This window comes from Mustelus asterias, chromosome 11 (genome assembly GCF_964213995.1).
Source record: "Mustelus asterias chromosome 11, sMusAst1.hap1.1, whole genome shotgun sequence".
Classification (NCBI taxonomy): Eukaryota; Metazoa; Chordata; class Chondrichthyes; order Carcharhiniformes; family Triakidae; genus Mustelus; species Mustelus asterias.
The window spans coordinates 100,357,224-100,905,343 of NC_135811.1; the positions used below are offsets into that span (position 1 = coordinate 100,357,224).

General features: G+C 46.0%; 6 protein-coding genes and 1 non-coding gene across 19 annotated transcripts in view; 5 read left to right on the top strand and 2 right to left on the bottom strand.

The window, feature by feature from the left end:
- lrrc3ca (leucine rich repeat containing 3Ca) overlaps window positions 1–1,198 on the top strand; it is a 53,540-nt gene extending 52,342 nt beyond the window's left edge. Inside the window, exon 2 of the mRNA XM_078224133.1 lies at window positions 284–1,198. Within this exon, the coding sequence (XP_078080259.1) occupies window positions 372–1,148 (777 nt within the window). The 5' untranslated portion in view covers window positions 284–371 and the 3' untranslated portion in view covers window positions 1,149–1,198. The remainder of the gene's footprint in view (window positions 1–283) is intronic.
- A 60,342-nt stretch (window positions 1,199–61,540) lies between these two features.
- LOC144500736 (gasdermin-A-like) lies at window positions 61,541–118,217 on the top strand. Of its 4 annotated transcripts, none has more exons than XM_078224127.1 (10): window positions 61,541–61,632; window positions 80,837–81,048; window positions 88,730–88,922; window positions 93,290–93,443; window positions 95,456–95,564; window positions 101,315–101,377; window positions 105,517–105,647; window positions 112,103–112,277; window positions 113,555–113,628; window positions 116,447–118,217. In XM_078224127.1, the coding sequence occupies exons 2-10, from the start codon at window positions 80,838–80,840 to the stop codon at window positions 116,663–116,665; spliced, it is 1,329 nt and encodes a 442-aa protein (XP_078080253.1). In that variant the 5' UTR covers window positions 61,541–61,632; window position 80,837; the 3' UTR covers window positions 116,666–118,217. The 4 variants fall into 4 exon arrangements, with proteins under 4 accessions (XP_078080253.1, XP_078080254.1, XP_078080252.1 ...); XM_078224128.1 differs by lacking the exon at window positions 61,541–61,632 and adding an exon at window positions 77,829–77,959 and having other exon boundaries at window positions 116,447–118,211; XM_078224126.1 differs by lacking the exon at window positions 61,541–61,632 and having other exon boundaries at window positions 80,774–81,048; window positions 116,447–118,211.
- A 6,942-nt stretch (window positions 118,218–125,159) lies between these two features.
- On the bottom strand, window positions 125,160–239,708 carry rapgefl1 (Rap guanine nucleotide exchange factor (GEF)-like 1). Its single transcript, XM_078224134.1, has 17 exons — window positions 239,688–239,708; window positions 198,613–199,195; window positions 175,347–175,425; window positions 171,341–171,491; window positions 167,687–167,784; window positions 165,079–165,115; window positions 160,518–160,596; window positions 157,341–157,514; window positions 154,049–154,146; window positions 145,589–145,711; window positions 144,376–144,554; window positions 140,765–140,855; window positions 138,504–138,554; window positions 136,368–136,455; window positions 133,035–133,099; window positions 129,950–130,004; window positions 125,160–127,321 (listed from the first exon to the last, which is right to left on the bottom strand). The coding sequence occupies exons 2-17, from the start codon at window positions 198,998–199,000 to the stop codon at window positions 127,197–127,199; spliced, it is 1,881 nt and encodes a 626-aa protein (XP_078080260.1). The 5' UTR covers window positions 199,001–199,195; window positions 239,688–239,708; the 3' UTR covers window positions 125,160–127,196.
- Window positions 239,709–239,884: 176 nt separating this feature from the next.
- On the top strand, window positions 239,885–302,080 carry med24 (mediator complex subunit 24). The gene is made up of 26 exons (XM_078224116.1): window positions 239,885–239,985; window positions 244,355–244,493; window positions 245,531–245,613; window positions 247,439–247,477; window positions 249,728–249,801; window positions 252,038–252,261; window positions 253,843–253,954; window positions 255,695–255,842; window positions 257,521–257,634; window positions 258,931–258,978; window positions 263,035–263,117; window positions 265,967–266,053; window positions 270,632–270,743; window positions 271,368–271,510; window positions 272,603–272,640; window positions 274,042–274,124; window positions 276,342–276,517; window positions 278,576–278,675; window positions 282,455–282,630; window positions 283,368–283,632; window positions 285,030–285,211; window positions 286,246–286,339; window positions 292,950–293,049; window positions 296,423–296,503; window positions 298,625–298,773; window positions 301,099–302,080. The coding sequence occupies exons 2-26, from the start codon at window positions 244,364–244,366 to the stop codon at window positions 301,213–301,215; spliced, it is 2,958 nt and encodes a 985-aa protein (XP_078080242.1). The 5' UTR covers window positions 239,885–239,985; window positions 244,355–244,363; the 3' UTR covers window positions 301,216–302,080.
- Window positions 302,081–388,574: 86,494 nt separating this feature from the next.
- LOC144501066 (U2 spliceosomal RNA) lies at window positions 388,575–388,773 on the bottom strand. Its single transcript, XR_013499045.1, has one exon. It is a non-coding gene; the product is annotated as a U2 spliceosomal RNA (small nuclear RNA).
- Window positions 388,774–439,466: 50,693 nt separating this feature from the next.
- Window positions 439,467–454,272, top strand: mrpl10 (mitochondrial ribosomal protein L10). 6 transcript variants are annotated; one of them, XR_013499000.1, is made up of 6 exons: window positions 439,467–439,584; window positions 442,540–442,709; window positions 446,936–447,100; window positions 448,841–448,985; window positions 450,679–452,302; window positions 453,638–454,272. XR_013499000.1 is itself a non-coding variant. In XM_078224095.1 (5 exons), the coding sequence occupies exons 1-5, from the start codon at window positions 439,548–439,550 to the stop codon at window positions 450,939–450,941; spliced, it is 780 nt and encodes a 259-aa protein (XP_078080221.1). In that variant the 5' UTR covers window positions 439,467–439,547; the 3' UTR covers window positions 450,942–454,267. The 6 variants fall into 6 exon arrangements, 1 of the variants encoding a protein (XP_078080221.1); XR_013499001.1 differs by having other exon boundaries at window positions 450,679–451,315; window positions 453,597–454,267; XR_013499002.1 differs by having other exon boundaries at window positions 450,679–451,308; window positions 453,597–454,267.
- An 11,624-nt stretch (window positions 454,273–465,896) lies between these two features.
- Window positions 465,897–548,120, top strand: part of osbpl7 (oxysterol binding protein-like 7) — a 99,964-nt gene continuing 17,740 nt past the window's right edge. Inside the window, exons 1-17 of one of the 5 annotated variants that reach the window (XM_078224117.1) lie at window positions 465,897–466,375; window positions 498,072–498,302; window positions 500,163–500,285; window positions 502,575–502,628; window positions 502,741–502,854; window positions 506,862–507,032; window positions 509,262–509,394; window positions 511,067–511,170; window positions 514,907–514,990; window positions 521,270–521,420; window positions 523,657–523,793; window positions 525,324–525,431; window positions 530,821–530,946; window positions 535,289–535,385; window positions 540,451–540,701; window positions 541,462–541,599; window positions 547,453–547,516. In XM_078224117.1, coding sequence (XP_078080243.1) covers window positions 498,204–498,302; window positions 500,163–500,285; window positions 502,575–502,628; window positions 502,741–502,854; window positions 506,862–507,032; window positions 509,262–509,394; window positions 511,067–511,170; window positions 514,907–514,990; window positions 521,270–521,420; window positions 523,657–523,793; window positions 525,324–525,431; window positions 530,821–530,946; window positions 535,289–535,385; window positions 540,451–540,701; window positions 541,462–541,599; window positions 547,453–547,516 — 1,954 coding nt within the window. In that variant the 5' untranslated portion in view covers window positions 465,897–466,375; window positions 498,072–498,203. Of the gene's footprint in view, window positions 466,376–466,446; window positions 466,475–478,714; window positions 478,753–498,071; window positions 498,303–500,162; window positions 500,286–502,574; window positions 502,629–502,740; window positions 502,855–506,861; window positions 507,033–509,261; window positions 509,395–511,066; window positions 511,171–514,906; window positions 514,991–521,269; window positions 521,421–523,656; window positions 523,794–525,323; window positions 525,432–530,820; window positions 530,947–535,288; window positions 535,386–540,450; window positions 540,702–541,461; window positions 541,600–547,452; window positions 547,517–548,120 lie in introns of those variants that run through there. The other 4 variants (XM_078224119.1, XM_078224120.1, XM_078224118.1 and 1 more) reach the window with 4 other exon arrangements.

Consider the following 548,120-nt stretch of genomic DNA (forward strand, 5'->3'; position numbering starts at 1 on the left):
TAGTAAATGTGTCGGGGTACAAGGATAGGGTGGGGGAAGAGGGCCTGGGTAAGGTACTCTGTCAGAGAGTCGGTGCACACTCGATGGGCTGAAAGGCCTCTTCTGCACTGTAGAGATTCTGTGATTCTAAGAACACTCACAAGTGTCTTTTTTAATCTATTGATATCAGCAACTGCATTGGAATAGCTCCTTTAACATAAGGAAATGCCCAAGATGGTTCATAGGGATATAGTTGGGCTAGTATCGAGCATGTTACTGAACTTGTTTGTTTTCCTCCTTTCAGATTCAAGTGAGCGTTCCTGGAAGGTCCCACAAAGACTGGGCTTTGCTTGTGAATTGGAGGATTTCCAGGAATATGCCGATGCCCCAGAATGGAGCTGAGGAACCTGCTCCTGCGGCACTCAGTCGCTATGTGGCTGCTTTTGCAAAGCTTTGTTCTGATGACCTTTTGCTTTAACTTGGTGACAACATGCCCGAAAGACTGTTACTGTGCGGAGGTACACAAGAAATTAATTGTCCGCTGCAGCGACATGCATCTAAAGGAGATCCCCAGGAACATTCCAAATAACACTTGGAAGCTGTACCTCGATTCCAATCAAATAACTTCCATTCCACGTGACGCTTTCAAGGATCTGCACAAGTTGGAAGAGCTGGATTTGTCCAATAATAGCATTCAGCACTTGGAAGCCGGAGCGTTTCGGGGCCTGAACGAAAGCTTGAAGTTTCTCAACCTCTCTCACAACAAGCTGAAGACTGTGAACAAGGAAGTGTTCAGTAGATTGAAAGCGGGTATAAAACTTTCGGGCAATCCCTGGTACTGCGATTGCAGGCTGCAGGAAATGATGAAGTTGGTGAACATCGGGCTGTCCAATGACATCATCTGCGCGACCGCTTACCCCGAGGAGCACGCAAAGAAATCCTTCCTGGAGGTCGCGCACCACGTCAACCTGTGTAACGTTCACAAAAAGACAACCGACGTGGCCATGCTGATCACCATGTTCGGCTGGTTCACCATGGTCATATCCTACCTGGTGTACTACGTGAGGCAGAATCAAGAGGATGCCAGACGTCACCTTGAGTACTTGAAGTCGCTGCCCAGCAAGCAGAGGAAGTCCGAGGCTTCCTCCACCATTAGCACGGTGGTGTAACGCACATGTCGAAAGGGGAACTCTTGGGACCGGGTGGAAAAAAAAAGAAAGGTGCATAAATCTATCGATTCGAGATCTGCCATGCTGTGATGATCCAACTGGGACTGTCGGCATTTGTAAACCAGTGGACCCCGACTCTGCTGCACCCGCTCCCTCCATCTTCACCCACCGAACGTACACGCTCCAAAACGGATTGCCAAAAGTGAGGAACAATGAGCACACTAATCTCCTGCTCAGATTCAGAGGTCACAGTCTAGTGTACCCACTGTACGAAAAATACTGTTGCCTTATGCTCTTGAAAACTGAGGAATGGATAAGGAAATGAACTAGCAACAGGACAAGAATAAGCCTGTTATTCAGTGTGTTCTGAAGGACCATTCTTCCGTTGAAATCGACCAAGGTTTAGCCTCTTTCTTAGTCTTTCTTTTTCTCTCTCTCTTTCTTTCTCTCAGTTATGCAGCATCTGAAGTTTTGAACGTCTTTGTCCAGCTCACACAAAATCCACAGTATTTTTGACAGTTGCAAACTCAATGAATGAGATGGTGAGACAGGAAGGGAGAATGTGTTTTTCTGGCAGATTCAGAGGTTGGGGGTATCAGTGACTTATTCTCTGGGAGTCTTTGTCGCATCAATCTACAAAGGGTTTGAGGTGCTCACCCTGGTGTCATATCAAATGGAATTATAAAGATGTTCTCTATTACAGCACACGCACCCACACACACCGTTGGTTGAATACTGCAGCCCTCTCGCCAAAGTGAATATCAAAAGTGACAGTGGTGATCAGGTGTGGCTCACATACTCGGAATCTGTTCAAAACTGAAATTCTGTAACGTAGGGAGGGGATTCAGGACAGAGAAGTTGTGGAACCAGCCACCCATCTTAGACATGCTCAGGGAAAGTGTAGCCATGGCACCAGTCTTTGTTTGCAATTGGTGTAATTTGCTCTGCTAATTGGTTGCGGTTCCTTCTGCAATGGATGGTGCAGCTTGTTCGGTTAATGAGTTCCAACAACGGAGCACTGGGTTAGAATTGAGCTCCTTGTTCGGCCCGAATATCTGCCTCTCTTCCACGGTTATGTCCACACCCTGGCGTCCACTGGTAATGCTTGAGGCCTCCGTAACTATGGGCACCCCCGACAGGACTGGAACGTATCACCACACCAGGGAACGTTCATAGAATCATACAATCCCAGTGCAGAAGGAAGCCATTTTGCCCATCGAGCTTGCACCAACAACAATCCCACCCAGGCCCTTTCCCTGTAACCCCATGTATTTACCCTCCTAATCCCCCTGACACTAAGGGGCAATTTAGCATGGCCAATCAACCTAACCCTCACATCTTTGGACTGTGGGAGGAAACCGGAGCACCCGGAGGAAACCCACGCAGACACGGGAGAATGTGCAAACTCCACACAGACAGTGACCCAAGGCTGGAATTGAACCCGGCTCCCTGGCGCTGTGAGGCAGCAGTGCTAACCACTGTTATTTTACGTTTTTATCTATGATGACCGTTGCAGAAGGGACCACTTATAAATGACAAAAACATTTGATTGGTCACTGTAAAAGAGGTAGAATCGAGCTCCTTGCACGCTAATTAATGAGGTCGGAATGTTTTTCCTGCTCTGGTTGGATGGAAAGCTCGGGTGTCAGGGATGGTCTAATTGGAAAGCAACTGAATTTTGCTGATCTGTTTAGATGAGAATAAGCTTATTCAGCGTCCCTTCAGAGTAAACACCAAAGACATCAGTCCCTGCCATTAAGTGATTGAATTGATGCTTTACAAAAGCAAAATGAAAAATAAATAAAGCCAAGGCAGCTACATGCAGTTTGTCCTCTCAACTCATCCAGCTTAGTGAGACTCAACTGGTTAAATGTATAATAATTATTTATTTTATTCGTTCATGGGATGCGGGCATCACTGATTGGACCTTGCTCAGCCATTTCAGAGGGCATTTTTTGAGAGCTGTCGCTCTGGAGTCACATGTAGGCCAGACCGGGTAAAGACGGCAGATTTCCTCCCCTAAAGGACATTAGTGAACCAGATGGGGTTTCACGGCAATGGCTTCATGTTCATCAGTAGACTTTTAATTCCAGACCATAAGAGCAGAATTATGCCACTCAGCCCATCGAGTCTGCTCCGCCATTCAATCATGGCTGATATTTTTCTCATCCCCATTCTCCTGCCTTTTCCTCCAGACTTTTTTATTGCATTTAAATTCCACCATCTGCCATCGTGGGATTCGAACTCAAGTCCCCAGAGTATCATCCTGGGTCTCTGGATTACTAGCCCAGTGACTATACCATAGGCCACTACCTCCCCTTATAATGAAGCATAATTTGAACTCTTTGATCTGGTCGCAAATTCAATATTAAATGGTAGTAGGCTAATGTGGAGGACTTTTTACATTATAATAGTGGCTAGACTTCAAAACAGTACTTCAAAGAACCGTAAAATCCCTACAGTGCAGAAGGAGGCTCATCATGTCTGCACTGTCTCATCAACAGAGCATCTTACACAGGCCCACACCAGCCCTATCTCTGTAACCCCACGCATTTAACCCACTAATCTCCCCTAACGTCCATATCTTGGGACACTAAGGGGTAATTTAGCATGGCCAATCCACCTAATTTGCACATCTTTGGGCTGTGGGAGGAAACCGGAGCATCCGGAGGAAACTCATGCAGACACAGGGAGAATGTGCAAACTCCACACAGACAGTGACCTAAGCCGGGAATTGAACTGGCGCTGTGAGGCAGCAATGCTAACCACTGTGCCACCGTGTTGCCCTGAAAGAGCTTTTCCCAGTTTCCATATTTTGGCTAAACACTTGGTCCGGAATTCTCCGACTTTGCCCTTCTCCACCGCCGCTGCAGAGTCTGGCGTTTCAACTGATTGCTAACTTCTCCATTCTCACTGGTCGCGGTGGGGGAGGGGTGGGGGGTCGGAGGAGGGTTATGGGGATGTGAGGGGCTGGGGGGTAAACAAAATCGGTGAATCCCGGCCTTGACCTCAGTAACCCAAATTCTGCCTCAGAAAATGAATCTTAGTGAAGACAGTGAACCTTTCCATCTCCAACACTTTTTAAGAGCCTCGCATTAAATTGAATTTAAATTCAAATTAAATTTTAAATGACAACTTGGGTGATGAAATATTTTTAACCTTTCATAATTGGAAAATCAGTCTTATGCAAGTTGAAAAATAAGTTGGTCTCATCTGACCTGACACCAGTGTGTTACTTTGCAAGGTGCTCAGAGGATACTTTCTTCACTGAAATCAGGGTCAATGTCTGAACTGTATGAATAATTTATACACTGCAGCATTGAGAAATTGGAGTGGCTGTGTTCTCTTGGATGTTCTTATGGGCGATGCAGTAAAGATGGAACTTTACTCTTTCTATTAGTACTAATTAGAACCAAATGCTGACACTTTGTGGACAATCTAATCCAGTTCTCAAACATGAAAGCAAGAAAAATATAAGAGCTTGCAATCGTCAACTAGAAAGGCCTCAAAGTGTTTGAACAAAGGAACATAGGAATTAGGAACAAATGTAGGTAATTCAGCCCTTCGAGCCTGCTCTGCCATTCAATCAGATCATGGCTGATCTCTTCCTGGTCTCAAATCCACCTCCCCACCTGTTCCCCATGTCCCTTTAACCCGTTTCAAAAATATCAGACACATATCTATCTCCTTCTTGAAACCATTCAATGATTCAGTCTTCACCGCGCTATGGGGCAGCAAGTTCCACAAATTCACCACCCTCTGCGAGAAGTAGTTCCTCCTCATCTCAGTTTTGGGGCAGCACGGTGGCACAGTGGTTAGCACTTCTGTCTCATAGCGCCAGGGACCCGGGTTCAATTCCGGCCTTGGACCACTGTCTGTGTGGAGTTTGGACATTCACCCGGGTTTCCTCCGGATGCTCCGGGTTCCTCCCACAGTCCAAAGATGTGCGGGTTAGGTGCATTGGCCATGCTAAATTGCCCCTTAGTGTCAGGGGGACTAGTTAGGGTAAATGGCTGGGATAATGGGGATAGGCCTGGGTGGGATTGTGCCCAGTGCAGACTCGATGGGCTGAATGGCCTCCTCCTGCACTTAGGATTCTATTATTCTACGATAAATATCTCAATCTACACCTGTGACCTCTTGTTCTAGATTGCCCCACAAGGGGAAACATTTGGTCTACCTTTACTTTATCAATCCCTTTTAGTATTTTATATATCTCGATGAGATTCCCTCTCATCTTCCTAAACTCCAGCGAGTACAAGCTCAAACTGTTTAGTCTCTCCTCATATGTCAACTCTTTCATCCCTGGAATCAATCTGGTGAATCTCCTCTGAACTGCCTCCAATCCTTCCTCAAATGAGGAGATGAAAACTGCACGCAATACTCCAATGCAGTCTCACCAACACGCGATACAATTGCAACATAATAATAAAGTGGGGAGGTGGTGGTGTCACTGGACTCGTAATCCAGAAACACAGGTTCAAATCCCACCATGAGAGCTAGTGTGATTTAACTTCAATCAATAAATCTGGAATTAATGACCAAGAAGCTATTATCGATTGTCATGGAAACCCATCTGGTTCACTAATATCCTTTAGGGAAGGAAATCTGCCGTCCTTACCTGGTCTGGCCTACAAGTGACTCCAGAGCCACAGCAATGAGGTTGACTCTCAACTATCCTCTGAAATGGCCGAGCGAGACACTTAATTCAAGGGCAAATAGGGATGGGCAACAACTGCTGCCTTGCCAGTGATGGCCATGAAAGAATGAAGGAAAAAAAATGCTTCTTCCCAGCAGAAGATTCCGCATGGTCGCAAGGAGAGAGACAGGGTGGAATCTTTCCCTCAGTGCGCACCCACACAAGAATCACCCCCTGCAACCCCCCCCACCTCCCCCCACCCACAAACATCAGGACATGCCTTCCCCACCATAAGCATTGGGGTGCGATGATCCACCACCCCCTACCACATATAAAGGAAACCCCTCTGTGGGTCTCCACCGAGGGCCTTTGGAAGTGTCAGGTTGGCACTGCCCAGACATGTCCCTCTTACCACCTCACACCCCCCCCCCCCCCCCCCCCGCGACCCTCCTCCCCCTGGTGGGGCTATGCTTACCTCTGTGCCCCCAGTGTTTTGCCCTTGGCTGCTTCAGGTTTTTCAAAACCTGTTGTGAACTGTCGGCGAGGTATGAATATTCAGTGAGGGGTGGAAGGGGGAACATATAGGAACTTGGGAATTAGGAGCAAGAGTCGGCAATTCAACGCTTCGAGCCCGCTCCGCCATTCTTTATCATCATGGCTGATATTCTGGGGAAGCCCTATAATGAGTTGTAAATTTATTAAAATGTATTGAAATGAGGTTCCTGCCCTTTCTGGTTGGGTACCTCCTTACGTCATGGGTGAAGGGCGTGGAAAATAAAGGAACGAGATCTCTTCCCAACTTTTACGAGGTCTTGGACCCACCTTGGCGTTTCCACTGCAGCTAACGCAGACTGTAAAAAACCACCCCCATGGTTTGAATTTCATTGGATCCACTCAATTGTCCCTCGGTAATGATCTCAGGATTGAGTAGTTAATGGTCAGTGGAATCAGGCACATTCTAAGCTCAGTTGACCTGAGAAAAACACCTAAACAATTTTATTGAAACATTTTTCCTGATTTCAACCCCTCTTCTCTTAATATACAAAGAACAGTACAACACGGAAACAGGTCCTTCAGCCCACCAAGTCTGTGCCAACACAAATACCTCTCTAATCTAATATCTTTTGCCTCTACATGGTCCATATCCCTCTATTCCCTGCCTGTTCATCTATCTCTCCAGATATTTCTTGAACGTTGTTATAGAATCTGCTTCCACCACCTCCTCCAGCAGCGCGTTCCAGGCATTCACCTGTGTGGAAAACTTGCCCCTTACATCTCTTTTAAACTTTCCCCTCTCTCTCTCAACCCGAGTAATTGACCCTTCGACTCTGGGATAAAGACTCTGACACTCTATCCAAGCGTGTCATGATCTTGTAAACCTCTATCAGGTTCCCCCCTCATCCTCCAATGCTCCAATGAAAACAATCCAAGTTTGTTCAACCTTTCTTCATAGTCCATATCCTCCAAACCAGTCATCTTTTCCAATGCATCAACATCCTTCCAGTAGTGTGGCAACCAGAATTCTACACAATACTCCAAATGCGGCCTAACCAAAGTCTTCTACAGCTGCAACGTGATTTTCCAATTCCAACACCCCAACTGATCAAGGCCACCATGCCATATGACTTCTATGATCACTTTCTTCATTTTGTTTGAAGGAAGAGTGATCTTACCCACCCCCTAAGCTAAAGAACTCTTCCTTTTTTTTTCTTCATTCGTGGGACATGGGCATCACTGGCTGGCCAGCATTTATTGCCCTTCCATTGTTGCCCTTGGGGGGCAGTTGAGAGTCAACCACATTGCTGTAGCTCTGGAGTCACATGTAAGCCAGACCAGGTAAGAATGGCAGATTTCCTTTCCTAAACAACATTAGCGAACCAGATGGGTTTTTCCGACAATCGACAATGGTTTCATGGTCATCAGTAGATTTTTAATTCCAAAATTTTTGTCATTGGATTCAAATTTCACCATCAGCCGTAGTGGCATTCGAACCAGGGTCCCCAAAGCAATAGCTGGGTTTCTGGATTAATAGCCCAGCGATATTACCACTAGGCCATCGCCTCCCCTCTTCATGACTGCTATTCAGCTGAACTCAATGGATGCTCATGGAGATTTATTTATCTATTTATTCTCTCCTGGGAGTTGAAAGACCCTGAGTTCCCCTGGTGTTCAGTACCTGTCTAACTCCTTCTAGATTAAGCTGGCCAATTATATTTCAAGTAGGTGCGATTGGAATACCCTGGGCGGAATTCTGCACTCTTGTCTGTTCCCGTCCCGCTGCGAATGAGAATGGAGAATTTGGCGTTCTGGCCATGTTCAGCAGCACCGGAGAATCCCAGCCACGAACGAGGGTGAAGATTTTCGGCCTTCAATCCTGGGAAAATTGCTTACACAGATAAAAAGAACAACGGTGAATGTGGTAAATTTGAATCAAAGCAGTTCTGGAAATAAACATCAGACCAATCAGTGGGAAAATGCAAGTAGGATGCGATAGTGTAATGGTCATATCACTGGAGAAGCAATGCAGAGACTGAATTAATAAGGGAGAGAAAATTATTCCAAATCTCAACATGGTAGTTTGATCATTTGAGTTTAATGCAAAGAAGATAAAATCAGGAAATTAGCGCCAGTAAAAGTGACTGTGAAGCCATCAGATTGTCACAGAAACCCAACGGTTTCACTTCTCCAGGGGAGGAAACCTGTCCTTTCTTCTCTGGTCTGGCCTACAGGTGACTCCAATCCAAAAATGAATCTTAATTGCCCCTTGATGTAGCCCAGCAAGCTACTCAATGCATTGACTGCTTTGGTCGAAGGAGCCCTGCCACCACTTTCTCAGGGCAATGAAAGGATGGGCAATAAATGTTGATCTTCTCAGCTTAATGAGGATGAATAAAATGAACTTATGATGAGGAGGTTAACCCTTAGATTTAACCTTATTTGCTTTCCTGCACTAACGCAAGGAGTGGCAACTTTTCACAAGGCCAAGACTTTGAGTTCCACATTCTTATTCCACATTCCGAATTCATAGAACCCCTACAGTGCAGAAGGAGGCCATTCAGCCCATCGAATCTGCACCAACTCTCTGACAGAGCATCCTATCCATGCCCTTGCCCCATAACCCAACACATTTACCCTGCTAATCCCCTAACCTACACATCTTTGGACACTAAGGGGCAATTTAGCATGTCCAATCCACCTAACCTATACATCTTTGCACACCAAGGGGCAATTTAGCATGGCCAATCCACCTAACCTATACATCTTTGCACACCAAGGGGCAATTTAGCATGGTCAATCCACCTAACCTATACATCTTTGGACACCAAGGGCCAATTTACCATGGCCAATCCACCTAACCTACACATCTTTGGAGTGTGGGTGGAAACCGGAGCACCCAGAGGAAACCCACACAGACACGGGGAGAACGTGGTGACTCCACACAGACAGTCACCCAAGGCCAGAATTGAACGCGGGTCCCTGGCGCTATGAGACAGCAACGCTAACCACTGTGCCACTGTTATTGACAAGATGTTTGATGTAAATCTGGATGCTTTATCTTTATCTGATGGACATTCAGTGTTGTGCATCTGTCCTGCCCAGGCTATTCTTTTATTCTTGCATCTCAAGGAAGCATGCCGATTTAAAACAAAAAAATTACTGCTGCAACCAAGGATTGGAAAAGATAATTATTTCATTCATCAATTTCAAATAACCCACACAATTTAAAATGAAACTATACACGCAGATGCAACTTAATTGCAATGTTGAAGATATAGATTTGCACAGGTTAAAAAATACCAAATTCAATGGCAGCTCCAACCAAAAATGGGCATTGATGAAGCTAATCTGTTGGTGAACCCACACCTTCTCATTTATTAGTGTTGACCCATGTTTGCAACTGTCTCAATAATGAGGAATATAAAAATATTTCTCATCTGTTATGATAAATACTAAATAAGTAGAAGGTGACAACTTTCCTATAAGAAGTTGCTGGATTTTTGGAGTTGAGTGAACCAAACGCAAGGATAAAAAAGAACTTAGAATTCCGTGATGGACGTGTCAACTTTGGAGCCCAAACTCTACAAAACCGCATTGAACGGGGGTACTCGGTGACATGGTGTAATCGTTGGTAAAAGCTAATGGTTTGGGTATGAGCTGCAAATCTAAAGATCTGATTGTACGTTGGGAAGCCAACGTTGCTGGAAGGAGCCTGAGTAATCGACCAAGTCATCCTGCTCTCAACAGCGTTAGCAGGTTATTATTAGCCAGTCCCTCAATGCTATTTGCGAGCAGATTACACTAGAAGAGCAGTAGCAAAGGAGCGCTGGGTGATGAGTGTTTGTGCAACATTAGAAGTCACTCTCTGTTCAGCTAAAGAGAAAAGCACAATGTAATACAGGAATTGCTAGCATCTTTTCAAGTGCCTGAGAAAAAAAAAATCAATCTGTTTCTTAAATTGATTTCTAAGCTCTTACTCCTACATTCGTCTTTTCAAAGCAGTATGGTCTGTGTCGGCTGCATGTTTCACCCATGATTTATGTTTTTTTTGTTTCGTCTGATCTACATGTACATGTCGTGGACTATCCGGAGTTAATTCGAACCAACGTGCTAAGTAGGGATAAGGGTAACTAGTTTAGAAGAGGTTTCACATCATGGGCTCTTTGTATTACGCATTTCTATCTGAAGAACCCATGGTTTATGAATGTCACGAACTAAAGAACAAGCGGAGGCAGACCATGGGCGCGATCCTTCCCGGCAGTTCACGCCCCGCTGCCGCTGCTGCAAGCCAGGAGGGAGAAGTCGGCGTTCAACCTGAATCTCTGTTCGCTGCAGCGGGACCAGAGAAACCCGCCGTTTGCCTTCATCCATCATTGGCATTCCAAAACTGCCCGTTTTCTCAGTAGCAACAATGGATTTTTGTAAAGTTCAATTTCTGACTTGCAGGCTTGGAGTTCTGTCCTTCACTGAAAACAATATGGAGTTTCATTTGCAGTGTTTGTATTTTTTGTGAGGTTCTCCACCTAGAAAATAATAAAACAATGATCGTCTCCTCCCACTTTGAAGTTCTGGAGTTATTTCATTCTGCAATCCTGTACTGGCGTGCCATCACAATAATTCTTATTGTCGGTTTTACAGATCTCTTCACATCCTCTTTGACCACAGGCGAGGTTCCAGAGGACAGGAGAATAGCCAATGTTGTTCCCTTGTTTCAGAAAGGAAGCAGGGATAATCCAAGAAATTATAGGCCAGTGAGCCTGACATCAGTGGTGGGGAAACCTTTGGAGAAGATACTGAGGGACAGGATAAAGTTAAAAAATTTTAAAGTTGGAAGTTTATTTATTAGTGTCACAAGTAGGCTTACATTGACACTGCAATGAAGTTACTGTGAAAATCCCCTAGTTGCCACACTTGGGAACCTGTTTGGGTACACTGAGGGAGAATTTAGCATGGCCAATGCACCTAACCAGCACGTCTTTGGACACTAAGGGGCAATTTAGCATGGCCAATCCACCTAACCTGCACATCTTTGGACACTAAGGGACAATTTAGCATACCAATCTACCTAGCCAACACATCTTTGGGCACTGAGGGGCAATGTGGCATGGCCAATCCACCTAACCTGCACATCTTTGGACACTAAGGGGCAATTTAGCATACCAATCCACCTAACCCACACATCTTTGGACATGAAGGGACAATTTAGCATACCAATCCACCTAACCAGCATTCATGTGAAAAGGGGCACAGAGTCTCCATTTTGCCACAGAGGGGGCTCTGAATTGTGGAAATGGTTTAATTTAATATTCTTTGCAAAGAAATTCAATAAGCAAAGAAGCTGGAATGGAGCAGCACTGTCTAAATAATTAATGAAGCAGATATTTCAGAGGTTAATTGCTCAGCTCACTATCAATTTAACCAAGAAATGGTGTTAGTTAAATGTAAGGTGGGTTGGATTTTTGAAAGGCATTGACAAGCTGGAAAAAAATGAATCAATAACATCTTGCATCAGGCTAGAAGCTTCTAGAAACAATTTTCAAACAATGTAAAATCTCCAATCTCGATACATTGGCATGGAGGACAAAGGAAATCTCACAGCTCATACCATAAATTCTCAATTCAATATTCTATTATCGCTGCCCTTGAAGATAATCAGAGTTTCTAAAGGTTTGTTTTGTGATGATTCTCTGTTATATCAAGGTTCATAAGAAATCTGCCGTACTTTGGAGATTACGGTATAATAAGTCTCATATGATGAGGTTGGTAATACCAGTTACCAACTGAGTATGTACTTTGAACCTATACTCTGAGAATGTCAATGCATACTCTCTCTACTTGTCCTGAAAGATGCAGTGTTGCATGAACTGAACATTGTTAAAAACGGAGTCACTTAGCCCAATGGTTTGAACTCAGTCTGATTATAAAAGATGAGACATGACCTTTAGCCTAAGCTCACCGGCAAAGCCGGTTGCTGAGCTCTTGGGGCGCCATTGCGCAGGTGACCCAATCTCCCAGTGCAATGGGAGCTCTCCTGTCACACCACCCCGCCCCCCCCCCCCCCCCCCACTGCCCTCACGGACATGGGGATCCTCTGCCGATTGCACCCTTTGCCAGTCTCCCACCCTCCCAACACCCTGCCCTTCCCCAGACATCGCCATCCCCACCCTTCCACACATCGCCTCCCCCACTACCATCCCCCCCTCGATATGGCCCCCCTCCCACTGGTCACCACCTCCACTGATCAACCTGCCCGTCTGCAAAGCTCCCCCTCTGCGCCCCCCCCCCCCCCAGTCAAAGCATCACTCCCTATCAGGCCCCACACCCTCAGGCCCCACCTTGGCTCTAACCCTGGCACCCCCGCCAGGGTGCCCAGAGGGTAGTGCTATGCTGCCAGGTGGGCACTGCCAGACAGACAATGTCCAAGGGCCACTGCTCGGCCCAGCCCCCAACTACCCGGTGGGCTTCAGTGGCCTCCAATCCCCCCTGGCGAGGCCATCACATCTGATCCTTGTTGGTGGGGACCAAACGTGATCCGCACAGTGTGTAGCGAATGACAAATGGAAATGGGTCACCTGGCAAAAAGAAAGAAGTGCAAAGCTGGTTTCAAGCTAAAAGTCGTGACATTAGCTAACTCGTACCGGTTGTGCTATGTTGTGGAGCTGCCCTTTCTACTGCCCTCTCTGTAGGGGAGGTGTAAATTTAATTTCATAATGGCTGCCTGCGGTCGAACATGTTTTAGTCTTAGTGCAATACACTGCAGCTTTCCCAGGATTCAGCTGTCACTTAACGGATCCTTGAGCACCCCCTTAAAGATGCTATAACTCCACTGTGACCTGTGAGTCAACAAACACCAATGGTCAACAGCTCCTCTTTGCATGCTATTCTCCACAGCGTCCCCAAGGAGACTTGATGGTTCTTTTGGGAATCATGGGCAGGAGTTTCTTACCCTGTTCCCAAGCTTGGCTTTGGAACCACCAACACTGAGATAAATTCAGAGCAAAATGGTGAATAGTATGTTTATGTGTAATTAAAGCATGAAATACAATATGGGGCGTGATGTTAACAGCTCACCAATAAGATCAGGTGCGAGGCTAGAGATTGGGTTCATCATAGAAAACTATAGAATCCCTATAGTGCAGAAGGAGGCCATTTGGCCCCTCGAGTCTGCACCGACCACAATCCCACCCAGCCCCTATCCCTATAACCCCATGCATTTACCCTAGCTAGTCCCCCTGACACTAAAGGGCATTTATCATGGCCAATTCACCTAACCAACACGTCTTTCGGACTGTGGGAGGAAACCAGAGCACCTGGAGGAAACCCACGCAGACACGAGGAGAACGTGCAGACTCCACACAGACAATGACCCAAGCTGGGAATTGAACCATGGTCCCCGGTGCTGTGAGGCAGCTGTGTTAACCACTGTACCACTGTGCCGCCCAGGCTACTTGTCTTCATGCCTTCATAGAATGTTAAGTAAGAAGTCTCACAACACCAGGTTAAAGTCCAACAGGTTTATTTGGTAGCAAATACCATAAGCTTTCGGAGCGTGCTGCTCCTTCGTCAGATGGAGTGGTCTCTGTTCTCCAACAGTGCACAGACACAGAAATCAAGTTACAGAATACTAATTAGAATGCAAATCTCTACAGCCAGCCAGGTCTTAAAAGGTACAGATAATGTGGTTGGAGGGAACATTAAACACAGGTTAAAGAGATGTGTATTGTCTCCAGACAGAACAGCTGGTGAGATTATGCAAGACCAGGGGCAAGCTGTGGGGGTTACTGATAATGTGACATAAATCTAACATGAGCCACACCCAAATCTAACATAGAATGTTCTCAGGCCTGTTTTATCAGCAGGATTGGCTTTATGCACAGGAGGGTCGCATGACATTAACTCACGGCATCTTCTGGCCTCACGGGTGTTTCACCCCTCACTGGTCGGGCTTCATGCTGGTGAGATTCACTATTGGTTTCCACCAGTGGAGGCCAGACATGATGGCCATGCCGGGGGTACCAGAGGACATTGACACCCCCGGATGGTCAGGGACATGGCTGGACAGTGCCCATCAGGCAGTGGCCACCTTGGCACTGCCCCCACCCCAACCGATGTGAATCTCCCCGCTGTCAGAAAAACTGACAGAGTATGGGAAGGTTGCAGTGCTGAACGCGCCCCCCCCAACCCCCCCATTCCCCACCCCCACTGCACAAATAGTGGTGTGAAACACACCCGTTTTCAGAAATTTTTGACACATCTTTTGGTAAGATTGCGCCAGGAACCCGGGTTCTATTCCCAACTTTGGATCACTGTCTGTGCGGAGTCTGCATGTTCTCCCCGTGTCTGCGTGGGTTTCCTCCAGGTGCTCCAGTTTCCTCCCACAGGCCAAAAGATGTGCTGGTTAAATGCATTGGCCATGCTAAATTCTCCCTCAGTGTTACCCGAACAGGTGCCATAGTGTGGCGACCAGGGGATTTTCACAGTAACTTCATTGCAGTGTTAATGTAAGCCTACTTGTGACACTAATAAATAAACTTTAAAAGCTCATTACTTTACAACAATGCTTAAATGTAGAACCAAGGACAGCCAGTCACAATCACGCCCAGGTTACTCAACTTGGATTCCAGATTTCTTTTACTTAAAAAACTTAACCACCCAATACTCAAAAATGCACTTGCCATTAATTTATGGCTTATCACGCAAAACGGAAACAGGCAGTTGTAACTATTCAGGGCAGCTTGCAGAGTAACATATTGCAGATCTCAGCAGCTGTACAAACCCCAGCCAGTCACATTGTAAATTATTACTGGGACTTCCTGTAACAAGGTTTGATCAGATAGAGAAGCTGCTCCCACTTGTGGGAGAGACTAAAATCAGGGGCTAAAAATATACTTAAGCAAGAAGTCAGATGGAGAATGCACCAGATACCCAGAGTGGATGGAACTCACTAACCACAATAAGTGATTCATAGAATCCCTTCAGTGCAGAAGGAGGTCATTCAGCCCATCGAGTCTGCGACAGATAAAAGCAAATTACTGCGGAAGCTGGAATCTGAAACCAAAAGAGAAAACGCTGGAAAATCTCAGCAGGTCTGGCAGCATCTCCTTACAGAGTCTCCGACAGAGCATCTTACACAGGCCCCCACCCTCCCGATCCCTGTAACCCCATACATTAATCTCGCTAATCCCCCTAACTGACAGATCTTTGGGACACCAAGGGGCAATTTAGCATGGCCAATCTACCTAACCTGCACACCTTCTGGACTGTGGGAGGAAACCGGAGCACCCGGAGGAAACCCACGCAGACACGGGGAGAATGTGCAAACTCCACACAGACAGTGACCCGAGTCCGGAATCGAACCTGGGTCCCTGGCGATGTGAGGCAGCAGTGCTAACCACTGTGCCACCGTGCCGCTGATGGGGCTTGATGGCCTGTCTATCTGCTGCACATTCTCTGTTAGTTCCATTCCACATAAGGCCATTAGCATTTAAAGCTGAGATTGAGGGAGCTGTGTGCTGCTGCGGCTTGCCACACTGCCCCTTTGGTTTTGGCTTGGGATCAGCTCCAAGCAGACCAATAGAGTGCAGGTCCGCTGACTAGAAAAGAAAGAAGCATCCGAAAACTATTGAAAATTGTTCCTCATGGGCACTGGTACACAACTGCCCACAAACTGGCATTCAAGAAATCAAAATCGCGCCCAGAGAGCCCCCCTCTCACCCTCATCTAACTCCATCAGCAGAACCACTTATTCTTTTCCCCCTCAAGAAATTATCTGGCTTTCCCCTTAAATGTATCTATACTATCCACCAGGGACTCGGTTCGATTCCAGCCTGTATGGACGTTGGATGTTCTCCCTGTGTCTGCGTGGGTTTTCTCCGGGTGCTCCGGTTTCCTCCCCATAGTCCAAATATGTGTAGGTAAGGAGATACAAACTGGTAAATAGGGTTAGAGGGTAAGGGGGAGGAGGGGGGGTGGCCTGGGTAAGGTGCTCAGTCAGAGAGTTGGTGAGACTTGATGGGCCAAATGGCCTCCTTAAACACTGTAGGGATTCTATGATATTATTGGTGTGGTTGGAGCTGATCCCAAGCTAAAACCAAAGCTGCAGCACCACAGCTCCCTGAATCTCAGCTTTATGCATACTCTCTTCCACCTTCTTCCATCGAGAAAAAGATACAAAAGTCTGAGGTCGCGTACCAGCCAACTCAAGAACAATTTCTTCCCTGCTGCTGTCAGACTTTAGAATGGATCTACCTCACACTGAGTAGGTCTTTCTCTACATCCTAGCTATGACTGCACTCTCTCCTTTCCTTCTTTATGAACAGTATGTTTTGTCTGTATAGCGCGCAAGAAACAACACTTTTCACTGTATACTAATACATGTGACAATAATAAATCAAATCAAATTAGAAATGCCAATAGTCTTTTATGGGAGTGAAATGCCAGAGAATGCACAGCATATAGACGGGTCATCAGCTCCCTCCTCTCTTCCTCATCTAACTCCATCAGCATAACCTTCTATTCCCTCCTTAGTGAGTACTTTCACAGCCTTGGCTGCGATTGCTTCCACTTCTATCCATGTCGGGAAAGGCAACTATGAAGGCAGCAGAAAATGAGCCCCAGCTTCGAATGCTGAACCTTGCAATGCCTCCTCTCCCCTCACTTCAGCTCGCAGAGGCCTCGCTGATAGGATTCCTTGGGGCAGTTTCTGCCACATTCTGGGCTCTTCAACCCGGCTCCACCTCTGAAATGGGGGCACTGGCCCTGCTTCGGCAGACACCCTTGGAGCCGCCCATGGACTCCTGATTGTTGGTGGGACAATGTCAGGAAGACAACAGGTGGAAATTCAACCCATGGGAAGGCAGTGGGTAAGTGACCGCGGCAGTTCTCGCGCTTTTCATGCCTGGTTTCTGGGGAAGGGTGGGTTAAAATCAGCCCAACGCTCCATATGGTAACCCAGGATAAAGTAGGACAGTTTGACTATGTTAGTTGCTAACTGATCTGTGCTCACAGTTTTCTTACTGTGGGTGGCACGGTGGTGGCACAGTGGTTAGCACTGCTGCCTCACAGCGCCAGGTACCTGGGTTCGATTCTGGGCTTGGGTCACGGTCTTTGTGGAGTTTGCACGTTCTCCCCGTGTCTGTGTGGGTTTCCTCCGGTTTCCTCCGGTTTCCTCCCACAGTCCGAAAGACGCGCTGGTCAGGTGAATTGGCCGTGCTAAATTTTCCCAAACAGTTGCCAGAGTGTGGCGACTGGGGCATTTTCACAAGCCCACTTGTGACACTAATAAATAAACTTTAAGTGATTTATTGATTAAACCTGGGTGTGAACTCAGCGCAAAGTAAAAAGACGCCACGGAGAGACCCAGGCCAGAATGTTCCGGCCTTCTGTGGCATGTTTACCGCCAGCGAGTTCACCCGCTCCGCCAATGGACATTTGCATCACTTGCCTTGCTGGCCGCACCGCCGGGGAACCCGCCTTCGGCGGGACCGGAAGACCCCACCTGCAGGAAGGGCTGGAAAATCCCAACGATAGAAGCTGAGCTATAAAGTGCAGACATTTATGATTACAGGGATGGGTAATTAGCTACCTAAAATTAATTATTCATTTCAATCTAAAGCTGTTAGCAATTTAAATCAGCATTCCAAACACCACTCACTGAAACGCAAGCATCAAAAAAATAAAGAAAAGTTGGTTGCCACAGTTATACAAAGAATAAGCATTAAAGTTAAAAATCAATACTAAATTAGTGAGCCCACACATTGTCTTCTGTAATGCATTTAGGTCAACTGAGTTTGTCTTAAAAGGACACACTCCATGACACTGACTAATGCCACACGCTGTGTTTCAAAGAATTGTTTTCCAAGTTCTTGAACAACAATTGCTTCAGGGCCTTGTCCTTCTCATTAACTCGCCTTTGTGCTGGCCAGATTGATAAGCCTTTCCTTGTAAACCAGACCATGAAGGGACTTCGCTGAACCCAGAAGCTGAGTGCTACGGTCTGAGTAAGATGGTCAGATCTGCAACTCTGGGGGGGGGGCAAGGAAGGAGTTCTCATATCGCGACTCCTGCCAGGTTTTGTGTAGCCTGTAAATTCTCCTATGAGGCCGGGTCTGGCTTCCTCCCACTTGGATTTCCAGAGCCTGCACGGAATAGCGGTGAGGGAAGGTGTAGCCACACAAGGGAAACAGATACGTGAGGACACTACCACCTGCAAGTTCCCCTCCAAGCCACTCACCATTCTGACTTGGAAATATATCGCCGTTCCTTCGCAGGCGCTGGGCCAAAAGCATGGAATTCCCTCCCCAACGGCATTGTGGGTCAACCCACAGCACGGGGACTGCAGCGTTTCAAAAAGGCAGCTCACCACCACCTTCTCAAGGGCAACTAGGGATGGGCAATAAATGCTGGCCCAGCCAGCGATGCCCATGTCCCACGATTGAATAAAAATGGTCTTCCCCACACAACCAACACAATTCAACTCAACTTCTTTCCTTAAATATTCTTTTTTTTCCCTTTAATCTTCAAATCCATATACATCAGACCTCATTGGACTCAAAATTTCCAAAATGTGTTTTCCTATTGCCTCCCCTTTTGGGTCAAATAAAGTTAATAACTTTCCCTTGTTTACCTATGAAACCTTTGTAAGTTGTAGCAATTCCTTATTCCGCTTTGAAATTTAACAGCTGTAAAGCCAAGTCCATATCTATCTCCTAATGCAAATTTTGAAAGCTGACCTATTTACTTATAAATCCACTTCAAAGTGGCTTCTTATTACAAATGTATGCATTTAGCTCCTTTACTTCTTTTATCTCTCATTTCTCCCAGACAGGTTGTCTCTATTAATCTTTCTCCAGCTTAATTAAATGATTTATTCACGGGGCCCAATTTTACCATTTTGATTCTAAGTGCTGGGCGGACTTGAAACTGGGAGTGTTTCAGATCCGACTTTTAGACCCGTTCTCAGGCGCCCCCATATACACTCTGCTGAAAAAATATCAGCGATTCTGCCTGTGGGTGGGGCTTAACGCGCCCAAAATCCTGCAGCTCCGATTGGCGCCTCCAACTGCGCATGTGCAGAAAACAAATGACAGAATGCGGCTCCCCTGCCACATCCCTCACGGGCATGGTAATGCCTCCCCCTTGCCCTCACAGACATTGCCCCACCCCCACAACATTACTGACCACCTTATCCCCCGCCACCCAGACTGATCGTGAGCCCTTCCCCCCCCATCGATCTCAGGCTGAGTGATCCACCCTCGCCCTTCTGCCCCACCAATCTCAGGCAGAGTGGCAGCGGACCCTCGCTTCCCCTCCACTGATCTCAGGCAGAGTGGCAGCAGACCTACCTTTCCCCCTCCCGGCTGATCTCAAGCAGAGAGCCGTTGGATGCTTGGCACCCACCTCCTCAGTAACTGGAGTGCCCGAGTTGGACTTCTATGGAGCATGTCTGTTTCACACCGATTCTGGATGGGCGAATGCGGTGGTAAAGGGGGAAGCGCTGGTTAAGCTGGGCGTGCAGCCAATTAAGTCAATTTAAATGCATGCAAATGCACTTAAATGGCCGTCGCGCCCGTTTCGGGCACGGTTGCGATCGCAGCCATTTTCGGGCCTTGGTAAGGGGTGAACCGGTGCGGAGGTGGGTACGGCTCACACTATATGCCTCACGCCCGACTTTACCAAGTTTTTGCACCCGAAAACGGCGCAACGTGATGGTAAAATCGGGCCCACACAGGCGCAGAGCCTTCTTTGCAGAATAGCACAACATTCCAAAAATTATTTAAACAATAACATCCATCCTCACCTCACAGAAAGTGTTTTCCAGTATTTTAAAAGATCTTCTTACCAAAAGAAAAGGAGTTTACTGGCCTACTAAAAATCTTACTCTTAAAACTTACGCAATTTCAAACCACTTCCAAAATGTTCTTGGCACACCATTAATTGCAAAGATAAAGCGACATTCTCCCAAGATCTGTTCACACCTTGGTCTTGTTCACATTTTGGAAACTTCCAGGAACTTACTGATGAAACAGACCATCTGTTCAAACCCAGATGTGTGGCATTACTAAACAGCCAAGGGAACAGTATCCCCAAGGCTTCATACTCCGTTTCATCTGGAGCTGTCACGTATCAATTCCCAGATTGCTGTCAGTGGTCCCTCGATTTGAGGATGATGGCTACAAAAGGTCACATCTTTCTGCCACGGGTCTTCATGCTACTTGAACAGGCCGATATCCGATCCACATGACTTTTCGGCACATGGGACAGGAGGTATTGGGATTCCGAGTGCAGGTTTTGCTTATTTTTCTTTCCTGCTCTGCTGCTGCCCTGCCTCATCATTTAAACCTGAGAGAAAATGTGATGCAGTTTGATGGGCAAGCTGTCGCCATTTTGAATGTTTGGCAGCAAACTCCTTCTGGTCATTCATGTCATTTCTGCCAAGCTTCAGGGCGAAATAATCAGATATTGGAAATCAAGGGCAGAATTTTAAGGCCTTTCTTGGGCGATATTGTAAAATCCCGCATGAGACCAATGGAGATTGCCGTTCTGGGAAACCCGCCCGCCCCGGAATGGTGGTAGAGTTCCGGCCCTAGTATTAACATCCATCAGACTATTGGTTACCATGGCAATGGAAATATTGTTCATAATAAGTTACTTATCTTTTCCTATTTTCCATTCTTTCCTGGAATGTGGGCATTGTTGGCTAGCCCAGCATTTTTATTGCCCCTGCCTAATTGCCCCTGAGAAGGTGGTGGGGAGCTGCCTTCTTGAACTGCTGCAGTCCGTGTGGTAAAGTACACCCACAGTGCTGTTAGGGAGGGAGTTCCGGGGTTTTGACCCAGTGAAGGAATGGTGATAAAGTACTATCGGAACATCGCAATTAGTTAGGACGGTGAGGGACTTGGAGGGGACCTTACACATGCTGGTGTTCCCGTGCATCTGCTGCCCTCACCCTCCCAGCTGGTAGATGTTGTGGGTTTGGAAGGTACTGTAAAAGGAAGCTTGGTGAGGTGAGGTAGTACACCCAGCTGCCATTGTGTGTCGGTGGTGGAGGAAGTGAATCGGGAAGCTGGTGGATGTGGTACCAATCAAGCTTTGTTGTGGAATGGTGTTGAGCTTCCTGAGTGTTGGTGGAGCTGCACACATCTAGGCAAGTGGAAAGCACTGCATCACACTCCTGACCTGTGTCGCGTAGATGATGGACAGGTTTTAGGGAGTCAGGAGGTGAGTTACTTGTTGCAGAATTTCAATTCTTTGTGCTGCTCTTGTAGTCACCATATTTATATGGTTAGTGCAGTTCACTTTCTGCTCAATGGTAACTCCCAGGATGTTCATATTGGGGGATTCATCGATGGTAATGACATTGAATATCAAGGGGGAATGAATAGATTCATTCTTGTGGGAAATGGTCATTGTGTGGCACTTGTGTGGCATGAATGTTACTTGCTACTTACCAGCTCAAGCCTGAATATTGTCCACACTTTGCTGCATAACGGCAGGGACCACATCAGTATTTGTGGAGTTGCGAATAATGCATTGTGCAATCATTAGCGAACAGGAGGGGTGCAACTATATCGACACAAATAAGGATGAAAAAATAGGAAGGGTTACAACTTTGGTACAGATAAGAAGTTAATTAATGAGTAGATAGCAATGTATATTGGTTAGAGAAATAACGCCACGGTGCAGGGGAGAATCATAGAATCCCTACAGTACAGAAGGAGGCTATTCGGCCCATCGAGCCTGCACCAACATCAATCCCACCCTATCCCAATGCAATGACTTCAGTCAGGCTAATGAGGTTGGCTTCCATGTTATGAACTCCCTGATGAGTCCTAATTGATGGTCCAGTCAGGGAGCCTCATGCTCCCTATTTAAAGCAGGTATGTCAGTCTCTCTGCCTGTTGTATCAGGAAGCAACAAGGAGTGAGAGCTCTGATATGCAATATTGTTGTAAATAAAGAAGCGCTGGGTGACGGGACCTTCGCCTCCATGTAGTTATTTCACCCCCTAACCCCACATATTTACCCTGCTAATCTCCCCGAAACTAGGGTCAACTTAGCATGGCCAATCAACCATCAATCAACCATGCATCTTCGGACTGTGGGAGGAAACCGGAGCAAAGCCACGCAGACATAGGGAGTAAGTGCAGACTCCGCACAGACAGTGACCCAAGCCGGGAATCGAACCTGGCTCCCCGGCGCTGTGAGGCAGCAGTGCTAACCACTGAGCCACCAGGCCACCCTGGAGGGTGGGTGGCAGGGTGTTGCCTGGGAGATACCAAGCGGTAGATGGCTCAGCATTGGGGCCAATCTTTTTCTAACCCAGCTCAGGCAGCAGAGAGTAGAAGAAAGGAGCAATGATGAATTAAATAAATGCTATGAGTGGGCTGAACAATGACAGATAATATTTAGTGCGGGCGAGTGTAAAGTATTACCGACAGGAAGGAAAAATGTCGACACATGCACTTCACGAATGGTGCTGAAATAGCTAAAGATGAGATTCCTCATCCGTAACTTTCTCAGTTTGAGGTCTCAACTATTTGCCATTAGATAAAGCACCGTGTACGATATTGGGCTCCCCACTTTAACAGACCATTAACGCCACAGAAATCATACAGTTTAGTTTCATCAAAATGATTCCAGGGCTTGGAGTCATTTGATTGTGCAGAACGACTTGAGATAATGAAACTATTTCCACTGGAGCGGAGAAGGCAGAGAAAGGATTTAAGAGAGGTTGTTAAGGTTAGTAAGTGTTGCACCCCCAAATATGACTACAAATTTAGCGGAATGATGGCATCTAATTATCTCACAGGAATGAAAAGCAGAAAAACATATCGGGTGGTGGCGGAGAATGAGGCATTCATTTCTTTGCTGTAATTCCACTTTTGTACAGGTCCTTCATTATTAGTGAACTGCAGCAGCCCGATGTAACCATCAAGCGTAGAAAACCCTCAGAATTCATCATCCAAAATGAGCCCCGGCGTCTTCAGAGATGATAGTCAATTTTCTGGAAGTGATATGTTCCGCCGACCTTCAGAACAAATTGTCGCTCATAAAGATTTGCCGAAACGCTTGGATGAGAATGCAAGATGTGCTTCAGTTATCATCCTCACTCCTCTTCAACCTTCTGAAATTTCCTGGAGTAAAATGCTTGCACGGAATTGAATGGCCTTTAGTGAAAAGAGATAGGTGTGCTGATATCAATAGGTTAACTTAAATAATTCTATTTGCAGGTGCGTGTCTCATTAATCCAGCTGTAAGCCTACAAAACACTCAAAAGCAGACCACTGAAGAAAAACCTTCTTCAATCAAATGACCAGTTTGGAATACACCAACAGAGGAACAGAATTAAGTCGTTCAACCCCTCAAACCCACTCTGCCATTCGATTCCATCTGATATAAACCTTAATTCTATTTACCTGCCAGTTAGGTCTATTTCCATTAATTCCCTCGCTATCTACTCTTCCTTCTTGTGCTGGCAACTTGATGCTTTTCTTAATAAACTCATTACATCCATGATTGATTTCTTCCTGATTCATTTCTTTGGGCAAAAAGGGTGATTTTATTTCGTACTCGTTCACGGATATGGGGGTTAGCAATAAGTCCAGCATTTATTGCCCAGCCCCAGTTGTCCTTGACGTGTTGAGTTCTTGAATAAAAATAGGCCACTTCAGAGGGCAGTTAAGAGTCTGTGTGTCTGGAGTCAAACTAATACTTAATCGTGTCTGCGTGGGTTTCCTCCGGGTGCTCCGGTTTCCTCCCACAGTCCAAAGATGTGCGGGTTAGGTTGATTGGCCATGCTAAAATTGCCCCTTAGTGTCCTGGGATGCGTAGATTAGAGGGATTCGCGGGTAAAATATGTAGGGAAATGGGGGTAGGGCCTGGGTGGGATTGTGGTCGGTGCAGACTCGATGGGCCGAATGGCCTCTTTCTGTACTGTAGGGTTTCTATGATTTCTATGATTTCTATGATTAATTACATCAGGGTGATGGACCATATTAGTCAACATATGATAACACCTTTACACTGGAACTACAGCGAACTAAGAACAAAAGTAAAGAGTTGTATTTATTCCATGCAACTTGCATCCTGAGGATGTATGAAGTCACTGCACAGGCAATTAATGTTGGTCAGGCCGGTTACGGGTGGCAGATTTCCCACCCTAGAGTATGTTGGCAAATCAGCTCGGCTTCTAGAACAATCTGACATATCATGGCCACCAGTACTGATTTCAGATTCTTATTTACTTAATTGAAATTAAATTCCTCAGTAGCTGATGGGACTTAAACTTATATAGAATCATAGAATAAAATCATACAATCCCTACAGTGCAGAAGGAAACCGTTTGGATCATCAAGCCTGCGCCAACAACAACCCCACCCAGGTCTTAACCCCATAACCCCACATATTTACCCTGTTAATCTCCCTGATATTAAGGGGCAATTTAGCATGGCCAATCCACCTAACCTGTGCATCTTTGATCTGTGGAAGGAAACCGGAGCACCTGGAGGAAACCCATGCAGACACGGGGAGAACATGCAAACTCCGCACTGACAGTCACCCAAGGCCGGAATTGAATCTGGATCCTTGGCACTGTGAGGCAGCAGTGCTAACCGCTGTGCCACCGTGCGACCCCACTGGATATCTGGATCATTAGTTCAGGCCTTTGGATTACTGGCTGACTCACATAACCATTATCTGCAGTGTGTACCTTGTGATTTTTGTGGTGAATACATCAAAAAGAACTTGTTACGGGTACCCTGTATTTACTATTCAGCAATACACCTTACTGTTCTAGCTATTTATTTAGTTTAGGCCATAGCTAGCCAAGGCTGAGGCTATTGTGATTAAATGAAGTTTCCGAAAATCTGAAATGCAAGTGGCCCCAAGAGTTTCCGATAAAGGATCCTTGACCTGTAGCGTGCATAGATAAAGCTGTTTTGGATGAATTGCTAAACCAAGATCTTGTCTACTTGTTCAAGTAAGCATGGAAAATCCTTTGGCACATTTTCCACTGAAGAGCAGAGAGCGGCACGGTAGCACAGTGGTTAGCACTGCTGCTTCACAGCTCGAGGGACCTGGGTTCGATTCCCGGCTTGGGTCACTGTCTGTGTGGAGTTTGCACATTCTCCCCGTGTCTGCGTGGGTTTCCTCGGGGCGCTCCGGTTTCCTCCCACAGTCCAAAGATGTGCGGGTTAGGTTGATTGGCCATGCTAAAATTGCCCCTTAGTGTCCTGAGATGCGTAGTTTAGAGGGATTAGCAGGTAAAATATGTGGGGGTATGGGGGTGGGGCCTGGGTGGGATTGTGGTCGGTGCAGACTCGATGGGCCAGGTGGCCTCTTTCTGCACTGTAGGGTTTCTATGATTCTAGTTGCCTGATGCGCGATTAAATCACTCGGGAGGCTGGATTGTACCCGGGAAATAAAGGCTTTTATTAGTAACAAGAATGGAGCATACTGCATAACAATACAATCCCAGACTAAAGGGTCACCCAGCAGTGCAGTGACCTTTATACTCCTACAGGTAGGCGGAGCCAACCGGAGTGTACCACAGAACAATACCAACAGGTAGAACACCCCAACCCTAACCCCAACAGTGACAACAGTAACATATGTACAAGTACCCATAGTGCTAACCATTATGGTTCAGTACCCATAGTGGTAACCATCTATGGTTCACTACATTCACCCCTCCTTTAAAAACAAAGGCCAGTGGGGCAAAAAAACCAGTACGAACTGTCCATATATTCACAAGTTCAGTCGTATCGGAGGGCCGCACCGTCTCTGCGACCTCCGCAGCACTGGCGGGAGCGCCGGTTCTGGTGACCGTGATGACCCTCTCTCCAAGGCGGTGTCCAGTGACTCCTCCAGTTCCTCACGGACGGGTGGACCACGAGGTGGCAACAATCTCCTGGACTCAAGCAAGCTGTACACGGGAGTAAGAGGATTAAGTGGTGGTCCCGATACTGCCCGCGCCGTGTCAGGAGGGGAGATAAAGGTCAAGGGGTCCCTAACCAGGAGTGCGGGAGCGACGGGGGTTTCCAAGTCCCCTGCAGGCGCCAGATCTCGAATAGAGACCGTGTCCTCTCGCCCGTCAGGATATGCTACATAGGCATATTGAGGGTTGGCGTGGAGGAGATGGACCTGTTCAACCAAAGGGTTGGACTTGCGGGTCCTAACATGCCGCCGCAGGAGGACAGGTCCTGAGTACGTCAACCAAGACGGCAGTGAGGTCCCAGAGGAAGACTTCCTAGGGAAGGTAAACATCCGCTCATGTGGGGTAGCGTTGGTTGCCGTACACAGGAGGGACCGGAATGAATGGAGCGCATCAGAAAGTACCTCTTGCCAACGGGAGACTGGAAGACCCTTAGACCTCAACGCCAGTAAGACAGCCTTCCAGACTGTAGCATTTTCTCTTTCGACCTGCCCGTTACCCCTGGGGTTGTAACTCGTAGTTCTACTTGAGGCAATCCCTTTTGAGAGCAGGTATTGCCTCAAGTCGTCACTCATAAACGACGAGCCCCTATCACTGTGGATATAGCTGGGGTAACCAAACAGGGTGAAAAGATCCCGCAATGCTTTGATAACCGTGGCAGCGGTCATGTCTGAACAGGGAATGGCAAAAGGGAATCGGGAGTACTCGTCAATCACGTTGAGGAAGTACACATTCCGATCTGTCGAAGGAAGGGGGCCCTTGAAATCCACACTCAGTCTTTCAAAAGGATGAGTGGCTTTAATGAGGTGTGCCCTGTCAGGTCGGTAGAAGTGCGGCTTGCATTCAGCACATACCTGGCAGCTTTGGGTTATTGACCTGACATCCTCTACTGAGTAGGGTAGATTCCGGGCCTTTACAAAATGGAAGAGCCGAGTGATCCCCGGATGGCAGAGATCATTGTGGAGGGCTTGTAGCCGATCCTCCTGCACACTGGCACATGTTCCACGTGACAGGGCATCTGAGGGCTCATTGAGCTTCCCTGGACGGTACATGATATCATAGTTGTAGGTGGAGAGTTCGATTCTCCACCTCAAGATTTTATCATTTTTGATCTTACCCCTTAACGTGTTGTTGAACATGAACGCCATGGACCGCTGGTCCGTGAGCAGGGTGAATCGTTTTCCAGCCGGGTAATGGCGCCAATGCCGGACGGCCTCCACAATGGCCTGAGCCTCTTTTTCCACAGTGGAGTGCCGAATTTCAGGGCCTTGGAGGGTGCGAGAGAAAAAGGCGACGGGCCTGCCCGCCTGGTTAAGTGTGGCGCCCAGGGCAAAATCAGATGCATCACTCTCCACCTGAAAGGGGATGGACTCATCGACAGCGTGCATCGTGGCTTTCGCGATGTCAGCTTCTATCCCTTCAAAGGCTAAGCGAGCCTCTGCTGCTAATGGAAAAGAGGTAGACTTTATGAGCGGACGGGCTTTGTCCGCATAATTGGGAACCCACTGTGCGTAATACGAAAAGAAGCCTAAGCATCTTCTCAGTGCTTTGATGCTAGTGGGTAGGGGAAGTTCAAGGAGGGGACGCATATGGTCTGGATCAGGGTCAAGGACCCCGTTTTCCACCACGTATCCGAGAATTGCTAGGCGGGCGCTTGCTAAATATACACTTCTCCCTGTTATAGGTCAGATTCAGGCGAGACGCAGTGCGTAAAAACTTTAGGAGATTGGCATCGTGGTCCTGCTGGTCATGGCCGCAGATAGTGACGTTGTCCAGGTACGGGAAGGTAGCCCGTAGCCCGTTTTGGTCCACCATTCGGTCCATTGCACGCTGGAAGACCGAGACCCCATTTGTGACGCCAAAGGGGACGCTTAAGAAGTGATAGAGACGACCATCCGCCTCAAAGGCCGTATATTTTCGGTCCTCTGTGCGAATGGGGAGCTGGTGATAAGCTGACTTCAAGTCAATGGTGGAGAACACCCGGTACTGCGCAATCTGGTTGACCATGTCAGATATGCGCGGGAGAGGGTACGCGTCCAGCTGCGTGTCTCTATTAATGGTCTGACTATAGTCTATGACCATCCGGGGCTTGTCTCCAGTCTTAACCACCACAACTTGTGCTCTCCATGGGCTAGTGCTAGTTGAATGATCCCTTCCCTGAGGAGCCGCTGAACCTCAGATCGAATAAAGATCCGATCCTCAGCGCTGTAACGCCTGCTCTTAGTTGCGATGGGCTTGCAGCTTGGAACGAGATTCTCGAATAAAGATGGCGGGGTGATTCTGAGTGTCGAGAGACTGCACGTGGAGCGCGCTGGGCAATTTGGAGGCTGCTGTTCTCCCACTGAAAGTGGAGGGAGTGGCCCATCGTACTGCAGGGTCACACTCCTCAGGTGGACCATAAAGTCTAGTCCCAGGAGTATCGGAGCGCAAAGGTGCGGTAACACGAGGAGCCTGAAGTTCTCATAAACTGTGCCCCGCACCGTTAGGTTTACCATGCAGCTCCCAAGAACGGTAACAGATCGGGACCTCGACGCCATAGAAATTGTCTGTCTGACAGTCTGTACTCAGAGACCGCACCGTTTCACGGTGTCAGGATGAATGAAACTCTCCGTGCTCCCGCTGTCAAACAGACAATGTATTAGGCGTCCATTTACATCTATGCCCATCATGGACTTGTCGAGTCTGTGAGGCTTGGCCTGGTCCAGGATGATTGACGCCACCATTGAGTCTTGAGTGCAACTGCAGGCAGCTGAGATGGTTGATGATGATGACCCCTGCTGGTCGTCTGCGGTTGGTGCTGACCAAAATGGCTGCGCCCATGGATCGCACGTGGTTGATGGCGTTGAAAGTGGCGGCATTCGTAGGTCGCACGTGTCTTGCGTCGTCGTCGTCAGGAATGGCGGCGCTCGTGAATCGCACGTGGTGGAAGACCTCGATGAAGCCGGAGACAAGGAGACAGATTCTGGAGAATCACACGCTGCACTGCTTGGCTTCGAGGGTGGTTTAGCTCTGCACACTTTGGCATAATGCCCTTTCTTCCCACACGTGGAGCAAAATACCGTTCTGGCCGGACATCGCTGCCGAGGGTGTTTTGCCAATCCACAGAAATAGCACCGCGGGCCTCCTGGAGCTGCCGCCGTCGTCAGGTCCGAGGTTTCTTGGAGCTGCTGGGTAGAGTTGAGTCGGTGGCTGTACTTGCCACGATGTTCCCACGTGGTTGGTGGGGTAAGTTTCTAGACTTCTGGAGGCCGTTTCCATCGCATCAGCCAATTCCACCGTCCTAGCTAGGTCTAAGTTACCTTGCTCTAGCAGCTGCAGGCGAATATAGGATGAGCCGATTCCCGCCACGAACGCATCTCGGATCAAATCGTTAGTATACTGGGTCGCCGACACTGGCTTGCAATTGCAGGCTCTGGCTAGCTGCTGAAGTTCGCACAGGTACTGTCCCGTCGTTTCGCCGGGCTGCCGCCATCGAGTGGCTAGTAGGTGTCGAGCATGAATCTCGTTTGGCGGTTTGTTGTACAGTTTCTTAAGTAGTTCGATGGCCCCTTTGTAGTCTTGGGCATCGCGGATTGTTGAATATACAGTGTCGCTTACCCTTGCGTGGAGGACCCGCAATCTATCGGCGTCGTTTTGAATGGTTGTTGAGGCATCGATATAGTCTTGAAAACACTTCAACCAATGGTCGAAAGTGTTCGACGCTCCAGCTGCACGCGGATCTAAGGTAAGCCGATCGGGTTTTAACATTTGCTCCATGGTTTTTTTTTTCAACCAAATTTGTTACTAATAAAATTGATGAGCGATTAAATCACTCGGGAGGCTGGATCGTACCCGGGAAATAAAGGCTTTTGTTAGTAACAAGAATGGAGCATACTATATACCAATACAATCCCAGACTAAAGGGTCACCCGGCAGTGCAGTGACCTTTATACTCCTACAAGTAGGCGGAGCCAACCGGAGTATACCACAGAACATACCAACAGGTAGAACACCCCAACCCTAACCCCAACAGTAACAACAGTAACATATGTACAAGTACCCATAGTGCTAACCATCTATGGTTCAGTACCCATAGTGGTAACCATCTATGGTTCACCACATTGACTTCAGTCAATATTCATTGAACAAATGCTAAAGGAGCAGATTAACTGATAATACATCTCATTGCTACCCACAACACAACAGCACTTCAACAATAATTAATAGCCTGTGCAGTGAGTTGGCAAATCCTAGAGATGCAAATTGCACTGAATAAATACAATGACCCTCCTCTCTTAGTTCAGCTGACTTCCTGTGTACGGATTCCCAGTAGATGTTCTGATACATTAACCTGTGCAGATGTGATGAGGTTTCAGTTTGGGGAGTCTAACTACTGCCTATGCAACTTCAGTTTTCATAGAATATCATTTCATTAAAATATCTATAAAAGACAGGTATTGGGGCTATGTCTCTTTTCAGTAAATAAGATGATTTAATCTTTTAGAAAAATACACTCCAAACGCTACTTTAAGTCAAATTGAAAATAGGGATTAATACCTTTTCCTGATTGAATTAATCCCTTAGACCATTGCAGCGCTATTTGTGAATAAATAAGAATTTGTTTTGCAATGTATAACTGCAGGGCTGAAATAACTCCTCAGAGACCGGTGTTCCTTCACCAGATTCCCTTTATTTACAATAAAAACAGAAAATGCTGGACGATCTCAGCAGATTTGAAAGCATCAATGGAGAGAGAATAGAGCTGTCGTTTAGCAAAGGGTCACCCAGACTCGAACCGTGGGTCTATTCTCTCTCCATAGATGCTGTCAGACTTGCTGAGTTTTTCCAGCATTTTCTGTTATTGTTTCAGATTCCAACATTATATTGCCTTTATCCCTTTATTTAGAAACACAACTCCTAAGAGTGCTGCGCGTTCTCCCTGTGTCTGCGTGGATTTCCTCCGGGTGCTCCGGTTTCCTCCCACAGTCTGAAAGACGTGCTGGTTAGGGTGTATTGGCCGTGCTAAATTCTCCCTCAGTGTACCCGAACAGGGGCCAGACTGTGGCGATTAGGGGATTTTCACAGTAACTTCATTGCAGTGTTAATGTAAGCCTACTTGTGACATTAATAAATAAACATTGATACAAATCGATACAAGTGGCACTAATGCCACCAGCCAGCAGGAAGAGCTACCTGCCATTAATCCACTGTTGGGAGAATTGCGATGTGATATTACGTTGGCGGGTTTCCGACATTTTGGTTCTCACACCATTCCCGCCTGCCACCAACTCTGCCGCGGGCAAGATAGGAGAATCCCACCCTTCCAATTAAACTCCATACGAGTATGGCGACTTCTCCAGACCTAGTGAACTGTAGCCAGCACCATACAACAGGGTGAGCCAGCCAGATGGAAGCAGGTGCGGGGGGGGGGGGGGGGGGGGGGGGGGGGGGGGGGGCGGTGGTGCGTGGACGCGGTGGGGAGGCTTGGATGAGATGCGCTGTCGGCGAGTCGGTGCTGACTCGAATGGCCGAAAGACCTCCTTCGGCACTGTAGGGATTCTATTCTATGATCGCTCAATCAACATCACCAAAAAAACAGATTTACTGGTCATTATCACATTGCTGTTTGTGGGAGTTTGCCTCAGTGAAATTGGTTGCGATACTTTCTTCACGATAACAATGACTACATTTCAAAAGGACTTCATTGTCTGCATTTGAGACATCTGGTGGTTATGGAAAGTGCTGCATAAATACAAGTCTTTTTAAAATTTCCCATTCAAACTTAAAGGAATTCCATTACGTGGAGAGACTAGAGAGATTAGGGCTTCTCTCAGAGCAGAGAAGCTTAAGAGGACATTTTGTTAGAGGTGCTCAGAAAGACGCTGGAGATTTTTTAAGAATGGCAGAAGTAACAAAAGGATTTAGTGTGATTGGTAAAGGAACCTGAGGCGTGTTGAAAAGATTCTATTTTAAGCGAAGAAGAATTATGGGCAAGATTTTCCTTGAGGGATTCAGAATCTGATTCAGATTCACAAACTTCCAACATTTTTGCCTCTCAATCCCAAAACTAAATTGTACAATTTCAGGCCATGGGGGAGACTTTTTTTCTTATTTATTCGTTCAGGGGATGTGGGCGTCACTGGCTGGCCAGCATTTATTGCCCATCCCTAGTTGCCTTGAACCTCAGTGGCTTGTTCGGCTATTTCAGAGGGCAGTCAAGACTCAACCACATTGCTGTGGGTCTGGAGTCACATGTAGGCCAGACCAGGTAAGGGCAGCAGATTTCCTTCCCTAAAGGACATTAGTGAACCAGATGGGTTTTTCCGACAATGGTTTCATGGCCATCAGTAGATTCCAGATTTTTATCAAATTCAAATTTCACCACCTGCCCTGGTGGGATTCGAACCCGGGTCCCCAGAGCATTACCCTGGGTCTCTGGGTTACTCAGCGGCATAGATCAGCTAGATAGTCAACATCTTTTCCCAAAGATAGGGGAGTCTAAAACTAGAGGGCATAGGTTTAAGGTGAGAGGAGAGATACAAAAGGGGCAATCCAGAGGAGCAATTTTTTCACACAGAGGGCGGTGAGTGTCTGGAACAAGCTGCCAGAGGTAGTAGTAGAGGCGGGTACAATTTTGTCTTTTAAAAAGCATTTAGACAGTTACATGGGTAAGATGGGTATAGAGGGATACGAGTCAAACGCGGGCAATTGGGACTAGCTTAGTGGTAAAAAAAGGCGGCATGGACAAGTTGGGCCAAAGGCCCGGTTTCCATGCTGTAAACCTCTATGACTCTATGACTTTAGTCCAATGACAATACCGCTTCTTCATTGCCACCCCTTGAAAGTAAGTAGAATATTGCCAGCTTTAACAACACAAACCTCCAGCAATGGATACTCCCCACCACCCCCACGCCTCACTTTGACCTGTAACCTTTTGATTTCCGAGAGTTATTGATGATGACATGTTGGTGCTCAGCCCCATCCTGTGGGGTGAATTGGGTGACCTTTAACTGATTCCGCTTTTCAATGAACCTCTTCTAAACGTCACGAGAATTACGGTTGATAAGCAAGAGCTTAACTGCTGATTCACAAGTGACCTCTCGAACTGAATAATTACGGAAACCATAATAATAGGCATTATGGCGTCAAGCAAAGCTTGATTCACAATGCACCATCCACTCATATCCCCAAGCCACCTTAATGTTTCCTGGTGAAGGAACTTGCATGACCTTGAAGATATGCGGAGGAAAAAAATAATTATTCAAAATGTAAATGAAAGATATCGGCTGGAATTTTACCGTCCTGCCCGGCACGGGAATCGGAGCGGGTGAGGGATGGACTATGGAAAGGTCTGTTGACATTGGGCGGGATTTTACGGTGTGACTGACAGCTGTGAATTTCCAAAATATGGACAAGATAGATGTTGAAAGGATGTTATTTCTGGTTGGAAAGTCTAGAGCTCGTCTCAGGATAATGGGTCATTCAGGACTGAATTTAGAAGAAATGTCTTCATTGTGAATCTTTAGAATTATTTACCCCACAGTGCGGCACGGTAGCACAGTGGTTAGCACTGCTGCTTCACAGCTCCAGGGTCCCGGGTTCGATTCCCGGCTCGGGTCACTGTCTGTGTGGAGTTTGCACATTCTCCTCGTGTCTGCGTGGGTTTCCTCCGGGTGCTCCGGTTTCCTCCCACAATCCAAAGATGTGCGAGTTAGGTTGATTGGCCAGGTTAAAAAAATTGCCCCTTAGAGTCCTGGGATGCGTAGGTTCGAGGGATTAGCGGATAAAATATGTGGGGGTAGGGCCTGGGTGGGATTGTGGTCGGTGCAGACTCGATGGGCCGAATGGCCTCCTTCTGCACTGTAGGGTTTCTATGATTTCTATGATTTGATTTATTATCGTCACATGTATTGTTTAAGAGTCCATAGGACTCTGAAATCGGCCCCGCAGGTGGAGGAGGTGGTTAAGAAGGCGCATGGTGTGCTGGCCTTTATCAATCGAGGGATTGAGTTGAGGAGTCCGGGGATAATGATGCAGCTATATAAGACCCTCGTCAGACCCCACTTGGAGTACTGTGCTCAGTTCTGGTCGCCTCACTATAGGAAGGATGTGGAAAAGATTGAGAGGGTGCAGAGGAGATTTACAAGGATGTTGCCTGGATTGAGTGGCATGCCTTATGAGGATAGGCTGAGGGAGCTCGGTCTTTTCTCCTTGGAGAGACGAAGGATGAGAGGAGACCTAATAGAGGTGTATAAGATGTTGAGAGGCATAGATCGGGTGGACTCTCAGAGGCTTTTTCCCAGGGTGGAAATGTCTGCTACGAGAGGACACAGGTTTAGGGTGCTGGGGGGTAGGTACAGGGGAGATGTTCGGGGTAAGTTTTTCACACAGAGGGTGGTGGGCGAGTGGAATCGGCTGCCGTCAGTGGTGGTGGAGGCGAACTCAATAGGGTCTTTTAAGAGACTCCTGGATGAGTACATAGAGCGTAACAGGATGGAGGGTTATAGGTAGGTCTAGAAGGTAGGGATGTGTTCGGAACAACTTGTGGGCCGAAGGGCCTGTTTGTACTGTAGTTTTTCTATGTTTCTAAAATTTATTTATTAGTGTCACAAGTAGGCTTACATTAACACTGCAATGAAGTTACTATCAAAATCCCCTAGTCGCCACACTCTGGCGCCTGATCGGGTACACTGAGGGAGAATTTATGAGGGCCAATGCACCTGCATATCTTTCGGAGTGTAGGAGGAAACTGGAGCCCCCGGAGGAAACCATGCAGACATGGGGAGAATTGACAACCTGGCCACAATATGTGACAGCCTTGATTTTTCTCCTCAAACCCTGGTGCGCAAAAAACAGAACTTTTCACTGTATCCCAATACCAGTGGCAGAGTGGTTAGCACTGCTGCCTCACAGCACCAGGGACCTGGGTCCGATTCCCAGTTTGGGTCACTGTCTGTGCGGAGTCTGCACTTTCTCGCCGTGTCTGCGTGGGTTTCCTCCGGGTGCTCTGGTTTCCTCCCACACTCCGAAAGACGTGCTGGTTAAGTGCATTGGACATGTTAAATTCTCCCTCAGTGTACCCGAACAGGCGCCGGAGTGTGGTGACTAGGGGATTTTCACAGTAACTTCATTGCAGTGTTAATGTATGCCTACTTGTGACACTAATAAATAAACTTTAAACAATACGTGTGACAATAATAAATCAAATCAAATCAAATCTGTAGGGTAAATAATTCTAAAGATTCACAATGAAGATGTTTATTCTAAGTTCAGTCCTGAATGATTGACTCATTGCCCTGAGATGTGCTCTAGACTTTCCAACCAGAAATAACATCCTTTCAACATCTACCTTGTCCATATTTTGGGAATTCACGGTTGTTAGCTGCTTTAAATGACTTACTTAAGCTTTTTTTTCCCCTGTTGTGATGTGACAATCTGTCTTTCTTTTAGCTGCCAAGTATTCAGTAGCTCCATTGCAAGGCTGAGTGAGTTAGCTTGCGGGATTCACTCATGAATTGAAAATGAAAGTGCTTACAATTAAGCAATAAAATCTAATTGGTTTCTTTACAGAGTTTATTGGTGCAAAAGGCGAGGATCTTTTTTATGAGGGGCAGTGGGGTTTAAGATTAACAGAGGCAACCCTTTAGCACCATTATCCCAACAAAACACATCTCCAAACTCTGTGGCCTAGGGCTTGGCTCGTCCCTGTGCAACTGGATCCTCGACTTCCTAACCCACAGACCTCAATCAGTAAGGGTAGGCTCCATAATTATCCTCACCATCGGTGCCCTGCAAGGCTGTGTCCTCAGCCCCTTACTTATACTCCACGTACACATATGACCACATGGTCAAATTCCCCTCCAACTCCATTTTCCAGTTTGTTGAAGACACCACTGTAGTGGGTCGGATCTCAAGCAATGATGAGACTGTGTGCAGGAAAGAGATAGAGAATCTGGTGAAATGGTGTGATGACAATAATCTCTCCCTCAATGTCAGTAGAAAGAAGGAGATAGTCATCGACTTCAGGAAGCATAGTGGAGGACATGCCCTATCTAGAGCAATGGGATGAAGTAAAATGGTTGAGATCTTCAAGTTCCTAGATGTTCAGATCACCAACAATCTGATCTGATCCCTCCACGTTGACCTATAATTAAGAAAGCCCACCAACGCCTCTACTTTCTCAGGAGGCTAAGGAAATTCGGCATTTCCGCTACGACTCTCACCGACTTTTGCAGATGCACCATAGAAAGCATCCTTTCTGGATGTATCACAGCTTGGTATGGGCTCCTGCTCTGTCCAAGACGGCAAGAAACTACAAAGGGTTGTGAATGTAGCCCAGTCCATCACGCAAACCAGCCTCCCATCCATTGACTCTGTCTACACTTCCCGCTCCCTCGGAAAAACAGCCAGCGTAATCAAGGACCACATGCACCCCGGGCATTCCCACTTCCACCTTCTTACATTCGGAAAAAAATACAAAAGTCTGTGTGTGAGAAGCTCAGTGAATTTGTCATTGCGTTCTGTTATGCTGAACACAACAATGAATTAATGCATTCCGTGGGATCGCAGGTCAATATTTCCACGTGTGTTCTGTATAATCCGGTGTTCAAAATGTGCAAACAGAAACATCTGTCCAATCTGCCAAAATAATATATTAATTCAGATTTTGCAGATGTTTCAGGAAGATGCATTGAGGCACATAGCCAATCTTAAAAATGATATTCACTGATTAAGATTCAGCTTCAATCTAGTTCCTCTCGATGTAGGTTTTATACTAATTCAGCTCTCATAAAGTGGTTATGGCCTTACTCCTAACTTCACATGTTATGTAAAATACACCAACGAGAGACTCCACTTCGACTGATTTTTCTTCCCTGCCTGAAGGACGTTTATCAATCATCGCTTATAGAATCCCTACAGTGCAGAAGGAGGCCATTCAGCCCATCAAGTCTACACCGACTCTCTGACAAAGTGTCTTACCCAGTCTCTCTTCCCCCACCCTATCGTTGTAACACCACACATTTCCCATGGCCAATCCACCTCACCTACACATCTTTGGACACTAAGGAGCAATTTAACATGGCCAATCCACCTAATGTGAACATCTTTGGAGTGTGGGAGGAAACCAGAGCACCCGGAGGAAACCCACGCAGACACGGGGAGAATGTGGAACTCGATACAGACAGTTACCCGAGGCCGGAATTGAACCTGGTCCTTGGCGCTGTGAGGCAGCAGCACTAACCACTGTGCCACCGTGCCACCCATACTCACTTGCTTACTTGCTACTCCTCATCCTCTAGCCCTAGGACCACCCATGAACGCAGTAGAGCTCCTGCGAAGACAGCCAAAATCCGGATCGCGCCTGCAAAGCCTTCCAGACAGCAGCAAGAATGAACCTCTATGGCCGGAATTCTCCCATCCCACCTGCCACCGGAATTCTAGCGGGTGGGTGGGTGGACCATGTAAAGGTCCATCGAAGCCGGGCAGGAATCTCTGGTTTTCAGGTGAGCGCGGCTGGAGAATCCCACTATATGTGTCCGGAAATAGACCAAGAAAATAGTTCAGCCTGAAATTAGCCAGGGGTCTCCAGTAGAAATCAGCAACTAACCTATAAGGATAGAACAGTGGCAGTGGTTAGCACTGCTTCCTCACAGCTCCAGGGACCCGAGTTCGATTCCGGCTTGGGTCACTGCCTGTGTGGAGTTTGCACATTCTCCCCGTGTCTGCGTGGGTTTCCTCCGGGTGCTCCGGTTTCCTCCCACAGTCCAAAGATGTGCGGGTTAGGTGGATTGGACATGATAAATTGCCCCTTAGTGTCCAAATATGTGTAGGTTAGAGGGGTTAATGAGGTAAGTACATAGGGCTATGGGGATAGGGGCTGGGTAGGAGGCTCTGTTGGAGGGTCGCTGCGGACTCGATGGACTAAATGGCCTCCTTCTGCACTGTAGGAATTCTATGATTCCAGTGGGTGTGCCCTTTAACTAGCCCTTTGGATCATTTGCGCTTTAGTGCCACAAGTTGCAGGCCATCTTATCCCATAATGAACCAGTCACTCAGGCAGCCTAATGTCCGAAGAGGTCCAGTAACAACTACTTCATTTAGCTCGTTAAATAATTCTGGCTTTATCCTGGAGCAGCCCAATCCAATATGACGGGAGCTCACAGTGAGCGCACAGTAGCACTGCTGCCTCACAGCGCCAGGGACCCAGTTCAATTCCGGCCTCCGGTGACTGTGTGGAGTCTACACGTTCTCCCCGTGTCTGCGTGGGTTTCCTCTGGGTTTCCTCCCACACTCTGAAGATGTGCGGCTTAGGTCGATTGGCCATGCTAAATCGACTCTAGTATCAGGGGGATTAACAGGATAAATATGTGGGGTTACAGGAATAGGGCCCGGGTGGGATTGTGGTCGGCGCAGGCTCGATGGGCTGAATGGCCTCCTTCTGCACTTTAGGGATTTTATGATTCTATGATCTGGATTTTTCACCAGGGAAACAATCATGGCACCGTTGAATTTTGAGTCTTTTCTCCTTTCCGAAGTTGATAGAACTTCTGCCTTTCAGCAATAGCCGCTTACTTTCTGTTCAGTTTCTTCATGGCCCATTTGTAATTATTCAACTTCCAGTCCTGTCTGAGTCTCTCTCATCACACAAACCAGCGGCATTGATACAATAAAGCATTTTCACATAGTTCACACTCACATCTGGAGTATAAAGGGTTAATAGTTGGACTGTGCTAATATATGACAGTGATGATGATGTACCTCATATCAGGCAGTCATATTCTCTCTTTCTCACTCACTCTCGCTCTCTTTCTTTCTCTTGCTCTTGCTCTCTTTCTCTCTCTCACTCACTTTCTCACTCTCCCTCTCTCTCTCTCTCCCTCTCTCTCTCGCTCTCTCTGACTCTCACTTTCACTCTTGCTCTCTCACTCACTTTTTCACTCTCCCTCTCTCGCGCTCACACTCACTCTCTTTCTCACTCTCCCTCTCTCCCTCTCTCTCTCGCTCTCTCTGACTCTCACTTTCACTCTTGCTCTCTCACTCACTTTTTCACTCTCCCTCTCTCTCTCACGCTCACACTCACTCTCTTTCTAACTCTCCCTCTCTCGCTCTCACACTCACTCTTGCTCTCTCACTCACTTTTGCACCTCCCTTTCTCGCTCACTCTCTTTCTCGCTCTCACTCTTTCTCCCTTTCTCGCTCACTCTCTTTTTCTCCCTCTTTCTCTCTTACTCTCCACTCTCTCACTCTTCTTTCCTCTTCCTCCCTTGCTCTCTTTCTCTCTCTCACTCTCTTCCTCTCTCTCCCTCCTTCTCTCCTTGTCTCTCTCGCTCTCTTTCTCTCTCTTGCTCTCACTCGCCCTCTTTCTCACTCTCCTCCCTCTTGCTCTCACTCTCCTTCTCACTCTTGCTCGCATAAGAACATAAGTACACAGTAGGCCATCTAGCCCCTCAAGCCTGCCCCGCCATTCAACAAAATCATGGCTGATCTGAAGCGAATCAGTCCCACTTACCCGCCTGCTCCCCATATCCCTTAATTCCCTTATCGATCAGAAATCTATCTACCCGTGATTTAAACATATTCAACGAGGTAGCTTCCACCACTTCAATGGGCAGAGAATTCCAGAGATTCACTACCCTCTGAAAGAAGAAGTTCCCCCTCAACTCTGTTCTGAACCGGCCCCCCCTTATTTTGAGGCTGTGCCCAATCTTTCTCTCTTCCTCTCTCTCTCACTCTCTCTCTCTATCGCTCAAGAAGTGTGGTTATTGGTTCAAGAAAGAGACAGAGAGAGCATGAGTTTGGAACACCAGACCTAGGTGCATGCCTACTCTGTAACCTGTTTCAAAGTAGTACTAATAATTAAATGTTAAGCAGATACCAGAGTATGCCTACTGTCTGTCTAAGAACCAAATACTAAATAACTAAAAACCAAATACCACGCCTCGGGTCCATAGACCATCTCAGAACATCATCAAACACTGGTATATGGAGGTATTTGCTGGGGTATAGTTTCATCTAAAAGGCACCTAGTGAGGACATCCCATGCGACAAATCGATTAGAAGATGGAGGCAGGCAGATTGAGTGATTGAGATTGCTGAGAGTTATATGTACAATGCAGCAATAAGGCAGGGAGAAAATATATCACAGCATTCCATTATTCATTAGGCTGGCTGAGTCAGTAAATAGATAGTTTATCAAGAAAGTCAAGTTTAAGCAATGACACTGAAGGAAATGAGAACTGATATATCATCATGTCAGTTTATAGCATGCATTCATTCAGTATTTACTCATTTCCTTCACCTGAAGGGTGATTACTTCTACCAAGCCTCTGCAGTAACCTAGCAAAACAGGTTCTGAAAATTTATTTTGCTGAGCTTTATTTTTCCCTTTGCGGACTTTGGTTCTCTGCTTTTTAAAATAATTCTCCTTGCTGGGGTCATTGCTGCTCTGGCTGCTGTAACCCTTCCTCCCCTTCCCCGGCACCCCAACAACCCCCACACCCCCGCTTTATCACCACAGCCGATTATTCACCAAGGGACAGAGTCTGCAGATGCTCCGTGAAATCTCAACACTCCCTCAAATTGATATTAAAATGTCACGCTGATCCCTGACTCTGCACAAGAAGGGAATACTATCAATGGAAAGAGTACACCCTTAGTCTTCATCCTGAACAAGCTGGGGGGAGTATTCATGACGCATTTGGAAAGTTACTTGTGAGCTTGATTAATGCAGTTGTTTACTTAAATGGGTGGCACGGTGGCACAGTGGTTAGCACTGCTGCCTCACGGCACCAGGGACCTGGGTTCAATTCCCGGCTTGGGTCTGTGTGGAGTTTGCACGTTCTCCCCGTGTCTGCGTGGGTTTCCTCCGGGTGCTCCAGTTCCCTCCCACATTCTGAAAGACATGCTGGTTAGGTGCATTGACCTGAACAGGCGCCGGAGTGTGGCGACTAGGGGGATTTCACAGTAACTTCATTGTGGTATTAATGTAAGCTTTACTTGTGACTGATGAATAAACTTTACTTAAACTTGTGATTCAAGAGAAGCGTTCACATTTGTCTTCTCTCCACTTCATTCAGTAATGAACTGAGGAACAATGAAACTTATTCAGCTTTGGGCAAGTGGCTTTGTAGAGTCCAGGAGGACTGAGCTTTCTCTTGGGAATCAAACTGTTTTAGTTGCTGAAGCAACCTATCCTTAAAGGGATGCCTCACAGCATCAGGGACCTGGGTTCGCTTCCAGCCTCGTGTGACTCTCCGTGTGGAGTTTGCACGTTCTCCCCGTGTCTGCGTGGGTTTCCTCTGGGTGCCCCCGCTTCCTCCCACACTCCAAAGATATGCAGGTTAGGTGGATTGGCCACGGTAAATTTCCCCTTAGTGCCCAAGATGTGTAAGTTAGGGGGATTAACGGGGTAAGTGCATAAGGTTACGGGGATAGGGCAGAGAGTGGGTGTGAGTAAGATTCTCTGCCAGAGAGTCGGTGCAGGCTCAATGGGTCAAATGCCCTCCTTTGGCACTGCGGGGATTCTATGAGAACAACCTGGAATAGCACATTGGCAAGACATTTCACAAGGAGCTGAAAACAGAATTCACTCCTGATAGTTTGTAACATCATGATCCTTATCTTGCTTATAGAATCCCTACAGTGCATAAGGAGGCCATTCAGCCCATCGAGTCTGCACCGACTCTCCGAAAGATCATCTTACACAGGCCCAACACAATCCCTATCCCCATAAACCCATATATTACACATCCTGGGATACTATGGGGCAATTTAGCATCGTCAATCGACCTAACCTGCACATCTTTGGAGTGGGGGAGGAAACTGGAGCACCCGGAGGAAACCCATGCAGACACGGGGAAAATGTGCAAACTCTAAACAGACAATCACCCAAGGCCGGAATTGAACCTGGGTCCCTGGCGCTGTGAGGCAGCAGTGCTAACCACCGTGCCACTGTGCCACTCATGCCATAGGCCAACTGCCCAGTTTGCCCCATCAGTCTTCTGAAATAAAAGATTGACACAACCTTTTGCTTACCGTGTGGCCTGGCAGATCGCAATGTATTTTCAGCTTTCTTCCTCTAATTTGTACGCGATTGTTTTAACATTGTGTCACAGTGGTTAGCACTGCTGCCTCACAGCGCCAGGGACATGGGTTTGATTCCCGGCTTGGGTCACTGCCTGTGGGGAGTCTGCACGTTCCACTCGTGTCTGCGTGGGTTTCCTCCGAGTGCTCCAGTTTTCTCCCACAGCCTGAAAGACGTGCTGATTAGGTGCATTGGTCATGCAAAATTCTCCCTCAGTGTACCCGAACAGGTGCCGGAGTGTGGCGACTAGGGGATTTTCACAATAACTTCATTGCAGTGTTAATTTAAGCCTACTTGTGACAACAATAAATAAACACAAACATAGATACAAATTGATATATGTGGTTCATCCACTAATACTGTCTACACTTCCCGCTGCCTCAGCAAAGCAGCCAGCATAATGAAGGACTCCACGCACCACGGACATTCTCTCTTCCACCTTCTTCCGTTGGGAAAAAGATAGAAAAGTCTGAGGTCACGTACCAACCGACTCAAGAACAGCTTCTTCCCTGCTGCTGTCAGACTTTTGAATGGACTGACCTTGCATTAAGTTGATCTTTCTCTACACCCTAGCTATGAATGTAACACGACATTCTGCACCCTCTCCCAGTGTGACATTTCCTATTCTATGAACGGTATGCTTTGTCTGTATAGCACGCAAGAAACAATACTTTTCACTGTATACTAATACTAGGAGGGGACGTGAGAAGTCCTTGGCGGGTCGGATCAAGGAAAACCTCAAGGCTTTTTACTCTTATGTGAGGAATAAAAGAATGACCAGGGTGAGGTTAGGGCCAGTCAAGGACAGTAGTGGAAACTTGTGCATGGAGTCAGTAGAGATAGGCGAGGTGATGAATGAATACTTTTCTTCAGTGTTCACCAAGGAGAGGGGCCATGTTTTTGAGGAAGAGAAGGTGTTACAGGCTAATAGGCTGGAGGAAATAGATGTTCGGAGGGAGGATGTACTGGCAGTTTTGAATAAACTGAAGGTCGATAAGTCCCCTGGGCCTGATGAAATATATCCTAGGATTCTTTGGGAGGCAAGGGATGAGATTGCAGAGCCTTTGGCTTTGATCTTTGGGTCCTCACTGTCCACGGGGATGGTGCCAGAGGACTGGAGAGTGGCGAATGTTGTTCCTCTGTTTAAGAAAGGGAATAGAAATGACCCTGGTAATTATAGACCGGTTAGTCTTACTTCGGTGGTTGGTAAATTGATGGAAAAGGTCCTTAGGGATGGGATTTACGACCATTTAGAAAGATGCGGATTAATCCGGGATAGTCAGCACGGATTTGTGAAGGGCAAGTCGTGCCTCACAAATTTGATTGAATTTTTTGAGGAGGTAACTAAGTGTGTTGATGAAGGCAGGGCATATATGTCATATACATGGATTTTAGAAGGCGTTTGATAAGGTCCCCCATGGTCGGCTTATGATGAAAGTAAGGAGGTGTGGGATAGAGGGAAAGTTGGCTGATTGGATAGGTAACTGGCTATCTGATCGAAGACAGAGGGTGGTGGTGGATGGAAAATTTTCGGACTGGAGGCAGGTTGCTAGCGGAGTGCCACAGGAATCAGTGCTTGGTCCTCTGCTCTTTGTGATTTTTATTAATGACTTAGAGGAGGGGGCTGAAGGGTGGATCAGTAAATTTGCTGATGACACCAAGATTGGTGGAGTAGTGGATGAGGTGGAGGGCTGTTGTAGGCTGCAAAGAGACATAGATAGGATGCAAAGCTGGGCTGAAAAATGGCAAATGGAGTTTAACCCTGATAAATGTGAGGTGATTCATTTTGGTAGGACTAATTTAAATGTGGATTACAGGGTCAAAGGTAGGGTTCTGAAGACTGTGGAGGAACAGAGAGATCTTGGGGTCCATATCCACAGATCTCTAAAGGTTGCCACTCAAGTGGATAGAGCTGTGAAGAAGGCCTTTAGTGTGTTAGCTTTTATTAACAGGGGGTTGGAGTTTAAGAGCCGTGGGGTTATGCTGCAACTGTACAGGACCTTGGTAAGACCACATTTGGAATATTGTGTGCAGTTCTGGTCACCTCACTATAAGAAGGATGTGGAAGCGCTGGAAAGAGTGCAGAGGAGTTTTACCAGGATGCTGCCTGGTTTGGAGGGTAGGTCTTATGAGGAAAGGTTGAGGGAGCGAGGGCTGTTCTCTCTGGAGCGGAGGAGGCTGAGGGGAGACTTAATAGAGGTTTATAAAATGATGAAGGGGCTAGATAGAGTGAACGTTCAAAGACTATTTCCTCGGGTGGATGGAGCTATTACAAGGGGGCATAACTATAGGGTTCATGGTGGGAGATATAGGAAGGATATCAGAGGTAGGTTCTTTACGCAGAGAGTGGTTGGGGTGTGGAATGGACTGCCTGCAGTGATAGTGGAGTCAGACACTTTAGGAACATTTAAGCGGTTATTGGATAGGCACATGGAGCACACCAGGATGATAGGGAGTGGGATAGCTTGATCTTGGTTTCAGATAAAGCTCGGCACAACATCGTGGGCCGAAGGGCCTGTTCTGTGCTGTACTGTTCTATGTTCTATGTGACAATAATAAATCAAATCAAATCAAATCAAAATCCAGAACTTTGGGCGTAGGCAGCTGACAACACCTTAATAGGATTCTTCTGTTCGAAGGTGGCCATTCCCATAATCCTGTGGCCATTACAGGTCCCCATGTCTCTGCAGTGCGGCTGATGCACTGTCAGAAAAATTAGCTTTGTCTTTCAAACTTTCAAATGGACAATGCCATGAGAGATCCACTGGCGCTGTTTAAATTTTCACGAGTCATCCTCGTTTACTTTAATAATGTTTGCATTAGCAGATTAAAGAGATGAATCTGCCTTTGCAAGCTCTGAAGAATTGGATCTGTTATAAGCCCCTGGAACTGACTTTATGTGAAATTTCACTCTTTGCTGTTCAGAATCACCATTTTAGCCCGAGGATTCTGTTTCATCTGGCAATCATATCGTGATAACATTCAAAACTAGTTAGGAGGATCCCAAAGGGCAAAATGTTAAATTGCATTGTCTAATGTAAGGCCAGTCAAAATTAGACTCCCTGGGGCTCTGTTCCAATATCATCGCCACAACACTAACAACCTCCCTAAGGAACATTCAGATGCCAAAGCTGTTTTACATACTGGAGACGTGGTTTAATTATAGCTCCTCAAATAAACAAAAACTGTCTAAAATTAATTCCGAATGTGACAGATATGGATCCGGAACAAATCCATCCATAAAGACGGCTGTTTGGCTAATATCTCTTCAGTGATCATCCTTGAGAATACTGACCCTCCACACAAGGAAGGATACAGTGCCCTTTAGAGATGACATTCAAACAAAATATATCAGCAAAAAATTATCAAATGCTTCTTACTTCGCCTGACAGTTAATATTGAGGATACGGACAGACCCACCTGCGTCAAATAGTTTTATGCTCAGATCATTCGATAAGGTGCGCTAAAAATTACTGCAGTAACTTTAAGATAACTAAAGCAATCCTTGGGATATTCTTTCATGCTAGTCAGGATCTGGCTGCCAAATTATCATTGGTTGTCCACAGTAGAAAGCTCCTGAATATTTAATTAAAGCCATTGCTTTGTAATGAGAGTAATTCAACTTTACTTTAATCCCACTGAAACCATTGGAATTGGCAACTGTTGCAGAACACACTACTGCTAATTTGATTGTTGATTGACAAGAGTGTGCAAGGCTATAGGGGGAGGAGGGAAAGTGAACTAGTGGCTGCAATCAGATCAGCTATGACCTTATCAAATGGCATAGCAGGGTCAAGGGGCCGAATGGCCAACTCCTGCCCCAAATTCATCTGTTCATATACATGTTCCTATGTATCTAGGATCAATTGCCATCCTATTCGTCTAAAGGAGCACAGTGGCGCAGTGGATAGCACTGCTGCCTCACAGCTCCAGGGACCCAGGTTCAATTCCTGGCTTGAGTTATTGTCTGTGCAGAGTCTGCATTTTCTCTGTGCGGGTTTCCTCCGTGTGCTCTGGTTTCCTCTCACAGTCCGAAAGACGTCATGGGTTAGGTGCATTGGTTGTGCTAAATTCTCCCTCGGTGTACCCGAACAGGCACCGGAGTGTGGCGACGAGGGGATTTTCACAATGACTTCATTGCAATGTTAACTGTAAGCCTACTTGTGACTAATAATTTAACTTTACTAAGATGCATTATGTTCCTTGACTTTATTCTAGGGCAGCACAGTGGCACTATGGTTAACACTGCTGCCTCACAGCACCAGGGACCCAGGTTCGATTCCAATCATGGTAACTGTCTTTGTGGAATCTGCACATTCTCCCCATGTCTGTGTGAATTTCCTCTGGGTGCTCTAGTTTCCTCCCACAGTCAAAAAATGTGCAGGTTCGTTGCATTGGCCACGCTAAATTGCCCCTCGGTGTCCCATGATGTGTAGGTTAGGTTGATTATGTGAGGTTACAGGGATAGGGTGGGATGCTCTCAGAGAGTCAGTGTGGATTTGATGGGTCGAATGGCCTCCTTCTGCACTGTAGGGATTCTATGATTCTAGATCTTTTTAATTCAGAGAATATGAGTTCAAGGGTGGTATTTTCCTGCCCCTCCCGCCATTGGAATTGTAGTGGGCAGAACATGGACTATGCAAAGGTCCATTGACCTCGGGTGGGATTTTCCGGCATTCGGATGAGCGCAGTTGGAATATCCCGCCCCAAATCTCACAATTGCAGCCTGATAGTTTCACAAACAGCAATGTGATAATGACCAGATAATTTGTTTTTAACGATATTGATTGAGGAATGAATATTGGCCAGGACACTGTGGATAATTCCACTGCTCTTCTTTGAACTAGTGCCCATGGGATCTTGTGTGTCAGTCTGAGATGATGGATGGCATTCATGTTTAGCATTTCACCTGAAAGTCAGAGCCCGTGACAGTGCCGCACTCCCTCAGTACCACCTTGGAGTGTCAGTTTTAGGTTTAATGCTGAGTCCTGTGGAAAATAACAGATCAAATCTGCCTTTCGCCCACGAGCTCCACTGTAATCATATATTCTGCATAACAGCCAATGGCCTAGCGGTATTCTCGCAAGACTATTAATCCAGAAACTTGGCTAATGCTCTGGTGACCCGGGCTCGAATCCCGCCACAGCAGGAGGTGGAATTTGAATTCAATTTTTAAAAAATCTGGAATTAAGAATCTACTGGTGACTATGAAACCATTGTCAATTGTCATAAAACCCATTTGGTTCACCAATGTCCTTTAGGGAAGGAAATCTGCTGTCCTTACCTGGTCTGGCCTACATGTGACTCCAGAGCCACAGCAATATGGTTGACTCTCAACTGCCCTCCAAGGGCGACTAGGGATGGGCAATAAATGCTGGCCAGCCAGCGACGCCCGTGTCCCACAAATGAATTTTAAAAAGTTGTTTGGTACATTTGGCATTCAAAAAAGAATCATTTTTGTTCCAAGACCCATGATCCTTATTTCTGGAACTGATAAACTTAGAAAATATCTCAGAAAATGCAAGTTCTGTGTGGAAAAATGGGTTGGTCGCAAAAAGGAGTTGTTTTTTTTATTATTTTATTAAATGTTGGCATCACTGACAAGGCCGGTGTTTGTTACCCCCCCACCCCGCCCCCCCATCCCCGCCCCCACCCCCCTTGTCCTTGAGGAGATGGTGAATATAACGGAATGGTTTGTTGGGTCATTTTAGTGGAAATTAAGAATGAGCTGCATTGCTGTGGTGAAGTTGGTAGATTTCCTTCCCTAAAGGGCATAAGTGAATCAGATGGATTTTTAAAGCAACAGCCTACATTTTTAGGAGACTTGATGGGGAGAACATCCTCACTGATTTCAACAAGCCCACTCCCATTTCACACTCTAAATGTAAGTCTACTTGTGACACTAATAAACTAAACTAACCTAAACTAAACTAAATTAAACTAAACTAAACTAATGAGCATTGATTGGCAGCAGGCATGGCTTCTGTCCTCACTTGGGAAGAAGTCCCGCCTTGGAGGGCTGTTGGCCAATCAGATTGGTCGATAGTTCTCCCGCCTGTAAATGTAGTGGGTTCCTGAATCACTGGCGGCAGTAACTTCCAACAAAGAGTAATTTATTCACAAGCTTAGCAATTACTTCAACTCTTGTACTCTGCCCACTCTCCTGAGGATAGCTTGTACACTCCCGCAACATGACCTCTTCCGTTGCCACATTCTCATGTGACCATTCGGTCTACATATCCCATCCAGACACAGTGCTACAGTGGCTAGAAGAGGTACTGCAGCGCCGTGCCTGACACCAAGTGCAGGGAGCCAGTGTCAAGGTATACGGATGGGGCCTTGGGGATGGTTGGAAAAGAGGGGGTTGCAAGGTGCGGGGGGGTGGGGGTGGGAAACAGTGTCAGGGGATAGGCCAGGTCGGAGGGAGGCCTGGCGAAAGCCAGTTCGTGAGGGGAGGACACCCCAAGTCAGAAGGGGCCTTCCCGCACATGGTTGAGCATGAGAACTTTTTCTTTGCCTCACCTACAGTCATCGGATGCCTGCCAGGATGAACATTGAGGTTGGGTGGGATAAAGCCATTAAGCGACCACTTCAGGGCCCTAACAGGGGCAAAACTGTAAACTCCGGTCTGGTCTGGCGTGGGGGGGGGGGACTCCTGACATACTCTCTTCCACCTTCTTCCGTCGGGAAAAAGATACAAATTCTGAGGACATGTACCTACTGACTCAAGAACAGCTTCTTCCCTGCTGCCATCAGACTTTTGAATGGACCTAGCTCGCACTAAGTTGGCCTTTCTCTATACCCTAGCTATGACTGTAACACTAGAATCATAGAAACCCTACAGTGCAGAAGGAGGCCATTCGGCCCATCGAGTCTGCACCGACCACAATCCCACCCAGGCCCTACGCCCACATATTTACCCACTAACCTATACATCCCAGGACTCTAAGGGGCAATTTTTAACCTGACCAATCAACCTAACCCGCACATCTTTGGACTGTGGGAGGAAACCGGAGCACCCGGAGGAAACCCACGCAGACACGAGGAGAATGTGCAAACTCCACACAGACAGTGACCCGAGCCGGGAATCGAACCCGGGACCCCGGGACCCTGGAGCTGTGAAGCAGCAGAGCTAACCACTGTGCTACCGTGCCGCCCATTCTGCACTCTCTCCTTTCCTTCTGTATGAAGAGTATGCTTTGTCTGTATAGCGCACAAGAAACAATACTTTTCACTGTATACTAATACATGTGACAATAATAAATCAAATCAAAATAAATCAAAAAAAGGATCTGAGAAGGAATCCTGCCCACGTGATTTCAAACTTCCTCCAGACCCCACCTCAAAAACTGTGGGGGGGATGGGTGCATAAAATTCGGGCCAATGTGATAGTTTCCGACTCACCATTACTGACATTAGTTCTTATTCAATGTTTTCCTTTAGTTTTCGGTAGCCAATTCTAATATCCACCATTATTGTGGTGAGATTCAACTGAATCATTCGTCAAGGCCCTGGATTACTAGCCCAGTAACATAACCCCCTATGTTACTGTATCCAGTAAAGGTACTCAGTGCCATTATCTCATATGCAGGCATCTAGATAATGAACTGGGACAATGGCTTTCAAAAGGAGGATGTTGGGTTAATGGCAAAGAAAAAATCTGTATTTTGGTTTGGGTCCACCCAAAGGCTGTTTTGTTTGGAATCAATGCCTTTAAGAGCATAGCTCTCTATACAGTCCACTAGTCCAGTGAAGCAGGGAGTTGGGGAATCAATCATAGAATGCCTACAGTGCAGAAGGAGGCCATTCGGCCCAACGAGTCTGCACAGACTCTCCGAAAGACCATCTCACACAGGCCCACCCTAAACCATATCCCTGCATATCTTTGGACACTAAGGGGCAATTTAACATGGCCGATCCACCTAACCTGCACATCTTTGGAGTGTGGGAGAAAACCGGAGCACCCGGAGGAAACCCACGCAGACACGGGGAGAATGTGTAAAGTGTGAGGCCAGAATTGATCCTGGGTCCTTGGCGCTGTGAGGCAGCTGTACTAATCACTGTGCCACCGTGCCACCCTGAAGAAAACCACAAACACACAGCTAAACTTATCTCTCTTACATCTCATGGATCGGTTACAACTGAAGTGCTGAATATTTGGAGGGATGGATTGAAATAAAACAACAAATGATTTCAGTTAGTAACCGTGCCCTTGTTTCAAATATTAAAACAATTCCCATCACAGAAGGAATAAAAAGAGTTTTCCACTTGTGGTGAGACTCTGACCCCTGGTGTAATCTAATGATGGGAAATGTGACTTAGAATCATAGAATCCCTACAGTGCAGAAGAAGACCATTTGGCCCATCGAGTCTGCACCGACCACAATCCCGCCCAGACCCTAATCGCGTAACCCACATATTTACCCTGCTAATCCCCTGACTCTAGGGTCAATTTGTCATAGCCAATAAACCTAACCCGCATATCTTTGGACTGTGGGAGGAAACCGGAGCACCCGGAGGAAACCCATGCAGACATGGGAAGAAACTCCAAACAGACAATGGCCCAAGCTGGAATTGAACGCGGCTCCCTGGCGCTGTGAGACAGCAGTGTTAATCACTGTGCCACCGTGCTGCCCTGACTTCTGGTTCAACACCCCACAAAACGGTAGTAAAATAATATTTAAACTTGATCGGGAGTGACGGAAACAAACCCTAAGATGACGGAGCAAACCCCATCGGTTGGCAGATATGCTGAAGGTTTGAGATTAATCGTGCACTTCTGCTGCAGAATATCATTAGTGATTCTCAGCCTCTGGGATAAATGTTGGCTCTTGATTAAAAAATCCTCATTTATTAAAGATCTTAACGCTGGAGCCCAAGACGTCAGCATCTGTTGCATTTCAGACAACAGCGACAGGCTGCGTGAGACACCAGAGGAAAACCAAAGTGTTGGCAGCCTTGGTCTGGTCACAGCAGGTACTGAGAAAACTACAAATTAAGAAGTACTTGACATGCCAGTTTGCAACCCCGAACCATTTTGCACCTTTTAATAAGCCCTCGGGGTGTTTGCGCTCTCAGATTCTGTAGGGATTTTCAGAATCACAGGATTGTTACAGCGCAGGAGGAGGCCATTTGGCCAACATGTCTGCACCGGCTCTCCAAATGAGCATTGTAATTTCGTGCCATTTCCCTGCCTTTTCCCTGTAAACACAGTAAGAGTCTTAACAACACCAGGTTAAAGTCCAACAGGTTTATTTGGTAGCAAATACCATTCGCTTTCGGAGCACTGCTCCTTCATCAGATGGAGTGGAAATGTGCTCTCAAACAGGGCACAGAGACACAAAATCAAGTCACAGAATACTGATTAGAATGCAAATCTCTACAGCCAGCCAGATCTTAAAGATACAGACAATGTGAGTGGAGGGAGCATTAAGCACAGGTTAAAGAGATGTGTATTGTCTCCAGACAGGACAGCCTGCAAGTCCAGGAGGCAAGCTGTGGGGGTTACTGATAGTGTGACATAAACCCAACATCCCGGACTTTAACCTGGTGTTGTTAAAACTCTTACTGTGTTTACCCCAGTCCAAAGCCGGCATCTGCACATCATCTTTTCCCTGTAACCCAGCACATTGTTTCTATTCAAGTAATCATCTAATGCCCCTCTCGAATGCCTCAATTGAATGTTTGAACCTCTTGAAGAGGATTAATTTGCAGGGTTAATGGTGGAGAAGATGGGCCGAGGGAGTGAATTAGATAGGCTCTTTCAAAGATTTGGCACAGGTTTGGTGTCCAAAATGGCGTCCTACTGCTCTGTAAGATTCTCTATGATTCTTGGAAGGTATCACTGTGCCTCTGCATGGCAAACACTGCAACAACTGCACTCTAAAACATGATTTTGTTACCTGCTGATCCTGACTGCCAGGGAAATATCCCAAAACTTGTTGTGAAGAAGACACCAAGAATAGGATGCATTGGTAGAGGCTGTTTATTGCAGAGCTTACTTCGCCACTCTAACTGTGTGGCACAGCAGCACAGTTGCTAGCACTGCTGCCTCACAGCACCAGAGACCCGGGTTCGATTCTGGCCTTGGGTCACTGTCTGTGTGGAGTTTTCATGTTCTCCCCGTGACTGCGTGGGTTTCCTCCGGGTGCTCCGGTTTCCTTCCACACTCCAAAGATGTGAAGTGATTTTGACTTCAGCATATGAAGAGGCAATTTTGAAATGACCTAACTTTAGGAACTGAGGGGTAACTGATTATTGAGCGAGTGGATTTTACTTTTGTCTAACTTTTCCTTTAAGCTGTATTGTGTTTTCTTTCCCATTCATTCGATTTGATTCGATTTATTATTCACATGTATTGGGATACAGTGAAAAATATTGTTTCTTGTGCGTTATACAGACAAAGCATACCGTTCATAGAGTATATAGGGTGCAGAATATAGCATTGCAGTCACAAATAGGGTGTAGAGAAAGATCAGTTTAATATATGGTAGGTCCATTCAAAAGTCTGCTGACAGCAGGGAAGAAGCTGTTCTTGAGTCGGTTAGTACATGACCTCAGACTTTGGTATCTTTTTCCCGATGGAAGAAGGTAGAAGGGAGTATGTCCGGGGTGCATAGGGTCCTTGGTTATGCTGGCTGCTCTTCTGAGGCAGTGGGAAGTGTAGACAGAATCAATGGATGGGAGGCTGGTTTGCGTGATGGACTGGGCTATGTTCACAACCTTTTGTAGCTTCTCGCGGTCTTGGTCAGATTTCCCTCTCTGTAACTAATCTCACTCTAATTCACCCTGTTTTCTTCATTGTTGTTATTCACTTCCTTCCTCTGTCTTCACCGGTTGAGCAGAATCCTACCAGTCGCCAAGGTACCAGGCACTCAATGGATGCAACACGGCGGCACGGTAGCACAGTGGTTAGCACTGCTGCTTCACAGCTCCAGGGACCTGGGTTTGATTCCCGGCTCGGGTCACTGTCTGTGTGGAGTTTGCACATTCTCCTTGTGTCTGCGTGGGTTTCCTCCGGGTGCTCCGGTTTCCTCCCACAGTCCAAAGATGTGCGGGTTAGGTTGATTGGCCATGCTAAAATTGCCCCTTAGTGTCCTGAGATGCGTAGGTTAGAGGGATTAGCGGGTAAATTGTGTAGGGATGTGGGGATAGGGCCTGGGTGGGATTGTGGTCGGTGCAGACTCGATGGGCCGAATGGCCTCTTCCTCCACTGTAGGGGTTCTATGGATCTATGGATTGTGCCCTCAACTCGCACTTCCAGCAACTTTCAACACCGCAAACTTGGGATGAAGGTTGGGGGAGAGTTTCTAACTTATGGGGGGCGGGGGTTGCACCACGAGTTGCCTTTCCCAGAAGATTCTCAGTTGACAAGTTGAAGATTTTTGTTTATTCATGTCCGTGGCCCCTTCTGTCCATTGAAAATGAGCTGCCAGACAACAGCGGTGTCGAGAGACCTCGCAGTGTTCTTGCTCAGGTGTTGTAGTTGACGGATGGGAGCGGGAGGTCAGGGAGGAGGTGAGGTGGTTGGGGGGGGGGAGCTGCTGAGGAAGAGGGTTAGGTTTAGCTGGAAGAGTAAAGACTGATTGGAGAAATGGCCTGTTTCACTGGCTGCAGGCCGTTGACACGCTTTACTGAACATGTCCCCAATGCGCAGTGAGTTATACAAGATATTATGCTTTCATATATATAACTGTGCTGCACCTGGGGTCCCTGGGCACATTTCATTTCAAATGCTGAATCCAGAGATGGAACAGGTTTTAAACGCAGCAATAAATTGTTAATGGGCGGGGAAGGCACAGAGACCAGATTAGTTCCAATCAATCTACAGACAGCTGTTTTCCTCAGAGTGCGGAGCACAGCCTTCCATCTGTCATTGCCCAAATCATTTCTGCCTCAATTAAAGTTCAATTTTTACTTTTAGCGGCAATTTCTGAATCGCACCCACTCCAGACTTTAGCAAATTAAAGTTACACGAGGTGTACAAAATTCTGAGGGTCATCGATAGGGTAGAAAAGAAGGAACTTTTCCCTTCAGTGGAGGAGTCAATAACCAAGGGCAGAGATTCAAGATAAGAGGCGGGAGATTTTGAGGAAAGGTTTTTTCGCCCAGAGGGTGGTGGGAATCTGGAACTTGCTGCCTGAAGGGGTGGTAGAGGTGGGAACTCACATCACATTCAAAAAGCATTTAAATGAAGACTTGGAGCACCACAGCACACAAGGCTACGGGCCAAGTGCTGGAAAATGAGATCGGAATAGATGTGCTTGAGGGCTGGTGCAGACACGATGGGCTGAAGGGCCTCATTTTAAGCTGTCAAACTCCATCACTGGAATCCCACCGCGCTGCCCGCCACAGAATTGGAGTGGGCGAGCGACAGGGAAAGGAAATGTCTGTTGACCTCGGGCAGGAATAACTCTAAAACCCCCAGGATATCAGATATTGCCTCAGGGTGCTGGGAAGCTGGGTATGGTTTCAGGAGGTTGTACAAGGGAAGTGTATGAAGACCACAGATTGCTGACTTTTAGTACCAAGACTGGGAGATTAGCGGCACGGTGGCACAGTGGTTAGCACTGCTGCCTCACAGCGCCAGGAACCCGGGTTTAATTTCCTGGCTTGGGTCACTGTCGGTGCGGAGTCTGCACATTCTCCCCGTGTCTGCGTTGGTTTCCTCCGGGTGCTCCGGTTTCCTCCCACAGTCTGAAAGACGCACTGATTAGGTACCTTGGCCATGCTAAATTCTCCCTCAGTGTACCCGATCAGGCACTGGAGTGTGGCGACTAAGGGGATTTTCACAGTAACTTCTTTGCAGTGTTAATGTAAGCTACTTGTGACACTAATAAATAAACTAAAAAAAATTAACGCAAAATTCCAGTTCCGTGTGGCATTGGTAAAAGCGGGTGGCACGGTGGCACAGTGGTTAGCACTTCTGCTTCACAGTGCCAGGCCCCGGGTTCAATTCCCGGCTTGGGTCACTGTCTGTGTGGAATTTGCACGTTCTCCCCGTGTCTGTATAGGTTTCCTCCGGGTGCTCCGGTTTCCTCCCACATTCTGAATGACATACTGGTTAGGTGCATTGACCCGAACAGGCGCTGGAGATATTAAAACCAATCATGTTAGCTGACCTAATTCATCATTGATACAATTTATCAGTGATGTCCCGGTTTGTGTCGGTCTCTGTGGATATCACTCCCTTTTTATTTATCAAAATTCGCTGGACTCTGGGGTAATGCCGGCTGATTGGAAAACAGCTACTGTTACGCCGCTATTTAAAAAAGGAAGCAGACAAAAGGCGGGTAACTACAGGCCGGTTAGCTGAACGTCCGTAGTTGGGAAGATGCTGGAGTTCATCATTAAAGAGGAAATAGCAGAGCACCTGGATAAGAATGGTTCGATCAAGCAGACGCAGCATGGATTCATGAAGGGAAAGTCGTGTTTGACGAATTTACTGGATTTTTATGAAGATGTGACTAGTGCGGTTGACAGAGGGGAACCGGTGGATGTGGTGTTTTTAGATTTCCAGAAGGCATTCGATAAGGTGCCTCACAAAAGGTTGCTGCAGAAGATTGGGGTACACGGAGTTGGGGGTAAGATGTTGGCGTGGATTGGGGATTGGCTATCTAACAGGAAGCAGAGAGTTGGAATAAATGGATGCTTTTCGCGTTGGCAGTTGGTGACCAGTGGCGTGCCGCAGGGATCGGGGCTGGGGCCTCAACTGTTTACCATTTACATAGATGATCTGGAGGAGGGGACTGAGTGTAGGGTAACAAAGTTTGCTGATCACACGAAGATGAGTGGGAAAGCGAATTGCGTGGAGGATGCGGAAAGTCTGCAGAGAGATTTGGATAGGCTGAGCGAGTGGGCGAGGATCTGGCAGATGGAATATAACGTTGGCAAATGTGAGGTTATCCACTTCAGAAGAAATAATAGTAAATTGGAATATTATTTAAATGGAGAAAAATTACATCATGCTACTGTGCAGAGGGACCTGGGTGTCCTTGTGCACGAATTGCAAAAACTCAGTCTGCAGGTGCAGCAGGTGATCAAGAAGGCGAATGGAATGTTGGCCTTTATCGCGAGGGGGATAGAATATAAAAGCAGGGAGGTCTTGCTGCAACTATACAAGGCACTGGTGAGGCCGCAACTGGAGTACTGTGTGCAGTTTTGGTCCCCTTATTTGCGAAAGGATATATTGGCCTTGGAGGGAGTGCAGAGAAGGTTCACCAGGTTGATACCGGAGATGAGGGGTGTAGCTTATGAGGAGAGATTGAATAGATTGGGTCTGTACTCGTTGGAGTTTAGAAGGCTGAGGGGTGATCTTATAGAGACATATAAGATAATGAAGGGGCTGGATAGGGTAGAGGTGGAGAGATTCTTTCCACTTAGAAGGGAAACCAGAACTAGAGGGCACAGCCTCAAAATAAGTGGGGACCGGTTCAGAACAGAGTTGAGGGGGAACTTCTTCTCTCAGAGGGTAGTGAATCTCTGGAATTCTCTGCCCATTGAAGTGGTGGAGGCTACCTCATTGAATATGTTTAAATCACGGGTAGATAGATTTCTGATCGATAAGGGAATTAAGGGATATGGGGAGCAGGCGGGTAAGTGGAACTGATTCGCGAGGCAGGTCCAAGGGGCTAGATGGCTTACTCCTGCTCCTATTTCTTATGTTTCTTATGTTCTTATGCTCTTTTTCCAGTTCCAGATGTCTGATTTAATGAATTCTCTCAGACTTGGGGATTTTCACATTGCAGTGTTAATGTAAGCCTTACTTGTGACAAACAATAAATAGACTTAAGCGAGGGGTTACGGCTGGGACCTGGGTAAGATGTCCTTTCGGAGAGTCGGTGCAAACCCAATGGGCCGAATGGCCACCTTCTGCACAGTAGGGATTCTATGGATTAAGGTGTATTCTAAAGGAGGAGAACGAGAGGCAGAGAAGTTTGTGGAGGGATTCCCGCAGCTTAAGATATTGCTGCCAATGCGGGTGCAGTTAAAATTTGGGCTGCTGTAAGAGGTCAGATTTGGAGAAGTGTAGAGATTTCAGAGCTGGAGGAGGTCGCAGAGGTCAGGAGGATTCTGAAAGGATGAGAATTTTAAAATTGAAGCAGGCTGAAACGGTTAATAATCACACAACTTTAAACATCACATAAGCTGCTGTGGGCAAATAAAAGGTCTTTATAAAAGTCTTCACAGATAAACACCAAGGCCCTTCGCCTGAGAGAATTCATTAAATCAGACATCTGGAACTGGAAAAAGGGAGTGATATCCACAGAGACCGACACAAACTGGGACATCACTGATAAATTGCATCAATGATGAATTAGGTCAGCTAACATGATTAAGTCTTCACGCTGATTGGATATTATAATTAATCAAGCATGAGGTGATTGTGATTTGTTTTAATATCTGTACATTACGAATGCTGTAACCTTAATCAATAGCTGTGAGTGGATAGAGATAACTCCTATACCTTGATTGGTACATGCTAATTACTTGTAATCGAATTTGAAACTATAACTGCTTGTGTATTCCTAAATTCTGGGCTCTGGTTAGTTACCGACATCGACTTGTGACTGTCCAGGGTCCTAGTTGTTTTTAAAGTTTTTATTTATTAGTGTCACAAGTAGGCTTACACTAACACTGCAATGAAGTTACTGTGAAAATCCCCGAGTCGCCACACTCCAGCGCCTGTTCGGGTTACACTGAGGGAGAATTTAGCATGGCCAATGCACCTAACCAGCACGTCTTTCAGACTGTGGGAGGAAACCGGAGCACGCGGAGGAAACCCACGCAGACACGGGGAGAACGTGCAAACTCTGCACAGACAGTGGCTCAAGCTAGGAATCGAATCTGGGAATCAATTCCGCACAGAGAGTAACCCAAGCTGGGAATCATAGCTTGCATTAAAACAACTGTTTAAGAGAACTCCGTGACTTGGTCTGGTTACTTATGGGGTAAAGTTGTGATCGATTCAAAGGCTGACACCAAAGCCCCACAAGACCATCCTGAAAGTGCCGGGCCTGACAGAAGGGTTGGCAAGAACGTCGGGTGCAGGGTGGACAGGGACTGAAGTGGCCAGCAATCGCGGCCCTTCCTGTGCTGGACGCAGCAAGACTACTTGAAGCAGACGGCTTCAAAAAATGAACATATCTCAGTAACAGACGCAGGGAGATCAGACAGAGACAGCACTCATCATCTCCAGTTGGTTCAGCTGCCTTACTTCACGGGACAGTAAGTAATCAATGGCAGCCCTGGTTTGCTTCATAAATATCCCATTTGGAGAGAAGTCATTTGAAAAGCAGCAGGAGAAGCATCTTAATGTTGCATTGTACTCAGTGGGAGGTTGGAAAGGCTGCAAGAATATTACAGGAACAGTGGGAAATCTGCAAAGGGCCATTTTCTGAAGCAGGTTTTATTTCATTTGCCGATGTTCTGTTTAAACGGTCTCTGTCCCCAGTCTCAATGACGTGGGTCATATTTCCCTGAGGATGAATCTCTTGTTGGAGGTGGGTCAGTGTGGGGCTTCTGCTCACTGCCACCTAACCCCAGTACTGACCCTTGCAGCACCAGAAGAGGAAAAGGCACGTTACAGGAATGTATCTTAAAGGGGGAAAATTAAAGGGTGTGTAATAGTGGGGCACTCCCTGGCGACATCAAGACACTTCAAGCTTCGTTGAATGTATTTATTGAAAAGGAGAAATCAGAATCGTAGAATCCCTACAGTGCAGAAGGAGGCCATTCGGCCCATCTAGTCTGCACCGACCACAATCCCACCCAGGGCCTCTCCTCATAACCCCACTTATTTACCCTGCTAATCCCCCTGAGATTAAGGGGCAATTTTACTCTGGCCTATCAACCTAAACCACACATCTTTGGACTGTGGAAGGAAACCGGAGCACCTGGAGGAAACCCAAGCAGACACGGGGAGAATGTGCAAACTCCACACAGACAGTCACCCGAGGCTGGAATTGAACACAGCCCCCTGGTGCTGTGAGGCAGCAGCGCTAACCACTGTGCCACCGTGCCACCCCATGTATCAGGTCCATGGGTTTGCAGCCCTAGGCTGCCTTCGAGCAGCTTCCCTGACGTATTCTGCCTGAAAGAGGACTCCACCCCCTGGGGTGATCACTCACTCTTGCTTCCCGTTGGTTCCTCAAGCCAGGTGACCCTCTTCTGCTGTGCTGTCTTAAAGACAGTAAGAAGTCTCACAACACCAGGTTAAAGTCCAACAGGTTTATTTGGCAGCACTAGCTTTCGGAGTGCTGCTCCTTCATCAGGTGAGTGAGGAGCTGTGTTCACAAATGCGGCATATATAGACACAAACTCAATTTACAAGATAATGATTGGAATGCGAGTCTTTACAGGTAATCAAGTCTTAAAGGTACAGACAATGTGAGTGGAGAGAGCGTTAAGCACAGGTTAAAGAGATGTGTATTGTCTCCAGCTGGGACAGTTAGTGAGATTTTGCAACCCCAGGCAAGTCGTGGGGGTTACAGATAGTGTGACATTAACCCAAGATCCTGGTTTAGGCCGTCCTCATGCGTGCGGAACTTGACTATCAGTTTCTGCTCAGCGATTCTGCATTGTCAAGTGTCGTGAAGGCCGCCTTGGAGAATACTGACCCGAAGTTGTCTTAAAGAGACAGGCACCACAGTCAGTGCAGGGTGCGTGGTCAATTGGTTATTTTAAAGGGGGTAACCTAAAGAGGCAGAAAAGATTTTATTTTATTTTCATATATATATTCATACCCGCACTGTCACTAAGATGGCCTCACAGTGATTAACATAATTTGCTCCTGTTCAGTTCATCTACTACTGAAACCCTTATTCATGCCTTTGTTCCCTCAAGAGTTGAGTGTTCCAGTGCACTTCTGCCTCCCTTGTGTGTGAGGTCATTCAAACATTGCTACCTAAGTATTAACTTGCACCAGGTCCTGTTCCCCGATCATCCCCCAGTGCTCACTGACCGACATTGGCTCCCAGCCGAGCAATGCCCTGATTTTAAAGTTCATGTCCTTACTTTCAAATCTCTCCATGCCAAGCTCCCTCCCCATCTCTGTAATTGTCCTGTAATTGCCTATTATCACGTTAACTACGCAATCTCAGAGGGGGGTGAATTTCACATCTGCTTCCAACCACGCACCCCCACGCACCCCACCAGGTAAAGTTCCGGCCCGAGTCTTGGGTTGTAGAACCGATTGCAAACTACTGCTCATGAAGTCCGTTTAGGAGGGATGGACGAAGACATTTGGCTTTTGATTTAATTTATTATTATTTATTAGTATACAGTGAAAAGTATTGTTTCTTACACGCTATACAGACAAAGCATATTGTTCATATAGAAGGAAAGGAGAGAGTGCAGAATATAGTGTTACAGTCATAGCCAGGGTGTAGAGAAAGATCAACTTAATGCGAGGAAGGTCCATTCAAAAGTCTGATGGCAGCAGGGAAGAAGCTGTTCTTGAGTCAGTTGGTACGTGATCTCAGGCTTTTTATCTTTTTCCCAACGGAAGAAGGTGGAAGAGAGAATGTCCAGGGTGTGTAGGTGCTGGCTGCTTTGCCGAGGCAGCGGGAAGTGTAGACAGAGTCAATGGATGGGGGGCTGGTGTGCGTGATGGATTGGGCTACATTCACGACCTTTTTGTAGTTTCTTGTGGTCTTTTGTGCCACGGTCGCTTGTCCTAAAGACATTTAATTCGGTTTTCTTCCAGTGTTGATATTACCTGATGACAGGAGCTTGTCCGTGGCTGTTTCTTTCCTCCACATATCAAGATCCAGCCTGCAAGCTCCGAGGCTCTGACTCAGACTGCCTTGATATCTAAGTGTGGGATGTTCTGCGATGCGAGTTCCTGTATTCTGCTGGCTGTGGAGCATAGCCTTTGGTAAGGGGGAATCCCCCATGCGAACCACATGACCAGCTCAGCCAAGCTGATCTCTGGTGAGCCTGCTCTTGATTAGGAAAAGGAGAAACTGCAGGGCTAAGGGGAAAGTATTCGGTGGGGGGGCGGGGATTGGTTGAATAGTCCTTTTAAAGAGCTGGCACTGTCACATTAGGTGAAATTACCTCCTTTGTTGCTTCATCATTCAATTATTCTTAATCCCCAATCATCATGAGTACAACAGACTCCAGCTGGCTGTTTTAAAAAAACCTAAAAGTCGAAAACTATCCCCAAAGTGTTGGATGCTCCTCACAAAAGTGCATTACATCCGCCATTGCAGAAATTATAGTCAACCACATCCTGTGGAATTGTTGCTGGTTACTGCGCCCACGTCAAACATTAAACCAGACGACCATTTAGGAAGGGAATGCAGCTCATCTCTCGCCTCCAGGTTACCCTTATACTCGTTTTATTTAAGGTCAGTTTGCCCCCTTACATTGTCCGCTGCCTTCCCTCAAACAGGCTTTGCCTTTCTCATTCCATTCCTTTTTCTTAAATTAGCTCCGCAACCAACCGTTTCCCTCACTGGTGGAGTGAGATCTCCGCAGACGATGCAGTGCCCACGCAATGTGCTGCCCCCCTCCCCAGGGGAAGCTGGCACAGAGGAGCCCGTGTGCCTTGCCACGCTGCGTGCTCACTGATTTAAATTAGAGCTGGTGTTAAAACTGAAGCCAGGCCCCAGGAAGGGAAGCAAAAACTTCTGCTGAGAGCAGCTAGTTTATCAGTCGCTTTCCTGTTTTGATAGAGGAAGGAGTGGGGAACAGCACCACATCCCTGTAAATGTGAAATGTAAATCCAGCTAGTTAAAGCAGAATCTTTGAAGTTACTGCTTCAATGTCTACAGTGTAACATCACAACACCAATGAAGTTGCCTTGAATATTTGATAAGCGGATGGGCACAGAGGGTGGAATTCTCCCGCCCCGCCCACCACGGGAATCACGGAGGGTGGCACAGAACATTTGGTGGAACATGCGAAGGTCCGTTGATCTCGGGCAGGAATTTCCAGTCTTGGGGAGTGCGCCAAGTTATGAACAGAATTCCCCCATTTTGAGACTCAGTGCAGTGGCACAGGGCTCTGGCAGTGCTGTTGTTCCAACTGGATGGAAGGATCCCACACCAGATTCAACGCTTGGAACCTCATTAATTACTCACTGGCGAGTTCTCCCACCCACTCGGCAGGCCGGGAGCTGATTTGTCCGCCCGCCCTCAGCTGATGGGTTTAAAGGTCCCAGCGCCATATTTAACCACCAGTCCAGCACACTCATATCTCTCTCTCCAGCCTTCCTGTTTTCACCAGGTGGTGCAGGATGTCAACTACCCAGAGGGAAAAGCCTAGCAGCCTCAAGGAGAATTTGTTCCTCGAATCAACCACCCTCCCCCCGAGCCCATCACCCACTCTGCACCCATACCCCATTTGGAGCTCCACCCACCCACTCTGGAGTCTTCATCCATCCCCTTCCGGTGAACAATGTGGTATCCCATTGACCCCCTTGTCTGTGAGCTTTTCATGCAGCCTTGCCGGGGTCCGGCTTCCCTCCCCTCGGTCTTCCCTCTGCCTTCCATTCTTCATTCTTCTTCATTCACCTACTTGCCCCTCTGCCTGTCACTGTGAGCCCTCCCCCTTTCTCCCCTCTTTGTACAGCCCGCTTTCCAAATTGCGCCCCATGATTTCACCAGGCCACTAGAACCCCATCTCCCCCCTCCTCGCTCTCCACCCCCAGTCAAACTTCAGACCTTGCGGTGGCTCCACGGGTCCCACAGCACGGTGCTGCCTGGACAGACACTGGTGTGTGGCACTGGGAAGGGTGGTGAAAGACCCCTATAATTCCCAACCCCAGGCACAGTACTGATCTGACTTGGTGACACAGGAGGGTCCATGGGCTCAGCAGAACATGCTATCCATGAAGATCAGCTTGGGATGAGGATGAAGGTCAGGAATCTATCTTTCCCGTGTGATGATTGCAGTGCAATCGATAAATATTTTTCTTTAATATATGGTTAAGGTGTGACGCTAGTATGTCTTTGAGAAACATTTTTTTAAATCATGTTCTCCGCAGATTGTAAGCAATCTTTTTCATTGTGGCACTGGTTACCTGCTTAGAAGTCCTTTTATTGCTGCTTCAATGGTTTAAATGGGGTTTTGTTTGTTTTTACTCAGGGCCTCATGCAGTGTCTGGGATTTTATGACCTTTTGACTTGTTGGGGGAAGATTGATTGACAAGTCAAAGTCAGGTGGTTCCTACACAGAAGAATCCAAGGATTCACTTTCAGTTTTGGTTCAGGGTCAGAAGCTGACCTGGTTTTCAAGTTGCAGGCAGGTTTTCTGGCTCTCTCTCCCTAGTATTATAGATCCTGCTGGCTAGCTGGACGCAGGTCTTCTTGCCTGCCTGGAGTGAGAATTCTGTCTCTTGCAGTGGTTGGCTGGTTAAAAGCTAGAGTGATGTGGAGATAACCTGTGTTTAATCCTCCCTCCACCCACATTGTCTGTACCTTTAAGACCTGGCTGGCTTTAGGGATTCGCATTCTAATCAGTATTCTGTAACTTGATGTTGTGTCTCTGTGCACTGTTTGAGAGCACATTTCCACTCCATCTGACGAAGGAGCAGCGCTCAGAAAGCTTATGGTATTTGCTACCAAATAAACCTGTTGGACTTTAACCTGGTGTTGAGAGACTTCTTACTGTAAAAGCTAGAGGCCAGCAGTGGCACTATCTCTACCTTGAGGGCTGCTAGAAGCTACAAGGCTGGGAAGTCAGAGTTTCAATTCTCCAACCCATGGACTAAGTTCCAGCTTCACGTGAGACTCGTATTTTCTATGCTAAACCTGTGACAATGGTATGTTTTAAGGAGGTTTGTTTGGTTGAAACATTTCATATAATTGTTAAGGATTATACAATATCGTGTTTTTTTTTCTTGTTTGTACTGGGTAAAAGTTTTTGCGATGTGTTAACTGTATTCTTAAATAAATTTTGATAAAAGCTCCCTAGAGATTCATTTGAATCATACCTGAAGTGAAACATCTCACGCTTGTCTGCAACGAACCTATTGGACAGGTTGCTCTGTGCAGCACTCTCCCATCCTAAACCATTTTGATTTGATTTGATTTATTTTTGTCACATGTAATAGTATACAGTGAAAAATATTGCTTCTTGTGCACTGTACAGACAAAGCATACTGTTCATAGGGTACATAGAGGAGAAGGAAAGGAGAAGGTGCAGAATGTAGTGTTACAGTCATAGCTAGAGTGGAGAGGAAGATCAACTTAGTGCGAGGTAGGTCCATTCAAAAGTCTGATGGCAGCAGGGAAGAAGCTGTTCTTGAGTCGGTTGGTACGTGACCTCAGACTTTTGTGTCTTTTTTCCGAGGAAAGAAGATGGAAGAAAGTATGTCCGGGGTGCGTGGGGTCTTTGATTATGCTGGCTGCTTTCCCAAGGCAGTGGGAAGTGTAGACAAAGTTAATGGATGGGAGGCTGGTTTGCGGAATGACCTGGGGTATGTGCAATATGGTGTTAAAACTTGATGAAGTCATTGAATTTTTGATTTGATTTATTATTGTCACGTGTATTAGTACACAGTGAAAAGTATTGTTTCTTGCGCGCTATACAGACAGAGCATACTGTACATAGAGAAGGAAAGGAGAGGGTGCAGAATGTAGTGTTACAGACATAGCTAGGGTATAGAGAAAGATCAACTCAATATAAGATAGGTCCATTCAAAAGGCTGAAGGCAGTAGGGAAGAATCTGTTCTTGAGTCGGTTGGTACATGATCTCAGACTTTTGTATCTTTTTCCCAACGGAAGAAGGTGGAAGAGAGAATGTCCGGTGTGTGTGGGGTCCTTGATTAAGCTGGCTGCTTTCCTGAGGCAGTGGGAAGTGTAGACAGAGTCAATGGATGGGAGGCTGGTTTGCGTGATGGATTGGACTACATTTGTGATCTTTTGTAGTTCCATGCGGTCTTGGGCAGAGCAGGAGCCATACCAAGCTGTGATACAACCAGGAAGAATGCTTTCTATGGTGCATCTGTAAAAGTTGGTGAGAGTTGTAGCTGACATGCCAAATTTCCTTAGTCTTTTGTTCAATATTTGAATTCAAAGGACTCTGTGGAAGCTTTAAAAAGAACCTCATTCACTCAGCAAACACCTGCACAATCCTGATAGCAATCAGGATTGGAAATCGAGGCTAATAGTTTTATTTCTCCTCCCAGAGGCACCAGGAGGTTTTGTATGCTTTGGTACAGCACTCATTAATGTCAGTTCAAACACTGTGCTACCAAAGAAAACGAAACTCCAACAGGTTTAGTTTAGAATTTGCACAGCATGCCATTATACACAAACATGCGAAAGGATGGAGCAAGGCGAGATAATTTGATCCGTAGAGTCGGCTGCTTGGATAACACCAATGCAATTTGCAATATCATGCATTTTATCCCCAGTCCCAGGAGGGAAACCTCTACGTTGTTTATCAAGGAGTAATTATTTAATGAGACGTAGTTCAGAAGACATAATACTCGTGATTGTGAGACTATCCTGATTGAGTGTTGATAACTGAGTGATGGGGTGCGATGAATTGGGCAAAATGAGAGTTTGGTAGTTCCTTGGGACTCTACGCGGCAGGCAGCTCAGGGTCAGGCCTCGTGTGCCAACTTCCTGGCTCCATCCCACTGCCAGGCCAACTTGACAGAGGTGGGATGTGGCAGAGGGGTGTGGGGATGGGGGGGGGGGGGGGGGGGAGGGGGGGTGCGGTGTGGGCGGTGCAAGGATGGCAGGGTTACCTGTCCACTCATTTTTTCAAAAATGTGTGAGGTTACGGGAATAGGGCCTGGGTGGGATTGTGGTCGGTGCAGACGCGATGGACCGAATGGCCTCCTTCTGTACTGTAGGGATTCTATGAATCCCACCCGGCCCCATCCCCATAACCCCACACATGCACCCAGCCAATCCCCCTGACACTAAGGGGCAATTTAGCACGGCCAATCCACCTAACCCACACATCTTTGGATTGTGGGAGGAAACCCACGCAGACACAGGGAGAACGTGCAGACTCCACACAGACAGTGACCCGAGGCAGGAATTGAACCCGCGTCCCTGGCGCTGTGAGGCAACAGTGCTAACCACTGTGCCACCGTACCAGTCTTCCTTTTAAAAATCCTAGGAGGGAAGGCTAGCTGCCAAGAAGAATCCAATTACTTTTAAATGTAAAACTATGATATAGGTTTTATTTTTCTGTCAGTAATACCCATAAATCTGCTTTTCAGTCATGTGGAGCTCATCGCCCTTAACTTTTCTACTTACGCCCTGTCAAACAGGCCTCCACTGAGTGTGCAGATGATGCATGGCTGATAGTCTCCTGAAGGAGCGTCCATCGTCCATCAGAATCAGCTCTCTTTAACCCTTTCTCTCCCATCAAACAAATCATAGAATCCTACAGTGCAGAAGGAGGTCATTTGGCCCATTTAGTCTACACCGACCACAATCCCACCCAGGCCCTACCCAATAACCATATGCATTTACCCTAGCTAGTCCGCCTGACCCTCGGGGTAATTTGGCATGGCCAATTCACATAACCCGCACATCTTTGGACCGTGGGAGAAAACCGGAGCACCCCGAAGGAACGCGCAAACTCTGCGCAGATAGTGACCCAAGCTGGGAATTGAACCCGGGTCCCTGGTGCTGTGAGGCAACAGTGCTAACCGCTGTGCCACCGTGCCGCCCAAATGCTAGGTTACACTGAACAATCCTGAAGTCTATGCAGGTAGAAGCTATGTACCTTTAAGGGGAAACTAGATAAGGGCTTGAGGGAGAAAGATAGGTTGATGGAGTGAGATGTGTGGAGGATAAGCAATAGCATCGACCAATTGGTCCGAATAGCCTATTTCTGTGCTGCAATTCAATGCAATAAGGACAAATACATCATCATTTCCAAATGTTAAAGTCATAGCACAATAATTTTACCATGACGTTCATGACAGGACAAAGATTAATTCCAGAGCAGTTTACACTCCTGTGAACATTCACTTTAACTAAAATAATTTGGAGACTGGGGGATATTTTTTGATCGTGGTATTAATGGGAAATACTTTGGTCTGCACTTGGTGTCTCTCTCTCTCTGATGGAGATGGGGTGTTTTAACCTCTCATTATTCCTTTTACTATTATTTCTATTAAGAAATATTAGCCACGCGTGATTCTAGAAGGGGAGTGCCAAGAGGTTTACCGGTTTGGCAGAGATGCTTTTACAAAACTGTCAGTCGAAATTACCTCAGGGGTTCCTCTGAAAAGGTGCCATAGTGTTGTCATACTGTAACTCTCCTAGTATAACATCCCCTCCAATACAAGAACGTTCCCAGTGACATCCCCTCCAGTTCTGTAAAATATCCACCACCCCTCAATGGCTTCTTAAAGGTCCTCTTTGTATACAGATTCTTCTAAATTTTATCAAATTTATTTGAACAAATGTAAAACCTGTGTACATCTTCATTCATAGAGTTGCTACAGTGCAGAAGGAGGCCTTTTGCCCCATCGAGCCTGCACCAACAACTATCCCACCCAGGTCCTATTCCCGTAACCCCACGTATTTGCCCTGCTAATCCCCCTGACACTAAGGGGCAATTCAGCATGGCCAATCCACCAAACCTACACACCAAACCACACCGGGCGGCATGGCAGCACAGTGGTTAGCACTGCTGCCTCACAGCTCCAGGGACCTGCGTTCGATTCCCGGCTCGGGTCACTGTCTGTGTGGAGTTTGCACATTCTCCTCGTGTCTGCATGGGTTTCCTCCGGGTGCTCCGGTTTTCTCCCACAGTCCAAAGATGTGCGTGTTAGGTTGATTAGCCGTGCTAAAATTGCCCCTTAGTGTCCTGAGATGCATAGGTTAGAGGGATTAGCGGGTGAATATGGGGGTAGGGCCTGGGTGGGATTGTGGTCGGTACAGACTCAATGGGCCAAATGGCCTTTTTCTGCACTGTAGGGTTTCTACGATTTCTATGATCTTTGAACTGTGGGAGGAAACCAGAATACCCGGAGGAAATCCATGCAGACACAGGGAGAATGTGCAAACTCCACACAGTCAGCCGAGGTTGGAATTGAACCTGGGTCCCTGGCACCATGAGGGAGCCGTGCTAACCACTGCGCCACCGAGAATGCTCCTGTGAATCTCTTTGGTTAGATACTATACATAAATATATATATGTATAAATAAACAACATAAATATATATATGTATAAATAACATAAATATATATGTTATCATGTTGGTGGAGGACTGAGTACGAGGCGAGTTTTAGGCTCATGTCCAAAGAAACAAAATACTTGTCTTAATATAGGGAAAAAGTAAAACAACTCCAGACTTCAGAAATTTGAAATAAAAACCAAAACTGCTGGAAACAGACTGAAGGAACCGTTCTGATGAAGGACATGTTAACTCTATTTCCCTCTCTGAATAAAGACACTGCCAGGCCTACTGAGTGTTTGCAGCATGTCTGCCTTTTCCTCAGACTTGCAGTGTCTGCAGTATTTTACTAGCTTGTGTGCCAAGCGGGAGGTGATGTGATTAATCACATCTGTTTTTTCAGATCTAATCAAAAGGGAAGCTGTGCAGATTTCTGCAGCTCATTTTCTCAGGCAATCCAGTCCCAGCTCAAGGATCAGGCTTGAGGGGGAGGCAATGGCCCAGTGGTATTGTCGCTAGACTATTAATCCAGAAACTTAGCTAATGTCCCCCAGACCCAGGTTCGAATCCTGTCCACAGCAGATGGTGGAATTTGAATTTGATTTTTAAAAAAAATCTGGAATTAAGAATCTACTGATGACCATGAAACAATTGTCGGAAAAACCCATCTGGTTCACTAATGTCCTTCAGGGAAGGAAATCTGCCATCTTTACCCGCTCTGGCCTACATGTGACGCCAGAGCCACAGCAATGTGGTTGACTCCAAACTGTTCTCAGGCAACTAGGGATGGACAATAAATGCTGTAGTAAGAAGTCTCACAACACCAGGTTAAAGTCCAACATGTTTATTTGTTACCACAAGCTTTCGGAGCATTGCTCCTTCTTCAGGTGAGTGAAGAGTTGTGTTCACAAACAGGGCAGGCACAGACACGGACTCAATTTACAAGATAATGGTTGGAATGCGGATCTTTCCAGGTAATAAATGCTGGCCACCCATGTCCCACGAATTAAAGAAAAATGTTGGAAAAACATTTGCCCAGTTTCAAAAATTGCTGCGAATTATTCTATAATTGGCATTGCCCGTGGCTCTGCATTGATGTGTATGATAACACACACAAAGCAGTCACACATTTAAAGCAAGCTCACTTGGACTGGTGTCCGCATGGGATCTGATTACGCGATTCAGATTGCTGCTTTAAACATTGCTGCCTTCTGATTATCTTTACAGAAGCTTCAATCGGGCTTCAATGATGAAAGCTGCACTGCGGAGCCTGGCACAGTACCAGTCAAAATTACAATTATAGTTTTGACTCCGTCAAAGCAGGCTTCGTTTATCAGGACCTGCACTGCCACCTGTGGATGGGTTTTATTTGATTTTATCTCCTGATTGTGCATCTAATTTTGTGCCCTGGCTTTCAGTGAATGATGTTCAACCCACAATTTTATCTCTTGACTTTGAGCAAGTTGATCTAAGCAACAATCATACATTTTGTGTGAAAATGCAGTTTCTGATTCTGGTTAGGACTTTTGATTTGATTTTGATTTGATTTATTATTGTCACATATATTTGCATACAGTGAAAAGTATGGTTTCTCGTGCGCTATACAGGCAAAGCATACTGTTCATAGAGTACATAGGGGAGAAGGAAAGGAGAGGATGCAGAATGTAGTGTTGCAGACATAGCTAGGGTGTAGAGAAAGATCAGCTTAATATAAGGGAGAGTCATAGAGGTTTACAGCATGAAAACAGGCCCTTCGGCCCAATTTGCCCATGCAGCCCCTTTTTTTAACCTCTAAGCTAGTCCCAATTGCTCGCGTTTGGCCCAAATCACTCTAAACCCATCTTACCCATCTAACTGTCTAAACGCTTTTTAAAATACAAAATTGTACCCGCCTCTACTACTATCTCTGGCAGCTTGTTTCAAACACTCACCACCTTCTGTGTGAAAAAATTGCCCCTCTGGATCCTTTTGTATCTCTCCCCTCTCACTTTAAACTTATGCCCTCCAGTTTTAGATTCCCCTACCTTGGAGAAAAGATATTGACTATCGAGCTGATCTATGCCCCTCATTATTTTATAGACCTCTATAAGCCTCCTATGCTACAGAGAGAAAAGTCCCTGTCTATCCAGCCTCTCCTTATAACTCAAACCATTAATTCCCGGCAGCATCCTAGTAAATCTTTTCTGCACTCTTTCTAGTTTAATAATATCCTTTCTATAATAGGGTGACCAGAGCTGTACACAGTATTCCAAGTGTGGCCTTACCAATGTCTTGTACAACTTCAACAAGACGTCCCAACTCCTGTATTCAATGTTCTGACCAATGAAACCAAGCATGCCGAATGTCTTCTTCACCACTCTGTCCACCTGTGACTCCACTTTCAAAGAGTTATGAACCTGTACCCCTCGATCTCTTTGTTCTATAACTCTCCCCAATGACCTACCATTAACTTAGTAATCCTGCCCTGGTTCGATCGACCAAAATGCATCACCTTGCATTTACCTAAATTAAACTCCATCTGCCATTCATCAGCCCACTGGCTCAATTGATCAAGATCCCATTGCAATCCTAGATAACCTTCTTCACTGTCCACTATGCCACCAATCTTGGTGTCATCTGCAAACTTACTAACCTTGTCTACTAAATTCTCATCCAAATCATTAATCTAAATGACAAATAGCAGTGGACCCAGCACCGATCCCTGAGGCACACCACTGGTCACAGGCCTCCAGTTTGAAAAGCAACCCTCTACAATCCCCCTCTGTCTTCTGTCATCAAGCCAATTTTGTATCCATTTGGCTACCTCACCCTGCATCCCGTGAGATTTAGCCTTATGCAACAACCTAACATGTGGTACCTTGTCAAAAGCCTTGCTAAAGTCCATGTAGACAACATCAGCTGCACTGCCCTCATCTACCTTCCTGGTTACCCCTTCAAAAAAATCAATTTAAATTTGTGAGACATGATTTTCCACTCACAAAGCCATGCTGCGTGTCCCTAATCAGTCCCTGCGTCTCTAAATGTCTGTAGATCCTGTCTCTCAAAATACCTTCTAACAACTTCCCCACTACAAATGTGAGGCTCACCAGCCTGTAGTTCCCAGGCTTTTCCCTGCAGCCCTTCTTAAACAGGTCCATTCAAAAGCCTGATGACAGCAGGGAAGAAGCTGTTCTTGAGTTGATTGTACATGACTTCAGACTTTTGTATCTTTTTCCCAATGGAAGAAGGTGGAAGAGGGTATATCCAGAGTGCATGGGGTCCCTGATTATGCAGGCTGCTTTTCCGAGGCAGCGGGAAGTGTAGACGGAATCAATGTATGGGGGGGGGGGGGGTTGATTTTTGTGATGGATTGGGCTGCATTCACGACGCTTTGTAGTTTCTTGCGGTCCTGGTCGGAGCAGGAGCTATACCAAGCTGGGATACATTCGGAAAGGATGCTTTTTATGGTGCATCTGTAAAAATTGGTGAGAGTCGTAACAGACATGTCGAATTTCCTAAGCCTTCTGAGAAAGTAGAGGCGTTGGTGGGCCTTCTAAACTATAGTGTTGGCATGGGGGGACCAGGACAGATTGTTGGTGACCTGAACACCTAGAAACCTGAAACTGTCGACCATTTTCACTTCATCACCATTAATGTGGGCAGGGGCATGTCCTCCACTCCGCTTCCTGAAGTCGATGACCATCTCCTTCGCTTCACTGACACTGAGGGAGAGATTATTGTCGTCACATCAATTCACCAGATTCTCCATCTCTTTCCTTCACTCGGTCTCATCATTGTTTCAATCAGAGGAGGATTCAAATGAATCAGGAGATCTCTAACTGGGTTAGCTGCCTCAACATGGCTGAGATTAGTCTAGCAAGGATCTTTTTATAATTTGGCAAGCTGTTTAGCCAGTGACAGTTTCCCATTACTTTTATATATGACTCAAGTTAAAACTTCACTTTATTGTAATTATGGTTTTACTTTGATCAATGACTATTTACAAGAACAAGGTTTATATTCAAACGGTCTCAGTAAAGGGACAAGGTGCTTCACGGAGGCAGATTCAGACAAAAGTGAATGCTGAGGGGAAGAAGGATGTATTCAAGCCAGCAACCAATAGTTTGGTTTAAGAGGCAGATTATAAGGAGGGGCGAGAAAGAGCGGGAAATGCAGGAAAACTGTGGGAGGGAATTCCAAAGCTTCCAGACATCTTTTTCTCATAGAATCCCTACAGTGCAGAAGGAGGCCATTTGGCCCATTGTGTCTACACTGACTCTCTGATAGAGTATCTTACCCGGGCCCCCAGCTCCCCACCCTATTCATAGAATCATAGAACCATAGAATCCCTACAGTGCAGAAAGAGACCATTCGGCCCATCGATCCTGTACAGACACCAATCCCACCCAGGCCCCACCCACACAACCCCATGTATTTACCCTGCTCATCTCCCTGACGCTAAGGGGCAATTTAGCATGGCTAATCCACCTAACCTGCATATCTTTGGACTGTGGGAGGAAACCGGAGGGCCTGGGTGAAACCCACGCAGACACGGGGAGAACGTGCAAACTTTGCACAGACATTGACCCAAGCCGGGAATCCAGCCCGGGTCCCCGGCGTTGTGAGGCACCATTGTGCCACCATACCGCCCTATTCCTGTAACCCCACGCATTTACCATGGCTAACCCCCCTAACCTGCACATCTGCACACAGAGCCTGGGTGGAATGCTATTTTGGAGAGTGAGTGCAGATTTGATGGGCCGAATGGCCTCTTTCTGCACCGCAGGGATTCCATGGTCCCCCCTTTTCTGGCTCCCACTGTGTTAATGTACATTTATGTGGGCTCTGTGCGTAATAATGTGAGGGCATGCGCGTGTGTTAGAGGTAGGTGCATGAGATTGTTGGCAGGCTTCACATGTACATGGCTATAACATGTTGCTATGATAAGTTTATAATTCAATACACGAAACATCATAATTATTTCAGAATAAGTAAAGCACTTAATTCATGCTTGGTTCCTTCTAAATGCAATTCCAAGCCTGTCTGGCTGTGTTCCAGCCTGCACTGTAGAAATCTTCACGCTGAAGACTGTTTGGAAACTTTCGCTGTTTGTCTGAATATCATCGCAGCATGCCACTGGTTATACTAATATCTGCTGAGATTTGTTGAGGCAAGCAATGATTTGATGATAGAAGCAATGATTCTCTGCTACTTCCATATGCTGGGGGAAGCTTAGAATGGTTATATCTGGTTTTACTATCCATTTGATGAGCTAATACACTAAGGGATATCATATTGCAAAGGCCAGTGGCTGGCTGGGAGAGTGGGAAACTTTCAAACATAAAAAAAGGGATACTAGAAAAGTGACTGAGTAAATTTAGGGAGGAGTTAGGCAGATTTTTAATTCATCATGGATGAAAGGTTGTGGGGAGAAGGCAGGAAAATGGGGATGAGAAGCATATCAGCCGAGAGGCGGAGCAGGCTCAATGGGCTGAATGGCCTAATTCTGCTCCTATATCTTATGAACTTGGGATGCGGAGGGGTAAAATGAGGATCCCTCAGCAAAGGATCCGTTACAATCTCATTGGGGACCAGTAACCTTGGGGGGGGATTTCTCCCGTCCCGCTCGCCACGGGAGTTGTAGCGGGATGGGGAGGGGGGGGGGGGCGCGGAAACACATGAAAAGTTCCATTGACCACAGGCGGGATTCTCCGGTTTTGAGACGAGAGCGGCCGGAGAATCCCGCCCCTTTTGCTTGAAATAGACTAATTTGAAATCCTGGTTACCCAGTAAGTTAATAAAACCATAAGATTCCATGGCTGTTCACGCCGGTGGCATTGTCCCATCCCGCTCAGTTGGCTGGTTAATGATGCAGAGCATGAGTTCAATTCCCATCCTGTCCCGTCTCCAAGAAGACCCCGCCCCTCTCACTCTAGCCTGTCGCCTGAGGTGTGGTAGCCCTCAGGTTAAAATCACCAGCAATCAGCCCATGATCCTCTGGCAGAGCACAGATGATTCCAAAGCTAAAGGAGAAAATGCTGGAAAATCTCAGCAGGTCTGGCAGCATCTGTAAGGAGAGAAAAGAGCTGACGTTTCGATTCCAAATGACCCAAGGGTTCCAAGGGTCATCTGGACTCGAAACGTCAGCTCTGTTTTTTCTCCTTACAGACGCTGCCAGACCTGCTGAGAGTTTCCAGCATTTTTTCTTTTGGCTTCAGATTCCAGCATCCGCAGTAATTTGCTTTAATTCCAAAGCTATGCCAACAAGTACAATGCACCATGACTGAGGGGTATTTTTTTGTTATATCCAATCAAATCCAATTCAAGGTCTCAACCAGTGAGACATTACAGATCCAAACTGGTAAGACAGACAAGCCTCTTCCTGTCTTGGGCTTGATCTACGTGATCCAAGCTGATCAGAGCAGACATTGCACCCGTCCAGTGCTTGATCTCACTTGCATCTTAGCCAAGAGACCTAGGTGACATTTTTTAAAAATCGCTTCAAATGAAGCCTCAGTGTAACCTCATTGACTCATATCAAGTGCAGGTCTGCCAAACTACACTTGATCTTAGCCAAAGGGCTGAGAGTTAACAGAAAGTAAGGCTACTAGGCAGGAAGTGGAACTGCAGTGTGTTAACCAGCTCATCCCATGTCTGGCTGGCACTTTTCCCATCTCATGATTAATGTTGCTGCCTTGTTTTTAAGCTTATCTTTATTGTCCACTCCGTTCTACTGACAAATGCTTCTGATTGGCACATCACTAAAACAATTATGCAAAAGAGCCCTCGATCCAGCAGTAAAGGATTGCTGGAATCTCTCCAAGTTTTAAAAATACCGTATGACTTGAATTAAGAGGCTGTGCATTGACTAGTATGGTCTTGCAGAAAGGCACACCCTGTCTATCTGTCTCCCAGGAACAGAATAAACACACTTGTAATGATGCACTTGCAGAGACTTTATTAGTGGACAATAAAGAATTTATTTACAAAGATCTACAAGAGCAGTGACATGTCTGCAGCTGCTTCTGGAACGCCCCTGCCTAAGGGGAACTCTTCCCACCCGGGGTGATTCCTACTCTCAGTCCTGACTGGTCACTGGGCGGCACGGTGGTTAGCACTGCTGCCTCACAGCACCACAGTCCGAAAGACGTGCTGGTTAAGTGCATTGGCCGTGCTAAATTCTCCCTCAGTGTACCCGAACAGGCGCTGGAGTGTGGCAACTCGGGGATTTTCACAGTAACTTCATTGCAGTGTTAAGGTAAGCCTACTTGTGACTAATAAATAAAAACTTCAGGGACCTGGGTTTGATTCCCGGCTTGGGTCACTGTCTGTGTGGAATTTACACATTCTCCCCGTGTCTGCATGGGTTTCCTCTGGGTGCTCCGGTTTCCTCCCACAGTCCAAAGATGCGCGGGTTAGGTTGATTGGCCGTGCTAAATTGCCCCTCAGTGTCAGGGGATTAGCGAGGGTAAATACTTGAGGGTTATAGGGATAAGCCCTGGATGGGATTGTTGTCCGTGCAGGCTCGATGGGCCGAATAGCCTCTTTCTGCACAGTAGGGATTCTATGATTCTATGATCCCAAGATGTTCCACAGGCGTGTTATTGTCATGACCTCAATGAGGCCCATGAGGTTGGCCTCTTGGAGTATGAGCTCCCTCATTGATGTAATGATTGCTTGCCCAGTCAGGGAGTCTCACTGGTATATATATTGAGGAGTGTCAGGGCTACTGACTGTGTGCCTGAAGCACTCTTTGGAGTGGAATTGAGTTTGTAAATAAAAGGAATCTGGTGAAGAGACACAGGCCTCTGAGGTGTTATTTCAGTTATAAAGCAAAATATGACACCAAGCTGAGTAAGGAGACAGTTAGTTAAACGCCCAAAAGACTGGTCAAACAGGTAGATTTTAAGAAGTGTGTGAAAGGAAGACAGTGAGGTAGAGAAGTGGTGTAGCTAGAATATTCCAGAACTTGGAGCATAAGCGAGTGAACCACCAATGGTGGAGCAATTATAATTGATCTCATCCTGTTATGCAGAGGGAAGAGTTTCAAGTCAAAGGGGGCTTTGAATAAAGTTGCATTGTTGAGTGTTCAAGAGAGAAATCTAGAGGGCGATTCTCCCATTGTGACCCGCAAATTTTCTGGCTGGTCCGGTCGGGGGAATCGCGTGCCGGCCATTTTTGCAGGGTTCGCGTCTCCCAGAGTCGGAGAACAGTCGCAGTCGGGACCGCACTGGAAACCGACGGGGAGAAAGGTAAATCCTTTTTTCATGTACTTTAAATATATTTTGCCTGTGATTATCGGGCCCGGCCCGATAGCATCTCCCACCCCGCCAGGAGTGCTTCACTCCGGTGGGGTTCAAAGTAGCTCCCCACATTCGGGGAACTAGCGGGAGACCCCGTCGGAGTGAAGGGGAGTCAATCGGGGCCCCCCAGTGGGTCGGGCAGTGGGGGAGTGGTGCTCCCTGGGCATGGGTACCTTGGCAGTGCCAGCCTATGCCCCCTGGCACTGCCCAAGGGGCAAAATGGCAATGCCCAGGGGGCACCTTGGCACTGCCCACCAGGCATCGGGCAGTGCCCAGAGGGGTGGGGCCTATTGTGGGCGGGGTCTAGGGGCGATTGGAGGGGGTGGGGAGGGTCCCACTGCCACTCTGCATGGGGATTGGTTTGGGCTGGAGGGAGGCCAGCGATCGGGGTGGGCTAGGGCGGTGGATGCTCTGCTGGGGGGGGGGGGGGGGGGGGGGGTGGTCTGTCTCCCGGGGGGGGGGTCTGACCCCGGGGGTTCAGCAGGGGGAGGTTTGCCAGGGTGAGGGGGATGGGAGATCGCCACTGCTGCGGGGGTGGGCTGGACATCAGGGCACTCCAGGATAGAGGGAGGGGGGGGGGGGAGGGCCTGGCCCGGGAATTGTTGTGGGGGCTGCGATCGGGCTGTGGGGGGGAGCTGGAGGGGCAGCACTGTGGGGGTCCCGGGCTGGCCAGCGATCGAGCTGGCCAGCAAACGGGGAGCCTGACAGATCGGGACCACTGCGCATGCGCAGGGTTCCAAAACTGTCAAACTCCGGCGCGAATAGGCCCCGCCCTCCTGGGTTTTTAATGAGATTCACGATTGTGACGTCTGCAGTGCACAGAGTGCGGAGATTCAGGAGTGAAGCTGAACTGGAAAAACAGTTGCGACCTAGACCAGTTTTCTCGCCAATTCAGCACTTTTGGGCGAATCAGCTCCCAAGTCAGAGATAAAAATAATTGAACCAGCTCCTTCTGTTTGGGAAGTTATTCTTTTTCTCTTTTAAGATGATGTGGTTTACGAAAAAAACCTTATTGGAAAACGTGTTAAATGCTTTCTTCATGCACAATGGTTTGCATATTGCGTTTGTCTTTAGAAAATCATCGTATTGGAAATTTCACAATTACTTTCTTCCTCTACTTGCCCCCTCCACCCTGCAAAGCAAGATTGTGAAATAATTTTCACAAAGGGCGTGCCCTATGATATAACTGGAATTTTCTCAGCTTCTGTGAGGAGAGATTTAAAAGTCTGAGATCAATCAGCCAAACGTTAACGCAACCCTGGACTGAAGACCTAGAGGAGAAGGACAGAAACCAAGTAAGGAGTATGAGTCTGTTGGATAGCGTTCCGGGAGTACCAATGGCGTACTGGGGTGACTGTGACCACTTTCTGGAAAACTCTGCTTGCTTTGACCCTTCGAGTGCGCGCGATTCTGTAGCGCGCTTGTGTGTGAGAGAGTGGAAAGATTGGGGGAGAGAGGGGGAAGAAAGTGGAGAGTGGGAAAGGGGAGAGGAGAGCGAAGGGGAAGAGAATGGGAAAGAGTGGGGAAAAGGTGAGAGAGAGAGAGAAAAGGAATAGAGGGGAGGAAGGAAGGATGGGGGAGAGTAAGGGAGAGCCAGGGAAGGTGGGTGAGTGAGGGGGAGGTAAAAAGGGGGGAGAGAGGGCAGGATGGGGCTGGGGATGGGGGGAGAGAGGGCAGGATGGGGCTGGGGGAGAGAGAGGGAGGAAATGGCAAAGGGAGGGGGAATGTGGGAAAACAAGGGGAGAGAGGGACGAGCAGGAAGGGAGAAGAGCTGGGTAGAGAGGGTAGGGTAGTGGGAGAGAGGTGGGTAGAGAGGGTAGGGTAGGGAGAAGAGCTGGGTAGAGAGGGTAGGGTAGTGGGAGAGAGCTGGGTAGAGAGGGTAGGGTAGGGAGAAGAGCTGGGTAGAGAGGGTAGGGTAGTGGGAGAGAGCTGGGCAGAGAGGGTAGGGTAGTGGGAGAGAGCTGGGCAGAGAGGGTAGGGTAGTGGGAGAAGAGCTGGGTAGAGAGGGTAGGGTAGGGAGAGAGGTGGGTAGAGAGGGTAGGGTAGTGGGAGAGAGGTGGAAATTAAGGAGGGAGAGAGAGGAAGAGAGAAAGTGGTGAGGGGGAGAGGTGTTCCTTATTTATTTATGGGATGTGGGCATCACCAGCCAGGCCAGTATTTCCTATCCATTCCTAATTATTCTTGCAAAGGTAGTAGTAAACGGCATCCTGAATTACTGCAGTCGGTGGGCTGTACATACACCCACAGTGCTGCTCGGGAGTTCCAGGATTTTGACTTGGTGACAATATATTTCAAAGTCAGAACGATGTGTGACTTGGAGAGAAGCTTGCAGGTGGTTGTGCTCCCACACGCCTGCATCCTTGTTCTTCTGGATGGTAGAGGTTGTGAGATTGGAAGGTGATGTCAAAGGAGCCTTGGTTTGTTGCTGCAGTCAGTGTGCACTATTGGTGGAGGGTGTGAATGTTTAAGGTGGTGGGTGGAGCGCCAATTAAGCAGATTGACTTGTCTTGGATGATGTTGAGAATCCTGAGTGTTGTTGGAGCTGCACTCACCCAGGCAGGCAGAGAATATTCCTGACTTCGGCTTTTTAGATGGGGAGAAAGGCTCTGGGCAGTCAGGAGGTGCCACAAAGGTCTCAGTCTCTACCTGCTCTTGTAACCATAGGGCTGGTTCCCTTCAGTGGTCAATGGTAAGGACCAGAATTTTGAGGATGGGATTCAATGCTGTTGAATATCAAGGGGAGATAGTTAGATTCTCTCTTGTTAGAGATGGTCATTGTCTGGCCTGGATGTTATTTGCCACTCATCCAAGCTTGAATGGTGTCCAGGTCTTGCTGCATTTGGACACAGACTGCTTCAGTATCTGAGGAGTTGCGAATGGTGCTGAACATTGTGCAGTCATCAGCGAACATCCCCACTCTGACCTTATGATGGAAGGAAGGTCACTGATGAAGCAGCTCGAAATGATTGAACCTCAGGTGCTACACTGAGGACCTCCCGCAGTGAGGTCTTGGGCTGAGATGATTGGCCTCCAATAACCACAGGCATCTTCCTTTGTGCTGGGTATGATTTCAATCAATAGTGTCAGGGGGAATTAGCAGGGTAAATACATGGGGTTAAGGGGATAGTGCCTGGGTGAGTGATGCGCTATCAATTAGGCAAAAGACTACTTGTGTGCCAATACAACTGTAGGCTTTTATTCATTACAGAACCAGGAGCACGTCCCAACAGATAACCGACCCGAACTGAACAAGGGGGAGGGAACAGCCACCTTTATACTAGGTGACAAGGGGAGGAGCCGGCAGGGGATGTGTCCAGGCATGACAAACACACAACGGTGGTCCAGGCAGGACAAAGGCACAACTGAAGTCCACCACAATGAGATTGTGGTCAGCGCAGGCTTGATGGGCTGAATGGCCTCCTTCTGCACTGTAGGGATTCTATGATTCTCTGTCCCTCACATTTTGGCTGTTCTCTCCTGTTTTTAGTCCCAGTGCTCGGTGCAATGGAGAATGTACTCGCTGGCTTCTGTCAGCAATCAGTTCACAAATGTCTCGGTTTTAAAATTTTCACCCTCGTGTTCAAATCCATCCATGGTCTCATCCCTCCCTGTCTCTGTAAGCTCCTCCAGCCTACAACCCCCTGAGAACCCAGTGCCCCTCGAAACTGGGCCAATTGCCCAATTCCTACTTTGTGGATCTTGAAGCATGGGACAAGCTTTGAAATTTCCTCTTTAAAAATCTTCATACCTCCATCTCTCTCCTCCATTGAGAACCAGCCACAATCAACATGAATGGCGGAGCAGGCTCGAAGGGCCGAATGGCCTGCTTCTGCTTCTAGTTTCCATGTTTCTAAAGCTGCTGCTTGGTTATCTGTTCTATATGTCAGCCGATGGCTTGGTGTCAATTGCTCTCTGATTTTGCTCCTGTGAAAAGCCTACATTAAAGACGTTATATGGTTGCAAGTTGTTGAATGGACTTGCTCTTGCTTCACTCATTTTCCATTTAATTCCCCTTCTCCATTCCGCTGATTTGGGAACATGCCAAGCACGGTCAATATGGAGAGAGAAGCCATGCCAAGCCAATCACTGGTTCAGAGGTTCTGCCACATGATTGGGGTCAGGATGCATTGTCTGATGGTACCTAATTGGACACATATCTTGCCTCACTTTAGGATGTTTAAGAAAGCTGCACACCACCTTGTGGAACAAATCGATTCTGGAGGTGAACTGATCCCAGCCACCAGTGCTTACGACGCGGAGAAATTCAAGCCTCTACACCTGGTCTACAGGAGAACAAATGGCCCCTTCTGGAGAAAACCAACGTACCATCCCACTGAATTTGAACTAAAGCACGTGCTGGTTGACAAAGACACCTTGGTGCCAGGTGAGTTACCCGGCCCTGGAGCATGGCGGCTCCTTGCGAGCTGTGCCCAGCATACCCTCTAATTCTATGCTTTACTCTCGTTCTATGCTAATCTGTGGAATTCGTTATCCCAAAGTGCGGTGGATGCTGGGACAGAGTAAATTTAAGGAGGAGTTAGACAGATTTTTAATTGGTAATGGGTTGAAGGGTTATGGGGAGAAGGCAGGAAAATGGGGATGAGGAGCATATCAGCCAGGATTGAATGGCGGAGCAGACTCGATGGGCCGAATGGCCTAATTCTGTGTTAGAATGTAACCGGTGACAACTTTGATTGGATGTAATGTGACCAGTGGGAACAAGATATAAGGCTCAGCTGACCCAGTAAAACATGGAACCAATCACAGAGTGATGTAATAGTCAGCTGATTCACTATAAATAAGGAACTATGTAGAATTGTGGAGAGCTTGGAGTGGCCCAGGGCGAGGCCCCAAGTTTGGAGTAATGATGTTTCTTTATTAAACCCTTTCTTTGATTTATAAGTTGGAGTAAGTTTTGTTGTATTTCCATTAGCTGCATTTTGAAGAGTTCCTTCTGAAGAAACATTCTGCTCCTATATCTTATGAACTTATGAACTAAAACTGTACTCTAACTCTTTTAAACTCTCTAACACTGCACCTAGCTATGACTGTAACACTACTTTCTGCACCCTCTCCTTTCCTTCTCTATGAACGGTATGCTTTGTCTGTATAGCGTGCAAGAAACAATACTTTTCACTGTATACCAATACATGTGACAATAATAAATCAAATTAAAATCCCGTCGACACGAGAGTCCATTGTGCAATGTTCTGAGTGTCTGCAACATTACAGGAGGTAGAAGGTTGAATGGACTTTGTCTATTCTCCTGAGTCCTTCACCTCCTCTGAACACGGTGGCACAGTGGTTAGCTCTGCTGCTGCACAGCAAGAAGTTTAACAGCACCAGGTTAAAGTCCAACAGGTTTATTTCACAGCGCCAGGGACCCAGGTTTGATTCCCAGCTTGGGTCACTGTTTGTGCGGAGTCTGCACGTTCTCCCCATGTCCACGTGGGTTTCCTCCAGGTGCTCCGGTTTCCTCCCACTCTCCAAAAGATGTGCTAGTTAGGTGCATTGACCATGCTAAATACTCCCTCAGTGTACCCGAACAGGTGCCGGAGTGTGGCGACTAGGGGATTTTCATAGTAACTTCATTGCACTGTTAATGTAAGCCTACTTGTGACTAATAAATAAACTTTAAAAACATTGTTATCTCTTTTCCTGGACATGCTGACCTTTGTTGCTTTACTCTTTGACCAGCAGCCTCTGGTAGTGCCCTCAGATGAGGCCAGATAGTGAGTCAGACATTTGTGGATTCAGGTCCCCACTCCAGCACTCAATTCATGTTGACACTTTATTTGATTTGATTTATTATTGTCACATGTATTAGTATACACTGAAAAGTACTGTTCCTTGTGCGATATACAGACAAAGCATACCATTCATAGAGTACATGGGGAGAAGGAAAGGAGAGGGTGCAGAATGTAGTGTTATAGTCATAGCTAGGGTGTAGAGAAAGATCCCGTTAATGCGAGGTAGGTCCATTCAAAAGTCTGATGACAGCAGGGAAGAAGCTGTTCTTGAGTCGCTTGGTACGTGACCGCATCTTTTTCCCGATGGAAGAAGGTGGAAGAGAGAATGTCCAGGGTGTGTGGAGTCCTTGATTATGCTGGCTGCTTTGCCGAGGTAGCGGGAAGTGTAGACAAAGTGAATGGATGGGAGGCTGGTTTGCGTGATGTATTGGGCTACATTCATGACTTTAATGCAGCACTGAGGGAGTGCTGTAGAGTAGGAGCTGCCCACATGGTAAAATTAAGCCCCATCTGCTCTCTCAAATTCCTGTGGTACTATTTTGGAAGAAAGACAGGGGAGATTTCCCAAGTATGATGGCTAATATTTACCCCTTAACCAACATCAGTGAGAAACAGATGATCTGGTCATTATCGCGTTACTGTTGGTGAGAGTTTAGAACAATGACATGTCATAAGTACTTCATTGTATGTAGAACGCTATGGCACTTTCTGACGTTGTGGAATGTGCTGCATAAGTGCCCATTTTTTAATATTAAACATTACAGTTGCGCCTGATCTTCCCATATCTGACATCCATATCTGTGTCATTGGATAATATAAAGGGTTAACTCTAACAACAACAAGCTAATGACCTTGTGCTTAAGGCACTATATCAAAATGATGGCCAGAATTCTCCGGCCGTTCACGCCGCACGATCCTCCGGTCCCGCCGGCAGCGCACCCCCGCCCGTGGGTTCCCCGCCGGTTTGGAGGTGACGTCAATGGGAATTCCCATTGACAGCGGCGGAACTGGAGAATCCCGCCTCTAACAAATAACACGCCATCTCCCGCCGGCAGGAAACACACGGCTGGGAGGCTGGAGAATTCCAGCCGATCTCACTCACAGAGAGATGAGTAGAGCTTAAGAGAGGAGCAGGACAGTTTTGGTTTGAGAATGTACTGGCATTGGAGGGGATGTAGAAGCGATTCACCAGGTTGATTCCGGAGTTGAGAGGGTTGGGTTATGAGGAGAGACTGAGTAGACTGGGGCTATATTCATTGGAATTCAGAAGAATGAGGGGAGATCTTATAGAAACATATAAGATTATGAAGGGAATAGATAAGATAGAAGCAGGGGGGTTGTTTTCACTGGCAGGTGAAACTCGAACTAGGGGGCATAGCCTCAAAATAGGGGGGAGCAGATTTAGGACTGAGCTGAGGAGGAACTTCTTCACACAAAGGGTTGTGAATCTGTGGAATTCCCTGCCCAGTGAAGCAGTTGAGGCTACCTCATTGAATGTTTTTAAGGCAAGGATAGATAAATTTTTGAACAGTAAAGGAATTAAGGGTTATGGTGAGCGGGCGGGTAAGTGGAGCTGAGTTCATGAAAAGATCAGCCATAGAAACATAGAAGCATAGAAAAACTACAGCACAATACAGGCCCTTCAGCCCACAAAGTTGTGTCGAACATGTCCCTACCTTAGCGATTACTAGGCTTACCTCTAACCCTCTATCTTACTAAGTTCCATGTACTTACCTAAAAGTCTCTTAAAAGACCCTATCGAATCCGCCTCCACCACCGTTGCTGGCAGCCCATTCCATGCAGCCACCACCCTCTGAGTGAAAAACTTACCCCTGACATCACCGACGTGGAGTAATGCGTCCTGCATATAATATGGGATTTAGGGTGATTTTGACATTCCAGCTAATCCTTACAGATCCATCCTTCATGACGGCTGGTATTATTGGTGTGGCCTACTCACTAAAGCCGACAGGTTCAACACTCCCTTCTTCACAAGTCGTTCCAAGACAGCCTCCACTTTCTGTCAGGTAGCATAGGGTGCCGACCTTGCCTTCAAGCCTTTTGCTTGGCTTCCTTCTTTCATCTTTAATTGAACTGTGATGTCTTTCGTACTCCCCAGTTCTCCATCAAACACAACTGTGTGTTTCTTTCGAATTCCTGTGAGGCCTGACTCACCATTAGTCTTCAGGTTGACTTTGGCCCAGTTCAGTTGAATCTTCTCTAACCATGTTTGACACAGCAATGCTGGAAAGCTCCCCTTTATTACACGTCGAGACAAATCTGCGGTTTGACATGTTAAGTTGCACAGTTTCTTCAATGCGGCCCTTCAGCGAATCCTCTTCACCTGCATACGTCTGCTACACTATTCTTCAAGTTTTCAAAGGAATATATCTGAGTTTTGCCTTCTGTACGAGAAAAATGACAGAGTTGTTTCCGGCGTGAAAGCCAGCGCGTTTCTCTCCAGATCTTATGACACTCTGTCACGCCATCATACAGGGAATGGGGTCTAATCATGCCGGCAAAACCCGGCTACACGGAGATTAGGGTGTCATCTTTAAAAGCCACCCTGATCATAACCTGAGTAAACCTCCCCCCGGCCCGCCACAGAGGTCTTGGGGGTCCCCTCCCCACCCCGATCGGAGTCAGCCCCTTCTACCGCCGATCATTGGCCGCTTCTCCCGCCCGTCCACTCATCGGCTCCATTCCCCCCACCCACCACCCCAACAGATCATCACCCCCCTGCCCCATCTGAGCCGGCACCTACACCCTCACAGCAGCTATCATCAGCATCCCCAGCTCCACCGGTCACTCCTGGCCGCACCACCATGGCTAAATGAATCCCCACTGGGGGCCCGCCCCTTGGCACAGGTTGGCGCTGACATGGGCATGTCCCTCTTCCCCGGGGGCTATGCTTACATTTGCACCCCCGGGGAGACCCCCACAACAGGTTCATGTCTGTGTGAACATGTTGTAAACGGCGCCGATGTGATGACACATCGGCGTGATGTCAATATCTGACGGGGGGTTAATAATATTTAAATGCATCCAGATCAACAATGGCCGTGAACATGTTGATGTTGCCAGTGAGGGGCAGCGAAGATCCAAAATTGCGTTCTCGCCAGCGAGAACTGTAAATTCTGGATCTTGAATCCCTGCTGATATTCACATGGATGGCAAATGCAGGCCCAAGACTGCCCCCAAAATCTCTGGCACCAGCGAGACTGCTGCCTCAGTGCCAACTTTCATCCTTGCTGGCTGCCCATCCAGCAGCAGAGTGACCCAACGTCTATTCAGAGCACCAACAATGGCCAGCACATTCATAGGATCATAGAATCGCTACGTCATGGAGAACGCTTTCACGTCACCTTCACGGCGGCCTTCACGACACACGACAGCGCTGAGTCGCTGAGCAGGGACTGATAGCCAGGTTCCGCACACATGAGGACGGCCTCAACCGGGATATTGGGTTCATGTCACACTATCTGTAACCCCCACGACTTGCCTGGGCTTGCAAAATCTCACTGGCTGTCCTGTCTGGAGACAATACACATCTCTTTAACCTGTGCTTAATGCTCTCTCCACTCACATTGTCTGTACCTTTAAGACTTGATTAGATGTATAGACTCGCATTCCAATCATTATTCATTATTTTGTAAATTGAGTTTGTGTCTTTATATGCCCTGTTTGTGAACAGAACTCCCACTCACCTGACGAAGGGGCAGCGCTCCGAAAGCTAGTGGCGTTTGCTACCAAATAAACCTGTTGGACTTTAACCTGGTGTTGTTAGATTCCTTACTGTGTTTACCCCAGTCCAACGCCGGCATCTCCACATCATGACTACGGAGGAAACCTACGCAGACACGGGGAGAATGTGCAAACTCCACACAGACAGTGACCCGAGCCGGGAATCGAACCCGGGTCCCTGGCGCCGTGAGGCAGCAGTGCTAACCACTGTGCCACCATGCCACCCCTATTCAGTGACAATCCGTCCTCAGACTGAGAGTTGTTCTGTTTCTCTCGACCATTTCGCGCAGCATGAACACTTTGGGCAGAATTCTCAGGCTGCGCTGGTCTAAAAGCCGGAAATTCACGCCCGGCTGTCCATGGTGTTTCACATTCTCTGCAACCCGTCCGCTAAAATTCCAGTGGCGAGCGTGATGAGAGAATTCCAGCCGCCTTCTTTTATTCTGTTAACATGGTATTTTGGTTTGTTCTCCTTTTTTATCATTTTCACTCGGAGCTTGCTTTTCTTCCATCAGGCACGCTCTGTGTCATTTTCTTCCACAGCCTCTTCATGTCCTTACACCAGCTTTCCACAGATGAATGCCCTGGTTTCTCACATTGGTGACATGTATGAGTGTCAAAACTTTCAGATCTCGATTCAGCTGACGTCTTGTGTAATGGAGTACAGACTGAGTTCCTTTGCAGCCAGCTCCATCGAAACAGCAAGGATGATTAGAATTGCCGGAGAGAATTTTTAAAAGTCTGTCTAAAGTGCATTTGTGCTATAAATCATCCACCCCATTGAGCAATGAGGGTGGCACGGTGGCACAGTGGTTAGCACTGCTGTCTCACAGCCCCAAGGACCCCGGTTCAGTTCCGGCCGCGGGTCACTGTCTGTGCAGAGTTTGCACATTCCCTCCGTGGGTTTCCTCCGGGTGCTCCGGTTTCCTCCCACAGTCCAAAGATGTGCGGGTTCGGTTGATTGGCCATGCTGAATTGCTGCTGAGTGTCAAGGGGACTAGCTAGGATAAATACATGGGATTATGGGGATAGGGCCTGGGTGAGATTGTGGTCGGTGCAGACTCAATGGGCTGAATGGCCTCTTTCTGCACTGTAGGATTGTATGAATTTCTCAGAGCTGGAGGTGCCACTCCAGGTAGTAACTGAACAGAACCATAGAGAGGGAAGAAACTATGGAGTGGAGAAGTGGATAAAGGGAAGGATGTGATGGAAAGAGATTCAAATCAAAAGGAGACCCAGGCCAGGCCTCTCCCACTTACTCGGGATTAAGCTAGGACCAACAATAGCTTCTTTACTCAGGGGGGCAAAGTATATACAACAGCATCAATTGCAGAAAATCTGGGCCTGTTATAATATCCATGGGGGAAAAATACTGCTGGAGTTCAAATAATTGGCGCTTGCTCTGCACTATCCTGAGGCCGATGCTAAAATAGGCACCAGGCCTCATCTCAATGTAAGTGACAGGTGGTGGGGAACCAAACTGGCCACTAGGAGGCACTGACACCAGCTCTGCTTAGATTAGGCAGCCTCTTCTTTGTGAGCTATTTGGCCAATCATAAAAGATGAATCTTATACCACCTGTTGGAGGGGTGGGGGGTGCAGGGGGGTGATGGGGGTGGGGGAGTGGCGATGGTGGCAGGTTTTAACTCTGTGCAAAGGTGAACGAGCTTTGATCTGAGTTAAAGTCAGGCCAATGTCACAAGTCCACCTACTCAAGTTGGACAGTAACTAGTCCCTCTTACTGACTAAGGGGTGCAGCTATTGTTTCTATAAATTCAATAAAGATTACAATGATTTTTTTATTATTTATTCTTGTGACATGGGCATCGCTGGCTGGCCAGCATTTATTGCCCATCCCTAGTTGCCAGAGGGCAGCTGAGAGTCAACCACATTGCTGTGGCTCTGAAGTCACATGGAGGCCAGACCGGGTAAGGACGGCGGATTTCCTTCTCTAAAGGACATTAGTGAACGAGATGGGTTTTGTTGACAATCGACAATGGTTTTATGGTCATCGGTAGATTCTTAATTCCAGATTTTTTTAAACTGAATTTAAACTCCACCACCTGCTGCGGTGGGATTTGAACACGGATCCCCAGAACATTAGTTGCGTTTTAGGATTAATTGTCGAGTGATAATACCAATAGGCCACCTTATCCCCTATTGTCAGCATTAGGAAAGAAAATTGTGCAACTGTAAAGTAGGCCAAGCCCCATTTTGTGCCACACCTACTCCACCGCCCCCCCCCTCCCCTCCACCCCCCTCCCCCCCCCTCCCCCCCACCCCACCTTCATTTTGGCTTGGAATTTAAAAAGATTTGCAAAGCCAGATTGCTTGTTTTTTCTCATCCTCGCCCTTATGTCCCTTCCACTGCTCTGCACTGCTTTGCATTGTGGTGGCATCGCTGGTGGCAAGTGATCAATATCGCCCCCAATGGCAGTGGGACAGAGATTTAGCCTGGGCCGTCACTGCTGTTACAGAACGGAATAGGTTGAAAGACCCAACAATAACAGTGGAAAACAAATGTTCAACCCGTGCTACATTTTAATAAGCATTTCATTGAATTTCACGCAGTTCACCAGAGGGAGATGTCCTTCAAGTTCCTGGAGACAGTGGACGGGTTGATCTCAGGCAAAGCAAAGGTGAATCTTGATCCAATAAAAGGGAAAGCTGAATGTTCGAAAGCCAATTGCAACACCATTCAACTGCAAGGAACGAAACAACTTTACGTCAATGTATCGGAGCTCATCGCAAGTCTGGAAAAACGGTAAAGAACAATCCTGAGTGTGACGGCACTGTCGCAATGTTTTATTTGTTGTCATCGTTAAAACTACCATTCCCCTAAAGTAGCCAGACAAAGTATCGAAGTGGGTTCAAGTTGATTTATTGACTGCAGGACCCTGATCCAATCTTTAAAATCCATCAGAGTACCGAATTCAGAAATACACAAGCAGTTATAGTTTCAAATTTGATTACAAGCGGCTCAGTGGTTAGCACTGCTGCCTCACAGCTCCAGGGACCCGGGTTCGATTCCCGGCTTGGGTCACTGTGCGGAGTCTGCATGTCCTCCCCGTGTCTGCGTGGGTTTCCTCCGGGTGCTCCGGTTTCCTCCCACAGTCTGAAAGACATGCTGGTTAGGTGCATTGGTTATGCTCAATTCTTCTTTTGTGTACCCGAATAGGCGCCAGAGTGTGGCGACTAGGGGATTTTCACAGTAACTTCATTGCAGTGTTAATGTAAGCCTTCATGTGACACTAATAAATAAACTGAAATAATATTTTATTTGTTGGTGCAGTTAAAACTACCATTCCCCTCAAGTAGCCAGACAAAGTCACGGCACGGATTCAAGATGATTTATTGACTACAGGACCCTGACCCAATCTTTAAGAACAGTCAGAGTACTGAATTCAGAAATACACAAGCAGTTATAGTTTCAAGTTTGATTACAAGTAATTTACATATATCAATCAAGGTATGGGAGCTATCTCTCTCCACTCAAAGTTATTGATTAAGGTTACATCATTCAGATATTAAAACCAATCACAACAACCTCACACTTGCTTAATTATAATATCCAATCAGCGTGAGGTTTAAATACATCAATAGGTCTTTCCAACTGCTTGGTTTAAAGGCTTTTCCAAGTCTAAGACATGAACAATCCCACACTATACTTTCTTTCTCCTTTTCTTATCTGAAGTTCAGATGTCTGGAACTAGCTGCTTACTATCCTGATAGACATGTCTCTGCAGTTAAACATTGTGTGGGTTTTCATCTCTTTTAACCCTTTCCGTGGACACAGTTATTAATAAGACCATAAAATATAGGAGTAGAATTAGGCCATTCAGCCCATCAAGTCTGGTCTGCCGTTCAATCATGGCTGTTAAGTTTCTCAACCCCATTCTCCCGCCTTTTCCCCATAACCTTTGACCCCCTTACCAATAAAGAACTTATCTAGCTCTGCCTTAAATACACTCAATGACCTGAGTATGGGTGGCACGGTAGCACAGTGGTTAGCACTGCTGCTTCACAGCTCCAGGGACCTGGGTTCAATTCCTGGCTTGGGTCACTGTCTGTGTGGAGTTTGCACATTCTCCTCGTGTCTGCATGGGTTTCCTCCGGGTGCTCCGGTTTCCTCCCACAGTCCAAAGATGTGCAGGTTAGGTTGATTGGCCATGCTAAAATTGCTCTTAGTGTCCTGAGATGCGTAGGTTAGAGGGATTAGTGGGTAAATGTGTAGGGATATGGGGGTAGGGCCTGGGTGGGATTGTGATCGGTGCAGACTCGATGGGCCGAAGGGCCTCTTTCTGTACTGTAGGTTTTCTATGATTCTATGATGATTTCTATGACCTGGCCTCTACAGCCTTCTGTGGCAATGAATTCTGTAGATTCACCACCCTCTGGCTGGAGAGATTCCTCCTCATCTCAGTTCTAAAGAGTTGCCCCTTTACTCTGAGGCTGTGCCCTTGGATCCTAGTCTCTCCAACTAATGGAAACATCTTCCACACGTCCACTCGATCCAGGCCTTTCAGTATTCTGTAAGATCCATTGAGATCTTTCCTCATCCTTCTAAACCCATCGAGTACAGACCCACAAACGCTCCTTGTACACTAAGCTTTACATTCCTGGGATCATTCTTGTGAACCTCTATGATTCCATGAATACTCAAATTTTGAGAGCAGTGCAGCACAGGCCATTCAGGCCATCATACCTGCACCGGCCCTTTAAAGAAGCAATCAATTTACTTCCATTCCTCCCCTCTTTTCCCTGCAACTGTTTCTTCTTTGGGAGGCCAGCGATCGGGAGGGAAAGGCCAGCGATCGGGACAGGAAGGCCAGTGGTTGGGAGACCGGCGATGGGAGGGGAACGCAGTGTGCAAAGGCCGATGTCCCCACTATGCTGCCAGCCTCTTGGGCAGGCTGAGGCCCTGCCTCCTACTTTCCAGCGTGGCTCCCTCTGAGGCAGTCACAGAGTGTTGGAGATTCATTCTGGTAAAGTACACCCAAAATACAGGCAAGAATTTCTCCCATTTTCCCACCCATTCCCGCCCATTGGGCACTTAGTTTTGTTTGGGAGAATGCAGGCCATTATGTTGGTTTGATAAATCCTTCATTGTTGGAGCCACATCAAGTCACCTCTAAGTTACTACAAGCGGGCAGAGAACTAAGACCCGTTAATTAGCCTGTTGACTCCAGTGAGCAGAACTGAGTGGAATTTGTCAGTCAGCAGTTACGACTCTTCATTTGTGCAGTAACTCAGCCAATAAATGGAGGCGATTTCACAGTGGCAATCCAATGTCCCATCTAATTTTTAATCTTCCTTGGCCGTGATTGCAAGATGGCCACAGCTGTGCCTACCCATCATTCCCTGTGAACCAGAGTCAATCTGCAGCTGTGGCCATTTTTAAATTTAATTTGATTTGATTTATTATTGTCACATGTATTAGTATACAGTGAAAAGTATTGTTTCTTGTGCACTAAACAGACAAAGCATACCGTACATAGAGAAGGAAGGAGAGAGTGCAGAATGTAGTGTTACAGTCATAGCTAGGTTGTAGAGAAAGATCAACTTAATGCGAGGTAGACCCATTCAAAAGTCTGACAGCAGCAGGGAAGAAGCTGTTCTTGAGTCGGTTGGTACGTGACCTCAGACTTTTGTTTCTTTTTCCCGACGGAAGAAGGTGGAAGAGAGAATGTCCAGGGTGCGTGGCTCGTTAATTATGCTGGCTGCTTTTTCAAGGCAGCGGGAAGTGTAGACAAAGTCAATGGATGGGAGGCTGGTTTGCGTGATGGATTGGGCTTTGTTCACGACCCTTTGTAGTTTCTTGCAGTCTTGGACAGAGCAGGAGCCCATACCAAGCTGTGATACAACCAGAAAGAATGCTTTCTATGGTGCATCTGTAAAAATTGGTGACAGTCGTAGCAAACATGCCAAATTTCCTTAGCCTTCTGAGAAAGTAGAGGCATTGGTGGACTTTCTTAACTAAAGCGTTGGCATGGACGGACCAGGACAGATTGTTGGTGATCTGGACACCTAAAAACCTGAAGCTCTCGACCATTTCTACTTCATCGCCATTGATGTAGACAGGGGCATGTTCTCCACTACGCTTCCTGAAGTCGGTGACTATCTCCTGTTGACATTGAGGGAGAGATTATTGTTGTCGCACCAGTTCACCAGATTCTCCATCTCATTCCTGTACTCTGTGTCGTCATTGTTTGAGATCCGACCCACTACGGTGGTGTCGTCAGCAAACTTGGAAACGGAGTTGGAGGGGAATTTGGCCACACAGTCATAGGTGTATAAGGTGTATAGTAAGGGGCTGAGGACACAGCCTTGTGGGGCACCGGAGTTGAGGATGATCGTGGAGGAGGTGTTGTTGCCTATCCTGAATGATTGCGGTCTGTGGGTTAGGAAGTTCAGGATCCAGTCACAGAGGGAAGAGCCGAGCCCCAGGCCACGGAGTTTGGAGATGAGTTTCATAGGAATAATGGTGTTGAAGGCTGAGCTGTGGTTGATAAATAGGTGTCTTTGTTATCTAGGTGTCCTAGGGTTGAATGCAGGGCCAGGGAGATGGTGTCTGCTCTGCACCAATAGGCAAACTGTAGTGGATCCAGGCAATCTGGGCGGCCGGAATTGGTTCGTGCCATAACTAACCTTTCAAAGTACTTCATAATGATGGATGTCAGAGCCACCGGACGATTGTCTCTTTACAAAGTCTTCAGAGGGTGCCTCCAACCTTCACCTATTGACCTCGGTGGCACACACCTCTGACAGCGGGGCTGCCAATGTGTCAGTGCTGGAGGGCACTGTGGTGGCCCTCTAACCTCAGGAGATGCCCAACATCCTTGATTGGACAGGGGTTGTAGATGCAGCCATTTAATTGGCCTCCTCCTTAAAAATCTCTCTCTGGGTCCAGGCTCCGGAATGGGATGGTTCCTGACCTGTATTTCCTCTCACCCAGGGGCATAGGATCCACAAGTGAAAATTCCTGCTGCCCTGGTATCATCTGGTGATGTTAGTTAGTGGTGCCTCCCGATCCGGGAGCAGTCACCTCGGTTTGCGCGCTGGGATTTCTGGTGTAGTTACAGATTGGATGTTCTGAAATCCCACTCATTTACACTTCTCTTCCTCCTCCAGAACAATTGGGCGTTATTGGGAGCAGATTAAAAATAGTTACACAGGAGATCTCTGCATAGTCACCGAAACATTAGTGTCTGTAGAACCCATCACACTGACGAAAGTTAACAAAGGAGCATCAAAATTGTTCGTCTCGTTGCCCTACATCTCCAAGGTAGGAGGGGGTTGCAACTCTTGATGACCAATATCACTGAGCCAGTCATCCTTTCCGGGACTGCTGTGGTCTCTCTGCATCCCCGATTGTTATCTATAGTGGTCAATGGTTTGATCGTTCTGTGTTTGATTATGTGAGTCTGGCAACTGATCTATGCTCACTATGCTTGATTGGTTAAGCCTGGGGGATGACTCTGAGCTAGGGTCAGGAGGGAAGTTGCTCGAAGTTGAGTTTAAGCATGAGTGCAGACATTTTGTGATTGCAGAGCTGTGCTAATTTAAAAATAAAATCCGCTGCGCACTTAGAGATTGCTGCCATCTCGGCATTGCTCTGTGACATATAATGTATACAAATAACTGGCAAAACACAACGGGGGCAATACTCCCAAAAAAATTCTAAGTGTCGAATTTGGGTAAAAAGTGGTGTAAATCATGCTGGTTTTTTCAACAGGAGTTTCAAAATGAATGTCCCACACTCTGCGCACTGCAGAGTGCTGCAGCGTGAATCAGTCCAAAAATCAGTAAACGGGGCTTATTCCCACTGGAGAGGCCGGCAGCATAGTGCTGAGTGGGCCATTGTGCATGTGCCGATCTGTCAGCGCCGAGATCAGTGCATGTGCCGTGGCTCCGCACTGCCGGCCTCCCGATCGCTGACCAGCTCGATTGCTGGTCAGCCCCCCGACCCCCGCATCATTGGCCCTCAGACCACCTCACGGCCCAATTGCTGGCCCCCCGGAAACGTCTGGGACAGCTTCAAACCACCACCCCACCACCGTCTCCCATCCCTGGCCCACCTCGATCTTCCCCCTCCCCAACCCTCCGGTCCCGACCCGACCCCTGCAGCCCTGACACCCCCCTGGCAGGCTGACCCCACCCACCCCGATGCCCAATCCCGATCGCTGGCCTCCCTCCCTCTCCTTGCGATCCCTATGCAGAGTGGCAGCCGTTGATTGGCTATGCTAAATTGCCCCTTAGTGTCAGGGGGGTTAGAAGGGTAAATATATGGGGTTATGGGGATAGGGCCTAGGTGGGTTGTCGTCAGTGTAGGCTCGATGGGCCGAATGGTCTCCTTCTGCACTGTAGAGATTCTATGATTCTATGATAAGATAATCGCAGGAGATAGGGAATTTGATCAGAAGAAACTCTTTTTCTGGAAGAATAGTAAGAAATGTGAAGCTCTGTCACAGGGAGTGGTTGAAGCAATCCATATAGATGGATTAATGGGAAACTAGGCAAGTATTTGGGGCAGAAGGGATTAGACGGTTACGATGGTAGACTTAGTGGAAGAGTAATGGAAAGAGGCTCAAATGGAGGATAAGCAGGAGCATTGACTAGTTGGGACGAATGGCCTGTTTCTGTGGCCTAAATCCCATGATATCCTAGATAAAAATTGTCGCCAAGTAATATCAGGAGGTATGAGGGCAAGTGACCAAATGTTTAGTCAAAACTGGTTTCATGGAGTCTCTTAAAGGAGTCGAGAGAGTGGAGAGGTTTAGGGAGAGATTTCCCGACCTCGGGTTCCAGATAGACCTTGAAAACAGGTCTCTACTGGTGGAGCAGTTAAACTCACAGACATGAGAGAGGCCAGAATTGGAGAGGAGCAGAGACCTCGGAGCATTGTAGGGTTGGTGGAGATTACAGACACAGGGTGGGGTGAGGCCATGGAGGGATTTGAAAACAATATGGACGCCACCCATCTCCCCTGAAGCCATGATAATTATCCTGGGAGGGGCAGTAAACGAGAATAAAAGCAGGAAGAAGATCCAGAACATTCTGCTCTGGACCATTTAGACGATCAAAACAAATACAGGAGACTACTCAGGTTCTGATTAATATTATAACATTATTGAGAGGAATTTAGGGCAAGAAATCCTGGGGAAAAAACACGAGAGAGTTCACGGCAGTTAGAAAATTCAACTTAAGCCAATGCTTTTGCTCTCTTGTGAGGAATGTAAATATCTACAGCTCTATGTATCACACTAATTTCATTTCTAATCTGTATCTCTCTTTCAGGCAGGTACAGAGTGCAGTCTTTCGACAGAGAGGACATTGGATATCCCTAAAGGAACAGTCCTTGCCTACAAAGTGTGGGACCTGACTATCTCAGAAGATGACACACTCTGTAAGTGATTGTGCAGTTGAGGTGTTTGACCCTTCCCTGACATTCCCCAGGCCAAACACAGTGGCACAGTGGTTAGCACTGCTGCCTCACAGCGCCAGGGATCCGGGAGTTTGCACGTTCTCCCCGTGTCTGCGTGGGTTTCCTCCGGGTGCTCCGGTTTATCAGAACATAAGAACTAGGAGCAGGAGTGGGGCCATCTGGCCCCTCGAGCCTGCTCCGCCATTCAATAAGATCATGGCTGATCTTTTCGTGGACTCAGCTCCACTTACCCGCCCGCTCACCATAACCTTCTTTTTCTCTTTCGTTTCTTAGCAAGGGAAGTTAGCAGGGATGTCAGTGCAGGCAGTGCAATGTTCCTCCTGTGGGATGTTTGAGGTGAGGGACACCATTAGTGTCACAGCTGAGTACACCTGCAGGAAGTGCACCCAATTCCAGCTCCTTGAAGACCGTGTTGGGGATCTGGAGCTGGAACTGGATGAACTCAGGATCATTCGGGAGGCAGAGACAGCTATAGATAAAAGCTACAGGGAGGTAGTTACTCCTAGAAATGATGACATGTGGGTGATTGCTAGAAGGGGTAAGAAGCAGTCAGTGCAGCGATCCCCTGTGGCCGTTCCTCTGTATAACAAGTATTCCGTTTTGAATACTGTTGGGGGGGCCTTACAAGGGGTAAGCCATGGGGTACAGGTCTCTGGCACAGAGTCTGTCCTTGTTGCTCAGAAAGGAAGGGGGGCGAGGAGTAGAGCATTAGTCATTGGGGACTCCAAAGTTGGGGGACAGATATGAGATTCTGTGGGAATGAGAGAGACTCGTGGTTGGTGTGTTGCCTCCCAGGTGCCGGGGTCCATGATGTCTCGGATCGTGTTTTCGGGATCCTTAAGGGGGAGGGGGACCAGCCCCAAGTCGTGGTCCACGTAGGCACCCAAGACATACGTAGGAAAAGGGATGGAGATGTAAGGCAGAAATTCAGGGAGTTAGGGTGGAAGCTTAGGGCTAGAACAAACAGAGTTGTTATCTCTGGTTTGTTACCCATGCCACGTGCTAGCGAGGAGAGGAATAGGGAGAGAGAGCAGTTGAACACGTGGCTACAGGGATGGTGCAGGAGGGAGGGATTCAGATACCTGGACAATTGGGGCTCATTCTGGGGTGGGTGGGACCTCTACAAATGGGATGGTCTACACCTGAACCAGAGTGGTACCAATATCCTGGGGGGGAAATTTGCAAATACTCTTCAGGAGGGTTTAAACTAATTCAGCAGGGGGATGGGAACCTGAATTGTAGCTCCAGTGTACAGGAGGTTGAGAGTAGTGAGGTCATGAATAAGGTCGCAGGAGTGTACCGGCAGGCAGGAAGGTGGTTTGAAGTATGTCTACCAGGAGCATCCGGAATAAGGTGGGTGAACTTGCAGCATGGGTTGGTACCTGGGACTTCGATGTTGTGGCCATCTCGGAGACATGGATAGAGCAGGGACAGGAATGATTGTTGCAGGTTCTGGGGTTTAGATGTTTCAGTAAGTGCAGGGAAGGTGGTAAGAGGGAAGAGGGGGAGATGTGGCATTGTTAGTCAAGGACAGCATTACGGTGGCAGAAAGGACGTTTGATGAGGACTCATCTACTGAGGTAGTATGGGCTGAGGTTAGAAACAGGAAAGGAGTTTTCTATAGGCCTCTGAAAAGTTCCAGAGATGTAGAGGAAAGGATTGCAAAGATGATTCTGGATAGGAGTGAAAGTAACAGGATAGTTGTTATGGGGGACTTTAACTTTACAAATATTGACTGGAAAAGCTATAGTTCGAGTACTTTAGAGGGGTCAATGTGTGCAGGAGGGTTTCCTGACACAGTATGTAGATAGGCCAACAAGAGGCGAGGCCACATTGGATTTGGTACTGGGTAATGAATTAGGCCAGGTGTTAGATTTGGAGGTAGGTGAGCACTTTGGTGATAGTGACCACAATTCAGTTACGTTTACTTTAGCGATGGAAAGGGATAGGTATATACCGAAGGGCAAGAGTTATAGCTGGGGGAAAGGAAATTATGATGCGTTTAGGCGAGATTTAGGATGCATAGGATGGGGAAGGAAACTGCAGGGGATGGGCACAATTGAAGTGTGGAGCTTATTCAAGGAACAGCTACTGCGTGTCCTTATAAGTATGTACCTGTCAGGCAGGGAGGAAGTGGTCGAGCGAGGGAACTGAGGTTTACTAAAGAAGTTGAATCTCTTGTGAAGAGGAAGAAGGAGACTTATGTAAAGATGAAACGTGAAGGCTCAGTTAGGGCGCTTGAGAGTTACAAGTTAGCCAGGAAGGACCTAAAGAGAGAGCTAAGAAGAGTCAGGAGGGGACATGAGAAGTCTTTGGCAGGTAGGATCAAGGAAAACCCTAAAGCTTTCTATAGGTATGTCAGGAATAAAAGAATGACTAGGGGAAGGTTAGGGCCAGTCAAGGACAGTAGTGGGAAGTTGTGCGTGAAGTCCGAAGAGATAGGAGAGGCGCTAAATAAATATTTTTCGTCAGTATTCACGCAGGAAAAAGACAATGTTGTCGAGGAGAATACTGAGATACAGGCTATTAGACTAGACGGGATTGAGGTTCATAAGGAGGAGATGTTAGCAATTCTGGAAAATTTGATAATAGGTAAGTCCTCTGGGCCGGATGCGATTTATCCTAGGATTCTCTGGGAGGCTAGGGAGGAGATTGCAGAGCCTTTGGCTTTGATCTTTATGTCGTCATTGTCTACAGGAATAGTGCCAGAAGACTGGAGGATAGCAAATGTTGTCCCCTTGTTCAAGAAGGGGAGTAGAGACAACCCTGGTAATTAGAGACCAGTGAGCCTTCTGTTGTGGGCAAAGTTTTGGAAAGGATTATAAGAGATAGGATTTATAATCACCTGGAAAGGAATAATTTGATTAGGGATAGTCAACACGGTTTTCTGAAGGGTAGGTCGTGCCTCACAAACCTTATTGAGTTCTTTGAGAAGGTGACCAAAGAGGTGGATGAGGGTAAAGCAGTTGATGTGGTATATATGGATTTCAGTAAAGTGTTTGATAAGGTTCCCCACGGTAAGCTATTGCAGAAAATACGGACTCATGGGATTGAGGGTGATTTAGCGGTTTGGATCAGAAATTGGCTAGCTGTAAGAAGACAGAGGGTGGTGGTTGATGGGAAATGTTCATCCTGGAGTTCAGTTACTAGTGGTGTACCGCAAGGATCTGTTTTGGGGCCACTGCTGTTTGTCATTTTTATAGATGACCTGGATGAGGGCGTAGAAGGATGGGTTAGTAAATTTGCGGATGACACTAAAGTCAGTGGAGTTGTGGCCAGTGCGGAAGGTTGTTTCAGGTTACAGAGGGACATAGATAAGCTGCAGAGCTGGGCTGAGAGGTGAAAAATGGAGTTTAATGCGGAAAAGCGTGAGGTGATTCACTTTGGAAGGAGTAACAGGATTACAGAGTACTGGGCTAATGGTAAGATACTTGGTAGTGAGGATGGATCCCTGAAAGTTGGCACCCAGGTTGATAGGGTTGTTAAGAAGGCGTACGGTGTGTTAGCTTTTATTGATAGAGGGATTGAGTTTCGGAGCCATGAGGTCATGTTGCAGCTGTACAAAACCCTGGTGCGGCCGCACTTGGAGTATTGCGTACAGTTCTGGTTGCCGCATTATAGGAAGCATGTGGAAGCTTTGGAAAGGGTGCAGAGGAGATTTACCAGGATGTTGCCTGGTATGGTGGGAAAGTCTTATGAGGAAAGGCTGAGGGACTTGAGGTTGTTTTCGTTAGAGAGAAGAAGGTTAAGAGGTGACTTAATAGAGGCATACAAGATGATCAGAGGATTAGATAGGGTGGATAGTGAGAGCCTTTTTCCTCGGATGGTGATGGCTAGCATGAGGGGACATAGCTTTAAATTGAGGGGTGATAGATATAGGACAGATGTCAGAGGTACGTTCTTTACTCAGAGAGTAGTAAGGGCGTGGAATGCCCTGCCTGCAGCAGTAATGGACTTGCCAACATTAAGGGAATTTAAATGGTCATTGGATAAACATATGGATGATATTGGAATAGTGTAGGTTAGATGGGCTTTAAATTGGTTTCACAGGTCGGCGCAACATCGAGGGCCGAAGGGCCTGTACTGCGCTGTAATGTTCTATGTTCTATGTTATACAGCTGCAACATAATCTCGCTGTTTTTAAACTCCATCCCTCTAGCAATGAAGGACAAAATTCCAATTGCCTTCTTAATTACCTGCTGCACCTGCAAACCAACTCCTTGAGATTCCTACACAAGTACACCCAGGTCCCTCTGCACAGCAGCAGGTTGCAATTTTTACCATTTAAATAATCGTCCATTTTGCTGTTATTCCTACCAAAATGGATGACCTCACATTTACCAACATTGTACTCCATCTGCCAGACCCTCGCCCACTCACTTAGATTATCTATATCCCTTTGCAGACTTTCAGCGTCCTCTGCATACTTTGCTCTTCCACCCATCTTAGTGTGATCTGTGAATTTTGACACACTACACTTGATCCCCAACTCCAAATCATCTATGTAAATCGTAAACAATTGTGGTCCCAACACTGATCCCTGAGGCACACCACTAGTCACTGATCGCCAACCAGAAAAACACCCATTTACCCCCACTCTTTGCTTTCTGTTAGTTAACCAATCCTCTATTCATGCTAATACGTTACCCGTAACACCGTGCACCTTTATCTTATGTAGCAGTCTTTGGTGCAGCACCTTGTCAAATGCCTTCTGGAAATCCAGATACACCACATCCACAGGTTCCCCATTGTCCACTGCACATGTAATGTTCTCAAAGAATTCCACCAAATTAGTCAAACATGACCTGCCCTTTATGAACCCATGCTGCGATTTACCAATGGGACAATTTATATCCAGATGTCTCGCTATTTCTTCCTTGATGATAGATTCAAGCATTTTCCCTACTACAGAAGTTAAGCTAACCGGCCTATAGTTACCTGCCTTTTGTCTACCTCCTTTTTTAAACAGTGCTGAATCATTTGCTGTTTTCCAATCTGCGGGAACCACCCCAGGATGTTTCCACTTGTCAGAGAATCTAGAACTAGGAGTCACTGTTTAAAAATAAGGGGTCACTTATACAAGACAGAGATGAGAAATATTTTCTCTGAGAGTTGTGAGTCTCTAGAACTCTCTTCCTCAAAAGGCGATGGAAGCCGAATATTTTTAAGGCAGAGATGGATAGATTCTTGATTAACAAAGGGGTGAAAGATTATTGGGGGTAGGCAGGAGTATGGGTTGAAGTTATAATCAGATCAGCCATAATCTTGTGGAATGGCCGTGCAAGTTAGAGTCATCGAGTCATAGAGGTTTACAGCATGGAATCAAGCCCTTCGGCCCACTCTGTCCATGCTGCCCAGATTTTACCACTAAGCTAGTCCCAATTGCCCGCATTTGGCCCATATCCCTCTATATCTAAATGCTTTTTAAAAGACAAAATTGTACCCGCCTCTACTACTGCCTCTGGCAGCTCGTTCCAGACACTCACCACCCTCTGAGTGAAAGAATTGCCCCTCTGGACCCGAGGGGCCGAGTGGCCTAATTCTGCTCCTAATTCATATGTTTGCATGTAGTTCAGCCATTTAATTACACACAGACCATAAACATCTGACTCTTATACCAGATCGTAAAATATTCTAAGTTTGTGACTAGCAGCTCTCATAGACCTCCAATGTTCCTTTAACTGAATGACTCTTTATCTTTTCCTTTTCAGGCATCTCATTGCCAGTAAAGAAGAAATCAGCAAAGCCTCGGTTGCGTTTTGACGAAATGAATGGTAAATTTACTGATGCAGTCATTTGGAAATTATTAAGAGCATAGACCGTGTTTCTGGAAGAAGTAGGAGAATAATGGAAAGATGAAGCTTTGGGTGGAGTTGTCATTTATCAATGAGGAATAGAATGACAAAATAACAAAACTTAAAATCAGGGAATGGAAGAAGGTAGCTTCAATTCCTCCTTCCAGCAAAGGCAATCTTAGCTGTGGCTCAGCTGATAGCATTCTCGTCTGAGTCAGAAGGTTGTGGGTTCATTGTCCCTCTTCAGGACTGGAGCACAAAAATCTAGGTTGTCACTTTAGTACGGTATTGAGGGAATGCTAAAAAAGTAAAGTTTATTTATTAGTATCACAAATAGGCTTACATTAACACTGCAATGAAGTTACTGCGAAAATCCCCTAGCCGCCACACTCCGGCATCTGTTTGGGTACACTGTACACAGGCACAGGTAGTATTGAGGAAGCAGGGGGGCTGCAGAAGGACTTGGACAGGTTCGGAGAGTGGGCAAAGAAGTGGCAGATGGAATACAATGTGGAAAAGTGTGAGGTTATGCACTTTGGAAGGAGGAATGGAGGCATAGACTATTTTCTAAATGGGGAAATGCTTAGGAAATCAGAAACACAAAGGGACTTGGGAGTCCTTGTTCAAGATTCTCTTAAGGTTAATGTGCAGGTTCAGTTGGCAGCTAGGAAGGCAAATGCAATGTTAGCATTCATGTCGAGAGGTCTAGAATACAAGAGCAGGGATGTACTTCTGAGACTCTGGTCAGACCCCATTTGGAGTATTGTGAGCAGTTTTAGGCCCTGTATCTAAGGCAAGATGTGCTGGCTTTGGAAAGGGTCCAGAGGAGGTTCAAGAATAATCCCTGGAATGAAGAGCTTGTCGTATGAGGAACGGTTGAGAACTTTGGGTCTGTACTTGTTGGGGTTTAGAAGGATGAGGGGGGATCTAATTGAAACTTATAGGATACTGCGAGGCCTCGATAGAGTGGATGAGGAGAGAATATTTCCACTGGTAGGAAAAACTAGAACCAGAGGGCACAACTTCAGGCTAAAGGGACGATCCTTTAGAACAGAGATGAAGAGGAATTTCTTCAGCCAAAGAGTGGTGAATCTGTGGAACACTTTGCCGCAGAAGGCTGTGGAGGCCATATCATTGAGTATCCTTAAGACAGAGATAGAAAGGTTCTTGATTAATAAGGGGATCAGGGATTATAGGGAAAAGGCAGGAGAATGGGGATGAGAAAAATATCAGCCATAATTGAATGGCAGAGCAGACTCGATGGGCCAAGTGGCCTAATTCTGCTCCTATGTCTTATGGTTTTATTTAGCATGGCCAATGCATCTAACCAGCACGTCTTTCAGACTGTGGGAGATAACCAAGCACCCGGAGGAAACCCACGCAGACATGGGGAGAATGTGCAAACTCCACACAGACAGTGACCCAAACTGGGAATTGAACCCGGGTTCCTGGCATTGTGAGGCAGCAGTGCTGACCACTGTGCCACCAGGCTGCACTGTTGGAGGTACTCTCATGGATAAGATGTTAAACCAAGGCCCCATCAAGTGGACATATCTTCCCAATGCACCATCATTTCAAAGCCTACCAGGGGAGTTATCCCCAGTGTCATGGAATCATAGAATCCTTACAGTGCAGAAGAGGCCATTTGGCCCATCACGTCTGCACCGACTCTCTGACAAAGTATCTTACCCAGGCCCTGTCCCCCCTCTCTATCCCTGTCACCCCACAGTGTCCTGGCCAATACTTATCCTTCAATTAACATCACTTAAAAACAATCTGCTTTATTATCACGTAGCTTTTTGTGGCGACTTGTTGCTGCTGGGTTGTTGCTGCTGGGTTGTTGCTGCTGGGTTGTTGCTGCTGGGTTGTTGCTGCTGGATTTTCTGCATTACAACAGTGAGCACACTTTAAAATATTCCATTGGTTTTGAAGCATTTTGGGATGTTCTGAATCACGAAAGGCAGTCTTTAATAGCCTTTCCTTTTCCTTTCAAAATCTTATTGGACGGTTGGTTACACAGTGAGGCAGAGTGTCTTGGACGACAAGACGATATAGATGGAATGGTGAAATGGGCAGATAAGTGGCAGATGGAATTTAATCCTGAAAAGTGTGAGGTGATACACTATGGAAGGAGTAATTTGACAAGAAAGTACTCAATGAGTGGTAGGATGCTAGGAATATATGTGGAACAAAGGCACCTTGGCGTGTTTGTCCACTGATCTCTGAAAGCGGAAGGGCATGTTTGTAGGGTGGTGAAAAAGGCATATGGGACACTTGCCTTTATCAATCGAGACGTAGATTACAAAAGCAGGGAAGTCATGTTGGAGTTGTATCGAACTTTGGTGAGGCCACAGCTGGAGTACTGTGTGCAGTTCTGGTCTTCACATTATTGGAAGGATGTGATTGCACTGGAGGGGGTGCGGAGGAGATTCACCAGGATGCTGCCTGGGATGGGAGTTCAGGCGTTTCTAATGTGTCGGTGCAGAACTGATGGGCCGAAGGGCCTCTTCTGCACTGTATGGTTCTATGATTCTTCTACAAACACAAAGTTAGCTTCCATGCGCAATGGTGACTCTCAATTCTGTCTCACCAACACGAGTGACTCCAGAGCTTTAGTGACAACAAGACCTTCAGTTTAACATTGACAGTAATACAGCTACCCTATGTGGCTCTCCCAGTGCTTATGTGCCCGAATGCTAATTCCACGAGGCTCCTTGTTTTGCCTGACGGTGTACAAACTTGCTAGTCTCTGTCCGCAAGCTGAACTTCATTGCCTTCTATCTGGTCTCTCACCAAAGCCATCTTAACCTATCTCTAGAATATTGGACAATTAACTGCTAAATCTCTCTCCATACTGTCAATGACTCGACAATCAACTTCTCAAATGCTCTCTCTGCTGTTTTTCACCCTCACCCTTCAGTGAATCCAAACCTCTCCGGTTTGAATTCTCTCTAAAGTTAGGCCCCAATTCTCCAGCCACTAACACACCGCCACCGCCTCAGCCAAATCTCCCTTCGCTGCAGCAGAACCGGAGAGTCCCAGCCGCGGGTGAGGCCGGAGAATCCCAGCCCTTGGTCTCTTGCAGCAGTATCCCCCATCACTCTCTACGTCCCACAAAGCACCGCTGTAATTCTAATATGCAGTTTTACATTCGAACCATAGAAATGATGCGGCACAGAAGGGGGCCATTCAGCCCATCTAGTCCATGCCGACCTAAAGACACCCAAGTGCCCTTTGTAATCCAACCTTCCTGCACATGGGTCATAGCTCAGTATCTTACAGCACTTAAGGTGGGGATCTTTTACACAAGTTTAGGGTCTCTGCCTCCACCACCAACTCGGGCAGCGAATTCCAGACACCCACCACCCTCTGCTTACGAAGGTTTTCCTCATGTCCCCTCTAAACCTTCTGCCACTTATCTTGAATCTATGGCCACTGGTTTTTGAACTCTCTGACAAGGGAAACAGGTCCCTCTTGTCTACTCTCTCTCTACCCCTCACAATCTTGTCTACCTCAACCACGTCATCCATCAGCCTTTGCTGTTCCAAGGAAAACAACCCCAACTTCTCACATTCCTCTGTGGCATCTCTCAGTCTATTTGAGACATTACCGGTGATAACCATGGCCACTCCAGGGACTATATTACAGCAGCAGTATAGGCTCCAACGTAGTACTGGGAGAGTGCTGCACTATCTTTCAAATGAGACATTAAATTCGGTCACTGCCTGCCTTCTCGGGTGGATTTCAGATATCCTGTTAAGCATTGTTTCAGAGAATTGAAAAGCCACAGCATCTGACCCAATTCACGTAAACTGGTGTTTACCCTTCACACAAACCTCAGTCCATTCAATCTACCTCATCTCAGCCGTTCAACATATTTTTTTTCCCTTTTTTCTTCTGTACTTGGGTAAATTTCTCATGAAAGCATTTAACATTCACCTCAACCACTTTCTGTGGTCGTGAATTCTACATTCTAATCATTCCGAGTACAGACATTTCCCCTTTGCCATGTGCGTTGGGGCATAGCCCCTTTAAGGGAACAGGTCATTATGATAAAGTTTCTCCAGAATTTCGCAGCTTCTAACGCACAGCTTGTTGTTGAATTCTATTTCTATCAGTCAAACAGGAGGAAGGTTTGGAAATTTGCCGTGAATTTACGTGTCTGGAAGATGCTTTGAAAAGCCAACTCCTGGAGCAAGTATGTCAGATTATTGAAGACCTGGAACTTCAGTCAGTTCTCAGTGAGCTGGTAAGAGGAGACTTTGAATCATAGAATCCCTATAGTGCAGAAGGAGGCTATTCAGCCCATCGAGTGTGCACCGACAACAATCCCGCCCAGACCCCATCCCCATAACCCCACGTATTTACCCTGCTAGCCCTCCTGACACTAAGGGGCAATTTAGCATGGCCAATCCATCTAACCTGTACATCTTTGGAGGGGAAACCGGAGAACGCAGAGGGAACCCACGCAGAACAGGGAGAAGGTGCAGACTCCACACAGACAGGCTGGAATTGAATCCGCGTCCCTGGCGCTGTGAGGCAGCAGTGCTAACCACTGTGCCACCCACATTTGATTGAAATATTAAACAGAAAATATTCCAGATTTGCTCCCTGCTCCGTCTCAATTGTTGGTGTAATGATCCAAGTGTCCCTGGATTAGGAAAGAGATTAGGAGATGTTTCTGACCACTGTCTCAAAGTTCTGTGTGGAAAGAATGTGTGTGAGGATATTGGAGGAGGACAGGATTGAGCTAGGTTGCAATCTTCCTCCAATAAATTGCTAATATTGTTGTATCGGCTAATAAGTGCAGGACAGCCATGAAGAAGCCTAGTTGGTGAACATCACCAAGAGTTTTCAACCATAGCTGAACTTAATCCAACTCTGCCAACACCCATCCACATGTTTTAATTCAGGATTGCCAGCTAGTGATTAGACCTGTTTGATTTTGCCCCCAATTCCTACCCAGCTCATACACACCGAGGTTAGTTTCCACACCCCAATCAATGTCTCTTTGAAATCAGGTAGTTAATCTAACAGATGTAAAGATATGCAGGAAGCTTCTCTTTACAATCCATTAGTCATAGAGTCATAGAGGTTTACAGCATGGAAACAGGCCCTTTGGCCCAACTTGTCCATGTCGCCCAGTTTTTACCATTAAGCTAGTCCCAATTGCCCGCGTTTGGCCCATATCCCTCTATACCTATCTTACCCATGTAACTGTCTAAATGCTTTTTAAAAGACAAAATTGTACCCCCCTCTACTACTACCTCTGGCAGCTCATTCCAGACACTTACATTAGGGGATTTTCACAGTAACTTCATTGCAGTGTTAATGTAAGCCTCTTTGTGACTATAACAAATCAACTCACCACCCTATGTGTGAAACAATTGCCCCTCTGGACCCTTTTGTATCTCTCCCTTCTCACCTTAAAGCTATGCCCTCTAGTTTTAGACTCCCCTACCTTTGGGAAAAGATGTTGACTATCTGGCTGATCTATGCCCCTCATTATTTTATAGACCTCTATAAGATCACCCCTCAGCCTCCTATGCTCCTGAGAAAAAAGTCCCAGTCTATCCAGCCTCTCCTCAAAACTCAAACCTTCCTGAAGACAGCGCTCTCACATCGTCCTCTAGAATGCGGTTGATTTGTCAATTATGTGGAACAAATCTAAATTCTGCGAGCTTTACTGGAAGCAAGCAGTGACGAGTGAACACTTCCATCTTGGGCAACTTTAATTGACATCAAATACTCCTCAGGGAAGGGTCAGTTGCAGGTTGAGATCTGATCGACATTTGGGCAGCATGGTGGCGCAGTGGTTAGCACTGCTGCCTCACAGCACCAGGGACCCAGGTTCAATTCTAGCCTCGGGTAACTGTCTGAGTAGAGTTTGCACATTCTCCCCGTGTCTGCATGGGTTTCCTTCGGGTGCTCTGGTTTCCTCCCACAGTCCTAAAATATGTGCGTTAGGTTGATTGGCCATGCTTAATTGCTTCTTTGTGTCAGGGTGATTAGCAGGGTGGGGTTAAAGGGATGGGAACCTGGGTGGGATATTTTTTGGTGCAAGCTCGATGGGTCGAATGGCCCCTTTCTGCGCTGTAAGATTCTATGATTCTATTCTACAATCCTGTGGTTAAATACAGAATAAATGACCGTTAATAATGTTGCAACAATGGAACAGGATTTGTTGAAAAAACAATGGTGTCTGAATATCGTTAATATGCCAATCAGCAAAAAACTTGCGGTGAGGGAAAGATAGCTTGTGAATTCCCTGGAACGTTGACGGTGCTGTACCATTATTTTTACAAAAATTGAATCAAGCACTTAACCTTGTGAGTTTTGTGAAGTTGCTGCATTTTTACAATGAACACCCATTAATCTCACCATGGAATGTTAAATCCAGTGATTAATAATACCACAGCTATCCTTTCAATGCCAAGATAATTGCTAATCACTGCCAATCAATTCCTCAGGCCCAGAACATGAACAATAAAATTAGGATTTAATAGTCATTGATGTAGTAACTTCGTGAATTGTCATTGCTGGAGAATTTAAAGATGGGAAATTTAGATTTAACAATTTTTTCTTACATTATCTTTCTGCCTTTCTTTCTCTCTGTAAATCCAAACTGTCTTTATAAGTTCGGCACAACATCGTGGGCCGAAGGGCCTGTTCTGTGCTGTACTGTTCTATGTTCTATGTTCTACATCTGTACCTGAATTTACATTGGATTAGCTGGCTGTAATCCACCTTCCTTCCCGTTCTTTTTCTCTTCCTATCTCAATCCCTAAGGGCATGATCTTATTGGCCGTTCAAGCCACGCTCCTACTGCAATGAGGTCAGAGAGTTTGGCGCCCAGCCAAACCTCCTTTCACTGCAGTGGGATGGGGAAATCCAGTCGGCATGAACGACCATAACATTCCGGCCTAAGTCTCTTTGTCCAATGAGATAGGCTGTTTGTCCCAATGTCCTCCAAGGTCCCACATGTCCTGCTACCTTCCTTGCACTGGGCTGGATTTTCTGGCCATTTCTGGTCTTCCAGTCCCGCCGACAGTAACCTCCTCCCATGGGTTACCTAGCAGCGGACAACGGGAAGCCCCATTAATGGCGGTGGGACTGGAAGATCCCACCTCTGGCTCATGGCGGACTGTTTCCTTGGAGCAAAATACATTGCGGGGGGATCCCTGGGGGGTGGGGGGGGGGGGGGGGTGCAAAAATCCCACCCATTTTAAATTTGTATCTCCAGCAACTTAGAGGGTGAAAATTAATGAGCTGAAGAGTGCAGGAGAAAGTCCAACTAACCGGGCATATCACAGGATTCTCAGTTCCAGCAGATTCTGGATCAATCATATATCTTCGCTGTATAACTATGTGTTCTACAAGATCAACCATTACTCAGCCATCCTGGTGGTCTGGCTAACCAATGTGGTCAGTTGAATGTGCTGACTTTTGGGTTGCTTTCTGCAGTAGATTCATGACCTGAATGTGTTCAAAGAAAGAAAGGGGTTGCAATTATATGGTGCCTTTCAGAACCTCAGTATGTCCCAAGATATGTCACAGCCAGTGAAGTACAATCACTAATGGTAGTGTAGGAAAAGACAACAGCCACATCAAAGTCCCATGAACAGCAAAGAGATAAAGCACCAGGTTTCAGTGAAGTGGGTTTGTCATATGAGGAGTGGTTGAGGAGTCTGGGTCTTTACTCGATGGAGTTTAAAAGGATGAGGGGGGATCTAATTGAAACTTACAGAATACAGAGAGGCTTAGATAGATTGGACATGGAGAGGATGTTTCCACCAGGAGAGGCTAGAACTCGAGGACACAACCTCAGAGTGAAGGGAAGCTCCTTTAAAACTGAGATGAGCAGGAATTTCTTCAGCCAGAGGGTGGTGAATCTGTGGAACTCAATGCCATAGAGGGCTGTGTAGGCCAGACATTGAGTGTGTTTAAGACAGAGATAGATAGGTTCTTGATCAATAGGGGGATCAAGGGTTATGGGAGAAAGCAGGAGAATGGGGATGAGAATCAAATCAGCCATGATTGAATGGTTGTGCAGACTCGATGGGCCGAATGGCCTAATTCTGCTCCTATATCTTATGGTCTAAATGGTTGAGTGATAAATGTTGAATCATAAAGGGAGCAGTTCTCCATTCCCAGTGAGCTGGGATAATTCACACTTCCCTGGCCAGCAAGACAAAAGCTTGAGGTGGAATTCTCCCATCTTTGACACAGCCTGTTTATGACATCATTAAGTGCTGATTATTGAATTTCCTGTCAGTTGTTGAAAACTCATCGCTCCCTTTGACATTTGATTTGATTTGATTTATTATTGTCACATGTATTGGGATACAGTGAAAAATATTGTTTCTTGCGCGCTATGCATACCGTTCATAGAGTACATAGGGGACAGGTTGGGCCGAAGCGCCTGTTTCCATGCTGTAAACCTCTATGACTCCACCTTATATTAAGTTGATCTTTCTCTACACCCTAGCTATGTCTGTAACACTACATTCTGCACCCTCTCCTTTCCTTCTCCCCTACGTACTCTAGCGTTAGAGTCATAGCTAGGGTGTAGAGAAAGATCAGCTTAATATATGGTAGGTCCATTCAAAAGTCTGATGGCAGCAGGGAATAAACTGTTCTTGAGTTGGTTGTTACGTGATCTCAGACTTCTGTATTTTTTTCCTAATGGAAGAAGGTGGAAGAGAGTACGTCCGGGATGTGTGGGGTCCTTAATTATGCTCTTCCGAGGCAGCGGGAAGTGTCGATGGAGTCAGTGGATGGGAGGCTGGTTTGCATGATGGACTGGGCTTCCTTCATGACCATTTGTAGCTTCTTGTGGTCTTGGTCTCTGGGCTCAATTATTCAATGCTCTCCTGGAGGATCTCTCGCCTTCCACCATCTGTAAATCCCAGTTCCTCCAACCTCTGTTGCCTGTAACCTATCCTATCCCAAGTTCTCCTAACCTAGTACCACTGTGCTTACTGACTTACACCACCACCAGCACCTTTCACTGATTCTTGTGTTCAAATCCCTTCATAACCTCAACCTCTCTACCTCTGTAAACTTCTCCAGCCCTGCAACCCTTTGAGAAGTCAGCATTCCTCCAACTCTGGCCTCCTGTCAATCCAATCTTCTCATTGCCCCTCCATTAGGATCCCTACAGTGCAGAAGAAGACCCATTCGGCCCATTGAGCCTGTACCAACAATGATCCCACCCAGGTCCTATCCCTGTAACCCCATATATTTCATAGAATCATAGAATCCTACAGTGCAGAAGGAGGGCATTCGGCCCATCGAGTCTACACCAACCACAATCCCACCCAGGCCCTATCCCCATAACCCCGTGCATTTATTCTGTCAATCCCCCTGACACTAATGGACAACTTATCATGGCCAATCTACCCAACTCACACATCTTTGGAGTGTGGGAGGAAACTGGAGCACCCGGAGGAAACCCACACAGACACGGGGAGAACGTGCAAATTCCACACAGACAGTGACCCAAGCTGGGAATCGAACCAAGGTCACTGGGGTTGCGAGGCAGCAATGTTAACCACTGTTCCACTGTGCCACCCCTCCAGATGCACAACCAAGTTTTCAGACCAGATTGACTGGCAATCAGTACACAGAAAATCTGAGAGTTCTCTCTCCTTGCCCTCCCCACCACACAGATATTGGGCACTCCCCCCACCATCCCCTCACAGGGATCACCCATCCCCCACCCAACATGCTAAGGGAACCACCCACCTCCATGGGACTGCCCAGTGGACTCACCCAGGGCACTGACAACCTGGCACTATCCCAGTCAGGTTGGCATTGCCATGGTGGCACTGCCAGGGCGGCACTGCCCTTGGAGAGCCAGGGGGCAGTGCCACAGGGCTGTGCCAACCTGTGCCAGAGCAGTGCCAAGGCATCTCGCTCTCCCCCCTGAGGGCTATACTTACCTTGACGCCCCTGGAGGGTTCCCCTCGACTGAATCCTGTTTTATATATCGTGATGTCACATCGGCGAGGTATGAATATTCAGTGAGGGGTGGGGGGGGGGGGGGGGGGGGGATGTTGGGCAGGGGGTGGGGAGGAATTGTGTGGCTAGGAAGCCCTTTAATAAGATTTAAATTTATTGTAAGATATGGAAGTTTGTGGGTGGGAACTCTTTACATTTATGGTGAGGGGCAGGGCGAACCGGGAATTGAGATCTTGCCAGTGAGAATCCCGTTTCCCAACTCTTTGATTTTGTGCACATGTTGCGTGTTTGCGATCTCCCCCCCATATTTGGCTCAATTTTTGTTTCATTGCACTTCTGTGAATCTCCGTGGGATGTTTCCCCCTCTGCCGGGTACCACACTCCAAGAGGGTGTTAGCAGGGACTGCTTGGATTTGTCCATGACTATGCTTGGCAGTGGTTTGCCATTGTCTTCTCTGCGGCATGGCTGACCAGTAAATCCCCCTGCTCTTTACTGTCCGCCATTAGGCGTATTGGAAGGATTTCCAGGCTGATAATCATTCTGTTTGCCCATGTTATGAATACACCTGCAATGACCAGCAAATCTTGAAGTGGGTCTTCAACCCGGAACCTCTGCCCTCGAGGTAGGGACACTACGCACTGCGCCACAAGACCGTTGGAATCACACGAAAGGCATTATTTAACCAGCAAGGAGTTGTGCTATTGATCATACTTTTCACTTTACACTCTTTTATTTCCCAGCTCTGCGACGCTTGCGCTGGAATCAAATATAAGCTCTCAGATTTGAATAAGTTGGATGCGAAAGGAAGGGAATGTGCAGAGAAGCTGCTGAGTATCTGGAGCGAGGATCAGTTGCAGAACGCTGTTGAGAACAATCTTCTTAAAGCAGCGTGTCTCCTCATTGCAGCCTTGGAAGGTAAGGAGCCAAACCTGAACCTTCAGTGCGGACCAACAAATCAACACCATCCTTCTTATTTTGAACTGTCCTAGAATAGATGTCTGCTATATAGTCTTCAGCAGTCTCCTATAGTCCTCACACTCTTCCATAAAAAAGAGAGTTGTCGCACATAGTAGCGTATTGTTTATATAATGGAACTAAAGACCTGGACGCCAGGGACCCAGGTTCGATTCCTGCCCCGGGTCACTGTCTGTGCAGAGTCTGCATGTTCTCCCCGTGTCTGCGTGGGTTTCCTCTGGATGGTCCGATTTCCTCCCACACTCCAAAGATGTGCAGGTTAGGTGGATTGGCCATGCTAAATTGCCCCTTGCTGGTGGTGTTCCTATGTGTCTGCTGCCCTTGTCATTCAAGTTGGTTAGCCAAGTTGGCTGGGCAGCTGATTAGTGATGCAGAATGATGCCAACAGCGTGGGTTCAATTCCCATATCGGCTGAGGCTATTCTCTACTTGCCCCTCGCCTCGTGGTGATCCTCAGGTTAAATCACCACCCGTCAGCTCTCCCCCTCAAAGGAGTGAGCAGCTTCTGATCACCTGGGGCTACGGTGACCTTAACTTTACCTTTCCTTCTGGGCTGTAGAGTTCAAAATGAGTAGTCGAAGGAACCTTGGTGGGTTACTGCATTGCAACTTGTAGAATTTAAAATAAACTTTGAAAATATGTTCAAATATATACAATTTAGCAGAATGTAAATATTTGACAAGCCACAAATATAACATTTGTTTTTCCAGACCAGAGAGGTTGTTCAGAACTATGGGTCATAGTTTGAGGGTGAAGGGTATACTGTAATGTATGTTACATACGTTATAGTATATAGTAATGGCTATTGTAGTAACGTCAAAAGTGACTCATTGTGGCTTCACCAATTAATGATTTATTATCAATATAACACTTATACAAGATAAGGGTCTAACAGATCTACTCTACACGTCCACTCCCTTCTCATCCCTGGCTCCAACTGAGGTTCCTCCCCATCCCAGGATGCACGTCCTTGCTCCTGATTGGCTCAGCTTCCCACGCGGCCTCTCCACAGGGTCCGGCCCAATCACCTGGCCCTTAAAGGATCACCCCTTTAAAGGGGCCACGTTACCAGAGCGAACATTCAGACTTTTGGCAATACTCCCTCTAAAAACAGATGAGGAATTACTTAGAAGTCACCAGTGTACGTGTAGGAAGTCTGTGGGAAGAAAGCATTTTACTCTTGGATCTTTGCAAAAGTTCTCTTTTCCTCTCTTGCAGATCTGCCACCTGCAACGCTGCCATTGTTGGTTCAGAGTTTGAAGATGCAGATTTTACCTCAGCAACTTAATATGGTAAGAAATGTGAAAAGGGGCAAATAAATACTTTTGGATGAAAGAATACCTGGGAGTGAATTAAACTAGTGAATGTTGAACATTTGGGAATTAACAAAACAGAAGACAATGAATACCTGAAAGTGAATTTAAAGGTGAAATGTGGATTACTGGGGCTGAATACAGGACAATAGAAATAAAATAAAATGGGAGATATTGGGGACTGTGTGGGTTTTCTCCGGGTGCTCCAGTTTCTTTCCACACTCCAACGATGTGCAGGTTAGGTGGATTGGCCATGCTAAATTGTCCCTTAGTGTCAGGGGGCTAGCTAGCTAAATGCACGGGGTTATGGGGGGATAGGGGTGGGATTATGGTCGGTGCAGACATGATGGGCCGAATGGCCTCCTTCTGCACTGAAGGATTCTATGACACCCAAGAGGACAATGAATCAGAATAATGTCGAGTCAACAATTAATTATTTGAGATAAATAAAGATCATGAATTCCAATTGATATTGACAACACCAGAGAATGAATTCAAAGAGAAGTAAGAATGACAAAATGAATTATGTTGGGCTTAATGACCTGAATTTCTCACCCGTTGGGTGTACACACTTGCTGTGTCTGGCAGTGCATGGTGGCGCAGTGGTTAGCACTGATGCCTCACAGCGCTAGGGACCTGGGTTCGATTCCCGGCTTGGGTCACTGTCTGTGTGGAGTTTGCACATTCTCCCCGTATCTGTGTGGGTTTCCTCCAGGTTTCCTCTCAAAGACGTGCTGGTGAGGTGCATTGGCCATGCTAAATTCTCCCTCATCGTACCCGTACAGGCGACATGGGGTTTTCACAGTAACTCATTGCAGTGGATTACTGGGGCTGAATACAGGACAATGGAAATAAAACAAAATGGGAGACGTTGGGGACTGTGTGGGTTTTCTCCGGGTGCTCCAGTTTCTTCCTACATTGCAGTGTTTATGTAAGCCTACTTGTGACTAATAAATAAGCTTTAACTTTAAGTGGGTATGAAACACGTTCCTGGCCGTTGCCGGCCCTGGAGTGCCAATTAACGGATGTGGAATGTGCTCTGGGAAATGCTGAGTGCTGCCAGGGAAGGCGGGAAGAGAGTGGGAGTGGAGAAATGGGAGGGTCTGGCTGGCATTACCAATGTGCTGCCTCAGGGGCACAGCCGCTGTGGAGTTGTCTCAGAGAGCTGCAGACCCATGACAAATAAACAGCCACAGAAATGGTATGCAAAGAGTGTGTAGGCAGCACGGTCACACAGAGGCCTGCACATGCACACCGCCTCCCTCTGCAGGCTTTTGGGTGCGTTAAGCCCTGCCCACAGGCTTCTGCAGCGAGCAACAGGCTCGCTCAGAATTTTACAGGCAGACTGCGTACAGGGGAGCCTGAAAGCACGCCCAAAAGTCAGATCTGAAACTCTCCCAGTTTCAAGTCCACCCAGCACTTAGACAAAAAAATGGTAAAATCGCCCCCACAGACTCCAATCTCCTGACAACTTTTAAAATGTTATTTCAGCCTGGACATATCATCCCGACCCTGGATTGAGGTTGAAGGGTAAACTGTAAAGCCGCCTGGCACGTCAGCCTGTCTATCTAAACTACAAAAGCAGACGGGCCAGGTCAAATTGTATTCCATTGGCTCTTTAATGGGCTAAATTGATTGACGGTGAGCGCACTTCTGACTCCTGTGCTCGCCCGCCCACCAAAATATTGCTCGAGTGCGCGATAGCTTCGGGACGTGCACCCGACATCTTCACGCGTTCCCAGGTCGGGAAGCTGCCTGCCCGAGCAACATAAAATTCAGGATCTGGGTGTGAGCTAAATTGCAAGCAATGGACAAGTAGGAGTGATATCCAGGAAACTAAGATCAGCAGCTCAGAGAGTTTTATAAATGTGGGGAATGAGCTGTGCTGGGTTGTCTCTGCGCGGGCTGCTGTGAGTTTCTCTTGAGTCAGTGCTGAGTGAAAATGGCAGTCAGCAGCAGAGAATCACAGAATCCCTACAGTGCAGAAGGATGCCATTCGGCCCATCAAGCCCTCTCCGATAGTGTATCTCACCCAGGCCCACACCCTGCCCTATCCCTGTCACCCCGCATATTTACATAGAAGATAGGAGCAGGTGGAGGCCATTCGGCTCTTCAAGCCTGTTCCGTCATTCATCACAATCATGGCTGATCGTCCAACTCAATAGCCTAATCCTGCTTTCTCTCCATAACCTTTGATCCCATTTGTCCCAAGTGCTACATCTAGCTGCCTCTTGAATACATTCAATGTTTTGGCATCAACCACTTCCAGCTGTAACGAATTCCACAAGCTCACCACTCTTTGGGTGAAGAAATGTTTCCTCATCTCCGTCTTAGATGGTCTACCCTGTATCTTCAGACTGTTAGGGGGATTACCCCGCTAATCCTCCTAACCTACACATCTTTGGACACTAAGGGGCAATTTACCATGGCCAGTCCTCCTAATCTGCACACCTTTGGAATGTGGGAGGGAACCGGGGCACCTGGAGGAAATCCACGCAGACATGGGGAAGATGTGCAAACTCTACACAGTCATCCACAGCCGGAATCGAACCTGGGTCCCTGGCACTGTGAGGCAGCAGTGCTAACCACTGTGCCACCATGCCGTCCTTGCATTGCTGGCACTAAGATTGGATCTGCCATTTGGTGCCTGGCTGCGGGTAGGTTTGGTGCTCAGTTTAGCCAATAAACTAATACTTCATAACTGGAATGGCCCCTCAGTGCTGGACCAAGCTGTAAATCCTGCTTGTGGAGCTGAAAAGGTACAACCCTTCCATTTACCTGTTGCTTCTTTCTAAAGGTAACCGGCATAATCGATGTTCTAAAACATAGCCAAGTGGGCCAGTTCCTGAAAGTGGACACTCGGGTTCTGACAGACGCTGCGTTTGAAATAACTGCAGAGATTCTGAATGAAATCGGAATTCAGGTGAAGAGAGAAGGCGTTCAAAAGATGAGAGGAACAAGTCTCCATGAACTGACCATCGCTTTGTACTGTCTGGAAGCACTGAGTAACCATTGAAAGAGTGAATGCGGACAGACCTAACGCACTGATTTGTGTTTGTTTTGTTGCAGTGGAGCTCAGACAGGATCCACGTACATTTATTTCCATTGATTCTACGTCCATGGCATGCTTTGCAGGAATCATCTGTGTGTCTTTCATAGATACCATTTTATCCATGCTGGGAGATGATAGATAGCCAAATTCCCATTGCAGTGCTCAGAAAAGTACAAAACAGAAAAGCAATCTGCAAAAGACAAATAGGTTCATCAGCTAGGAAATATAAAGAATATACAGCACAGAAATAGGCCATTCGGCCCAAAGAGGCCATCCTGGAGCTTATGGACCACTGGAACCTCCCTCCTTGCCCCCACCCATACTTCCTCATCCAGCCTCCATTCCCTTTCATGTGCTTCCCCTTCAACATATCAATGTTATTCCCCCCGACACTCCTTGCATGTGACCGAGCGTTCCACATTCTAACCACTCTCTGGATTAAGAAATTTTAGGTTAATTTTCCAAGACATTCATTGGAATGTCAGAACAATTTTCCATTAGTATTTTTGAAAAAAAGAGACATGCTGTCGAATCTTTTCATCTTGCACTCATCAGGTCAGACACAAGAATGTCAAATTTCAAAAGAAAGCAACATTTATGCTGCACGAGAAAAGGGTACAGATTGGCTGGCAGAATTGACTTGCCAAGTCGAGTGAACTTGCATTTCATTAAGTTAACATAACCTTAAAGGTACTGTGCAATAACCTAGCTTGGTTTTCTCCCCCAAGTTGGTTTTAACATTTAGGGAATAAAGAAAAATCTCCACCCTAAAGGGCACATCCCCCTTCCAATCCATATGTATCTTTCTTGTGACATTATTATCAAAACAGGACACAAGTGTGATCCGATGAATGATTTGTAAAAGCTTTGGGATGACATCTGTGAATATTCTATAGTCGTGACTGTATATTCTGGCATTCCCTGCTGATCATTAGACACGACACGATGACCATTAATTCCAAGTTACTTCCTAAAATGTCTTGTGCTCATTCAGTGCATTCTCCAGTCTGCAAGTTTGTAACTTAGGCAGAATACTGCTCAAATGTTAAACTTTGTTTGCTAACTTTTGGCCTATTAATTCATGGGATGTGGGCATCTCTGGCTAGGTCACCATTTATTGCCGATCCCTAATTGCCCTTGAGAAAGTGGTAGTGAGCCGATCTCACGACAACTGAGCAGATTTTCACAGGGCAGTTAAAAATCAATCAGATTGCTGTGGGTCTGGAGTCACGCATAGACCAGACCAGGTTAGGACAATAGATTATCTTCCCCTAAAGGATGTTAGGGAACTAGATAGATCTGTAGTTACATGGCCACCATTACTGACGCTAGCTTTTTATTCCAGGTATATTTAATTAATTGAATTTCTATTTTATTCTATTCTATTGAGTGTTTTTTTTGAACATTTACATGAATGTATTATAAATGACAGTATTATTCATATGTTTATGAGTAAATTGAAAACTTTAATGTGTTGAATCTATTCGGCGAACTCAGTAAAGCACGATGAACCCCCCGAGAGAGGAAAAATGAAATCCTTGCATCGTGATCAAATGCTGCAAAGTGTTGGAGAATAAGGAAAGGAAACACTTAATATAAAGGACTGAGAACAAATGGATTTCAGGAGAGTAAAGGGCAGAATGAGTGGTGGGAGTGGAGGAGGGGAAGATGGGAAAAGTGCCATGTTGGGACAGATCCTGGATGCATTTGCACCACGCAGGATGTTTCCCCTGGGAAAGGGCAGGGACAGGGAGAGATTGCCAGCATCCAATCTCCATATTTTTTATTCATTCGTGGGGCATGGGCATCCCCTTGTTTCCCTTGTAATTGAGGGGCTTGCGAAGCAGTTGAGAGTCCGTCACATTGCTGTGGCTCTGGAATCACATGTAGGCCCGACCACACTTGGACTGCAGATTTCCCTTCCCTCAAGGATATTAGTGAACCAGATGGGTTTCTCCGACAATGTTTTCATGGACATCAGTAGATTCTTAATTCCAGATATTTTTCATTGAATTCAAATTCCACAAGCTGCCATTGGCAGGATTCGAACCCGGGTCCTCAAAACATCAGTTGAATTTCTGGATTAATAGTCTAGCGATGATACCACTAGGCCATCACCTCCCAATGCTTCTATAACAAAAGCAAAATACCACAGATGCTGAAATAATAAGTGCTGGAAATATTCTGCAGGTCTGGCATCGTAGCATGGAGGGAAAAACAGAATCAACAGTTTGATGGAAACTTCTTTTTCTCTCACCAGGTGTTCCCAGACATGCAGAGTATTACTGGCATCTTCTGTTTTGACTGCTGATTTAACGCTCTAATTAGGGACCAGTTGCAGTGCCCACTGGAATTCACCCCCAGGCCCCCTGCTCTGGGAAGAGGCCTCCAGCTCAATGGAGACAACCTCTATGTGGCAGTCAGGGCCCGGCAGAGCGAGACACTCCATCCCCCAATGAGAGTGGTCGCCGATGGTGTCAAAAGACAGCACCCATGATCCAGACACTCCGATTCCATTGGAGGGACCTGTCTGCATGGCCCCTCTGAACAATCCAATCGTTTTCACCCCTCCAGGCGCACACATTTTCTCTTACCTGCACCAGATTCACCCAACCTCCCTCGCTCGCTGGGGTTGCCAAGGCCCTTGAACTGCGAGGTTTGCGATTGGGCTGGCAGCGTTGGGAGCTTACTCACCATTCTTGATGGGATCGGTGAGCTCAGAGGTGGCCAATTAGGCGACCATGTCCACATAAATAGCAACCGCCCCCCCCCACACACCCCCCCCCCCCCCTGTCCAAATCCCGGCAAGCATGGTCATGCTCTGACATCAGAGTCCCACAATCCACAGGACCTTCTGCTTTAAATGTTTGTATTCTGCGATAGAGCATAAGAACACAAAAATAGAAGCAGGACTCGGCCTCCAAGCATTTCAAGCCTGCCCCGCCACTCAATACAATCATGACTGATCTATACCAGACTCAACTCCATTTCCACACAGCCCTCTATTCCTCGATCTATCAAATATTTATCCACCTCCACTTTGGGGTGGCACAGTGGTTAGCATAGCTGCCTCACAGCGCCAGGGACCCGGGTTCGATTCCCGGCTTGGGCCGCTGTCTGTGTGGAGTTTGCACGTTCTCCCCATGTCTGCGTGGGTTTCCTCTGGGTGCTCCCATTTTCCTCCCACAGTGTGAAAGACGTGATGGTTAGGTGCACTGGCCATGCTAAATTCTCCCTCAGTGTACCCGAACAGGCGCCGGAGTGTGGCGACTAGGGGATTTTCACAGTAACTTCATTGCAGCGTTAATGTAAGCCTTCTTGTGAGAATAAACTTAACTAAGTGTGGTCATGTTCTGACGTCAGAATCCTGCAGCCTGCTGCTCCTACCTTACATGTTTTCATTCTGTGATAGGACACAAGAAATAGAAGCAGGGGTAGGCCACCGGGCCCTTCAAGCCTGCCCCGCCATTCAATGCGATTATGGCTGATCTATGCCAGCTTCAACTCTGTTTCTGTGCCAGTTCTCCATAGCTTCCATTCCTCGATCTATCAAACATTTATCCACCTCCTTTGGGGCAGAGAATTCCAGAGATTTACCACACTCTGCGAGAAGAAATTTCTATGCACCTCAGTTTTAAATGACCGGCCATTTATTTTGTAGCTATGTCCCCTTGTTCGAGACTCTGCCACTAGTGAAAACATCCCACCAATACGCTGTCAAGTCTCCTCAGGCTCTTACATGTTTGAATAAGGTCACCCCTCACTCAGAGGATGCTCCCACTATTGCCAACGCTTGCTGGTATACTTTAACAAGTCACTAGTCCCTGCTGGGTGCGTCAACTCAGGGTCCAAAGCTCTGTCATGAGTCTGGTGTGTGCAATTTAATTTGTAAGTCAGGAGTTAAATGACTTAAGCATACTTCATGAGTGGATTTATAAACCTGGGAGCAGCGGCACACCATCCCCCCAACTGTGAGGAAAAACATGAAGGGCAGGATTTTCCAGCCCCTCTGCGGCATGTTTTGCAGCAGTGAAGGTTGCCCGCCAGCAGGAAGGAATGGAAAATTTTGGCCGAATTTCCTCACAGATACAAATATACATTTTCCAAAACAAAATGACGTTTATAAAGCATTTTTCAACACCCCAAGGCATTCCAAAGCACTTCACAGGCAATAAAGAACTTCCAAATTGTGGGCTACTGCTGTATTTTATTGAACAGTGACATCACACAGAGAGGTCCGAGATATGGCAATCAAATAACGGACAAGGTCATCCTTTTTCTTTTGATGGTTGAGGAATGAATTTTGACAAGGACATTGAGGAAAACGCTTCTGTTGTTCAAACAGTCACTTGCTTATACAGAGCTTGAATGTAGATGAGAAGAGATATGTGTTCATAGAATCCCTACAGTGCAGAAGGAGGCCATTCAGCCCATCCAGTCTGCAACGATCACAATCCCACCCAGCCCATATCTCCGTAACCCCACATATTTACCCTGCTAATCCCCCTGACACTAGGGTCAATTTAGCATGGCCAATCCACATAACCTGCACATCTTTGGACTGTGGGAAGAATCCGGAGCACCCGGAGGAAACACACGCAGACACGGGGAGAATGTGCAAACTCCAGACAGACAGTGACCCGAGGCCAGAATTGAACACAGGTCCCTGGCGCTGTGAGGCAGCAGTGCTAACCGCTCTGCCACCATGCTGCCCCGTGTTGAAGCTTTTCATTTCGCACTCATCAGGACAAATGCCAAATTTCAAAGGATCACAACCATTTAACTTACAAGGTGAAAGGATGCTGGTTTATTGGCAAGACCCCATGGCAATGCCTCAGCCATCCAGAGCTAACTTGCCAACCAATCAGCACTCTTCTTCCGCCTGAAAGCCAGAGATTCCTGCCCGACATCAATGGACCTTTACACGGTCTGCCCCCCTCCACCCGCTAGAATTCTAGTGGATGGCGAGATGGGAGAATTCCAGCCATTGTGTTTGTTTGAAATTTGACATTCTTGTATTTGTCCTGCTGAGTGCAAGATGAAAAACTTTGGCAACATGCCTCTTTTTTCACAAATATTCCCCTGTTCTTTGAATAGTGTCATGAACACTATTGAATTAATCTGAGAGGGCAGGCAGGACCTCATCTGAAAGGTGACACCTCTGGCAGTGCAGCACTCCCTCAGTATTTCACCATAGTATCGGTCTGGATTTCATGCTCAAATCTCTGGAACGGGGATTGAATACTTTCCCTTCTGACTCAGAGAAAGGAGTGCTGTCAGCTGACAGTTCTCAGCTGAGTCGCGACTGATAAAGAGTCACAGGAGTAGGGATCCTTGGTTAACTTTCCCCTCCATAGCCTGACTGCAGCTGCCCTACTAGTTCCGTGCAGCAATACAAAAGCCACGGTAGCACAGTGGTCAGTACTGCTGCCTTACGGTGCCAGGGACCCGGGTTCAACTCCCGGCTTGGGTCACTGTCTGTGCGGAGTCTGCACGCGTTCTCCCGTGTCTGCGTGGGTTTCCTCTGGTTCCTCCCATAGTCCGAAAGATGTGCCGATTAGGTGAAACCAAAGGAGAAAATGCTGGAAAATCTCAGCAAGTCTGGCAGCATCTGTAAGGAGAGAAAACAGAGCTGACGTTTCGAGTCCAGATGACCCTTTGTCAAAGGTTGTCAGACCTGCTGAGATGTGGTCGGTGCAGACTCGATGGGCCAAAGGGCCTCTTTCTGTACTGTAGGGTTTCTATGATTTTCCAGCATTTCCTCTCTCGGTTTCAGATTCCAGCATCCGCAGTAATTTGATTTAATCTAATGCATTGGCCATGCTAAATTCTCCCTCAGTGTACCCGAACGGGCGCCGGAGTGTGGCGACTAGCACATTTTCACAGTAACTTAATTGCAGTGTTGTGAGCTTACTTGTGACTAATAAATAAATAAACTTTAAAATGTCATCAAAAGTGAAATTTCATAGTCCACGTGAGCCAGTTCCACATTTTGCAGCCAACGAACACCAGGCTTTGTCTTATTTCTGATGGGCTAACAGGGTTTGTCTAATTTGCACAATGGGTTGTCATCAACCTTTCCCAGTTTGGGGGACGGATACAGAGTAACGCTTCCTATCTGTGCCATAACCCCAAGGCTCAGAAAAACAGCTAACAACTGCTAATTGCATTTAGATAGTGCCTTTAATACAGTTAATCGTCCCAAGGGGCTTCATGGCAGCATTGTCAATAAAAGTTGAGACAGAGCCACATAAGGAGATAATGGGACAAAAGCTTGATGGAAGAGATAGGTTTTAAGGAGTGTCTTAAAGGAGCAAGAGATAGAGAAGTGGAGAAGTTCAGGAGTGTTGTGAAGCTTTGGGCTCAGGCAGCTGAGAGCAAGCAGCCAATAATGGAGTGATTACAATTGAAGCCACAATTCGAGGATTCCAGGCATCGTGGAAGAGCTTGCAGATCGGAACGGGTGAAACCTTGGTTGGATTTGAAAACTAAATCAGCAGTGGACCAGGAGCCACTGCAGGTCAGCAAGCACACGGGTGATGGATGAACGGGATTTGGTGTGATAAGTGGATGGGATTCTTCGGTTGTGCACGCCCCAAGACTGGAAGTTCCTGCCCCGAGCTCAATAGACCTTTGAATGGTCTGCCGAGTTTTTCCTCGCCCGCTATGATTCTCGCGATGGGCGAGACGGGAGAATTTCAGCCAAAGGCACAAGCAGCAGAGTTTTGTATGATCTCAAATTTATGGAGGGTAAAACAAAGGTGATGTAAGCATGGGATTCATGGCGCAGTCAGTTGCATTCCCACCTCTGGGCCAAAAACTCCCGGTTCAAATCCCACTTCAGTACTTTTTGGCCACAGAACATGTGATCACTATCAAACTTTAAATCTTTCCAGTGAGAGGGGGAGAGGTTCCTGGTCATTGTTTATAATTTTCACTCCATTTTTAAAGTTACAAAGCCAATGCTCAGAGTGGACCGGACAAACCCAAATCCATTCCTTGCTTGCTCCAAAATTGAATTCAAATTCTAATTGAATCCAATTCAAGGTCCCCACAAGGGAGACAAACAAGATACAAGCTGACAAGATAAGGAATTGCACTCCATCTTGGGCTTGATCTGGCGCTTGATCTTAGCCAAAAGGCCGAGAAGATTCCTGGTCTTTCTCTTATTGGGACTTTTCGGTACTTTAATTCTAATCAAAAAAACCAATTCAAATCAAGTCCAATCATGGTTCCCACATGAGGCTAAACCAGATCCCAGCAGGCAAGACAAGACGTTGCACCCTATAGAATCATAGAATCCCTACAGTGCAGAAGGAGACCATTTGGCCCATCGAGTCTGCACTGAACACAATCCCACCCAGACCCTATTCCCGTAACCCCACATATTTACCCTGCCAATCCCCCTGACACTAAGGGTCAATTTAGCATGGCCAATCAACCTAACCCACACATCTTTGGACTCAATCTTGGCGGGAGTAACTATGACTCACTTTGGAAGAAATAATAGCAAATTGGATTATCTAAATGGAAAGAAATTACAACATGCTGCTGTGCAGAGGGACCTGGGGGTCCTTGTGCATGAGACGCAAAAACCCAGTCTGCAGGTGATCAAGAAGGCAAATGGGATGTTGGCCTATATCGCAAAGGGGATAGAATATAAAAGCAGAGATGTCTTGCTGCATCTGTACAGGGGATTGGTGAGGCTGCAGCTGGAATACTGTGTGCAGTATTGGTCCCCTTATTTGCGGAAGGATATATTGGCCTTGAGGGAGTGCAGAGAAGGTTCACCAGGTTGATACCAGAGATGAGGGGTGTTGATTATGAGGAGAGACTGAGCAGATTGGGTTTGTATTCGTTGGAATTTAGAAGGCTGAGGGGGGGATCTTATAGAGACCTATAAGATAATGAAGGGGCTGGATAGGGTAGAGATGGAGAGATTCTTTCCACTTAGAAAGGAAACTAGAACTAGAGGGCACAGCCCCAAAATAAAGGGGGTTCAGTTTAGGACAGAGTTGAGGAGGAACTTCTTCTCTCAGAGGGTGGTGAATCTCTGGAATTCTCTGCCCACTGAAGTGGTGGAGGCTCCCTCGTTGAATATGTTTAAATCACGGATAGATGGATTCCTGATCGGTAAGGGAATTAGGGGTTATAGGGATCAGGCGGGTAAGTGGAACTGATCCACTTCAGATCAGCCATGATCTTATTGAATGGCGGGGCAGGCTCGAGGGGCTAGAAGGCCTACTCCTGCTCCTATTTCTTATGTTCTTCTGTCTCACCTGCCACAGGACTCATAGTGGGTAAGACAGAAAATGTGGTGGATTATTAGAAGGTCCGTTGAGTTCGGGGGAGTTTCTGGTCTTAGGCCGTGTGCGGCCGGTGAATCCCACTCCACGGTGTTCAGTTCTTAGTCTCACATTCCTATATTTGGAAAATATAAAACATGAAGCAAATCTTTAAAAAAATTGTTTATTCTTTTATGGATAATTTTAGTCCGATCTGTAAGTGCTTTCTTTACACGGAGACGACACAGAGATAATTTGACAAACACTGCATATATACACCCATAAACTCAAAATAAATCCAAATGAGAAAAAGCATTCTTTGTACAAACTTTAAAAAAAAATGTAGAAATTATTTCCCTAAATGCAAATTAAAAACTGATAAAATAATTGATCCATTTTATATTACAATGTAAATTCTACAGCAAATAAAAGGGTACAACTCTACAAAGGCGTCATACTGATTCAGTGTCAGACTGGTGTGGAAACGTTGGAGCTTCAGAATGCCCCATCTGTTGGTAGTGTGTGAAATTACAGTCATGATTCCCCAGAGAGGAGGTGTACAGCATCGTAGGGTGTTTCCCCACACAGATGGAGACAAAGGGAACAGAGAGTGCCAGGGCGGAATTTGACCGGCACATCCGCCCGAGGATCTTACGATCCCGCCCAAGGCCAACGGAGAATGCCGTTCTCCGAGCCTCGCCCGCCTCCGGAATTGGGGCGGCCGTGCCGGTAGAATTCCAGCCCCAGTGTATCTCTCCCCGTTCATCTTCACGTCGCTCTTGTATCTGGCCTCCCGGTCCAGGGTGGCATCAGTAGTTGAGTGAGCCGATGATCTGTCTGTCACCTGAAGTAGGCAGTGAGGGGAAATTAATAAATATTTCAAAGTTGGAGGGTGGAGGTGAGTAGTGTAATTCCTGGTTGCTAGTGTCACATCAGTAATGATGTAATTGGCACATTTCAGGGTTCAAACCTAAGCCCTAGAATCCCTACAGTGCAGACGGAGGCCATTCGGCCCATCGAGTCTGCACCGACTCTCTGACAGAGTGTCCCACCCTATAACCGTAGCCCCACGTATTTGCCCTGCTAATCCCCTAAACTTACACATCTTGGGACACTAAGGGGCAATTTAGCATGGCCAATCCATCTAACCTGCACATCTTTGGAGTGTGGGAGGAAACCGGGGCACTCGGAGGAAACCCACGCAGACACGGGGAGAACGTGCAACCTCCACACAGACAGTCACCTAAGGCTGGAATTGAACCCGGGTTCCTGGCGCTGTGAGGCGGCAGTGTTGTTTGTTTGTTTACTTATTAATGTCACAAGAAGGCTTACGTTAACACTGCAATGAGGTTACTGTGAAAATCCCCTAGTCGCCATACTCCGGCGCCTGTTCGGGTTCATTAAGGGAGAATTCAGCGTGGACGATGCACCTCACCAGCACGTCTTTCGGACTGTGGGAGGAAACTCAAGCACCCGGAGGAAACCCACGCAGACATGGGGAGAATGTGCAGACTCCACACAGACAATGACCCAAGCCGAGAATCGAACCCAGGTTCCCTAACGCTGTGAGGCAGCAGTGCTAACCACTGCGCCACCATGCCGCTCCATCTGTTCCTTGCCAAAAGAGGGAGCCAATGTCCTGTGACATCATCCATTACAGTAGTGTAAATACTGAAGGCATGAGATTTAGATCTTCAGTGAATTAGGCTGGGTACAAGCAGAAATGAGAATATTCTCGAGGAAGACCTGTACACGTGTATCACTCCCACCCTCTCCGCTTCCCCCGTTCTATTTTCGTCCTGTGTGTTGTTTGACAGTATATCCTGGTTTCTGGACACATAAATCTGTAGTATCATTAAACAGAAGATATCAAAAAAATAATAGTCCTGGAGAGCTTGCAGGCATTCTCTGCTCAAGGTCCTAAAATCAGTGCACAAAAACTCTGGGAAGAATACTGGGCACACACCACAAGGGCTCCTGGGCTGCGGCAGTCCAGTGTAATATATCCAATTGAACGTGTCTGGGGTAGGTCTAAAGCCGGGTTCACTTTGAGGTCAGCTTTCCCATTGCACAGCCAGCTTGTGGCAGATCTCTTTTGGTCGGTCGGTGGTTCTACACAGTGAGTTCAGATCAGCGGTGGCACGGCCACATACACTTTCAACGCCATGGGCGAGCATTGCAGACGGCGAGCAGAGCGGAGTGCTCCACGGTTACGGATCCTTGGGCTCGAGTCTGTAAGAGAGGTCGTAGAGCAATTGCTGATTGTCGATCACGTGGAGCTGACGGATGTAGGCTTTAATCTCAATGTGGTTTGCGGCCAGTTCGGACTCTGGCTCTGTAGGGAAGGAAAGGGCAAAGCCATTAGTGAACGAGGCGGGAATCTCAGTGCCAGGTGGCACGGCGACACTTTAGAACCATAGAAACTATAGAATCCCTACAGTGCAGAAGGCGGCCATTCAGCCCATCAAGCCTGCACCGACAACAATCCCACCCAGGTCTTATCCCCATAATCCCACAAATCCCTTTAACCTACACATCCCGGGACACTAAGGGGTAATTTAGCATAGCCAATGTACCTAACCCACACATCTTTGGACTGTGGGAGGAAAACCGGAGCACCTGGAGGAAACCCACGCAGACACGGGGAGAACGTGCAAACTCCATACAGTGACCCAAGCCGGGAATCGAATCCAGGTCTCTGGAGCTGTGAGGTGGCAGTGCTAATCACCATGGCACCCACCTCGTGGCTCAGTTGGTCGCGCTCACACCGCACGAAGATTGAGTTCAAGTCCCACTTTGGGGACCTGAGCACAAAATCTCTCACTCCTGGTGCAGTACTAAGGGAGTGCTGCATCGTTGGAGATACCATCCCTTTAAACATTTAGCAGGAACAGAAAATGCTGGAAAATCTCAGCAGGTCTGACAGCATCCGTGAGGAGAGAATAGAGCCAACATTTCGAGTCTAGGTGACCCTTCTTTGGCTCTGACAAAGGGCCATCCAGACTCTAAACATTGGCTCTATTCTCTCCCCACTGATGCTGTCAGACCTGCTGAGATTTTCTAGCATTTTCTGTTCTTGTTTCAGATTCCAACATCTGCAGTATTTGGCTTTTAACATAGAATCACGAGTAGGCCTTTCGAGCCTACTCCGCCATTCATTTTGATCATGGCTGATCATCAAATTCCTGATCCCCTCTTCCCCCCATATCCCTGGATCCCTTTAACCCCAAAAGCTCTATCTAATTTCTTCTTAAAACCACACAAATGTTTTGGCCTCAACTACTTTCTGTGTTAGTGAATTCCACACATTCACCACTCTCTGGGTGAAGAAATTTCTCCTCACCTCCGTCCTAAAAGGTTTATCCCTTACCCTCAAACTATGACCCCTAGTTCTGGACACCCCATCATCGGGAACGTTCTTTCTGAATCTACTCTGTCTAGATGAGACATTAAACCGAGAGCCTGTCGACCCTCTTGGTTGGATTGAAAACTCCAATGTCATGACTTCAAAGGGGATCAGTGTCTAACCAATACTTGTCCCTCAATAAATGTTACCAAAAGCCCAGACAATCAGGTCATTATCACATAGCTGTCTATGGGAGCTTGCTGTGCACAAATTGGTTGCCACCTTTCCGAAATAACAACCGTGACTATGCTCAAAACAATCTCGTTGTCTCTAAAACGCATTGGGAAGTGCCGAGGTTGTAAAGGTGCTATAGAAATGCAAGTTTTCCCTTCTTCCTTGTTTTAGGTGCCCCGTGCATCACCTATTATCAAGCTGAGCAACACGGGCGGCACGGTGGCATAGTGATTAGCACTGCTGCCTCACAGCGCCAGGGACCCAGGTTCAATTCCCGGCTTAGGTCACTGTCTGTGCAGAGTTTGCACATTCTCCCCGTGTCTGCGTGGGTTTCCTCCCGGTGCTCCGGTTTCCACCCACAGTCCAAAGATGAGCGGGTTAGGTGGGTTGGCCATGCTAAATTGCCCCTTAGTGTCAGGGGGGCTCGCAGGGTAAATAGGTGGGGTTACGGTGGAAGGGCCTTAGTGGGATTGTTGGCTGTGCAGCCTCGATGGGCCGAATGGCCTCCTTCTGCACTGTAGGGATTCAATGGACTAGGAGCCTTCAGGTCAAATCCCACAGCGCAAAGTCAGAAATCTGCTGATTTGTGGGCTGGTGCCAGCAGGTGTAAGCTGTTAGGTTCTTGTAAACACTCAATAGGTTCACGTCAGGGAAGGGGACCTGCTACCCTGGACAGGCCTCCTTCTCTCTCCAGTCTCAGTGGAGAGTGGTTGACGCATCTGCTCTCATGGTTGAAGCATCTGGCTCTCTTTCGGACCCCAGCTAACCACCCAGCTGTAGAAACAATCATGAGAAGGCGGCTCATGACCACATTCTCGGGTAAGTGTGGTCCTGGCAGCATAATTCACATCCTGAGGACAAGTCTTCTTCTAAAAAGAGCAGCCCCTCATCTCAACATCAAGGACACTGGGTACAGGTCTGGATTAAAACCCCTTAGTTTCTCTTAGAGAGACTGGAAAGGAAGCAGAGTTATTTGCTTTGAACCAATGTCAGTTGGCTTTGTTTCCCCACATCACTAATCCTAAGGATGACATTTTCATTTATTTATTAGTGTCACAAGTAGCCTTACAATGAAGTTACTGCGAAAATTCCCTCGTCGCCTGTTCGGGTAACACTGAGGGAGAATTTAGCACGGTCAATGCACCTAACCAGCACGTCTTTCGGACTGTGGGTGGAAATCGGAGCACCCGGAGGAAACCCACGCAGACACGGGGAGAACGTGCAAACTCCACACAGACAGTGACCCAAGCGGGGAATTGAACCCGGTTCCCTAGTGCTGTGAGGCGTCAGCGCTAACCACTGTGCCACCGTGCTCCCACTTAGGGCAACAATCTAGTGTTCGTGTAAAAGCATTGGCTTTTTAGTTTCTTTCTGTTAACTTACTGAGCGGGATACTTCGATATCTCCTCATGGTCCGTACTGCGTTGGCCACCATGTGCTGTAAGAGAGAAGGAGATGGTTAACCAAATGCAGGAGGTTTGTTAATGTACCTTTTTTTGACAACAAACTACACTTGAATTTTCATAACCTTGCACAGGACCCTTGTCCTGCTCCTTGCCTATTTTTGTCTTTTAGCAATCCTATGAAGTGCTTTTGGACGTTCAACCGTATTAAAGGTGCTATATGAATGCTGTTTATTGTTGTAAGGTTGGCCTATGCTATGCATGATATGGAGATGCCGGTGTTGGACTGGGGTAAACACAGTAAGAAGTTTAACAACACCAGGTTAAAGTCCAACAGGTTTATTTGGTAGCAAAAGCCACACAAGCTTTCGGAGCTGCAAGCCCAAAGCTTGTGTGGCTTTTGCTACCAAATAAACCTGTTGGACTTTAACCTGGTGTTGTTAAACTTCTTACTATGCTATGCAGCCATCCCCCTCCTCAGCTTGCGCACTGCTGCTTGGTGTTCCAGCTACCAGGTCAGGGTGCTGCAGCAGCCAAGCCAACTCTTATTATAGACTCCTACAGTGCAAAAGGAGGCCATTCAGCCCATCGAGTCTGTTCACCGACCACATTTCCACCCAGGGCCCTATCCCCCTATAACCCCATGCATTGACCCTAGCTAGTCCCCCTGACACTCAGAGGCAATTTAACATGGCCAATCCACCTAACCCGCACATCTTTGGACGGTGGGAGGAAACCAGAACGCCCGGGAGGAAACCCACGCAGACACGGGGAGAGCGTTCAAACTCCACACAGACAGTCACCCGAAGCTGCAATTGAACCCAGGTCCCCGGCGCTGTGAGGCAGCAGTGCTAACCACTGTGCCGCCCTGTTCACCCCCCGCAACCCCCCCACTCCCCCCCCTCCCCCACCCCCACCCCCTGCAATGGTAGGAAACAGATTATTCATGAGTAATACCTGCCGTAGGTTTTGCGTTATTGCTGTGTCACATTCCCCGAAAACACTAACAGCCCACACAAATTGAACAATTAGCACTGCAGAGGGAGTCAGCGTTTGAGGAACTGCAGCTTGACAAGCATGTCATCGGACTTAAACAGAAAATGCTGCAAAACCTCAGCAGGTCTGACGAAGGGTCGTCCAGACTTAAAGAACAAAGGAATTTACAGCACAGGAAACAGGCCCTTTGGCCCTCCAAGCCTGCACCAGCCATGTTGCCCATGTGAACTAAAACCCCCTCCCTTCCGGGAACCGTATCCCTCTATTCCCATCCTATCCATGTATTGTTTGTCAAGCTGCCCCTTAAAAGTCACTATCGTATCTGCTTCCGCTACCTCCCCCGGCAGCGAGTTCCAGGCACCCACCACCCTCTGTGTACGCTCAAACTGTGTAAAAAGCTCGAAACATTGGCTCTATTCTCTCTCTGCGGATGCGGTCAGACCCGCTGAGATTTTCCAGCATTTTCTGTTTTCGTTTCAGATTCCAGCATCCGCAGTATTTTGCTTTTATCTTGGTGTCTTCGGACTCATCCATGTTATCTGTCAGATAGAATCATCTCCCTCAGGGCACGGTGCACCATGGCTGGGAACCTCACCAAGCAACTCCCGCCTGCACGGTACCCCCACAGCGCAGGGTTTCAGGAAAACGGTTTTGTGCAATGAGTAATGAGCGGTGCCACGTTTAAGCTCCATGACCGAGGCATGTTGAAAATGACTGGTGTTCAATATTAGTGATCACCAGTCACAGGCCTGCACTCTCGGCATGTTCTGGTGGATCTCACTGGTGAAACTAGCTGCCTTTTTCTGAAACCTCGCCAGAGTCTGGGACCATTGCAGGATTCTTGCTAAGGGGGTGGAACCATATTCCATCCTTCAAGATACTTCGTGGAAAGGTGCAGTCTGGTTATGATAGCACAATCGTAGCCACCAGTGCAAACAAGTGGTGTTAATTTTAAAAAACACTCAAGCTAACTTTCCCACCTCACTGCTTTCGGGGGACAAACCAATGCAGCTCTGAGCCTTTAACCCAGCAGATAATGCAGCAGAGAGCCAGAATTCAACCCGGCGCCTTCCTGTACCGAGTGCTAGAATACCGTTTCTTTGAAGGTTGGGAGATGCAGTGTGATAGAACACTGTCGATATGGAGACTGGGGGATGCAGCGTGCTAGAACACTGTCGATATGGAGACTGGGGGATGCAGTGTGCTAGAACACTGTCTCTATGGAGGCTGGGACATGCAGCATGCTAGAACACTGTCCTATTAGAGACTGGGGGATGCAGTGTGCTAGAACACTGTCTCCATGGAGACTGGGGGGGTGCAGTGTGCTAGAACACTGTCCTATTGGAGACTGGGGGATGCAGTGTGCTAGAACACAGTCTCTATCAGAGACTGGGGGATGCAGTGTGCTAGAACACTGTCCCTAAGGAGACTGGGGATGCAGTGTGCTAGAACACTGTCTCTATGGAGACTGGGGGATGCAGTGTGCAAGAACACTGTCCCTAAGGAGACTGGGGATGCAGTGTGCTAGAACACTGTCTCTATGGAGACTGGGGGATGCAGTGTGCTAGAACACTGTCCCTAAGAAGACTGGGGATGCAGTGTGCTAGAACACTGTCTCTATCAGAGACTGGGGGATGCACTGTGCTAGAACACTGTCCCTAAGGAGACTGGGGATGCAGTGCGCTAGAACACTGTCCCTATGAAGACTGGGGGATGCAGTGTGCTAGAACACTGTCCCTAAGGAGACAGAGAGATGCAGTGTGCTAGAACACTGTCCCTATGGAGACTGGGGAAGCAGTGCGCTAGAACACTGTCCCTATGAAGACTGGGGGATGCAGTGTGCTAGAACACTGTCCCTAAGGAGACAGAGAGATGCAGTGTGCTAGAACACTGTCCCTAAGGAGACTGGGAATGCAGTGTGCTAGAACACTGTCCCTAAGGAGACAGGGAGATGCAGTGTGCTGGAACACTGTCTCTATTAGGGGCAGTGTGTTACTCTATTAGAAACTGGAAAGTGCAGTGTTTTTCTGGATTTTCTGGGTGTGCTAGAACAGTGAAAAAATACTCACCATTTTCTCAAAGTTCACCAATTGATTCAGGAGTGTTTTGTTGCCCTCGTGTATAAATGTCATGTCTGTAAAAATCACCAAGAGAGAAAATCACTTGAAATCGTGCAGTAATTATAACTGCCTCAAACCACCATGAGTTTTGTATAAGGTACAGTGTCCACAATGGCCGGGCTTTTCTGGTCCCAGTGAGCGCCAAATTCTCAACCCTCATTGCAGCGGCCGCAGAGCGTGAGTGGCCGGAAAATTCCAGCCATTGTGTCTCGGAGGTGGGGGTCTTAAGACAACAATTAAATTGAATAATTGAAAGGTGGCATGGTGGCACAGTGGTTAGCACTTCTGCCTCACAGCGCATGGGATCCGGGTTTGATTCCCGGCTTGGATGACTGTGTAGAGTTTGCATGTTCCCCACCGTGTCTGCGTGGGTTTCCTCCGGGTGCTCCAGTTTCCTCCCACAATCTGAAAGATGTGCGGGTTAGGTGGATTGGCCGTGCTAAATTCTCCCTCATTGTACCCGAACAGGCGCCGGAGTGTGGCGACTAGGGGATTTTCACAGTAACTTCATTGCAGTGTTAGTGTGAGCCTACTTGTGACTAATAAATAAACCTTACTTTATTTTGACTTCCACAAACCTTCCCCTGGATAGAGAGACATTTAGTACATGGATTTTTATTAATCTATCACCTGATATTATTTCTCACCCCTTTTTCTCCAGGGTCTCTGCTTCCCCGTTTTTCTCTGGCCGTTTTCACACAGAAACTCACAATTTTATTTCTGTGCAGCAGATTTGGGCAAATTTGCAACTAATCGCGTTTCTAGAAAGTTCTGCTATTCAGCCTTTGTTCTGTGAATTGCAGGTGAAAGACGTTCGTTAGACTGGGTTGGCCTTGAATCTTGGGGTCTGTTTATATTAGTATTGATCATTGAGAGGGGGCCATCAACTTTCCTAGGTGCTGCTCAAGTGACTATTGAAGGAACTTCCAATTCCTTCATTGCTGAGGGGGTTCCATAGGTAACAGTCACCTCCTGGTTCCTCGCAATTCCTCACACATAATCTTGATGAGTGAATATAAATATCAAACAGTTATCTGTCTTTTAGCAGATGAGTTAAACTGAGGCCTGGTGTATTCCCTGAGGAGGATTTAAACTATCCCTTGACCCTATTTTGAAAAGCAGGAGACCCTGGTGTTCTGGTCAAAGTTTATCTCTCAGCCATCACCACTAAAACTGATTATTTGGTCATTGCCATTCGTCCGGGAGCTTCTATAGAATCCCTAAAGTGGAGAAAGAGGCCAACCAGCCCAGCGAGTCTGCACTGATTCTCCGAAAAGGTATCTCACGCAGGCCTTCACCTCCACCCTTATCCATGTAACCCCGCGCATTTACTATGGTCAATCCACCTAACCTGCACATCTTTGGACACTAAAAGGCAATTTAGTGTGGCCAATCCACTTAACCTGCACATCTTTCAGACTGTGGGAGGAAACGGGAGCACCCGGAGGAAACCCACGCAGACACAGGGTGGAATAAGTCTTTGGAGGCTGAAGTCCTTTCACCAAAATCCCTTTATTTACAACTCTAACAGCAGTGCACAGAGTGCTAGCAGTTAGCAGTCTACCTCTGCGGGTGTCAGAGGAACTGACACTCTCGGTTAAGTACAAGGCAAAGACTCCCTGATTGGCACAACAATTGGATTCTTGATCAGGGAGTTCATACTCCAATAGGCCAACCTCAATGGCCTGATTGAAGTCATTACACGGGGAGAATGTGCAAACCCCACACAGACAGTGACCCGAGGCTGGAATCGAACCCAGTCCCTGGCGCTGTGAGGCAGCAGTGCTAACCACTGTGCCACCATGCCACCCCAGTTTGCTGCATGCAAGTCATTCCAGATACTACACTTCAAAAATAACTTAATTCGGGTCGAAGTGCTGAAGTCGGGGCAGATTGAGGCAGATCTTTCTTTAACTTAAGTCACAGCACATGCACAACGTGGGAGAAACGGTGGCAATGTGCTAACGTCACTGGACTAGTAATCCAGAGGCCCAGGCTAATGCCCTGGGGACGTGGGTTCAAATCCCACCATGGCAGCTGGTGGAATTTAAATTCAATTCATAAAATCTGGAAATGAAAGCTCGTGGTAACTATAAAACTATTGTTGCTTGCCATTAAAAACCCATCTGGTTTATTAATAACCTTTGGGGATGGAAATCTGGATGTGACTCCTGATTCACAGCATTGTGGTTGACTCTTAACTGCCCTCTGAATGGATAGTGAAAGCTAGAAAGCCGGATGTTTTCTCTGCCCGCCCACCCCCCCCCCCGCGGCCCCCCACCTTGGCACAGGGCTGGTCGGCTAATTATAAAGCCCCCGTGTGCAATTAACTATAGAAATCAGGAAAGTCCAGCTGATCGTGAACCAGTTATCGGCCTAATTTTGTAGCAGGTGGATGCTGAACTCATGTCAGTCTCTCATTCCAGCGTTCCTATATCACTTCCGTCTTTATAGCGTTTGTAGCAGGTTCTGGCTGGGGTGAGGTCAACCACTTAGCTTCAAACTGACAGTAAGCACTCCAGCCCAGGAAATAACTTCAGCTGAGACATGACAAAGGCCCTTTTACACTGAAATGCAACATTGCCCAAGTTCAGAAAGCGTAGGATAGATTAAAGCAGGAGAAGTGGCTTCAGGTGACAGGGTGAGCGACCAGAGCTAGGATAATTAGCAAAGAAACCAGGTGGAGGTGTTTACATGCAGCGAGTTGGAATGCACTGAGAGGGCGGTGGGAGCAGATTCAGCGGCACTTTTCAAAAGGAAATTGGATACATAAAAGGGAAAGGGAAGATTCACAGCGAAATGGGGAAAGAGCAGGGGAGGGGGACTAATCGGATTCAAAGAGCTGGCAGAGGTGTAATGGGCCGAATGGCCTCCTTCTCTGCTGTATGATTATACTGAGATTAATCGGTTGGCTCTTTCAAAGAGCTGGCACGGGTGCAATGGGCCAAATGGCCTCTTTCTCTGCTGTGTGGTTATACTGAAATTAATTGGATAGCTTGTTCAAAGGGCTGGCATGGGTACAATGGGCCGAATGGCCTCCTTCTCTGCTGAACGGTTATACTGAGATTAATAGGATATCTCTTTCAAAGAGCTGGCACAGATGCAAGGGGCCGAACGGCCTCTTTCTCTGCTGCATGATATTACTGAGACTAATCGAATACCTCTTTCAAAGAGCTGGTACAGGTGCAATGGGCCGAATGGACATCTTCTGTCCTTTATGATTCTATGAGGCCAGTCTTTCTGAAGCTGGACCTGGTTGGAGAAGCAGTGCCACCGTCTTACCTTTCAGCAGCAAGGGAACAAATGGAATGAGGGGAGGGTTCATCCTGGCGATGGCGTCTCGATAGGATTTATGATTGCGAGAGGGATCCTGTAAAATTAAAGAATCTTGGGGTCAGCCATCAGCACAATGAAATCTCGAATATCCACATGAATGAACTGCCCTCCTGATTGTCGGACCGAATTTTCCCAAGAGACATTGGGCTCAATTTTCCGGCCGCACTCGCCCCAAAACCAGAAAATCCTGCCCGAGGTCAACGGACCTTTCCACGGTTTGCCCCTCGCCCGCTACGATTCCCGAGAGAGACTGGTTGGTGCTGTTTGGACCTGGAACAGGGTCCAGCCAGAGAAGGATAGAGAATGTTTCCCATTGCAAACAATAATGAAACCATTAGAAACATAGAAGAAATAAGCAGGAGGAGGCATTCGGCCCTTCGAGCCTGCTCCGCCATTCATCACAATCATGGCTGATCGTCCAACTCAATAGCCTAATCCTGCTTTCCCCCCATAACCTTTGATCCCATTCACCCAGGTGCTATATCCAGTCGCCTCTTGAATACATTCAATGTTTTGGCATCAACTACTTCCTGTGGTTGCGAATTCCACAGGCTCACCACTCTCTGGGTGAAGAAATGTCTCCTCATCTCCGTCCTAAATTGTCTACCCTTTAGCCGAGTGACGGAGGAAGGGATGGGGAGCAAGTACACGTGTGGGTTTAAAATATTACGCCAACATCGGTACAAGGGCAATTTCCTTTCCTGGATTATGGAGTGGGAGGATGTGACATGTTTCTAAAGCAGACAGGTGATCTGAGAAAGTGTGTTCTCTCCTGGGGCACAGTTTCAACACAAAGGGTCTCTCATTTTAAACTGGAGATGAGGAATTTCCTTCTCTCAGAGGGAGGCTGATGTTCGGAATTCTCTTCCCTGGCATGCCGTGGAGACTGGGTCATTGAATATATTCGAGGCTGAGTTAGACAGACTTTTGACTAACACAGGGGGTCAAAGATTTATAGGGGACAGGCAAGAAAGCGGTGATAAGGCCACAATCAGAGGCCATGACAATAATCTCTCCCTCAATGTCAGTAATACGAAGGAGATTGTCATCGACTTCAGGAAGCCTAGTGGGGGACATGCCCCTGTCTACATCAATGGGGATGAAGTGGAAATGGTCGAGAGCTTCAATTTTCTAGGTGTCCAGATCACCAACAACCTGTCCTGCTCCCTCCATGCGACGCTATAGTTAAGAAAGCCCACCAACGCCTCTACTTTCTCAGGAAGCAAAGGAAATTTGGCATGTCTGCAGCAACTCTCACCAATTTTTACAGATGCAGCATAGAAAGCAACCTTTCTGGTTGTATCACAGCTCCTGCTCTGTCCAAGACTGCACAAAACTACAAAGGGTTGTGAATGAAGCCCAAACCATCATTCAAACCACCCACCCACCCATTGACTCCATCTACACTTCCCTTTAGCAAAGCAGCCAGCATAATCAAGGACCCCACGCATCCCGGACATTCTCTCTTCCACCTTCTTCCATCGGGGAAAAGATACAAAAGTCTGAGGTCACAAACCAATCGATTCAAGAACAGCTTCTTCCCTGCTGCTGTCAGACTTTTGAATGGACCTACCTTATATTAAGTTGATCTTTCTCTACACCCGAGCTATGACTGTAACACTACATTCTGCACCCTCTCCTTTCCTTCTCTATGAACGGTATGCTTTGTCTGTATAGCGCGCAAGAAACAATACTTTTCACTGTATACTAATACATGGGACAATAATAAATCAAATCAAAAGACCAACCATCAGCATTCAATGCTGGAGCGGGCTGAATGGTCTACTCTTACTCCTATTTCTTATGATCTTAAGATGAATAGTCAATAGAAAGGAAGGAAGTTCATTCCTCTTTGATAAACCAAGGACACAAAGAGTTCAATCTTAGCAGAGTGATCCGACCACGATGATTTGGGGCCAGGTCTCCTGCGAACTGTCCAGCAAAGCTCAGTAACCACTCAGCATCTGGTGAATGCCTTGTCTGTGGGGATTACTCTTCAGTGGTGAAAGAGGTGGATAATCCAATCCCTCAACCACTATACCAGACCATCTAATCCAGAGCCAGGGACTTTCCTTCACTTACCGTTAAGCTCTCAAATTTCTGGAACAGCTTTTTGCATTTTGCAGGCAGTTTCTGGAAATCAAAAAAGACAAAGTGGGAATAAAAAAATGATACTTTTTGAAAAGCTCGACCCCTATATCTGAGAACTGTGTATATTGCAACCAGTATAACAACGGCCCACATCTACCTCGTCCCCTTAACAGGCAAAATGGGCCGCAGTGGTTCACAATCGGGGGTAAAGCGGAATTATGTGAAGCGTAGTCAAATTTTTGAAGTTAGGAAGATATGGGAGCAGAATGGACAGCTTGAGGGAGGGAACTCACAGGGCGGTATTTTCCGGCCGCACTCGCCCCAAGACTGGAAAATCTCACACGAGGTCAACGGGATCTTTGAATGGTCTGCGTCCCGCCCAGCTACGATTCCCATGGCGGACAGGATGGGAAAATTCCACCCGAAGAGTTCAAATGTGAAAAGACTGAAACTCAGAACTGATCACAGAGGGAAGGAGATTGCCACAAGTGGAGGTCACAAAGCAGGGGTGCAGCACGCTAGAAGGTAGGACAGACAAAAATGAGAGATTTGAAGACAAATATTTTGAAATGAAAGCATCGGGGGGCAATGAAGAATGGGCTGACAGGTGAGCTGGAGCAGAGGTAGGGAAGAGAGCTCGGGATGTGTTGAAGTTTGTGTGTCGGAGTTTCCGTTTCCGTTGGACTGTGCTGGGAATCTTGCCCTGCCCCAGAAAGCTGTGAGTTTATACCCCACTGCTGGAGAGGATCGTTGCCTACAAGAGAGGAGTTCAGGCCGGAACTTTTAAAAAAATCTATTTGTCATGATAAATATGGTGAGCTTTATACCTGAGACTGTCAGAAAAATTAATGTGTTAATTAGTAATACCACAGAATCATTGCAGCACAGAAGGAGGCCATTTGGCCTATCATGTTGGCACTAACTCCCTGAATGAATCATTCACCTAGTGCCATTCCCCCACCTTCTCCCTGCAACCCCGCACATTCTTCCTTTTCGGATAATAATCCGATTCCCTCTTGAGAGGCTTTATTGAACCTGCCTCCACTACACTCTCGGGCAGCACATTCCAGATCTTATGGCGGCACACAGTGGTTAGCACTGCTGCCTCACAGCCCCACGGATCCGGGTTCGATTCCTGGCTTGGGTCACTGTCTGTGTGGAGTTTGCATGTTCTCCCCGTGTCTGCTTGGGTTTCCTTCGGGTGCTCCGGTTTCCTCCCACACAGTCTAAATGATGTGCGGGTTAGGTGGATTGGCTATGCTAAATTGCCCCTTAGTGTCAGGGGAACTAACTAGGGTAAATGCATGGGGTTATGGGGATAGGGCCTGGATGGGATTGTGGGTGGTGCAGACTTGATGGTCTGAAAGGCCTCCTTCTGAACTGTAGGATTCTATGAACTTAACCATTCACTGTGTGAAAAACTTTCTTCTCATGTCTCCATTGCTTCTTTTGTCAATTACCTTAAATCCGTGTCCTCTTGTTGTTAAGTCTTTCATCAATTGGAACATAATTTCCCTATCTACACTGTCCAAGCCCCTCATGATTTTGAACACCTCTATCAAACCTCCTCTCCACCTTCTCTTCTCCAAGGAAAATGGTTTCAACCCTTCTAATCTGTCTACATAACTGAAGTTCCTCAGCCTTGGAACCATTCTCATGAATTTTTTCCACTCTCTCGAATGCTTTCGCACCTTTCCTAAAGTGTGTTGCTCAGAACTGGATGCAATACAGAACTGGGTGGCACGGTGACACAGCAGTTATCACTGCCATGCCAATAATCCCTCACAGCGCCAGGGACTCGGGTTCAATTCCGGCCTCGAGTCGCTGTCTGTGTGGAGTTTGCACATTCTCCCCGTGTCTGCGTGGGTTTCCTCCGGATGCTCCGGTTTCCTCCCACAGTCCAAAGATGTGCGAGTTAAGTGGATTGGCCTTGGTAAATTGCCCCTTAGTGTTCAAGGATGTGTAGATTAGGTGGATTAGTGGGGTAAATACACGGGGCTACAGGGATAGCTCGCTTCACAGCTCACTTCCATTTTCACAACATACTATGTCAGCTGTTATAATCCAGTTGGAGGATTGGTGCAGACCTGATGGACCAAATGGCCTCCTTCTGGACGGAGGTGGAATCAGTGATTTGTACAATTAGGATGAATGAATATGTTGACTAATGTTCACGGTAACTGTGACAATGAGCATAAACAGCACAGGACGTAGAATTGAGGCAAGCTCCGGTTGTTCGATGGTTCACTCACCTCCCAGGTCAGGCAGAGCCGACTGACTGCTGCATTGCACAAACCCATGATGATGGCGAAGAAGGAGAACAGATTCTGCTTCTCCTTACAGCTGGAAAGAGAAGGGGGACGTTAGTGATCGAGAAGGACAAACAAGTGAAATATTCCCACGTGCCAGGGAGGGGCAATTCAACCATAGCATTTCTTCACGGTCTTTGAGTCCAGTCACTTGCAGTTTCACACAGCACCCTCAATGTATTAAATTCCCTAATGCACCTTGGCGTCAAAAAAAGAGTCATCACGCCAAGAGAGCAGCAATGGGATGGGTGACCCAAAACTTTGTTAAGTGATGGGTTTTGTGGAATTCTCTCAAAGGCAAGTCAGAAAGCCAAAAGTCAAGTCTGAAGCCAAAGGTCAGGGATGAAGAAATATTTGTTTTAATAATTGGGAATCAAAGTGTGGCTGTGTTCAATGAAGCATGTCAAAGCATTAACTTACATGTATACAACACAGGGGGCATGGTGGCACAGTGGTTAGCACTGCTGCTTCACAGCGCCAGGGACCCAGGTTCGATTCCTGGTTTGGGTCACTGTGTGTGTGGAGTTTGCATGTTCTCCCCGTGTCTACATAGGTTTCCTCTGGGTGCTCCGATTTCCTCCCAGGTTAGATGCATTGGCTATGCTAAATTCTCCCTCAGTGTACCCAAACAGGCGTCGGAGTGTGGTGACTAGGGGATTTTCACAGTAACTTCATTGCAGTGTTAATGTAAGCCTACTTGTGACTCATAAATAAACTTTACTTTTACTTTACACTGGGGAGAGATGGCCATCAGGATGAGCAGTAGAATTGGGGAAGAACATTTAACAGCCTGGCTAAAAAGGTCGGATTTTTTAAAGGTGGAAGAGAAGGAATGACATGAGGGTTTAGGAAGGGAACTCCAGACTGGGCAGCTCGGTGGCACAATGGTTGCACAGCTGCCTCACAGCGCCAGGGACCCGGGTTCGATTCCAGCCTTGTGGAGTTTGCACGTTCTCCCCGTGTCTGTGTGGGTTTCCCCCGGGTGCTCCGGTTTCCTCCCATAGTCCAAAGATGTGCGGGTTAGGTGGATTGGCCATAGTAAATTGCCCCTTTGTGTCCAAAGAAATCTAGGTTAGATAGATTCGCCGTGGTATATGTGTGGGGTTACAGGGATAGGGTGGGGGAGAGGGCCTGGGTAAGAAACTCTGTCAGACAGTCAGTGCAGACTTGATGGGCCAAATGGCCTCCTTCTGCACTGTAGGGATGCTATGATTCTATTACTATTCCAGCTTGTTCAGAGGGTCCAGTATATTAGCTGGCAATGATATCCAGTTAAGTTTATCGACACCTATGGATTAATGGTATTTACATTCCAAACAGCACAGGATCACTCCTCCATGCTCACACTTGTTGCGGTGAGTGTGAGAGTTACAGCACGACGACCAATTACTGCGAGCTAGCCATTAAGCCAGAGAGGTTTTACAGATGGCAGGAGTTCAGCTCTGTAACACCAGGATTTGCAGTGCTGATGTTTAGGTTACTTGAACAGGTGCTGAGGGAGCTGTCAGCTTAAGGAATGTGAACTTTAGACAACAAGTCTCGTTGACTGCACGCCACCCGCTTTGTGATTCACAGCCGACACTCACACTGGGCGGAGTCAGTCAACAGACACCCCCTGTAAGCTCTGCGAATGGCAGATGTTGTGGTTGCCCTGAAACTGAAGCCACTGATTATCTTGTGCGGTCTGTGTGATATGTCTAGACTGCCTGCAGAAAGTACTATCTGATTCACGCTGGATGGAGTACTCCCCGGGCCTTATCGTAAACAGCGTTCTTTATCTCAACTGCTCCAGCTCGTTCACCTGGCAAGGGCGATTTTTATCATTTCCAGTAAACTTCCTTTATCTTCTTTCCTACTTCTCCTGAACTGGTGGAAAGGCAGCTTCCTGTATCTCACCTGCTGGTAATCTGTCAGCCTCGCCATCACTGGGCCTGGGGTCACAGCCGACCTTGATATTCCCATCTCACGGGCAGAGGTTTCTAAGCTAAAGATCAATGATTGGATCGCAATCTGGAGCAGGGAACTTGGGCTGATTTTGTTTACCTTTTCCCTAGCCCCGGGTGTGGGGGGGTCAGTTGTAGGGGGTCGCTGCACCTTGGCAGCACTGAGCTCAGTTATAAAGATTTGCATGACATTTACAGGCGGCACGGTGGCACAGCGGTTAGCACTGCTGCCTCACGGCACCAGGGACCCGGGTTCGAGTCCCGGCTCGGGTCACTGTCTGTGTGGAGTCGGCACATTCTCTCCGTGTCTGCGTGGGTTTCCTCCGGGTGCTCCGGTTTCCTCCCACAGTCTGAAAGACGTGCTGGTTAGATGCATTGGCCATGCTAAATTCTCCCTCGATGTACCCGAACAAGCGTCAGAGTGTGGCGACTAGGGGATTTTCACAGTAACTTCATTGCAATGTTAATGTAAGCCTTCAGACTTTTGAATGGACCTGCCTTGCATTCAGATGATCTTTCTCCACACCCTAGCTATGACTATAACCCTACATTCTGCACCCTCTCCTTTCCTTTTCAATGCATGGTATGTTTTGTCTGAATAGTGCACAAGAAACAATACTTTTCACGGTATACTAATACACGTGACAATAATAAATCAAAGCAATCAAATCAAATCAAAAAACACTAATAAATAAACTTTAAACTTATTCTTTGCTGGGATGCGGGTACCTCTGGCAAGACCAGCATTTGTCACCCATTCCTTAAATGTCCTTGAACTGGGTGACGAACTAGGCCATTTCAGAGGTCAGTTAAGAGGTCAGGGGTCAGATGTAGGCCAGACCAGGCAAGAGCAGCAGACTTTCCCTAAAGCGAACCAGCTTGATTGGCTTTACAATCAATAATAGTTTCGTGGCCACCATTGCTGTGCCTAGTCTTCAGTTCCATTTTTGTTTTAATTGAATTTAAATTCCACAAAGTGCCACAAGACATTTTACCTTCACCTGGAGGACCCCAGGAGAAAATCCGCACCTCCGACAATTATGAAAAAAAAAGCATCATCCTAAATTCTGTGCACCGGTTTATAGCAGGACTCCAACCCGCAATCTGTTGAGCTAGAAACAAGGGCACTCAGTAAGGCAAGCTGGCACTCACTCAGCACAGATACAGGGGTATCTTAGGGGTGGTGACGTAGCTCAGTGGAGAGCGTGTGCTTTGGCAGCATGAGGACCCGGGTGGGGAGGCACGGTGGCACAGTGGTTAGCACCGCTGCCTCATGGCGCCAAGGACCCAGGTTCAATCCTGGCCTCGGGTCACTGTCTGCGTGGAGTTTGCACGTTCTCCCTGTGTCTGCGAGGGTTTCCTCCGGGTGCTCCGGTTTCCTCCCACAGTCTTAAAGATGTGCAGGTCACGTGGATTGGCCATGCTAAATTGCCCCTTAGTGTTAGGGGGGATTAGCAGGGTAAATATGTGGGGTTACGGGGGTAGGACATGGGCGGGATTGCTGTCGGTGCAGGCTCGATGGGGTAAAACCATGCTGCTACAGTTCTCATTGCATTCCACCAGCTTTCTGCTCTCCTCTCACATAGACCTTAAATCTGGGGCAGCACTTACAGGGCAGCGATATTGATGAAGGTTTTGAGGAGCTGCACGCGTTTGCCCAGGCGTTCACACATCAGTATCTCAGTCGCCACCCAGTGCTGCACCTCACTGCACCGCTGAAGCACCAGCTCCAGGTTCGCCGTTCGCCTCCTGATGCTCTCGTTCCGGAAAACATAATGGATCAGCTCCAACTGTAAGGAAGCCAGCCACATGTCACCATGGAACAGACAGAACGGACAACGCAGAAACAGGACACTCAGCCCAACCACTCCCTGCCAGTGTTTATGCCCCATGCAAGCCTCCTTCACCCCTCTCTTCCTGACCCAATCTCCCTCTTCCCTTCTCCCTTGCGTCTTTATCCAGCTGCTCCTTGACCACGCTTTGCTATTCGCCTTTCCAATTTCCCTTAAAGCAGTATGCAATAACTTTTTAAAAAATGTATTCTTCTGGGACGTGGACGTCAATGCCAATCTTTGTTGCCCAATCATATTTGTCCTTTGATGGCTGTTAAGGGTTGACCACATTGCTGTGGTCCTGGAGTCACATGTAGGCCAGAGCAGGTAAAGACGGCAGATTTCCTTCCCTGAAGGGCATTAGTGAACCAGATGGGTTTTTCTGATAATCAAAGATGGTTTTGAGATGGTTACTCAGATCAGTTTTGATTCTTGGATTTTCTTTGGATTAATTAATTGAATTTTATTAATGAATTGAATTTAAGTTCCATCAGCTGCCATGGTGGGATTTTAACGCATGTTCTCAGAGTATTAGCCTGGATTTCTGGATTACTCGTCTAGTGACATTACCTTTATACCACTCATATTATTTATTTTTATTCATTCATGGGACATGGGCGTCGCTGGCTGGCCAGCATTTACTGCCCATCTCTAGTTGCCCTGGAACATTTCAGAGGGCAGTTGAGAGTCAACCACGTTGCTGTGGTTCTGGAATCACATGTAGGCCAGACCAGGTAAGGACAGCAGATTTCCTTCCTTAAAGGACATTAGTGAACCAGATGGGTTTGTCTTGACAATCGACATGGTAATTCCAGATATTTTTTATTAAATTCAGATTCCACCATCTGCTGTGGGGGGATTTGAACCCGGGTCCCCAGAACATTAGTTGAGTTTCTGGATTAATAGTCTAGCGATAATACCACTAGGCCATCGCCTCCTCTATAAACATATGCATTAAAAGGTGAGGTTGAAGACTTGCGGGAGATTAGTACCTCATGCACGCAATTAAAAAGCTCCCAGTCAAACATTGTGAGCTGATTGGCCATTTCCACCATGTTGGTTTCATTGATTTCTGGTCCTTCGTGAGGGAGGCGTTCGATAGCAGGCGGTGGAACCTGTGAATCACCACACAATGACAATCAATGGTCAGCATTCACATACCGTTAGTCAGTGTTACATCTGCAATCATTTTCAGCAAGGACACTGGTGCCCATTTAATAACGAAAACCACTTTTTGACCTTCTGAAATTCTAATGGACCCAACAGCTGATAAAGAACCAATGGGTTTGAGCCAACGCTAAAACCATAAGGCCATAAGATATCGGAGCAGAATTAGGCCATTCAGCCCATCGAGTCTGCTCTGCCATTCTGAGGAGTGGCAATTACAGTCAGGCTGCCACTCTGTTGCTACTTAGAACATAGAACATAGAAAAGCTACAGCACAAACAGGCCCTTCGGCCCACAAGTTGCGCCGAACATGTCCCTACCTACTAGGCTTACCTATAACCCTCTATCTTACTAACTTCCATGAACTTATCCAAAAGTCTCTTAAAAGACCCTATCGAATCCGCCTCCACCACCACTACCGGCAGCCGATTCCACGCACCCACCACCTTCTGAGTGAAAAACGTACCCCTAACATCTCCTCTATACCTACTCCCCACCACCCTAAACCTGTGACCTCTTGTGGCAACCATTTCAGCTCTGGGTAAAAGCCTCTGAGAATCCACTCTATCAATACCCCTCAACATCTTATACACCTCTATCAGGTCACCTCTCATCCTTCGCCTCTCCAAGGAGAAAAGACCTAGCTCTCTCAACCTATCCTCATAAGGCATGCCACCTAATCCAGGCAAAATCCATGTAAATCTCCTCTGCACCCTTTCTATGGCTTCCACATCCTTTCTGTAATGAGGCGACCAGAACTGGGCACAGTACTCCAGGTGGGGCCTGACCAGGGCCCTATACAGCTGCAGCATTATCTCCCGATTTCTAAACTCAATTCCTCAGATTCCTTCTCTGCACCACGCCAGAGACTCCACATTTCTGGCCATGGCTTCTGTTCACCACTTCTTCAGAAATGGAGCTGCTTGCAGCCGGAATTTTACCGCTTCGCTCGCCCCTGGAATCTGGGCAGGCGAGGCTCGCAGAACGGAATTCTCCGTTGGCCTCGGGCGGGATTTTAGGAGCCTCGCCCGAGCGAGGTTGTAAAATCCCGGCAGCTGTTTCATAGCCTTGGATCGTCGGGGGAAGACGAGCCACACATGCCCTTTTTACAGCTCGACTTACTGTATTCTGATAAATAACAAGTTTAAATATCCCAAAGTTTCTTTGTAAAACTGCGGAGAGAAGCTTAGTGGGGAAGGGGTAAGATGGGTAAAGTAAGTGGGTAAGGGCAAAGGCTGGGGAACACAAGTGGATAACGAGGTAGCCCGGGGAATGTAAGTGGCTAAGTGTTTCAGGGGGAGAACATAAGTGGGTAGGGTGGGTGAGGTAAGTGGTTTGATTTGATTTATTATTGTCACATGTATTCACATACAGTGAAAAGTATTGTTTCTTGCGCGCTATACAGACAAAACATACCGCTCATAGAGAAGGAAATGAGAGAGTACAGAATGTAGTGTTACAGTTATAGCTAGGGTGTAGAGAAAGATCAACTTAATGCAAGGTAGGTCCATTCAAAAGTCTGACAGCAGCAGAGAAGAAGCTGCTGTTGAGTCGGTTGGTACGTGACCTCAGACTTTTGTATCCTTTTCCTGGCGGAAGGTAAGGTAAGGGTGCAGGATGCCTGCTGGGTAAGGTGGTGAGGTCGGATCAGTGGAGAGTCAGGGCATCAGGGTTGGGGGTGGAGGTCAGGATATGTGGGGTTAGTGGAGGTGGGGGAGGGGTGCTGATGGTTCAAAGATGGAGGCATGTGGGCAGGTGGTGGGGTAGGGGTGTGGCGGTGAGGAGGGAGGGGGTGATGCTCAGTTGCATTGTTACCCTAAAGGTAGAGTAGGATTTTTCGGTCAAACATTTCGTAGGTTACCACTCTGCTGCTACTCGGAACAGCCCAAAGTCTCCGACTCCATCTATGAGTCGGAGACATTTTTGGAGGCTGCCAGGAAGTTGCTCATCAGAAGTCCAAACTTCCCAGGTAATTCCTACGGAAACATTGTGTTGGGGACCTCTGCGGGATCCTGTAGCACATTTTGGGGGTTTGGCCTCTGACTCTCCGAAGAAGGAAGATCTGGGCCATGATTTTCTTGACAATGATTGGAATTGCTCTATTATTCCAAGGTGGACGATTCACTCGGACAGAACTTGTCCCGAGAACAACTCAAAATCTTTCTCAACCCAAGTGTAATCACAGAGGTCACGGAGGTAATCAGGATGGGCGATCTGAGCAGAGCCAATCCTCGCAATCAGCAAACTGATCCATCACTAGATAATCTTTTTATAAAAGTATTGGCTAAGGGAGCAATATTTGACTGGGATAACTGGGAAATTTCCTTGTCCTTTCAACCACTTTTACATCCACCTGAACTGACAAACAGGACATTCATCTGAAAGGCAGCACCGTTGACCATGCTGCACCCCTTCAGTACCGCACGGAAATGCCAGCCTCGATTACATCCCCAAGTCCTGCAATGGCAAGTGTACCTACAAATGTTTAGCTCCAAGCCATTGGGCTAGTTCTGGGATGGCTCCAATTAGGTCAAGCCAAATTTCTGCCCGTTTCTTAACTGACAACAAGTCCTTGTTTCACTAACAACTGTGTGGTCGATGACTTACATTGGCACCTGTGCAAGCAGCAACTTGATTTTTAAAAAATCTTGAACAGCTTAAAATTCCCATTCTTGTTTTGAAACTACTCTTCAAGTCTTGCCCTTCCTTATCTCTGTTATGTCCTCCAGCCCCACAACCCTGCCAGATATCTGTGCTCCTCTAATTCTGGTCTTTTGAGCATTTAGAGTTTTAATCGTTCCACGCTACACCTCTCTTTCATCCTAAAAAAAACTTGCATTTATGTAATGCTTTTCATGACCACCATATGTCTCCAAGCACTTTACAGCCAATTACGTACTTGTTGAAGTGTAGTCACTGTTAGAAACGTGGCAGCTAATTTTCACTCAGCAAACACCCACAAACAGCAGTGCTTTTTAATGATGTTGATCGAGTACATAGAATCCTCGCAGTGGAGAAGGAGGCCATTCGGCCCATCAAGTCTGCACCGACCAACCCACCCAGGCCCTATCCCTATAACCCCACATATTTACCCTGCTAATCTCGTTTAAGGGTCAATTTAGCACGGCCAATCAACTAACCCACACATCTTTGGAGTGTGGGAGGAAACTGGAGCACCCAGAGGAAACCCACGCAGACACGGAGAGAATGTGCAAACTCCACACAGACAGTGACCCGAGGCCAGAACTGAACCCAGGACCCTGGTGCTGTGAGGCAGCACTGCTAACCACTGTGCCACTGACGTATGCTGATGTAAAAGTCGGAATTTTGAGACTAATTGTTTAGGCCAAATGTCAGGGAGTCCACCTTTACACAGGTAATCTTTCTGAGGGATTGACATATATGTGACTGACATATGGGTCGCACAGTGGCACAGTGATTAGCACTGCTGCCTCACAGCGCCAAGGACCCGGGTTCAATTCCTACCTGGGGTGGACTGTCTGTGTGGAGTCTGCATGTTTGTCTGCAAGGGTTTCCTCCGGGTTTCCTCCCACAGTCTGAAGATGTGCGGGTTAGATTGATTGGCCATATAAAAGCACCCCTGAATGTCAGGGGGACTAGTGTGGTTATGGGGATAGGGCCTGGGTAGGATTGTTGTCGCTGCAAGCTTGATGGGCCGAATTGCCCTGTAGGGATTCTATAATTCCGGAGCTCCTGCTACCATAGAACTGAAAGCAATGTTATAAACATGAGAATTACATTGGTTATTTAATAAATGAGCTGAAACAAGTTGAGTTTACCGATACTGATATACATGCTGTGTATTTTTGGCATATTTAGTATTATACTTCAAAGGGACAGCTCTAAGCAAAACCCTGATATTTGCCATCCATTTAACATTGAGGTTAGACAAGAATTAAGATCATTAGAAAAGCGAGGGTAGGTTGAGTAAATATATTTCACTACCTTAATTAGGTGTGGCCTGGGATAAACCCACTAACAGTTAAGATTTCTAGAAAGAGTTTACTGTGCAAATATTAATTGGCTCAATGGAAAACGCATAATTGGTTCACTTAATCTCAGCAGGAATGTGTTTACAGTTCATCCTTTGATTAAATCATGGAATAAAACTATTTGTTTAAATGCTGATAGTTTAGAATCATTGAATAGAATCCCTACAGTGCAGATGTTTGTGTTTAGCAGTAAGGAAGCAGCCACCTATTGCACTGGGAGGAATTATTTTTGAGGTGAAATTTAGTTTGAAGCACATTTTCTCCGGCTTCCTCCTCCTGGGGTGGAAATGTATAAGAGCCTGTCGCACACCAGTATCTCATTCATTCACTCATCAATTAAAGTTTAAAGTTTCTTTATTAGGGTCACAAACAGGCTTACATTAACACTGCAATGAAGTTACTGTGAAAATCCCCTAGTCGCCACACTCAGGCACCTGTTCGGGTACACTGAGGGAGAATTTAGCATGGCTAGTGAACCTAGCCAGCACGTCCTTCGGACTGTGGGAGGAAACCGGAGCACCCGGAGGAAACCCGCGCAGACACGGGGAGAACGTGCAGACTCCGCACAGACAGTGACCCAAGCCGGGAATCGAACCTGGGTCCCTGGCGCTGTGAGGCAGCAGTGCTAACCACTGTGCCACCACGCCACCCATTATGTGCAATGCTCAGCATTGAATGCCAGTGGGAGCGCCACCATCACCGAGGCAGGTCCTGCTTACACCACACCTTTACTCTCCCACCATAGAACAGAAGAGCCCTGAATTTATATAGCACCTCTCATGACCGCAGGACGCCCCAAAGCACTTTACAGCCAATGCATGGTCACTGTTGTAATTTAGGAAATGTGCTGTCAATGTGTACACAGCAAGATCCCACAAATATGGCAACACAGCGGTTAGCACCGCTGCCTCACAGCGCCAGGGATCCGGGTTTGATTCCAGCCTCGGGTGACTGTGCGGAGTCTGCACGTTCTTCCTGCGTCTGCGTGGGTTTCCTCCGGGTGCTCTGGATTCCTCCCATGGTCCAAAGATGTGCGGGTTAGGTGGATTGGCCATGCTAAATTGCCCCTTAGTGTTGGGGTGGGTTAGCAGGGTAAATACGTGAGGTTATGGGGATAGGGCCTGGGTGAGATTGCTGTCGGTAGAGGTTCGATGGGCCGAGCGGCCTCCTCCTGCACTGTAGCGATTCTACAATTCTATAAACGTGAGAACAATCAGATAAGCTGCTTTTTATTTTGATCGAAGGGTAAATATTGGCCAGGACACTGGGGATAACTCCCGTGACCTTTTGCGAGACAGTGAGTTGTTTTGCTTTTGTCTGACAGGGCAGAAAGGGACACGGGTTTCCATCCGAAAGCCACCACATCTGACGGTGCATCACTCTCTGAATACTGCCCTGACATGTCAGCTTCTTTGAGTTAAGTGCTGGAGTGAGCCTTGAACCCAAAATTACTTCTGACTCAGAGGCCAGAATGCTGCCAAATGAATCACAGCTGCCACCTGCAGGAACTCTATGACAATCAGAATGTAATAATTTGTGTTTATATATCGCATGCAATGGGGTCAGAAGGATCAAGGTATTCCAGAGGATCACGGATCGGAATTTATTTCCCTGTTCCGAACCTTGGTGTTTGGGCTGCTTGTAAAAACCTTTCCCAGGTTTCGATAAGCTGCCTCAACACAAATAAAGGACGATTGGCCGTGGGTTTAAAGGTCTCCGCTTTAAGTCAGCATATTGATTGAACACACTGTTAACAATGAGGAAGTGAAACAAGAAAATGCAATCGAGAGACATTCTCCAAACCAAGCCAGCCATTTGTTGCTATATTAATCTTGTGCCCTCTCTTTATGGAACTGAGTTACTTCTGAAACGCTCCTCAATCTAACAACCACAGTCCCCTTGCTTAGTAACGGGTAGTCACGTGGCACTTGCGTTCATCACAATTCATTCTGAACAGAGATAGTTTGGGACAGGCAGGAGAGTTTTGCATTGGCTGGTGAGGTTTGGCACAGTTTGAGGCTGCCTGGCGTATGCTAGCACGGACTGGTACAGTCCTTTGTTCCTTATCACTCAGGCTTTCACTAGCTCCAGACGCAACTATTCCAACCCACTCCTGGCTGCTCTCCCACCTTCTATCCTCTGCAAACTTGAGGTCGTCCAAAATTCTGCTGCCTGTATTTTAACTCGCAGCAACTCCCAGTCCCCTGTCACTCCTGCTCACCGACACACTGGGCACTATTTTACGCTCCCCCCAGGGTGGATTCTGTTGCCAAGGTGGTGGGGGCGGTGGGAGGGGGGGGGGGAATGCAAGTGCAACATTGCATGGACGTGAACCCCCCCTCCAGATTCTACCCTCCCCGACCCAGATGCAATTTCACGGTTGGGCAGGAAGGAAACCTGTCCTTTCACCTATTCAGACCACTTAATGGCCACCTACAGGCCTTTTAAGACGGCACGGGGTGGCACAGTGGTTAGCACTGCCGCTTCACTCACAGCGCCAGGGATTCCGGTTCAATTCCCGGCTTGGGTCACTGTCTGTGTGGAGGCTGCACATTCTCCCCGTGTCTGCGTGGGTTTCCTCCGGGTGCTCCGGTTTCCTCCCACAGTCCAAAGATGTGCGGGTTACGTGGATTGGCCATGCTAAATTGCCCCTTAGTGTCAGGACGACACTAGCCCCCTCCCTCCACCCACATTGTCTGTATCTTTAAGATCTGGCTGGCTGTAGGGATTCGCATTCTAATCAGTATTCTGTAACTTGATTTTTGTGTCTCTGTGCCCTGTTTGAGAGCACATTTCCACTCCATCTGACGAAGGAGCAGCGCTCCGAAAGCTAATGGTATTTGCTACCAAATAAACCTGTTGGACTTTAACCTGGTGTTGTTAAAACACTTACTGTGCTCTGCCACCTTCTCCAGCCCCACAACCTTCCGAAATATCGAAGCTCTTCTAATTCTGGCCTCCTGTGGATTATAATATTTCTCCAGTGGTGGCCATGCCTTCAGTCGCCTAGGCCTCTGGAATTCTCTCCCTGACCCTCTCTGCCTCACTTTCCTTCTTTAAGACCTGCCTCTTTGACCATGTCTTTAGTCACCTGACCTAATATTCCCTTGCGTAGTTCAGTGCAGTATTTTGTTCTATAAATGCTCCTGTAAAGCATCTGGTGTTGTTTCATTACAGCAAAGGCACTCTATAAATACAAGTTAAAGTTACCAATATAATTAAGTTACTAACAATTAAAACATTGCCACATTTTACATTAATTAAAGAAATAAACTGTCCCTTACACTCCAATTTCTGTCGTCAAAATAGCTTGCTTAACATCCCCCACCCCACCAAATCTCAGACTTAAACTATCTTCTCCTCAAACACCACCAATAACTATGCAACCATATACCATCTTTAATGTAGTAAAATACTTCAAAACATACCACAAGAGCAGTACCCAACAAAACTTGGCACCCAGCCCTGTAAGATGATATTAGGGTAGATGACTAAAAGCTTGGTTGAATGGTGGATTTGATGGAGTGCATTAAAGGATCAGAGGTAGGTAGGGAGGTGCAGAGCTTCAGGGAGAGAATTCCAGAATGTAGGATTACGACTCACATCAACTTTTACAGATGCACCATGGAAAGCATTCTTTCTGGTTGTATCACAGCTTGGTATGGCTCCTGCTCTGACCAAGACCGCAGGAAACTACAAAAGGTCGTGAATGTAGCCCAATCCATCACGCAAACCACCCTCCCATCCATTGACTCTGTCTACACTTCCCGCTGTCTCGGCAAAGCAGCCAGCATAATCATAAGACATTCTCTCTTCCACCTTCTTCTGTCGGGAAAAAGATGCAAAAGTCTGAGGTCACGTACCAACCGACTCAAGAACCGCTTCTCCCCTGCTGCCCTCAGACTTTTGAATGGACCTACCTCGCATTAAGTTGATCTTTCTCTACACCCTAGCTATGACTGTAACACTACATTCTGTACTCTCTCCTTTCCTTCTCTATGAATGGTATGCTTTGTCTGTATAGCGCTCAAAAAACAAAACTTTTCACTGTATACACGGGACAATAATAAATCAAATCAAAGACAGTTTCCATCGATGGTGGAGCAATGGAAACAGGGGATATGGAAGAGGCCAGGGATGAAGGAGTAGAGAGGTCTCAGAGGGTTGCTGGGTTTTGAAGAGGTTATTGAGGTGGGAATGTACAAAGACCATGGAGGGATCTGAAAAACACAGATGACACTTCTGAAATGCGACAGGAAGTTCCTATCTCACCAGTGACTCCACGGACTCCTTCGTGCAGGCGAAGAGATGAGTGTTGACGCCCAAGGTCGTAAAGACGGAATCCTCATCCAACCGGAACATCGTCTTCTCTGCAAAATGAAAGCAACACGTTTGCGGGTCATGTCGGAAGCACAGGGCTCACTGAGGCAGCGAAGAAGATGGAGAAGGGTCATCTTGGACTCAAAAACGTTAACTCTGTTTGTCTCCCCACAGACGCTGCCAGACCTGCTGAGTTTTTCCAGAACCTTCTGTTTTTATTGAGGAAGATGGGAGTCTTGGCTGAACGTTACAGCCGCAGTTTAGGAGTGAACACAGACACATTTGAAATTTATGCCCAGACAATTCTTATCTGCTTTTCACCTTCCCCATACTCCAGTCTCTGTTTTAGATAAACTATTAATTCCACCAAAAACATTGCGGCATTGCAGCCACAGTTACAGCATGCTGACTAAAATCTATCTACTTGTTCTCTGAGCTTAAAGTAATTTTTCAACAGGACTCTCTTGTGGCGTCCTCACTTTGTGACAGCTCCACTTGGTACTCCCTTGCTCCCTCCTAAGATTCAAATTCACTATCAACTTGCTCCTCTTCCCTGCTGTATTAAAACCAAAGATTCATTCCTGTAACAGACTCTACATGTTGTAACTCCTCCAGTCTGCAATCATCCAATTCCAAGCGTGGTGTCACTGCTTGCTAATTTACGTGGTTGTAAGGTATTAGCTTTGGGCTCACCTCTGAGTCAGAAGGTTACGGGCTCAGGACCCAGCCTGGAGACTTGCACACAGGATCTATAGTCGGCTGCTCCAGTGCCTGTACTGAGGGAGTGCTGCACTGTTGGAGGAGCCGTCTTTCAGATGAAATGTTAAACTGAGGCTCTATCTGCTCCCTCAGGTAGATGTAAAAGATCCCTTCATAGAATCCATAGAATGCCTACAGTGCAGGAGCCCATTCAGCCCATCGAATCTGCACTGATTCTCCAACAGAGCATCTTATTCAGGCCCAAACCCTGCCCTATTCCCCGTAACCCCATGCATTTACCACGCTAATCCCATCTAACCTACACATCTTGGGACACTAAGAGGCAAATTAGCATTGCCAATCTACCTAACCTGCACATCTTACGGGTGGCACGATGGCACAGTGGTTAGCACTGCTGCCTCACAGCTCCAGGGACCCGGATTCAATTCTGGCCTCATGTCACTGTCTGTGTGGAGTTTGCACGTTCTCCCCGTGTCTGCGTGGGTTTCCTCCAGGTGCTCCGGTTTCCTCCCACAGTCCAAAGATGTGCAGATTAGGTTGATAGGCCGTGTTAAATTGACCCTAGTGATAGGGGATTAGCAGGGTAAAATATGTGGAATTAAGGGAATAGGGCCTGGGTGGGATTGTGGTCGATGAAGGCTCGATGAGCCTCTTTCTGCACTGTAGGGATTCTATGATCTTTGGACTGTGGGAGGAAACCGGAGCACCCGGAGGAAACCCACGCAGGCACGGGGAGAATGTGCAAACTCCACACAGGCAGTCACCCAAGGCCGGAGTCGAACCTGGGTCCCTGGAGCTGTGCCGCAGCAGTGCCACCCTTTATATTATTCGAAGAAAAGCAAGCATGTTCTTCCTGCCCTGCAATCAAAATCACTGGAACACAATCCGATCGTTAATTCATTCCTGATTGTGGAGTCTTGCCGTGTGAGAATCAGTTGCTGCTTACAACAGTCACTAGTTGTAAAGAGCTTTGGGAACCCAGAAGTCATGAAAGGTGCTAAATAAATGCAAACCTTGCTTTCTCTTTTTAAACTTGGTGGTGCCCTGCACTATCAGCCTCGGCCTATAGACAGGTTACTCATTAAAGATACTTGGGCTTACTGCTGACAGGTTGACGACTGACTCACGTGTATCAGTTACTTCAAGAGTCAAGAATATCTTTTACTTCAAAGAGTTTTGTGTAAACTGAGTTCTCCGGCAGGTGTGAGGGGAGACAGTTTGACTCACTGACAGCGCGTTCCCGCTATTGTTTGGCAGAAAACACTCTACATATTGTTCAGAAGCCAGAGGCAATGGAAGGATGGGATGGAATAATACAGTGAAGATCACCACAGTCCCACTGGAAGCCAGGGTCCTTGGCATCCAACCAACAACAGACAGCGGCTCAAGAGGAAAGGAGTAGCGATATCAACCTTATTTAAGGATGGATGTCAATGTGTTGGAAGCAGCTCAGAGAAGGTTTACCACACAAATACCTGAGATGGGCGGGTTGTCTGATGAGGAAAGGTTGGACAAGGTTGAGCTTGTATCCGCTGGCATTTAGAAGAGTAAGAGGTGACTTGATTGAATCATGCAAGATCTTGAGAGGTTTTTTTTCATAGATCATAGAAATCATAGAAACCCTACAGTGCAGAAGGAGGCCATTCGGCCCAGCGAGTCTGCACCAACCACAATCCCACCCAGGTCCTACCCCCATATCCCTACACATTTACCCGCTAATCCCTCTAACCTACGCATTTCAGGACTCTAAGGGGCAATTTTTAGCATAGCCAATCAACCTAACCCGCACATCTTTGGACAGAGTTTTTAAAAAAATTTATTTATTGTCACAAGTAGGCTTACATTAACACTGCAATGAAGTTACTGTGAAAATCCCCTAGTCGCCACACTCCAGCACCTTTTCGGGTACACTGAGGGAGAATTTAGCATGGCCGATGAACCTAACTAGCACGTCTTTCGGAGTGTGGGTGGAAACCGGAGCACCCGGAGGAAACCCACGCAGACACGGGGAGAATGTGCAAACTCCGCACAGACAGTGACCCAAGCCGGGAATCGAACTCGGGTCCCTGGCGCTATGAGGCAGCAGTGCTAACCACTGTGCCACCGTGCCGACAGGAGAGAGGATATTTTCTCCTGTGGGAGAATCTAGAACTAGGGGGGTCACTGTTTAAAAATAAATGGTTGCCCAGATGAGATGAAATTATTTCTCTCAGAGGGTCGCAAGTCTTTGGAACTCTCTTCCTCACAAGGTGGTGGAAGCAGAGTCTTTGAATATTTTTGAGGCAGTAGTGGATAGATTATTGATAAGCAATGTGTGTGTGGGGGGTGGTGATAGGCTATCGGGAGGTAGGTGGGGTGCAGATTTGAGGTTAGTATCAGATCAGCCATGATTTGGCAGAATGGGCCCGAGGGGCTGAATAGCCTACTTCTGGTTGGTATGTTTTTTATATTTATTAAGTATCAATGCATAAGTCAGATCTGCGAAAAGGAAGGGTTTCAGGCACAATGTGCAACAAGGTCTTACCCCCCGATGATCTCATGGCAACCAGTAGCAGGTTCTTGTCCACTGGCTCCTTTGACTCCTCCTCCGAGTGCTGAAGTTTCTCAGCGACAGACAGTACAATCTCCTGCACCGACGCTGACAGCCTGCTCTTAATGGTCACGTAGGAATGATCGCTCGAGTAAACACGGCAGAAAACTGGCGGCAGAGGGAGAAATAGGAAGGAAGAGCAGTGTCAGGGTCATTCAAATAGAAGCAAGCAACAAAGCAAACATAAAGTGTGGTCCGAACAGCACCTTTTCCTTTAGAATTTAGGCTATTGCGTTGGATGATCAGCCATGATCGTGACGAATGGCGGAGCAAGCACGAAGGGCCAAATGGCCTCTTCCTGCTCCTATCTCCTATGTTTCACATACAGTTATGTATATGATATGTCCTATTCCAGACAGTTATCACACCATGCTAACATTTCAAACAATCTACATTATACCTGGCTAATCAGTACATTTGGTTGTTATGACTCAGATTGCCAGGCTGCGGAGGGTATAATTAGAACTCAGTCTTTAGGTAATTAAAAGCTTTTGCTTTTGGGGGCTGTCTTTGTTTGTACGTCTGTCGGGCTTGTTATGCCGTCTCAGAGGCCAATAAAGAAGCAACCATCCAACATTAAACTGGAGTCACGTTGGGTCGGAGAGACAAAGATGGCAGGCTCTCCTCCCCACAGGGTCTTTCATGAAACCAGCCGTGGCGGCACGGTGGCACAGTGCTTAGCACTGCTGTCTCACAGGGCCAGGGACCCGGGTTCAATTCCAGCCTCGGGTCACTGTCTGTGTGGAGTTTGCACGTTCTCCCCGTGTCTGCGTGGGTTCCTTCCGGGTGTTCCGGTTTCCTCCCACACTCCAGAGATTTGCGGGTTAGGTGGATTGCCCCTTAGTGTCAGGGATGAATTAGCAGGGTAAATACGTGGGGTTATGGGAATAGGGCCTGGGTGGGATTGTTGTCAGTGCAAGCTCAGTGGGCCAAATGGCCTCCTGCTGTAGTGTAGGGATTCTATGATTCAGTTGGACTCTTATTGACCATGTCCTATCTTTCCCGGATGCTGGTTCTGACACCAGGCTCCCAAAATTCCCAGATTTGTTCTTGGAATTGAATTCCGTGGTGGGATTTGAACTCCCCACCTCTCATCCCGTGAGAAAACCACTGCAATTGTAAATGGTCTTCAAAGATAAAATCCGAAGAGATCATTAATCAAGTTTCCATTTTATTCTGACAGTTAACTGGCATCGATTAATATGGTTTAAAAAAAATATATTTACAGAGACACTCATTATATATCAGTTTTAATTTCATAGAATCCCTACAATGCAGAAACAGGCCATTCAGCCCATCGTGCTTTCACCGAAGCTCTGACAGAGCATCTCACCCAGACCGCCCTATTCCTGTAACCCCATGCATTTACATCGCTAATTCCCTAATCTACTCATTTGGACACTAAAGTTTTAAGTTTAAGTTTATTTATTAGTGTCGCAAGTCGGCTGACATTAACACTGCAATGAAGTTACTGTGAAAATCTCCTAGTCGCCACACTCTGGCACCTGTTCGGGTACACTGAGGGAGAATTTAGCACGGCCAATGCACCTAACCAGCACGTCTTTCGGACTGTAGGAGGAATCCCGGAGGAAACCCACGCAGACATGAGGAGAACGTGCAGATTCCGTACAAACAGTGACCCAAGCCGGGAATCCAACCCGGGTCCCTGGCGCTGTGAGGCACAGTGCTAACCACCGTGCTGTCCCGAAGGGCAATTCAGCCTGGCCAATCCACCTAGCCTACACATCTTTGCACTGTGGAGGTAACCGGAGCACCCGGAGGAAACCCACGCAGACACGGGGAGAACATGCAAACTCCACACAGACGGCGACCCGAGGACAGAATTGAACCCGCTGTGAGGCAATCTGTTCCTGCTTACATGTGCAAGGGTGAATCCCTAACACCCGAGTACAATTAAATGTCCAATTAACATAGAAAACGTAGGTTGTTTGGAATATCTTTGCACACCCAGAGATGCATAAACACTTTGCTGGGTAAATTATTGATTACTGCCCTGTTGCTCTGAGCTGTATGAAGTCCATTGTTTAGAAGGCCAGTCTTGTCAGACTCGTTCCCCTTCTGATGTTGACTCATCACCAGTTTCGTGCTTGTACACACCGGAGTGACAGCGTCAACAACCCCTTCCACATTCCTGCTCAGCAAGTGAACCGTCCCGCTTCCGTCGCAGCTCAGTGCAAACCAGTTCAGCGTGAACATGCCCAAGCCTCAGTGCGAGGATGCACTCTCTCAACACAGTCTGATCAGAAAGATTTACCTTCCTAATGCGGGTTTGGCACAAAAACAGAAAATGCTAGAAAATCTCAGCAAATCTGACAGCCTCTGCGGGAGAGAATAGAGCCAATGTTTCGAGTCTGGATGACCCTTCGTCAGGGCATCTTACCCAGGCCCACCCGCCCGCCCTATCCCCATAACCCCACACATTTACCCCGCTAATCCCCGACCTACACATCTTTGGACGCCAAGGGAGAATTTAAAACCAAAAGAGAAAATGCTGGAAAATCTCAGCAGGTCTGGCAGCAGCTGTAAAAAGAGAAAAGAGCTGACGTTGAGTCCAGATGACCCTTTGTCAAAGGCCTTTCTCGAAACATCAGCTCTTTTCTCTCCTTGCAGATGCTGCCAGACCTGCTGAGATTTTCCAGCATTTTCTCTTTTGGTTTCAGATTTCAGCATCCGCAGTAATTTGCTTTTATCAAGGGACAATTTAAGATTGCCAATCCACCTAACCTACACATCTTTGGGAGGAAACCGGAGCACCTGGAGGAAACCCATGTAGACGCGAGGAGAACATGCAAACTCCATATAGTCACCCAAGTCCGGATTCGAACCCAGGTCCCTGGCGCTGAGGCAATTTGCTCCAACGTACACGTGCAAGTGGACAAAGGGTCATCCAGCCTCGAAACGTTGGTTCAATTCTCTCTCCACAGTTGCTGTCAGACCTGCTGAGATTTTCCAGCATTTTCTGGTTTTGTTTCAGGTTCCAGCATCCGCAGTAATTTTGCTTTCATCTATGGGTTTGGTTCATTTGAGTTCACCTGGTCCAGCTGACAAGAGCCCCTCACACAGTAACAACGGGGAACGATTGAAACTTACTCTCATCTGTGCCGCGTAGTGGCTCCCTCTGCTGCAGGCAGATATCGGTACGGCTAAAGTGACGGAACAGAGGTTTAACCTGTTCAGAGACAGAGACGGAGAGTATTAGAGCGTAAACATTTAGCTGTGTCCTAAATATCAAGGATTAGGATTTCAGTCCATTTGAATATTATTCAGCAGTTTATCAAGAAAAGCCTAAGAATGACTTGCAGAAACAGAGCTTCTAACCAGGGTTGTCTACCTTGCAGCTTTCTCCCTCTGTTGCTCCCTAACCATTCTGCAGCACTGGTTGGTTCTCATTATCACACAAAGAGCAAACTGCAATGCTGTTCGTTAGGGCTGCGTTTCCCAGAGCGGACTGCGCTTATCTTAAGGCAAAATCTAGATTCTTGCAGCAGGTATTTTTTTACTGGCCCTTTACCCGTCCAATGTTGGGTCAGTCTTCAGCTGTTGAGGCCCCACTGTCAGGAGAGGTCACTCTAAAGGCCGCCAAATTGCTACCGGTTTTCGGTCTTTCCCAAATCCCACCTGGTGACCGTGTTTTAGCTGCCACTCACACACCTCGCCTTGTGTCTCTCCTCTGTGAAGCAGATTGGTGTGGCTATAGCATTAAAAGGTACTGCTTAAACACAGTAAGTGCATAATCTATGACGGCGCAGTGGTTAGCACTGTTGTCTCAAAGCGCCAGGGACCTAGGTTTGATTCTGGCCTCGGGTGAGTGTTTGCATGGAGTTTGCACATTCTCCCTGTGTCTGCGTGGGCTTCCTCGGGTGCTCCGGTTTCCTCCCACACTCCAAAGATAAGCGCGTTAGGTTGATTGGCCATGGCCCCTTAGTATCAGGGGGATTAGCCGGGTAAATACATGGAGTTACAGGGATAGGGAATGGATCAAATTGTTGTTGGTTCAGGCTCGATGAGCCAAATTCTTCTGCACCGTAGGAATTCTATTCTATATAACACTTCAGTGCAGTATTAAAGGAAATGTTACATTGTCCAACTTGTCAGGACATTAAACGAAGACCATCGACTTGTTTCTGATGGTCAAATATCCCATAGCTTTATCTGGTCAAGAATGGGGAGTGCTCCTGATACACTGGATCAAAGTTACCACATAGTAATAAACTGCTCACCCCAACCAGTCTGTGCCTGTGTTTAACCACCACCTGAGCAGGTAATGCTGCCATCTCTCTATCCCCTTAGCTTTCAGCCACCATTTCAATCTAACCTTGAATGTTGACATAGTTGCTGCCTGAACCACGACACCTAGAATTGAATTCCACAGTCTCACATCTTCCTGTCTAAAATAAAACTCTTTCTTTCCCACTCTTCTAAATCTGTTACCTTTCACCTTGTGCCTATGCCCCCTAACCTATCCCTCAACAAGCTCTCCCAGCTTGACTAGTCGTTCCCTTTAGTGGAATCTTGCTGTGCACAAACTGGCTGCCGTTTCTGTCTACAAAACGATTAGTGACTCGACACATCTGAATAACTGATAGACCATGAAGGACAGTTTCGACATCCTGAAGGCATGCAGCGAACTAGATTAATGTGAGTTTTCTTGACTTATTGTGAGCCGCGCCAGATGGTTCTTCTGACCCACCAAATACATGAAGACAATTTGATTCCTCTGCTGTCACGGAATTGCAGAGTTTACAACACGGAAACAGACTGTTTAACCCAAACACCGTTAGTGTTGATGGTTATCCTCCACTCTGGCAGCTGTTTTAATCCCAGATGAACATCTGCCTTTGTTCTCCTTTCCTTCAAGTGCCTCTCGAACCTTTTCCTAAATATTGACACAGTCTTAGCTTCAATCACCAATTCCAGCAACATGTTTCACAGCCCCATGACCTTCTGTGTGAAAAGGTTTCTCCTGATCTTTTTTCTTGTATCTCTTACTATTAATAGCATCAATATTCTTAATTACCGAAGATGTGCGGGTTGGGTGGATTGGCCATGCTAAACTGCCCTTTAGTGTCAGGGGAATTAGCAGGGTAAATAAGTCGGGTTATGGGCATAGGGCCTCGGTGGGATTGTGGTTAGTGCAGACTTGATGGGCCGAATGGCCTCCTTCTGCACTGTAGGGATTCTATGATTCTCCGATTCTATGATTCTATATCTATCCACTCAAAGATGAAATGGAGAACCATAATGCCATCAATAAACTCCAGACATTGACTGGAATTTTCCCGTCTTGCCTGCCATGGGAATTGGAGCCGGCGGGGGACAGACCATGCAAAGGTCCATTGATCTTGGGCAGGATTTTCCGACCTTGGGCAAGTGCGGCCGGAAAATCCCACCCATTGTCTCCATGTTTCTAACTTGTGTTCTATGGGGGAACATGTCAGATTAGACAAGACGCGCAAAAAATAATACAACACAAATTGTCGTTCTCCCAATTATGGTTTCTTATTTGTTGCAAGATATCAAATGGAAGTTTATTAAATCAATAAACGAGTTAAATTTATTATCCCTTTTCCTTCTAACTTTTTCTCTGCTCACTGGCCTCATGATTGGGTTTGTTTCTACCGTTCATATTGAGCAGCAAGTTCGGTCCAATCCAGTAAACATGTCTTCACTCCATTACATCAGAGGTTTAACTCATCTTTTGTGGGCGGCACGGTAGCACAGTGGTTAGCACTGCTGCTTCACAGCGCCAGGGACCTGGGTTCGATTCCTGGCTTGGGTCACTGTCTGTGTGGAGTTTGCACGTTCTCCCCGTGTCTGTGTGGATTTCCTCCGGGTGCTCCGGTTTCCTCCCACATTCTGAAAGATGTGCTGGTTAGCTGCATTGACCCAGACAGGCACCGGAGTGTGTCACAGTAACTTCATTGCAGTGTTAATGTAAGCCTTACTTATGACTAATGAATAAAAACTTAAACGTTTTTCTTCACTAAGTTAAGTTGTATCACGTTGGTCTAAAGGGGGTTGGGGTGGGTGGGGTGGGTCAGTGCTGAGAAATGGACCCTCTGTTTCAGGCAATGCACAGGTCAGATGGAGAGTAGAATCACTCTCCATTAATCCAATTCTAGAGCGACTTCTGAGTTTTTATTGGGTTAGCTGTCCTCATGGGTTTGATTGAGAATGCCAATTCAGTGCCAATTTGTGCATTAAATTTGGTCCGTGAACATGCTAAAAGATGGGGCAAATTCACCGCGCCCTTGTCATGACATCAATGGCGTCGGGATATTCTTGAGACCAACAGCTGCCCAGCTCACCTGATGAAGGGACAACGCTCTGAAAGCTCGTGCTACCAAATAAACCTGTTGGACTTTAACCTGATGTTGTGAGACTTCTTACTGTGCCCACCCCAGTCCAACGCCGGCAACTCCACATCACAGCTCAGATTGAAGCACACCGAGCTATAATGACATCTCTGTGCTGCTCTCACAGTCTTGAGATTGCCTGAAACTTCAGTCATTTGTAGAATCCACACAGTGGATTCAGCCCATCGAGTCTGCACTGACACTCTCTGACAGAGCATCTTACCCAGGCCCTTTTCCCCACCCTATTCTCATAACCCCTACATTTAACATGGCTAATTCATCTCACCTACACATCTTGGGACACTAAGGGGCAATTTAGAATGGTCAATCCATCCAACCTGCACATCTTTGGATTGTGGGAGGAAACCGGAGGAAACCCACGTAGACACAGGGAGAAAGTGCCAACTCCCACACAGACAGTGGCCTAATGCTGGAATTGAACCTGGGTCCCTGGCGCTGTGAGACAGCAGTGCTAACCACTGTGCCGCCCTTCACTGGGTCAGCTGACTCTTACAGCTTGTTACCATTGGTCACATTACAACAGATCCAATGTTATCACTGGTTACATTCTAACACACCGAAGGAGGCCATTCAGCTGATCACTGCCTCTGCCAGTTTCTTCAAAAGAGTCCTCGCCACCCTGCACTTTCCCCATAGCCTCTTTTGTGTCAAGTATATAAACCAATTTACTTTTAAAAGTTATTAAATTTTCTTCAGAACCCTTTCCATGTAGTGCATTCCAGACAATAACTCCTGTAGTTCTGTAACTCCAATCAGTGGGAACTATCTCCCGTTATTTACTCTTATCAAAGCCCTCATGATACTGTCATTTTAATATATTTCTTTAAATGTAGCAAAGTGGAACTTGAGGATACCTTTCTCGATTTCTGTCCTTCAGCTGAGATGTTAAGACGAGAGATGTTAAGATGTTTAACTAGGGTTAATTCAGCATGTCCAATCAACCTAACCGGCACATCTTTGGACTGTGGGAGGAAACCGGAGCAACCAGAGGAAACCCACGCAGACACGGGGAGAACGTGCAAACTCCACACAGACAGTGACCCGAGGCCGGAATTGAACCCGTTGTGAGGCAGCAGTGCTAATCACTGTGCCATCTATTTCACGTCGGCAGAGGAGGTCTTCAAACCATCGATCTTCGCTCAATTTCAACATTAAACCTTGGGTTAACCCAATGCACCATTCAGTCCCCTTTATAACCAGTCCACCCGTTCGTTCATTCTTTATCGTATACAAGCATAGTAGGAATATAAAAAATGAGGGGAGTTTTTTTTTACCTGCTTCTTTCTCAAGTGGCTGCATTCCTCTGGTGGCCTGTATTTGAGGTAAATAAATGGTGTTAATGCTGGACCCTGTGTCACACTGTGAGTCAGTGTCACAGTACACGCATAGAAACCCATTTAGACATTTAGGTGAACATCCACAGGGTGTTGTTAACAACTAAGAGGGTGTTAACAAGTTTACCATTTTAATGAACATTTCAGGATAATGCCATCAATGCGGGGCGATAGTGTCTTCGCTCTGCAGGCTGAGCCAGTAACCTCACTAACACAAAAATGTGTAATAAAACATCACTTAAACAAGCTGGGATATTGATCTCCCGTGGTTGTGCATCTAATCCATCCTACTCAGAAAGAATATCAATAAAAATGCTTGCTGCATCGCGAGCATAGTTCACCCTTTGGAGAGCTAATCTGTCTTTTGCAAGATCGGACAGGGGTCCCTGGGAATGTGTCACTGAGGCGACTAACTCTGGGAAGAAGTTTCAGCCTGTACCACCTCTTCCTAACCCCCAGACCCATGTTCCCACTGGACATCTCTCTCCATAGTAAGAGTTTTAACAACACCAGGTTAAAGTCCAGCAGGTTTATTTGGTAGCAAATGCCATTAGCTTTTGGAGCACTGTTCCTTCGTCAGATGGAGTGGAAATGTGCTCTCAAACAGGGCACAGAGACATAAAAATCAAGTTACAGAATACTGATTACAATGCGAATTAGTTCCGCACACATGAGGACGGCCTAAACCGGGATGTTGGATTTATGTCACATTATCAGTAACCCCCACAGCTTGCCTCCTGGACTTGCGGGCTGTCCTGTCTGGAGACAATACACATCTCTTTAACCTGTGCTTAATGCTCCCTCCACCCACATTGTCTGTATCTTTAAGATCTGGCTGGCTGTAGGGATTCGCATTCTAATCAGTATTCTGTAACTTGATTTTTATGTCTCTGTGCCCTGTTTGAGAGCACATTTCCACTCCATCTGACGAAGGAGCAGTGCTCAGAAAGCTAATGGTGTTTGCTACCAAATAAACCTGTTGGACTTTAACCTGGTGTTGTTAAAACTCTTACTGTGTTCACCCCAGTCCAACGCCGGCATCTCCACATCATCTCTCTCCATGGCAGGGCATCAGCTTCCTAATGAAAGTGAACAGATTCCTCCACCATCCAATGTTAAGAGTAAGGATACAGTTAATGGCAGGACCCTAAACACCACTGATGTACAGAGGGATCTTAGGGTTCAAGCCCATAGCTCCCCGAAAGTGGCCACGCAAGTAGATAAGGTGGTAAAGAAGACATGTGGCATGCTTACCTTTATTGGTCAGGGCATTGTGTACAAAAGTCAGGATGTCATGTTATAGCTTTATAAAACTTTGGTTAGGCCGCACTTAGAGAATTGCGTTCAATTCTGGTCAGCACATTACAGGAAGGATGTGGAAGCTTTGGAGTTGGGTGCAGAAGAGGTTTACCAGGACGCTGCCTGGATTTGAAGGTATGAGCTATAAGGAGAGGCTGGATGAATTAGGGTTGTTTTCTCTGGAGCGGCGGAGGCTGAGGGGAGACCTGATAGAAGTCTATAAAATTATGAGAGGCATAGATAAAGTTGACAGTCAGAATCTCTTTCCCAGAGTTGAAATGTCTAATACTAGGGGGCATGCACTTAAGGTGAGAGGGGGAAAGTTCAAAGGAGATGTGAGGGACAAGTTTTTTACACAGAGGGTGGTAGGTGTCTGGAACGCGCTGCCAGGGGTGGTGGTGGAGGCAGATACGATAGGGGTGTTTAAGGGGCTTTTAGATAAGCACATGAGTATGCAAGGAATAGAGGGATATGGACAAAGGGCAGGCAGAAGGGATTAGTTTAATTTGGCGTCATGCTCGGCACATCATTGTGGGCCGAAGGGCCTGTTTCTGTGCTGTACTGTTCTATATTCCATCAATTGGAACATTCTTGGCTCTTACCCGAACGATAGAGCCTCTCCAACATTTTTCTAACTAACTCAAAGGCAGTCAAAGAAACAAGCACACAGATAAGATTATAGGGTAAAGGAGCATTGTAGTTGTAACAATCCAGGTGACGTGAGTTCGATTCTCACCCCGGGCAGTTTATTAATTCAGTTTTGGTTTTTTTAAAAAAAATAAAATCTGGAAATAAAAAGCTGTTATCAGCAAAAGTATCTGACAACTCATCAGCTCTTTCTGCATGAACCGAGATGGTAAATATTGCAGGCTGTTTGGCTGTGGGGGCCATCACAACCAAGCCAGATTTTACCCACCCTCACTCACTCACAAACTTTGCACGATTGAAACTTTGCCCTGGGGACCCCCTTTCCTCCTTAGTCCGGGAGCTTTGAGGTTTTCAGTCCAAACCCTCACCTCCCCCACCCCCCCCCCCCCAAACGCCTTCCTCCCCCCAACCCCCACAACTGAGGGGACTGAGATTGGCCAATTTACCATAGATGAGGGATCAAATTTGGAGTCCGCACTTGTCCTTAATTTCAACTCCACCCACCGTCCACCTGATATAGCTTTGAATTTCTCACCCATACGGTTCTCCTATGTTATGCTGTGTTGTGCACAGTTTGTATTTACACAGTCTCTGTCCTGACCTGTATTCCACCGTTTCCACCATGTGCTGCAGCCGCGTTAGCTCCTCCTTCAGATTCGGATAGAGGTGCAGGTCCTTTCTGGCAATAGCATTCAGGTCCTATTTGACGTAGGTAAATACAAAGGGATGTATTTATTTTCAAACTGCCAAGTCAGCAACGTTGCTGGAGTGCAGCAGTACAACCTTAGCAAAACATGGAATTGGTATTTATTTACCAGAATGGGAATAGGTTAAGATTCAACACACTTGCAACCATTTTACTAAAGTACTGCCACGAACAATTTTCCACATTACATCATAAGGCAATGACGGTAATAAGCTAATGATGGTGCCTTTGGCAGCATGGGGTACAACTAATAAGTGGAATAGCTAAGGCAAATTGAGAATTTGAATTTGAGTTTTTTGTTATTCATTCGTGGGACATGGGCGTCACTGGCTGGTCAGCGTTTATTGCCCATCCCGAGTTGCCCTTATTCAGAGGGCAGTTGAGAGTCAACCACATTGCTGTGGCTCTGGAGTCACATGTAGGCCAGACCGGGTAAGGACGGCAGATTTCCTTCCCTAAAAATCGTTAGTGAACCATATGGGTTTTTCCGACAATGATTTTATGGTCATCAGTAGATTCTTAATCCCAGATATTTTTTACTGAATTCACATTCCATCATCTGCCGGATTTGAACCCGGGTCCCCAGAACATTAGCTGAGTTTTTGTAGTCCAACGATAATACCACTAGGCCATTGCCTCCCCTGGGCAGTAAAATAAGGGAGCATAAATTTAAAATGTTTGCATCACAAAGGGAGGCCATTCTGCCCAACATGCCTCTGCCATCTCCTGTGTAGCAAAAATCCAAGAGTAAACACACTGCTTAGAGCCACTGAAGAATAAATTCAGTACAGAATTTCAAAAAGAGGAATCTACATTCCAGGATGATGAATTTTGAAAGGATCCACTGTAGCGGTTCCCAGTCTGTGGTCCACGGGCCACTGATGGTCTGCAAAGGTACTGCAGGTGGATCCGTTGAAATAAAACATTAGCCTTCTCTTTAGGTAAGCGTTATCTGTTTCCACTGGTAGGCCCAGTACGGGTAAATGTACCGTGACAATCGTAATGTATTTATGAGTGTTATCATGAACTATTAGAAATGGCTGTGTTTTTTAATACCCGTTGATGTATCAGTTTGACCCTCGTCAGCCATAGGCGATGTAAATAAAAATGTTTATGTATGCTGTGGTCCACAAAAGCTTTTGATGACTAGTGGTCCGCATAAAGGGAAAGGTTGGGAACCGCCGATCTATTGGGTCAGCAGTGTGATCAAAAGCATTGAAAGCACTGGGGTGGCATGGTGGCACAGTGGTTAGCACTGCTGCCTCACAGCACCAAGGACCCAGGTTCGATTCCAGCCTTGGGTCACTGTCTGTGTGGAGTTTGCATTTTCTCCCTATATCTACCTGGGTTTCCTCCCACAGTGCAAAGATGTGCGGGTTAGGTTGATTGGCCATGCTAAATTGCCCCTTAGTGCCAGGGGATTAGCAGGGTAAATACATGGGGTTACAGGGATAGGGCCTGGGTGGGATTGTGGTCGGTATGGGCTCAATGGCCTCCTTCTGCACTGTAGGGATTCTATTGGCAACAGGTAGCAAGTCCCACCTTGGAGAGCTGTCGACCAATCAGATTGGCAGCTTCTTATGTGGTGTAAGGGGGCTTCTGATGGGCTTCACTCCTTCCCGCCCGAGATGTAGGTTTTTAAATGTTTCTATTCCCCCTGCCCCCTGATCTGTTATCCGCCCGCCAGCCTTAAAATTGAGGCTGGGTGGGAAAAGGCCCTTAGGTGGCCATTAAGTGGCCACTTAGGAGCCTTCAAGGGTGATCTTGCCCCCACAAGCCCCTTCCCGTCCCACAAAACTGCTTCCAGGTCAGGGTGGGCGGGATCTTGGGGAGAATCCCACCCATGTAATCGCACACACCCCCCATCTGAAAACTCACGGTGATGGTGGGGGGGGGGGCGGGGGTTTGGACCTTGTTAATCCAAGATCCCATCTGCCCTTCAAGTGGATGTAAAAGATCACATGGTACTAATCTGAAGAAGAGCAGGGGAGATCCCTCTGGTGTCCTGGCCAACACTTATCCCTCAATCAACATTGCAGAAACAGATTATAGGTACCTAGTCATTATCACATCATTGTTTGTGGGAACTTGCTACACACAAACTGTTGCTGTTTTTCCTACATCATAACAGTGACTAGACTTCAAAAGTATTTCATTGGCTGTAAAGGACTTTGGAACATCCTGTTGCCATGAAAGGTGATATACAAACACAAGATTTTCTTTTTAACAGGCTCTTTAACTTTGCTTGAGATCTGGAAGAATAGTTCCAATTTACATTCTCCAATTATTGTAGCACCTGTTTTCTGCTGACTCCCAGAATTGTCCATCCCTAGTTGCCCGAGAGCAGTTCAGAGTCAACCACATTGCTGTGGCTCTGGAGTTACATGTAGACCAGATCAGGTAAGGACGGCAGATTTCCATCCCTAAAGGACATTAGTGAACCAGATGGGTTTTTCCCACAATCGACAATGGTTTCATGGTCATCAGTAGATTCTTAATTCCAGATTTTTTAAATTGAATTTAAATTCCACCATTTGCCATGGTGGGATTCAAACCCGAGTCCCCAGAACTTTAGCTGAGTTTCTGGATTAATAGTCTAGCGATAATACCACTTTGTTTTCTTCAAAGTAATTTAATGTGATCATTTACATCCAACTGAGCAGGCAGATGGGACCACTGTTTAACGTTTCACCTGAGAGACAGCACCTCTGACTGTCCAGCACTCCATCAGCATTACACTGGAGCGTCAGCCTCGATTTTTGTGCTCAAGCTATGAAGTGGGAGTTGATCTCAGAATCTTATGATTCAAAGGCTCCAAAAAAAAACACAGCTGACATACATATATGTAGCTCATAATGTCATGAAGAACATTATCATACCTATAGCTCTGCGTTTTAGAGCAGCCTTATCAGTTAGAATTAACATCATTGCCAATTTGGAAAAATAGGGTGATCCCAGAAATCTATGAGTGAATATAGCAGATGGGGTGACACGGTGGCACTGCTGCCTCACAGCGCCAGGGACCTGGGTTCGATTCCCGGCTTGGGTCACACTGTCTGTGCGGAGTTTGCGCGTTCTCCCCGTGTCTGTGTGGGTTTCCTCTGGGTGCTCTGGTTTCCTCCCACAGTCTGTAGTTGTGCAGGTTAGGTGGATTGGCCGTGCTAAATTGCCCCTTATTGTCAGGAGAGATTGGGAGGCTAAATATGTGGGGTTGCGAGGATAGGACCTGGGTGGGATTGTTGTCGGTGTAGGCCCTATGGGCCAAATTGCCTCCTTCTGTAGGGATTCTATGATTCATTTGGAAAACCAGGGTAGTCCCAGAAATCTATGAGGGAATGTATTATAGCACAGTCGATGAAGAATTCACCCTCTAAGCATGAAACAGTATGTCAAACAATAATGATAATTTCAGATTTCCTGCACCTACAGTTTATAATTTTTTAACTGGGTATATTTTAATATTTTAACTGGATATATTTTTCACAGTATAGGAGCAGAGCTTCAGTCAGGAGATACAAAGATAAACATTTATCAGGGCCATTCTCCTACCTTCAGCAACTTTACAGCAACTTCGTCTTCCAGCAGGAGATCCTTACACTTCACTGCCCATTCGACTGTGACCCTCAAGACTGTCTGTTTCTTCGATTGAAGGTAAGCTTCACTCCAGTTTTCAGCTCTTTCGGAAGCGCTCGTGCAGTACGTAACACACTGTTAAGGAAAATTGCTCTGAAATCTCAGAAGGCACGCCCATTATAGCTCATTGAAGGGAAGAAGTGCAAGGAGGAATGGGTGAAATCAGATAGCTACATGCAAAAAGTTGCCGTTGAAGATATGGTGAGAAATTCTGATGCGGTTGCATCGTTTATTATTTTACTGAGTGTTCCTTCTATTTTTTTATTCATTCGTGGGACATGGGTGTCGCTGGCCGGCCAGCATTTATTATCCATCCCTAGTTGCCCTTCAGAAGGTGGTGGTGAGCTGCCTTCTTGAATCGCTGCAATCCACCTGCTTGGCTTGACCCACAATGCCATTAGGGAGGGAATTCCAGGATTTTGACCCAGCGACTGCAAAGGAACGGCGATATATTTCCAAATCAGGATGGTGAGTGGCTTGGAGGGGAACTTGCAGGTGGTGGTGTCCCCATGTATCTGCTTGTCCTTGTCCTTCTAGATGGAAGTGGTATATAACTTGTGCAGGTAGTTTTAGGTATTGAGTTTCTTGACTAGTGAACCAGGTATTTGGTTTATGTCAAACCCGCCATTATAGCACTCAAGCCTGCTGAGCTCCATCACCCATTGCTCAGCGCCGTCTATAATTTAGTTTCCATCAATCAGAAGGTGATGTCCTCTTTGCTCAATATCAAATTCTCCTCCTCTCAGAATCCCTACAAGTGCAGAAAGAGGCCATTCAGCCCATCGAACCTGCACCAACAACGATCTCACCCAGGCCCTATCCCTGTAACCCCACGTATTTACCCCACTCTGATGAAGGGTCATCCAGACTCAAAACGCTGACTCTATTTTCTCCCCACAAATGCTGTCAGACCTGCTGAGATTTTCCAGCCTTTTCTGTTTTTGTTTCAGATTCCAGTATCCGTGGTATTTTGCCTTTACTCTGCTAATCTCCCTGACACTAAGGGGTAATTTAGCCAATCAACCTAACCTGCACATCTTTGGACTGTGGGAGGAAATCGGAGCACCCGGATGGAACCCATGCAGACTCGGGAAGGCCGTGCAAGCTCCACACAGACAGGCTGGAATTGAATGTGAGGCAGCAGTGCTAACCACTGTGCCACCGTGCCCGAGGGCACTCATGCTTGTTATTATTCTGTTCCATGGGTGTGGACAGCCCTCTGGCTTCTAATTTGCCTGCCCATTAGAGAAGGGTCTAAACCCAAGCTAATCCTCATCCAATATAGTACCGTACAGACACAAGCAAACACGTGCGACACAGATCACAAGATGGTGATTGGGAGTGTTAACTCGAACTGATATCTTTCCTTGGTTCCATTGAATCCAGTGCTCCCACGGTTGTCTCGGCTGAGTTCAGCAAATTCGGTGCATTGGGCATGGAGTCCCTCTGAGTCCCTCAATTCTCCACCGAGTCATGCATTCACCCACTAGACATGCATCAGGAAAGCTCAGAGTGCATTATATAAATTTTATTGCACCGCCAGATGGAGGAGACCTAATTGATGCAGGGACTGAATCTGGTCTCTAAGGGACTGTGTTTCAATCTTTACCCTCACTGTTGAGTGCTCCATAGAAACATAACATGCAATAACAGGTTGCTATCTGTGGAATGTGTAGCCCGGCAGCCACAACAACATTGCTAGTGTGGGATTAGGATGGGATTTAGGGAAGAACAGGGTGGCTGGGGTTATTATGAGAGAGAATTATTAAGCTTACGACAACATAACAAGACTGCTTTAGACTTGCATTCCTCTAGATCCCCATCATTAATGGAAGTCCTGGATGACTGAGCGTTGCCTGGGTTAGTGGGAGCAACATTTGATAGGCAAATACATTGCCTTAATGGGAGCTCAGCCAAGGCAGGGCTGGAGGGGCTCCGGTTCGATCGCGGACAGAGCTGAAATGACTGACCTCAGTAATGAGGGTGGTCAAAGTGCAGTTCTTGTTCTCAGCACCAGTCCATAAGACGTAGGAACGGGTGTAAGCCATTCGGCCCATCAAGTCTATTCTGCAATTCAATGAGATCTGATATGTTAATCCTCAACTCCACTTTCCCATCTTATCCCCATAACCCTTGATTCCCTTACTGGTTAAAAATCTGTCTATCTCAGCCTTGAACACTTTTAATGACCCAGCCTCTACAGTAAATAATTCACAAATGAATTATCTTCTGACAGGAGAAATTCCTCCTCATCTCTGTCTTAAATGGATGACCCCTTTCTCTTGAGATTGTGCCCTCTGGTTCGAGACTCTCCTACAAGAGGAAACAACCCCTCAGTATCCACCCTGTCAAGTCCCCTGAGAATCAGAGGTGTCTCGATAAGGTCGCCTCTCATTCTTCTAAACTCCAATGAGTACAGGCCCAAACTCTCCTCATAAGAAAATCCCTCCAAACCCAGAATCGACCTAGGGAACCTTCTCTGGATTGCTTCCAATGCCGGTATATTTTTCCGAGTCACTTGGTGAAGTGGAAAAAGACAATTTCTCTCCAAATTGATTTCAAAGCAGCCCATTCAGATGAGGGCTTAGCTTTTTTGCTTTGTCTCACAACAACAACATATAATTATATGGTGCCGTTAATCTAATGAAACACCCCAAGGTGCTTCACAGAAGCATTATAATTATGAGTCACATATTGATGATCAAAAGTTTATAAAGATAAGTTTTAAGAATTACCTTACAGGAGAGTCACAGTCTCATTATAAAGGCTCATTTGTGAAAATTAGTCACTTGGGTGAGAAAACGGATGGTGGCAGTGACATGTAGAAGTGCATGCTGGGATTGATGGCCAGGAAATTGGCAGCCATGCCAGTTTTCTGTCATGATGTGGCGATACCGGCGTTGGACTGGGATGGGCACAGTAAGAAGTCTCGCAACACCAGGTTAAAGTCCAACAGGTTTATTTGGTATCACGAGCTTTCGGAGCTCCTTCATCAGGTGAATTTTCTGTCAACATGGAAACGAATGTTCATAGACATTGGCCAAAGGCTCATTGGGTCTCACATGCATGGAATTGGCGGGCTGACCCTATTAGTATTCCCTACAGGGGGGGGATCTGGGATGGGGGCAATTCCGAGCCACAGTGGCCTCCAATATTTTCTAGAGTCATGAGGAGATATTTGTTGAAGATCCCTAGTTTGGCCACATTAGTAAGTAAGTAATTAGTCATAGTCCACAAAGGGCCATCGATAGCTCTCTCCATTTGAGACAGACAATTGGTTATAAAGAGCTTGTGGGGGTGGGTGGGGGGGGTCACATGAAACCTGGTGCAAGGCGAGGAGGCACAGCCAGTATGGCGGGAGGGCGGGGGGGGGCGGGGCTTGAATCTGAGCTATTGTCATCATTATTCATCACACTCGAACCATATAGCCACCTGAGCGAGATGGTTAGACCCCAAATATTTGAGCGTGGGCATGTCCCCCGTCCAGTTAAAACAGGCCGAGGACCCTGATGTGCAAACCTTAATGTCGACTCTGGAGGCTTTTGGGTTTGCGTATTTGAGGAGAGAAGGGATGCGACGGGTTGGGACCTGAAATCCGTTCCCTCAAAGGTAAACGAAAATGGGCGCGAAGGAGGTTTAGCTTTCTCAGAAGAAATAGAGAGAACATGAAAGAGAGAAGAAAAAGAAAATGAAAATGAAAGAGTTGTGTTCGGATGCCAAAGATTACGGGAGGTCTCTAATTAAAATAAATATATGTAAAGCCGAGGATGATCATTAATTTGGATGTACGCGCGTTTGTGGATGAATGACATTTTACCCAGTAGGTGATGATAGGAATATTACAGGTCTTGTCACACAGACATAGATTCCCAGTTTGAGTTAATAATGAAGGGTGAGGCAATGTTTTCCAAAGGAAGGATATTGTTTGTGCAAAACTTGCAGCAGCTTGTTAGTTGGCATGAAAACCGAGTGGGTGAGAAGGAAATCATCCAGTAAAATTTCTGTAAGAAGACAAGAAAAAAAACCATCAGATTAAAAACTTGCTAACATATATAAATAAATATTTCATACACAACTCTAACTGTGCGGATCTCGTTGCAGCTAATGACTCTCTGGTGTCCTGATGGTAATGATGTCTGGGAACTGAATGGTAGCCAAAAAAACCAAAAGCCTTCAGGAGCTGAGCTCTCGTGATGAGGTGTGAGGAAGAACACAATTGAGGCGTCTCACCCCTCAGGAACTTCTGCAGCTGCTAACTGGGAGAGCCTTGGCCTACAGCTCCAAAGAGGAGCTGTGAATATAGGTATCAACAGGCGTGGTGCAGAAATTCTTGGCAGGTCCAACAAGGGTGTAAGAGCTGGCGCTTGGGTGGTTTTCACCAAAGAGTTTCCAAGCTTCACTTATTTTATTCGCAGTTTAATGTCACTGGCATCCACCGCCGCTTCCCCCCCCCCATAACAAAAACAGAAAGTGCTGGAAAAACTCGGCAGGCCTGGCAGCATCAGCGGGGAAAGAAACAGAGATAATGTTGCGAGTCTAAAGTTGCTTTTGCATCAGAACTGGAGAGGAGTAGAAATCTGATGGGATTTTCCCGTCCCTCTTGCCACGTGAATCGTAGTGGGCAGGAGGGGAGAGGGGCAGGGGGTGGTCCATCCTCAGGTCTGTTGACCCCGGGCGGGATTTTCCAGTTTTAGGGCGAGCGTGGCCAGAAAATCCTGCCCTTAGAGTCATAGAGATATACATCATGGAAACAGGCCCTTCAGCCCAACTTGTCCATACCGACCAGGTTTTCTAAACTGAACTAGTCCCATTTGCCTGCATTTGGCCCATATCCCTCTAAACCTTTCCCATCCATGCACCTGAAATGTCTCTTATGTTTTATCCTATGAAGGTGTGTGTGTATATGCGTGTGTGTGTGTGTGTGTGTGTGTGTGTGTGTGTGTGTGTGTGTGTGTGTGTGTGAGTGTGCGCGCGCGTGCGCGCGCGCGGGTGCGCGTGTGGGTGTGTGTATATATACGTGTGTGTGTGGGGGGGGGTATGTGAGGGGGTGGTGGGGGGAGGGTGGTAGCAGGTGGAGCAAAGTAGAATGTCAGGGATAGGTTGGAGGTCCATAGAGGTTAAATGACAAAGATGTCATGGAAAACAAGACAAACAGAATTGTAATGATAGTTTTAAAGACTAAAGCAGGTGTTAGTAGCAGAATAAAGACCAGCGCTGTCCAAAAGCAAAACATGAGAACAAGCTGCCAGAGGCAGTAGTAGAGGCAGGTACAATTTTGTCTTTTAAAAAGCATTTAGACAGTTACATGGGTAAGATGGGTATAGAGGGATATGGGCCAAATGCAGGCAATTGGGATTAGCTTAGGGGTTTAAAAAAAAGGGCAGCATGGACAAGTTGGGCCGAAAGGCCTGTTTCCATGCTGTAAACCTCTATGACTCTATGAGAACAAGATACAGACTGGCGCATGGGGAGAGGTGGGAGTTAAAATTATGGAAAGTTGTTGGACTCGATGTTAAGTCCAAAAGGTTTGCCAAGTGTCTAATCGGAAGATGAGGTTCTTCTTTCAAATCCCTCACTTGGCTGTCATGCGTTTCTTCAGTTTTGCTGTGGAGGTTTGCATTGTGTAACTGTGAGAGAATATCAAAATGTAATTGTGTTCAGCGAGCTGCGATCGGAGGAGAAAATCCCTCAGTGGCTCTTTACAAAGACAAGTATAGATCAGGGAGATCATTCATTTCTTGTTGCCTCTCCTATTGGAGGAACCGAAGGTTTCTCCCCCTCCCCACACTCACTATCTGCCTCTTGATTGATACCACGGCGCTTGTACAGGAATTCATCATTCTGCACAGAGATGAAATTGCCAAATTTAAATTTTGCTTGCACATACAGAAAAACTCTCCCTGCAGCTGTGGATAATTATACTTCAAAGTAACTGTAATGACTTCAATCAGGCCATTGAGGTTGGCCTATTGGAATATGAAATCCCAATTAAGGAGTCACAAAAAAATGTACACAAAAAGATGTCCCTAATTAAGGAGTCAATTGATGGGTCAATCAGGGAGTCTTTTCCTTGTATTTAACTGGGAGTGTCAGTTCCTCTGGCACTCCCGAAGGTAGACTGCTGACTGAAAGCACTCTGTGTACTGCTGTTGGGATTGTAAATAAAGGGGTTTTGGTGAAGGGATTTCTGCCTCTGAAGACTTATTACAGTAACCTAATTCAATTGGCTCAGTGATAGGAAATATTATTGCCTCTGATTCAGATGGCCATAGGATTAAACCCCATACCAATATAGGGCAGCCAGTCTAACCTGACACTTCAGTGTAATGCTGAGGGAATGCTGCATTAACGGAGGAGCTGTCTTTCAGACAAGATTTAAACCAAAGTCCCATCTGGCTGATTTAATTTCAACATTCAATTCAACAGCATAATATGAATAAAAACAACAGCTTTCTGACCAATAGAATCCCGACTGTGCAAAGGGAGGCCATTCAGCCTATTGAGACTGCGTTGACAACAATCCTATGGGCGGCACCGTGGCACAGTGGTTGGCACTGCTGTCTCACAGCGCCAGGGGCCCGGATTTAAATCTGGCCTCGGGTCACTGTCTGTGTGGAGTTTGCACATTCTCCCCGTGTCTGCGTGGGTTTCCTCCGGGTGCTCCGGTTTCCTTCCACACTCCAAAGATGTGCGGGTTAGGTTGATTGGCCATGCTAAATTGATCCTAGTTTCGGAGGATTAGCAGGATAAATGTCTGGGGTTACGAGGATAGGGTGGGATTGTTGTCGGTGCAGGTTTGATGGGCCGAATGGTCTCCTTCTGCACTGTAGGGATTCACTGAAATTCCATGAAAACCGGAAAATCCCACCCGAGGTTAATCGACCTTTGCATGGTCCGCCCCCTCCCCAACCCCTCCCCCCCGCCACCCACCCACTATGATTCCTAGAAATTCCTGGAAAAATTCCAGTTCCAGTCTCTTTCCTATGCAAATTTCTATTTATCGAAGTAGCACCTCTTCTCGGAAGACTTGCGTTTCTAAAGTGACTTTCACAACCTCAGAATACCCCAGAGCATTTTACGGCCAATTAAATACTTTCGAAGCACAGGCATTGTTTCCTATATTACAACATTTCAAAAATACGTCATTGGCTGTAGAACACTTAGAAACATAGAAACCCTACAGTGCAGAAGGAGGCCATTCGGCCCATCGAGTCTGCACCGACCACAATCCCACCCAGGCCCTCCCTCCACATATTTTACCCACTAATCCCTCTAACCTACGCATCCCAGGACTCTAAGGGACAATTTTTAACCTGGCCAATCAACCTAACCCGCACATCTTTGGACTGTGGGAGGAAACCGGAGCACCCGGAGGAAACCCACGCAGACACGAGGAGAATGTGCAAACTCCACACAGACAGTGACCCGAGCCGGGAATCGAACCCCGGGACCCTGGAGCTGTGAAGCAGCAGTGCTAACCACTGTGCTACCGTGCCGCTTCGAGACATCCTCTTATTATATAAGGCGCTATATAAAGGCAAGCCTATTCAGCATGCTATTTTTTAATTGTCCCCACATCTGCCTTAAAACAGCTGGACACAAACAACTGACCAGCTGCCACATCTTTTTAAAATTCATTTATAGGATGTGGGTGTCGCTGGCTAGACCAGCATTTATTGCCCATCCCTAATTGCCCTTGACAAGGTGCTGGTTGAGCTGCCTTCTTGAAATGCTGCAGTCACTGAGGTGAAGGGACACCGTGAGGTGAAGGTCCACAGTGTGGCTTTTGCTACCAAATAAACCTGTTGCACTTTAACCTGGTGTTGTTAAACTTCTTACTGTGAAGGTACACCCACAGTGCTGTTAGGAACGGAGTTCCAGATGTTTAAAAGTTTATTTGATGGTGTCACAAGTAGGCTTACATTAACACTGCAATGAAGTTACTGTGAAAATCCCCTAGTCGCCACACTCCGGCACTTGTTTGGGTACACTGAGGGAGAATTTAGCACGGCCAATGCACCTAATCAGCATGTCTTTCGGACCGTGGGAGGAAACTGGAGCACCCGGAGGAAAGTCACACACAGACACGGGAAGAACATGCAGATTCCGCACAGACAGTGGTCCAAGCTGGGAATCTAATCTGGGTCACTGGTGCTGTGAGGCAGCAGTGCTAACCACTGTGCCACTGTGCCGCCTCAGGTGCATCCTAAGTGCAGGAAAATGGGGTTAGTGCGCCTTTAGTGGTAGATGTTGTCAGTGTTGATTCGGTGAGCCAAAGGACCTTTTCTGCACTGGATGACTCTATGAATCTATGACTCTAAGGAACCTTGGTGAGTTCCTGCAGTGCAACTTAAGTTTGGAATACACATAAGCTAACTGTAAACTGCGCAAGTCTTGTACACCACCACTAAACATTTTGCGTCAGGGATTGTGACAGGCAAAAAAATTAGTAGCATCACACAATAAAAATGTTGTGGTTGCTACCTACTTCTTTCACTGAGGTGTATCACAGGAAATATCTGTCTTCATTTTACACACACAATTCAAACCAGCATCAAAACAACATTGTTTTTCTCTGACCAGGCAATCTCTTAATTGCAAGATAAGATTCCATGAATACACAAAGTGAAAATCATTTACCAGGAATATAAACACACCTATTCAATGGCCTCTGCATATTGGGTTCCCTGTTCACAGGAGTGAATACAGAGGCACAGTGTATTCTTTTATTCTTGATGGGATTTGATGGAAATGCCAATATTTGTTCCCCATCACCTAATTGTCCTTGAACTGAGTGCCTTACTAGGCCATTTCAGAGGGCAGCTAAGAGTCATCCACTGATCTGGAGTCACATGTAGGCCAGACCAGGTAACCAGAGAATCCCTACAGTGCAGAAGGAGGCCATTCAGCCCATCGAGTCTGCACCAACAACAATCCCACCCAAGCCTTATAAACGAAACAGCACATAATTACCACGCTAATCCCTCAAAGCTATGCATCCGGAGACACTAAGGGGCAATTCAGCATGGCCAATGTACCTAACCTGCACATCTTTGGACTGTGGGAGGAAACCGGAGCACCCGGAGGAAACCCACACAGACACAGAGAGAAGGTGCAAACTCCGCACAGACAGGATTTCCTTTCCTAAAGGATATTAGTGAACGAGGTGGCCTTTTACAACAATTGATGATCCTTTTGTGGTTACCATTACTGAGACTAGCTTTCAATTTCAGATTTTTAAAATTAATTTAGTTCAAATCCACCAACATCTGTGGGAGGATTTGGACTCATCCCCAGAGCATTAATCTCGGATTACTAGTCCAGTGACATTATCACAATGCCACATCATTCCCTGTGGAATGAGATTTTAAAGAAATACTTTTGACATTTTGTACAAACACTGGCAACGATGACGCACTTAGGAGTATTCCAGTACAGTTTTGGGCACTACCCTGTAACGGGTGGCATGGTGGCACAGTGGTTAGCACTGCGGCCTCACAGCGCCAGGGACCCGGGTTCGATTCCCGGCTTGGGTCGCTGTCTGTGTGGAGTTTGCACATTCTCCCCGTGTCTGCGTGGGTTTCCTCAGGGTGCTCCGGTTTCCTCCCACATTCTGAACTATGAGCTGGTTAGGTGCATTGACCTGAACAGGCACTGGAGTGTGGCGACTAGGGGAATTTCACAGTAACTTCATTGGTGTTAATGTAACCCATACTTGTGACTAATAAATAAACTTTACAGTGTCAGCGATAACTCAGTTCATAGCACTCCTGCCTCAAAAAGTTGTATGTTCAAGTCCCACTCCAGGAACCTGAACAAAAGCAGTCCAGGACTGAGAAGGTGCTGTCAGAGATGGTGGCTGGTACTCTACCATCTTGCCTGCCACGGAATTGGAGCTGGCGAGGCTCTTACAATGAAATGTCCATTGGCCTCGGGCGGAATTTTATGATCTTGTCCGAGTGATGTCATAAAATCCCGCCCGGCATCTTTTGGATGGGGCATTAAAGTGAGGCCCTGTCTGCATTCTCTTGGGAATTTAAAAGATCCCGTTATCGCGAAGAAGAGCAGAGGAGATTCCACCCCCCCCCCCTTCCCCCCGCCACCAATATGACAGTGGTTAGCACTGCTGCCTCACAGCGCCAGAGACCCAGGTTCGATTCCCGGCTTGGGCCACTGTCTGTGTGGAGTCTGCACGTTCTCCCTGTATCTGCGTGGGTTTCCTCTGGGTGCTCCGGTTTCCTCCCCGCAGTCTGAAAGACATGCTGGTGAGGTGCATTGTCCTGAACAAGCGCCGGAATGTGGTGACTAGGGGAATTTCACAGTAACTTCATTGAAGTATTAATGTAAGCCTTACTTGTGACTAATAAATAAACTTTACCTTTAACTCTCAGCCAACATACTAAAACTCAGATTATATGGTCATTATCACCTTGTTGTGATGGCCCATGCCCTAGTGCATTTTTTTTTTGTTGAAAATTAGGCACAGAAATCATGCTTAAGATCAAAGAGGTGCAATGGGGGAAGGTCGCTGTCTAAGACGTTCCAGCCATAGTGAACTGAGGGTGTGGGAGATCTAGGGTACCAGCAACATTAGACACTAATAGGTACTACAGCCGAGTTGGGTACAAACAGCGCTAGACATGACGAGTATTCAATCTTACAAGCTTTAATTACTTGTGCACAAGGAGAAACAGACTTGCAGCCCTCTGCAGAGTGTCTCTCAAGTTACATACAATCAACCTGGCAATTATAGTTAATTACAGCAAATGAGAAACAAGTAATTTTTCTAATCCTTTATTTGCATACTTATTCACCAGTCATACCCTAGCTTTTCGCCCTTTCTTATGTAGTGAAAACTGTCTCCCGCTAATCCTTCATTTGCATAGCATGTCCCCATATCCTGCCTTTGTATTCCATTATGGAAAACTCTGATTTTTCTCATCCTCTGGTGAAGGCCGAAAAACAGAATATTTACAGGATTTGTGCAGGTGAAGGTTAGCCATTCATGCTAAATACGCAAGCACTGACCCCACAGGAGGCCTGTATGCTGATAAGCATTTTCCGTTGCTTGACAGAGATTTATGGACTTTAATTTGAACAATTTAACTTCCACAAGGGGAGTGGAACTGTATAGAACACCACGCCTCCTCCCTGGTCGGATTGAATGTATACGGTGAATATTACATGTGTCACAATTGAAGCACCTCAGAGTGCAACTTGATCTATGTAGACAACTTAACTCCCTTTGCACCATTTGAAATGACCATTTTGAAATGTCTGTAATGTTTCTTTGACTGTATTTTGATTTGATTTATTACATGTATTAACATAGTGAAAAGTATTGTTTTTTGCCCGCAATACAGACAAAGCATACTGTTCATAGAGAAGGAAACGAGAGAGTGCAGAATGCAGCGTTACAGTCATACCTAGGGTGTAGAGAAAGATCAACTTAACGCAAGGTAGGTCCATTCAAAAGTCTGACAGCAGCAGGGAAGAAGATGTTCTTGAGTTGGTTGGTACGTGACCTCAGACTCAGAAGCACCTCGGAGGGCAACTTGATGTATGTAGAGAACTTGAATACTATTGCACTTAGTGTGACGGCCATTTTGAAATGTTTGTACGCGTAAGACATAGGAACAGAATTAGGCCACTCAGCCCATCAAGTCTGCTCCGCCATACAATCATGGCTGATGTTTTTCTTCTATCAGATGTTGTATGTTCAAGTCCCACTCCAGGAACTTGAGCAAAAGAACTCCAGAGCTGAGGGAGTTTTGTCGGAGATGCCACATTTTAGATGAGGCATTAAAGCGAGGCCCTGTCTGCATTCTCTGGTGGGTTTATGCGATCCCAGTAGCATGAAGGAGAGGAGAGGAGATCCCCCCTGGCCAACATCCCCTCAACCAACACACTAAAACCTTTACGGATAAAGTATAATTTTGCAAAAAGAAAATGTTCAATCCAAGATGATGAGAAATCCAACAATGTGGAGTTACTGTTCTCCAAATAGGAAGCTCACACCCTCTTCCTACAGGGAGACATCTCAGTTATTTAAGTCCAATGTCCTTAAGCAGAGGCTGGTCATAGGCAAACCTGAAGAGTGAGTGTTTTGTCACCTTGCTCCTATTGAGGCATGGGCAGACGGCGGGTTCAACTGGACGGTTAGTCCAGCTGGTGAAGGGGCAGAACGTGAACTGCAATTGCCCATTTTCGCTGCAGGCCCATCCATCATGGTAGATACAGAACTCCTGTTCATATCACCACCTATATTTTACTTGGACGCCACCCAACATCGTCCAGCAGTTGTCAACACAGGTTATTGTGCATGGGAAAGATGACGAGAAAATGATCCTCCCCTGTACGGGATTGACGTAGGTGCAGAGTCAAACTACATCGAGTGGTTACCTTGATCTGTCAGCTCCTGTGGCATTTCTGATTCAATCTGGTTAGCAAGCTCATTAAGGTAGTGTGGAATAATGATGGGTGGGTAGGCAGAGGAAATGAGAAGGGCAAGAACACAACTGAAGGTTCTGGATGACGCAACAACTGGCGTGACTGTTTTAAACAAGTTTTTTTAAACTTTGAAATTTTATTAGTGTCTACCTCCTTCCAATTTAGGGATTTTTTCTCATTTCCCCTGCTCCCCTCTTTTACTGGAGTTAACGATTTGTTAAGGATACGGTTGACTGTATCCTTAGGGTGGCACAGTGGTTAGCACTGCTGCCTCGTAGCTCCATGGACCTGGGTTTGATTCCCAGCTTGGGTCACTGTCTGCGTGGAGTCTGCACGTTCTCCCCCTGTCTGCGTGCGTTTCTTCCGGGTGCTCCGGTTTCCTCCCACAGTCCAAAGATGTGCAGGTTACATGCATTGGCCATGGTAAATTGGCCCTTGTATGCCGGGATGCGTGGGTTAGAGGGATTAGCGGGGTAAATAGATGGGATTACAGGGATAGGGCCTGGGTGGGATTGTTGGTGCAGACTCGACGGGCCGAATGACCTCCTTCTGCACTGTAGGGTTTCTATGATTCTATGATTCCTTGACTACGTTGGCTTTCTCCCAGTATCTTGTCCCACTAACCAATTTCCCTATATGAGTCAAGGCAGTGACGTTAATAACTATTTGTTTGTAGTGCATCGTAGCTGAACCCAATCCTATCCAATGTTCACGTGCTTGTTCATTCCAATAAGGGTTACTGGATCCCTGAGGAACACAGAAATGTTGAGGCCAATGGAGAAACCTGCCCTGCTGTCACCTCCCTTTCACTCAAAGGTGCAATTTCCTCTTACGTTTTTCCAAACTTTTTTTCGCCTTGGGTTAAGCATCTTTATTGTCTGAGAGCGTGGCCAGGTTCCAGGCAGGAGAATCCCAGGAGGGCAATAATAGGACATCTTATGCAAGTCCACAAAGCATCCCTGAAGAGGTCAAACATACCCGCTCGGCCACGGGAGACCCTGGCTTTTGGCCAACCAAAATGGGGAACGCTCATTTGGGAAGGTGCCAAACACAATGGAATACTGTGTGCAGATCTGGTCACCCTATTATAGAAAGGATATTATTAAACTGGAAAGAGTGCAGAAAAGATTTACTAGGACGCTACCGGGACTTGATGGTTTGAGTTATAAGGAGAGGCTGGACAGACTGGGATTTTTTTCTCTGGAGCGTAGGAGGCTGAGGGGTGATCTCATAGAGGTCTATAAAATAATGAGGGGCATCGATCAGCTAGATAGTCAATTTCTTTTCCCAAAGGTAGGGGAGTCTAAAACTAGAGGGCATAGGTTTAAGGTGAGAGGGGAGAGATATAAAAGGGTCCAGAGGGGCAATTTTTTCACATAGAGGTAAGTGTCTGGAACAAGCTGCCAGAGGTAATAGTAGAGGCGGGTACAATTTTGTCTTTTAAAGAGCGTTTAGACAGTTACATGGGTACGATGGGTATAGAGGGATTTGGGCCAAATGTGGGCAATTGGGACTAGCTTAAGGGTTATAAAAAAAAGGGCGGCATGGACAGGTTGGGCCGAAGGGCCTGCTTCCATGCTGTAAACCCCTATGACTCTATGACAATGAGAGAATGTGCCAAAGTCACCCTAATTTGGCACCAGATGTTACTGGGGAGCAGCTGTAGGATTATTCCAGCCATTAGAAAAGGGCAAAATATAATCCCATTACCCTTTGAACTTAGATTTTTGAATCATAGAATGACACAGCACAGTGAAAGGCCATTCTGCCCATCATTCCTGTACCAAAATCAATGGACCTTTGCATGATCCATCCCCCCATACTCCCACTCCCCCCCCCCGCCCCCCTCCACCCGCTAGGATTCCCGTGGAGGGCAGGACGGGAAAATTTCCCCCTTCATCGTGAACATGAAGAGGTCAAGTCGAGCATTAGAGGGAATGCACAAACCCTCAAACAACCCATCTACCCTTCAAGCACCAACCGCCCCGCGTGTGTGGTAGAGTCTGCGGATGGGATATTCGACTGGTCAGCCACCTCAAAACCCAACGAACCAGAGTCGAAGCAAGGCGTCCCCGATCCCGAGGGACTGCCTCAGGAGAGAGGACGGTGAGATGTGTGGAATCTGCCACCTTCCAATTGGAAGGGAGCTGAGGACCATCGCAGATCAGATCAAAAACCCAGCAGAGAATGAGGGAAATGAACCTGCGTGTGGGGGAGGGGGTGGCGTCACTATTCTGAGACACCACATTTACTCTGATACACTTATACACGAGTCTGGTGATATTTACATCTAATTTACTATGACTGAACCTCATCTGTATAATAAGGCTACGTTTACTGGCATAAACCATTACTCATCAGCTCTCAATGAACTATTCGTAAATGATGTGACTATTATATATGATTTTTATACACATCCTCATATATACATACTTGTTGTGACCTGTCCCCTGAGGAATGGATTAAATTTCCACTTCATCATCAGAATGATGTCAAGTGAAGTTCATCGTAGGGAAATACAAGTACTTCTTGGTTCCAAGGATAAGAAGGCCACTCCTTGGAAATTAAGTGGGGCAACACGGTGGCACAGTGGTTAGCACTGCAGCCTCACAGCGCCAGGGAACCGGGGTTCGATTCCCGGCTTGGGTCACTCTCTGTGCGGAATCTGCACATTCTCCCCACGTCTGCGTGGGTTTCCTCCGGATGCTCCGGTTTCCTCCCACAGTCCGAAAGACGTGCTGGTTAGGTGCACTGGCCATTGCTAAATTCTCCCTCAGTGTACCCGAACAGGCGCCGGAGTGTGGCGACTGGGGGGATTTTCACGGTAACTTCATTGCAGTGTTAATATCAGCCTACTTGTGACACTAATAAAACTTCAAACTTTCTAGTGGATTTTATTGCAGAATAATAAAGGAGGAACATGTCGTAAAAATGGCAATAAAATGGGTCTACAATTAGAAACTACTTTGCAGGTGGCGTCTATGGGAGTAGGAAAGGAGGTTGAATAAAAATATAGTGGAATGTCAAAACAGCTTCCAATGTAATGGGATATACTGCAAATCTGCAACATACGGTTGCCACTATTCCATTTGCTATTTAATCAATCTGTTTGGCAGTTTATCAGCTAAAAAGAGTGTTTATTCTACACCTTTCCAAAGTCAAGAAAGATCTCAAGGGGTAATGCGATACAGTTGGAAAGTGATGAGACCATGACCACAGACAAATTACCAAGACAATGAGCAGGTAAATAAATGCACAATCTATTATACACTAAGCCCCAGAAAAATATTGGGACTAAAACCCCCGAAATCCTGACAATGGCGGAATGGAAAGGTCGAATATTTACTCAGAGATCAACAACCTGTTCAAACATACTTCGAGCACAGGGCAAACAGCAGTGTTTAAAATGTTTGCACATGCTCAGAAAAAGCAGATAAAGAGATACAATTCAGCTGTACGGCTGCACAGGGAAGCAGCAAAGGAATGCAGGGAGCAGCGAGAGGTGCTGAAACAGGACACTGCCAAGGATGAATGAGGCAAAGGAGTACGGAAACACTGAGGGGCGAGGGGGGAGGAAGAATCTGTGTCTGATTAAAAGAATCACAGAATGCGATACTGTGTCATGGGGCAGCACGGTAGCTCAGTGGTTAGCACTGCTGCCTCACGGTGCCAGGAACCCGGGTTCGATTCCCGGTTTGGGTCACCGTCTGCGTGGAGTTTGCACATTCTCCCCGTGTCTGCATGGGTTTCCTCCCCACATTCTGAAAGACGTGCGGGTTAGGTGCATTGACCCGAACAGGCCCCGGAGTGTGGTGACTCGGGGAATTTCACGCTAACTTCACTGCAGTGTTAATGTTAGCCTTACTTGTGACTAATAAATAAACTATAAAAGGAAAAAGTTCTCAGTGCCGATCGAGCGAGAAAACAGGAGAGTTTTTGGGCAAGTTTGGAATTGTAGTCTTATGGCACTTAATGCAAAACCGATGCCAGGTGGGCACTGCCAGGCTGACACTGCCCCATGGGCACTGCCCCCAACCATCCGATGGGCTTCAATGGCCTCTGATCCCCCCAGCAAGGCCATCACATCTGGTCTCTGCTGGTGGAAACGATCCATGATTCTTGCCGGGAGATCCTCACCCGGCGAGGTGGTTAAGGTAAGGCCCTTTGGAACGTCCCGAGGTCGTGCTAAACATGTCATTGATATTTAAATCGGCTTCGCGCCCAGGGCCGGTTCGAGCGGGGGAGGCAGAAAACCGGGTGCATTTCTCGATTTTCACCTCCTGCCCAATCTTACCACCTCACCACGCATAAAGTCGGGCGGGACGATGTCGTAAGATCACGCCGACAGTGTGGATTCGAAAGGGAAGATCAGGCATAACAGGAACAACTCAAAATCTGCCGTCTGTACCTCGTCTGGTCGACATGTGACTACAGACCCCTCGCAATATGGTTGATTCTTAACCACCCTCTGAAATGGCCCAGCAAGCCGCCCAGTTCAAGGGCAACTAGGGATGAGCAACAAATGCTGACAACAGGCAGGATATGCTGATAAGATTGGGATTGGCTTCAACTTGTGTCTCTGAAATACTTTTTTAATGGCAGGAGCAAGGCAAGAGGGTGGGTGCAGTTCTGAGGTGAGCAAAAGAGTGAATTGGAGGAGGTTATGCAACAATTCGCATGCCCAACTCAAGGAAGCTTTTTTTTTTATTCATTCGTGGGACATGGCTGTCGCTGGCTGGCCAGCATTTATTGCCCATCCCGAGTTGCCCGAGGGCAGTTGAATGTCAACCACATTGCTGTGGCTCTGGAGTCACATGTAGGCCAGACCGGGTAAGGACGGCAGATTCCCTTCATTAAAAAGCATTAGTGAAGCAGATGGGTTTTTCTGACAATCGACAATGGTTTCATGATCATCAGTAGATCAGTAATTCCAGATCATTTTTTTATTAAATTCAAATTCCACCACCTGCCACGGCGGGATTCGAACCCGGGTTCCCAGAACATTAGCTGAGTTTCTGGATTTACAGTCCAGCGATATTACCACTAGGCCATTGCCTCCCCTCAGCTGTGGGCAGATGAAACGCAAGTGTCAGGCCATCGTTCAGTACCTCAGGCTCAGCTCAGATTGGGTTGCCCATGCTGATCAGAGGCACCCCTGCCAACCACATCAAGCTGCGTCAGCTTTTTACCCCCATTATTAGCACCATAATAGGAGACTAGGACTAGTTATCGGACTTAAAGGATTTATTCTGGCTAGACTTTAATAGGTTAATGAACAGCTATCGTCTTAACATTTACAATGATAACAATGGAGAGTCTGGGGCTGTGCAATTAAAATAAATAGACACTCCTCATTATTATCCATGTAACAGAACAGTCTCCCAGAGGATGAAGCAAGAGCAAATCTTGGCAATGAAACACACATTTGATTTAACAAGTAGAAAACCGAATTGGACAAGAAGAGAAAGTTTGATGGAATGCATGAAAGTGCTTATGACCTATTGCTGAAAAAAAAATACTTGGACATTTTCTCTTGATAATGGATAGAGAGAAATGGGTCAAAAGCAACAAATTTCTTCACTTTCAAATGATTTATTGTCTAGATCATTAAAAACACCCACTAAGTGCACAGAAAAGCTTATTTTTTCTGTGGAAATTAGTTTTGTTTTATTGCCACAGGAAAGCCTTCCATTTTAAGAAAGTCCTTTAAACCCATTCCTTTAAAACCCACGTATGATCAGCCCTTTTATTAACACATTTATCCAGTTTTCTAAGTGAGGTTAGGCAAATTGGCTGCCGTGTTTCCGACATCACAACACTTCAAAAGTGGTTCGTTGACGACAAAGCACTTTGGAGCGTCCTGAGGTCACGAAAGGCATTGTGGAAATGGATGTCTTTCTTTATCCTTTTTCGGAACTACTGATGATACGTCCAAGAAGCAAACTTGATGCAGAATGTCTCCCTGAAGCGCACGCTAACTCGGCAGAACGCCATTCTAATTGTACCATCTGCTTTCTTCTAACTTGGTCAGGCACCTTCCAAAGAAGGCATTGCCAAACTCCAACATTATGAGACAATGCCCAGTCCAATGGCAGGGAATTCTCCATGTTAAATTAACAACAACACGTGGGATTTCCGATGTGGTCCCGCAGGCGAGATCTTCTGGTCCTGACCGTGACCCTTGCCCGCTGGGGATTCCCCAGTGGCAGAGGGTACGAACAACAGGAAACCCTTTTGCCACGGCGGGAGCAAAAGATCTCACCACCAGCCAATGGCAGGACACCTCCATTGTCTCAAAGCACGGCGTGAGGAGGACGCGAAAATCCCGCCCAACATTTAAATTTGAAATTATTTACAGCTTGGACATACTTGAACAATGAGGAACCTACCAGAAAAAAACAATAGATACACTACAAAAAGGACATATAGGCTGGAATCTTCCGGTAACACCAACAGTGACCCCCCCCTGCCGTGGGTTTTCCGGCCCTGGTGGGGCGAGGGTCCATAAACCCTGTTGACAGCGATGGGAATATTAGAAAGGCGTCATGTGTCAGCGCAGGCATGGTGGGCCATAGGGCCTATTTTTTGTTCTTCGAGTGTGCCAGGGGGCTGCCTGGGTTTACCTGCTGATCTCCATAGGTCTCCCCAAGCAGTGATAAAATACCAGTGGAGGTAGGTAGAGGCCATTACGTGGATCAAATGACTGCAGTCAAGCCATCTGCCATCTTTCCCACCATCTTGCCAATGGTTATATCACCCACTGTCTTGCACCCTTTGCCAGCCATTGTGCCACCCAGACCAAAGATGTGCGGATTAGGTTGGCCCACCCGCCATGGGAATCGTAGCGGGTGGAGTGGGGTGGGGGGGGGGGGGGGTGGTCCATGCAAAGGTCCATTGACCTCGGGCGGGATTGGAGCGAGCGCCAGGGGATAAATACATGGGTTACGGGGGTAGGACCTAGGTGGGACTGTTGTCGGTGCGGGCTCGATGGGTCTTCTGCACTGTAGGGATTCTATGATTCTAGCCCACCCCTAAAGGGCTGGTAAAATTCAGCCCATCATCTTACTTTTAAGCAAGAATTTACTTTCAAAGTTGGTGGTTTTCACACAGACAGCACTACTGAGCGATGGTTATTTACTCAAGTCAATGCAGACCTTGATGGAAGAAGCGGGCTAAAGTAGCTACTTGGCACTTATATCAGCCAGGCTGCTTGGCACAACACAGGGCCACAGTGATCCTCAGTGCCTGTTTAATCCTTCCCCAACTCCAGCATCATCACACTGAGACATGCTGCTGCGTCCAGGTTAATGTGCGCACTGAAATAGCTAAACATGTCCTCTTTTGCTCTGTTGTGCATTGGATTTACGCCAGCTCTTTTGCTGCACTGACAGTACCTTCGAGCAGGTGTTATTCACACGATGTGGGCCACAAAGCAAGTGCAAAATGTGCATGTCCACCTTTAAATGGAGAGTACTGAGCCCTAAAAGAGAATAGTTAACCCAAAGTCTGTGGCCTAATGTGCAGTAGGGCTGATTAGATGCATCGGCCATGCTGAATTCTCCCTCAGTGTACCCAAACAGGCGCCAGCGTGTGGCGACTTGGGGATTTTTCACAGTAACTTCATTGCAGTGTTAATGTAAGCCTACTTGTCACAACAGTAAACAAATCTTTTCGCCGGAATTCTACTGCCCCATCTGCCACGGAATCAGAGTGGGTGAGGGGCGGACAATGAAAATGTCCGCTGACCTCGGGCGGGATTCTCCAGTGTCGCTCGAGCGAGGCCGTACAAGCCCGCCCATTATCCCATCAGGAACTTTGAGAGATCAGCTGTGATCTAAGTGAATGGCAGAGTGGGTTCGATTCACTGAAAGACATGGGGGGACGATTCTCCCAAAAAAATTCTAAGTGTCGAATTTGGGTAAAAACCGGAGTAAATCATGCTGTTTTTTCAGCGGGAGTTCAAAAATGAATCTCCCACACTCTGTGCACTGCAGAGTGTGCCAGCGTGAATCTATTCCTGCTGGAGAGACCGGCAGCATAGCACTGAGTGGCCACTGCGCATGCCTTGATCTGTCAGCACATGGCCAATTTAGCATGGCCAATCCACCCAACCTGTACATCTTGGGACACTAAGGGGCAATTTAGCATGGCAAATCCACCCAACCTGTACACCTTTAGACACGAAGGCAATTAGCATGGTCAATCCATCTAACCTGCGTATCTTGGGACACTAAGGGCCAATTTAGCATGGCCAATCCATCCAACGTGCACATTTTTGGACTGTAGGAGAAAACCCAAGCAAACACGGGGAGAACGTGCAAACTCCACACAGTCACCCAAGGCTGGAATTGAACCCAGGTCCCTGGCGCTGTGAGTCAGCAGTGCTAACCACTGACATCACACATTAAAGATACGCCTACATAGGGTATAGAACACAACAATTAACCTTACTCATACTTTCATGTGGCATTGCGTTATCAGAAAGGAAAATGCGTCTCAACAAAGGGTTCTTTAGATAGATGTTAATCTTGTGTAGTACATCGGTTTGCATTTGTAACACACTGTACAGTAGAACTCCCATGTGTGAGTAATTGTTAAGTCAATAGTGTGCTTGAGTACATAATTAAACTGTAGAAGATGGTACAATCTGAGGATAAAGCTCACAAGCTGCTGTTATTGAATAGGTGTCTCAGCCAAATTGAATTTAATAGTACCTTAGAATCCCTACAGTGCAGAAGGAGGTCATTGTCGGCCCAGTCCATAATCAAGACTGACATTGCAGTGCAGTACCAGAGGAGTGCTGCACTGTCAGAGGTGCCATTTTCCAGATAAGATGTAAATTTGAGATCTTGTCTACACTCTCAGGTGGATGTGAAAAGATCACGTGACACTATTATGAAGCAGAGTGGAGGAGTTATCCCCAGGGTCCTGGCTGTTTACTTATCTCTCCATCAACATCACACAAAGAAAACAGGTTGTCACGGCTGGAGCACTGTGTGCAGTTCTGGTCACCACATTATAGGAAGGATGTGATTGCACTGGAGGGGGTGCAGAGGAGATTCACCAGGATGTTGCCTGGAATGGAACGTTTAAGTTATGAAGAGAGGTTGGATTGTTTTCATTGGAGCAGAGAAGACTGAGGGGTGATCTAAAGTAAAATGTATTTATTAGTCACGAGTAGGCTTACATTAACACTGCAATGCAATTAATAAATAGAAGAACAAAATACAGGACATCACAAAGCCAATGACACACTTTGAAATGTAGTGACTGTTGTAATGTAGGAAATGCAGCAGCCAATTTACACACAGCAAACTCCCACAAACAGCAACGTGAGAATGACCAAATAACCTAGTTTTTATGGGAGACTGATGGTGGAATAAATAAACAGCCAAAACAATGGGGATAACTCTTCTGTTTCAAAATAGTGTCATGGGACCTTTTTACACAGAAACCCCACAGTGCAGAAGGAGGTCACTTGGCCCATTGAGTCTACACCAATTCTCCGACAGAGCATCTTACACAGGCCCTATCCCTGTAACCCCAGGTATTTGCCCCACTAATCCTCCTAACCTACACATCTTGGGACACTAAGGGGCAATTTATCATGGCCAATCCACCTAACCTGCACTCTTTGGACGGTGGGAGGAAACCGGAGCACCCGGAGGAAACCCACGCAGACACGGGGAGAATGTGCAAACTCCACACAGACAGTCTCGCAAGGTTGGAATCGAACCCGGATCCTTGGCGCTGTGCAGCAGACGTGCTAACCACTGTGCCACCCAACATCTATCCGAGAGGGTAGATGAGGCCTCGGATTCACATCTTATCTGGAAAACGGCACCTCCGACAGTGCAGCACTCCTGTTACTACTCAGGTGCCGGCATCTCCACATCATGACTACTCAGGTGTGGCAGCCTTGACTTTTATGCTCGTGTCCTGGAGTGACTCGAACCCAGGGCTCTCTGACTCACAGGAGCGTGTGTGTGAGAGAGCTACCAACTGAGCTACGACAGGCACAGGAAGATCCCACCTATCCCAAAACACACAACAGCCTTTGATAGATGAAAAACTGCGCTTTCAATATTTTTTCTTAAAGAGTTTTTTGATGAATGGGCTATTTGGCACGCGAATATTCCAAAGTTGTGCTGGTTAGCTGGATTGGCCATGTTAAATTGCCCCTGAGTATCGGGGCGGGGGCTCGCTAGGCTAAATGCATGGGGTTGTGGCGATAGGCCCTGGGTGGGATTGTGGTCGGTGTAGATTCAATGGGTCGAATGGCCTCCTTCTGCACTGTAGGATTCTATGACTCTATGAATATGATTTTTCCAAGCTTCCCTCTCCTGGCGTATTCTTTTACTTGGCAGAGAGTGAACAGTGTGATTCATATCTGAATAAAGACCAGGAACGAAACTGCAGATAAACACATTCTTCACATTGAGATCTACTAAAATTACTGCTCTTAAATCCAATTTCTATTTCTCTGGCTGCAAGGGAAGAACGAGTTTGCATCTATTGATTGAGTTGCCCCAATGCTCGGGAAGCCCCAGAGCGCTTCACATCCAGTGAATTATTCATTGAGGTGCAGTCATTTGTTGGTGATGTGCATCGTGTTCAGTGCAGCATTGAAGTGTCAGCAAAGATTATGTGTGCAAGTCTTGGAATGGGGCTTGAAGCCAAAACCTTATGACTTAAAGAGTTGGGACTCTGCCACTAGTCACCCATTCATCTAAATGCGCAACCGTTAATAAGACCACACAATGTGTACACAGCTACAAGACCACCAGAGACTTTCGTGTGCATCCTTAACTAAATGGTTCCCTCTGATATTAAGCCAAAGGCACAGAGAGAAAGTGGAGGGTCTGATCATGTGGGAAAGTCGGGTGCAAGTTCAATATTTCCGTCGGCAATTTAATGCGGCCACCCCACTGATTATCATTTTACATTCATGTTTTCCATCAATTGAGGGCCCACATGACTCGACCTCAACTCCTGGATTTAAAGGGCCAATCCAAAGATGGAATTTGGAGGAGTTTGACACAGAAACATCATTGCAGAATTAATGATCACCCCTGGGATCATGGGCGGCACGGTGGCCCACTGGTTAGCACTGCTGCCTCACAGCTCCAGGGACCTGGGTTCAATTCCCAGCTTGGGTCACTGTCTGTGTGGAGTTTGCGCGTTCTCCCCGTGTCTGTGTGGGTTTCCTCCGGGTGCTCCAGTTTCCTCCCACACTCCAAAGATGTGCAGGTTAGGTGCATTGGCCATGTTAACTTGCCCCTTAATGTCACGGGATAAATAGGTAAGAGGGATTAGTGGGGTAAATATGTGGGGTTATGGGGATAGGGCCTAGGTGGGATTGCTGTCGGTGCAAATACGATGGGCCAAATGGCCTCCTTCTGCATTGTGGGGATTCTATGATTGACGTATTACTTGGGATTATGAAGAACAGAGGAAGATATTATCCCACGGCCAGCAGGAGGCAGGAACCTACTGCTGCCACATAGCAGGCATGGATGGAGATGGTCCATGGGGTCAGCAGCGAGAGTATAATGGCACCTGGATTTGGCACAAGAAGCTCTTTAATGACCTAATGGCTAGGAAAGGTAAGTAGTTGCACCCTGTGATATGTGCCACTCCACCCTATCACTCTGCCTTCTCAAGCCCATTCTATCACATCAACCTTCACATTCACTTCCTTTGCACGCATGTCCATCCTTCTCTTTCTACTCACTTCCTCATAGCCTCACCTATGCCTCCACTTACCCTCATCCTTATTTCCCCAAAGCACCCTCAACAAACGCACTACTTCCGTTCTGTGAACAGATGCTATGAGTCATTCATTAGTTCTGCTTTTCTCACATTGCAGAAGAGAGGACAAAATAGGAGGGAGAGAACTGGAAATGGGCTTCCACTGACGTGCCACATGACAAGTGCAGAAAAGGCAGTGTGGAAGTGAGTAGCATCCTTGCAGGTGACAAACACTGATCTGGGGTTGAGAGGATTGCCATGTGAATGCAGTCAATTACACGCTACACTTGTGGGAAGCCAGCCAGAGACTCAAAAGCGGGCACCTGCTCGTTCTGACTGGCATCGCCACAGGCAACTTTACAGAATTGCCGACTCTGGTAAACAACTCATCTGTCAAGTGCCTTACGGTGCTTTTGAGCCACCGTCGTGGATATTATGGCTAGACTATTAATCCAGAAACTCAGCTAATGTTCTGTGGACCTGGGTTCGAATCCCGCCACGGCAGATGGTGGAATTTGATTTCAATAACAAACATCTGGAATTAAGAATCTACTGATGACCATGAAAACATTGTTGATTGTCGGAAAAACCCATCAGGCTCACTAATGCCCTCTAGGGAAGGAAATCTGCCGTTCTTACCTGGCCTGGCCTGTATGTGACTCCAGATCTGCAGCAATGTGGTTGATTCTCAACTGCCCTCTGAAATGGCCTAGCAAGCCATTCAATTCAAGGGCAATTAGTATGGGCAATAAATGCTAGCCCAGTGAATGACGCCCACATAATAATGAAAAGAAATCCCTGGAAGGATCCAGAGGTTGAAATTGGTGGTCACTTTGACAACTGCTTTTAATTAAAGTTTTAAAATGTAAAGTTTATTTATTAGTGTCACAAGTAGGCTTACATTAACACTGCAATGAAGTTACTGCAGTATATCTTGTGAACGGTACGCACTGCTGCCACTGGGCGTCGGTTGTGGAGGAAGTGAATATTTAAGGTAAAAGCAAAACACTGCGGATGCCGGAATCTGAAACAAAAACAGAAAATGCTGGAAAATCTCAACAGATCTGACAGCATCTGTGGGGAGAGAATAGAGCCAACGTTTCGAGTCTGGATGACCCTTCGTCAGAACTCCAGCTCTGACGAAGGGTCATCGAGACTCGAAACGTTGGCTCTATTCTCTCTCCCCACAGATGCTGTCAGACCTGCTGTGATTTTCCAGCATTTTCTGTATTTGTTGTTGAGTATTGAAGGTGATGGATAGGGTGCCAATCAAGTGGGCTGCTTTGCCCTGGATGGCATCAAGCTTTGCTGGAGCTGCACTCATCCAGACGAGTGGCAGGTATTCTATTACATGTCTGATTTTCGCCTTCGTAGATGTAATCTGGCTTTGGGGAGTGAGTGAGGTTGGATAGGATGGGCCTGCACTCTCTGGAGTTTGCAGAATGAGGGGCAATCTCACTGAAACACAAAAGATTCTGAAGGGGGCTTGATGGAGAGATGCTGAGAAGCAGGCTATTGACTTGAATGATCAGCCATAACCAGAATGGATGATGGAGCAGGTTTGAAGGGCTGAATGGCCTACTACCGCTCCTATATTCTATGTTTCTACGAAAATAATGACTTACTACAGCATGCCCAGCATCTGATCTACTCCTGCAGCCACATTATTTATATAGTTGGCCCAGTTAAGTTTCTGGTCAATGGGAAACGCAAGTATATTGATGGTGGGGGTATGTTAATGGGCAACCTCTTCCCTCGGGAGGGTTGCTACCATGCACAATCCAACTAAACACAGCAGCTAGTGGGTCAGTGCCAACATACCAATAGATTTTGTTGTTTTTAACTCCTCACTGCCCGCATGGAAACCTAGGTAAAAATTACCCCCATTACTAAGAAATCACACATGGCTGCCAGGATCAATCCAAGTGAATGCTGGGACAAATGGAAAACTATTCACCTAGTCGCTCGTAGAAACATATCAAAACACAAAAACCAACAACCCAATTCCCTCTCGCTGGGAAATAAAAACAGCAATTACTTCTTTAGAGTGACCAACACCTGTCCTAATGCAAGGAAATTTTGTGACAGGACAATGAAGACAATACTACAGAATTTACAGGAACATTTGTGGACGGCACGGTGGCACAGTGGTTAGCACTGCTGCCTCACAGCGTCAGAGACCCGGGTTCAATTCCGGCCTCGGGTGTCTGTCTGTGCAGAGTCTGCACCTTCTCCTCGTGTCTGCGTGCGAGCCCAAAGATGTGCGGATTAGGTTGATTGGCCATGCTAAATTGCCCCTTAGTGTCCCAAGATATATAGGTCAGGGGGATTAGCGGGGTAAATACGTGGTATTATGTGGTAAGCCTGGGTAAGAGTCGGTGCAGACCCGATGGGTCAAATGGCCTCCTTCTGCCCTGCAGGGATTCTATGATTCTATTCTATGATTACGTCTTCCTGCTCACGGTTTGGATAGAAACAGACCCATTTAATCTAAAATTGCTCAATCCTTTTGGAAAGTTAAAAAAGTTAACACCTCGTCACAAGAAGTCTCAGGTTCAGCACTCGGGTTTAATGGAGAGCCACGTACTGCTTACACGGGACTGTAGGCCCAACCATTGTCCAATTACAGGAGGTCTTTCAAAGTCATTTGGGTTCAGAGCTTGCATGACATTTTGGACATCCAGATGGGAGTGTGAAGCACTAATCCTATTTTGCTCTCATCTTGAGTAAGCTTTAATCGTGCTTTCACAACATCTGGAACAGAGCCAGGGAAATTGGCGCCGGATTTGTGGAAATTAATCTTGAGTCCAGATTTTAAAAATCCGATCCACTCAAAATGCGATCAAATTGGCTTTTCTAACTCTATCAAGTGCGGGTCATGAGCTGGTACCTCCACCACAGAGTTTAGTCATTTGCCAGTTCATGTTTAAGTGGCTTAGGTGTTGTTTCATTTTAGTCCCAGGTGTGGGCAACATTTTTACACTTACCTGCGTCCGCGCTGTTCTTTGTAGACTCCACTAGTCCCTCCAGCACGTGCTCCACGATGTTCTCCGGGGTGTCCGAAAGGTGCCACAACTTGCTGCTGAGGGTGGACCCGTTGGGGCTGATTTCCCCCGATGACAGGGAAGGGCTGGTCAGGTCATCCTCCGTGTCCGTCCATTTGCTTTCCAGGCAGGCAATATCTGGGCTGAACTCATCCTTGGGGCTGGGGCTGTCGCTCCCCGACACCGTGTCCTTTAGAAACGGGAGGATCTTGGACGTGCTGGGCCGCCGCTTCAGCGTTCCCGGGAAAAAGCCATCCTTGTCCACCCGGCTTCTGGTCAGGGTCGAGGTCTGCTTCTTCAGGAATTTCTCGATCTGCTTCATCCCTGTCATCGTTTATTTTGAACACTGATCGGGGCTGAAGGATTCTCAAGCGAGTCTGAACGCTTGTGTGTTCTGGGCGGGGCTCCACCTCATCACGAAGGCTGTTTGTTTCAAACGAAGGCGAACACAGCGCTGGAGGGCAGTTCATTCCCATTGACTGATTGAAGCAAAACAGGAATTTCCATGGCAGTCTGCAAGCTGATACTAGTAGGTGAGAGGGAGAAAAGGAAGGGGGGGGGGGGTGCGGGTCAGAAGCAAAAACAACAAAGCAGTAATCAGGCAAGGTGCGAGACAGCAAGTGAAATTAATTCCAAAACCTTGAAAATAATAGAAAGGGATTTTCCGGAGACGCAAATGTTCGACTTCCAACCTCCCCCTCAATTTAACCCTTTAAGTCCTCCCGTCTTCTGGTTATTTTCTCCCCTTTCTCAGCTCCCTCCCCAGTGTCATTTTATCATTCTACGCGTGAATGGGCCATTGAGAAAGATTTGCATTTATTTAACTCTCTCCATGGCCGCCTGGTGCCCCAATCGCCTTTGCGGTTACGGAAGTTTGGTCACCGTTGCAGTGGATGGGATCTCTTCCCACGATCCGGCGCAACATCATGGGCCGAAGGGCCTGTTCCTGTGCTGTGCTGTTCCATGTTCTATCCCATGCTGCCCCCCCCCCTCCCCTCCCCTCCCCCCCCTGCAGTTGATTACTAGGAGGGATGGCAAGAACCTCAGGGTTGAAACGCACACCCACTTCTCAACCCTCCTATAGGGTTCGTGTTTGACCTTCACTTATAGAATCCCTACAGCACAGAAGGAGGCCATTCGACCCATCGAGTCTGCACCGACTCTCCAACAGATTATTATACCCAGTGCTATCATTGTGGCCCCATGAATTTACCCCACGAATCCCCCTAACCTCCACATCTTGTGACACTAAGGGGTAATTTAGCACAGCCAATCCATTTAACCTGCATGTCTTTGGACTATGGGAGGAAACTGGAGCATCCGGAGGAAACCCACAAGGATACCTTTTGCCCGACTGATATCCCCCTGACCCCCCCTTTCTCCCATGGCCAGGTTGAGATGGGAACTTACCACGCGGGGAACTTCAGAGACAACCCAGCATCCACAACACTTAGTAGCACTAAGTTAGTACAGCATTAATCTATTAAACCTCCGGTTCCTACTTAATACAAACTTCTAACAGAAGAATGCAATTCCTTTGATAGATTTTTCGTCAAACTAAAACCATCTATTCTCAGATTACTCGGGGAAATCTTGAATCAAATCCTTAGGTGATGTCAGCTGGAGGTTACAATATTCCCTGTATCCCAGGAATCAGCCAAGATTCCCGCTCACATTTACCATCCAATGGCTTCAGCTGGAAATGTACACCAGGATCATAGAATCTTACAGCATATAAGGAGGCCATTTGGCCCTTCATGACTGGTGCTGTCTCTTTGAGAGCTATCCAATTAGTTGCACTCCCCATAGCCTGCTATTTTTTTTTCCTTTCCAAACATACATCCAATTCCCTTAAGGAAGTGACTGTTGCATCTGCTTCTACTGCCCTTTGAGGCAGTGCATTCTAGATCATAACAACTCACTGTTTAAAATAAATACATTAACATCAAGCAAAGATAAGCGTCAACTCAGGTGTGATGCTTCCCCAGAGGTTGAAAAGTGACCCGTCTGGTCCCCAACAAGATGAATGGTCGCTTCAACAAGTTACCGGAAGTTCCAATGTTGGTTGAAAAGTTCCCAACGCATGCCAACACTTTCAGGAGAGGAGTAAAGCACAGAGAGGAGAAAGAAAATCAGACTGAAATGGGGCGGGCAGCACAATCTAACAGGTCCTGGAGGCTTCTGCGCACTCCCAGAGTAAGCTTCGTTGACAGAGGTGATACAAAGTCAATCCACAGCACCCTCTGTCTGGCCGTGCTGCTATGGGAACGGGGTTAGACTGGGAAGATGGTAGAAAGTGAAAATACTCAGACCCTCAATCGAAATAATCGATGATGGTCCCGCGAACAGCAGGAGAAGTTGCTTCGCTTTTACAGCCACTTCTCTCCAGCGTTCCGCACCTCCCCCACAAGAAAATTAGAGAAACGCACTTTGTTTTAATTTGACAAATTGCTGGTTCAGGTTTTTCCCTGCAAACACTCACTACTGCCTCATTAGGCAGCCCAGCAGAAACTTGGACACACACGCATCAACTTAAAAATATCAAAACAGGGTGGAGGCTAAATTTAAACAAATGTTAATCATTCTTGGTCATAATATTGCTCATCACTTCATAAGGTAAATTGAAGTGACTACCACGAAGAGTAAAGCTGATTCAGTCTGGTTAACCCTTCGTTATCAGAATAGTTGTCGGTCTTGAATACTGCACATCGCAGGTCCTGAATATTCAAGCTTTCACAGCTGCAGTGTGTAATATTTGTTTCAACTCCAGTGGTAAATAAAGGAGACAGTAAGGATGTGAGCAAATTGCCTTTCATTTTTTTCAAGAAGTCCTGATGTTTTCTGGTGTAGTGCCGAGCAGCGATGGCCTGGAAAATCCCAGACCCAGAGCGGAATTTTCCCATCCCGCCCGCCACAGCGGGGTTGGGGGGGGGGGAAGAGGGGCAGACCATGCAAAGTTCCGTTGACCTTGGGAGGGATTTTGCGGTCTTGGGGTGAGCGTGGCCAGAAAATCCAATGGCTTCATATGTTCATCTTAGGCCAGTGTGAGGTGGTCACAGGTAGCGCCAACGCACCTGGCGAGTGAAGAAAATAAACCTTCTCACTCCTGACCACAGGGCAGTGACCCTTGCTGGATGTGTGGCTCAAACTCAATGCCATGGTGCAGCGACAGTCACTGGTGGCCTTGTAGCTGAGGGAGTTTTGGTTTTTAACTAAAGGCTCAACAAGGATTGAACTTGCGAGCCCAGGTTTATAAGACCAGTGCTCTAACCACTGAGCAATGAAGCCTGAGGGCCACTGGATTGAGGTTCCAAAGGGCGGTTGAGAAAACAATCAGAGGATAATTTGATGTCAATTGTTCAGATTATCCCATCTTCCTGTTTGCATGCCCCTTTCCCCCCGATTAACTCCTGGCTCCGAGTCCTACATTGAATTGCCTTCTTCCTGAGTGACAACTCATACATCCTGCTCCGCTCAAGACCACAAGAAACTACAAACTGGGTCGTGAATGTAGCCCAGTCCATCATGCAAAACCAGCCTCCCATCCATTGACTCTGTCTACACTTCCCGCTGCCTCGGAAAAGCAGCCAGCATAATTAAGGACCCCACACACCCCGGACATTCTCTCTTCCACCTTCTTCCGTCGGGATAAAGATACAAAACGTCTGAGGTCATGTATCAACTGACTCAAGAACAGCTTCTTCCCTGCTGCTGTCAGGCTTTTGAATGGACCTACCTCGCACTAAATTGATCTTTCTCTACACCCTAGCTATGACTGTAACACTACATTCTGCACTCTCTCCTTTCCTTCTCTATGAACGGTATGCTTTGTATAGTGCACAAGAAACAATACTTTTCACTGTACACTAATACATGTGACAATAAATCAAACCTCATGTCTCAGCCATTCAGAACCTTCTCTTTACAACTGACTAATTACATGCCCCCTGCCAACCTTTATTGGACATATACTCATCCAAATTAGGAGTTTTGAGAAAGGGTGAAGGCTATTTGAACTCCACCTCAGATACCTTGGCCATGGGGACACTCTTCATGTGCGAACTTACATTCATTTAAGATCCACATTTTCACTGCTGATACCAACACAACTTAGGGTCAAAATTCTCCCATCTGGGACTGATGGCGGTGTAAGGACGGGAGTATTTCCCATTGCAGAGGAAATGGGAAACCAGACCATATCTTCCCCAGTGTAGTTAATTATGCATCCAGGGGTTTCGCTCCATCTTTTGCGGCAGGGCGGGCTTGGTGACACGCATCCCACAGTTATATCTATGGCACCCAGTTATAACTGTGGGATGCGTGTCACCAAGGTACTCGACATCACTGACCCACCATTGAGAAAAGAAGATGGACATCCTGAAGAAAGAAGATGGAATTCCAGGAGGCTGGAAGCTGGACCTCCTCGATGATAGTGAAGCTGGAAGATCCACCTGATAGATGGTCCCCCCGCCCCCCAACCCACTGCTGCGGTGTACCAGTGTCTAGGGTCGCTGGCAGCCTCCATCCCAAACTCCAGAGGCAGCCCCAGGCCTTCTTCAGGTAAGCACCACCTCCTGCACGCCACGTTGGTCCAAACGTGTTCTGGCCTGGCGTGTTTCCCCGCTGGCGTCGCGGGGAATCAGGCATCGGTGAAGATTCTGGTTGGATCTTCATCTGCATCCCAAATCGGTTTCACTCTGATTTCCAGTGGGATTTGCGATCCACCATGGCAGGCAACGTCGGAAGTTCCCGTTGTAATTGCACGCTGAGGTGAAGCTGATTTTTGGGCCTACCACCAAATTCACCCCTGCAATTGATCCCGCTAGTGGGGGTACGAGAGATTTCTGTCCTCAGTCTTCTGATTGAAGGTTTAACCACAAAAGTAGTGAATATTTAATATATTCAAGGCTGAGTTAGACAGATTTTTTGATCTACGAAGGAGTCAAGTGTTACTCTGGGGGTGGGCAGCAGGCAGAAAGTGGAGTTAAAGCCACAATCAGATCAGCCATGATCTTATCGAATGGCGGAACAGGCTGAATACCCCACTCCTGCTCCTATTTCGTATGATCTTATGAAGTAATCGCACTAAAGTGCAACCCTTTCCAAAATTCCCAGCAAACCAGGAAATAAGAAATAGGATTTCAAATCAGACAGAGCTTCCTGGCGGAATACGTTGCCTACAAATAGAATGCCAAACAACTGTGGCCCACACAGTGTGTACCAGGGAAGTATTGGACCATGGGGCAGATCACATGGGACAGGTCCTCTCCTCATCAGATGTCCATGCAGTTTCAAACAATGCCAATAAAGAGTGGGAACCTAACTGATCATTTTCTGCTCCCTCGCTCAGGAATACAGAGACCAATTGTATTACTCCATACTAAGCTGCTCTGGTAGGTATTTTTAAATTAACATTTCACACAGTATTCACGGCATTGAATCAAGCCAGTGTTTTTGCTCCACATGAGCCTTCTACAACTCTATTTACTTCATCTCACAGAAAGCATCCTTTCTGGTTGTATCACAACTTGGTATGGTTCCTGCTCTGACCAAGACCGCAAGAAATTACAAAGGGTTGCGAACGTAGCCCAGTCCATCACGCAAACCAGCCTCCCATCCATAGGCTCCATCTACACTTCCCGCTGCCTCAGAAAAGCAGCAGGCATAATCAAGGACCCCATGCACCCTGGTCATACTCTCTTCCACCTTCTTCCATCGGGAAAAAGATACAAAAGTCTGAGATTATGTATCATCTGACTCAAGAACAACTTCTTCCCTGCTGCCACCAATGAATGGACCTACCTTATATTAAGCTGATCTTTCTCTACACCCTAGCTATGAATGTAACACTATGTTCTGCACCCTCTCCTTTCCTTCTCCCCTATGTACACTATGAATGATATGCTTTGGCTATAGCACACAGGAAACAATACTTTTCATTGTATCCCAATACATGTGGCAACAATAAATCAAATCAAAATGATCAAAAATTCTTCCTATCCATTTTCTTGTCATGTTTTCCTGGAATCTTCTTAACTGTATCTACAACATTCTCAACTACACCATGTGGAAGCTGGGTTCACATTCCCAACATTTCTCTTGAACTCTTTATTGGATTTATTAGTCACTATCTTGTATTTATAGCCCCCAGTTCTGGACTAGCCAGACTGTTGAACCATCTCTACATCCTACCCTGTTGAATCCCTTCATCATTTTGAAGGTCGCGATAAGGTCACAGCTCAGCCTTCCCTCTTCAGGAGAAAAGAGCTCCTGGCTGTTTAGCCTTTCTGATCGCTGTACCCTCAGTTCTCGTACCACCCTTGCGAATTTTATTTTGCATCTTCTCCTTCTGCATCCTTTCTTCCACGCTATATATTTATCAGTGTTTTTACTTTCTCTTTTGTGTCCTCTGTGCACATTAACCAAAATCCTCAACTCACCCTTTTAGAATTCCACGCCCTGGCACTTTTAATTAGACAGGTCTGTACAGGGAGCAGCAGAACTATCAAATCTCATTCACTTGGAATAAGATTCATTCATGTAGCCAAGTGGAAAAAAGTTCCATCTGGTGTACGTTTATAGGGTGCTGGATAATCTTTGGGCAAAAATGGCCGTTGGGCAAGAAACATCCCAAGGAAGGAAATGAAGCATTCTGATTGATATTCATGGAATCATACTGCACAAAAGATGGCCATTTGGCCCATTGTGGCTATGCTGGCCATTCATTGAATATTCATATTGGTTTCCTGACAGGCTCATCGGCCCCACTGATTTAACAAAACATGTCTCGCACAATATCGTAGATTTTGATTGGCTAGCTTTTTAAATATTGGGACAATTTAACATCATTAAAAGCAAGGCATTTTGTAAAATAATTTACATAAAAGCTGCACCCATTAAGATGCACCAGTGAACAACAAGGGGCGGAATTTCCCCGAATATCGGCAAGGGCTGATCGCGGGCAGGGACAACATTGAAGGTGTCGGCACCAACGGTGGCTTTCTCCGCCGCACCAGCTCAGACTTGGTAAAAAGAAAAGGCTGGTCCCATGACACCCCACCAGCATTGTAATTTTTAAAAAATCGAGGCACCATTTTTAAAGGCTGCCACAGTACACAAACGTTAGCCAGGAATACACTCAACCCCATACTACCTCACTCCCAGCACTGCCCCTGCTCTTCTAGTGTCAGGGGCTGTGCTCTGCTAGAACTGGGTGTAGCACTCCTGTAGCGCTGGGAGCAGTGCCCAGCTAGTGTCTGGGCATGATCTTCAATGAATATTCAATGAATGGTCAGCATAGCCACAATGGGCCAAATGGCCATCTTTTGTGCAGTATGATTCCATGAATATCATGTGCATAGATCCCTGAAAGTTGGCACCCAGGTTGATAGGGTTGTTAAGAAAGCGTATGGTGTGTTAGCTTTTATTGGTAGAGGGATTGAGTTTCGGAGCCAGGAGGTCATGCTGCAACTGTACAAAACTCTGGTGCAGCCACATTTGGAGTATTGCGTACAGTTCTGGTCGCCGTATTATAGGAAAGATGTGGAAGTGTTGGAAAGGGTGCAGAGGGGATTTACCAGGATGTTGCCTGGTATGGTGGGAAAATCGTATGAGGAAAGGCTGAGGGGCTTGAGGTTGTTTTCGTTAGAGAGAAGAAGGTTAAGAGGTGACTTAATAGAGGCAAACAAGATGATCAGAGGATTAGATAGGGTGGATAGTGAGAGCCTTTTTCCTCGGATGGTGTTGGCTAGCACGAGGGGACATAGCTTTAAATTGAGGGGTGAGAGATATAGGACAGATGTTAGAGGTAGGTTCTTTACTCAGAGAGTAGTAAGGGCGTGGAATGCCCTGCCTGCAGGAGTGGTGGACTCGTCAACGTTGAGAGCGTTCAAGTGGTTATTGGATAAACATATGGATGATATTGGAATAGTGTAGATTAGAGGGGCTTTAGATTGGTACCACTGGTCGGCGCAACATCGAGGGCCGAAGGGCCTGTACTGCGCTGTAATGTTCTATGTTCTATCTTCTTCAGAGTGATACACCATGAGAGATCTGCTCGTCAAGTGCATGCCTTAGACCAGATTCACACTGGTCTGCCCTCATGCCAATGTGAATGGTCTATCTTATGGGCCGGGGGGGGGGGGGGTGCTGATAAAGACATGTTAACACATGGAAATGCTGTTCCCTATGTTGACCGTTGGGAACCCCGGTACATCAATGGCGAGGTGTTGGGGATAATCATGCCATGCTTTTACATCGGCACAAAGCGCGATTTGGGCCTCTGATGAATCATGGAATTCCCACAGTGCAGAAAGAGGCCATTTGGCCCCTCTAGTTTGTATCGACCACAATCCCACCAAGGCCCTATCCCCGTAACCCCACATATTTACCCCGCTAATCCCTCTAACCTACGCATCCCAGGACACTAAGGGGCAATTTAGCATGGCCAATGCACCTAACCAGCACGTCTTTCAGACTGTGGGAGGAAACCGGAGCATCAGGAGGAAACCCACGCAGACATGGGGAGAACGTGCAAACCCCACACAGACAGTGAGATCTTCTATTCCCATTGCCAACCCTGTCCGAACAAAACGGGAGCGGAAAATCCCGACCAAGGTGTCAGCTGAGGTTCAGTTGGTTGCAGTCTCCCCTGTGAGCCAGAGTGCCAGAGTCCCTCTCCAGGGGCCTGAGCAAGTAATTCAGACTGAGAACTCAGTGCAGTACTGCAGGAGTGCTGCACTGTCAGAGGTGCGAACTTTCAAAAGAGCTGTTAAACTGAGACGTGTGCCCATGGCACTCTTTTGAAGCAGATCAGGGTAGAGTTCTCCCCTGGGTGCAGGCTAATATTTGTCATTCGATCAAAACTGTTAAAACAAATTGTCTGGACATTATCACATTCCTGCTTGTAAGAGCTTGTTGGGCACACATTGGCTGTTGTGTTTTCTATATTATAACAGTGACACTTCATTGGCTGTAACATGCTTTGAGATGTCCTGAGATAGTGCAAGGTGCTACATAAATGCAAGTTGTTCCTTCTAATAATCAAGGACCACAGAAGTGATTAACATACAAGTACAGCGTTGCAGTATCCAAAACCAATGAACAAACAACATCTCTGAAAATTTAAAAAAACCTTATTATTCAGATGCAATTCTTAGAATAATTTCTGATGCTATCTGAACAGTAACGGCTCAGTGTCAACAAACAGCATAAAATACAGAGATTTTCATATCTGCGGCTGTCTTTTTCTGAACCAGTCTTCAATAATACTGTGCAAGAGAAGACAAACCTAAATAAAACATGTGATCAAAGCATTGAGATGAACAAATGGACATGAAGGATGTCCATGGGAATCTTCTTTGCTGCAGTGAATCAAAGAATCCCCACAGTGCAGAAGGAGGCCATTTGGCCCCTCCAGTCTGTACCGACCACAATCCCACCAAGGCCCTATCCCTGTAACCCCACATATTTACCCCGCTAAACCCTCTAACCGACGCATCTTGGGACACTAAGGGACAATTTAGCATGGCCGCTACACCTAACCCACACATCTTTGGACAGTGGGAGGAAACTGGAGCACCTGGAGGAAACCCACGCAGACATGGGGAGAACATGCAAACTCCACACAATCATCCAAGACTGGAATTGAACCCAGGTCCCTGGAGTTGTGAGGCAAGCAGTGCTAACCGCAATGCCACCACGCCAATGGTTGGTAGTGATTCTCAATGGGCTACTTAACCAGATGAGGTACAGCTGAGTTCGTTCTCATTCCAACACCTAATCCAAGCAGACTTTGTTCATTGCTGGCTAAAATCTGAATGATGAAGACAACTCTTAACGAGAGTATGTATACTCCATTGCTCAGACCAAGAGGAGAAACCAGGGCCTACTGCTTTACGTAGCTCAGCTGCATCCACATATTCATTTGCCTGACTTTGATCTGATTTGATTTGATTTATTATTGTCACATGTAAAGTGTGGCACGGTAGCACAGTGGTTAGCACTGCTGCTTCACAGCTCCAGGGACCTGGGTTCGATTCCCGGCTCAGGTCACTGTCTGTGTGGAGTTTGCACATTCTCCTCGTGTCTGCGTGGGTTTCCTCCGGGAGCTCCGGTTTCCTCCCACAGTCCAAAGATGTGCGGGTTAGGTTGATTGGCCATGCTAAAATTGCCCCTTAGTGTCCTGAGATGAGTAGGTTAGAGGGATTAGCGGGTAAAATATGTAGGGATTATGGGGGTAGGGCCTGGGTGGGATTGTGGTCGGTGCAGACTCAATGGGCCGAATGGCCTCTTTCTGCACTGTAGGGTTCTATGATCTAAAGTATTGTTTCCTGGAGAAAACCCATGCAAACACGGGAAGAATGTGCAAACTCCAACAGACAGTGACCCAAACTAGGAATCGAACCCAGGTACCTGGAGCTGTGAGGCAGCAGTGCTAATCACTGTGCCACCGTGCCGCCGGTTTATAAATGGAACATTAAAAAAAAACTCTGCACTTGATGAATGCCCGTGTCAATTAAATCCACATTATTCAGTAAAATTCAGCTAAAATCCAAAATCTACAAATTTACTGGTTAAAGATACCAAATAAAATATGTTTCCAAAATCTATTCTCTTTTTTCATAACCAATGGGTAAATGTGAATCACTTTTAAAATGGGAAAACGTATTGCAGAATTGTCGAAGTTTAAGGTTATTTGTTAGTGTCATGAGTAGGCTTACATTAACACTGCAATGAAGTTACTGTGAAAATCCCCTAGTCCCACACTCCAGTGCTTGTTCGGGTACATTGAGAGAGAACTTTAGCATGGCCAATGCACCTAACCAGCACGCCAGTCGGACTGCGGGAGGAAACCGGAGCACATGGAGGAAACTCACGCAGACACAGGGAGAACATGCAGACTCCACACAGTCACCCAAGCTGGGAATCGAACCTGCGTCTCTGGCACTGTGAGGTAACAGTACTAACCACTGTGCCACCATGCGATGTTACGATGCAGAAGGAGTCCATTTGGTGCATCATGTCTGCTCCAGTTCTCTAAACGAGCACTGTGAATTTGTGCCATTCCCCTGCCTTTTCCTCATCCCCCTACGCATTGTATCTATTCAAATAATCATCTAATCATCCTCTTGAAGCTTTGATTGAACCTGCCTCCACCAAAAGTCCAGGCAATGTATTCCAAACCCAAATAAGTAAGAACCCACAATAAGAAGTCTCACAACACCAGGCTGAAGTCCAACTGGTTTATTTGGAATCACGAGCATTTGGAGTCCGACCAATTGGACTTTAACCTGGTGTTGTGAGACTTCTTACTGTGCCCGCCCCAATCCAAAGCCGGCATCTCCACATCATGGCATTCCAAACCCAAGCCACTTGCTCTGCGAAAAAGGTTTTTCCCGCATTGTATTTGTTTCTTTTGCCAGTCATTTTAAATCTATGCCCTCTTGTTCTTGATCTTATTATGAGCAGGAACAGTTTCTCCCTATCTAACCCACACACAGTCATCTTGATTTGGATCCAATCAATTAAATGCCAGTTGTTTTTATTCATAAAGTCCTGGAATAGTTCTTAATTAAGTCGGGGAAACATTTAAAATATGTTTTATCGGTGACTTCCTGCCTTATTTGGAAGACTACAGATCTTTGGAACCTTGGCTTTATTGGGCAGCACATTGGCACAGTGGTTAGCATGGGTCCCTCACAGTGCCAGGGACCCAGATTCAATTCTGGCCTTGAGTGACTGTCTGTGTGGAGTTTGCACATTCTTCCCGTGTCTGCCTGGGCTTCCTCCAGGTGCTCCGGTTTCTTCCCACGCTCCAAAGAGAGTCATAGAGGTTTACAGCATGGAAACAGACTCTTTGGCCCAACTTGTCCATGCCGCCCTTTTTTTTAAACCCCAAAGCTAGTCCCAATTGCCCACATTTGGCCCATATCCCTCTATACCCATCTTACCCAAGTAACTGTCTAAATGCTTTTTAAAAGTCAAAATTGTACCCACCTCTACTACTACCTCTGGCAACTTGTTCCAAACACTCACCACCCTCTGTGTGAAAAAATTGCCCCTCTGGACACTTTTGTATCTCTCCCCTCTCACCTATGCCATCTAGTTTTAGACTCCCCTACCTTTGGGAAAAGATAGCTGATCTATGCCCCTCATTATTTTATAGACCTCTATAAGATCACCCCTCAGCCTTCTACGTTCCAGAGAAAAAAGTCCCAGTCTATCCAGCCTCTCCTCATAACTCAAACCATCAAGTCCCGGTAGCATCCTAGTAAATCTTTTCTGCACCCTTTCTAATTTAATAATATCCTTTCTATAATAGGGTGACCAGAACAGTGTGACCAAGTGTGGCAGATTAGGTGGATTTCCCATGCTAAATTGCCCCTTAGTATCCCAAGCAGTGCAGGTTAGGGGATCAGTGGGGTAAATGTGTGGGGTTATGGATATAGGGCCTGGGTGAAACTGTCGGAGAGTCGGTGCAGACTCGATGGGCCGAATGGCATCCTTCTGCACGTAGCGATTCTACGAGAGAGCAGCAAGCACACTTGTGGTGGCACTGAGTTGAGAAATGGTGTGTTTCTTTACATACTCCCTGTGGAAAACAGGCTACTTCAGATCATTCCCAGCTACTTGCAAATTCATCTGTTTTTTTTCACAGATTACTTTTCATCTGCAATAGAAGGCAACATCTGAAGGGTGAGAAAAAGTGGCATTTGGGGTGTGATAGAAAGTGACATCTAGGGTGTGACAGCACATGATGCACGCAGTATTACAGACGTAAGTGATGCTGATTTTTCACACTCCACTCACAATGGGTCGGAGGGTTCATTGCTTTAAAGGGACAAGAATAATGTGCCACATAGCTCACCACATGTTACTATGAAGTTGACACGCAGAGCTTTATACAACTCAGCTGGTTCTTTTAACACCGCAAGGTCTAATTACTCCATTTCACTTGGTCAATTTGAGCCTAACTGTTCTTTGCTTTTTTAAAAAAATACTTTCCTTTAAGAGTCAGTTAAAGAGTTTGTGAATTGGAATAACCGGCTTTTTTTTGTCATGAGAAGTGGCATTAAAAATGAGTAGCTGTTACCAATTACACGCTAAAAATGATGAGTGTGCCTACAGACCTTTGTAGAGATAAAGGACAAAGATACGGACATGTTTACAGTAACAGGTTAAATGAATAGATATCCAACACAATCTGCGGAATCTGGATGGTAAGGTGCTTAAAAAAACATTGCGAATGTTATCTTTCTCCTGTTCCCTTGTCGGAAGTATTACATGAATAATGCAGCATTACATTTTCAGCTTTACCAGACACTATTCAGACATTTGGAGCCTTTTACTGAAGGAATTCGAAACATAGAAATGTCGAAAATATAAGCCAAGAGTAGACCATTCAGCCTTTGAGCCTGCTCCGCCATTCATTCTGATTGTGGCTGATCATCAAATTCAATATCCTGGTGTGTGTCCCATCCCCCCATATCCCTTGATACCTTTAGCCCCAAGAGCTATATCTAATTTCTTCTTGAAATCACACAACGTTTGGCGTCAACTACTTTCTGTGGGAGTGAATTCCACACATTCACCACCCTCTGGGTGAAGAAATTTCTCCTCACCTCAGTCCTAAAAGGTTTACCCCTTATCCTCAAACTATGACCTCGAAGGAGAGGCGATGGCTTAGTGGTATGATTGCTAGACTATTAATCCAGAAACTCAGCTAATGTTCTGGGGACCTGGTTTTGAATCCGGCCGTGGTAGATGATGGAATTTGAATTCAATTAAAAAAATTCTGGAATTAAGAATCTACTGATGATGATGAAAGCCATTGTTGATTGTAGGAAAAACCCATCTGGTTCACTAATGTCCTTCAGGGAGGGAAATCTGCCATCCTTACCTGGTCTGGCCTACATGTGACTCCAGAGCTGCAGCAATGCGGTTGACAATCAACTGCCCTCGGGCAACTAGGGATGGACAATAGACTCCGGCATTCCAGTGATGCCCATGTCCCACGAATGAATAAAGAAAATAGTTCTGTACCTCCCCCACCATCGGGAACATTCTTTCTGAATCTACCCTGTCTAATCCTGTTAGAATTTTATAAGTTTCTATGAGAGAATTGTGGAACTGAACTGAGGTGGTGGGCGGGAAGGTAAAAAATTAATCCCTTTCAGTATACGTGATGAGTGCGCTGGAAGATGGAGGGTTCTGCTCATCGAGTGCTCCTTCTACTTTACGGAAACATCTGCAGTTTACGATTGAGATTTCATTGGATTCTGCAGCAGATGGTAGAGAGCCATCAGTGAGAGATTTACTGTGGACCAACTCAAACAGAATTCAAAAGTGTCGCAATTTAAAGCAGCAATTCTAATCAACATCTGATTTTGTTCTTAATAAATGAAGCATTTATCTTGTGGAGGTGTGATGCGGGAGGAAAGATAAGCAAGTTTAAAGAACGCTTGTTCAAAGTGAATGATTCCCCAGATGATTCTGGTGCATTCCTCAAGGAGTGCGGGAGGATTCATCAAGCAACGTGAGCTAAGGCGTGGTGCAAGGACTTCTGCAATTTGTCTGGGCTGGAATGATATTTTCAAAATTCTCTCTTGTGGAAACCTTCATTAAACCTCAAAACACTTTCCCCGTTAGTTTCTCAGGTCTGTTGCTGAGTAAAGGATATTTTCCCTCTGACGTGTCATGGTAAAAAAAATGGATGTAAAGGAGGAAGGAGTAAAGAAGGAAGAAAGAAAGATTGCATTCATTTGGTATTTAGAATCATAGAAATCCTACAATGCAGAAGGAGGCCATTTGGCCCATCGAGTCTGCACCGACCACAATCCCACCAGGCCTTATCCCCATATTTACCCTGCTAATCCCTCTAACCTACATATCCCGAGACACTAAGGGGCAATTTAGCACCCGGAGGAAACCCACGCAGACACGGGGAGAACATGCAAACTCCACACAGACAGTGACCCAAGCCCAGAATCGAACCCAGATCCCTGGAGCTGTGAGGCAGCAGTGCTAACCATTGTGCCATCGTGCTGTTGTATGTTGGAATACACTGTGGCTATTTTATACCCCTCAATTTCCCAGAGTAAGATGACTATTCATCATTCTGTCATTAATTGTCGATCGAACAAACTTTATTGAGAGGGGGGAGATGGGGAGGAGAGAGTTTACCTCTCTCCCATCCATCTCCCCCTCCCCCCACAGCTTCATCTGTCACAGTTTACCCCCTGATTTCAGCTTCTCTACCGTTTGGCCATTCACACTTTCTATTCTCTCTGTGGACTGCCATTAGCAGCCTTTCCCCATGTTTTTGTGGCTATGACTCATCTTTCATTCCCACACCCTACAGTATAAATATCTCCCACTTTCTATGCCTTTTAGCTTTGACAAAGGGTTATCCGGACTTGAAACGTCAGCTCTTTTCTCTCCTTGCAGATGCTGCCAGACCTGCTGAGATTTTCCAGCGTTTTCTTTTGGTTAATGAGAGGTCCTATTGGTTTTCAAAGGATTAATCGTCATGTGGAAATACTTTAACTTCAACAGAGAATTGTCTGGCGTACAATTTTCTGCTTTTGGACGAGATATTAAACCAATGCCCTGTCTGCCCTGTCAGGTAGACGTTAAAGATCCCATCGCACCATTCCGAAGAAGAACGGGTGAGGTCCTCCACGGTGGCCAAGTCAACATTGGGCCCTCAACCAGCATCACAGCAACAAATTATCTGGTCGTCATCACCTTGCTGCTTGTGGGATCTAACTGTGCGCAAATTGGCTGCTGTGTTTCCTACATTGCAACAATGCCTCAGAACGGACTTAATTGGCTGTAAAGCACTTTGGGATGTCCTGAGGAAACAGCATGTCTTCCATAGAATCATAGAATCCTTGCAGTAGAGAAGGAGGCCATTCAACCCATCAAGTCTGTACCAACCACAATCCCACCCAGCCTTACTCCCGTAACCCCTTATTTACCCTGCTTATCCCCCTGACACTAGGGTCAATTTAACACAGTCAATCAACCTAACCCGCACACCTTTGGACTGTAGGAGGAAACCAGAGCACCCGGAGGAAACCCACGCAGACACGGGGAGAACGTGCAGACTCCGCACAGCCAGTGACCCGAGGCTGGAGTTGAACCTGGGATCCTGGTGCTGTGAGGCAGCAGTGCTAAACACTGTGCCACCGTGCTGCCCTGGTGGCTCTTGCAGTGACTTGAAAGATGGAAGGAATTTGTTTGAGTGCCAAGTTGTCATCAAGAAAAAAATTATTAAAGCACCTGCCTTTACTTTCCCAAATGTGCTCATATCAAAGGATGTCTCTTTGGCTTGAAAGTGGCTCAATTCTTGATGCAATGCCCAAGTTACCAACATTCTAAGTCTTTCCAATGGTGTGTGTTAGTTATCACTGAACCAACATAATAAGTATATTTAGTTTGACCTATTAAATGTAATTCATGAATGTACTTGGTGAACTGAATAACTAGTTAACTTACTGCCTGCATTCTGTAATTAATTTTGCATTAACTTTATAAAACTATGTGTGGAATATGCTTCAACTACAGTGAGGAATTGGCTGATTTTAATTAGATTTGTGTCTACAATTTACTCAGATAGCCCTACTAAAACAAGAGACAAAAGGAACACCTTGAGAATGCATTAATTGTACGTCTGCTGACATGAACAGTGATTTTAAACTCAAGCCTATTAAGAACATAAGAACATGGGCGGCACGGTAGCACAGCTCCAGGGACCTGGGTTCGATTCCCGGCTCGGGTCACTGTCTGTGTGGAGTTTGCACATTCTCCTTGTGTCTGCGTGGGTTTCCTCCGGGTGCTCCGGTTTCCTCCCACAGTCCAAAGATGTGCGGGTTAGGTTGATTGGCCATGCTAAAAAATTGCCCTTAGTGTCCTGGGATGCGTGGATTAGTGGGTAAATATGTAGGGATGTGGGGGTAGGGCCTGGGTGGGATTGTGGTCGGTGCAGACTCGATGGGCCGAATGGCCTCTTTCTGTGGTGTAGGATTTCTAAGATTCTAAGATAAGAACTAGGAGCAGGAGTAGGCCATCTGGCCCCTCGAGCCTGCTCCGCCATTCAATAAGGTCATGGCTGATCTTTTCGTGGACTCAGTTCCACTTACCCACCCGCTCACCATAACCATTAATTCCTTTACTGTTCAAAAATTTATCTATCCTTGCCTTAAAAACATTCAATGAGGTAGTCTCATCTGCTTCACTGGGCAGAGAATTCCACAGATTCACAACCCTTTGTGTGAAGAAGTTTCTCCCCAACTCAATCCTAAATCTGGTCTGCCTTATTTTGAGGCTATGCCCCCGGTTCTAGTTTCACCCGCCAGTGGAAACAATTTCCCTGCTTCTATCTTATCTATTCCCTTCATAATCTTATATGTTTCTATAAGATCTCCCCTCATTCTTCTGAATTCCAATGAGTATAGCCCCAGTCTACTCAGTCTCTCCTCATAAACCAACCCTCTCAACTCCGGAATCAACCTAGTGAATCTCCTCTGCACCCCCTCCAGTGCCATTTATCCTTTCTCAAGTAAGGAGACCAAAACTGTACACAGTACTCCAGGTGTGGCCTCACCAGGACCTTATACAGCTGCAACATAACCTTGCTGTTTTTAAACTCCATCCCTCTAGCAATGAAGGACAAAATTCCATTTGCCGCCTTAATTACCTGCTGCACCTACAAACCAACTCCTTGTGATTCTTGCACAAGGACACCCAGGTCCCTCTGCACAGCAGCATGCTGCAATTTTTTACCATTAGAAACATAGAAACTAGAAGCAGGTGTAGGCCATTCAACCCTTTGAGCCTGCTCCACCATTCATCTTGACCATCGAAATTAACATCCTGATCACCCCTTCCTCCCATATGACATGATCCCTTTAGCCCCAAGAGCTATATCTAATTTCTTCTTGAAATCAGACAATGTTTTGGCCTCAACTACATTTGGTGGTAGTGAATTCCACACATTCACCACCCTCTGGGTGAAGAAACTTCTCCTCACCTCAGTTCTAAAAGGTTTACCCCTTATCCTCAAACTATGAGCGCTATAGTTCTGGACTCCCCCACCATTGGGAACATTCTTTCTGAATCTAACCTGTCTAATCCTGTTAGAATTAAATTGGTACTATTGGTACAAGCTTGGCCATTTTATCAATGGACAACACTCATGGAGGTCAATTGGTCAATGTAACTAGTTTCACACCACAGAGCTGCATAGTGGTCAATGAATGGTGGCCAATAATTCAAACCCTGACCAATTTTCCCCTTCCCTAGCTTAGAGAGCATGGGAACAGGAGAAGGCCATTCAGCTCCTCGAACCTGTTCTGTTATTGAATGGGATCATGGCTGATGTGTATCTTAACACTATCCACCCACCTTAGCTCCCTGGCCATTAGCAGCCCTGTCAAACAAAAATATTTCAATCTTAATCTCAAACATTTTGACACTGAAACTCCTACAGGGCAGGAGGAGGCTATTTGGCCCTTTGAGTCTGCACTGACTCTCTGCCAGAGCATCTTACCCAGGCCCTTTGCCCAACCCTACCCCCATAACCCCACACATTTAGCATGGCCAATCCACCTAACCTGCATATAAGAACTAGGAGCAGGAGTAGGCCATCTGGCCCCTTGAGCCTGCTCTGCCATTCAATAAGATCACGGCTGATCTTTTTGTGGACTCAGCTCCACTTACCCGCCCGCTCACAGTAACCCTTAATTCCTTTACTGTTCAAAAATTTATCTATTCTTGCCTTAAAAACATTCAATGAGGTAGCCTCATCTGCTTCACTGGGCAGGGAGGAAACCGGAGCATCCGGAGGAAACCCACGCAGACATGGAGAGAATGTGCAAACTTCACACAGACAGTCACCCAAGGCTGGAACAAAATATCTTTGGTGCATGGTTCTAAGTTGCCTTATTCCCTCTCCATCCATGACAAATAGTCACCTCGTTTACTGAAGGGAATATCATTTGGTCCACACAAATATTTTGGACTTTGGACATCTGATGAAAATTGCATAATTTCAACGACATTGTTGTTAGTATGCAAAGATCATTGCAGTCACAGAGAATCATCACTGCACAAGGTATAGTTGAATTGATTGTGTATGAGAGCATTCTTCTGCACAGTTCCTCCAGTTCTCAAGGTGACATTGCTCCCCGGAGTGAGACAACAGCCTCCCAGGCACAAAGTAGATCCATCAACGCACATGATGGAGACTGGGGAAAGCTGTTTCAGGGCGGCACGGTGACACAGTGGTTTAGCACTGCTGTCTCACAGCGCCGGGGACCCGGGTTCGATTCCCGGCTTGGGCCACTGTCTGTGCGGAGTCTGCACATTCTCCCCGTGGGTTTCCTCCGGGTGCTCCGGTTTCCTCCCACGTCCAAAAGACGTGCTAGTTAGGTGCATTGGCCAGGTTACATTCTCCCTCAGTGTACCCGAACAGGCGGCGGCCGGAGTGTGGCGACTAGGGGATTTTCACAGTAACTTTAAGGCAGTGTTAATGTAAGCCTACTTGCAACACTAATAAATAATAAACTTGAAACATATCGGCAGTGGTGCACACATTTCCTCAATGCAGTTTCTGGGATGGGAGGGCAAGATTATTGTCCACATTTCAAACTGATTGGGTGGAAAACCTGCCAATTGCACCCATGCTAAGCATGTTGCCTGACTGTCGACATTACTCCTCAGTACAGTCCTTGCATCAACATCTCTGCATACTCTGTTTTCTTTCTTTCAGGCTAAATGGCATAGTTCAGAGGATGAGCTACATCAACTTCATTGAAGCACATATAATGAAGGGAGTGTCCAGGATTATCGTCAAAGACTTGCTTCAAGGAGTGCTGAATATCGGCACCAAGAATAAAGAGACAAAAAGAAACTCCTTTTTTTGGGTCTCTTTTAAAACCCACCAGCAAATGAAAAGTGTTAACCTCAAATCCCATTAATTGACAAACAAAAGAACTCATTTCTTTGAAGGGTTGTACAGGTGCTGACTCTTCTGAGCCCATTGAAAGTACAGCTGCTCTCATCTAGTCACTGAAGTGAGGGACAAGTTGATACTTGCCCACATTTCCCAGTAACTGAAATGGGGCAGGTGTTTGGAGACAGTGGCTTGTTTATCTCAACACAGCTAGCAGCGGGCTGCAAAACTTGAATTCCTGACCTATCAATCTGCTGACTAATACAATGCGGATGTCATGGAGATAATCATCAGAAGTGGTCATGCTCAGTGATTGACTCGAGCATATTGGACAGCACTGGAAATTTCCGACTCTGGAAGGATTGCTGAAGACACCATGCAGAGGACAAAAAGAACTGAGGAGTGGTTTCCACACTCGAAAGATCATAACCATGGGTGGCACAGTGGTTAGCACTGCTGCCTCACAGCGCCAGGGACCCGGGTTCAATTCCTGTGTGGAGTTTGCACATTCTCCCCGTGTCTGCGTGGGTTTCCTCCAGGTGCTCCAATTTCCTCCCACAGTCCAAAGATGTGCAGCTTAGGTGGATTGGCCATGCTAAATTGACCCTAGTGTCAGGGGGATTAGCAGGGTAAATATGTGCGGTTACGGGAATAGGGCCTGGGTGGGATTGTGTTCGGTGCAGACTCGATGGGCCGAATGGCCTCCTTCTGTACTGTAGGGATTCTAATATGATTGTGAGCACTTCTATAGCTGCTTTAATGTAGGAAAATGTCCCAAAGTGCTGCAAGGAGTGTGAGACTGGACATTGAGTGATGTTAGGAGGGGTCACTAAAGATTCTGTTGGTGAGGTAGCTTGATTTGATTTGATTTATTATTGTCACATGTATTGGAATATAGTGAAAAGTATTGTTTCTTGCGCTATACAGACAACGCATACCGTTCATGGGGAAGGAAAGGAGAGAATGTAGAATCCAGTGTTACAGTCATAACTAGGATGCAGAGAAAGATCAACTTAAATATGGCAGGTCCATTCAAAAGTCTGATTGCAGCAGGGAAGAAGCTGTTCTTGAGTCGGTTGGTAAGCTTAAACTTTGAAAAGAAAACGTGATCTCAGACTTTTGTCTCTTTTTCTCCACGGAAGAAGCTGGAAGAGGGTATGTCCGGGGCTTATAAGGAGAATTTCAAATGAGGAGAGAGAAGTGGAGAGGCCAAGAAGGAATAGTGAAGGGCTCCCGGAGTTGAGAGCTAGATGGGAAGACATATGGTGCCTGTGGTGGGGCAGAAAGAGTGAGGCAGAAACAGGAGGACTGCAGATTCTCAAAGGATAATAAGAGGTTTTCCCCAATCCTTCATGGCAAGGTCATGAAAGAATTTCAACATAAGAAATTTGCACTTGACCAGCAGTTGTTCGTATTGCGCCATAAGATATAGGAGCAGAATTAGGCCATTCTGCCCATCGCGTCTGCTCCGCCATTCAATCATGGCTAATATGATTCTCATCCTGCCTTCTCCCCGTAACCCTTGATCCCCTTACTGATTAAGAACCTATCTATCTCTGCCTTAAAGAAACTCAATGAGCTGGACTCCACAGCCCTCTGTGGCAATGAGTTCCACAGACTCACCACCCTCTGGCTGCAGAAATTCCTCCTCAACTCAGTTTTAAAGGAGTGTCCCTTCACTCAGATTGTGCCCTCGAGTTCTAGTCTCTCCCACGAGTGGAAACATCCTCTCCACTTCCACTCTATCTCTGCCTCTCAGTATTCTGTATTCCAAAGTGCCAACCTAGATTATCTGATCAAATATTGGAGCGGGTTCTGAACCCACACCGTTTTGGAAGAGTCTTCCTAAACTGAGTGTATATAACGTTGCAGTTGTTATGAAAATGCTGGTTTCTGAGCAGAGTAATTATTCCCCTGCACCCCCGACAACAACAATCCCGTCATATCCAACTGGATAAAATATAAGATACTGCACACCACTTGAGTCCAGCACTGGAGGCTGTGGTGTCATAGAATCATAGAAACCCTACAGTACAGAAAGAGGCCATTCGGCCCATCGAGTCTGCACCGACCACAATCTCACCCAGGCCCTACCCCCATATCCCGATATATTTACCCACTAATCCCTCTAACCTACGCATCTCAGGACACTAAGGGGCAATTTTAGCATGGCCAATCAGCCTAACCCGCACATCTTTGGACCGTGGGAGGAAAGCGGAGCACCCGGAGGAAACCCACGCAGACACGAGGAGAATGTGCAAACTCCACACAGATAGTGACCCAAGCCGGGAATCGAACCCAGGTCCCTGGAGCTGTGAAGCAGCAGTGCTAACCACTATGCTACCGTGCCGCCCTTTTTAATGTCATCGGAACATGGTCCAGTTATATTGTGTCTAGCTCCAGAAGAGCTTGTTTGGATTTTCAGCATGTATGACTTGCATTTGAAAGGAGGCAGATGTGGGGACAGATAGAGCGCATGGCTTGAAGGAAAGCAATATGTTTGGTATGAAAACAAACAGAACATCAGATATACATGACTGTGCCACATGAAGAATCACACAAACATGCGGCTCAACGCACAGGCCAGAACAGACAGTGGTGTCACCACAGGAGTGGAGGAGTGCCATCCAAACAGAATAATGGAGGTTTGGGGCAACGTTATTAGGCTGGAATCAAGATAATCGTAGCGTAATTACAGCGGAAAAAGAGGCCAGGGCAGGGCTAGGAGGGGTTCTGATGTTGTAGAGTATAAATTCTGAAGAGGGAGTGATGAATGGTCTGTACACGCCCCGAGCCCCGAGGTTCAATTACAGATTTGTAACACATTCCCGGTATGTGCTATTTTGTTTAATGTGTAATCTGTAATTATAAACGATGGATTATTACTCGGGCATGCTTTGATGTGATAGTAAGGTTATGATAACTGAGGACTGAGTGAGTAATTGAGATACTTGATCTGAAGACATACACAGGGTACCATGTGACAGGTGGTGTGATATTAAATGGCTGTTTTGAAAAGCAGGCTACCAGTTTATATTATTATAGACTATAAATTATTTATGAGGGAGAACATTTCCTTTAACTGCCTCGTCAGAAGTAACAATCTCTTCAGCCATTATCCTGGGGCATAAACGTCACAAAAATAAAACACGGCAGCAGAAAGGGGAGGAAGATTTTCATTAAAATATGTAAAGTTGCAACAATTCACAGTTCTCGAAAAGAAAGGTAAACTTGCATTATTATAAGTTTCATGACCTCAGGATGCCTCCACGAGCATTGTAGTCAATGCAACATAGAATCCCTACTGTGCAGAAGGAGGCCATTTGGCCCATCGAACCTACACGGACAACAATCCCACCCAGGCCCTAACCCCATAACCCGACATATTTACCCTGCTAATCCTCCTGACACTAAGGGGCAATTTAGCATGGCCAATCCACCTAACCTGCACATCTCTGGATTGTGGGAGGAAACCGGAGCACCCGGAGGAGACCCACGCGGACATGGGGAGAACATGCAAACTCCACACAGACAGTCAGCCAAGGCCGGAATTGAACTGGGTAAATACGTGGCGTCACGGGGCTAAGGTTTGGGTGGGATTGTTGTCGGTGTGGACTCGATGGGCTGAATGGCCTCTTTCTGCGCTGCAGGGATTCTATGATCCAAAAGCTCCCCAAAACCAATTTCTTCAACCAAGCCCTTAACTCAACCCCTGCTCCCAATGTCTCTCTGTTCCTTTCTCTCCCCGTGAAGCAGCTTGTGATGGTTTTCCATGTTAAAGGTGCTATGTAAGTGCAATTTGCTGCTGTTCTTAACACTCCCACCTAGCCCCCCACTTCCCAAAAATAGAAATGAAACCCATCGGGTCCTGGGAAGAAACCTTCCCAAAGAGCCAGCCAAATTCAAACAAGTAAATTCAACGGTAAAATGAAACAGAGCATCAGTTAATATTTTAGCCTGCAGAGGAGGATTGTTGTGTTAATTGGATGCATTCATTTTTAATTTGAGTCTGCAACTTAGCTTGGGGGCCATGGTGTGTTATTTAGTCACATAATGAATCTTTCATGACACAGAGGTATGGGGATGGTGTTCCAATATACAAACATATGAACATACGACCTAGGAGCAGGAGGTGGCCATTTGGACCCTTCAACCTGTCCCGCCATTTAATAAGTTCACGGCTGAACTGACATTGGCCTCAACTCTACTTTCCTGTCTACCTCCTATACTCATTGACTCCCTTGTTGATCAAGATTTTTACATATAGCTTATCATAGAAACCCTACAGTGCAGAAAGAGACCATTCGGCCCATCGAGTCTGCACTGACCACAATCCCACCCAGGCCCTACCCCCATATCCTTACATATTTACCTGCTCACCCCTCTAACCTACGCATCTCAGGAAACCAAGGGGCAATTTTGGCATGGCCAATCAGCCTAACCCGCACATCTCTGGACTGCCCTTATACTTATGCGGTTTCAGTAACTGTGAGGATTGCCAAGACAAAACATTTAAAGAGACTAATCGGCCTGGTGGGTGCAAAATATCGCAACGGCATTATTGAAAAAGGAGCAAGAGAGTTTTCCCTGCCGTACTGACCAATATTTAACCACGAACCAGAAACATTAAAAACAATGATCTGGTCATTTTTTTTCATTGCTATTTGTGGGAACTTGCTGCACAAATCTTAGAACCATAGAATCCCTACAGTGCAGAAGGAGGCCATTCGGCCCATTAAACCTGCACTGTCAACAATCCCACTCGGGCTCTATCCTCGTAATCCCACCTATTTACCCTCTGACACTAAGGGGCAATTTAGCATGGCCAATCCACCTAACCCGCACATCTTTGGACCGTGGGAGGAAACCGAAGCACCCGGCAGAAACCCACGCAAACACGGGGAGAACGTGCAAACTCCAAACAGAGAGTCACCCAAGGCCGGAAATGAACCCGGGTCCTTGGCGCTGTGAGGCAGCAGTGCTAATCACTATGCCACCGTGCCACTCTAATTGGTTGCCATATTTCTCTACAATAGGGACCACATCTCTTGGCTGCACTGACTTGGTTTGAACCATCACAAGGTCATCATAGACACTTTATCAATGCAAACCTCTTATTTCTTTAAAGCGAGCACGTCGGTCTTTCTGGCTGTGAAGGCACCTAAACTCTGAAATACAGGGGTGGCACAGTGGTTAGCACTGCTGCTTCACAGCGCCAGGGACCCGGGTTCAATTCCCGGCTTAGGGTCACTGTCTGTGTGGAGTCTGCACGTTCTCCCCATGCCTGCATGGGTTTCCTCGGGGTGCTCCGGTTTCCTCCCACAGTCTGAAAGACGTGCTGGTTAGGTGCATTGGCCATGCTAAATTCTCCCTCAGTGTAACCCGAACAGGTACCAGAGTGTGGCGACTAGGGGATTTTCACAGTAACTTCATTGCATTGTTAATGTAAGCCGACTTGTGACACTAGTAAAATGCAACTTTAAACATTAGCATCCCATAAACAGCATGCCACTTAAAAGCCACGGCAGAATTTGCTTCTTTAATCCATTCTGTTGAGAAGCACAGGAAAAAAAACCTTCAGAAAATATATTCTAGAGTTTAAAAAACAATCAAGACTCCTTTTAATTTAAGGATTTCACTCGGTTCCCGACATGTGCAAGTTAAAGGGATTTACCGTATCCTAAGGTGTAATATTACTGCCACTAATCCACTGCAGTTCTTGTGGTGCTACACATCATAAATTTAATCTTCTGCCACCCACTGCTGAAAATCCCCACCCTTTACACAGAGGCACCAGATTGTGCTAAATACTTAGCTTGTTAATAATAATGTTCCCAGTAATACTGATGGTTTTATTCCAAGGCATATATGTCAGGAAGATCCAAGACTTCATCCTCAACCCATACTGATTCAGCCTTAAGTTTATTTATTAGTGTCACAAGTAGGCTTACATTAACACCGCAATGAAGTTACTGTGAAAATCCCCTAGTTTGATTTGATTTTTTGTCACATGTATTAATATACAGTGAAAAGTATTGTTTCTTGCACGCTATACAGACAAAACATACCGTTCATAGAGAAGGAAACGAGCGAGTGCAGAACGTAGTGTTACAGTCATAGCTAGGGTGTAGAGAATGATGTAGACAAAAGTCTGACAGCAGCAGGGAAGAAGCTGTTCTTGAGTCGGTTGGTACGTGACCTCAGACTTTTGTATCTTTTTCCCAGCGAAAAAAGGTGGAAGAGAGAATGTCACACGCTCCAGCGCCTGTTCGGGTACACTGAGGGAGAATTTAGCATGGCCAATCCACCTAACCAGCACGTCTTTCGGACTGTGGGAGGAAACCGGAGCACCCGGAGGAAACCCACGCAGACACGGGGAGAACGTGCAAACCCCACAGACAGTGACCCAAGCCGGGAATCGAACTCTGGTCCCTGGTGCTGTGAGGCAGCAGTGCTGACCACTGTGCCACCGTGCCGCGCGGTGCAGGTATTAGAGTTTGGGGGAAGAACTTCTGGATCAGAGGAGAGGAAATGGACCAGTGTTCTTGTTTCTGATTGGTATTTAGCAACCCCTTCTGATAGTCCGTGTGCACAGGTGTAGGGTTAGGACACAGTGGAGATTGAGATTAATCTCCTCTAGGCTGACAGACAGTAAGAAAGTAATTGAGCTCCACTCTTAGAAATCATAGAAAGAAACCCTACAGCACAGAAAGAGGTCATTCGGCCCATCGAGTCTGCACCGACCACAATCCCACCCAGGCCCTACCCCCCATATCCCTACATATTTTACCCACTAATCCCTCTAACCTACGCATCTCAGGACACTAAGGGGCAATTTTAGCACGGCCAATCAACCTCACCCGCACATCTTTGGACTGTGGGAGGAAACCGGAGCACCCGGAGGAAACCCACGCAGACACGAGGAGAATGTGCAAACTCCACACAGACAGTGACGCAAGCCGGGAATCGAACCCAGGTCCCTGGAGCTGTGAGGCAGCAGTGCTAACCACTGTGCTACCGTGCTGCCCTCTTGCAGTCATTATACATCTTAATGCATTTATTCTCATCATCAGCATTCCCACACATGCATTCTTGTCCACATCATAGAATTGCCCATCACGTCTTGTTGAAGCATCCAGTTTAGCCAACTTACCTATTCTTCTCCCTGCCATGTATTTCTGTTCAAGCATTTACCCAATTCCCTTTCAAAGATTATTACTGAGTCTCCTTCTTCCACCCTTTCAGGTGACATACATGAAAGGAAACCTTACAATAGGCTTCTCCACATGATTGAGTTTATTATTTATTTCTTTATTAGTGTCACAAGTAGGCTTACATTAACCCTGCAATGAAGTTACTGTGAAAATCCCCTAGTCTCCACACTCCGGCGCCTGTTCGGGTACACTGCGGGAGAATTTAGCACGGCCAATCCACCTAACCAGCACGTCTTTCGGACTGTGAGAGGAAACCGGAGCACCCGGAGGAAACCCATGCAGACACGGGGAGAGCATGCAGACTCCACACAGATAGTGACACAAGCCGGGAATCGAACCTGGGTCCCTAGCGCTAGAAGGCGCTAGAATTAGTGATAATATATTGAGTTCGACGAAGATCTGACTGAATGGATGTAAGCAAAAAGCAATTATAGACGGGTTCGAATCTGTTTGTGGACCGGTCACCAGGGGTGCTCCACAAAGACTGGTGTCGGGAATCATTGCTCGTTATGATCCAGATCTAGGTGTTGAGGGAACCATCTCGAAATTTTCTGATCCTGATACAAGTGTTAGGACAGTAGAGGATACTCAATGGGCAGATTCCTCCCAAGCGCCTGCTGGTGGGTTTGATGGCGGGCACGGTGGGAGAATATGGCGGGAGAGCCAGAAATTGGTTTCATGCCACTATGAGTTTACTGGTGCCCACCGTGGCAACCCACCAGAGGACAGTGTGAACCTCATTTGCATCCCATCCCTGGGGTGCAGATGAAGGCCTGACCCCTGACGCCAGATTCTCCGCGCTGTCGGTGGGAAAACAGGCCAACGTGAAAGACGTTCGTACGTCGTGGTATGCGGATGTTGTGACTCATCTGGACAATGTCTGGGGCTGCCTCCGTAGTTCAGGATGGAAGCCGCCTGCAACCCTGAAGCCTGGAACACGGCAGCACTGGGTTGGTGGTCCACCTGTAGGTGGACCTTTCAGATCAGGTGTGCTGGAGGGGGTCCATCTTCCAGCCTCAGAATCATAGAATCATCATAGAATCCCTGCAGAAGGAGGCCATTCGGCCCATTGAGCCTCCACTGACCACAAGCCCACCCAGGCCTTATCACTGTAACCTCAAGTATTTATCCTGCTACTTCTTCAGACACTAAGGGGGAATTTAGCACGGCCAATGCACCTAACCTTCACATCTTTGGAGTGTGGGAGGAGACCGGAGCACCCGGAAGAAACCCACGCAGACACGGGGAGAATGTACAAACGCCACACAGACAGTCACCCAGGCCGGGAATCAAACCTGGGTCCATCTTTGTTCTCAGGAGGTCCACCTTCTTTCTCCAATAGTAGGCAGTAATGTTGGCTGTCTTTTCAATATGGCACCCGGACATGACGCAGACAATACCCTGTCCAGGCCTGCCCAGCCACTGAATACATCGTGAAACACTTGGTTGTGGTCTCTTCACATGGTGAGTGATATTGGACTGCCAGACAAATTCCAACTGCAAAGTATCTTTGTTATCAAGGTACTTAAAACTCCAATCTTTACAGAAGTATAGCTAGACTAAGGTGATCTGACTGGGTGTGTTTGAAGAGAATAAATTGTTTTCCAGTTGACAGTTTATTAGAGGTCACAATTTTAAATATAAAATCTAGGTTAGATGCAGAGAGGTGACTCTTTTTTCAGAGAATTCTAGACCTCAGGAACAGGCCGTCTTCTCCCCACACAGTTGACGCTGATTCAGGGAATTCCTTACAGCAAGAGCCAGTCCTGTTTCTGGCCGAGATAGATATGTTAATGTAGGTTCTACAGGGAATGCAGGACTAGAGTGATCCCCTGGACTCGATTCAATTGAGTAGATAGTCAGGGAGAAGTTTCCCAGATTTTCTTCTCCCCAGATTGGCCTTGGTTTTAATCTGGTTTTCCTGCTTTCTTTGCTTTCCACTTCATCTGACGAAGGAGCAGCGCTCCAAAAGCTAGTGGCGTTTGCTACCAAATAATCCTGTTGGACTTTAACTTGGTGTTGTTAGACTCCTTACTGTGTTTACCCCAGTCCAACGCCGGCATTTCCATATCATTCTTTGGAGATCACATGGGGCCAAATTTTCCGGCGTACGGATCATTGGAGACTGGGTGTAGGACAAAAGATGTGCATTGGGTCCCTGCGGATTGACTTATGTGGGAAATGCCCTGGAAGGTTCACCTTCTGATGGGAAATTCCCCTGCTCCCCAGGAGGCTAAGGAAATTTGGCATGTCAGCTACGACTCTCACCAACTTCTACAGATGCACCACAGAAAGCATCCTTTCTGGTTGTATCACAGCTCGGTATGGCTCCTGCTCTGCCCAAGACCGCAAGGAACTACAAAGGATCGTGAACGTAGCCCAGTCCATCACGCAAACCAGCCTCCCATCCATTGACTCTGTCTACACTTCCCACTGCCTCAGAAAAACAGCCGATAATTAAAGACCCCACTCACCCTGGACATTCTCTCTTCCACCTTCGTCCGTCGGGAAAAAGATACAAAAGTCTGAGGTCACGTACCAACAGACTCAAGGACAGCTTCTTCCCTGCTGCCATCAGACTTTTGAATGTACCTACCTTATATTAAGTTGATCATTCTCTGCACTCTAGCTTTGACTGTAACACTACATTCTGCACCCTCTCCTCTCCCACTCCCCTATGTACTCTATGAACGGTATGCTTTGTCTGTATAGTGCGCAAGAAACAATACTTTTCACTGTATCCCAATACATTTAATAATAATAAATCAAATCAAAAGGGAGCCGCTATGAATGTCTCCGACTCTGAGTTAGCAATATGTATGGTTACTCAGGAAATGACAGGTGGATTAAAACTTGGTCCAGCTCGTGGGAAACTCCATGGGCAGAGGCGGCCCGCCATTGGCCAGCAGCAGGATCTTCGGGTCCCGCTGCTGTCCTGTTCTACGCACCTCCCATCGCCAGGAAACCCGCAGCAGGGGTTTGCCATCGGTGAGACTGGAAGATACCGCATGTGGAAACATACCGGAACATTCCAGCCCATAACTGACCATCCAATCGCTCACACTAACACTGCCTCCAACTACCACTCCCACGACCCTACCACCCCCTTCCCGATTGAACCTGATTACCCATCAACCAGACAATCTTTTGACCACCCACTACCCCTGCCCCAACCACACCCCAACCACCTGACCCAAATACCACCCTGCCTAACTGACTATCCCGTGTTCCAATCCAACTCAAATACCCACTCATCCACCTCACACATCCAGAATGATGATTGTGAGGAGTTCAGTAACGGTAATATTATTGAATGTCAAGGGAGATGGTTAGATGCTCTCAAGTTGGAGATGGTCATTGCCTGGCACTTGCGTAGCGTGATTATTACTTGCCACTTATCAGCCCAAGCCTGGATATTGTCCAGGTCTTGCTATGTTTGGACGGGGACCTCTTCAGTATCTGAGGGCGCGAATGGTGCTGAACATTGTGCAATCATCAGAGAACATCCCCATTTCTGACCTTATGATGGAGGGAAAGCCATTGATGAAGCAGCTGAAGATGGTTGGGCCTAGGACACTACCCTGAGGGACTCCTGCAGTGATGTCCTGGAACTGAGATGATTGACTTCCAACCAGCACAACCATCTTCCTTTGTGCTAGGCATGACTTCAGCCACCGGAGTGCTTTCCACCTGATTCCCAATGATTCCAGTTTTGTTAGGCTCTTTGATGCCACATTCGGTCAAATGATTGTCAAGGGCTGTCACTCTCACCACACCTATGACATTCAGCTCTGTTGCCCATGTTTGAACCAAGGCTGTAATGAGTGGCCCTAGCAGAACCCAAACCCAAGCAAGTGCTGCTTGATAGTGCTGTTCATCACCCCCTTCCGTCAGTTTACTGATAATCGAGAGCAGAGTAATGGGGTGATAATTGGCGGGGATGGATTTGTCCTCTTTTTTTTTGTGACTGGACATACCTGGGCAATTTTCCACATTTCCGGGTAACATAAGAACATAGAAACTAGAAGCAGGAGTAGGCCATTTGGCCCTTCAAGGCTGATCCACCATTCATTATGATCATAGCTGATCATCAAATTCAATATCCTGATACCCCCCCCCCCCCCTTCCCCCCCATGCCCCTCGATCCCTTTAGCCCCAAGAGATATATCCAATTTCTTCTTGAAATCAGACAACATTCTGGCCTCAACTACTTTCTGTGGTCGTGAATTCCACACATTCACCACCCTCTGGCTGAAGAACTTTCTCCTCACCTCAGTCCCACTTATCCTCAGACTATGACCCCTAGTTCTGGACTCCCCCACCATCGGGAACATTCTTTCTGAAAGTAACCCTGTTGAATCCTGTTAGAGTTTTATAAGTTGATAAGTAGATGCCAGTGCTGTAGCTCTACTGAAAAAGCTTGGCTAGGGACATGGCAAGTGTTTAACGCAAAAGTTCAAAACAGAATTGACATTCTGAGAGGAGCAGCAAGTGAAACCAGGTAACAGCTGAGGAGCAGACAGATGATTTTAACTTTATATGAAGATGATGATTTCAAGTTTAATAAGATGACAACTCTCTGATATCTGAAATTGGCTTAATTAGAGTTTTGACAGCAATGGCACTGTACAGTCAACTAACAATCTATAGTTTTGAGATTATTTAAAATCAGGCTACTTCTAGGACGGCACGGTGGCACAGCGATTTAGCACTGCTGTCTCACAGCTCCAGGGACCCGGGTTTGATTTCCGGCTTGGGTCACTGTCTGTGTGGAGTCTGCACGTTCTCCCCATGTCCGCGTGGGTTTCCTCCGGGTGCTCCGGTTTCCTCCCGCAGTCCGAAAGACGTGCTGGTTAGGTGGATTGGCCGTGCTAAATTCAGTGTACCCGAACAGGCGCCAGAGTGTGGCGACTGAGGGATTTTCACAGTAACTTCATTGCAGTATTAATGCAAGCCTACCTGTGGCAGCACGGTGGCACAGTGGGTTAGCATTGCTGCCTCAGAGTGCCAGGGACCTGGGTTTGATTCCTGGCTTGGTTCACTGTCTGTGTGGAGTTTGCACATTCTCCCGCGTCTGGATGGGTTTCCTCCGGGTGCTCCGGTTTCCTCCCAGAGATGTGCGGGTTAGGTTGATTGGCCATGCTAAATTGCCACTCTGGGGATTATCAGGTATATACGTGGGGCTACGGTAATAGGGACCGGTTGGGATTGTGGTCAGTGCAGACTTGATGGGCTGAATGGCCTTCTTCTGCACTGTAGAGATTCTATGATGATTCTAATAAATAAACATTAAAAAAACACTTAATTAATATCCTCCTGTCTCAATGTGAGAAACTGGAGATGAGGGAAAGCAATGGTCCTGGGAGTGAAATGGTACAGGACGCAAGTATTTGAATTGACGATTGTTAAGATGAATTCTCCCCTTTATGGAGTTTAAGCACTGAGATGTAACACTAGGTCCTTTACAAATGTTAACGCTGCGTTGAATGTTAGAGTACTGTGCAATGCCAGAAGCATTTAAAATTCGGGTGCACTTGCCATCGTTTGATTTCTATTTCTCGTTCCGTCCCAGCGTAAACTGATTACTTTTTATCTTCTGCCTGTCTGCGTGCAAAATCCCGTGTATAAATCTGTTCTGACTGACACTCATATTTCAGCGTTTTGTTCACGCACAACAGAACGGAGACCAGGTTTCGAAGAGTGAATATTAAGCAAAGCATGTTAAAGGCCCGCATTGATTCCTGCGCCTCTGTGCCATGCATCTGTATTTTATTTTTGCTCTAGTTACACGGAGAAAAATCAATGAGTGTTTCTACCACTGAGGTGGCATTTTATTATTTAGCAGAATTTATTGAATTGTGTCTGTCGGTTTGGCAGTCTGCTTCCCTCCGAGTCAAATGGTCAGGGGTTCAAACCTCACTCCAAGACATGAGCACCTAATCTGAATTGACAGTTCCAGTGAAATTCTGGAGGACTGCTGCAATGCTGGAGCAAGCATTCTGTTTCTTTGGATTAGATGCTAAAGCAAGGTCTGATATGTCCGCTCAGGCATACAATGGAGGTCCATTGCAGTTTAAAAAGGTTTGCTGGAAAGGGACAGGAAATGGAGGACTTCAGCCTAAAGAAGTCAAGTGTTCCCCTTAAAGCCAAGGAAGATGAGGGGAAATTTAAAAGAGTTGCTCAAAATCATAGAATAGAATCATAGAATCCCAACTGTGCAGAATAAAGAACAAAGAAAAGTACAGCACAGGAACAGGCCCTTCAGCCCTTCAAGCCTGTGCCGATCATGATGCCCTAACTAAACTACAAAATAAAACCTTCTGCTCTTACTCAGTCCATATCCCCCTCTTCATGTACCCATCCAGATGCCTCTTAAATGTTGCTAATGTGCCTGCTTCCACCACCTCCTCTGGCAGCGCGTTCCAGGCACCCACCACTCTCTGCGTGAAAAACTTCCCCCGGCACATCTCCCTTAAACTTTCCCCCTCTCACCTTGAACCCGTGCCCCCTTGTAATTGACACTCCCACCCTGGGGAAAAAGCCTCTAACTATCCACCCTGTCTACGACTCTCATAATTTTGTAGACTTCTATCAGGTCTCCCCTCAGCCTCCATCTTTCCAGTGAAAACAATCTTAATTTATTCAATCTCTCATCATAGTCAACATCCTCGAGACCAGGCAACATCCTGGTTAACCTTCTTTGCACTCTCTCCAAAGCTTCCAAGTCCTTCTGGTAGTGTGGTGACCAGAATTGCACGCAATACTCCAAATGTGGCCTTACCAAGGCTTTATATGATTTCCCAACTCTTGTACTCCATAAGGTGGCCACTTGGCCCATCGAGCCTGCACCGATGACCATCCCACCCAGGCCCCATCCCTGTAACCCCACATATTTATCCTACTAATCCCCCTGACACGAAGGGGCAATTTACAATGGTCAATCAACCTAATTCAAACATCTTTGGACTGTGGGAGGAAACTGGAGCTGCCAGAGGAAACCCCATGTAGACACGGGGAGAATGTGCAAACGCCACACGGACAGTGACCCGAGGTCGGAATTGAACCCGGGACCCTGGCGCTGTGAAGCAGCAGTGCTAACCGAGAAGGATTTTTAAAAAATAGCAAGGGTAAATAAAAATTGGCAAAAGAGGCAGGAACCAGATAAGACGGAATTGAGGAAATTGGTGAAAGAGCCAGAGGAAATGCAGAGCAGAATGATCTTTTTCCAGTTAATTTCTTCTTCTTAATTGTTCCATCAGAAACCATAGCCTAGTTTATAAAGGAACAAGAATGGAAAGTTGAGTTGCAACTCCACAGTTCTTTGTTATCAAGCTAAAGAAAACTGCTGACTACTCAGAAAGTTACATCTATATAATAAACTACCAATGTCACATTGTTGATCATTTTACACAGAAAGAGTTTGGAAAAAGAGTTACTTTAAGAGTGTAGCTTGCAGGCCTTGTCCATTACTTCAAGGGGAACAAAAGGATGGTTGGAATCAGTGGGTAGTTGGGCTGTAAATGTGCCATGTTTAGAGCAAAGTCCTTATGGAGGATTAAATAATAAGTAATTTACTGATTGGTCTATGTAGTCAATGAACATCTCACACCCATTGTGGTGGAACGTACATAGGCTTCTTCTTGACTGCAAACTGTTAGGAAATAAAACAGGTTGCCAGACACCCATTAGACATTCCGGACTTTAGGAAATGGACACTGGACAAACAGTCAAGAAGCACGGGCCTGTGAAAAATAGGAGACGACAGGAAGAGGAGATAATCCCCCTAACTGCAGGACAGAATAGAATAGCGATGGGGTATTCTGTTTTAAGTTTTGTAAAATGACCCAGTGGAGAACACGGTGGCACAGTGGTTAGCACTGCTGCTTCACAGCGCCGGGGACCCGGGTTCGATTCCCGGCTTGGGTCACTGACTGTATGGATCTGCACGTTCTCGCCATGTGTCCGTAGGTTTCCCCCAGGCGCTCCGGTTTCCTCCCACAGCCCGAAAGACGTGCTGGTTAGGTGCATTGGCCCTGCTAAATTCTCCCTCAGTGTACCCGAACAGACGCCGGAGCGTGGCGACTAGGGGATTTTCTCAGTAACTTCATTGCAGTGTTAATGTAAGCCTACTTGTGACACTAATAAATAAACGTTAAAACTTTTGAAAAGCAGCTAAATAGCATATTCAGTATTTTCATGATGTGAAGATGCCGGCATTGGATTGGTGTGGACACAGTAAGAAGTCTCGCAACACCAGATTAAAGCCCAACAGGTTTATTTGGAATCACGAGCTTTCGGAGCACTGCTCCTTCATCACCTGATGATGATCAGGTGAGGAGGGAACAGCGCGCCGAAAGCTCATGATTCTAAATACACCTGTTGGATTTTAACCTGGTGTTGCGAGACTTCTTACAGTATTTTCATGTGATTGTATAGGTATAAGATGCATCAATTAAACTGAGAGCATTCAGCTATCACCATTGCTCTGCACGTTCGTCTTACTCTGAGACATTGCAGCTTAACGATTCAATTCATTGAGTGTTGACTTGATCTTATTTTCAAGAAGATTGAAGAAACAAAAGGCAGTGAGATCCAGTCACAAGGGAGTATTAAGGTTACACCCCTGGGTCCCAGAATTATTCAAGTGGATATAGGGCATTGTGAGTCAACTCCCATAGAAAGCAAGATACTTGAAACTGCTGAAGGTGGAGTGCGGAGGGAGTGGTGACTGATGCCACAGAGCTCAAGATGACATGTCAAAGCAGACCTGAATCTGTGATAAGGTATAAGCTTGATCGGTTGCTGAAGTTGTTGAATGCGCGGACTGACTGAGCACGCCATGCTCTCCAAGTGAAATGCGAAATGCATTCAAAATTAGCATGGGAGCAGCTTAGCCCACAAGAATTAAAATGGCTAAATAGCATTTCGGTCTGACCTTCATTTTAAAGAACCAGTAAGACTTGACTAAAGTTCATAAATACAACAGAGGGTCGTCTCCGCTGAAGGGAGAGGAATCTATTTTCCTTGTCAGGATTGCTCCAAACTTTAAAAAAATAATAATTGGTTTCCCAAAGCTGGCTGTCCATTGCACTTCCTGGACACTCTTCCTAATACACAGTGGGAGGGATTTTATAGCCTCGCTTGCCCCAAAACCATGAAATCCCACCTTTCCACATTCCACCCCTCACCCGCTCCGATTCCCGTGGCAGGCGGGATGGTAAAATTCCGGTGAGTGTATCAGTGACAGCTTGCCAGCATGAAATACGGCACAGTGGTTAGCACTGCCGCCTCACAGCACCAGGGACCCGGGTTCAATTCTGACCTCGAGTGGAGGTCAATTCTGACTGTGTGGAGTTTTCACTTTCTCCGCGTGTCTGCGCTGGTTTCCTCCCACAGTCCGAAAGATGTGCGGGTTGGGTTGACTGGCCATGCTAAATTGACCCTAATGTCAGGGGGATTAGCAGGGTAAATATGTGGGGTTATGGGAATAGGGCCTGGGTGGGTTTGTGGTCGGTGCAGACTCGATGGGCTGAATGGCCTCCTTCTGCACTGTAGAGATTCTATGATGCCTTCCCCCCCCAAAGAAGAGAAGTGTATTTGTCTTCGAGTTGCAAATCTGATTTATTTGATTTGATTTATTATTGCCACATGTATTGGGATACAGTGAAAAGTATTGTTTCTTGAGCGCTATACAGACAAAGCATACCGTTCATAGAGTACATAGGGGAGAAAGAAAGGAGAGGGTGCAGAATGTAGTGTTACAGTCATAGCTAGGGTGTAGAGAAAGATCAACTTAGTGCGAGGTCGGTCCATTCAAAAGTCTGACAGCAGCAGGGAAGAAGCTGTTCTTGAGTCGGTTGGTACGTGACCTCAGACTTTTGTATCTTTTTCCCGACGGAAGAAGGTGGAAGAGAGGTGCGTGGGGTCCTTGATTGTGCTGGCTGCTTTTCCAAGCAGCGGGAAGTGTAGACAGAGTCAATGGATGGGAAGCTGGTTCTTACAATTTCCTGTTGTTAAAGCCTCAAAACAAGTTTCCAAGCTGCAAAGATGTTGGGCCACTTTTCACCCAAGTTTCCAATGCAGATCAAGTCCCTTCCCAGGGACAGGCTCATCCCAATTGCATTCATGTGTCATGTGCTATATTACAAACTTGCATACCTGATCTCTTAGTCTTTCCCGCCTCTCAGTCTAAGGAGGCTTGGGCATGGAAATGAAAGTGTGACGAAGGAAACTATTTTCTCAACGCTGCTCACTATATATCATTTTGATCGATTTTTGCAAAAGTTCAGTTTAAAACGATGCCCTTCAGGTTGATCCCTTCCTTCTCCCTGACTGTTTTGTTATTTCCTGCATTTTCGCCCTTTGATTTGAAAAGGTGCAATTAGAGCAAGCGACAACTTGCTCTAATACAAAACAGAAAAATGCAGGAGTTCTTGTCGTCTTGACAGATCAGCAGATTAGATAAAGGTTATACAATCTGCTTGTCAGTATGGAAGAGCAGTAAAGAATCGTGCAGATCTCAGAGTAATATGTGTTTAGACGTGGTATAGCTGGGGAATATTAATGTTTTATTGCTATTCAAGTTCTGGCTGCTTCCAACCAGTCCTCAACAATATGTGCACTGAGTGAGTTTCTCCCGACAGAATTCGACTACAATTAAAGCTTCAGCAGCCATGCCAAGCTTGTGCGTGGAGCTAAGCAATATGGAGAGTGAAGGAGTTGGTGGCGACCTCCATGCGAACTCAGAATGTTGAGGCCCTCTAGCAAGTACCGCTGGTATAATTAAAGTCATAATAGGAATGATTTGACAATTCCATGTTCCAGGGGGGAGGGGTGCTTGGGCAGCCACTTTCGCAGGAAGCACAAGCCAGAGGTGGGTTTTCAACACTGTAAGGACGGCACAGTGGTTAGCACTGCTACCTCACAGCACCAGGGACCCTGGTTCGATTCGCGGCTTGGGTCACTGTCTTGCGGAGTCTGCATGTTCTCCCTGTGTCTGCTTGGGTTTCCTCCGGGTGCTCTCGTTTCCTCCCACAGTCCAAGGATGTGCTGGTTTGGTGGGTTGGCCATGCTAAATTTTCCCTTAGTGTCCCAAGATGTGTAGGTTAGATGGATTGGCCATGCTGGATTGCCCCTTGGTGTTCAAAGATGGGTAAATGCACAGGGTTGCGGGGATGGGGAGTAAGGGGGAAGTGGGCCTGGGTATGATGCTTTTTTGGAGAGTTAGTGTAGACTCAATGGGCCAAATGGCCTCCTTCTGCACTGTCGAGATTCTATGGAATTGTAGCTTCAGCAACATACAATCCCTGAAAACATTGGATTGTGGAGCGATTCCTAATGGATCCATTTCCGCAACCCTTTGAGGTTTGCTCCTCTAATTCTGGCCTCTTGTGAATCTCCAATTTTAATCATCCCACCATTGGTGACCAAGCCATCAGTTGCCAAGGCTTCAAGGTCTGGAGTAACCTTCCTATACCTCTCTGCCTCCCTACCTCATTTTCCTCTTGTAAGACACTCCTTAAAACCTGCCTCTTCCACCAAGCTTTTAGGCATCTGTCCTAATATCTCCTTATATGGCTTGGTGTCATATTTTGTTTTATTATGTTCCTGTGAAACACCTTGAGACATTTCGTGACGTTAAAGATGCTAATAAATACAAATTGGGGTATCACATCTGGAGATTTTTTTTTGTGTTGATCAAGGAAAAGGATATTAGCACTTGGAAATGGAACACTTTCCCACTTTCCCACAACCAGTGCCAGGTCAGGTACAGCATCAAAAACAAGCAGCACTGCTGTACAAGTGTGATACTTCCATTCTTCATACCATGTCAACTAAATGTAGGTGATTGCTGGTTTAGTGGAAAATTCAGTACAGGTTTGTTTTTTAACCTTGAACTCATTCCACTAAATGCTGTATTGAAATTAACCTAATTGACTTCACGTAGTACATACTGCGGTGAAGGGTTACACCCAATGTCTTAACCTCTCTTTCTGACACTTAATGCTCTGCTGTATAATTCCTGGATTTTCATTTTATCCCTCTTACTCATGCTCTTCCTGGTATTTTCTACGGATTATTTTCCCCTCTACCTTTGCCAGTTATCTTTCTATAACACTTGCTCTCCCCCTCCCAGCCCACCTCAGAAAAGGCGGGAATTATTTCATAACAGTTGCTCACGCAATCATGGTGTTTTTGAAAAGAGGCACAAAAATAAATATCTGCATTTATCTTTCACAGTAAGAAATCTCACAACACCAGGTTAAAGTCCAACAAGGTTTATTTGGAATCACGAGCTTTCGGAGCGCTGCTCCTTCATCAAGTGAGCCACTCACCTGATGAAGGAGCAGCGCTCTGAAAGCTTGTGATTCCAAATAATGTTGGACTTCAACCTGGTGTTGTGAGGCTTCTTACTGTGCCCACCCCAGTCCAACGCCGGCATCTCCACATCACTTTTATCTTTCACAACCACCTGACGACTCAAAAGTGCTTCATAGGCAATTAAGTACTTTTGAACTGTAGTCACTGTTGTAATGTGTCAGCCAATGTGTGCACAGCAAGATCCCACAAACACAAATGTGTTATTAATTAGATTGTGACGTTGACTGAGGTCAGCATTCCAAGGATAACTTCCCTGCTCTTCTCCCAAATAGTGCCGTGGGATCTTACATGTCCACCTGAGAGCGCCATGAATTAACAGCTCAACCAAAAGGCAGTACAAAATATCATACCACACTGGGATTTGGCATCTCTATGCCAGAAACTTCCCTGATGGTCAAATCTGGGTAAAAGCACCTCCTTGTGTGGGACTACACGATACAGATTGTGGGCTGTCTCTGCTGAGTTAGCTAAGGTCACCAGGAGTGCCTGTAAGGACACCAATTGACTTCAAGTGGTCCAAAGTTGAGAGGAAAAGTGATCAGCCAGCTCCCTGGCCCCTGCTAATAGTGGGCATTGGGTAAGAACTGAATTGGGCTTGGCCATGCTGTCCTTAACAACAGCCTGTCCCTCATGAAGAATTACCCCAATAGTGGAGAGCTACTGGCTGTACCTGAGGCAAATTCAGATTGGGAGAGAAAGGACAGCAAACTGAAAAGCAAATTGGGAATGTTTCCAACTCTGTAAAACGTAAACATGTTTTACTACTGTAATGGAGAATTTCGACATATTGAGCAAGACGTACTGCTGCTCTCATAAGTAAATAGCTCTGTTACTCTGGCCTGAACGTTTAATGGAACAGGAAATAAACCATGGCTTTAAATCCTGCCCACAAAAGACTCATAAATGGACTTTATCACGTATCGAGTTAGAACTATGATGAGTAATCACATTTTCTTTTTTTGGGGGGGTGGGGGAGAGGGGACTGTGAGAATCGCGACTCTTTAGCCTGAGATGGATTATAATGTAACTCCCCGCCCCCTCCAAAAAACACACACACACACAAGCTGACCCCACAACATGAATCAATAGGACATCTGTCACTGCAGCCAACCTGCAGGCAGGGTGGAGGCAGGCAGGCAAATCTGCATTAGGGTTGCAATGCTGCAACTGTTTAAAAATCAGAATCCAATGATTCAGAAAGGCGCAGCAGCCTCAGGAGGGGTTGCAAGTGCTGTAAAAGCGAGGAATGAGGCGCAACCTTTGGATCCCCAGGCAGCATTTATAGGCAATACAGGCAAATAAACCCCTATCATTTCAAGGCAGACTTGGACACAGGCATCTCATGCATTAAGGTATACCATGCACATTCACATATCGGCACACACGGGTGTGCAGGTAGCCGCTCTGATTATGATCTGAAAGGCAGATCCCCCGGACCTGCAGCAGCAGAAACCAGCCTGACTTACCATCTCTGCGCTTCCCAGGCAGCAGCTGACAGGGAGCTGCGCGCGGGGCCCGCCGGGAGTTGTAGTTTCCGGCCCCGCCTCCCCCCACAGCCCCGCGGCGACGCTGGACTACAGTCCCCAGCAGGCACCGCGCCCGCTGCCACCTCATTGACTCCATTGGCCCCGGCCCCGCCGCGCCTCCTGCCAATCGCCGCCGGCCTTGTTGCGCCGTGCGGCTGGTCGGGTCAAGATGGCGGCGAGTTTGGCTTGAGGCGTCAGGGGCGCCCAGTTTGGGACTGAGTCGAGGAGAGGTTTCCAGGTAAAGCGCCTTCCGATACTGTTTGATCCACGTTAGCTTGCTTTGGGAAGGAGGACTCGTCCTTGCAGCCTGGTGCCTCCTATCATAGTTAATCACAAACTAACACCCACTGCACAGCTAATGGAGGATTTGTATCCCAAATACGTGCACCCAAACCTAGGATATATTCATTGTAGACTCGCACCCAAACCTAGGATATATTCGTTGTAGACTCGCACCCAAACCAAGGATATATTAATAGTTAATCACAAACTAACACCCACTGCACAGCTAATGGAGGATTTGTATCCCAAATACGTGCACCCCAACCAAGGATATATTCATTGTAGAGGGCACCCAAACCTAGGATATATTCATTGTAGACTCGCACCCAAACCAAGGATATATTCATTGTAGAGTGGCATCCAAACCAAGGATATATTCATTGTAGACTGGCACCCAAACCTAGGATATATTCATTGTAGACTGGCACCCAAACCAAGGATATATTCATTGTAGAGTGGCATCCAAACCAAGGATATATTCATTGTAGACTGGCACCCAAACCAAGGATATATTCATTGTAGAGTGGCATCCAAACCAAGGATATATTCATTGTAGACTGGCACCCAAACCAAGGATATATTCATTGTAGACTCGCACCCAAACCTAGGATATATTCATTGTAGACTGGCACCCAAACCAAGGATATATTCATTGTAGACTCGCACCCAAACCAAGGATATATTCATTGTAGACTGGCACCCAAACCAAGGATATATTTATTGCAGACTGGCACCCAAACCAAGGATATATTCATTGTAGACTCGCACCCAAACCTAGGATATATTCGTTGTAGACTCGCACCCAAACCAAGGATATATTAATTGTAGACTCGCACCCAAACCAAGGATATATTAATAGTTAATCACAAACTAACACCCACTGCACAGCTAATGGAGGATTTGTATCCCAAATACGTGCACCCCAACCAAGGATATATTCATTGTAGAGGGCACCCAAACCTAGGATATATTCATTGTAGACTCGCACCCAAACCAAGGATATATTCATTGTAGACTGGCACCCAAACCAAGGATATATTCATTGTAGAGTGGCATCCAAACCAAGGATACATTCATTGTAGACTGGCACCCAAACCAAGGATATATTCATTGTAAAGTGGCATCCAAACCAAGGATATATTCATTGTAGACTGGCACCCAAACCAAGGATATATTCATTGTAGACTCGCACCTAAACCTAGGATATATTCATTGTAGACTGGCACCCAAACCAAGGATATATTCATTGTAGACTGGCACCCAAACCAAGGATATATTCATTGTAGACTGGCACCCAAACCAAGGATATATTCATTGTAGACTGGCACCCAAACCAAGGATATATTCATTGTAGACTGGCACCCAAATCTAGGATATATTCATTCTAGACTGCCACCCAAACCAACGATATATTCATTGTAGAGTGGCATCCAAACCAAGGATATATTCATTGTAGACTGGCACCCAAACCAAGGATATATTCATTGTAGACTGGCACCCAAACCAAGGATATATTCATTGTAGACTGGCACCCAAACCAAGGATATATTCATTGTAGACTGGCACCCAAACCAAGGATATATTTATTGCAGACTGGCACCCAAACCAAGGATATATTCATTGTAGACTGGCACCCAAATCTAGGATATATTCATTCTAGACTGCCACCCAAACCAACGATATATTCATTGTAGAGTGGCATCCAAACCAAGGATATATTCATTGTAGACTGGCACCCAAACCAAGGATATATTCATTGTAGACTGGCGCCCAAACCAAGGATATATTCATCGTAGACTGGCACACAAACCAAGGTCAACTCACTATAGATTGGCACCCAAACTCAACATATTCATTGTAGACAGGCACCCAAACCAAAGATAACTCATTATAAATTGACCCAAGCCCAGCCGAAGCATAAATCAACTATAGATTGCCACCCAAACCAAGGATATATATATGACTCATTCCAAACTGGCATCCCAAAACAGGGATAACTTATTATAGATTGGCATCCCAGCCCAAACATAAATCAATTATAGACTTGCACCTAAACCATGGCTGTATAAATCATAACAAACTGTCATCCCATACCAGGGGTAACTTATAGACTGGCACCCAAATCAAGGATAACAGTCGACTTGCAGCCAAACCAAGGATTATTATATAACTCATTACAAACTGGCGCCCCAAAACAAGGATAACTCATATATTGGCACTTCTCCCCAAGCTTAAATCAACTATTGACTGGCACCTTAGAACAAACATTGACTTGCCGTAGATTGACATCATAACCTAAGCATAACTAATCAGAAACTGGAACTCCCAGCTCATGGGGCATGGTGGCATAGTGGTTAGCATTGCTGCCTCACAGTGCCAGGGACCCAGGTTTCCGGCTTGGGTCACGTGGAGTTTGCACGTTCTTCCCATGTCTGCGTGGGTTTCCTCTGGGTACTCCGGTTCCCTCCCACAGTCCGAAAGGCATGCTGATTTGGTGCACTGGCCGTGCTAAATTCTCCCTCAGTGTATCCGAACAGGTGCCGGAGTGTGGTGAGTAGGGGAATTTTACAGTAACTTCATTGCAGTGTTAATGTAAGCCTTACTTGTGACAAATAAATAAATAAACTGCATGCATAATTAATTACAATTGGGCACTTACCCTTCGGAAGCTGGCACCTCAGTTCAAATGTAACTATAACTCATCATAGAATGCCTACAGTGCATAAGAAGGCCATTCGGCCATCGTGTCCGTACCGACAACAATCCCACCCAGGCCCTGCCCCCGCAATCCCACACATTCACCCCACTAATTCCCTTGACACTAAGGGACAATTTGCCATGGCCAATCCACCTAACCCACACATCTTTGGACTGTGGGAGGAAACCGGAGCACCTGGAGGAAACCCACGCAGACACGGGGAGAATGTGCAAACTCCACACAGACAGTGACCTGAGTCGGAATTGAACCTGGGTCCCTAGCGCTGTGAGGCAGCAGTGCTAACCACTGTGCCCCCGTGTCGCCCCTAATCTTGCACCTCAAACCAAACATCACTCAAAACGAGATGCAGCCAAAATCACAATTTGCCGTTGACTGGCAAAATAACTAAATGATAGCAAACTATCCACCACCACCTAATATGATCACCACACATTCCCCTCAGTTCCTTTAAACCATGTCATAGCTAAACATAGGCTGTCACACCAACCTAACAATCAATTGGTATGCCAAATGAATTCTACTGTTGCTATTTACAGGTTGGCATGTTTGTACCAAATTTTCCATTAGTTAACCATACCAATAAATTGCCTGTGATACAGTCCACCTTTAACATTAAAAATGACCCGAGGCAATTCTCAGAAACATGATAGGCAAATGGATGTTGAGCCACAGAAACCAAACTCTGACCTGGGTTGAATTCCCAGCTGGGTCACTGTCTGTGCGTTGTTTGCACATTCTCCCCATGTTTGTGTGGGTTTCCTCCGGGTGCTCCGGTTTCCTCCCACGGTCCAAAGATGTGCAGGTTAGATTGATTGGACATGCTAAATTAACCTTTAGTATCCCGGGATTTGATGGGATTAACAGGATAAGTTAGCGGGGGTAGAGCCTGGGTGGGATTGTTGTTGCTGCAAACTCGATGGGTCGAATGGCCTCCTTCTGCACTGTAAGGTTTCTATGGAAGGGGTGATTGAAAACTTGGTCAAAAAGGGGAGAGCTACTGGATCTGGGAATGCTTGACGAGAGGTGTGGTTGAGTGAGAGACCAACATTCTTTTAAGAGAAGAGTAGGTGAACGTTTTAAGTAGAGAAGGATAAAGTGCTGCAGAGTAGGAATAGACTGGTAAGATTATTTCTGGATTGTTCAAGTGAATTATCATGTTGGGACAATGGGCAAATGCTGCTGATATAGTAAATATTAATGGTTCCACCTCTAACTTCTGTGATTAATAGCACAACCCAACGATATATAGCTCAAAATATGCTCTGCAGGTAAAACCAAAGTTTGGAAGGGTGACATTTCTAAGTACTGCTCGGTATTTTGATCAGTTAATTTGAAATAAACATTTCAGCAATCCACAGTTTAGTTTTAGTGAACCTGAAATCTGCATTAATAAGATTTTCTAATCTGGACTGTTTTAATCCTGACTGAATCACATTGTACATTGTGACACACACAGCCATGTTATTGCCAGGTTCCGTAATCATAATATTGTTGTGTCCCTCAGACATCTTGATTGTTTTGATTGCATTGTCATAAGGTAATGACATCTCATGGTTGGCGTGATGAAGCTGTTTTATTTTTTTTCCCCTCCCTTTGCTGGTACCAGGGCTGACAGATGAAGGTGGTGAACCTGAGGCAGGCCATTCTTCAGGCCTGGAAGGAACGATGGACAGACTATCAATGGGCCATAAACATGAAAAAGCTTTTCCCAAAGGGTCCCACGTGGGACCTCCTTGGACTCTCAGGTCAGACTCTCAACAGTGTGAAAATCATTTTTGGAAATGTGGTTATTTGGCCATTTAAAATGGAAAAACAAAACAACTGATGAGTCTTTGTGTCATTTTAAAACAAATTTAATAAATAGCTCATTGTTTGGTTTCATTAACCCTGTAACAATTTAATCTGGCTACTAATGTGAAAAAAAGACTAATCAGAAATCTGGAGCTAAACAAACTCGGCAAATGAACAGAAGCAAAAACCTGTCTGCCTTTCTAGCAAAAAAAAATCTCCTCGAAACATTCTAGTCAGGTCAGGTATTGTCTGTGGAGAAAACACACAAATTAATGTTTCTCGTGTAGATCCTCTTTCAAAACAACTTTCTAGCGATTACGCTTTTAGGAATTGTACTCAATAATGGAACTGGAATGTGGGCTTTTTCTAGAATGGAGTTTTTAAGTCATAACTTTCTTATCAGTTTACTGCAGGCACTAACATGCTGAGTACACCAGCTGTCTGATTATTTTATTCAGGTGTCCATTGTCCATGCACGGATCTAAACACTGAAATTCTGGAGTCTTTTTGACTGCGTCCTGTTGAGGCTTAACCTGATCCTAAGCTCAACCGAGGTCCATATGCACCCATTCTCGGGCAGTTCCATGAGTTAGGAATTGAGAGCAGGAATCCAGATTGATTTCCTTCCTCCTCCCTAGCTGAGGGGATCTGAGGCAAATTAAACCTTTTTAGCTACTGTTAGCGAGCACAGCATGGTCCAAAATCAAACGTAAGACTTTTCTATCATGTAGGTCAGCATACATACGTGACAAGAATTGGTTTAAGGTAATCATTATAGGAGTAACTGCAATGCAATCCGGCTTCAGTTTGTTCTTTAATGTTTCAGTGCTGTGTTTTCGGCCAGATGAATGGCAACTCTCATACTTGAGCTTGAAAAGCATCCACTGCTGGTTATAGTATTACAGGGTACCCAATGCGCTTAAAGATTTTCTGAGTGCTTTTGTTTAATATTGAAATGACACTGCTCTGACCTTGCTTCATTTTTTTCCAGATCATCTCCTGGAACAGGCGTTGGTCGGCCCATCCCCCAATCCTCTGATTATGTCCTATTTGAAGTATGCCATTAGTTCACAGGTAATGTGACTTGAGCTCCCTAAATCAATGGTGCCCAGTGTGTGGGCTGTGAGTCATACATGGTTCCCAAACTCATTGAGGCTTTTCATAGAATCCTACAGTGTAGAAGGAGGCCGTTCGGCCCATCGAGCCTGCACCGACCACAATCCCACACAGGCTCTATCCCCCAACCCCATGCATTTACCCTAGCTAGTCGCCTCACACTAAGAGGCAATTTAGCATGGCCAATCCACCTAACCCGTACATCTTTGGACTGTAGGAGGAAACCAGAGCACCCGGAGGAAACCCACACAGACACGGGAGAATGTGTAAACTCCACACAGACAGTGACCCAAGTCAGGAATCGAACCCGGGTTCCTGGAGCTGTGAGGCAGCAGTGCTAACCACTGTGCCACCATGCCGCCCCTGATGTTTGGCACTTGAAGCCCAGACAGTTGAATCCTATTTACATTTGTTCTGATTATTGTGCAGACTTTGTGAGTGGATATCTGTGTTTTCACTCTCGCCTCATTAATGATGAGTTTTAAAACAGAGCACCAGTGTCTGTAAGTATCAGCAAACTGAGATAAGTGCAAAGTAAATGGGAACTTATGTCTAAACTCTATATGTGTCTCTAAACGGTGCACGGTACTCACCTGTATAGTCCACAAAGGCAAAACGTGGACACGCTTACAGTGGATGTCTCTATCTTTCTGATAGGAAAATTCATCCGATGTACAAATGCAGTGTTCATAAGGTCACGTATCATGATTGGACACTGGGGTTCTCTGTCCAAAATAAATTTGCTCATTAAAGTCACGGTTGTTCAACAATAGCTTTTGTGTTCAAATAGGTTGAGTTTTGGCATTTCCTCTTTAAAATATCCAATGACATAATATTTTAGGGTAAACCAAATAAACTAATGCAACAAATTGAGGGATACATTGAAAGGCAGCCCTAGAAAGGGATCCCATTGACATTATAGATGTTCTTAGCTATAGCTTACAGCATTAATGGGCAAGTTAATATCAACCTACAAATTCTTTAAAATAGTGAAATGTAGGAATTGCATCAGTCTTTTTGCCTTCCTCGCTTGTTTCTGCAACAAACGATCTACCATCTGGAAGGCCCTTCCTTTATTAGTTGATTGTCAATATCTTGCACATTAAATTCACATCATTGAATCCCTACAGTGCAGAAAAGGCCATTCGGCCCATCGAGTCTGCACCAACTCTCTGACAGTCAGAGTATTTTACCCCAGCCTATCCTTATAATCCCACACATTTACCATGACTACTCCCATCTAACCTACACATCTTGGGACACGAAGGGGCAATGTCCAATCCACCTAACCTGCACATTTTATGTGGGAGGAAACTGGAGCACCCGGAGGAAACCCACGCAGACACGAGGAGAATGTGCAAACTCCACACAGTCACCCAAGGCCGGATTTGACCCGGGTCCCTGGAGCTGTGAGACAGCTTGCCACCGTGCCAAAAGATTTCATAGGAAATGCAAAGTAAAATCCAATTGTAATCTTGTAAATTTCTCTTTCAATCTTGTTCTCATCCATTTTATTTTAAATTATTTCCTCCTCATTTCAGTTCCATTAAACATAGCCAGCCTGTTATTTGAAACAACGTGTTTTGCAGCTGGTATGTGCTAGGCAAGCATGAGTTTGGTAATCTCTACTGAAGAGGAGACAAGGAAGGGATATCCAGTGAGATGAGTGTTGAGAGACTACCTGTTTAATTCCAGTATGATGTCGAAAGATTAATATCATAACTTCATTGTGTTCAAAAAAGCTATTATTCAGTCTCTCATTTTCTTCCACTTGCTTTTGCAGATGGTGTCTTATGCAAGTGTGATGTCTGCTATTGCAAAGGTCTGTATTTGAATAGTAGAGCAATTTTAGAATGCAGAAATCTGCTGGTACATCTGGTACCTGATTTCAGAGAATCTCTCTGGTATACAAGGAGAGGCAATACTGTTCTTTCTGCTTTATTCTCTTGCTTTCTTTCTCCCTACCTCTCACCCCACTCTCGCGCTCTGATGTGAAGACAGAATGTTAGCCGACTAAACGAAATATCACTTGATCGGATTTTGGCAGCAGTACTATTTGGAAGTACTGTTAACCACTCTGGGAGCATTTGTTCAGAGATGCCTATCCAGTGCAGGATGTGGTCCGTTTTTAATTACAGTAGTAAAAAACCAAAAATGCAACTACATGAACAGTGCCCAACCACACCCGACATCAGTAAAGAGGCATATAATTTTCATTTAGGAAAAACAAGATGCATCAAAGACATCCAGGACGGATTTGTGAAGGAAAATTGTGTCTGACTAGCACGGTTAAATTTTTTGAGAGGCAACATGGAAGGTCGATAGTAGTACATTTGATGTAGTCTGTATGGATTTTTAGCAAGGCTTTTGACAAGGTCCCACAAGGGAGACTGGTCACAAATAGGACCGAGGGCCCTATTTTACCATTTTGATTCTAAGTGCTGGGCGGACTTGAAACTGGGAATGTTTCAGATCTGACTTTTAGACCCCGTTCTCAGGCGCCCCCATACGCACTCTGTCTGAAAAAATATCAGTGATTCCGAATCGTGCTGTGCAAGCCTGTGGGCGGGGCTTAACACGCCTGAAATCCTGCAGCTCCGATCGGCACCTCCAACTGCACACGCTCAGAAAAAAAAGATAGAATGCGGCTCCCCTGCCACATCGCTCCCGGGCTGGATAATGCCCCCCCCCCTTGCCCTCACAGACACTGCCCCACCCCCACAACATTACTGACCACGTTATCCCCTCCGCCACCCAGACCAATCGGGGGCCCCCTCCCCCCTACCGATCTCAGGCAGAGTGGCAGCAGAACCCCGTTCACCCTCACTGATCTCGGGCAGAGTGGCAGCGGAACCCCGTTCACCCTCACTGATCTCAGGCAGTGTGGCAGAGGATCCCCCTTTTCTCTCACTGATCTCAGGCAGAGCGGCAGCGGACCCCCCCCCCCCTTCCCCCACCCCTCCCCGGAGGAAACCCAAGCAGACACTGGGAGATCGTGCAAACTCCACATGGACAGTAATCCAAGCCAGGGACCCGGGTCCCTGGCGCTGTGAGGCAGCAGTGCTAACCACTGTGCCCCCGTGCTGCCCAAGAAAGCAGGGAACTATAGGTCAGTTAGCCTAACATCTGTCGTAGGGAAATTGCTACAGTGCATTATTAAGGTGGTTTGCATAGCATACTTAGAAAATCATAACGTGATCAGATAGAGTTAACATGGTTTTATGAAAGGGATGTTGTATCCAACTAATAGAGCATTCTGGGGAAGTAACAGATAAGATGGAGGAAAGGGAACCCGTTGATAATGTGCACTTGGATTATCAGAAAGTATTTGATAAGGTGATACAGCAGAGGTTAGTACACAAGGTAACAGCACATAGTGTAGGGGGTAGCATATTAACATAGATAAGGGATTGGTAGCTAACAGGAAATAGAATGTAGAGCCAGTCCAACACCGGCATCTCCACATCATGCCAGAAAGCAATAGAGGCTGTGTTATTGAATACTTTCAAAGCAGAATTAGATAGATTTTTGGTGAACAAGGGAGTTGAGAGTTATGGGGGAGGGGTGGCGGCCACAGATGGGAAAGTGGAGTTGAGACCTCAACCAGTTCGGCCATGATCTTTTGTATAGCAGAGCAGGCTTGAAGGGCCAAATGGCCGCCTTCTCTTCCTGAGTCCTATGTTCCTAAAACAGGCCATCCACCACAGACCTCCCTTCAACCTGTGCAAGTGCAGCCACAAAGTAATTTGCACACAGCAAAGAAAAATTAAGAGAGTCCGTTGCTAATGAACCAGCATTTTCTGTTAATTTCTATAGAAAAGAGAATTATTTTCCTTCTCTCATCATCCATTTGAACTTGCAATGGGCAACTATATAGGTGTAAATTAATTTGAACAGCTGAAACCAAACAGCACAGCTTTCATTTGAATGGTCTTGATTGCTTCTCTGCTTGCAAATAAAATAGTGAAGAGCCTTCAGAATATCTAATGTCCTACTTATTCCAAGAGCCATGTTATTAGATGTTGTTGACAATTGTTATATTTAGAATGAATGAACATTTATTGTATTTCAGTTTGAAGATTACTCCAGAGAACTGTGTGTTAAAGCTCTGCTGGAACTAATGGACATGTTCTGTGATCGCCTCAGGTCAGTGGAGATTCATGCACTCAATTTGTTCTTCTCCCCAACTCCAGTACCCGCCTGCCCTTTGAGCACCAAGTGGAAAATGCTGCTTTGGAGAAGATAGGCAGGAGGTGAACTAAGCTGACACCTGGGATTAAGCAGCTAAGCTTTGAGGAGAAATCAAGAAACCTGAAATGTTTGCGCAGGAGCAAAGGTAGCCCAGAGGAAATCTTATCCGAGATTCTTAAGGGTAGAGACGACGTGAAATCTAAGAACATGCATGACCTAACAGCAAGCACTTCAAGTACGAGGCGCAGACACGAGCTCAGAGCAGGGAATGTGAATTAGGGCTAACTTGGATTTAGCTGCTTCACACACAGGCTGGTGTATGTATGGAACACACTGTTCCGATAATATTAGAATATCTTTAGTGACTTTTTAAATCAGAATAATAATACAGAAACAGGAATAAATCATGTCGCCCATCCTTTACTCTTTCTGGCTTATTTTCCATTGAGTTTGCCTTGATAGCTCTGTCTTTTTAATTCCAGTTTACAGTCTTTCTCCATATTCATCGGTACCTTTATTTCTGAATAGGCATGTATCTCACTTTTACATATCAAAATTGATTCTGCATTGATGGCATTCTGGGGCAATGCATTACATATTCTAACTAGTCCTTGCGCGAAGAATTTGATTTCGGATTCATATCTAACCAGTCCATTACTATGATTTTGCCCCTTATTCTGAATTTCTCAAATTATAGAGACATAGAATCCCTGTAGCGCAGAAAGAGGCTATTCGACCCATCGAGTCTGCACCAACCCTCCAAAAGAGCATCTCACCCAAACCCTATCTCCGCAACCCCATGTAAGGGTAATCCATCTAATGTACCCAAACTAAGGGGCAATTTAGCATGGCCAATCCACCTAACCTGCACATCTTTGGACTGTGGGAGGAAACCGGGGCACCCGGTTGGCATAATGTGTTGCATACACCCTTAACGCCTGGCATTCCTGGATCATTATTATCACCACTTCATTATTTTATACTATATTTGGCATATTCTGCCCACTTATGTTTCCGATGTGCTTTGCAATTTTCTGCTTTTTTTTAAACAAGTCACTAAATACTTTTGCAATAGTTGAAACATGGTTTGATTGGGTAGAGTGATATAAGAGAGCGTTATGATAGATTGTTGCATAAGGTTAAATCTCACAAACTTTGCTATCTTTTCCCAAAGGTAGGGGAGTCTAAAACTAGAGGGCATAGGTTTAAGGCGAGAGGGGAGAGATACAAAGGGGTCCAGAGGGGCACTTTTTTCACACAGAGGGTGGTGAGTGTCTGGAACAAGCTACCAGATGTAGTAGTAGAGGCGGGTGCAATTTTGCCTTTTAAAAAGTGTTTAGACAGTTACATGGGTAAGATGGGTATAGAGGGATATGGGCCAAACGTGGGCAATTGGGATTAGCTTAGAAGTTTAAAAAATGGGGCGGCATGGACAAGTTGGGCTGAAGGGCCTGTTTCCATGCTATAAACCTATGACTGTATTGTTTTTTGTTTTAACTTTGAACTTGTCCAGGTGAGTGTCTTGGTCATTTTTCACCCCAGAAAATTGATGTTCAGGCTGTTTTATTGGTGTGGCAGTGCTCAATACAGTGGGCTAGGGATTGTGTGATCATTGCAATGTATGCTGTTTTACATGGTCTTTTCCCTGGACCCAGTGTTCATGTAATTCGCCAAGAAATCAATTTACCAGCAAGTTGAAAACAGAAAATGCTGGAAACATACTGCTCAGTCAGCATCTGTGAAGACAAAGGACAAGTTACGGGGCGGAATTTTCCCATCCCGCCTGCCACGGGAATCGCAGCAGGCGGGACACGGACCGTGCAAAGGTCCATTGACCTTGGGTGGGGATTTTCCAGTCTTGGGGAGAGCGCAACAGGAAAATCCCTCCAATGTTGTTTTAGGTGTGTACCCTTGAACTGACAGTGATGAGAAGTAGGAACCAAAAATATCACAACTTGTCCTTTTTCTCCACAGACCCTGACCAATCTACCCTGTGTTTCTCGTGTTTTCTCAGTTTGTTTCAAATTTCTGGTATTTCAGGTTTTCGCATTTTTAATTTTCATTCAAACCAGGCATAATACTTTTGACAGACTCAGAAATTCACATTCCCACAACTACATAATTGCACTGTTTTTTCCTGAGATTTCCGCACAGACATGTCAGAATCTAATGTTGCTTTCTAACCCTTCAGCTGCCATGGGAAGGCAGAAGAATGTATCAGTCTTTGCCGATCATTGCTGAGCACACTCGCGTGGCTGCTGAGGTGTGCTGCTTATTGTACTGAAAGGCTGAAGGAGGGGGCAGATGAAGCTTCTGGAGAAGAACAGCTCCAACTTTGCATTAATCAGATTGAGAAGACTGTGAACAGGAGGAAGAATAGGGCCCTTCTTCACATTGCACGGTTGGAAGAACAAGGTACACGTGCCAGGCTAAATTGCTGACACACATAAGTTATCTGCTTTACTTCACTTTGACAAAAAAAAAGGCTGCTCACGTGATAGCTTAATGCGTAAATGGAGCAAGCAGTGTGGTACTAATCTACACAGCCCAGAAGGCAACAAACTTCAATCCCTCGGCTGTTTAATGAGCAGGACACAGCAGAGGCACCAGCTGGGGTGCTGCTGTTAGCTTCAATGGCCTTGGGTAGACCCGTGGAAGTCCAGCTTTGTTTCCCCCCCCCCTGACCACTGTCCAATGATGGCTTGTTTGAAAGTAGCGTATGCAGCTGAGAGTAGGATTCGGTTTGGCTGTGATTCTCTCTCGGTGTCTGCAGGCATTCGCTCTCCAGACTCAGGCTGTGGGTAAATAACCGGAGTATCTTGCATGCATAAACCATAGCTTCGGGCAAATTGGGAGCTATTTCTGCACTGCTGTATGAAAACCTTCTTGGACATAAAGGCTGGAAAATTCCACTCTCATGTCAGCTCGTAGTGAGTGGCTAATTTACTGTCTGCCTTGCACTGAACTAAAGCATCTTCCTAGCTTATGAATAGTGTTTCTATTTGTACCTCCATCACCATTCTCTTCTGTAGTTTGAAGAATTGTTACTTGAGGGAGAAGTTGCCTGTTTCGGAATACAGGAGCAGGAATAGGTCATTCCACCCATCGAGCCTGCCCTGCCATTCAATATGATCCTAGCTGATCATCCACTTCAGTGCCTTTTTCCTCACACTATCCCCATACCCCTTTTTGTCATTGGTATTTAGAAATCTGTCAATCTCAGCTTTAAACAGGAGAAACATCCTGCCCTCGTCTACCTTGCCTATCCCTTTAAGTATTTTGTAGGTTTCATTAAGATCACAACCTCATTCTTCAAAACTCTAGAGAATACAGGCCCAGTTTTCTCCAATCTCTCTTCAAAGGGTCGTCCCGCCATCCTGGGAACAAGTCTGGTGAATCTTCATTGTACACCCTCTGTGGCAATAATATCTTTCCGAAAGTAAGGGGACCAAAACTGCATACGGTACCCCAGTTGCAATCTAACAATGTTTTTAGTTTAAAGTTTATTAATTGCTGTCACAAGTAGGCTTACATTAACACTGCAATAAAATTATTGTGGAATCCCCTAGTTGCCACATTCTGGCACCTGTTCGGGTACACTGAGGGAGAATTTAGCATGGCCAGTGTCCCTCACCAGCATGTCTTTCGGACTTTGGGAAGAAACCGGAGCACCCGGAGGAAACCCACACAGACACGGGGAGAACTTGCAGAGTCCACACAGACAGTGACCCAAGCTGGGAACCAAACTCGGGTCCCTGGCGCTGTGCTAACCACTGCGCCACCATTATGTTCTATACAAGGTTGTACATTTGAATGCTATTTTTGCTCGTACATCTTTGCTTAGTGTCCCATCCATCATACATGATCTAGTTGAGATGCAGAGGTTTGACTGTTTCAGTGACTAGGTATTGAGATTGGCGCAAAGCTAATTACTGAACATTGAGAGATTTCTCTCAGACAAAAACTGAAAGGTTTTCTTGTATTCTGCCTGTTTAGTTACATGGACTAATATGGAACAGGCACTCATTAAGCTTACAGAAAACCACAACAAGATAAGCAATCAGCAGCTTAGACTGCGGCTGGAAGAATGCATTGAATTGGTTAAGAGGTAAGGCTGGCCCTTTTTTTCTACTATTAAAACCAGTTAGTACCATTTCCGTTTGTCCATTTGAACCAAAATTACAAGTTTACTTGTACCTATCAAAGGAATATATCAGAGGAAATATGGACTGAGGATATTAGACACTGGAATAAAATTTCATGATCTAAAGCGTCAAAGGCATACAACACACACAGATGATTGGGCTGTTTGATTTAAGTGTAGCAGACCGTAATACATGCCACCTGTGGGTCAGTGGGGAGTTCCAATCCCATTCCAGAGACTTTGAGCACACTCCAGTGCAATACAGAGAGAGTGCTACATTGGCAGAAATACCACCTTTCGGATGAATAGAAGCCCATCCACCCTTCTAGGAGGGCATTGCACTATCTGAAGAAGAGCAAGGAAGTTATCCACCACAGTGTTCCAGCCAACATTTATCCCTCAACCAAAAGGTACGAGGGTGGGGCGGAAAGGCACGGATGTAGATATTTGTGTGTGTGTGTTTGCCAGAGATGTGCTGGGGAATCTGCCCGGAACTTCACAGGGAAGGATTTGCATGGCACTTGCCCAGAAGCACAAGATTACTGTGGGCAGTTGCACTGCGCCAAGAAATATTCAGAACTGCTATTTAAATTGCAAACTTCAGATAGTAGTGGCTGGGTTACACCAGAACGTGTTCGAAGAATTAAAACCTCAACTTAACCTCTGAGTAACCATTGTAAAGGTCGAGAGCGACATCCACATGGACCCCCCTGCTCCCCGAACCCAATTAACCACACCCTCCACCTCCATGGTATTCCCAATAAACCCACGCCTGCCCTCCCAAATGCTGATTGCCACTCCAAGCAAGTTACGTACGGCCCAGTATATCTGGTCTGTGGGGGCCATTTTGTGAGCAAATTGGTGACTGTATTTCCTTCATTGTAGCAATGAGTATACCTCAGAAGTACTTCATTGGCATTAGAGCGCTTTGGGATGACTTGAAAGGCACTACACAAGCGCAAATAATTCTTTACCTTTGTGTAAATAGCAGTGAAATCCAATCCTTTTAATTAGCTTTTCATAAAGCATTTTCAGCCGATGTTCACTACAACAAAAACTGGTCACTACTTGCAGTTCTTTCTAGTTATAAATCAATAAGCACATAATTAGCATAAGCTTTTGATGTCTGCTTATTTTTTAACTCCAGAATCAAAAATTCACTGATCGTGTGTTTTAAAGAATTAACTTTTGAATGGATTATTGGATGAAAATTATTTGAAATATTTAAGTCCCAGATGCTTTAGAGCTGTGACGTTTTTGTTTTTATCGACCTGCTTGTGAACTGGAATAGAGACAAGGCAATATTGTTACACCAGTTCTGTCATCGTATGTAGATTCAATACAATACCACTGTTTGAAACAATCTACATGCAGTTAAGGCCCTTATATATTCTCACCCTTTTAGGATTTCCTTTCTGTCATTCAGATGTGCCTAACTATTTTTGACAATTTTGCACGTTATGATCTTAACCATGACTTTGAAGCCATTAAAATTTTTTTTTAAAACATTGAGCTCAAGAACGGGGAAATGCGAAAAAGTTTTTTGACCAGTGTTTTAGGCGTTTCTTCCAAACTCGGATCGGGCCATTTCAGTCTTCATTAGACTGAATATGAACAATTTAGTTTTGAATATTTGGAATCGATCTAAAAGTCACAGTGTGGTACAAAGTGAATCCTATGTTAAGTTGTGCAATTTGTTTCCAGTATTCCAGTCATAACAGCACAGTCTGAGCAGAACACGAAGATGGAATTCCCCACTGTTCATGCTCTGATCATGTTGGAAGGGACTCTGAACCTCACATCTGACACCCAGTCACTTGTGGAACAGCTCATCATGGTGAAAAGGATGCAGGTAGCTGGAATCCAATTGATTTTTAAATTCCCTCCCCTATTGAAATAGTGGATACTGTTGCTGACCTATTGTCATGTTGCTAACAAGTTTCCAAAATTGTTCCACATTAATATGGGGTCAAACATAGGATAATTTCTAAATTAAAGCTTTTCAAAGACTATTTCCTCGGGTGGATGGAGCTATTACAAGGGGGCATAACTATAGGGTTCGTGGTGGGAGATACAGGAAGGATATCAGAGGTAGGTTCTTTACGCAGAGAGTGGTTGGGGTGTGGAATGGACTGCCTGCAGTGATAGTGGAGTCAGACACTTTAGGAACATTTAAGCGGTTATTGAATAGGCACATGGAGCACACCAGGATGATAGGGAGTGGGATAGCTTGATCTTGGTTTCAGATAAAGCTCGGCACAACATCGTGGGCCGAAGGGCCTGTTCTGTGCTGTACTGTTCTTTGTTCTGTGTTCTATGTTTATGTCATTTACGGCTAAGGAGGTCTACTGTAGGTACAGCATCATTCCCAAGGGCAATTAACAATGTTAACATTTTCCCCATATCTTGATTTTGATATCCATATAAGAACATGGTGTTTAGGAAGAGGAAAACTATTTGGTCAATGATTCAAACAGTCTGTACAGATTTTGGAGACAGGACTGTATCTAATGTGATCTTTTGACATATTTGATCATCAAAAGACGAAATAGTTCAGAAGCGGTAACACCGTAATAACCTATGGAATCTGCATGTGATTGGATAATGAAAGCATTGCAAAATCAAATATGAACGCGTCCAGTCACGGGACATGGGCATCACTGGCTAGCCCAGCATTTGTTAATGCCCATCCCCAATTTCCATAAAATAGAGTCATAGTGTCCTACAGTGCAGAAGGAGGCCATTCAGCTCATCGAGTCTGCAGCGACCACAATCCCACCCATGCCCTATACCCATAACCCCATGCATGTTACCCTAGCTAGTCGTCCTGACACTAAGGGGCAATTTTAGCATGGTCAATCCAGCTAACCCACACATCTTTGGACTGTGGGAGGAAACCGGAGCACCCGGAGGAAACCCACGCAGAGACGAGGAGAATGTGCAGACTCCACACACAGACAGTGACCCGAGCCGAGAATTGAACCCGGGTCCCTGGCGCTGTGAGGCAGCAGTTGCTAACCACTGTGCCATTCCCTTGAGAAGGTGGTGGCGCATCACCTTCTTGAACGGCTGCAGTCCACATTCTACGAGAGGTGATTGGCATGAGTGTGTAAGCCCCTGCTCCATTATTAACATTGGCTTCTTCATCCCATGAACCTATCATTCTGCCACTACAGGGAAGGAGCCAGTTGTGGTCATCTAAAGTCTGATAGTTGGTGCACAGACATGCGCTCGCTCAGTCCAAACGCATTAAGTGTCATTGTAAGAGAAACATGTGATCCCATCAGGACTGCAAACATAGTGTCCCGTAACTTGTACAGTCACATGTAGCTGTTAGTACCCTTGTGGATTGATGCATATGTGTATTAAGGTTAAGCAATGTGCAGATATTACTGTAGCGTCTTCTGTGTTGAGACATTAGATTTTGGCAAATCAGATTGTGTTTCGTGTAGAGTAATTTTGATCAGAGTTTTATCCTTAAAGATACATTACCCTTAGGAAGCATTAACTGTACCTTTTCTCTTTCTTAGCGAATTCCCTCGCCTCTCTTTTTACTGGAGATCTGGAAGGCCTGTTTTGTGGGTCTTATTGAATCCCCAGAAGGAACAGAAGAGTTAAAATGGACGGCATTCACATTCCTTAAGGTAAATGTGTTGCCTTTCATGATCAGTTAATTTACATTAGTTTTTCAAAAAAAAATGACTTTGCCAAATTTTAAGGATATTGCACATATAGTATATTCCTGCAATTCTTGGTACCATAGATCAACTATTTGGCATTGTGTCACAGAGGAACAGGATGTGCACAAGCTATAGCATGCTACTCCATGTTAGCTTTATGTGGAAACTTGGTAAACGGCTCAGTTGGCATTCAGAAGTACAGTAAATACACTTGACTGTTAATATCCAGTTCAAAACTGGAAGTTTTGGCATCTTTAGTGACCAGAAAATATCAGAGCTGGCCTGCTGAATAGTACAAAATATCTTGAAAATATATTTCCGTTTTTACAAGTTGCAGCCAGTATTACTTCCATGAATATATAGATTTACCATGCACTAGCATGCTATAATAGGGCCCTCCCCTCCGCCCTATTCCCGTAACTCTGCACTTTTGCTATGACTAATCCATCTAACCGACACATTTTTAGCCACTAAGGGGCAATTTGGCATAGCCAATCCACCTAACCCACACATCTTTGGACTGTGGGAGGAAACCCACTCGGGCACGGGGCGAACGTGCAAACACCACAGAGACAGTCACCCAAGGCTGGAATTGAACCCAGTTCCCTGGCACTGTGAGGCAGCAGTGCTAACCACTGTGCCACCTTGCCGGTGCATTCAGTCATCTTCTAATGAGTTGAACTGTTCACTCAGTGGGATAAGTTGCCTACAGTCTGTCGAGCGAGTCCTCAAAGCACCATGCACTTGGGAGATTGGAGAAGGGGATTGGCGTGCTCTTGATGGGCCGAATGGCCTCCCTCTGAGGCAGAATGACTCTGTGGCCAGGGACTCTTGGTTTAGCATGCATAACAAATAGAGACTGAAATCAAGTTGATCTGAAGTGACGTACTTGGTCGTCTGATAATTCGGCGCCAGGATACACACAACACTATTGGTTAACCCTTTGGCCCATTTCATCTCACCTTTCATTGTCATGTTTTCCCATGAAAGTATCTCACTCTTAAATGCCTCCAGTGTTTGGCTTTAACAGCTCTTCCAGCATACCTTTCCCACGCCACCAGTTCTAGCGCTCCTGTTGTCTGTGTAAGAATAGTGGAGAAATCAAGTCAACTTTTACTTTGCTTCATTCAAGACCATGGAAGTGATTTGCACAATGCTTTTGATTGGAAGACATTGTTTGTTTGGAATCTCACAGCTTTCCTATGAATGTGTTTGAAAGGAGTGATGCCAGAGTACTTATCTCGTGTCTAATCTTTGCAGATTCCACAAGCATTACTGAAGCTCAAGAAATATCCTCTTGGAGATAAAGTAAGTTGCGTTTTGTTTTGAGTTATTCTTCTGCCATCAAGGAGGCGATGGCCTAGTGGTATTATCACTAGACTATGAATCCAGAAACTCAGCTAATGTTCTGGGGACCCGGGTTTGAATCCCGCACGGCAGATGGTGGAATTTGAATTCATTAAAAATAACTGGAATTAAGAATCTACTGATGACCATGAAAGCATTGTCGATTGTCGGGAAAAAAACATCTGGCTCACTAATGTCCTTTAGGGAAGGAAATCTGCCATTCTTACCTGGTCTGGCCTCCATGTGACTCCAGAGCCACAGCAATGTGGTTGACTATCAACTGCCCTGGAAGGGCAACTGGGGATGGGCAATAAATGCTGGCCAGCCAGTGACGCCCATGTTCCATGAATGAATAAAAACATTTTTACTGCAACCCCACAGTAATTTAGCCTGTCTCAGGAGCCAGGTGAGTTTAATTTTTAGATTGAGGGACCTGGCTGATGAGTCTTAGCCCATTGCGTAGAACACGACCTGGCTTAAAAAAGAATAGAAATGCTATTCTATGGGCTGAGTAAGCCCGTTCTTGGGTTGTGAGCACCAGATCATCAGGAAGAAAGCCTGAAGGAAGTTAAGAATTTCCCAGTGTTAATATCCTGGAAAACAATGGAGTAGGAGACAAGATGATGAGTCTTGATTTGAGCCGCGAGGGGAGAAAGGCTGTGCAGAAGGGCACAGTTTGATTTTAGTTTGAGTTATAAGGAGAGGCTGGATAGACTGGGACTTTTTTCCCTGGAGCGTAGGAGGCTTAGGGGTGATCTTATGGAGGTCGATAAAATAATGAGGGCCATAGATATGGTTGGATAGTCAATATCTTTTCCCAAAGGTAGGGGAGTTTAAAACTAGAGGGCATAGGTTTAAGGTGAGAGGGGAGAGATACAAAAGGGTCCAGAGGGGCAATTTTTTCACAGAGGGTGGTGAGTGTCTGGATCAAGCTGTCAGAGGTAGTAGTAGAACATTACAGCGCAGTACAGGCCCTTCGGCCCTCGATGTTGCGCTGAGGCGGGTACAATTTTGTCTTTCAAAAAGCGTTTAGATAGTTACATGGGTAAGATGGGTATTGAGGGATATGGGCCAAATGCGGGCAATTGGGATGAGCTAAGTGGTAAAAACTGGGCGGCATGGACCAGTTGGGTCAAAGGGTCTGTTTCCATAATGTAAACCCCAATGACTCTACCAACTGGAGGAAAGTTGAGAGGAGCAGTAAGGGGGGGAAGAGAGAATGATGATGGTGAGAGAAAGACGGAAGGTGTGGGTGAAGCCTGCATTCCCTTTGTTTTGCACAGTAGGGTATTTTTTTTTGATTACTGAAATGACCCCTGGGACCACTTAACCCTCCAATACTTCATTTCTTTTAATGCTGTTTGTTAGCCCATTGAAAATAATCAGCTTAGAGCTGCCCTAAAAATAACACTGAAGAATTCAGTCCAAGTGTGTTGAGTATGGAAACAGGACTTGCATCAGTTGGAGAATGTAGCCATGTGTATCTGCTTCATTAATCTGAGTCCGTGTACCCCATATATAATTGCAATTGCCCAGATTAATGGCCACAACAGGATTTCCTTCCCCCCACCATCTCCATTTGGCTATGAAAGATTGGACCTGGCTAAATGAACAAAAGGGTGGAATAGTGTTCTGAATCTCACTGAGTGCTGGGGAATGATTCAGATCAAATGCATATTGGTACTGCAGCATCATTACCAGCGACTTATGGGTGTAACCACCCGAGGAATCTACAAACCAGTATTATGGAAACCAATCGTAAACAACAAACTTTAAAATAAACATTTGGTTTTTTTTCCCAAAAAAATTTGGAAGGATAATCAACGTAGTCCAGCTCACATTTCTATTGTGTGATTCTCAATTCCTGTGACTGTTATAGGGGAACTTTACCAGGACTTCATGCACCTTCTTAACTTTTGGATATGATCCAGTCGGAAATGTCAAATAGATTTAAAGGTTGCATTTAATTCCTAAATAGGGATATCACACCCACAAAATCTGATGGGAATAATTTTGAGCTGGATCGTGTTGTGTCACTGGGCTGTAAATAAATAGCATATTTTGTATCTATTGTAATTATTCTGGTTAAGTACTGACTCACCCAAGCTTGGTGTATGACTAGCAAGCCTGGCAGTAACCAGATAATAGGCAGGTTATAAGAAATCAATTTGAGAGGAGGAATACAACATCAGCCACTGCTCCATCCGTATGTTAGGAAAGTGCTTTAGCCCCAATTGAAAATGGCACATTTAAAAAATATTAAATACACAATGCAAATAAAAGAGAATGAGGCTGTCACAAAATAAGTTTAAAGACTACTTGAATATAAATTTTAAAGTTTATTTATTAGTGCCACAAGTATGGCTTTCATTAACACTGCAATGAAGTTACTGTGAAAATCCCCTAGTCGCCACACTCCAGCACCTGTTTGGGTACACTGAGGGAGAATTTAGCACGGCCAATCCACCTAACCAGCACGTCTTTCAGACTGTGGGAGGAAACCGGAGCATGCGGAGGAAACCCACATAGACTTGGGAAGAACGTGCAAACTCCACACACACAGTGACCCAAGCCGGGAATCGAACCCAGGTCCCTGGCTCTCTGAGGCAGTAGTGCTAACCACTGTGGCCAATGCACCTAACCAGCACATCTTTTGGACTGCGGGAGGAAACCGGAGTAGCTGGAGGAAACCCATGCAGGCACGAGGAGAACGTGCAGACTCCACAAAGACAGTGACCCAAGCCGGGAATCGAACCCTAGTCCTTGGTGCTGTGAGGCAGCAGTGTTAACCACTGTGCCATCGTGCTGCCCATATATATCCCGAGACTTTACAGAGTGAAACAAATAGAATTAAAAGGAGGCAGAGGAGGTTTGCAGATGGGACAGAGGGAGACAAAGTGAAAAAAAGGAAGTGAAAAATCGGAAAGGATCTAGCCCACATTTCTAATAAATGATCCTCAAATTCTGAGGGCAACATTGAGGAACTTTATGCCGTGACAAATCCCCAAAATCTCTACAGTTGCCCGACCGCATGATTCCCTGCCCAAGTATCGTTCTTGCTTTTTAAGAAAGGGCAGCGACAGATCTGGTTTTTGAATGACAATAAATGGCTTATTCTCCCCATGGCTTTATATAGTTCTCATGTAACTTAGCTGGATTACTTTTCAAGTGTCCCACCACATTTTCTTTCATCCGCGATTGATAAAAGGCATTGTTAAGTTAGTGCTTGTTTAATTCAGGTTGCAGGAGAGGGGCTCATCCCATACGACCATGAGATATAGGAACAGAATTAGGCTATTTGGCCCATCGAATCTGCTCAGCCTTTCAATCATAGCTGATAAGTTTCTCAATCCCATTCTAGTGCCTTTTCTCCATAACCTTTGATCCCTTTACCACTCAAGAACCTATCTATCTCTGTCTAAATACACTCAATGACCTGGCCTCCACAGCCTTCTGTGGCAATGAATCCCATAGATTCACCATCCTCTGGCTGAAGAAAATCCTCCTCATCTCAGTTCTAACGGGTCATCCCTTTACTCTGAGGCTGTGCCCTCGGATCCTAGTCTCTCCGACTAATGGAAACATCTTCCCCATGTCCACTCTATCCAGGCCTTTCAGTATTCTGTACGTTTTAATGAGATCCAACCATATCCTTCTAAACCCCATTGAGTACAGACCCAGAGTACTCAAACACTCCTTGTATGTCAAACTTTTCATTCCCTGGCTGGTTTTATGCACTCAGTAAAGTCTGTTCTCTTGTCCCCCACAAATGTAATCTAAATAAGAGTATAACTTGTGGAGAGCGAAAAGAGCCAACGTTTCGAGTTAGGATGAGGGTCATTGTGAGTCAAAATGTTGGCTGTATTCTCTCTACACAGATGCTGTCCGATCCGCAGAGATTTTGCAGCATTTTCTGTTTTTGTTTCAGATTCCAGCGTCTGCAGTATTTTACTTTAATATAAGTATAACTTGATGCCTCTTGGTTCTTGCTGATTTTTGTGCTTACTTTGGGTGCAGGACTTTACTGAAGATGTCAACACTGCCTTTGAATTTTTGCTCAAACTTACGCCACTCCTGGACAAAGCAGATCAGCGATGCAAGTAAGTGACGTGTCAGATTTACTCAACACACCTGGGACTTTGGGCGTCTCCATGTCCCGTTCTATTCTCTTTGGCCTTTTATAGGGCAATGGGTGTGTTCGTGTATTGGGTGGTGGTTTTATCAATTTGTTTTTCCCTGAAATGTTCTCTCTGAAGTTAAACTCAGCTATTGAAAGACACTGCTCCACCTTAAAACAGGCTAATGCACTAATTAATGCTATGACCTGAATTTACTCATAGCAATGCCGCATCCTTTTGTTACACTAGATCAATGGATAGTTTCCAGTTAGGAGAGGATTTGGGCTAAGGAGGTGCTCATTTGAACTGCTGAAATTGATCTCGTGCACTTAGGCAGTAGGTGGGGTGGATGGAGGGTAATAAGTTTTTTTAAATTCGATCATGGGATGTGGGTGGCTGGACTTGCATTTATCGCCAAGAGTCAACCACGTTGCCGTGGATCTGGAGACGCATGTAGGCCAGACCAGGTAAGGATGATCGACTTCCTTCCCTAAAGTAGCCATGATGTGGAGATGCTGGCGTTGGACTGGGATGGGCACGGTCAGAAGTCTCACAACACCAGGTTAAAGTCCAACCGGTTTATTTGGAATCACGAGCTTTCACCTGATGAAGGAGCAGCGCTCCGAAAGCCCGTGATTCCAAATAAACCTGTCGAAATTTAACCTGGTGTTGCGAGACGACTTATTGTTCCCTAAAGCAATCACATGGTTTGAACAAATTGTCTAATCAATTGCAAGCACCCTAACCACTTGGCCTAGTTGACATCTCGAGTCATCTGCTGGAATAGCTGCCACAACTATTCTGCAGCCTGGCTGAAGTTATACTCGTTACAGATTTATTTGATTTCCAGTTCTTATTGCCATCTGGTGGTGAAAGTGCAATATGCACAGAGTTGTGAAGTGTATCCTAAAATTTGGAATGGCGATCGTATTGTAAAGAAGTATGAAAATTACTGACTTGCAGATATTGATGGACACTTAGGACAGAAGGTGAAGTTTTATTGGCTAAAGATGCTTCACTGGAGCAGTGGCCAGTGCTGTTGTGGTGAGTTCAGGGCTAACTGGGTGTAGAAAGCAAACTCGCAAACGCATCCAACAGTTGGTTCATGTTCCCCGAAACCATACTCACCGGTTACACCTCTCTGTGCACACGAGGTGGGAATTTGGAAAATGCAGGTGCAGGGAATATAAAATTTGACTTTCTTTTTTTAAAAAAATCATTGAAAAGTTTTATAAAATTCGAAACCCAGCAAGGTTTTATTCAAATATTCAATTTCTTAGGGACTAATTTGAACTCGCGCGGTTTAATGAAGATTGCTACGAACTCTAGAAACGGGAACGGTAAGCTGATAGTTAGAAGTATGACCTGGCAATTCACATTAAAGTACACAGCGGATGGTGACAGTCTGAAGTAGACTGCCAGGCGACGCAGATAGATTAATGAAATCCAAGGCGGAGTTGGGAAGATATATGAAAGAGTGTCAATCGAGAGGCTTTCGTTTTGTTTGTGGACTGCGCAGACACTGTGGCCCTGCAGTTTTTCCATGTTCACAGATTATATCATTAACAATTATTTTTTATCATGTCTGCGTTAAAAATCAAGCGGGAGTAAAACTGTATTAAGTTTAAAATTAGAGTTTTAGTGCAGAATTCTTATTTAAAAAATGAAATTAAATGAGAATAGTGCACTTGGGTAGCACATTAGTCTTTGAGCTTTGAATTTTAATCCAGCCTAGTCTGATGGGGCAAGGGTCTTCATTATCTCCTGGAGTTTAGTGTCCTATGTCATCTGAATAGTAATTAATTATGAAACTGCACATTACACATCAATAAATTATTAATGGGTCACAATGTAAGAGAGAAGATTAACATTGCCATTATTAGGGTCTGTTCTTCTATGGTTGGGCTGAACCACATTGAAGGGCAAAGAAATCAAATGTGCTGAGCCTGACGTGGGAATGCTTCATGTATTTTGTTTCCTAGCGCTCACATTACTCACCCTGATATGCATAAGATTTGCAAAATAGGCTGCCATAATGTAAATGCCTTCATTATTAAAGCATTATTACATTCATTCATACATTCATGGAAGTAGTCATGAATGTACTTAAAGCCTGGAGAAAATAAAGATGGAGTAGGTTAAGAATTTCAGTCTCGTGAAATAATTCAGTTTTTATGATTGCAAAGGTCTACATTACTCGGAGTTTATCTGATTAAAAAAACAAAATGGAGGCATTCAGCAGTGGTATCATGACATAGTGTACCATGTGGGCAGCATGGTGGCACAGTGGTTAGCACTGCTGCCTCACAGCGCCAGGGACCCGGGTTCGATTCCCGGCTTGGGTCAGTATCTGTGCAGAATCTGCATGTTCTCCCCGTGTCTGCATGGGTTTCTTCCCGGTGCTCTGGTTTCCTCCCACAGTCCGAAAGACGTGCTGGTTAGTGGCCGGAGTGTGGCGACTTGGTGATTTTCACAGTAACTTCATTGCCGTGTTAATGTGAGCCAACTTGTGACACTAATGAATTAACTTAAAACTTAAACTGGGAACGTCACTACTAGCAACAGTAGCAATGCTAGAGGGCCAGCAAGCCACATTCCTCGTGAACTGGGCAGCATTGGTATGCACCGTTTTCCGGTATCAGATGTGTCGTCAAGTGAACAGTCTGAAAAGAGAGTGTTTCGTTTTACAATGAAAAACCTAGGGGCAGATTATAAATATAGGAATTGGTGGTAGTGAGATGAGGGGAAGATGGTGAGAAATGCAATGGCATAGGAGTTGAGCTTTCAGCAATCTTCTGCGTTGAATTAATATATCACTCCCCTTCCCGTAGCTGTGACTGCGTCAGTCTCCTGCTTCAGGAATGCGGAAAACTGGGGCTTCTTTCGGAGGGTAACATGAAAAACCTGGTCAACAAAAGGTAAGACTGTTAGAATCTGTCGTGGCATTTTGAAACAAGGTAAAGGTCTTTGGTCTTCCATGTGTCACTGCACTGCACATATTGCTTGGGGAATCCTGTGTCTAAAAAGCACAGCTTCCTTTACCAGTGAAAATTCCTTTTTATTATAGTTTTTTTTGCAAATTCTGTTCTGGTATGGTGCAGTCAAAAAATAAATAAAGTGGAAATAAAAGCAGGAAATGCTGGAAATACTCAGCAAGTCTGGCGGCATCTACGAAGAGAGAAACTGCAGATGGAAGGTCACCAACCTGAAGCAATAACTTTGTTTCTCTTGCTTCACAGATGCTCCCAGACCTGTGGGGTATTTCCAGCATCTTCTGATATTTCTGACTTAAAGCATCCACGGTATTTTGCTTTTGTATGAGAATGGTCGGCGAACATGATTTTGTTGAATAATTTTCTTGAACATCAAGTATGTAGTTCTGGAAACCTGAGCGGAAATTGGGGAAACCGTATAGCATTGATTTACAGACCTTTCTCCAACTAGAAGAAAATGATGATGCCGAGATTCATGAAATGGTTCCTTTGCAAGTGGATTATTGATCTCGAATTTGTAAGAAGTGATATAATTTGCAGTATTAAAGAAAATCTAACCGGAGTAAGGAAGGAGAATGACATTAGTCACCTTGCTACTGTCTTAGGCTGATGCTCAGAACTATTTAACATAAGAACATAAGAAATAGGAGCAGGAGTAGGCCATCTAGCCCCTCGAGTCTGCCCCGCCATTCAATAAGATCATGGCTGATCTGAAGTGGATCAGTTCCACTTACCCGCCTGATCCCCTTAACCCCTAATTCCCTTACCGATCAGGAATCCATCTATCCGTGATTTAAACATATTCAACGAGGTAGCCTCCACCACTTCAGTGGGCAGAGAATTCCAGAGATTCACCACCCTCTGAGAGAAGAAGTTCCTCCTCAACTCTGTCCTAAACTGACCCCCCTTTATTTTGAGGCTGTGCTCTCTAATTCTAGCTTCCTTTCTAAGTGGAAAGAATCTCTCCACCTCTACCCTATCCAGCCCCTTCATTTTCTTATAGGTCTCTATAAGATCCCCCCTCAGCCTTCTAAATTCCAACGAGTACAAACCCAATCTGCTCAGTCTCTCCTCATAATCAACACCCCTCATCTCTGGTATCAACCTGGTGAACCTTCTCTGCACTCCCTCCAAGGCCAATATATCCTTCCGTAAATAAGGGGACAAATACTGCACACAGTATTCCAGCTGCGGCCTCACCAATGCCCTGTACAGATGCAGCAAGACATCTCTGTTTTTATATTCTATCCCCCTTGCGATATAGGCCAACATCCCATTTGCCTTCTTGATCACCTGTTGCACCTGCAGACTGGGCTTTTGCGTCTCATGCACAAGGACCCCCAGGTCCCTCTGCACAGCAGCATGTTGTAATTTCTTAACATTTAGATAATCCAATTTGCTATTATTTCTTCCAAAGTGAATAACCTCGCATTTGTCAACGTTATACTCCATCTGCCAGATCCTCGCCCACTCACTCAGCCTGTCCAAATCTCTCTGCAGACCTTCTACGCCCTCCACACGATTCACTTTTCCACTTATCTTTGTGTCGTCTGCAAACTTTGTTACCCTACACTCAGTTCCCTCCTCCAGATCGTCTATATAAATGGTAAATAGTTGAGGCCCCAGTACCGATCCCTGCGGCACGCCACTAGTTACCATCTGCCAACCAGAAAAGCACCCATTTATTCCGACTCTCTGCTTCCTGTCGGATAGCCAATCCCCAATCCACGCTAACACCCTACCCCCAACTCCGTGTGACCCAATCTTCAGCAACCTTTTGTGAGGCACCTTATCAAACGCCCTTTGGAAATCCAAAAACACCGCATCCACCGGTTCCCCTCCGTCAACCGCACTAGTCACATCTTCATAAAAATCCAACAAGTTCGTCAAGCACGACTTTCCCCTCATGAATCCATGCTGCGTCTGCTTAATCGAACCATTCTTATCCAGATGGCCTGCTATTTCTTCTTTAATGATGGATTCCAGCATTTTCCCAACTACAGACGTTAAGCTAACCGGCCTGTAGTTACCTGCCTTTTGTCTATTTCCTTTTTTAAACAGCGGCGTAACATTAGCCGTTTTCCAATCCGCCGGCACTACCCCAGAATCCAACGAATTTTGATAAATAACCACTAACCCATCCGCTATTACCTCTGACATTTCTTTCAGTACCCTGGGATGCATTCCATCCGGGCCCGGGGACTTGTCCACCTTCAGTCCCGTTAGCCTCCCTGGTAACATTAATTGTATTGAGTACCTCTCCTCCTACCAACCCTCTATCGTTAATATTCGGTAAACTATTTGTGCCTTCCACCGTGAAGACCGACACAAAAAACCTATTTAAAGTTTCAGCCATTTCCTCATTTCCCACTATTAAATCCCCCCCCTCGTCCTCCAAGGGTCCAACATTCACTCTTGCCACTCTATTCCTTTTTATATATTTGTAAAAGCTTTTACTATCGTTTTTTATATTTAGAGCTAGCCTAGCTTCATAACCTATCTTTCCTTTCTTTATCGCTTTCTTAGTCGTTCTTTGTTGTTTCTTAAAGTTTTCCCAATCTTCCGATTCTCCACTATTTTTGGCCACTCTGTACGCATCGGTCTTTAATTTAATACTCTCCTTAATTTCCTTCGTTATCCACGGCTGGTTATCCCTTTTCTTACAGTCCTTCTTTATCACCGGAATATATTTTGCTGAGTACTGAAAAGGCTCTCCTTAAAAATCCTCCACTGTTCCTCAGCTGTCCTACCTACCAGTCTGCTCTCCCAGTCCACCTTAGCCAATTCAGCCCTCATCCTATCGTACTTCCCTTTCAAAGATGAGTACTGGAATTTTACCGCCACGCCACCCCCTGGAATCAGAGCGGGCGCGGCTCGCAGAACAGAATTCTCCGTTGGCCTCGGGCTAGATTTTACAAGCCTCGCCTGAGAGGTCATAAAATACCGGCCGAGATCTTATCTTTGCCACTGCATGTTACAACGTATGAGGCTCCACGTAAGATCAATCGGCAAGATGGAATTGCGCAAAGACATTGAAAAGTTCAGTATTTTCAATGTGCTTTCCTTACTAATAAACAAAAATCTTTTTCCCACCACCAAAAAAATTGAATTTGATTCTGTGGCACTCCCTTGTGTTGTACACTGTAACCCTTCTGGTTTGGAAGGCTTAAGACCAAGTCGCTCCTCTATTTGAGAATCTTCTGGATTATAGAATGCTGCTAGAATGGCTAATCACAAGTATGTGGACCGGAAAATACAGTAGATATGAATATTTACCTAAGATATAAAACAGTGATGAAACGTTTTAAAGCAGCCATAAAAATTGTTTCCCGTGTCCAAATGCTGTATCTCCCATGTTTCCACACTCAAGTTCCTGTATTAAAATGATGCCAGTGATGTCAAGGGTCAGCTCAAAATATGTTTGGCTGACTGGCGTTTCCAGATGATCAATTTCCTGCCTGGAAAGGTTATGTCATTTGGGAGTGCCTAATCATAAAATGCAGAAGGAGGCCATTCAGCCCATCGAGCCTGCACTGACAATAATCTTACCCAGGCTCTTTCCTCGTAACTCCACGTATTTACCCTGCTAATCCCCCTGACACTAAGGGGCAATTTAGCGTAGCCAATCATCTAACCTGCACATCTCTTGGACTGTGGGAGGAATCCCATGCAGACACACGGAGAACGTGCAGACTCCACACAGACAGTCACCTAAGGCCGGAATTGAACCCGGGTCCCTGGCACTGTGAGGAAGCAGTGCTAACCACTGTGCCACCCAAAATAAATGCGCTTTACCAAAATATTATTTACGCACACTTGTACTTCTGTTCTTTTCCAAAAAATAACTTATGAAATGGACTCTGTAAAGTGTGTGAGCTGGCAAATGGCTCATTTGTTTTTGTTTTGAAGGATTGAATTTGTTTAAATTCTCAAAAGCAGAGCGTTGCAAACACTTGCACTTTACTGATGAGTAATTTGCAAATTTCTTTCAAATGCTTGTTCCCCGTGTTCATGTTAACAGACTTTTCTAGGTGTTTATCTTTCTCGTATGAAGTTTAAGCATGTAAAAAAACACTTTTACAAATCATCAGACTTGAGAGCAAATCACGAGTCTTGGCACAGTGGTTAGCACTGCTGTCTCACAGCGCCAAGGGTCCAGGTTCGATTCCCGGCTTGGGTTACCATCTGTGCGGACTCTGCATGTTCTCCCCATGACTGCGTGGGTTTTCTCTGGGTGCTCCAGTTTCCTCCCACCGTCTGAAAGATGTGCTGGTTAAGTGCACTGACCATGATAAATTCTCCCTCAATGAACCCGAACAGGTGCCGGAGTGTGGCGACTAGGGGGTTTTCACAGTAACTTCATTGCAGTGTTAATGTAAGCCTACTTGTGACACTAATAAATAAACTGACTGAGGTTGCAGACATGGGAGATAAGTTCTGTCGACACGTCACTCTGACTGTTACTCAAAACTGCTTTTTGAGGCCTTTTTCTTCTTGTTGCAGAACAGCCGATAGGGAATTGGCTCCACGACTGAAATCTGCTGAAAATGCCAGTATTCAGCCCAATCCTGGCCTTATTCTACGCGCAGAACCCACGGTCACTAATATTTTAAAGGTGGGTTTTTCTGTGCTTTGTTTTCACAAACCATTTTAAATTTGAACATAATGTCAATCTTTGGTTGTTTGGTCCTTTCCCAAAAGACCATGGGTTCGAGAAATGCTCCAGAAATATGAGTTCATAATCATGGCTGAAGCATCAGCTTAGTGTTGAGAGTTGTGTCATCTACCAAGATACTATTTACATTCTTAATGTGTTACTTGTAGTTTAAATTTCTGAGACTGCCTGATGAAGGTTCTGGAAAATAAAAATTTAACTTCCCCATTCTAATTATCGCAGGACATGAGTCTACCCGTGTGTTGTTGATGCATGTTTAATGGAAATTAAATGAGTCAATATTGTGACTCAGAGTTTGTGTCATTGCTATTTTATTTAGTTGTCGAAATGGTGAATTTTATATATTCAAATGCTACTTAATAGTTAAGAATTGAAACACTATATTCCATGTGTGTAAGCTGTCATGTATATTAACATCACTGCTTTGTAACTTGATATGCCCTGGCTGCGCACAAATCCTAAAGTGCTGCCAACATTGTAGACATTACTGGCTCGTGTCAAACACCATTTATGCGAACACAACACAATGCAGTATCTTAAACGTCTGTCCCTCTGCTCCATCAGACTATGGATGCAGACCATTCCAAATCTCCTGAGGGACTTCTGGGAGTACTAGGCCACATGCTTTCTGGGAAGAGCTTGGACTTGCTACTGGCAGCTGCCGCTGCCACTGGGAAACTTAAATCATTTGCTCGGAAATTTGTCAAGTAAGTGTAAAGGTGACTTTGCAGTGAAAATGTTGTAATGTCTGCCGATGGCAATCGTTTCCTTTGTGATGTTATTCATCCGCTAGTCTTAGTCCTCGCTCGGGTAACAAGCCTCTACGAATGGTTTAATTCCTCGGATGAGTAGTGGTGTTGTATTTGACCCGCCATAGGCAGAAACGGAGAGTGCAGGGAATAAATAGGGCTGATTACTATCAGATGAATGATCTGATGCGTTGATCTCTCTTGCTGATTGGCATATTGTACATTTCCAACATTTTCTGTTTACATTTTAGTATTTGGGGTTCTGAGAGTCAGTAAAGGCCAGCAAGCATCGGGATGATAGATGGGCAGAACTATTGTGGAATGGGCTTCAGGGGGCGGCACAGTGGTTAGCACTGCTGCCTCACAGCACCAGGGACCCAGGTTTGATTCCCGGCTTGGGTCACTGTCTGTGCGCAGTCTGCACGTTCTCCCCGTGTCTGCGTGGGTTTCCTCCGGGTGCTCTGGTTTCCCCCCTCATTCCAAATGACGTGCTGGTTAGGTGCATTGGCCATGCTGAATTCTCCCTCCGTGTACCCGAACAGGTGCTGGAGTGTGGCGACTAGGGGATTTTCACAGTGACTTCATTGCAATGTTAATGTAAACCTACTTGTGATGCTAATAAATAAATAAATAGAACTTTTGACGAGCTGGAGGTTCCAGTGCATGGCGGATGGCCATGTCAATAGAAATTGTCAACTCTGGAGGTAGTAACTGCATCGTGAAAGCAGAGGGGCTAAGGTAGTAATTGGATTTGCAGAGGGGCATGCCACCTATTGTACCAAGACACATCATACATTCTATGTTATAATGTTCCAACCTGCATTACATTATTAAACAGTGCAACATCTGGTTTACTCTCAGCAACAGCATGAGTGATTTGTGAATATTATTATTGCCTCCTGTCTGGAGTTTTCTCAGCTGGTTAGTCGATGGGAACCATGAGACTGTCAGACTTCCTCTGGCATTGATTATTTTGATTTATAGTTATCAGGGTCACAATTTGTAACCTCTAATTTATATTTCCTCCAATTCTGTTGTTTTCTTTATCAGGTTAAATGAATTTGCCAAACACATCAGTGGGGAGGGGTGTAAGTATAACTATGCTTCTGTTCTAATGATCTTTAAAGTAAATGCATTGTGTCTAGAATAACTTACTGAAATAAACCACTTTTGACTTCTTTGCCTGAAAATTTGTTTTCTGAAAATATTGGATCACATTGGGTTGAGATGTCCCTCATTGAGATTTGGTCTTTGTTCTGATATATTGCTTAATTTTCCTGTGTCAGCCTCGACAGTAACTACTGATGATTCCATTTGTGACGATATTTATAACTGGATACCAAGGCATCTGTCCGTACATTTCCTCTTGCCAGCAAGGGTGATTGGATGACAATTAAGAGTTGGGACCTTTGTCCTTCCAAGCCTGTCTACACTGCTGGAGATCAGTTAACAACAAACAGTGCATATGGTCATTAAGAGTGCATGTGGGTCATTATCACACACTATGAAACACTGACCAGTGAGCTATATGAGTAGCTCAAAGAACAAAGAAAATTACAGCTCAGGAACAGGCCCTTTGGCCCTCCAAGCCTGCACCGACCATGCTACCTGACTAAACTAAAATCCCTTCATTCCCATCCTATTCATGTATTTGTCAAGACGCCCCTTAAAAGTCACAAAGTTTATTTATTAGTCACAAGTAAGGCTTACATTAAGACTGCAATGAAGTTACTGTGAAATTCCCCTATTCGCCACATTCCGGTGCCTGTTCGATGCATCTAATGAGCACGACTTTCAGAATGTAGGAGGAAACCGGAGCACCCGGAGGAAACCCACGCAGACACGAGGAGAATGTGCAAACTCCACACAGGCAGTGACCCAAGCCGGGAATCGAACCCAGTTCCCTGGCGCTGTGAAGTAGCAATGCTAACCACTGTGCCTCTGTGTATGCATCCTGTAGTTAGAGGAAGGAATGATGTGTTACAAAAGTTCCTAGGATTCTGATTAAACTTTCTTTACAATTATTAAACTTCAGCTATCACTGACCATCCTTTAATCCTCAGAGAGTGACGTAGTTGCACTCCCTTGACATTGGTTGGCAAAAAGACCGCCTATCCTTGTTGGGATCCCCATGAAAATTGGGTACAAATATATAGATCTGGACAGGCAAGTATATGCATGGAGTATTTTTACTCGGTGTGTACAACTCGTCACATGCCTTGGATAAAATGTGTCATCCTTAAATATGCTAAATGGTAAGTGTGAAAATGGAAATCAAGTATTAGATTATGGTTTCAGCACTCAAGTGGTCTTTTCTTTGGACTGCGCCCACTTCTGGTAATGTCAGCATTTTGTGAAGCCAGCTTACTGACTTGCTTCTGAAAAAGTTCTTGTTAGATTTACACCAACCAAGCATAACGTGTATACCGTCCTGTGGTTGTCAAACTAAAACCCATAAACTGATACGTTCTTTCTTTCCTTGTTCCCAGCAAAAGCAGCATCTGTCCGAGCACTGCTGTTTGACATTTCCTTCCTCATGCTTTGCCATGTTGCTCAGACTTACGGATCTGATGTAAGTGCAACCTTGACTCATCAATCTATTCTAATTGAAATTTCTAATGTATGGTCAGTACGCTATCTTTGGACATGACCAATATGATGACATGATCATTGAATAGAGCTTCACATGCTGCTGTTAACTAAGCCTGCACTTACATCATTACACGTGCACTCTTAACTTTTAACTTTGGTCCAAATAATTTGCACTTATTTTTATATGAGGTGCTGAATGCAAACGTGAGCTGTCATTCTTATCTTGCATGCTTCAAGGTTTCTTTGGAAGCATGAACTGGAAGAACTGAATCTCTCCCTTATCTCTGCTTATCTTTCTGATCCTTATTTTTCAATATATGATTGCCGACTTTACCAGATAGCGTTAAATTGCCTTAACTTCTGACAAAAACACTATAGGCCATGTTATTGATGCCTTTAAAAATAAATCTGATAAAGATTCAGCTGTGTAGAGCAGTTTACTGTTAACAATGTATTAAAGAAGCTTATTTTTCACCTCTATGTCATCCTGGTAAACTGTTTAATTCCGTTTTACACATCAGCGGCAGTGGGTGGGGATTCAACCTGCAGCACTGCACCCTGGCAACCCAGTCCTTCAAATCCAAGCAGCTCAGGCTCATTTGCGTATATTTTTTGCTGCTTCGTCCTCTTTTGAGTTTTGCGGGGTCTGGGTGTTTCGAAAGGGCTCTTAGAACTATTATTCACTGCTGAATAAATCCTTAGAGGTGCAATGAATTAAAGAGCCCATTGTGTTATACTCCTGATAGCCAGTTTGAAGGAAGAAACTAGAGCCAGTTTCTATTGGGACAGTCTGTTTGCAGAATGAAACATTGCAGGATCTCTCCTGCCTCTAATCTATTCCTTTATCAGTAAGTGTCTTTCTATGTGTGCTCACATAACGATCCAGTCAATTGTGGGGAGATGGTGGCATAGTGGTAATGTCACTTGACTAGAAATCCATTTGATTTGATTTGTTATTGTCACATGTATTAACATACAGTGAAAAGTATTGTTTCTTGCGTGCTATACAGACAAAGCACATCGTTCATAGAGAAGAAAAGGAAAAAGTGCAGAATGTAGTGTTACAGTCATAGCTAGGGTGTAGAGAAAGATCAACTTAGTGCGAGGTAGGTCCATTCCAGCGAAATCCTGAGAGCCGGCCTGATGCTCAGGGAACCTGGGCTCCAATCCCACCACTGCAGCTGAGGGAGTTTAATAGATCTGTAATATAACACTAATCTCAATGGTGGCAACCATGAAACCACGTAACTTGTTTTGGAAAAAACCTATCTGGTTCAGTAATGTCCTTTAGGGAAGGAAATCTGCCATCCTTACCTGGTCTGGCCTATTGTGACTCCCACAGCAATGTGGTTGGCCCTTAACTGAGTTCTGAAATGGCCTAGCAAGCCACTCAGTTCAAGGGCAATTAGGGATGGGCAATAAATGCTGGCCCAGCCAGTGACTCCCAAATGCCATGAAAGAATAAAGACAAAAAAATGCCCTCCATTTGTATGTACTTAACCTTTATTGACACAATCAACATATTTGATTCATTTTTATATAGCGGGTTTGCTGTAGTGTATACTAAGATTCACATTTACAGATAAAGATTTTGAACCGGACCTTCCATGTCCATTAGAATCTACAGTTAAGTTTGTGCTGTTGCAGCAGTTGATTGATTGAACTCCTATGCCTATTTGGTTCCATGGTTCAGCAGATAAAGCGTTTGTATGCATTTACTTGTCTGGTGGATGGAGAGAAAAATTGCCTTTACTGTTCTGGCTCCTCACATTCGCTGTAAATCTGGGTGCTGAAGTGTCGAAATGCAACAATAGTCTGAGAAGGTGCTGGCCCATTCATAGTGTTATAAAATTGTTGGATAGATTTTATCTGACACAATGATATAACGCTTTTCTCCTTTACAAGATTTATAAATAACTTTTGTGAAATAATATCACAGAATCCCTACAGTACAGAAGGAGGCCACTTGGCCCATCGAGTCTGTACTGACCACAGTCCCACCCAGGCTCTATTCCCGTAACCCCACGCATTTTCCCTACGAATGCCCCTGACACTAGGCTCAACTTAGCTTGCCCAATCAACCTAACCCACACATCTATGAACTATCCTCCCAATTTTTTTTTGGTAACTATCTTATGGGCATCCTGATAACATGTAAGGTACCAGATAAATGACTGTGACTGTGCCTTGGTTCTAGGTAATTCTGTCAGAGCCCAGCACATCCGGGGAGGTAGTGTTCTTTGAGACGTGGATGCTGACCTGCATGCCTGAGGACGGGAAGATCTTGAACCCGGAGCAGGGATTTCGTGCTGACCCCACGAAAGTCGAGTCGCTGGTGGCCCATTTGAATTCTTCCACCGAAATGAAGCTTGTGTATGTTGCTGTCTGCTTTTCAATCATTCCGTTTGCTGTTGATTTTCAGGATGTGGAGCAGCGAGAGGTCCCACACACCTGCTCGTTAACTGGAATGGTTTGTCTGACCTCAGTTGCCCTCTGATTGTTAAATATCCCGCACGTAGGTTTGAACAGGGCTCTGCACAACTCAGCACTGCACTTGCTGTCACCTTATGACATGTTGGTTTACACACAAAGTACTTAACATGGTCAGGCACCATCCAAGCATCGTGGAAGCAAGTACTAAACAGCTTACACAAGATTTCAGACACAATTATTTTTTTAATAAAGAGCAGAAGGAGGACATTGAAACTGTCAGTAATATCAAACAGTTCTGTTATGAAATAAAAATGGAAAATTCTATGTATAAAGCAGGCCTTTCGATAACAGGGAAAATAAAAGACAGGCTAATGTTTCAGGTATAGATCTCCTGTCAGAATTCAATTCTGATGAAGGGTTCATTTCAGATCTAATTTTTGAAAGATTAATCTATCTTTTCCCTTTCTGGTTGTTACAGGAGGTCCCATGCATTTCCTGCGCAGTGCAGTGTAAGGCCCCTACACCTGTGCAGATGCTGGAATAGTTTGTCTGATTATGACCATAGAATCCCTACAACGCAGAAGGAGGCCATTCGGTCCATCGAGTCTGAAACCGACAACAATCCCACCCTAGGCCTTATCCCCGTGACCCCACGTATTTACCCACTAATCCCTCTAACCTCCACATCCTGGGACACTAAGGGGCAATTTAGCATGGCCAATGCACCTAACCCGCACATCTTTGGATTGTGGGAGGAAATAGGAACACCAGGAAGAAACCCACGCGGACACGGGGAGGACGTGCAAACTCCACACAGACAGTGACCCGAGCCGGGAATCGAACCCAGCTGTGAGGCAGCAGCGCTAAACACTTGTGCCACCCTGCTGCTGAGAGCACGTCTCTCAGGATCGTTCAGTAGCTCATGCCTGTGTTGGTTGATGATGTTCCTCCCCCCCCCCCCCCCCCCCCCCCCCCCCCGGTGCTACCCCATGGCAGTGACACCCTGGTTTTCCCAGTGCACTGCCTGGACATGTCCCGCTGCCCCACCGAGGACTGTACTATGCACCCCCGGCGAGTCCCCCCCCCAACTGCTTTGTGTTTTTCAAGACCTGTTGTAAACCCCGCTGAGGTGACATTACGCTGACCAGGGGGTGAATTCTTTTATCTGAGGGGATCGTATGGCAGGGAAGCCCTTTAATCATATATTAATTTATTAAGATTAATTTACGTAGGGGCAGGAACCTAGTTAGGTCACCGGGAAGTGGTGGGTAATCTGAGACCAAATTCTCGCCACCGAGGTTCTCATTCCCGCGGTCTTGTGGGACTTTCCACTGGTGTTGCCATTTTCGCCCGTGGCGAATGCAGCAAATCCACACCCCACAGCCCCCCATGTGTTTCTAGCTCTTGTTTTAATCTCAGATTTCCATATTTGCCAATACTTTTACACCTTATTTCATGATGTTGATCAGGTTATACGTTGAGCAGTTACATTGTTTAAACAGTTGAATTTGTGACATTCACAAATTTTGCTAATTGTGGATTATACAGTCTGTTTATGCGGTATTTGTTGAATGGCATGTTGATGCAGATCTTCTGGCCACCAGTTTTATATATAACGGTGAAAATTCTTGAAATAAGTAGAAACGTGCTCAGTATCTAAAAGAAGGAGGATGGATTTACTGTTCCAGGAACCAGTACTTCAAATCCACATTACTCAACTTCAGTCAGTGTCAGAAAGAACCAGTTCAGATTTGTCGATTGGCTATTTTATGAGTTATGAACCTGTGAAATCATTATTTTTTTTACAATGTTCTTTCTGTGCTTTTAATTCGGTTTTTAAAATGTCCATTCTCTAGTGCTATGTGCCAATATCTTTATTTTTCCTCCTATCTGTATTTACAGTTTCCAAAGCTTTGTTACTATATGACCATTTGGAATAATAAAGTATGCCATCATATCCACCGTATAAGCACACTCATTTAGCGTTTTGCTTTCCAGCCAGGTGAAATGGCACGAGGTATGTTCCTGTACACCGGCAGCTATCCTGGAGGTTCTCAACGCCTGGGAGCATGGACTGTTGACGTTTGAAGCAGTGCAGGTATTGCGGTGGTTTTGCTATGAGGGGCAGGGCTGTGATGTTAGAGTTGTGTACTTCTCAGATATAATGTGGCCGTGCGTACATACATTCGGGGAGTGTCACTCCAGATTAGTGCCTTTGAACTGTGTCCTGATCAGTAAGCATTCTGGACCCCCAAAGTCTTAATTGGTAAAGTCTCTGCTCAATTAAGCTGCATAAGCCGTTCTATTCCTTGTGCTAAGTTAGCTGATCTCATTAGGGTGGCAGTGAACCAAAGAAAGGAATATTAGTCTGGCCCACCGCTGAGTAATTCCTGCTGCACGTGTAGATAGGCAAGGAAAAGATTAGGCTTGCTTGCGGTTCTCAGGTTGTGGGGCCGTTTGCCAACATGGAGAATAATGATTTGAACCTTAGTGGATGCGTTAGTGATTATTTATCAAAACTCGTTGCATCCTGGGGTAGTGCCGGTTGATTGGAAAACGGCTAATGTTACGCCGCTGTTTAAAAAAGGAAGGAGACAAAAGGCGGGTAACTATAGGCCGGTCAGCTTAACGTCTGTAGTAGGGAAAATGCTGGAATCCATTATTAAAGAGGAGATAGCAGGGCATCTGGATAGAAATGGTTCGATCAATCAGACGCAGCATGGATTCATGAGGGGAAAGTCGTGCTTGACGAACATGTTGGATTTTTATGAAGATGTGACTAGGGCGGTTGATGGAGGAGAACCGGTGGATGCGGTGTTTTTGGATTTCCAAAAGGCGTTTGATAAGGTGCCCCATAAAAGGCTGCTGAAGAAGATTAGGGCACACGGAGTTGGGGGTAGTGTGTTAAAGTGGATTGGGGACTGGCTATCCGACAGGAAGCAAAGAGTCGGAATAAATGGGTGTTTTTCCGGTTGGAGGAAGGTAACTAGTGGCGTGCCGCAGGGATCGGTACTCGGGCCGCAACTGTTTACCATTTATATAGATGATCTGGAGGAGGGGACGGAGTGTAGGGTAACGAAGTTTGCAGACGACACAAAGATAAGTGGAAAAGTGAATCGTGTGGAGGACGGAGAAGATCTGCAGAGAGATTTGGACAGGCTGAGTGAGTGGGCGAGGATATGGCAAATGGAGTATAACGTTGAGAAATGCGAGGTTATACACTTTGGAGGAAATAATAACAAATGGGATTACTATCTCAATGGAAACAAATTAAAACATGCTACCGTGCAAAGGGACCTGGGGGTCCTTGTGCATGAGACGCAAAAGCCCAGTCTGCAGGTACAACAGGTGATCAAGAAGGCAAATGGGATGTTGGCCTATATTGCGAGGGGGATAGAATATAAAAGCAGGGATGTCTTGATGCACCTGTACAGGGCATTGGTGAGGCCGCAGCTGGAATACTGTGTGCAGTATTGGTCCCCTTATATGAGGAAGGATATATTGGCATTGGAGGGAGTGCAGAGAAGGTTCACCAGGTTGATACCGGAGATGAGGGGTTTGGATTATGAGGAGAGGCTGAGGAGATTGGGTTTGTACTCGTTGGAGTTTAGAAGGATGAGGGGGGATCTTATGGAGACTTATAAGATAATGCGGGGGCTGGACAGGGTGGAGGCGGAGAGATTCTTTCCACTTAGTAAGGAAGTTAAAACTAGAGGACACAGCCTCAAAATAAAGGGGGGTCGGTTTAAGACAGAGTTGAGGAGGAACTTCTTCTCCCAGAGGGTGGTGAATCTCTGGAATTCTCTGCCCACTGAGGTGGTGGAGGCTACCTCGCTGAATATGTTTAAAGCGCGGATGGATGGATTCCTGATCGGTAAGGGAATTAAGGGTTATGGGGATCAGGCGGGTAAGTGGTACTGATCCACGTCAGATCAGCCATGATCTTATTGAATGGCGGGGCAGGCTCGAGGGGCTAGATGGCCTACTCCTGCTCCTATTTCTTATGTTCTTAACCTTTGGATCAGGAGTGGGTTAATCAGCCCAAGAGCCATCATTCGATAAGATCATGGCTAATCTAGTAAAGTCTCACTTTCCTGTTCTCGTTCCTGCCCCCACCCCTTCCCAAATATATCCAATACGGCCTTGAATACATTCAATGACCCAGCCTTCACTAATTGCTGAGGAAAAGAGTTTCATTTACTAACGATCCTCTGAGAAAAAGGTTCTCCCCATCTCTGTTGAAAGGAAAACCTCTTATTCTTAAACTGTGTCCCCTAATTCTAGTCACCTCCAGAAGAGGAAATATTCTCCCGAAATTCATCCTATCAAGGATTTTGTATATTTCAATATTACCTCCCATTCTTCTAAGCTCCAAGGGGTTTAGGCACTGCCTCTTTAACCTATCTTCATCAGATAAGCCCTCATCCCAGGAATGAGTTGTGAACCTTCTGTGAGCTGCTTCCGAATTGAATGAAATATTGGAGAGTGGCTGATGTCAGTGGAGTTCCACCCCAGCAAGAGTCAACAAAACGAGAAGACCATAAGACATAGGAGCAAAATTAGGCCACTCGGCCCATTGAGTCTGCTCCGCCATTCAAACATGGCTGATATTTTTCTCATCCCCATCCTCATAACCCCTGATCCCCTTATTAATCAAGAACCTATCTATCTCTGTCTTAAAGACACTCAATGACCTGGCCTCCACAGCCTTCTGCCGCAAAGAGTTCCACAGACTCACCACTCTGGCTGAAGAAATTCCTCCTCATCTCTGTTTTAAAGGATCGTCCCTTTAGCCTGAGGTTGTGCCCTTGGTTCTAGTTTTTCCTACCAGTGGAAACATCCTCTCCATGTCCACTCTATCCAGGCCTCGCAGTATCCTGTAAATTTCAATAAGATCCCCCTCATCCTCCTAAACTCCCAATGAGTACAGACCCAGAGTCCTCAACCGTTCCTCATACGACAAGCTCTTCATTCCAGGGATCATTCTTGTGAATCTCCTCTGGACCCTTTCCAAGGCCAGCACTTCCTTCCTTAGATATGGGGCCCAAAACTGAAAAGAGGCGAGGTAATTGCCTAAGAACTTCACCCCTGGGAAAAATGAGAGTAGAACACCTCTTGTTTACTGTACGAGAAACTTGCTGCATTCTTTTGAAGAAACCATGAATGCAGAATCAAAGAAGTTCCTTCTGAACTTCAGCTATTCTTGTATTTGTCTGATATTGAATTCATAACCTCTGCTTCCATTTCAAAGAACCAACAAGCTTTGTTTTTAAGATCTGTTTCGGTTGCCTTTTTTTCTTTTCTCTTTCATTGTGTATTTTGAGCCTATATTATTGAGTCTTTTCTTCTTTTTCAAGTGTTGTTTTGTCTGTTGAAGATTTAATCTTTACACTATCCTCATATTTTAGTTCAGGAAATAAAGTTGGTTTTAAAAGTAAATATAGTTTTTATTAAAAGTTTATTTATTAGTGTCACAAGTAGACTTACAATAACACTGCAATGAAGTTACTGTGAAAATCCCCCAGTCGCCACACTCCAGTGTATGTTCGGGTACACTTAGGGAGAATTTAGCATGGCCAATGCACCTAACCGGCACGTCTTTCAGACTGTGGGAGGACACCGGAGCACCCGGAGGAAACCCACGAAGACACAGGGAGAATGTGCAGACTCCGCACAGACAATGACCCAAGCCGGGAATCAAACCCAGGTCCCTGGCGCTGTGAGGCAGCAGTGCTGACCACTGTGCCGCCCCAGACAATTGCAATGTTGTGTAAGCTAAAATAAACAAGTCCAATTATCTTCGTATTAGTGTCTGATCTGTTACTAGTAAATTTGCAGGAATCATTGCTTGGTTCTTCTGTTTTTAATCGGAACCAGAAAATCACCGATAACATCAAAGGGAAGATTTGCAGCATGGCAATCTGTGCGGTGGCTTGGTTAGTGGCACACGTTCGAATGTTGGGCCTGGAAGAACGCGAGAAACCTCTGCAGATGATCTGTCAGCTTGTAACACCACTGTATGCAGAGAACACCCTCCAGTTTTACAATGAAAGGTAATTTCATTTCATAGAATCGTAGAATCCTACAATGCAGAAGGAAGCCATCCAGCCCATCGAGTCCGCACCGACCATCATCCCACCCAGGCCCTATCCCCATAACCCTATGCGCCTACCCTAGCTAGCCCCCCTGACACTAAGGGGCAATTTAGCATGGCCAATCCACCACCATGCAGTAGTATCTTGTGTATTTTGTTTTAATTCCCAAGGAACCGCTTTTGTTTCAATTTTAGACATTCGTTCTGTGACTAGCTGGTAGTGCTGTAGTTAAATTGGATGCCTTTGAATGTGCTTTGGCAATAGCAACAGGTTAATTAAGCTGTGCCTTGTTTTGAGGTTTATTTACATCCGTGATTTTTTTCCCCTTGTTCTGCGGGAGGTTCTCACGGTGTATTGTTCCATGGGTACATGTACCTTTACGAGTGAGAGTCTAGACAGGGCTACTCGACATCACATCCATGTCCAATCTTCAACTATGCGTGCTGTTCCTGCAGAAATCATTAGAAATTGAGCTGAGGGCTAGTTGCTAATATTTGTATTGCTTCCCTGGTCCACAGTAATGTGACCAGTTGTAACTACCATCTGAGATCAAGTCCACAAACCCTGACAATTGGATATGAGGCCTTCAGGGTTTGTATTTAACCACATTGGCAGAGCCAGGGCCAGTGTCTTTACCCGTTATGTCATCGGGAAAGGCTGTTATTAGTGCGCCTATCTTTCTTTTTTCCCCCCAGAGTGGTTATCATGAGCCTGATCTTGGAGCAGATGTGTGCTGATGTCCTGCAGCAGACTGCAACCTCCATCAAGTTTCCTTCAGCGAACCTGGATCCCATCCCATACCGGAACCTTCTGCCAGTAAAGAAGCCAATTAAAGAGGTGCTCATCAATAACTTCAACGACATCCTGAATAAAGGCTGGGTGGACAGCCGCTCCATCCATGTGTTTGAGGCTTTGCTACACATGGGAGGAGTATACTGGTTCTGTAATAACCTGGTCAAGGTAGGTGTGTCAAGTCGGGCTAACTTTGCGACTGAACATTATGCCAACATAATTCTAATTTGTTTCTTGCCTTTATGTTGAAGACATTGCCATGAATTGGGGCGACACGGTGGCACAGTGGCTAGCACTGCTGCCTCACAGTGCCAAGGACCTGGGTTTGATTCCCGGCTTAGGTCACTGTCTGTGTGGAGTCTGAACAATGTTCTCCCCGTGTTCTCACCCTCCGGGTGCTCCGGTTTCCTCCCACAGTCCAAAGATGTGCGGGTTAGGTTGATTGGTCATGATAAGTTGCCACTTATTGACAGGGGGACAAGTAGGATAAAATGCGTGGGGTTATGGGGATAGGGCTTGGGTGGGATTGTGGTCAGTGCAGATTCGATGGACTGAATAGCCTCCTTCTGGACTGTAGGGATTCTATGAATCCAATTTGGGGAATAATAATAGCAAGGCACTGAGTTGAAATGAGCATTATCCGAAGTAAAACAGGAAAGCAATTAGCTCTAACCTTGCCAATTGATTCACTTCATGCTGTTAGTAGGAATTATAAATAAAAGCAGCCTATCTTTCTGTCATTGGAATATCAGTGATATACCTATTGTGGTATATTGTACGTTACTAATATAATTTTTTTTTAAGTAACCAATAATCTATAGTATGTACCAAATTCATGTTGCTACTTCATATGATTATGGCAGGCTCAAGTTACAGCTGGCTGCTACATCATTTCAGCAAAGAACAGTCTGAAATGCTACCTCAATCAAATGCATTTATCTCCTTTACTAATAAAGTACTTTTATTGATTGAAAAGTTATGATTTTACTGTAACATCATGTTGATTGAAAGTGAGCAACTCGTTCTGAAGAGAAACCCTGAAATGGTTGGCTGTTTCTTGTTGGGTTCCTTTGCCTGTACACAGGAGACACCATTATTTAATGGCAAATGGTTGATTTGTCAGGATACCCTGCATCCCATGTGAATTTACCTTTTCAAGTCTCCCATGTGGGACCTTGTCAAAGGCTTTGCAGAATCCATATAAACTACATCAAATGCACTATCCTTGCCTATGCACCTGGTCGCCTCCTCAAAAATTCAATCAAATTTGTTAGGCATGACCTCCCTCTGACGAGGGAGCCATGCTGACTCTCCCTGATCAAGCTTTGCCTCTCCAGTGGAAATGGATGCTCTCCTTCAGAGGTTTCTCTAATTGTTTCCCTACCACTGATGTGGTACCACTGACTGGTTAATTGGATAAATCTCAATCTATTCAGTTATGTCTTGTAGTCTGCAGCATTAATGACAATCTCTGGCTCGGACCTGCCTCTTCTCTCCCCATTTGAAGGCAATTGCCCCTGCATCATCGACAGGTTGCTTAATTCACGCATTTGGTTTTCCTTTAGGAACTCTTGAAGGAGACAAGGAAGGAACACTGTTACAAAGCGGTTGAGTTACTCCACAGTGTGTTTTGCTTGGACATGCAACAGATCACGTTAGGCCTGTTGGGCCATATCCTGCCTGGACTTCTGACCAACTCCTTGAAGTGGCAGATGCTCATGGACCCACCTGGACGAGCTCTAGCCAAGTAAATCCATTATTTTCTTTAACCACTGACATTACTAGAATAAAACCATTTTATGCTGTAAATGCAGTTTGTTCTGGTTGATGAGAAAACTCCTGGGTTTGTGCAAAAGCGTTAACCCGTTTTGTAGCATTCTCAGGATCCAATCGAGGGAAAAGTTCTACATGTCTATATGTAAATGGCAACAGCAGAACCATTGCCAGCATCTGCTGAGTGGAAAAGACGAGACTTTCGATGAAATGGGGGCCAAACCTGACTCCAGAGCAAAGGGTGGCGAGTCTCTATAAGCTTTGACTAATAACATTGAATTCCTCTTGGACAATTTGTAAAGCACCTGAGTTTCAGTTAAAAATGTGAGTGAACAGAAGTTCTACATCCCCATCATCCCAACTATTCACTTTCAAAGTTGCGAGAGATGGGTGGGCATGGACGAAATTCCCTCTCCCATCGCTTTCCAACCCGCCCCCCATCCCCTTCATCCCCCTCATCCCAGCAGCGCATTTAAAATATGAAAAGTGGAGAGGGTGGTGCACTGATAATGTCACTGGATTGAAATTGAAGCTCTAGGGACCGGGGGTCCAAATCGCATCATGACAACTGGTAGAAATTAAACGCAATTAGTGCAATCTGGAATGGAAAGTTATTCTCAGTAATGGTGACCATGAAACTGTCATCGATTGTTATAAAAACCTTCTGGCTCACTAATGTCCATTAGGGAAGAAAGCCTGCCACTGTTGTCTGCCCGACATGTGACTCCAGACCCACAACAATATGGATCACTCTCAACTGCCCTCTGAAATAGCCAAGCAAGACGTTAAGTTCAAGGGTAGTTACGGATGGACAACAAATACTGACCTTGCCAGCGATGCCCACATCCCTGAAAGAATAAATGAAAATCCCTGATAAATACCAAACCTTGCCTTCAAGTGAACATAATTGTCTCTCTACTTTTGTCACGGTTTTATTTCATTTGTTAATCTGATGGTTAATAGCAGAGGAGTTTCATTGATAAAATCTGTTTCCTCTGTTGAATGCAGGCTATCAGTCTGGTGTGCCCTGAGCACACATTCCTCACATAACAAGAGTCAGGCCACAGCCAAACAGAGGAAAAGACACCGAGAGGATATTGAGGTGAGAAAAGTGCCTTTTTAATGGTAAAGTACTCATTTCCTATTGCAAATTTATCTATCATTAGCTAGAATGATGTGTCAGTAAGAATATTGGTTATCAGTAAGACTCTCTCTCCCCTAGGTGCGGCAAGATAACACAGCGATTAGCATTAGATAAAAGCAAATTACTGCGGATGCAGGAATCTGAAACCAAAAGAGAAAATGCTGAAAAAGCTCAGCAGGTCTGGCAGCATCTGTAAGGAGAGAAAAGAGCTGACGCTTCAAGTCCAGATGACCCTTTGTTAAAGCTCAGATTAGCACTGCTTCCTCACAGCGGCCAGGCTTTGGTCACTGTCTGTGTGGAGTCTGCACGTTCTCCCCGTGTCTGCGTGGGTTTCCTCTGGGTGCTCCGGTTTCCTCCCACAGTCCGAAAGATGTGCTAGTTAGATGCATTGGCCATGCTAAATTATCCCTCGGTGAACCCGAACAGGCGCCGGAGTGTGGTGACTAGGGGATTTTCACAGTAGCTTCATTGCTGTGTTAATGTAAGCCTGCTTGTGACACTAATAAATAAACTTTAAAGAAACTTTTAAAAACTTTAATTCCTGCCCATTAATATTGTTTGTTGGGAGCTCCAGTAATGCTTTCACAGAGCCAACAGAAGATTTTAGTTTTCTACGTTGTAAGCTCGTTTGGAAAGAAACATTCTATTGAAGGTAGGACTATCTACTTTCGCTAACTGAATGCAAACTGACTTCAAACAGCTATGAAGCCATAACATTTATTTTGTGCTGAAAAGATTTGAAAGTCCGCCCAGCTGGACCAGAATTAATTGGAGTACTATTTGCTACTCTAGGATTTCCCTTGCTCCTGTTAATCAGACATTTGTAATCCCATGGATGTGCACGGATTTAAATTATTAATTGTACGACTTTTTCAAAGTTTATTTTTCTTGGTGATTCTACTTATTAGTACCAGTGATGATCAAAGAACTAACATATAGGCCCAGGAGTCCTGCCCCGAGACAGCAGTTTGCAGACTACATCCCCTGCAGCTCTTCCCAGCCGCACCGAGGGTTATTCACTGGCATGAGACAGGTTCATTGACCTTTGTTGGGGAGTCATGCCAGTGTGAAGTTGAAGATTTGCTGCCTGAGGCTGAAGTGGATTGCCCTGGCAATTGAGCTCCCTTGGTTTTATCTATTTATATTATAAAATTCAGCTTTTTAAGCATGTTGTATTGCGCTACTAAGGCTTGTGGACAGATGCACTCCCTTAACTGTGCTTAAATGGGCCTCTTTTAGCTATTGTACCTAGTGTCCCTCCACCAGCCTCTAGTCATATGGGGTTAACATGCATCCTCTGCATCCAATGTTCTTTGGTTATAAATGATTGTATGACAGACCCTGTTTCCTTCATTTGCACATATTTACCATGTTGCCGCTCCCTTATCTATATATGGGTCTGAGCTGTTCTCAACATACCCTTTAATTTTTTTATATTGCATGGGTGATTTATTTTGTTACGATCCTCACTGATGTTCATAGAATCCCTACAGTGCAGAAGGAGGCCATTCGGCCCATCGAGTCTGCACCGACCACAATCCCACCCAGGCCCTATCCCCACATATATACCCGCTAATCCCTCTAACCTACGCATCTCAGGACTCTTAAGGGGCAATTTTTAACCTGGCCAATCAACCTAACCCGCACATCTTTGGACTGTGGGAGGAAACCGGAGCACCCGGAGGAAACCCACGCAGACACGAGGAGAATGTGCAAACTCCACACAGACAGTGACCCGAGCCGGGAATTGAACCCGGGACCCTGGAGCTGTGAAGCAGCAGTGCTAACCACTGTGCTACTGTGCCGCCCCACAGTGGTATGGTTGTGGGTTTGGAAGTTATTACTGGACAAGTCAGAGCCCAGATGGAATCTGGCTTGATAGACCCTAACTTTTACTTTCTGTTTACATATGTGGAGGAACAGTCAGAGGACTGCCGATGAACTTTTAACAAAAGAATAAAACTTTTATTAAAGAAGAAAAGATTAATTATAATAATGTTTACCACCTTAGTTCAAACATGGACAAAAGAGCTGAATGCCAGAGGGGAGATGTGAGTGACTGCCTTGACACCAAGATAGCATTTGACCAAGTGTGGCATTAAGGAACCCGAGCAAAACTGGCATCAATGGGAATCGGGGGGGAAAACTCTCCACTGGTTGGAGTCATACCTGGCACAAAGGAAGATGGTTGTGGTGGCTGGAGGTCTACCCTCCAGGACATCACTGCAGGAGTCCCTCAGGTAGTGTCCTAATCCCAACCATCGTCAGCTGCTTCATCAATGACCTTCCCTCCGTGGTGAAGTCAGAAGTGGAGACATTTGCTGATGACTGCACAATGTTCAGTTTCATTTGTGACTCATCAGGTACTGAAGTAATCCATGTCCAAATACAGCAAGACCTGGACGATATCCAGGCTTGAGCTGACAAGTAGCAAATAACATTTGTGACTTACAAGTGTCAGGCAATAACCATCTCCAACAAGAGGAGATCTAACCATCACCCCTTGATATTCAAAGGCATTATCCTACTATCAGTTACCATTGGCCAGTAACTGAATTAGACTAGCCATATAAATACTGTGGCTATCAGAGCATGTCAATGACTACTTATCCTGTGGTGAGTAACTTACCTCTTGACTCCTCAAAGCCTGTCCACCACTTACAAGGCACAAGTCAGGAGTGTAATGGAATCCTCTCCACTTGCCTGAATGAGTGCATCTGCAACAACACTTAAGTTTCACACCATCCAGTACAAAGCAGCCCACTTGATTGCCGCCGCTTGACAAACATTCAATCCCTTCATCTTCAAGATGCACTTCAGGAACTCACCAAGGTTCCCTAGGCAGCAACTTCCAAACCCACAACCATACCACCAAGAGCAACAGATACCTGGGAACATCATCACCTGGAGGTTTCCCTCCAAGACACTCATCATCCTGACTTGGAATTATATCACTGTTCCTTCACCTGCCCCCTCGTCAGATATTGGCCCGCCTGCCATATATTGTCGTGACATTGGTGCGGTTTACAACAGGTTCACACAGACGTGAACCTGTTGTGAGGGTCTCCCCAGGGATGCACGGGTAAGTATAGCGGAGGAGGAAGTGTATCATCCTACCTTCAGTAGCCAACATCAACAAATCCCACTTTGATTACCATAAAAGAAGAAACAAAACAATACTGGGCGATGATTGAGGAGAGGGGTGGTCAATGATCAATGGGCCAGGGGCCGATGATCGGGGGAGGGATAGAGGAGTGCCAACTCTGATCAGGGATGGAGATGGGAGCCCTTGAGACCTCTGTGATCCGTTGACTTTCTTTGGCAGAGTGTGGTAAGATCTTGAGAGAAAACTGGCGTGTTTCTCGGTTTTCTTGCCAGAAACAACACTCTGCCATTTTTTGGTAAGATTTCACCAAAAGACCTTTTAGCTTCACAATTACAATTAATTTTTTTTCACAACTCCTTGCATTTCTGTCAAAAAACCCACTGCTAGAACATACTCCTCTATAAGAATCCAAGGCATCATTTGAAGAACAAGAATTTCTTCCCAGTTTTCAGGCCAATCAATGTAATTTTTAAAAATATTCTGATCTCATTATCCTATTGTGGTTTTTGGGACCTAGTTGGCACTGGTGTTTTCTACATTAGAACTATGACTAAAATTCAAAATTACTTAACTGATTGTGAAGTGAGTGAGAACATCCCAAGATCGTGAAAGGGGCTGTATATAAAGTTCACATTGAGAGGATACAGAGGAGATTTATCAAAATTGTTCTGGGGGTGGGAAGTTTTAGTTACAAGGTTAGGTTGGAATGAGTGGGAGAAGCAAAGGAGATTGAGCAAAGATTTGATACAAGTATGTGGGCGGCACAGTGGTTCGCACTGCTGCCTCACAGTGCCAGGGACCAGGTCCGAATCCTGGCTTAGGTCACTGTCTGTGCGGAGTCTGCATGTTCTCCCCATGTCTGCATGGGTTTCCTCTGGTGCTCCGGTTTCCTCCCATAGTCCGAAGGATGTGCTGGTTAGATGCATTGGCCATGCTAAATTCTCCCTCAGTGTACCCGAACAGGCACCGGAGTGTGGCGATTAGGGGATTTTCACAGTGACTTCATTGCAGTGTTAATGGAAGCCTACTTGTGACTAATAAATGAACTTTTTACAAGATTATAAATGGCTTAGATAAGGTGGAGAAGGAAAACCTGCTCCCAATAGCTGAGGGTTCAAGAACTCGGGGGTACAGATTTAAGATTTTGGACAAAAGGTCCAGGGGGAATGTGAGTAAGAACTTCTTTATGTAGCAAGTGATAATGACCTGGGACTCACTCCCCTTGAGGCTGGTGGAACTGAACATAGTCAATAATTTCAAAAGGAGATTGAATGGACACTTGGGAGATAAGCTTGCAGGGCTGCAGGCATCAGTGTTGGTTTGGGATTGACTGGATTGATACACAGGGAGCCGCATGAACCTGATGGGTCGAATAGCCACCAACTGTGCCATAAGTGACTCTGGTTCTATGAAATTCTTTCCAGGAGCATCAGAAGGGGCGGAAGCCATTCAGCCCCTCGAGCCTTCCCCGCCATTCAATTGTATGTGGCTGCTTTGCACCTCCACTCCATTTTCTTCAGTTTTGCTCCATTTCCCTTGATACCCTTTCCTAACAAAAATCGATCTCTCTCAGTCTTGGCGGGATCAGATAATTGAGTTGGATGATCAGCCATGATCATAATGAATTGTGGATCAAGCTCGAAGAGCCAGATGGTCTACTGCTGCTCCTATGTTCTTTATTTCTATGAAAGCATCCACTTCTCCAGTCCATGAATATGAATGGATAGAGTACTTGGGAATAGTGGAAGACATGTTCTATGTCTTTGGATCTCTGGATTACAGAGTCTCGATATCACTTACTAACTGACTTATGGATTACATAGTGTCTGTCGTAACTCTGCAGTTCCCACCCTTCATTTAGCGTAGCACAGATTCCCATGAGAAATAACTTTGATTACATTGAAAGTATTTTTAGGGGAAGAAAAATATGAATTATTGAATAATATTGGTATTACCACTTCCTATTTCTTCCCAACAAGTAACCACAATTACATCTGTAGGTTCAAAAGTGAAAGCAGTATAAATCAAAGAAAAATGTTTGTAGACCAGCAGAGAAAAGCTGGGCAAAAATGTGGATGCTTGCGAAACAGTGTGAAAGTTTTAGAGGAATTGAATTCTAAACAAAAGTAAGAAATGAAATGTTAGTGAAAGAGATTATTTGGTGGCTTTTTGCCCCAATCTGCCCACAATGAGTCTTATTCAAATTAGCTGTACACCGTAACCAGCTGGGTAGCTGTTCCCTTTATCGGCCAAGATTGCCTGGAGGCAGGGACACATCAGACTGCTGACCAGACACTCTTAGATCTAAATTTCCTCATGGTTCCACCTTCAAGCCTGCCTCCGCAGGCCTGGGAACATTCTACCCTGAAAGAGCTTGGATAGAGTGGAGAAGGAAAATCTGTTCCTGTTACCTGAGGATGCAAAGATCAGGGAGTATAGATATAAGATTTTGGGCAAGAGGTGCAGGGGGAATGTGCGAAAGAACTTCCTTATGCAGCGAATGGTAATGACCTGGAACACACTTATCAGAGCAAGGACGTTCTTGCTACAGAGGGAGTGCAGCGAAGGTTTGCCAGACTGATTCCTGGGATGGTGGAACTGACATACAAGGAGAGATTGAGTCGATTAAGATTATATTCAGTGGAGTTCAGAAGAATGAGGGGGGGATCTCATAACAATCTATAAAATTCTAACAGGAATAGACAGGGTGGGTTCAGGAGGGATGTTCCCATTGGTGGAGGTGTCCAGAACCAGGGGTCATAGTCTAAGGATATAGGGCAAACCTTTTTGGACCGAGATGAGGAGAAGTTTTTTCACCCAGAGAGTGGTAAGCCTGTGAAATTCGCTATGATAGAAGGCAGTCAAGGCCAAAAGATTGTATGTTTTCAAGAAAGAGTTTGATATAGCTCTTGGCGTGAAGGAGATCAAAGGATATGGAGAGAAGGTGGGATCGGGCTGTTGAGTTAGATGGTCAACCATGATCATTGCGAATGGTGGAGCAGGCTTGAACGGCCAAATGATCTACTCCTCCTGTTTTCTATTTTTCATTCTCTATGATATTTAATCTTACAAATGAAGAATGGCCATGTAAGTCAGGTCTAGTACTGGAGGGTAACTGACACTCAGTATCCCAGCATGGGTCAATGTCTTTTAAGAGTCTGCCAAGAAAACTGGAGACGCAAAAAAAATAGACGTATCATTTGCTCTTTAAGAGTCATTTCTGCAATAGCCTACTACACTGTACTTAATGGTTAGAAAACATCTTCAAATGCAATGGGAAGAGCCATTTTAAAATTTACCAACCTATCATAAGATCTAAAGCTAAATCTTTTTCAGACTCATTTGGCCGGGTCTTGGTGAAATAGCATTTCTGCGTTACACTGATTTTGTCTAAATTACATAGAGAATGTGCTGTCTAACTTTGGTAGCACAATTAAATATGGTGGGCTCGTGTTTCAACAGGATTACATCAACCTGTTCCCTCTGGACGATAGCCAGCCATCAAAACTGTTACGATTGTTGAGCTCAAATGAAGAGGATCCAAATATCCTGTCCAGCCCTGGTGGGTATTCTTGACGTAAATCACTGCCCAGCGGTGGGCTTTATTACGCATTGGCTGCGTGTGCCGTCAAATTGTATTGCAGCTTAACCAGATTGAATTGGTATCGTTAATGGAATTCAAAGGCCAGTGTATGAGTAATAGCACGAGAAAGAAGAGTGTAACCACGAAGAGAAACTCCGACATGACAGAGGCCTACTGACAGAATCCCACAAGTTGAAGATGAAACTATGATTTTGCATCAGTTCACAAAACTGTGATTACAGAGCGAATGCAGTTTTGTAATTCATGTTGAATCAACACCACTCTTTGTGGTCCGTGTGTGTGTGTGTGTGTCTAAATTGATTGCCATTGATAGCCATAGAAATAAGCTGTTAGCCTGAGATGCAGGAGATTCCAGAGAACATTTCTGACAGCCAGCTACTCTTGGGCCTGCTGACAGATTTATCAGACTCCGGAGATGTGTTTTTTTGTTAGCAGAGTGACGATCGGATTTTTAAAAAAAAATTCTGTTTAGCTAGGTATCTGACATATAAAAGGTATATTACCACGTTTAAGAGTCTCCAAAGCCGCAGTTTTATAATCAGCGCTTCTCCTCCAATTTCTCTTTACCCAATACAGAGTTCACCCACTGGACGCAGTTTTTGTTGGGTGTGCTAGGTCCAGTAGATATAGGAAACCCAGACATCAGGATTCCCTCCGCAGTGTCTAGAGTTTTAACTCCACAATGTTAGTGAGACGTTGCCAAACATTCCTGCACCCCAAAACCCAGCCTGACTGATGGGCTTGCCTCCCAGTCGGGCAGGGAGCTGGTCAGTGAAGACCGCAGACCAGCTAACTCCATGGGGGTGGGGGCTGCTCTGTATTGGATGGGTGGCCAAATGCTCAGGAGAAATTGGAATCCTGGTGGGTCCCAACGCTCGGGAAACCTGGCCAACCTGGGTCAAAGTTGAAAAATTGATTGACAGAGTGGCTGGCAGCTTCATTATCATGTTTAAAGTTCCAAGCCACCTCCTTGGAGCGGGGTGATTGGTCACCTGCCCACTCCCAATCTCATAAAAATCAAAATTAGGAAGATTTGGGTTATGAATAGATTTTTCAGACTTTAACCTCACCAGCCAGACCCAAACCACCTCTTTCTTAGGTTAACATTCAACTCATTCTCCCCCTCTCTCTAATTAGAGGCACATCCCATTTATTTCCATCCAGAGAGTTTGTATGGAAATTGGGAAAAACTGTGCACAGGGAGTTGAGTTGGTTCCAAACTTCCATCACCAGAGTTGTCCACTTGTACCCAGATGAAACCCAAAGAAACACTTTGTTTCCTTCCCATTTTTCCCAAGAGGATAGCCAGTGACCAGTCACAGAAGTGATAATGCTGCATCGAAAGTGGTCAAAGCAGAGCCAGTGCTACCGTTAGACAAACTGGGTGCACATCTAGAGATTTCAGGGAGGGGCAAGAAACTGCTGCCTTTTTCTAAAAAATTGCAACTGAATCCTGGTGTTGTAAAAAGATCACTTCCATAATTCTTCATCAGCAATCGGGGTGGAGGGGGAAGTCTCCAACTCCCAACATCATCGCCAGCCATTGACTCTGTCTACACTTCCCACTGCCTCGGCAAAGCAGCCAGCATAATTAAGGACCCCGCTCACCCCGGACATTCTCTCTTCCACCTTCTTCCATCGGGGAAAAAAATACAAAAGCCTGAGGTCAAGGACCAACCAACTCAAGAACGGCTTCTTCCCTGCTGCTATCAGACTTTTGAATGGGCATTAAGTTAATCTTTCTCTACACCTTAGCTATGACTGTAACACTACATTCTGCATCCTTTCCTTCTCTATGAACGGTATGCTTTGTATAGCGCACAAGAAACAATACTTTTCACTGTGTACCAATACATGTGACAATAAATCAAATCAAATCCTGAAGCATTGCCATGTGGTGCCATTGTATCCAGCGCAGCCAGGAGGACAGTGATTGGATGGGATTTTGGTGAACTGTGATGGGATTTGAATTTCACTGAAGATTGGGCGTGAGCAGCAAGCTTTAGTCTGACTGCGGGGGGGGGGGGGGGGGTTTCACTTCTGATGGGGTCAATGATTTGTTCTTAAAATTTACTGCAAATGCTCCCACATTATATCTATTAAGGATTGTGACTGGAAATTAAAACAGCAGAGTTTTAACCCGCAGCTCGCTGATTACGCGGCTGCATTCACAACAGGGAGTCTGGGTTCCCAAAGTGGACACGCTGCTCCCTCAGCCTATCCCTGGGTTCACATGACTTAACTTCTCCTTAGAACCCGTTGGCACTTTGCCCCCAGCTTTGTGACGTCACTTCCACTGGCTTTCTGTGACATCACTCCTACGAATATGGGGCTTCACTTTGGGTGTCAAATATCCTTACACCAGCCCTGACTTTTTTAATTCATTCGTGGGACATGGGTATCTCTGGCGGGCCAGCGTTTACTGCCCATCCCTAGTTGCCCTAAGGCAGTTGAGAGTCAACCACATTGCTGTGGCTCTGGAGTCACATGTGGGCCAGACCAGGTAAGAACGGCAGGTTTCCTTCCCTAAAGGATATTAGTGAACCAGATGGATTTTTCTGATAATTGGCATTGGTTTCATGGTCATCAGTAGATTCTTAATTCCAGATATTTTTTTATTGAATTCAGATGCCATCATCTGCGGTGGTGGGATTCGAACCCGGGTCCCCAGAACATTAGCTGAGTTTGCCTAGCGACAATACCACTAGGCCATCACCTTCATCCCCATAGGAAAGAGAAAGCTATAGCGGTTGGGATCTGCCTTAGACCAGAGCAGCCCAGGTCTATCGGAAAGTGCAGTCATTCTAACAGGTTGCGCTTGGTGGTTTGGTGTTGATTACAATTCTTAGAAATATTTCCAGTGGGTGTCAGTGCATGGAACTCCATTCTGTGCCTCCAGTTGATACTTATTGAAGACACTTCGCTATTGCCTGGGTAACAGTTAATGATGGAAATAATTTACTTTCTTCAAATATGCCAACTGCATTCAATCCAAGTATTTCACAGTGAAGCACAAATTGTTTTTCACTGTTTTAAAAGCCAAAGAAAAATTGCCAAATTTTACGTTGCAGAATTTCAAACAGTGACTAATGCGGATATGAGTTCAGATCACATACCCCACAGGGATAATTATGCTGGACATTTGCAACATACCGTGCATATTTTAAAAAGTTATGTATCGTCTTGGCAGTTCAGTTTTCTTTCTAACCCACCCCTTCATATTTCACCTCAACTAGAAATGAACTTGTTGCATTTTGGAATTTTTTTAACCACTTCTGTCGTGCTGCCATTTTAAATAAATTTTGTTCTGTTCCCTTTAATTTTCTTTTAGGTGATCGTACAATGAGTAGCTCACTCTCTGCCTCTCAGCTTCACAACATAAACATGAGAGACCCCTTGAACAGAGTATTGGGTAAGTGATGGATGCCAATCAAAATCGATTGGGGACCGTGCCATTACGCAGGCATTTGATCATGTAGCAATTGTTAGTGTTACCTCCAAAATTTCATTGTGCGCGATCAGAAAGCGCGCGATACCTTTAAATTTATTTTTGTGTGGCATTTAACTCTGAACAAGGACTGAGCAGCTTAGGGGAAACATTTCTTGTCTGTGAAATGCTTTGGGGTGTCCAAAAGTTATAAACTTGGCTGTACAAAGGCAGAATTAATTGTTTGTTCTTTCTTTGCAAACTGCTTACTGTCCACTTAGTTTTAAGGCATTTTACCCGTTTTGGCATCCAGCATTTCTGCTGAATTATCAGTACTCCAACTTTGGGATTTGGTTGATGAGCAAGTTTTGCTGGGTATTTCAATCGGTTGCTAAATTGAATTTTCAGTTGGGGTTTTCTTGGAGGTGGGTGGAATTTTCGCAAACAAATTCGAAGTGTAGAAAGGATGAGAAAACGCTAAATTACGTGAATTTGCAGCACTCTGTGCAACACAGAAGCCATAGGCTGATTTCGCCAGCAAAGCGGGGCTGGCAAGGTCGCGAGGGGTGAGAAACCGGGTGCCAATCGACCGGCGTGTCGAGCGGTAAGATCGCGCCCCCTTTGTTCTTCAATACTCGAGTAATCTCTCTCCTGAGTTATTCCACTTGCGTGAGGGAAAGAACTTTACTTACGAAAAAGGAAGTTGAGCAATCATTGAGAGGGTAAGAACACTTGTATCATATTTATTCGGTGACAGCTTCTGGATGATGGAAATGATGAGGAAGAAGCTTTTTCCTCTTGCCGTGGAACTGTAACAGTAGCGGTTTTTCCATAAACTCAGACTGCAACAAGCTGTTTGAGTGCTTATTGGTAAACTCCCAATGTCATTATACTGTGTGACAGAGGCTTACATCAGAACTCAGGCTGTGGGTCCCCACTTCTACAGGCTGCCAATTTGCTTTGAAAGTAAGTTAGGGATGTTTTTGTACCGATTCTGATTCATGGAAAAAGGAATGAGCTAGCACCTTTCGCACCCTCAAGGAATCTTGAAGTACTTTTTCAGTGTTAGTGTTATCTAGGCAAAAATTGTCATCTGTTTGTACACAGCAAGATTCCACACACTAGCTCGGCAGTATTTAGCAGTATTGGTTGACAAGAAAGTGTTGGGCAGAACAATTGGGGAAAACTCCCATCATCTTTTCCAAATAGTGCAATGGATCTTTAATATTTACCAATACAGAACTTTAGATTAGCACTTGGAATTTATTTAAGTGCCATCCCTTTGGTCCCTTAATAATTGCTGTAATCACTGTCCAATAATCTCTCTGTATTGTTGAATAAAAAAAGAACGGAATGTAGCTACAATGCACCACATGGTTAGGTAACTCACTGCCACTCAGTGCTCAACTTATGCATAGAATGGCCAAGTCAGTCTGGGCAGTTGACATCAGTGGAATATATCCTAGTACGAGCCAGTGCCTTTAAGTATTGGGAAGAAAACTGGGGAAAGAAACCAAAATGGACTTATTTGCACTATCTTCAAATAACTTTATTCCTGAAAAACTAGAATTAAACAAATTCATTATATTCCCATGTTTAAAAAGGAGACTAGCCACTGAGCTGTAGCATTCCTTGCTCTTAAAAGCAGTTAAAACCCAAAAGTTAAACTTGCAAGAATGTCATGCAAAATTGCCCCTTAGTGTCCCGAGAGCGTAAATTAGGGGGATTGGCAGGATAATTAGCAGGGTCACGGGGATGGGGGCAGTGGGTGGATCTGGGTGAGGTGTGCTGTCAGGTGTTTGGTGCAGACTCGATGGGCCAGATGGCCTCCTCCTGCACTGTAGGGATTCTGTGATTATATTCTACGTTTATATTGCTGTGATCAGTGACTTATGAATCCATGTCATACAAGACAGCAAGATATATAACGTCAGGATAAAAGCCAGTAACTTGTTAAAATTTCATCTTCTGAATCCCTCTGTGGGAGAATCTCCCGGCTTTTTTTTTCTTTTAAAAATGAGAGGTTTTCTGCAAGGCTTGAACAGATGAAGTTAGTCAACAAGAGGCAGGACATTGGCCCATGGATTTTCTCAATCTCTTTTCCAGCAAATTTGTTCCTGTTGATCTCTTCGATCCTGAGTTCAAAGGTGGCTGGTCCACACACCCAGTTTGTTCAGTGGTTCATGGAAGAATGTGTGGAGTGTTTGGACCAGGGCAGTCGTGGTAGCGTTCTCCAGTTCATGCCTTTTACCATGGTAAGTCAAAACTAGAGATTGACTGATGACCAACATGAGTGATAAAAATATTGTGTTCTTTAAATTAAAGGATCAATTTCTACATACAGTAAAAAAATTTATTATCCAGCATGCACAGGGAACAAATGGTCTCAGTTAATCAAAAATTCTGATTAACAATTTCACTTACCAATGGAAGACAGCACAATACTTGTAGCATGAACTAATATGCAAGTACTCAGGGAGTAAAGAGCAGTTTTTTTTTACTTTTAAATCTTCGATCGTACGTTAAGTATAAAATAATACGTTTATGGGTAAACGTTTCAGAGAAGTTCACCATTGCACCAGGTTGGCACAGTGGTTAGCATTGCTGCCTCGCAGTGCCAGGAACCTGGGTTCGATTACCGGCTTGGGTCACTGTCTATGCGAACTCAGCACGTTCTCCCCGTGTCCGTGAGGGTTTCCACCGGGTGCTCCGGTTTCTTCCCACAGTCCAAAAGACGTGCTGGTTAGGTGCTTTGGACATGCTAAATTCTCCCTCAGTGTACCTGAACAGGTGCCGGAGTGTGGCGACTAGTGAATTTTCACAGTAACTTCGTTGCAGTGTTAATGTAAGCCTACTTGTGACACTAATAAAATAAAACTTTAAAAAACTTTCCAGTTGGTAAAGTGACTATTCTTATTAGGGGATCATAAATTTTGGTTGGTGGAGAATTCTGGTTGATAGAGTGTGAGTTTACTGTACAGTGTTTATAGAGTAGATGTGCAAGACACGTCCGTTTTGCAAAATTCCTTCATCGTGGATCGCCACAAGTTCAAAGCACTTGGCTTATTCAACCAGATTGTCTGTGTACTGCATCAGAATTGGCCAGGCGTTCAACATGCTAAATTATGGTCTTGGCCAATCTGCACATGTATGTCCTAAAACAGATCATTCAAACCAACCAGAATCGCTCAAAAATGCAGAGAAGCTCCAGGCAGTTGCGAACGTAGTTCCCTCCCCACCCCTCCCTATCATGAAAAGGTTGATGAAAATCTTCTGTAAAAAAATTAGTATGTAATCATTCTTTATTCTTAATCGGAATGAAGGAGTCATTGCATTTTACAGCCTAATTTTGCATAACATGAAGATGCCATTCATCCTCCTGAAAAAGCAGGAAACAAAATATACCGTAGATTATGCCGTATGGGACAACCCCATTTTTATCGGCACTAAAACTCATCCCCATTTTTATCGGCACTAAAACTCATGATTAGCGCCATTATTGGCATATACATCCCCCCCCCCCCCCCCCATGATTAGCGCCATTATTGGCATATACGTCCCCCCCCCCCCCCCCCTTGTGCTAAGATACTCTGTACTTGGAACAGGAGGCAATCTCAATTTTTTGCCTTAGAAATGTATGTTTTACACAAGCAAGCAATGTAGGCCTTGTTGCTAAGATGATGTGTGGGAATTTAAGGCACGCATACACGTAGAACACTCATGGAAAATGACAAACCAAAATATGTCCTCAGGCAAAAATAACCAAGTACAAAGCTGGTTTCAAGTTAAAAGTCGTAACATTTGCTAACTCGTCAAATGACTGTGCTACAATGAGAGAATTCAGTATCAGTGAAAAACTGGGGCAAGAATGAAAGAAATCCACCCCGAAGAAGATGCCCAGGAACAAATGCACCAAGAGAACAATATATATTTAATTACTGCTCATTGAAGTCTGTCTGCTGTGCTCAAATTGGCCTCTGCATTTCCTACAGCACTTCAGATCACACTTCAGAATTGGTTGTAAAGCACTTTGAGTTGGCTTGTGAAAGATGTTTTATTAATTCAAGTTTGTTCTCCCTTCTTTACAATGCCCATTGCTAATTCTGTGAGAGTCTTGGACAATCTACTGGAATAAGAACTTAAAAGAATTTTCTTTATTATTTTGCTGTATGTGTGCAATGTTATAAAAGTTGCCGCGTGAAGTGGTGAAAGTTTATGCCATTCTTTAAAATTCAATTCCTTTGCTGACAGCCTCCAGCTACAGCCTGAACTTTCGATTTTCAAAAGCTGACCGGCTGCAGTGTGCGCACTAGAAACTCCTGTTTCCAAACTGGAGCAAGCTCTTGTCAAAAACCGTCAGCTCAGTCTTGGCCTCATTGAATGGTGGAGCAGACTCGATGGGCCGAATGGCCTACTTTTGCACTTACATTTTGTGGTCAATTAACCATATAGAGTTGCAGTTTTTTCAGGGGTGAAATGTGCCTACAGATTTCAGAATGAGGTCTTGTCACTCAGTGTATTGTTTTACAGTTTGAAGGTGTTTTCTGCCTGACATCATTTTATGTCTTTTTCTGAAACAGGTTTCTGAACTGGTGAAGTTGCCTGCCATGTCCAAGCCAAAAACAGTGCTAGCGATAACTGATCTGGGCCTCCCACTGGGACGCAGGGTGGCAGCAAAGGCCATTGCTGCCCTTTGAATACCTAAGACCTAACTAGGTAGAAAGGAAGTAATATTCACTGACAAATGCAAATTCCTCACATGCATCTGATGCTGTTGGGATATGTCGATCTACATTATGGTTAATGCCTGTCGGCATCAGCTTGCGTATTTATATCATTCACACTCTGTTAATCAACCAATTTTCACATCATAGAAGTAGGCTGGGAGCAGGACAAACTTGTCAGAAAACCATCGTTATGTTTGACACTGAATTGTGTATTGCTACTTATTCATTATACAATTTGGGGACGGTTTTGCATATCCAGCCGGAAGCCACACTGACAGAGAATGCAGATTATGGAATCGGGACTCTCAGCCAGATCTCCAAGCTGCACTCTCTCCAAACTCAGCTTCCCTGCTGGGAACATATGTTTGCGACTTTTGTTTACATTCATTCATTGAGTCTCTAGGAGCCTTATGTATCTGTGGTATGTTACACAGAGCTGTTGAGACAAAATAATTTGAAATGTCCAGAATACAGTTGGTTACTGTAATAATAAAGCTAGGGATGAGCTTTGATGAGTTAAGTAGTCCTTTCTTGTTCTCCACTTTTATTGCATTTTTTATTTAGCACAGGGCCACAAGCCAGGGCCACTCCTTGGACATCACCAGTGGGGACATTGGGTATTCAGTGTTGTGCCTTTTCTGTATATATGCGTTATCCTTGTGTTTTTGTCAATTGGTTTCATATCCTGTGTACCCTGATCAACCTGTATGTGCTACAGTCACGTGCTTCATTTCATGCATGTGTTTAACATGTACATCAAATCATTAAAACCTTACTGAAAGAATGCTATTTTCTTAAGACAACTGAGAAAGACTGTTAGTTTACCGTGCTTATTGTAGTTAGGAGATTGGCTTGACTGAACATGAGAACCACCAATGAAGCAAATTGATTTTTGATCTAGCAACATTGGCCGGAATTCTCCGGCCATTCTCACCGGCAGCGCACCCCCACCCGTAGGTTTCCCGCCAGCGTGGGCCGACAGCAATGGGAATTCCCATTGACAGCAGCAGGACCAGACAATCCCGCCGCTAACAAACAACGTGCCACCACCCACCGGCAGTAAACATGTGGCAGGGAGACTGGAGAATCTTGCCTGACATATCTGAGGTGAAAATGTAATTTTGTCATTAATGCAGTTTGTCACTCCACGGGTTCTCTGAGAAAGTTGAGCTTCTCTCAAGTCTGATCATATTCTTTTCCAGTGAAGCACGGGATGTTCAGCAGCTGCTTCATATCTCTGATTTCCCAATCTGTTCCAGGAGTTCATAGAGCACCTTGCAAGCCTTCCGGTGATCAACTTAAGTGCGATCATTGGAAGCCTGTGAAGTAATCATGGACATAAGAAAGAAGGGAGGGTAAAAATAACTGAGAAGAGAAAGAAATTCAACAGTTTCACACCTTCTCAGCATGTCAGTGTTATATATGGAACCAGTTACACTACTCAGTTGGACAATGAGGGTTACATAGCAGTGTTTCAATAGCACCTTGTCTTTTTTGCTGCAGCGTTAGAATTGAAGAATTTCCCACTCGAATCTACAATTCATTTGACTTCTTGAACCCAACTCTGTTCATGTAGTTGTCTTTCAAACTTTGGTGAGGAGAAGATGATTGGGTGGGTTCATAGATCCATGGCCAAGCACAAAGAGATGGGGTGAAAGTCACCTTTCAGTATCTGCTGTTGGAATACTTGTTGACCAGATGCAGTCAAGGACTGGTTCAAAGTGAACAAGTATTGAAGTCACCTGCTGAAATTAACAGTTGACACCAGTCCAAATTGGCAAATATTAACAGGCTGCAATTGTTTAATTTTTGATGGAAAGTTACTTTGCTACATCCAATATTTGGGAAAAGAGTACAAATACATGCTTCCTTTCAGAACGTAAGCTGCACTTGTCTAACACGTATCTTATACCTTCAGGCAAACAAGCAGAGGTCTGAAGAATTGCTAAATCTTGCATGACAAGGCTCTTCATGGTAGTTAAACAAAGAAGATAGGCGGAGGCCATTTGACCCTTCGAGCCTGTCCCGCCATTCATTACTATCATGGCTGATCATCCACTCAATAGCCTAATCCTGCTTTCTCTCCATAACCTTTGACCCCATTCGCCCCAAGTGCTATATCCAGCCGCTTCTTGAATACACTCAATGTTTTGGCATCAACTACTTCCTGTGGTAATGAATTCCACAGGCTCACCACTCTTTGGATGAAGAAATGTCTCCTCACCTCCGTCCTAAATGGTCTACCCTGAATCCTCAGACTGTGACCCCTGGTTCTTAGTTTGCAGCAGTTTTTTGTTATCCATGGGATGTGGGCCTTGCTGGCTGGGCCAGCATTTATTGTCCATCCCTAATTGCGCTTGAACCGAGTAGCTCGCTAGGCTATTTCAGAGGTGCAATTAAGAGTCAACCACATTGCTGTGGCTCTGGAGTCACATGTAGGCCAGGCCAGGTTAGGATGGCAGATTTCCTTCCCTAAAGGATATTGGTGAGCCAGATGGATTTTTCCGAAAATCGACAATGGTTTCGTGGTCATCAGTAGATTCTTAATTCCAGATTTTTATTGAATTCAAATTTCACCATCTGTCGTGGTGGGATTCTAACCCGGGTCCCCAGATCATTGTCCTGGGTTTCTGGATTACAAGTCCAGCGGCAAGTTTGATCAGGAGCATTCGGATTATGCAGTGCAGTTCTGGAGTTTAACCAGATAATGCTTATGCTGTTTTTCAACAGATGTTTATCAACCTCGGACCTGGCACTATTGAATTTGTCAAGCTTCTGTTAAGTTGGAAACATAGAAGATAGGAGGAGGCCATTTGGCCCTTCAGGCCATCTCCACTATTCATTACGATCATAGCTGATCATCCAACTCAATAGCCTAATCCTGCATTTGCCCCATAACCTTTGATTTAATTTGCCCCAAGTGCTATATCCAGCCGCCTCTTGAATATGTTCAGTGTTTTGGCATCAACTACTTCCTGTGGTAATTAATTTCGCAAGCTCACCATTCTTTGGGTGAAGAAATATCCCCTCATCTCTGTCCTAAATGGCCTACCCTTGTGACCCCTGGTTCTGGACTCCCCCACCATCAGGAACATCCTCCCTGCATCTACTCTTGTTAGAATTTTATAAATCTCTATAAGATCCCCCCTCGTTTATCTGCACTCCAGCGAAAACAATCCTAACCTAGTCAATCACTCCTCATACATCAAGCATCAGTTCTAGTTGGTTACTGAACGATCTTGTTTATTGCAGCATTTCTGCAGAACCTACATTAATTAGCCGCAATACAGAATATAAAAATCCAGAAAGGCCACCTTGAAGAAGAAATTTGCAGCCCATTTCAAGCTAGGTGAATGTGAATGTTACCCAAATACCACGTCCTTTAAGCAGATGTGATTAAAAGGCTAAGGCATTGCATTCAATGCCAGTATAGTCAATGACAGGAGCACATCATAAAGAGATATGTTTTAGCTGTCCCATTTGAAATGATCCATCTCTATTAGATTATCAAATGTTTTCACTGAGTTTGTGCCAACCACATTGCCCCTTGAATAAGGCTGCCTGCTTCAATTTTACTCTTGTCCTGGGAGATGAGCTATTTTTATATCTGGATTTTAACACTTTGTGTACTGCCGTGTTAATTTCACTTCACCAGGTTTTAAAATACTCTGCCTTTAGCACATTAATTTTTTAGTTGAAACTCATATTTCAAAAACCTGCGATGGGGACCATCCTATCCTCCAGGCCTGTCATTACCTAGTGGCTGCTGTTTTCAGGTTAGAGTGGTTCTTGGTGATGACACAACAGTTGATCTCTCCGGTCTTTGGCAATACAGTTCACTTCGGTATTTCTGGATAAAGGGGGAAATTGTGACAGCCCCTATTCTAACCAGTGGCATGGATGCATAGCAGCTGAATTGTAGACTGTTATGGCTCAGTTTAGAAACTCCAAAGTACTTTATGGAGACTGCCTACACCATAAGTTTTGCATCTTGAATTTGGCTATAATGACCATGCTATGTTTCACTTCAGGTATGATTCCACAAACCACGAGAGAGCTTTTATCAAACAAAGTTCATTTAAGAATATAGTTAACATGTATAGAAAGAAAATTAGCAATATCTTTTATCAATTACAAAAAAAAGAAAACAACATAATAATGTATTAACCTTTGATTTAATATTGAGCTGTTCCAACAAACCAAAACCTTTCATAGACAAAACCCTTTTCACAGGCTTAACACAGCAGAGATTAAAATCTCACTTGCCTGGAACTGGGTCTTTTCGAAGCCTGCATTTTCCTTCCAGAAGGCAAAGCGTTACCTTGAGATAACCAGCAGAATTTCCAAATAGAACAGAGAGAGAGAGACTTCAGCTTATTTCCTGCTTGATGCCCCTGCTAAAACTAAAAACTAAACTGCAGCCTCAGAACTCTCAAAACCTTCTTAAATGTACACTAACACCAACAAGACCACAATTGTGCTCTCCAAGAATGAATAGCAGGGCCCTCAATGGCCAGAAACGTTACGTGGGTAGTTTACCAGAAAGCTGTTCTTGGGTGTGCAGTTACCATCTGCTCAGGACTGACAAAGGGTGCAACTTGAAGACTAATGGTGAAATTACGATTGCTTCTTGTTTTCCAAGTGAAACATCTGCGTTTTTCAACAAAAGAATACACAGCGAAAATGACAGGTCGTTTTTCTTCTGGTAATTTTGTGGTCCACCAGTTGCGCGATTGAGTTCTGTTTTAATAACATGGCCACGGTAATGGTTGCATACAGTGTTGGGAAATCTGTAAAGGGTTAGTAAATGTTATAAAATGTCTGGTTATATCACAGCTTGGTATGGCTCCTGCTCTGCCCATGTCCGCAAGAAACTACAAAGGGTCGTGAATGAAGCCCAGTCCATCACGCAAACCAGCCTCCCATCCATTGACTCTGTCTACACTTCCCGCTGCCTCGGAAAAGCAGCCAGCATAATTAAGGACCCCATACTCACCGGACAGTCTCTCTTCCATTTTCTTCCATTGGGAAAAAGATACAAAAGTCTGAGGTCACGTACCAACCAACTCAAGAGCAGCTTCTTCCCTGCTGCCATCAGACTTCTGAATGGACGTACCTCGCATAAGGTTGATCTTTCTCTATATCCAGCTATGACTGTAACACTACATTCTGCACTCTCTCCTTTCCTTCTCTATGAACGGTATGCTTTGTATAGCATGCAAGAAACAATACTTTTCACTGTATACCAATATATGTGACAAATCGAAATCAAATCAAAGAAATGCTATTTTGTAACTAAATGGTTAAGTACTTTGTCTTGTTTAGCTGTTAGGTTGCTTAGTGAAATGCAAATATTTCTTGCATTTACTTCTAAAGCTATTTTATTGTTTGCTATCAAAATAATGCATCAGTCTGATTAATAAAGACGTGAAGGCTCTCCAACTTGAACTCCACAGCAACAGCTCCTGCATTCACTTCTATCTTGCCTAAACTGTAACGTCCCTGGCCACACTTTGCTGAATATTTCCACTTCAATGTGTGGGCCACAGATATCTTCAGTAGTAGATTAATAAACGGACTGCCCAAAGGTGGATTCTGGTCATTGACTAATGATGTAAAACTACATTTGTGAATGCTGCCAAACAATGAATTCAGCCTGTTGCAGTAGTGAAGCGCGATTAAATCACTCGGGAGGCTGGATCGTACCCGGGAAATAAAGGCTTTTATTAGTAACAAGAATGGAGCATACTGCATAACAATGCAATCCCAGACTAAGGGTCACTCGGCAGTGCAGTGACCTTTATACTCCTACAGGTAGGCGGAGCCAACTGGAGTGTACCACAGAACAATACCAACAGGTAGAACACCCCAACCCTAACCCCAACAGTAACATGTACAAGTACCCATAGTGCTAACCATCTATGGTTCAGTACCCATAGTGGTAACCATCAATGGTTCACCACATTCACCCCTCCTTTAAAACAAAGGCCGGTGGGGCAAAAGAAAACAGTACGAACTGTCCATGTATTCACAAGTTCAGTCGTATCGGAGGGCTGCACCGTCTCTGCGACCTCCGCAACACTGGCGGTAGCGCCGGTTCTGGTGACCGTGATGACCCTCTCTCCAAGGTGGTGTCCAGTAACTCCTCCAGTTCCTCACGACCGGGTGGACCATGAGGTGGCGACAATCTCCTGGACTCAGGAACACCCCGAGGTGGCGACAATCTCCTGGACTCAGGCAAGCTGTACACGGGAGTAAGAGGGTTAAGTGGTGGTCCCGATACTGCCCATGTCGTGTCAGGAGGGGAGATAAAGGGCAAGGGGCCCCTAACCAGGGGTGCAGGAGCGACGGGGGTTTCCAGGTCCCCTGCAGGCGCCAGATCTCGAATCGAGACCGTGTCCTCTCGCCCGTCAGGATATGCTACATAGGCATATTGAGGGTTGGCGTGGAGGAGATGGACCTGTTCAACCAAAGGGTCGGACTTGCGGGTCCTAACATGCCGCCGCAGGAGGACAGGTCCTGAGTACGTCAACCAAGACGGCAGTGAGGTCCCAGAGGAAGACTTCCTAGGGAAGGTAAACATCCGCTCATGTGGGGTAGTGTTGGTTGCCATACACAGGAGGGACCGGATTGAATGGAGCACATCAGAAAGTACCTCTTGCCAATGGGAGACTGGAAGACCCTTAGACCTCAACGCCAGTAAGACAGCCTTCCAGACTGTAGCGTTTTCTCTTTCAACCTGCCCGTTACCCCTGGGGTTGTAACTCGTAGTCCTACTTGAGGCAATCCCTTTTGAGAGCAGGTATTGCCTCAAGTCATCACTCATAAACGACGAACCCCTATCACTGTGGATATAACTGGGTAACCAAACAGGGTGAAAAGATACCGCAATGCTTTGATAACCGTGGCAGCGGACATGTCTGAACGGGGAATGGCAAAAGGGAATCGTGAGTACTCATCAACCACGTTGAGGAAGTACACATTCCGATCTGTCGAAGGAAGGGGGCCCTTGAAATCAACACTCAGTCTTTCAAAAGGGCGAGTGGCTTTAATAAGGTGTGCCCTGTCAGGTCGGTAGAAGTGCGGCTTGCATTCAGCACATACATGGCAGCTTCGAGTTATCGACCTGACATCCTCTACGGAGTAGGGTAGATTCCGGGCCTTTACAAAATGGAAGAGCCGAGTGATCCCCGGATGGCAGAGATCATTGTGGAGGGCCTGTAGCCGGTCCTCCTGCACACTGGCACATGTTCCACGCGACAGGGCATCTGAGGGCTCATTGAGCTTCCTCAGATGGTACATGATATCATAGTTGTAGGTGGAGAGTTCGATTCTCCACCTCAAGATTTTATCATTTTTGATCTTACCCCTTAACGTGTTGTTGAACATGAACGCCATGGACCGCTGGTCCGTGAGCAGGGTGAATCGTTTTCCAGCCAAGTAATGGCGCCAATGCCGGACGGCCTCCACAATGGCCTGAGCCTCTTTTTCCACAGCGGAGTGCCGAATTTCAGGGCCTTGGAGGGTGCGAGAGAAAAAGGCGATGGGCCTGCCCGCCTGGTTAAGTGTGGCGGCCAGGGCGAAATCAGATGCATCACTCTCCACCTGGAAGGGGATGGACTCATCGACAGCGTGCATCGTGGCTTTCGCGATGTCAGCTTTTATCCCTTCAAAGGCTAAGCGAGCCTCTGCTGCCAGGGGAAAAGAGGTAGACTTTATGAGCGGACGGGCTTTGTCCGCATAATTGGGAACCCACTGTGCGTATTACGAAAAGAAGCCTAAACATCTTCTCAGTGCTTTGATGCTAGTGGGTAGGGAAAGTTCAAGGAGGGGACGCATACGGTCTGGATCAGGGCCAAGGACCCCGTTTTTCACCACGTATCCGAGAATTGCTAGGCGGCGCTTGCTAAATACACACTTCTCCCTGTTATAGGTCAGATTCAGGCGAGACGCAGTGCGTAAAAACTTTAGGAGATTGGCATCGTGGTCCTGCTGGTCATGGCCGCAGATAGTGACGTTGTCCAGGTACGGGAAGGTAGCCCGTAGCCCGTTTTGGTCCACCATTCGGTCCATTGCACGCTGGAAGACCAAGACCCCATTCGTGACGCCAAAGGGGACCCTTAAGAAGTGGTAGAGGCGACCATCCGCCTCAAAGGCCGTATATTTTCGGTCCTCTGTGCGAATGGGGAGCTGGTGATAGGCTGACTTCAAGTCGATGGTGGAGAACACCCGGTACTGCGCAATCTGGTTGACGATGTCAGATATGCGTGGGAGAGGGTACGCGTCCAGCTGCGTGTATCTATTAATGGTCTGACTATAGTCTATGACCATCCGGGGCTTGTCTCCAGTCTTAACCACCACGACTTGTGCTCTCCATGGGCTAGTGCTAGGTTGAATGATCCCTTCCCTGAGGAGCCGCTGAACCTCAGATCGAATAAAGATCCGATCCTCAGCGCTGTAACACCTGCTCTTAGTTGCGATGGGCTTGCAGCCTGGCACGAGATTCTCAAATAAAGATGGCGGGGTGATTCTGAGTGCTGAGAGACTGCACATGGAGCGCGCTGGGCAATTTGGAGGCTGCTGTTCTCCCACTGAAAGTGGAGGGAGTGGCCCATCGTACTGCAGGGTCACACTCCTCAGGTGGACCATAAAGTCTAGTCCCAGGAGTATCGGAGCACAAAGGTGCGGTAACACGAGGAGCCTGAAGTTCTCATAAACTGTGCCCCGCACCGTTAGGTTTACCACGCAGCTCCCAAGAACGGTAACAGATCGGGACCTCGACGCCATAGAAATTGTCTGTCTGACAGTCTGTACTCGGAGACCGCACCGTTTCACGGTGTCAGGATGAATGAAACTCTCCGTGCTCCCGCTGTCAAACAGACAATGTATTAGGCGTCCGTTTACCTCTATGCCCATCATGGACTTGTCGAGTCTGTGAGGCTTGGCCTGGTCCAGGATGATTGACGCCACCGTTGAATCTTGAGTGCAACTGCAGGCAGCTGAGATGGTTGATGATGATGACCCCTGCTGGTCGTCTGCGGTGGGTGCCGACCAAAATGGCTGCGCCCATGGATCACACGTGGTCGATGGCGTTGAAAGTGGCGGCACTCGCAGGTCGCACGTGTCTTGCGTCGTTGTCCTCAGGAATGGCGGCGCTCGTGAATCGCACGTGGTGGAAGACCTCAACGAAGCTGGAGACTAGGAGACAGACCCTGGAGAGTCACACACCGCACTGCTTGGCTTCGAGGGTGGTTTAGCTCGGCACACTTTAGCATAGCGCCCTTTCTTCCCACACGCGGAGCAAAGTACCGTTCTGGCCGGACATCGCTGACGAGGGTGCTTTGCCAATCCACAGAAATAGCACCGCGGGCCTCCTGGAGCCGCCACCGCCGTCAGGTCCAAGGTTGAAAGCACGATCGCGCAGTTCCTAGGAGCCGCTGGGTAGAGTTGAGTCGGTGGCTGTACTTGCCACGATGTTCCCTCGTGGTCGGTGGGGTAAGTTTCAAGACTTCTGGAGGCCGTTTCCATCGCATCAGCCAATTCCACCGTCTTAGCTAGGTCTAAGTTACCTTGCTCTAGCAGCCGCAGGCAAATATAGGATGAGCCGATTCCCGCCACGAACGCATCTCGGATCAAATCGTTAGTATACTGGGTCGCTGACACTGGCTTGCAATTGCAGGCTCTGGCTAGCTGCTGAAGTTCGCGCAGGTACTGTCCCGTCGTTTCGCCGGGCTGCCGCCGTCGAGTGGCTAGTAGGTGTCGAGCATGAATCTCGTTTGGCGGTTTGTTGTACAGTTTCTTAAGTAGTTCGATGGCCCCTTTGTAGTCTTGGGCATCGCGGATTGTTGCATACACAGTGTCGCTTACCCTTGCGTGGAGGACCCGCAATCTATCGGCGTCGTTTTGAATGGCTGTTGAGGCGTCGATATAATCTTGGAAACACTTCAACCAATGGTCGAAAGTGTTCGACGCTCCAGCTGCACGCGGATCTAAGGTAAGCCGATCGGGTTTTAACATTTGCTCCACGGTTTTTATTTTCAACCAAAATTTGTTACTAATAAAATTGATGCGCGATTAAATCACTCGGGAGGTTGGATCGTACCCGGGAAATAAAGGCTTTTATTAGTAACAAGAATGGAGCATACTGCATAACAATACAATCCCAGACTAAGGGTCACTCGGCAGTGCAGTGACCTTTATACTCCTACAGGTAGGCGGAGCCAACCGGAGTGTACCACAGAACAATACCAACAGGTAGAACACCCCAACCCTAACCCCAACAGTAACAACAGTAACATATGTACAAGTACCCATAGTGCTAACCATCTATGGTTCAGTACCCAGAGTGGTAACCATCTATAGTTCACCACAAGTAGCAATGGTAGGCTTGAAGAATTAGAGGTTGGAAGGTACTTAAGGGCATGAATATACTGCAAGCACTGTCTGCTGTGTGCTATGCAATGGCTAGGTAATGCTGAGATAGACAACAGCTTACAATGTACTAGGTGAAATGTGGAATTTTCTTTAGCCATTTATACAGATGCACATTGATTTCAACTATGAGACAAGTTCCCTATTGGCTTAAAAGCTTCAGCCTGGTATCCCAATGCTGTCATATTATCTTTGTCACCAGGGACCCTCAACAAACAATGCAGGTAGCAGAAAACTATGACTATAAAACTGTTATTTTCTAATTGGGAGTAACTGATCCAATGTGCCAGGTGTAAAGCTCAAAAGTACATTGTCCTTGGGTGTTTCCCTCTTCCTCCCGTATCATGGGGTTTCCTATTTTGTGTCTGAAAGTTGAACAAAGAATGAGGGCATTCTGGGGCGGCACAGTGGTTAGCACTGCTCCCTCACAGCGACAGGACCCAGGTTTGATTCTCGGCTTGGGTCACTGAATGTGTGGAGTTTGCACATTCTCCTTGCGTCTGTGTGGGGTTCCTCCGGGTGCTCCGGTTTCCTCCCACACTCCAAAGACGTGCGGGTTAGGTTGATTGGCCGTGCTAAATTGCCCCTTAGCGTCAGGGGGTTAGTAGGGCAAATAAGTAGAGGTTATGGGGATAGGGCCTGGGTGGGATTGTGGTCGGTGCAGACTCGATGGATCGAATGGCCTCCTTCTGCGCTGTAGGGATTCTATGATTGTGTCTTACATTTACTCCATTAGCCTTATTGTCATCCTAAAGATCGCTGTGTATCCTAAATATGAGGGGGGGGGGGGGGAAAATAGTTCCCGGAAGTCAGAAGTTACCATTGCAATACAGCTAAGGTGAAGAAATGGAAGTGGATTATATGGGAGGTGAAGGAGCTACAGTCACAGGCTTTCTCCACTGCTTCATTGAAGTTGAGGGTCAGAGAAGGAACTCTCAGAGCTTTTTCCAAAATTAACCTTTTCCTTTCAATCACTCTTTAGAAACTGGGATAGTAGAGGAGGAAGGAAGTGGTGTGAGGAACTTGGGTCATACAGTGAGGGATAGGCTCAACCAGAACAACTGGTTGCTACCTGTGCAAACGTGAAGTACAGTGGATGCTGAAAATGTGAAATAAAAATGGAAAATGCTGGAAACCCTCAGCAGCGTCTGGCATCATCTGTGGACAGAGAAAGCGAGTTAATTGCTGGAATTTTACCGCCTTGCCCGCCCGAGGCTCGTAAGATCTGGCCAAGGCCGATGGAGAATGCCGTTCTGCGCGCCTCGCCCGCCCCGATACTGGGGCGGGCGAGGCGGTAAAACTCCAACCAATGTTTCAGGTTGTGTCAGAAACTGGTCGTTAGGTGTCCTTGTTTGTAAGCTCATCTGCCTTCAACATCAGGCATTCACCAATGAGGGTTGTGGTCATTTCAAAACTAACACATGTATACACAAAGGAAAGATTCTTCAGAATGTGCAGATGTAACTAGGAAATTACAGCAGTTAATTTACTGATTGTGAGGTCACCATTGTTACAAGTGAGCCCACAGCAAGGGCCCACATGAAGCAACTGGCTTAATAACATTCCTTTGTTTTTTTGGGGAATGTTGGTTGTAGATAACTTCTAAGCCAGGCCTGCATTTTGAGCTTTTTTATTAATTCGTGGGAAATGAGCGTCGCTGGCTGGCCAGCATTTATTGCCCATCCCTAGTTGCCCCTGGAGGGCAGTTGATAGTCATCCACATTGCTGTGACTCTGGAGTTGTATGTAGGCCAGACCAGGTAAGGACGGCAGATTTCCTTCCCTAAAGGACATTAATGAACCAGATGGGGTTTTACAACAATCGACAATGGTTTCATGGTCAGCAGTAGGTTCTTAATTCCAGATATTTTTATTGAATTCAAATTCCACCATCTGCTGTGGCGGGATTCGAATCCGGGTCCCCAGAACATTAGCTGAGTTTCTGGATTAATAATCCAGTGATAATACCACTAGGCCATTGTGGTGAACCATCGTTGGTTACCACTGTGGGGTTATGCCAATGTTACTGTTGGGTTAGGGGGTTGCCACTGTGGGGGTTGTTATAATGTTGTTGGGTTAGGGTGTTTACACTGTGGGATTAATATACCTGTGGTGGATGTTGTTATGGCACATCTTGGTCGGGCCCCGCCTCCTGGGGAGAGGTATAAGACCCTCTGCTCAGGCGGGACCCCTCCAGTCTGGATTGGTGTACTCGTGTTAGATAGTTCCATTGTTTGTCAATAAAAGCCTTCAATCGCTGAAGCCTTGTACCTCGTGCTTGATTGTCGCGCATCAATTTTATTGACAAACACAAAACTCTCGACAGTAAAGAGAGTATGGAGCAAATGCTGAAACCAGAGCGTCTGACGCTGGACCCACGTGCGGTCGGTGCCTCTAACACCTTCGACCACTGGTTGAAGTGTTTCGAGGACTACCTGGCGGCCTCTGCAGCAGTTACTACGAACGACGACAAACTCCAGGTCCTCCACGCGAGGGTAAGCGACACGGTCTATCTTGCGATTCGTGCGGCCACCACTTACCCGAGGGCCATCGAGCTCTTGAAGAAACGATACACCAGACCACCCAACAAGATTCACGCTCGTTACCTCCTCGCTACACGACGTCGGCAGTCGGGCGAAACCATGGAGGACTACGCCAATGAGCTCTTGCAGCTTGCCAGGGGCTGCGACTGCAAAGCGGTGTCGGCTGAGCAGTATATGTACGACCTCGCCCGCGATGCGTTTGTAGCAGGGGTAGGGTCCCCGTACATCCGGCTTAAGCTATTGGAGAAAGGGAACCTCAACTTGACCCAAGCGATGGAGATGGCTGAGATGCTGGAGGCAGCGTCGAAAAGCTTGGCTCTGTACCCCGAAGACCACGTGGAGACAACGTGGCAGGAGCAAGCACAAATCCCTCCTCGCCCCACGGGCTCGCGCTCCCATATCGACCCGACGACGGCAGCAGCTCCAGGCGGCCAGCGATGCTATTTTTGCGGAGGAGCCAAGCATCCACGGCAACAGTGTCCAGCAAAAACGGCGATCTGCAGTCAGTGCGGTAAAAAGGGGCACTATGCTAAAGCCTGCAGGTCGAAGCCCAAGAACGGCAGTGCAGCCTGTGACCCTCCAGAGCGGAGACAATCTCCTTCAGCGTCGCAGTACCCGCGAGGCCCGACCACGTGCGAATCCAGGACGGCACCATCGTGGCTGACGGAGGAGGAGGATGACCACCAGGAGTCGCTACGCTTGGCGCCCTCACCCACGTGCGATTCATGGGGGCGGCCATCATGGTCGACGACGACCAGGAGCGACCAGCAGGGGTCCTCAGTATCAACCTCGGCTGCATGCAGTGACGCCCTGGGGCCAACGGTGGCGTCGATCTCTCTGGACCAGACAAAGCATCACAGGCTTGACTGTTCGATGATGAACATCAAGGTAAATGGTCGTACTGTGTATTGTCTGTTTGACAGTGGGAGCACCGAGAGTTTTATTCACCCTGACACTGCAAAAAGGTGTGGACTCCGGGTTCTACCTGCCAAACAGACAATTTCTATCATCACGGTCCCGGTCTGTACCGATCCAAGGACGTTGTATGGTAACCCTAGAGGTGCAGGGCACAATTTACGAGCGATACAGGCTCCTTGTGTTGCCGCACCTTTGCGCGCCAATTCTCCTCGGACTAAACTTTATGGTCCACATGAAGAGTGTGATCCTACAGTACGGTGGGCCACTCCCTTCGCTGGCAGTAGGGAATCAGCCACAGCCTCCAAATTGCCCAAAGCGCCCCGCATGCAATCTTTCCACACTAAAGATCACCACACCTTCTTTATTTAAGAATCTGGTACCAGGCTGCAAGCCCATCGCTACTAAAAGTAGGCGTTACAGCGCTGAAGACCGGATCTTTATCAGATCTGAGGTTCAGCGGCTCCTCAAAGAAGGGATCATACAGCCCAGTGCTAGTCCGTGGAGAGCGCAGGTCGTGGTGGTTAAAAGCGGGAACAAACCCCGGATGGTCATCGACTACAGTCAGACCATTAACCGTTATACGCAGCTGGATGCGTATCCTCTCCCGCGCATATCTGATATGGTCAATCAGATTGCGCAGTACCGGGTGTTCTCCACCATAGACCTTAAATCTGCCTACCACCAACTCCCCATTCGCCCAGTGGACCGACAATACACGGCTTTTGAGGCGGATGGTCGTCTATATCAGTTTCTTAGGGTTCCATTTGGTGTCACCAATGGGGTCTCGGTCTTCCAGCGTGCTATGGACCGAATGGTGGACCAGAACGGGTTGCGATCTACCTTCCCGTACTTGGATAACGTCACCATCTGCGGCCATGACCAGCAGGACCATGACACGAATCTCCAGAACTTTCTGCGCACTGCATCTCGCCTGAATCTGACCTATAACAGGGAGAAGTGCGTATTCCGTACGCGCAGGTTAGCTATCCTTGGATACGTGGTGGAAAACGGGGTCATCGGCCCTGATCCAGACCGTATGCGCCCCCTTACTGAACTTCCCTTGCCCGCTAGTACAAAAGCACTGAGGAGATGCCTCGGCTTCTTTCCTTATTATGCGCAGTGGGTCCCCAACTACGCGGACAAAGCCCGTCCGCTCATCAAGTCCACGACCTTCCCACTCACGCCGGAGGCCCAATTGGCCTTTAAGGCCTTGAAAAGCGACATTGCGAAAGCCACGATGCACGCGGTGGATGAATCCATCCCTTTTCAGGTGGAAAGTGATGCATCGGATTTCGCCCTGGCCGCCACACTAAACCAGGCAGGCAGGCCCGTCGCGTTTTTTTCCCGCACCCTTCAAGGTCCCGAAATTCGGCATTCAGCGGTGGAGAAGGAGGCTCAGGCCATTGTGGAGGCCGTCAGACACTGGCGCCATTACCTGGCGGGGAAGCGGTTCACCCTGATCACGGATCAACGATCTGTGGCGTTTATGTTCAGTAATACACAGAGGGGCAAGATCAAGAATGATAAGATCTTGCGGTGGAGAATTGAACTCTCCACCTATAATTACGATATTATGTATCGTCCAGGGAAGCTCAATGAGCCCTCGGATGCCCTCTCGCGCGGAACATGCGCTATCATGCAGGAGGACCGCTTGAAGGCCCTCCACAATGACCTGTGCCATCCTGGAGTCACTCGGCTCTACCACTTCATAAAAGCCCGCAACCTGCCCTACTCGGTGGAGGATGTCAGGTCAGTAACGAGAAGCTGTCGGATTTGCGCGGAATGCAAACCGCACTTTTATCGACTGGACCGGGCACAATTGGTCAAGGCCACTCACCCCTTCGAGAGGCTGAGTATGGATTTTAAGGGCCCCCTTCCCTCAACGGAACGGAATGTCTATTTTCTCAATATCATAGATGAATACTCCCGGTTCCCGTTTGTTGTCCCCTGTGCAGACACGTCGACTGCCACAGTGATTAAGGCATTCAGTGATCTTTTTACCCTGTTCGGGTACCCCTGCTACATACATAGCGACAGGGGCTCGTCGTTCATGAGTAACGACTTGAGGCAATTCCTGCTCTCATACGGGATTGCCTCTAGTAGGACCACGAGCTGCAACCCTAGGGGTAACGGACAGGTGGAGAGGGAGAATGCTACAGTCTGGAAGGCTGTCCTATTGGCGCTGAAGTCCAGGGGCCTTCCAGTCTCCCGTTGGCAGGAGGTCCTTCCAAATGCGCTTCATTCCATTCGCTCCCTCCTGTGTACGGCAACCAATGCTACTCCCCACGAGAGGATGTTCTCATTCCCTCGGAAGTCGTCCTCGGGGATCTCCTTACCAGCCTGGTTGATGTACCCAGGACCCGTCCTTCTGCGACGACATGTGAGGGCTCGCAAGTCCGACCCCTTGGTCGAACCGGTCCAACTCCTCCACGCCAACCCTCAGTATGCCTATGTGGCATATCCTGACGGGCGAGAGGACACGGTCTTGATTCGAGACCTGGCGCCCGCAGGGGACGTAGCAACTCCTGTCGCTCCTATACCCCCTGTCACGAATCCCCTATCACTTCTTTCTTCCCCAGACGTGGCACGGTCAGCACCGGGACCAGTGCATAACAGTTATACTCCCATGTGCAGCTTGCCTGAGACTCGGAGATCGGCGCCACCACAGAAGGTTCCAGGATTCCCTGCACCACCGCCTCACCAGGGTCAACCGGCCCGGGAGTCCTCGAGGGGACAGCCGGACGCTGTTTTGGAGAGAACGCCACCGCAAGCACCTGCTCCGGTGTCGCAACCGGTGTTGAGGAGATCACAGCGACGGTGCGGTCCTCCAGACCGTCTGGACTTGTGAATTTTGTATATATGTGACCTGTTTTCGCACCCCGCCGGCCTTTGTTTTTAAAGGAGGGGTGAATGTGGTGAACCATCGTTGGTTACCACTGTGGGGTTATGCCAATGTTACTGTTGGGTTAGGGGGTTGCCACTGTGGGGGTTGTTATAATGTTGTTGGGTTAGGGTGTTTACACTGTGGGATTAATATACCTGTGGTGGATGTTGTTATGGCACATCCCGGTCGGGCCCCGCCTCCTGGGGAGAGGTATAAGACCCTCTGCTCAGGCGGGACCCCTCCAGTCTGGATTGGTGTACTCGTGTTAGATAGTTCCATTGTTTGTCAATAAAAGCCTTCAATCGCTGAAGCCTTGTACCTCGTGCTTGATTGTCGCGCATCAGCCATCGCCTGCACGTGGCTGTGTCTGCCTAAACATGTGAATGGTGCTCAGGAGAAATCTTTCACCCAAAGGTCAGTGCCTACAGTTAATGCACCACTTCCACTTTCTCAAGTATCTGGCAGTGGGTGTTGCTCTCTTGATCTGACGCAGGAGGTAAGAAACCTTCCACTCACCAAATTAACATTTTCTGTTAGAATCATTTTGTGTTAGATTCCTGTGCATCTGTTCGGATCAAATCTCCTGAAATTCAGTAAGTTATATTTGGGGAAAGAAAATATCTGACGCTGTGATTATTTTTGTTTAATATGCACACTACAACAAATACCAACTTCTTCCTCTCAATAGAATCCCTACAGTGCAGAAGGAGGCCATTCAGCCCATCGAGTCTGCACCGACTCCCCAACAGAACATCCCTACCCAGGCCCCATCCCCATAACACCATGTATCTAACCCGCTAATCCCCCCCCCCCCAAACCCATACATCCTGGGCACTAAATGATAATTCAGCATAGCCAATCTACCTAACCTGCATAGCTTTTGACTGTGGGAGGAAACCCATGCAGACACGGGGAGAATGTGCACGGTGCCAACCTGGTAGTGCTAACCTGTGCCAAGGAGCAGTGCCAGAGGGCATTGCCAGGCCACCATCTGGCTGCTGTCAACTTATTAATGTGATTCTGCAAGTCGGGCAAACCTTGAGGTACCTGCGATAGTCGATGTAGAGATGGCAAGCTGATAACACGCAGACAGTCATCCTGGGATTGAACCCAGGTCCCTGAGGTAGCAGCGCTGACAACTTGTGCAACCATGCCGCCCATAACCTTTCCGAACAACATCTTACCTTGTTTTCTATTCTTAAACCACTGTACTGAATAAAACAATATGTCATTAGCTCTTCCAAATCGCACGTGGGTGGGGAATTGTACAGAAACCTTCACATTTATTTTTCAGCCAAATATCAGTCCTGCACTGAATACAACAAAGCACATTTCCTCATTCAGTGAAACAGGGACAGGAGACCCATTGATGGGATGTGTTTGTGTATGTGCTCAAATTTAATTTGATGAATGATTTCAAATTCCAGAGAGATGCTAATCCATCCAGAACACTTTCGATAATAATGCCTTGATTTGACTTCACTTTCACAAAATCAATCAGTCAAATTATGATTTATTTATTAAAACTGAAACTCGCTGCTGTCTTCTGTGTTTTACTTTACCTGCTATATGCAACGGTTCTGTCCTCAGACTTCAAGAGAATGTATAATGAGGGGGATACAGTAAGCACTTCACAAAAACAACAGCTATCTTGTGTCATAATCTGCCGGTCGTATTTATTTCCTTCTGTGGTCTAGCAGATAAAGAGTAGTTTCTGACTTTTTTTTCCAAAATTGTAAAATGAAGGTGAAAGGCCGAGGACTGGGGTGCAGGAGATTACAAATGAGAGCATAAATCAAAAAATAAGGTAAGTCAAGAGGAGTGATTAGGGAATGCTACGTTTGCTCTTAAAAACCTGACGATTCCAAGAGAATTGCAATTAAGAGGTTCTGCAGTTTGGAGATGCAGACAAATAAATGGGTATCAAAGTTTGATGGGTTTATTCCCGAGCATGGTATAGTTTGAACTGTTAGATGAGAGATTGGAGGAGATTTGTCAAAAAGGTTACTTATCAAATGAAAAGCTTTCTTCTACAATTCAGCTTTTTTCAGATAAGACATTAAATCAAGGTGGTGGTGTTCCCATTATCCTGCTGCCTGCCTGGGTGGATAGGAAAGATCCCATGGCACCATTTCAAATCAGAGCAGGGGAATTATCCCTGAATGTCCTGGCCAATATTTATCCCCAAATCAGCATAACGAAGGCAGATTATTTGATCACTGTCACATTGCTGTTTATGGGCATTTGCTATCTACATACTGGCTGCCACATTCCCTACATTACGGCAATGAGTACACTTCAAATATTCTTTCTGTAAAGCATTTTGAGACGTTCAGTGGTTGTGAAGAACATGCTAAAGATGCAAGTATGTTTAAGAGATAATTGGGTACTGCAATGCGGGTTCAAGTGTCTGCGGGATAGATGAAGGAAGATGGGTTTGCTGCATAATTATCTTGTGTTCGTGAAGTAAGGAATGTTAAGTACTGGGTAATAAAGGCAGAGGTCACACAAGCTGAAGAAGGATGGAGCAGTGTGTGGGAACTAACAGATTCCAGGAAAACCCCTTTGGTCATTTTTGACTTGTAATTATGATTGATGTCTGTGCGGGTAGTTATGGTGGCAAGGCTATATCATTGTGACTTACTCAGAAATTCATGTTTCCAGACATCTATTAGGTTTTGGTGAAGTGTCTATAGCTTGGTTTATCTTCATAGTCAAATGAAGAGAAATAATCAAGGTATTGAGGGGAATAGCCAAGCTGAAAGTACCTTAAGGGTAGTGAGTTGTTTCAATATTAACTGCAGTTTTCACAACTTTAGAGAATTATGGTTTGTCTTTGTGACTGTTGAAAGAATAAGGGTCGCCTTTCCCGGGGACAATATGCACATACTGTATTGTGAGAAGAATGAGTGGTAGACTCATTTAAGAAATGTCATGGGACAATTTAAGTTCAGATTCTTGTATATTGAAGGTGATTAATGCAATACCATCAGAACTAGGATTTTAATTGGGAGTCCAGAGAATTTTTTTAAAATTATTTTATGGGATGTGAACATCGCAGGCATAGTCAGCATTTGTTGCCAATTCCTTATTGCCCTTGAGAAAGTAGTGATGAACCGTCTTCTTGAATTGTTGCAATCCATACGATGTAGGCAACCGACAACACTATTAGGAAGGGAGTTCCAGGATTTTGAACCAGCAACAGTGAAGGAGCGCTGATATATAACATGTTGTGTGACCCGCAGATGCTGGTGTTCCCATTATCCTGCTGCCCTTGTTCTTCTAGGTGGTTGGTGAAGGTTGAGGGTTAGAAAGGTGCTGTTGGAGAAGGCTTGACAAATTTCTGCAGAACATCCTGCATTTGGTATACACTGCTGCCATTGTCCACCAGAAGTGATTACATACTTAAGGTGCTGGATGGTATGCCAGTGGACTGCTTTGCCTGGATGGTGTCAAGCTTCCTGACTGTTGTTGGAGCTGCACTCATCCAGGCAAGTGGGGATTTTCCATCAAATTCCTGACTGCCTTCTAATTGTGAACAGAATTTAGGGAGCACAGTGGTTAGGTAGCACAGTGGTTAGCACTGCTGCTTCACAGCTCCAGGGTCCCGGGTTCGATTCCCGGCTTGGGTCACTGTCTGTGTGGAGTTTGCACATTCTCCTCGTGTCTGCGTGGGTTTCCTCCGGGTGCTCCGGTTTCCTCCCACAGTCCAAAGATGTGCGGGTTAGGTTGATTGGCCAGGTTAAAAAAATTGCCCCTTAGAGTCCTGGGATGCGTAGGTTAGAGGGATTAGCGGGTAAAATATGTGGGGGTAGGGCCTGCGTGGGATTGTGGTCGGTGCAGACTCGATGGGCCGAATGGCCTCCTTCTGCACTGTAGGGATTCTATGATTCTATGAGTCGAAGAATTCCAAGCCTTTGACCTGCTTTGAAACCAGAGTTGTTTATGTGGCTTGTCCACCTAAGTTCTTGGTCAATGGTAAGCTCAGGATAGTGATGGTGGGAGATTTGGCAGTGGTAATGTTGTTGAATGTCAAGGGGAGATGGTTAGATTCTCTTTTGTTGGACCCAAGCCTGAATGATGTCCAGGTCTTGCTGCTTGTGGGCATGGACTGCTTCAGTATCTGAGGAGATACAAATGGGTCTGTGCATTGTGCAATCATTAATAAACATCTCCACTTCTTATCATTATCTGGCAGGAACTAAAGTGGATGTTGGTCAAATAGATTTTATTTTATTCATGGGATGTGGGAGTTGCTGGAAAAGGCAGCATTTGTGCCTGTCCCTGGCTATCTTTTAGACATTGGGAATGAGCTGTTCTCTTGATCCACTGCAGTCCATGTGGTGTGGATACTCATACAGTGCTGTTAGGGAAGGAGTTCTGGAATCTTGACCCAGTGACAATCGAGGAATGTCAATGCATTTCCAAGTCAGGATGGTGTTTAAAGTTTATTTAATAGTCATAAGTAGGCTTACATTAACACTGCAATGAAGTTACTGTGAAAATCCCCTAATCGCCACACTCCGGCGCCAGTTCAGGTACACTGAGGGAGAATTTAACATGGCCAATGCACCTAACCAGCATGTGTTTTGGACTGTGGGAGGAAACCCACGCAGACGTGGGGAGAACGTGCAAACTCTGCACAGATGGTAACCCAAGACGGGAATCGAACTCGAGTCCCTGGCGCTGTGAGTCAGCGATGCTAACCACTGTGCCACTGTGCCGCCCACATAGTTCGGAGGGGAATTTGCAGAATGGAGGAATGTTCATTGAGAATACAGTGGAGAAAATGATCAGTTTTCTCTGGATCATCGGGATAAAAAGGAGGATTCCGGGAAGTCACAGGACCGTACTGGCAAGGTTCGAGAAGGGAGTAACCACTGAAAGGGCTTGAAGACCACTTGACTGGTCTTTAAAGTAAATTTACAATCAGCAGCTCTGTATTGGTTGTGAGTGGAGATGGAAGCGAGCTTAGAATTCTTCAGACTGATCAAAAGAGCAACTGGAACACAACAGAAAATGAGATGACAGACATGACCAAACAAGAAAGAATAATAACTCTGATTTAAGGGGGAGTGTAAAACATGACAGATTATCAACTGGCAAAGATAGAAAGTTCAAGGGAGTGGAAAAAATAATTGGCCTAAAGAAAAGCATGCAAGGAATTTCCAAACAGCGGCTCTGTTAACTAACTTGAGTCTCAGGCAGATAGGACTAGAATCATAGAAACCCTACAGTGCAGAAGGAGGCCATTCAGTCTGCACTGACCACAATCCCATCCAGACCTTACCCCCATATCCCCCCACTAATCCCTCAAACCTACGCATCTCAGGACACTAAGGGGCAATTTTAACATGACCAATCAACCTAACCTGCACATCTCTGGACTGTGGGAGGAAACCGGAGCACCCGGAGGAAACCCACGCAGACACGAGGAGAATGTGCAAACTCCACACAGACAGTGACCCAAGCCGGGAATCGAACCCAGGTCCCTGGAGCTGTGAAGCAGCAATGCTAACCACTGTGCTACCGTGCCGCCCAGCTTATAAGGTTTAATTTATGGCTGAACATTTGGCAAGAGGTGAATATGAGAGTGTAACCAGAAGATTAAGGAAGTAAATGTGACTTCAATTTCATTACTCTTACTTTAATCAGTGTTCCCATTCTCGTTAAACTATAACTGTCCTCATGAAATCCGTAATTGATATTAGTGTCACAAGTAAGGAGGTATGCTTAACTGTTGGTTGTCATTGTGATGTTGTGAATAATACATTTGTATACATTATTTCTCTATACATCCCATCTCTTGTTTTAGAATCATAGAATCCCTACAGTGCAGAAGGAGGCCATTCAGCCCATCAAGTCTGCACGGATCACAATCCCACCCAGGCCCTATCCCCACAACCCCCACATGTTTACCCAGTTAATCCCCTGACACTGAGGTCAATTCGGCATGACCAATCCACCTAATCGGCACATCTTTAGACTGTGGGAGGAAACCAGAGCACCCGGGGGGGAAACCCACCCAAACACGGGGAGAATGTGGCACCACCGTTCCACCGTGCCAACCCAGTGGTAAAAGTTTTTGCGACTGAAACCTTTAAGAGCGGAAGGTCAATGATCAGCTGAAGTCATTTCTGACCTTTGTGGAAAAACTTTCTAATGTGGGTTTATATTGGGTTATCTGCACTTTTGTCATCAGCCAGTCTGATAGCCAGCAGGCTGCATTAATTTGATCCTGTGTAGATGAGGTAGATTGGGCATGCTAAATTACCCCTTCGTGTACCAAGATGTGCAGGTTAGGTAGATTGGCCATGGTAAATGTGCGGGGTTACAGGGATAGAGTGGAGTGGGGAGCCTGGGTAAAATGCTCTTTCAGAGAGGCAGTGCAGACTCAATGGGCTGAATGGTCTCTTTCTGCACTGTAGGAATTCTATGATGACAATATTTCAGAGCATAAGAAGTGAATGGCCATTTTCCAGGTTTACGGTATGTGAGAAAGTCATTCAGGCAGAGGTGCCTTTGCTATTCCGCATGACATGAAAAGAAAGTTTGTAACGAGTACCATTTATTTAACCATTCCGCAATGAATTGTATGTTGCTCTGTGGCCTAAGTCTCAGTACCATCGTATGTTTAGTAAATCAATCAATCACGGATAAGACGTCTTTGGCCGTGTGGGATAAATTTTAGCAAATTGGAGCACATAGGCAAGAGGTTCCTGTTACACAGCTGGATGTCCCTACCATTCACTTGGATAATAGGTGGTTAAAAGCACATTCTGGATCATAGAGGCATGGCATCCACTAAAGTGGGTGACTGGTGATGCTGAAAGCAAGTGAAATATTTAACATAAAGCTCAAAACATTAACTGGGGCAACACGTTGGCACAGTGGTTAGCATTGCTGCCTCACAGCTCCAGGGACCCGGGTTCGATTCCGGCCTCAGGTGACTCTGCATGGAGTTTGCACGTTCTCCCCGTGTCTGCGTGGGTTTCCTCCAGTTGCTCTGGTTTCCTCCCACAGTCCAAAGGTGTGCAGGTTAGGTGGATTAGCCATGGAAAATGTGTGGGGTTATGGGGATAGGTTGGGGGAGAGGGCCTGGGTAATGTATTCTGTCAGAGACTCGATGGGCTTAATGGCCTCTTCTGCACTGTAGGGATTCTATGATTCTAACTCACCATCCATCTTCCTTGATTGCCTCTTCTTTCTCTCTTACACCCCACTCACTCCTTTGCTGCTTAAATCAAACAATGGTGCTTTGTCACCCATTGTTGTCACACACACAACCCTCTTTTATAGAATGAAAATATAGATCGGAGCATGACTAATAAAGATAAGTCTTCTGTGCATACCTGTAATTCTGCTTCACAATATCTGAAGGAGTTCACACAATCACTTTAGCAGACAGAAACTTTCAAATGAGTTGTCGGTCAATAACTGACAGACATGCTGAGCTGAACGGGATTAGATGTACTGCAGATAGATTCCAATATAGATCAGATCATGTGTCGAATGTCTGAGTAGAAATGAAAGTAGCACTCTAAAGATTTCTGTTCCAGGCGAGTCTGAATATGTAATTTATGATGTGAAACCACAGCTCAGATTGCAGAACTCTCAGCACCGCGGGCTCCAGGTACAGAGTTAATGTCTGCGCCTGCAAGATAACTAAGTATGAAAATATCATCTTGATGATGGGTGAGCTTTAGCTTGGAGCTGAGTCGTGCAATATGTAGAATTATAGAATCCCTACAGTACAGAAGGAGGCCATTTGGCCCATCGAGTCTGTACTGACCACAATCCCACCCAAGCCCTACTCCCGTAATCCCACACATTTACTCTGCTAATTCTCCTGACACCTGGGTCAATTTAGCATGGCCAATCAACCTAACCCGCACATCTTTGGACTGTGGAAGGAAACCGGAGCACCCGGAGGGAAACCCACGCAGACACGGGGAGAAAGTGCAAACTCAACACAGACAGTAAACCGAGGCCGGAATTGAACCTGGGACCTTGGCGCTGTGAGGCAGCAGTGCTAACCACTGGGCCACTGTGCCGCCCCTAATGTGTGATGGTCAAGCAGTAGAAAACCTCGGGTGGCATGGTGGTTAGCACTGCTGCCTCACAGCACCAGGGACCAGGCTTCAATTACAGCCTCGGGTGTCTGTGTGAAATTTGCACGTTCTCCTACTGTCTGCTCCGGTTTCCTCCCACAGCCCAAAGATGTGCAGGTCAGGTGGATTGGCCATGCTGAATTGCCCCTTAGTGTCTCAAGATGTGTAGGTTAGATGGATTAGCCATAGAATCTCTACAGTGCAGAAGGAAACTATTCAGACCATCAAGTCTTTTTTTATTCATTCGTGTGAAATAAGCTTCGTTGGCTGGCCAGCATTTACTGATGTGGAGATGCCGGCGTTGGACTGGGGTGAACACAGTAACAGTTTTAACAACACCAGGTTAAAGTCCAACAGGTTTATTTGGTAGCAAATACCATTAGCTTTCGGAGCGCTGCTCCTTCGTCAGATGGAGTGGAAATCTGCTCTCAAACAGGGCACAGAGACACAAAATCAAGTTACAGAATACTGATTAGAATGCAAATCTCTACAGCCAACCAGGTCTTAAAGGAGACGAAGGAGCAGCGCTCCGAAAGCTAATGGCATTTGCTACCAAATAAACCTGTTGGACTTTAACCTGGTGTTGTTAAAACTGTTACAGCATTTACTGCCCATCCTTAGTTGCCTGAGGGCAGGTGGGAGTCATAGAATCATAGAAACACTACAGTGCAGAAAGAGGCCATTTGGCCCATCGAGTCTGTACTGACCACAATCACACCCAGGCCCTACTCCCATATCCCTACATATTTACCTGCTAATCCCTCTAACCTACGCATCTCAGGACACTAAGGGGCAATTTTAGCATGGCCAATCAACCTAACCCGCACATCTTTGGACTGTGGGAGGAAACCAGAACACCTGGAAGAAACCCACACAGACAGGAGGAGAATGTGCAAACTCCACACAGACAGTGACCTAAGCCGGGAATCGAACCCAGGTCCCTGAAGCTGTGAAGCAGCAGTGCTAACCACTGTGCTACCATGCCGCCCCCGAGGGAGAGCGTCATGGTCAGACAGTGGCCTGGCAATGCCCCCGGCACTGTCCTTTGGCACAGGTTGGCACTACCAGATTGGCACCGTGCACATTCTCCCCGTGTCTGTGTGGGTTGCCTCTGGGTGTTCCAGTTTCCTCCCACAGTCCAAAGATGTGCGGGTTAGGTTGATAAGCATTTATTGCCCATCCCTAGTTGTCCGAGGAGAGTCAACCACATTGCTGTGGCTCTGGAGTCACATGTAGGCCAGAACAGGTAAGGATGACAGATTTCCTTTCCTAAAGGACATTAGTGAACTAGAAGGGTTTTTACGACAATCGACAATGGTTTCATGGTCATCAGTAGATTCTTAATTCCAAGATAATTTTCATTTAATTAAAACTCCACCATCTGCTGTGGCGGAATTCAAACCCGGGTCCTCAGAACTTTAACTGAGTTTCTGGATTAATAGTCTAGCAATAATACCACTAGGCATTGCCTTCCCCATCATTTGCACCGACAATAATCCTACCCAGGCCCCATCCCCACCCCAAGTATTTGCCCTGCGAATCCCTCTGACCCTAAGGGCCATGGTCAATGTGTGGGGTTGCGGGGATAGGGTGGGGAGAGGGAGTCAGAGGGTCGGTGCAGACTCAATGGGCTAAATGGCCTCCTTCGGCACTGTAGGGATTCTATGATTATATGACTTGAAGCCAGATGGTGAGTTACCACCACCACCCCACCCCCAACCAATCATGGTGCTATTTCATATTGCATGGCATCCCATGGTTTCCTGCCAACCTGTAGCTCTTTGTGTGAACATTCAACTCTTTACAAACCCCCTCTGCTAACACCCCAAGCCCCCAAACAACCATAAAACCCCAATCTAACTGAATATCACCAGGACTCTGTCCCTAACTGATCAAGGACCCAAGTAATCTCTCACATGCAACAAGCAAGAACTTAAGAATGCTTTTTGTTTCCTGCATCATACGAAGGACATTGCACATTGATGAGAACAATACTTGGACTATCAGGGAATATCTTGGGTGGAAGGAAGGCAGACAATGAGGATCGTTCAAATAAAATAGACACGAGGAACATGGACACGTCCCTTAACTATGAAAAGAGGACTCACACAATAAAATTAATTATTGCTTGTATTTTTGCTTTCCTTAACTTTTTTTTGCACTCTTTCAATGAATGTCCAAACTACGAAACCCAAGGCCTGAAGCCCAGGCAATTTAACCCAGTTTCGGTATTCTTCATATCTGTTGAGCCTAAACTACAGCCATATTGGTGGATGAGTCTTAAATCAGGATAGCATTGCACTATCAATATACTGGGGATTGCCATTGACCAGAAACTGAACTGTGGCTACAAGAACAAGTTAGGGGCTGGGAATCTTGCAATGAATAACTCACGTCAGGACTCCCCAAAGCTTTCCACCATCTACAAGGCACAAATTACTCCAGGCTAGTAATGAAATATCCTTCACTTGCCTGGACGAGGAGTGCAGCTCAAACAACACTCATGGCGGCACAGTGGTTCGCACTGCTGCCTCACAGTGCCAGCGACCCGGGTTCGATTCCTGGCTTGGGTCACTGTCTGTGTGGAGTTCGTCCATTCTTTCTGTGCCTACCTGGGTTTCCTCCGGGTGTTCTGGTTTCCTCCCACAGTCAAAAGGTGTGCAGGTTGGACATGCTAAATTGCCCCTTAGTGTCAGGGGGACTAGCTAGGGTAAATGCATGGGGTTGTGGGGATAAGGCCTGGGTGAGATTGTGCTTGGTGCCGACTTGATGGGCTGAATGGCCTCCTTCTGCATTGTAGGATTCTATGAGCTTCTATAAGAAGCTGGACATCATCCAGGACAAAGCAGCCCACTTGCTTGGCACCTCTTCCACAAACATTCACTTCCTCCGCAATCTAATCACAGTGGCAGCAGTATGTACCAACTACAGGAACTCACCAACGTTCCTTAGGTAGCGCCTTTCAAACCCACGACCACTGCCATCTAGAAGGAAAAGGGCAGCAGGCACATGGGAACACCACCCACCTGGACGTTTCCCTCCAAGCCACTCACCATTCTGACTTGGAAATATATCACCCTTCCTTGACTGTCGCTGGGTCAAAATTCTGGAACCCCCTTCCCTGACAGCACTGTGGGTGTACCTACACCCCAGGTACTGCAGTGGTTGAAGAAGGCAGCTCACCGCACCTTTAAAAGGGTAACAAGGAATGGGTAATAAATGCTGGCCTAGCCAGGATGCCCACATCCTGTAAAATGAACTTTAAGAAATAGTGGCAGCCAGAAATATGCTAGTTAATGGGAATCTGAATTTGAGTGTAATGTGGCTCCAATGTTATGGACAGAAATGGGTTAGCAAATCAAAGCTAGGATCAAATATTTCAAAGAGATATTTTTTCACAGCTAATGTGATGTCTCTTGATCATCTATTCTCCTCATGCCTATTTTACTTAAATTTTCCTCAATTGCTGTCATCCTCCCATGCGCTACATATCTCAATGAAAAGTAGAAAATTCCAGAAATATTCTGCAGTTTCATTAACTAAAAAAGGATAGATTTATTTTTCCTTCAATCCTTTGTCACATTTCAGAGGGATCTGGGTGCGTGAATCACCAAAAGTACAGCAAGTGATTATGAAGGCAAAAGGAATGTTTATCCCAAGGGGTAAAATGTAGGGAAGTTTTAGTGCAGTTCTACAGGGGCTTGATGAGATCACAGCTGTACTGTGTACAGTTTTAGTTTCTTTATTAGAAAGAAGATAGAGGTCTACATCTTCCATTCTCTGGAGGTAGCCCAGCAGATCAGTTGGAGTATCCCCCAACCCGGGGAAGTCCACAGGCAAGGATTGTCTGGGAAGCTTCACTTTCCATTGGGTAAATACCCCACACTAGAAACCATCCAAAGCTGCGAATTAAAGTAGAGACTTTGGATGGTTCTGAATCTCTTAGCAGAATTGGTACCCGGGAAAAGTTAGAAGGATTAAAACCAATTCTAAACTGACTGCCTCCTCTGGGCACCCTAACCACCCCCCACCCTCCGACTACCCCTACCCATGCTCCCTTGTGCCCACATCCCCCTGATTAACCCCCAACCATCTGACTACCCTCCTGATCCTCCCATCATCTGCCTACACCCCCCCCCACCCACAACCCTCCCACTACCATCCCTATCCCCCACCTTCCCCCCCCCCCCCCCCCTTTTCTCCCATGACTACCAATGGTAATTGCTATTCCATTAACAACTCGGCCATTGTTGCATTGGAAGCAGTTCAGAGAAATTTTACTTAACTCCTTCTCGGGGCGTGAAGGACTTATATTATGAAGAAAGGTTGAACAGGCTGGGGCCTGTCTCCATTGGAGTTTAGAAGAATGAGAGGTGATCTTATTGAATCATATAAGATGCTGAGGGCACATGACAGGGTGGATGCTGGGAAGAGACGTGAACTTGGCAACACAGGTTAAGAATAAGAGGTCTACATTTTAAGATGGAGGTAAAGAGATGTTTTTTCCTCTCGGGATCATTAGTCTGTGGAATTCGTTTCCCCAGAAAGCAGTGGCAGCTGGGACATTGCATTCATTCAAGGCAGTATTAGACGGATTTTTGATAAACAAGGGAGTGAAAGGTCACGGAGGGCAGATGGCAAAGTGGAGTTGAGATCATAACTAGATCATCCCTAATCTTATTGAATGGCAGCGCCAGCTCAATGGACCAAATGGCCTACTCCTGCTCCTAAGTCTTTAGTTCCTAGTGTAAAATTGTAAACAGTTTGTTTAGTTTATTTATTAGTGTCACAAGTAGGTATACATTAACACTGCAATGAAGTTACCGTGAAAATCCCCTCGCTGCCACACTCCGGCGCCTGTTCGGGTACACTGAGAGAGAATTTAACATGGCCAATGCACCTAACCAGCACGTCTTTTTGGACTGTGGGAGGAAACCAGAGCACCCGGAGGAAACCCACGCTGACACGGGGAGAACGTGCAAACTCCACACACACAGATACCCAAGCCGGAAATTGAACCCGTGCCTCCTGCGCTGTGAGGCAGCAGTGCTAACCTCTGTGCCACCGTGCCACCTCCAGATTTCTAATTATGGGTTTGTGTCGAGAAGAAAGGCGTGCACAAAAGTGCAATAAAGTGTACGGGCGCGATCTTATCACCTCGCCTGCCCGTCGCTCGGCGAGGCAAGAGAGTAAGATTAAAATGTCAGGCTGGCGCCCAGTTTCTCACCTTGCCTGATCGTGCCAGCCCTATTTTTGCTGGCAAAATCAGCGTTGTGCCGAGATAGTGCATATCATTAGTGAGCCCACAATGCTATTGCCTGGGTTCACTTGAACTTACCTGCTCGCCGGCCGACCTTCTCACTGGTCGGAATCATAGCTGGTCTCCATCAGCGAAGACCAGATGTGATGGCCTCACCAGGGGACTCGGAGGCCATTGAAGTGCCCCGGGTGGTCGGGAGCATGGGGCAGTGTCTGCCTGGCACTGCCCACCGAGCACCCTGGCACTGCCCACCAGACATCATAAATGTGCCAGGGCAGTGCCAAGGCAGTGGGGTCTGAGTGGGGGGGTGGTACCCTGTAGGGGTGAAGCTATGACAGGGGGCAGGCAAGGGGGCAGCTTTTCCAGATGGGGAGCGATCAGTGGTCAAGGGAGAAACCCTGAAGATGGGAGGTGGTTGGCGGTGGGGGGGGGGGGGGGGTCAGGGGGGGGTGCGGGGGGGAGTCAGGAACCAGCACAGGAAGTGATCGGCGGCGGGGGAGGGGGAGATTGGCACAGGAAGTGATCGGCAGGGGCTGGAGAGGGGAGGGGACGGCAGGAGATCGTCCAGTGCACTGGCAGATCAGGTTGCCTGCACAATGGTGCCCCAAACGCTTTGCAGACAGCGAGCTTAGGCGCCGCCCCCACCTCCCCTTACTGGTGAGAATCGCATCTGGACTTTTTTTTTACTTGAAAGTCATAAGATTGTGACTTGGGGCTCATTGGAAGAACCAATGGCATTCTCTCCCATTTTCTCCTTGTTCGGCAATTGGGGCATAATCGCACGAAAAAAATTCTATGTCTTTGTCAAAAGTAGAAAAGCCCATCGAACTCCCACCCAGAATCCCCGAGGACTGGCTGAATCAATCCATGTTCCAGAGGCTGACAGTATTTCTCGCTAATTGCACCATTCTGATTGAAGCAGCAATTGGAAAGTTCAATCGCATCCACAGAGTCGGCTTTCTCAGGGTAATTCTGAGCAAAGTCAGTCATGGTTAGAACGCTGCATGTTTGAAACAAAATATATAATCCCTTTGCAAAGAAATGAGATCTTGTTCAGATGGACAAGCTCGACAATATTCTGCAAAAGAAAATGGTGGGCGGAAAACACAATGCAACTAATAAAAGTCTGTAATACAAACTGGCACTGCGAGATCAGACAGCATCTGGGAAAGGAAAGTAGACAAAACTGAAAGGGGAATTCCACCCAAAGCATGAACTTGGCTCCTGGATACAAAGCGATTTGTTGTGCTCATTCTGATTTCATGGCATATATTTGTGGATAAGAGCAGTAAAAGTGGCACGCCGACATTATTATCCAGATCGAATGGTGATCATGTTAACTGACATAACATCAGCTGAGATGGAGGGAGAAAAGTAGTCTTGTTTTCCTTTGATTTTAAAGACTTTAGAGTCATAGAGGTTTACAGCATGGAAGCAGGCCCTTCGGCCCAACTTGTCCAAGCCATCCCTTTTTTTAACAGCTAATCCCAATTGCCCGCGTTTGGCCCATATCCCTCTATACCCATTTTACCCATGTAAATATCTATTTTTAAAAGACAAAACTGTACCTGCCTCTACTACTACCTCAGGCAGCTTGTTCCAGACACTCGCCACCCTCTGTGTGAAACAATTGCCCCCCTGGATTCTTTTGTATCTTTCCCCTCTCACCTTAAACCTTTGCCCTCCAGTTTTAGACTCCCCTACCTTTGGGAAAAGATATTGACTATCTAGTTGACCAATGCCCATCATTATTTTATAGACCTCTATAAGGTCACCCCTCAGCCTCCTACGCTCCAGAGAAAAAAGTCCCAGTCTATCCAGCCTCTCTTATAACCCAAGCCATCAAGTCCCAGTAGAATCCTAGTAAATCTTTCTAGTTTAATAATATCCTTTCTATAACTGGGGCACATCCTGGTGATTGATGTTTTGATTAATCGGTTATTAAGGTGGAGGCTGATGAGTGATATCGTTAGATTACTGAATCTTACGAGCATCTGGTCTACGAAAATAATTCTGATCTTCCAAGCCTAGATTACAATAAGATCTTTCAAGATTACTTTGCAATGTGCCAATCAAACCAGTTTCTGGGAGGGGCGTTTATTGAAAGCGCAGTTCATGAGGGTGAGGGCTAAAAATGTTTTACAGTGCCCCAATGGCATACTATGAATGCTATCTAGCTCTAGACTGCAACATAAACTTCGACAGCACCTTCCAAATTCACAACCTCTACCAGCTCGAAGCACAAGGGCAGCGGGCACATGGGGAACACCACCATCTGCAAGTTCCCCTCCAAGCCACACACCATCTTGACTTGGAAATATATCGCCATTCCTTCTCAGTCGTTTGGTCAAAATCCTGGAACTCCCTCCCTAACAGCACTGTGAGTGTACCTACAGCACCTGGACTGCAGCGGGTTCAAGAATGCGGCTCACCACCACCTTCGCGAGGACAATTGAGGATGGGCAATAAATGCTGGCAGAGCCAGCGACACCCACATTCCCGTGTAAGAATAAAAAGATTGTTAATATACAGATTCACATTTTCTTGAAATCTTTCTCCCTGACGGAATGGGAAAACATCGATCACCAGGATGTGCCCTCCTCTTTCTCCTGACAGCAGGCTGTAAACTAACAGTGACACAGAGACTGGGATAAGACCTCGAGAAGTCCTTGTTACTTAGAGAGGATGCACAGCTTGGAAAGAATGCAAGAAAAAATGGGACTAATAGCACCCTCTTCCATTTCCCATTTCAACTGCAATGAATTAGTTTGAGGGGCAGTAAGTGTTGCAGCGGTAAATCTAGCAGCTCTCCTGAGTACAGCAGGAAGTGAGATGAATGTCTGTTTGGTTGTTTCTGTTTGGTTGAGGAAACAAAAAGAAGAAAGAGAATAGGTAAGAATTCAACATTGAATCTCTCCCTTTTCTGCTCGTTCGACATACGTTGTGCTCATCATAGAAATCCTACAGTGCAGAAGGAGGCCATTCGGCCCATCGAGTCTGCACCGACCACAATCCCACCCAGGCCCTACCCCCATATCCCGACATATTTACCTGCTAATCCTTCTAACCTACGCATCTCAGGACTCTAAGGGGCAATTTTTAGCTTGGCCAATCAACCTAACCCGCACATCTTTAGACTGTGGGAGGAAACCGGAGCACCCGGAGGAAACCCACGCAGACACGAGGAGAATGTGCAAACTCCACACAGACAGTGACCCAAGCCGGGAATCGAACCCAAATCCCTGGAGCTGTGAAGCAGCAGTGCTAACCACTGTGCTACCGTGCCTACCGTGCTGTAGTTACTAGAATCTATCACCAGGAACTCAGACAAGTATAAGCTGGTGGAGGAGAGTCAGTGAAGGATATGTCATATCTGACTAATTTCATTGTAGAATCATAGAATCCCTACATTGGCTCAGTGGTTAGCACTGCTGCCTCACAGCGCCAGCGACCCGGGTTCGATTCTCGGCTTGGGTCACTGTCTGTGTGGAGCTTGCACATTCTCCCCATGTCTGCGTGGGTTTCCTCCGGGTGCTCCGGTTTCCTCCCACAGTCCAAAGATGTGCAGGTTAGGTGAATTGGCCACGCTAAATTCTCACTCAGTGTACCCAAACAGGCACTGGAGTGTGGCGACTAGGGGATTTTCACACTAACTTCATTGCAGTGTGAATGTAAGCCTACTCATGACTGATAAATAAACTTTACTTAATTCAGCTCATCGAGCCTGCACCGACAGCAATCCCATCCAGGTCCTATCCCTGTAACCCCACATATTTACCCTGCTAATTGCCCTGACACAAAGGATCAATTTAGCATGGTCAATCAACCTAACCTACACATAGAATCATAGCATCCTACAGTGCAGAAGGAGGCCATTCGGCCCATCGAGTCTGCACCGACCACAATCCCACCCAGGCCCTATCCCCATAAGCCCATGCATTTACCCTAGCTAGTCCCCCTGGGTCAAAATCCTGGAACTCCTTCCCTAACAGCACTGTGGGTGTACCTACACCACCAGGACTGCAGCGGATTCAAGAAAGCGGCTCACCACCACCTTCTCAAGGGCAATTGAGGATGGGCAATTTAGCACGGCCAATCCACCTAACACACACACCTTTGTGACTGTGGGAGGAAACCGGAGCACCCGGAGGAAACCCATGCAGACACGGGGAGAACGTGCAAACTCCACACAGACAGTGACCCAAGGCTGGAATTGAACCCGGGTCCCTCATACTGTGAGGCAGCAGTGCTAACCACTGTGCCACCATGCTGCCCCTAATCTATTACATATTTCTGAGGAGGTCACTTGTAGGTGATTAAACAATAACATAACTGACAGGATGTTAGATTCATTTGAAGGGATCAGCACTGGGATCTCAGCTTTTCGCCATATGTTTTAACGATTTAGCTGGAGGAATGGAGCATTTTATATCCAAGTTTGCAGATGTTATTAAGATTGGCGGGATGGGAAACAGGAAGTTACAAAAGGGTATAGGCAGATTAAGTAAGTGGACGAAACAATGGCAGGTGCCATTCAGTATGAGGAAGTGTGAGTCCAGCAACCCTGGCTGCAAGAATGACAAATGGAAAACAAAGAACAAAGAACAGTACAGCACAGGAACAGGCCCTTCGGCCCTCCAAGCCTGCGCCGATCATGTTGCCTGTCTAAACTAAAACTGCGTGCACTTACGGAGTCCATATTCTTCCATTCCCATCCTATTCATGTATTTGTCTAATTGCCCCTTAAATGTCGCTATCATACCTGCTCCCACCACCTCCCCAGGCAGCGCATTCCAGACATTCACCACCCTCTGTGTAAAATACCTGCCTCGCACATCTTCTCTAAACTTTTCCCCATGCACTTTGAACCTATGTCCCCCAAGTACTTGACTTTTCCACCCTGAAAGTCACTCTGTCCACGCTGCTCATAATCTTGTAAACCTCTATCAGGTCGCCCCTCAACCTCCATCATTCCAGTGGGAACAGACCAAGTTTATCCGACCTCTTCTCATAGCTAATACCCTCCAGACCAGGCAACATCCTGGTAAACCTCTTCTCTACCCTCTCCACAGGATGAAAATGTTCATCATGTTTGTTTGTGTGTCCATGCGCACAGATTACTAAAATGTGGTAAAAAAGGTGAATGGAATACAAAGTGAAGGAAGCGATGCGCCCATTGCAAGGAGCCTTGGTCAGACCGCATCTCAAGAACTGTTTTGGGCACCGCACCTCAGGAAAGTTTGATTGGGCATTGGAGAGGGTGCAGATTCACGAGAATGACACTGAAGCTTAAGATTTGCTTGGTGGTTCAGTTTATTGATCAGTGTCACAAGTAGGCTTACATTAACACTGCAATGAAGTTACTGTGAAAATCCCCTAGGCGCCACACTCCTGCGGGTACACTGAGGGAGGATGTAGCATGGCCAATGCACCTAACCAGCACGTCTTTCAGATTGTGGGGGGAAACTGGAGCACCCGGAGGAAACCCACGCAGACACGGGGAAAACGTGCAAACTCCGCACAGATAGTGGCCCAAGCCGGGAATCGAACCCGGGTCCCTGGCGCTGTGAGGCAGCAGTGCTAACCACTGTGCTACCGTACCTCACCACCATTAGAGACGCAACAGTGGGAGAGGCTGACAGAGCCGCAAATACAACAGCATTAGCAAAAAACAATTGTCACTCCACAATTGGGCAGGAAGGGAGGATGAATAAAGCAAACAGATTAAGTGTTTGCACCTTAAGCAAAACTGCAAATCACCTGAAGCGGAAATATAATATAATGCATGTTTTCTATTGTTGAAAACCCTGGATTAGGGAGTTAATTTGGTGGAGGGAAAAAAATAAAAATGACTTAGATCTGGAGCAAGTTTAGTAAAGTGATAGATGATTAGTCTTACAAATACTCCATCTGTATATCTTCCAGTGTAAGTAAAATAAACCTTTGCCTTGCGAGTGAAATGATTTGTTGCTTTAGTGCTGTAGTGCTGGTGAGCTGGTGGCACGGTGGTAATGTCAGCAATCCAGAGACCCAGCCTGATGATCATTGAATATGGGTTCAATTCCCTCCACTGCAGCTAATGGAATTTATACTTGGTTAATAGACCTGTAATGTACAACTGGTCTCGATGATGGCAAACATCAAACCATCATAAATTGTTTGGGTGGCACAGTGGTTAGCACTGCTCCCTCACAGCGCCAGGGACCCAGGTTCAATTCCCCCCTCGGGTCACTGTCTGTGTGGAGTTTGCACATTCTCCCCGTGTCTGTATGAGTTGCCTCCGGGGCCCTCCTCCAATTTCCTCCCACACTGCAAAGATGTGCGAGTTAGGTTGATTGGCCATGCTAAATTGCCCCTCAGTATTAGAAGGATTGGCAGGGTAAATACGAGGGTTACGTTGATATGGCCTGGGTGGGATTGTTGTCAGTGCAGGCTCGATGGGCTGAATGGCCTCTTTCTGCACTGTAAGGATTCCATGATTCTAATAGTCTGTGTTGTATTACAACACTATGAACAAATGTGTTTACCTTGCATAGGACAGCAGGAAAGTAAAAAAACTGCATTCCTTATCTTGACCACACATCAAATCACCTTACACAGAATGTGCTAATACTCTGTGGATTGAAAAACTTACCTTGTCTGTCACGCACGATTGTTTCTGGGCAGGTTTGTGACAAGCACTAAATTCGATGTGTGTGACCACAACTTTCACAATCTCCGGAGGGCCACATTTCTTTCCTGAACATCATTAGCACGTAAAGTGGCATACCCTCTCACGCTCTCAGTGCCGCCATGGTAGACCCACTAATTGCACCTACTCATCTTGTCGTATTAATTACCCTGCTGGTTATTTGGTTGCAATAACCCCACTTACTGAAATGCTAAAGCCAAACTTGGAAAAAACTTTCTCCCCCCCAACCCCCTCAACCCCCCGAGAGTGGGTTTGGATTTGTCACCTTTCACTGCACTGCAGTGCACTCACAATAATCGAAACTGATCGATCTTGGCAACCCTGGTGCCAACTGGGTCTTGTTGAAGTTGAACTGTGACCCCCATTGTGTCCCAAGATTATGCCTCAAAGCCAGGGCAAGGCTTGAGGTAAACCCCTAATCTGATTAACACAAGACAGCACAAGACACGGTGCCATACACTGCACCCGGAACACTTCAATCTGTCACTTCATTGTTGTAATAGTGGATCCCTGAGAATTCTCCGGCCAGTCACGTCCCGCTGCCGCTGCAAATGAGGACAGGGCACTCAGCCAAATCTCCGTCCACTGCAGCGGGACCAGAGAACCACACTGGCGCGAACAGCCGGAAAATTCTGGCCAATTCTTTTTCATGAAGATTGTGACTGCGAATAATCTGCATCTCCCGGTAGATTTAGAAACCAAGATTGTGCCTGCCCCTTTGTCTCGGTCAAATCATCAGCGCATCTATAAACTGTAGAGAATCTGCTCCCTCCCCCGTATGTGGAATCTCCCAGTTTAAATTTTGAGCTTTTGACGCGGGAAGGTTCTTCTGAATGAAATGTGGGAACCAACAAAAATTACGCCAGCTGTGTTGGAATTCAGCAGTTTCCTGACTTTTCACATATGTCATATTTTCCTGCTATTTTAAAACCAACATTTTGTGCGGCACAGTAGCACAGTGGTTAGCAGTGCTGCCTCACAGTGCCAGGGACCTGGGTTCACTTCCCAGCTTGGGTCACTGTCTGTGTGGAGTCTGCACGTTCTCCCCGTGTCTGCATGGGTTTTCTCCCACAGTCCAAAAGACATGCTGGCTAGGTGTATTGTCCACGCTAAATTCTCCCTTAGTGTACCCAAAGAACAAACAAAGAACAAAGAACAATACAGCACAGGAACAGGCCCTTCGGCCCCCCAAGCCCGTGCCGCTCCCTGGTCCAGACTAGACCATTCTTTTGTATCCCTCCATTCCCACTCCATTCATATGGCTATCTAGATAAGTCTTAAATGTTCCCAGTGTGTCCGCCTCCACCACCTTGCCTGGCAGCGCATTCCAGGCCCCCACTACCCTCTGTGTAAAATATGTCCTTCTGATATCTGTGTTAAACTTCCCCCCCTTCACCTTGAACCTATGACCCCTCGTGAACGTCACCACCGACCTGGGGAAAAGCTTCCCACCGTTCACCCTATCTATGCCTTTCATAATTTTATACACCTCTATTAAGTCTCCCCTCATCCTCCGTCTTTCCAGGGAGAACAACCCCAGTTTACCCAATCTCTCCTCATAACTAAGCCCCTCCATACCAGGCAACATCCTGGTAAACCTCCTCTGTACTCTCTCCAAAGCCTCCACGTCCTTCTGGTAGTGTGGCGACCAGAACTGGACGCAGTATTCCAAATGCGGCCGAACCAACGTTCTATACATCTGCAACATCAGACCCCAACTTTTATACTCTATGCCCCTATAAAGGCAAGCATGCCATATGCCTTCTTCACCACCTTCTCCACCTGTGACGTCACCTTCAAGGATCTGTGGACTTGCACACCCAGGTCCCTCTGCGTATCTACACCCTTTATGGTTCTGCCACTTATCGTATAGCTTCTCCCTACATTATTTCTACCAAAATGCATCACTTCGCATTGATCAGGATTGAACTCCATCTGCCATTTCTTTGCCCAAATTTCCAGCCTATCTATATCCTTCTGTAGCCTCTGACAATGCTCCTCACTATCTGCAAGTCCTGCCAATTTTGTGTCGTCCGCAAACTTACTGATCACCCCAGTTACACCTTCTTCCAGATCGTTTATATAAATCACAAACAGAACAGACACCGAGTTGGCGACTAGGGGATTTTCACAGTAACTTCATTGCAGTGTTAATGTAAGCCTATTGTGACACTAATAAATAAACTTAAACTTTTGTAACTTCTCTCTATATCTGGGACTGGTGTATCTATGCTTGGTACTATGACAGAATGGGCCAGAGACAACCTTACTCTTGGTATTATGAACAAAGCAAATTTCTGCGGATCTGAAACAGAAACAGAAAATGCTGGAAAACCTCAGTGGGTCTGACAGCATTAGTGGAGAGAGAATGGAGTTAACATTCTGAGTCTGGATGACCCTTCATCAGAGTTGACTAATGTTTCCGAGTTTGCATGGTATTATGATGACGCATTCACAATCCTCTGCCTTTTATTCTCTGCAGATGGACTACATGTGGGGGTTTTTGTGTGTGTGTCACTCACAATCTATCTGACACTGACTCCTCTTTTTTCCCTCGCCTGTTTCCAGTCGCGTTTTTCTTTTGACAGGCCTTCTCAAATGAAAATAAAAGTTGCATTGATATTGTGCTGTTCACAATGCTGGGAATGTCAATAGCACTTCACAATGCAATGAAGTGATATCTGTTATTGAACCCTACAGTGCAGAAGGAGGCCATTCAGCCCATCGAGCCTGCACCAACCACAATCCCACCCAGGCCCTATCCCCATAACCCCATGCATTTCCCCTAGCTAGTCCCCCTGACACTAAGGGGCAATTTAGCATGGCCAGTCTACCTAACCCGCACATCTTTGGACTGTGGGAGGAAACCGGCGCACCCGAAGGAAACTCACGCAGACACGGGGAGAACGTACAGACTCCACACAGACAGTGGCAGTGTTGTAACGTAGGAGATCCTCAGAGCCGGATTAAGAAATTTGAAGGGCTCTGCGAGAGGCCCAAGAAAGGGAAAAAAAGAGGAGGCGGAATGAGTGCGACGAGTCAGAGAATAGAAATCAGATATACAGAAAACCAATATGTCAAACAGCATTTTATCCTTTTCCTTTTCCCCTATGTTCCTCAGAAGCGATATCTTTTACCTGTATAGCACGCAAGAAACAATACTTTTCGCTGTATCCCAGTACATATGACAATAAATCGAATCTATTTTTATTGGGTTAGGCATGCAGGTTTCTTGACTGGTAGAAGGTTCTACCTATAGAGGTTCTACCTATAGAGGTATAGAATTGTCCAAGATAATCAAATGAAACGAATAAAAGCAAATCCAGAGTCCGTTTTCATGCCCACCCAGTTTGTTTTTCAATGGCATCAGAGGGTCACCAATACCATCTTGCTGAGATGAATTTGTCCTTTATGACGACTCGCATTTATATCGCGTCTTTCACAACTACAGGACATCCTGAAACGCTTTTGTGCCGGTTCAGTGCTTTTGAAGAGTAGCCACCGTTGTCATGCAGGAAACCTGGTGACTAATTTGCACGGTCCCTTAGACAGTAATGTGATAATGACCAGGTAATCTGGTTTTAGGTGTTGGTTGAGATATAAATGTTGATGTGGAGATGCCGGCGTTGGACTGGGGTAAACACAGTAAGAAGTCTCACAGCACCAGGTTAAAGTCCAACAGGTTTTTCTATGGTTCTATTGGTCCAAGTGCAGGTCAGTGGGACTAGGCATAAAATGGTTCGGCACAGACAAGAAGGGCCAAAAGGCCTGTTTCTGAGCTGTAATTTTCTATGGTTCTATGGTTCTAGGTGTATTTGGTAGGACAAGCCACTCTGTGCATTTTTTTCATCAGCAGAAAAATTACTTTCCCCAGCTCTTGACTTCTGAGACTTTAGTCTGAGTGGGTCTACTATCTTTGAGTAGTTATGAGTGAGAATTCGCTTTCTGCCCTTTCCCAGGTGCTGACCCCATGTATTAGTTTAGATGATAATGGTCTGGGATCTGTATACTTAAGGGTCTGATGTGCTGAAAAATCGGTGCAACGCCATTCAAATGCGCATCTTAACAAAATTAACAGCTTCTTCTATTCGTATCTGAGCATTGAATCCCAGATTGTAATACACCACACATGTCAAAATTAAATTGCCAGCTACACTGCAAGTGAGGTCTTGTGGGGCAGTGGGTTAGCGTCCCTGCCTCCGAACCAGGAGCTGTGAGTTCGAGTCCCACTCCTCAACTTGATGGCCAAGGAATGTGTGTTCATAACATAGCCCAGCAAATTCAGTATCGGCCTGCAAATCTTTCCAAGATGCCAATGGCACGCTGTAAGAGCGGGAGAGACTCCTGCTCAACCATGTGAGACAAAGAACATTGGAGCCTCTACCATCACAAAACTTCACTGCAGACTACAACATGCCTATAAAATGTGCATGTTGTCCCAGCAACCCAGACTCTCTGAGTGAACTGTAACCCATCAGAACTTAAAGAGGTTGCGCTGTAACAAAAACAGAAAATGCTAGAAAATCTCAGCATGTCACATTTTCTGCTTTTGTTACAGATTCCAGCATTCACAGTATTTTGCTTTTATCTGAAGTTGTCCTGTATCCTTGGAAACCTGGTGATGTGACAATGACCAAAATTCGGTCAGCGGATCATAGGCATAAAAGTTTAAAAATACAATTCACAATCAACTCACATCTTTAAATGTCTTTCTCTACAATTGTCCATCTAGTTCCATCAGAATGTTTCTGACATGTCCAAGATCACAGTAAGAAGTCTCACAACACCAGGTTAAAGTCCAACAGGTTTATTTGGTAGCAAAGACCCTGTATATACCTTGGTATTTGCTACCAAATAAACCTGTTGGACTTTAACCTGGTGTTGTGAGACTTCTTACTGTGTTCACCCCAGTCCAACGCCGGCATCTGCACATCATGTCCAAGATCACGCATTTGGTATTTTATTATTCCTGATTTAATCGTGATTTGATTTATTATTGTCACATGTATTAGTATACAGTGAAAAGTATTGTTTCTTGCACGCTATGCAGACAAAGCATACCATTCATAGAGAAGGAAACGAGGGAGTGCAGAATGTAGTGTTACAGTCATAGCTAGGGTGTAGAGAAAGATCAGCTTAATGCGAGGTAGCTCCATTCAAAAGTCTGATGGCAGCAGGGAAGAAGCTGTTCTTGAGTCAGTTGATACGTGACCTCAGACTTTTGTATCTTTTTCCCGATGGAAGAAGGTGGAAGGGAGCATGTCCGGGGTGCATGGGGTCCTTAATTATGCTGGCTGCTTTTCCGAGGCAGCGGTAAGTGTAGACAGAGTCAATGGATGGGGGGCTGGTTTGCGTGATGGACTAAATTGAAAAATTCTTTGAAATGTATAATTTCTGTTATACTGTCACAATCTCAACTGGTACCTGGTGGATGTAATAACTCAGGGGGCAGATGTCAACTGTAATGACCACCAGTTATTCATCAGCTCTGCCCATTAAACATCATGCTGAACAGATTCCTGAGCCGGGTCTTTCTTTCCAATCTGTTTTAATGTTCAAGTTGCCGATCGTTTTTTGAACTGACTGCACTCCGTGTGCATCCGCGGAACGCATGTTTGCGAACTGTAAGGTGGAGCAACTAGAGATAGGAGGAGGGGACCCAAAAGGGCCACAGGCCACGATTACAACCAACCGGTGGCATTCAGCTTAAACCAAAAACACCAACGTACCTTTCCCCAACACGCAGTACTTTTGCTGATTGAAACACTTTGATCTCAATGGAAGGTGTGAAAACATCAGCAGATTAACAGCCACTTACACAACGAGTGTTCATTCTCAATGCAAAGGCATTTCCTTTTAGACTCATAACAGTTTGTCTGGAGGATTCCAGTGATGCAAGCCTGCATGGGAATTTGAGCAAGTGTTATCGCACCATGACTAATCCACAACTAGTCATTTTTTCCAAAAGAAAATGACTTGCGTATCTACCTACGGGTTTTGTTGCTCTGAATAACCATTACCCGTTCTGTGGTCCCTGAAACACCACTGGACTTACGCAATTTTGGAGCGAGCACTCAGAACACTAATGCCATTGAGTCTGTTTTTGACAGCATAGAATCATAGAATCCCTACCGTGTAGAAGGAGGCCATTCAGCCCATCGAGTCTGCACCGACCACAACCCCACCCACGTCCCACTCCCGCAACCCCACATATTTATCCTGCTAATCCCCTGACACTAGGGCCATTCAGCCTATCGAATCTGCACCAACTCTTCAACAGAACATCCTACCCAGGCCCCATCTCCGTAACACCATGTATTTACCCCGCTAATGCCCCCAAACCCATACATCCTGGGACACTAAGTGGTAATTTAGCACTTTGCCTAACCCGCACACCTTTGGAGTGTGGGAGGAAACCGGAGCACCTGGAGGAAACCCACGCAGACACGGGGAGAACGTGCAGACTCTGCACAGGCATTGAACCCGGGTCCCTGGCGCTGTGAGGCAACAGTGCTAACCACTGTGCCACAGTTGGACTTCTAGGGTGGAATTTTCCCATCCCGCCCGCCATGGGAATCGTAGCAAGCGGCACAGAGTCATGCAAAGGTCCGATGACCTCAGGTGGGATTTTCTGGTCTTTGGGCGAGCGTGGCCAGTAAATCCCACCCGTAGAGTTGCACACGATCGGGAGCAAGAGAATTGCAGCCCAGATTTATAATTGCGAGTTTAATTTTCCTCACCATTCTTAACATTTAAATTGTGTTGAGGAAGAAGTATCCATTTTCACCCAGAGGTTGATGGGAATCTGGAACTCGCTGCCTGTAAGGGTGGGAGAGGCGGGAACCCTCACAACATTTAAGAAGCATCTAGATGAGCACTTGAAATGCCATTGCGTACAAGGCGATGGACTAAATGCTGGAAAATGGGATTAGAATGGATAGATGTTGATGGTCGGTGCAGACATGATGGGCCAAAGGGTCTCTTTCTGTGCTGTAAAACTCTCTGACTCTATTTTTTCCAGATGTTAAATCTCTCCAAAGATGTGTGGGTTAGGTCGATTGGCCATGCTAAATTGCCCCTGACTATCATTTGGATTAGTAATGTAAATACATGGGGTTACGGGGATGGAGCCTCGGTGGGATAGTTGTTGGTGCAGGCTTGATGGGCCAAATGGCCTCCTTCTGCACTGTAGAGATTCGATGACTCTATGGCCATTAAACCAAACCAGGTAAAGATGGCAAATTTCTTCCCCTGAAAAATATCAGTGAGCCACATGACTTTTACAAGACTAGCATTTTATTCCTGGTTTATTAAATAAATTTAAATTTCTCCAGGTCCTATGGGTGTGATTTGAATTCATACCTCGGGACTGCTAGTCCCTAATGCTAGTTACATTAACATGTGCCATTGTGCCCTGGCTGACTTGTGTTGTAAGAAGTCTCACAACACCAGGTTAAAGTCCAAAAGGTTTATTTGGCAGCACAAGCTTTTGGAGTCTCGCTCCTTCATCAGGTGAGTGAGGAGTTGTGTTCACAAACAGGGCATATACAGACACAAACTCAATTTGCAAGATAATGGTTGGAATGCGAGTCTTTACAGGTAATCAAGTCTTAAAGGTACAGACAATGTGAGTGGAGAGAGGGCCAAGCATAAATTAAAGAGATGTGTATTGTCTCCAGCCGGGACAGTTTTGCAAGCCCAGGCAAGTCGTGGGGGTTACAGATAGTGTGACATGAACCCAAGATCCCAGTTGAGGCCATCCTCATGTGTGCGGAACTTGGCTATCAGTTTCTGCTCAGTGATTCTGCGTTATCGCGTGTCGTGAAGACCGCCTTGGAGAACGCTTACCCGAAGATCAGAGGCTGAATGCCCGTGACTGCTGAAGGGTTCCCCAACTGGAAGGGAACACTCCTGCCTGGTGATTGTCGAGCGATGTTCATTCATCCGTTGTCATAGCGTCTGCATGGTCTTCCCAGTGTACCATGTCTCGGGACATCCTTTCCTGCAGCGTATCAGGTAGACAACGTTGGCCGAGTCACAAGAGTATGTACCGTGTACCTGGTGGATGGTGTTCTCACGTGAGATGATGGCATCCATGTCAATGATCTGGCACATCTTTCAGAGGTTTCTGTGGCAGGGTTGTGCAATGTTGTGGTCATTGTTCTCCTGAAGGCTGGGTAGTTTGCTGCGGACAATGGTCTGTTTGAGGTTGTGCGGTTGTTTGAAGGCAAGAAGTGGAGGTGTGGGGATGGCCTTGGCGAGATGTTCGTCTTCACTGATGACATGTTGAAGACTCCGGAGAAGATGTCGTAGCTTCTCCGCTCCGGGGAAGTACTGGACGACGAAGGGTACTCTGTCCGCCGTGTCCCGCGTTTGTCTTCTGAGGAGGTCAGTGCGGTTTTTCGCTGTGGCGCATCGGAACTGTCGATCGATGAGTCGAGCACCATATCCTGTTCTTATGAGGGCATCTTTCAGCATCTGGAGGTGTCTGTTGTGATCCAGCTTCCACCCTAAACACGTCAAAAAAGCCATCCTCTACGGACAAGTCCTCCGTATACACAGGATCTGCTCAGATGAGGAGGGTCGCCTTCAACATGTCATCGATGAAGATGAACATCTCGCCAAGGCCATCCCCACACCCCCACTTCTGCCCTTCAAATAACCGCACGGCCTTAAACAGACCATTGTCCACAGCAAACTACCCAGCCTTCAGGAGAACAGTGACCACGACACCACACACCCCTGCCACAGCAACCTCTGCAAGACGCGCCGGATCATTGACACGGATGCCATCATCTCACATGAGAACACCATCTACCAGGTACACGGTACATGCTCTTGCGACTTGGCCAATGTTGTCTACCTGATACGCTGCAGGAAAGGATGTCCCGAGGCATGGTACATTGGGGAGACCATGCAGATGCTACAACAATGGATGAATGAACATCGCTCGACAATCACCAGGCAGGAGTGTTCCCTTCCAGTTGGGGCACACTTCAGCAGTCATGGGGATTCAGCCTCCGATCTTCGGGTAAGCATTCTCCAAGGCGGCCTTCATGACACGCGAAAACACAGAATCGCTGAGCAGAAACTGATAGCCAAGTTCCACACACATGAGGACGGCCTCAACTGGGATCTTGGGTTCATGTCACACTATCTGTAACCCCCACGACTTGCCTGGGCTTGCAAAATCTCACTAACTGTCCTGGCTGGAGACAATACACATCTCTTTAACCTGTGCTTAACCCTCTCTCCACTCACATTGTCTGTACCTTTAAGACTTGATTACCTGTAAAGACTCGCATTCCAACCATTATCTTGTAAATTGAGTTTGTGTCTGTACATGCCCTGTTTGTGAACACAAGTCCTCACTCACCTGATGAAGGAGCTTGAGGCTCCGAAAGCTAGTGCTGCCAAATAAACCTGTTGGACTTTAACCTGGTGTTGTGAGGCTTCTCACTGTGCTTACCCCAGTCCAACGCTGGCACCTCCACATCATGACTTGTGTTGCTCTATAATCCGCCACATGTGAATTATCCTGTTCCAGTAAATTCTGGGTCATATATATTTTTCAGGAGGTATCCCGGGGGAACAGCAGATAAATCTGGCAGGGAACAGCTGTTGGCATGAGCAGATTGCAAGGTCTGATGTGGTGATTAAAAGTATATGTTCCCCCCAGAGATGCCATACTTACAGAGCTATCAAGGGGCTGAAAGAAACATTGGAGCTAAAGACTGACACAGTCCATAGGCCCTAGAGTTTTAAAAAGTGGCTGCTGAGATAGTAGATGCCAATGCTGCCAGCTTTGTGCTCACCACCACTATGGTCACCCATGCCTACTACCTGAAGCGGCAGTTCCACCCCACCGTGGTGCACCTCACTAAATTCCCTAAATACTAGAAAGGTCCCATCGGATTGGGAAATAGCGACTTCTCTATTCAAGAAAGGAAGCAAACAGAAGCAACAAGCCAGTTAGCTTAAAGCAGTAATGGGCAGCCGAGGCTAATGAGTTTCTCTGCCATTTCCTTATTCCCCATTAGAAATTCCCTGTCTCTGGGTCAGCATTTGTCTTTCCTTCCCGCAGTTTTCACAGTCATTTTTCTGTTTCTCGCTAGTTTGCTTTCATATCCTATTTTCTCTTTCTTTATCAATTCTTTAGTGTCCTTTGCTGAATTCTAAAGTGCTCCAAGTCCTCAGGCTTACTACATTTTTGGCGACTTTATAAGCCTCTGCCTCCGATCTTTGATTTTGCTTTGATTTGTTATTGTCACATGTATTGGTATGCAGTGAAAAGTGTTGTTTCTTGCGCGCTATACAGACAAAACATACTGTTCACAGAGAAGGAAAGGAGAGAGTGTAGAATGTAGTGTTACAGTCATAGCTAGGGTGTAGAGAAAGATCAAATTAATGCGAGGTAGGTCCATTCAAAAGTCTGATGACAGCAGAGAAGAAGGTTTTCTTGAGATAGTTGGTATGTGTCTTCAGACTTCTGTATCTTTTTCCCGATGGAAGAAAATGGAAGAGAGTTTGTCCGTGGTGCGTGGGGTCCTTAATTATGCTGTTACAATCTTTAGCCATGATGTGGAGGGTATTTGCTACCAAATAAACCTGTTGGACTTTAACCTGGTGTTGTTAAAACTCTTACAATCTTTAGCTGCCATGGAATCATAGAATAGAATCATAGAATCCCTACAGTGCAAAAGGAGACCATTCAGCCCATCGAGCCTTCACTGACAACAATCCCACCCAGGCCCTATCCCCGTAACCCCACATATTTACCTTGCTAATCCCCCTGACACTAAGAGCGGGATTCTCCAGTCACGCTCGCCCCAAAACTGGAAAATCCTGTCTGAGGTCAACGGACCTTTGCATGGTCTGACCCACCCCAGCCCCCCAGCCTCCCACCCCACCATCCACCCCCCCGCGCCCCCCCCCTCCCCCCATCCCCCACCCACTGTGATTCCCATGGCAGGCGGGACGGGAAAATTCCACTCTAAGGGTCAACTTAATTCCACTCTAAGGGCCAATTAACCTAGCCTGCACATATTTGGATTGTGGGAGGAAACCGGATGACCCAGAGGAAACCCAGGCAGACACGGGGAGAATGCACTATGATAAAGCAATGTCAGTTTTTGTAAAATCAATTCACTTAGCTTTACAGAGAGAGAAATATACCAAAGCACCAATATGGATGTTGAAAATGCAGCATTGCTTATTGCTATTAGGAGTTTATTAATCAGAACTGTTTATTGGAACTCTCTTGTGCAGTTAGTTTGAGTCAGTAAGTGGTCTACTCTCTAGGCTCAGTTTTTCTGCGGTAGTAAATGAGCTGTGCACATTTCTGAGTTTGCCACCTGATGAGAAGCAACGTGCTAAGGTGGCCACTGATGTGGTTTGAAACTGTTAGATGAAGGTGTCTCGTACAGCTTTGCTTTGTCCCAGTTCAGGCCACCATGATGAGTAAACCTGACTGTAAATGAATATTTTGCTAAGAGTCTGAGACTAACTACAGAGCAAATGGAACATAAATGCAGAATGTGCAGTAAAGCTGAAATGACAGTTGATTGCCACACTGCAAATCTTCAGACGAAAGACACAATTAATTGATTTTGATTGAATATACCTGGGGCTGAGAGAGTTATCCATTCAGAATTCAGTGTTCTGCTTTTGCTGCCTTTTCCCCTGTTGGGTTCTGATGGACATTTTTATCATTAATATTTTTTTCTGTTATGCATTAGGTATTGTAATGCTGCCAACTTCACCACTGGTGGGAAAAAACTAACAATTGTGTAAAGCCAGAATGGGAGCTCAGGAGGGATTGAAAAATGGAAATTAAATGTAGACTGCACTTCCTGAGGGTACGGGGTAAAACTGATATGTGATGGTTTCTTTCAGGCCATTTCATTGAAAACTGTACCTTAAAAGTAACACATCCCAGTCCAATGCCAGCAGTATGCATGAAAAAAAAGCTCAGTTCCACATGCAGCATAAGACTACGAACATTTGATGGGCCGAATGGCCTCCTTCTGCACTGGAGGGATTCTATGATTCTACCATGTCTGTTCCTGCAGTATTCTAACCCGGATCTCCTCCCGGACATTACTTCATTGGAAATTCAAGCAGATTAATGCAGTTCTATTAATTTGTCAGGGGACTTCTGTGGCTATATGTGTCTTCCCTTTGTGTGAAGGTGAATCAGTTTTTGTAAAGGTCAATCAATGCGTGGAATGCATGGAATGGTCTCCGGCACGGCGGCACAGTGGTTAGCACTGCTGCCTCACAGTGCTAGGGACCCAGGTTCAATTCCCAGCTTGGGTCACTGTCTGTGCGGAGTTTGCACGTTCTCCCCGTGTCTGTGTGGGTTTCCTCCGGGTGCTCCAGTTTCCTCCCACAGTCTAAAAGATGTGCAGGTTAGGTGCATTGGCCATGCTAAATTCTTCCTCAGTGTACCCGGACAGGTGCTGGAGTGTGGTGACTAGGGGATTTTCACGGTAACTTCATTGCAATGTTAATGTAAGCCTTACTTGTGACACTAATAAATAAACTTTAACTTAACTTACTCCCTGGAACATAGGAAATAACTAATAGTTGCAGGAGAACCTAAATTAAACCCTGACTCCCCCTGCATGGGGGTTTAATATTAACCATCCACAGAGCTCCCTGCTGTTAAACTTTAACCTTTCCATCTTGCTTTTCCTCTCTGCTGGCATACTTCATAACGCCTTTCAAAATTTACCTTGGAAATTAGTAAGTCAAATATTTATTCCTCACGATTGCATTAGGATGTCAACAGAGCGACGCCTCTCATCCTTTTAAGTTCATATATGTTCTGGAGACCCAGATTCGAACCCTGTCACGGCAGATGGTGAAACCTGAATTCAATAAAACACCTGGAATTTTAAAAGTCGAAAGATGACCATGAAACCATTGTCAGAAAAAACCCATCTGATTCACTTAGGGAAGGAAATCTGCTGCCCTTACCTAGTCTGGCCTACATGTGACTCAAGATCCACAGCATTGTGGTTGACTCTCAAACGCCCTCTGAAATGGAAGGGATGGGCAATAAATGATGACCCAGCCAGCGACGCCCACATCCTGTTAATGAATTAAAAAATATGATGTCGGACAGCATTAGCTGGACAACTATTAGGACAGAAATGTACTAATAAGCATTACCGTTTAAAACCACTGTTTGTTTAATAGGCACAGCATACAGACACCCGCCTACTTTGTTCCTGCACTGATGTGAATCAACAAGGCTAAGTAATTTCTTAAATTGATCCCGCATTTTAATTTCTGAAGTGCCACAACAAGAAAGAATGCACCATAGACAAAACTGTTTTATTTTTATCATGGAGAATTTTTTTTTCATGCAGAAAAGATTTACTAGCATGCTACCGGGACTTGATGGTTTGAGTTATAAGAAGAGGTTGGATAGACTGAGACTTTTTTCCTTGGAGCGTAGGAGGCTGAGGGGTGATCTTGTAGAGGTCTATAAAATAATGAGAGACATAAATCAGCGAAATAGTCAATATCTTTTCCCAAAGGTAGGGGAGTCTAAAACTAGAGGGCATAGATTTAAGGTGAGAGGGGAGATACAAAAGGGTCCAGAGGGGCAATGTTTTCACTCAGAGGGTGGTGAGTGTCTGGAACGAGTTACCAGAGGTAGCAGTAGAGGTGGGTAGAATTTTGTCTTTTAAAAACTATTTAGACAGTTACATGGGTAAGATGGGTATAGAGGGATATGGGCCAAATATGGGCAATTAGGACTAGCTTAATGGTAAAAACTGGGTGGCATGGACAAGTTGGGCCGAAGGCCCTGTTTTCACGCTGTAAACCTCTATGACTCTATGACCTCCTCATATAAATTGATGGAAATGTCAAAAAATAAATTCACTTAGCATGTATCCAGAAAAGACTGTCGTGCATTATCTTAACGCATCTACACATGTAAATAAGAGTGAGAAGGTTCATGTAGAGGAAAGCCATTCCATCCACTGTGTCTGTGCCAGTCAACCAAGAGCTGTCCAGCCTAATCCCACCTTCCCATGTTAGGCCTGAAGCCCACAGCTCTTCATGTAGACATCCTCAGATGCTTTTTCAATGTGGTGAGAGTTTCTGCCTCTCCCACCTTTTCAGGCAAAGTGTTCAGGGTCACCTACCACCCTCTGGGATAAAAAAATCTTTCCTCATCTTCCCTCCACTCCTTTTACTAATTACATTCAATCTATATTCGCTTGTTTTTGATCCCGCTACTAAACTCATTTCTATTTACTATTTCTATGTATTCCAGAATTTTATACATTCCAATTAAGCCTCAGCCATTCTAAGAGAAATGACCTCAATCTTTCCTCATAACCAAAATGTTCCGGTTCTTTGTGAAACTCGTTAAAATCTATACGAGATGCTCCCCCTCCAACACTGCCTCATTTTTAAGAGTTTTTTAAAAAATAGCTGTAGCGAGCCACTGTTTTGATGACATTTATTTAGAGATTTTCTTCTTTTCTTTTTAATGCAAACCCTCACCACACTAAACACTTCCAGGAAGCTTGAGGTGGCTTTTTAGCCCAACTCTCGCTGGGGAAAGAAGGTCTTTTTAAATTCTCGCACATCCTTCAAAACAACAGTCAGACTGAAGCGTTGCCTTACTGGAGTTGGCCTAAAAGTCTGACACCTTGGCAGAACATGAAACTGCCTCACATCTATCAGAATGATTATTAGTGTCTCCTTTTGAAAGATTCGCCATTGCCCTACCACTTGACCTCATTTTCAAGTCAAGGGAAGCATGGGGTTGGATTGGTGAAAGCTCTATGTGTTTTCTCAATAACTGCAGCATGTCTGTGTGAGGAGAAGCTAGTTAGGCTAGTTATACTGGTTATGCCTACCATTGTATACAAGACCAGAATTTCTGTAGACGTCTAGTTGGTATGTCTATTTATTCAAATCTCATTCAATCGCTCGGTGGATGAATGGAAACAAGATAGATAAAAAATTTCACACAAATGATTAAACTCTTAAACTGTGCTGTTGGAATGAGTACATTTAGTGAGGCGAGGATTCAGAATCAGATTGCTGAGAAGGGCAGCAGGGTGGCACAGTGGTTAGCACTGCTGCCTCACAGCGCCAGGGTCCCAGGTTCAATTCCGGCCTCGGGTCACTGCCTGTGCGGAGTTTGCACATTCTTCCTGTGTCTGTGCAGGTTTCCTCCGGGTGCTCCGGTTTCCTCCCACAATCCAAAGATCTGCAGGTTAGGTTAGGTTGATTGGCCATGCTAAATTAACCCTAATGTCAGGGGGATTAGCAGGGTTAATGCGTGGGGTTACGGGAGTGTAGGGCCCAGGGTGGGATTGTGGTCAGTACAGACTCGATGGGCCGAATGGCCTCCTTCTGTACTGTAGGGATTCTATGATTGTATGTTTAGACCAAGGTTTTGCACTGAAGTGTTATTCTGTGATTGAATAAAGTGACTTGTTAAGATGATTAGTTTGATCTGTTCAATGCCATAGAACGTGAATGAATGGAGGTGATTAGGGTTGGTTGGAATTCTGTATACCCCAATATAGGTCAGGCAGGCAGGGAGGAAATGGCCGAGTGAGGGAACCATGGTTCACGAAAGAGGTGGAATGTCTTGTGAAAAGGAAGGGGGAAGCTTATGTAGGGATGAGGAAACAAGGTTCAGATGGCTCGATTGAGGGTTACAAGTTTACAAGGAATGAGCTGAAAAAGGTTGCTTAGGAGAGCTAGGAGGGGACATGAGAAGTCCTTGGTGGGTCAGATCAAGGAAAACCCCAAGGCTTTTTACTCTTATGTGAGGAATAAAAGAATGACCAGGGTGGGGTTAGGGCCGGTCAAGGACAGTAGTGGGAACTTGTGTATGGAGTCAGTAGAGATAGGCGAGGTGATGAATGAATACTTTTCTTCAGTGTTCACCAAGGAGAGGGGCCATGTTTTTGAGGAAGAGAAGGTGTTACAGGCAAATAGGCTGGAGGAAATAGATGTTCGGAGGGAGGATGTCCTGGCAGTTTTGAATAAACTGAAGGTTGATAAGTCCCCTGGGCCTGATGAAATATATCCTAGGATTCTTTGGGAGGCAAGGGATGAGATTGCAGAGCCTTTGGCTTTGATCTTTGGGTCCTCACTGTCCACGGGGATGGTGCCAGAGGACTGGAGAGTGGTGAATGTTGTTCTTCTGTTTAAGAAAGGGAATAGAAATGACCCTGGTAATTATAGACCGGTTAGTCTTAATTCGGTGGCTGGTAAATTGATGGAAAAGGTCCTTAGGGATGGGATTTACAACCATTTAGAAAGATGCGGATTAATCCGGGATAGTCAGCACGGATTTGTGAAGAGCAAGTCGTGCCTCACATATTTGATTGAATTTTTTGAGGAGGTAACTAAGTGTGTTGATGAAGGTAGGGCAGTTGATGTCATATACATGGATTTTAGTAAGGCGTTTGATAAGGTCCCGCATGGTCGGCTTATGATGAAAGTAAGGAGGTGTGGGATAGAGGGAAAGTTGGCCGATTGGATAGGTAACTGGCTATCTGATCGAAGACAGAGGGGTGTCAAGGGGTGGATTCAAGGGGTGGATTCAAGGGGTGGATGGAAAATTTTCGGATTGGAGGCAGGTTGCTAGCGGAGTGCCACAGGGATCAGTGCTTGGTCCTCTGCTCTTTGTGATTTTTATTAATGACTTAGAGGAGGGGGCTGAAGGGTGGATCAGTAAATTTGCTGATGACACCAAGATTGGTGGAGTAGTGGATGAGGTGGAGGGCTGTTGTAAGCTGCAAAGAGACATAGATAGGATGCAAAGCTGGGCTGAAAAATGGCAAATGGAGTTTAACCCTGATAAATGTGAGGTGATTAATTTTGGTAGGACTAATTTAAATGTGGATTACAGGGTCAAAGGTAGGGTTCTGAAGACTGTGGAGGAACAGAGAGATCTTGGGGTCCATATCCACAGATCTCTAAAGGTTGCCACTCAAGTGGATAGAGCTGTGAAGAAGGCCTATAGTGTGTTAGCTTTTATTAACAGGGGGTTGGAGTTTAAGAGCCGTGGGGTTATGCTGCAACTGTACAGGATCTTGGTGAGACCACATTTGGAATATTATGTGCAGTTCTGGTCACCTCACTATAAGAAGGATGTGGAAGTGCTGGAAAGAGTGCAGAGGAGATTTACCAGGATGCTGCCTGGTTTGGAGGGTAGGTCTTATGAGGAAAGGTTGAGGGAGCTAGGGCTGTTCTCTCTGGAGCGGAGGAGGCTGAGGGGAGACTTAATAGAGGTTTATAAAATGATGAAGGGGATAGATAGAGTGAACGTTCAAAGACTATTTCCTCGGGTGGATGGAGCTATTACAAGGGGGCATAACTATAGGGTTCATGGTGGGAGATATAGGAAGGATATCAGAGGTAGGTTCTTTACGCAGAGAGTGGTTGGGGTGTGGAATGGACTGCCTGCAGTGATAGTGGAGTCAGACACTTTAGGAACATTTAAGCGGTTATTGGATAGGCACATGGAGCACACCAGGATGATAGGCAGTGGGATAGCTTGATCTTGGTTTCAGATAAAGCTCGGCACAACATCGTGGGCCGAAGGGCCTGTTCTGTGCTGTACTGTTCTATGTTCTATAGGTGCAAAATAGGAGTGCTTAGACCTATTGCAACACTATACAGTAAAAATGAATGAGAAGGCCCCATTTGAACTAAAGTTCATAGGTTCATAAGATATAAGAGCAGAATTAGGCCATTCGGCCCATCGAGTCTGCTCTGCCATTCGATCATGGTTGATTTGCTCCTCATCCCCATTTTCCTGCCTTCTCCTCAAAACCCTTCAACCCATTACCAATTAAAAATCTGTCTAACTCCTCCTTAAATTTACTCACTGTCCCAGCATCTTTGGGGTTGCGAATTCCACAGATTCACAACCCTTTGGGAGAAGCAGTTTTTCCTCAACTCTGTTTTAAATTTGCTATCCCTTATCCTGGATTATGACATCTCGTCCTAGAATGCCCCACAAGAGGAAGCATCCGCTCCACGTCTACTTTATCCATACCTTTTATCATCTTGTATACCTCAATTTGATCTCCCCTCATTCTTCTAAATTCCAGAGAGTATCGGCCGAAACTGTTCAATCTCCTTTCATACGACAAACCCCTCATCTCTGGAATCAATCTAGTGAACTTCCTCTGAACTGCCTCCAATGCCACTACATCTTTCCTCAAATAAGGGGACCAAAACTGTGTACAATACTCCAGGTACGGCTTCACCAATGCCTTGTATAGTCGCAACAATGCTTCCTTACCTTTATATTCTATTCCTTTAGCTGTAAATGCCAACATTTAATTCGCTTTCTTTATTATTTGATGTACCTGCATGCTGGTTTTCTGTGACTCATGAACGAGGACACCCAGATCCTTCTACACCGGAGCACCCCAAAGTCTCTCCCCATTTAGATAATAAGTCACCTTCCCATTTTTCCAACCAAGATGCATGACCCCACACTTATCCACGTTAAACTCCAAAGTAAATATTGTTTTTTTACAAATTCTTTCCTAGAAGGTAAGTTGTGTTGGCACGACCAGTACTTGCTGCAGATCCCTAATTGTCCTTGAACTGAGCGGCTTGCTAGGCTAGTTTAGAGAATAGTTAAGGGTCAGCTGCATCGCTATAGGCCTGGAGTCACGCGGAGGCCAGACCCTGGTAAGGATGGTATATTTCCTCCCTTAGAAGGGTATTAGTGAACCAGGTGGGTTTTTCCAACAATTGATGATAGTTTCATTGTTACCATTACTGAAACAAGGTTTATATTCTAGATTATTAATCAAATTTAAGCTCTACCAGCAACCATGTTGGGATTTAAACCCGGGTCCCCGAAGGATTAGCCTGGGCATCTGGATGACTAGTTCAGTGACATTTCCCATTAAGCACTTCTGGATTCAACATTGAACTCAATGATTTCAGATCATATCATCTTTCCCCGCATTTTATGGATGACATCTGTTGGTATTGATTCTGTTTTTTCCCATTTACACCTCTGAAATTACGCCTCAGAGCCCATTGTCCCTTCATCAGATTCCCTTTATTTACAAACTCAATTCCACTCCTAAGAGTGCTTCAGGTACAAAGTCAGAATCAGGAGTGTCACTAGCCCTGACATTCCTCACTATATACACAGGTGAGACTTCCTGATAGGGAAGGCAATCATTAAGTTTAAGTTTATTCATTAGTGTCACAAGTAGGCTTACATTAACACTGCAATGAAGTCACTGTGAAATTCCCCTAGTCGCTACACTCTGATGCCTCAATCAGGGAGCTTATACTCCAAGAGGTCAACCTCATGGGCCTTGTTGAGGTCATTACAACCTCCTAAATCCATCTTTTGCTTCATTACTTGCCTTGTTACCATCGCGTTTTGCCTTCGCCCCTTATGTCTTTTCATCTCACCTGCTTTTGATTTCCAGCTTTTCCCTCTTTTGAAGAACAAAGAATAGTACAGCACAGGAACAGACCTTTCAGCCCACCAAGCCTGCGCTAATCACATTGTCCTATCTCAACCAACCGCCTGTATCTCTCTATTCCCCGCCTGTTCATATGTCTATCTAGGTAAGTCTTAAATGTCATTAATGTGTCTGCCTCAACCACCTCACTTGGCAATGCATTCCAGGCCCCCACCACCCTCTGTGTAAAAAACTTCTCCCACACATCTCTACTGAATCTTTCCCCCCCTTACCATGAACTTGTGCCCCCTTGTAATTGTCATTTCTGCCCTGGGAAAAAGCTTCCAACTGTTCGTCTTATCTATGCCCCTCATCATTTTATAAACTTCCATCAGGTCGCCCCTCAGCCTCCATCTTTCCAGGGAGAACAATCCCAGTTCATTCAACCTCTCCTCATAGCTAATACCCTCTATACCAGGCAACATCCTTGTAAACCTTTTCTATACTCCCTCTAAAGCCTCCTTGTCCTTCTATACTCCCTCCAAAACCTCCACGAATAGAATGGGAATAGCGGGATATGGTCCCTGGAAGGGTAAAGGGTTTTAGTTCAGTCAGGCAGCATGGTCGGTGCAGGCTTGGAGGGCCGAAGGGCCTGTTCCTGTGCTGTAATTTTCTTTGTTCTTTGTCCTTCTGGTGGTGTGATGACCAGAATTGGGCACAATATTCCAAATGTGGCCTAACCAACATTTTATATAACTGTAACATAGCACTGCTGCCTCACAGTGCCAGGGACCTGGGTTCGATTTCTGGCTTGGGTCACTGTCTGTGTGGAGTTTGCATGTTCTCCCTGTGTCTGCGTGGGTTTCCTCCGGGTGCTCCGGTTTCCTCCCACAGCCCAAAAGATGTGCTGGTTAGATGCATTGACCCGAACAGGCGCCGTAGTTTGGTGACGAGGGGAATTTCACAGTAACTCCATTGCAGTGTTAATGTAAGCCGTACTTGTGACTAATAAATAAACTTTTTACTTTTTACTTTTATACTCGTTGCCCCGGCCGATGAAGGCAACCATGCCACTTGCTTTCTTCACCATCTTTTCCACCTTTAAGGATCTGTGGCCCTGTACTCCCAGATCTCTGTGTGTCTACGCTCCTGATGGTTCTGCTATTCATTTCATAGCTCCCACCTGAATTGTATCTACCAAAATGCATCACCTCGCATTTCATCGCCTCTGCACTTATTCAAACCTGTTCGATCTCTTAACCTTTTCCAGTTCTGATCAAAGTTTGGGATACTTTCTCTTTCCACAACTGTTGACTGATCTGCTGAGTATTTTCAGCATTTTCTGATTTTATTGTAAATAGGGAATTTGTATGAAAATGATTTGATGAGTTGGAACTCTACAATGGGGACTGTTTTGCTCTTTCTCCAATGTCACTTCCCCAAAGGGGCCAATGCTGATAAAGAACACATTTTTCATATTCATTTATTTGAACCTTACTTCATTTTCTGACACTTGTGGGTGGCAGGGGAAAGAAATCAGTTTTCCACAATTTCTGACATTGCAACAGGAATTGCGCTACTGTTTGGGACAGACTGAAGTTACAAAAGGCAATGAGGGAAATGATTTTATTTCCTTCTCAATTTATGCAAAATTGATTCAAAATCTCTTGCTCGATTCTGAATTTCTTCACTTTGAATTTTTCTTTGAAAAACTGAATCAGATATTGCACAATGCGTCGATTGGCTAATCTTTGACTTCAAACACTTAAGTGGGTTAAAGTTGATATCCGATTATTGCATCAGGGTTAATGTAGTGTGGCTGTGTCTTCTGATATTTTTGTACGATCCATCATGTTTATAGAACAGATCTCCAAGGCTGCAGACTTACATTCATGCAATGCATGTCGTGTCCAAACAACTTGAAAAGATTGACTTTTGAAGTATTTTGATGTTCCTATTCAAGGGAATGTAGCTGTTCCTCTGTGTTTGGGTAGACATTTGCCCTCCTAATTATTATTTTTGTTTGCAGTTATTCATTCATGGGATGTGGGTATCGCTTGTCTAGGCTAGCAAATATTGTCTATCCTTAATTACCCTTGGGAAGCCACCCTCATGAACCATTACAAGTCCAGGTGATTTAGGTACACCCATACTGCTGTTAGGAAGGCAGTTCCAGGCTTCAGATCCAAATTATATCGGTAAATCTGCAGAGTCTTAATTTCTCCCTCCTGATGGAATAGGGAATTTCCCTGAAACTGCCCAACTGTGCACCAAGATGATGGGACTGTTTGGAAAAGTATTAATCTCTCAACTGTTTTTTCCAGTTAGAGATAATGGTCGGAATTGTCCGGCCATTCATACCAGCGGGATTCCCCGGTCCCCAATGGTTTCATGGTCATCAGTAGATTCTTAATTCCAGTTTTCCTACATTACAACAGTGACTACACTCAAGAGTACTTCATTGGCTGTAAAGCTATTTGGCGTGTTGCCTTGTCTTGAAGAGCACCATGGAGATGCTAGGTCTTTCTCTGTTTTATTACTCAGGCAGTGTAGCAGCTCTTCTCTCTTATATTTGCAGTTGATCTGACTCTCAGTGTGGGGGAATGTGGCAGTATGGATAGGAAAGGGAATACCGGACAAAGAACCGAAGATGGTGCAGAATCAGTGCGTTTTTGGTCTGGAGACACATTGATAGCTGTTTTCAATAAGAATGATCAGAGTTCACATGTAAATGTCACAATGATGAAGTTTGCAGATGACACAAGGATAATGAGTGTGGTTGATTGTGAAAAGATCTATCAGAGACTTCATTAGAATATCAATTCAGAAAGATAAATGCCAGGAGTAAGAAACGTGAGTTGAGGAAGAATAAGGTCACAAAAAATTATAATAAATCTTATTATAATAAAGGATTGAAGAGCACAAACACAGACATTTGCTCTCCTAATTATTGTTTTTGCTTAATTTATTAATTAGTGGGATGGTGGCATGGTGACACAGTGGTTAGCACTGCTGCCTCACAGAGCCAGGGACCCGGGTTCGATTCCAGGCTTGGGTCTTTGTCTGTGTGGAATCTGCACGTTCTCCCCGTGTCTGTGTGGGTTTCCTCCGGGTGCTCCAGTTTCTTCCCACAGTCCGAAAGCCGTGCTGGTTAGGTGTATTGGCCATGCTCAATTCTCCCTCAGTGTACCCAAACTGGCGCCAGAGTGTGGCGACTAGGGGATTTTCACAGTAACCTCATTGCAGTGTTAATGTAAGCCTACTTGTGGCACTAATAAATTAACTTTACTTAGGATGTGGGTATCACTGACTAGGCTAGCACATATTGTCCACCCTTAAGTGCTCCTGAGAAGCTTAGGTGCATAACTTTTGAAAACTGCAAAGCAGGTTAATAAGTAACAATGTTAGAATCATAGAATCCTGACAGTGCACAAGGAAGCCATTGAGCCCATCGAGTCTGCGCCAACTCTCAGATAGCATTTTACCCAGGCCCTCTCCTCCACCCTACCCCTGTAACCCCAAACATTTCCCAGGGATAGTCCATCTAACCTACACATCTTTGAACACCAAGGGGCAATTTAGCATGGCCAATGCACCTAACCCGCACATCTTTGGACTGTGGGAGGAAATCGGAGCACCCGAAGGAAACCCATGCAGACACGGGGAAACTGCAAACTCCACACAGACAGTGACCCGAGGCTGGAATTGAACCCAGGTCCCTGACACTGTGTGCCATTGTGCCACCTGAATGTTAGGGTAATGCCAAATTTATGTAAATCACTGTATCCAATTTTAGTTGCCTTACTTTAGGTGGGATGTCAATGTCATTAAGAGGGTACATGTGGGATTTATTAGGATAACACCAGGAATGGGAGGATTTAAATATGAGGAGATGATAGATAAATATTGGCCCTTTAAGTAGAACACAGAAGGTTAAGAGGGGATTGTTGGGAGGGTGTTGGTTACAGAATGGTAAGAAAGTCTTTGCAGTCTCCTGTAGGTTAACTGTAAGTCATTATCAACTACTAGAACTATTTATGCTTGTGCAGTAAAGGCTACAGGCTGAGAGCTATCTCCATGCCTCTGCTCAATGTCGCATTGACCCCTGGGACTGGGTCATGTGTTTTCTTACCTCACATTGTACTGAGTCTCACATTAACTCTGTTTGTACCAGACCCTGATACTACAGAGATCTAACAACACCAGGTTAAAGTCCAACAGGTTTATTTGGTAGCAAAAGCCACTGGCTTTCGGAACAGGCCGTTCCTAACATTGAAGGAACAGCCTGTTCCGAAAGCTTGTGTGGCGTTTGCTACCAAATAAACCTGTTGGACTTTAACCTGGTGTTGTGAGACTTCTTACTGTGTTTACCCCAGTCCAACGCCGGCATCTCCACATCATGACTACAGAGATCTGACAGAGCGGTTAAAAATGGTGAAACACTTTGATAAGGTCAATGGGGAACAAATATAGTTACTTGAGTTGTTATTTAGTGAACGTAACCATAAACTCCTCACAAAAAGAACAAAGGGTTGTTTTTCACATCCTTTTATGCAAAGGGTTGTTAGGAGATGGGTGCCTCCCGAAAACTAATGGAAACATCGTGTGCTTTTGAAAGGCAAGTGAAAAATTATTTGAAAATAATTTTTTAAATGCTACGGTGAAAGAGCAAGAGATTTGTACTAAATGGGTGCGTTTCAGAGAGGTGGGCGTTTGTGATAGACCAAATTGCCCCTTCCTGTTTTGTGCTGTCGAATTCTGGGGTGACACGGTGGCACAGTGGTTAGCACTGCTGCCACACAGCGCCAGGGACCCGGGTTCAATTCCGGCCTCGGGTCACTGTCTGTGTGGAGTCTGCATGTTCTCTCCGTGTCCGCGTGGGTTTCCTCGTTGCTCCGGTTTCCTCCCACAGTCCAAAGATGTGAAGGTTAGATGGATTAGCCATGGGAAATGAGCGGGGTTATGGGATTGGGGCGGGGGAGAGGGTTAAGATTAGGATTACAAGGATAGGGTAGGAGGAGCTGGGCCTGGGTAAGATGTTGTGTCAGAGAGTCGGTGCAGACTCAATGGGCCGAATGGCCTCCTTCTGCATTGTAGAGATTCTATGGTAATTCCATATTTCTATGATTTACTCTACGGTGTATATTCCCAAAGAGCTAATATGGGACTATCAGAGACAGCAATAATTCAACACCATTCTATTCTTATTGCAGTCACTTCAATCTCACACTTAGGTCAACGATAATGAACGCTCAGAGCATCTGCGTGTCTCACATTGTAAGCTTGAAGGATGGTATTTGTGAAGTCCTGTGGCCTATGATGATAGTATGGTTGGCGAATGTCACGCAGGAGGCTGTTGTGGCTCATTTCTAATAAAATGAAATCTTGCCTCTGATTATGCCCTTTGTCCCAATAAAACCACTTCCTCTTCGTGCAGTCTCAAATTAGATAAAGTACGTTGAGTGTTAAGAAATCAAGTGCCACGCAACATAAGAAATGTTGCCAATTTTTCACCGTCCTTTCTAGGTTGTAGTTATTGTATCTTGTAAATTTGTGAACCTTTTTAATTTATAATCACACGAGCATGGAAGATGTTTTCACAGCTCTGGGTGATTGCGAAACAATGCCCCAGCCAACCCAGAAGTTGTCATCCCTCACTGCAACGAGTAGAAGCACTCCATCACACAAGAAGCTTCATTTTCTCACTGCAACATCACTACTGGAGCTGTGGAGTGAAGAACACTCCATGAATCCGCCAGAGAGACTTGTCGTTTACCTTTTAATTGATTTAGAATCATAGAATCCCTACAGTGCAGAAGGAGGCCACTTGGCCCATTGAGCCCGGACCATCAGCAATCCCAGCCACGGTCTAAATCCACGTATTTACCCTGCTATTCCCCCGACACTGAGGGGCAATTTAGCATGGCCAATCCAACTAACCCGCACATCTGTGGACTGTGGGAGGAAGCCGGAGCACCCAGAGGAAACCCTTGCAGACACGGGGAGAACGTGCAGACTCCACACAGACAGTCATCCAAGGCCGGAATCGAACCCGGGTCCCTGGCGCTGTGAGGCAACAACTGTGCTACCGTGCCGCCCTTATTTCAGCAATTTCTCCTCTTGCCTGTTGCACAAACATCACATAGGACACAGGAAAACAACACTGTAGCCGCACCAACGAGTCACATCCTAAGTGTTTTGAAATGTTTATGTGTCTCAGTCCACTTATCTGCATTTACAATTCACCAACCATACAATCATTGGAAGGCAGTTGAAAGAAATAATTAATTGTGGCAATAAGCTATAAATTTTAAGCTGTTTTGGTAGATTTCTTTTTTACTCTTTCATTGGATGTGGATGTCACTGACAAAGCCAGCATTTGATGCCCATCCCTAATTGCCCTTGAATTGAGTGTCTTGCGAGACCACTTCAGAGGAACAGTTACGAATCAATCACATTCCGGCCGCTTTCACCCTGAAACCGGAAAATCCCACCTGAGGTCAACGGACCTTTCCATACTCTGCCCCTTAAATGTATTTGATTTCAAGGATTTGAATGAAGTTGGAATAAGATGATAACGCTCTTTACACATTTTACTGACACTGCAATCTTCACCAGCCCTTAATGCTGAAAGTAAAGCTACATTTCTTAGCACACCTTCACACCCACACTGTTTGTTAGCCTTCAGGGAATAGTGGGGGGAAGTGGGTGAAGGATTCCCAAGCTGATTATTAGCCCGTGAACCACTGTTGAATGTTCCTTCCGTGACCGATAAGCCCTGCAGTTGGAATCGAACCTGGAGCATCTGGTCCAAGTGGCCTCCTCAGAGCCACATAAAGATCTATTTAAAAGCCAGAGGGTGGTTGTAGAGAATTGTTTTTCAAACTGGAGGCCTGTGACCAGCAGTGTGCCTCAGGGATCAGTGCTGGGTCCACTGTTATTTGTCATTTATATTAATGATTTGGATGAGAATATAGGAGGCATGGTTAGTAAGTTTGCAGATGACACAAAGATTGGTGGCATAGTGGACAGTGAAGAAAGTTATCTCCAATTGCAACGGGATCTTGATCAATTGGGCCAGTGGGCTGACGAATGGCAGATGGAGTTTAATTCAGACAAATGCGAGGTAATGCATTTTGGTAGATTGAACCAGGGCAGGAGTTACTCAGTTAATGGTCGGGCGTTGGGGAGAGTTACAGAACAAAGAGATCTAGGGGTACATGTTCATAGCTCCTTGAAAGTGGAGTCACAGGTGGACAGAATGGTGAAGAAGGCACTCGGCATGCTTGGTTTCATCAGTCAGAACATTGAATACAGGAGTTGGAATGTCTTGTTGAAGTTGTACAAGACATTGGTAAGGCCACACTTGGAATACTGTGTGCAATCCTGGTCACCCTATTATAGAAAGGATATTACTAAACTAGAAAGAGTGCAGAAAAGATTAACTAGGATGCTATCGGGACTTGGTGGATTGAGTTATAAGGAGAGGCTGGACAGACTGGGACTTTTTCCTCTGGAGCGTAGGAGGCTGAGGGGTGATCTTATAGATGTCTATAAAATAATGAGGGCACAGATCAGCTAGGTAGTCAACATCTTTTCCCAAAGGTAGGGGAGTCTAAAACTAGAGGGCATAGGTTTAAGGTGAGAGGGGAGAGATACAAAAGTGTCCAGAGGGGCAATTTTTTCACACACAGGGTGGTGAGTGTCTGGAACAAGCTGCCAGAGGTAGTAGTAGAGGCGGGTACAATTTTGTCTTTTAAAAAACATTTAGATAGTTACATGGGTACGATGGGTATAGAGGGATATGGGCCAAATGCGGGTAATTGGGATTAGTTTAAGGATTTTTAAAAAAAGGGCAGCATGGGCAAGTTGGGCCGAAGGGCCTGTTTCCATGCTCTAAACCTCTATGACTCTATGACTCTATTTCAATTGTTTGAGGAGTTGCTAAATTCGAATATGATAGGCTCCAGGATAAAAATAGCCTCAGTAACAATGTGAATAAATAGCAACACTTCTCTCAGCTTTGATTTCTACTCTTGTCAATGCAAGCTCCTTGCTTTCACAAGGTGGTGAATATGATGTGTGAATTGAAGCTTAAATCTATGCACAGAGACCAGCGATGCTGTTTGAAACGGAGAAATCTTACAGCAAACCAATGCACTACCTTAATATATCTGACACTTCGGGGTGATCTTATAGAGGTCTATAAAATAATGGGGGGCATAGATCAGCGAGATAGTCAATATCTTTTCCCAAACGTAGGGGAGTCTAAAACTAGAGGGCATAGGTTTGTGAGAGGAGAGAGATACAAAAGGATCCAGAGGGGCAATGTTTTCACACAGAGGGTGGTGAGTGTCTGGAACAAGCTGCCAGAGGTAGTAGGAGAGGCGGGTACAATTTTGTCTTTTAAAAAGCGTTTAGACAGTTACATGGGTAAGATGGGTATAGAGAGATACAGGCCAAACGTGGGCAATTGGGACTAGCTTAGGGGTTTTAAAAAAAGGGGCGGCATGGATAAGTTGGGCCGAAGGACCTGTTTCCATGCTGTATCTGACAGATATCTGTTCAAATGGCATTGCTGTAAGTTTGACAGTGTATTCCCCATTAGGGCACTGCAGCCTGGAGTGGACATGTACTTTCCCACCAAGGTCTCTGAACAGTGAGTATAAAGGAGATTCTTAGCCTGGATTGTTCTCTCCAGCCTGGGATAAATGCAGTGTCTTATACTCACAGGGACAGTGGAACCTGGCATCTTCCTGTGTCTCAGTTCCACACTGGATGGCACATTTAACAATAGACTTCACTGGACTAATAATCCAGGGACCAGGCTAATCTCCTGGATTCAAATCACACCACGGCAACTGATAGAATTTAAATTCAATTCATAAAATCTGGAATATAAAGCTAGTTTTTTTTATTCATTCGTGGGACATGGGCATCGCTGGCTGGCCAGCATTTATTGTCCATCCCTAGTTGCCTGAGGGCAGTTGAGAGTCAACCACATTGCTGTGGCTCTGGAGTCACATGTAGGCCAGACCGAGTAAAGACAGCAGATTTCCTCCCCTAAAGATATTAGTGAATCAGATGGGTTTTTCCGACACTGGTTTCATTCGTAGATCCTTAATTCCAGATTTTTTCAAATTCAAATTCCGCCATCTGTCGTGGCGGGATTCAAACCCGGGTCCCCAGAACATTAGCTGATTAATAATCTAGTCATAATACCACTAGGCCATTGATTCCCCATATTTGTGTATTATCTATTCTTTTCTTCCGTTCTCTTTGGAGAGCTTTGGGTCAAATTGGGTTTTGGTTCCACTTGTCAGTTTGTGCCTTTCATTCCCTTGGCCAAGTCTTCACTTGTGTTCAGGAGTCACATGCAGGACCAAACACTGATGCAGTGCTTATGTCACTGGACATTAATCTAGCGGCCAAAGCTAACCTCTGGGGACATAGGTTCAAATCCCATTGTGGCAGCTGGTGGAATTTGAATTCAGTAAATCTGGAATTGAAAGCTAGCCTCAGTAAATGGTGACCATGAAACTATTGATTGTTTAGTAAAGACCCATCTGTTCACTGATGTCCCTTTAGGAAAGGAAATCTGGTCTCCTTACCCGGCCTGGCCTATATGTTGCTTCAGACCCACTGCAACATGGTTGACTTTTAACTGCTTTCAGTTCAACAAATGCTGACCTTGCCAACAACACCCACATCCTATGAGAGAGTCAAAGAAACACAGGGCATAACTGCGAATATGAGCCATTCCACTGTTGGAGGACATTGATGCCTCGATACTGTCCTCACCTTCCTGCACCACCCACAAGTCCGTTAATCCCTTTAGTTGCCAAATGTCTATCAATCTCTATCTTGAATATACACAAGGATGGAGCAGTGACAACTCCCTGGGGCAGAGAATTGCAAAGATTTACAACTCTTTCAGTGAAGAAATTTCACCTCATTTCAACCCAAAATGGCTGCCGACCTTATTCTGTCACTGCAACCTCATGTTCCAGATTCCCCAGCCAGGGGAATATTACATGGCAATTCCATACTAACACTCTCTAATAAAATGGCAGACACAACTTTGTTATCATGTCTTCATGAACTAGCAGCTTAATTTTTTTTTCAAATTCAGAAACCTAGTTTCGAACAAAGCATCATAGCATGTGGTTTGAAGTTTAAATTTTATTTATGAGTGTCACAAGTAGGCTTACATGAACACTGCAAAGTTAACGCTGCAAGGGGGCGGCACGGTGGCACAGTGGTTAGCACTGCTGCCTCACAGCGCCAAGTACCTGGGTTCAATTCCTGGCTCGGGTCACTGCCCGTGTGGAGTCTGCATGTTCTCCCCGTGTCTGTGTGGGTTTCCTCCGGGTGCTCCGGTTTCCTCCCACAATCTGAAGATGTGCTGGTTAGATGCATTGGCCATGCTAAATTCTCCCTCATTGTACCCGAACAGGCACTGGAGTGTGGGACTAGGGGATTTTCACAGTAACTTTATTGCAGCATTAAGCCTATTTGTGACACTAATAAACAAACTTTAAATTGCAATGACGTTACTGTAAAAATCCCTGAGTGGCCACACTCTGGCACCTGTTCGGGTTCACTGAGGGAGAATTTAGCATGGCCAATGCACCTAACCCAGCACGTCTTTCAGACTGTGGGAGGAAACCGGAGCACCCGGAGGAAACCCACGCATCCACGGGGAGAACGTGCAGACTCCGCACAGTTGGTGACCCAAGCCAGGAATTGAACCTGAGTCCCTGGCGCTGTGAGGCAGCAGTGCTAACCACTGTGCCACCGTGCCGCCAACTGCAATTCAGAGGAGTAAAAGACGAGGTGGGTAAATCAGGATTTGAGTGATTAGGTGGTGAAAGGTTCGGTTTTCAATGCTTCCAGGAGTGACGGATAACCAATGCTCTACATTTTTGATGTCATGGGGAAGAGTGGGTTAAAGTCAGAGACAATGTGAAATCAGTTTTAGTTTGAGGTTAGGGTGCAGAAAAGAGGAAGGACATGTTACAAATGTAGGAAGCGAAAAGAAAACAGAGTTGTCTGGACATTTACGTTGGACCTTCCATTTAGGTATCTACATAATATGGAGGAAAATGCAGTGTGGCATTAACGTGGCCCTGAAAGCGGGTTGCCTGCTTGGTCCCCGCCACAGCAAATAGAAAGGGGAAAAAAGACATTAAGCTTAACGTGAAATGCTGCTGCTAACCCCCAAAATTAGGACCACGCTTTAAGGCCTAAAACCTTTGCTGCTGTGTTACAAGTGAGCATGGCGCCTGCAAATGATTTTCTGTAAGGGTGCTGTGTTGAGGCGGGCATTCATCCTGAGAGCATTTATTACATTCTCAGAATAACTCAATATACAAATCAGCACAAAGGATGTTACCGTAATCCTGGAGATGACCATCTGACAGCTTGGGGATTTTCATTTCCACCAGATCCAAGGTGCGAATACATTAATAATAGAAAACAAACTACCTTATTTTGTACCATGCGCTGGGGAAAGTCCGTCCCTTGTGGTTACTGAAATGTCTAGGTGCCATTCAGCGATAACGTGAACGGCTTTCGAAAGAGACAAAGTGACGGTTGGAAAAGGTTTAATGTCGTGCTGTTTCCGATTTCCCGCGCCGCAGGTCACCATTGGACCCCTCTGCATGACTTGCGTAGGCCAGAGGTGTTCAGATGATTCCTTCCATTAACGCAATCTTGTTTATTTCATCATTAAGAGGAAAGACGTTGAGGTGGCAGACCCGGGTTATGCCGCTGACTCAACACTGCCCAGAGAAGAGAGACCTCCGCATTGACTTGGTGGTGTAGGACTTGGCAAACAAAATATGAATGTCAGCGAAAGATTGATGTTGAAGACGCGGTCGCTTCTACGCAAGTTGTGTTGGCGAAATAGCCACCACCACTGCACAGTCTTTGTGTTCAGATAGTCAGATGTTATACTTTTTACTAGTACAACATTTTCCATCAATAAATCCCACACAGCCACTCCCTGTTTAATGCGCTGTGCAATTGCCGCCTTCAGCTAAGGGTTGGCAGGAATTTAGCTCTTCTAAGATGCTTCGTTTATTATAAATTTGCCCCCCCCCACAATTACCCACTAGTGATACAAGACATTTGGAAAAGATTATATCACAGGTGTTTACTTGTAAACTGCATAAGATTCAGGTCACTGAGACGACCATGTCTATCACTTGATGACTCACTTCATCAAGGCTGCAGCTCGTTTGAATACCTTTCACATTAAATAACACACAATTAAAATCCCCCCCCAAAGACCCAGTATGGTGACAGTTCTTTGTGGGAAAAATAATTTCCAAATGCCAATTGCCACCATCCGTGAATCAGACTGGGCTTCTGTCTTTAACTTTTAAAAGGCTACTCGTCATGTTGCCAGCATTTCCATATTTACGGACCTCATTTTTTAAAATTTGTAAATCTCTATTTTTTCACACATTACAATTTTTCATCAGGGTACAGAGGCAAAGAGGAGCAGCAGTAAGCTTTGCGCATCTCATCCACCATGTGATTCAATTTTATTACCACTTTCAAAATGGCCGCCACCATCGCTAAGCATCTGGGTCGTTGCAATTTATTCATCAGCACATCCTGTCAGATTTTTAAATGGGTGCAAAAAACAAAGACAAAGGAAAATTGTAGCCACACAAAGGCATTCTAGCATGGATATATCAGATGTGAGGGAGAATATCATTTTTTAAATAGTTGATAATCCAAATGTTAAGCAACAATCACAATGAGAGTAGTTAGCATGGTTGAAACTGTCATGTTTTGGGTTTTTGACCATTATTCCAAAGTAAGGATTTGGGAGAATGGTTACAAATACATGGCAATTATTTTGTTTCTTAAAAAGTGCATTTACACAATGGAAAAGCACTGGAAAGAATCATAGAGTCCCTATAATGAAGAAGGAGGCCATTTGGCCCATTGAGTCTGCACCGACTCTCCAACTGAGCATCCCACCCTGACCCTATCCATGTAACCCCAAGTATTTACCCCACCAATCCCCCTAACTGGCACATTTTGGGACACTGAGGAGCAATTTGGCATGGCCAACCCAAGAAAGGGAGTTAAAGTACCAATGGGCTTTGTAATTATTTTTATTCATTCATGGGACTTGGGCCTTGCTGGCTGACAAGCATTTATTGCCCATCCCGAGTTGCCCGTGAAACAGAGTCGCTCGCTAGGCCATTTCAGAAGGCAGTTAAGAATCAACCACATTGCTGTGGGTCTGGAGTCACATATAGGCCAAACCAGGTAAGGATAACAGATTTCCTTCCCTAAAGGAGATTAGTGAACCAGATGGGTTTTTCTGACAATAGACAATGGTTTCATGGTCAACAGTAGGTTCTTAATTCCAAATATCTTTTATTAAATTCAAATTCCACCAACTGCCGTGGCGAGTTTCGAACCCAGGTTCCTAGAACATTAGCTGAGTTTCCGGATTAATAGTCTGGTGAAAATACCATTTGGCCATCGCTTCTCTTGAGAGAGGTTAAATGACTTCAACGAGGTCCACAAGGTGGACCTGTTAGAATATGATTGAGGCGGTCAATACTGTCCAACCTGGGAGCCTTGCAGATGTATTTGTAATGTGGAGTGTCCGGGTTACCGGCATCTCAGGGTGAATACCCTGTCCTGGGAAGTACCTGTCTGAGTATTACTAACTATTGTAAATAAAGCTGCGTTCGGTGAAGGGCCTTGTGGGAGTTATTTCAGGCTAGAATTTGAAGTTGGTTGCCTCAAAATCTATCTCACTAATTAGTAAATGTCTGTTATGCTGCGGGGTCACTGGTTGTAGGCTAACTCAGCCGGCACTGTTCAAGATTGGCTCTTATCTCTGCCAGTTAATAGAGGGAGAGACCCATGCAATAATTCACAAATGGCCAGATTTTTAAACAGAAAAATTTATTTTCAGGACCATTTCAGACACTGCTTTCACCAGGTTAATTTATTTTAAGTGTTGCAGGTGAACAGTGTACTAATTATGGTTGCCATAGGAATGAAAGCACTGAGTGATACATTCCAGTTCTGTGTCCGTAAAATGCGACAATAGCTTTTACTGGAAAGTTGGAGAAACACACATTGGCTGGAATTCTCAAATCCAGCACAGCCTGCTACTGCTGCCGGCAAGAACAAAGATTTAGTGTTCAACCAAGTCTCTGTTCTAAGCAGCGGGACTGGATACTCCCAGCCGCTGGCGAGATCGGAGAATTTTTTAAAAAATTCATTCGTGGGACATGGGTGTCGCTGGCTGGCCAGCATTTATTGCCCGTCCCTAGTTGCACTTGCAGGGTAGTTGAGAGTCAACCACATTGCTGTGGTCCTGGAGTCACATGTAGGCCAGACCATTTGAAGATGGTGGCCTTCCCTAAAGGACATTAGTGAACCACGTGGGTTTTTCCAACAATCCACAATGGTTTCAGGATCATTCTTAATTCCAGATATTTTTTATTGAATTCAAATTCCACCATCTGCCGTGGCGGGATTCGAACCCAGGTCCTCAAAACATTAGCTGAGATTAATAGTCTAGTGATTATACCACTAGGCCATCACCTCCTCCACAGCCATTGAGGGTATTATTACACCCCTGTGTTATGCTATCATATAGATGGATACGTGACAGTGTCAGCTAATTCTGGAAATATGAGAAGCTCCCTACAGGAGCAACTGATGCCATTGTCCATTGAGGTTCCATGAGGCAATCTTTCCCCCTTTAGCCCAGTTCATTGATATTTTGGAAGTGATTATGAAGGCAACTGGAACATTAACTTTTATTGAAAGGAAATAGAATATAAAAGTAGGGATTTTTCACTACAGTTGTACAGGGTGTTGGCGAGACCACATCTAGAGTACTGTGTGCAGTTTTGGTCTCCTTATTTAAGAAAGGATATAAATGTATTAGTTTAAGTTTATTTATTAGTGTCACAAGTAGACTTACATTAACACTGCAATGAAGTTACTGTGAAAATCCCTAGTCACCACACTCCGGCGCCTGTGAGGGAGAATTTAGCATGGCCATTATACCTAACCAGCATGTCATTCGGACTGTGGGAGGAAACCAGAACACCTGAAGGAAACCCACACAGATGCAGGGAGAACGTGCAGATTCCACACAGAGAGTGACCCAAGATGGGAATTGAACGTGGGAATTGAGAGGCAGCAGTGCTAACCACTGTGCCACCGTGCTGCCCAAGCAGTTCATAGAAGGTTCATTTGGTTACACCTGGAATGGGAGAATGCAGCAGGAGTTTATCTAATGAGGAAAGGTTGGATAGGTTGGGACTGTGACCATTTGGGGTTTAGAAGATTGAGAGGTGATCTTATTGAAACAAGTAAGATTCTGAGTCAACTAGACAGAATGGATGATGAAAGGATGTTTCCCTTGTGGAAGAGACTAGAACTAAGGGTTTTCCATTTAAGATGAAGATTAGAAGAAGTTTTTGTGCTCAGAGGGTGATGAATCTTTGGAAGTCACTTTTCCGGGCATTGGTGGAGGCAGTGTCAATGATTATTTGTAAGGAAGAGGTAAATAGATTCTTGACTAACAAGAGAGTCAAACGTTATCAGGGGTAGGTGAATGAAGAGTTGAGGCCACAATCGGATCAGCTGTGATCTTATTTCATGACAGAGCAAGCTGGAAGGACCAAATGAGCGACCCCTGTTTCTGAGTTGTGAGTTATCTTCTTCCCATAATTTAGCTATTTATCTCTTCCTAACACCAATCCAGTGCCACCACCCAACCTCCACCCCAATCCCACCGACACATCCCCTGCGATGGCTACAGAGAATAGTTACAACACGGAATGAGGTAGTCCGCCACGTGCCTGCAGTAATTCCTAGCCTTGTGATTGTTCTTTAAGAATGGCAATTCCCACAATCCGTCACTCTGCCCGGATATTTTTGTTAGATTTCTTCCTTCCCACCCCAATGGGCAGCCCTGATCGCTGGCCTCCCTCCCTCTGCCCAAAGTACAGAGGGGCAGCAGAACCCCCACCCTCACAGATCGCCCCCCCCCCGGAGGCCCCCATCAGGCCCCACCCCCATCAGCCTCCCCCCTCCCCCCGGCACTGCCTTATGCCCGGTGGGCAGTGCTAACTTGCCCTCTGGGCATTGGTACTTTGTCCCTTGGGTGGTGCCGGAGGGCCCAGGCTGACACTGCCAGCTGGCAATGCCCATAGGGGCACCTCCCCCTCAAGACACTCGACCCTCTGGGGAGGCCTCGATGACCCCCCGTTTACTCCAACGGGGTCGGGCTGCCAGCTCCCCACAAGTGGGTGGGCAGCCATACTAAACCTCACTGGAGTGAACCACTCCTGCCTGGGGGGGGAGGGAGGGGGCGGGGGGGGTGGGGTGGGGAAAGGCTTGTGGGCTTGGAGCCTTCAATCCCGGACTCATTCATGAGGTTTAAAATATATAGAAATTGGGGTCTTCAAATGTTAAGCAGCTCTGTGCCAATTTCTGGTACGGAGCAGACGGCACTGGAAATCCTGCCGTCGAAGCCGCGCGGAGACCGTGGCGCCCAGTGGGGAGCCTGCGGAAATGGCCTCCGCACAAGTCACACAGCCCGCTGTGCTAAAAAAGCAGCGTAGCGAGATGGGACTGCGAGGGGGATTCAGGGCTGCCGGTGGGGGGCGGGGGGAGGATTGGTTGGGAGGGGGGTGGATCTGGAGATCAAGGCTGCGGGGGGACGGTGGGGGAGTGGGGTGAGGGGGGTGTTCAGGGCTGCCGGTGGGGTGGGGAGGATCGGTGGGGGAGGTGGACCTGGAGATCGAGGCTGCGCGGGGGGGGGCGGGGGAGCTACCTGAGCATGTTCGGGAGGCCAGCGATTGGGCCGTGGAGGGAATCGCACGGCCGGTGATGTGGATGTCGTGGGGCTGGTCAGCGATCGGGAGGTCGGCAGTGCGGAGCCACAGCACATGTGCAGATCTCGGCGCTGACAGATCGGTGCATGTGCAGTGGCCCACTCAGCGCTATGCTGCCGGCCTCTCCAGCGGGAATAGGCCCCGGCCACTGATGTTTGGACTGATTTACACTGGGGCACTCTGCAGTGCACAGAGTGTGGGAGATTCATCTCTGAACTCCCATTGAAAATAACAGCCGGATTTACTCCAGTTTTTATGCAAATTTGACATTTTCTGGGAAAATCACCTCCACAGTCTGAATGGGAGCTGGTATTTAGCGATAGAGGGTTACAGTGCACAGCTTTTGCATTTTAAGCTGACTCTCACAGGAGGCCAGTTTCAGTCAGATTGCTGACTAAAATGTCTGGAGTAGTTTTCATATCACAGTTCACAAAAGAACATGCAGACAGGCTGATGTGCTCGTAGTCAAATAAATCTCTTTCATTCCAAATTGGGCAGAATCTCCTGCAACTACCTTCAGTGCCACTAGATGGGGCAGGGCACTCGCTGGCACTTTTGGAATGAGGAACTGTTCGAAACTCTCTCCGGCTGCAGTCACAACTGGAGAATGTCGCTCAAAGATCTTCAAGTGGTCAGCCATACCTCAGAGTGTGCCACACAGTGTGACTTACCATGTGCCCAGTGTGGGTCACTCCGCACAGACAGTGACCCAAGCCGAGAATCGAATGCTGGTCCCTGGTGCTGTCAGGCAGCAGTGCTAACCACAGTGCCACCGTGCCACCCTATATCCATATGCTCTCCCTGTACCCATCGAGACATCAATCTAACAACGGTTTTTTGTCGTGATCAGGGACCAATGCTTCCAAAAAAATCCTAAGTGTCAAATTTGCAGGTAAACTGGAGTAATTCGTGCTGGTTCTTTCAGTGGGAATTCAGAGAAGAATCTCCCACACTCTGCACTGCAGAGGCCACCAGCGTGAATGTCATTACATTTCAGGGGGCAGGGCCTACTCATGGAAGCTGAAATCTGCGCATACGCGGTGGCCCCAAATCACTAGCAAGCCCGGGCACCCCCAGAGTGCTGGCCCCCCCCAACCTCCCCCCTCCTCCCACCACCCACCCCCACAGACCGATCGCAGCCTCCCCAAACATTTCCGGACCAGCCCCAAACGCTCCCGTCCCATCCCTTCCCGGCCCGATGTCCCGATCTCCAGCACCCCACAGCAGTGATGATCACCCCCCCCTCCAGCCCCCCTCCCGGCAGACCCCCCCCCCGAGTGGGCACCCCCCCTAACCCTCAGCCCGCTCCGATCGCTGGCCTCCCTCCAGCCCCTTCCGGATCCCAATGCAGAGTGGCAGCGGGACCCCCCCCTCACGGATCGCCCACTGGGCCCTGCCCCCAGCAGGCTCTGCCACCAGTAGGCCTCGCCCCCCCCCCTTTGCACTGCCCCATGCCCAATGGGCAGTGCCAAGGTGCCCTCTGGCATGGGCACTTTGCCCTTTAGCAGTGCCAGGGGAACAGGCTGGCACTGCCAGGGTGCCCATGCCCAGGGGGCACCACCCACCACGGGGCCCGATTCCCAAGGGGGCCCCCGTTTTCCTCCCCCATCGCTCTTGCGGGGTCATCCCGCTCGTTCCCTGAAAGTGGGGAGCTAGTCTGAACCTCGCTGGAGTGAATCACTCCTGGCGGGGTGGGAGATGCAAGCGGGCCTGGAGAATTAATAGTGTGTAAAATACTATTTAAATGCTAGCCCTGCTTCCCAGCCAATTTCCAGAGCCGCGCAGAGGCTGTTGGAAATCCGGGCCTGGGAGACGCAAGCGTGGCGCAAATGCTCTGGGGAATCCCGCAAATCGGCCGACGGGTGATTCTCCTGGCCTGCTGCGCTAGAACATTCGCGCAGTGGGATGGGAGAATCTCCCCCAAAATATCTGTATCAGTAATAGAGTCATAGAGGTTTACAGCATGGAAACAGGCCCTTCAGCCCAACTTGTCCATGCCATCCTTTTTTCTAAACCCCTAAGCTGATCCCAATTGCCCGCATTTGGCCCATATCCCTCTATACCCATCTTACTCATGTAACTATCTAAATGCTTTTTAAAAGACAACATTGTACCCACCTCTCCTACTACCTCTGGCAGCTCGTTCCAGACACTCACCACCCTGCGTGTGAAAGAAATGCCCCTCTGGACACTTTTGTATCTCTCCCCTCTCACCTTAAACCTATGCTCTCTAGTTTTAGACTCCCCTACCTTTGGGAAAATGTTGCATATTTAGTATGGTTTGGCCATTCCTTGTTTGTGTAATCACTCAGATTGTGGATATTGTCGCAAATCGTGTGTAAAGTATAGCTTTGTTTAGCGCTGTCTGGCTGTCAGTGCCATCTGGGTGACTGATATGATTTCTGCTAACATATCAGTTACTGTCGTGTAAATTTGCAGCAGATTTGTCACAAGATAACTCACTGTTTATTTCCAAGAAATTTTGTGGCCAATTAAAAATGATGATGTGGTTCGCACATTATATCTGGATGGACCATACAGTAAGCATTCTAATGTTAACATAACCTTACTCTGATGAAAATTGCAAACCCTTTCTTTTCATTCTTCCTGAGTGTTAGCATTTGAAAGGTTAACAAACCACAGCGAACCTTTATTTGAAAATGTGTCAGTTTTCATCTGCTCGCCCTATTTGTTCCCTCCATGTTGTTCCTCCCGACGGTGCTAAGCTTGCTGGGAATATTTCCATTTTACTTGCAATGAAGGCCAAATTCTGCGGATGCTGGGAAATCTGAAATTAATGTAGAAAGTGCCGGAAATTCCTCAGCCAGCCTGGCAGCCTCTGTGGAGAGAGAAATAGAGTTTGCATTCTGAGAGTTGATTATGACCCTTCTTCAGATTTTATCTGGATCAACTCACAACTGACCATTCCTGTTCCTGTCTAGGGGAGAAAAAAACCAGAGGGCATGGGTTAAGGGTGAAAGGAGAAAAGTTTAAAGGGAATATTAGGGGGGGGCTTCTTCACGCAGAGAGTGGTGGGAGTGTGGAATGAGCTGCCGGATAAAGTGGTAAATGCGGGGTCACTTTTAACATTTAAGAAAAACTTGGACGGGTTCATGGATGAGAGGGGTGTGGAGGGATATGGTCCAAGTGCAGGTCAGTGGGACTAGGCATAAAATGATTCGGCACAGACAAGAAGGGCCAAAAGGCCTGTTTCTGAGCTGTAATTTTCTATGGTTCTAATGAATCAACAGCTGGATCCATGGCTAATCTTTCTATCCTTAACCACAGGTACTGTTACCGATCATCGTACTACTCAGAATCGAATGCATTTCAACATCTGCCAGATGCGTTGCAGAAATTCATCAAAGAGCCTTAGACAGCACCTTCCAAACACATGATCATTTCCATCTAGAAGGACAAGGGTGACAGGTACATGGGAACACCACCATCTGCAAGTTCCTCTCCAAACCACTTACCTTCATGACTTGGAAATATATCACCGTTCCTTCACAGTCGCTGAATCAAAAACCCTGGGATTCCCTCCCCAATGGCATTGTAAGTCTTTCTCAGAAGACTAAGGGAATTTGGCATGTTCGCTATGGCTCTCACCAACATTTACAGGTGCACCCACAGAAAGCATTCTTTCTGGTTGTATCACAGCTTGGTATGGCTCCTGCTCTGTCCAAGACCACAAGAAACTATAAAGGGTCGTGAATGAAGCCCAGTCCATCACGCAAACCAGCCTCCCATCCATTGACTCTGTCTACACTTCCCACTGCCTCGGAAAAGCAGCCAGCATAATTAAGGATCCCACGCACCCCGGACATTCCCTCTTCCACCTTCTTCCATCGGGAAAAAGATACAAAAGCCTGAGATCACGTAACAACCGATTCAAGAACAACTCCTTCCCTTCTGCCATCAGCCTTTTGAATGGACTTACCTTATATTGAGTTGATCTTTCTCTACACCCTAACTATGTCTGTAACACTACATTCTGCACCCTCTCCTTTCCTTCTCTATGAACAGTATGCTCTGTCTGTATAGAGTGCAAGAAACAATACTTTTCACTGTATACTACTACGTGACAATAATAAATCAAATCAAATCAAATCGAAGAATTGGATAAAGATGCGAAAGGAAAATATTACAGGGAAATGGAGAAAGAGTGGGGAATTGGGTTGACTCTGCCAAAGAACTGGCACAGACATGTTGGACTGAATGGCCTTTTTCTGTGCAGTATCATTCTCTAATTCTATGATTGCACTGAAATGTCTCATTTATTAACCAGTTGATAAAATTTAATCAGCGCTCTTAAGACAATCTGTGTTCCTGCTTCTGGTGTTCAGAATTTACACTGACTTTTTTAATTCCTTGCATATAAAAATGTAAAATAAAATCACATTTTGCACCAAGAAATAGTTGTCTTTTTCTTCTTTCAGATCTCTACGCATATTATCCATTAATGCTTTACTGCTGCAATTGGCAAAAAGTAGGAAGACTCAGCAGATGTGGGTTTACTAAGAGTGTTCAGTAGTTTTGAGGGGTAGCAGGGGTGGCACGGTGGCACAGTGGTTAGCACTGCTGCCTCACAGAGCCAGGGACTCGGGTTCGATTCCCAGCGTGGGCGACTGTCTGTGTGGAGTTTGCACATTCTCCCCGTGTCTGCGTGGGTTTTCTCCGGGTGCTCCGATTTCCATCCAGGTTCTGAAAGACGCATTGACCTGAACAGGTGCCGGAGTGTGGTGACTGGGGGAATTTCACAGTATCTTCATTGCAGTGTTAATGTAAGCCCTACTTGTGACTAATAAATAAACTTTACTTTACTTTAGCACTAGTTGGTTCAATGTTCCTCGAGGCTATGTGAAGAATGCTCAGAAACATCTTGCCTGTCACCAATAGCATTAGGCTTTTAAAATATGTGTCAAATGAGATAGAAATTAGGATGAAGAAGAAAAAAATGTTCTTATAGAAGAATCGCTACAGTGCAAAAGAGGCCATTCAGCCAATCGAGTCTGCACCAACTCTCTGACAAAGAGTATCTCACCCAGGCCCTCTCCCTCACTCTATCTCTGTAATTCCATGGCTAATCCATCGAATCTTAGTACACTAAGGGGCAATTTAGCATGGCCAATCCACCTAACCCACTCATCTTCGGGAGGAAACCACAGTTTTCTGGAGGAAACCCACGCAGACACGGGGAGAACATGCAAACCTCACACAGACAGTCACCCAAGGCCGGAATTGAACCCGGATCCCCGGAGCTGTGAGGCAACAATGCTAACCATTGTGCCACCGTGCTGACAGAAGTCAAGTGGATACTACAATGGAGAACCAGGTCGAATATAGAAGGTTCAGAGGGGAAGTGAAAAAGCAAATAGGAAAACCAAAGAGAGAGTATGAAAACAGACTGGTAGCTCACATTAAAGTTTATTTCAAAATCTTCTATCGGCATATAAATAGTAAAAAGGTGGTTAAAAGGAATCGGACAGATTAGGGACCAAAAAGGGGGCTTTATGCATGGAGGTAGTGGAATAGCTGATATATTAATTAAATACTTTGCATCTGTCTTTACCAAGGATTACCTTCATCTGAATTACCTCCTTGTTACCCAGGCCATGGTAACAAGGAGGTAATTCAGAGACTTGAAGGATTTAAAATTGATAAGGAGGGGACTTTAAGATGATAAGGCACCAAGACGGCATGATGGCACAGTGGTTAGCGCTGCTGCCTCACAGCGCCAGGGACCCGGGTTCAATTCCGGTGGCTGTCTGTGTGGAGTTTGCATGGACTCCCCATGTCTGCGTAGGCTTCCTCCGGGTGTTCCAGTTTCCTCCCACAGTCCAAAGATCTGCGGGTTAGGTGGATTGGCCATGCTAAATTGACCCCAATGTCAGGGGTACTAGCTAGGGTAAGTATGTGGGATTACGGGAATAGGGTCTGGGTGGGATTGTGGTCGGTGCAGACTCGATGGGCTGAATGGCCTCCTTCTGCACTGTAGGGATTCTATGATTCTATAATTCCAATTCATTTTTGATGGGGAGTGCCATTTTCACTGGAGGATAAAGGGTGTTGAGTGGACTTGGAAGAGTGAGGAGGGATTATGGCTGAAAATAATGGGCAAAATAATGGGGTTATCAAGCCATTGAATGCTGAGAGATTAAGAAGGGAAGGGTAGTTTTAATGATTAGCGCCCAGGCCCGAAGATCAGAGGCTGAATGTTCTTAACTGCTGAAATGTTCCTCAACAGGAAGGGAACACTCCTGCCTAGCGATGGTCGCGCGGTATCCGTTCATCCATTGTCGTAGCGTCTGCGTGGTCTTACCGATGAACCACGCCTTCCAGCCGAACAGAAACTGATAGCCAAGTTCCGCACACATGAGGACGGCCTCAACCAGGATCGTGGATTCATGTCACACTATCTGTAACCCCCATGACTTGCCTGGTCTTGCAAAATCTCTCTAACTGTCCTGGCTGGAGACAATTCACATCTCTTTAACCTGTGCTTAACCCTCTCTCCACTCACATTGTCTGCACCTGTAAAGACTTGATTACCTGTTAAGACTTGCATTACAACCATTATCTTGTAATTGAGTTGGTGTCTATATATGCCCTGTTTGTGAACCGAACTCTTCACTCACCTGATGAAGGGGCAACACTATGAAAGTTCATGCTACCAAATAAACCTGTTGGACTTTAACCTGGTGTTGTGAGACTACTTCCAAGATTATTGAAGGTTGTGCCACTACTGTGCCTTTAAGAAACATGGGCGGCACGGTAGCAGTGGTTAGCACTGCTGCTTCACAACTCCAGGGTCCCGGGTTCGATTCCCGGCTCGGGTCACTGTCTGTGTGGAGTTTGCACATTGTCTGCGTGGGTTTCCTCCGGGTGCTCTGGTTTCCTCCCACAGTCCAAAGATGTGCGGGTTAGGTTGATTGGCCAGGTTAAAAATTGCCCCTTAGAGTCCTGAGATGCGTACATTAGCGGGTAAAATATGTGGGGGTAGGGCCTGGGTGGGATTGTGGTCGGTGCAGACTCGATGGGCCGAATGGCCTCCTTCTGCACCGTAGGGTTTCTATGATTCTATGATGATGATCTTAATCATGTTGCTGCATTTTTTGAAACAGGCCTGGTTCTTTTGTCATTGGCACCATGATTTCTGGAGTGGCATCTTTTATTATTGTTAAAGCCATATAATAAGCCTTTTGTTCATTTTTAATTTGGACTAATGCAATGTTCTGGAGTTTATGACCCTTTTGGGAATTGTTGATTTGCGACTGATTGACAGGTCAAGTGGTACCTTTGGATAGTTTTTTTCATACAGGAGGAAATCCAAAGGCTTTTACTTTCAGTTTGGCAGCGGCTGTTGGGACTGCAGACTGAAAACAGTGTCTCTTTGTGTCTCTCTCCCTGGTATTGGAAATTCATCTCTTGGTGGCTGGCTAGTGAGAAATTAGAGGCAAGTGGTGTCCCTGTCTCAAAGTGGGCTGGAAGTTCCAGGGGAGGAAAGCATCAGTGTTTCAATTCCACATCCAAAGGACTAATTTGCAAAGCTGCAAGATCCAGCATCAGGCGAGCATACTTACTTTCTGTGCTAAGCCTAGAATGGGGTGTATGTTTGTAGGGATGTTTGTTTGAAACAACATTCATAGCATTCATAGCTGTTAAGGTTTATACAATGTTATAGTTGTGTTTTTGTAATTGGCAGAAGTTATTGCCAACTTTCTTATTATGTGTTAACTGTATTCTTAAATAAATGTTGATAAAAGCTCCCTAGCGGGTCATTTGAATCACACCTGGAGTGAAACATCTTAAGCTTACATGTGCCAAATTCAAAGTGCAAAGCCTATGATCGAGGCTGATTTCATAAAACACCTTGGAATTTCTGACCTGGATTATAGCAAGATAGTAGGACAGATTGAGAAGACAGTTAATAAAACATACAATATCCTAGTCTTTATTGATAGGGGCATAATGTACCATATCAAGGATGTTATGTTGAACCTGTATAAAACATTAATTCAGCCTCACTGGAGTATTGTGTTCGGTTCTGGATGACTTTAAGAAAAATGTGAAAGCATTGGAGAGAGTGCAGAAAAGCTTCATAAGAATGGTTCCAGGGATGAGGAACTTCAGTTATGAAGATAGAATGGAGAAGTTGGGACTATTTCCTAGGAGAAGCGAAGGCTGAGAGGTGATCTGACTGAGGTATTAAGAACCATATGGAGTCTGGACAGAGCAGATAGAAACTGTTCCCACTCATGAAAGGATTGAGAATGAGAGACACCGATTGAATATAATTGGCCAAAGAATTGAAGGCGACATGAGAAAAAGCTTTTTTACGTGGCAAGTGGTTAAGATCTGGAATGCACTGCCTGAGAGTGTGGTGGAGGCACGTCCAATCGAGGCATTTAAAAGGAAATTAGACTGTTATCTGAAAAGGAAGAATGTGCAGGGTTACAGGGAGAAGGCAGGGGAATTGAATCATAGAATCCCTACAGTGCAGAAGGAGGCCATTTGGCCCATCGGGTCTGCACCGACCACAATCCTACCCAGGCCTTATTCCCGCAACCCCACATATTTACCCTGCTAATCCACCTGACGCTAGGGTCAATATAGTATGGCCAATCAACCTAACCCGCACATCTTTGGACTGCAGGAGGAAACTGGTGCACTGGAGGAAACCCACGCAGATACGGGGAGAACCGTGCAAACTCCGCACAGACAGTGACCTGAGGCCAGAATTGAACCCGGGTCCCTGGCGCTGTGAGACAGCAGTGCTAACCACTGTGTCGCCTTGGCGCCCCTCTTATTTGGAAAGCCTGCAGACATGATGGGCTGAATGGCCTCCTTCAGCACAGTAACAATTTTGTGATTCTGTGTCCAAACAGGTCTTTTGTAGGACTTAAGGCTCATAGGTATACAACAGCAGAGCTCCACTTGTGACATCCAGGATTGAGGTAGGTGATCCCAAATGTCCCATTCTGATCCGAGGAACTAATTATTTCCCTTCTCATCTAATTCAACTTGTCATCAAATACTATTCTGCCTCAGTGCCTACTCACAAAAAAAGAATTAATGTCAGACCCAGCAGGAAGACTTCCACATCCACAACACCCAACACTTGGAACAACTCCCAGAGAGAATAGTGGAAGTGGAAATCCCAGGAATTGTTTAACAAGAAATTAGGGGTGGGATTTTATGGCCTCGCTCTTCCCGAAACCATAAAATCCTGCCTGGGGTCAACAGACCTTCCCATGGTCCGCCCCTCGCCCTCTCCAATTTCCATAGCAGGCAGGCCAATAAAATTCCAGCCTAGATGTAGCAATGAGAGGAACTACAAGGTGTTTCTGAACAGATGAATAATATGCAATGAATGACTGACCTTAGTATAGTTATCTTTTTATTCATTCGTTCATGGGCGTCGCTGGCTGGCCAGCATTTATTGCCCATCCCTAGTTGCCCTTCAAGGGCAGGTGAGAGTCAACCACATTGCTGTGGCTCTGGAGTCACATGTAGTTCAGACCAAGTAAGGACGGCGGATTTCCTTCCCTAAAGGACATTAGTGAACCAGATGGGTTTTTCTGACAATCGGCAATGGTTTCAAGGTCATCAGTAGATTCTTAATTCCAGATATTTTTTATTGAATTCAAATTCCGCCATCTGCTGTGGCGGGATTTGAACCCGGGTCTCCGGAACATTAGCTGAGTTTCTGGATGAATAGTCTAGCGATAATACCACTAGGCCATCGCCTCCCTCGATGCTGAGAGTTTATTGGTGGTGCAGAGGGCAGGTTCACAAGCGTCTTGGTGAAACATTATTGAAGATGACTCCTGCTCCCCTTATTGCAATCAGCAAAATCAGCACAATACAAGACCTGGAACCCACCGGGCGCCAGCATTTCATTTTCCCTGCATCGTACGTTCCAAGAGAACAGGAAACGAAGTTGGTTTGGGATTCCCCCCACCACCCCCACACTGTGTGGAAGTGACTTGTCACACTTGTGAGCATGTGTGACCTTCCCCAGGTGAGAATCGAGATTTAGCACCTGGAGAATTGGTGGTCACAGACCATATTCTTGCTGCAACATTGCAATAATAACCCCTCACTGATGGTCTCTAAAAACTCCAAGGTTACAAAGCTAATTTTATTATTTGCTTGGATATAAATTACTTTCAGAGAAAGAATGCAATTGTCTCTGTAACAGGCAGATTATAAAGCCAGAACTGTTATGTCATTATTTTTGCTGCACTCAGGAAGTTATCGCCCTGTATAGTATTTTTCAATTTGTTTCCAGGACATTAATACACTATCCTTGAAATCCTACCAACGTTAGCAACTTTTTTGGGGCGTCATGGTGGCACAGTGGTTAGCACTGCTGCCTCACAGTGTCAGGGACGCGGGTTCAATTCCCGGCTTGGGTCGCTGTGGGAGTTTGCACGTTCTCCCCGTGTCTGTGTGGGTTTCCTTTGGGTATTCCAATTTCCTCCCACAGTCCAAAGATGTGCTGGTTAGGTGCATTGATGTGGAGATGCCGGCGTTGGACTGGGGTAAGCACAGTAAGAAGTCTCACAACACCAGGTTAAAGTCCAACCGGTTTATTTGGTAGCAAATACCATAAGCTTTCGGAGCAATGATCCTTCGTCAGATGGAGTGGTCAGATGGAGACCACTCCATCTGACGAAGGAGCATTGCTCCGAAAGCTTATGGTATTTGCTACCAAATAAACCTGTTGGACTTTAACTAGGTGCATTGGCCAGGCCACATTCTCCCTCAGTGTATCCGAGCAGTAAGAAGTCTCACAACGCCAGGTTAAAGTCCAACAGGTTTATTTGGAATCACTCACCTGATGAAGGAGCAGTGCTCCGAAAGCTCGTGATTCCAAATAAACCTGTTGGACTTTAACCTGCTGTGTTGTGAGACTCCTTATTGTTCCTACCCCAGTCCAATGCTGGCATCTCCACATCATGGCTATACCTGAACAGGCACCGGAGTATGGCGACTATGGGATTTTCACAGTGCTTTCATCGCAGTGTGAATGTAAGCCTACTTGTGACCAATAAATAAACTTTACTTTACTTTAAATCCACTGTCAGAGGCAGTTCCAGGGACCCGGGTTCAATTCCGGTCTTGGGTGACTGTGCGGAGTTTGCACTTTCTCCCCGTGTCTGTATGGGTTTTCTCCAGGTGTTCCAATTTCCTCCCATAGTCTAAAGATGTGCAGGTTAAGTGGATTGGCATGCTAAATTGTCGTTTAGTGTCCCAAGATGTGTAGGCTAGTGGGATTAATGGGGTCAATACGTGGGGTTACGGGGATGAGAGAGGAGGTGGACTTGGGTAGGATGCTCTGTCGGAGAGTTGGTGCAGATTCGATGGGCTGAATGGCCTCCTTCTGCAATGTAGGGATTTTATGACTCTATGATTCTATAACTGTCATTTTGCAACATGAGTAAATTCTAGAATGATTGAAACTACACCACAGAAGCCACAACATTTATCTGAAGATTTCCGTCTGTTCCTCGTAGAATTGATTATTGAAATTCTAAGTTCGACTGTATTCACATTTATTAGAAATAAAAACATCTAAGAGCAAAAGGAGAAATCTTTCCACAATTTTATGCTACATCTGTGCTCAGGTTCCACAGAAAAGGTTGACATTTTGAAAATGGTGAGTGAGTAGTGTGAGTGGGACTTATGAACATGCGAAGTAGAAGCAGGAATGGACCACTTGACCCTTTGAGCCTGTTCCACTATTCAATGAGATCATGGCTGATCTGAATATAACCTCAACCCCACATTCCTGCCTACCCCGATAACCTTTCACTCCTTTGTTTATCATAATCTATCTCGCTCTGCCTTAAAAATATTCAAAGACTCTTCTTCCACTGCCTGTAATAAGTCTTCAGAGGCAGAAGTCCCTTCACCAGAATCCCTTTATTTACAATCCCAACAGCAGTACACAGAGTGCTATCAGTCAGCAGTCTACCTTCGGGAGTGCCAGAGGAACCGACACTCCCGGTTAAATACAAGGGAAAGACTCCCCAATTGGCCCATCAGTTGATTCCTTAATCAGGAAGTTCATATTCCAATAGGCCAACCTCAATGGTCTGATTCAAGTCATTACACTGCCTTTTGAGGAAGAGAGTTGCAAAGACTCTCTATCATCTGAGAGGGAAAAGATTTCTCCTCACCTATGTTCTCAGTGGGTGGCCTCTTGTTTTTAAACAGTGGCCCCTGATACTAGATGTTCCCACAAGAGGAAGCATCCCCTCCACATGGATCCTCTCAGGATCTTATATGTTTCAATCAAGTTGCCTCTTACTCCTCTAAACTCCAGCGGTTTTGAATCGAGTCTGGCCAACTATTTCTCATAAGACAATTCACCCAGCACAATTTTGGTTTAGTGAGCCTTCCCTGAACTGCATCCAATGAATTTACATCCTTCCTTAAATAAGGAGACTAATACTGTAGCCTCTACTTTCAGCATGTTCACTACAACTCTCCAACTTTTACAGGTGCACCATAGAAAGCATTCTTTCTGTTGTTTCACAGCTCCACTTACCCGCCCGCTCACCATGACCCTTAATTCCTTTACTGTTCAAAAATGTATCTATCTTTTCCTTAAAAACATTCAGTGAGGTAGCCTCAACTGCTTCACTGGGCAGGGAATTCCACAGATTCACAACCCTTTGGGTGAAGAAGTTCCTCCTCAATTCAGTCCTAAATCTTCTCCCCCTTATTTTGAGACCATGCCCTCTAGTTCTAGTTTCCTGCCAGTGGAAACAATCTCCCTGCTTCTATCTTATCTATTCCCTTCATAATTTTATATGTTCTGTAAGATCCTCCTCCCCCCCCCCCCCCCCCCCCCGCCCCTCATTCTTCTAAATTCCAATCAGTATAGTCCCAGTCTACTCAGTCTCTCCTCACAAGCCAACCCTCTCAACTCTGGAATCAACCCAGTGAATCTCCTCTGCACCCCTTCCAGTGCCAGTATATCCTTTCTCAAGTAAGGAGACCAAAACTGTACACAGTACTCCAGGTGTGGCCTCACCAGCACCTTTATACAGCTGCAACATAACCTCCCTGTTTTTAAACTCCATCCCGCTAGCAATGAAGGACAAAATTCCATTTGCCTTCTTAATTACCTGCTGCACCTGCAAACCAACTTTTTGTGATTCATTCACAGGGACACCCAGGTCCCTCTGCACAGCAGCATGTTACAATTTTTTGCCCTTTACATAGTAGTCCATTTTGCTATTATTCCTACCAAAGTGGATGATCTCACATTTACCAACATTGTACTCCATCTGCCAGAACCTTGCCCACTCACTTAAACTATCTATATCCCTTTGCAAACTTTCAATGTCCTTTGCACACTTTGCTCTACCATTCATCTTAGTGTCATCTGTGAATTTTGACACAATACACTTGGTCTGCAACTCCAAATCATCTATATAAATTGTAAACAATTGCAGTCCCAACACTGATCCCTGAGGCACACCACTAATCACTGATTGCCAGAAAAACACCCATTTATCCCCACTCTTTGCTTTCTGTTAGTTAACCAATCCTCTATCCATTACCTGTAATGCTGTGTGCCTTTATCTTATGCCTTTTGTGCAGCACCTTGTTGAATGACTTCATCCAGAAAATCCAGATTCACCACATCCACCGGTTCCCCCTTGTCCACCGTGCCTGTAATGTCCTCAAAGAATTCCACTAACTTAGCCAAACATGACCTCCCCTTCATGAACCCATGCTGCATCTTCCCAATGGGACAATTTATATCCAGATGTCTCGCTATTTCTTCCTTGATGATAGATTCATTTTCCCCAAAGTTAAGCTAACCGGCCTATTGTAACCCGCCTTTTGTCTACCTCCTTTTTTAAACAGTGGCGTAACATTTGCTGTTTTCCAATCTGCGGGAACCACCCCAGAGTCCAGCGCATTTTGGTGAATTACCACGAGTGCATTTGCTATTTCCCCTGCCATCTCTTTTAGTACCCTGGGATGCATTCCATCAGGACCAGGAGACTTGTCTACCTTTAGCTCCATTAGCTTTTTTTGTTATTTTTATTCCAATTCAATCAAATCAAGTCCAATTCAGAGTCTCAACAAGTTGAGACATTCCCGATCCAAGCTCTCACCTCCTGTCTTGATCTTGATCTACATGATCCAAGCTGATTGGAGTAGGAATAGCTCCTCCTCCAAGGCTTGATCTCATTTGCATCTTAGCCAAAAGGCCGAGATGCCGCTTTTAAAAATTGCTTCAAATGAAGCTAAAATGTAACCTAATGACTTCAACCAAGCACAGCATATCGATACTACACTTGATCTTAGCCAAAAGGCCGAGAAGCGATCCTAACATTGCTTCTTTAATGATAATGATTGTTTTTAGGTCCTCACCTGCCATAGCCCTCTTGTCATCAATTTTTTGCATGTTATTTGTGTCTTCCCCTGCGAAGACCGACACAAAATATCTGTTCAATGCCTTGGCCATTTCCTCATTTCCGGTTATTAAATTCCCCCTTCCCATCCTCTAAAGGACCAATGTTTACCTTAGCCATTCTTTTTTTATATATTTTTATATATTTGTAGAAACTTTTGCTCTCTGTTTTTATATTCTGAGCTAGTTTACACTCATAATCTATCTTACTTTTCTTTATAGCTTTTTTTCATGGCTTTCGGTTGGTCTTTAGAGATTTCCCAATCCTCCAGTTTCTCACTAATCTTTGCCACTTTGTATGCGTTTTCTTTCAATTTGACACCCTCCTTCATTTTCTCAGATATCCCTTTTTCTACAATCCTTCCTTATCACTGGTATATACTTTTGCTGAGCACTGAAAAATTGCTTTGAAGGTCCTCCACTGTTCCTCAATTGTCCCACCATAAAGTTTTTGCTCCCAGTCTACCTTAGCCAACTCTTCCTCATCCCATTGTAGTCTCTTTTGTTTAAGTACAAAACACTGGTATTGGATTTTACCTTCTCACGCTCCATCTGTATTTTCAATTCAACTATACTGTGATCGCTCCTTCTGAGAGGATCCGTAACTTATAAGAACATAAGACTGTTAATAAGACTGACAATAACTGTGAGATCATTAATTATTCCTGTCTCATTACACAGGACCAGATCTAGGATAGCTTGCTCCCCCGTAGATTCCATTACATACTGTTCAAGGAAACTACTGCGGATACATTCTATGAACTCCTCCTCAAGGCTGCCTTGACCGATCTGGTTTGAGCAATCAACATGTAGATTAAAGTCTCCCATGATAATTGCTGTACCATTTTTACATGCATTAATTATTTCCTTGTTTATTGCTCGCCCCACCATGATGTTATTATTTGGTGGCCTATAGACTACACCTATCAGTGATTTTGTCTCCTTACTATTTCTAATTTCCACCCAAAATGGATTCAACGCTTTTCTCCATGGAACCTATACCATCTCTCATTACCGCCCTGATGTCATCCTTAAATATCAGAGCTACACCACCTCCCTTGCCTTCATGTCTGTCCTTCCAAACAATCTGATACCCCTGGATATTTAACTCCCAGTCGTGACCATCCTGCAAACATTTTTCTGTAACGGCCACGAAATCATACTCATTCGCGATGATTTTGCCGTAAACTCATTTACCTTGCTTCAAATTCTACAAGCATTTAGGTAAATAACCCTTATGCTAGTGTTTTTATATCTTATTTTTGAATCCTAACACCTCCATTGATAACATCTCCTGAGTTCTTCTCCCTTTAACTTTTGTTGTAATTTTCCATGTAGTTGAAATCTTCTCCCCACATGCTAACCTGCTGCTTTTCTTCCCATTAACCATTATACTTCCCGTAGTTTTACCCTTCCCTCGTCCCCCCTCCCCCCCCACCCCTCCCCACTTGCTAATTTAAAGTCATTACGGCATTCACCGGAATTCTACCGTCCCGCCCGCCATGGAATCAGAGCGGGCAAGGGATGGGAAATGGAAATATCCGTTGACCTTGGCCAGGAATTTCCGGTCTCGCTCGAGCGAGGCCATAAAATCCTGCCCATTGCCTGTCTTTGATTTCCAGTGCAGAGTTCGTAATTTCAGTCAAGGTGGCTGATACCACCAGGGTTCATAATGTTTTGTTTTAACTCTTGCATGGGATGTGGGCATTGCAGGCAAGAGCAACATTGTTGCCCATCTTTAATTGCCCTTGAAAAGGTGGGGGTGAGTTGCTTTCTTGAACTGCAGTCGGCCACATGACAAATAATAACTCCTACTTAGGTCAGATAGAGGAATCCAGCTGCTTCATAATCAAGTAAAAAGTGCCCTTCTGGGGAATCATTGAAAATGAGAGAGTTGTTGCAAAATTCATGACTTGCAAATTTCAGCAAAGTAACGTGAGAAATAAATGGAGTGGGAAGCATTAATAAATTGATGTTTGGTTCTGCTCTGTAACGAGACAACAAACAATCATTGAAAGTGACAGGCATTTTCCTTGGGTCACTATAGATGAATCAGAGCAATACTCATAGTGAACATTTCAGTCCACTGGAGTTAGTGAGCACAATAAATATTTTGATTTGATTTATTATTGTCACATGTATTATTAGACAGTGAAAGTATTATTTCTTGTGCACTATACCGACAAGCATATCGTTATTGGGGACTCGTTAGTTAGAGGGATAGATAGGAGGTTCTGTGGCAGCAAAAGAGACTCGAGGATGGTTTGTTGCCTACCGGATGCCAGGGTCCGTGACGTCTCGGACCGTGTTTTCCGGATTCTTAAGGGGGAGGGGAAACAGTCACAAGTCGTGGTACACATTGGTACCAACGACATAGGTAGGAGAGGGGACGGGGATTTAAAACAGGAATTTCGGGAGCTGGGCTGGAAGCTGAGAGCAAAGACAAAACATGTGGTCATCTCTGGTACGCTACCGGTGCCACGTGATAGCGAGTTGAGGAACAGGGAGAGAGTGCACTTAAACATGTGGTTGCAGGGATGGTGCAGGAGGGAGGGTTTCAGATACGTGGATAATTGGAACACGTTCTGGGGAAGGTGGGACCTCTACAAACAGGACGGGGTGCACCTGAACCAGAGGGGCACCAATATCCTGGGAGGGAAATTTGCTACGGCTCTTCAGGGGGATTTAAACTAATTTGTCAGGGGAGTGGGAAAAGGAGTTGTAGTCCGGAAGTCAGTGTTGAGGGTGGTGAGGTATTGGGGAAGGTATCAAGGTCAAGGGTGGGTACCGGTAGACAGGAAGGTGGGTTGAAGTGTGTCTACTTCAATGCAAGGAGCATCCGGAACAAGGTGGATGAACTTGGGGCGTGGATTGCTACTTGGGACTACGATGTTGTGGCCATTACGGAGACGTGGGTAGAACAAGGACAGGAATGGTTGTTGGACGTTCCGGGGTATAGATGTTTCAGTAAGTGTAGGGAAGCTGGTAAAAGAGGTGGAGGAGTAGCATTGTTAATCAAGGATAGTTTAACGGCTGCGGAAAAGCACTTTGAGGGGGATATGCACACTGAGGTAATATGGGCTGCAGTTAGAAACAGGAAAGGAGCGGTCACGTTGTTAGGAGTTTACTATAGGCCCCCAAATAGTAATAGAGATGTGGAGGAAGAAATTGCTAAGCAGATTATGGATACGTGTGGGGGTCACAGGGTAGTTGTCATGGGGGACTTTAACTTTCCAAATATTGATTGGAACCTTTGTAGGTCGAATAGTTTGGATGGGGCACTTTTTGTGCAGTGTGTGCAGGAGGGTTTCCTGACACAATATGTGGATAGGCCGACAAGGGGTGAGGCCACATTGGATTTGGTACTGGGAAATGAACCGGGCCAAGTGTTAGATTTGGTTGTGGGAGAGAACTTTGGAGATAGTGACCACAATTCTGTGTCTTTTGTTATTGCAATGGAGAGGGATAGGGCCGGACGGCAGGGCAAGGCTTACAATTGGGGGAGAGGTAATTATGATGCGATTAGGCAAGAATTAGGGGGCATAAGATGGGAACAGAAACTGTCAGGGAAAGGCACTGATGAAAAGTGGAACTTTTTCAAGGAACAAATACTGGGTGTCCTTGATAGGTATGTCCCTGTCAGGCAGGGAGGAAATGGCCGAGTGAGGGAACCGTGGTTCACGAAAGAGGTGGAATGTCTTGTGAAAAGGAAGAGGGAAGCTTATGTAGGGATGAGGAAACAAGGTTCAGATGGCTCGATTGAGGGTTACAAGTTAGCAAGGAATGAGCTGAAAAAGGGGCTGAGGAGAGCTAGGAGGGGACATGAGAAGTCCTTGGCGGGTCGGATCAAGGAAAACCCCAAGGCTTTTTACTCTTATGTGAGGAATAAAAGAATGACCAGGGTGAGGTTAGGGCCGGTCAAGGACAGTGGTGGGAACTTGTGTATGGAATCAGTAGAGATAGGCGAGGTGATGAATGAATACTTTTCTTCAGTGTTCACCAAGGAGAGGGGCCATGTTTTTCAGGAAGAGAAGGTGTTACAGGCTAATAGGCTGGAGGAAATAGATGTTCGGAGGGAGGATGTATTGGCAGTTTTGAATAAACTGAAGGTCGATAAGTCCCCTGGGCCTGATGAAATGTATCCTAGGATTCTTTGGGAGGCGAGGGATGAGATTGCAGAGCCTTTGGCTTTGATCTTTGGGTCCTCGCTGTCCACGGGGATGGTGCCAGAGGACTGGAGAGTGGCAAATGTTGTTCCTCTGTTTAAGAAAGGGAATAGGAATGACCCTGGTAATTATAGACCGGTTAGTCTGACTTCGGTGGTTGGTAAATTGATGGAAAAGGTCCTTAGGGATGGGATTTACGACCATTTAGAAAGATGCGGATTAATCCGGGATAGTCAGCACGGATTTGTGAAGGGCAAATCGTGCCTCACAAATTTGATAGAATTTTTTGAGGAGGTAACTAGGTGTGTTGATGAAGGTAGGGCGGTTGATGTCATATACATGGATTTTAGTAAGGCGTTTGATAAGGTCCCCCATGGTCGGCTTATGATGAAAGTAAGGAGGTGTGGGATAGAGGGAAAGTTGGCCGATTGGATAGGTAACTGGCTATCTGATCGAAGACAGAGGGTGGTGGTGGATGGAAAATTTTCGGACTGGAGGCAGGTTGCTAGCGGAGTGCCGCAGGGATCGGTGCTTGGTCCTCTGCTCTTCGTGATTTTTATTAATGACCTAGAGGAGGGGGCTGAAGGGTGGATCAGTAAATTTGCTGATGACACCAAGATTGGTGGAGTAGTGGATGAGGTGGAGGGGTGTTGTAGGCTGCAAAGAGACATAGATAGGATGCAAAGCTGGGCTGAAAAATGGCAAATGGAGTTTAACCCTGATAAATGTGAGGTGATTCATTTTGGTAGGACTAATTTAAATGTGGATTACAGGGTCAAAGGTAGGGTTCTGAAGACTGTGGAGGAACAGAGAGATCTTGGGGTCCATATCCACAGATCTCTAAAGGTTGCCACTCAAGTGGATAGAGCTGTGAAGAAGGCCTATAGTGTGTTAGCTTTTATTAACAGGGGGTTGGAGTTTAAGAGCCGTGGGGTTATGCTGCAACTGTACAGGACCTTGGTGAGACCGCATTTGGAATATTGCGTGCAGTTCTGGTCACCTCACTATAAGAAGGATGTGGAAGCGCTGGAGAGAGTGCAGAGGAGATTAACCAGGATGCTGCCTGGTTTGGAGTGTCGGTCTTATGAGGAAAGGTTGAGGGAGCTGGGGCTGTTCTCTCTGGAGCGGAGGAGATTGAGGGGAGACTTAATAGAGGTTTATAAAATGATGAAGGGGATAGATCGAGTGAACGTTCAAAGACTATTTCCTCGGGTGGATGGAGCTATTACAAGGGGGCATAACTATAGGGTTCATGGTGGGAGATATAGGAAGGATATCAGAGGTAGGTTCTTCACGCAGAGAGTGGTTGGGGTGTGGAATGGACTGCCTGCAGTGATAGTGGAGTCAGACACTTTAGGAACATTTAAGCGGTTATTGGATAGGCACATGGAGCACACCAGGATGGTAGGGAGTGGGATAGCTTGATCTTGGTTTCAGATGAAGGTCGGCACAACATCGTGGGCCGAAGGGCCTGTTCTGTGCTGTACTGTTCTATGTTCTATGTTCTATGTTCATAGAGAAGGAAAGGGGAGAGTGCAGAATGTAGTATTACAGTCATAGCTAGGGTGTAAAGAAAGATCAACTTAGTGCGAGCTATTTCCATTCAAAAGTTTGAAGGTAGCAGGGAAGAAGCTATTTTTGATTTGGTTGGTACGTGACCTCAGACTTTTGTATCGTCTTCCCAATGAAAGAAAGTGAAGAGAGTATGTCCGGGGTGCGTGGGGTCCTTGATTATGCTGGCTGCTTTTCCGAGGCAGCGGGAAGTGTAGACAGAGTCAATGGATGGGAGGCTGGTTTGCGTGATGGATTGGGCTACATTCACGACCTTTTGTAGTTCCTTGCGGTCTTGGGCAGAGCAGGAGCCATACCGAGCTGTGATACAACCAGAAAGAATGCTTTCGATGGTGCATCTGTAAAAGTTGGTGAGAGCCGGTGAAAATGATAAATAGTATGATTTTGCAACATCGCTACACTGAAAAGTAAATAGTGCCAAGGTATATTTTTGTCAGACAGTTTGGGTGGAGTGGCCATTGACAGACTTATTACGATGAAAGAAGTTGAGATAATTGCTCAAGTGCTGTCAAGATTTGCTCCCATCAGAGAGAGCACTGCCATAGACAGCTGCTTAGATTTACACTGCACTTAGTGAGATACTAGGTTAACAATCGTGTCTTTAACAACTGGTCTTTGTGGTGCGTTTTGTTGTACTGTTGCTGTGTGGTGACAGTACTTTGTGCACCATCTTACAATTGATTGCTACCGTTCCTGACCATGATATCATTAACGAAACCAGAATTCGCTTGGAATTATGTTTAGTTACCATCATTAGTTTGGTGGTGGTGAGCTCCCTCCTTAAACCACTAAAGTCCATGTAGTGTAGTTACACCCACAGTGCTGTTCGGAAGGGAGTTCCAGAATTCTGACCCAGTGACGGTGAAGGAACAGTGACATATTTCCACATCAGGATGGTGAGTGGCGTGGAAGGGAACTTCCACGTCGCAGTGTTGTTCCCCTGTGTCTTCATCCATAGGGCGGTGAGGATTCAAAATTCATTGGCTGAAAGGATGGTAGTCACAAACACTCATAACATTCTTAAGGTGCTTGGAGATGCACCTGAAGACCTCTTATAGAGGCCTATAAAATAATGAGGGGCATGGATCAGCTAGATAATCAATATCTTTTCCCAAAGATAGGGGAGTCTAAAACTAGAGGGCATAGGTTTAAGGTGAGAAGAGAGAGATACAAAAGGGTCCAGAGGGGCAATTTTTTCGCACAGAGGGTGGTGAGTGTCTGGAACAAGCTGCCAGAGGTAGTAGTCGAGGCGGGTACAATTTTGTCTTTTAAAAAGCGTTTAGACAGTTATATGGGTAAGATGGGTATAGAAGGATATGGGCCAAATGCAGGCAATTGGGATTAGCTTAGGGGTTTCAAAAAAAGGGGCGACATGGACAAGTTGGGCCGAAGGGCCTGTTTCCATGCTGTAAACCTCTCTGACTCTATGACTCTAAGGTCCATGACCCACAGGGCTATGCACAAAGTGTGGGGAAAGTGGGATGAAGCTGATTGTCCCCTCACTGGCCAGCACATGCAAGATGGGCCAAATGGTCTCCCTCGTATATAGATTTCCATAATTCTGAGTGGTGAACTAAACAAAAAGCAGCATTTAGATGCAGCCAATTACACTGAAATCTGTTGAATTCATCATCAGAAAAAGTGAAACTCCAAAGTTGGTGAAGTTAAAAGACTCAACGAAAGGGCAGGATGATCGGAGGGAGTTAAACCAGACATTAGCAGCGATACAGAAATTCACCAAACATTTCTATGAATACAATCCCCTCTAAAAGAGGAAATGAAACTCACATGAACAGAGGCAATGACCAAAAAAAAATTCCACTGGACTATTATAGATGGCACTGTGTTTCAGTCAATCACAGTTTATGGTGCGACAGTGTGTGTCATAACATTAGGATCATTGCAAACAGCGTGGGAAAAATAAACAGGAATCCTAGCCCAGTATTCATCAATCATACAATGGTTATACTACAGAAAGAGGCCACTCAGCCCATTGTGTCAGTGCCAACTTCCTGCAGGAGCATATCGGCCAGCCCTTTCCCCATTGCCTTGCAAATCCTTTCTCTCCAGCTGCTTATACAATTCCCTTTGGAAAGCCGCAATTGAATCTGCCTCCTCCACTTTCTCAGGTAGTACATTCCTGACCCTCTCCTTTTGCTGCCTTTAAAGGTTGTCTTCACATCGCTGGTGGTTCTCACTCATTCTGCAGGGTGATTCGTGACGTGCTGGCTAATCGGGTTAGAGTTTATCAAATGTGCAGCAAAGCACTCTTCAATATAAAATTATCGGTGCCATTTCTGTCATTGTTGGAACCCCTTCTTTTGTGTAACTCCTGCCATTTGTTGTTCAGTGGTTGTCCTTACTGAATAAGAGAGTTTTACAGCACAGTGAGAGGCCATTGACCCATTGTGTCAGTGCAGTTAAAGTTCCTATTTTGACTTAATTCTATAGTGCATTGGTTTAAGGATTTCCTGTGCCGTCAGCTCCGCGTAAGAAATCTCCACTTGTGAGAGCTGGCGGCCAGACCCCGCTGGAGTGAAGGTGGGGTCCCAGAGGGTCGGGGGCCGGGGCAGTGTCCCTTGGGCATTGCCAGCCTGGCAGTGCCAGCATGGCCCCCTGGCACTGCAGAAGGGACAAAGAGCCAATGCCCAGGGGACACCTTGGCATTGCACACTGGGCAATGGGTAGTGCCAAGAGGTCGGGGCCTAATGGGGCAGAGGCTCTGGCGGGGGGGGAGATCGGTGGGAGATCCTGCTGTCACTCTGCATAGGGATCACGAGCAGATGCAGGGAGGCCAGCGATTGGGGCTGGCCATTGGGGTTGGGGAGGGGTCGGCCTGCTGGGGGAGGGGTCGGGACTGAGGGGGAAGGGCGTCGCAGCAGTTGGTGTGGGGGGGGGGGATTCGGGGCTGGCCAGCGGTGGAGTGGGGGTCGAGGCTGGCTCGGACATATCCGGAGGGGCCAGCAATCGGGCCTTGGGCGGGGGGTGGGGGGGGGGGGGTGGGTGGCGGTGGGAGGGGCAGCGATGCAGGGGTTGCGAGGCTGGCCAGCGATCGAGCTGCTCAGAAATCAGGAGACCGGCAGTGCGGGGCTACTGCACCAATCTCAGCTCTGACAGATCGCCGCATGCACAATGGCCCCTCGCAGCGCTATGCTGCCGGCCTCCCCAGCGGGGATAGATCCTGCCCCTGTATCTTTGGAGTGATTCACACTGAGACACTCTGCAGTGCGCACCGTGTGGGAGATTCATTTTGAATATCCCGTTGAAAAAACCAGCTGGATTTACTCCAGTTTCTACGCAAATTCAACACTTAGAATTTTTGGGGGAGAATTTAAATAAAGGAGCATTTGGTGATATCAGCCTTGGGGTTATAAAGTCTGTCGTTTCTAGTTGTAAGATGGGAATGCCACCATTTTGAAGTTATGGGAAAGGATGAGTTTAGAATGAGAAATGGTTGAAGAGTTTCCATTTGAAGAGAGTTTTAAGGAAAGACAGCATGGAACGTGGGAGGAACAAAAGAGAACTATCATTACAGCCCAGTGAAGGCATTCTCTGGAACTATATCTAGCTCTTACTTGGGGGAAGACCACTTTCTAAAGAAGTATTTTTGTTTGCTGTAGACACATGATGCAATGCATCATTATACCATGAGACCATGATGCCATTGTAATGAGAACAGTGCATTGCTTGATCAAGTCCCGCTCGCTTTGGACTCTGCCACTTGGGTTCACAGTTATTTTGCTTTCACTTACTCAGTGCCAAAAGCCCCTATAAAAATCACACTTACAGAACTTCCCAACTGGGATCACATTTTAAATCACATTCCTCACTGTGCATTATTGCTCAACGGGACTGTAATTGTCCTGGTATTGGGGGACGTGGGCTGGAAGCTTTCCAGGGTTCACGTGGCAGGATGGAAAAAATCCCGAGATTTTCCCATCCCGCCACAGTGAACCGAGATTTGTCTGGCTGCCAAATTCTCCGACTTCGCTGTTGCGGGAGCAGCTGGTAAGATCACACCCCACATCTTTTTGATTGCCAGCTGCTATTTTGAATTGCTTCTATTTCTAAAAAATGTGAAACTGTGCCATATCTCAACTTGGTCCTCCTAACTCCTGCAATTATTTTTACGGAATACTTATTCTTTCTTTTACCTTCCCACGCCCAGAAGCACATTTCTGTAAATTCATTGCATTCATTGCCCATCTGCCCTTGAACTGAATGGGGCAGCACGGTGGCACAGTGGTTAGCACTGCTGCCTCTCAATGCCAAGGACCCGGGTTCGATTCCCGGCTTGGGTCACTGTCTGTGCGGAATCTGCACATTCTCCCCATCTCTGCGTGGGTTTCCTTCAGGTGCTCCGGTTTCCTCCCACAGTCCAAAGATGTGCGGGTTAGGTTGATTGGAAATGCTAAATTGCCCTTTAGTGCCAGGGGGACTAGCAGGGTAAATGCATGCGGTTATGGGGATAGGGTGGGATTGTGGCCGGTGCAGACGCGATTGGCCAAATGGCCTCCTTCTGCACTGTAGGGTTTTATGATTCTATGAATGGCGTGCTAGGCCATTTCAGAACACATTTAAGAGTCAACCACGGCTATGGATCTGGGCTCATGTGTAGGCCAGGCTGGGTAAGGGAGGCAGATTTCCTTTACGGCAATGGTTTGGCCAACCATTTTAATTTTGGCTTCGATTGGATTCAAATTTCACTATCTGCCATGGTGGGATTCGAACCCAGATCCTCAGAGCATTACCCTGGGTCTCTGGATTGATACTCCAGTGATGATACCACGAGGCCACTGCCTCCCCAATTTGTTTCGATGGATAGCGTGTTCCAGGAACAGATTACCAGCCTGACGCCGGAGGTTGTAACTGGAGGGGTGCCATTCCACATCAAGCATGGCTTTCCAGTAGACCCTCCCATTCTTACCACCTGCTACAGCAGAACGGGAAGGATTTGCAGGTTTACAAATCCACCGGTTTGGCTGTGTTTTGAATACACTTTCGTTGACCAGCAAGTCCTGGAGTGGGACTCGAACCTGGAGCTTCTCCTTCTAGAAGCAAAGACACTGCGCAGTGCACCACGAGACCTCCTCGAATACCTAGATACAAAACTGAATATTGAAGGTTTAGCAGTTATGATAAAACAATAGGTAAATGCTGAATTGGATTAACATTTTTAAAAATTGTTACACGTGCAGGGGGGTGGGGGGAATTTTCCCGTCCCCCCTGCCACGGGAATCGTGGGGGGGGGGGGGGGGGGGGGGGCGGCGGCGGACCGTGCAAAGGTCTGTTGGCCTCAGGCAGGATTTTCCAGTTTTGGGGCGAGCACAGCCTGAAAATCTCACCCATGAGGTTGATGCAGTTACCTTAACCAACGCACTGTAGAATTAAGTCAAAATAGGAACTGTAACTGCTCCACACTTTCTTGTTGCTTCTGCATCCGCCTGTCACAATTTTCAGGTTACAGCCCCACAGAGGATGATTAAATCCCATTTATCCTGACTAAGCATGACATGTAACCTTGACATGTAACCATGACATGTAACATATGAGAGAACTGCCTGCAGATCAACATTAGCAAGACTCAATCTTCTTTGGATTTCACCTGACATTTGCATCTTAGTTCCCAATCCCATCCCCTGCTCAATTGCTCACTTGGGGTGAATCAAAAGTCCCACTAAGCTGCATATTTAAAAGCCAAATTTTAAAAAACATTTTTTACTCCATCCTCAAAGTTACAAAGCCAATACTCAAAAGCCAAGATTTTTACGAGCGCCTCTGAAATAGCATTCCTATCTCACTTCCTGCTGCTGCTGAAATCCTCTTTCATGTCTTTTTAGACCTGGCTTCCTGCTATGTCTTCCTAACTTTCAGTCTACAGCCTCCAACTGATCCACAATTCCACCAATGTACTTAACCTTCTCATTCACCTCCTAAGCAGGGGTTGCACGGTGGCATGGTGTTAGCACTGCTGCCTCACAGTGCCAGGGACCCGCGTTCGATTCCTGGCTTGGGTCACTGTATGTGCAGAGTCTGCACATTCTCCCCGTGTCTGCGCGGGTTTCCTCTGGATATTCCGGTTTCCTCCCAGTCTGAAAGATGTGCTGGTTAGGTGCATTGGCCGTGCTAAATTCTCCCTCAGTGTACCCGAACAGGCGCCGGAGTGTGGCAACTGGGGGATTTTCACAGTAACTTCATTGCACTGTTAATGTAAACCTTTTTTTTCAATTCACTCATGGGACATGGTCATCGCTGGCTGGCCAGCATTTATTGTCCATCCCTAGTTACCCTTGAAGGGCAGTTGAAAGTCAACCACATTGCTGTGGCTCTGGAGTCACATGTAGGCCAGACCAGGTAAAGGCAGCAAATTTCCATCCCTAAAGGACATTAGTGAACCAAATGGGTTTTTCCGACAATCGTCAATGCTCTTGTGGTCATCAGTAGATTCTTAATTCCAGATTTTTTTTATTGAATTGAAATTCCACCATCTGCCATGGTGCGATTCGAACCCAGGTCCTCAGAACATTAGCTGAGTTTCTGGATTAATATCAAGCGATAATACCACTAGGCCATTGCCTGCCTGGCACCTTGTGACACTAATAAATAAACTTTAAACTTTAATCACATCCACACTGAATTGCTTTCAGAATCCCTGTTGCCTTGCTGCATCACATCTTTACAATCTTTTACAGCACTTTGTCACCTCCCACGTCTTCTGCATTTCTGACTGCGCAACCGTGTGACTCCACCCTTGGTTCCCTCGCTGGTGACAGAGCCTTAGACCACCTGTGTGCATTCTCCAATTTCTTCTCAAATATTCACCACACTCCCATCGTCAAATCTTTGGTCACCTCTCCCAACTCTTCCCCTCCAATCCTCCCAAGGCTTTGTGAGGCGCCTTGACGCATCCTTCGCCGCATTACTGAGGGTGTGCTGCCCAGTAGGAGATACAACTCTGTTTAGAAGAAACATTAAACCTTCAACTGAGTGGTTTGGCAGGCCATTTCAAAGAGTTTTTTTTCCCAAGAGTGAACCATGAATCATAAAAGGTGCTACATAAATACAAGTTTTTATTCCTAAGTATGTCGTACAAGTCTTGAAATTATTGTAACATTTTAATGCAGAAAGATGCCCCAGCTCAATATCCTTTTGTCTTCAATTCCCTTTCCATTACCATCTTCATTTCCCCACACTGAGTACGAGTTATTTTCCTGTGGGATATATTTGTGCTGCATGGTTTAACTTTGGAACTCAGACTGGTACCGGAATGACTCTGATTTTGATTGTCCAGGACAATCCTTGGATGATGAGAGAAAAACAAAGTCATCTTACTTATTCCACACTTTACCATTGGTGGTTCCCAGTCCTCTGGCAATGTTTCACTAGTCGCTGAGTAATGTTAATGATACCAAGGAAACAGCCACAATTAACACAAGGTTGTGAAAAATATAGAAATTTATTTAAGAAGTATGCAAACTTTTAAAAACTGGATTCACCAATGTTACAAAATATATCAAATAAATAGCAAAAATATAATTGTCCTCCAATATAAATTAATAATAGAAATAAATACTCTGAGATGTGCACACTTATGAGCAAATAAATGTCATCCTTTTCAATCCCTGTGTTCCCAAATCACCAATCTCCATATCAATCTAAGGATTGATGTTGTATTGGGTTGGCATAAAGTGAGGCCTACTGGCTTGGCATAAAGTGAAGCCTTTCTATGTTAAACAGTTGTCATCTCATCTAAATTATGGAGCATAAAATTGTCAGAGATTGATTTTGCACTGCTGTCCCACTCAAAATTGGAGTCAGAGAGACCAATGGTGAGCTCTTTTGCTTCCAAATGCAAGCCCCAAATACTAACCCTTCATGCCCTGAGCTGAGACAAAGTCCTTGCTAAATTCCTCCCAAATCCTCTCTGCCTATTTGAACTGCTGTGAACAGCGGTCTCCCTGCTGGAATTTTCCATCCTGGCAGCAGCGAGATTCCTCTCGGTGATCAGCCCTGACCCAGGAAGTTGGGTCAGGGTTACAGCAGGGTCAAAGGATGGGGTGGAAGTCCCATCCTGCAACAAGAAGGAAGTCCAGGTCCATTTGTCTTCCCTTTTGACTCCTTAAGGCTCCATGAGCAAAGTCAGATGTTATTGCGTTTGACTCGGCGTTGAGTCAAAAGCAGTTTTTTTCTCTCTCGCGTTCCATTTTCGACTGTTGAGTCAGACTTCCACTCATGTCAGAAGTCAACCCAGTTTCCTTTGCAGGGGAGAATTGGGGGATGGATATTCAAGTCTGAAAATTGGACGGTAAGAAGAACCAAATTGCTTTTTGGAGCGAAGCTGAGTAGCTCTGAGTCAAAAAGTTGTTGATTCAGGCCTCACTTCAAGACTTAGGCACACAAACTTAAATTGACACTGAGGGAAATCAAAATGGTCAGGAGAGCCTCATCTTTGACTTTTTATATTACCTCTGACTTTCGACCCTGTTTTCTGTAAGCATCCCTATTTAATCTTAGCTAGCAAACTAGCATTGCTATCCCTCTCCTCAAGCTCTAGCCTCACCCCCCCTCCCCCCCACAACTTACTTCAGTTTCTCCCATTCATAAAATAGAATCATAGAATTCCTACAGTGCATAGGGAGACCCATCGAGCCTGCACCAACAACAATTTCACCCAGGCCCTATCCCCATATCCCCAGGTATGTACCCTGCTAATCCCCCTGACACCAAGGGGCAATTTAGTATGGCCAATGCATCTAACCTGCACATCTTTGGACTGTGGGAGAAAACCCACGCAGACACGGGGAGAACGTGCAAACTCCACACAGACAGTCACCTAAAGCCGGAATTGAACCCGGAATTGAACTGCACTGTGAGGCAGCCATGTTAACCACTGTGCCACCGTGCCACCCTCTCTGACCATTTCATTTCCCATTCCCAAACCTGCATTTCTATTTAAAGTGCATTCCCTACTACATAAATATTTATTGCATTATTTTTTTCTCATTGCATAACTTAAAATTAGAAGAAAGTTTTCACTGATACTCATAAATTAAAAATAAACTTAGCATTTTTTGTTTCGCAAATATTTGTGGAGAAAGTCCCTCTTCTGAAATAAAGGGCGGAATTTTCCGGCCATTCACGCCGGCAGGATTTTCCAGTCCCACTGCAGTGAATGGAGATTTGGCTGAGCGCCAAATTCTCTGACCTCACTTGCAGCGATGGTGGGGCGTGAATGGCTGGAGAATTGCGGCCAATTTCAAAGCATATTAGCAACGGGTTTGTTAACCCCGCATGATGATTTGTCATCGCAGCTTAAACATATTACATTCTAGCTAAAACAAAATTAAAAACGCGAGAAGTGTTTTCCATCAGCTTTTTCAGCTTTTTCAGTAAACGTCGAACGGCCACCTGTTCCAGAAAGTCATTCGCAAAGTTCAGCTGCTGCAGTTCGATTCTGGTTGGTTCTGGAGTGATGTCTAACAAGTACATCTGTTACACAGAAGGTCAATGGTTAGCGTTTCTTACAGAATCGCAGCGTTATTCAGTCAAAAACAAAACATATCTGCATGTTGACTTTGGGTGTAATTTTAGAACTATAAATATATTTCTGATTTTTTTAAAAAAGCAATTTAAAATAACACCAGGAAGTGAAGCCTGAAACTCCAGTCGGTTTGGATTACGTACACTGGAGTCCTATTCTATACTACTCTATGTTATGAGTTTAGAAGAGTGAGAGGATCTCATAGAAACTTATAAAATTAAAAGTTAAAGTTTATTTATTAGTCACAAGTAAGGCTTACATTAACACTGCAATGAAGTTACTGTGAAATTCCCCTAGTCGCCACAGTCCAGCGCCTGTTTGGGTCAATGTGCCTAACCAGCACATCTTTCAGAATGTGGGAGGAAACCCGAGGAAACCCACGCAGACACGGGGAGAACGTGCAAACTCCACACAGACAGTGACCCAAGCCAGGAATCGAACCCGGGTCCCTGGCGCTGTGCAGCAGCAGTACTAACCGCTGTGCTACCGTGCTAGACAGGGTAGATTCAGAAAGAATGTTCCCGATGGTGGGGGGAGTCCAGAACTAGGGGTCATAGTTTGAGGATAAGGGGTAAACCTTTTAGAACTGAGGTGAGGAGAAATTTCTTCATCCAGGGAGTGGTGAATGTGTGGAATTCACGACCACAGAAAGTAGTTGAGGCCAGAACGTTGTGTGATTTCAAGAAGAAATTAGATATAGCTCTTGGAGCTAAAGGGATCAAGGGATATGGGGGGAAGGGGGGAGGGATCAGGATATTGAATTCAATAAGCAGCCATGATCAAGAGGAATGGCGGAGCAGGCTCGAAGAGCCGAATGGCCTACTCCTACTTCTTGTTTCTATGTAGGAGCAATCATATTCGACTCAAAACATTGACTGTGTTCCTCTCTCCGCAGATGCTGCCAGACCTGTTGAGCATTTCCAGCACTCTCCTTTATTTCAGATTTCCAATATCCTCAGTAGTTCTTGAATTTAAAATATATTTTAAGTTTATTTATTAGTGTCACAATGAATGTGCACAAAATTCCAAAAATGTGCAGATTAGGTCAATTGGCCATGCTAAATTGCCCCTTTGTGCTGGGGGCATTTCAGGGGAAATACATGCGGTTAGGGGGATAAGGCTTGGTTGTCTGTGCAGGCTTGATGGGCTGAATGGCCTCCTTCTGCACTGTAGTGATTCCACGAAGTTACTATGAAAATCCCCTAGTCACCACTCTCTGGCGCCTGTTCGGGTACACTGAGGGAGAATTTAGCACGGCCAATGCATCTAACCGGCACGTCTTTCGGATTGTGGGAGGAAACCTACGCAGACACGGGGAGAATGTGCAGAGTCCTCACAGACAGTGACCCAAGCCCTGGCAAATAAGAACACAGGAGATAGAAGCAGGAATAGCCAATATGACCTCTTGAACTTGCTGTGCCATTCTATGCAATTATGGCTGATTATCGCACTTAACTCTACTTTTGCCCCTCCACCCTCCCTACCCACTGCTCCCCATATCCTTTGAATTCGTGAGGGAAAAAAAATTGTCTTCTCGGCTTTATATATATTCAATTGCAGGGAAACATTGATCAACTTCAGAAATAGAACTCAGGTTAACGTAAGCTGCTCTCCATCTGCTCCCCATTTCCACACTTTTTATTTATGTTTTTCTTATGACATCCAGTGTATTGTAATAGTCACAAGGGTACACCAACACTGCAGTGTCATGTGACAAACAAAATGTTACTAGTTTGAATCACCTGATTAGGAATCATGGGTGTTGTTGGTCAGTTTCCTGTTGAACTTTGCAAGAAACCTATGAGTATTTTTATACAGATTATGTCAAATAGTACACGCAATAATATGTACGTAGGTGGTAACACATCCTTAACTTTGATAATGCCAGCAAACCACATAAGCTTTGTTCTTGCTACTTATGACACAACATGAGTGTTTCAAAATGTTATTACGTGCCTCAATATGTGAGGTTTCTGGCATGGTGGACCTACCATATATTAAGCTGATCTTTCTGTGCACCTTAGCTGTGACTACAACATTATATTCTGCACCCTCTCCCTTCCTTCTCCCCTGTGTACTTTATGAACAGTATGTTTTGTCTGTATGGCAAGAAACAATACTTTTCATTGTATCCCAATGCACGTGACAATAAATCAAATCAAATCAAAATGAACCATGGTCTATGCAACAGTGAGCAGACGATTAGGTCGCTGAATGTGCAAATAATCTTGATCCAATGGATGGAAATAAAATGAAGCAAAAAAAAAAGACACTCACCAATTCCTCAATGTTCAGTCTGAGATTGTTGAGATCTAAGCGGAGGTCTTGCACCTTCTGTAGCTTATTCCCCAAATTATTCCTCTCCATGTGTGATGTTAGGTAGCTGTGGTACTGTTGCAGTATGGCTGTCAAGTTAAGCAGGCAGGTTTCCTGGAGCAGAGATTAGAATACCATTACTGATTTTTTGACACTTTGTACACTCACTTTGAGTACAGGATCCTCTTTTTATTCATTCGTGGGACATGGATGTTGTTGGCTGGCCAGCATTTATTGTCCATCCCTAATTGCCCGAAGGCAGTTGAGAATCAGCCACGTTGCTGTGGCTCTGAAGTAGACCATGAACTAGACATGTAGGCCAGACTGGGTAAGGACAGCAGATTTCCTTCCCTAAAGGACATTAGTGAACCAGATGGGTTTTTCCGACAATCAACAATGGCTTCATGGTCATCAGTAGATTCTTAATTCCAGATTTTATTTTTATTGAATTCAAATTCCACCCTCTGCCGTGGTGGGATTTGAACCGGGATCCCTAGAACATTAGCTGAGTTTTTGGAATTGATAGTCTAGTGATAATACCACTGGGTCATCACCTCTCCTGGCCTATGCTTCTCTACCTCTGTAACCAACTTTTCAAAAACCGAGCCTCACAGCTTTCTGGGTGTCAGTTTGCAGATTATTATTAATTAATAATATTAATTGAATTCAAATTCCACCAGCTATTGTGGTGGGATTTGAACCTCTATTCCCAGGATATTAACCTGGGCCTCTGGATTACCAGCCCAGTGACATTACCAGTACACCACCATCCAAGATGTGTGGCTTAGGTGGATTGGCCATGCTAAATTGCCCCTTGGTATCAGAGGGACTAGCTAGAGTAAATGCATGGGGTTATGGGGATAGGGCCTGGGTGGGATTGTAGTCGGTGCAGACTCGATGGGCTGAATGGCCTTCTTCTGCACTGTAGAATTCTAGGATCTCCCCCACATTATGTTTAGTTAAATAAATCTGAAATAAAATCTATTATCAGTAAGGATAATAATGAAACTCGCAGATTATTGTCACCAATGTCTTTGGAATACAAGGAGGTAGAAGTCGTGCTTGAGCTAGACAAAGGCCTGGTCTGGCCACGCCTGGAGGATGTGAGCAATTCTAAGCACCATTGTCCTTGGGGGGGAGTTACGTGTAGGTTTGATACCTGGATGAGGAGAGATTGTGCAAACTAGAATTATATTTCCTGAAATGTAAAAGGTTAGGGGCGATTAGTTTGAAGTTTTGAGATATTAAAAGGGACAGATAAGGTAGAGGGAGAGGCACTATCTGTGGTGCTTGATGAGTCTAGGACAAGGAACCTTGTCCAACTGAGTGCCAGATCTTTTAGGAGTGAAATTAGGAAACATTTTGACACACAAAAATGGTTGTAAAAGTTGGGATTTCTCTTTCAAAAATGGCAATTAATGCTGGATCAATTGTTAAATATAAAAATGAGATTCATAGATATTTATTAATCAAAGGTATCAAGGAATATGGAACAAAGAGGGGTACATGGATTTAGCCATGATCCCATTGAATTGTGGAATAGGCCTGAGGTCCTGAAAATCCAATCCGGTTCCTACATTTGGAGAAGCAAGTCTACTATCCCGACCTGATTTGCCCTACACCTGACTCCAGACCCACAGCAATGTGACTGACTCGGAAAGCCATTCAGTTTGATTCAAGAGTGCTAGATCTTTTGCTGATGCTTAACTAATGGACTGTGTGCCTTTGTTTTACTTGATACAATGCACACATCTACTTTATTTACAAAATCTGATGGATTTCCTATCACATTGATCATCGTGTGTTGGAATTTAGCTTGTTGCAACAGAAAGGTTTACAATGTGCACCTTCCAAATGTCACATTGCATCAATATTTATACACCAAAATGTTTACAATTGAGTGGGTTAAAGCAGCACCTCAGCAAATCTGATTAAATGTATTCATCCAATTTATTGGTGATCTCTTGATCACCTTGATCCCTCCAAGCCTACAAATATAAGATGCCTATACTACTCACCAAGTGGAAGGCAGTCAGGGTACACCTGATCACTTGAACAGACATTAGGTGTTGGGATTCAGCCAACAAGCCCAGTTGATCTTCATACAGGAATGGGTGCTCCAATCTCTGTGACAGGATAGGAAAGGCAAGTCAATGACATAATCTGCTGCTACCCTTCTTCTGTATTGGCAAACCCATTTCTTAACTGTTTCACATCCACTAAATCTCTGTTCTTGAACCTTTCTATAATGCAGTCCCCTTTTGTTTGGACAGGATGTCAACCTAACTTGCAACTCACTATCAGGAGAGCTCGCTGGGTGCAACTGGGGGAGGGGAAGGTGGGTCCCCGTTATACAGGAGTATGTTATAGCCCAGTATCCCTGGGACATCTCCATTCACTGGGTCTGATTATTTTTTATTCATTCATGGGACATAGGCGTCACTGGCTGGCCAGTGTTTGTTACCCATGCCTAGTTGCCCGAGGGCAGTTGAGAGTCAACCACATTTGTGTGTGTCTGGAGTCACATGTGGGCCAGACCGGGTAAGGACAGCAGATTTCCTTCCCTAAGGGACATTAGTGAACCAGATGGGTTCTTACAACAATTGATAATGCTTTCATGGTGATCAGCAGATTCTTAATTCCAGATATTTTTATCCAATTCAAATTCCACCATCTGCCATGGCGGGATTCGAACCCAAGTCCCCAGAACATTCGCTGAGTTTCTGGATTAATAGTCTAGTGATATATCACGAGGCCAATGCCTAGGAATCACTCCCTATAAAACGTGCATTAACCCAATTCATCTCAACTTTTGGCACTGTAGTCATTCCAAAATTTTGCACATCTGGCTTCCATGAATGTCTGGTTTGTGATTTGGATCTACACACCGAGTAATGGAACTGAGGTTATAATTAACGCTACTTGCGAGTGTATCATATCAAGCTGCCACCTCATTGGAAAGAAATCATTACTGGGCTTTGATGATTTTGTGGGCAAATGCAACATGTGGGTGAAACTGAGCTAGGTAGGCCACAATGCTCCCTGTGTGAGCTGGCTTATAATGAAGTAGCTCAGGGCAGGATTGGGATGCTACAATTGCCTTCAGTTTCCTGGGCTGCAGGAGAGGGAAACCAGCTCGGGTTATTTGCTCCTTACTGCTCACCAGCAGCCCAACTGACTAATGTCAAAAGGAGTTCGACAGTGGTGCTTTAAGAAGTTGACACTCTCCAATGGCCACAAGGATGACGGATGTACTGGTGGTATGGCCAGTGCTCAGGAACCATATCCCCACACGGGGGATTGCCTTAAGAGGGTTCCTGGCAACCTTGTTGCTGCTACAATTACAGCATTTAATCCAGAGAGGCAGATATGCAGACAGCTACAGTGCTTACACAAAACAGACAGTTAAGATGCTTTGGACAGCCTGTCAGCTGGCTTGCAATGTGAATGGGGACCTCTACACTGAAACTGGACTGCACTATCTCCCTAACAATCCACAGGGATTTTAGTTTAGGAAGGGTTTGATAAACAAAGGAGTTCAAATGGCATTAAGACTGTTCTTTTGGAATATTCCCTGTGGTTTATACATGGGCTCTCAGTCCCTATGATTCTGCGATGGTTGGGATTTTCCAGTCACGTCCAAGTGAATGGAGGTTTGAATAGGCCAAGGCAGGAAAGCTCACTGGGTGAAAACTGAAAGCTTCTTCCAAGCATGCACAGCTAAGTGAGTGGTGCAACTTTTGAGTGGGTCTTGCTGAACCAAAGGGTAAAATCTTCCTTTATTCCCACAACGGAAACAAGCAGAAACTCCAAAGCAAGTTTTTGTTTTGGGTAATGTGTCCTCATTGCTGGGGTGAAATGCTGCTCATGGTCATTTTTATTGAGGAGAACCACTGATGCTGACCTCAAATCATTCCATTTCCCATTAACTAACGCTAGGTAACCAAGGAGGATCAGAAATCCTGAGGTTCGTATTTAGTCAAAAGTGCTTAAGACTTCTGTAACACCATCACAATGGATCCCAGTTTGGATCAACTCTATAATAGATTTTAGCTTCAAACAACTTTACAATGGATCCCAGTTTAGATCAACTTTATAATGGATCCCAGTTTGGAACAATTTAACAGTGAATCCTAGTTTAGATCAATTTGATAATTGACCCCAGTTGAGAACCATTTTATAATGGATCCCAGTTTAAATCAACTTTGTGATGGATCCCAGTTTGGATCAACTTTATAATGGATCCTAACGTAGAAAAGCTCTACAATGGATCCCACTTTAGAACACATTTACAACTTATCTCAGCTTAGATCAACTGTACAATGGATCCCTGTTTAGATCAACTCACAGTGGATCCCATATTGGATCAACTTTACAGTGGATCACAATTTAGATCAACTTCACAGTCGATCCCATCTTATATCAACTTTACACTGCATCTCGGCTTAGAACAGCTTTACAATAGATCCCGGTTTCAATCAACCTCACGGTGGATCCCAATTTAGATCAACTTTACAATGGATCCCAGATAAGAACTGCTTTGCAATGGGTCCCAGTTTCGATTGACTTTACAACCGACTTTAGATCAACTAACTCAAAACTAACCTGATCCCTTACAACCGATGTCACATCAACTTTGGCGACCTAACTACTGCACGTTCAGCCCATGTCAAACAGATTCCCCCAACCAACAGATCACCGATCTTTCACCCATCGACACGTCTGGCCAGTTAATAGTTAAACAATATCGCAAAGCTTTTCCCTGGAGAGTAAATGGGCGCTGATGTGACTTCAGGAACGAAGCTAGCCTATTCAGTGCCATATCATTTGAGATTAACATCCCCAGGCAATGTAGCAGTGAGCGTGGGGGTTAGCTGGGGTAAGTGAATGTCCTTGGTCAGGGTGTGTGTCTCATTCATTCAAAATCCGGAACAAATCGCTCAAAAACATGTCGAAACATCATCGTTTCGGAAATTCACCCTCTGTTTTTTTCATCCTCCCCATCCCAACATCGATTCGATATTTGCTACATTTCTTCATGTGGCTACAAGTACAATTGATACATTGCAGCGGCTCTGAAAGTGACAAGGGGGCTGGGGTTGGAAATCTGGCTCTACTCACATGCATTTCCAGCAGACTTTGGACCGTGTTCCAGATTTGCAACACAAAGTTCTTGTTTCTCTCCAGCCCGTCCCGGAACTCCGGCGGTATCTGATCACCTGAAATCTCCAAGGGTGAAGTTGGAGCAGCTTGGCAGAGATTGCCCGTTTGTAGCACAGAGCAGACCATCCAGAGAGCTGTAAAGGAAGATACAGGCTGAGGTTAACAGACTGCTGGGGGGGGGGGGGGGGGGGGACGAGAGAAGCGGCAGCAAAACGTGTGCTTGACTTCCAACTTTATTTTTCCCCCTCCCTTTCTTTCCCTCTGTCCTCCACTTCTCTCCCTTCCCTTCGATCCCACATCGTCTGTCAGGAACATGTATCCTCTTTTACTGTCTCACGTCATCGCACAGCAAGCCAATGGGAAGCAGGCTGTAGCTACTTCTAAAGTTATCTTTTTAATGAAAGTCAAATATTTGATACCCCGGCCATTCCAACTCGCCAAAACACGCACTTACCGATAATAGAATTCATATTGAGAAGATCTTCACTTGTCAGTAGCTGGCCTTTCTGTGGGCAGATTAAGATGTGGAAGTGGAGGAGTAGACTAGTCCCAGTGCTGATGAAAGAGCTAGGCTGCATTTATATAATACCGAGGTTCCCCCCGGTCAGCATTTTAAGGAAACGAATGTGATGTGAAATTTATCTGGGAACTCCAAAAAACAGGGATAATTAGACTCAATAGCTGAAAATGATAAGGGGGACAATTAAGGGATTATGAAACTGGTTTCAAGTAGATTTTTTAAAAATATGGAACTAGATACAATGAGTTGAGTAATTGGAAAGAAGAATGGCTTGCCAACAATAGAAAATTCTAAGCGCCATTGACTGAATCAAGTAGTTGGACTGATCTCATGCAGCACAGTTTGAGGGGCTCGATGCTGAAGTCCCACAGAGTTATCGCTAGACTATTAATCCAGAAACCCGGGTTCGAATTCTACCAAGGCAGATGGTGGAATTTGAATTCAATTTTAAAAAAATCTGGAATTAAGAATCTACTGATGACCATGAAACCATTGTCAATTATCAGAGAAACCCATCTGGTTCACTGATGTCCTTTAGGGAAGGAAATCCACCGTTCCTTACCTGATCTGGCCTACATGTTATAGAAATCATAGAAACCCTACAGTGCAGAAGGAGGCCATTCGGCCCATCGAGTCTGCACCGACCACAATCCCACCCAGGCCCTACCCCCACATACTTACCCGCTAATCCCTCTAACTTACGCATCCCAGGACTCTAAGGGGCAATTTATAACCTGGCCAATCAACCTAACCTGCACATCTTTGGACTGTGGGGGGAAACCGGAGCACCCGGAGGAAACCCACGCAGACACGAGGAGAATGTGCAAACTCCACACAGACAGTGACCCAAGCCGGGAATCGAACCCGGGACCCTGGAGCTGTGAAGCAGCAGTGCTAACCACTGTGCTACCGTGCAGCCCCAGATGTGACTCCAGAACCACAGCAATGTGGTTGACTCTCAACTGCCCACAGCGGGACTGGAGAATCCCAGCCACGGGCAAGGTCAGGGAATTCTGGCCATTGTAAATGCTTTGATGAGTGTGTGTAAAATAAAGGCAGGGTGAAGAAAGGAAATCTTGTGATCAAGGGTTGGTGGAGATACTAAAATGAACTCTTTAACTTGGGGCTAAGAAGAGTGTGTTCAAATTTTCACCAAGAGAAAATATTCAAAAAGGGAGGTAGAGAGAAAACAGTGAACTATAGATCAGTGAGTCTACTGTCAGAAGTTGCTGGAGTCAATCATCAAGGATCTCATAGCACAGCATTTGGAAAGCAATGGGATACTCAGACAAAGTCAGCATGGATTTACAAAAGGGAAATCATGCTCAACAAATCTACTGAAATTCTTTGAGAATGTAACTAGCAGAGTTGATCAGGGAGAACCACGAGAAGTTGTTTATTTAGACTTTCAGAAGACTTTCGACAAGATCTCTCAAAGCAGTTTAGTATGTAAAATTAAAGCGCATGAGATTGCAGGTAATGTCTAGAGATGGATAGAAAGCTGGTTGGCAGATAGGAAGCAAAGAGTTGGAATAAATGGGTCTTTTACTGATTGTCAGGCAGTGGCTAGTGGGGTACCGCAGGTATCTGTGATAGGACCCCAACTGTTCACATTATATATTAGTGATTTGGATGAGGAAACTAAATGTATTATCTCTAAATTTGCAAATGATATAAAGTTGGGCGGGAGGGTGAGCTGTGCGGAGGATACAGAGATGCTTCAGTGTGATTTGGACAGGCAGTGTGAATGGGCATCTGCATGGCAGATGCAGTATTATTTAGATAAATGTGAGGTTATTCACTTTGATAGCAAAAATAGGAAGGCAGATTATTTTTTGAATGGGTGCAAATTGAGAGAGATGGATACTCAGCAAGACCTTGGTGTCCTCGTGCACCATCGCTGAAAGTAAGCGTGCAGGTACGACAGGCAGTAAAGAGGGCCAATGGTATGTTGGCCTTCATAGCAAGAGGATTTGAGTAGAGGAATTGGGATATTTTACAGCAATTGTTAGGGCATTGGTGAGATCACACCTGGAGTACTGTGTGCAGTTTTGGTGTCCTTATCTGAGGAAGGATGTCCTTGCTATAGAGGGAGTACAGTGAAGGTTTACCAGGCTGGTTCCTGGGATGGCAGGACTGTCACAAGAAGAGACATTAAATTGGTTAGGATTATATTCATTGAAGATTAGAAGAGTGAGAGAGGATCTCATAGAAACTTATAAAATTCTAACAGGTTAGGATTAGACAGGGTAGTTTCAGAAAGAATGTTCCTGATGGTGGCGGAGTCCAAAACTAGGGGGTCATAGTTTGAGGATGAGGGCTAAACTTTACAGGACTGGGTTAGGAGGAATTTCTTCACCCAGAGGGAGGTGAATGTGTGGAATTCACTACCACAGAGGCCAAAATGCTGTGATTTCAAGAAGAAATTAGATATAACTCTTGGGGCCAAAGGGATCAAGGGATATGGGGGGAAGTGGGATCAGGATATTGAATTTAATGATCAGCCATGATCATAATGAATGGCGGAGCAGGTTCGAAGGGCCAAATGGTCTACTCCTGTCCTAGTTTCTATGTATGTTTCTACGTAAATAAGGGGAATTTGCTCTTGTGGATGTTTGTTAAGGTATGAAATGTCATAGCAGAAACAGCAAAGTAGAAGCTTTTCAAATGGAAGTGGATAATTTTTGAGCAAAAAAAAATTGCAAAGGAAATGAAATGCGTGAATAGTTCTCGAAAGAGTTAGCACCGGGGTGATGGGCTGACCGATCTCTTGCTGCGTTATAAGTTTCATTTCAAGAGATGATTATGTGATACTGTGATGTGTGATGAGATTAAAATTGAACCTCTCCATGTAGATGGTTTCACTGATGGGGAGCATTTATCTGAAGAGGAGAAGAGGTTAAAGAAAAGATCCTCAGCGGACTCTGAAAAAAATGATATTCTTGTGAGGCTGTCCTGATGAATGCAAGATGGAAAGCTTTGACAACATGTCTCTATTTTCAGCAATACTGAAGTTTTATTATGAGAGTGTAGAGACAACCCATTTTGGAGATGAACTGGGTGAAAGGCAATGTGGTTGACCCTTAACTGCCCTGTAAAATGATCGAGAAAGCCATTCAGTTGAAGGGCAATGAGGCAAGGATCACAAATGCTGAGCTTGCTAGCGATGTCCACACCCGTGGAAGAATGACGAAAAGAAGTTCCTGAGACTGAACGTTATGAAGTAATGGAGGAGGAATCATAGAATCAAGGTGGGGCGGCACGGTGGTACAGTGGTTAGCACTGTTGTCTCACAGCGCCAGGGACCCGGGTTCAATTCCCGGCTTGGGTCACTGTCTGTGCGGAGTCTGCACGTTTTCCCCGTGTCTGCGTGGGTTTCCTCCGGGTGCTCCGGTTTCTTCTCACAGTCCGAAAGACTTGCGGGTTAGGTAAATTGCTCAAATTCTCCCTCAGTGTATCCAAACGGGCGCCGGAATGTGGCGACCAGGGGATTTTCACAGTAACTTCATTGTAGTGTTAATGTAAACCTACTTGTGACACTAATAAATAAACTTTAAAGAATGATAGAATGGTTATGGCCTACTGTGATGGCTGTCTGCAAGTAGAATTTAGCTAGCTTCCCTCTCTGTAACCCTGCACAATTTTCCCTCCTATTCCCTTTTCAAATCCACAGTTGAACCTCTCTCCACCACACTCTCAGACAGTGGATTCCAGACCATAGCCACTCACTGCGTTAAAAAGGTTTATCCTCATGATGTGTTTGACCTTGTCAGATGCTATGGAGGGGATTTAAGTAGATCGGCAAGCGTTATCCACTACACTCACAGCAAGGAAGTTAATAGCTAAAGCTATCCCAATGCTGTGAGAATCCAAATCGGAAGGATTTAGTCATGACACGATGGTATGGATGGTTGTGGAACTCTGAGGGAGAACACATATAAGATGTTGGAAGGAAAAGGGATGTTCGAGAGCTGGGATGTTAGTTGGACAACATGGATGAGTTGAAGGTGGACGTTTGAAGATGAGGTGATGATAATTCACCTCATTAAATTATCATCACCTCATTAGAGGTGGTGATAATTCACCTCATTAAATTAAAATGTATTTATTAGTCACAAGTAGGCTTACATTCACACTGCAATTAAGTTACTGTGAAAATCCCCTATTCACCAAACTCCGACGCCTGTTCAGGTACATAGAGGGAGAATGTAGCATGGCCAATTCACCTAACCTGCACATCTTTGGACTGTGGGAGGAAACCGGAGCACCTGGAGGAAACCCACACAGATACAGGGAAAATGTGCAAATTCCACACAGACAATGACCCAAGTGGGAAATTGAACCCCAGTCCCTGGCGCTGTGAGGCAGCAATGCCAACCACTGTACCACTGTGCTGCCCCATGGGAAGATGCCTGAGGAAAGGAAACAAATAACAATGGGGATCGTTGAATTTGAGGAGCTGAACAGGATGAGGATGAAGGGAACAGGAATTAAGTCTCAGTGAAGTTAAAGAGACCATATAGGAAGTGAGTGTGAAGCTGCAGAGTATCGGGGTTGGAGCTGGATTGACCGAGGGACAAGAAAAGGAGAAGAAAGAACAGTGACTGATGCACAGGCAGTCTCAATCTTACTGTCAAAAAAATCCTTGAGGTCTTTGCATTTGATTTTGGCTGTGAAGGAACAAGAGTTGGGGAACAGAGATTTGAGGAGGAGAAAAGAAAGGATCAGAGCTGAAATGGGTGGCATGGTGGCACAATGGTTAGCACTGCAGCCTCACAGCACCAGGGATCCGGGTTCAATGCCGGCCTTGGGTCATTGTCTATGTGGAGTTTGCATGTTCTCCCCTTGTCTGAATGATTTTCCTCTGGGTGCTCCGGTTTCCAACCACAGTCCAAAGATGTGCGGGTTAGATAGATTGATAGATTGACCATGCCCCTCAGTGTCCCAAGATGTGTCAGTTAACGGGATGAGGCATGGTAAATGTGTGGCATTATGGGGAGATGACAGTGAGGTAAGATGCTCTTCCTGAGAGTCGGTGTAGACGCGATGGGCCGAATGGCCTCCTCTGCACTGTTGGAATTCTATGGTTCTCTGGAATGGGATAATTCCAGGCTGGTCCTGGGGGTTTTGTGTGCAGAGATAGAGACACAGAAATGCTTAACAAATCTGGCAATGAATTACAAGACCAGATGTACCCCATGTGTACAAATGTTTCCAATTCTTAAACTGAGACAATACCAAGGAGAGGTATGATGAGAGATGGTGAGTGATTTAGGAAGTTCAGAATAAATTAGTGAGGGAGCAAGAGAAAGTATTTTCCATGGGTTGTGGGTGGTCAGAAGGATATGGGGAAAAGAGGCACAGAAATGGTTAGTGATCCCAGGTGGCACGGTGGCACAGTGGTTAGCACTGCTGCCTCACAGTGCCAGGGACCCGGGTTCAATTCCTGGCTTGGGTCACTGTCTATGTGGAATTTGCACATTCTCCCCATGTCTGCGTGTGTTTCCTCCGGGTGCTCTGGTTTCCTCCCACAATCCAAAGATGTGTGGGTTAGGTGGATTGGCCATGCTAAATTGCCCCTTAGTGTCAGGGGGACTAGATAGGGTAAGTGCATGGGGTTATGGGGGTAGGGCCTGGGTGGGATTGTGGTCAGTGCAGACCTGCTGGGCCAAATGGCTCCTTCTGCACTGTAGGATTCTATGTTTCTGTGATATCCTTGTTGGTGATCAAGGCCTTTGGAATGGAGAAGAACTGAGAGATGATAAGATTGAGAGGATGGCCATTCTTGTGGTATGGGTAGAGTTTAAGTGAAGGCGAGATTGTGAGAGGAGAGTTTAAGTCAAGATTGAAGTCACCAAGGATGACTTCATTAGAGTGCATAACAATGAAGAGAAAACAGGAGGCAAGTCAGCTTGGACTTTGGAAGGCGGGTATCTAGAATGTTGTTAGAGGAGAAGCAAGAAGGATGAATGAGGGTAAAGTGCCAGAGGATTTGAGGAAAGAGATCAAGTTTGGATTTGGAAATATGGTGTGAGCTACACTATCAGTGTGGCAGTCTGGATGGTGCACTCAATGGAATCTGTAGCATCAGCGAGTAGGGAGGAATCAAAGGGTTGGGGGTAATCACAATGGAGAGAGGTAGAAAAAGGAAACCAAAGAGAAAAATAAAATATGTATAGAAGAGTCCGGAAAGAACCTTGGGAGTCCAAGTTTCCTAATTTGCAATTTCTGACAGTCCGGTGGACCTTTCTGTTGAAGATGAAAAACTAAAATGCTTCCTATGAATGTGAATTATGATTTTTATTAATTGAAAATTTATTAGTACCTGGAAAGTTACTGGAGGATAATTTTCTACAGAGGCTTGGCTTTTGAAGAAAGGTATAATGGCTGGAGCAGCATAGCAGGAAGTTTTGACTTTCAATTGAACAACAAGTGGAAATCTGAGTTTTTTTTCTGTACTCAATTGGGTCACTTAGTCCACTGGACGGAAGCAGTCTGCCAGGACTAAATTTCAGAAATTGTGACTGCAATTGATCTTTTTCACATATTAGTGCATGAAAACTGGGAATATTTGGTCTGAGGATGAAATTCATTTTGATTTGATTTGATTTGATTGATTTATGATTGTCACATATATTAGTATACAATGAAAAGTATTGTTTCTTGCGCGCAATACAAACAAAGCATACCGTTCATTGAGAAGGAAAGAAGAGAGTGTAGAATGTAGTGTCACAGTGTTACATGCATGGGATGGGATGAAATCCAAAACAAACGGGCAACACAAAGGCACAGTGGTTAGCACTGCTGCCTCACAGTGCCAGGGACCTATGTTCGATTCCGACCTTGGGTGACTGTCCGTGTGGAGTTTGCACGTTCTCCCCGTGTCTGTCTGTCTGTGCATCTGTGTGTGTGTCTCTGTGTGTATCTGAGTGTGTCTCTGTGTTTCTGTGTGTTTCCCTGAGTGTGTGTGTCTGTGTGTTTGTTTCTATGTTTGTGTGTGTGTGTTTTTCAGTGTGTGTTTGTTTCAGTGCGTATGTGTGTGTGCGTGTGTGTGCATGTTTGTGTGTGCGCGTCTTTGTGTGCATGTGCATGCGTGTGTGCGTGCACGTGCGTGTGTGTGCATGTGTGCTTGTTTGTGTGTGCACATGCATGTGTGTGTGTGCACATATGTGCATGTTTGTGTGTGTGCGTGTGTGTGTGCGTGTGCATGTTTGTGTGTGTAGGATGAGAGCAGCCTCTGCTTTTGATTCTTTTCCTGGTTATTGATGCTCTGGATTGACAAGTGAAAACTGGTCACTCGGACGTGGTACTGGAGGAGCGCTGAAGAGGGACTATAGCCCAGCTTAGGTTGTTTGTCTCTGAGAAGAGAGGGAAATTGGGGATTTTAATATACAACGCTGTGCTTATCTGTAACGCTGACTTGCATAAAAATTGAACACATTTCTAACCAACAAACAAAATGGAATTTCGTAGAACAGGATTGGTCATTCAGCTGAAATAAGAAGAGGAATACTCAGCAGGTCAGGCATCATCTGTGGAGAGAGCGAGAGAGAGAGAGAGAGAGAGTTAATATTTCAGCACTGTAAATGTAAGATTATCACCAACAGCTGCTGTCCTTTTACAATGCAAGCAGAGTTTGTGATCTGAAATTGTTAAACGCAATGGGCCGGATTCTCCGGCCTCCCAGCCCCGTGTTTCTAGGTGGTGGGAAGTGAAGCGTCGTTAGTGGCGGGATTCTCTGGTCCTGCCGCTGTCAATGGGATTTCCCATCGAAGACACCCCACGGCACCGGGAAAGAGAATCCCGTCGGTGTGAACGGCCGGAGAATTCTGGCCAATGTTGAGTTCAGAGATCTGTAAAGCGCAGTTCACCTGATGTTGGTTCTGCCTCATGGCTGATCTTAACTCCACTTACCCAATCACCCTTTATCCATGACTATCTTCTCACTATATTTCTCTGTTTCAACACCATTAAAAATCAGTAGCTTTTGTGACTAGCAGTTGTGGAGGCAAACACAGCAATTTACATACATTTACATACGGGTGGCACGGTAGCACAGTGGCACAGTGGTTAGCACTGCTGCCTCACAGCACCAGGGACCCGGGTTCGATTCCCGGCTTGGGTCACTGTCTGTGTGTGGAGTTTGCACGTTCTCCCCGTGTCTGCGTGGGTTTCCTCTGGGTGCTCTGGTTTCCTTCCAAAGATGTGTGGGTTAGGTGGATTGGTCATGGTAAATTGGCACTTAGTGTCAGGGGGACTAGCTAGAGTAAATGCATAGATGTATGGGGATAGAGTCTGGTTCGTATTGTGTTTGGTGCAGATTCGATAGGCCAAATCTTCTGCCTTCTGCCCTGTGTGATTCTATGAGTCATAAACAGCAACCTGACACAATGAGCAAAGGAGGGGAATCGTCTTTTAAGTGTGGCATTTGGCAAGGGATGAATGTTGGCCAGGGGAAGCCCCCTTTTCCCTGAACACTGTTTGAAGTGCTTTAAACTGCCTTGTCATGCACGACAAACCACTATATAAATGCAAGGATTGTTGCAGCGGTTCTGAAATAATAACTCTGGAAAAATAAAGTTTAAAGTCTACTTATTAGTGTCACAAGCAGGCTTACATTAACACTGCAATGAAGTTACTGTGAAGATCATTTAATTTGGTGGATTATAATCCCATGATTGCTGATATACTGAAGGAAAATTAGTGCAATTAAGAATGATAAAACCAACATTCTCTGAATTGCTGTGGGGATTTACAATGATGCCGTAGAAAATGACACAGTTGCACCACCAACATTTATGACTTCTCCTTTTGCGACTTATTCAAATGAAAAGGAAAAAAATAGCAATCTTTCAATTTGGGTGGGTGAATTGAGGAGAACATTGTTTCTGAGGAATCAGATTCCTTGACGACACAAATAGTTGACCTTTATTTACAAATTTTAGATTCTTTAGAAAGATTGGAATTTTCTGTTAAGCACGACAGAATTTACTTTCACTTTTATCCACAATGTGGGTTGATTAGGTACCCACGGTAGGCTCTTGGAGTGATACATGACACCAAGACAGTGCCTGTCATTGCCCAAGTGCCAATTCTTGGCAGACTGATGGTCCGAAGGAATACCGGACAGGAGCCGGGCGCATCCTTTGTCCAGCTGGGAAAACAATCTTGGCTGGAAATATCTTGGAGAAAGGAAGTGGAAAATATACTGGATAATTGAATGAGAGGACGGCACGGTGGCACAATGGTTAGCACTGTTACCTCACAGTGCCAGGAACCCAGATTCAATTCCCGGCTTGGGTCACTCTCCAACATCCATTTGCAAAGTCACACACATCCCAGGTGTACTTTGCCACCCTCCCTGTGAATGCAATGTGTGTTCTAATGAAATTATAATTGCACTTAAGAAAAAACAAAATAAAAATTACCAATATCACATGATACAGGTCCTTACAATCCCCCCCTCCCCCCACCCCTTCCCACCGCATTCCCCCTACCTGTATCTGACCATTATGCCCAGGAGGTGTGTGTAGACATCTAGGTTGACCAGTTCCCCAGGGTAACAGGTAATGAAGAGTTAATTGGTCCATTACTGTGCCAACCAAATATACTTGGACGCATTTGGTTGGTTGGTTTCTGGGGTCATGCTAATAAAAAAAAGACATAAGAAAAGGATCAAGAGTCAACCATTCGACCTTTCAAGGCTGCTCTGCTGTTCCATAAGATCACGGTGACACAGTGGTTAGCACTGCTGCCTGATAGCGCCAGGGACCCGGATTTGATTCCTGGCTTGGGTCACTGTCTGTGTGGAGTTTGCATGTTCTCCCCGTGTCTACGTGGGTTTCCTCTGGGTGCTCCGGTTTCCTCCCACAGTCTGAAAGGCGTGCTGGTTAGGTGGATTGGAGATGCTAAATTCTCCCTCAGTGTACCTGAACAGGCGCCCGAGTGTGGCGACTAGGGGATTTTCACAGTAACTTCATTGCAGTGTTAATGTAAGCCTACTTGTGACTAGTAAATAAATAAACTTGATGATGGTTAATCTTCTACATTAAACTCCAACTTCACACTATCCCCATATCTCTTGATTCCTTTAGTATCCAAAAATCTTTTGGTCTCAGTCTTTTATTTACTCAGTGACTGAGTGTCCACAGCTCTCCTGGGTAGAGATTCACAACTCTCTCAGTGAGGATATTTCTCCTCATCTCAACCCTCCCTGAAATAATGGCCTCGACTTCTTAATTCTCCTCCAGCTGGGAAAAGAGCCTCTTACGTTTGTGAAACTGTATAAAAACAACCCCTTTTATAAAAATAAGAAAACACAGGATGAATTCAGGTATTATGATCCCGGGGCAGCACGGTGGCACAGTGGTTAGCACTGCTGCCTGATAGCGCCAGGGACCCGGGTTCAATGCTGGCCTTGGGTGACTGTCTGTGCGGAGTCTCCCTCTCCTCGTGTCTGCGTGGGTTTCCTCCGGGTGCTCCGGTTTCCTGCCGCAGTCCGAAAGACGTGTTGGTGCGGTGGATTACCGATGCTAAATTACTCCCTTAGTGTCCAAAGATGTGTAGATTAGTGGGATTACCCGGTTAAATACATGGGATTATGGGGGTAGGGCCTGGGTAAGATGCTCTGTCGGAGAATCCGAGCAGACTCGAAGGGCCGAATGGCCTCCTTCTGCACTGTAGGTATTGTTAGATCCCATTTAAAAACATGCCCTGTGCTTCAAGTTTTCTTTCTCAAGTGGGGTTGAGGAGACTTGTGCTGAAAAGAAAATGATGTGGAGATGCCGGCGTTGGACCAGGGTGAACACAGTAAGAAGTTTAACAACACCAGGTTAAAGTCCAACAGGTTTATTTGGTAGCAAAAGCCACACAAGCTTTCGGAGCTCCAAGCCCCTTCTTCAGGTGAGAAGGGGCTCACCTGAAGAAGGGGCTTGGAGCTCCGAAAGCTTGTGTGGCTTTTGCTACCAAATAAACCTGTTGGACTTTAACCTGGTGTTGTTAAACTTCTTACTCTGAAAAGAAAAGTCAGAGCACAGACATTCCCCTCGCCCACAGTAACAAAGCAGGGAAAACTACAAATATGGGGAATTTCTGTTTCACTTGTGTTTGTACTCGCTTGTGGTAGCATGGGACGCGCATGCTGTTATAAACTGCGTTAGTCACTGGGTGACAGACGGCCTTTCCAGATGTTATGCAATTGTGGTTTTCCTGAGGAAGGAATGCCCTGGTGCACCCGCCTTTGTTGAAAGCCCTGAAGTAGAATCTTTGAATCATAGAATCCCTACAGTGCAGAAGGAGGCCATTCGGCCCATCGAGCCTGCACCGACCACAATCCCACCCAGGCCCTATCCCCACACATTTACCCTAACTAATCCCCCTGACACTAAGGGGCAATTTAGCGTGGCCAATCCACCTAACCCGTACATCTTTGGAGTGTGGGGGATAACTGTGACAGCGGCTGGATGGTTGTGGTCTAGAGGCTGGAACCTGTCCATTTGCTGGGCTCCTTGCACTGGCTTTTCGCCCATTGTGGAATACAAAAAAAGAAGGGGGAGTAATTCCGGTGGGAATGAGGCCTTTTAAAGGTAGCCCCCATTTCTTAAAAAAGGGGGTGGGAGGGAGAGGGCACTTTGGTTGTGCTGCACTGTTGAAACATCAAAATTTAAGACAATGGAATAGAATCCTTACAGTGCAGGAGGGGGCCATTTGGTCCATCATATCTACGCTGACTCTCCGACAGAGCATCTTACCCAGGCCCTATCCCCGTAACCCCACGTATTTGCCCTGCTAATCCCCCTAAACTACACATCTTGGGACACGAAGGGGCAACTTAGCATGACCAATCCACCTAACTAGCACTTCTTTCAGACTGTGAGAGGAAACCAGAGCACCCAGAAGAAACCCACGCAGGCACGGGGAGAACGTGCAGACTCTGCACAGACAGTGACCCAAGCCGGGAATCGAACCCGAGTCCCTGTGCCACCAAACAGCCCATTGTGGGGTCCCTTCTATTTTCAAACAAATGCCATAGAAGTCATGAAGACTTTATACAGAACAAATAAAGAGAAACTGTTTTACCGGTTGAATAGTCGATAACCAGGGGGCACACAAGTTTAAGGTGATTGACAGAAGAACCAGACGCATGATGGACTTGCGTTATTGTTCGGATGTGGATGGGTTGCTGGATGTAGATTCAGGAGCAACCTTCCAAAGGGAACTGGGTAACTTCTGGAAGGTGAGAGAGGTGCAGGGATATGGGAAAAGAGCAGGGGATTGGGACTAACTGGAGAGCTCTTTGAAAGAACTAAGGCAATCTCAATGGTCTGAATGGAACCTATCCGTCCATCTGTGATTCTACCAAGTCAGCAGGAAGGAAAAGAAACTGTGAAAACTGTAACAAAAAAGCCATGAAGGCAAATAGCCTGGCAACACCGGGGAGAGATGCCCGAGCAGGTGAATGTTGAAGCATTAAAGCAAAAACTGGCAACAAATGTCCAAGAAGAGACAATGGGAGTGATCTGGCCAGCTGCCTCTTATTCTCTCCAAATGTAACACTGAACTGCCTTCTACTACCACCTGCATATTCTGCATCTTCCATTGTCCTCAGTGATCCCCCTTTCCTCCCCACACCTCTTTCAACCAACATCCAAACTACACTCCCCTGATATGCACATCTTCATAACCCTAATAGACATCTTGGGACATGAAGGGGCAACTTAGCACGACCACTAACTCTCTCCTTTCTTTGGATTGGTGTTTGTGGATTGTGCCAAGGGATGAGTAAGAGAGTCTGGAACAACAGCACCTGACCAGAAACAGTAAGCTATGCTTCGACCAAGTCTGCATCCTCGGCGCACTTCTCTGCAGTGGTGTGACCTGGACAATGGTTAGCAAATGCTGCCTCACATCACCAGGGACCCGGCTTCAATTCCAGCCTCAGATGACTGTCTGTGTGTGGAGTTTGTACATTCTCCCCGTGGGTTTCCTCGCGTGCTCTGGTTTCTTCCCACAGTCCAAAAATATGCAGTTATGTTAGTTGGGGGCCATGTTAAATTGCCCTTAGTGTCCCAAAGGTATTTGGATTAGTGGGGTAAATATGTGGCATTGCGAGGATAGGGCCTGGGTGTGATGTTCTGTCATACAGTGGATGCAGACTCAATGGGCCGAATGGCCTCCTGTAAGGATTCCTGTAGGGATTCTATGATTCATTGACTAAGATGTATCCTGGCATCTCTTGTCAAGACAAGTTCACCAACTCTGGGAGCGTACTAGTTCCATCAACACTCATTGCTAAGTGGCTCAGCCACATTCTTCAGACAGATTGACAGCCATTTACCTAAAGACCCCTTGAACGGGGAATGAAACAGTGGGCCACAACATCTTTGGGACACTCAGGGCAATTTAACATGGCCCCCAAGGACACATTCAATCAAGACATGAAGATGGCAGATATTGACAGTGACAACTGGGAGGCAGTCGCTGATGGCCGTGACCTCTGGAGGCTGGCTATTTGGAAGGGCATTGGAAGAGGTGAGTGCAAATGTCAAGTCCAGCTGGACAAGAAGAGAAAACAGAGGCCGGTGAATCCTGCACCTTCTCAGCCCAATGTCTCCCTCAGCAGCCAATGCAGAGGCTGAGTGGGCTCCTGAGTGGCACCCCACCTCAGCACAAACCATCATCTTACCAGACAGAAGGCTGCCACCTCCAGAGAATGGTGTAGAATATTCATGCTGTTGTTAAGTTGAAGGTTTCATCTGTACAAGGAACAAAGAACAAAGAAAATTACAGCACAGGCCCTTCGGCCCTCCAAGCCTGCACTGACCATGCTGCCCGACTTAACTAAAACCCCCTACCCTTCTGGGGACCATATCCCTCCATTCCCATTCTATTCATGTATTTGTCAAGACGCCCCTTAAAAGTCACTATTGTATCCGCTTCCACAACCTCCCCCGGCAGCAAGTTCCAGGCACCCACCACTCTCTGTGTAAAAAACTTGCCTTGTACATTTCCTTTAAACCTTGCCCCTCGCACTTTAAACCTGTGCCCCCTAGTAATTGATTCTTCCACCCTGGGAAAAAGCTTCTGACTATCCAACATTGGGAGGGTTCAACCCCTGTGCTTGCTGACTTCCATTGGCTCCCTGTCAAGTAAGGTCTTGACTTTAAAATTCTTGTTCTTGTTTTCAAATCTCCCCATGGCCTCGCTCTTCCCTATCACTGTAATCCCCTCCAGAGAACAGAACAAATGAAGATCTGTTTAACCTCTGCCACCTGCAGGTCAGATCCCAGGTTATCCCATCTTCTGTTACTAAACTACAGTACGTAGATGATGCTTGTGTCTGTTCACACCCAGAGGTCAAGCTCCAAGTCTTCGTCAACACCTTCACCAAGGCATACGCGGGTATGGACCTTACACTAAACATCTGGAAGACAAAGGTCTCCAATCAACCTGCCCTGCCACACAACAGTGCCCACTTCCCGGTTATCAAAATCCACAATGAGGCCTTGGATAATGTGGACCACCTTCCACACCGACTGTCAACAAGGATAGGTGTTGATGATGAGGTTCAACACAGCCGTCAGTCAGCACAGTCTTCAGTTACCTGAATAAGAGAATGGGTGAAGACCAGGACCTCAGGTCTGACACCAAGCTCATGTCTACAGAGCAGTAGTGACACCTGCCCTTCTAAGTGGCTCAGAGATATGGACTATACACAGCAGGCACATCAAAACCCTGGCAAAGTACCACTAGCACTACCTCCGCTAGATTCTGCGAATCCATTGGCAGGACAGACGATAGACACATCAACATCAGCATTAGCAAGGAACTACAAAAGGTCGTGAATGTAGCCCAATCCATCATGCAAACCAGACTCCCATCCATTGACTCTGTCTACACTTCCTGCTGCCTCAGAAAAGCAGCCAGCATAATTAAGGACCCCAGGCACCCCGGACATTCCCTCTTCCACCTTATTCCATCGGGAAAAGGATACAAAAGTCTGAGGTCACGTACCAACCGACTCAAGAACAGCTTCTTCCCTGCTGCTGTCAGACTTTTGAATGGACTTACCTTACATTAAGTTGATCTTTCTCTACACCCTAGCTATGACTGTAACAGTGCATTCTGCACTCTCTCATTTCTTTCTCTATGAACGGTATGCTTTGTATAGCATGAAAGAAACAATACTTTTTACTGTATTTTAATACATGTGACAATAATAAATCAAATCAAATCAAAAACATCTGTGTTCTCGCTCAGGCCGACATCCCCAGCGTCGAAGCATTAACCACACTCGGAAAGATCTGGACGGGCCGTGTCATCTGCATGCCCGACACGAGACTCCGTCTACTTGGAGCTTCAACGTGGCAAGCGAATCTCAGGGGAGCAGAGAAAATGCTTCAAGGACACCCTCAAGCCTCCTTGGAAGAACATCCCCAATGACACCTGGGAATCCCTTACCCAAGACCGTCTGAATTGGAGGAAAAGCATCTGGAAGGGAGCTGAATATCTCGAGTTTCATCGCCGGGGGAAAACTGAAGCCAGGCGTCGACAGTGAAAGGAGCGCGTGGCACCCGGGCACCCCACCCACCCGCTCCTCCAACCACCATCTGCCCCACCTGTGACAGAGATGGTAGGTCATGCACTGGATTCTTCCGTCACCTGAGAACTCAATTTTAATGTGGAAGTGACTCATCCTCATCTCCGAGAAGAAGGATCTCTTCCATCTCGACATCTCACCGAGATACCTGCACTCCCCTCATTCCAGCCTCTTCCACATTCCCAATTATAATTGCTCCACCATCGACCATCACACATGCAGCTGCCATGGTTGTCAGCTCTGGAATTCCCTCCCTCTCACCCTCACTTTCCTCCTTTAAGACATTTCTTAAAACTTTCCATTTTGGTCCAAGTGACCAAATATCTCCATTTGTTATTCCTCTGTTTTTCAATGCTCCTGTGAATTAGCGCCTTGGACGTTTCATTACGGTAAAGGCAGTGTATAAATATGAGTTGTTATTGGTTTGCCACCTCTACATTGACCATCGCAGGTGCCTCAAGGTGTGCCTGTCTTGCAGAACCACATTAATGAGTTGACAGTGGCCTGGCAATGCCCCCTGGCACTGCCCCTTGACATAGGTTATCACTGCCAGGTTGGCACCACACACATTCTTCCCGTGTCTGGATGGGTTTCCTCCGGGTGCTCCGGTTTCCTCCCACAGTCCAAAGATGTGCGGGTTAGGTTGATTGACCATGGTAAATTGTCCCTTAGTATCAGGGGGATTAGCAGGGTAAATACATAGAGTTACGGGGATAAGGTCTGGGGGGGATTGTTGTTGGTGCAGGCTCGATGGGCCAAATGGCCTCCTTTTGCACTGTAGGGATGCTACTTCTAATTTTATTAAGGACGACAGGGTATCTGCAGCCTCTCCGACTCCTACATTGCACCGTGTCTCCAGACTAATCGTACATAGCGGAGTCTCTCTTTCAGGGGGATCTGCTCAAATAAAGGCCAGCTAGAGGCCTTTGGGTGTGCAAAACCTCTGCATGGGCTTCCTGACAGGTCAAAGACCTACTTTTCCAGGGTTAAATGGGTTGAGAGTCCTGACCCCCTGACGCTTGCTGGCCTGTTGGCCTTGTACATTTCATTCAAGTCACTGTCACACATGAACCTGAGCAGAAGGTCACGTAGCAAAGCCTGGCTGACATCTGAGGAGATTCCCATTGTTGTTTCCCACCAGCTCACACATGCCATGTGTGTAGCTGTGTTGGAGGCAGTTCAGAAGAGGTTCGCCAGATTGATTCCAGAGATGAGGGGCTTTTTCTATGAAGGGAAATTGAGCATTTTACGCCGATACTCTCTGGAGTTCAGAAGAATGAGCGGGGATAAGATGTTAAAGGAGATTGACAAAGTAGACATGGAGAGAATGTTTCCTCTTGTGGGGAAATCTAGAATAAGAGGTCATAGTTTTAGGATAAGGGATGGCAGATTTAAAACAGAGATAAGGAGAAAGGGAAAAATATTCCAAAGTCTGAAAACACGTACCAACCGACTCAAGAACGGCTTCTTGCCTGCTGCCATCAGACTTTTGAAAGGACCTACCATACATTAACCTGATTTTTCTCTACACCTCATCTGTAACTGCAACATTACATTCTGCACTCTCTCCTTTCCTTCTCCCCTATGTGCTCCATGAACGGTATGTTTTGTCTGTATAGCGCTCAAGAAACAATACTTCTCACTGTTACACAATACATATGACAATAATAAATCGAATCAAGGCAAAAGATTGACAACTACTTTTCTCAAAGGGTGGTGAATCTGTGGAATTTGTTATCCCACAGTGGATGCCGGGACATTGAGTAAATTTAAGGAGGAGATAGACAGATTTTTAATTAGTAACGGGGTTAAAGGGTTATGATGAATGGACAGGAAAGTGGAGTAATTTATTTTTTATTAGTGTCACAAGGCTTACATTAACACTACAATGAAGTTACTGTGAAAATCCCCTAGTCGCCACACTCCGGCACCTGTTCGGGTACAGTGAGGGGGAATTTAGCAATGGCTGATGCATCTAACCAGCACATCTTTTGGACTCTAGGAAGAAACTGGAGCACCCCGAGGAAACCCACGCAGACACAGGGAGAACGTGCAGACTCCGCACAGGCAGCGACCCAAGCCGAGAATTGAACCCCGGGTCCCTGTGCACTGTGAGGCGGCAGTGCTAACCCACTGTGCCACCCGGGTTGAGACCGAGATGAGATCAACCGTGATTGTATTGAATGGCGGGGCAGGCTCGAGGGGCTGGGTTGCCCACTCCTGCTCTTATGTTCTCATGTCAAATGGGATCTGAATAGTTGGGTGGTTTGTCTTTGACCAGCGAAATGTGATGGTCTGGATATGTGGATGTGAGCTGTGGGTTAGCGAAACCACTTAAGCTGCCTCCTCACAGTGAAACTGGTCGTCACTAAAAGCCACTGTGTTTCCCTCTCCCTGCAGTGTGTAGACTCTCCCAAGATTGTCTGACTCACTTCTTCAAGTGTTGTTTTGTTTCTTCATTTTAATTTAACTTTCAGCGAATTCGGGTTCGAGTGAGATGTGAGAACAGTGGGGGCGACATTCAACCCACGCTTGCCGTCCGTGCGAATGACGGCGGGGGCTCAAGAAGTCGCAGTTTTCAGTTTTGGATTTTCCCTGCCCCTCGCCAGCATCGTCATCAGTTTAATGTCCAGCATGTGCCTGAGCCTGCTTCACACAAATTTAAATATATTTTAATATAATGATTTGATTTGATTTGATTTGATTTATTATTGTCACATGTATTAGTATACAGTGAAAAGTGTTGTTTCTTGCGTGCCATACAGACAAAGCATACCGTTCATAGAGAAGAAAATGAGAGAGTGCAGAATGTAGTGTTACAGTCATAGCTAGGGTGTAGACAAAGATTAACTTAATGCGAGGTAGCCCCATTCGAAAATCTGATGGCAGCAGGGAAGAAGCTGTTCTTAAGTCGGTTGGTACGTGACCTCGGACTTTTGTATCTTTTTCCCAACAGAAGAAGGTGGAAGGGAGAATGTCCGGGGTGCGTGGGGGTTCTTAATTATGCTGGCTGCTCTTCCCGAGGCAGCGGGAAGTGTAGACAGAGTCAATGCATGGGAGGCTGGTTTGCGTGATGGATTGGGCTACATTCATGACCCTTTGTAGTTTCTTGTAGTCTTGGGCAGAACAGGAGCCATACCAAGCTGTGATACAACCAGAAAGAATGCTTTCTATGGTGCATCTGTAAAAGTTGGTGAGAGCCGTAGCGAACGTTTTAAAAAATTCATTCATGGAACATGGGTGTCGCTGACTGGCCAGCATTTATTGCCCATCCCTAGTTGCCCTTGAGAAGGTGGTGGTGAGCTGCCTTCTTGAATCGCTGCAGTCCATGTGCTGTGGGTTGACCCACAATGCCATTCGGGAGGCATTTCCAGGATTTTGACCCAGCAATTGTGAAGGAACGGTGATATATTTCCAAGTCAGGATGGTGAGTGGCTTGGAGGGGAACTTGTAGGTAGTGGTGTTCCCATTTATCTGCTCCCTTTGTCCTTCTAGATGGAAGTGATCATGGGTTTGGAAGTTGCTGTCTGAGGACCTTCCTTGGACAGCACCTTCCAAATGACATGCCAAATTTCCTGAATCTTCTGAGAAAGTAGAGGAGTTGATGGGCTTTCTTAACCATAGTGTCAGCATGGGGGGACCAGGACAGGTCCTGCCCCCTTGCCAGATGTTGACCCCTCCCTCCTCCTGCCCATTATATATTGACACCACATCGGCACGGTTTACAGCAGGTCCCCCAGCCGTGAACCTGTCATGGAGGTCTCATCGTGGGGCGCAAAGGTAAGTATAGCTCCTGAGGGGGAGCGTCATGGTCAGACAGTGACCTGGCAATGCCCCCGGCACTGTCCTTTGGCACAGGTTGGCACTACCAGGTTGGCACCGTGCACATTCTCCCCGTGTCTGTGTTGGGTTTCCTCTGGGTGTTCCAGTTTCCTCCCACAGTCCAAAGATGAGCGGGTTAGGTTGATTAGCCATGCTAAATTGCCCCTTAGTGTCAGGAGGATTAGCGAGGGTAAATACGTGGAGTTACGGGATAGAATGGGATTGTTGTTGGTGACGGCTCGATGGGCCGAATGGCCTCCTTCTGCACTGTGGGGATTCTACTTCGAATTTTAGAGAAATAGGAAAAAAGTGAGCGATTCTGCCACCTAGTGTTTGCTGCAGTAACTTCAATTTTAAAAAGTGCAGGTTGAACATAAAACCTACAACATCACAACACCCATTCTTCAACTTACTCCACTGTTAGCTGTAATAGTGTAAAACGTCATCATTAATACACTTTATTTTACCTAAACAACTGAAAGCTGTATGGCAAAGTCTTGCCTCCTTAGCCTCCACCTTTCCTAGATACAGAATGTTACAACTCGACACCTAAGTTATGACAAAGGACTCGAACCATAATGTCAATCTAACCTTTCTCTTCCCAGGTGTAGGCTGGCCTGCTATGAACTTCCAGGATTTTCAGTCTTTCTTTAAGATCACTTTGCTCACCACAGACCATATATAGAAGCTGGTATCTTTCTGGTCTGAGAAAGCTCGTCGGAACTCTATCCGGTGTTGTGCATTGCGTTTTTGATATTTCTCTCAGAGCCAACCTTAAGTGCGCACAAAGCTTATCCCCTTCTGAGAACTTAATCGGCGTTGCCCATTGTAACACAGCACAGAAGGAGGCCATTTGGTTCCATCTTGTCCATGCCAGCCCAAGGACACCTAGTTGCCCTTTCTAATCCCACCTGCCTGCACATGCCAGCTAGAAGATGGGGAGTCAATGGCCTCGTGGTATTATTGCTAGATTATTAATCCGGAAACTCAGCTAATGTTCTGGGGACCCGGGTTCGAATCCCACCACGGCGGATGGTGGAATGTGAATTCAATAAAAAATATCTGGAATTAGGAATCTACAGATGACCATGAAACCATTGTCGATTGTTGGAAAAACCCATCTGGTTCACTAGTGTCCTTTAGGGAAGGAAATCTGCTGTCCTTACCCGGTCTGGCCTACATATGACTCCAGAGCCACAGCAATGTGATTGTCTCTCAACTGCCTTCGGGCAACTAGGGATGGACAATAAATGCTGGGCAGCCAGCGACGCCCGTGTCCCACAAATTAATTTTTAAAATGATTATTAGAGATTTTCTGGTGTTACTAAGGGAAGCCAGGGTGACTGTAGGATTTTGGGTGACTGTAGGATTTTTTTCTGGGGGGGTGGGGGGGTGGTTTCCAGTGAGGTTATTTTTAGGTCTGGTTACCCACCTTCCACTTACTGCTCTGATATTGTCCCATGTGTCCCCACCCACTGAACACCCTGGGACAGTGTGAGGTGCGATCATGTGGTCGTCGGGCTGGCTATTGGCATCGTAAGCGCGTTGATACAGAAGGTGGAGGTTGACAAAGGGCAAAGAGATGAAAGCAAGAAGTTCAACTAAAATTGAAACTGTCACGTAGGAGGAGAACTATAAAACCACCACATTGGACAGAAGGGAGGAGATTTGGTCAGAATATGTCTGGGAGATGGATAATAAGCAGGAAAAACTTAATGAAAAGATAGGTTTGGAGCTGTTACACCAAGATTCAGCATTTGATGTAGCACGAACATCGGCTGATTTACAATCTTGATAGGGCAGGTGGTGACCTAATGGTATTGTCACTGAACTAATAATCCAGAGACCCAGGGTAATGTTCTGGCAACCTAGTTTCGAATCCCACCATGGCAGATGGTGAATTTTGAATTCAATTAAAAAAGACCTGGAAGTTTAATGATGACGATGAAACTATGGTCAATTGTTGTAAAAACCCATCTGGTTCACTAATGTCCTTTAGGGAAGGAAATCTGCCGTCCTTACCCGGTCTGGCCGACATGTGACTCCAGAGCTACAGCAATGTGGTTGACTCTTCAAAATGGCCTTGCAACTCAAGGGCAATTAGGGATAGGTGGTAAATTCCAGACCAGCCAGCGACGCTCACATCCTGAATTTAAAAATATATAAGAACTGCCCATTGTGTTATTGCCCAACCATGTGGGGAGGTCTTGTGGCACAGTGCGCAGCGTTCCTGTCTCTGAGCCAGAAGCTCTTTGAGTCTCACCCGAGGCCTTGATGTCCAAGGAAGGTGTCAACTTGTCAATCCTTCCAACGCATGCCAATGGCGAGCGGTAAGAGTGGGAGAGATTCCCTGTTAACCATGTGATGGAGAGAATGTTGGAGCCTCTACCATCATCGTCCATAGCTCCAGACTACAACATGCTTGGAAGAGGTGCAGGTTGACACAGGAACCCGGACTCCCTGAGTGAACCATAACACGTCACCACCATCATGCTATTGTCCAACTACATGACGCACATTTCTTTATCATTCATGGCTCGGGTCCTGGCTCGGGTCACTGTCTGTGTGGAGTTTGCACATTCTCCTCGTGTCTGCGTGGGTTTCCTCCGGGTGCTCCGGTTTCCTCCCACGGTCCAAAGATGTGCGGGTTAGGTTGATTGGCCAGGTTAAAAAAAAAAATTGCCCCTTAGAGTCCTGGGATGTGTAGGTTAGAGGGATTAGCGGGTAAAAATATGTAGGGGTAGGGCCTGGGTGGGATTGTGGTCGGTGCAGACTCGATGGGCCGAATGGCCTCCTTCTGCACTGTACGGTTTCTATGATTTCTATGATTTCTATGGGTGACACGATGGCACAGTGGTTCGCACTGCTGCCTCACAGCGCTAGTGACCCAGGTTCAATTCTGGCCTCAGATGACTGTCTGGGTGGAGTTTGCACATTCTCCCCGTGTCTGCGTGGGTTTCCTTCAGTTCCTCCCACAGTTCAAAGATGTGCGGGTTAGGCTGATTGGCCATGCTAAATTGCCCCTTAGTGTCAGGGGGATTAGTAGGGTAAATATGTGGGGTCATGGGGATGGGGCCTGGGTGGGACTGTTGTCAGTGCAGACCCGATGGGCTGAATGGCCTCTTTCTGCACTGTAGGATTCTATGATTCTATTCTACGATTCTATGGGATATGAGCGTTGCTGACAAGGATCCTTCATTGCCTTTGAAAAGGTCCAAGGCATTTATTGGCAGACTGTAACCCACACCGCCATCCAGGGTCCTCTGAAATTATAAGTTTCATGAGTACTCAGAGCTGGCACTGAGAGAGATATTAAAAATAAATAACACAACACCAAAGATAGTTTTGATTTTTTAAGACCAAAGAAAATATCAGATTCAATTTTGATCTGTGGCGAGAGGGCTGATTTTAAACAAAGAACGAGAATGTTGGAGGTCCACAGCAGATCAGTCTACTTTGGACAAGGACACGAACCTTCATTATAGCAAAGAGATCAATTCATTAAAGAACTCGGAAGCTCCAAACATGCAACCAATTTTTTTTTATACTCATTCACAGAAAAAAATCATAGAAACCCTACAGTGCAGAAAGAGGCCATTCGGCCCATCAAGTCTGCACCGACCACAATCCCACCCAGGCCCTACTCCCATATCCCTACACATATACCCGCTAATCCCTCTAACCTACGCATCTCAGGACACTAAGGGGCAATTTTAGCATGGCCAATCAACCTAACCCGCACATCTTTGGACTGTGGGAGGAAACCGGAGCACCCGGAGGAAACCCACGCAGACACGAGGAGAATGTGCAAACTCCACACAGACAGTGACCCAAGCTGGGAATCGAACTCAGGTCCCTGGAGCTGTGAAGCAGCAGTGCTAACCACTGTGCTACCGTGCCGCCCCATTCGTGGGACATAGGCATCGTTGGCTGGCCAGCATTTATTGTGTCTTTATATGCTCTGTTTGTGAACAGAATTCCCACTCACCTGAAGAAGGGGCTTGCAGCTCCGAAAGCTTGTGTGGCTTTTGCTACCAAATAAACCTGTTGGACTTTAACCTGGTGTTGTTAAACTTCTAACAGCATTTATTGCCCATCCCTAGTTGTCCTTGAGAAGGTGGTGGTGAGCTGCCTTCTTGAATCGCTGCAGTCCACGTGCTGTGGGTTGACCCACAATGCCGCTGGGGAGGCAATTCCAGGATTTTGACCCAGCAACTGTGAAGGAACGGCAATATATTTCCAAGTCAGGGCAGTGAGTGGCTTAGAGGGGAACTTGCAAGTGGTGGTGCTCTCATGTATCTGCTGCCACTGTCCTTCCGAGATGGAAGTGGTCGTGGGTTTGGAAGGTGTTGTCTAAGGATCTTTGGTGAATTTCTGCAGTGCAAATTATAGATAGTTCTGCCGCTACTGAGCGTTGGTGTTGGAGGGAGTGGATGTTTGTGGATGTGGTGCCAATCAAGTGGGCTGCTTTGTCCTGGATGGTGTCAAGCTTCTTGAGTGGTGTTGGAGCTGCACCCATCCAGGCAAGTGGGGAATATTCCATCACACTCCTGACTTGTGCCTTGTAGATGGTGGACAGACTTTGGGGAGTCAGAAGGTGAAGTTGCAGGCAACAAAAGAAATGAACTCTGTAATCAGGAGCGTACAATACAAACCCGAGGAAGTCTTCATCAATTTGTACAATTCTCTGATGGGAACACACCTCCTTTTTTGTATTTTTATTCCAATTCAATCAAATCAAGTCCAATTCAGAGTCTCAACAAGTTGAGACATTCCCGATCCAAGCTGACAAGACAGGGCTCTCACCTCTTATTCTTGGGCTTGATCTACATGATCCAAGCTGATTGGAGTAGGGATAGCTCCTCCTCCAAGGCTTGATCTCATTTGCATCTTAGCCAAACACAGGAAGACATCCAACTTTACAATGCAGTGAAGAGGGGAGCCACTGCACTTGTGGAGATCTCAGAGATGTGAAAATACTGGAGAAATATGGGCATTCCATCCTTGAAAAGAAATATCTGAGAAGCGACTTCACAGAGACATCAAGGGTATAAACAGAGTGGAAATAAAATCTGAAGAATTACATTGAACTTTCAGAGCACTGGGTTTAAAATAACAATTGGCACATTTGGAATTAATATCAGAAGACTCTCTCTAAAAACTGCTCAATAATTGGAACAGACTCTTGGTTGAAGGTTGTAGAAGCAAAAGTCTTGGAATCATTTTAGAATCAATTGGATTCTGTTTTAAGTTGACCTTCATAGAATGATGTGTAGAACCATAGAATCCCTACAGTGCAAAAGAAGGCCATTTAGCCCATCTCTGAAGGAGCATCTTACCCCCCCCCCCCCCTCCGCCCCCTCCCTATCCCCGTACTCCCGTGCAGTTTACCATGGCTAATCCACCCAACCTACACATCTTTGGGCACTAAGGGGCAATTTAGCATTTAGTCCATTATGTCCATGCAGAACTTCTGGGCCATTCTGGATGGTTGAGCTGGATGGATTCCCTCATATGTAATTATGTAGTGCCCGTGGTTTGTGGGTGAAGTGGGTTTGATGGGTTCAATGGCCTTTCCTTGTCTCATCCTTTCTGAGACTCTCGCTGGGTGGATGGTGGCAACCGACTGCAGCATTTTTCAGTTAATGGCACCACCTACTGGCCAAGTAGGGGAGGTGCTGGCCTAGTGATATTGCTGGACTATTAATCCAGAAAATCAGCTAATGTTCTGGGGACCCGGATTCGAATCCCACCACGGCAGATGGTGGAATTTGAATTCAATAAAAAATATTTGGAATTAAGAATCTACTGATGACCATGAAACCATTGTCGATTGTCAGAAAAACCCATCTGCTTCACTTATGCTCTTTAGGGAAGGAAATCTGCCATCCTTACCTGGTCTGGCCTACATGTGACTCCAGAGCCACAGCAATGTGGTTGACTCTCAACTATCCTCCAAGGGCAACTAGGGATGGGCAATAAATGCTGGCCAGCCAGTGACACCCACATCTCATGAATGAATAAAAAAGAGTAACAGAATGGAAGCAGAGGGGGTGCAGAATCAGATTTCTTCAGTCTAATGTGTTTTACCATTCCTCTTCTGACTGGAAGCTAATAAATGGCTGATCTCTCAGTAGCTCTGTCTTGCCTGGTCTAGAACTGAACCATTCAACCCAAAATGTCTGGAGTCTGTGCTGATTCAGACAAGCTCAACCAAGGACAGCCATGGAGCTGCAACAATTAACCTCAGTACTCCTGTTCAAGGGAGTGGTACAATCTGCAAGGAGTTCCATTCCCAACATCTCTACTCAGTGACCCCTGCTGGAAAGAGTGCATATGTGGACTACAGGCATGGCGGCGCAGTGGTTAGCACTGCTGCCTCACAGGGAACCGGGTTCGATTCCCAGTTTGGGTAACTGTGTGGAGTCTGCACATTCTCCCCGTGTCTGCGTGGTCTTCCTCCGGGTGCTCTGGATTCCTCCCACAGTCCGAAAGGTGTGCTGGTTAGGGTGCATTGACCCAAACAGGCACCGGAGCGTGGTGACGAGTGGATTTTCACAGTAACTTCATTGCTGTGTTAATATAAGCCTACTTGTGACACTAATAAAAATAAATAAAGAATAAAATAGGACAGCTTCAGTTTTGACGGTTTGTACAGTTGAATATCTCATCGTCACTCACTGGGTGGGATTTTACAGCCTTGCTTGCCCCGAAACTTTCCCAAAACCGTAAAAACCTGCCCGACTTTCCCATGTTCTGCCCCTTGCCCGCTCTGGTCCCCATGGCGGACGGGGCGGTACAATTCCAGCCACTATCTTCGTTTATGGATAAAGAATGGTCGTTTGGATGGATTACTTCTTGACTTGCCCACTTCCATAACAGCAGTGAACTCTGTGTCCACCCCCTAAATTGTACCTCAAACCGTTATCTTTCCTTGTCTATTTTCTTTTCTCATTTTGTTTCTCTCTCCTGAAGTCTGGGGTAAATGGGCGGCACAGTGGTTAGCACTGCTGCATCACAGCTCCGGGGACCCGGATTCGATTCCAGCCTTGGGTGACTGTGTTGCAGAGTTTGCATATTCTCCCCGTGTCTGCATGAATTTCCTCCGGGTGCTCCAGTTTCCTCCCACAGTCCAAAGATGTGGAAGTTAGATGAATTAGCTATGGTAAATGTGTGGGGTTACAGGGATAGGGTTGGAGAAAGGACTTGGGTAAGATACACTGTCAGAGTCAGTGCCGACTTGATGGGCTGAATGGCCTCCATCTGCACTGTAGGGATTCCATGATCCTTTGGTACCCCACCCAAATCACACCCATCCGGAAGGACAAGGGCAGCAGACATATCCTAATTCATTCTTTAAATAGTTCATTTCTTCCTATAATCAAATCACCTCCCAAATTTGAACCCAGAAGACTGAAGTGTTGGCTTGGCTGTTTCTTAGTGGGGAGGCATTATGATCAAATTTATCTTGTCCTCTTCCCAAACACCCAAACACAAGCACTGCCAACAGTGTTTAGCCATTCAACAGCCCTCATGGTCCCCCTCCTTGTAAGGTTGCCAACTCTGGGTGAATATTTTTTGGAGGTTTCAACACTTAATCCAATGCTTTGAAATGCTCTGCCAATCAGCCCTTTTCCCCATATTTGCTTTATTAATATAATAAATCAGCAAAAATGTTCAATGAAAATAAAACACACTTTCTTAAATGGCTGTGGTGCTGGAGGTTGACTTCCAATTGCTGGAGACTCCCGGGCAGTCCGGGAGGGTTGGCAACAGGGAGGCTCAGTACCCACAGTGCACCGCGCTCCTCCAGTCCACCGGAGGGCGCTGCGAACCGCTGCTGATTGGCTGCAGTAGCGGCCGGGGGCGGGGCTGACGGTCGGCTTTTTGATTGGTCAGTTCTGTGCGGCTCTCTGATTGGAGGGGATGCAGGTGGGCGGGGGCTGGTCTGGCGAATGGGGTGGTGGCTTGTTGTGAGGTGCCGCGGAAGATGGCGGCGCTGTGCGGGCGGCTGCTGAGATGCAGAGGTGAGAGTGCGGGGGGAAAGGGATAGGAGCAATAAGATGGGCCGAATGGGAAAGGAGACGAGGCAGCTTTAACATTCATCCTCTTTGTCGAGCTTCCCTGACCAAAACATTTAATATTCCCCCTTTTAGATCCATCTCCCTGCTGCAAATCTCCTAGTTGTTGGGAAAAGCAATGAGAGTTGCATTTCTATAGCGCCTTTCGCCACCTCAGGATTTGATTTATTATTGTCCCATGTATTAGCATACAGTGAAAAGTATTGTTTCTTGCGCGCTATACAAAGCATACAGTTCATAGAGAAGGAAAGGAGAGAGTGCAGAATGTAGTGTTACAGTCATAGCTAGGGTGTAGAGAAAGATCAACTTAATGCAAGGTAAGTCCATTCAAAAGTCTGATGGTACCAGGGAAGAAGCTGTTCTTGAGTCGGTTGGTACGTGACCTCAGACTTTTGTATCTTTTTCCCGAAGGAAGAAGGTGGAAGAGAGAATGTCCGGGGTGCGTGGGGTCCTTGATTTTCAGGCTGGCGGGATATGTTCAGGGACTGCAGAGAAACCTAAAAAAGTGTGCTGTTAATCGAGGGCTAAGTGATGATTTGATTTATTATGGTCACATGTATTGGGATGCAGTAAAAAGTATTGTTTCTTGTGCGCTATACAGACAAAGCATACCGTTCATAGAGTTCGTAGGGGCGAAGGAAAGGAGAGGGTGCAGAATGTAGTGTTACAGTCATTGCCAGGGTGTAGAGAAAGATCAGCTTAATATATGGTAGGTCCATTCAAAAGTCTGGTGGCAGCAGTGAAGAAGCTGTTCTTGAGTCGGTTGGTACGTGATCTCAGACAAGTCTCCCAGTTGCTATTGGGAAAAATGATGAGACCTGCATTTCTATAGCTTTTTATGTCACCTCAGGACGTCCCAGGACTCTTTACAGCTAATGAGTTACTTTTTAAAGTGTAGTTACTGCTGTAATGTAGGAAACACCGGCCACAGCCAATTTGTGCACATCAAGGTCCCAACAAAACAGCTCTGTGACAAATGACCAGATAATCTTGTTTTACTGCAGCGATAGTGGAGTCAGACACTTTAGGAACATTTAAGCGGTTATTGGATAGGCACATGGAGCACACCAGGATGATAGGGAGTGGGATAGCTTGATCTTGGTTTCAGATAAAGCTCGGCACAACATGGTGGGCCGAAGGGCCTGTTCTGTGCTGTACTGTTCTATGTTCTATGTACTGTGATTTTGTTTTTAAGGAAAGTTCAGCAGGTCTGCCGACTGAGTGGCTCGCTGGACTATTTTAGGGGGAACTGAAATAGAAGCAAAATATAACAGAAAGTGCTGGAAAATCTCAGCAGGTCTGACAGCATCTGTGGAGCGAGACAGAGCCAACGTTTCTAGTCTCAATGACACAGACTCAAAACGTTAGCTCTGTTCACTCTCCACAGACGCTGTCAGACCTGCTGAGATTTTTCAGTATTTTCTGCTTTGTTCCAGATTCCAGCGTCCGCAGTGTAATTTTGCCTTTATAAAAGCAAAATACTGTGGATGCTGGGTCTCTGAAATAAAAACAGCAAGTGCTGGAAAAACCCAGGTCTAAAGATGTGTAGGTTAGGTGGATTAGCCATGATAAGTGTGCCCCTCCCCCACCCCCAACTGTGCATCACACCACCAGTGCCACAGTGGAGTGTCAGCCTAGATTTCTGTGCCTGCGTCTCTCAGAGTGGGACTTGAACCCACAGCTTTTGGACTTTTGAGGTGAAAGTGCTAACAACTGAGCCACAGCTGACATCAATGACTACAATAAAGTTTAAGTTTATTTATCAGTGAGCTTACATTAACGCTGCAATGAAGTTACTGTGAGAATCCCCGAGTTTCCACACTCCAGCGCCTGTTCGGGCACACTGAGGGAGAATTTACCATGGCCAATGCACCTAATCAGCATGACTTTCGGACTGTGGGAGGAAACTAGAGCACTTGGAGGAAACCCACGCAGACACGGGGAGAACGTGCAGACTCAACACAGACAAGGCCAGAATTGAACCTAGCGCTGTGAGGCAGCAGTGCTAACCACTGGGCATGCCGCCCAAAACTGGATGAAGAAGGCCATTCAGCCAAACCCAATTCATTCAGTCACCCTGGAAAACCCTCCAGTGTCACCCCACTTGCAGTGTATTGGTTTCCAGGCATTTCTCGGTTTTCATTGAAGAGCATTCAATAAGATCTGATCTGCTCCTCAACTTCACCTTCCTGCACTATCCTTGTATCCCTTAGCTTCCTTAGTATCCAAAAATCAAGTTGCACTTGATATGTCTTTCAGATGAGATGTTAAGCTGAAACCCCATTAATTCTCTAAGGTGGTTGGCACTATTTTGAAGAAACGCCAGGAAGTTGCACTTGATTTTGAGGCCACTCCCATTTAGGATATTTGAGATGACAGTTCTGATGGTTTCCAAAGTCTGCATACTTCACAGTTGTAAATGTGACTTTCACTGCTATTCCTATCTACAATGGCAATAGTGCTGCCTCACAGCTCCACAGAGACCTAGGTTCAATTCCGGCCTCGGGTCACTGTCTGTGTGGAGTTTGCATGTTTTCCCCATGTCAATTAAACCGGTGCTCCAGTTTCCTCCCACAGTCCAAAGATGTGCGGGTTAGGTGCATTGGCCATGCTAAATTGCCCCTTAGTGTCCCGGGATGCATAGGTGAGAGGGATTAGTGCGGTAAATACGTGCGGTTATGGGGATAGGGCCTGGGTGGGATTGTTATCAGTGCAGACTCGATGGACTGAATGGTCTCCTTCTGCGTTGTGGGGATTCTATGATTCATTCCCATCATTCAGACTTTTTCAAAAGATTTAGGTTGTTCACAAGGCGGGAAGAAAATTTGCCTGAATAACAAATGCTTGGCCTCCTGAGAGCCCAGAGTGTTCACTAAAACCAAGTGTTTTTGTTTCATGAAGGGTGGTTTCCATCCCGGCAGATTGTGCGCCATGGATCCAAGGCTGTGACTCGCCACCGCAAACCCATGCACATCCTGCGACAGAAGCTATTGGCTGTCACACAATACATTCCTCCGAAGCCTGCCGTCCCGGAAAGATGCATCAAACCCAGGAAGTTGGAGGTCCAAGAGGTGAGGACATTTTATGAGTGTTGCTTTGGGCTTTGATTGACATTTCTTCTCCACTGTCTGCGGTGGGGGGGAAGGGACTGAATCAGGAAATATCTTTTATGGAATGTGAAGATTTATATATTTTACTGAACATTTTTGGCAGGGATCTACCAAGGGCTATGCAGATTTGCACATAGTTTGGTTTGTTTCTTGACAAAAGCAAACTGGGCAGGCTAAGAGGATGTTCCTCTTATTGATAGATCTCCTGTACTGTTGCTAACAGATGCTTGGCACAAATACACAACTCAGTGGCAAAACATAATATAGAAAAGACAAGGGTAGTTGTTTGTTTCTTTACGGAGCTCTCATTCATTGTCTGGGTGGGAATCCTGGAATTCTGGGTGTGCCTACACCACAGGGACTGCCGTGGTTCAAGAAAACAGCTCACCGTCACCTTCTCAAGGACAATGAGGGATGGGCAATAAATGCTGGCCTTATCAGCGACGCCCGCATCCCATAAAAATGAATTTTAGAAAAGCAACATAATGGAGTTCATGTGCTAACATGCCTAATCATAGTAAGAACTAGGAGCAGGAGTAGGCCATCTGGTCCCTCGAGCCTGCTCCGCCAATCAATAAGATCATGGCTGATCTTTTTGTGGACTCAGCTCCACTTACCCGCCCGCTCACCATAACCCTTAATTCCTTTACTGTTCAAAAATGTATCTAACCTTGTCTTAAAAACGTTCAATGAGGTAGCCTCAACTGCTTCACTGGGCAGGGAATTCCACAGATTCACAACCCTTTGAAGACGTTTCTCCTCGACTCAGTCCTAAATCTGCTCCCCCTTATTTTGAGGCCATGCCCCCTAGTTCTAGTTTCACCCGCCAGTGGAAACAACTTCCCTGCTTCTATCTTATCTATTCACTTCATAATCTTATATGTTTCTATCAGCTCTCCCCTCATTCTTTTGAATTCCAATGAGTATAGCCCCAGTCTACTCAGTCCTCATAAGCCAACCCTCTCAACTCCGGAATCAACCTAGTGAATCTCCTCTGCACCCTCTCCAGTGCCAGTATATCCTTTCTCAAGTAAGGAGACCAGAACTGTACACAGTACTCCAGGTGTGGCCTCACCAGCCTCTCATACAGCTGCAACATAACCTTGCTGTTTTTGATAATCAATTCTGTTACACAATTTCTTCTACAAGGTGGGAAGAGTACCATTTCCTATAACAATAACTAAGGTGGCACAGTGGTTGGCACTGCTGCCTCACAGTACCAGGGACCTGGGTTCAATTCCGGCCTTGGGTGACTGTCTATGTGGAGTTTGCACATTCTCCCCGTGTCTGTGTGGGTTTCCTCCGGGTGCTCCGGTTTCCTCCCCCACAATCCAAAGATGTGTAGGTTCGATGGATTGGCCGTGGTAAATGTGTGGGGTTACGAGGATAGGGCAGGGAAGAGGCCTGGGTAATATACTCTGTCAGAGAGGTGATGGCCTAGTGATGTTATCACTGGACTATTAATCCAGAAACTCAGCTAATATTCTGGAGACCCAGGTTCGAATCCCACCAGGGCAGATGGTGGAACTTGAATTCAATAAAAAAAAATCTGGAATTAAGAATCTACTGATGACCATGAAAACATTGTCGATTGTCGGAAAAACCCATCTGGTTCACTGATGTCCTTTAGGGAAGGAAATCTGCCGTCCTTACCTGGTCTGGCCTACATGTGACTCCAGAGCCACAGCAATGTGGTTGACTCTCAACTGCCCTCTGAAATAGCTTGGCAAATTAATCAGTTCAAAGACAACTAGGGATGGGCAACAAATGCTGGCCCAGCCAGCGATGTCAATGATTCTCGAATGTATAAAAAAGAGTCAGTGCAGACTCAATGGGCTGAATGGCCTCTCCTGCACTTAAGGGATTCTATAACTTTGCAAATACCACATTATTTATCACCGCCATCCCCAGTACTGAAAATGGATGCACCTTAAACATGGTTCCTTTTTATTTTTGAGAGTGTCACTGGCAAGGCTGGCATTTATTGCCCCATCCTAAATGGTGTTGGTGAAGTTGGTGGTGAGCCACCTTTAACCTGGTGCAAATCCATGTGGTGTGGGTGCACGCAAGGTGCGGTTAAAGAGGGAGTTCCCGGAATTAAAGGCATTGAAGGAGCGATGGTAGAAGGAATTATAGAGTCAGCCTAAACTCCATGGTGGCATTTTACCTCTGAGTCAGAAGTTCAGAGGTTCACACCCAATCCACATTTGAGCACATAGTCTCGGCTGGTCATTCAGGACAGCGGAATTTTGGGTGGGCAATTAAGGAAGCCATGGAATATCCTCAGAGCATGCAGGGTGGCACAGTGGTTAGCACTGCTGCCTCACAGCACTAGGGAGCCGGGTTCGATTCCCAGCTTGGGTCACTGACTGTGTGGAGTCTGCACGTTCTCCCCGTGTCTGCGTGGGTTTCCTTCGGGTGCTCTGGTTTCCTCCCATAGTCCGAATGACGTGCTGGTTGGATGCATCGGCCATGCTAAATTCTCCCTGTGTACCCGAACAGGCGGCGGAGTGTGGCGACTAGGGGATTTTCACAGTAACTTCATTGCCATGTTAATGTAAGCCTACTTGTAACTAATAAATAAGCTTAAAAAAAATAAGAAGTGCTAATGATGGGCAGGAGTGGGAGGTGTTGCCAGTGAAATCCAAGCAACAGAATCACAAGTTTCAATGCAATAGATTAATGAGAGTCCGATTCAGACTGGAATAAAACTGCATTCTGTTTTAGGAAACAACAGCTTGTGTTTATTTATAGCACTTTTAGCATGAAACATCCCAAGGTGCTTCACAGGAGCATTATAAACAGATTTGACACCAAGCCTTGCGAAGCTATATTGTGTCAGATGACCAAAAGCTTGATCAAAGAAGTTGATTATTAAGGAGTGTTTTAAAGGAGAACAGCGAGGTTTAGGTTGAGAATTGCAGAGCTTAAGTTTAAGTTTATTTATTAATGTCACGCATCGATTTACATTAACACTGCAATTTAGCTACTGTGAAAATCCCCTAGTCGCCACACTCCAGCGCTGTACGGGTACACTGAGGGAGAATTTAGCACGGCCAACGCACCTAACCAGCACGTCTTTCGGACTGCGGGAGGAAGCCAGAGCACCCGGAGGAAACGCATGCAGACGCAGGGAGAAGGTGCAGACTCCGCACAGACAGTGATCCAATCGAACTTGGTGCCGTGAGGTCAACAGTGCTAACCACTGTGCCACCCTGCTGCCCAGATAGCAAGGCCCTGGCAGCTGAAGACAAGCTGAAGACATGGCCACCAGTGGTGGAGAGGTTAAATTCAGGATGCTGAAGAGGCTGGAATTAGAGGAGTGTGGACACCTTAGAGGGTTGTGGGGCTGGAGGAGATTGCAGAGATAAGGGTGGGGTGAGAATGGATTTAAAAACAAGGATGAAAGAAGTGCATGAGACTGGTTAGACTCTGAACTTGGGGAAATCTGCATTCTGTCGCTATTAATCTTTTTCACAAGACCTGGAAAAAAAGAAATGCTTCCACCCAAAGAGATTTATTTGGGAATGTATAACTTTAGAACTAGACAGAGGGGAATATCTTGTGGGATATTTTGTTTATGCAGTTGCAGTACTTGACTTGCACCACCAGAGGCCCCTTGTGAGCCACCTAAATGTTGTGATCTCAAATGACAAAAGCTGTCAGCAATTTGCAGATTACAACCCATTTTGTGTTCAGCAAATGAAAACCTGATTAAATCCTAATTCATGGAGGCAGTTAATAAATCAGTGTGGAGTTCAGACGTAGGGGGCCAGTTGAGTTGGCTTACTCTCTGCTGGGACAGGTGGTGGGAGAACCGGCCTCCGTGTCCTTGGAATAGTGAAGGGAAGAAGCCAGCCGTTACTGATCCCTACCTAATGGAAGAGGCACCACCCCAGGTATTGTGGGGGGAAAGACTTGGCCTTGATGCTGCTCAAGGATGGAAAGCCTGCCAAAGCTTGCTGCCTGGGGAGGTAAGAATTGGCCCATTATCCCTGTGACTTCTCAGAGCTTTTGGCAGTTTCCAAGAGAGAAGCACGGTGAGTAGCTGCTTTATTTCTAGCTGTCCGCGATGCCCACCGCTGTCTGTTAACGAAAGCATCTGGTGCACGTAATGGCGTTTTGCTGTTTTCCTTATTCGATCCCGAGGCTTTTCATAATAATGTTTGTGCAAATCTCTCCTTTAGCCGTCCGGTTTGGAAAAGCTCCTACAACACGACGTGGAAATGACATTCAGAGAGAATAAGATGATTGCCATTTTCCAGAACAACTCCATGACCTCCGAAGAACTGAAGCTTCTTCGACATCGATTACTGAAGCACGAAATTCGCATGAAATTCTTCCCTAACCAGGTCCTCCTCCTTCACTCTGTATCATGTGTATCATTCGAACTAGCGCCATTCATAGAATTACAGCGGTTTGGTGAGCAGTGTTAGTTTCATGACTGATTACGCCCCTCCCCCCCCGGCCCCCATTTTCTCCCTCTTTCCCCAGAAGGTGTCACCTCCTCTTGGAGATTCCTCGAGCATCGGTGGCTCTCCATTGTTTTGTTGAGGTGGCTATCCTCCATGTCTGACTCTACGGGCGGCACGGTGGTTAGCGTTGCTGCCTCTCAGCGCGCCAGGGACCTGGGTTTAATTCCCGGCTCCAATCGCTCTCTGTGTAGAGTCTGCACGTTGTTGCAGAGCCTAGTACATAGCCTGGTCCATCACGCAAACCAGCCTCCCATCCATTGACACTGTCTACACTTCCCGCTGCCTCGGCAAAGCAGCCAGCATAATTAAGGACCCCACGCACCCCGGACATTCTCTCTTCCACCTTTTTCCATCGGGAAAAAGATACAAAAGTCTGAGGTCACGTACCAACCGACTCAAGAACAGCTTCTTCCCTGCTGCTGTCAGACTTTTGAATGGACTTACCATCTATTAAGCTGATCTTTCTTTACACCCTATCTGTGACTGCAAAACTATAATCTGACCCCTCTCCTTTCCTTCTCCCCTATGCACTGTATGTTTTGTCTGTATAGCGCGCAAGAAGCAATGTTTTTCACTGTATGCCAATATATGTGACAATAAATCAAATCAGTACCAGGGCCATTAAGGCTGGGCAATACTTGCCTGTAATGCCCATGTCCCTATCAATTAATAAAAAAAATAATTCTAAGTTTAAAGATTAAAAATCTTCCGGTTGATATGCAGAGGGATTGCTCGTGGAGAATTGAGACCAAGATTACTGTCAAGGTGACTGTCTGTGTGGAGTCTGCACGTTCTCCCGTGTCTGCGTGGGTTTCCTCCGGGTGCTCCGGTTTCCCCTCTCTCTCCAAAGATGTGCAGGTTAGGTGGATTGGCCATGCTAAATTGCCCCTTATTTGGGATTGTGGTTGGTGCAGACTTGATGGGCCAAATGGCCTCCTCCTGCACTGTAGGGATTCTATGACTCCATAATCATGCAAATGTTGCTGGACTGGGATTCGAACCCATAACCTTGTGATTTAGAAGCAAGTTTATCAATATTTAGTTTATTTTATTAGTGTCATAGGAGGCTTACATTAACACTGCAATGAAGTAGCAATATGAGCCAAGTCTGACACAACTGTAAAACTGGCCGGGCGTCATGTTGCGATCGACAATTGAAAGGGATCATACCCAGGCATGATGTTAGAAGTTTGGTTCACGGCAGCAAATCTCTTAAAGGAATATTTCAGTGTTTATTCAGTTTACTTTCTAATAGTAACAGTTGTGGAACTCATTGCCACAGAGGGATGTGGAGGCCAGGTCATTGAGTGCCTTTAAGACAGAGATAAATAGTTTCTTGGTCAATAAGGGGATCGAGGATTCCGGGGAGAAGGCAGGAGAATGGGGATGAGAAACATATCAGCCATGATTGAATGGCGGAGCAGACTCGATGGGCCGAATAGCCTCATTCTGCTCCTATATCTAATGGTCTTATGTTGCTGTTTGTTGTTATTGCCTGTTTAAATCAAGTAAGTTAGTGGTATTTTAATATTGAGAGCCACTGTCTAAATACACATCTCAGTGATGGCTTTTTCAAGTTCGCGTTTTGTAACGTCACTGATTATTTTTCTGTCTCAGATCCTGCGTTCATATCTAGCAGACACCAAATACAAGAACCTGCTACCCTTGTTTATTGGTCACAATATTATGACTGTGAGTAAGGAGCCCAAAACTAAAGAGCTCCTGAAGACGGTGCGCAGTACGACGCAGATCAGCTTGCTGGGTAAGAGCAGTGGAAGAATTATGTTCAAACTGGAACCTTAGTTATTTCCAGTTGCTTAAAACCTAAAAGTTAATTTCACACATTTCATTAGTCTGCAAGCTGTCTCTTACAGAACCAGAAGCTTTGGTCTAACAATTGCTTTTCTTCACTGGAATGAAGATGACATTGTATTCAAACACGTCAATGCATAAATATTTCACTCGCATTGTTACGATGTAAAAGTTGTGGAACACGGATTCCTGCATATACCAGTGGGTTCCTGTTTAATGGGAGAAGATTTCAGCTCTTGATTTAATATCCTCTAACATTGTGGAGATGGTGGTGTTGTCACAGGACTAGTAATCCAAAGTAATGCTCTGGGACCCGGGTTCAAATCCCAGCACGGCAGATGGTGAAATTTGATTTCAATAAAAATCTGGAATTAGAAGTCTAACGATGACCATGAAACCGTTGTCGATTGTTGGAGAAACCCATCTTGTTCGCTAATGTCCTGTAGGGAAGGAAATTTGCTGTCCTTACCTAGTCTGGTCCCCAGACCCACCGCTCTTAAATGCCCTCTGACACGGCCCAGCACTCAGTTCAAAGGCAATTAGGCTTGGGCAACAAATGCTGGTCCAGCCGAAAGACTGCCACTGTTTGCAATGCCTCTGGTCACACCGTCACACACGGTGTCAGGGCATCAAATGCATTTAAACATTTATTCTGACTTTATTAGTGGCTTGCTTTATTGAACTTGCTTTGTGAAAGTGGCCATTCTGTGAAATAGACTCCCAAGAGCGAAGGTGGAAGTAGTTAGTATTGATCCGTTCAGATGTAAATGACATCGATTTCAGGCTGCAAATAACATTTTTGGATAGAGTGCATGAGTAATTTGAGACGTGATGTGTGATCAGTGTGGCATGCCCTGGACCTGTGGCTCCCCGCCACTGGGATTTTCACACCAAGTTCCCTTCACCCATCACCCCTGTGCTCACTGAACTTCATTGAATCCTAGTTGGGCAATCTTTCAATTTTGAAATACTCTTCCTTGTCTTCCAATCGATCCGCAGCTTTCCCTAATCCCTGAAAGGTTTTCGAGCTCGACAACCCTCTGCTATTATAATTCCCACACTCTTGTACATCCCCAATTTTATTCGCTTTATCATTGGTGGCTGTACTTTGTCTAGCTCCAAAGCTCTGCAATTCCGTTTCTGTACCTCTCCTGCCTCCAAGGCGCTGCTTGTATCTTTGCTTTATTCTTTATTCATTGGCAGGCCAGCATTTTCTGCCCATTCCTCGTTGCCCTTGGAGGGCAGTTGAGAGTCAACCACATTGCTGTGGCTCTGGAGTCACATGTAGGCCAGACCGGGTAAGGACGGCAGATTTCCTTCCCTAAAGGACATTAGTGAACCAGATGGATTTTTCCGACAATCGAAAATGGTTTCATGGTCATCAGTAGATCCTTAATTCCAGATATTTCTTTATTGAAATTAAATTTCACCATCTGCCGTGGCTGGGATTTGAACCCGGGTTCCCAGAACATTAGCTGAGTTTCTGGATTAATAGTCTAGCGATAATGCCACTAGGTCATCACCTCCCCCTCTATATACCATCGTCTGTTAGCAACACCATCAGTCTGTTTATTGTACAGCTGCCAGTACATTGCAGGTGCTAAATCTTGTCCCTGGTGATTGTGCCATATTTTCCTATGCAGGTGCTTGTATCGAAGATGTACTCTTCAGCAGACAAGGAGTGGTTAACTACTCCAGACTCCCGGGAATGCAGATGATCCATGGGGAGATTGTGGGCGGCCTGACTCTAATGACATCTCAGACGTGCCAACTCCTGCAAGCTGGCCCCGTGCACCTCACTGCGCTGTTGGAGCAGTACTTGAAACAGCAGAGTGGAGCTGCCACTGGACTGAAAGAGACAGAGAATCTTGAGCAGAAGGAAATACCGGAGAGTCAAGGACCTTAGGACTTTCGGGCATTACCTGGATGACAAAGTACCTTTCCCTCTCTCGGGTTAAATGGGTTGAAGATTAAATAAAACAAAGCTTAGAGATGTAAAGGATTGTTTAATAATTGAAAAGTAACGGTTTTCCCTACACACATGTCCCTCTATCCAAATCTATTACTTTTATCATCTAGGCCTTTATTATACTGATTGATCTTCATGGATATAGATTGAAACATTCCCAGAATGAATGAACAAAAAGCAAAGTTTGAATCTCAGGATATTAGAATACAAACAGTTTTAAACAAATACAAGTTATTTGTGAGGATACAAGTTATCGGGCGGCACGGTAGCACAGTGGTTAGCACTGCTGCTTCACAGCTCCAGGGTCCCAGGTTCGATTCCCGGCTCGGGTCACTGTCTGTGTGGAGTTTGCACATTCTCCTCGTGTCTGCGTGGGTTTCCTCCGGGTGCTCCGGTTTCCTCCCACACTCCAAAGATGTGCGGGTTAGGTTGATTGGCCAGGTTAAAAAATGCCCCTTAGAGTCCTGGGATGCGTAGATTAGAGGGATTAGTGGGTAAATATGTGGGGGTAGGGCCTGGGTGGGATTGTGGTCGGTGCAGACTCGATGGGCCGAATGGCCTCCTTCTGCACTGTAGGGTTTCTATGATTATTAGCTGCCATCTGTATATGTTGATTTTTTCGGGTGTAATTTGATCAGTGTTCCAGTCCAATTCAATGAGAACCAGTTGTGGAACTTGGCTCCACAATTGACACTGACCGACTATACCAGTTTTAATTTCCTCAGCTATCTGGCTGTGGGATGAGAAGGAAAAGCGGAACACTGGCTACCTGAAACTGAAATAGTCCCATCAGCGGAACCAGACAGCTTTGAATTTTATAATCCGGAGATGCCGACGTTGAACTGGGGTGGACAACAGTAAGAAGTATCACAACACCAGGATATAAAGTCCAACAGGTTTATATGGTATCATGAGCTTTTGGAGCGCTGCTCCCTCCTCGGGTGAATGGCCCCGGGCACTCACCTGATGAAGGAGCAGCACAACGAAAGCTCGTGATACCAAATACACCTGTTGGACTTTAACCCTGAATTTTATAATGGAACGTTGCTCCCGCAGAGAGAATTCCGTGTATTTTCCAGCATTTCCGACTTCTATCTTATTTATGATCCTGTTGGTAATGGTGGGCGAGATGTTAGAACTCCGATCAAGCAAAGGTATTGGACCAGCTCGTTTTATCACCTGTATTCTGTTCATGAAATATGGGAGCTTGAATTTTACGTACCCCATTAGAATGAAATGTAGAAACTAGAGAATAGAACAGTCCCCTAATACTTTTAAATGTGTTACAGACCATCTCTGCAATCCACAATAGGGACGGCACAGTGGTTAGCACTGCTGCCTCAAGTGCCAAGGACCCGGGTTCAATTCTGGCCTCGGGTGACTGTCTGTGTGGAGTTTGCACATTCTACCCATGTCTGTGTGGTTTTCTCCGGGCGTTCCGGTTTCCTCCCACAGTCCAAAGATGTGCGGGTTAGGTGGATTGGCCATGCTAAATTACCCCTTAGTGTCCCAAAATGTGATTAGTGGGGCCTCGGGGAACAGGTCTGGGTGGGATTGCCCCTTGGTGTCGGGGGATTACGTGGGGTTACAAGCCTGGGTGGGGATTGTTGTTGGTGCAGACTCGATGGGCCGAATGGCCTCCTTCAGCACTGTAGGGATTCCACGAATCTGGCTTCATTAACTCACTCAGAATTTTGGAAGTGGACTCTGGATGGCGATGCACAGCAGGTTTAAAATACTAAACAAGACGAGCAGCAATGCTGTAAAATACAATGAGTGCTATACTGAACGCCAATACAGTGGACTCCTGTGTGCATTTTGGTTGTACCAGTTAAAAAGGAGGACAAAGTGATTCCTGCTCCATGGTCAGTTTAATGGTTTCGGCGGCGATGTTTTATTTGATTTTAATTCCTGCTCTCGCCCCTCCCCGGGCTAGAAGAAGGAAAATGAGATACAGTTCCTGCTGGTGATTAAATAATGCTTGTTAAGTGCCTACCGGTGGATATCATGTAACAGTCGCAATCCACGACCCCGCTGACACTCTGTCTCGGCTTACACAAGAAAAATGGCCACTTGGGCAAAGTATTAGTGGAACAGTGGTGCCAGTGAAACCATTAGCTGATGGTACAAGGACTAAGGGGCACAGGTTTAAATCTTAGTGCAAGAAGTATGGGGGAAATGTGGCGATTTTATTTTTCTCTCACTGTGTGGTAATAACCTGTAACTCGCTGCTTGTAAGGGTGATGAAAGTGGAGATGATCAGTCATTACAAAAGGACATATGATAGGCACTCGAGGGGTGAGGGAATGCGACTGACTGGAATTTTTTTATTCATTCATGGGACATGGGCGTCGCTGGCTGTCCAGCATTTATTGCCCATCCCGAGTTAAAGTTTATTAGTCACAAGGCTTATGTTAACACTGCAATGAAGTTACTGTGAAATTCCCCGAGTTGCCACACACCGGCACCTGTTCGGGTCAATGCACCCTAACCAGCACGACTTTCAGACTGTGGGAGGAAACCTGAGCACCCGGAGGAAACCCACGCAGACGCGAGGAGAATGTGCAAACTCCACACAGACAGTGACCCAAGCCGGGAATCGAACCTAGGTCCCTGGCGCTGTGAAGCAGCAGTGCTAACCACTGTGCCGCCATGCCATCCCAAGTTGTAAGGGCCCCTCGTTGCCCTTGCTCAGAGGGCAGCTGAGAGTCAACCACATTGCTGTGGCTCTGAAGTCACATGTTGGCCAGACCAGGTAAGGACAGCAGATTTCCTTCCCTAAAGGGCATTAGTGAGCCAGATGGGTTTTTCCGACAATGGTTTCATGGTCATCAGCAGGTTCTTAATTCCAGATGTATTTTATTCAAATTCTACCATCTGCCGTGGCGGGATTCGAGCCCGGGTCCCCAGAAAGTTAGCTGAGTTTCTAGCGATAATACCACTAGGCCATCGCCTTCCCACAGATTGGCAGCGGTTGCTCAAATTTAGCCCTAGCATGGGATCTTTGACTCCTACACTTGTGGACAAATTTCAGTTTGTGAAATACGGAAGCAAGAAGATCTACCAGGAGGCAATCTGATTCACCAAAGAAAAACTTGTTTATCAGATGCTGTAGAAAACTACTCTTTAAAGAATATATTAATTAGGGTTAATTTTATTTGAATTAATGTTTTGTCAAATGTTATGATTTTTCCTGTGTTGATCAGTTTATATGTAATTATTGAATCTGTCAATAAATCTGATCACATACTTTTAGCCTGTACAAGCTGATCTTACCGTGTTACTTTCTATGTTTCGGAAGGGACGGCTGAAGGTGTATTCTCCAGGAATCAATTCAGCATTCTTACAGGTCAATGTTTAAAAATATTCGTTCATGAGATGCAGGCAATGCCAGCATTTATTCCTGTCATCACTATCTTTCCTGACTCTGTTCACCACATCACTCTGGAACTAGAATAATTTGTTAAAGTCCAACAGGTTTATTTGGTAGCAAATGCCGCTGTTGCGCTCTGAAAGCTAGTGGCATTTGCTACCAAATAAACCTGTTGGACTTTAACCTGATGTTGTTAAACTTCTTACTAGAATAATTGGCAGACTCTTTATTTTACATCATGGAAATTACTCTATTCTCCATACATAAACACGGGATTTTCATAGTAACTTCATTGCAGTGTTAATGTAAGTCTCCTTGTGACACTAATAAATTGTTGTAGGGAAATATCCCTTTACCAGTGCAGAATAGAAGTTGAGTCGCAAATCAAGGTTCAAAGCGTGTCTTTATTGTACAATTACTGGGATCCCAGGGAGACCCCCGTAGCCAGCTCAGAAACAGTGGCTTGGCCACGTTGATCTCAATTGAATCACATCAGCTCTGGATCTTTATAGGGATCCAAATTCGCGCGGGAACATTTGATTATGCTTTTTTACACAATGTATAAAGTGGTCTGTCAGTTTCAAAAGTCCCTAGGAAGTTTCATCGATTAGCATTTGTATGGTGTGTGTTCGTGTTAATGGGATTACTTGGTCCTGCCCCGGTGTCTAAATGCGTTTCCCATTATCATCTCTATGTGTCCTCTTATTTGAATTGATCCTATTGTTCCGTGTCTGTGTTTCCTGCTTGTGAGATTGAGTGTTAATGTCATCCTGTCCTGTTGGGTGTCTGGAGTATTTCATTCTTAACCTTTTATCCTTATCTCTTAGTTTATCAGATTTTTATGTCTGCCTTGGCCGAATTGGTAATATTTCAGTGATAGCTTGGTTTTGATAACCCACTCTATGTCTCGTTTCATAGGGATCTTGATCGTCCTTGGCCAGTTTAAAATGCAGCTGCGCGCTGTTGCTAGGCAGATTAGGGATCTTCCGTAGTTTCTGAAATTCGTGAGTCTCTCAGCTGTGCAGGGGGGGACCCGATCGAATATCCATCCGGGGGTGCCCCTCTGCATTGTTGGCCCGTTATGAGTGGTGCCAATTAGTCCAATAAGTAAATATGTTTGATGATACAAATATGGTTTTCTGGAAAATTTCCTCCTTCAGTCCCTCCTCTCGTCCAGGGGGTGCCATTCATGGCTGACCCCCCATGGACGACCTTCAGAGGAACAGTGATTTGTACAGCTGTTGTCCTTGCCGTTGTTCCTCTTCTTCTGTGTCGTTGTTAAGTTCTTGCATCTGGATACTGGCAGTGGGTAGCATTCTTGATGTAATATTTGCACATATCACTTTAATACAGGTTAGGCCAAGGCAGAGTGTGAACAGGATGGCTACTACTAGGATTAATCCCTTCATAATACATGCTCCCCAAACTGTGTTAAACAGCCATCCTAACCACCCATCAGTCCCTGTTAACCCCTGTTTAAAGTTATCCAATTGTTTTTGTATCCCGGACATGGCTGCTGTTATGTTTAGTGTCTCGTCGTGTACGTATGTGATGCATTTTTCCTTGATGATGGTGCATACCCCCCCTTGTCTGGCTAGCTGATAGTCCACCGCATATCTCGTTTGTTGTGTGTATAGTCTGAGTTCTGCGAGTTCTTGGTCAATTGCGCCTAATGCTTGGAGGGTGTTGTTTCCTAAAATGGTCAGTCCACATATGAAGAAGTTCCTATTACTGGCACTGATCACCCCTGCGGCGCCTCCCAGGGATAGTGTCCCCAGAAATCCATATCCTAAAGAAGACCCTAGTGTGACAGGGGCCTGCCAGTCGGAGCAAAATTCTGCGCTGATGGCCCTGATCACTATGCGTTTCTGGACATGCCCTTCACTTGGGCATGGAACCGTGAGAGGTCTGATTGTCCCTACGGAAAAGAACCTTGGAGGCCTGTCTGTGGCCGTCATATATACATTTTTAAATAAAAACACGTACCCGTCTTTAACCCGATAACATGCATTACCCCGGGGTCGTTTGACCGCATGGCCCCATCTTGTGGAACCTTCCCTCCCCTGGACTGTCCACTTGATTGTACCTCTTGGTGAGAATCAAATGGATATGTCCCTGAGGCTGAGCTTACGTGGGTGCCGTTGCACTTGCCACACATAAGCTGCCTACCCGCGGTGACTGCAATGCATTTTTGTTGCTTGCAGTCACAAGTGAAGTGTCCTTCCCGGACCCGGCACTCCTGGAGAGCACAATGTGCCTCAGCGCACGAATCATTTTTAGGGACAAAGGCATGCACGCACCCCCATCCCTCTCCCTTAAAACATTGTGGGTAGTTCCCATGTGTCTCCTCCGGTTGGGGTCCCATCCCCCTTAGAATTCCCGGCTCAGTGAGCTCTACACACCTTCCTTGTATCCCTTGCTTAAAGTACCCAATATGTTCTTTGCAGGGTGCCCCCGATGTGTCAATAGTGAATAACTCTTGTGGGAGCCACCCTGGTGTTGCGATGAATAGGGAGTTTACTGATCGCGCTGAGGGGTAACAAGCGGTCCTATTCCCATAGATCTGGATGTGTGTTTTCAGGAATAGGTTTCCTTCCATGATTGGTGGTTCTGCTCCCCTAACCCCCATATGTTGGAGTGTATTTACAATGGTCAGGGTTATTATCAGATATGTCCCTGTTCCCATATCGCTCTTTTTTTTTCAACAGTATTTTACAATTACAGTATATACAGAAAATAAACAGGCAATTAAATTAAAAGTAGTTGGTTCCGACGTCTTGATAGTAGATCTGGTCCTGGTTCCTGTGGAAGTTGAATGAGCAAAACGGTATTTTTTTAGTTCATTTGTCCTCATATAGTTTTAATTGGGTCCAGTGTTTCCAGACCCCCTGTCCCCTTTTTTTCTATACAGGCACAGGTATCTCCGCTAACAATGACCTCGTAAGGTCCGTGCCATCTTGGGGCAAATCCTGGTTTTGCAGGAAGCACTTTTGTTAATACCCGGCTCCCGGCTTTTGGGACTTCTGGTAATATTTCTGAGTCCCCCTCTGCGTCGACCTGTGCCTGATTAGAAATTACGGACCGGCGCATCCCCTTCAATTGGGTGCTAAGGTCTCGGATGTATTGTCGGATACATCCATTCATTTGTATGTAGTCTTATCAAAAGACATCGCTTTCCCCATTAAAATCACATGCCATACAGTTCCGATCTTTATATGAGTACTCTTACACTATCTCTAATTTGATCATTTGTTTGCGTGCAAGCGCTACACCACAGTACTTCACAAAATAATTATGTCTTTATCAATGCCCAATATAGTATATGAATATATCATACAAAGTTGGTTAAGGCTTTTCAGGATTTGATATTCTTGTGTCTATATGGCAGTGCTATACTGTATAATAAAAATAATCAAGCGGCAGTTGTATCATACCACTTTACACATCGTACCCGTGATATCCAAACCCTTTTAATTTAAGCCGTTTCTTTTTTTAAACTGAGCTCCAGATCGAAACCCCCGCACTCTAGGAAAAGTAACAGGCGCCGAATCAAAATCAAAGCAGGTACAATACATACCAGTTATTTGATTAGGAACATTTTGGTTTCTTAACTGGCTAGGTTTTAAGCTTTGCAGTGCTTTTATATTTGGCAAACCTTGAACCTTGATGGCTCATGAAATTCCGACGGCAGTACATAATTTTAACTAGTTCAGAATACTAAACTATCTGACGTTCGCAAATCGCGATATTCTGCGATTAATACTGTATTTCACTGACTTGATATACTTTAAACTAATTCATAGACCTCAGTCTTTTGTTCCTGCTTTTCTACCTTTCCACAAAATAACTTATTTTCTTCTCTTAACTCCTCAACTAACTCTTATAATTTCTACTTCAAGACAAAGGAAAGAGCACATGCTTCCTTCCAAGGTTTAAATCCTTTCTTAACATTAAAACAAACAACAACAAAGCATCCACGCAACCACTTTGTTTAAACACACACACACACACATGGAAGCTTCCAAAAGTCATTCCACAGTACATCCTTTTTCATTCAAACTTATCATTTCAGACTGGGATGAGTGTAAAACATTCAAAGAGAATACAGAACATTGATTAAGACAATCGCTTTTATTCTTCTTTCTTCCAAACTGTAATTAACTCAAAGCAGAAGTAAATTCAAGAAATCCTATCACTTTAATCTTTAACAGTTTTAACACTCTCCCAGCCCCCTGAGGCTAAACCAAGGTGCAATACACTGCACCCACTGCCTGTAGCAAACATTCCACAGGAACAAAGAGCTCCCTGCTCTCAATCTAATTACAACAACAACCACCTACATTCGACAAGCTACCAGATCTCACAAACACACTGAAATACAAAAACTAAGATCTCTCCTATCCATCTGCTGCCTTTCCCCTGGCGTAAAAGGCTTATAGGTTGCCTTTGGTTGTGCTAACGTCCCTCCTCTCGTGACTGGCGCTAGATTATAATTTTCTACGTTTTCTTCTGATGCTGGAGTGGCTGTATGTTTCTGCACTGACTCGTATGGGCGCCGAGGGTCCGTTTCCTCTGATCTCTGCGTTATCTCCGCAGTGTGTCTTCTGTGTTCTAATTCCCTCACTCTCTCCTGTAATACTTTAATTTGTTCTGTCTCTTTGTGTCTCTCCTCCATTGAGGCATTTACTTCCTCAATTAGTCCAGCTAACTGGGTCACTAATATTACTCCCATTACTTTTGTTTTGTCCCGTTTAACTCCGTCTACCCACTTTCTCTGATCTTCTAAAGTTTGTGATGCGTTCCACCCGTTCCGTTTCATCTTTGCAACAATCGCTTCTCTGGCTAACAGATACTTCAAAATGAGAGCTACTGCAGTTTCTCCCTTAACAACGTGGTCTGCCATTTTTCTGTCTAGCAGTCCTGCAACCCCCGTATGCTGGCTGCTACAGTAAAAGTGCCTCAACTCTCTCCCTTATCTCCTGTCACTGATACTGCCCCAGCACCGTCTGTATTGCTGTAGGGCCTCGTAGTGAGGTTCCAGTGGGTCTCTTTCCCCTGGGCTCCCCCAACTATTCCTGACACCTCACGCTTGGACTATTTTGTGTTGTCTTATTGGGATGTGTGCTGGTTGTTTAGTGGGTTTGTCCGCCCCTGTTCCCAGCCCCTCTAAGTACAACGCCTCCCGCTCGGCCACCACCCCCACTAGCAGGGTTGATCCGTTACCCCAAAACCGGGTATCCTGCTATGGGCTGTGGTGTTCCCTACAGACGAACAAGGTTATCAAACTCCGCCCGGGTCCCTAATGGATCCTCCGTCGTCGTGTCTCTTGGTCAGGATGGATCGGGTCCCCTTTTCCTCAACACTTACACACATGTATTCTGTTATCAAAGCCCCTGTTATAGTTAGTAACTGTATCGACTCTGAGGTTGTTCGTCCCTTCAGAGTCAGTGTTGTTACCCGATTTACACTGTCCGTGCCTTGCACCCTGAGTGCCTGTGCCTCTTAGCGCCCGCTTCAAAACCCAACCTTAGCGTGGGAGATTTCTCCTCTTAACGTCCAGTTTAGGGTAGGGCACCTTGAGTCAAGCACTCCCTTGTCCTATTGCCTTGGCACAGACAGTGGTTTCATTTACAATCCTGGGTTAGTTACACCAATTAGTTCTGCATGCGGTACTTATCTTTATATTAGTCTTAATTCCTGTTATCAAATAGCCCAAAACCTGTTATCTTTACCTCTGGTCCTTTACTCCTATTAAAGTTAAAAGTTACTTACCTTCTTCCACGCGGTCGTTCTGACCTGTACCTCTTTAGTGCGGACTTCTGTTTCAATTTAAAAACTTAGGCAAGATTATACAGTTCTACAAGACAACAATACTTAAAACAGACAAACCCTAACCCTTAAAGGTACCTCACTTTGAACGGAGACCTGCACTCGCCTTTGACTGCTCTGGATTTGTATCAGATTCGTTTAAATTTGATCCCGACTTTCAAACTGTGGCCATCAGTCAGAAGTCAGATATCAAATCCTGCTGTGACTACGCCATTTTGTTGTAGGGAAATATCCCTTTACCAGTGCAGAATAGAAGTTGAGTCGCAAATCAAGGTTCAAAGCGTGTCTTTATTGTACAATTACTGGGATCCCAGGGAGACCCCCGTAGCCAGCTCAGAAACAGTGGCTTGGCCACGTTGATCTCAATTGAATCACATCAGCTCTGGATCTTTATAGGGATCCAAATTCGCGCGGGAACATTTGATTATGCTTTTTTACACAATGTATAAAGTGGTCTGTCAGTTTCAAAAGTCCCTAGGAAGTTTCATCGATTAGCATTTGTATGGTGTGTGTTCGTGTTAATGGGATTACTTGGTCCTGCCCCGGTGTCTAAATGCGTTTCCCATTATCATCTCTATGTGTCCTCTTATTTGAATTGATCCTATTGTTCCGTGTCTGTGTTTCCTGCTTGTGAGATTGAGTGTTAATGTCATCCTGTCCTGTTGGGTGTCTGGAGTATTTCATTCTTAACCTTTTATCCTTATCTCTTAGTTTATCAGATTTTTATGTCTGCCTTGGCCGAATTGGTAATATTTCAGTGATAGCTTGGTTTTGATAACCCACTCTATGTCTCGTTTCATAGGGATCTTGATCGTCCTTGGCCAGTTTAAAATGCAGCTGCGCGCTGTTGCTAGGCAGATTAGGGATCTTCCGTAGTTTCTGAAATTCGTGAGTCTCTCAGCTGTGCAGGGGGGGACCCGATCGAATATCCATCCGGGGGTGCCCCTCTGCATTGTTGGCCCGTTATGAGTGGTGCCAATTAGTCCAATAAGTAAATATGTTTGATGATACAAATATGGTTTTCTGGAAAATTTCCTCCTTCAAAATAAACTAAAAAAAACCCCAGGACTAGGATTTGGTTTAACATCACAATGGCACAGTGGTTAGCACTGCTGCCTCACCGCTCCAGGGACCTGGGTTCGATTCCCGGCTTGGGTCACTGTCTGGAGTTTGTCTGCGTGAGATTCCTCCAGGTGCTCCGGTTTCCTCCCACAGTCCAAAGATGTGCAGGTTAGGTGTATTGGCCATGCTAAATTGCCCCTTAGTGTCCCGGGATGCCAAGGGTAGAGGGATTAGCGGAGTAAATGTGGGGGTTATGGGGATAGGGCGTAGGTGTGATTGTTGTTGATGTAGACTTGATAGGCCAAATGGCCTCCTTCTGCACTAGGGATTCTATGATTTCTATGATCATGATTAAGGTTTTTACTTATGAATGGGTTGTAAACTTGCACAATACTTATATAGAATATCAAATTCCATATTCCCAGAATTATTCAGCATATGGATGACAGTAAAAACAAAAAGCTTCATCAGGAAGAAGGGATCATTCGTCAGAAAGGAAAGTTAAACAAGGGATCAGTAGTCTTCCCTATATGACAATAATCAACAGATCGGTTAGGCAATTGAAGAACAATTTATTTGAAAGGATAGTTGTGGGTGACTGGAGTTCTGTAAAAACCTTAAACTTGCCTTCACAATTTGTAGAGAAACGAGAACAAAACAATTGGTGAAGGTTTTGTTCCCTTTCCAATGCTAAGACATTGAGTTAACTCAAGTCAAACATAATAAAGATTATTTGCAATCAAGTTGGTGTCAGGTCCAAGAACCTTACAGAGAAAAAAAAAATTGTCGATGTAATAAGTTGGCTGTCAGACTCCAGATTCAGTGGCTAATTATTCATTAGTACCTTATATATCTTAAATAAACTAAACAATTAAAAAAAATAATAATGGGCGCACGGTGGCTCAATGTTTAGCACTGCTGCCTCACAGTGCCAGGGACCCGGGTTCGATTCCCAACTCGGGGAATCTGTCTGGAAAGACATCACTCTCTGGATCTTAAATCTTTCCTCACATTACAAATTACACTGTCTGTGTGGAGTCTGCACGTTCTCCCATGTCTGCGTGGGTTTCCTCCGGGTGCTCCGGTTTCCTTCCACAGTCTGAAAGACGTGCTGGTTAGGTGCATTGGCCGTGCTAAATTCTCCCACAGTGTACCCGAACAGGCGCTGGAGTGTGGCGACTGGGGGATTTTCACAGTAACTTAATTGCAGTGTTAACGTAAGCCTACTTGTGACACTAATAAATAAACTTAAAACATCTGTGGAGAGGGAAACAAGCAAGCGTTTTAGGTCCAAATGACTTCTTCAGTGCTAAAGAGAGGAAGAAATGTGATGGATTTCTCACTGTTTAAGAAGGGGGTGGAGCAAAATCATGAGAGGTGTGAGCTAGAGAAAATTGCACAAAGATGTTTAGGGCAGAAAGCAAGGGAAGTGTTAATGGCAGTGTTAAGGACTATAGAAGGTGCTGATAATGCCACAAAGATAAGATTCAGTAAGAAGTCTCACAACACCAGGTTAAAGTCCAACAGGTTTATTTGGAATCACAAGCTTTCGGAGCACTGCCCCTTCATCAGGTGAGTGGAGAGTTGGGTTCACAAACAGGGCATATATAGACACAAACTCAATTACAAGATTATGGTTGGAATGCGAGTCTTAACAGGTAATCAAGTCTTTACAGGTGCAGACTATTCGAGTGGAGAGAGCGTTAAGCACAGGTTAAAGAGGTGTGAATTGTCTCAAGCCAGTTAGTGAGATTTTGCAAGTCGAGGCGGTTACAGGTAGTGTGACAGGAACCCAAGATCCCGGTTGAGGCCGTCCTCGTGTGCGGAACTTGACTATCAGTTTCTGCTCAGCAACTCTGCGTTGTCGTGTGTCTTGAAGGCTGCCTTGGAGAATGCTTACCCGAAGATCAGAGGCTGAATGCGCTTGACTGCTGAAGTGTTCCCCGACAGGAAGGGAACACTCCTGCCTGGTGATTGTCGAGCAGTGTTCATTCATCCGTTGTCGTAGCGTTTGCATGGTCTCGCCAATGTACCCTGCCCCGGGACATCCTTTCCTGCAGTGTATCAGGTAGACAACGTTGGCCGAGTCACAAGAGTATGTACCTGTTGGATGGTGTTCTCACGGGTGAAATGATGGCATCCATGGATGATCCGGCATGTCTTGCAGAGGTTGCAGGGTTGTGTGGTTTTGTGGTCACTGTTCTCTTGAAGGCTAGGTAGTTTGCTGCGAACAATGGTTTGTTTGAGGTTGCGCGGTTGTTTGAAGGCAAGTAGTGGGGGTCTGAGGATGGCCTTGGCAAGATGTTCGTCTTCATCGATGACATATTGAAGGCTCCGAAGAAGATGTTGTAGCTTCTCCGCTCCGGGGAAGTACTGGACGACAAAGGGTACTCTGTCCGCTGTGTCCTGTGTTTGTCTTCTGAGGAGGTTGATGCGGTTTTTCGCTGTGGCGCGTCGAAACTATTGATCCAAGAGTCATATCCTGTTCTTACGAGGGCGTCTTTCAGTGTCTGTAGGTGTCTGTTGCGTCCCTCCTCATCTGAGCATTTGAGTCTGTGTCTATAGATATGCTCTGTTTGTGAACCCAACTCTCCACTCACCTGATGAGGGAGCAGCGCTCCGAAAGCTCGTGATTCCAAATAAACCTGTTGGACTTTAACCTGGTGTTGTGAGACTTCTTACTGTGCCCACCCCAGTCAAAGGCCGGCATCTCCACATCAAAGGTAAGATTGAGAGCCCTTTCTAAGTGGCAAGTGGTTATGTTCCGGAATGTGCTGCCTTAGCAGGTGGCCCAGGCAGATTCAACCGTGGTTTTCAAAAAGGAATTGAATGACACCAAAATAGAAAAGTTTCAGGAGATGTGGGACGAGATAAATTACTCTTAGAGGGCTAGCATGGGCTCGATGGGCTGGATGGTCACCTTCTGTGCTGTAACTACTCCATGAAGCTGAGAGTTTGACATTAAGGGAGAGGGTGTACTGCATTTGGCTGCAGACCAGTAATAGCATTTGATTATTTATCATGAATGTAGCCTTTGATCAGTGTATGTACTTGTCGGCTGGTTTGATCTGTCAGTTTGAACCTCAGCTTTAATCAAAGTGGTTCCTATTTGCCAAGTCCAGCCAATGTATCCACCTCCTTCCATTGTACCTGTGCCTATTGGATACACAGTGATGTTTCCGTTTACTATTGGCTATGATCTATGCGTACCGCTCTCCCATTGGTGCAACACTGTAGCAAGGTTCCCCATTGGCTGCCACATTGTAACTATTATTCTAACTGTCAGAGACGGTTTGCCAGGATGTTGCCTGGTACGGAGGGTCTTGGCTGTGAGGAGAGATTGGGTAAACTGGGCTTGTTTTCCCTGGAGAAACGGAGAATGAGGGGAGACCTAGTGGAAGTGTACAGGATTGTGAGGGGTATAGATAGGGTGAACGGTGGGAAGCTTTTTCCCAGGTCAGAGGTGACAATCACGGGGGGTCACTGGCTCAAGGTGAGAGGGGCGAGGTATAACTCAGATGTCAGAGGGATGTTTTTTATGATGTGGAGATGCCGGCGTTGGACTGGGGTAAACACAGTAAGAAGTTTAACAACACCAGGTTAAAGTCCAACAGGTTTATTTGGTAGCAAAAGCCACACAAGCTTTCGGAGCTCCAAGCCCCTTCTTCAGGTGAGTGGGAATTCTGTTCACAAACAGGGCATATAAAGACACAAACTCAATTTACATGAATAATGGTTGGAATGCGAATACTTACAACTAATCAAGTCTTTAAGAAACAAAACAACGTGAGTGGAGAGAGCGTCAAGACAGGCTAAAAAGATGTGTACTGTCTCCAAACAAGACAGCCAGTGAAACTCTGCAGGTCCAGGCAACTGTGGGGGTTACAAATAGTGTGACATGAACCCAATATCCCGGTTGAGGCCGTCCTCATGTGTGCGGAGCTTGGCTATCAGTTTCAGCTGAGCAGAAACTGATTAACACGTTGTTTTGTTTCTTAAAGACTTGATTAGTTGTAAGTATTCGCATTCCAACCATTATTCATGTAAATTGAGTTTGTGTCTTTATATGCCCTGTTTGTGAACAGAATTTCCACTCACCTGAAGAAGGGGCTTGGAGCTCCGAAAGCTTGTGTGGCTTTTGCTCCCAAATAAACCTGTTGGACTTTAACCTGAGGATGTTTTTTTACACAGAGAGTGGTGGGGGCCTGGAATGCGCTGCCAAGTAGGGTGGTGGAGGCTGGCATCGTTTAAGACTTACCTGGATAGTCACATGAGCATTCTGGGAATGGAGGGATACAAACGAATGGTCTAGTTGGACCAATGAGCAGCACAGGCTTGGAGGGCCGAAGGGCCTGTTTCCTGTGCTGTACTGTTCTTTGTTCTTTGTTGTTCTTTGTTCTATTGGCTGCCACATTGTAGCCATCATTCTATTGGCTGCCACATTGTAGCCATCATTCTATTGGCTGCCACATTGTAGCCATCATTCTATTGGCTGCCACATTGTAGCCATTATTCTATTGGCTGCCACGTTGTAACTATTATTCTATTGGTTGCTACATTGGTTGCTCACCATTGGCTGAGCCTCTGCCTCCTCTCCCTATTGGCTGCTGTCCCTGTGGGCGGGGCTTGGGCGCTGATTGACGGGATGAGGTGAGGGCGGCGGAGGAGAAGCTGAGGGGAGGGAGGAAGGAGGCAGCGGGCGGACACGGAAGAGGTACCAACTTGCCGGCTGGAGGGAAGATTGCGGAGAGAGCGAGGAGAGAAAAGGGAGAAGGTCGAAGGTCCCGGGTTGGAACTGTAACCGCGGCTTGGCCGGAATTGGAATAGGTTTGGAAGAAGATGTGACTGGAATTAGCCACCTGACTGACACCCACTGGGAGAGGAGTTTGCAGCCTTGACCCACTTGCAGGTGGCCAAGATCCCGACCATTCCCCTTTTTTTCCAGGGAGAAATTTCCAGGATTCCTGCTGATCCCCCCCCCCCCCCCCGCTGAGGAAGATCTGGAGCAGCAGCTGTGAATTTGGGAGATTTGGTGAAGAATATTTCATCAGGCTGGCGGACATCTCTGACTCTGGGCTTTCACATCTCCGTCTGTACGGTGGACAAGGTCAGAGAGCAGTGCCAACTGTGCCAGCCTTTGTTAAGTTCCAGCTGAGGAATTCTGAGACCTGGGAGAAGTGGCTCATTTTATCTACACCGGTCTCGGGTTTGATGTGGGATTGGGAATGCTGTGTCTGGAGGGAGGATGGAGTTGTTGTGCCGTTTATAATTGTGAGACCTTGTAATCATGAGCTTTACGCAGGATGATCTGTTAAGAGCCCAGGAAAGTGGGTCAAGGACTGGGATGTATGTTTGTGCCCACAGTCCCTCCGCCTGCGCGGTCGAGTTTACATCCCGGGCTGTGTTACAGTGGGATGAGGCTGGTTCATCCACCTCCTGCTCTACCTGTTTCCCCCCCACCTCCTCTGTCTGCTTTCTCTCTCCCTTGACCCCCCCTCTTCTCTTTCTTCCCCCTTTCCCCCAATATGTCAAGAACAACACTAGATGTAGTGTGTTTGCTGCCCCCTGGGTTACAGGTGGTGTATGAATTAAGAATTCCCTGGGAGCTCTGAAGCAAGGTGACCCCCCTCCCCCGTCTGCGTGGGTTTCCTCCGGGTGCTCAGGTTTCCTCCCAGAGTCTGAAAGACGTGCTGGTTAGGTGCATTGGCCATGCTAAATTCTCCCTCAGTGTACCCGAACAGGCGCTGGAGTGTGGCGACTTGGGGATTTTCGCAGTAACTTCATTGCAGTGTTAATGTAAGCCTACCTGTGACACTAATAAATACACTTTATGTCAAGATCAACATTAGGTGTAGTGTGTCCACTGTGCGCTCAGTTACAGGTGATGTATGGCTTAAGAATTCCCTTGGGGCTTGGAGGCAGAGTTACTGCCTTTGGGTAACATACACTTTACAGACTGGTTCCAGATTCTGTCCCTGTTTTGCGCTCTGTTGGCTGATCTGACTTGGGGCCATGGACAGTGGCGCTGCATTGTACTGGGGTGCCCTGGGAATGATCAAGTTCCCAACTCGTGATCACTTTCTTGCGAACCATACTGGGTATCAGATAAAGAATGGAATTTGTTCGGCTCTCGTGCGTTTTGATACTTGGTTAATTTATCAGGACTTGCACATGAGCTTGTGGAGTTAAAAAAGACACTTGTTATTTCCTATCACGACTGTTCCCAGTTTGTCTGCAGCTGTCCAGTCCGGATGCCAAGTTCAGCAGAAAATACACATCATGTGTACAACATGGAGTTACATGACTGCAGCCCTTCAGGATGCTGCTATGGCAGACTTTGATGGGGGAGGGTTCAGTGTTCTGGTGCTTGGGTTGAATCAAAGCTTTAAAAGTTTCAGGTGCAGCAGGTAATCAGAAAGGCTAATGGAATGCTGGCCCTTATTTCAAGGGTACAAAGTACTGGCGAGATCACATCTGGAGAATTGTGAGCAGTTTTGGTCCCCTTATTTAAGGAAGGATATTATCAGAGAAGGTTCACCTAGGATGATCCCCAGTATGGAGGAAAGGTTAAATAATGGGAGGTGATCTCATTGAAACATGTAGCATTCTTAAGGGTCAATGCTGAGAAGATGTTTCCCCTCATGGGGGAATCTAGGACCAGAGGGCATTGTCTCAGAATAAAGGGGCCAATTTAGGATTAAGAGGAGGAGAAGTTTCTTCTGAGGGTTCGGAGAAGCTTTGGTACTTTGGAACTCCTTGCCACATAGAGCTTGGGGGATGGGCAGAGTCATTGTGTATACTTAAGGCTGAGATAGATTTTTGACCAGTACGGGGAAAAGTAGATGTGAGGAATGTTGGATCAGCCATGATCCTATTGAATAGCAGAGCAGGCTTGAGGGGCCGAATGGCCTACTCCTTCCTGCTGCTCTTCCTTATGGTCTTAAGTCAGTTGATCATTGGTTTTGAAAGTTTTGAGGACGGATAAAATGGTCGCCAGAGTTCTGATGTCCCCTAACGTTTTTGAAATCAGGCCTGTCTGATGTGGTGGTGCTTTTGGCATTGTTGCCGAAGTGGATGCACTGTGTCACTGTTCTGTTGTGGCAGCAGTCAGGCTGTCTATTAGCCTGCTCCAAACAGGTTGGCAATATAGTTTTTGCATCGCCACTCTGTATGAACCTTCACAAGGCGGGGGCTGGGTGGTGGTTTCCAAGCTTGGGATGACATGCAATCGCTTTTTACATGTAAATAACTCTTCCTGCCCTACTGGTGCAGTGTATCCAATTATATCCTTGGTTCCAGCTCCTAATGGAACAGGGGCCTGTTTCAAAAGACAGAGGAACCATCAGTTGAGTTGAAATGTGATGGGCATACCGAGGATTTAAAAATATATATTTACCAGGACTGGGAGGACACCAGCAAGGATGCAGTTTTTTTTCCCCCTTCCTAGTTGTGTTGAGGTGGTGGTTGGTTCCCAACTTGAATCAGTTCAGTCCTTGTCATGTTAGCGCTCCCTGTCCAAAGATGTGCTGGTTAGGTGTACTGGCCATGCTAAATTGCCCTTAGTGTCCCGGGGTGTGTAGGTTAGCGGGATTAGTGGGGTGAATGTGTGGATAGGGGATAGGGCCTGGGTGGGATTGTTGTCGATGCAGACTCGATGGGCCAAGTGGCCTCCTTCTGCGCTGTAGCGTTTCTATGTTAGGCAAGGACTGAATGGGAACAGCGACTGTTATAGTTCCCCCGGGTGCTGCGACGACAGTGACAGTACTGCAAGGGGAGATGTTTCAAGCTGCAAGTAGTTATCAGTTAATCATGATTATGAATCTTCAGGTGTTGTATGTCTTGTGACAGTTACTTGTGTTTTTAGCATTTCCTCAAGGAAACCACCTGAGCCATTCTGCAACCAAGTTGTGAGGCCTGTGATGAAAGGGCATGCAAGCATGGTTAACCTCAATGGGAGTGGCTGTCTGCTCATAACTAATCCTCTTAAAACATAAACCATTAAGAGAAGAGTTTGTGTTTAAGATGAATCTTTCCTGACACAGGTTCACACAGACCTGAAATTATTAACTTTCATTTGAAAAGCATAGCAATATAACCGGGCCTTTTGACCTGAAAGATGATTTTATTAATGTCACATGTATTGGGATACAGTGAGAAGTATTGTTTCTTATGCACTATATAGACAAAAATATGCCATTCATAGAGTAGATAGAGGGGGAGGAAAGGAGAGGGTGCAGAATGTAGCGATGCAGTTACAGATAGGGTGAAGAGAAAGATCAGCTTAATGTGTGATAGGTCCATTCAAAAGTCTGATGGCAGCAGGGAAAAGGCTGTTCTTGAGTCGGTTGGTACGTGATCTCAAATTTGTGTATTTTTTTCTCGATGGAAGAAGGTGGAAGAGAGAATGTCCGGGATGCGTGGGGGACCTTGATTTATAGAACATATAGAAAGCCACAGCACAAACAGGCCCTTCGGCCCACAAGTTGCGCCGATCACATCCCCACCTCTAGGCCTATCTATAGCCCTCAATCCCATTAAATCCCATGTACTCATCCAGAAGTCTCTTAAAAGACCCCAACGAGTTTGCCTCCACCACCACCGACGTCAGCCGATTCCACTCACCCACCACCCTCTGAGTGAAAAACTTACCCCTGACATCTCCTCTGTACCTACCCCCCAGCACCTTAAACCTGTGTCCTCTCGTAGCAACCATTTCAGCCCTTGGAAATAGCCTCTGAGAGTCTACCCTATCCAGACCTCTCAACATCTTGTAAACCTCTATCAGGTCACCTCTCATCCTTCGTCTCTCCAGGGAGAAGAGACCAAGCTCCCTCAACCTATCCTCATAAGGCATGCCCCCCAATCCAGGCAACATCCTTGTAAATCTCCTCTGCACCCTTTCAATGGCTTCAACATCTTTCCTGTAATGAGGTGACCAGAACTGCGCGCAGTACTCCAAGTACATTTATGTTGGCTGTTTTTCCAAGGCAGCGGGAAGTGTAGACGGAGTCAATGGATGGAGGCTGTACTCTTCTGTTCATTTGGCAACCAGACTAGTACCAGGAATGGGCAGGTTGTCTTGTGAGGAAAGGTTGGAGAGGTTAGGTTTGTATGCACTAGAGTTTGAAAGAGTAAGAGGTGACTTAATCGAAACCTGCTCCTGAGGGCTATTGATAGGGCGGATGTGGAGAGGATGTTTCCTCTTGTCGGAGAATCTATAACTAGAGGGTCACTGTTTAGAAATAAGGGGTTGTTTATTTAAGACGGAGACCCTGTGAGTCTCTGGAACACTCTTCCTCGAAAGGCAGTGAAAGCAGAGTCTTTGAATGTTTTTCAGACAGAGCGAGATAGCTTCTTGATTAACAAGGAGGGAGTGAAAGGCTACCTGGGGTCGGCAGAAATGTGGGGTTGAGGTATTAATCAGGTCAAGCCATTACCTTATTGAATGGCAGATCAAGCTCGAGGGGCCGAATGGACTATTCTGGCTCCTAATTCATATGTGCATACGTAAAACATAAACTGTTAAGAGAGGAGTTTGTGTTTTAAGGTGAATCTTCCCTGACACAGATTCATGCAGACCCCAAATTATTAACTTTGATGTTTAGTTTAAAAAGCATAGCGGTGTGACGTGGCCTTTTGACCAGAAAGAACTGTTCTCGGCAGCACTTTTCTGTTAATTTGCTAAGCCATAAAGCACATCCAGGTGTAAATCCTCCAACCTGTTCAGTTTCAAACAAGAGAACTCATTAATCCATGAAGCTGATTCTTCAAATGATCTAATCGCATTCACTGATTGATCAAGGACTTTGAAAGAAAGATCAGTAAATGGGACAATCTCTGCATTTTCTCTCCTAATAACAGGTTCTGTCATAGCGTGCAGTTGAAGTTTGTGTTAAGTTTATTTATTAATGTCACGAGTAGGCTGACATTAACACCGCAATGAAGTTACTGTGGAAATCCCCCTAGTCGCCACACTCCAGCAGGCGCCTGTTAGGGTACACTGAGGGAGAATTTAGCACGGCCAATGCACCTGACCAGCACGTCTTTAGGACTATGGGAGGAAACTGGAGCATCCGGAGGAAACCCACACAGATACGGGGAGAACGTGCAAACTCCGCACAGACAGTGACCCAAGCCGGGAATCGAACGCAGGTCCCTGGCGCTGTGAGGCAGCAGTGCTAACCGCTGTGCCATCCACAGTTTAAGGATGAAATAGTAGCTAAAAAATATTTTTCGCCTACACACAGCGCCGGCTATGTGATAATCTCCCCCACCACCACTCCCTCAGATTTCCATTGCAGTTTTTAACATTCCTGGGTGGCACTGTACATGTTTTCTCCGTGAAGTGTTTTAAGGGCCTTGCTGAAGGCAATTATTGAATAGCATATTTACATAGCTTCCCAGGTAGATTCTATGTTCTGAATTTATATGGAGACGTAATGTATATTTCTTACCATGTGCTTATAGTACGGGTTGGTAGTGAACTAGATACTAAACTTTTACTGTTGAAAGCCGGGTTTGAATCTAATCCAGAAATCTGTCTCTTAAGAATTATTTAATGCCAGAATTTTTCTTTTGTGGTGCAGTATTTTGGAGTATTAAAAAGTGACTATTGACAAGAGATGGAACTTTGACTTGATGGTGTGAGAGAGCAGCCTTTTTATCATAAGCTCACTTCCGAAGCCTGCAAGGAGACAGATCCCAATTCCATTCTCCATCAGTAGTTAATGTGCTGACATTGGATGAGATGGTGGAAAGGGTCTTGCAATGCTGCTGGGGGCGGGGATGAACCAAATTGTACCCCTGCTGCTGGATTTTACTTGTTGACTCCTTGTTGTGGAATGTACGTGTGCGTGAATATGGAACGGTAATTATGAAGCCTGCATTGTTGAATAGGTTCTTGCATGAATAATGTAAATGATTTGTGGAGGGGGGGTGGGGTAGGGTAGGGGGGTAGATAATCCCAATAGGCTGTCAGCAATCAACACAGGCTGTCGCATCCGAGGTCAGGAACCATCCCTTTAATGTGGGAGGGTTATCACTGGGGAATGTGAATGATGTGGAGATGCCGGTGTTGGACTGGGGTAAACACAGTAAGAAGTTTAACAACACCAGGTTAAAGTCCAACAGGTTTATTTGGTAGCAAAAGCCACACAAGCTTTCGAGGCTCTGAGCCCCTTCTTCAGGTGAGTGGGAATTCTGTTCACAAACAGAACTTATAAAGACACAGACTCAATTTACATGAATAATGGTTGGAATGCGAATACTTACAACTAATCCAGTCTTTAAGAAACAAAACAATGGGAGTGGAGAGAGCATCAAGACAGGCTAAAAAGATGTGTATTGTCTCCAGACAAGACAGCCAGTGAAACTCTGCAGGTCCACGCAACTGTGGGAGTTACAAATAGTGTGACATAAACCCAATATCCCGGTTGAGGCCGTCCTTGTGTGTGCGGAACTTGGCTATCAGTTTCTGCTCAGCGACTCTGCGCTGTCGTGTGTCGCGAAGGCCGCCTTGGAGAACGCTTACCCGAATGTGAATGAGCCTTGGCAGCAGAATCTGGTCTTTCTTCACCTGGTGATAGTGACCATCCTGGAGAAAGATTGCAGGTGGGGGAGAGAAACGCAAGAGTTGTTTTTAGTAATGCTGAAACTATTTTCCAATGTGCCTCTGGATTGAAATGAGAGTGCAGATGTGAGGAATTTTGTTAGGAATCAAAGATCATCACTGCATGTCTCAGCTCCCTGGCAGGTGTGTGTGTGTGTAAACTGTATATCATTCCTTAATTGCCCATTGCATGCAATGTCTAATTGCCAATCGCTTCAGGATTTTACACAGGCAGTAAGTCACTCTCACTTACTGGATCGAAGGCCGCATTAAGCTGATGTGGCATTTAGAACTTTATTTACTCAGTGCTTTTGTAAACTGAGGTGTGTGTGTGTGGCCTGAACGAGACATTCTGGTACACAAGGACTGATTGAGGTGTGAGGCAGGTGGAGCTCTTTAATCAGGATGATGTTTTTTCCTGTGCTGGAAATATTGCTTTGACTTTTTCCGGAACCACCCACTCGGTCATTTGTGTGTTTTGTTTTGTTCCCTTGGGCTGTGGGGCTTGTGCTGAGGTCTGGCTTTGCTAAAGGCCATCCATTGTTACCCACACACCACCTTCATTCGCTGAACCATGAGCGAGAACTGGTTCCAGTGTCAAGCAGCCACAGCCAATTTTAAAATGAAACTTAAGGCTTCAATAAATTCAGGTCCTGGTTAAATGGGTGACAGTCTCTCATTTTAAGTAGGGCAGCACAGTGGCTAGCGCTGCTACCTCTCAGCGCCAGGGACCCGGGTTCGATTCCTGACTTGGGTCACTGTCTGTGTGGAGTCTTCGTGTTCTCCCCGTGTCTGCGTGGGTTTCCCCTGAATGCTCCGGTTTCTTCTCTGTCTGAAAGACGTGCTGGTTAGGGTGCATTGTCCATGCTGAATTCTCCCTCAGTGGACCCGAATAGGGCTGGAGTGTGTCGACTAGGGGATTTTCACAGTAACTTCATTGCAGTGTTAATGTAAGCCTTTTTGTGACACTAATAAATACACTTTAAACTTTGAGTCCGAAGTTTATGGGTTTAATTGCCTACCACAGAAATCTGAGCACATAATCTAAGCCAGCATTCTGTGTCAGGATTTGGGGGGGGAGGGGAGATGGGGGATTTGGGGGGGGGAGGGGAGATGGGGGAGAGGAGATGGGGGATTTGGGGGGGGGGGGGAAGAGAGGCGGGGGATTTGGGGAGGGTGGGGGAGAGAGGTGGGGGATTGGGGGCGGGGGTGATGCTGAACTGTTGGAGGAACTTTTTTTTTCACTTGAGTTTTTAAACCAAAGGGCCCGGTCAAAATCATGCTAACTGCTGCTACTGTAAAGAATATGTTGTGTTTGCTGCAGGTCCAGCTAAGTCTGTGAAGCATTGTCTCAGGAAGGGGTTAATTACTTATGAGAGCTTGTTGCTGGAAGGCTATTTCTTGCTTTAAGCGGTTGTGCTGCTTCACCGGGCTTGTTTTGCAAAATGGAAGCCCCCAAACAACCTAGTTCTGGATTGCAGGAGGCTCCTGAACTCATCACTTAATTTATTTGAACCAAATAAAAGGCTAATTTGTTTTAAAATGATTCTGATAGATAATCCCCCTTTGATTTATTATAAGATTGTCACATGTATTAGTGTACAGTGAAAAGTATTGTTTCTGGTGCACAAAGCATACCGTACATAGAGAAGGAAACAAGAGAATGCAGAATGTAGTGTTACAGTCATAGCTGGGGTGTAGAGAAAGATCAGCTTGATGCGAGGTAGGTCCATTCAAAAGTCTGTTGGCAGCAGGGAAGGAGCTGTTCTTGAGTCTTTGGTCCCATCACCAACAGAAATTCTTTGTGGCATTTTTGTTTCAGATCAGCTCTGTGCCTGTCTGAAGTTGAGCTGTGGGTCAGTGTCCTAGATAAGTCTATAATTATTTCCCAATAAAAGGCTTGTTCTTGTGGGTTGGTTAAACTCTAGAGATTTGTTGTGCAGCCTACATTCTGCAGCAGAGTTTACAGTAAATATCTACTCGCAAAAAAAAAAATCCGGAATGGGATTTGGGGCCCAATGAGGCAGTCTTGCCCATGTAATCCAGGTTGTCACCCCCCCCCCCCCCCGCCTACTGAAGGGGTGTTGGTGGTGCCGCCTTTCAGATGTGATGTTAAACCGAGGCACCACCTCCACTATCTGGTGGGTGTAAAACATCTCATAACATTAGCATCAGAGCATACCTGATGGACTGTCTGTGTGTGGAGTTTGCATGTTCTCCCTGTGTCTGCGTGGGTTTCCTCCGGGTGCTCCGGTTTTCACCCACACTCCAAGATGTGAGGGTTAGGTGGATTGGCCATGCTAAATTGCCCCTTAGTGTTGGGGACTAGCCAGGGTAAATGCATGGGGGTAGGGCCTGGGTGGGCTCGTGGTCAGTGCAGACCTGATGGGCCGAATGGCCTCCTTCTGCACTGTGGGATTCTATGATTATTTCAAAGAAGATAAGGAAGTTCTCCCTGGTGTTCAGGATTTACACTCTAACCAATACTGCAAATAGATTGTCTGACTGTTATCGTATCGATGTTGGTGTGGACAATATGACAGCCGTGTTTCCCATGTTACAACAGTGGCAATGCTTCGAAAGTAGTTCATTGGCTGTAAAATACTTTGGGTACGAGAAGTTTTGTGGCGCAGTGGGTTAGTGTTCCCATCTCTCAGTCCGGAACTCCGGGTTCAAGTCCCACTCCAGAACTTGATGGCCACAGAAGGTGCATTCATAACATGGCTATGTTTGTAAATCCTTTTGATTAAACCAATGTCAGGTGGCAACAGCAGGATGGTCTCCTGGTCGGCCATGCTTGATGTGGAATAACGGCCCTAAAGTTGTAGCCTCAGGTGACAGGCTAATGAATGATATGTGCCCAGGGTGGCACAGCGATTAGCACTGCTGCCTCACAGCGCTAGTGACCCGCATTCAATTCTGGCCTTGGGTGACTGACTGTGTGGAGTTTGCATGTTAGCGGCACGGTAGCAGTGGTTAGCACTGCTGCTTCACAGCTCCAGGGACCTGGGTTCGATTCCCGGCTTGGGTCACTGTCTGTGTGGAGTTTGCACGTTCTCCTCGTGTCTGCGTGGGTTTCCTCCGGGTGCTCCGGTTTCCTCCCACAGTCCAAAGATGTGCAGGTTAGGTTGATTGGCCTTGCTAAAAATTGCCCTTAGTGTCCTAAGATGCGTAGGTTAGAGGGATTAGTGGGTGGATATGGGGGTAGGGCCTGGGTGGGATTGTGGTCGGTGCAGACTCGATGGGCCGAATGGCCTCTTTCTGTGCTGTAGGGTTTCTATGATTTCTATGATCTCTCCGTGTCTGCGTGTGTTTCCTCCGGGTGTGTAGGTTTCCTCCCACACTCCAAAGATCTGTAGGTTAGGTGGATTGACCATGCTAAATACACAGGGTTACGGGGGTAGGTGGAGGGGAGGGCCTGGGCAAGATGCTCATTCAGAAAGCCGGTGCAGACGTGATGGGCTGAATGGCCTCCTTCTGCACTGCCCGGATTTTGTGATCCTGTTCCAGGAAAAAGCAGGCTATGGAAACAGACTTAAACACATGCTTTATCTGCCTCCTGGATCACTTGACACATGAAAGCCTAAGCCCTTTGGGACGCGTGAGGTAATGAAAGGCACTATATAAATGCAAGCCTTCCCACCCACACACTCTGTGTCTCTCTCGCTCCCTCAGTCTCTTTGCGCAGATGATCATGCCAGTGTCAGAGAAGCAGCCACACTTTGTGTGCAGCTAAGATCAGTTTTTTGGCACCTGTTTTCCCCAACGTTCCATGCCCTCATACCAAAGGACACACCAGGTTTAAGACTTGATAAATCGGGTTCTACTGGATTCCTGTGAGTGATCTGTACTTCATTTGTATCCTTCCATGAAGATGAGGGTTTGGCAGTGATTTTGGGTGGGTGGGGCGGGGGTGGTAGCTATGAGTAGAACTGAACAACCTTTGTCCCTTGCTTGTTAATTGATTTTTTTGTACACTTGTACACAGCGGAGAACATCTGTTGCAGTAATTCCCTCAAAGCCCAGTTCTGCTGAACCTGTAACATCCCTTGCACCATCTGCCGTCAGAAATTGGGACAGAGAGGGAGTGAACTACTTGCTGCAGCATGTAACTGGCAGTGATCTGAATGCAGATCTAATCTTGCACTGGGAGCTCCCTGTAGCGACAGGAGCTCAGTGCAACAACATGCATTTACATAGAGCACTCAGTGTCGTAAAATGTCCTGAGGTGTTTCATGGGCGTGTAATAGGAAATAGATGCTGGCTAGCCAGCGACACCCGTGTCCCATGAATGAATAAAAAATATCGAATAAAATTTGAAATCCAGTCAAATAAGGAAGGGCGTACGGTCAAAAATTTGTTAGGGGTACATATGAAGTAGATTTTAAGGATTGTCTTAAAAGAGGAGGGAAAGGCTTAGGGAGGGAACTTCAGCGCTTAAGACCTAGGCAACTGAAGGCATGACCATCAGTGGGAGAGGATGAAAATTGAGGATATGCAAGAGGCTGACATTGGAGCAGTGCAGAGATCTTGGAACATTTTAAGGCTGGAGGAAGAAATTTTTCAGCTTAAACTGTCCTATAGCAGACAGGGTATCATCTACGGTGGTGGGATTTGATGTGGAGATGCCGGCGTTGGACTGGGGTAAACACAGTAAGAGTTTTAACAACACCGGGTTAAAGTCCAACAGGCTGTTGGACTTTAACCTGATGTTATTAAAACTCTTACGGTGGGATTTGAGCCAGTTCAGTGACTTGTACCACAAGGCTGCAGGAGGAACAGTAAGCCAGTCACTGAGCTGACTAAGGGCCAAAGTCATGGAGGAACTTGTAAACAAAAGAAGAGAATTTTGAAATCAAGTCATTGCCAGATGGGAAGCTAAACTAGGTCAGTGAGCACAGATGTATGAATGGAACTTGTCTTCACTTGCACCATGTTAGATTGCGCTAGGACTGTTACTAACATGTCCCTCCTGGGATGGCATGGTGACACAGTGGTTAGCATTGCTGCCTCACGGGGACCTGGGTTCGATTCCCGGCTTGGGCCACTGTCTGTGTGGAGTTTTCACGTTCTCCCCGTGTCTGCGTGGGTTTCTTCTGGGTGCTCCGGTTTCCTCCCACAGTCCAAAGATATGTTGGTTAGGTGCATTGGCCGTGCTAAATTCTCCCTCGGTGTACCCGAACAGGCGCTGGAGTGTGGCAACTAGGGGATTTTCACAGTAACTTCATTGCAGTGTTAATGTAAGACTACTTGTGACTAATAAATAAACATTTAACTTTTTTCTCTCTCCCACCCATCTCCCCCCTCCCCCACTTCTTCTTCTGTCACAGCTTACCCTCTGATTTCAGTTTCTCTGCCGTTTGGCCAATCGCACCTTCTATTTTCTCTATGGGCTGCCATTAGCAGCCTTTCCCCCTGGTTTTTGTGGCTATGACTCATCTTTCATTCCCTCACCCTGCAGCATAAATATCTCCCACTTTCTGTGGCTTTTAGCTTTGACAAAGGGTCACCTGGACTCGAAACGTCAGCTCTTTTCTCTCCTTACAGATGCTACCAGACCTGCTGAGCTTTTCTCGCATTTTTTCTTTTGGTTCCAGATTCCAGCATCCGCAGTAATTTGCTTTTAATTAACATGTTGACCTAGTTCTCTCTCTCTCTCTCTCCCTCCTCCCACCACCATCACCAGTTCACCCTTTGAAGATTAGAGTAACACTTAAATCCCAGTCAAAAGAATGACCGGATTATGAAACTGTTTCCACTTGCAGGAGGGTGTGTAACTAGAGAACACAGGTTTAAGGTCATTGCCAAAAGAACAAGAGTGGCAGTGAGGAGAGACTTATTATGATCTGGAATGCACTACCTGAAAGAAGGTTGAGGTAGGTTCAGTAGTAATTACCAAAAGACAAGAGGATAAATGCTTTTAGTTTTGCAGGGCTTTGGGGAAAGCACTGTGGGTGCAACCGCACCAGATGAACTGAAACGCTTCAAGAAGTCAGCTCACCACTGATGTCTCGAGCAGTTAGCGATGACCTTGTCAATGACTCCCACACCCTTCAAAGAATAAAAAGTGAAATGGGTTGCGATTAGTTGGAAAGAACTTTCCAAAAGTTGGCACAGGCACAATGGGCCGAATGGCCTCCTTCTATGCCGAATGATTCTGTGATTTTGATAATTTCCTTGCCTGATTAAAGATGGGATTGAGTTTGGCTGCAGCGAAGTTAGTTTCTCGTGTGGGATGCAACTTCCAGAGCAATCCTGAGGCACTTTTGTTTTTAAAAAGTGAGAGAAACCGGTGCCAAGCCAAGTATTGGACAGGTGGCACGGTGGCACACTGGTTAGCATTGCTGCCTCACAGCTCCAGGGACCTGGGTTCGATTCCTGGCTTGGGTCACTGTCTGTGTGGAATTTGCACATTCTCCCCGTGTCTACGTGGGTTTCCTCCGGGTGCTCCAGTTTCCTCCCACAGTCCAAAGATGTGCGGGTTAGGTGCATTGGCCATGCTAAATTGCCCCTTCGTGTCCAAAGATGTGTAGGTTAGGTGCATTGGCCGTGCAGAATTGCCCCTTAGTGTCCTGGGATGTGTAGGTTAGAGGGATTAGCGGGGTAAATATGTAGGGTTCTGGAGATGGGGGCTGGGTAGGATTGTTGTTGCAGACTTGATGGGCCAAGTGGCTTCCTTCTGCACTTTAGGGATCCTATGAATTGGAAGGAGACTTTAAAGAGACCTCAGTCAAGAAGGGGTTTCTATGGAAGATCTTGAGGAGGGGATGAGGTTTCTGGAGATTTACCCAGAGAGTGGGGCTCGAGGAGTCTCAGACGGTGGGATTGCAATTCACCAGAGGCTGCGGCTAGATGGGCTGGGACGGCAGGGCCCAGCGCTGGAGGAACTTGCAGGAAGTAGAGGCAGGGCCTTGAAGAGATTGAAAGTATTGGGATGAAAATTTTCAATTGGTGATATTTGAAATATGCTGAATCATTTAAAATTCAGAAGTGTGAGGAAACGGAGAATGTAACCTTAGTCGTTGTGCTCATGCTTTTGCAGGGTAAGCAAGAGCTGATTAAGCGCTTGCTTTATCTGAGCTACGTGACTGGCGGGGGAATTATAATTCACTTGCACTTGACTTGCGTACTGTCTGTTAGCCACTGATCTGTGCAAGGTGTTGGATAGGGTGATATATCTGTGATGGAGTTGCTCTTCTGTTGCAGTTCTGCTTGTCAACCTTCCCATTGTGTAGCAGTCCTACACCGCCATTTACTCCGCCTGCTTAATTTGCCTAAGTCCACTATCTCTTACAACATGGTGGTTTATTTTATTTAGCGCAGACTGGGATGGAACCAAGGAAATTGAAGTTTAAAATTAAGCCTTCAATAACATTTTTTGTATTTCAATTCTTTGCCTCCTGACTCGAACAAAACCTGCGTTCCTGGTTGATCTTTTTTTTTTGTAATGGGATGTTTGAAATTCCAGAACTGATGATTGCATTCCAAGACTAATGTTTCTTATCAGAGACTTTGTTTACTAAGCTGGTAGTGGTTTGATGCCTTGTTCAAGCACTCTCTTCCACCTCCTTCTTTGCTCTCCCTCTCTTCTCCTTATAAGGTTAAAAGTTTATTTATTTGTGTCACAGGTAGGCTTACATTAACACTGCAATGAAGTTACTGTGAAAATCCTCTAGTTGCCACGCTCCGGCGCCTGTTCGGGTACACTGAGGGAGAATTTAGCACAGCCAATGCACCTAACCTGCACGTCTTTTGGACTGTGGGAGGAAATCGGAGCACCTGGAGGAAACCCACACAGACACGGGGAGAACGTACAGGCTCCTGCGCAGACAGTGACCCAAGCCGGGAATCGAACCCGGGTCCCTGGCGCTGTGAGGCAGCAGTGCTAACCACTGTGCCACAGTGCCGCCCACCTCTCTTTTTTACTTCCCTCCCCCTGCAAATCCCAGGATACAGGCGTAACTTAGACAAATACTGAATCAGCTCAAGTGTCCATCTGAGAGTTAGCTAATGCGCAGGCTCGTGATGCCGCGCTGTATCAAGGGGAGGAGATATCAGCCAGGTAAAGTTTAACTCGGCATCAATCCCACCTAAAAAGGCACGGCGGTAAATTGGAGCGCAGATGGAAACATATCATTGGCATCAATGGTTAATCTCGAGCTTCTATCGTATTACCTTGGGATTCAGAGCATTGTTGTAGCTCTGCTGTCCGTGCTGCAGACAGCCTCCCCACTGTAACGTTTAAGTAAGCAGTCGAAGAGACCGGCCCCTGGCTGTTTTTTCAAGTTTCTGGTCGGTGTCTGCTGCTCACCTTGGTTGTTGCTCCAGCTTTATCTTCAAGGGTAAGTCGTTGCAGATTGAATGAGTTCCCATGTCTTCCTTCTTTGTATTTTACAAAACAAGAAGTGCCTGATGAGAATAATCTATTTTGATTTGAGTTATTATTGTCACATATATTAGTACACAGTGAAAAGTATTGTTTCTTGTGCGCTATACAGACAAGGCATAGTGTCCATAGAGAAGGAAAGGAGAGGGTGCAGAATGTAGTGTTACAGTCATAGCTAGGGTGTAGAGAAAGATCAACTTAATCGACTTATAGAATTGCAGAATCCATACAGTGCAGAAGGGGGCCATTTGGCCCACTGAGTCTGCACAGACTCTCCGACACAGCATCTTACCCAGGCCTGCCACCCCATCCCATCCCCGTAACCCCACACATTTAGCATGACTAATTCATCTAACCTACACACTTTGGACTGTGGGAGGAAACTGGAGCACCTGAAGGAAACCCACGCAGACATGGGGAGAATGTGCAAATTCCACATCGACAGTCACCCAAGGCCGGAATCGAACCCGGGTCCCTGGCAGCAGTGCTAACTACTGTGTCACCTTGCTGCCCTTGGCTTTATTCCTCCATCACATACTAACAATGACTATTAACATGCATGCACTCCCCCCACCGCACCCCAACCCCCCAAATTTTCAGCTCTGATGCATTTAAGAATGCATTAATAGTCAGCCTCAATTGTCTGTCCCACAAATGCATGTTTTATATTCTAACTGGATGCAAGGGATTGAGCAGAGCAGTCTGGGCTGTGTTGTGAAGATGCTCAGGAGTTTAAGGTGCCCATACTGGGCAGAACCCCAACATGGTGCGCGATGAAGAGAAAAAGTTGTCATCCAACAATACGAATGAAATATGAGGCTGGTTTCATGTAGTCAGAACATTTGGCACGGTGGCACATTGGTAAGCACTGTTGCCTCACAGCGCCAGGAACCCAGGTTCAATTCTGGGTGACTGTCCATATGGAGTCTGCACGTTCTCCCCATGTTGCGTGTGGGTTTCCTCCCACACTCAAAGGTGTGCGGGTTAGGTGGATTGGCCATGCTAAATGGCCGGGGGATCAGCACGGTAAATACGTGGGGTTATGGGGATAGGACCTGGGGTGCGATTGTTGTTGGTGTAGGCTCGATGGGCCGAACGGCCGCCTCCTGCACTATAGGGATTCTACGATTGAACATTTGCTAACTTGCCACATAACTGTCCTGCAGTGAGGGAATTCGGTGATGTTGGAAAACTTGTGAAAGAATGGCAAAAGAAGGAATCTGCCCTAAAGAAAAAGCTCAAGACCAAATGAGAGAGAAGAACAGGGACCAGGCACTGGCCTGATCTTGAGAAGCATGTATCAGAATGGACCCTTGATAATTGTCAGCATGTTTACATCATCATCAGCAATGCATTGCGTACATCTGCATTTACGTGGGCCAAGTCAAAGATATTGGAGCAACAGCTGGATGGTGTGACCTCTTTATGGGACAAAGTGTCTAATGTTGCAGCAGAAGACCAAGATCGCTCAGAGACTAAAGATCTCATTGTCAGAATTACCAGTTTCCAGAGATGATTCTTCAGACAGCAGCAGAAACAGAACTACACACCATATCACACAAGCAACATGAATTTCAGTATGCTCAGCAACTGTACTGTGAAGTGGAAAGGTTTGAAAAAAGGGTATAGTGAAACCTCTGGACACAAGAAGATGCGATTCCCGGCGGTACTATCCTGCATGGCCGATGGAACAAAGTTAGAGTCCGTGGGTGGTTTTTGGCATAATTATACATTTGAAAATTAAGTTCCCCGTACAGGATTTTGTGCATGTCGCATGTCAGCAATTGGAGGGATTTTGGTGGAGTGAAGTTCTGGATTGTTAATGTGTGAAAAAATCCCAGTGGTAAAGAATGCAGCTTATTAATGTGGGACATGTTCAGATCCCCTACAGCCGAAGAGACCAAGGGGCACTGACAAAGAAATAAAACCCACATTGCGTTTATCTCACTGGACCTAACATCTGTAGTTCAACCTTTTTTGGACCTGTGCCTCAACAAGCCATTCAAGGATCATGTTCACACCGAGAGACAGAGGTGGGTGGTTGGGAGAGGGGGAAAAAAAACCTTTGCAAAGTGTGGAGGGATGCATGCTACCCCGTTTTGATGCTTCTGTGGTTTCATCGTCCAATAGTGAGATGCTATTAAAGCACAAAGTATCAGCAGATTGTTCAAAAACGCGGAATTTCCAATTCAATGGATGGAGGGGAAGATGGATCGTTTTGGAGGGACGATTCTGAAAACTGAAGTGCCATATTGATCCAGAGTGAGACCCACACGATAATGCCACTGCCAAATTGACTCCACGAATTAGTTAAGCTTTGTGTCAGATACCAAAACTGATGAATTGGAGGGTTTTTAAAAATGCTTTCATTGTGGTTCGAAGTATCATTGGACAAATAATTTATTTAAGAAACGTGCCATATTAATGTAATGTGAATTGTTGGCATTGTTGTCTTTTTCACATTTCAAAATAGCCACCACACACTGATGGTTCATATTTCATACTTGGTGTAGAGGCTATTGGAATGATTTTTTGAGGCTTCACATGTTGGTTTGTTTGCAGCCATTGACAGTAATAAAGCACAAGCTACCAAATTGCTGTAAAGGCCCATCTGGTTCAGTAATATCCTCTTTATAGGGAAGGAAATCTGCCAGCATTACCTGCTCTGACCTACATGGGACGCTTCACCCACACCAATGTGGTTGACTCTGAAAAGCCCTCTGAAATGACCTGACAAGCCACTCACTTGCAGATGGGTTACTACCAGCTGCTCGAGGGCAGTTAGGATTTAGCAATAAATGTTGACCTTACCAACGAAGCTCGCATTCCAAGGAGCAGGAGAGATCTAAACAATCCCTTTCCCTGTCTGCCAGAACCGAATCCACCAATTTCAGCATCCCAGATGTATTTTTGTTAGGCAAGGGTTATGGAACTAAGGTTGGTGGATGGAGTTGATCGACCATGATCTAACTGAATGGCTAAGCGGCTTCGAGGGGCTGAATAACTTCATCCCTGACATTTTGTTCCATACTAAGCCCCGCTCGCAATCACTCCAGTTCTTGTCTGGCTCTCCATTCTCCATTTTGTTTGATTTCTAATAGCTCTGTGATTTTGCATCCTTGCCTGGTCAGTCACTTAGTTCACAAACTCTGGTGTCTGCGCTAGCTCCTCCACCCCATCCAAGACAGAGTAGTATTTACCTCCTGCAGCACTGCTCTCTGGAGCCCTCTTCCTGAACCTCCCTCTCCCATTAGCTCAACAAGCTCTCACATTAAGCTTGGTGTGTGATCAATTCCTTTTATGAAGCACCTTGAGTTGTTGTGCTATGTTAAGGAGGCCGTGTTAGTTGTTTTGCTGAGCTTTCACTAAATCTAGTATCCAGTGGATCTTGCAAAAGTCTCACGTCACGGACCAACCGACTCAAGAACAGCTTCTTCCCTCCTGCCATCAGACTTTTGAATGGTCCTATCGCACATTAAGCTGATCTTTCTCTTCACCCTATCGGTAACTGCAACACTATATTCTGCACCCTATCCTTTCCTTCTCCCCTACATACTCTTTGAATGGTATGTTTTGTCTGTAAAGTGCGCAAGAAACAATACTTTTCACTGTGTCTCCAATACACGTGACAATAAATCAATTCAATCACTTTGTTCTGTATGTACATCCTTGAATTTAAAAGTCAATCCTTGACTTGCCCCTAATGGCTCAGCACTGAAAGACATGATATGTTGTAGTGCAAAGCTATACAGACCAGAAGGCTTCTTATTCGATCCCTGGCCTGTTAGCTGATCATTTCTTGGGAGATCAGTTGGCTTCTACAATTGGCCTCCATGAATCATGAGAAATAATATTTTATTGGCAAAATGATCAACATTACCTCTATACAAAGATAGAAAAACCAACTACACTTAACATTCCACATATCATACTAACCATTCATCAACAAAGAAATGTCACAATTCCATGAGGCGGCACAGTGGTTAGCACAGTTGTCTCACAAGTGCCAGGGACCTGGGTTCAATTCCCGGCTTGGGTCACTGTCTGTGCGGAGTCTGCATGTTCTTCCTGTGTCTGCATGGGTTTCCTCCAGGTGCTCCAGTTTCCTCCCACAGTCCAAAAGATGCGCAGGTTAGGTGCATTGGCCATGCTAAATTCTCCCTCATTAAACAGGTGCTGGAGTGTAGCGACAAGGGGATTTTCACAATAACTGCATTGCGGTGTTAATGTAAGCCTGCTTGTGACAATATTTAAACTTAAAAACCATTCACTTTTGTACAAATCCTTGCATTTTGTATTTGGGAAGCAGCATCAAGTATCTCTTTGCTACAGTAGGTTGGTACCAATACAAAGCTATATCAGTTAATTTTAATATATAAAAAAGCACACTGGGTGGAATTTTCCTGCCCGCCACAGGAATCGTAGCAGGCGGGTCACGGACCATGCAAAGGTCCGTTGACCTCGGGTGGGATTTTCCAGCCTTGGGGTGAGCACGGCTGGAAAATCCCACCCACTGTATCACCCTTCACAATTTCTTCAACAAAAATGGAGGACAAGCCTGAGAATGTTTTGTCCTGTTCAGAACTTTGTCATAGAAATGATCTGTCATCGATGCTTTACTTTCTGGTTGTTTTGTGTGTCAGTGCCATTCTCTGTTTGAGTTTCTGGTGTGCAGATCTTTTTATATGGGTAAATGCTTCCTGTCCCTGATCACTACTGCAGAATGTACTTGTACGAAGGTCGAATGCAGGCAAGATGAGTTCAGCTGTGATGGCCTTATGCCACCCTGGTTGATACAAGTCAGCTGGCCTTTCCTGCCTGACATTGTCACGAGCTCATATGAAGTATGTGCGACATGCTGTTGGAGGGGTGATGCTGTCTGAGGAAATGTATACGAGCAAGAGCTGCCATATTCAGGGATGCAGAGGGAGCGTTGTGTAAGGGGAACCCAGTATAACAATCAGTGGCAGAGCCAGGGTTATGTGAAGCCTGTAACATGCCTGCTTTAGTTAAATAGACAGTAAGTGCCCTACTTACAAGAGGGATATTCCAGTGAACCAAGCAAACTGCTTGGGATGAAGGAGCAAAGGGTCTTGGGCTTTCCGCAGCTGCTGTCTCAGTTAAAATGAGAAGTGATGGAGAATGTGCATCAAACCTATTTATAAACCCCACAGTAAGATTGGGTTCCTAATGTCTTTCAGTGGGCAGTCATGATCGCTCTTCAATGATTCATTAATTCATTCTAATGAAGGCTGTAATATTGCACCAGTGTTAAGGCTCACTTGGTTCCGGTCAGGTATCAGTTTGAGACTTGTAGCATCCGACAGCAGAACTCTCCATTTCTTCAAAATTATGTTTGAGCATATAAGCTCAGAAACACTTTTGTTTACATTCTATACAAGCCTCCTCCCACGTACCTCATTCTGTCCCATCAACATTACATGCAAACATACGAAATAGGCCAATTGGCCACTCAAGCCTACTCCGCCATCCAGTGGCTGATCTGTTTGCATTGAGTTCCACATTCCCATCTACCCTGATAACCCTTCATTCCCTTGCCCAACAAGAATCTATCTACCTCTGCCTTAAAAGTATTCAGAGATCCCACTTCCACCACCTTCAGAGGCAGTGTTCCAAAGTCGCACAGCGACAGTGTTCCTGTCACACAGGAAATATTTCTCCTCATCTTCTCTATAAAAGCGACCGTTAATTTTGAAGCAATGTCCCCTACAAATTTGACCATGGAAGATGGAGAATTCAAATTTAATTAAATAAATCTGGAAAATAATGTTACTGTCGGCAAGCAATTGTTGTGAAAATCCAACTGGTTCACTGTCTTTTAGGGAAGGAAATCCGCCATCCTTAGCCAGTCTGGCCTATATGTGACTCCAAGACCATAGCAATGTTGTTGATCTTTAACTGCCTAGGAAGTCACTCATTGAAAGGTCACTCCAGATGGACAATAAATGCTGGCTTTGGGCCAGGGATTCCCACGTTCTGTGAATGAATTATACAAAGAACTCTTTACATAGCCTAAACCACCATACCTTGTAAGAATGAGTTGTCTAAGCCATTGGTTATAGTTACAACAGCTTTGGTAGATAGAATTTGAACACCAGGGGGAGATAATGGTGTTGTGGCAATGTCCCTGGACTTGTGATTCACAGGCTCGGGTTAATGCTCTGGTACATGGGTTCAATTTAATAAATCTGCAATTGAAGTAAATCTGCAAGTGAAACCTATTCTCAGTAATGGTGAGCATGAAATTAGCATTAATTGTCATCAAAACCTGTCTGGTTCGCTAATGTCTTTTAGGGATGGAAATCTATCATCCTTAACTGGTCTGACCAACATGTGAATCCAGATCCCCAATAATGTGATTGATTCTAAACTGCCCTCTGAAATAAGAACATAAGAACCAGGAGAAGGAATAGGCCATTTGGCCCCTTGAGCCTGCTCTGCCATTCAATAAGATCATGGCTGATCTTTTTGTGGACTCAGTTCCACTTACCCGCCCGCTCACCAGAACCCTTAATTCCTTTACTGTTCGAAATTTATCTATCCTTGCCTTAAAAACATTCAATGAGGTAGCCTCAACTGCTTCACTGGGCAGGGAATTCCACAGATTCACAACCCTTTGGGTGAAGACACTCCTCCTCAATTCAGTCCTAAATCTGCTCCCCCTTATTTTGAGGCTATGCCCCCTAGTTCTGGTTTCACCCCCAGTGGAAACAACCTCCCTGCTTCTATATTATCTATTTCCTTCATAATTGTATATGTTTCTATAAGATTCCCCCCTCATTCTTCTAAATTCCAGTGAGCATAGTCCCAGTCTACTCAGTCTCTCCTCGTAAGCCAATCCTTTCAACTCCAAAATCAACCTAGTGAATCTCCTCTGCACCCCCTCCAGTGCCAGTATATCCTTTCTCAAGTGAGGAGACCAATACTCTAGGTGTGGCCTCACCAGCACCTTTATACAGCTGCAACATAATCTCCCTGTTTTTAAACTCCCCGCTAGCAATGAAGGACAAAATTCCATTTGCCTCCTTAATTACCTGCTGCACCAGCAAACCACCTTTTGAGATTCATACACAAGGGCACCCAGGTACCTCTGCACAGCAGCATGCTGCAATTTTTTACCATTTAAATAATAGTCCATTGTGCTGTTATTCCTACCAAAATGGATGACCTCACATTTATCAACATTGTACTCCATCTGCCAGATCCTTGCCCACTCACTCAGACTCATCTATATCCCTTTACAGACGTTTAGTGTCCTCTGCACACTTTGCTCTACCACTCAAAATGGTGTGGCAAACCACTCCGCTCAAGGGCCCTTAGGAATGGGCAACAAAGGTGGAGCTTCTCAATAAAGGCCACATCCCATGAAAGAAAAAATAATCCAAAATTAAACGCATCTTTCTATTTACCTCAACTATTGCCTGTGGTAGCGTATCTCACCTAACTTCCGAGGTAAAAAAGTTCCTCCCGATTTCCCGATTGGATTTATCTGTGACCATCTTGTATTTATGGCTCCTAAATTTGGTCTCCCCGACAAATAGGAAGATCTTTTCTATGTCTATCCTACAGTATCATCCTCTTTCCTTCCATGACAGAGGAAGTGAACGCAAGAAGAGTGCTGTGGAATTTGAGTGCGCAAGGCGAATCCTAAAGGTCAATTTTGAGAACGGCAGCCAAGAAATGGAGTCCTTAATGTACCTGGCAGTCCCCACTATATTTAATCTTCAAATTCCAGAAAGGTTATACTGTTGGTGGAATGATTTGCAATCTTATCGTACCTTTTTGAGGGGTTTAAAATGCCTTAATCACCCATCCTGGTCAATGGGGAAGGTATTTCCTGTGTGGTTAATGTACAGTGAGTGTGTCATGCTACACTTTCTTTTTAGTCCTTTAATTGGGGCAGTCATATAAATTTGTGCTGCATATGTGATGGATTGTATTCAGGTAAAATATAATAACGAACCTGTTGCTTCCTGTGGTCAACTAGTTTGCCACACTTATTCTTGAGGCTCAAATAGGAGTAACGCTGTCTGAAGCGTGGTACCAGAGAGAACCTTGGTGTATGTCACTGGCTTTGAGACAGTGTGGGTGGACGAAGCAGTATTCTTAGAATCTTAGAATCTTAGAAACCCTACAGCACAGAAAGAGGCCATTCGGCCCATCGAGTCTGCACCGACCACAATCCCACCCAGGCCCTACCCCCATATCCTTACATATTTACCCACTAATCCCTCTAACCTACGCATCCCAGGACACTAAGGGCAATTTTAGCATGGCCAATCAACCTAACCCGCACATCTTTGGACTGTGGGAGGAAACCGGAGCACCCGGAGGAAACCCACGCAAACACGAGGAGAATGTGCAAACTCCACACAGACAGTGACCCAAGCCGGGAATCGAACCCAGGTCCCTGGAGCTGTGAAGCAGCAGTGCTAACCACTGTGCTACCGTGCCGCCCATGTGTACAACATATTCTCGGGACTTGGGTCAGATGACTTCAAACCTCTTGTGACAGTTTTATGATCTCAGATGTTGCTTGTGTCACACCCGTGTGAGTACAGGCCTTTCAACGATATTAGTTGCAACATTAATGTACACAGAGGTTTATGGAGTCCATTGTTCCAGTGAGTCCAATAAGCAGCCCGTACTATCGCATTGCTTAGGATGTGCTGCTGCCTGGGCGAGTGGCAGAGTGTCAACTACTTTAGTAGATGAAAGAGAAACATCAGAGGTGCGTTGGATGTGACACTTAGAAGCTGAATGCACCTTTTGATGCATGTCAGTAGTTCAATAATTCTACCGTAATAACTTGAAAATGGGCCTGTCTGTTAATGTGTAATAAGCCGTACAACTCAAGATCTCAGCTTTGGTCAGTGCTGAATTAGCTGGTCTGAGCAAGGCAAAGTCACCACAGTCCCAGATGACCATAGGCTGCTCTCCCCTTTGAGGGGGAGAGCTGACTGGTGGTGATTTAACCTGAGGATCACCACACCTTAGGAGCAAGGTTGAGAAGACGGGCCTTCGTGAATAATCTCAGCTGGTATGGGAATTGAACCTGTGCTGTTGGTATTGCTCTGCATCAGTTGTTCAGCCAACTGAGCTAAACTGACTCCCACTGAGCCCAATGGGAGCTTGTAAGGGAGCTGGTGTAGGAATTTCGTCCGAGTTCCTGCTTCCTACTGTACCTATGTGAGCATTGGTCTTTAGTTCCCCGCAGGTGGAAATCTGTTCCTCAAAGTGAATGCCCTTTATTTGAAGGACTCCCTACCATCAGTCCTAAATTTAGTCTTCAGCAACTTGCATCCAAATATGTCTTTAATGTAGAAAAATGTTCCTTGGCACTTCAGACATCAAATGGATGATTTTTAGAGAAGGTCAGAAAGGAGCTAGTGAACTGTGCAGTTACCATCACGATGGGGAAACCGGAGGGAGAGTGCATAAGGCCATTCAGGGCAGTGGAAGGGTTGGAAGATTTGCATAGCTGTAGGAAATTAAAGATGTAGTGAGGCCATGAAAGAATTCCAGGCAAAGAACATTTTAAATTGGGAGTGGTAAGGGGACAGACTGACGTAGATTCATAGAATCCTTACAGTGCAGAAGACGCCATTCGGCCCATCAAGTCTGCATTGACTCTGACAGAGTATCTTCCCAGGTCCTGTTCCCCGCCCTATCCCTGTAACCCCACACATTTCCCATGGCTATACGGGGCAATTTACCATGACTAATCCACCTAACCTGCACATCTTTGGACTGTGGGAGGAAACCAGAGGAAACCCATGCTGACATGGGAAGAATTTGTAAACTCCACGCGGGCAGTCATCCAAGGCTGGAATCAAACCCGGGTCCCTAGATCTGTGAGGCATCAATGCTAACCATTGGGCCATCTTACCAACCCTCACGTATGTGACAGTTGACTGGGCTGACGTGCATGATAGGCCAAGAATATTTTGGAGAAGTTTAAGTTTCTTTGAGTGTGGAGGACTGGAAGCAAGCCAGGAGAATATTTAGAATAGTTGAGTCTGGGGATGAGAAATGAACGGATGAGGGTTTCAGCAGCAGATGGGCCAATGCTGGATGGCTGCTCATAACGTTAGTGGCAGATTGAACTTTCTTTGAGTCTTCCCTCTGTCTTGACTGGGTTAAACTGCAGTCAGAATGCAGAATTTACAAACAGTGCCTTCTCATTTGCAAGAAACCTTTTTGTGGCAGACCCACTGACGAGGCTCAGCTTCCACCCCTAAACTGATACCTTAAACTGCTGGCACAAGTTGCTATTACATTCTTGTGTCACACCCAAAAAACTTGTATTATGGCTTTATTAAAAGATACACATCTAGTTGTGTATTGAAGGCAATAATGGCATGGAAAACCTTTTTCCCGTCGTTAATCATTTATATCCCAGACAACATACGTGTTCTGTTCAATTAAAATGGAGAAACCGGTGAAAGATGATTGAACAGGTTTAATTTGTGTTTTGTACATGTGCTCTCAATTTGATTTTAAAAATCTGACTTAGACTTGCTTCAAAGGCAGCTCACCTTTTTTAACTCAAGCAGCACCCAACATAGTAGAAAGTCTGATTTCCCAGTGTTTGTTAGGAATGGGTTAACAGACCTTCCAGTTAATTTGATGTCAATTATTCAATAGAAGTCACTGATATATAAAGGGGTTATAGGCGGCACTGGGTGTTGGGTGGAGAATTGTCTGTGGAGTTGGATCGAAGAAATAAAGGTAGTTTATGAAGAAGCAGAACCCGTGTCTCCTTTACTGAGCCAGAGGCTCAAACAGTGTCTTTAACCGCTCTTCCCTCAGCCCCCTCTGACTTCCTGCCATAATAAGAAGTCTCACAACACCAGGTTAAAGTCCAACAGGTTTATTTGATATCATGAGCTTTCGGAGGGAGCGCTGCCCCTTCATCAGGTGAGTCACTTCTTACTATGAGGCTTCTAACTGTGCCCACCCCAGTCCAACATGGCATCTCCACATGATTCCTGCCATAATAAGCTGTTCGAAGATTGACTGAGCTTGGTGGCAGCTGCCTGATGTAGATTAGTAGCCCACTGTTCTCACTGAGGAGCTGGGCTGAGCACTGGTGAAGGTGGGATAGGGCTTCAGAGTGATGCCCACAATGGTTGAAAAGTTAGGGGCATTCCTCAGTTCCTAGGTTGTTGTACATGAAAAGTAGCCATTGATTCACAGGGCTGACAGAGTCTGTGCTTTCTGAAGAGGAGATGAGATGATAACTTGCTGACAAAAATGAGATTTTACACTTGGGCTAAGTTGCTGATATCGTAATGTGTGGCTGTTTGTCTTTCACTTCAGCAGGAATTGGTTGAATCAGCCACCAAAGCAGATCCGTACTGTACAAATGAGGCACTGAAATACAAAAGGTTATTATTGTGCTGCCGCTCCTGGCTTAATTAAATATTTAGGGAGTGAGGGGAGAACAATTGTACTGAGAGTATACACTAGCTGCAGGTTTAATGAGGGTTGAGGGGAGGGTTTCAAGGGACATCTTGAGCTCTTTACTGTCTGTTCGACACTGAGCCATAATCTACACAGTGTGGAGAATGAACAGTATGAAACTTTCTGCTCCAGCGAGCACACGTTTTCTCTAGTTAATTTTTAAAAAATTTATTTCTTAGTGTCACAAGTAAGCTTACATTAACACTGCAATGAAGTCACTGTGAAAATCCCCTGGTCTTCACACTCCGGCACCTGTTCGGGTACACCGGGGGAGAATTTAGCATGGCCAATGCTAAATTCTAAATGATGTGGAGATGCCGGCGTTGGACTGGGGTAAACACAGTAAGAAGTCTCTCAACACCAGGTTAAAGTCCAACAGGTTTATTTGGTAGCAAAATCCAGGGGCAGGTTATCCAGTGCTGATGGATTTTGCTACCAAATAGACCTGTTGGACTTTAACCTGGTGTTGTGAGACTTCTCACAATGCACCTAACCAGCACGTCTTTCAGTCTGTGGGAGGAAGGGGGGGGGGAGACGACGAGCAGACTCCGCACAGACAGTGACCCAAACCGGGAATCGAACCCGGGTCCCTGGCGGTGTGAGGCAGCTGTGCTAACCACTGTGCCTCCTTATTGTGTGGGTTTTTCAGTGGTATTCTTGGACTGATTTGTTGGTTGTTCTGTGCCTTTTGAAGGGATGTCATTGCAGGAAAGGTCTGCGCCAACCAGGAATCCCAAGATTTCTGTTGGGGATGGGGAAGGTTATCCAGTACTGATGCATAGTTGGCATGTGAGAGACCACTTGAATTACTTTGGTAGCAGTTTTATCATTTCAACTGATGGACAGAGAAGTGCAAACTGGCCACTGTGTCTGCAAACCAGGAAGATTAAACGTGTTCACGATTCTCTGCAACGCAGGAAAACCACGCTCTGGTGCACATTTGGAACAAACTGTTCTCTGCTGTAGCTAGGAGAAACAAAACAGTCTCACAAGGGGGCCATTCTGAACAGTTTGGCTTGATTGTCAACTTGGCAAGAACTTCAAAGTGCCGAGACCAAGCCCTTGAAGCACAATTTCAAAGTGAGCTTTTACGGGATTGGTACTGTGTGGAACAAGGTGGCTGTGTGGGTGCAGAGAGAGGGAGAATACTGTGAAGGATGATGGGAGGGATTGATTTGATTTGATTTATTATTGTCACATGTATTGGGATACAGTGAAAAGTATTGTTTCTTGCACGCTATACAGACAAAGCACACCGTTCATAGAGAAGGAATCGAGAAAGTGCAGAATGTAGTGTTACAGTCATAGCTAGGATATAGAGAAAGATCAACTTAATGCAAGGTAAGTCCATTCAAAATTCTGACAGCAACAGGGAAGAAGCTGTTCTTGAGTCGGTTGGTACGTGACCTCAGGCTTTTATATCTTTTTCCCGAAGGAAGAAGGTGGAAGAGAGAATGTCTGGGGCACGTGGGGTCCTTAATTATGCTGGCTACTTTGCCGAGGCAGCGGGAAGTGTAGACAGTCAGTGGATGGGAGGCTGGTTTGCGTGATGGATTGGGCTACATTCACGACCTTTTGTCGTTTCTTGCGGTCTTGGGCAGAGCAGGAGCCATACCAAGCTGTGACACAACCTGAAAGAATGCTTTCTGTGATTCATCTGTAAAAGTTGGTGAGAGTCGTAACTGACATGCCGAATTTCCCTAATCTTTTGAGAAAGTAGAGGAATGGCGTACTGTGGCGCGGTAGGGGATTGGTGCACTGCAGATGGTTTGGGTTGTTGGCGTACTAGCTAGGGTGCAGATGGCTTCTGAGATGACCATTTCTCAGAACTGTCTGAATTGTTAACACAAAAGAGGAAACATTAGGAAGGAAATAGTCCTGGACTGTCATCAGAAGTTCCTGTCTGGTTCTGCTAAGTACCTCCCCTACCCTCAGTGTGGATGGCCGACTGATGCAAAAATTTTATTTCTTGCAAATTATTTCACAATCAGCTTGGTATTTACACTGAATTCAGAAAATGTGTTGTGTTACCTTGTCAACCACCCTGAGCGCCAAGGTGGTGGAAGTGGAAGGCAGTACGAGAGAGTGGATGAAAAGCAAATTACTGCGGATGCTGGAATCTGAAACCAAAAGAGAAAATGCTGGAAAATCTCAGCAGGTCTGGCAGCATCTGTAAGGAGAGAAAAGAGCTGATGTTTCGAGTCCAGATGACCCTTCGTCAAAGCTAAAAGGAGATTTTCTCTTTGGAGTACAAGAGAATGGCCTGGGTCTCGGTTGATCACGGTTATCAGTCCATCAAACATTTGTCCTTTTGTTTTATGCAATTGGCCAAGCTCTTGGGTTAGATTATTCTGGTTGTTCCAGGATTGGTCTGTGCTTCTTGGCCTCCTTGACTTCCTCGGTAGGAATGTGTCCTTGAGATCCTAACCACATGATATATTTCGTAAAGATTAAATGATCCGACTGTAATAAAAATACATGGATTTAATGGTGAGTTAAATGTGTACAATGCTATATAAAGGATCAGGTCAAAGATTTATGGAGGTTTGACTTTCCTTGTCCTCTGCCTGACTGGATTGTGTATAACAGAGCATATTTGGAAGGCTGTCTGATTTTCCAGTATTTGCTACTCCCAGAACCAGAAGGAATCTCCCCTGTTTCCTTCCACAAATTTGTTTCCCCCCGCTCCCCCCACTGCCCCTAAAGATGCACGTTCCTTGCAAGGATGTTGTTCTGTAGCAGCTGTGTCTCTCTGATACCTTAACCAGTGGCTGTGTGAGAGCATTGGCAGAATATCCGACAGTACGGAGCAGCGATGTGACCCTGGCTTGGTCCTCCACTGGGCAAGACAGAGTTGTATTTGTATATTTCCTCAGGAAGAGTTATTCAGTGTTTTAATGTAAGGAACACAGCAGAAAATGTGCGCACAGCTGAATCCAGACGCAGCAGTGACGGGATAATAACTAAATAATTTATTTTAGCGGTCTTGGTTGAGGGATATACATTGTCCAGAATGCGAGGGAGAACTCCCCTGCTCTTTGAAATAGTACTTTGTGTTCACTGTGAGGCTAGAAGGGGTGGCATGGTGGCACAGTGGTTAGGACAGCTGCCTCACAGCGCCAGGGACCTGAGTTCAATTCCGGCCTCGGGTCACTGTCTGTGTGGAGTTTGCATGTTCTCCTGTGTCTGCGTGGGTTTCCTCTGGGTGCTCCGGTTTCCCCTCTCAGTCCAAAGATATGCGGGTTAGGTTGTTTGGCCATGCTAAATTGACCCTAGTGTCAGGGGGATTAGCAGGGTAAATATATGGGGTTACGGGAATAGGGCCTGGTTGGGATTGTAGTCGATGGGCTGAATGACCTCCTTTTGCACTGTAGGGATTCTATAATTCTTAATGGTTCATCTAAGAGATGGCTTGTCTGAAATAGCAGTGTCTACTTCAAACCAATCTGGATTATGGGGGAGGCGATGGCCTAGTGGTATTATCGCCAGACTATTAATCCAGAAACTCGGCCAATGCTCTAGAGACCCAGGTTCGAATCCCGCCACGGCAGATGGTGGAATTTGAATTCAATAAAAAAAGTCTGAAATTAAGAATCTACTGATGACCTTTAAACCATTGTCGATTGTCGGAAAAACCCATCTGGTTCATTAATGTCCTTTTAGAGAAGGAAATCTGTTGTGCTTACCCAGTCTGGCCTACATGTGACTCCAGAGCCACAGCAATGTGGTTGACTGTCAACTGCCCCCGGGCAACAAGGGATGGGCCGTAAATGCTGGCCAGCCAGCGACGCGCATGTCCCACGAATGAATTATTTTAAAAATGTGCTCGAATGTCTGGTGTGGCATTTGATTCCACAATTTTCTGAACTGGAGATGAGTGCTACCACTGAGCCAAGACTCCTACCCTAAAAGAAAATATATTAGATATATTTCTTAATTGAGTACATGTCAGGAGCAGTATGGTGTAGAGTAAAGCTCCTCCTACATGGCACTAACCTGAAGTGCCTCAGCCACACTCTCAGAGCACTTAACACTGCATCACTGTGACATTTCTCTCAGCAGCGTCTGTGAGATTGCCAGTGAGCTGCGTAATGTTGTGCTGTGTGTTCCTCGCAACCGATTTTGGAGACGTCCAAAGTCATTTTGAGCCAGGCTTTTGCAGCCAGTAGCAAGAGCTGTCTGTGTGGGCCTCCTTGGGACCTGGCGCCTTGGCAATAACTGCTGATGTCTATCCCACATAGCATTATCCAGACCCTTTAGGTGTTAACTTGTTTTGAATCCAACACGAAACGCCTTCTGGAACAAGAACAGAGGGTGGTGGAAAAACCCAGCAGGTCTGGCAGTATCTAAGGAGAGAAAACGGTGAACCTTTCGAGTCCGTCTGGTGGTTCTTCAGACCTAAATAGAGGGAAAAACGTGTTGGATATTGAACTGGAGCTGGGAGAAATTGCAACAAGATGTTGCAATCTGAACAACAAAAGACAAATGGCCTGGTTTGTGTGGGAGCCAGCTTTGCACTGAGGCAATACATTTAAGGGATATTCTGTTCAACATAAACCAAGTTACAGCAATACTACTGCATCCATCCTATATGCTATCTTTGGAAATGATATTTTTTTAACTTCTATCTGCTAAGTAACTAGGTTGATTGAACAGCCTAAGGCTCTTCTCTATAGCAGGGTAGGTTTGGTGTAGTGATGGTGTTTGAACTACTGAAGAACAAAACAAGGGACCTTAAATGTCAGTCACTAATATATTCATGATGTAGCGATGCCGGCGTTGGACTGGGGTGGGCACAGTAAGAAATCTCACAACACCAGGTTAAAGTCCAACAGGTTTATTTGGAATCACGAGCTTTCGGAGCATTCACCTGATGAAGGAGCAGCGCTCCGAGAGCTCGTGATTCCAAATAAACCTGTTGGACATTAACCTGGTGTTATGAGACTTCTTGCTAATAAATTCAGTAGTGATTTCGGGAGAAACCATTTTATCCAGAGAGTGGCGAGGAAGTGAAACCCACTGCCACTGGGAGTAGTTCAGTTAAATATCATAAATGCATTCAAGGGGAAGTAAATGAGGGGAAAAGGAATAGAAGGATTCGCTGCTGGGGTGTGTTGCAGTACAGGGAATAGGAGGAAGCTCGTGCAGTGCATAAGCCAAGTTGAACATTATTTTTTCCTGTGTAATTTTTGTGTAGGTTAACAATTCAAGCTCAATACATTATACCAGCAAAATGTAGTTTATTATCATGCTCACTGGCTGGTGTTGGAATAAGGATTGACTGAACTCTTTTTTTTCCCTTCTTTTTATTTTGCACTTTAGGAATGTTTGACTGCACTCCGATGTGTCAACATGAGTTCCCCGGGAGATCGGGTCTGGTTCAGCCACTAGCAACTTCCTCAATCCGTGGGTACTAGGATACCAGTCGTTGTGGTATTTGGATGTCAGGCAGCCATGAATGGTGATGAGAAGGTGCCCCCTGCTCTCCAAAGGACGTCCACTCTGACGAGAAGCAGCAGCAATGCATCATCAAAACCCACCAACACGCGACAGGTAGGAAGTTCCCGCATCCCCTCTGTGCCCTTTACTCTTTCTTGTAATAACATGGGTGCACTCTTTTTGACTTTAACAAGAAATACCACGGACAAAAAGAAGAGTGCAAAGAACTGGGAATAAAAACTGAAAATGCCTTGGCTCCGAAATCTGAAAAGAGTGGAGGCAGGTTAACGTGTCAGGCCGAGAACTTCAGTCCAAATTCATTTCGAACAAAGACTTGCTACCCAACATGCTAACCAATGTCACTGGTTTCTGACAGCCAGACTATGTATCTCCATTTTCTTTTAGCCGTGAGTGGTTCTTTATGGCATATTTTGCAATAATTTTGGAAATGATTGTATTTGCCCCCTCTTCCTTCCCGTTACCCATAACAACAGTGTGGATGAAGGAATTGGGACAGTTTTTAATTTGCGAGTTGCCATTGGCATTGTTGGATTTTGGAGGGGCAGATGTATAAACTTTGGTGACGTTTGAGGATCTGTGTACCTTTTAGTACAGCACCTCCGCATCATGTACTGGATGTGTCATTGCAACTGAACTTTTTTGCTTATTCTTGGATGAAACAAGGACTTGTTACTCAATTAATAAATAATGGCTGCCTCACCCAATAATCTCCCCATCCCTCTCAAAGGAGCCAATTCAAGTGGCTTCAATTTTCCTTTATTACGGAGCAGATCTTTCTTTTCATCCCCATTGTTAGTGACGAACAGGCTATCGTCTGTCTTTTCAGACACAGGGTAACCAACTGACGGTTCCGTTCAGAATGGGAGTGTTTTGCACTTGGGGTGATGCCAACTTTTGGATATGTAGCCCCTTTGTCCCAGCGTATTGGCTCCTCAAGGCAAATAATGTTAATAAATAGAAGCAAAGTACTGGAGATGTGGAAATAAAAGAAAAACAGAAAAGTGCTGGAAAATCTCAGCAGCACTGGCATTTGTGGAGAGAGAACTAGTGTTAATGTTTCAAGCTAAATGCGATTCTCCTTTGGGACTGACGAGAGGGAGGAATGGGATGGGTTTTAAGCTGCTAAAAAAGGTGGTCAGGTGGAACAAAGGACAAATCCATAGAATCCCCACAGTGCAGAAGGAGATCATTTGGTCCATTGAGTCTGCACCAACTCTCTGAAAGAGCATCTTACCCAGGTCCACCTCATTGCCCTATCCTGGTAACCCCACTCATTTACCATGACTAATCCACCTTAAATGCACATCTTTGGACACTACGGGGCAATTTTGCAATGACCAGTCCAGCTAATCTGCACTTATTTGGACTGTGAGGGGAATCCAGAACATCCGGAGGAAATCCACGCAGATGTGGGGAGAACATGCAAACTCCATGCAGATAGTCACCCAAGGCCAGAGTCAAACCTGAGTCCCTGGGGCTGAGAGGCAGCAGTGCTAACCACAGTGTCATTCGTTTGGGATAGGTAAGAGGGCACAGAAGATTAAATACTAAAGATGCCATGGAACAAAAGGCAAAGAGTGGTAATGATAGTACTAAAGAAGCAAAGCATTTGGTGAAGAATGTTAGTAGCTGTTTGGCTAGTGGGGGCATCTTCACGGTATCTACTGAGACATCAGGAGAGCCCATCTGCATTGTCGTAATGTTTCTATACAGGGTGTTGTTTATACAGCAGGTACTCTCTTTCTTATTTGAATTCCTATGACATTGAAATGTTCTCCAGGGATATCTTGTTTGTCTGGACTGCAGTCCAGCAAACACAGCCATATCTTGATCAATTTAATCTGATCCCAAAATAGGAAGAAATGAAGCAGCCAAGTCTCAGCCAAGAAAACGTAACAGGCACCATGTGCACGGACTGCTATGTTTCTCAAGTGTTTGTTCCTTGTGTTTCAGAATTCAGAGAACTGGGAGGTCATGGAGGAGCCATTGGGAAACAGGCGTGCTTCACTGGATCTCGAGAGGCAGGAAGGGTATCTGTTGAAGAAGAGGAAATGGCCTTTGAAAGGCTGGCACAAGGTTAAGACCTTTTTGTTTCTCCCAAAGGGTGTGCTGCTAAGCTCCGAGGGTGACACCGGTGGCGCAGTGGTTAGCACTACTGCCTCACAGCGCCAGGAACCTGGGTTTGATTCCCAACTTGGGTAACTGTGTGGAGTTTGCACATTCTCCCTGTGTCTGCGTGGGTTTCCTCCGGGTGCTCTGGTTTCCTCCCATATTCCGAAAGACGTGATGGTTAGGTGCATTGGCCATGCTAAATTCTTCCTCCGTGTACCCGAACAGGCACCGGAGCGTGGTGACTAGGAGATTTTCCACAGTAACTTCTTTGCAGTGTTAATGTAAATCTACTTGTGACAATAAATAAGTAAATTTAAGCTTAAACCCCTAGTCCTCATCATCTCCTTAATCCTTATTTTAAAATCTCCCCACTAAAATTTATCCACTCTTGAGTCACCTATTTGGTGTTCTTTCTTTGTCTGTGAGAGTAGAATTTCTACTGGCCGCCCATTTTTTACTCTCCATGAACTTGAGGTAATCCAAAACTCTGCTGTGAATGTCCTTACTCACAGCAAGTGCTGGTCACCTATGACCCCAAGCTTGCTGACCTGCGTTGGCTCCCATGAAAGCAACATCTCGATTTTAAAATTCGCATCCTTAATTCAACTCCTTCCCTGGCTTGCTTTGTCCTTCCTTATCTCTGTAATCTCCTCCAGCCCACAACTCTCCGAGAGATATCTGCACTCGTTTAATTCTGGCCTCTTGGAACATGGCTGATATTGCTCTACCATTGGTGGCCACTTATTCAGCTGTCAAGGTCCTACGGTTTAAACATATCCTTGCCTCCACTTCTCCATCGCTTTCCTCTATTTTAAGACACTCCTTAAAAGCCACATCTTTGACCAAGTATGTGGTCAGCTGTTCCAATATTTCCTCTTGTATCAAATTTTGACAACAGTCCTGGGAAGCATTTTATTCTGTAAAAAGGTGGTACATTGATACTACCCTAGTAGTAGTGTAGCTTAGAACAAAGAACAGTATAGCATAGGAACAGGCCCTTTGGCCCACCAAGCCTGTGCCAATTCCTAACCCTTATTTAGACCCACTACTTATTGTCCATTCTATCCCTCTGTCCACCTCCCTCCCCGTTCATGTGTCTATCAGGATATGCCTTGAACTTTGCTAACACGCCTGCTTCCTCCACCACCGCTGGCAGTGCGTTCCAGGTACCCACCACCCTCAGTGTGAAAGACTCTCCCCTCATGTCTCCTCTAAACTTTCCCCCTCTTACCTTGAACCTGTGCCCTCTTGCAATTGATCTTTCCACCCTGGGAAAAACCTTCTGACTATCCACCTGGTCTATGCCTTGAGATTTCTCCACTGATGTCATTGATAGTAAAGCAATGCTGGCATTTCTTTTCCAGTTCCTCCCCTTTTTAAATCGGGTCAGCCCGCTATTGCGATGCTCATTTGCTCAGTAAATGAGAACCAGTAAAACTGAGATGGTTAAAATTGATTAAGGGTTTTGACATTGACTCTTCCAAGGGAAGTTAGAGCCACTGAGCTCCCCTTTCCTCCTCCTCCTTCTGTGCAAAATTATTTTAACACATTTCAATAGTGCTCTTTTAGAATGCTCCCTCACCTACTGGTTCCTGGAATGATTTGCTTGGTTTTATTTTTGTTAGATGTTAATTAAAAACGTCTTTCCACATTGAGAACCTCAGGATATCTTTAACAACTGAAGAAAAATAATCACCTTTGCGATGTTGTTGATACAACTCGAGTAGGTTTTTATTTTTAACCTCCATCCCCTTGTGACGGACAGGCAGGTGGATGCAATGACCAATGTAGTACTGAGTAACACAGACCAGATTTCATCCCTTGATGAGTTTGTTGCCTTGGGCAGGCCAGGAGTAGGGGTTGCTACAATCGGCCTCTGTGCTTCTGCATCAGAAGGGGCATTTGGAGTGTATGGCGATGGTGGGAAGTGAGTTTTGGAGATGGAATTAGCTAAGATTCCCACTCCTGATCATTTCTTCCGGACTCTGTTGGAAGCTACACTCAGTATGAGTGGGACTACCGATGTCTGGCTTGGCAGTGACATGCTCCATTGTTAAATGGCTAATCATTCACACTCTGCCTTCACATTGTGAAGTATATGCACTAATGTGAGGTACATAGATAGCTGTAATTACCTGTGGGGTTATATCCTGGGAAGAGTTGCCACGTTCAGTAAAGGAAGGGAAAAAAATGAAGGGACGCTTTGTTTTCAAATGTAAAAATTAGAACTTTCCTTTTTTTTTCCATCTTCAGAGATATTTTATCTTGGAAAAGGGGATTCTCAAGTATGCCAAGACTCAGCAAGATGTAAGTAGCCCTTCTTTTGTCTGGCTCGTGCAGGCGGTACAACAGAATTCATTAAAATAAATAAGAACTGGGCAGCTGCTGTGTGTAACCCTAATTCCTGTTAACATAACAGATACTAAGAGGGAAACTCCATGGCTCAATCAACATTGGCCTTTCCGTAATGTCCATCAACAAGAAATCCAAACGCATTGATTTAGATGCAGAAGAGAACCTCTATCACCTGAAGGTAAAATAATGTTTTTTTTTTAACCTCTTGGGCTCTGCAATACATGAAGTTGACCCGGCTTCGATTCCAGCCTTGGGTGACCGTCTGTGTCTGCGTGGGTTTTCTCCGGGTGCTCCCAGTTTTTTCCCACAGTCCAAAGGTGTGCAGGTTAGGTGGATTGGCCATGCTGAATTGCCCCTTAGTGTTCCAAGATGCATAGGTTAGGGGGATTAGCAGGATAAATATGTGGGGTTACAGGGATAAGGCCTGGGTAGAGTGTTTTATTGGAAAGTTGGTGGAGATTTATTTGTCCTTAGGATATGAGTGTTGCTGGCAAGGCCAGAATTAATTGTTCTTGCCTTGTTGCTCCCAGGAAAGTGCTGGCAAGCTGCCTTCTTGAACTGCTACAGTCAGTGTGGTATCAGTGCACCCATGGTCCTCTTTAGCAGTCTGATGAAACTGAGTGGCTTACTAGGCTGTTGCAGAGGGCATCAAGAGTCAATCACACAATTGTGGATCTGGGGTCGCATATAGGCCAGACTGAGTAAGGATGGCTGATTTCCTTCACTGGTGGACAGCACTGAACAAAATGGGTTTTAATGACAGTCTGGTAGTTTCTTGATCAGCTTTTTATCCTAGATTTTATTAGTGAATAAATTCTTCCAGCTGCCCTGGTGGGATTTGAACTCGTGTCTGTGCATTAGTCCAGGCCTCTGGATTATTGGTTCAATAACACTGCCACTATGCCACCAGCAGCACGATGGCACAGGGAACGAACGGCACCTTGGCACAGTGGTTAGCACTGCTGCCTCACAGCATCAGAGACCCGGCTTCGATTCCCAGCTTGGGAATACTGCCTGTATCTGCGTGGGTTTCCTCCAGGTGCTCCAGTTTCCTCCCACAGTTCAAAACTGTGCAGGTTAGGTGGATTGGCCATGCTAAATTGGCCCTTAAGTGTCCCAAGATGTGTAGGTTAGGGAGATTAGCGGGGTAAAAATGTGGGGTTACAGGGATAGAGCCTGGGTAGAGTGCTCTGTTGGAGAGTTGGTGGAGACTCAATGGACCAAATGGCCTCCTTCTGCACTGTAGGGATTCTAATACCCTTTAGTTGACAGCTGTTAACGCAGTTAGATGTGTGGGCCAAACATTGATCCCAGGTCTCAGTGGGTTTACTGAGTTGAACTGGAGCAGTAGACAGGAGTACTACTTTTGAATTTGAGTTTAGACGAGGAAGTTGGCTGTCCAAACTGTTCAAGATTATAGGGTAAAACCCCCAGTTGGTGTGCATTTTCTTTCGGGTTTACACACCTGGTTTGCTGTCACTTGGGATGGTGACAAATGTTTGTAGAACAATCCTCGATCACTTGCTGTCTTGGGTGCAGAGAGAGAATTCCTGAAATGCCTTTCTCATCTAGAATGGTGTACTATTGATTTTAAAAGTAGCTTACTGGAGGATTGTATAGGGTGTTGGTGAGGCCACACCTGGAGTACTGTATGCAGTTTTGGTGTCCCTATCAGAGGAAGGATGTCCTTGCTATTGAGGGAGTACGGCGAAGGTTTACCAGACTGATTCCTGGGATGGCAGCTCTGTCATGTGAGGAGAGACTAAGTCAGCTAAGATTATATTCACTGAAGTTTAGAAGAGTGAGAGGGGATCTCATAGAAACTTATAAAATTCTAACAGGGTTAGATAGGGTGGATTCAGAAAAAATGTGACCAAAGGTGGGGGAGTCTAGAACTAGGGGTCATAGTTTAAGGATAAGGGGTAAACCTGTTAGAACTGAGGTGAGGAGAAATTTCTTCACCCAGAGGGTGGTAAATGTGTGGAATTCACTACCACTGAATAGTTGAGGCCAAAATGTTGTCTGATTTCAAGAAGAAATTAGATGTCGCTCTTGGGGCTAAAGGAATCAAGGGATATGGGAGGAAGGGGGGAATCAGGATATTGAATTCAATGAACAGTCATGATCAAAATGAATGGCGGAGCAGGCTCAAAGGGCCGAATGGCCTACTCCTGCTTCTAGTTTCTATGTTTCTAAGCATTTTATTCAGTGAAGGTGTTAAAGGAATTGAATCTCAACCAAAGTTTGAGAGCAGGAAACAAACTGGTCCTTGCAGTTATGTTGGGAATTATGTTTTGGTCGTCCCTTAGCTTTGCTGAAGATGTTTAAAATTGATAAGAATTGCTGTGTTAAAAGTCATAGTAGACTCTGAGTTCATGCAATTCTCTGCATGCTTAGAATACAAGATGAGAGAGACCATTCTGCTTATTGAGGCTTGAGCTTTCAGCAAAGCACACTCTTTCCAGCCACAGCTGCTTATCTGACTACCATCTAAATGATTCCAAGATTTGGATCACCTACTGACTTGCAGAGGGATGTGACCTATATGATGTTCACTCACCTTGTATGAAAGCCTTCCTGACATTGATGTTAAATGTGAATTGGAATCTTCTGCATTGTTTCTTTTTTTTTTAAAGGCCTTTTCTATTTAGCCTAAATAGAGTTAAGAATTTTACCACTTCCATCTATAACGACCTCCTAACATCTCCCCAATTCCATGGTTATGTTACTGTCTGTCATAAAGCCTAGGTTTTGTAGAATTACACAGCACAGGAGGCTGTTCGGCCCATTGAGACTGATGGCGTTTTGGTAGAGACAGCCGATTAATCCCACTCCTCTTAGTTTTTCCTATAGAACTGGGCATCTTTTGTTTTCAGGTGTACGTTCAATTCTCTTTTGGATATTTTGATGTATCTGTTTCCACCACCCTCTCGGGAGCACATTGCCAATTACAACAACTCATAGAATGCCAACAGTGCAGAAGGAAGCCATTCGGGCCATCAAGCCTGCACTGACAACAATCCCACCCAAGCCTTATCCCCGTCACCCCATGTATTTACCCTGCTAATCTTCCTGACACTAAGGGGCAATTTAGCATGGCCAATCCACCTAACCTGCACATCTTTGGCATGTGGGAGGGAACCAGAGCACCTGGAGGAAACCCACACAGACACGGGGAGAAGGTGCAAGCTCCACTAGACAAGTCACCTGAGGCCAGAATTCCTGGCACTGTGAGGCAGCCGTGCTAACCACTGTGCCACCCATTTATTATTAGAGGAATGCATATCAAAACAAGAAAGTTATGCAAAACTTTCAAAAAACGCAAGTTAGAACTCTGCTGTAGTGTTGCCTTCAGTTCTGGACCCCCTGCTTCAAGAAGGATGTGAATGTCTTGGAGCGGTGCAGGAGAGACCCACCTGATTGGTACCAGGGGATGAGGGACTTCAGTTATATGAAGAGACTGAAGGAGCTGGGGTTGTTGTTCTTAAGAGCAAACAGGATTAAGAGGAGTAACAATAGAGGTTTTCAAAATCATGAATGAGTTTGACAATGTTAATGAGGAGAAACTGTGTCCAGTGACCAAAAGGTCAGTATCAGGCGGACAGAGTATTGAGATAATTGGCAAAAAAGAAAACAGCAAAGATGCGAGAAAAGACATCTGCACATGTGCTCGCGCGCGCGCGCACGCACACACGCATGCGGTTTGTTTTGCTCTGGAATGAACTGTTGAAAGGAAAGCAGATTCAAAAGCAACTTTCAAAAGAGAATTGGTTAAATAATTGAAAGGGGAAAATTTGCAGGGCTCTGGAGGAAGAGCAAGGGAGTGAATTAATTGAATTGCTCTCCCAAAGAGCTGGCACAGGCACGATGGGCTGAATGGTCTCATTCTGTGCTGTGTCAGTCTATGATATGTAAAGTGCAAGTAAGTACAACTCATTGGTATAGTTACAGTGCTCAGTATAACTGCCGTTTGTCTACCCGTGGTACGATGTATTTGGCCAGTTACAATGATGGAGTTTTCTCAGACCTCTCAAACAAAATGGCTTCACCATGCAAAGGAATAAATTGGGCTGAAATAATTTGGCTTTTAGCTCTTGTATTACTCACCACTGGTGAACTTTCAGCGAGTGTCTGCAATGACTCTTTATTTTAATGCTGGATATGACGCTTGTTGTGTTTTTGCAGGTGAAATCTCAGGAAGTGTTCAGCACTTGGGTGTCCAAGCTCTGCTACCACCGACTCTTCCAGAAAGGTGACCCTCTTAAAGTTCCATATGGAGCAAATGGATATAGCTTTTCCATCTCTCCAACAGCAGAATTCCTGTCGGCCAGTACCATTTTACCTCTGTGCAGCAAGGTACGTCACTCTTGTGTAGCTGCATCTCTCTCCCCTTGGGTGTGTTCGTCTTCAGTTCTCATTGTGGTCTGGTTCCAAGAGCTTGGTCAAATGGGGAAATCACACCATGGAGTCTTCTCTGCTTTAACATTGCCAGGACGTGGAGATGTTGGCGTTGGACTGGGGTGGGCACAGTAAGAAGTCTCTCAACACCAGGTTAAAGCCCAACAGGTTTATCTGCAATCATTAGCTTTCGGAGTGCTGCTCCTTCATCATGTTGAGACTCTCCTGAAGAAGGAGCAGCGCTCCGAAAGCTCGTGATTCCAAATAAACCTGTTGGACTTTAAGCTGGTGTTGTGAGACTTCTTACATTGCCAAGACCAAAGACATCTGGGTTGGGTTGGGTTAGTTTGGGAATGGGAGGAAATAATGGTAGTTCTAGAGACCAAGGGACTCTACCTGCTTGCTCTCCTTTCCTCTCATTGGTGCTTAGTCTGTTTATTCTAATTTGAGCTCCAAACCCCTCACTCTATGTTTTTAAGTGCGGATTTCTTTGCAAACTGCTGGTTTCATAAGAAATGGGCACAAGTCCCCTCAAGCCTGCCCTGTCATTCAAGAAGATAATGGCTGACCTTCTACATTTGCTTCATTTACCTGCCTAGCGCGTCTTTTTTTAAAAAAGTGTCCGCCTCTGGTTTAAACATATTCATCAACTGAACGTCCACAGCTCTCTGGGGTAGAGAAGATTCCACACCCTTTGAATGAGGGAAATGTGTCCTCACCTCCCTTCTAAGTGGCTGACGCCTTACCCTCAGACTGTGACTCCTTGTTCTGTCGACTCTCCCAGTTTCAGTTTGTCCATCTCGGCGCAGACTCCCAGCTGCCACTTCAGTTTTGATTCCTTCAGTTGTTTCCCTCACTGGTTCCCTGTGTGCAGCACTCCTCCATCTGTACCCTCTCCTGTACAAAGGCTCATTGTCCCAGCCCAAGGCTCTCATTCTCACCTCTCAATGCCTCCATTCTTGCAAATCCCTCGATGGCCTCCCCACCTACCAACCTTCTGAAATGTTTGCCAGCCTTTATCAATCAGTTTGCATCCTCCCACTCCACCATCTGTGCAGCCTCTTTTTCCTTCCATCCCACTGCTGACGGATGGATCTACAGACATTGCGTTCTGAAACACACTTCATAAGCCTCTTCATTTTGCTATGCTCATCATGCCATTTTAAAAAAAACTCCTTAAAACCCACATTTTCAACTAAACCTTCAATTCCTAAATTCCCGTTCAGTATTCTTTCTGTCTCCCACTTAATATTGGGAAGAGCTTTGATTGTTTTTACATGTCCCCCACCCCTTCCCTCACCTGATCCTACTTCGGTTCCTGGTGGAAAGTCTGCATGCAAAGGCACGGTTCAATTTCCCTATGATGTGACCCATGGTTAAATAGCCTCATCAAAAAAACGATTATCTGGGCATTACCACAGAATGGTTTGTGGGAGCTTGCTGTGCCCAAATTGACTTCCATGCTTCCTACATTACAACAGCGACTGCACTTCAAGTGCTGCAAGGTACTTTGTGACTTCCTACGGTTGTGAAATGCGCGTTATAGAATACTGCAGCCTGCTCGACTGATGCTCCATCCACTACCTTAAACATTCACCCCCTCCACCACTGACGTAGGGTGACATTAGCAGTGTGTATCATTCACAAGATGCGCCGCAACAGTTCACCAAGACTCTCCGACAAAACCTTACAAACCTGTGCCCACTATTGCCCAAAAGCACAACGGCAAGAGACATGTGGGAACACCACCACCTGCTAATTCCCCCGCGGGGGTCTCGATCTCCTGGATTGTAATGATATCGCTGTTCCTTCACCATCAATGGGGCAAAATCCTGGAACTGCCCTAACAGCCCTGTTGTTTCCCTACACTATGCGGACTGCAGTGGTTAGTTTGCCATGGCAGCACCTTATCAAGGGCAATTATTTTGGGGAGTAACATTCTGTCGGTCCTCCCCAGACTGACGGTGTCACACGTGACCCAGATGAGCGATCAGTGGGCTAACAAAAGACTATCCAGATTGTCTTAATTATTTGATTGTGTCAGCATTTGAACCAGTGACGCAGTCCATTTTGTTCAGGTTTCGTAAGTTCTCCGCTCTGAAATGCAAACAAGCTTTGTAACGTTGGTGAATTTTGTTTTGCTCTGTTTCTGTGGAGGCATTATCCGATTGTTATCTACTTGTTTAGCCACAGAAGAGTGAGTCTTTCAGTGGAGACCTCTTTAAAGGAAATGGTCACCTTCCCTCGGTGTCTGTGGGTGGACCAGCAGTGGCGGCACCGTGGTTGCAGCCATCTGAGGAATGGGACCAGTGTGCTAAAGGTAACTCTCCTTGCAGACTAATTACAATTTGGGCAGCACGGTGGTTAGCACTGCTGCCTCGCAGCTTCAGAGACCTGGGTTCGAATCCCAGCTTGGGTCATTGCCTGTGTAGAGTTTGCACGTTCTCCCCGTGGCTGCGTGGGTTTCCTCCGGGTGCTCCGGTTTCCTCCCACATTCCAAAGATGTGTGGGTTAGGTGCATTGGCCATGCTATAAATTGCCCCTTGGTGTCCTGGGATGTGTGGGTTAGAGGGATTAGTGGGGTAAATATGTGGGGTTATGGGGATGGGGCCTGGGTGGGATTGTTGTTGTGCAGACTCAATGGGCTGAATGACCCCCTTCAGTACTGTAGGGTTTTTATGATTCTATGAATTTAATTTGCATCAGATTTATGGGAGGTCTTTGTTTTAGTATATAAAATCTGTGCCTTTTTCACAGAATAGATCACCAACAAGGAGAGCAATCAGTTTATTCATTCAGAGAGAATGCCCCTCATCGCCCAGTGCTCCTAGATTACAGCATTAAGTTGGTTGTTATATGACTCTTGGGGTTTTTACACAGCCCTGAGCACTAAGTGAGCATCTTGAGACGTGTGTTAGTCCCAGCTTCAGTGTCTGCTGCATTGGACAGGGTGGCACAGCTAATCTCTCCATCTGTCCAAGAGGAAGAAATTGGCACAGAATCCTGCTTCTGATCTCTGCCTACTGGCTCCTTGCTGGAAAGTGTTCTCCTGGTGAGGACAGGAACGTGGTTGCTTTGATGCAATTGCAGAGCTTAGGGCCTGGGAAGGTGAAGACACAGTCACTGGTGGTGGAGCAATTAAAATCAGTGATGCTCAAGAGGCCAGAATTAGACACACACCAATACCTTGGAGGGTTCGGGGGCTGGAGGAGATTAGAGGTAGGGGGATGTGAGGCCATGAAAGGATTTGTGAAAAAAGAATGAAATCACTTGTCGTTGATATAAAAGCCATACTTGGCCATCACCCTGTGCCTTCAGGGGAGGGGAGAAGAGAAATAGATATGGATGGAAAAATAACGCAAAAATAGTCACATATAATGCAGTTTGGATCTCAAAGAGCGATACAGTGTTCAATCAGAAAAAGTGCTTTGGAGAGAGTACAGAGAAGGTTTACCAGGATGTTGCCTGGTATGGAGGGTCTTAGCTATGAGGAGAGATTGGGTAAACTGGGGTTGTTCTCCCGGGAAAGACGGAGGATGAGGGGCGACCTAGTAGAGGTGTATAAAATTATGAAGGGCATAGATAGAGTGAACAGTGGGAAGCTTTTTCCCAGGTCGGAGGTGACGAACACAAGGGGTCACGGGTTCAAGGTGAGGGGGGCAAGGTTCAACACAGATGTCAGGGGGACGTATTTTACGCAGAGGGTGGTGGGGGCCTGGAATGCACTGCCAAGCAAGGTGATTGAGGCGGACACGCTGGGATCGTTTAAGACTTGTCTAGATAACCACATGAACAGACTGGGAATAGAGGGATACAAAAGAATGGTCTAGTTGGGCACATGAGCGGCGCAGGCTTGGAGGGCCGAAGGGCCTGTTCCTGTGCTGTATTGTTCTTCTTTTATCTTTGGGCTTTCAACATAGTTTTGGTGAGAAGTTTTCAAGTGCGGCTTATTTAACTTGTTTGTGAGTCTTCTGTATTCCACTATCTTTCAGATCTAGGTCAGTGTCAGTCAAACCTGGGAGAACTAAATAAACTCCTGCAGAAGCTGGAAGTAGTGGACAGAGTTCATTCAGCACCTGCCATTGGTGATGTTCAGGTATGAGACAAAAAACCTTGTGCAGACCAAACCTTCCGATTAGGCAAGCTCTCGGGATTGAGGGTGCCTTGCTTCCGATCCAGATCGATGGGTTTTGAGATGGGTGATGAGTCTCATGCAGGATTTGCTGACACTGTCACATGTGGGGCAGGTGGTGCTGGAAGGGGCAGGTAGATGTGTTCAGTGCCTTCCTGAATGGACCATCCCCATTTGAGTTGTTCACAAGCCAGGGATTCCTGTGTGTCCGTGTCCATTCCTGCTCCCCCTCATTTTTTGGATAGTTTGCCAATTAATGGATTTACAGACCAGGGAAAGATGAGTTTGACTCTTAAGAGTAAGGCATGAGAGAGTCGGCACGGTGGTTAGTACTGCTGCTTCACAGCGCCAGGGACCCGGGTTCAATTCCGGCCTCTGGTCACTGTCGGTGCGGAGTTTGCACTTTCTCCCCATGTCTGCGTGAGTTTCCTGCGGGTGCTCTGGTTTCCTCCCACAGTCCAAAGATGTGCGGGTTAGGTTGATTGGCCATGCTAAATTGACCCTAGTGTCAAGGGATTAGTAGGGTAAATATGTAGGGTTACGGGAATAGGGCCTGAGTGGGATTGTGGTCGGTGCAGACTCAATGGGCCAAATGGCCTCCTTCTGCACTGTAGGGATTCTATGATATGATTCTATGAGTCAATAGGTGGGACTAGAAAGGAGCCAAGCGTTGGACACGCTTGGCTACTTTCTTGGCTCTCCCCCCCCCCCCCCCCCCCCCCCCCCGCTGTTTGCAGGATCCCCTCCAAGCCACACGCCATCCTGACGTGCAACTGTATTGCTGTTCTCATTGGGTTGAAATCCCGGAACACACTCCCTAATAACACTGTGGGTGTTCCTACACCATAGGAACTACAGCGGTTTGCGAAGGCGGCTCACCACCGCCTTCTCAAGGGGCAGTTATGAATGGGCAATAAATGCTGGCCTTGTCACCAACGCCCATAAGCCATGAAATAGTTTTTTTTGAAATTTCACAAATTTATGTATTTCTGGTGTTTTCAGTGCAAGAGAAATGCCCAAACAGGTAGAGATTTAAAGACGCGCTATGTGATTAAGTTTCTCATAGCTCATCCCCTGATCTAACTCTTAAATGTTCTGCCTTATACTGTACGAGACGTTAAGGACAAGGTTTATTTATTAGTGTCACAAGTAGGCTTCCATTGACACTGCAATGAAGTTACTGTGAAAATCCCCTAGTCACCACACTCCAGCACCTGTTCAGGTACACTGAGGGAGAATTTAGCATGGCCACTGCACCTAACCAGCACGTCATTCGGAGGAAACCGGAGCACCTGGAGGAAGCCGACGCAGACACGGGGACCCCACATGCAGACTCCACACAGACAGTGAGCCAAGCCGAACCCGAGTCCCTGGCGCTCTGAGGCAGCAGTGCTAACCACTGTGCCACCATGCTGCCTAGGTGCTGGTCTGTGCCGGGTTTGCTGATCTCAATAATTGCAGGAATTAGTCATGATCCTACTGAATGGCAGAGCTCGTTCGAGGAGCCGAATTGCTTACTCCTGCTCCTGTTTCATATATTCCTACAAAAGTGTGTTGAATGTCACTTGGGTGCCCCTAAGCAAGGGAAGAGTTGTTGCCTCGAGATTTCTCATCTAATTGCCCTCTAGCAATCCCTTCTGAAAGGTCTATGTGCTCAGATACTAGACAAGAGCAGAACTGGATGGAACTGTGATGCCTGCCACAGTCGGATAGTCTACACAAATGTGAGGTAATGCATTTTGGAAGGCCTAATACAGATAGGAAATATACAGTAAATGGCAGAACCCTTAATAGTATTGATAGGCAGAGGGATCTGGGTGTACAGGTACACAGGTCGCTGGAAGTGGCAACGCAGGTGGAGAAGCTAGTCAAGAAGGCATGCGGCATGTTTGCCTTCATCAGCCGGGGCATTGAGTTTAAAAATTGGCAAGTCATGTTGCAGCTTTATAGAACCTTAGTTAGGCCACACTTGGAATATAGTGTTCGATTCTGGTCGCCACACTACCAGAAGGATGTGGAGGCTTTGGAGAGGGTACAGAAAAGATTTACCAGGATGTTGCCTGGTATAGAAGGCATTAGCTATGAGGAGAGGCTGGAGAAACTTCGTTTGTTGTCATTGTAACGATGGAGGTTGAGGGGTGACCTGATAGAAGTCTACAAGATTATGAGGGGCACGGACAGAGTGGATAGTCAGAAGGGTGGAAGAGTCAATTACTAGGGGGACATAGGTTTAAGGTGTGAGGGGCAAGGTTTGAAGGAGATGTACGAGGCAAGTTTTTTTACACAGGGTGGTGGATGCCTGGAACTCGCTGCCGGGGGGAGGTAGTGGAAGCAGGTACGATAGTGAGTTTTAAGGGGCGTCTGAACAAATACATGAATAGGATGAGAATGGAGGGATGTGGTCCCCAAAACGGTAGGAGTTTTAGTTCAGTCAGGCAGCATGGTCGGTGCAGGCTTGGAGGGCTGAAGGGCCTGTTCGTGTGCTGTAATTTTCTTTGTTCTACTGAAACTCCATGTAAAATGGAACGGTCATTCAGTTGAGTGAGGAGACATCTGCCGATGCCTGTGAGTTGGCACCTCAGCAAAAGTCAGTGACATTGGGAATGGGGGAGAGAAGGAGAGCATTAAAAAAAGGAACCCAAGCAAATGAGAAGTGACATTTAAAAGGAAAGCAATGTTATGAAACCAGTATGAGGAAATCGGGTTCAGTTGAAATATGAGTAGAACTCATGACGAGGCAGTTGATGCTAAATCTGAAGATGCAACGTCTCACTTCAGTGTCAGATTCAGGTTCGTTATGGCTATAAATTATTTAAATCAGAAACGTGGGATTTTAAACGGGTAATTGTGTGAAAAATTGGGATTGATTATATTGAAATTAAAAACAGACAACTTGTTTTGGAATCCTGTGCTCCAATTATAATTAATTTGTCATCAAGGGAGCACTTGATTCAGAGAGACGTATTTGCTTGGTTCTTTATCTCGGAGAAAGAGAGAGAGGAATCTTTTGTTGTATGGGGAGGGTTTGAATGCAGATCTGAGGGCAATATACGATATTCTTCTAAATAGTCAATTTTGCTTCATTAAATAATAGAGATGGAGAATCTCCTTGATAAATAGGAAACTGAGTTATATCGATTGGTTTTAAGGAATTATGCAGCACGGAAGGAGGTCCTTAGTTCATCATGGTTGTGCATTTTGCAATGCATGAAACAAGTGGAGATAAAGATAGAGTTTGAGTGTTCACAATAAAGTCAATAGGGGTGAATTTTGACAGAGGAACTTTCTTTGCCTACTCTAACATCAGCCGAAGAGAGTTGCAACAACCTCGGAGGGAAATGGTGCAATGTGTGCGGCATTTCCACGACTCTTGAAAATCCCAATCTCCAACCCTCGGGGTCTTAAATCTTCCAGATCAGGAAGGTCCCCTGCCCTGTTGAATACAACATATATTTTTGGAATTCTGCCTGTGACAGGATGGGTTTGAATGTTTTTGCTGGTGCATTTTTTTTAAAGTTGAAAAGCACTGTTCTAGCGTTGCACAATCATTTCGAATGAACAATTTGTGTTGCAAACTATCACAGTTCCCAAAAGTTAATGTTTAATGAGGTTCCCAACCTGAGCACGTTTTGAATTTAAAACACAGCTGTGGTCACATCAATCTGCTGCATTTATCCTTTTATCTTTTTGCTTTTTGAAGGGTTTCCTTGCTGACAAGCCGAAAAAGGAAAAACGCTCCTCCAAAATATGGTGCACCCAAAGCTTTGCCAAGGATGAGACTAGGGTAATGTGTTTGATGGTTCACTTGCCCAAAACATAGATTGTAGATCACTCTGCTGTGATTGGAAGTGTCCCTGGAGGTCTTATGGAATTTATAATTCCAGTGTTCTCTCATTTTGAAAGTTCTAATGCAAAACTTTATAGTGTTGAAGGACCCAAGTTAGGGCAGCAAGGTGTTACAATGGTTAGCACTACTGCCTCACAGTGCCAAGGACCCAGGTTCGACTTGCGGCTTGGGTCACTGTCTGTGCAGAGTCTGCACGTTCTCCCTGTGTCTGCCTCACAGCACCAGGGACCCGGGTTCGATTCTTCCAGATGTTCCAGTTTCCTCCCACAGTCTGAAAGACGTGCTGGTTAGGTGCATTGGCTGTGCTAAATTCTCCCTCCGTGTACCCGAACAGGCGCCAGACACTGGCGACTAGTGGATATTCACAGTAACTTCATTGCGGTTTTAATGTAAGCCTGCTTGTGACAATAATAAATAAACTTAAAAACCATTCACTTTTGTACAAATCCTTGCATTTTGTATTTGCATTTTTGTATTTTGAACTTCATTGCAGTGATAATGTAAGTTAAATATTGGTCAGGATATCGGAGAGAGTTTCCCCCTGCTCACCTCCGAATAGTCCCATTGGGTTATTTGAGTCCGTCTAATAAGAAGGAATCGGCCTCAATTTAAAATTGCACCTGACAGGTAGCACCTCCAACAGTACAACACTCCCTCAGTACTGCAGTGGAGCTTGAACCTGGATTTTAGGCTCAAGTCTCTTGGAGTGGGACTTGATGAGAGTGCGACCCACTGAAATAAGACTAATAAATATCGTATGCGGGCACAAAGTTCCATGGGTGACATCAAAGCTGAATCTAAACCTCTCATCCTGAAGACTGCATCCCCTTGACGGTACAGCACTGCCTTTAGTACCGTATGGGGTTTCGGCTTGGAGGTTATGCTCAGATCTCTGATGGCATTCCATTCGAAGCTGTGTCTTGAGAAGAGGAATGAAAATTGGGGGAAAACACTTGTTTACTTTTGGCCCCTGATGTGCAGTTTGCGTACAGTTTATGGCCAGAATTTTAGCGACATGCGAGGCTCCCAGAACGGAATTCTCCGTTGGCCTCGGGCCGGATTTTACGAGCCTCGCCCAAGCGAGGTCATAAAATCCCGGCCTATAAATTTAAAAATAAGCAGTCCACAACAGAAGTGAAACTTGAAATGAGAAGCCGCAAGGGCTGAACAAATGTTGCATTGTTATTTTTTTTTTAAGTATCAATGCCTAATTTCAAATTGTTGCAAGTCTAACTTGACTCATCCACTTCGAATGTTCTGAGTCATGTCCTGCTGTGTTTGGAATAAATAGAGTTCATGACATTGCATTGTTTCCAAGATGTCGCAGGATTTAATTCACCCCCAGTGTGATATTAAGAACTCGCTTGCAAACATGTCCTTGTGAGATTCCTCAGCTATTACTAGAACTAATCTACTTATTTAAAATGTGTTTTTTTTTAAAAAGAATGTCCTTCATTAAGAAACAATGAACAAATTTTGTGCAGGCCCGTTGCTGTGACGAGACAATGGCTCTCAGTTTGATTTCAGTCTGTGTGTTAGAACCAGAGGAAAGGAATGGTCATCTCGGTATGATCACACACAATGGGTGCTTTATGCTTATTGCTGTGGCGTGCAACTCCCTGGAGTGGCAATCTATTGAACTTTTGTCTGTAAAACATTTTTACACAGGAATTCAACCATAATGTCAGCCATGTGGTACAGGGGTAAGGTTGGTGACCCCGAGTTAGAAGTTACAGGTTCAACCCTACTCCAGAACTTCACATAACCTGGACTAACGCTTGAGTGCAGTAAATTGCCCTGGAAGGAAACCAAAAGAGAAAATCTCAGCAGGTCTGGCAACATCTGTAAGGAGAGAAAAGAGCTGACATTTCGAGTCCAGATGACCCTTTGTCAAGAGCTTTGACAAAGGGTCATCTGGACTCAATGTCAGCTCTTTTCTCTCCTTACAGATGTTGCCAAACCTGCTGAGATTTTCTCTTTCGGTTTCAGATTCCAGCATCTGCAGTAATTTGCTTTTATTTTTTTGCCCTGTAAGGAACTCAGTCCCGGCTCGATTAAGGTGCAATCTGTCTGGTTTTAAGATTCCCATCTCCCCCAGAGCTAGTCCCAGTGTCTCAACACTCCAAAAACCTCACTCCTGGATCATCTTTCCAGCTACACATTCATTTTTCTTATCCTCCTATCTGTGTACTCATTTGCATGTGGTACCAGGAATAATCCAGAAATTACTACTTTCGAGGTCCTGCTTGCTAATTTCTTATCTCAGCTGACACCCCAGTTCAGTACTGAGAGTGTGCTGCACTGTGGGAGGGGTCTTTCAGATGAGATTTAAAACCAAGATTCCATTTGCTCTCTTGGGTGACGTAAAATATCCCAAAACACCATTTGAAAGAAAGGTAGAGGAGTTACCACCGGTGTTTCAACCAATAATTATCCCTCATTCAACATCATAAAATAGGCAACAGAGTGAGTCCTACATTGTTGGATGTGCTGTCTTTCCATTGCCTCAATCGGGATCTTGGGTTCATGTCACACTATTTGTAACCCCCACGACTTGCCTGGGCTTGCAAAATCTCACTAACTGTCCTGGCTGGAGACAATGCACACCTCTTTAACCTGTGCTTAAACCTCTCTCCACTCACATTGTCTGTACCTTTAAGACTTGGTTACCTGTAAACTCTCACATTCCAACCATTATCTTGTAAATTGAGTTTGTGTCTGTATATGCCCTGTTTGTGACTCACCTGATGAAGGAGCTTGAGGCTCCGAAAGCTAGTGCTGCCAAACAAACCTGTTGGATTTTAACCTGGTGTTGTGAGACTTCTTACTGTGCTTTCCAATGTCTGCCAGGGCAGGTGGACATAAAAGATGTCATGGCAGTATTTTGAGGAAGATATTCCTGATTTCCTAACCAGAATCCCTGGCTTAATCCACACCAGTCGAACAAATTAACTGGTGACTGCTGTTTGCAGGACCTTGCTATATGCAAAACTCGCCTGTGTTTACGTACACTGTGACAGAGATTAGATTTCAAACGAGGTCATGAAAACTGCTACGTAAGTGTTAGTTTTCTTCTGTAGGACAGTTGCTGCAGGAATGAGAGAGGATTAGGTCTCCTTGTGTTCTGGAGGGGAAGGAGAGAAAAGGCAAGCTTTCGAAACTGGCTTTCTCCATGACACAGTGATCAAAAGAAAGACCAGCATTTATATAGCGCCTTGCACATCACAGAATATCCCAAAGCAGTTTACAACCAATGAAGTACTTTTGAAGTGTAAAAAAAGTAAAGTTGCCATACCCCCAGATGACCATAGGGGCATAGAATACAAGAGTAAGGAGGTTATGTTGAACTGGATGTTGACACTAGTTTGGCTTCAGCTGAAGAATTGCACCCAGTTCTGGGCACGCACTTTAGGAAAAACGTGAATGGTTCCAGAGATGAAGAACTTCAGTTGTGAAGCTAGATTGGTGGTGATTTAACCTGAGGATCACCACACCTCGGGCGAGAGCCATGGTTGAGAAGGTGGGGCCTTTATGAATAACTCACTGTTGTAATGTAGGAAGTGCAGCAACCAATTTTTGCACAGCAAGCTCCCACAAACAGCAATGTGATAATGACCAGATAGCGTATTTCATTATGTTGAATGAGGGATAATTATTGGTTGAAACACCGGTGGTAACTCCTCTACCTTTCTTTCAAATGGTGTTTTGGGATCTTTTACATCACCCGAGAGAGCAAATGGAATCTTGGTTTTAAATCTCATCTGAAAGACCCCTCCCACAGTGCAGCGCACTCCCAGTACAGAACAGGGATGTCAGCTGAGATAAGAAATTAGCAAGCAGGACCTTGAAAGTAGTAATTTCTGGATTACTCCCAGTACCACATGCTAATGAGTATGCAAATATGAAGATAAGGCAAATAAATGTGTAGCTGGAAAGATGATCCAGGAGTGAGGTTTTTGGAGTCTTGAGACATTGAAACTAGCTACGGGGAAGATGGGAATCATAAAACTAGACAGATTGCACATTAATAGAGCCAGGACTGAGTTACCTGCAGGGCAATTTACTAGTGCTACTGGGGAGAGTTTAAATTAACTTGGCAGTGATATGGGAACCAAGAGGAAATATCAGAGAGGAACACTGAGGTGCACAGAATACTGAAACCGATAGCTGGCACTAGAGTAGGAAATAGTAAGTTATTAAGTGGAGTTAGAGTAAGAGAGAAAGTAATGAAGTCTAAATGAGGGTAGATGTTCGTGTTTGTGAATACGTGGAGTTTGATAAATAAGATTGGTGAGGAACAGGTGCAGATCGACATGTGGAAATGTGGTGATGTGGCCATAACAGAGACCTGGCTCAAAGATGGGTTTTAAATATTACCGGATACAAGGGGCTAAATTTTACCTGCTCCCAGTGAATGTGTTTCCCCCAATGGCGGGGGCATGTAAAATGGGGTGGATGCCATGCCACAACCTTCCCATAACACACATAGTCAGGCCAGATGCTAATGTCAATGCCTGCTTCCATATTTAAATGAGCAATTAAGGGTCCATCAACCTTGTTCTCAAGCCTATTGACCCTGATGAGAGCAAGAAGCCTGCACCATTTTTACTTTTGGGTGCGGGCAGCTTGATTTTTAACCAGCGCTGGTTAAAGGGCAGGAAGAAGGAGGAGATCCAATCTTCAGGGGTTACCCTTTATTGACCTTCCTGAGACTAAACACCCTCTTCCTTCCCACCTGCCTCTTCCCTTAAATCCAACATGAAGCTTCTATAAGGAGGGTGCAGGAGCAGCGAGACCTGAGTGAATGTGCGTAAGTCATTGAAGGTGGCAGGACAGGTTGAAAGAGCAGTTAATAAAACATGCAGGCTTTGCTAATAGGGGCATAGAATACAAGAGCAAGGAGGTGATGTTGACACTAGTTTGGCATCAGCTGAAGAATTGCACCCAGTTCTGGGCACGCACTTTAGGAAAAGCGTGAAGGCATTGGAAAGAGTGCAAAAAAGATTCATGAGAATGGTTCCAGAGATGAGGAACTTTGGTTGTGAAGATAGATTGGAGAAGTTGGGGCTCTTTTCCTTGGTGAAGAGAAGGCTGAGAGGCGATTTGATAGAGATATTCAAAAGCATGAAGTGGATGGATTAGATGGGGAGAAACCCTTCCCACTCCTCAAAGGATTGCGAATGAGAGGCACAGATTTAAAGTAATTGGTCAAAGAAGCAAAAGCGACATGAGGAAAAACTTTTTCATGCAGCAAGAGGTTTAGGCCTGGAAAGCACTGCCTCAGTGTGGTGGAGGCAGGTTCAATCGAAGCATTCGAAAGAGAATTAGATTGTTATAAATTGCTCACTTGGAGAGCAGGTGTCGACTCGATGGGCTGAATGGCACTGGAACAGTTTGTGATTCAGGTGTGTGTGAAGCCTCAGAAAAGAACCTGGGATCTGACTCATCACACATGGCTGTTGGCGATTGAGAGGTTGCTGTTGTTTGAATAAATCTGCCATTAATTTTCAGAAAGCAATAGAGATCTGTTATTGAGTAGAGTGTGAGACATAAAAGCTATGCCTGCAGTTGTACAGAGAAATCTTTTATGCTGAGGAACAGACTCCAGAGCTAATTTAACATTATCGTTATGGGAGGGAAAATGCGCATGGGGTTTCTTTTATATTCAGCTTTTGCACTGTTGCATTAGAAAGTACCCATTCGATCCATGTTTTATAGATTACAGACTTGGCCAGTTTTGTTTCTTGAGCAGAATGTTACTGCTTGTCAGGCTCTGTTTGAGGCAATGTCAGGGAGGAATTCCTCCCATTTTCCTGAATGGCGGTTGGAAATCATATATATTAGGGCGGCACGGTGGTTAGCACTGCTGCCTCAGAGCGCCAGGGACCCGTGTTTGATTCCGGCCTTGGGTGACTGTGTGGAACTTGCACGTTCTCCCCGTATCTGCGTGGGTTACCTCCAGGTGCTCTGGTTTCCCCTCATAGTCCAAAGATGTTCAGGTTAGGCGGATTAACCACGCTAAATTGTTCCTTAGTGTCCAAAGATGTGCAGGCTAGGTGGATTAGCCAAGTTAATTGCCCTTTATTGTCCCAAGATGTGCGGGTTATGTGGATTGGCTGTGCTAAATTGCCCCTTAGTGTCCAAAGATGTGTAGGTTAGGGAGATTAGCCATGCTAAATGTATTGTGTTCTTAAGAATTTATTTTTTCCACACCAGGCTTCCTCTGATGTCATGCGTTCTGCCAAGTTGCATGTTTCCACGCCCAGCTTACCGGACTGCCTGGACTTGAAAAGTATCTCTGTCCCCCTTACTATAAAGGAAGATTACTTTCAGCTGCAGCAGGATTTCTGTTCTGTATCGCAGAAAGGTAACGATGAGGGTACTCATATGGGTTTGGCCTCAAAGACTACAGCATGGGTTCGCCAGTTTATTACCAAGGCTTAAAGGGATAAGTTGTCAAGCCAGATGGAAATAACTTTGGCTTGCATTCCCTTCAATTTAAAGAGTTCAGATCAGAAAGCACTCTACACAAAGTAGTGGAAATCTCAAACTCTGTTCCCCCGCAGGAATTGGAAATTTTAAGACTGACATCTTTGTTAAGAGAGACCTGGAACAGAAGCGGGTAAATGGGGAACCGATGGCATAGTGGTATTGTCACTGGACTAGTAATCTAGAGAGCCAGGGTAATGTTCTGGCAACCTGCGTTCAAATCCCGTCACGGCAGATAGTGAAATTTCAATTCAACAATAGATCTGGAATTAAGAATCTGATGATGACCATTGTCAATAGTCGTAAAACCTCTTCTGGTTCACTAATGTCTCTGAGGGAAGGAAATCTGCTGTCTTTACTTGGTCTGGCCTGCATGTGACTCCAGGCCGACAACAATGTGGTTGACTCTTAACTGCCCTCTGAATTGACCGAGCAAGCCACTCATTTCAAGGGCAATTGGGGATGGGCAGTAAATAAGACCATAAGATATCGGTGCAGAATTAAAGTCTGCCCCGCCAGAGTCCAAAATTGCTCACAGTACTCCAAAAGTAGTCTGACCACAGCCTTATAAAGCCTCAGCAGTCCACCCCTGCCTTTGAATGCTGATTTTTGCCAATGATGCCCATGTCCCGTGAATGAATAGAAAAAAATGGAGGTGAGATTCAGATTGGATGTAATTAAATTATGGAACAGGTTTGAGGGGCTGAATAAGCTTGCCCTTGTTACTAAAACGAGTCCTTCACGGATGCTGAATGCAGGCTCCCATGAGCAGGGAATGGAGTCGCCACTGGACTGTTGACAGTTGATGCCAACTGGCATTTGCACCGTGGTTGACGCCTTCACACACAATCTTGTATCAAACACACACTTCCTGCCCACCAGCCTTCCTTCCTGATTTCACAATTCGGGCTCAGCCATTTGTCTCGGCCACTTCTTCGTTAAGAATGACTGTCAGCACTACGTGTCTTCCTATCCGCCCTCAACCTACCTCATTCCACCTCTGCTGCTGTAGTATGTGCAGCTGGGGAAGGCGGAAGGAAGATGACCATCCCGATAGATTTCACTACAGGGGATAAAGATGAGAAGGAAGGGGTGTTACCTCCTTTTGGGGAGGGGGTGGGTGGGAACCACTTCCCACTACCAGACCACGAAATAGTAAGAAGTCTCACAACATCAGATAAAAGTCCAACAGGTTTAGTTGGAACCACAAGCTTTTGGAGCACTGCTCCTTCATCAGGTAAGTCACCTGATGAAGGAGCAGCTCTCCAAAAGCTCGTGATTCCAAATAAACCTGTTGGACTTTAACCTGATGTTGTGAGACGCCTTACTGTGCCCACCCCAGTCCAATACCAGCATCTCCACATCATTGATACCACGAAATAGAACCGCACCGTTATGTCTCCACGACTCCTCCCACTATGCCCCCTTCCCCACTCTGTCTTTCTGGGATCCCCAATCCCTGCCCAACCAAAATGCCCGGATTACCTTCAAGATCACTATCCCTGTTATTTCTCTTTGGGGCCTACATGTCGTCTAGGCAATTGCCACTATTTCTGGCTTCTGTGATTACAGAGCTGTCAGCCAATTGGATTGGCCAGCATCTCTCCAGGGTCTGGGACTTCCTGTCCCTTTGGGAATAAAAAATCCACTCGAGTAAGTAAACCCTGGCTGGATTTAAAATAATCTGTCTCTATAAAATTCACCCCATGCTGTCGCAATACAATTGCAGTTCTGTGAAACAGGGAGCAGAATTCTCCCAAAAACATTCCAAGGGCGAGATCTCACCGGCCGTTCACGCCACGCTCCCGCTGCAGCGAAGTCGGAGAATGCGGGATGGGAAAATTCCAGCCTCTTACCGGTGGTAAAATTCCGGCCAAAGTGTTTTCCCCAGCGGGAAAACCGGTGAGATTCCCGCTGAGTGGTGGGGGGGGGGGGGGGGGGGCAGTTCAGTTCCGGATGACTGAACAGTCATCCAGACTTCAACTGTTAGCTGTGTTCTCTCTCCACAGATGCTGTCAGACAAAATGCCCATGCGGCAGAGTGAGAAATTAAAATGGTGTGCTCGGTTTAAGAGGTGAATGACTTCACATTTTTTTCTCCTTCTTTTGTTTCAGTTCACTCGAGTCTGAAGTCCCTCTTCAACACCCTTACGATTGAGAGGGAGAAGCTGAAGCAGTTGTGGCCGGAGAAAGAACCGGATCCCGTTGCACCAGCCATCCAGATCACTAACCTAAAGAACACCTTATCTGAGGTGAGAACACCTTTTAGTCTTGTCACTTTGCTCAGTTTCTGATTACACTGTATCAGTGCCCTGCGATACACACTTCCCGCCTCCTGTTAAACCTCTCTCATTTCCTGTTCAGATTATCTGGGTAGCTGAACAAATTTATTATCTACTAATTGTTGCATTTGCAAAAATGTAAATCACACTGCTTAGGAATAGGAGTAAGCTTGTGCCTGTTCCACCAGTTGGGTTTGATGATGGTTGACCTGTATTTTAACTCTTACTTACCTTGGTTCCGTAACCGGTGATACCCTTGCCTAACCAAAAATTAAACAATCTCGGTTTTGAGATTTGGAATTGGCCCTCCCCCTCAACAGATTTTGGATGGCGAGCGTTTTGGGGGACATGGGGAAGAAGTGTGTTCCAGATTTCCATCATGCTTTACGTGAAGAGGAGCTTCCTGTTTTATCTCTAATTTTACGTTATATTCTTCTGGCCTCTCCCACCAGGATAAAGAGCCTTTCGGCCACCTTCAACACTTTGCTGATGGCTCAGTGGGCACAAGTACTGTTCATTGGAAAAACTGGCACTCACTGCTACACTGGACAGCACAGTGGTTGGCACTGCTGCCTCTCGGAGCCAGTGACCAAGGTTCAATTCCAGCCTTGGGTGACTGTGTGGAGCTTGTGCATTCTCCCCGTATCTACGTGGGTTTCCTCTGGATGCTCTGGTTTCCTCCCACTGTCCAAAGATGTGTGGATTGGCCGTGCTAAATTGTCCCTTTAGTGTCCCAAGATGTATAGGTTAGGGGAATTAGCAGGATAAATATGTGGAGTAAAGGGGATAGGGACTGGGTAACATGCTCTGTTTAGAGTCAGTGCTGACCTGATAGGCTGAATGACCACCTTCTGCACTGTAGGGATACTATGATCGGTCCCAAGTTAGATTTGTGCTGAGCTTGTAGATCGGTAGCACAGTGGTTAGCACTGCTGCTTCACAGTGCCAGGGACCCAGGGTTTGATTCCCAGCTTGGCTCACTGTCTGTGTGGAGTTTGCACACACTCCCCGTGTCTACATGGGTTTCCTCCGGCTGCTCTGGCTTCCTCCCACATTCTGAAAGACATGCTGGTCAGGTGCATTGACCTGAACAGGCACCAGAATGTGGTGAATAGGGGAATTTCACAGTAACTTCATTGCAATGTTAATGTAAGCCTTACTTGTGACTAATAAATAAACTTTAGATCACTCTTGGGGTGGCATTGGAGGCATTACCAGTTGACCTGAACACCTACGGGCGTGATGTCAGCCAGCGGGAGCTATTGCAGAGTCCGGTAACTCCATTTTTCTCTCCCACGGACTCCGCAATACCTGGTGAGTATTCCCATCATTTTCTGTTTTTGTCTTCAGAAACTTATATTGTCTAAATCTGACCTGGGATTGAAACCCTTCCAACACCAACAACCACTCTAATTCATGAGACTTGGATAATTCGGACTCTCATCTAAGCTAAACTCCCTTGTGGCTAATCAACAAAACTAACCTATGGATTGTCCCTAGGTCATGTCTCAGAATGCTGATCTCCGGAATCGTCTGCACAGAATCCAGTGCCTGTCCAGTTTTACAGACGTGGTGACTGACCCACTGTCTCCTGTCAAAGCTGAAGAGGTAAACTAGAATTCTTATACCGAGATCTGGAATTGTTTGTGTTTCTTCTTTTAATCTGAATTGGCAAGACTGTGTGAATCAACAGAGATGATGGTTTAAAGTATCTTTAAAGTGAGTGTGTCCCCATAGGTACCAAGTGTGCACCTCTCGTGATCATACTGTTCTCATCCAACTATCCTTCTATTCATTTCCTCTGCACAGTGGTTAGCACTGCTGCCTCACAACGCCAAGGACCTGGGGTTCGATTCCCGGCTTGGGTCACTGTCTGTGCAGAGTCTGCACGTTCTCCCTGTGTCTGTGTGGGTTTCCTCCGGGTGCTCCGGTTTCCTCCCACAGTCCAAAAGATGTGTTGGTTCGGAGCACTGGCCATGATAAATACTCCCTCCGTGTACCCGAACAGGTGCCGGAGTGTGACGACTAGGAGATTTTTGCAGTAACTTCATTGCAGTGCTAATGTAAGCCTGCTTGTGACACTAATAAATAAACTTTTAATTTAAAAACGTGCTTCTCTTTCCTGTACTCTGTCTCATTATTGTTTGAAATCCGACCCACTGCTGTGGTATCATCAGCAAGCTTGAAAAACGATTTGGAGCGGAATTTGGCCACAGTCATCGGTGTATAAGGAGTATAGTAGGGGGCTGAGGACACAGCCTTGTGGGGCACCGGTGTTGAGGATGATCGTGGAGGAGATGTTGTTGCCTATCCTTACTGATTGCAGTCTGTGGGTTAGGAAGTTCAAGATCCAGTCGCAGAGGGAGGAGCCAAGCCCCAGGCCACAGTGTTTAGAGCTGAGTTTTGTAGGAGTAATGGTGTTGAAGGCTGAGCTGTAGTCAATAATTAGCAGTCTGACATGGGTGTCTTTGTTATCTAGGTGTTTCAGGGTTGAGTTCAGGGCCAGGGAGATGGCATCTGCTGTGGATCTGTTGTGGTGGTAGGCGAGCTGTGCACACTAACTAACTAAGTCAGTTTCTATAGTGGTGTACTTGTTCAGGCTGGTCGAAGAGTTTTTAAATACTATCCAGTCTACTGACTCTGAGCCGTCCAGTAGGAGATCATCCAATTCCTCAGACCAACATTGCACGACTTTCTTTGACGGATTCTCCCATTTCAGTTTTTGCTTGTAAGCAGGAGCACAGCCTTGTGGTCTGATTTGCTAAAGTGTGGGTGATAGAGCGGTAGCCTTGTCTGAAATTTGTGTAACAATGGTCTAGGATGTTTGGGCCTCTGGTGGAACAGGAGACGTGTTGGTGGTATCTTTGTAAGACGCTCTTGAGCTTGATCTGATTGAAGTCCCCGGCCACGATGAACAAGGCCTCGGGATGTTTCATCTCAAGGCTATTTGCAGTGGTGTATTTTTCTTCCAGTGCGTTCTTCACGCCCGCATGGGGCATGGGATGGGATGTAAATGGCTGTCAGGACAACAGAGGTGAACTCCTGTGGAAGATAGTAGGGGCGGCATTTTAGTGTCAGGTATTCTATGTCCGTGGAACGGAAACTTGCCAGTGTTGCTATGTCTAGGTACCTCGAGGTGTTGATTAGGAGGTAGATCCCACCTCCCCTAGCCTTGCCTGAGGTTGCTGTATGGTCCATTCGATGGAGTGAGAAGCCCCCTGGTTGTAGGGCACAGTCCAGTGAAGCAGAAATGTTGAGGATTAACCAGACGAGGCACGTTGAGTACTCTATCTTCTAAGCTTTATTACTTGCCAGCAAGGAGAACAGATGCAGTGAATTTCACTATGATGTTCTAACAGAGCTCTGCAAAACAGTGTCAGTTAAGGCACTATTCAGCCAATGAGAGAGAACATGCCAGTTAAAGCACTTATAGTTCGGTGTGTACTTTCAACCAATAGATTTTAGCATCATTTCGATCCTTCATTTGCATCCTTATCACCTATATACGCAGCTGTGCAGAATCCTTGACATTTTTAGCAGGCAATGTTCAATAAACATCCTGATTTCCTTCAACCACAATCAGCACTTGGAGCATTCTGTGTTTTCTCAAGGACCCACTCAGACCCTTCACCTGCTAACAGCTGGTTCCAACTTCCACAGGAGTGAGCCATGTCTCCGTGAAACAGAGTACACAGCAGTCCCTCAGTTCTCTTCAAAGGGACATTAGATAGGTAACGGAGGGAAAAAGCAATAGGATAGATTGATGGGGCTAGATGGAGAGGGGTGTGAGGAGGCTTGTGTGGAGCTTAAACACTGACAGTATCTATTGGGCCAACTGGCTCTTTTTGAACTGTTCATACTTTGTATAAAACTGGCTCCTTGTAGGCCCAATGACATTTGAAACAATGCTTACAAGCTGCTCTTTGACCGCCTTTTGCCTTCTATTAGTTTATGGAAAGGTAGTGAGTGGTGTTAATACATATTAGCAAGAAAATGCTGCAGAGATCAAGGGTTTCTCTCTGAGTGCTGATCTCCTGGGGTTCCATGTTTAATGAAAAGATGCATCTAAACCACCGAGTGAGTTGCCACTCCATGCTTTCCTGATGGTGATTCTCTAACACGCCTGATTCTCCCAGCTGCAACTTGTGTTGACATCAGCCAGTATAAATGATCAGAAAAATTATTGAACAGTTGAATTAATGGTGAGTATCCATCATTGTGGAAATTGTGAATGGATTTCAAAAGCAGTCTGCCGGGTTAGGTAGGGATTAACATTGTTGGCTAGCCGTCACCTAGGAAATTTGCTTTCAAATCCAGCACATATTTACGGAAGAATGTTATTAGCTGCTGCTGCCTTGGAAAGTTCCTGTGTACTCCTTTATCTGGTGATCATGACTGAGCTGTGTTTGCATTGTGGCACGGTGGCATTGCAGCCTCACAGTGCCAGGGACCTGGGTTCGATTCCCGGCTTGGGTCACTGTCTGTGCAGAGTCTGCATGTTCTCCCATGTCTGCGTGGGTTTCCTCCGGGTGCTCTAGTTTCCTCTCTCAGTCCGAAAGACGTGCTGGTTAGGTGCATTGGCCATGCTAAATTCTCCCTCGGTGTACTCCAACAGGCGCCTAGAGGATTGTGGCGCCCAGAGGATTTTCACAGTAACTTCATTGCAATGTTAATGTAAGCCTACTTGTGACGAATGAATAACCTTTACTGAACTAATAAGATCAGAAGGATTTTTTAGATGCCCTGTTGTGTTGGAAATGCTTGCTCAGAGGGCACTCTGACAGTGGGTTTTAACGTCATGTTAATTACGTTGTTAAGGTTAAGAGAAACAGATGATGGGTAATTAATTGCCTTCTGGCAGGATAAATAGTGGATAGCTGGGACACTGAGTTGAGTGAGAGGAGAGCAACAAGACTGAACAAGTCAATAATTCCTCTCAGTAAAGAAAAACTGTGTCTTAGTTTCAGTTTCAATGAACTTGGATCCTGTAAACAAACTTGTGTGTTACTAAGGATCCTGGAATCTCTGCATGAAGAGAGGGAATACTGTAACGAATCTCATATTTCTGGTGCATGGGAGCTGAGTTCAGAGTCATTGCATCATTCAGCATGGAAGGAGACCATTCAGTCCGTGTTGTGCCTGTTCCAGCTCTGAAGGAGTTACCCATTCTTCCCACTTGCCTGCTCTTTGTCCATTGTCTTCCAGATTTCTCCATATACCCAGATCCCTTCTGAAAGTTACTGTTGAATCTGTGTCCAGCACATTTTCAGGCAGCGCCTCCCAGATCATTCTCACGCACTCGATAAAAGCATTTCTCCTCCCCATCCTTTTTTTCCCCCGTCATTTTCAAAAGGGAATTGGATGAATATTTGGAAAGGAAAAATTTGTTGGCCTGTGGGGAAGGAGGAGGGAAGTGGAACTAACTGAGCACTTTGAAAGATCCAGTGCAAAAAGTTCCTTCTGGGCCAGGTCACAGCGTTTGATTCCCGGCTTGGGTCACAGTCTGTGTAGAGTTTGCACATTCTCCCCGTGTCTGCGTGGGTTTCCTCTGGATGCTCCAGTTTCCTCCCACAGTCTGAAAGACGTGCTGGTTAGGGTGCATTGACCCGAACAGGCGCCGGACTGTGGCGACTAGGGGATTTTCACAACTTAATTGCACTGTAATGTAAGCCTTACTTGTGACAAATAAATAAAGGTGATTTATGAAAGCTGAGTTTAACCAGAACATGCTGTTCAAACAAAAATAAATATCGAGTTGCTCCTTTGGTGCAGCAGAATTGGTGTGATTGTTCATTGTGGCTGTGGTTCAATTCTAGAAGGCCTGTGTGCAATAACTAAACAACTGGCTACATGGCTCAGAAGCAGGCCATTCGGCCTAACTAGTCCATGCTGTTGTTTATGCCCCACTTGAGCTTCCCCCTATCTTTTCTCCTCTAAGTCTACCATCAGAATCTTCTAATTCCTACTCCCTCATATTCCCTCATCTGGTTTCCCCTTAAATGCATCTGTAGATTTTGCGGGTTATGTTGATTGGCCATGCTCAATTGCCCCTTTGTGTCAGGGAGATTAGCAGGATAAATACATGGGGTTACAGAGACAGGGCCTGGATGGGATTGTTGTCACTGCAGGCTCAATGGGCCGAATGGCCTCTTTCTGCACTGTAGGGATTCTATGATACTGTTGACTTCAACCACTGCCTGAGGTAGCAGGTTTCACATTCCCTCCATTCTTTTGGGTGAAAAAGTCTCTTCTAAACTGCTTATTGGATTTCTTGGTGACTATCTTAACATAGAATCCTACAGTGCAGAAGAGGCCATTCGGCCCATCGAGTCTGCACCAACCACAATCCCACCCAGGCCCTATCCTCATAACCCCATACATTTACCCAAGCTAGTCCCCCTGACACTAAGGGGCAATTTAGCACGGCCAGTCCACCTAACCCGCACATCTTTGGACTGTAGGAGAAAACCACAGCACATGGGGAAAACCCACACAGACACGGGGAGAACGTGCAAACTCCACACAGACAGTGACCAAAGCCAGGAGTCGAACCTGGTCCCTGGCGCTGAGAGGCAGCAGTATTAACCACTGTGCCACCGTGCCGCCCATGTTATATTGATGTTCTCTAGTTATACTCCTGTATCCTACATTTATTCTGTATCTACTCTGTCAAAACCTTTCATCACTTAAATGCCTCCATTAGGTCACCCCTCAGCTTACCCTACCTACCCTGTTAATCCTTTTCTGAAATGAATACCTATCTATTTCCGGTATCATCATTGTAAACCTTCTCTGCATCTGCTTCCAATGGCTCTGTATTTATTTTTTAATATAAAATGATGACTGGGGCTGAAAACAGTGTTCCTATAATTTATAGAGGGGTGGTGAATAAAACAATGGCCCTTACGGGGGAATTATTTGCAAAATAGAATTGAATACTCGGGAATTGCTCTGAATGTGTTAAACTGACATTTTATTTTCCAAAACTTGCCTTCAGGTGGTTTGTAACCGATCACTAACTCATCAGCTGTCCTTAGACAGCAACGCATCGCTGTCTGAGTCACATGTTGAGTTCTTCGATGCTGAAGATGTGTTGCTATCGGCCTGTTCTTCTGACAATGAGGTAAATGAGTCGGGCCCTAGTTCCTGCAAACCCTGTGAATGTAAAGAATCAACAAATTTTGGCCTAACTCTTCAGCTGCACAAAGGTTTTCTCCACAGATATATATCTGCTGAGCAGATGACCCATGTCTCCCAAGCCAGTTTTGGACTTAAATTGTGGGGTGGGATTTTCCGACTGCGCTCGTCCCAAAACTGGAAAATCCCACCCGAGGTCAACAGACCTTTGCATAGTCTGCCCCCCAACCCCCTCGCAACGATTCTCTTGGCAGGCGGGATGGGAAAACTCCCCCGTGGTCTGTGCTTTTGTCAACCAAAGCATTTTGGTAGGAATAACAGCAAAATGGACTATTATTTAAATGGTAAAAAAATTGCAGCATGCTGCTGTGCAGAGGGACCTGGGTGTCCTTGTGCAGGAATCTCAAGGAGTTGGTTTGCAGGTGCAGCAGGTAATTAAGAAAGCAAATGGAATTTTGTCCTTCATTGCTAGAGGGATGGAGTTTAAAAACAGCGAGATTATGTTGCAGCTGTATACGGTGCTGGTAAGGCCACACCTGGAGTACTGTGTACAGTTTTGGTCTCCTTACTTGAGAAAGGATATACTGGCACTGGAGGGGGTGCAGAGGAGATTCACTAGGTTGATTCCGGAGTTGAGAGGGTTGGCTTATGAGGAGAGACTGAGTAGACTGGGGCTATACTGATTGGAATTCAGAAGAATAAGGGGAGATCTTATAGAACCATATAAGATTATGAAGGGAATAGATAAGATAGAAGCAGGGAAGTTGTTTCCACTGGCGGGTGAAACTAGAACTAGGGGGCATAGCCTCAAAATAAGGGGAAGCAGATTTAGGACTGAGTTGAGGAGGAACTTCTTCACACAAAGGGTTGTGAATCTGTGGAATTCCCTGCCCAGTGAAGCAGTTGAGGCTACCTCATTGAATATTTTTAAGGCAAGGATAGATAAATTTTTGAACAGTAAAGGAATTAAGGGTTATGGTGAGTGGGCGGGTAAGTGGAGCTGAGTCCACAAGAAGATCAGCCATGATCTTATTGAATGGCGGAGCAGGCTCGAGGGGCCAGATGGCCTACTCCTGCTCCTAGTTCGTATGTTCTTATTGATAGGAGCTGTAAAAAAACAGAAAAAAATGGACAACGTTCAGCATCTTTCAGGAGAAAAGCAGACCTATGTCTAAATAGACTCATGTAGACCAGAGCCTCCTGCATCGGAGCTGGAACAAGTTGGAGTTTTCACAATTTTTAAGCCAGTGCAGAGGGGAAAAGGGGGAAGAGGAAATAATAAAGGGAGGGTCTGTGGATGGGGTGCTCAGTGAGAGTCATTAAATGCTCTAAAGAGAGAGAGTGCGAAGCTAAAGGAGTTGGTGATAAAGAAACGAAAGGTGGAAGCAGAGGGAGGGATTGGTGGTTATGGCAGAACTAATACCCGCCCCTGCTGTTCTAGAAAATGGGGCATTAAGTATGACCTCAAAGTTGTTGAAAGGGTTGAGGCTGGGAGGGTGTAAAGTGTATAATCAAAAGATTAAATGCTGTTCCTCAGACTCATATTGAGCTTCGTTAAAACAGTGTCCGGGGCTGAGGGGCCAGATTGGGATGGAGAATTATTGTGGCAAGTGAGCAGGATCCCATGGTCCCAGTGCAGACTGGGTGGAGGAGCTCAGCAAAGCGCTGATCCAAGGATAAGCGTGTCATTGTTGCTGCAACATCCTTGGGTTAGGAAAGGGATAATTGCCAGGTTCGTCCCTGCTCTCAGATGGTTGTTGGAAAACATGGTCTATTTGATATCTCATGGGGACAGGGTCAGGCTCAGGCTTTGATGTGACGCAGCCATGTAGTTGAACAACCTGCCGATACTTGCTGCAAAAGGTCATGGCCTGACTAAACCCGCAAAGGAAATCTTTTAATGAGTCAGAAATGGTGGGGTGAAAATGGTTGGAGAAATTCAACGAAAAGGATTTAGGAGATGTATATATAATATATATATCCTTGTATATCAAGTCACACACCAGCCTGACTTGGAACTATATTGCTGTTCCCTCACTGTCGCTGGCTTAAAATCCTGGAAGTCCCTCCTAATAGCATAAAATCATGAGAATCCTACAGTGCAGAAGGAGGCCATTTGGCCCATCAAGTCTGAGCTATGAATGTGTCTACAAAACATGGACTGCAGTTCAAGAGGGCAGCTTCCCACCACCTTCTCTAAGGCAATCAGCAATGGGCAATAAATGCTGGCCTAGCCAGTGACATCCACATCCCTGAATGAATTTAACAAAACACGGGGGAGCAGTTCTCTCACTTTTGCCTTGGAATAATTCTTGATGCCTGCCGCCATTTGGACTCTCATCTCCAAGTTATCTTGGGTCACTGAGTTCAAAATAGAACATGGTTGGCGCTCTCATAAAAAGATACTTCGAGACCCAAAGTTACATCAGCATTTGAATAGGGTTTTTGGTAAGACCTCAGCGTAATAGTCTCTTTGGAATTTTGAGTGGCCTCTGGAAATGGATAAAAACAGCAGACCTTAACGTCGGAGCTCCCATGCCTGTAAGAGGTAGGCTCCCATTAAGAGGAATAACGTTTGTGTCTTACATTCACATGCCATTGTTATGTTACTTTGATTTGATTTGTTATTGTCACATGTATTGGGATACAGTGAAAAGTATTGTTACTTGTGCCTATAAAGACATAGCATACTTTTCTTAGAGTACGTCGGGGAGAGTGTGCATAATGTCGTGTTACAGTCATAGCTCGGGTGTCGAGAAAGATCAGTTTAATATATGATAGGACCATTCAAAATTCTGATGGCAGCGGGGAAGAAACTGTTCTTGAGTTGGTTGGTACATGATCTCGGACTTTTATTTCTTCCTGATGGAAGAAGGTGGCAGAGAGTATGTCCGGGGTGCCTGGGATCCCCGATTATGCTGGTTGCTTTTCCAAGGCAACGGGAAGCGTAGACAGAGTCAACAGATGGGAGGCTGGTTTGCGTGATGGACTGGGCTACGTTCACAACCCTTCATAGTTTCTTGCGGTCTTGGTCAGAGCAGGAGCCATACCAAGCTGTGATGCATCTGGAAAGGATGCTTTCTATGGTGCATCTGTGAAAATTGGCGAGTGGGTGCATCTCCAGAGGGTGACGGAGTAACAGGGACCAGAGAACTCCCAGCACTGTGTATTTTGAGGTATTCCACTGCATCTTATTGAGCCTGGTGGAAGGCCATGGCGTTGAATGGTTATAGATTGATGGTGAGGAATGGTGGAATAATGAATAGGTTGCCACACTGGCCAATTAGAGCCGTCTTTGTTTGTTCCCCCACAATATTAGCTGACACAACATAAAACTGCTCTGGAAAATGATTCCCTGGGGTTGGCAAGAACTCCTCTCCAGAAAATGCCCAACCCTTGTTGAGATATGACAGATACCTTGTCTCCAACTGGCCAGGCTTGGTGTGTGCATGACAACATTCTGTTTGACCATTGTGCTCATCCTGGCTAGTTCTTATCCGTTCCTCACACAGCAAACACTTCCCTTGTGCTTTACTGAACTGCAATTGGGATAAGAAATCATGGCTGGCTTTATTTTAACCATAACTTGGGTGGCACAGTGGTTAGCACTGCTGCTTCACAATGCCAGGAGGTGGGGGCGGTTTCATTCAGGGTCACTGTCTGTGTGCAGTTTGCACGCTATCCCCGTGTCTGCGTGGGTTTCCCCCGGGTGCTCAGGTTTCCTTCCACAGTCCAAAGGTGTGTAGGTTAGGTGGATTGGCCATGTTAAATTAACCCTCGTGTCAGCGGGATTAGCAGGGTAAATATGAGGGGTTAAGGGAATAGGGCCTGGGTGGGATTGTGGTCGGTGCAGACCCATTGGGCCGAATGGCCTCCTTCTGCACTGTAGGGATTCTATGAATTTTACAGAGCCCAGAGTCACCTAATGCTGATTGGAACACACCCAAATGCAATCCAATTATGGCTGAATTATCAGCCCAAATTGGCAATTCGCTCTGTGTCTGTATGGTCGGGTATCACTTTCTAAGTATATTTACTACTAAGTAAGCTCGGAAGCTAAGTATCTGGCTCTGATAGTTAATTGGTATAAGTATGATCTTTTTAAAACAGCAAAATAAATCAGGATTCACACTCATTGCGGAAGTGTGCATACTCAATAAATCTCACAACACAGGAAGAGTCCATCCAGCCCATTGTGATTGTTTTTGGAACATTCCTAGCATTTGCCATGGTTCAAACTCGATCAGCAAAAAAAAACATCTCAATGAGTTCATTGGCATTCATTTTTAAACCTGTGCTAAGTCCTAAGGCATTTTGCTTTGTCACAGATGTCGGATGATGATGACTCCACCACCAGTGAAATTACCAACAGTAACTCGGAGGAGAATCTCGACACTGTGGTTGCAGCCATTCAGGAACTGACAGGTTTGTTTGTGTTAAAATCACTAACATGAAGAACCATCTGCAGCTTGCACTCTCTCAAATCTGTGCAAAGTAGCTACAAATCTGTGCAGCAATTACACCCTGAGATCTTCATCTCACACAGCATGTTACGTTCAACTACAGCCAGAAATGCTGTGCCCTAGAGCCCCATCCTGTCCTCCTTCCTGGATTCTGATTCTAGCTTGGTCTTCAGAAAGTCTTCCTCTGAAGGGCAGCATGGTGGCACTGTGGTTAGCGCTGCTGCCTCACAGCACCAGGGGCCCAGGTTCAATTCCCAGCTTGGGTCACTGGAACGCCTCAACGTGGAGTCTGCACGTTCTCCCCGTGTCTGCGTGGGTTTCCTCCAGGTGCTCCTGTTTCATCCCACAGTCCAAAGGTGTGCAGGTTAGGTTGATTGGCCATGTTAAATAGCCCCTTAGTGTCAAGGAGACTAGCAGGGTAAATATGTGGGACTACGGGGATAGGGGCTGGGTGGGGTTGTGGTCGGTGCAGATTCAATTGGCCAAATGGCCTCCTTCTGTACTATAGGGATTCTATGAAACATTCAATCACAGTCATTACCACCCTTCCCCATTCTCTCTAAACCACTCATCCATGACTTTATTACCTCCAGACTTGACCTTTCTTCTCACTTGTCTCAAATCTTGCCTACGCACATTTCAACTCCTTTAGAATTCTCCACCTAGCTGTGTGAGCACACTTTTACCCTCTTAGTTTTAATTTTTTGTTCTCTTGATTTCTCTCTCTCCCGTTCCTCTGCACAAAGTTCTGCTCACCCACTGACTTAGAGTCAGAAGTTTACAGCATGTAAACAGGTTTCAGCCCAACTTGTCCATGCCATCTTTTTTTTTTAACTACTAAGATAGTCCCAATTGCCTGCATTTGGCCCGTATCCCTCTATATCCATCTTGCCCATGTGATTGTCTAAATGCTTTTTAAAAGACAAAATTGTTTTCTCTCCATGACTCAGCGTCAATGATTTTCAAAAAGCTTTCAGTTCAGGTTTCTCCACGACCTTTTCCTGCTGATCTGTTTGACCCAACATCTCAGTACCTGCATCATCAGTCCTCACCAATTCCGATCTGCTGTCTGCTCTCTCCTGCTCCCTGCCTGCATTGATCCTGTACGAGAACAGGGGAAACACACAGCGATTATGGCAACTATAGATTCTATATATAGAACTATATATTCATTGGGCTCTGTTTTCCAGAGAAAACAGAGCCCAATGAATCCTGCACTTTCCCAGCCCACTGCCTTCCTCAGCAGCCAATGGGGCAGAGACAGCCATGCCACAGTGGGGCTCCTGAGCCAGGCCAGGCCACACTTAGCCGAGAGTTGACCATGATGGCACATACCATCACCTCAGGAGATACCTAGACTGCCACTCATCTCAAACCCATGTCCTTTGGTTGCCTCTTGCCATTGAAGAAACAGTTATCTACTCTCATCAAAACCCCTCTTAATTTTCAATGCCTCTATCACCTCTCCCCATGACGACCTTCGTTCTAAAGAAAACATCAGGAGATTGAGAAAATTTACTGGACTCGAACACTAGTATTTTTAAGGTGACAAAATAAATGACCAGCTGAAGGAAATGGGTGGGGCAGTGAGTTAAGCTGTGCTGCCTTTCTGTGAGATGATTCTTGTAAAACCGGAAAAGCAAAATGAGGAACCAAAGTGAAGGAAGGGCATTGATAAGATTGGAAAGAATAAAAGAGAACATGATATGAGTATGGCTATGCTTCACAAATTTGAAGATTGTAGGAGGGAGGGGCGGAGTTTGGATATTATGGTCCTGGGAATGGACTTCCTGACATTAGTAATATTTTTGGCTCCCTGAACGAGATTGCTAGTTTTACTGCAGAAACTCAACCAGTTTTACGCTGTGGATCCGAACTGATTCAAAGACATAATGAGATAATTCCAACACAATTTATGCAAGGGGTCACTGCAGCAACTAACACTGTGGGGAAGGGCAATTACTTCAATCATAAGTTCATAAGATACAGGAGCAGAATTAGACCATTCGGCCCATCGAGTCCGCTCTGCCATTCGATCATGACTGATATGCACCTCATCCCCATTTTCCTGCCTTCTCCCCATAACCTTTCAACCCATTACCAATTAAAAATCTGTCTAACTCCTCAAATTTACTCACTGTCCCAGCATCCACCACACCTTTGGGGTAGTGAATTCCACAGATTCACAACCCTTTTGGGAGAAGTAGTTTCACCTCAACTCTGTTTTAAATTTGCTAGCCCTTCTCCTCAGACTATGACCTCTCGTCCAATAGGCCATTGAGGTTGGCCTATTGGAGCATGAGCTCCCTAATTATGGATCCAATTGATGGGCTAATCAGGGAGTTTTTGCCTTGTACTTAACAGGAAGTGTCAGTTCCTCTGACACCCCTGGAGATGGACTCTAACAGGAGGTATTCCATTTTCTGGGAGTGACTTACCTTGTTATCTAAAATACTTGGATAAGCTTCAAGAATTAAGCCGAGTATGCAGACCACCCGGCCTCCTCCTCCTTCCCCGCCTCCCCCCTCCCAAGTATTGTCCAGCATTACATGAGAATAACCTATTTTCTTTTTCTCATTCCTTATACTTTGGTTCTCTCTCTATCTCTCTCTCTCTCTCTCTGATGTTGGAGGAAGGGAAATTCACTGCAGAATGTAGTCTCTGGGGGCAGGGCATATGATGATCAGATTGTTTTTCTGTTCTGGGAAGTATCTGTGCTTGTTCAGCATCTCCCCCTAATGGTGAAGTTGAGATTCAATATTCTTGTTGAACCCCTGTGTATTTTGGAGAATGCTAATTGAGTTCTTTGTGTAAGCCAGCACTCAGTTGCCCTTCCTTACTATCATATTTTTGATTTGTGGATGAAAAGAGCGTTGAATTTTTTATTTTATTCATTCATGGGACATGGGCATCGCTGGTTGGCCAGCGTTTATTGCCCATCCCTAGTTGCCCTTGAGAAGGTGGTGGTGAGCTGCCTTGAGTCGCTGCAGTCCACGTGCTGTGGGCTGATCCACAATGCCGTTAAGGAGGGGACTCCAGGATTTTGACCCAGCAACTGTGAAGGAATGGCGACATATTTCCAAGTCCTTTAATAGAAATGAGGTTTTAACATAAACCCTAAAGCTTTGCTTCACCGCCATCTCTCTCAACCCTCTGCTATCATAAGCCACAAGCTGTTCTTTTGCCATTTATTTCCTCGCAGTCCTTGGCCACTGTCCCAAGCTGAACCAGACTGTCCATTAGCTCTGCAACCCACCCATAACTCCATGCTTGTCCCCACCTGGTTTCTTGCGCAAACTTTGCTTCCCTCGCCTTATTGTCTTCAGCTCCAAGCTCTGGACTTCCCTCCCTAAAGTCCTGTTGCCTCCTCTATGACTGTCCTTAAAGCCAACATCTTTGACCAAACTTTTGACCTCCTTTAGTTTGGAGTAAGTTTTTGTCTGATTACACTCTTAAAGGTTAAAGGTGCTACATCAATGCAATCTATTGTTGTATTTGCCCAGAGGGGCCATTTTCCTCTAAATTATATTTTGTCAGCACATTGAAAGTTCTGAGTTGACGGATTTACTGTCTCATTTTGTAAAGCTCTGGGCTAGGAATGCAAATTCATGAAATCAACTTTCATAGAATCCCTACAGTGCAGAAGGAGGCCATTCGACCCATCGAGTCTGCACTGACCGTCCAACAGTGCATCTTACCCAGATCCTATCCATGTAATTACCCTGATAATCCCACTAACCTGCACATCTTTGGACACTAAAGGGCAATTTACCATGGCCGATCAGCCTAACCTCACATCTTTGGACTGTGGGAAGAAATCGGAGCACCCGGAGGAAACACACGCAGACACGGGGAGAATGTGCAAACTCCACACACACACTGACCCAAGCCACGAATTGAACCCATGTCCCTGGCACTGTGAGGCATCAGTGCTAACCACTGCGCCACCGTGCCGCCAATGAAAACTTTGAACATGTGACTCTGATACACGGAAGTTTTTTGCCACTTCTTTGGAATTTGTTCCGTGTCATTAATTGAAGAATCTACAGAGAAACTGGGATGTCACCCACAGATTGAGTGTGAGTTAGAAGGTTGCATGTTAGTTGCAGATCATGTAGATTTTCAGCGGTTATGAACGAGATAAGCGACCAGTGATTGTTAGCTAAGTGAAAAGCTAAGATACCTCAGCCTGGTCCATCATATTTCTCCTAAGAAAACTACAGCTATAAATTTAGCAGAGAGACCTTTCACCAACAACAGATTGCATTTATATGGCACCTTTGACATCCGAAGGTACCTCATTCGAGTAAGCCTCCAATGAGATTTTGGCGTTGGACCATATGGAGATAGTAGGATAAGTGAGCATCTTGAAGGAGAAGGGACAGATTTAGAGGGGAATTCCAGAGCTTTGGGGTCCAGGTAGCTGAAGGCACATGCCTAATATGGAACAAAGGAAATCAGCGATGTGCAAGAGGCCAGAGCTGGAGGAATGCAGAGATCTCAGAAGAGTTACAAGGCTGTGGGGGGATTACAACAGTGAGAAGGAGGAGGATGTGGAGGGATTTAATCATGGCATGGTGGCACAGTGGTTGGCATTGCTGCCTCACGATTCCAACCTTGGGTGACTGTGTGGAGTTTGCACATTCTTCCCCCGTGTCTGTGTGGGTTTCCTCCAGGTGTTCCAGTTTCCTCCCATAGTCCAAAGATGTGCAGGTTAGGTGGATTGGCCATGTGAAATTGACCCTTTGTGTCCAAAGATATGTAGATTAGGGGGATCAACAGGGTAAATGTGTGGAGTTACGGGGATATGGTGGGATGCTCTCGGAGAGTCAGGGCAGACTTGATGGGCCAAATAGCCTCCTCCTACACTGTAGGGATTCTATGATTCTATTCTATTCTATGATTTCACGTCAGGGAAACCCTCAAACAGCAAGAGCGTCTGCTTTGTTTTCTGCATGAATGGTTTCTGAGTTAGAAAATTGAGACCAGACTAAATCTCCATTTTATTTTCTAAATTTGTAAAACAGAAGACCCTCCGAGCTGTAGTTCTGTTGATGGGATTCAACGAAGGACGTCTCTCCCAGCTCCAGGCCCCAACCTAAACAACGTCAGCCTGTGGAACATCCTGAAGAACAACATTGGAAAAGACCTGTCGAAGGTCTCTATGCCGGTTCAGCTGAATGAACCACTCAACACGCTGCAGCGACTCTGTGAGGAGCTGGAATTCAGTGAACTTTTGGACACGGCAAGCAGGACATCTGATCCATTTGAGCGCATGGTAAACTCAGTAATCTGCTCCGTGCTAGCGAACACTTGGGCGGGTGTGAGCACCTCTTCAAATGAGAGAATCTGGATCCTTCCTCTCGCCACAGCTATTAGTTTTATTACCGTGGCAGAGTGGTTAGCACTGCTGCCTCACAGCGCCAGGGACCTGGGTTCGATTCCCGGCTTGGGTCACTGTCTGTGCGGAGTCTGCATGTTCTCCCCGTGTCTGCATGGGTTCCCTCCCACAGTCTGAAAGACATGCAGGCTAAGTGCATTGACCAGGCTAAATTCAGTATGTTCACTGCCCTCTGGGTTACAGGTGATGTGTGAATTAAGAGTCCCTTGGGAGCTCGGAAGCAAGGTTTCCTCCGGGTGCTCTGGTTTCCTCCCACAGTTCGAAAGGCGTGCTGGTTAGGTGCATTGGTCGTGCTAAATTCTCCCTTCGTGTACCCGAACAGGCGCCGGAGTGTGGATTTTTGCAGTAACTTCATTGCAGCGTTAATGTAAGCCTATTTGTGGCAATAATAAATAATCTTCAAAACTTCAATTTGTGAGGTATGTCAAGTCCGGCAATTGTTGCCAAGTTTGCAGGTGGTTGGCAAGGTCACCTGAGCAATGCTGCCTGCTACCCGGGGGGACTGCAAAGCACTGGCCCGGGTGTGGGACAGATGAGATTGATTGGGGTTCACTGGCAGTACTGAAGGATGTCCGTCCCAGCTTGCTCTTCCTCTGCACTGACTCAATTACAGTTTTGCTTTCCTATTCTCCTGCAGATTTACGTCGCTGCCTTTGTGGTGTCGGGCTATGCTTCCGCTTACTACAGAGCAAGGAGCAAGCCATTCAACCCTGTCCTTGGTGAAACGTATGAATGTATAAGAGAAGATAAGGGTTTCCAGTTTATTGGAGAACAGGTATTTATTTATCATCTCCACCGATGTTCTCTCGATTTCCTCACCTCTCCTGAAGTTGGGGAGGTTGCAGCTCCAGTGGTGTTTCTGAGATTATTCTTTACTTGTTCTTGGTATGTAGATGTCTCTCCTAGGCCAGTATTTAATGCTCACACCCCCCCGCCCCGAATTGCCCTTGAGGAGGTGGTGATGAGCTGCTGCGTAGAACTGTCGCAGTCCACGCGGTCTAAGTACACCCACAGCACTGTTCGAGGATTTTGATCCAGCAACAGTGGAAGGAACGGCGCTAAATCTCCAAGCCAGGATCGTGGAACTTCCACCATGGGAGCATAGCGGTTAGCTCTGCTGCCTCTCAGCGCCAGGGATCCAGGTTGACGTCAGGCCTCGGGTCACTGCCTGCATGGACTTTGCACATTCTCCCTGTGTCTGCGTGGGTTTCCTCCGGGTGCTCCGGTTTCCTCCCACAGTTCAAAGATGTGCAGGTGAGGTTGATTGGCCGTGCTAAAATTGACCCTGGTGTCAGGAGATTAGCAGCGTAAATGCATGGGGTTGCGGGAATTGGGCCTGGGTGGGATTGTGGTCAGTACAGACTCAGTGGGCCGAATGGCCTCCTTCTGTACTGTAGGGATTCTTTGGCGGTGTTCCCATGCACCTGCTGCCCTCGTCCTTCTAGGTGGTAGCAGTCATGGATCTGGAAGGTGCTGTTGAAAGTGTCTTGGTGAGTTCCTGCAGTGCATCTTGTAGATGGTACACACCGCAACCTCTGTGCACCAGTGGTGGAGCGAGGGAATGGTTAAGGTGATGGATGGGGTGCAGACCAAGGTTGTGAGCCATTTTGAACTAACTTGTCTTTGGAAGATGTCATTGCTCTATCCAAATGATCGAATCCAAATTTGTGGTTTTCAGCAGGCGGAATTTGAAACCCAATAGGAACAGGGGCTGTGCTTTGTTTGTTTTTCTCCCTTCCCTATTCTTTCCTGTCTCAGATTGAGTAGCAGTCCCACCGTTCCCTTCCCAATGGCTTCACAGCCTGGGATCAACTCGCTGGGCATCAGCAGACTACAGACCGTGCTGGAAACTGCCAGGCGTGATTTTGCACAGTAATTCCTGCTCTTTTCCACTGTGGTGGCTGATGTTTTAACCCCCAAAGAACATAACCAGCTCCACACCAACAAGCCAAGTCCACCTTTGACACTAATGTTTTTGGGAATGAGAATCGGTGGCGGTGTGGATTATTCATCGGATTTCCATTGCGACGTTCAAGAGCTGCTTCATCAGATAAAACACATTTGTTATCTGACCATTATCAGACCAGGGTTGGTGGAACATGCTGTGTGCAAATTGGCTGCCGTGTTTTCTGCGTTACAAGGGTGACTACCGTTCAGAAGTACTTCATTGGCTATAAAGTGCTTTGGGATATCCTGAGATTGCGAAACGTGCACCATCCAAGTCTTTTTATTGGGCCAGCAATAGTTCTGAATTAGAACTTTGAATTTGAAATCTGAATTTAGTTCTGCCACTTTGAACGTGCCCTTGGTTCACCACCTGGTGGTGCTATAGACTGCAGTATCGCCTGAGCCTTTCCTCATAGTTCCTGCTACACATTTCCATCGACACCGCAAACCGCCGGCTCCAAGTGGAGAGGATCTCCAAGAAGATCGCGCATATCGACACAGACATCAAGTTTCTACAAAGGTGCAAGAAAGCGCACATTCCCAACAGGTTCTGATTGGTGAGAAGCGATACTTGAAGATTTGCGGCAAACTGACTGAATATTATTTATTTATCAGTGTCACAAGTAGGCTTACGTTAACACTGCAATGAAGTTACTGTGAAATTCCCCTAATCGCCACAATCCAGCACCTGTTCGGGTACACGGAGGGAGAATTTAGCATGGCCAATGCACCCTAACCAGCATGTCTTTTGGACCGTGGGAGGAAACCGGAGCACACAAAGGAAACCCACGCAGACATGGGGAGAATGTGCAGACTCTGCACGGACAGTGACCCAAGCTGGGAATCGAACCCGGGTCCCAGGCACTGTGAGGCAGCAGTGCTAACCACTGTGCCACCCTATAATTACAATTGTTGATCTAACCTTTATTGATCTTTCTCTGCCCCTCTTTCAGTTGAACTCGGTCAATAGCGCATTCACCTCCGTTCAGAGGATTGGGGCCATAATCTGGATCTCTCCTGTGCAGTACTAATCTGATTTGATTTATTATTGTCACATGTATTAACATACAATAAAAAGTATTGTTTCTTGCACACTATACAGACAAAGCATACCATTCATAGAGAAGGAAAGGTGAGAGTGCAGAATGTAGTGTTACAGTCATAGCTAGGGTGGAGAGAAAGATAATGCAAGGTAGATCCATTCAAAAGTCTGATGGCAGCAGGGAAGAAGCTGTTCTTGAGTCGGTTGGTACGTGACCTCAGATTTTTGTACCTTTTCCTCGATGGAAGAAGGTGGAACAGAGTATATCCCAGGTGCGTGGAGTCCTTAGTTATGCTGGCTGCTTTTCCAAAGGCAGTGGGAAGCGTAGACCGAGTCAATGGATGGGAAGCTGGTTTGAGTGATGGACTGGGCTTTGTTCACGACCCTTTGTAATTTCTTGCAGTCTTGGACAGAGCAGGAGCCATACCAAGCTGTGATACAAACAAAAAGAATGCTTCCTATGGTGCATCTGTAAAAGTTAGTGGTGAGAGTCGTTGCGGACATGCCAAATTTCCTTAGTCTTCTGAGAAAGTAGAGGCAGTGGTGGGCTTTCTTAACTGTAGTGTCGGCATGGGGGGGGACCAGGATAGGTTGTTGGTGACCTGGGCACCTAAAAACTTGAAGCTCTCAACCCTTTCTACTTCGCCCCCATTGAAGTAGATTTTACATGCCTTCACCTTGTAGCCTGTTCTGTCTTGCAGACCTTGCCATAGTCAGCGGAGAGCTAGCCTGGGACCGTAGCTTGGTCCGGTATTGTCTTTTGGTACCTTTAATGGATCTCCTTAGATCATATCTGCATTTTTTGTATAGGCACAGTAAGAAGTCTCACAACATCAGGTTGAAGTCCAACAGGTTAATTTGGTAGCACGAGCTTTCGGAGCACTGCTCCTTCATCAGGTGAGTGCAGAGTTGGGTTCACAACAGGGCATATATAGACACAAACTCAATTATTAGATAATGGTTGGAATGCAAGTCTTAACAGGTAATCAAGTCTTTACAGGTGCAGACAATGTGAGGGGAGAAAGGATTAAGCACAAGTTAAAGAGGTGTGAATTGTCTCAAGGCAGGACAGTTAGTAGGATTTTGCAAGCCCAGGCAAGTCGTGGGGGTTACAGGTAGTGTGACATGAACCCAAGATCCCGGTTCAGGCCATCCTCATGCATGCGGAACTTGGCTATCAGTTTCTGCTCGGTGATTCTGCATTGTCTTGTGTCTTGAAGGCTACCTTGGAGAACGTTTACCCGAAGATCAGAGGCTGAATGCCCTTGACTGCTGAAGTGTTCCCCGACAGGAAGGGGGGAATACTCCTGCCTGGTGATTGTTGAGTAGTGTTCATTCATCCATTGTTGTAGCTTCTGCATAGTCTCGCCAATGTACCATGTCTCGGGACATCGTTTCCTGCAGCGTATCAGGTAGACAATGTTGGCTGAGTCGCAAGAGTATGTACCGTGTACCTGGTGTATACGTCAGGGTCGCCTGACTTGAACGCCTCAGACCTAGACTTCAGTAAGCAGTGGATATCCCTGTTCATCCATGGTTTCTGGTTGTGAATTTGCTTCTTTGGCACGCAGTCTTCTACAAACTTACTAATGAAGTCAGTTACTGTAGTGGCGTACTTGTTCAGGCTGGTCGCAGAGTTTTTTAAAACTGACCAGTCTACTGACTCTAAGCAGTCCCATAGGAAATCATCTGACTCAGGCCAACATTGCACGACTTTCTTTGACGGATTCTCCTGTTTCAGTTTTTGCTTGTGAGCCGGGAGCAGGAGCACAGCCTTGTGGTCTGATTTGCCAAAGTGTAGGTGGGCAATAGAGCGGTAGGCGTGTTTGATATTTGTGTAGCTGTGGTCTAGGATGTTGGGGCCTCTGGTGGAACAGGAGACGTGTTGATGGTATCTTGGTAGGATGCTCTTGAGCATCCCCGGCCACGATGAACCAGGCCTCGGAATGTTTTGTCTCGAGGCTATTCGTAGTGATGTATATTTCGTCCAGCGCGGTCTTCACGTCCGCATGGGGTGGGATGTAAACTGCCATCAGGGTAACGGCGTTAAACTTCCACGGAACGTAGTAGGGGCAGCATTTTAGCGTCAGGTATTCTAGGTCCAGGGAGCAGAAACTCGCCAATATTGCTACGTCTAAGCACCACGAGGTGTTGATAAGGAGGCAGATCCACCCTCCCCTGGCCTTGCCTGAGGCCACTGTGCTTCCATTCGGTGGATTGAGAAGCCCTCTGGCTGCAGGGCACTGTCTGATGAAGCAGGAGTGAGCCATGTCTCCGTGAAACAGAGTACACAGCAGTCTCTCAGTTCCCTTTGAAAGGTGAGCTTTAAGTTCGTCTAGCTTGTTTTCCCAGAGGTTAGACATTTGCAAGGAGTGAGCTGGGAAGGGAGGGGAGCCTTGGGATCGCGTTGTTTCACACTCAGCTACAGGCCTGCACATTTATCACGCTTCTTGGAGTAACTGCTCCTTTCCCGGCCTGGGAGATGGTGAGAGCAGTATGCGGTGTTAAAGGTATAGGTGTATCCAGTGAGGAAGTGCTGCATTGCTGGAGGTGCAGCCTTTCAGACGAGCTGTTAAGCCATGCTCCTATCTTCTAGTTCATAAGCATAGAGTCCCACGAGAGTGAGCAGGATGGTCTGGCCACTGTCCCATCCTGGCTGGCCTGTTTGCTTACGTAACGATCACGATGCCCATGGAGTTTTGAGACATTTTGATAACGTGACCAGCAGATCAGGCAGTAGCTGGGGAGAGGAAAACCTGTCCAATATTTCAGGTCACACGTTTTTTGGGAACTTTCAGCCTTTCCCAAGTTGTTTGCTATCAGCTGGTATTGTGAGTTGCAGTTGGTTTGAAGGAGGAATGTCAACCCTTGGTTGGCGACTCGCACTGTTTAACACGGGCATTTTGTTTTATTCATTTGTGGGACATGGGCGTCACTAGCTGCCCAGCATTTATTGCCCATCCCTAGTTGCCTTTGAACTGAATGATTTACTAGACCATTTCAGAGGGCAGTTGAGAGTCAACCACATTGCTCTGGATCTGGAGTCGCATGTCGGCCAGACCAGGTAAGGACGGCAGATTTCCTTCCCTAAAGGACATTAGTGATGGGTTTTTCCGACAATGGTTTCATGGTCATCATTAGATTCTTAATCCCAGATATTTTTATTGAAGTCCACCACCTGCCGTGGCAGGATTTGAACCTGGGTCCCAGAGCATTAGCTGAGTTTCTGGCTTAATAGTCTAGCGATAATACCACTAGGCCATCGCCTCTCCTTGAAACGAACCCTGAACCCCAGCAGAATCGGGTGCTGTTGAGATATCTGTGCTGAGGCTCTCCGGCAAGAATCTGAGGTGTAAAGGGTGGGATTGTCTGGCCGCGCTCTCCCCAAGACCAGAAAATCCTGCACGAGGTCAATGGGCCTTTTGCATTGTCTGTGTCCCGCCCGCTACGATTCCCGGGGTGGGCGGGACGGGAAAATTCTGACCAAAGGCTGTCAGATGAGGTACCGGCATCTGTGGTACTGCAGCTCACCAAGAGGGAGAGGTAAGAGGGAGGTAGCTGTGAGGAGAGGTGTACCGTGATCATTTGACTCACACAGATAATGCTGTCCATCCTAACTAGTTGTGTTGTTTATTGCAGGTTAGCCATCATCCTCCTGTCTCTGTCTGTCATGCTGAATCCGCAAACTTCCTCTTCTGGCAAGGTTAGTTTCTTTGGCCGTGGCTGGGGAAAGGGCTTAATGAGCGATTTGAAACCTTCGTTATGGAAATTAAATCTAAAACTGTCATGGGGGTAACTACGAGTCACTATTTATGATCGATCGCGTGCTTGCTGGAGGGACAGGTGCATTACTGATGCAGTTCGGTGGTCATTAATAAATGGTCTTGCTGCCTGCTAAAAACACGAGGTACAAAAATCGAGTAGAATCATAGATTCCTACATTGCAGAAGGAGGCCATTTGGCCCATCGGGTCTACACCGACCACAATCCCACCCAGGCCCTGTCCCCATAACCCCATGCATTTACCCTAGCTAGTCCCCCTGACACTAGGGGCAATTAAGCATGGCCAATCCACTTAACCTGCATATCTTTGGACTGGGATCGTTGTCACTGCAGGTTCAATGGGCTGAATGGCCTAATTTTCGCTGTAAGGATTCTATGATACTTGGCTGCAACTACATTTGGTGAGGTGGGGGAAGGGTGAAGGATACTGGATGGAAGTGCAGGCTCCTTTCCAGCTCTTCCTTTTCTACCGTTGCTTGACTGGGTTGGCAAAAAATGTCGGAACTCTAAGGCACGTAAGGCTG

Excerpts from the sequence above, each read along its gene's own strand:
- mrpl10 (XM_078224095.1), top strand. The coding sequence starts at position 439,548 with ATGGCGGCGCTGTGCGGGCGGCTGCTGAGATGCAGAG. Across the intron at positions 442,710-446,935 it reads GGAAGTTGGAGGTCCAAGAG|CCGTCCGGTTTGGAAAAGCT; the intron begins GTGAGGACATTT and ends TCTCTCCTTTAG. Across the intron at positions 448,986-450,678 it reads GACGCAGATCAGCTTGCTGG|GTGCTTGTATCGAAGATGTA; the intron begins GTAAGAGCAGTG and ends TTTCCTATGCAG.
- med24 (XM_078224116.1), top strand. The coding sequence starts at position 244,364 with ATGAAGGTGGTGAACCTGAGGCAGGCCATTCTTCAGGCCTGGAAGGAA. Across the intron at positions 244,494-245,530 it reads GGACCTCCTTGGACTCTCAG|ATCATCTCCTGGAACAGGCG; the intron begins GTCAGACTCTCA and ends ATTTTTTTCCAG. Across the intron at positions 249,802-252,037 it reads ATGTTCTGTGATCGCCTCAG|CTGCCATGGGAAGGCAGAAG; the intron begins GTCAGTGGAGAT and ends CTAACCCTTCAG.
- LOC144500736 (XM_078224126.1), top strand. The coding sequence starts at position 80,787 with ATGCATTGTCTGATGGTACCTAATTGGACACATATCTTGCCTCACTTT. Across the intron at positions 88,923-93,289 it reads ATCGCAAGTCTGGAAAAACG|AACAATTGGGCGTTATTGGG; the intron begins GTAAAGAACAAT and ends TTCCTCCTCCAG. Across the intron at positions 112,278-113,554 it reads CCTCATTGCAGCCTTGGAAG|ATCTGCCACCTGCAACGCTG; the intron begins GTAAGGAGCCAA and ends CCTCTCTTGCAG.
- rapgefl1 (XM_078224134.1), bottom strand. The coding sequence starts at position 199,000 with ATGACAGGGATGAAGCAGATCGAGAAATTCCTGAAGAAGCAGACCTCG. Across the intron at positions 165,116-167,686 it reads GTGGAAACGGTGGAATACAG|GCCACCAGAGGAATGCAGCC; the intron begins GTCAGGACAGAG and ends CCTCAAATACAG. Across the intron at positions 133,100-136,367 it reads TGTTCCCTTGCTGCTGAAAG|ACATGACATTTATACACGAG; the intron begins GTAAGACGGTGG and ends TGATTTTTACAG.